Raw genomic sequence first — 504,876 nt, 5'->3', positions numbered from 1 at the left:
TATGTATATTTATGACCCAATCGATTGTCATATTTCCAGAATTTATGAAAGAATCAAAATACACGATTGTTTTTTGCAACAAAGACTTGTTTTAAAATCGAGTTATAGGAGTCACTGGAACCTCGTGACTTTTGTGGTGTACACGCAATGGCGATTTTAGGGGGTGGCCTGGGCCACCCCTGAAATCTCATTGGCCACCCCTGCGGCCACCCCAGATCTGATAGGTAGTTGGTCACATGGGCGTAACGGACGCGGGGTACGCGTGGGACATGTCCTCCGCACTTTCCACATCTGTCCCCTCTGTCCCCCGCACTTTTTTAGCCGTTACAACAGCTAAACCCGTTATTAGCATCCAGTAACGTGTTTTCCCGAGCCGTCTTTGAATGCACCATGAGCGCATGCTAACGCAGGTGTTCCAGAGGAGACGTGCTGCTGTGCTGAGCAGTGCTGAACGTGCGTCTGGAGTTATGTTTAGCAAACCAGCCAGAGCTAGCAAGAAGCAAAAAACTTTACACAGTTTTTTCCAAACAAACCGTGTAAGTTGTGTGACCTTGTTGGATGCAAACAATGTCAGACTTGTTAGCTAAATGATGACAAGGTAAAACGTGGCAATATATCAATATGTTAAGCTAGTTAATAATTTAAATGTGGTTGCCTCTGTTACATTACTGCTAATTAGTTTATTCTTGGAATAAACCCAGTCCTCTTTCATTTCTGGGCAGAAGATGTGCTCACAATTGCTCTCCATGTATTTAAGTCTTTTGGTCCCAAAAGAGGAGAGTCAGGGAGGAGAAAAAAGAATAGGCTATCTATGGTATAAAAGTGGTTAAATTTACAACTTTTTACTGCTTCTCTTTCAAACTCTATCTCAGAATTTTGATTTTCATTTTTTTTAATGATTATTTCCATAACAAAGAGCAGAGTCAGGCAGGAGATGGACCAGAGGCAGCAGTAATGTTGACCATGCAGGGTCTGCAGAGGTGAAAAAATATGTATCTATGGGTTAAAGTGATTTTGAGGTTAAATTCTACTGCAATTTTTACTCTTCCTAATGCTATTTCAGAATTTTTCTTACCACATTTTTTATGTTTATTGCCATAACAGAAAGAGCAGAGTCAGGGAGGAGATGGATCAGAGGCCAGCAGCAGGGACAAGGATGTAGGGTCTTTACAGGTAAGGAGAGATTATAACTTCCTGAAAATAAGATATCTATTGCAGGGAGAAACCAGGCAGTACTGATCATTTCATGTTCAGTGTTTGGCACCTTTGGCTACTCGTCCAGTAGATGTTCAAGGGACATTGTTGTCAACTCAACTAGAGTTTGGCCACTAAAACTTTAGATTTTATAGTTTAAAGTTTTATACTTTATAGTTTAAAGAACTAGCCTAGTTGGTCCCCTGGTATTGTACTGTGGCTGTTAGGGATTATGTGGTTCTTTAGCCACTAAGGACGGTGCAATTAAATGTAAGAGAATGATAAATCGCTCTGAAAATTTGTCCCCCTCACTTCTGAGATGGTGGTTACGCCCATGGTTGGTCAAGTTCGTCAACACGAGAAACAAGAGAAATTCTGTCAATCAATGATGACAGTCGATCAACTGATTTAGAGCCAGTTTTACATTTTGAACTATCACAGTAATGGTTTTACCGAGGCTGTGACAGCTGATCTCTGTTCAGCGTACGTCTGGCCAATGACCATACAGGTGGAGAGTCGGGTGACCCACGCACATTGCGTCTACGCACCTGCTGCAGCTGCTGGACTGTGAGGATGGTGAAAGGAGCTTCACATGCTGGATAAGGAAACCGGTGAAATCTGTCGGAGGTATGGTAATGCAATGTTTGTTTATATCGTAGTTCCCTCTGAATGTGTAGAAAAACTTCATCTAGCACTAAGTATCAGCTAAAAGAGTAAGACGAACTACACTGCAGTGGCTGCACTAGCTAGATTAAGTTTAGCAGCCTCAAACCAAGTTAAAAATTGAACGTTAGTTTTCTTTTTTTCCTGATATCGCCAGTGTCTCCCCGCAGAGGAAATTATAAACAGAAACGGACATGTGGTGTTAAACGTACGTGCTATAATATCCTGCTTCCTTATTGATGCTTTTATTTTGCCATGTCGGTGCCGCGATCAAGTAGACTGCACGTAGCAGAAACCATAGACATATATACGTAGACGCCTCATTGACTGCGGCTGCCCACTCGAGCGATGTGCCTGCAGCGCCGCCATCTTGGACCGGGGCCAGCCGAGGCAGTGGTGCATAGAAATCTATGGAGGAGCGAGGTACTGCTGAATCTCAAAGTGGAATTATTCGCCGAATTTTGAACCGATTGCCAAACTGTTTGATTTTTAGAAACGTCACACGTGTAGCTACTATACAAGGTGCTCGGATATTTTTTACAATGCAGGTTTTGCCACTCAACACTTAGATGCTGGACTTCTGTTCAGCCTATGGATGCTCTAATGAGCGCTGTAAGGGAACAAGAGCTCGTGGGATTACTTTTCACATGTAAGATGTATGTAAGGATAATATATTGTTAGCAGGTTGTCATAGCTAGAGTGAAATAAACGCCGAGAAGACGGATAGAACCCATCAGCTCCGTGTCTGGCTTCTACTACCCATGATCTAACAGCTCTCTACATCATCCTGTGTATTACACAGCTGCTTACCGGTGAAATAACTAATCTGAGACAATTTTTGTTTAAAATTCGATGTTATGAATCTAGCGTTCCTAGCAACTTACTGCAGTAACTGGTACAAGATGGCGCTTCAGTTAGTAAAGCAACAATACAGGTGACACAGTTGATGAGCTGATGACTGATAATGTTATTCTACAGGATGAGTTGAGAGCAGTTGAATTTTGCTAATCTAATCTAATTTGTGAAGAGATGAGGACTTTAATCCAAGGAAATGGCTCTTAGAAAATTTGTACCCTATCCTGAACATATTTTACTGATTTAGAGTAGTTAAAATAACCAGATATAATTGAGGACTGTAATAATGGGAAATGGAATTTAAAAATAAACCAGAATAGACACCTTTATTCAACACTTATGAGACAGGAAATCATGGGAGAAAGAGGGGATGTCACATGCAGCAAAGTACTGGGATTTGAACTGTGGTCGGCTGCGTACATGGCATTAAACTCCGCGATGCCATAGCCACCCCACACTAGCTTTGTGTCCCATCAAGGCCACCCCGGTAAAAAAGTCCTGGATACGCCACTGTGTACACTGTCTTTACAAGTGTCTGAAAACTCATTTTACTGCACCATAACTGGCTGTAAATAGAAACATTTTCATCACACATGGGCAGAATTTTCAATATTGAAATGATCAATAAACTAAAGATGTTTAAGGTGAACTTTCCCCCTCAAGTACAGCATCTTTTCTTCTAGATTATATTGAACAGGAGTCACTGTAAAAACCACAACTGCACCTGTATCAGATAAACTAAATTACATCAGTATGTGATTTATCAAGTCTTGTGTCCACCTCATTTTCAGCTCATTTCTGGAGGCACCCCGGCTTCTTCTCACATGTTCATGCAGGTAAATGTTAATTTACTCGTTGCTTTTATCACAGAGAGTCGATTGAAGTGTTGAGTTCAAAGTAATTTAGAAACAAACTACAAAGAGTGAAAGTAAACAGAAGTGAGCTGAAGCTAAAGAGCTACTCGGTCTAATGAAATTAAGTGTAATTTGTCAAATGTTGACAGGTTGTTTTTTAAGTGAAATAAAATCATGCAAATGTGGCTCCCTGGACATCTTTATTGTTCATATGATGTCCAGAATTAGTCATTTTTCTCATTAGTTTGGTCCCACCACTATTATTTTTCATTTTAATAGAATTTTCAAGGCCTTGTGTCTCTCCTAAAAACAGGGAAAACTTACCTGCTTCTTCCTCAGTAACTGAAGGGCGATACCCATTTTGGTCAGTAGGAGGCAGTATTGGCTTTGTCATGTCAAAGACTGGTGCTGTTATCTTGGTGTACAAGGAAGTAAACCCAGTCATAACATGAGGAGTGAAGACAGCAGCAAAGAGAGCCAATACTAATCAGAAACTGGATCTGTATCTCTTCTGTATTTGCAGAATCTTCATGTGTAATTAAAGTCACTGTCTCCTGGATGGACACTGTCATCATTGTACAAGTGTAACACAAATACTTCACATCTCTTCATCTTGTGGTCCAACATCTTCAGATTAACGGGGAACCTCCTGAACACTGTGACATTTCAGAATGTTTCCACGTGCAATCCACAGCTCCCAACATTGTTTAACTGCTGACCTCCATGTAGTTCAGCATGGTCTGGATGGAAATGATTGAGGAATTTCATGTTCACATTTGGCCCATCCACACAGATGGAAAGGAGATTCTTTATGTCCAGCAGACACACAATCCCTAAAATAGAAATATTTTATTTCACTTATTTGACATGAAAAAGAAAAACTGAAAAGGTGACAACCTATTTGATAAAATAATTTAAAAGCTACAAGAAAAACAGTTTTTGAAGCTTCCAAAAGCAAAAAGATTCACTGACAAATGGTGAACTCATCTTGAATCTTTAACTCATCCAAATAACATTCCATGAACAAAAAGTACAGCTATACTTACTTTGAAAAGGTGCAGAAGATCTTCAGTCTTTGAACGTCTCATGAACTGTGATCCTAAATAACGTGACTGGACTCCACCGGACATCTAGTTGTTTATTTTTTGTTGACTGGTTGAAACGTTCATCAAACATCAGAACAAATGGTCCTGCATTGTTCACTAAAGAAAGCAGTTCATTTTTAAAGTGTGGGGTAAGTCCAAACTTTAACATGGAGCTAGTTTTGTCCTTTCCACAGGTGAAACATTTGACTATTTCTGAATCCAGAAACATTGCCTGGAACGATCCAGAAATGCATTCATTGGATGTGTATGAGTGGTGCTTCACAGCAGTGTTCAGACACCAGAGCACCTCCACCTGCAGCGTTGCATTCCACCCAAAAGATGCACGAAGACTGCTCGATTTTCTGACGGTAGCGGCGGCTCTGGTGGGAGCGGTGGTCACTACAGCTGCAGTTGTGCTGTTTGTGGTGGTCGAAGTAGATGCTGAAGACGTTACGCTGCTGGTCACGGGAAAGTAACTAGCCACAGTTAACCGTTGTCTGCCTCTTACAGCCGATTTGTGGCCGTCAGAATGCATGTGAGATTTCACAGCATTGACACCCATTGTACCAAGCTTCATTTTTTTACAAGCACTGCAAAATCTTTCTCCATCTGGACCACCAAGGGGCTGCAGCCATTCTCTGAAGTCCACGTTTTCCAGCTATTTTTGCTGGAATTTGTATTTTCCCACTTCCCAGCTCTCCTCTATCTGGTCCAGCCCGTCACCTGACCTGACCTGTATTTACAAAACAGCTCTATAGTCCAGCTTCTGATGGAATATTATCCAATGAGATTCATTCAAAGTGTTGTACAACATTAAAATGTATCTTTTCTATTAGGAAAACACATATTATAGTTTACAGGTCGATAACCAGGGTTATTTTCACAATAAATGTCTCAGAGTGTCAGAATATAACATTTAAACCAATTGTAATTACAATGAAGAGAAACTGTATGATCACTATCACTTTCTGCTGAGTATATCTTTAACCTTCAGTCACATAGGAAGGTGACTCGGCACTTCACCGTGTAAAAGTCTCACAATGTGCTTATTTTAGCGATGTAGGATGGATCAGTATTAACTCAAACCATCAAATAAATGCTTTTTAGTATATTACATTCTTCAAAAACAGCATAAAATGTGCAATACACCATTAATTGCAGCTAGCATGGTCACCTGGTGGTATTTCCACAGACACACTCATTAGGAACATGTGGGAACTAGCTTACCAAGAAGGCGGTTTTGGACAATTAAGTGTTTCTTCGACGGTTCTCCAACTTCTAGAGCGGAATTTCAATCAGTTTATATAATTTACTGAATAATTTCTTAGTTTTCGTGCAAGACAAGCAGGTTTTCATACCTTTTCCTCTCGTTTTCAACCCTCACGGGAGACACAGAGACAGTGCTCAGTCCATGAATTAACGATGTTAAGCTACGTCGATTATTTTAGCACACTACTTCCGGTCTCATCCAAAACAAAATCCGGTTTTCAAAATAAAACTGACAGTACGTATAAACGTAAGGTGGAAAGAAATAATTAACAGAAATGAATAAAATGTATTATTTAACCCTTATTTAGGCGGGTTACATATATATATTTTTAAACAATATCTTTATTGGGCTTTATATTATGAAAAACTTAAAATACTCAGCATGAAACAAACAAAAAGCAACATGATCCCCCCAAATAAATAAAAAGTGAAAGAATAAATAAAATAAAATAAAATAAATATAAATAAATATAAATACGCAGCATACAGCTCAACAATTCAGCACCACTGTCAAAATTAATTGGCCTCATAACATCTGAGAAACTCAGTTAAAGGTGACCATATTTTGCCAAAGACCTCCCCTCTTCCTCTGACAATATAAGTAAGTCGTTCTAGTACAACACAAGATGTCATTTCTCTGACCCACATATGCATTGAGGGTACGTCCATTTTTTTCCAGTATAAAGATATCAGCCTCCTGGTCTGCAGGAGTCCAAAATCGATTAGTGTTGATTGACTTGAAGTGAAAACACAGTTCTCTGGAAATATACCCAACACACATGTCCTTGCATGAAGAGGCACCCTCACACCAACAATCTTAGACAAAGTTTGTATGACTGATTTCCAGAACTTCTGTAGTTTTGAGCAGCCCCAAACACAATGAAACAGAGTGCCCTTTCCTACTAAACATTTGCTGCAAGTATCTGGGATATTGGGCGACCAGTGATTCCGTTTGGTCGGAGTTATGTAAGTTCTCATCAACCACTTATATTGGAGAAGTTTCATCCTTGTATTAATTGATTGAGTTTGGGCTTTTAAACATGCATTTTCCCAATCTACTTCATGTATATCCTCTTGAAGATCAGATCTCCATGCATCCAGCCTGTCAGTGGTAGTTTCCTTATCATGTGCCAATAGAGTTGCATAAAATAAAGAAATTTGACCTTTCTCTAAGTTTTGCAGTGTAAGGTTCTCCAGATGTGATAGCGGAGGTTCAGATATAATGTGTTTGTATTTTGACATAATGAAATGTTTTACTTGTAAATATTTAAAAAAATGTTTCTTTGGAATGTCATATGTTTGACATAGTTGATCAAATGTGAGGAGACTACCATCCTTCTAAAGGTCTGCCACCTTCTGTACACCTTTATATGCCCAAGTTCTGAAACCTCCATCCGCTCTTCCTGCCTTGAAGCACATGTTGCCCCATATAGGGGAGAGACGTGAAATAGGAGGAAGATCGCCAACATGTTGATGTGCCTTATACCAAATGTCTATGGTATTTTTAAGGAAAGGGTTGTTTGTTATTTTCTTTAAGCATTTGGGATTTGCAGAGTACAAATACAGTTTCAATGCAAAGCTCGGTACTGATGTTTGTTCAATGTTTACCCAGGCTGGGGGTATCTCAGTTGAAAAGTAAAACATGGCTGAGCGTAATTGCACAGACCAGTAATACCATTTCAGATTTGGCAATTTTAGCCCTCCTCTTTCATATGGCAGGTACAGCAAGCGAAGTCTCAGCCTGGACTTTTTATTATTCCAGATGAAAGCATTAAGAATACTCTTTATTTCATCAAAGAATAATTTTGGTGGTGGTAGAGGGAGTGACTGAAAGAGGTATAAGAACTTTGGTAGCACGCTCATCTTAATCATGTTTATTCGGCCAATTATTGATATGGGCATTGTCATCCATCTATCCAGAGTTGCCTTCACTTCTCTGATCAAAGGGTCGTAATTTCTTGCAACGATTGTTTTAACGTCAGGGGTAATTTTAATTCCAAGATACACAAATCCCTCGTATGCATTAATAAACGGGGTTTGTATGATTGGTTTTAGCCTTTCGTCCTCATTTAAAAATAGTATGGAAGATTTTGAGTCTGTCACGTAACTGAGTTGGTGGACCCGAGCAGAGAGCCACACATCCAAGACCTGAGGAGACGTAGAATGATTTATTGGAGGGGATGAATAATGGCGGATGGAGAAAGCCAGGGTGTAGGAGCGGGGGGTTCCGGGCAGGAGTGGGGGGGTCCAGGCAGGAGTGGGGGGGGGGGGGGGGTCCAGCATTGTAGAGGTGAGTCGTTAGTGAGATGATAGTCAGCTGTCCGGGAGCCGTGGAGGTAGTTGATTGCCTGAGTGGAGTCAGCTGAGAAGCTAGACTCCACTCAGGCACCGAGCTGCGGGAGGAGAGTCAGGGCAGAGAAGCGGATGGGAGACAACTAGACAGACAGGGCAGAGGAACGGAACTGTGACAGTACCCCCCCCCTCAACGGGCGCCTCCCGGCGCCCCATGGACCAAACCAAAGAGGGGCCCACTGGGGCAACCAGGGAGTAGACAGACACAGGGACCAGACAGAACGGGAGAGGGAATGAACTAAGACAGGAGTGGACTAGAGTGAAGGACAGGACTAGAGTGAGGGACTGGACGGGACTAGAGTGAGGGACAGGACGGGACTAGAGTGAGGGACAGGACGGGACTAGAGTGAGGGACAGGACGGGACTAGAGTGAGGGACAGGACGGGACTAGAGTGAGGGACAGGACGGGACTGAACTGAGAGCGGGACTGGACGGGACAGGACTGAACTGAGAGCGGGACTGGACGGGACAGGACTGAACTGAGAGCGGGACTGGACGGGACAGGACTGAACTGAGAGCGGGACTGGACGGGACAGGACTGAACTGAGAGCGGGACTGGACGGGACAGGACTGAACTGAGAGCGGGACTGGACTGAGAGCGGGACTGGACGGGACTGGACTGAACTGAGAGCGGGACTGGACTGAACTGAGAGCGGGACTGGACTGAACTGAGAGCGGGACTGGACTGAACTGAGAGCGGGACTGGACTGAACTGAACTGAGAGCGGGACTGGACTGAACTGAGAGCGGGACTGGACGGGACTGGAGTGGCCAGGCAGCAGCTCTGGGGGTCGGCCCGAAGGCAGAACTGGTCGGGGATGAGTGGGCCGGAGGGTCCGTTCCGGTAGGCGGAAGTTCCGTTCCGGCGGGCGGACCGTAGGTCGGACTGGCTGGGGATGAGTGGGCCGGAGGATCCGCTCCGGAGGACGGACCGTGGGCCGGACAGGACGGAGAGTCCGTTCCGGTGGGTGGCCTGGGGGTCGGACTGGACGTGGATGGGCAGGGCGGAGAGTCCGTTCCGGTAGGCGGAAGTTCCGTTCCGGAGGACGGACTGGACGTGGATGGGCAGGGCGGAGAGTCCGTTCCGGTGGGCGGCCTGGTCGAGGCTGGGCAAGCCGGAGGGTCCGTTTCGGGGGACGGCCCGAAGGCGGGACAGGTCGAAGCCGGACCGGCCTAAGGATCCACTTCGTGGACCGGACTGGTTGAGGCAGGGCAAGCCGGAGGACCCGTTCTGGGGGACAGCCTGAAGGCGGGACGAGTTGAGATTGAACAGGGCGGAGGCGGGGCGTCGACGGCCTCCTCAGGGAGCGGAGGCGGGGCCCCTCCGGGGGCGGCGCAGGATCCAGGGGCCCCTCCGGGGGCGGCGCAGAAGGGAAGGCGCAGAGCCTCCTAAGGGGCTCAGGGAAGGCCTTATGCCCTTCTAAGGCCGCTGAGGTCGCGGGGACTGGAGGCGGAGCGTCGTCGACCTCCGCGGGGACTGGAGGCGGAGCGTCGTCGACCTCCGCGGGGACTGGAGGCGGAGCCGGGAACTCCTCCGGGGCCGGAGCGGGAGCCGGGGGGGGTGTCATGGTGCCTCCTGGCTTTGCGTCTTTGACGGCCAGGCTGCTTGACAGGTGGTTCCATGGGCGGCAGAGAGCCAGGGCCCGGTTGGCTGCTAGGGGAGTCAGCAGGCGGGTCACTCAGAGGAGCACTCAAGAATTCATGCATGTAAGCAGGTAAGTGGTCGGCTAATCCGGGTCGCTGGCCTGCTAGTTTCCGGCCCAGGATTATGCTTGAGTCTTGGGGGTCTTCCCTCCACTTTTCCCACAACTCGTATAGCACGTTGAAAAAAAATGCTGTGCTCCTCGCAGGAGGAGAAGAAGTCTATGGGCGTGTCTTGGGTTAGGGACTGGGTGTCGGCAGGGTCCGGGGCTGGTGGCACAGGTGGAAGGGAAAATGGCTCGGGCTGGGGACGAGAAAACTTGGTTGAGCAGGGTGACGAAGTGGTTTAATTGTGCCTTTGTGGCGGCAACATCCTGTAAGGCTTGGCTGTATTGAAGTATCCGGGTCGGGTCGGGGGCTTCCTGGGAGATCTGGCTGGCTAAGACGGCGAGTTGGGAGTACATCTTCTGATAATCGGTTGTAAGCAGACGGAAGGTTTGGTGAAGTTGCCTGATGTCGAATGGCGTGGGCGGGTCCGGCCTTGGCGGTGAGTTCTCCGGGTCCATGTTTGGCCAGAGTATTCTGTCACGTATCTGAGTTGGTGGACCCGAGCAGAGAGCCACACATCCAAGACCTGAGGAGATGTAGAATGATTTATTGGAGGGGATGAATAATGGCGGATGGAGAAAGCCAGGGTGTAGGAGCGGGGGGTTCTGGGCAGGAGTGGGGGTCCAGGCAGGAGTGGGGGGGTCCAGGCAGGAGTGGGGGGTCCAGGCAGGAGTGGGGGGGTCCAGGCAGGAGTGGGGGGGTCCAGGCAGGAGTGGGGGGGTCCAGGCAGGAGTGGGGGTCCAGGCAGGAGTGGGGGTCCAGGCAGGAGTGGGGAATCCAGGCAGGAGTGGGGAATCCAGGCAGGAGTGGGGAATCCAGGCAGGAGTGGGGAATCCAGGCAGGAGTGGGGGTTCCAGGCAGGAGTGGGGGTTCCAGGCAAGAGTGGGGGACCAGGCAGGAGTGGGGTTCCCGGACAGCTGGCTGCGTGAAGGCAGGAGAAAAACAAGGTCAGAATTAAGCAGAAACTCAAACAGAAAACGTCAAAGGCAAGAGAGCAAACCGAACTGCATGGTTTCAGGTTCAATACTCTGGCAGGGAGTGGAAGGCTGAGCCGGTACTTATTGTAGAGGTGAGTCGTTAGTGAGATGATAGTCAGCTGTCCGGGAGCCGTGGAGGTAGTTGATTGCCTGAGTGGAGTCAGCTGAGAAGCTAGACTCCACTCAGGCACCGAGCTGCGGGAGGAGAGTCAGGGCAGAGAAGCGGATGGGAGACAACTAGACAGACAGACAGGGCAGAGGAACGGAACTGTGACAGAGTCATTTATAGTATATCCAGAAAACTGTCCAAATAGTTTAATTTGTTGCATTAGGCTTGGTATGCTGATAGACAGCTTTGTTAAGAAAACTATCAGATCATCAGCATATAGAGCCAATCTATGTTCTTGTTCTACTATACGGATACCAGACAAGTCTGTATGTGTTCGTATTGCCATAGCCAAGGGTTCTATAGCCAGTATGAATAGCATTGGTGATAGTGGGCATCCCTGGCGTGTGGAGCATTCTAATGTGATTGGTTTTGAAACTGTATTATTTGTTAAAATACTGGCCCTGGGTTCTATGTACAAAATCCGAATCCATTTAAGAAAGCTGTTTCCAAATCCAAATCTTGGCAGAACGTTAAATAAATATGGCCATTCTATCCTGTCAAAGGCTTGACGGGCATCCAGTGATAATAAGGCTGTATCCTTTGCATTAAATTTCTCATAAATTATATTGAGAACTCTCCTAATATTGTGGAATCCTTGATGTTTTGGTACAAAACCATTTTGATCATTATGAACCAATTGTGAGATGTAGGAGTCTAATCTTTTTGCTAAAACTTTACAAAGTATTTTAGTATCAACCCCCATCAGACTTATTGGTCTAAATGAAGAGCATTCTGCAGGGGGCTTACCAGGTTTTAAGATCAGTGTGATCATTGCCAGTCTCAGAGTCGGTGGCAGAATTCCATTTTGATAAGCTTCTTCATACATTTTAAAAAGTGGGATTGTTAATTTTTCTTGAAAAGCTTTATAAAATTTGATCGTAAATCCATCCGGCCCGGGGGCCTTACCACTGTTAATGTTTTTGATAGCCTGTAATATTTCTTCATGAGTTAAATTTCTATCTAATTCCTTTTTGGAATCTTCTGCTAGGGTCGGGAATTGAAGTTGGTCTAAAAATGTTTCCCGTTCCTCTGAAACTTGAGGGCATTCTGACTTGTATAGATTTTTATAAAACTCTCTAAAGCTGTCATTGATTTCACATGGGTCTACTGTTAAGTTCCCTGAAGAGGTGATTATGCTATTAATCGCTCTGTCACTCTGCATTTTCTTAATTCTCCATGCCAGGAGCTTGCCAGCTTTTTCTCCCTGATCATAATAAGATTGCTTTAACCACAATAGATTTCTCGCGGCCGCATCGGAGGATAATTTATTATACTCAGTTCTTAAACGTAACAGTTCGCTTTGTTTTAACTGGTCATCGCCAGCAGTTAGGTCTAGTTCCAAAAGTTTGATCTGTTTTTCCAGAATTTCCATCTGTTTCTTTTGTTTTTCGGCCTTCGTACTTGTGAAACTGAGAATTTCACCTCTAATGTATGGTTTAAACCCTTCCCATCTCATTGAGGCACTAGTTTGGTCTGTATTTAATTCAAAATAGCTATCTATTTTTTCCCCTACGAATTTAACAAAGTCAGGATTCTGTAGCCATCTAGCTTGAAATCGCCAGTTAATGGGGTTATTGGTAAATTTCTCTATGTGGACATTCAGTGAGATCGCTGCATGGTCACTGATCACTATGCTATCATACTGGCATCTTTTGATCCTTGATAAAAGTCATCTTGAGACCAAAAAATAATCTATACGAGATCGTGATTTATGTATACCGGATTGACAGGAGAATTCTATTTTGTCTGGATTCTGCTCCCTCCACACTTCCACCAGATTAATATCTGATATATATTGATTTATTACTTGTCTAGTTTGCGTTTTATAAATGTCTGAGCCTGTTGAACGATCTATAGTTGGGTTTAAAGTGCAATTAAAATCTCCTCCAATTATGTAAGATCCTTGTAAAGTAGATATTGTAAGAAAGAGATCTTCAAAAAATTTAGGGTTATTTTCATTTGGTCCATATATGCTCACTAGATTTACTGCAAATGAAAAAATATTGCCCTGAGCGATTACGTACCTACCAGCAGGGTCTTGGATTGTTTTAGTCATTTGAAACGGTATGGTTCTATGGATCAGGATAAGTACCCCTCTGGCATAGTTATTGTATGATGCATGTACAACTTGACCAGACCATCTGTTCTTTACAAGTTTTACATCAGACATTGTCAAGTGTGTTTCCTGAAGAAAAATTATTTTGGATTTAAGCTGTTTGATCCTGCTTATAACTTGCTTCAATTTAATCAATTTTCTGAGTCCCCTGACGTTCCAACTTGTAATTTTTATATCAGACATGTTCTGGATATTTGCTTGTTCCATAAGTGGTAGTTTTGTTCTGTAATGTGAATGTGCTGAGACCCATTGCTGATGCTGCATTAACATAAAATACATAGAAATACTTCAAAACCAACAAACAAAAATATACCTGTGATTGGCCCATAATACTCCAAGTCCCCACCCTTACTCAGAACAGTGAACAGGGGCTTATACTAATCCACTCTACAGGGGAGTAGTTGAACTATAAGAACCTGACTTCAGAAGCCACAGTGGTGTCCGTAAACCGCGCATTTCCATATCTTAAAACTCTATGAACCCAAACAAACAGTAAACAGGTTAGATAAGCCAGTAAGTTGTTTGGCAACAGTGTCTCTCAATGGTGTCCATTCTGACAAACAAAAGTTCTTAGAAAAAATAACACTTTCACAAAAATGTATAATATTGGTGCAAAAAGCAGAGAAGAAGAAAAAAAAAACCTTAAATGTTTATAGTGGCATCTTGGAAGTATTATAGAGGAATGCCTTTGACAAATTAAATTACATAGCTGCCTGGATTTAGTAAGATAAATGTATAACTGAAAAAGTCTCTGGTTATTTGGCTCATCTTATAGCCACACATTTATGGAGTGTTTAATGACTGAAACCAGCTTGTTGTGTGGTCCAGAAAGTGAACAGCTCACCGCATTCCGTTAGTTATCCCCGGTGTGCTTGCGATGAAACTCCTCTGCCTCCTTTGGTGATGATAATAGTTGAATTTTCCCATTGTGGAGGATCCTCAACTTGCATGGGTTGTACTGGAACCCGCGGAAGATTCCTATATCGGCGAACATTTTTTTGACGGTGTTGAATTCGGATCTCTGCCGAACGGTCTCAGCTGATAAGTCCTGGGCAAAGAAGAGCTTGTTTCCATCGTGTGCAATGTTGCGCTGCTTTGTGGAGCGGAACACAAATTCCCGATCTTGGAAGTTCAGAAAACGGATAATGACTGCTCTGTCTTGGTTCGGATTCGGCGAGGCGAGGGTACGATGGGCTCGCTCTATAGTGAAGGATCTGTCGGTCTCCAGCCATCGTGGTAGCATCTCCCGTATAAACTCCGCCAGCGGCCGCTTGCCCTCAGTGCCCTCTCAGAGGCCAAACAGACGTAGATTTTTCCTTCGGCTCCGGTTCTCCAGGTCATCGGTCTTGGTCTCCAGGTAGGCGATTCGCTTCATGGCCCTGTTGAGATCCGCTGTGCTCTTTTCTAGGTGTTCCTCTGTTGTCATGATTCTGTGCTCAGCTTCCTCCAGTCGTGTAGCATTGGCGGCAACATTTTGCTTCACTTCTGCCATGCTGTTCTCCAAAGCGGCCACCGACTTAGTCATTTCACCCATGAGACTACTTATACTGTCCAGTTTAGTTCCAAATCCACCGAACTCGGAGCGAAGTGACTGTAGTTCAACTAGTACCGCCGTGAGGTCGGTTGTGTTGCTAAGGCTAGCGGCCCTCTCGCCGTGCGGATCCGGTGGTGGACTATCAGCTTTACCTGGTTTTTGGGAACCGCGCTTTCGGGTGAAAATATCACAGTCCTTAATTGTAGTCGTCTTGGACATTTTCTCAGTTCAGTTGGCTTGTCTAATGTAGGGTTATTACAAGTTTTTAATGCAGGTTACACGGAGCATCCACGTTATGCTGCCTTCCGGGTCCCTGGCTCCATAGCGCCCCGGGTTACATATATTTAATTGGAAATTCTTAATCAATAATTTATGGAAAAGGAGTGGGATTAAATAAATGTTTACTTCTTCTCACTCATTTTCCAATCTGTAGATCTGGTTCAGAATTGTGGAATATTTCTTTTGCTTTATGATTTTGTTTTGTATGAATGCATATATCTATATGTAGAATATTAATTTCTTGTTTTCTTGATGCTTTTCTTTACATGTTCAAAATAAATATCTAATTCCAAAAACACTTCCTGTGGTGTGTTGTCGGCAGTGACGTGGTGCAGTTCATGTTTCCAGCAGCAGAGGGCGACACATCAGCAACAATGAGGGTCCAGCTCCCTCACAGTTCATGTCCATGGAGGTTCCATCAGAGCTCCACTCAGAAGATCAATAAGAATTCCTCACAGCTGATCATCAGCTGATCAGATCAATGACAAACTGGTCTCATGTGACGGAGTTCAAGATGTCTGACGACCTTCAATGATCCTGGAAACTGATCTCAGTCTCCTCTTCAGCTGATGAGTCAACAGCTGCTGAAACAAACATCCCATAATAACACCTTCCATCCTCACATTCATGTGAGTGGAAGGGATGTGTGGATTTCTCTGGTGCTTCTTACAAAGTTGGATGTTGCTCCTGAGTTCTCCGTCACCAACATGGTTCTGGTTGGTGGACCTTCAAGCATCTCTTCAGGAAGTTGATGGATTCAGTCGGTAGAACAGGGAACACTTCACTGTGTTTGTGCAGCCTACAGAGGGGCTCAGAAAAACACAAACATGTCCACATTTCTAAAGGATGTTTTCTTAGTTCTATGTGGAGAAACTGGTTGAAACTCTAGAACCGTGTTCAGCTTGGATCCGACGATCCAACAATAGTTTAGTTTTTATGGAACAACTTGTCAAAGCTGCTCAACCAGTTAGAAAAGTTCAACACAAATGATTTCACAGTAAAAGTATTCTCCATGTTTAGTTTTGTATCATTGTGACCTGCAGCTACATGTGCTTCAGAAAATATCACCAGTTTACTTCTGCTTTAATAGTTTCACTTCATGTGGCTCAAAGGTGGAACTTTGACTTCATTTCTTTTTAGATTTAAACTCACCCACAATCAGAAAAACATTAAAAATCTACAAAAATGACCCGTCAACCCACTTTCTGTTGTTTTTTACACATTAACATTGGATTCAGTGTTCTCCTTCTTATTATTATTATTACAGATAAAAATGTGAAATGTTGTTTTTGTACAGCCAGACTTCATCCTGATTTCAGTGGTTACTGTTCCTGTGATGAAATGAGAACTTCCTTCATCTTGTGTGTGACGGAGAAGAATAAAGGGCTGTGGGTAAAAATCCTGACTCTGAGTTCTTCACTTCCTCATCCTCTGTCTCAGATTCTTCCACTACTTCATCAGTGTCTTTATTCAGACAAACCGTCCACAGTCTTCACCCTATTGAGAATCTCCAATGTTGGACAGTAGATGAAATAATGTGAGAGTCTGAAGCCAGACATGATGAATAAAGTCAGAGACAAACAGACTCCTGATCAGCTCCTTCATCAACATGTGAATGTGTGCAGGATGAGTGTAGAAATAAAGGACAGAGTGAGGCTGTGGTCAGAGAGGAGGAGCTTTCTTAGTCCTCAGCTGTTTCCAGGAAGCTGCTGCAGCTTCATCATGTCTCATATTAACGTCATCTAAAGGTGCAGCAGCTGATCTTTGCTCTTTGTGTCTCAGAGTGACGGCAGCCTGCAGACACAGAGGAGGATTTTCTCTCAGACCTGGTCCAGACAGCAGAGAGCTGCAGAGGAAGAAGCTGAGTGAGTGGAACTTTGGTTCTCTTTGATTCAGACACAAAATGATTCAACAGTAAAGCTGAAGTTCCTCCATGAGCTCAGATCCTGCTTGGTGGTCCAGACCTCAGAGCTGTTTTCATGCTTCAGCCTCCATTTGACATCAAGTCTCATGGAAATCAGCATCAGTTTGCTGCTGCTGTGTAGACAAATCTGTCTCTGGTCCTGGACTCTGGTCTGACTCTGGTCCTGGACTCCGGTCTGACTCTGATCCTGGTCCTGGTCTGACTCTGGTCCTGGACTTGTTCTGTGAAGGATCAGAGTTCATGTTTCTTTGGAGCCTCTGTTGGTCAAAGTGTAATAATGTGGGATCATCTTTGTGTTGTGGTCCAGTGACTGCAGAGTGACTTCCATGAGTAATATTTAACAGACAGCAGTGAGCGCCCCCTGCTGGTTCCCCTCAGTGTTGCTGTCAGTGATCCTGTAGGATTAACTGCAGTCCTGCTGCTACACCTGCAGTGCAGCTTTTATTCCCACTTCAGCGTCAGCAGTATTGATCACATTTTAATGAGCTTCCTCCTCATTAAAGACATTAAACTCTATTTAATATTCCACCTCTACAGAGGGACTGTGCTGGACTTTGTTCATAGACTTGTCAATAAGCCTCTCACTAAGTGCTTACAGGGTGAAGTAACAGCAGGAGTTCAAACCCTGGAAGTCATTTCTATGTTGTTGGAATCAAACAATCCACTTCCAGGGTTCAGCTTTGGCCTCTTCTCTGCTGAAAACATGGAGCTCTTCTATTTCCAGTGTCAGTGTCTCAGTGCTTTGTTCTTCATGTGCTGGTAGTGTTTTATTTCCAGCACCATGGTGCAGCGTCTGCATCAGTGAGGGTCTCAGAATGTGTGCTATCAGGATGAACAGATCAGAGGATGCAGAGTCAAAGGTGGAGTCAGTGATTGTGATCAACACAGTTTGTGTCAGATTCAGTGAATATCTCCTCACAGTCTGCTGGCTGTCTGTTCTATGTTCAAACACAGTCCTGTTCTGGAAATGGAGCGAACAATGAGGCTCAGAGCGACAACACAGCACCATTCCAGAGAGGCCTGTGCACAGGAGAGCTGGTGCATGTGAAAGCTAGTGCATGTGAAAGCTAGTGCACGTGAAAGCTAGTGCATGTGAAAGCTAGTGCACACTCATTCTGGTACACAGAGAGATGGGGTCAGTAGGAGCCAGAAGGAAAATACATTTGGAACATGCTAACTAGCTAAAAGTGCTGCCTCCCTAAATATGCCACATAGCTACAAATGTGAACTATCTACACTACCAGTCAAAAGTTTGGGGTCACTCAGAAAATTTCATGCTTTACATGAAAACTGACACTTTTATTCATGTGCTATGCAGAGCATGTTTATTTTTGATATAGAAGACATGCAACTTCTCTCAGTTAAAGTAGTTTATTCTGCAATGCCAAGTAGCTTGATATCAAGGACCATTACTGTTCAGAGGACTATAGTGAACAAAAGTATTAATCTGAAGGCATCTTCCCAGTAATGGATGGAATTCACAGTGTATACAGTGTATGTATGAAAATGTGCAACAATCTCATTGGTCAAAAACTGATGAAGAGGAACCATTTTTAACTCAGTCTTCTCATTTGTGCACAGGCGTGTCCTTAGCCTCTTGGCACATGATCCCTCCAATCAGAAGATCCCGGATACTGTAAATGAGACCCTCCCAATTATGATTCATAATGTATCTTTCTGTACTGTTTCCTTCTCCATTAACTGCCAACTTCTGTCTCAGTCATAAATTATCACATCTTCTAGTTGACACACCAACTCCAGTCATCAGTATTTTATCAGTTTTTAGACACAGCAGCTTTTGTTCTAACAAGAAGTCTTCAGGACATGGAGCGGCCTTCAGTACTGAGTGAGTGTGTGAGAACATGCAGTGTATGTGCATGTATGTGTGTGTCACCAATGAGTTGGTGTGTTTTAGTGTAGGCTGCTTGCATTTTACCATCATCTGACCTGGTTCATTTCATCTTTGTTTTATCCCAATTCACACAATGTGGGATAATGTTCGAGACCCTCACATCCTTCAAAGGATAACACAACTCTTTATTAGCACGTAAGCAGTGATTAAATCAATATTAAGCCAGCAGTATAGTAGAATAGAAATAATAAAAATAATAAATCCTAACAGCAAACAACTGCACAACGGTTTTCTAATCATCAATTTGCCTTCCAACACCATTAGCTAATGTCATAGTTTCTCTGATGTCCGCGATGTTCAGGTGAAGGAGAAATGTACGTGACACTGACTTTCTTTATAAGTTTTTTATTAAAAGAAAGAACAGCATCAGTACAGACAGAAGTTGTCTGGAAGGAGCCCGCCAATTGATTCCTTCTCGAACCATGGGCTAGTGAACAGCTTTATACCCTATCTATCTGGTAAGGATCGAATTACAACATCTGGTTCATGTCTGAAGACCCCTTACTCAAAAACAAGACCACCCTTGAATAGAACCCCTCTGCTCTGAAATCCCAAAGGAACACATCCATCTTCTAGCTGGACATGGGTGCCTCAAAGACAACAAGTGATCTGTTCCTGAGACTGAAAAACACATTCCAACGGCATGGGTAGAATTAGTCATGCATGTAATGCAGGTTCCATCTGTGGTCAGAGACAAAGAACCACACCAGAGCAGACACTACAGATAACAAGCAACTCCTATCAGATACCAGAACAAACAAAACAGATTCCATTCTACTAACTTATTAATTAATACATGTCTCAGATCAGATACTACACTAACACAATGTAGCATTAGAACATAGAATAAATTTGCTAACGACTAAAATCAACAAACTGCTTAACTATGCTAAGTAGCTACGTATGCTCACTTATGGAATAAATTTCCTATCATAATTCAAGAGCATTTTAAATTGATTTGAGGGCAGCATTTATCGATTTCATTCTCAGATTTTGTGATATTGTCTCTCAGAACTCTGCTCTTGCACTCAAATTTACTCTGTACGTGCTCAAACTGTGTCCTCCACTCGGTTACGATGCTGCTCGCACAGATTTCCTGCGCTCAAACTCAAACTCTTCTTCTTGCTCTCACGGAACTTCTGCTCACGGATCTCTGCTCTGCTCTCGGATTTTTTGTGTATCAACGCTGTCAACCAATAGAAGGCCGGCGAGCTTTGACCAGTCACATTATCCCTGTTTGTATACGGGTGCGTTCGCTGTTTTTCTGAGGAACGTCGCATAAGGGCAGGCATTCTTTCAACAGGTTTTATCCACTCCCTACCTCCGGGGCTGTAATAAATGGGATTTCTTTTATTTTTTTGACCACTGTTGGAATAAAATATCATTCAATACATACAACAGCATCCGAGCTTCTCATTAAAATGGCTCTATTGTATAATAATAGCGGCATCGAACACTGCTCTTTGAGGTGTGCTGGTGGAGAAAACAAGAAAACAACTTTCTGTACATTTCTGCTACTTTCTTAGGATACAGAAGTACTAGGCTGTGGGGCATGCCTTGATAATAACCCTAGGAAAAGAGTTTATTTTGTGAGCCGGCACAAGGGGATGTGGCATTTAATTTGTGTTTTTCTTTATATTTTTGTTTGTTTTGCATGTATTTATGATTTATTTGGGGTTTTTGTGTATGTATTGGATTTATTTGGGTTGCTGTGTTTTTTGGGTTAATTTGCATGTGTAATTAGTTGTTGCCACCTACCTGCCATTGCCGTGACTACCCTGAATCACGTTTTTCCCCTAATCACTGAGTCCTGGGCAATCATGTTCAGCTGTGCATGATTGAAGCCCAGGAGAACAAAGCAGCTGAGCAGGAGCAGCAGAGGGACGCTGAGGGATGCTGAGAGGCCGACACCGAGGGAAGAGCAGTAGAGGGGCGCCAAGAGCGCCGAGGGCGAGACGCCGGGACCACGAGAGACACCGAGACCACGAGAGACACCGAGACCAGAGCAGCACACCAGGAGCAGTGGAGAGACACCAGGCCACATTGCAATCGGGCTAAAGGGGCAGAAAGGCACACGCACTGGAGACCGCAAGTGTTACGACGTGATTCACACGCAGTGGCAGGGAGAATTCCCTGCCTGTCGTGTAAGTATCGAGCGAGAGAGTAGTAGCACTTGGCGGACACGAGCTAAGCTAACGCTGTTGTCGTATGAGAACGCAGACTGCCGCTTGTTGTTGTGTGTTTACCTAAGGGTTCCCAGCGTGCCAGAGGAGCGGCTAGCTGGGTAGATATGGAATAAGATTACTGTCAAAAGTATTCATCCACAATTCTAACCATTCGTATTCGTAATGTTAAACATTTGTATGTTAATAAAAAACTTGTACACAAAATTCTGCTGTCATATGCATGAGTTTGATAAATTAAGGGTTAGGATTGTTTTTACGAGTATGAACCTAAAAGTTGTGAGTGCAACTCTAATTTCTACGACTACGAAGTCTTCCCTGTGAGGACGAATTCAAGTTTATGGGTACGAGTAGAAAAATACTGGAATGACGTCACATAGGTCACAGGGGAAGGTAATCGAACACCGATTGCTCCAAACGCGCATGCGCCATTTATAAAGAGTAGACGCCGGGTGGACCCGGTGGACCTACCGGGGCAGGTGACGCCTCACAGGTCAAGTAAATAACACATCCAACTTCTTGTAATTTATTTATTTCATGAAACTGTACTGTTTTAATTGATATACAGTTTATGGACAAAAGACGGTACTGCTTAGCTTGCACGCTAACGAGCCGGGCCGGTGACACATTAGCCTTCTAATGCAAGGAGGCTAATGAGGAGGCTTAATAACAAAACAAACATAATTTCAGATTATGAATCGTGGCAATTGGCATATGAATCAGCCCATTGTACAGCCTAAATTGCTGTAAATTAAGTCCAGTTTCAGTTCTTTGCAAACTCAGACACGTGCATTAGTTTAGTTTACAATGAATCTGGCGGAGTTCGGTAAAGTTGGAAAGATATTCACAGATTCGGACTTCCGGCATCAATAACTCATGAGATATATGTTGTCAAAACATGAACGATGCCTCTTTCAAATCGTTGTAAGGTAGACAATGTGCTACAAGGCCAATTTTATCAAAAGTCGCTGTATTTCAAGCTACAGAAATAACATTGGCGTCTATGAGCAGCCAGCGGTGCGACGAGTGAACAGGGACCGTCTGCAAATAGCAAAACCGCTGCAACAGCGAAAAGAGACACTACACATATATTCAATAACTTCACTGTAGAGCCACCAAAATCACTGGAGCCATGAATGGGCTCTTGCTGGTCATACTACAACTCTTGCTTTGGCGCTAAATCAAAAATCTGAATTTTAAGGAATTTTTATGTTTTGTATGATTATTTTATGAGTATTAAAATGGCACTTTTCTTCATGTATGTGGTATATTTTATATAAAACACAGGGAAAATGGCATAAGGGCATAGTGTACTTGCTGTGACCTGTGCTGGTCAGACCGTCAGGTTTATTACCTCCAAGTATTGTCTGTACAGTCCTTAACTAGAAAAATATTACTCTCAATTTAACATTATGGTATAAATGAATCAATTGACACTGAAACTTTGCAATAAAGTGTCTTATCGTCTTTCTTCTCAATCATCAGTACTTGAGGTGACAGTCTAAACAGTTTGTTTGGTATATTGGTGTTATCTGATACTCTCTTTGGTAAGGATTGTAAATTCCATTACTATACAGAATTATGTGTTTGGACAAACAAGTATATTATGCCCTTATGCCATTTTTCCTGTGTGTTATATAAAATATACCACATACATCAAGAAAAGTGCCATTTTAATACTCATAAAATAATCATACAAAACATAAAAATTCCTTAAAATTCAGATTTTTAATTTAGCACCAAACAAAGAGTTGTAGTATGACCAGCAGGAGACAATTGATGGCTCCAGTGATTTTGGTGACTGTACAGTGTGTAAGAGTGAAGTTACTGAATTTTAATACTCATAAAATAATCATAAAAAATCCTTAAAATTCAATTTTTCATTTAGCACCAAACAAAGAGTTGTAGTATGACCAGCTGCAGCCGATTCATGGCTCCAGTGATTTTAGTGGCTCTACAGGGTACAAGAGTAAAGTTATTGAATAAATGTGTAGTGTCTCTTTTCGCTGTTGCAGCGGTTTTGCTATTTGCAGACGGTCCCTGTTCACTCGTCGCACCGCTGGCTGCTCATAGACGCCAATGTTATTTCTGTAGCTTGAAATACAGCGACTTTTGATAAAATTGGCCTTGTAGCACATTGTCTACCTTACAACGATTTGAAAGAGGCATCGTTCATGTTTTGACAACATATATCTCATGAGTTATTGATGCCGGAAGTCCGAATCTGTGAATATCTTTGCAACTTTACCGAACTCCACCAGATTCATTGCAAACTAAACTAATGCACGTGTCTGAGTTTGCAAAGAACTAAAACTGGACTTAATTTACAGCAATTTAGGCTGTACAATGGGCTGATTCATACGCCAATTACCACGATTCATAATCTCAAATTGTTTGTTTTGTTATTAAGCCTCCTCATTAGCCTCCTTGCATTAGAAGGCTAATGTGTCACCGGCCCGGCTCGTTAGCGTGCAAGCTAAGCAGTACCGTCTTTTGTCCATAAACTGTATATCAGTTAAAACAGTACAGTTTCATGAAATAAATAAATTACAAGAAGTTGGATGTGTTATTTACTTGACCTGTGAGGCGTCACCTGCCCCGGTAGGTCCACCGGGTCCACCCGGCGTCTACTCTTTATAAATGGCGCATGCGCGTTTGGAGCAATCGGTGTTCGATTACGTTCCCCTGTGACCTATGTGACGTCATTCCAGTATTTTTCTACTCGTACCCATAAACTTGAATTCGTCCTCACAGGGAAGACTTCGTAGTCGTAGAAATTAGAGTTGCACTCACAACTTTTAGGTTCATACTCGTAAAAACAATCCTAACCCTTAATTATCAAACTCATGCATATGACAGCAGAATTTTGTGTACAAATTTTTTATTAACATACAAATGTTTAACATTACGAATACGAATGGTTAGAATTGTGGATGAATACTTTTGACAGTAATCTTATTCCATAGGTAGAAGTCTGAGATGAGTGAAGTGGCGTCGTGAGCGGACACACGTAAGGGCAGCGGTTTCCTTCACCTCCGGTGCGACCTGGTGCGTGTGACCGAGGGGACCTCACCGACCTGGATCGGAAGGCTGCCTGTATCCCCAACTGCACTTTAGCCCCCTGCTCAAGGACGGTGCCATTTTTAGTTTGTTTTAAGTGATTCTTCTTCGTATCGTGCATTTTTGGCCCACTGTTTTTATTGTATTTTAATGGACTTTTAGGATAAAACCATATTTTTATTCATGGGCATTTTTAACTGGTTTAATCATATTTTATATTAAATCTTAATGATTGCACCCGCCTTTCTTGTCCACCTTGGCAAATTCAAAGTGTGCTCCACCCGGTCATAACTCAAGCTCTGCAATATTTGCTCCTCTGGTCATTTACTCACACGTTCCACAATTCAACCTTTTCCCATAACCCATCATCACAATTTGATCATCAAGGGAACTAAGAAAACAGACTTTCTGTAGGGTCAGTTGGGGGCGCTCTTTCCAAAAATGCAACGTTTGCCAGTGTAAAGTTGCACATTAACCCTCTACAGGTCAAAAACAACAAAAAACATTTTTATGATTTCATATCATTGAAAAATGGCAGGTTTGCTCAAAACACAGTCGCTATTGTGTATTTTGGGGTGAGAGTAAGTCAGTAAATTTTATTTATATAGCACCTTTCACAGACCGAGAGCCACAAGGTGCTTCACAGCATGAATAAAAACAATTAAATACACATAGTCAACACTAAAAATAGGATCATAACAGCCACAAAAACTAAGCAAAAGCTTGAGCAAACAAGGTTTTAAAAACGTCAACAAACGCAACCGAGCGGAGAGAGAGCGGGAGATCATTCCAAAGCCTGGGAGCAACAGCCTGGTATGATCGGGCTCCTCTGGTCTTAAACAGAGTACGTGGCACCTTTAACAAATTCTGATCCGCAGACCTTAAAGCCCTCGCAGGGGAGTCAGGCTGGAGCAGGTCACAAATATAAGGAGCTTGACCATGCAAGGCCCGAAAGGTTAGAACCAAAATCTTAAAGTTGACTCTATAAGAGACTGGCAGCCAGTGAAGCTCCTTTAAAATGGGAGATATGTGAGTCCGCCTGTTTGTGCGGGTCAAAATTCTCGCTGCAGAGCTTCCAGACAAAGTTCTTTTTGCCTCCTAAAAGTAGACATTAACTCATTTCAGACTAAAACATGAGCACCAATGCAGTTTAACACAACTTTAATCAACAGATTTAAGCCTGAAATGGAGAGATGATGCCCACATTACAAACATCACACCATAAACTTACTGCAAATCCCTAAGAGGAAATAGATTATTCATTATTGATGCTGGTTTGTTTAGTCCAAGACACCAAAACATGCAGTCAGTTCATCTTAGTTTTCATGTTCATGCAGCATGTGCTCATGCTGAGTCTGAGTCTGACAGATGAACTCACTCAAGCTTCATCATCCTCATCTTCAGTGTCAGTATCCATTTCGTAGGCATTTGTGGATTCCATCTCATCGTTATCTTCTACATTTTCACAGTTCTGAGCATCTGAGGTTGTTGGCATGACACGCACACTGACATGAGTGCAGCCAGACTTTTTACAAGAGCATGAGACAGTCTAAAGAATAGAGTCAGGAGTTATGGAAGAGTATTCCATATGAATGGAGTCCAGTTTTTTCCAGCTCTCCCCAGTTGTTTGAACACGTTCAGTGGTGGACCGTCATCTGTTTCACCTGTACACCAGGCTAAAGAACTGAACAGAACCCAGGAACAGCCTTTGAAACTGCCTTATCATCAAGATCCTTTTCAGATGGAGGCCAGTTCTGAACAGAAGGACTATCTGACAGTGCCCTCTTCAACAAATGGCTGCCAGTGTCCGTTTCAGTAGTTTCTGGCTCTGTTTCAGAACTTTTGGAAGCATCAGGACATGCACAGTGACATAAGACCTGAGGAGTCCATTCTGTTTCACTCAACACGAGCTCACAAGTTCTTTTTTCGTGGCTTCACAAAGACTAGTTGTGGAAACCTGCACACGAGATGCCTTTTCAGCTGACCATTAGCATAGCTAAAGTCTCTAGAGTCCTTCTTAATCAGTGATACAAACATTTTGGTCAGTGAATCCATTCTGAAGACCTCATTTGCATGTAGAAGTTTTGGAATGATTTCTGTGTCACAAAACTCATTAAAACTGTCAGTTTCTCTTGTCTCACACTCTTCCAAGTTACCTTTGTCCAACTGTCCCCTAATGCCTTTGGTATATGTCCTATAGCAACTACTGTGGTAATTTACTTCTTTTGCTATCAGATCTACAAAATCAATTCTCAACAATTGAAGATGGTCCTTTTTTGTTTCTGCTGTTTTTAGCAGATCTGCAGTATTAAAGGTTTCACACTGAAACAACCGTTCCTTTTTCTGTTTTTTCAAATGGGATTCTCAGATGTATTGTTCTTTGTTACACATCAGACAGTTCAGGGAAAAAGTCCTTGTGGTAACCCTCCTTGGCAGCATCCTTTGAGCACGTGTATTTTGGTCTTGGTTCACAGGTTGATCAATCAAAACTATCTTCAAGTTGAGACTTCTGGCTTTCTACTTTCTTCTGAACCCTTTTCAGACTTGGGACTATGGTTTTCTTCTTTGTATATTTCATTTAGCGAGCACAGTGATCCCCATACCCATTGTCTGCCAGCAACCAAAGCATGCTCATGAGGGGCCAACATCAGATGTACTACTGACAGTAGGCCTACATTCCTTTGTTCTGCTGCATGTCTGTGCCTGCTCAATGCTACTGCCATCACAATCAGTGCCCTGTGCTACATATTTTTGGCATTTACCTACTAAATCCACGTCTATGCTGTGCTGTGCTTTGTTTTACACACATTAGATGAGTCATGTGGGTAATCCCCAGGTATCTGAGCCATCCTATTGGCTAAGAGGCTGTGCAGAGAAATATTCAAATCACAGTTGACTTGATCTGGATGTGATACTTAGGCGTCCATTACTAATTAGTGCATTAGTGCATATTGTTGTTTAAACAGATAAACTCTAACACCTGAATGAAAATTGTGTCGTTCCCTGATGGGTCAGCAAAACCTGAATATTTTTTCAGCATGCCCCATGGCCTATACTATCTCTGGTTAAACAAATACTGTTTACACGTTTAGCAGCAACAATAGTGATGATAAACCTCTACTTTAGTAAAGAAAACAGTCATAAAAACGAGTGGTGTCCACTGATTAAATCCAGTCTTTCTGCCCTCTGAAGAGGGAAAAACCTGACATTCACAAAGTGTGTGACGGATGATAAGTTGTTTCTTCATGTAAAACTGATTTCTGGTTGAAATTTCAATGAAGCTGCTCTATTTTAGAGGCTCAGTGTCGCCAAGTTGTTCTTGACCCTGAGGACGAGGAGAGAGCACAGAATCTGAAGAAACACGAGGGTTAAATAATGCAGCAGAAACGAGCACAGGTCACACTGTTACTTTCACATTAATGTTGTCTAGTTTAGCATTTTTTTGTGTAATAAATGCATTATTATTATTATTATTATTATTGTTTAGCCACAAGGCAGCTACATGAGGACAAAACTAAAGAAAGGGGATCAAGTTCAGTTCCTGCACTTCTGAATATTGTTTTTATTAAATATATAGTTTATTTTATGTAATTAAAGTGAGAAAAAAGGAAGAATCAAGCAACAAGGAAGCAGTATTACATACGTTACTACTCAGTAGACTGAATTTTTAATTAATACGAGTAATTCTCCTCGTTGGTGCATTTTGTAAGTTTTATCAAAAAAATCTAATTTCTTTTTTGCTATATTTAAAAAAATAGAAATAAAGAGCTAACATCATCAACATGTAGTCCTTATGCATCAGGTAATGATGGAAATTCCACTTTTTTAGAGATCAGATCTTTTTGTTGCTGAAATGAATTTATGACCAAATTATGTGTTTTGTGTAAAATGAATTAGTTATGTAAAAACATACATCATATGAAATGTTTATTATTTTAATGACTTGATTTAAATCCTCATCAAACTGCTACAACAAATATTTTAAATATAATATTATAAGATACAAAAACAAAGACTAATCTCAACAGACAACAAGGTCAAAAATTTCTATTTACAGTCAAACATCAATAAAACATAAATTAAGAAGTACAAAAGAAAAAGCTGCATCCAGCTCACAGTTGTGTCTTTAGTGAAGATTGACATTAAAAAAAAATCCAAATGGCTCAACTTTGAAGGGTTGATCCTGTTTCTCCTTTCTGTTCTGATCTGCTTTGTTTTGGAGAAGATTCTCTCTGAGGGGACGGATGTTGCTGCAACACACAGTCTACATGTCAGCACATGTGAAGACGTGGAAAGACAACATTTTTAACGCGCTCATATGGTGAGTTTGAACACGTTTTTAGAAAGAAGTGCAACACCGCTGCAGCTGCAAAAGAGAGAGAGACGGCGTGGAGAACAGCCCGGATCAATGCGTAAGTTTAAATGTAGTCCTTTGTAATCGTAATAATATTACAGGGAATAACTGTCTGAATGGTAGAATATGAAGTTATTTCATTTAGGGGAAATCTCACGGGGCAGCAGCTTAAGATGAAATATAAAAACACTGTTCAAACAGGTCAGACCTCAGCATTATCTCATGGAGGTACTTCATGTTGATCATGTTTTACATTGTAAAGTAGCCTAAATATTAAGTGGCTGTTTGACTGTGCAGTTGTTTTATCCACACATAGCCTAAATGTCTGCATCCATATCATGTCCTGTTAAATTATTAAGCCTATTTAAACTAACATAGACTTCTGCTCAGCAACAGAAAGAAAGCAGATGCCTGTAAAACGGTGGAATAAAAGGTCATGGATGCATATATATATATATATATATATATATAGTTTTTCCCCGTATTGAAATATGTATGGAGAGAATTTTGTTTCTTCAATCAAAAATGGTTTTGCAACCAAAAAAGAGAGTTGAGACCAAAAAACATAAAGTTGAGATCAAAACAGAACAGGTTGCAAATGAAAATATAATAATTTGAGAACATATTGACTTAACTTTAATCAAAACTAATATTTTTTGCTTGCAAGTTCAAAAGTTTTGGTTGTGAATCTGACTGAACCAAATGGGCGGGGTTAGGGTTAGGGTTAACGCTGGTGGACGAGACAAGAGTTCCTATTGGTCGGTTTGACCTTGCTCCACCGCGAGTCATCGCCGCTCCTCTCTGTGCTGTTGCTGGTTGCTTCCACGCTAGGTAAGTTGGTAGCCGGTTGCGCACAAATTAATTATGCTAAATATTTTAGGCTACAACCGGTGTTCAAGACTAACTGGTGTTCCGATCAACTGGTGACAGCAGGGTTTCTGAGACCAGGGGAGCCACCAGGGAGTTTGGGCCCCATGAAAAGAAATTTTACTGGGCCCCTGTAGCGCCGGACATAAGGCTGGTGAAAATATTTTGTGCTGTTTACATAAAACTAGGGCTGCATGATTATGGACAAAATGATAATCACGATTATTTTGATCAATATTGTAATCACGATTATTAATCATGATTGTTTATCATGTTAGGGAAAATATCTGTCTTTTTATTGCAGTACTTTTAAGCAAACAATATATGAAGCATTTTCAGTGCAAAATGAAACTTTAAATAAGAATAAATGATAAATAATAGTAAAATAAAATTTGCCCAAGAATTTAAAATTTACCAAGTGCTAACTGAAAAAAAAGTGCTATTCAGAGTGCAATCACAAAGTGCAACTCAATGGAAACAATTACACTTTGGAGAAATAACTGCGTGAGGGGACCACATATTTATTGTCCTGTGTTTTGACTATTTTTCTGAAGCCCTCGTTGCTCACTGTATTTACTGGACACATGTCTTTGGCCAAATTAAATGATATTGCGTCCGTTATCTCTGTGTGTCTTTGGGAGGTAGCTGGATACGGTGTTGCCCGATGCAGGGTCGCTGTAATGGTTGTCTGGGTTGCCGCTGGACACGGACGGGGATTTTGTGAATTAACGTTAGCTTTAGCCTTCATGCATTCCTCGTATTTGTGTTTGTGATGTTTTTTCAGATGGTTAAACAGATTAGTTGTGTTACTGTGCGGGGCAGACACAACTCTGCTGCACTCTTTACATATGACTTGTTCTTGTTTCATGTCACTTGCCCTGAATCGGAAACAAGGCCAGACGATGGATGTTGATAGTGATGGTTCTCTGACACCCGAGGCTTCGACACATGCGCGGTAGCTCATGAAGCAAACGTTTCGAGCCACTGTGCCGAGGCGTGGTTTGGTCACGTGACTCGTGACGTTTGAATCACTTCAGTGACGTTCGAAGCACTGAACTGCTTCGAATCACCTGATTGGTTCGGTTTGTCATGTGAATCACTTGGCGGGATCGAGAGTGTTCCGGGATAGGAGATCCTATTTAGTGTGGTTCATTTGAATTGTTCTTTGCAGAGTAGGTTGGTTGGTTTTGTTGCTGTTGTTGCCGTTAGTTGCTTTGAGAGTTAGTAGTGTGTCAGATAGTGTATTTCGTAGTAGATAGATAGATTAGACAGATTAGATAGATCGATAGATAGATTAGATAGATAGATTAGACTGATTAGATCGATAGATAGATAGATTAGACAGATTAGATCGATAGATAGATAGATTAGACAGATTAGATCGATAGATAGATAGATTAGACAGATTAGATCGATAGATAGATTAGATAGATAGATTAGACAGATTAGATTGATAGATAGCCATTGACGTTAGATATAGATAAATTGGTAGATATATTATATATAGATCAGACATATAGACAGATATATTATATATATAGCTATATAGATAAGACATATAGATAGATATATTATATACATATATATATATATACAGAGAGAGAGAGCGAGGGAGAGATAGATAAGCTATCTAGCTAGATATATAGCGCTATATATCTAGATAGATGGAGCCGCAGCAGGAGCCAACCAGAAAAAGGTCCCGTGCATGGGACGATTTTCAGTTGCTCCTGGATAATAAGGTAACTTCGAGTGTTATTTTGATTTCACCTGTATTGACATTGGAAAACTCATGGCAAACCCCCATGTACAATGCTGTCGCTGTAGAAAATATAATTACTTGAATGTATTCAATTGTTTCACAGGTCCAGTGTATGCTGTGTGATGCCAGGCTGGCTTACAGTAACAACACCTCGTCCATGCTGAGGCATTTAAGGGCCAAGCATGGCAGAGAGAGGGAACCGGCACCAGAGAACAGGCCTGTAACCCAGGTAGGCCTATTCATGACATTCGCAAAGAATTACTTTTGCCTTGCAAGTTTGGTTCACATTGCCCTGTGATACATTTCAATAACACTTAGTACTTTTTATGTAACTTACTGTATAGTATTATCTTCATGAATTTTTTCAGGCAATAGAAAGAGAGAACTTGATGACGCTCTCATCAACTTCGTCGTCAAGGACTCTCAGCCCTTCTCTGTAGTGGAGGATGCTGGTTTTAGAGCACTTGTGGCGACACTGGACCCCACATACAGTTTACCAACCAGAAAGGCACTCAAGGAGATGGTGGCTGCCAAGTTCCAGGAGGAGCAACAGAAAGCCAAGGCAGAGATCCTGGGTGTTGAGACTGTCAGCCTCACTTCGGACATGTGGACATCTATTAATATGGACTCTTATCTGGCAGTCACCTGCCACTATATCAGTCCAAATGACCAGCTGTCCACTGTTCTTCTGGGGGCCAAGCCTTTTCCGAGGACCCACACAGCAGCCCACATTGCTGCAGAGATCGCATCAATGATATCAGAGTGGGGTCTCGGAAACAAGATTAGATGCATCGTGACAGATTCAGCCAGCAACATGAATGCCACTGCCAATAATTTGAATTTGAGGCAGTCTAAGTGCATTGCACATTGCTTAAATCTGGTGGTGAAGAACTCTCTTGAAGCCACTCCTGGCATTGATGAAATTAGAGCATCAAGCCGGAGGATAGTTACTTACTTCAAAACAAGCACAACTGCTAAAGAGAGACTGAGCCACATGCAGCAGCAACTGGGCCGCACTGTCAAAAAGCTGAAACTGGAAGTGGACACAAGATGGAACAGCACCCTTGAAATGTTTCAGCGCCTCTATGAGGAAAGGGATGCGGTGGCATTAGCCCTGGCTTCGCTGAGCACAGACCTGACTCCACTAACGAACCAGCAGCATGAAGCCACAGGGGAATGCATCAAGGTATGGAATTTAAAACCACAGAAGAAATGATAGTAGAATCCAAATTGTTTAGTTGTTTTATTGCATTGTCATTGCAGAAGGGTTTACTCACTCAGAGCATCATACTAGACTGAACAATGAAATGAAGTTCACCACACAGTATATGCATTCAGATAATATGGACTTTGCTGTCATTTCAGCTGCTGGCTGCCTTCCAGGTGGCAACTGTGGAGTTGTCAGAGGAGAAACGGGTGTCAGGTTCTAAGGTTATCCCCCTCTACCGTGTATTGCGACATACAACAGAGCAAGTATATTCACAGCTCATCACCCCCATGGCAAAACACCTTGCACAGAACCTTGTCAGGTGCTTAGCTGACAGACTGCAAGACAAGGAAAAAACAGTTCACTGGCTGTTGCCACTCTGGTTGATCCACGCTTCAAAACCTTTGGGTTTTCAAATCAGAGAGTGGCAGCCGGTGTCAAAGAAAGACTAATTACTGAATGCACAACAGTAATTAACATTAAAAATGCCAAGCAGCAGCAGCAGCAGCAACCGCAACCGCAACCACGGCCATCTACATCTCAAGCACCACAGCAGCCTTATCCTCCACCACCACCAGCACCTTCCACAGGTACTTTTTTTGTCTGTTATGAATAAGGAATGACTAATGACGTTTGTGTTGATGATGATCTTAAATATTTTTCAGTTCAACTCTGGAGCTTATTGGACGAAGACACGAATAGAGGCTGGCAAACCCAAAGCGCCACAGCCAGTGCCATTGTTGAGGTGAATCGCTACGTGGCTGATCCTCCAATTGACAGAACAGCAGATCCACTTGCTTACTGGGCCACCCACAAAAGTGTCTACCCGAACCTATATGATGTTGCAAAACATTTCTTGTGTACACCTGCCTCATCTGTTCCCTGTGAACGTGTTTTTTCGAAGGCTGGGGAGATTGTGAGCAAAAGGAGGAACCGTTTGAGTCCGAAAACTGTTGACATGTTATTATTTCTCAATAAAAAATCATAAATTGTTACAGAAGCACACCCACTACCCTGTTCCCAAGCACACCCACTACCCTGTTTCCAAGCACACCCACTACCCTGTTTCCAAGCACACCCTCTTTACTGACCTCTTTTATCAATGAACCCCAAGACATTGCCATAATATAATCTGTATTTGCACCAGCCCCATCTGAAAATAACAACAGTCTGCATTTATAGAGCACATTTCATGAATGTATCAGCACCATTTAAATGTTTAATCACACAGAATATAAGTGAAAAGTACATAGGGTTACAGACATGGCAAATAAGAAACATGCTCTTCAATAATAATAATAATTATTATTATTATTATTATTATTATTATTGTTGTTGTTGTTGTTCTCGGCGAGAACCCATACAATCATCTAGTGTAGTTAAATACCAATGTGTACATCGCCTATCAAATCCAAAACAATCCATGAACCAATTACCACGTCTCAATTGCATTTCATTTTATTGACCACTAGATGTCCTACTGGAGCACTGTGTGTCACTGAAGCCTCGAGTAATGAACCATGTTTTGAATGAAGTGTCGAAGCTTCAACAAAGCCTCGATCAGCCATCACTAGATGTTGATCCGTTTGGAGGCACTAGCTCCTCACCATGATGCTGCTCGTCTCCAAATGCTGCTGTACTTTCTTCTCTCGACATGACTCGCTCTCATCAGCCCAGTCCACTGAGTGATTTGAGGCTGCCGCTGCAGGGTGCGCTCCGCTCGCTTGTTCTTTAGGCAGCTTAATGAAGCCTTAACCATGTGTGCGCCTCCTGGTGGTTGGCTGACTACTGGTTGACAAGGCGCTTGATAAGATATGCACCAGAGCCCACATTTTAAATGTAAATATCACCAACGATCAGGTTAATTTAATTGTGGCAGCCAAAATCGTGATCGCGATCAAAATTCGATTAATTGTGCAGCCCTACATAAAACTGTGCATTTTAATGATATTTTTGACTATTATTTCCCATATTTGTGAAAAGGACAATGTGACAGTTACTTGGTAGGGGAAGCATTGAACACTCTGAATACTCTGAATACAATGTTTCATTTATTTACTGCAAGATTGATTCTCATTCTTTAGCATAAAATTTCCCCAAATTAAATTACATACCTGAATAATACAAAACTTGAACATAAAATAACCTCTTCCATTAAACAAATTGCAATTATCATCTGTGAAGAAACAGATAAAATAAAAAATAAAATAAATAAATAAAATACAAAAAGCCAACTGCCTTTTATGATTTCTCATCACCATCTATAGAATCATACAACAAGCACAATAATAAAATCAGCTGGAGATGTTAAACTAAGTAAACAAAGTAGGTCCATTCATAAAGAAACAACATAACAGGCCAGATACAACCTTGCTCAGCCGAGCTTCCTCTTGCACACATATTTACAATACATATTTACAACTGGGCCTTGCTCAACCTTTCTAACCAAGAGCCCAACGCCGAGCCTTCTCAGTAGCAAAATCATTGATCAGGTCTTTGAAGTTGATTTCTAACCAACTGACATTCGATGGACAGCATGGCAAGACTGCAGAGCCTTTCCTGTGACATTTTGGACCTAAAGTAGTTTTTTTTAATCATTTTTAGCTTGCTGAAAGCTCTCTCACCACCTGCAACACTAACTGGCAGTGTGCAAAATATACGCAAAGCAATACACACTTCTCCAAAGATGCTTTGAGCTGCAGCTTACAAATAGCATTCAGGAGTCCAAGAGGGGACAAGTTAGGGAGGAAACTGGAAGCGCATACACTGTTAAGGTGTCTTACTTCATTTTCAAAATCAGGTGTAAGATCACCAGAATACTTTGTGATCAATGGTTGGCACAGAGAAGACATTTTGTCCTCACTAATCTGCCCAACTTTCAGAACAGCAGAAAATTCATTCACAATATTCCCTGTGGTCTGGAACCTAGTTCCCAAGTCACTTATGATACTGTCCATAGCAGTAAAAAAACACAGTGTTCAGAAACACAGTTTCTGCACTCTCCTGAGACCTCTCCTCTTCAGAGGTCTCATCATGGAATCTTTGCCTTTTCTTCTGGCGGCTGCAGTTGCTCACCTCCTTCCTCAGTTGTGGGTACTGGGGCTTGTTCAGGGGTGGGGGGCTCACAGGCCTCATAGACAGCACTTGATGTGTCTGTTCAAACATGCATCATTTTGACACGGGGGGAGGGGGGGCCGATTAAATATGGTCAGCTTGCTAAATGTGAACAGTGAAATATAAAATTCCAGAGTTTTCTTCAAAAATATGAGCTAATATGGGGAGAAAAGTGAGCTAGCTTAAAAATCACAAAGTTAAGATAGAGTAGAAATGACAACAGGCTAATGTTCCAGAACTTTCCACCACATGAACCAAACCCACCTTGTTTTTTGGAAAAACTGGGTAACATATTGCCGGCCCTTGGCCTCTCTCTCCTGCCTTATCTTTATTTCTTTTCGTTTCTGACTACCTGACTTCTGAGGCATACTGTCGTCATCCTACTCAGTCTGACTGAAGCACCGCGGCGCGCAGCAGTTCACTGGATTCAGTAGGACTGAACCATTTTACGTAAAAAGGGAGGGGGGCCCTTGAGAAATGTTTCCAAAACAAATGAACTCAGTGTTACCAGCGCATTGTAAATAATATTTATTTGTGATTATAAATTAACAAGATAGTGCCATATTCATTTTGTCAGGATTATAATTTTATCAGGGGCCTTTCTGGGCGCCTGTTAATGATGGGCCCCTAGAATCCTCCCCCCCCCCCCCCTTTTCGGCGCCCCTGGCTGGACACTCACCATGAATCTGTGCCACGGTCTTGAGGGACGGCTCCATGCTATAGTATTATGGGTGGTATGAGGAAGGCAAACAGAGGACACGTTAGGTGTATGTTAACCAGTGTTTACTAATGTCTCAGTGGGGACTACATAGATTGACACACAGTCATGTGTTACATTAATACAGGTCCGGGTCGCACTGTGTTCACATAGTTCCTATATATTTTTATGCATATCACTACATCCCACCTGTTTAGCTGGAGTGCCCCTCACTTCGAATGATGACAATTATAAAAAGTTCTGCAAACCTAGTGTGCAAAGCTTTAACATGCACTACATTACTTGGTTTCTTTAATAACATAACATCACCATGTGGTAGAAATGTAATAGTTACGAAGATAACACTTTTTTTCCCTAGTAGTGCTCGCTTTGTGCATATGAAAAATAACATATATAACTTAATGAACAGAGTCCTCCATGGATGCCACAACTTTGAACTGGATGTTGTTCTGATTCTAAACATAGTCTTTGTAGTGAGCTGGTTTGGTTATAGCCCTTCCATATCTTGTGCGCACTGGTTCCGGACCCTTAGCATCCTCTGTGTTGGTGTGTGTTTCACAGGGTTTTATAGAGGATGTTCCTGTTGGTTCACTGTCACTCCTGTGAGTTTCCTCTTGAACTTGTGGCTCGGCAAAGCGAATCTTCTTTGTGCTTTTCTCCATATGTGGGTTGTACAGTTCACGCAGATGGCTCCTGCAACGTCTGATTTTGTTGCCATTTGTGTTTGTACAATGTAGCTCCTTGGCTCATTGCACTTTTTCATGACGATTGCTGGATGCCATGTCCCTCTGTCTTTGTTTAACACTGTCACGTGCTGTCCGGGACAGAGTGGGGATAGTTCTCTGCGACTACTGCGATCATGGTGTTCTTTCATGTCTGCAGTTCTCTGTTGTAGGTGGAGTCGGTGTTCCTCTTTACCTGGGTCTCCTCGACTCGGCAACAAGGTTGTTACTGGTCTACCAAACATCAGTTCGGCAGGTGAAGGTAGTTTACTGTCAATGGGAGTTCCTCTGACCTGCAGTAAAGCTACCTGTAGATCACCACCTGTTTTCAGGGTTTTCTTGACAATTGATTTTATGTGTCTCACATGCCTCTCGATGAATCCGTTGCTTTTTGGGTAATGGGGTGAGCTTGTGATATGTCTGATTCCCCATTTTGTTATGAAGTTTTGGAATGTTTGCCCTGTGTATTGTGGTCCGTTGTCTGTCAGTATCTCCTCAGGGCATCCGAATAGAGACATGTACATTTGCATTTTCTGTGTGATTGCATGGCTAGAGACAGGCATGGGCAGTTCATCCAAAACTGGGAATTTGGAATATCTGTCCACAGTCAATAGGAACTGTCGTCCATTAATCTCAAACAGATCAGAAGCTAGTGACTGCCAGGGTTTAGATGGTACGTTGTGTGGGTTTAGAGGTTCTTTTGGGTTTGCATCCTGATACTCCACACACACACTGCAAGATCTGCACACTCGTTCAATGTCATCGTTCATGTGTGTCCAATAAACACTCTCTCTTGCAAGGCGGCGAGTTTTCTCTATGCCCTGATGGCCAACATGAAGCTGTTTTAGTATATCTTCAGTCATGGAGTCTGGAATGAGCACCTGTCTGCCTTTGAATATGACTCCTGCTTCCATTGCCAGTTCATCTCTAAAAGACCAATAAGCATGCAGGCCTTTTGGCAGATCTTTGATGCTGTCTGGCCATCCTTGGTGGATCAGCTCTTTCAGTGCATTGAGTTTGAGGTCTCTGGCAGTTTCTGTTCGGAGAGCATCCTGTTTTTCAGAGGAGAAGTTTATTATTGCTACAGTATGCAACTCTGGATCCTCGATCTCTATGGCTACTCCGTCGATGCGCTCATCTAGCTCGATGTCGCCGTGGTTTTCGGGGTTTGGTAACCGACTGAGAGTATCCGCAAGGATCATTTGGGTTCCCGGCCTGTACATGACTTCATAGTTGTATCCTTGTGTCTTTATCAGCATTCGCTGGAGCCGTGGTGGTGCAGCATGCAGTGGTTTTGCGCATATGGTGACAAGTGGTTTGTGATCTGTTATCACAAGGAATGACTTCCCATACAGGAAGGTGTGGTATCGCTGCATTCCATACACAATGGCAAGCATTTCTCGCTCTATGTTGCTATATCTGGATTGACATTCAGTTAGTGTTTTAGAGCCAAAAGCAATGGGTCTGTTGTTCTGCACCAAGGCTGTGCCCAGTCCTTTCTGTGATGCATCTACCTCAAGGGTTAAGGGTGTGTTTGGGTCATAGTATTTCAGACAGTCATCTTCTGTAATTGTTGACTTCAGATCCTCAAAGCACTTTTGATGGTCAGTGTCCCATGTCCATGGTACATCACTTTTTAGCAACCCCCTCAATGTGTGTGCTTTGTCTGCAAACTTTGGTATGTAGGGTGATAGGTAGGTTAACATTCCCATGAATCTGTGCAGATCGTCTTTGTTTTGGGGTGTTGGCATTCTTTGTATGTCCCTGATCTTGGCTGGGTCTGGTCTAATGCCTTTGTCTGTGTACAGATTGCCAAAGAATGAGATGCTTCTCTGTTTTATTGTGCATTTGTCACTGTTGAACACTACACCTGCTTCAGCTGCTCATTCCATCAGACTGATCAGGTTTCTGTCGTGCTCTTCCTCGTTTTCTCCAAAAACTGCTATGTCATTGGCTATGCTGACAACACCTCTGAGCCCCTTAAGGATCTGGTCCATCTTAGCCCGGAAGAGGTCTTGAGAGACACTTAGTCCAAATGGCAGACGTTTCCAGCAGTATCTGCCGAATGGAGTTCGAAATGTTGTTAGCAGTTGTGAGTCTTCATCAAGGTGTATTGACCAATAACCTGCTTTTGCGTCAAGTTTGCTGAACATTTTTGCATTTGCAAACATCGGATTCAGTTCTTCCACTGTTGGAATCTTGTGTGGGCATCTCTTAAGGCTGGCATTTAGCTTTTGAGGGTCTAAGCATACGCGCAGGGATCCATCTTTTTTCGTGCTGTATGCAAGACTGGAGCACCAGTCCGTGTGCTCTTCTACCTTTCGTATCACACCTTGTTCGACTAGTGTATTCAGTTCCCTCTGTAATTTGTCTTTGATGTGGATGCTGCATTTCCGTGGTGGATCAATGAATGGTTCAGCATCTTCTTTCAGTATGAGTTTAGCCATTCCGCTGAAATTCCCAATTTTATCAAACTGGTCTGGATATGCTTTCTTAAGGTCTGCACTTGTTGATATGCTTTTGGGGGTCTTTGCTTTCTTTTCTTGTTCTTTTTCCTCACTGGCTTTCCCTTTCTCAGTTATTGTATCCACATTGACAGTTACAAGGTTTAATAGTTCACTTGTGGGAAGCCCAACTATGGCTGGACCTGGCACATCCACAACGTAGAATTTGGCTTTTATCCACTTAGAGTCCTTAAACTGACATGGGATGTCAATTGTGCCCAGGCAGGTGATTTGGTGTAAACTGTATGCAGATATTCTTTTGTAGTTTCTTTTTAGTCTTTTCTGGGTACATGCATTTTCACCATACATCTGTTTGAAAGTGCGTAGTGGGAGTGCGTTGCCTGATGCGCCTGTATCAACCTTGATACGTAGTGTGTGTCCATGGTCTGGTAGGCCAGGTGGTTTCACATTCAAGATTGTGTACACCTCCTCTCTGGGTGGCGTGCTGTCTATGCTGTGCATGCACTTTTCGCTGATAGTGATGGAATGGAACTGTTTTTGGTATGTGTATTCCTCCACAGTTTCACTGCTGTCGATGGCATCAACATGGGACTCCCTCTGTCGTTTGTAGTCATTTTTGGAGGTCTGTCTGTGCTGTTTGTTTTGTGGTAGGCGAGACTTACTTCTCCGGCCTCGACTGAAGTGCTGTCTCTGTCGTCTGGTCTTTTTACAGCATTTCGCCCAGTGACCTTTAGTACCACAAGCAGAGCATTCATCATTATTTGCAGGGCATTGTCGTGGTTTGTGATTGGTGCCACAGTTTTGGCACGCGCGCCCTCTATCCACAACATGAATTTTCTCACTGTGTGTCTTGCCACGTTTGTGTAGCTGTTCATTGCCTGCTGACAGGGCTTCATATCTTCGTCCTTCAGCAAGTACCTCAGCCAAGGAATAGCCTTGAGGTTTGCTGTACAGATCATTTCTCAAAGCATCATGGGGTGTGCTTGCAATAATGAGCTCGATTAGACGTTCATTAAGCTCTGCATCGGTAAACTGTCATTATTGTGCTAATGTTCTGGCTCTGGTCACAAAGTCATCAATGCTCTCATCTGGTTTTTGTCGATATTGCATTAAGTGTAGTCTATGGATTCTAAAGTTCACGTTTAATTTTAACTGACCCTCGAAGTAATCCCATAGTTTGCCAGGTACCTTCTTCTCATCCTCGCTGAGACCGCTCGCATTTAGCCTTTTGAGTCCTTCATCTCCAATGCCACGGCATATTTTCCTTGCTTGTTTACCTGCATCAACTATTTCTTCATCTTCCAAGTAAAGAGACATTTTTTGTTTAAACAGTGAAATAGCCTCACTCAGATCCGGGTCGGACCAGTTCATCGTTGGAAGATGTGATGCCATTACGTCTTCGGTTTCTCTTCACTCTGTGCCGGTTGCCGTCAGTTAGCTTTAGCGCTGTTAGCACTGCTCCGGTTTGCACCTACTTGAGTGGCGACAGTAATTATCCTCGGACAATCTTGTTCATCTATCGTCACGTTTCATAGGTTTTCCCTTATCGCTGCCACCATGTAGTATTATGGGTGGTATGAGGAAGGCAAACAGAGGACACGTTAGGTGTATGTTAACCAGTGTTTACTAACGTCTCAGTGGGGACTACATAGATTGACACACAGTCATGTGTTACATTAATACAGGTCCGGGTCGCACTGTGTTCACATAGTTCCTATATATTTTTATGCATATCACTACACATGCAGCCATCTCTGCTTTTTTTCCCTTTTTGTCTGGTCCCTATTTATCATACTTTGGCTTACAAATACAAGTAATTTGCATTTGCTGTAGCTGTATTCATGTGTTTTCTGTTTTTAACATAAAAGACACTCAAAAGACTCACCTAGTACATGACCACATCCACTCACATTCACCTACTGATGCAAAATTAACCTGCTTGGGCTGCATAAAAAAAACTTGGAACTTGGAAAGGCAATGCACATCAGTTTGCTTTGATGTGTGTGCTAGAGTTTCATTGACCTGTTCTGTGTATAAGCAGTTTTTGAATTTACTGAATTATTATGAGGGATGGTTCTTCTTTACACAGTGCTCACATTAAACATGTTCATAAACTCAAACAGATCCAAGTAAACTGAGACCTTTCCAGTCAGTTTTTTTTATTGTTTATTGTTTTAGAAATTCTTCTTCCTGCACATAAGAAACCCAAACAAAATATGTGACAGGAACAAACGGGAAACAACACTTGACTTCATCACTCGGACACTTAGTGGCCGAGGCCACGCACAACGGCCAAGGCCTCTGACAGGCCAGCCACAGCGACGGTCTGGCCTTGGCTGAGAGGGGACCTGCACTTTGGGCAACCATCACCCCTTTCTAGGAGGACTGCAATACAGTTCTGACAACCTATCAGGCTGCGGCAGCAAAGGGAGAGAGTAGGGCCCTCCATCTCCGCTGAAACGACATTAACACAACAAAGAAGGCCAATGTAGTTCAAATGAATAAAGACATCATATACTATGATTTGGTGCTCCTACATTACATTAAAAAATCCAACCTTGAAGAAGAAATGTTGAGGTTCAGCTGTCTTTGCAGAAATTATTAAAATATCCCCAATGCTTCCAGTAAAACATTTGTATTGCTGTGTCCTGTATCATACTTACTTTATGTTGAAACACGGATAAGATGCTGCAGAGCATCCTCTAATGGCCCAGGATTATTGTTGACTGTGTGGTCAAACAATGCTGAGAGATCTCCAAAAGCTTCTGAGAAACGTCCCTGTGCATGATCTCTCTCTTCCTCAGATGCAAAAGGATCTCTGCCGAATGAGGACTGTCTGGTCAATGATGGGCCTCTCTCCACATCATAAAGATCAGCTGCATTTAAAGCACAGAGTAGGTGATCCCCAGCTATCCTGACTGGACAGCCACCTGATGCCAAAGCATTAGGAATCCCTCTGCCTACAGAAATTTGAACACATAACAACATTACTGGCACAAGGCAAAAACTGAAGATCCAAAGCTTAAAAAAAAGAAAAGAAATAGAAGGCAGGTAAATTTCAAAATGGGACAGCCTTCCTCAGACTAAGTTATAGACCAAAACGAGTGTTTCCTTTGTACGGTGTGAGCAACAACAACGAATTATACTTCGTGCACGGACCGGAAACTCCAGCTGCTCTCCCATCTGTGGGACAGATTGTTAGCTCATTTTGGGATACATGTAGTCTGGTTTCTGTTGTGAAATCTGTGCTTATATGCAAGATATAGGTGTGAAACTTTGCACATATGCATTTCACACATTCCAGAGGAAGCGTTTTAACATTTGTGAGGATACTCGGACTGTTTGAAGCAGTTTGGCCTCTGGGAAAATGTGTGTAAATATTGTGTAAGGACAAAGAGCTGCACAGTGCACGGATAAGATGCTGCAGAGTGTAATCAAGTCTCCGTATAAATGCACCTGCTCTGTGATAGTCTCAGGGTTCTGTTTAAAGTGCAGAGAGCATCATGAAGACCAAGGAACACACCAGACAGGTCCGAGATACTGTTGTGGAGAAGTTTAAAGCCGGATTTGGATACAAAAAGATTTCCCAAGCTTTAAACATCTCAAGGAGCACTGTGCAAGCAATCATATTGAAATGGAAGGAGTATCAGACCACTGCAAATCTACCAAGACCCGGCCGTCCCTCTAAACTTTCACCTGGAACAAGGAGAAGACTGATCAGAGATGCAGCCAAGAGGCCCATGATCACTCTGGATGAACTGCAGAGATCTACAGCTGAGGTGGGAGAGTCTGTCCATAGGACAACAATCAGTCGTACACTGCACAAATCTGGCCTTTATGGAAGACTGGCAAGAAGAAAGCCATTTCTCAAAGATATCCATAAAAAGTCTCGTTTAAAGTTTGCCACAAGCCACCTGGGAGACACAGCAAACATGTGGAAGAAGGTGATCTGGTCAGATGAAACCAAAATCCAACTTTTTGGCCACAATGCAAAACAATATGTTTGGCATAAAACAACACAGCTCATCACCCTGAACACACCATCCCCACTGTCAAACATGGTGGTGGCAGCCTCATGGTTTGGGCCTGCTTTTCTTCAGCAGGGACAGGGAAGATGGTTCAAATTGATGGGAAGATGAATGGAGCCAAATACAGGAGCATTCTGGAAGAAAACCTGTTGGAGTCTGCAAAAGACCTGAGACTGGGACGGAGATTTATCTTCCAACAGGACAATGATCCAAAACATGAAGCCAAATCTACAATGGAATGGTTCACAAATAAACGTATCCAGGTGTTAGAATGGCCAAGTCAAAGTCCAGACCTGAATCCAATCGAGAATCTGTGGGCAGAGCTGAAGACTGCTGTTCACAAACGCTCTCCATCCAACCTCACTGAGCTCCAGCTGTTTTGCAGGAAGAATGGACAAGAATTTCAGTCTCTGGATGTGCAAAAGTGATAGAGACATACCCCAAGCGACTTGCAGCTGTAATTGCAGCAAAAGGTGGCGCTACAAAGTATTAATGCAAGGGGGCCGAATAATATTGCACGCCCCACTTTTCAGGTTTTTATTTGTTAAAAAAGTTTAAAATATCCAATAAATTTCGTTCCACTTCACGATTGTGTCCCACTTGTTGTTGATTCTTGACAAAAAATTAAAATTTTATATCTTTATGTTTGAAGCCTGAAATGTGGCGAAAGGTTGAAAAGTTCAAGGGGGCCGAATACTTTCACAAGGCACTGTATATGTATATATATATATATATATATATGTTTGTTTGTTAATGATTTTTATTGTTTTTCATGTTGTTTCCAGTGCAGACCTAAGCTGACTGTGGACCAACACTAGGTTTTCCTTTTTTCTGTCCCTACGTGGGATGCGCTCGAGTCCAGAGAGTGTGCACACAGCTCTCGTGGGGAGCAGAACGGAGACGTGAGATTTCTTTGTACTGAATAAAGGGTTGAGGCCGGCTGCTCTGCTGCTGCTGCTTCTCTTTTTATATAAGCACACTTTGCATGCTGTAAATAGCCCAATAAGCCGGTTACTATGGAATAAATTTTCTATCATAATTCAAGAGCGTTTTACATTGATTTGAGGGCAGCATTTATCGATTTCATTCTCAGATTTTGTGATATTGTCTCTCAGAACTCTGCTCTCGCGCTCAAATTTGCTCTGAGTGTGCTCAAACTGTGTCCTCGCACTCGGTTACGATGCTGCTCGCGCAGATTTCCTGCGCTCAAACTCTTCCTCTTGCTCTCACGGAACTTCTGCTCACAGATCTGTGCTCTGCTCTCAGATTTTTTGTGTATCAACGCTGTCAACCAATAGAAGGCCGGCGAGCTTTGACCAATCAGATTATCCCTGTTTGTATACGGGTGTGTTCGCTGTTTTTCGAGGAGCGTCGCATACGGGCGGGCACTCTTTCAACGGGTTTTATCCACTCCCTACCTCCGGGACTGTAATAAATGTGATTTCTTTTATTTTTTTTGACTGCTGTTGGAATAAAATATCATTCAATGCATACAACAGCGTCTGAGCTTCTCATTAAAATGGCTATATTGTATAATAATAGCGGCATCGAACACTGCTCTTTGTGTCCTGGTGGAGAAAACAATGTCACCATGACGCCGCTCGGGGACGGCTGCCATCTTGGTCCGGTCATCGTACTTACAGTTCAGCAGCAGAAAGAACCAGATGCCAGAGCATTGTGCCGCATATTCGTGTTCAAATCGCCGGATCGTCGAAAACAGGGCACGAGGGATTACTTTTCACAAGTAAGACTGAACATTACTATTGGTTGTATTTTGTGAATCGAATATTACTGTGCTGTATTTATGCCCACCAGCGAAATCATGGCCAGCTAGCTAGGCTATGTTTACTGCCGGTGTTGACCCGTCTGTGAACTGAGACTTTATAAGTCATATTCCACTGACTTAGATTACAACTGACACAGGAAAGCTAAAATATATATTACTGGTATAACACTGACCAGCGAATTTTACACAGGTGGCACAGACTGTATTGTTCACATGTAATTCACCTTAACAACAGTAAGCTAGCTCTAATGTGTCATACCCACCCACTTACTTAAAAATACAGACAACTGAACATCTGACTGTAGAATAGTTTGCAAACAAGGTTATTCACAGTTTAAGCAGTTTTGGTTCATTATCAACAGATATGCATCAAAATAGGAGTTTTGTTGAAGAACGGTTTTAAGAAACTTGAAGAAAACCTCTTGACCTCTTTTGTAAGATGTTTTTGTATAGACTCTCCCAAATCTTCCATTTTCATGTTGAAGGTGATGTGTGCCGTGCAAGCTTGGTCAGAGATGCTGTACCATAATCATTTGACGAGAGCTCCCACCTTCTAGCTCTGAAAAACAATGGAGGCCTACTGATTCCATCACAAGGCACAGTGAAGGTTTGATTTTATAATCTTGTTTATTTTTTTTTATATTTGCATGTTAAAGTTGCTTTGTTCTTTATTTTCTCTGTACTGTAAAGTGTCTTTAGCACTGTGTAAAGCGCTATATAAATATAATTTTTTTAAATTATTATTATAAGGTGCTGAGAGTTGCAGAGAGCGTGATTCACCAGGTTTCAGCAAAACAAGCTCCAAAGGTGTCAACAGTCACACACAACGTTCGGGAGGAGATTGGAATGGAGGTGGTTTTTCTGCTTGGGGAACACATTGAAGAAAGACAGTTTGGTATTGACAACCAACATTCCAGCTTGTTGTCATTGGTTATGTCTGTGTTTCTCAAGATAAAGGAGCACCATATTGCCAAACTTACCTGTCTTGACCTGCAGAAAGGGAGCACGAGAAAGAAGCTCTGCAAAACAGTCCTCTTTCATTGGTTTTAGCTGTAAAACGTTTGTACATGTGTAAATGTGGTTTAGGGCAGGGATGTCATGTTCTTGTGTTAACTTGAGAATTTACATTTACATTACATTTTATTCTCTCTACATACATGATTTATATATGTAGTATGATTTTCTCTGATATATAACTTTTACATATATATGTGAATGTTGATACTCCATCTATGATTTTTATATATATTCCTTTTCTCTGATATATAACTTATATCTACTGTTTTATATAGAAATGTGTGTTCATTAATCAGTATATGTAATAGGCATGTAACGATATGAAAATTTGATATCACGATAATTGTGATCAAAATTATCACGGTTATCGATATTATCACGGTATTATGAAATATGTTCAAAATGTTTAAAAAGTACTCATAGGCACACTTAAATCAATGAACAACGTTTTTATTTTTGAAAAACCAATCAAAATATGAGCTTAAACCTTAAATAACATATTAAAAAGCTTAAAAAATTACAGAGGGGACCTTAAAAGAGCCAGGAGGTAGTCCGTTTGCTTGAAAGCAACATTAGGAATAACAAAGTACAACAAAAAAAGTAAGGTGCCACTGCCTTATAAAGATTAACAAATAAATACAATTTAAATAAAATTACATTCTTTACATTGTGCAAATTGTAACTATCTTCACATTCAGTGCTCAGAAAGATCTAGTCTTACAAATATAATACAATAACACTACTATATAAAACAAAGTAAAAATGATTTTGTGAAGGAACTTTATAGTGAGGCACAGCAACCTTCATCAGCTTCAAAAATCCAGGCCTCTCAACAGTTTGAAATGGCATCATGTCTTTTGCAATAAAATATGAGATAGCTGCTGTGAGGTCTTTGGCATGTTTCGATGTCGGTGCATAAGCAGCCTTCCTTTCAAACGCCTGGGTTATTGTTTATGCCACCGTGACCGAAGAAGTAGAAGCTGTTGGAGGATTTATCCTGGTTCTGTCCACTACACACCCTCTCTGTAAATAAGAGGAAAGCAAATTTATAATGGTTATTATTAAATAATTATTATTCATCATCACACACGCGCACGCACACACACCCCCCTCCCCAACCACCCACACACACACACACCATGTAACGCTGTCTTCTGAACATTAACCGGACTTTCTGTCGGCAACAACGGTGCATTTAGCTTTAGCCGCGGAGCTAGTATTGTGCCGGAGCAGAAACGAGACGAACATGCACAGTTTTCACGGTTCTCTAAGCCCCACATGCATTCATTCCAAGTTAACTTACCTTTAACTCGCTGCACAGTTGCGGGTCCCGTAGATGAGCCAGCATGTTGGACGTGTTTCCACTCTTTGCCGATATTTTCTTGTGGCATTTTCGGCAGACTGCAAGTACCCCTGACTGCAGCCCGCAGATCGGGGCGTGCCTCAACGTGGGCGGAGTTAAACGTTGAGCTCCGCCCACCTTGAACTAAACGTGGGCGGAGTTAAACGTTTAACTCCGCCCGCATAGCGCAGTTGAACCGTTGAAGAAGAAGAAGTTTCCAAAATGGAGGTAAGCACGTTTATCTTTTGTTTAAACGTTGCTGTTTTGCTATTTTGTGACAGACAAGGAAGGAAGTGATATTATTTTATCTCCAGTTGCATTATCTCCTTGCATTAGTTTCAGACTTACGTCAGACTTATTTATTTTGTCACGTGCTAAGTAGCAAGCCCATTAGAAAAGTGACGTTTAACAAAACATTTAAACGATGCCATTCCTTTTAGAATTAGACTGATTCAAAATATTCAGAATAATCTACTGGAATTGGAGGAGAAGCTAGAGGCGTGGAGGTTTGCCCTGGAAAGGAGAGGAATGAAGGTTAGCCGCAGCAAGACGGAGTATCTGTGTGTGAATGAGAGGGACCCAAGTGGAAGAGTGAGGTTACAGGGAGAAGAGATCAAGAAGGTGGAGGATTTTAAGTAATGAGGGTCAACAGTCCAGAGCAATGGAGAGTGTGGAAAAGAGGTGAAGAAGCGTGTACAGGCAGGCTGGAACGGCTGGAGAAAAGTGTCAGGTGTGATGTGTGATAGAAGAGTTTCAGCTAAAAGGAAAGGTTTACAAAACTATTAATTCAAATGGATTGGATAGTATAGTTCAATTATCTATCTCTGTTACAGAGAATAGAGCACGTGTTTGCTGCAAACAGCCACGTCATTGCCACATGGTTTCCACCATCATCCACAAACCCCATGGATCACCTGCTGGTAATTTGTTAAAAAGTTTTGCTTTTGTAGTGGAGTTTGAGCATTTCATATTCAGTTATTGATATCTTTTTACAGGACAATGCAGCCAGTCTCCAGTGGGTTCTGCTTCCAGTATTTGTACCTGGACACTGGATACTCTGTAAATACATTTATATCTTCCTCTATTATGACCTTACACAACAAAGTTGCTCATTGCTGATTTAAATTTTTTGGTATATTAAATGCATGGCAGCTTTGTTAGTATTTCTGTAACATTCCATAACTTTATGTGTGTGGTTATATTTGAACACATTTAACAGATACTGAGGCCACAGGCTAGAGAGATTTTCTTTCTAGATCCCCTCTGTGGCAGCGGCTGGAGAGATGAGAGTAGAGTCCATCGAGTCAGGTTTTTAGGACACCTTCCAAGATCCTTCCTGGACAGTGGTAGTTCTGTTTTAAACCACTTGTCCTTTGTTTGTTTAATAAATGCTTCTGTTTTTATTTGAATGCATTAAGATGTTCCAAACAAACAAAAACAAACAACAAAAGTGAGTGTTTGTGAGGGATAGAAGTAATTGTTACGTTATTCTTATTTATTTTACATTATTCTATGCAGATGGAAACAGAACCATATGTTTTGTTTGTTTAAGTCCATTACAAAAAACGTTTGATTTGAAGTTCCAGCCTCTTCCAACTTTGTTCCAAGTGTTGCTTTAAAATGGTTTATTGTACTTTTATTTCCTCTTTGAGCACATTGCTCACATCTCCTGGGCCTTGGAGGCAGCTTGGTGTGAATGATGTTCAGGTGAGACATTACTACATTGCATTTGCTAACATTTGCTATTTCCTTGCCATTCTTTTATTAAAACACTGCAAAGATGCTCCACCAACTGTGGCGTGTTTGTTTTGATGGTAAGAACTACTCAGTATGTTATATGGATGACATCTATAAAATGTTTTATCTGCATTTAAAACACACTCTTTGTATTGAAAACTATCCTGACAGAATGTGCATGATATTATATTAACCAGTGTCTCTGTACATTGTAATGGGGGCCAGTTGTGATTTCAGTGAGGTTTTGTGCAAATTGTGACACGTTATGCTTGACTGTAGCGATGAAGGTATTATTTTTGGAAACACATTTTAATCTTCTGCATTTCCTTCTTCACAGGAAAACATGCTGCAGATTAGAAGATGGTGGTGTCTTGTTCTCCTGCTGTAAGCGCCCTCAGTATCACACTTTTAAACCAGATTCTTTTAAATCACGTTTTACTGTATTCACTGTCATCTGACCTGCATGAATGTTTTCATTGTGAATGTTTGTTGTCATTAAATCACCAAGATCCGAAGAAGAGAGACTGCAGCAAAGAAAAAGGCAACGAGAGCAGAAAAAACTACAGGTGAGAGGTCATGTGATAAATTGGTATATAGTGAAACTATTGCTCAAAGACTGATCCCCGCCACTTATTTCAGGATGTGGCTGAAGTCCCCCTGAAAATGTTTAGGCTTTCAGAATCTGCCACTGAAGCATCAGGTATTGTTCCAGCCAGCATTGTCTCACACATATCCATCAAGGTTGTTGAGGTTCCATGTCACAGAGCAGTCATTATTTCTCTGTGTACTTAAAATCAACCACTTAAATCTTGCATTGTCATTGTGCCTGTATACACCACAATCTGTTTCCTTTCTAGATGAGGCTGAGAACAGGACTGGGAACAGGAAACGGGGTATATTGCCTGAGATGGGTAGTCTCATTTCAGTGTTTTCTGCAATCTCCGAGCCTTTACTTAAATAACTGTTTTCTTTATTTTTGTTTAGGAGAATCCTTTGGTCAGGGATGCCATGGCGGCAGCCCGGTGGTGTGGGACCAGAGCTTTCAAGGGAAAAATTTCCCTTCCCCAAGTTGTCCCCATGGCCAAGGAGCAACGCGTGAGGGCAGTGGAACTCCTGTGTGTCTGTGATGGCCAGGAAGAAGAGGAGACCGCTGATCTCAGAGAACCGTTCCTTTTTCTTTTTAGTCTGCAGGAAGACTATGAGACATTCTGTCAAGAAATCATTGACAGGAGAAACATGAAGGTGTTTTGTGCTTTTGACAGAAAAGAATAAAGTTGTGTTCAACGGTGCTGAAGCTTCATTCATTACATCTGACCCCTACAAATGTACATGGTTCGTGAGTTGTACAGACTCTGATATATTATGTCTGGCATAATCGTATACAGAAAGTCTCTATACAGAGATCAGAGATTATGTTTTTGTTTCAGTTATGTAGAATGAAGGCCAAGCTAAGAGCCCTCTTTGATTTGAGGAAAGACATGTAGCATTGACTGTCAGTTCAGTCTTATATCCTTGAGTGGATTAGTGACACTTTAAGAAAGTCGTTAGTGCAAAGTTTAGGAAATCTGTGTTATCAGCCAGGAATAACCATGTTCAGGTATCAATGGTAGAGACATTGCTGCTGTCTCTGATCTCCTTTAATGTAGCTGATATAATTCAGTGTACAAAAAATCCAAATGTGTCTATGTATGCTGTATATCACAGATTTCACTTCACTGTTTCAGTCCAGCTAGCCCTAGTTAGACAGGGTTTGAGTTAAAGAGAGTTGAACCCAAGTAAAAAGTTGTGTCGGCTATAGTATTACAACTCCTGGCAAAAATGATGGAATCACCAGTCTGGGAGGACGCTCGTTCAGTTGTTTTAATTTGTAGTAAAAAAGCAGATCAAAAACATGACAAAAAACTAAAGTCATTTTATTTTGCAACTTTCTGGCTGTAAGAAACACAAAGATATCAAGAGGAAAAGTTGTAGTAGTCAGTAACAATTACTTTTTTAGACCAAGCACAGGGATAAAATTATGGAATCAATTCTGAGGAAAAAATGATGGAATCACCCCATAAATTCTCATTCCCAAAACTAGCTCCCATATCAGATTAAATCTGCTCGTTAGTCTGCAGTTTAAAAGGAGTGATCACACCTTGGAGAGATGTTGCACCAAGTGGATTGACATGAATCATGACTCCAACATGAGAGATGTCAGCTGAAACAAAGGGGAGGATTATCAGACTTTTCAAAGAGGGTCAATCATCACGAATTGTTGGAGATATCCCAGATTGGTTCTGCAAATGATCATCAAACTGACGTGGGACAAAAAAATTGCAGCAGCAGCATCAAAACCAAGTTTATTTGGCCCAGCAGCAACAACCAAATCCACAGTCTGTGCATGAGCAACAAGCTGGTTTGGTTGGAAATCAGCAAACTGGTGTGCTGCAGCAACAACTTCCAGTCACTCTTGGTCTAAAAAAGTGATTGTTACTGACTACCACAATTTTTCCTCTTGATATCTTTTAGTGTTTCTTACAGCCAGAAAGTTGCAAATTAAAATGACTTTAGTTTTTTGTCATGTTTGTTATCTGCTTTTTTTCTAAAAAAAAATTAAACAACTGAACGAAAGTCCTCCCAGACTGGTGATTCCATAATTTTTGCCAGGGGTTGTATATGTTGTATTTGTGGGATTTGATACTACAAGAAAAATGTTTTCCCAAAGAACTACTTTTGGCTCTAGACCTGATCCTGATATAAATAGTAATGCTGATATAAAATTAATCATGACAGTAAATCACATAAGATGCTCGGTTTCTAGGCCAGCATTTAGAAGCTGTGTTGACGTTTGTGAATGTGCTATTTAGTCTCCACCACCAGATGGTGACAATAAATGAGTCAAGCTCAATGTGGGCGGAGCTCAACGTTTAACTCCGCCCACGTTTAGCTCAAGGTGGGCGGAGCTCAACGGTTAACTCCGCCCACATTGAGCCACGCCCCGATCTGTGGGCTGCAGTCAGGGGCTTCTCGACTGGGTTGCTTTCTTCCACCAGTCTCCCTTGCGCGTCTTTATAAAATCCGAAGTACGCCCAGACTTCGGACTTGGTACGTTTGAATGGTGGAAAAATCTCTCCACTGCCGGTGTCCTCTGCCATATTTACGAGTTGTTTACTATGCAGTGCGCATGCGCGCGGGGTGCATGTATCCGATCGGCTGCCTGCCGCTGCACTTCTCACAACAGTAGTAGGCCTATTCCTGAGATTTTCCGGATTGTGGCAATCAAACACGGTTTAACGGTAATTAAAATTTGAAACGGTAGTACTAACCGTCAGACATTTTACCGCGGTTTATCATTTTAACCGGTAATCGTTACATCCCTAATATGTAATTATGGCATAATCATATATTGTCTCTTCAAATTATTAAAATAATTTACTGCTATTATCTGCTTACAGTGTTTGCCAAATTCTTGTCTACAGTCGAGCTTAATATCAGAATATTCTATTACTGTTAATCCCGCTATGAATATTAAAATACGCTGAACCATTTGTCCTGTATCATAGATACATGTATGACGTTTGCAACGAATAAAAAAAGTGTGAAAATCAGTTTAGTATTCAGAGTTAAGATGGATTAAATGCGCTGTCAAACAGTGCTGAGTGGAGCAGGTGACCGGACCAAGATGGTGGCCCCCCCACTCATCTGTGGCATCTACTCTTTATATATGTCTATGCAGCAGATGGCTTGCTAAATGGACCGGCAAAGTCGAAGCGCTCAGGCAAGTTATTTTTAAATTCATTTTAATGAAAACTATATAATATTTATTTGATCATATACCTGGTTTTAAACATACATGAACACCATACAAAATGTATTTGTATATCCCTGTATTTTCTTTGTTTTGTTTTGAAAATGATTTATATCATTAATAATCGGATGCTATCATCAGGAAGTGGTACTGAAAATGTTAAATATAAGCATTCTTGTTTCAGGTTATGTTTAATTAGTTTTATCAGTCATCCTGACTTGGACCTTGACTATCTAAACTTCATGTGCACCCATGAATTGATGATTGAACTGATGGAATTACTTGCTCATTTTCTATGTTCTGTCTAACCAGACAGCACAGTTCTATTAAGCCGTGTACTATATCCAATGGCAACTCTATCTGGTCTGCTAATACGTCAGCAAGTATCAATTCATGGGTGCACATGAAGTTTAGATAGTCAAGGTCCAAGTCAGGATGACTGATGACATACTGAAACTTGGTTTGCAGTCTTTCAAAGATATGACGTCTGAGCAGATTCTGTTGGAAAAGAAAGCAGTGCATATTGGCGCATTGTCTTATCTGAGTGTACTGACCTCATTTGCACATTAAACATAACCTGAAACAAGAATGCTTATATTTAACATTTTCAGTACCACTTCCTGATGAGGATAGCATCCGATTATTAATGGTATAAATCATTTTCAAAACAAAACAAAGAAAATATAGGGATATACAAATACATTTTGTATGGTGTTCATGTATGTTTAAAACCAGGTATATGATCAAATAAATATTATATAGTTTTCATTAAAATGAATTTAAAAATAACTTGCCTGGGCGCTTCGACTTTGCCGGTCCATTTTAGCAAGCCATCTGCTGTCCCGCTGCTAGCTTCAGGATGGTGACATTGTTTTCTCCACCAGCACACCTCAAAGAGCAGCGTTCGATGCCGCTATTATTATACAATATAGCCGTTTTAATGAGAAGCTCGGACGCTGTTGTATGTATTGAATGATATTTTATTCCAACAGTGGTCAAAAAAATAAAAGAAATCACATTTATTACAGTCCCGGAGGTAGGGAGTGGATAAAACCCGTTGAAAGAGTGCCCGCCCGTATGCGACGCTCCTCGAAAAACAGCGAATGCACCCATATACAAACAGGGATAATCTGATTGGTCAAAGCTCGCCGGCCTTCTATTGGTTGACAGCGTTGATACACAAAAAATCTGAGAGCAGAGCAGAGATCCGTGAGCAGAAGCTCCGTGAGACAAGAGGAAGAGTTTGAGTTTGAGTGCAAGAAATCTGTGCGAGCAGCATCGTAACCGAGTGGAGGACACAGTTTGAGCACGTGCAGAGCAAATTTGAGCGCGAGAGCAGAGTTCTGAGAGACAATATCACGAAATCTGAGAATGAAATCGATAAATGCTGCCCTCAAATCAATGTAAAATGCTCTTGAATTATGATAGGAAATTCATTCCATAGTTACTCTCTCCGTTCTGCCGCATCCGTTGCTCCCCTTCGTGCCGTGGAGGTGACCAGCCGCTGCTCACAGTCCCTTCGAGCTGGTCCGGCCAGCCCCTCCCTGATGTGTGGGTCTGTCTCTGTGTGAGAGAGAGATCTCTGAGGTGCTGGTTTGGGAGAAATTTGGCCAAAATGAGAGGGTTAATAATGAGTAAGTAAATAAAATAGGGGATATTACTAATTGAGTCGACTTGTGTAACTGATATATAGATAATAGATTTCTTGTTAAAATATATATGTAGAGGTTGTGATTGGTTATAGAGGAGTTAATGACATATAAGGAGAGTTTGCCTCCTCAGTGTTAAATACTGATGATCCCTTCTGCAGGGGGACGTTTATGATTTTGTAAGACCTTATGAGCATTATAGGAGGACTGTTGTGACCTGATAATATATATAGGTTGTTGCTAGAGGTACGGACCCGTACCCGTACGGGTCCGTACAGGGCCGGACTGGGAAAGAAATTCAGGCCGGGAGATTTCCAATCAGTCAGGCCACTTCCGCCACCGCAAGGGTTGTGTCACGTGGGATAATGCACCAAAATTTAGGTTTTTTTTCCTTCCAAAAATATGCCTTTTACAGTTATGTTATAGCAATTACAACACTACTAAACAGACAGTAAGTCTGTTAAACACAACCATAACGACAGCTCCATACAGTCCAGTACTTTTCTCTTCTGTAATCTCTTCACTACCCTCACCAATTTTTCCAATGTTTTCCTTTTCCTATTATTTATATAACGTGGAATTAAAAAATATATATTATTTTGTCAGCAAATAATTTAGATGTCAGCTGGTCATAGCTAATAGAATATGCAAACACCAATGTTCATTTTATAACTGAAAATTGTAAGTCAACTGCCTATCCTACCTGAAGAGGGGGTCTCAAACGTTTTCAGGCTTCCTGCAACCCACCTGACACCTGTGGAGCTTATTTGGGCCAGACATTTTTTATTATATTTTGGCCTTTGAAGTCTGATGATGCATTTGTGAGAAGAACCGACCGTTTGTAAACTTACTTGAAGTAGCAGCATCATTTATTTTCAACTACACTGCTGGACCTGGGTGGGGGTTGATGAAACGTGTTATTTTATAACACTTTGCCCCTTCCTCCTCGAGCAACCTATTTTTCTTCCCCATCTCCCTCTCATGTCCACCTTTTCTCTTCGTCTTTTCCCGTTTTTGGCCGCCAGCTTTCTCAGGGTGCTCCATAATCTTCGCTCCTTCCACTCTCTCTGGCCTCACTCTCATATCACCGCTCTGCAGTGCATGCTTCCCCGTTCTCGCTATGAAGGGGCGGGCCATAAAGCAACTAACCAATCATGGCACGTTTCTTCTAAAAAAAAATGTCACTTTGACCAATCCCTATCCTTCTGATTTAGAGCTCAGAGCACTTGCTTTGTGTGAGTGACAGGAGGGTGGGCGTGTACTCTGTAAGGCTTCGAGCGCTGCTGTCTCTGGCCTGTCCATAGATATATACAAACACTAGATGGCTCATGAGCGCTGTCAGCCTATGGGGAGCAACGGCGCCACATGGCGGCCATCTTGAGACAGGGCTGCTCGATCACTCATAACATTAAAGTCAATGGAGCATGGATTTTAAAATCACTGTAGATTGCTCAATTTTCAACCGATTTTACAACAGCTTGGTTTGTTATAAACGTCAGAGATGTACTTGTTTTACTGCTTACATAAGAATAATTAAAACCATTGAATTCATATAATAATGAACACAGATATCAGCTTTTTTCAGCATAAATGGATGTAAATGTAATTTTAATATTTAGCATTGCACTTTTTTTTATTACTATCAGCTTTCTAATGCACAGATAAAAACAAAGCTCAACCAAAATCAATGCACAACAAAAAGAGATGATGTCTTTTCTTTTCATGAACCTGGTGCCTACATTACCCACAATGCATTTCGGCTGCAGGCTAACTAATCCAGTCACAGATGTATACAAACAATAAGTCTAAGGTCTCAATCAAAGTCTCTTAACAAGCAAATAAATACAACCACAACCACAAAGAATGTAATTTCGCCTAAAGATTCGGTTCTCAAAAAACGTTGGTCTCAGGAAAACCTAATAATTGAAAATCAGATTGTGAGTAACACCATCTTCAATGTGAGTAGCCAGGCAGAAAAGACACACAACTATGCCGCATTTTTCAAAACAAAAAGCTGCGATTTCGGAATTGAGCCCGAATCGTAGCCACGTTAATAAGGTTTGTAATAAACTAAACCGTTTGTAAATCAATCAAGAATTGAGCGAGTTATGAGTGTTAAAGTGAGGAAATCATCCACCTTACCATTGACTACAGTACAGTGCGCCAGAGCAGTCCCCTGTCCTAAGATGGCCGCCAAGTGACGACGCCGCCGACTCCGTCTTGAGACATCTAGCATTTGTATATATCTATGGGCCTGTCTGCCAAAAAGCCGATCAACTTTTTTCATTGGCCTGCCAGTCCGTGGCTGGCCTGTCCAGGCAGGCCAATAAGGAGGCAGGCCACCGGGAAAAGTCCCGCCTCTCCCAATTGCCAGTCCGGGCCTGGGTCCGTATCTGTCTGGCAAATGGCAAGTGCCGTATCCGTAGCCTGTGGGCACTACCATATATATATATGAGTCTTATAGAGGATGTATATACACACGTGGACAAAATTGTTGGTACCCCTCAGTTAAAGAAGGAAAAACCCACAATTCTCACTGAAATCACTTGAAACTCACAAAAGTAACAATAATTAAAAATGTATTGAAAATTAAATAATCAAAAACAGCCATTACTTTTCAATTGTTGATTAACATAATTATTTAAAAAAAAACAAACTAATGAAACAGGCCTGGACAAAAATGATGGTACCTCTATAAAAGATTGAAAACTATTTGACCAGAGTGACATGATTAACTCAGGTGTGTCATTTAATTGACATCACAGGTGTTTCCAAACTCATAATCAGCCAGTCTGCCTATTTAAAGGGAGACAAGTAGTCACCCTGCTGTTTGGTGAAAAGGTGTGTACCACACTGAACATGGACAACAGAAAGCGAAGGAGAGAATTGTCCCAGGACATCCGAAAAAAAATTATAGACAAACATCTTAAAGGTAAAGGCTATAAGACCATCTCTAAACAGCTTGAAGTTCCTGTGACAACAGTGGCTCATATTATTCAGAAGTTCAAGACCCACGGGACAGTAGCCAACCTCCCTGGACGTGGCCGCAAGAGGAAAATTGATGACAAATTGAAGAGACGGATCGTTGGAATTGTATCCAAAGAGCCCAGAGCAACCTCCAAAGAAATTAAAGGTGAACTCCAAGGCCAAGGTACATCAGTGTCAGATCGCACCATTCGTCGTTGTTTGAGCCAAAGTGGACTTCGTGGGAGACGACCAAGGAGGACACCACTGCTGAAAAAAACTCATAAAAAAGCCAGACTGGAATTTGCAAAAATGCATGTTGACAAGCCACAAAGCTTCTGGGAGAATGTCCTTTGGACAGATGAGACCAAACTGGAGCTTTTTGGTAAGGCACATCAACTCTATGTTCATAGACTCAAAAACCAAGCATACGAAGAAAAGAACACTGTCCCTACGGTGAAACATGGAGGAGGCTCAGTAATGTTTTGGGGCTGCTTTGCTGCATCTGGCACAGGGTGTCTTGAAAGTGTGCAAGGTACGATGAAATCTGAAGACTATCAAGGCATTCTGGAGAGAAATGTGCTGCCTAGTGTCAGAAAGCTTGGTCTCAGTCGCAGGTCATGGGTCTTCCAACAGGACAACGATCCAAAGCACACAGCCAAAAACACCCAAGAATGGCTGAGAGAAAAGCATTGGACTATTCTAAAGTGGCCTTCTATGAGCCCAGATCTGAATCCCATTGAACATATGTGGAAGGAGCTGAAACATGCCATTTGGAGAAGACACCCATCAAACCTGAGACAACTGGAGCTGTTTGCTCATGAGGAGTGGGCCAAAATACCTGTTGACAGCTGCAGAACGCTCATTGACAAATACAGAAATCGTTTAATTGCAGTGATTGCCTCAAAAGGTTGTGCAACAAAATATTAAGTTATGGGTACCATCATTTTTGTCCAGCCCTATTTCATTAGTTTGTTTTTTTAAATAATTATGTTAATCAACAATTCAAAAGTGATGGCTGATTTTGATTATTTAATTTTCAATAAATTTTTATTTATTGTTACTTTTGTGAGTTTCAAGTGATTTCAGTGAGAATTGTGGGTTTTTCCTTCTTTAACTGAGGGATACCAACAATTTTGTCCACGTGTGTACATCTAAGAACTATATCTGAGCCTTTGCTGAGTCTGAGGACGTGGAGAGACCAGTGAGGATATTCTGTGTGCACAAGCATGAATAAATACTTCAGATAGTAAACAGTAACAGAGGAAGAACATCTCTTTATGGAGTTTTTAAGACCAGAGAAAATAGGTTGTGAGTAGCAGGTTGATTGGATCATTATTGGTGTGTAGGTTTTCTGTCAGTCTGTTTATTTCTGCATGTGTATGACTGCATTACATGAGACTTTGGATAAACAACATGAACTCCTATGTAAAATGATGAAGGAGAAGTGGGGTTTAACAGTCAGAGGACAAATTCTAGATTTTGTAGTAGAACTGTTGATAGGAAGGATGTTACTCTGGCATCTCTGTGCTTTTTGCATGGGGCTAGTTTGACTCCTGAAGGGGAGCTGAGACCAGCTGTTCACTCTCTGGTGGACAGGACAGACTGGAAGTGTTTGGTGATTTTAACCCTTGTGCGCAGTCCCCGCCTCTGTGGTAAATAAAATGTATTATTTATAAAAATACAGATTTGGACATTATTTACAGCTCTGGTGTTTGTTTTGTTTTCACTTGATGTCATATTTTTTCTGTGATTTTACAGAATATTACCTGTAATTTACCAAAAACTCAAATTAAAACATATCCAATATTTATTTATTTTCTTTCAAATAACAGCAAATGTAAAATAATATCTTGAAATATTTTTTTAAAATAACAGTTCTATAAAAACATTTGACAACAAAATTCAGAGTTTCACTGCATTTAAATGAGTACAATATATATACATTTTTACTGTTATTTGAACATTATTTGAAAGAAGAATTATTTATATTTAAGATAGAAAAAATGATAAATAGTTTTTACAGGTCTCAGTTTGATTATTTTTCCTGTTTTGTTAAATTAGAAATAATATCTGTTAAGAAAAAAGAATCAATTTACATGTTGACAGTTAAAAATCAAATAAAGCAAAACAAAGTTGTAAATAATGTCCACATCAAAATAAATAAAAATCTGCATTTTTACGTTAAATAATTTGTTCTTTTACAACATGTGACCATAAAATGACACTTTTACTGTTTTTCAATCAGCTGAAATAAAATAAAAATATTTTACAGATATTTGCAGGTAAATTTTGTTTTAAAATGTTACAGTATTTGATTGAGTTTTACAGTTTATTTACAGATTTTATTTATTATTTACAGTGCAGGGAGGAAAAGGAAACAGTAGAATTAGTTTAAAATCCAAAAAGCAGCAGTGAGGAAGTGGAGGATTAAAACCTAAAAATGTTCCTGATGAAGAAAAACGAGAAGCAGGAAGAGAAATTCAGATTGAATCCATCAGTGTTTGGTCAAAGAAAGTCTGTAGCTGCTGGTAGATTTAGAATGAATAAAATAAAGCTTTAAAAGACAGAAACAGAACAAACCTGCTGTGTGTTCGGTCCTTGTTGCCAGGTTTCATCCACAGTGTTTGTTGTTGCTGTTGCCGTGGCAACATTTCACCTGCTGTTCAGTCGGACACACACACTTCTGTTACACAACTTAAAGCTGCACCTCACAATAACACAAAACATAGTTTAGATTTTTGTGCTTCAACTCGTCAAAGCTGCTCAACCAGTTCTAAAAGTTCAACAAAAAAACACCCTTTTGTTTCACTTGTGACCAAATATTTCACAATAAAAGCATTTTATTTGTTTTATTTTGTATTATTGTGACATTCAGCTACAAATAATTCAGAAAATATCACTAGTTGACTTCTGCTTCATTAACTTTTTCGTTATTGTGCTCAAAAATGAAACTTTCGACGACAGCTTCAGGTTCTACATCTACAAGTAAAGAGTCATGAAAAGAGATTTAAGAACAACTTTAAAAGCAGATGTTAGAACATGTTTATGATCAGAGGTTCCAGTCTGATGTTAACTTACAGTAACTTCAGCTACAGTAACGTAGGTCACTGCTTTAGATGTGATGATGTCCAGATGTGGAGAAGAGGACAACCAGTTACTGAGATGACTTTAACACTGACCTGGAGAGTTTATCTCCTCTATGGAGGCTAATGTTGTTAGCAGCAGCAGCTAAACGATGGTAGCTACATCACCTTTATTCTAGTCTGTAAAATATGCTCTTATTGTGAAACTCTGCCTGCTGCTTCCTCACAGGTGGAGTCCTGACTGGTTCCAGGAAACAGATCACCTGTCTGAGTGTTCAGGAGTGGACTGGAAACTTTGTTCTTCTTCTTCTTCTTCAGCGCTTTGAATAAAGTGTAAGTTTGCTTTGTTTGCTGCTTTAACTTCAGTAATGTTGCTGTTTGTTTCTGCTCTGTCATGTTTCTACATGTTCACTTCTTATTTCACCACAAACTCTGGATCACTGCTGTTTAAACATCCATCAATATGATTATTAGATTATTGATTCATTGTAATCAGTCAGTATTTCTATTAGATCATTGATTGACTTCAGTCAGTTTGATCAGCTGCTGATGTTTATTTGTTTCTTCACAATACAAACTGCGTCGTGTCTTTTTTACTTTCGGTTTCTCTGTGAGTCTCTGCAGCTCCATGACTCCATCTGCTGGACAGATAGTAGAAGTGCAGCAGCTGATCTTTTCCAGGAGGATCTGAGTGGATGAATGATGTTTGTTTCCTGTGCAGGTGAAGGTAGAAAGTGTGTGTGAGCTGCTGTGAGTTGAGCATCATGGATGAGTGTGAGGACAGAGAGGAGGGAGTCCCTCCCTCTAAAAGCTCTCTGTGTGGGGAACAGGAGAACCAGAGCAAAGCTCAGAGGTGAGACCACCATCTCTAACTGTCCAGGACTCTGCTGCATGTCAGAGCTCAGCATCACATCACTGCTGCATCATTATTGACAGGAATCCACCTGGACCTGGACCTGGACCTGGACCTGGACCTGGACCTGCATCCAGCTGTGTGTCCTTAAAGAGTGACCATTCGATGGGTCGCTTAATTGACTTGAAAGATGATCAACCTCCTGCTGCAGAGAAGTAAGCTGTGAAATCAAACTACTGAATGTTGTGTCAAATGTTCTGTCATTGTTCCAAATACGTTCCATCATTAAATCACTCTGAAACTCTGCTACAAGGTTCATGTCTGAAAGAAATTAAAATGAAATTCTCTTACTGGTGGGTTTCCTCTTTATCTACCAGAATCCATCAGAGACCAGAGTCCTCTGGACCTGGACCTGCATCCAGCTATGTGTCCTTCAGGAGTGACTGGTCTAAGGATAATCCTCCTTATTTTAAAGGAGAACCAGGTCCTGCTGCAGAGGGGTAAGATGTTCAGAACAAGGTTTCAGAGCTGCTAGTTTGATCGCAGATTGGCTCCTCATCAAGCAGAACAAATGTTTTCAAGAAGTGATGCTGATAATGTGAACATCATCCACAGAGACATTAAAAACAGAACCAGGTGGATCACAGCAAGAACTCTGAGTTCACTGAAATATCAAGAAATAGTTTCACTGGACAAAACTCCGGTTCTGTGATCATAAAAGCCTTGTTAGCCTTTATGTTAGCCTAAATGATAGCTTGTATATTAGCCTATATGCCAGAAGGAACGTTGAACCCCTATAAACAGTCCTGAAAGAGGTTCTAAAGGGACGGTTCCTGTAGTGAGAACAAAGATTGATGATGAATCAAAATGAACAGAAAGTTCCTGCAGTGGAAAACAGACTAATGTTGGAATCTCTAATGAACATCATGGACCTTCAGCTGGTGTTTGTCTCTGTGTGGACAGACGTACTGAGATCTGACTGTTGATGTTGATCCACAGAGTGGAGCAGCAGAACTCAGAGGTTCCCAGAGCTCAGTCTGTCCAGCAGCATCACCTGGACTCCATATTCATGGTGAGTTCATGGACAACAAGTTGTTCTCCATCTGTTGTGTTCAGGCGTCTCCATGCTGCTCTTTGTAGACCAGTGGACTGTCAGTGTGTCCAACATGGATCTGATGTTTGGCTCCATGATTTGACTCTGATGGACTCATTGACACATTTCTCTGTTCCAGCTGCTGGAGGACAACATGGTGACTTTTGTGAAGAAGGAGCTGAAGAAGATGCAGAAGGTCGTGAGTCCAGATTACCCAGAATGCTCAGAGAGTCAGAGGGAGGATGAGGAGGAGTTGGAGGGTGATGATGAAGATGAGAGGAGCAGCAGAGAGATGTTTGAGCAGATCACAGTGTTGTTCCTGAGGAGGATGAAGCAGGAGAAGCTGGCTGACTGTCTGCAGAGCAGTAAGAGGATTTGTGTAAAGACTGAAGCTGCTGATCAACAGAACATTTACTAAAGTCTCTGAATATCTTCACACAATCAGTCTTTAGGAGGATGAACTGCTGCAATGTTTACTGTCATTTATTCTTTGATCTCATGTTGTTTCTTCATTCAGAACTTGCTGCTGCAGTTTGTGGACGTAAACTTAAATGTTCTCTGAAGAAGAAGTTCCAGAGAGTGTTTGAGGGCATCGCTAAAGCAGGACAGAAGACCCTCCTGAATGAGATCTACACAGAGCTGTACATCACAGAGGGAGGGACTGCAGAGGTCAATGATGAACATGAGGTCAGACAGATTGAAGCAGCATCCAGGAAAGCAGACAGAGCAGAAAGAAGCATCAGAGCAGAAGACATCTTTAGAGGCTCACCTGGAAGAGATGGACCAATCAGAACAGTGATGACACAGGGAGTGGCTGGCATCGGGAAAACAGTGTTAACACAGAAGTTGACTCTTGACTGGGCTGAAGACAAAAGCAACCAGGACATCCACTTCATGTTTCCATTGACTTTCAGAGAGCTGAATGTGGTGAAAGAGAGAAAGTTCAGTTTGGTGGAACTTGTTCAGCACTTCTTCAGTGAAACCAAAGCAGCAGGAATGTGCAGCTTTGAAGACTTCCAGGTTGTGTTGATCTTTGACGGTCTGGATGAGTGTCGCCTTCCTCTGGACTTCCACAACAATGAGGTCCTGACTGATGTTACAGAGTCCACCTCAGTGGATGTGCTGCTGACAAACCTGATCAGGGGGAATCTGCTTCCCTCTGCTCGCCTCTGGATAACCACACGACCTGCAGCAGCCAATCAGATCCCTCCTGACTGTGTGGACATGGTGACGGAGGTCAGAGGGTTCACCGACCCACAGAAGGAGGAGTACTTCAGGAAGAGATCCAGAGATGAGGAGCAGGCCAGCAGCATCATCTCCCACATGAAGACATCACGAAGCCTCCACATCATGTGCCACATCCCAGTGTTCTGCTGGATCACTGCTACAGTTCTGGAGGAGCTGCTGAGAAGCAGAGAGGGAGGAGATCTGCCCAGAACCCTGACTGAGATGTTCATCCACCACCTGGTGGTTCAGACCAAAGTCATGAAGGTCAAGTATGATGGAGGATCTGAGACAGATCCACACTGGAGTCCAGACAGCAGGAGGATGATTGAGTCTCTGGGAAAACTGGCTTTTGAGCAGCTGCAGAAAGGAAACCTGATCTTCTATGAGTCCGACCTGACAGAGTGTGGCATCGATATGAGAGCAGCCTCAAAGTACTCAGGAGTGTTCACACAGATCTTTAAAGAGGAGAGAGGGCTGTACCAGGACAAGGTGTTCTGCTTCATCCATCTGAGTGTTCATGAGTTTCTGGCTGCTCTTCATGTCCATCAGACCTTCATCAACTCTGGAGTCAACCTGCTGGAAGAACAACAACAAACAACATCTCGTTGGTCTAAACTGTTCCAGAGTAAATCGGCACATTTCTACCAGAGAGCTGTGGACGAGGCCTTGCAGAGTCCAAACGGACACCTGGACTTGTTCCTGCGCTTCCTCCTGGGTCTGTCACTGCCGACCAATCAGAATCTCCTACGAGGCCTGCTGACACAGACAGGAAGTCTCTCACAGACCAATCAGGAAACAGTGAAGTACATCAAGAAGAAGATCAGTGAGAACGTGTCTGCAGAGAGAAGCATCAATCTGTTCCACTGTCTGAATGAACTGAAGGATGTTTCTCTAGTGGAGGAGGTCCAACAGTCCCTGAGATCAGGACGTCTGTCCACAGATAAACTGTCTCCTGCTCAGTGGTCAGCTCTGGGCTTCATCTTACTGTCATCAGAAGAACATCTGGACGTGTTTGACCTGAAGAAATACTCTGCTTCAGAGGAGGTTCTTCTGAGGCTGCTGCCAGTGGTCAAAGCCTCCAAGAAAGTTCTGTAAGTAGTTGGAGACTGAAGATACTTTTTCATTTTCCTGCTGTTTTATCAGTATAATCTGCTTTTTCTCTTTTCAGATTGAGTGGTTGTAATCTGTCAGAGAGAAGCTGTGGAGCTCTGTCCTCAGTCCTCAGCTCCCAGTCCTCCAGTGTGACAGAGCTGGACCTGACTAACAACAACCTGCAGGATTCAGGAGTGAAGAGTCTTTCTGCTGGACTGGAGAGTCCACACTGTAAACTGGAAGCTCTCAGGTCAGGACTCATCAACCTGTTCAACTGATGACCATTTAAAATGTGTTTTTATTCATGATGAACAGAACAGCTGAGGTGGGAGGTTTTCTGTATTTCTATGACTCACATCAGTTCTGTTACTGACCTTTAGCACTAGTTTCTCTTAGTGAGGCCTCTTCCACTACAGGAACTTAACAACCTGGAACCTGCATCACAGAACCAGAACCTGTAAGAACCTGTACAGTCTTGGTTCCAGGTTCTGTTTTAGTTTCCACTGTTTTACAAATGGAATCTTTCAGACAGACGCCAATGACACACTTCAGGTCTGTCAGAAATGATGGAGTGAAGCAGCAGCCCTGCAGGTGAGGACAGTCATCATGACTGTTGATAAGCAGTGTCCTCATGTCCTCTGGTCTGTGGGTAAGGTCAGTCCAGTCTTCCTGCTGCTGATGGCTGAGTCCCTTCAACTGAAGTGTTGGTGAAGGATAGAACATCCATCCAACCTGTGGTGAGGTTCATGGTCTCTCTGCTCTCCCTGAAGAGGAGCTACACCCTCATAGGGACCCTATGACCTTTTTCAGATGTGAGGCTGTTAAAGGTTGTTGGTTCCTTTCAGACTGTAGGGACTGAGAGCCAATCACTGGGCAGCAGAGTGTCTCCTGAGACTGAGAGAGAATGAAGAGTCCAGCTCACTGACGCTATGAGGAGTCCAGACTTCATCAAGAGTGGAGATAAACATTTGAAACACATGAGTTTGGAGATCCTTAGTCTGGTTCCAGTGGGATTCATGTGTGAGTGAAAACCAAAGCCTGAGTCTCAACAGCACAAGAAGAAACAAGAAAAGCACTCATGGAGCGCAGTACTCCACCAACACTGTTCATTCCCCCATATGGCATTGTCAGAAATGCAGCATATTTTTTTGTAGAAATGCAGCATTTTATTACTATTGTTATTACTGATGATCAGAAATGATGGCACTATAGAATCCATCCATCCTCTATACACCGCTTTATCCTCACTTGGGTCATGGGGGGTGCTGAAGTCTATCCCAGCTGACTTTGGTGAAGGCAGGGGACACCCTGGACAGGTCACCAGTCTGTCACAGGGCTACATATACAGACACACAATCACACTCACATTCACACTTACGGACAGTTTAGAGCAGTGGTCGGCAACGGGCGGCCCGCGGGCCAAAACTTGCCCGTCAGGAATAATATCTGGCCTGCCAGATGATTTTGAAAGTTTGATTTGGCACAGAGCCAAGTCAGTCCGTCACCGCAACACGAAACTCGCGTGGTCGGCTGCTGCCGGGCATTTCCACGATTGTGCTACTGGTTGTACACGGTTGTACCAGCCAGATTTGACTGAGCAACAGTGTGTGCAAAACGTGTGTGTCTCGGCAGTCATTTTTAATACATCTGTGATCAGAACTGAGACGTGTGTCCCAAGCAGTGGCAATCAGCTGTAAAGGCTCCGCTGGTCGTGGTATCGCCCCGCACACCCCCCCCCCCTCCCCGCCCGCAGAATCGGAGCGCACCCCCCCGCAGGTTGGCCCGCTGTTCGATTGTTTACAAACATTTTGGCCCGTAGCCACATCTACTTGCCGACCCCTGGTTTAGAGTAACCAATTAACCTCAGCATATTTATGGACTGTGGGAGGAAGCCGAAGTACCCGGAGAAAACCCACGCATGCACAGGGAGAACATGCAAACTCCATGCAGAAAGATCCCAGGCCCAGGCCGGGATTCGAACCAGGATCGTCTTGCTACAAGGCGAAAGTGCTAACCAGTACACCACTGTGCAGCCCCGCACTATTCACCTTATTCAGCTCCGCCCATTTTCCAACGGGCGGGACTTCCTGTTTTGAGTAGCACTTCCGGTAACTCGATCATTCCGGTGTTTACAACTGTGAGAGTGGTGTGGGAAGAAACGGAAACCTCTTTAAAAAACAGAAATGGATCAAGTCTGCCGCATCCGCGACTTATTACAGAGTGGGAGGATGACATGAAAAAGTGACCACAAGTCACGTATGGCGATATTTTTAACTATTTCGTGTTGTCTCTTGGCGTTGATCGCTCGGCTATGAGGAATTATAAGAGCACTGAAGCCTATCAATATTTGCACAGTGTGGCGCTGTTCTGTTACATCAAGAACGGAAATATACGTTTCTTAAAGCTAATGTCAGTCCGAGTCAGGCTAGTACCTCCTCACACATGGTGGGTGTTGGTGACAGCTGATGAAACGGTGGAGACCACGGGATGCTCCTGTATCGCTGGGTTGGGACGGTCCTGCAGTCACACTGCTGCGATATTATGGAAGGTATGTTGATTTGAATAAAACTTTATTTGATTCATGTATATACGATGTGGCTGTGCAAACGGAGGTTGTTATTGTCATTTCTGAAACAGCTCCTGCGGTTTACTGTGTTATTAGCCCTGTCACAAGCTAATGCTAATTCCCTGGAGCAACAAAAAACTGATTCTGACCAAACCGCAGTCATAACAACGTTTCAAAATGGCAGAGAGTATCTTTTTACCTCACTGATGGCATAGCGAGGTCTTTAGTGGAAACTGAACTTTGGTAGAATCGCTGTAGCTGCGCTGACAGTGACCGATGCAAGCTGTGTGTTTACATAGCCATGAGCTGGTCCGCAGCATTCAGATCTAACCTTTCCGTGCTCTAAACAATTCTGAGAGAGAGAAAGCTTCATCTTTCCCCAGTTGTTGTGGCACCCACGGACAGCGCAATTGATGCCAAACATGTTAAAATCGCTTAAAAGAACAGTTAAAAGTAGCTACAGTAGCGAGAGGACTCGATGTTGTTGTAGTGCGAAGACGGTCAACCGGAAGTCGATCTCAAAAATGGCGCCGCCCTGCCTCACTTCCTGAATAAGGTGAATAGAATGTGTCCATTAAATATAGATGTACTCACAAAGAAAATGAACTAAGCACAGACATGTGTTATGTATGTGTACGTTACGTACGGATATTGAATTGTGTGACCTACATATGTGTAAATTATTCTTACAAAGGTCTGTTGATCACTTCGTCACTTTCTGCAAGGCTTTGTTTTGCTCGTGTTAAAACAGCCGTTCCCTCCATGCTTTTATTTTGAAGGTGTATTTTTTTTAACGTTATGGACTTTTATTTTTCCACCATTCCAGCAGTACAGGAAGTGTTTATCTAAGAAGCGGTGTCTTGACATGAGGAAGAAGCTGCCGAAAAGTCTGAAAATTCACATAAAGATGGAAGGAAAACTCAGAAACACCCTCACAATTTAATCAATTGTTTCTTGAATCATTTCCAATGGATAAGTCAGTAGTAGGATCACAATCATGTGACCGTCATCAGGCAGCTGATGCAGCGTTCACTTCTTGTCATGGTTACAGTGACGCCGTGCCGGCCGCTATCTTTCAGTGGGAAATCCTGAACAAATCCATGGATCCAGTCTATAAGCTGCATCACTGCCAAAATCTAATGAGGTGGTCCTTGTGTCATTTCTGACCTTCCCTACAAGTTTCATCTGAATCCGTTGGACAAACATACGCCTATCGTCACATAATCATTCCTTGGTGGAGTAATGAAGGAACATGAACAACAAGGACTGGAGATCAGAAGATGTTTGTTCTGTAACATCAGAGAATCAAATCAGAATCAAAAATAAAGGTGGACAAAGAAATTAGTGAAAAAATCCAACATTATAATCACAGTAATGAACGATACTGACCTTTATTGGATTCATTTCTTCTTGTTTGGTCTGAATTCTTCATTTAGTAAATCTAAACTGTCAGTTTGTTTTATGAATCTGATCAAATACTTTACTTCTCAGCTTCAAAGTAATCTGATTACTGTAATGTGCTACACTTTGAATAATTTTCACATTTATATAATATTTCAGAGGACTGTCCTCATTGCTGCTGTATTCTGGACATAGTGGGATGTATTTGTTGTTAAATTCACTGCTGTCTTTTCAACAGGACAGAAAATACTGAACTTAATGTTTTACTTCTATTCTTGTCTTTGTCTCTTCAGACTGAGTGGCTGTAATCTGTCAGAGAGAAGCTGTGGAGCTCTGTCCTCAGTCCTCAGCTCCCAGTCCTCCAGTGTGACAGAGCTGGACCTGACTAACAACAACCTGCAGGATTCAGGAGTGGAGAGTCTTTCTGCTGGACTGGAGAGTCCACACTGTAAACTGGAAGCTCTCAGGTCAGGACTCATCAACCTGTTCAACTGATGACCATTTAAAATGTGTTTTTATTCATGATGAACAGAACAGCTGAGGTGGGAGGTTTTCTGTATTTCTATGACTCACATCAGTTCTGTTACTGACCTTTAGCACTAGTTTCTCTTAATGAGGCCTCTTCCACTACAGGAACTTAACAACCTGGAACCTGCATCACAGAACCAGAACCTGTAAGAACCTGTACAGTCTTGGTTCCAGGTTCTGTTTTAGTTTCCACTGTTTTACAAATAGAATCTTTCAGACAGACGTCAATGACAGACTTCAGGTCTGTCAGAAATGATGGAGTGAAGCAGCAGCCCTGCAGGTGAGGACAGTCATCATGACTGTTGATAAGCAGTGTCCTCATGTCCTCTGGTCTGTGGGTAAGGTCAGTCCAGTCTTCCTGCTGCTGATGGCTGAGTCCCTTCAACTGAAGTGTTGGTGAAGGATAGAACATCCATCCAACCTGTGGTGAGGTTCATGGTCTCTCTGCTCTCCCTGAAGAGGAGCTACACCCTCATAGGGACCCTATGACCTTTTTCAGATGTGAGGCTGTTAAAGGTTGTTGGTTCCTTTCAGACTGTAGGGACTGAGAGCCAATCACTGGGCAGCAGAGTGTCTCCTGAGACTGAGAGAGAATGAAGAGTCCAGCTCACTGACGCTATGAGGAGTCCAGACTTCATCAAGAGTGGAGATAAACATTTTAAACACATGAGTTTGGAGATCCTTAGTCTGGTTCCAGTGGGATTCATGTGTGAGTGAAAACCAAAGCCTGAGTCTCAACAGCACAAGAAGAAACAAGAAAAGCACTCATGGAGCGCAGTACTCCACCAACACTGTTCATTCCCCCATATGGCATTGTCAGAAATGCAGCATATTTTTTGTAGAAATGCAGCATTTTATTACTATTGTTATTACTGATGATCAGAAATGACGGCACTATAGAATGTGTCCATCCATTCTCTATACACCGCTTTATCCTCACTAGGGTCATGGGGGGTGCTGGAGTCTATCCCAGCTGACTCGGGTGAAGGCAGGGGACACCCTGGACAGGTCACCAGTCTGTCACAGGGCTACATATACAGACACACAATCACACTCACAATCACACCTACGGACAATTTAGAATAACCAATTAACCTCATCATATTTTTGGACTGTGGGAGGAAGCCGAAGTACCCGGAGAAAACCCACGCAGAACATGCAAAATCCATGCAGAAAGATCCCAGGCCCAGGCCGGGATTCGAACCAGGATCTTCTTGCTTCAAGGCGAAAGTGCTAACCAGTACACCACTGTGCAGCCCCGCACTATAGAATGTGTCCTTTAAATATAGATGTACCCACAAAGAAAATGAACTAAGCACAGACGTGTTATGTATGTGTACGTTAGGGTGACCATACGTCCTATTTTGCCCGGACATGTCCTCTTTTCAGAGGCTGTCCGGCCTGTCCGGCCGGCGTTTATAAAGTCCTTCAAATGTCCGGGTTTTTGATCCCCTAAATTCCACATAACGCGAAACCGCCGCGTCGCACAGTGCCGCGCTCTTGAATCGTACTGCGCAGCACTTAGAACCCATTCTCTTCTATCAGAAAATTTCCACTGCACACGCTGCGGAGCGCCAGCGCCGCGTCTCTGAAGCGCCGGTGCGCGCCACGGCGCTGGAGATTCGCTTCCTCGCAGGCTGACAGGCAGGTAGGCACACTGCGAAGAGCACTCGAACAGAAAGAAAATGCCAAAACGCAAATGTCATTTCACTGATGAAATGCGATAAAAGTACCCCTGTTTTCGTCCGGGTCGTGTCAAATGGGAGGCAGAATTTACAGTCTGCAAAGCTGGGACTTATGTCTCCGTAGCTAATAAGAAAAGGAAAAAGAAGGAAATAAAGGACTGTTGACTTGAGGCGTTATTTCTGTATTTTTTTCATTTGCCATTAGACACATTATTTTGAAGAATGGGCTAACTGAACATTGAAGAATAGGCTACCTCTCTTTTTTCTTTTTGTTTAATATTTTGAGGCATTATTTCTATTTTTACATAATTGATAATTGGGAGGTTATTTTGAAGAATGGTACTCTACCTCACTTTTCCTAACTAAGGTGTGAGTGTCAGACTTAAAGCTGCTGTCCGGAGTTTGAATCGCAGCGTCTCCCAAAACACTGTTGGTCCCTCCCTCTGATTTCGCTCCTTTATTTGTGCACGCGCGCAGTACATGAGAGAAGTGCTCGGAGTGCTGCAGCATCTCGCCTGTTTTGCTGTTTTCCCCTCTTCTACATTTAGTACATTTAGTAAATAATAAAGGAATTACGTTAGAATGCTGTATTGAGTCTAACTTGTCCTAATACCAAAATAACATGAATCTGCTAGGACGAACGAGTAAAGTTTCAATATGTGATTACACTCGTGTATCCCTCTCGATGACGTTGTTTATCAAACTTAGTGCATTTACGCGTGTATATGTGTTACATTGTTTATTTATTTCTATCTAGAGTTCAGAATTGCATGACTCCTCTGACGAAGAGTATGTCCCAGACGCCCCAACATCTTCCTCCAGAAGTCGGGCATCTAAACGAAGCCGTCAGCCGGGCTATGGAGGCCGTGGTCGGGGAGCGACGCGAGCACCCCGAGCCAAAAAACGTCCTGCAGTCTCTTGGCCTGACAAGCCGTGGGATTGGTAACTTTTCTGGAAGTTGCTGATCCCTGATGCTCTCTCCTCCACAAGCAAAACAAATGTGCTCGCGGTTGCGTAGTGCGTAGCTCGCCCACCTCTGCATGGGCTTGCTTGCTGTGCGCGTAACCGTTGATTGACAGCATGACAAAGCTGAAGCTCGAACTTGATTGGTCGGCAGCGACCGGCGCTTTTTGGAATAACATGGGGGTCTATGAGAGGAAGGCGGAGCTCAGGAATAAATTTTCATATCGCGTCATACTAACATTATATTATAGTATCGAACTAGACTAACACATTTAAGCTTTGTTAAAAAGTGATACATAAATTGAAAACAAACGGAAACTCCGGACAGCAGCTTTAAGAGAGATGATTATTTCTTATTTTGTTAAACATCTGAATACATGTGTTCCTACACAACTTGAGTCAATAACTATTAAAGACTAGAGCATGCCATACTTGTATGTGACTGATTATACTGTTTAGGAGAATTGCTTTAATAAATATATTATTTATAAAGCAACTGTTTGTGAGTGTTTTGGGCTATTTTTCTGTATATCCAGGTAAAGTGTTCTTTTCTGGGAAATTCAGAATATCTGTTTAACTGAGTTCGAAGCACAGAAAGCCCTCTGACCCACGGAAAACCCCTATAAAGGGGGGGGGGACTGAAAATTTTTCGCGCGCGACCTGGAAGTGTGTCCTCTTTTCAGAGAAACAGAATATGGTCACCCTCGTGTACGTTACGTACGGATATTGAATTGTGTGACCTACATATGTGTAAATTAGTTTTACAAAGGTCTGTTGATCAGTTCATCACTTTCTGCAAGGCTTTGTTTTGCTCGTGTTAAAACAACCGTTCCCTCCATGCTTTTATTTTGAAGGTGTATATTTTTTTTAATGTTATGGACTTTTATTTTTCCACCATTCCAGCAGCACAGGAAGTGTTTATCTAAGAAGCGGTGTCTTGACATGAGGAAGAAGCTGCAGAAGAGTCTGAAAATTCACATAAGGATGGAAGGACAACTCAGAAACACCCTCACAATTTAATCAATTGTTTCTTGTATCATTTCCAATGGATAAGTCAGTAGTAGGATCACAATCATGTGACCGTCATCAGGCAGCTGATGCAGCGTTCACTTCTTGTCATGGTTACAGTGACGCCGTGCCGGCCGCTATCTTTCAGTGGGAAATCCTGAACAAATCCATGGATCCAGTCTATAAGCTGCATCACTGCCAAAATCTAATGAGGTGGTCCTTGTGTCATTTCTGACCTTCCCTACAAGTTTCATCCCAATCCGTTGGACAAACATACGCCTATCGTCACAAAACCGTTCCTTGGTGGAGTAATGAAGGAACATGAACAACAAGGACTGGAGATCAGAAGATGTTTGTTCTGTAACATCAGAGAATCAAATCAGAATCAAAAATAAAGGTGGACAAAGAAATTAGTGAAAAAAACCAACATTATAATCACAGTAATGAACGATACTGACCTTTATTGGATTCATTTCTTCTTGTTTGGTCTGAATTCTTCATTTAGTAAATCTAAACTGTTAGTTTGTTTTTTTGAATCTGATCAAATACTTTACTTCTCAGCTTCAAAGTAATCTGATTACTGTAATGTGCTACACTTTGGATTATTTTCACATTTATATAATATTTCAGAGGACTGTCCTCATTGCTGCTGTATTCTGGACATAGTGGGATGTATTTGTTGTTAAATTCACTGCTGTCTTTTCAACAGGACAGAAAATACTGAACTTAATGTTTTACTTCTTTTCTTGTCTTTGTCTCTTCAGACTGAGTGGCTGTAATCTGTCAGAGAGAAGCTGTGGAGCTCTGTCCTCAGTCCTCAGCTCCCAGTCCTCCAGTGTGACAGAGCTGGACCTGACTAACAACAACCTGCAGGATTCAGGAGTGGAGAGTCTTTCTGCTGGACTGGAGAGTCCACACTGTAAACTGGAAGCTCTCAGGTCAGGACTCATCAACCTGTTCAACTGATGACCATTTAAAATGTGTTTTTATTCATGATGAACAGAACAGCTGAGGTGGGAGGTTTTCTGTGTTTGTATGACTCACATCAGTTCTGTTACTGACAGTGGCGTGCACAGATAGACACCAGGTGGTGCTAGAGCACCTGCCCCTTACCCTCAGTATCAAGCAGGTGTTCTCCACGTCTCAACGTTATAAAAAAATGTAAACATTAAACACACACACACACATGACCCGTGCTGTGACTCGCCCCATCTCGTAACGTGAACACCACCATCCAGGTAACACCTAAATGAATCCAGTGTTTTGTTCATAAGCCTCAGTTGCCACACGGTGCATTTATTACTCCACCAAGGAACGGCAGAGACAGACAATGGTGAAGCTCCTGATGGTTCACAAAGCCTTTATTTATGTTCAGCCGTCAGCCCTATTTTGAACATAAATTCACCTTTCTGTCCTTCACTCCTTTCTTGTCTCCATTCCAGCTGCTTCTAAGTTTAAACACATCCTTTACTAGACAGCAACAGTGGAACCGTTTTCTTTCATCTTTATGTGAATTTTCTGACTTTTCAGCAGCGTCTTCGTCATGTCAAGAAACATCTTCTTAGATAAACACTTCCTGTGCCGCTGGAATGGTTATAAAATAAAAGCCCTTACCTTTAAAAATACACCTTCAAAATAAAAGCATGGAGGGAACGGTTATTTTAACAGTAGCAAAACAAAGGCTTGCCAAAAGTAATGAACTGATCAACAGACCTCTATAAAAGTCATTTACATGTGATTTGGTATGAATACATAACATGTACATGAATAACACATGCCTGTACTCAGCACAAGGTCATTTTTTATGAAATATTTCATCCATCAGAAATGATCCATCAACTGAGCAGCCTTGGCAGAGTACTGCGCTCTCTGAGTGCTTTTCTAGTTTGTCTCTGTTGTGACGTAGTCTGTCTCATGTAGCGCTAAACAACCGTGCCTAAATTAGCCAGCTGCCCGCCTGCTTAACTCATTGGCTGCCAGCTGTTTTCAGAGCAAAGAGCCCCATATTGCCAGAGTTTTTAAGAATTTTGACAGATTTTTCAAGATCTACAGAATATCAAGTTGTAAGACTACATAAACATTGAAACTATCGAAAGAAAGGGTAGATTCTCTTCTTTCATCAGGAAAAAACAGTTTGTTTCTAGCATTTTCGGTTCTAAAGTTATCGGCAGCAGAACATAGGGTCGTTTCAGCAAAAACACCCGTTTTTGACCAAAAAACAGAGATAACGAGCTTTTTCTGCAGAGAGGCACATCAATCACTTTGATGCCAATATTTTTTGGTTCAGTGACATCCCACACAACTGAACAGTTGTTTACTTATATGACACAACAAAAACAACTCGGAAAAAACATTTTGAGGTCAACTTTTTAACCTTTTGTTAGCTAAATCATTTATTTACAAACAAACAACACAAGTCAACATTTTGGTTCAGAACAATATAGCTTACAAAATATAAACAAAATGTTTTTGTGTGTGTGTGTGTGTGTGTCTCTGTGTGTGTATGTGTGCTCGCTCTAAACTCATCTGACTCGGCTTCGTTAGATGAACTCAAGAGAGCGGTGGTGGCGAAACAGAAAACTAGCGCGGCTTTGATCGCCAGCGGCTGTTGGTAACGGCACTTTTTGCTGTCGGCCCACCACGGTCACTGTCTTTGTCATTCTTTTGGCCCACCGCAACACTCTCACGTTCCAAAACTCCAGGATTTTCACCGACAAGCTCCGCCAGACTATCCTGCAGCCCCCCCAGTCAAAAAACACGATTGACGTCTATAAACGTCATTGGCAGCGAATGAGTTAACAAGCTCAACACCACCCATAATAATAATCAGTTAACTGACAAAACGTGACGACGATGACCTCACAACCAGTGTTATTTGGTGAATTGGTACAGCATATGATCTGTATACTATAACTGAATATTTAGTTTGTGTAGGTTTATTATTAGCCTGCAGTAGGTTGAGGCAACACTTGCTGTGACTAATTTGCTAAATGACAAAAAGAAAAAGTAGCTTTCTGCCTTGTTGTAGCCTAATGTCAGGAATCAGTCTGGATGTTGTCGATCTCTTTTAATTTACCAATTTTTAAGGTACAATGTTTTATTGACTCTTTGTGTGTCATTATTAAGATGTTAAAATGAATGCCATTACAGAAAATGTGTCCCTGATTTTGTTATTTTTTCAAATCTCACACTGTTATATTCAGGCAGCCGGTGGTTCTACACGCTGCACAAGGTGCCCTTTTTTTTCACTGAGCACCTGCCCCCCAAAATGTCTGTGCACGCCACTGGTTACTGACCTTTAGCTCTAGTTTCTCTTAATGAGGCCTCTTCCACTACAGGAACTTAACAACCTGGAACCTGCATCACAGAACCAGAACCTGTAAGAACCTGTACAGTCTTGGTTCCAGGTTCTGTTTTAGTTTCCACCATTTTACAAAATAGAATGTTCCAGATAGACGTCAATGAAAAGGAAACACCAGAACAAACCTTTAGTGTTTGATGTTTGTTCGATGACTAAACTCTGCAGTTCAGCTGTTGGACAAGAAGCAGGAAGGAGAAGATGTGGAGAACAATGTTCAAATGTTTGACCACCTGAACAGTCCACCTTCTCACCAGCAGAGATTCTGATTTATCCTGATGACTCTGTGATTCCTGATCACCTGATAGGTGGACTTACTGCTGCTGTATTCTGGACATAGTGGGATGTATTTGTTGTTAAATTCACTGCTGTCTTTTCAACAGGACAGAAAATACTGTACTTAATGTTTTACTTCTTTTCTTGTCTTTGTCTCTTCAGACTGAGTGGCTGTAATCTGTCAGAGAGAAGCTGTGGAGCTCTGTCCTCAGTCCTCAGCTCCCAGTCCTCCAGTGTGACAGAGCTGGACCTGACTAACAACAACCTGCAGGATTCAGGAGTGGAGAGTCTTTCTGCTGGACTGGAGAGTCCACACTGTAAACTGGAAGCTCTCAGGTCAGGACTCACACTTTGAAAGTGAAAGAAAATGAAAGATTGATTCTTTATTTGCTTCAGATGCATCAAATCTGCACCAAAATGTAGCTGAAAGACAAAAAGAAAACAAAGAGTGAGAAACATCCAGCCAAGTGTTGTCCATCAGGTTTGTGTTGTTTTGTGTGTGCAGGCTGTCAGGCTGTCTGCTCACAGAGGAAGGCTGTGCTTCTCTGGCCTCAGCTCTGAGCTTCAAGACCTCAAATCTGAGAGAGCTGGACCTGAGCTACAACCATCCAGGAGACTCAGGAGAGAAGATGCTGAGAGCTAAAGTGGAGGATCCACACTGTAGACTGGAAACTCTCAGGTACAGACAGACAGACACTCTCAGGAAGCTTTTAGCCTACCTTAACACAAAGAGTGGAAGCAGAAGAACACTGTTAGCTCAGCTACACACCATGACTGAAGGGAAGAGGAAACTGTTAGCGTAGCTTAGCACATGGACATGACAGACAGGGAACCTTTTAGCCTAGCTCCAGGAAACATCAATGAGTAAAGTTGAATAATGAGTGTAAACTGAGCTGGAACGTGACGAGCACAGGACAGGACTTTAGAGATGCTGCATTCAGGTGTCTGTGTCTCCATGTTGGACTGGTCCTTTATCAGTGGAACAGTGTGAGAGCCATGTAACGTCCATGTGTGCTGCTGAAAGAGTCTCTGCTGCTCTGACCGTCCTCCTCCTTTCAGGGTGACGCCTGCTGGAGTCCGATGGTTGACACCAGGTCCATGGAGGTGTAAGTGTGTTTTAATGGATTGATGGAAACAAAGCAGCACATTCAAGCATCTTCAAAGTGTCACATCTCTGAGGTCATCATCAAAGCTTTAATACTGATCACATGATCCATCAATAACTGCAGCTGTGTTGTGTTTGTTCTCTCCATCAGATTCCTGTCAACTCACAGTCGACACAAACACAGTACACAAATACCTCAGACTGTCTGACAACAACAGGAAGGTGAAATTAGTGGAGGAGGTTCAGTGGTATCCTCATCATCCAGACAGGTTTGAATACTGGAGGCAGCTGCTGTGTAGAACTGGTCTGACTGGTCGCTGTTACTGGGAGGTGGAGTGGAGAGGAGGGGTTGAAATATCAGTGAGTTACAGAGGAATCAGAAGGAAAGGAGACAGTAAAGACTGTGGATTTGGACAAAATGATCAGTCCTGGAGTCTGTTCTGCTCTGATGATGGTTACTCTGTCAAACACAATAACAGAAAAACATCCATCAGTTCCTCCTCAGTCTCTCACAGAGTTTCAGTTTATGTGGACGTTCCTGCTGGAACTCTGTCCTTCTACAGAGTCTCCTCTGACTCTCTGATCCTCCTCCACACCTTCAACACCACATTCACTCAACCTCTCTATCCTGGATTTGGGTTATTCAGGTTCTATTCTGGTTCCTCAGTGTTTCTGTACTGAGTTCAGTCTCCAGAGTCTCCTCCTGTCAGAGAAACAGTGTTGAACAGATAGTTGAGTCTCTCCATGACTCTGTCCCTCACAAACATGTTTTCACATTCATGGATTAAATCTAATCTTCTTCCTCTTCAAAGATGAAGTTGTGATTCTTCCAGGAGCCAAATGTGGTGTTTGCGTCTTTTTCCAGTCAAATGTTGAGAGTGAAAATCAGGATGTGGTGTTCCTCTGACGCTCACTTGAACTAAAAGCATTTGAGCTGCACAAAGTGTGAAATGAGAGAGGAAGCAGTGAATCTACAAACTGCTGACAGACTTTCACACATTATTGTCCAGAGAAAATCAGGTTTTTGTGTGCAAACAACTGTGCAAACTCTGTTTTATAATCTAATATTGTTATTGTATTCATTTGTTCCTTTTTTCTTTTTAGAACAAACAGACATTTAAAATCTTTTCCTGTAAAAACATCTGATGATTATTTAGCTCACAGAGTTTTAAAACCTTCACAAAGCAAACAGAAATCACACAAACATCCAGTTAACACGACGTGTTTTCATCTGAATATTCTTTCTATTCAGACATTCTAGTTTCTTTTCTGCACTTTAGTCTTGAAGCAATGAGGACAAACCTACATTATTATTAAATCTCTCTTTTTATCCAACAGGAAATCTAAATTCTTCCACATATTTTAGACTTTCTCTCTAAAAACAGGACAAAAGAAGCTGCAGAACTACAGAAATATGAATGTAAAAGCTGAATCAGTCTGAAAACTAAACACAAAACTAATCTGCAGCGTTTAGTTCTGATAAATAATCAGTTTTTTACAGATTTCTGCTGCTTGGTGGACTGAAGGAACGGCGCCTCCTGCTGGAGTCTCAGCAACAAGAATTAAATCACATGTTCTGAAAATGAGGGAAATGATTCTTAGTTTGAACAGGAATAGAATAAAAGAGCAGGATTTCATGTTTTTCTCAGTGTGTCGACCTCTTCTACCAACAAAAATCACATTAAAACATGAGAGAAGCAGTTTTTGTGTTTTAAATTCATAAACATTTTGAAGAGAAGGTTCTGAATAAACTGTGGTTAGAAGAAACATTTTAGCCGCTAACGTCCACGATATTAAAGATTACAAACATCTGCATCACCTGTAATGTTAACAAACACACAGATCAATATTTACATATATATTAGAGATGTTAAATATTTATCTCTATATACCGACCAGCCCCCCCTGCCTACCATCCTGCCCTTGGAATGAATAGTTTTGTTGAGCAGCCTTTGAACTGATCTCTGGTCTGTTCTGATGTTGGACTTGTTTGTTCCTCAGAGCTGCATCAGACTGTTCTGGACACTTTGTCTTGTCCTGTTAGTTCACTTCCTCCTGTTTCATCAGTTTCTTTGTTCAGTTTATCCAGTTTCAGGTTGTTTTTTTGTATGTTTCCTCTTTTGAACTTCGTTGTTTGTTTTTGCAGTCGCAGCAGTTTTGTTTGTTTCTGGAATGAGTTTGGTTTATTTTCTCCTCAGTCCAGTTTGAACATTTCTGTATTGATTTAGTTCCTGCTTTGTTTAATAAAGTCCTTTTGAATCCTCGCTAGTGTCCACCAGTTCTGCCCCCATGACGTCTAAATCAAAGGGTCAGAGGACGTGGTGGTGATCTGGTGATTATTAAGGATTGTTTCCACTTCACAGAGCAATGTGTTCAGACTACAGACAGACCCATATGGTTTTTTCAGGGCCGATACCGATTATTAGTCATCAAGGAGGCCGATAACTGATATTTGGAGCCCATATTCATTTGCAGTAAAAGTGAAAGTATTGGCGTCAAAACTTTGATTAATACAAACTCCAACACTTAACTTGGTTTAAATGCCTTTAAGCACATGTTTATTAAACAGCTTTTTACATTTGCAACATGTTAAAGGTTGTTTTTTTTATCTTAGACAACAGACATCTTGGTTTCAAAATCCTAACAAAGTGCAGGGAGCTCCCAGGTTCAGCAGCATGTCTCAGAAAGTTCAATGAAAAATTCAACAAATAAACAGCTCCCCAAAGTTTTCTACAGTAAATAAAGTTTTTCAAAATTTCAATAGAACTGAAATATTATTTTATCTTTCACTGTCTTTGTTTTAAGTTCAAAGTGCAGGGAGTTTCCAGGCTCAGCAGCATCTCTTAGAAAGTTCACTGAAAATTTAAATCAATAAAGAGCTTCCTGAAGTTTTATAAAGTAAATTAAACAAAAGTAAATAAAATGTGCACAGAAATGTGAGTCTCAAATCAATGAGTCGTCCCAACTGAGCAGCAGCAGACTGTGGAGCTAAAAGCAGATGTTCAGCGTTCTCTCCAGTCAGACGGCTTCTCCTGCTCTCACAAACTGACAGACTTCCCAAAAGAGATCCTGGATCGGCGCAGAGCCCTGTTTCCCATCAGGAAGAAAGCTATAGCTGAAGGCTCTCGTGCTGTCATCGCGGTGGACAAACTATTTATCAACGGTCAACTGTACCGCGACCGGAACACCACTCCGTGGTTCTTCTGATGTCAGGTGATGTGCTTGATCTCACTCACAATGTCATTATACACAACACTGCCATAAAATAATTAATACTAAACTTAATTCCCGTCTTCACTGCACTGCTCACAGCACCAATGTCCTTTTTAAATCATATTTTATTTTTTTCACTGTTACTCGTTTCACTTTTCACTCTTTCTTTCTCACCTTTTCACAGTTCACCATTATTTCACCTGTTATAATCACTTAAACCTCACACACAGACATGAGAATAGGAATCTGTTGACACACATCAGCACTATACACAGCTCACATAAACACATTTACTTAAAGCTTGTTGGAACAGCACAACCACGTTTGAAAATATTAAACAGGGTGATTCAGAATGCACACTTAGCTGGCATGTATGAACGTATGTGGCCCCTTTCAGATATAAGCTCTGGTAAAATGCATGTAGCACTTACTTTAGTTGTTCAGTCATGAACGCACTGAGGTTTGTCACTTGGAATGTGCGTGGAGCTGGTACAGGGGAAAAGAGACTGAAAATCAATCAGCAACTGCAGAATTTACAAGCAGACATTGTTTTATTGCAGGAAACTCATTTATCAAATTCATCATTGGATCTTCTTCCATCAGCACAGTTTCCACATGTGTACTCAGCCTGTTATAATTCCAGGCAAAGAGGAGTAGCAGTCCTTATAAATAAAAGACTAACCTTTGGTATTGATAGCACAATTGCAGACCTACAAGGCAGATTTATTATAGTGGTATTATCCATCCAAAATGTTAAACTGTGCATTGTGAATATATATGGACCAAATGTTGATGACCCCTCCTTTTTTCACTCTCTCTTCACTTCACTTGATGGTTACTCAAATAACGCACTGATTATAGGAGGGGACTTCAACATGGTGTGTGACCCGGGAATGGACAGGCTCAGTACCACAGGAAACCAGCGAGTGTGGCGATCCTCAGAAACAGTTCAACAATATATGAAGGATTCTGGTCTTTGTGATGCGTGGCGTTCTCATCATCCTACCGTAAGAGAATACACATTCTTCTCTTCAGCTCATCGTTCTTACTCTAGATTATTTTTTAATTATTAACACGCTGATGAATGACATTTCAGAAATCAAAATCCATCCCATTACCATTAGCGATCATGCACCTGTATTATTAAAAATAAGAATAATAAACCCCCATCTACAAACTGGAGATTTAACACATCATTACTTAAAGATCCCCATTTATCAGCTATGTTAAAAGAGAATGGTCTATATATCTAGAAGATAACGACTTGCCAGAAACATCGGCGTGTCTTCTGTGGGAAGCAGGAAAAGCAGTTTTGAGAGGAAAAATAATATCTTTCTCTTCACATAAGAAAAAGAAAGAGGTCTCAAGAATCTCAGAGTTAGAACTTCTAATTCAATCCCTGGAGGAAGCTTATCGTGTTTCTCCAGAAGAGCACACGCTGAAGGATATAAGACAAGCTAAACTTGAACTTAATGAAATTATAGATAAAAAAACTAAATTCATGGTGCAAAGACTTCGCTTAGAGAACTTTGAACATAGCAATAAATCTGGTAAATTTCTGGCCAATCAATTAAAAGTAAACAAAGAGAAAACGACAATCTCTGCTGTCAAAGACCCAGATGGAAACATCAGCCATGACCCATAAGATAAATGATACCTTTAGAGATTTCTATAAAGGATTATACAAATCACATATGAAGACAACAGAAGAGGACATTAATCAGTTCTTTAGTTCAATTACTCTACCAAAACTACAACATGAAAATAGATTGGTGTTGGATTCTCCTCTGTCAGTCGAAGAACTCCACAAATCTCTGCAGCATATGCCGAACAATAAAGCACCCGGTCCAGATGGTTATCCAGTTGAATTCTATACAGAATTTTGGACAACGTTGGCTCCCACCTTTCATAAAATGGTAACAGAAATTAAAAACAAACAAAAAATACCTTCAAATATGAACTTAGCCAGAATGATTTTGTTATTAAAACCAGAAAAAGACCCCACACTTCCATCTAGCTACCGTCCAATTTCATTAATAAATGTAGATCTCAAAATTATCAGCAAAGCTCTCGCCAGTAGAATAGAAAAAGTAACCCCCTTATAATACATCCTGATCAAACAGGTTTTATTAAAGGGAGACATTCCTCTACTAATATGCGCAGATTAATTAACATAATAGATTATTCCACAATACGTCATTTAGAATCCACAATCATCTCGTTAGACGCAGAAAAAGCATTTGATCGAGTAAATTGGAAATTTCTGTTTGCAACATTAAACAGATTTGGTTTTGGGCCATCTTTTATAGACTGGATAAAAATCTTTTATAATAACCCGGCTGCTTGTGTTAAGACCAATGACCAGACTTCTCCAAGTTTCTGTTTGCAGAGAGGCACTAGGCAGGGCTGCCCACTTTCTCCATCGCTTTTCGCCATCTTTATTGAACCTCTTGCAGCTGCCATAAGACAAAATACAGACATCAGAGGAATCCAAGCCAACAATATAGAACATAAAATAAGTCTTTATGCAGATGATGTATTACTTTTCCTAAATAACTCCAAATCATCTATCTCCCAGACAATTACGCTTATTAATACATTTTCATTGATATCTGATTATTCTATCAACTGGTCTAAGACTACAGCCATGCCTATTAATTGTGACATACCAAGAATATCTGACATCACAATACAGTCTGGAAACCTCAGATATTTAGGCATAAATCTCTCTCCCAGGATATCAGAACTTACAAAACTAAATTATGTTCAGTTATTGAAAACAATAGAGGACGATCTTATACGGTGGAAGCACTTACCCATATCACTCATGGGGAGAGTAGCCACTATTAAAATGATGGTTTTACCTAAAGTTAACTATGTATTCTCAATGATACCATCCAAACCATCCTCCTGTTGGTTTAAATCACTGGACTCATATATATCCAAATTTCTTTGGAAAAACAAACCATCACGTATCAGTTTAAAGACTCTACAACAGACTAAAGATAGAGGTGGACTGGATTTACCCAACTTCACTCACTACTTCCTAGCTAGTAAGTTGCAGTATATTTCCAAATGGCTAAAACCTAGTAATGTAGATGAGTTATGGTTAGATGTAGAGCAAGCAATATGTGAGGACATAGCCGTTTCTGACTTGCCATTTATCAGCACAACTATTAAATCTCATCAGTGTTTCAAAAGCATTAATATCAGCTCCTCTTTAATGGCTTGGTGGGAATTTCTAAAATTAAGTAAGTCTTCAGTCATTCCATGTAAATTTACTCCAATCTGGAATAACCCTGACATTCTACAAAATAAAAAGATGATACATTTTACTCACTGGAGAAACCAAGGGATAAAACAGAACATATCATAGAAGATGGTAACTTTCTGTCATTTCACACACTCACTTCACAATATGGAATTAGCAACACAAAATTTTTAGAATACCACCAACTTAAATCGATTATAGGAAAAAAAAATACACTCTCAACCAATTACACTGGCAGCTTCCTCTTAGAGTAGAAGAATTCTTAAATTTTCGTCCCCCAAAGCTATTATCAAAACTATATAGAATATTATCAAAGTCAGAAGATACAATCTTTCTTTGTGGCCCGGTGTCCCCCGGCCTTCCGGGCGTGCCCTCATGGGGCACTATGGGAGGGTGAGTGGGTGAATGATGATGGATGTTATGGGGGGTTGGTGGTTGGTGGGGTTGGTAGGTGGTGGGGAGGGGGGTGGGGTGCCCTGGATCTTGGGCTGCAGTGGGGGCGCCGGCCCATGCCGGGTGGCCGTCTGGGGTGGCTGGTTCCCCTGGTGATGTTGACCCTCTGCCTGGGGGGGCGGGGGTTGCCTCTTTGGTGCCTGGGGCCCGGGGTCCTGTGCTGGGTCCGCCCTGGGCCTCCGGCCCCTGGCGTGGTCGGCGGCCGCCGATCTTGGTCGCCTGGGGCCCGGCCCCGCTGGGCGCTGGGGGTCCTGGCCGGGTTCTCCCTCTGCCCCCTTCTGGGCCGGTCCGTGGTCGTCCTCGTGGTTTGGTGGCTCGGATCTCTGTTCTGGGATTGCTGCCGGCTCGCCTGGGTCTTGTGGGCTCTCGGGCCCGCTTCTGGCCTTCACGGAGGTCAGAGGTCATCGTTGCATGATCACAGTCACAATTGCACCGTACTCTGCATGTGGACATAGCAACCATGTTGTCTTGGGGGGTGTTAAGTTTGTCCTGGTGCCAAACTATCAAAAGACATGTTTCCTCAGTTTGTGTGTTTCACAGAGATGATTTGAATAATTACTAGCTGTGTTTCGTAACAAAACCCGTAGGATGCGTTCCGGTGTGTCTTTGTTAAGGTGTACTAGCTTGTTATCTGTTGTGTCGGTTTCAATTGAAAGATAATTGTATTCTTGCACTTTTCCTTTTCTCTTCACTATCCCCTCTTGTTGTTGTTTTTTTTCTCCTTTTCTCGTTTCTTTCTTCCTGCCTTTCCCCTGTCAGGTCCGGCAAATTTATGTATATTTAACTAATCAACAAGTATTCAATCTAAATAAATTACTGTACAGTATCAAGGGGAGTCTTATACTTACAAACTCCCCTTGGAAAAGCAAACTTGTATGGCACAATGCAGCAGCCAGATCCTCATTCTGCCTGCTCTGTTGCCGGACAGGACACAAAAAAAAAAACAAAAAAACAAAACTGACAGACTTCACTGAAGACGTTCACTAGGGACTGATGAGGCGCTGCACTAACAAACTTTCTGCTCCTTTCTCTGCTAGCTTGAAGCGTCCCTCATTCTGTCTCCACCACTGGAGTGGCTCTCCTTTCCTCCTGTCCATCACTGGCTCCTGGAGGTACAGATGGAGCTCATCCTCAACCAGCTACTGGCCAGCAGGTCACCAGTGTGGGCTTCCAGCAGAGAACTGAACATCTCATCAACACGGCTGCAGAACCATGTGTGTTCTCTCTGCTGCCTGTTGTGGCTGTTTCCGTCATTCTAGTGTCTCATATCCAGGCTTAAAGTGAAAAATAATCCTCAATCTGAATATTTTTGCTTTTGGCTCGGGGTACAATCCAGCTAACTAATAAGAAATGAAGACATCTGCCTTTGCAAACTCAGACTGCAGATTATAGTAATACCAAAAAAGGCCAGTAGGTGGTGGTAGGTCCCTCTGACTACAACATGGTGCAAACATTGTTTAGCAACCAGTCAGTAAAAGACATGGAAAAAGGACATTGATTCACCTTTTAACAATATGTGCACTATTTATTCTGAAATACAACTATGTAAACAGTTACAGTGCAAAAAATAAGCTAAATAAATAAAAATATAGTTTATAACAGCAAACTATAGTTCAGTTCAAATAAAAACAACAAAACATTAAAGTGCTCTAAGAACTGGTAACTTAAATAATCTGAAATAAATAAGAAAATAGAAAATAAATCAACAAATATAAATTACTACAGAAAACTACAGTTCAATTAAAAAACATTCATGGTGCTACAAGAACTGGTCAGCGATCTATTTCTTCTTTCTTTCTGACATCTTTTACTTCTTCCGTTAGTGTTGAGGCAATGTTCACTTTTGTGTTTGCAGATGTTGAGTTACTCTGGAAGCATCATCATCAAAAAACCAACAAGCACATTCAGACTGTTGTCCAGCTCTGGCTAGTGGCTTCATCAATATCCAATGAAAACACATTTATTGAGCTTTTCACAAAGACTTTTCTTAAATGCTGCTGCTATGCCATGTGTACTTATGGAACCAATCTGCTGATTTGACACGGACACTTCTGACAAAGCATTTTGATCTTCACACTGTTTTTTACACAGATTAACGAGTGGCTGAGATCTGGTGAACTACAAGTCATGTTCTGCAGTGAACGAGCACACGCGTGTTTTTAAATCACAAACCCTGTCAGTCTGATGTCGGTACCTCAGCGATGGATGTTGGTCCCTGTAAACGAGAAAATAAAACCCAAAGTACTGATAAAGTTAAGGTGGAAAGAAATTATGAGCAGAAGTTTGTGAAAACTATGATTTAAAGTCCTGCTTTGAATTGAGGATAGATGTGAGTTGAACGTTCTACTGCATCGTCACATTTAGCTGACTCATCATTTCCTGTCTCTGTACATCTCCGTACTACATCTGCAGTCAGTGAGGAAGTGCTGAAGGTCTTCAGTCTCTCCTAACAGCTGCTGTTAGATTGAATTCATGCTTTCTAATCAGCACCTCCATTCCCACACAAGCATTGGTGTCAAATGTAGCTTCCTGTGGCCATGAAGTGGCTGCAGTTTTTTGGTCCCATTGGACCATTTATCTGAACAGGCTTTCACCTGTCAACAGGTGTTTCATAGCCCAGATAACTTCAGCTGCTTTCATTCTGACCATTTCCCCAAAGATAATACAAGTTTGTTCTTTGAAATGATTGAATAAAAGTGATAATCTTTCTCTGTTATTCTCCATATTGGTGATAATTGTGGGGCTCTTTGTCAGAATGTTTGGCCACAATCTCAAATTTTGATGAACACAACTTCTACGTGACCAAAGCTGATAATTCAAGTTACGGTGTGTTTATTTATGACCCAGTAGATTTTCTCATATTTCCAGACAACTTCCAACAAATCTATGAAACAACCAAAACACATGATTTGCTTGAATATCTGCAGCTTCAAATAGCAGCAGGATCCATATGAGCAGTGATGCATCCAGAAATGTTTTATCGTGGTAGAAAGATGGGACCACTGAAACTCTGGTTTTGGCAACAAAAACCAAGAATCATGACTGAATTTTAGGAATTCTGTTATGCTGTTGAAAATTCACATCAATGATTTTCTTTTTCAGATCTTTGCTGAGCTCCTCAGACTTTCCCACTGTAGTGTTTGAGTCTAATGAGTGGATCTAATGGGTTCTATTTAAACTGGATCAGAGGAGTCAGCAGCTGTAGTCGATCGGAATCACTCAGGAGGAGTTAAGATACCATGTCACAAAGAAATTCTGATTAACACAACTTTCTATGTCAACAAAACTGATAATTCAAGTTGCTTTATGTATATTTATGACCCAATAGATTGTCATATTTCCAGAATTTATGAAAGAACCAAAATACACGATTGTTTTTTACAGCAAAGACATGTTTTAAAATGGAGTTATAGGAGTCACTGGAACCTCATGACTTTTGTGGTGTACACGGTCTTTACAAGTGTCTGAAAACTCATTTTACTGCACCATAACTGGATGTAAACAGAAACATTTTCATCACACATGGGCAGAATTTTCAATATTGAAATGATCAATAAACTAAAGATGTTTAAGGTGAACTTTCCCCCTCAAGTACAGCATCTTTTCTTCTAGATTATATTGAACAGGAGTCACTGTAAAAACCACAACTGCACCTGTATCAGATAAACTAAATTACATCAGAATGTGATTTATCAAGTCTTGTGTCCACCTCATTTTCAGCTCATTTCTGGAGGAACCCCGGCTTCTTCTCACATGTTCATGCAGGTAAATGTTAATTTACTCGTTGCTTTTATCACAGAGAGTCGATTGAAGTGTTGAGTTCAAAGTAATTTAGAAACAAACTACAAAGAGTGAAAGTAAACAGAAGTGAGCTGAAGCTAAAGAGCTACTCGGTCTAATGAAATTAAGTGTAATTTGTCAAATGTTGACAGGTTGTTTTTTAAGTGAAATAGAATCATGCAAATGTGGCTCCCTGGACATCTTTATTGTTCATATGATGTCCAGAATTAGTCATTTTTCTCATTAGTTTGGTCCCACCACTATTATTTTTCGTTTTAATAGAATTTCCAAGGCCTTGTGTCTCTCCGAAAAACAGGGAAAACTTACCTGCTTCTTCCTCAGTAACTGTAGGGCGATACCCATTTTGGTCAGTAGGAGGCAGTATTGGCTTTGTCATGTCAAAGACTGGTGCTGTTATCTTGGTGTACAAGGAAGTAAACCCAGTCATAACATGAGGAGTGAAGACAGCAGCAAAGAGAGCCAATACTAATCAGAAACTGGATCTGTATCTCTTCTGTATTTGCAGAATCTTCATGTGTAATTAAAGCCACTGTCTCCTGGATGGACACTGTCATCATTGTACAAGTGTAACACAAATACTTCACATCTCTTCATCTTGTGGTCCAACATCTTCAGATTAACGGGGAACCTCCTGAACACTGTGACATTTCAGAATGTTTCCACGTACAATCCACAGCTCCCAACATTGTTTAACTGCTGACCTCCATGTAGTTCAGCATGGTCTGGATGGAAATGATTGAGGAATTTCATGTTCACATTTGGCCCATCCACACAGATGGAAAGGAGATTCTTTATGTCCAGCAGACACACAATCCCTAAAATAGAAATATTTGATTTCAATTATTTGACATGAAAAAGAAAAATTGAAAAGGTGACAACCTATTTGATTGTAAATTTGATAAAATAATTGAAAAGCTACAAGAAAAACAGTTTTTGAAGCTTCTAAAAGCAAAAAGATTCACTGACAAATGGTGAACTCATCTTGAATCTTTAATTCATCCAAATAACATTCCATGAACAAAAAGTACAGCTATACTTACTTTGAAAAGGTGCAGAAGATCTTCAGTCTTTGAACGTCTCATGAACTGTGATCCTAAATAACGTGACTGGACTCCACCAGCCCCCCAAAATCCAACATGGACATCTAGTTGTTTATTTTTTGTTGACTGGTTGAAACGTTCATCAAACATCAGAACAAATGGTCCTGCATTGTTCACTAAAGGAAGCAGTTCATTTTTAAAGTGTGGGGTAAGTCCAAACTTTAACATGGAGCTAGTTTTGTCCTTTCCACAGGTGAAACATTTGACTATTTCTGAATCCAGAAACATTGCCTGGAACAATCCAGAAATGCATTCATTGGATGTGTATGAGTGGTGCTTCACAGCAGTGTTCAGACACCAGAGCACCTCCACCTGCAGCGTTGCATTCCACCCAAAAGATGCACGAAGACTGCTCGATTTTCTGACGTTAGCGGCGGCTCTGGTGGGAGCGGTGGTCACTACAGCTGCAGTTGTGCTGTTTGTGGTGGTCGAAGTAGATGCTGAAGACGTTACGCTGCTGGTCACGGGAAAGTAAGTAGCCACAGTTAACCGTTGTCTGCCTCTTACAGCCGATTTGTGGCCGTCAGAATGCATGTGAGATTTCACAGCATTGACACCCATTGTACCAAGCTTCATTTTTTTTTTACAAGCACTGCAAAATCTTTCTCCATCTGGACCACCAAGGGGCTGTAGCCATTCTCTGAAGTCCACGTTTTCCAGCTATTTTTGCTGGAATTTGTATTTCCCCATTTCCCAGATCTCCTCTATCTGGTCCAGCCCGTCACTTTACAAACATCCAGTTTTACAGTAATTGTACCTGATCAGCTGGAATAATTATCACAATGGTTCTACATGTTTACATGGATGTACATGGAGAATCACAATTTGTAATTATATATTATTATGATTTTTTCTTGAAAATTACAGAAATAATTTGTAATGCCACTGATAATCAAATTTAAGGATTTCCAATTCCATTTAAGGCCTTAATTTTCACAAAATCAATTTAATGACTCTTAAACCATGTGAAAGCATCGTTTACTAACAGAGTGAGAAGTGTTGAGTTCAAAATAATTTAGAAACAAACTACAAAGAGTGAAAGTAAACAGAAGTGAGCTGAAGCTAAAGAGCTACTCGGTCTAATGAAGTTCAGTGTAATTTGTCATCCTGCGTTTGCCGGCCTGTAAGTCACTGACAAGATGTTAGAATGTGATCTCAGCCTCTGTTTTAAAGATATAGAGCAGTGATATCATAGAAGAGGATGTGTTTGCAAATGGATGTGTGTCATTTTCCAATAGAACACAACAGAATGATTGATCACAGAAGACCAGAGTCAGAAAACACCTGAATTAGTTTAATGGGACTGAAGACCAACATGTGTGGTGAGGATGTAATGACAGACTGATCAATATGCATTTAGGTGAGTTGTGCTGTTAACGTTATTTGCTGTTTGTTGGGCAAATGTGTTTGTATTACCCGCTGTGGTAATCACATCTGAAAGTGGTTTATACCGGCGGATTCATGAGAATCTAAGCTTTCCATGGGTGTATCATGTTTCTATCATTGAGTTTGCAGCTTCGGTCAATTTAGCAAAATACATTTGCACATCTCAAGACGGCCCGAACACGGGCCGCAGTCACCAGTAACACATCTCCATGCATGAAAATGGTCAAAGTCAAAATAACCACAACTGCCTAAAATCACATCAAACTTTTCTGTCATTCACCCATACATCATAACATGAAAGTACATACATGGGACTAACCTGGCACAAAAACCATGATGAAGTCGGTTTCCATCCCACTCTCTGGACTTTATTTTCCCACAGTTTCATTCTTTCAGGATCACTGGGAAACTTAAACATGTGTAATCCCTTCTCCGATCGATTTGTGCACCCAAAGGCACAACAGCCCATCATTTTTCAGGGAATTTAGGAAGCGTTGGAAGACCTGGAATTACTCTCTGCGGTGTAAACAACGTTAACAGGAAAACCCGGCGTCCATGAATAAGAAACAAAATGGCGCCCATAGATCACGTGACCAAAACTTTTTGGACCCGTCATGTTGCAACTCTCTTAATATAGGAACTCTAAGTGTGGCTACCCCCCCTCTTCAAGGTAGCGTCTTCCTTCTACCCTCGGTGCCTCGCCATGTCATGTTGTGTGGGTGTGTGAGTTTTTTTTAAATTTATTTATTGTCTTCTTTGTTTTTAATTCTTGTGAAGCACTTTGTGTTGTTCTGCATGAAAAGTGTTATACAAATAAATAAAGTTTGAAGTTAAATCTGTGACTCATCAAAATAGCCTCCTTTAGCTTTGATAACTTCTTGAAAAATTCGAGGCATTCTTGCAATCAGTGACATGAGAAAATCACTTGAAATTTCCTCCCATGCTTCTGCCAACATCTCATAAAGGTTTGCAGCACTTGTGGGTTGCTTGTTCTTGACGTTTCTGTCCAGTTCATCCCATACAAGTTCAATGGAGTTAAGGCCAGGGGATTGAGCTGGCCAAGCCATAATCCTTACCTTCCCCTCCTCTTATACCTCTGACACAGTTTGGAGGTGTGCTTTGGATCGTTGTCTTGTTGTAGTGTGAATGTCTGTCCCACTAAACGCAGCCCAGAGGGAATGGCATCCCTCTGTAAGATACTGTGGTATCCATGCTGATTTAGAATTCCTGAGACTTTGTGCAGATCACCAGTCTGACCCCCTGTAAAACAGCCCCAGACCATCACACTACCTCCACCATGCTTTACTGTGGGAACACACGCAGGAGTCAAGCGTTCTCCAACCCTACGTCAAACGTATCTGCACCGTTTTGATCCAAACATTTCAAACTTTGACTCGTCTGTAAACAGAACTGTTTTCCATTCTTCTACAGTCCAGTTTCTGTGTTCTTTAGCCCACTGAAGTCTCTTCTTTATTTTTTGCTTTCTGCCTTTCAGACCAGATTCCTGCAGTCTACACAGTATCCACTGACACATTACTGCTCCTGGTTGAGTTTAGCTGAGCTCTTATTTCTGGGGCTGTCTTTTGTCTATTTCAAAGACTGGTGACCCTGATGAACTTATCTTCAGCTTCAGACGTGACTCTGCTTCTACCAGAACCAAATCTGTCTTCATGTCAACCTGTTTCTCTTCGTATCTTTTGCAACTCCACTTTGTGAGACTTTAACTTTCTGAGCAATTTGTCTTGTAGAATAGCCTTCTTTTTTCAGAACCTGAATTTCAATCCTTTTTTCTTTGCTTAACTGAGGTTTTCTGGACATTTTTGTTCTACTTCAGATTTAGATCATTTTAAATTAGCTAAAGACATTCCTCTTTCCAGAAATTGTCAGTCTTTAATATAAAGTCAAAAATGTAACACAAAATATTTGTGAACAGAGTAAAGAACTGTGAATGAAGGTGTGAAAAACATTCTATTGGGACGGCATAGTTATTACAGGGGATATGCAACCCTTTGTAAAGATATTTTAAGTGTTTTAACCAAACAAAAGATAGAGTAATGTTGCTACCTCAACCTTCTAGTAATGCTTTCATCAACAAATGCTCAGAAATATCCCTACTTGAGTGACATACTTGTTTAAATTTTGTTCATAGCAGACTCATGAATGTTGTTGCAATAATCAAAAATAATAAATTGCTAAAGTTAGCTTTTAATGGGGCTGGTGTGTGTGTGTGTGTGTGTGTGTGTGTGTGTGTGTGTGTGTGTGTGTGTGTGTGTGTGTGTGTGTGTGTGTGTGTGTGTGTGTGTGTGTGTGTGTGTGTGTGTGCGTAACTTGCATTAAAAAAATCACATTTCAACATGATCTGAAAGTAAAAAGTTGAAAAATTGGGGTAGTAAAAGAAGTAAGAACCAGGTATAAAAGAAAATTGAACCAAAACTTACATTTATACATGTTTCGGGGATAAGATACTTGATAAATTCCTCAGTATTAAAGATGACAAACTGCTATGTTGATTATGGAAACAATAAAATTCTGGCTTCATTTTCTCAGCGCAGAAACCAACGGGTGGCGTCACGGTAGATACGTCATCTTTATTCTAGTCTGTAAAATGTGCTCTTATTGTGAAACTCTTCCTGCTGCTTCCTCACAGGTGGAGTCCTGACTGGTTCCAGGAAACAGATCATGTCTGAGAGTCCAGGAGTGGACTGGAAATTTTCTTCTTCTTCTTCTTCTTCAGCGCTTTGAATAAAGTGTAAGTTTGCTTTGTTTGCTGCTTTAACTTCAGTAATGTTGCTGTTTGTTTCTGCTCTGTCATGTTTCTACATGTTCACTTCTTATTTCACCACAAACTCTGGATCACTGCTGTTTAAACATCCATCAATATGATTATCAGGTTATTGATTCTTTGTAATCAGTCAGTATTTCTATTAGATCATTGATTGACTTCAGTCAGTCTGATCAGCTGCTGATGTTTCTTTGTTTCTTCACAATACAAACTGCGTCGTGTCTTTTTTACTTTCGGTTTCTCTGTGAGTCTCTGCAGCTCCATGACTCCATCTGCTGGACTGATAGTAGAAGTGCAGCAGCTGATCTTTTCCAGGAGGATCTGAGTGGATGAATGATGTTTGTTTCCTGTGCAGGTGAAGGTAGAAAGTGTGTGTGAGCTGCTGTGAGTTGAGCATCATGGATGAGTGTGAGGACAGAGAGGAGGGAGTCCCTCCCTCTAAAAGCTCTCTGTGTGGGGAACAGGAGAACCAGAGCAAAGCTCAGAGGTGAGACCACCATCTCTAACTGTCCAGGACTCTGCTGCATGTCAGAGCTCAGCATCACATCACTGCTGCATCATTATTGACAGGAATCCACCTGGACCTGGACCTGGACCTGGACCTGGACCTGGATCTGGACCTGCATCCAGCTGTGTGTCCTTAAAGAGCGACCGGTCTAAGGGTCGCTTAATTGACTTTAAAGATGATCAGCCTCCTGCTGCAGAGAAGTAAGCTGTGAAATCAAACTACTGAATGTTGTGTCAAATGTTCTGTCATTGTTCCAAAAACGTTCCATCATTAAATCACTCTGAAACTCTGCTACAAGGTTCATGTCTGAAGGAATTTAAAATGAAATTCTCTGACTGGTGGGTTTCTTCTTCATCTACCAGAATCCATCAGAGACCAGAGTCCTCTGGACCTGGACCTGCATCCAGCTGTGTGTCCTTCAGGAGTGACCGGTCTAAAGATTATCCTCTTTATTTTAAAGGAGAACCAGGTCCTGCTGCAGAGGGGTAAGATGTTCAGAACAAGGTTTCAGAGCTGCTAGTTTGATCACAGATTGGCTCCTCATCAAACAGAACAAATGTTTTGAAGAAGTGATGCTGATAACGTGAACATCATCCACAGAGACATTAAAAACAGAACCAGGTGGATCACAGCAAGAACTCTGAGTTCACTAAAGTATGAAGAAACAGTCTTTAGTGGAAAAAAAACTCCAGTTCTGTGATCATATAAGCCTTGTTAGCCTACATGTTAGCCTATAGGGTGAATTTTACATTGTTGATGGAGACGACTGATGCTGGATGAGGATGGAGAGGACAGAAAAATGGTTCTTGTTGTCCTCTCTGAGTTTAATCAGTCAGCATCAAGACCTACACAGCAGTTTTCCAGGTTCTCTCAGAAGTACCAACCCTGGAGTAGGAACTTTTAACTCCTATAAACAGTCCTGAAAGACGTTCTACAGGGACTGTGGTCAGAGCAAAGATTCATGATCAGCCAAACTACTGACTGTTGTGTCAAATGTTCTGTCATTGTTCCAAAGATGTTCCATCATTAAATCACTCTGAAATTCTGCTACAAGTAGGGTTGCCACTCGTCCCTTAAAATACGAAATCGTCCTTTATTTAACAATTAATTGTTGCGTTCTATATTGAATCAATAAGGAAGCAAATTGTTCCGTATTTTCATAAATGTCCCATACACGTCTGTCACACACTCATCAAAATTTTATAATGAACAAAATAAAACACAGGAAATATTAGTGAAGCCCGTTTTCCCTTCCTTAGACTTATGTAGTGAGGACCTGTTGTGAGGTCCAGCTGATAGACCTCAGAGTTCTCTGGTGTGCCCGGTCCTGCCCAGTTCTGTCTCTGGTTTCCTGGTTACAGACGCTGCTGCAGTCATGCATTTAAAATTTCTACACCTGAAAATCCACCACGTTCACAGAAGCAAAAACGTTAGCAAATAAACAGATGTGAGTGGAAAGACTGGAAGCCCTGATAATAGGTAGAAGACAAACTGTGTTTTCTGTTGCTCATGGACTGGCTGAAGTAAGGCAGCATCAGGAGACCAACATGTAAGAAACATGAGAACAGAGAGAACCCACCAGCAGCTCACAGTTTATCATCCCCAATCATCTCCTGAAGTCGGTTTGTTCAGGGACATCAGTACATGGTTGTGAATTTACCAGAGGATGCTTAGAATCCTGCTGATGTGGTCGTAGACTCTACAGGATTTTAGTGACTCAGTAAATGTCTCAGTTGTTCATTATTATTTTTAATGCTTTTTAGTTTTTAATAAACATTTATTTAATAGGCTGTATGTGATCAATAAATGGCCTTTGCCTGTCTTAAGAAAAACAGAACTCTATGTTAACAGTACTAAACAAATAAATCAATAAATACATGGAAACACAGATCAATAAGTTAATACAATAATTATATTAAGATAAGATTTAAATGGGAAAAAATATATCTGTAGAGAATTTCTTTGTCCAGTATTCTGCATTCAGTTGTTTATGTTTTTACACAATCCAGTATTCACACTGGTTGGTCATTACATTTTGTTTTATTAGTCTGGTTTCACTGTTTAAAGTGATGCCACTGATTTTTAGACAGAACATGTGATCATAAATCAATACAAAACTCTTAGTTTCATGTTAATAAAGCACTTATAGCTTTAAGTATGGCTAAATGCTTTTTTCAGATTTAAACATATCAGTCCTTGGGTGGTTGTGGCCCCAAGTTCAGTAAAGTTGGAAAGATATTCACAGATTCAGAGTTCAGGCATCAATAACTCTTTGGATATACGTTGTCAAAACATAAATGATGTCTCTTTCCCATTGCTGTAAGGCAGATGTTGTGCTACAAGCCCACTTTTATCTAAAGTAGCTGTCTTTATAGCTGCAGGAATAACATTGGTGTCTATGGAGTGAACAGGGACCGTCTGCAAATTGCAAAACCGCTGCAACAGAAAAGAGAGACACAAATATTCAATAACCTCACTCTGATACACTGTACTGTCACCAGAATCACTGCAGCCTTCAACTGACTCCTGTTGTCAGTGATGTAATGGTCTCTATAGTGAATGCTTTTGACCAGAGTAATAAAATATATTGAAGGACGATTGATAAAGGCCTGTCAGTGACTGTGTGGTTATCTCTGTACTGACAGCTGTAATATTTCACAGCCTGCAAGATAATTAGATGGACGAGTATATCTGAAGTTGTTTTTACTTCCAATTTGTGGTGAGGCTGGAAGCTGAGAGACAAAGACAGAGTTAAAGTTTGAGCTCCAGATTTATACATCTGAAAGTGAAATTTGTGTAGCTGAGAGTGAATTGTGTGGTTTGACTGTATTTGATTTAATGACATGCTGCTAATCCACCATGGAGGACATACAAATATATAAATTTGGCAACACCATCTCTTCAGTGTCCAACAGGAATATCTGTTGCTGTAACGTTCAAATTTGACTGTACTTTAGTACATCCAGTAAGTGCTCATGGCTCACTGTGTAGAGCCAATAAAATATATTGTTTGTTTTTACCAGAGTTCGAATCCCTTTACTTCTATTTAAAAAAAAACATTGTTAGCAGTTAACGTTGTCTGAAATGACGGGTTTGGAAGGAGGACTGAATGTGTGTTTTCCATGTTTTCTGAGAGAGTAGTTCTGACTGCGTGGTCTCAGTTTGTTCCAGTTCATTTTATCAAACCAAGCTAATGTTCTGCTGCGTGTTGTTGTGATGGAAGGCTACTGAGGGTCTGAGTGTTTCTGTGAACAAACCAAAGTTTCACTTGTAGTTCTGCTGTAGATCTGTTCCACTGAACTCAGACAAACACACAACATAAAAGAGGACGTGCTTCGATGTTGTAGGTTTTCTTGGTGAGACATTGATTAGTTTTCTGTCTTGTTATAAACCAGGCAGCCTGTGTTAAGTTGTGATTATCCCCAGTTAACCTGGGCGTGTTTCCTGAACATTCACCAGATGTTAAACACCTGAAAGAATGACAAACATCTGTACGAATGAAGCTGGATTTTTGTGGAGCCAAAATGAACAGAAAGTTCCTGCAGTGGAAAACAGACTAATGTTGGAATCTCTAATGAACATCATGGACCTTCAGCTGGTGTTTGTCTCTGTGTGGACAGACGTACTGAGATCTGACTGTTGATGTTGATCCACAGAGTGGAGCAGCAGAACTCAGAGGTTCCCAGAGCTCAGTCTGTCCAGCAGCATCACCTGGACTCCATATTCATGGTGAGTTCATGGACAACAAGTTGTTCTCCATCTGTTGAGTTCAGGCGTCTCCATGCTGCTCTTTGTAGACCAGTGGACTGTCAGTGTGTCCAACATGGATCTGATGTTTGGCTCCATGATTTGACTCTGATGGACTCATTGACACATTTCTCTGTTCCAGCTGCTGGAGGACAACATGGTGACTTTTGTGAAGAAGGAGCTGAAGAAGATGCAGAAGGTTGTGAGTCCAGATTACCCAGAATGCTCAGAGAGTCAGAGGGAGGATGAGGAGGAGTTGGAGGGTGATGATGAAGATGAGAGGAGCAGCAGAGAGATGTTTGAGCAGATCACAGTGTTGTTCCTGAGGAGGATGAAGCAGGAGAAGCTGGCTGACTGTCTGCAGAGCAGTAAGAGGATTTGTGTAAAGACTGAAGCTGCTGATCAACAGAACATTTACTAAAGTCTCTGAATATCTTCACACAATCAGTCTTTAGGGGACAAACTGTCACCTTCACTTTATTGCTACTTTGGTGCTTTAATATCCAGGTTACTTCTACTTCACTCTTTCTTTCTTGTGTTTTCATTCAGAACTTGCTGCTGCAGTTTGTGGACGTAAACTTAAATGTTCTCTGAAGAAGAAGTTCCAGAGAGTGTTTGAGGGCATCGCTAAAGCAGGACAGAAGACCCTCCTGAATGAGATCTACACAGAGCTGTACATCACAGAGGGAGGGACTGCAGAGGTCAATGATGAACATGAGGTCAGACAGATTGAAGCAGCATCCAGGAAAGCAGACAGAGCAGAAAGAAGCATCAGACCAGAAGACATCTTTAGAGGCTCACCTGGAAGAGATGGACCAATCAGAACAGTGATGACACAGGGAGTGGCTGGCATCGGGAAAACAGTGTTAACACAGAAGTTGACTCTGGACTGGGCTGAAGACAAAAGCAACCAGGACATCCACTTCATGTTTCCATTGACTTTCAGAGAGCTGAATGTGCTGAAAGAGAGAAAGTTCAGTTTGGTGGAACTTGTTCATCACTTCTTCAGTGAAACCAAAGCAGCAGGAATGTGCAGCTTTGAAGACTTCCAGGTTGTGTTGATCTTTGACGGTCTGGATGAGTGTCGCCTTCCTCTGGACTTCCACAACAATGAGGTCCTGACTGATGTTACAGAGTCCACCTCAGTGGATGTGCTGCTGACAAACCTGATCAGGGGGAATCTGCTTCCCTCTGCTCGCCTCTGGATAACCACACGACCTGCAGCAGCCAATCAGATCCCTCCTGACTGTGTGGACATGGTGACGGAGGTCAGAGGGTTCACCGACCCACAGAAGGAGGAGTACTTCAGGAAGAGATCCAGAGATGAGGAGCAGGCCAGCAGCATCATCTCCCACATGAAGACATCACGAAGCCTCCACATCATGTGCCACATCCCAGTGTTCTGCTGGATCACTGCTACAGTTCTGGAGGAGCTGCTGAGAAGCAGAGAGGGAGGAGATCTGCCCAGAACCCTGACTGAGATGTTCATCCACCACCTGGTGGTTCAGACCAAAGTCATGAAGGTCAAGTATGATGGAGGAGCTGAGACAGATCCACACTGGAGTCCAGACAGCAGGAGGATGATTGAGTCTCTGGGAAAACTGGCTTTTGAGCAGCTGCAGAAAGGAAACCTGATCTTCTATGAGTCCGACCTGACAGAGTGTGGCATCGATATGAGAGCAGCCTCAAAGTACTCAGGAGTGTTCACACAGATCTTTAAAGAGGAGAGAGGGCTGTACCAGGACAAGGTGTTCTGCTTCGTCCATCTGAGTGTTCAGGAGTTTCTGGCTGCAGTCTACATGTTCCACTGTTACACCAACAGGAAGGAGGAGGTTCTGGAGGACTTCCTGGGAAAAGACTGGAAAGACTGGAACAGAGACACTCTGGATGTGTTCCTGAAGAGAGTGATGGAGAAATCCCTGAGAATTAAAAATGGTCACCTGGACCTGTTTGTTCGCTTCCTTCATGGCCTCTGTCTGGAGTCCAACCAGAGACTGTTAGGAGGTCTGCTGGGTCAGACAGAGAACCGTCCAGAAATGATCCAGAGAGTCATCAACAACCTGAAGGAGATGAAGAGTGATGAAATGTCTCCAGACAGAAGCATCAACATCTTCCACTGTCTGATGGAGATGAAGGATCTCTCAGTACATCAGGAGATCCAAGAGTTCCTGCAGTCAGAGAACAGATCAGAGAAGGAACTCTCTGAGATCCAGTGCTCCGCTCTGGCCTACATGCTGCAGATGTCAGAGGAGGTTCTGGATGAGTTGGACCTGAACAAATACAGAACATCATGGGAGGGAAAACGGAGACTGATTCCAGCTGTGAGGAACTGCAGAAAGTTTCGGTGAGTCCAGATGTGATGAACATAATCAGTCAGAGTAGATCAGTAGTTCAGTTCTTCAGATGTTCTCACTAGAACATCTCATTGTTCTCAGTGTTCCACTTGTTTATTTCAAACATCACACGTCAGCTGTGTTTTGTCACAAGGTGTTGGTCTGGACTCGAGCAGAGAACCACGCTACCGAGGCTGGATAGAGGCAAAACGGATTTTATTGTAGGAGGGGGGAGTGAGCCTGGTCAGGGGTGTGGGTCCAGAACCGCAGCGGCGGCAGATGGGGGGGGTTCCAGCTGCGGAGTTGGAGGGAAGCCGAGGATTGGCAGCCGTGGAGGGCTCCGGAGGGGAGCAGAGTGCGGCGGCAGGTGTGTGGGGATCCCTGGCAGCTGGTGGTTCCAGGAGGTTTGCGACTGGCGGGGTTTGGGGGGGTCCGGCGGGTCCGAGGGGTACCAGGAGACGAGGAGGGGGGAAACCAGAGGAGGGGATCCAAAGCAGCAGGGTCGGAGCTGTAGGGGTACTACGTTATGATTTATAGCTCGCGTTATCAATAAGTGGGGCACCGCCTAGCGTTCTAATAGCAAGGACATTTATTAATTAACATTAATAAAATTATTAATATTAATAAAAATTTTGATCAATCTCATATCAAAAAGGTTTGAATCCTCGGTTAAATTGACCACATTCTACACAAAGAAACACTCAAAGCTGTAATTTGGTCCTAAAATAAATGTATTTATTGACTATTTTATGGAAATAATGACAAGTGAACTGTATACAATGTAGATATGATGTGTGTGTGGTGTGTGTGTGTGTGTGTGGAACTACATGTGTGTGCACGAATGCATGTGTGGAATGTGGGAGTGTGTGTGAGAGAGATGGAAATATGGTGAGGATTAGCCAGAGCTAACCTGACGAGGTAACCGGTAACTTGGATTAAGAATTAATAATTTGTAAAAGAATAAACTGATTAAATGAATTAATTGACCAAGCGGTTAGTACATCACCCATAGAATGGAATCAGAGCAAACTCAGCTGGAGTTATTGAAGTGAACCGTCATGGGGCTGGGACTTGCGGGCCTTCAGAGGAGCAGCACACGGTCTGGACCTGCAGGTTCGGAGCGGTGTGTCGTCGTTATGGCCACGCCTGGATGTCCTGCCGCGGGTTGATCGGTTCTGTGCAAATGGACCTGGTCCAACAGGTCTATGGAGGTCACAGCTGGATGGCGCTGGGTTTAATGCCGCTTGATTTAAAGAAATGATGGCTCTCAGTCTTAGCCAAGAAAAACGGATGTTTGGTGAAAAACTGTCAAAATTAAGAAAAATAAATGCTGGTTCTGAATCGGTTCTCCAGATTAAACGAATAAAATTCGGCTTAATGTGAGCAAAATGTCTAGACTAATGTTCCAAAAATTGAAGAAATAAATAGTTGACACTTTGAAAGGAAGATAACTTAAAAAGAAAAAGAAAAACGCGCTTTAGTTAGAGAAAATGAGAGAGACTTTGGTTGGCCCCTCAGGGCCAGATGAGGAAGAGAAGAAGAAGAGGGTAAGAGCACGAGGACAGGGTGTTGTCCACCTTATATGGCCAAGAGGGTCATGGGAGGACCTCAAGGCGGAGAGAAGCTTCGGCGTGAACCTCTAGCAATTTGACTCTCTTTGTTCTCACAAAGAGGACGGGCAGAAAAGGAGGGAGCTCAACAACTCCAGTTTTCTGTAGAGATACAGTCTCTTTAGGAGTGCGCATGCCACTGTGAACGCAACTCTCACGAGACGGTGCGAGATTCAAGATGGCGGCGCCCTGCTGCTAGATCGACAACAAGTCACTTTTTCTCTGTTTCCAAACTTTTTGTCATCCCCTATACACCACTGTCTTCCTTTTGTTTTTGAAAAACATTTTCACACTCCGACCTGGATCAACTTGAGGACTACATCGATTTTTTCCATTCTCGTTACTGCACCATGGCCACTTCTTCCACTTCAAAACTCGGAAAATCCAACCTCTCTCCGGACTACAAACGGCCTCGTTCAGAATCTCTTCCCAGCCCAGGTATATCTCCTTCACTTTCCCCGAATATCCTCCGTCAGTCAGAGGTAAGCGACATTCTGCTTTCCATTGATCAGAAACTCACCGGACTTGATGCCAGAATCGCTCTTGTAGAAGTTTTACACAAAGAATTCCAGTCACTCCGCCATAGCCTTGAATTTAGCCAGCAACAGATAGAATCACTCGCTAATGAAAATAAAACTCTTCAACACACCGTCAACACCATCTCCAACCAACTCACCTCTGTCACATCTCAGCTCACCTCTGTCACTACCGAAAACAAAATAATGAAAGAGACTATTCTGGATCTTCAAACACGAAGTATGAGAGACAATTTAGTTTTTTCCGGTATTCCTGAACACATCACCGACGACCCAGAGAAAGCAGTGAAGGACTTTTTAAAACATCAACTCAAACTTCCACCAGAAACCGTCAACAGCATCACATTTCACCGCGTTCATCGCCTGGGACAAAAATACACCACAAACAACCGACCCCGTCCGATCGTCGCTAAATTTGAACATTACAAACAGAAAGAACTGGTCAAACGTCAAGGCAAACAGCTGAAAGGATCCAACTACGGACTAAATGATCAATATCCAAAAGAAATAATGGACAGACGAAAAAACCTCTTCCCCATCCGCAAGCAAATGATCACAGAAGGAAAAAAGGCAGTCATCTCAGTGGACAAACTTTACATTAACGGTCAGTTATACCGCAGCAAAGACATCACCCCCTGGTTATTCTAGCCTCTCCCCCTTTTTTTTCTGTCAGAGACACACACTCTTCCCCTTTTCTCAGCTATGTAAATACACCCCCCCCTCCACACACACACACACACACACACCCGTATCGCCTCCCTCTGACACCCCTTTACCCCGCCGTTGCTCTGATAAGGACAATGTATTGTTGCACTTTGTCTCGCCCCTTACGTCATGCTCTTGGATATACGCACATTTCAATGTGCTTCGTTACTGTTCAGTGTTTTTTGTTCTGTTGAACGTCTTTTGTGTCTACAGTTGTGTTCATTTCTTGTTTTGTTTTGTTCTAACAGGTCTACTTTTGCAAGTCTTTCTCTCTTAGATTCATACACACTCATGCATACCCACACATCCACATGCACTGCCACACACTCACACACCATAATCATTCTCCATTTTCCCATTGATTACAGTTCCCTACCATGTCAGCTTTAAAGTTTGTTTCTTGGAATGTCCGCGGTATTGGTGTTCAGGCAAAGAAACAAAAAGTATTCAATCACCTCACTGCTCTTCAAGCTGATATTTGCTTATTACAAGAAACACATCTTTCAGAATTAGACAACATGAAGTTAAAATCCTCCCATTTCACTCACTCCTTTTCATCTCCTTGCAATAAAAAACAAAGAGGAGTCTGTATTTTAATAAGTAAATCAATACCATTTATCCTTAACTCTACTACCACAGACCCAGAAGGACGTTTTATCATCATCAATATATCAATTCACAATAACTCCTTAACAATTGGTAACTTATATGGCCCAAACTCTGATGACCCTTCTTTTTTTCGTGACTTTTTCTCATCCATCTCAAACATTTCTGACTCCCCAATAATAATCGGCGGTGACTTTAATACAGTACTAGACCCATTAATAGACAGATCCAATACTCCAAGCAATAAACGCACCTGGCAGTCCTCAGAAACTATAATCCAGTTCATGAGAGATTTTGGTCTTGGCGATAGTTGGCGCCTACAACATCCAACTACAAAAGATTATTCTTTTTTTTCACATGTTCATCACTCATACTCTCGCATCGATTTCTTTCTCACCAGCAATTCAATTATCCCAAATATTTCTGATCACCAAATCCACCCCATCATTATAAGTGACCATGCACCAGTATCATTTAAATGGAATCTTCCAAGACCTCATCCAGTAATTACTAGGTGGCGCTTTAATACATCCCTCCTAAAAGACCCCGATTTTGACAACCTTATTAAAAGAGAGTGGGCATCCTTCCTGGAAATAAATGACTCCCCAAAGTCACCTCCATCTCTTCTATGGGAAACAGGCAAAGCCGTTATGAGAGGAATTATAATCTCATTCTCTTCTTATAAGAAAAAGAAAGAAAAGAAACTGGAATCTGAATTAGAACAAAAAATTAAACATCTCGAATTCATCAATGCCGGCAACCCATCAGAAGAAACCGAAAAGAAATTAAGACAATATAAACTTCAAATTAATGAAATCCTGAATAAAAAAACTCTTTTTTTAATCAATAGACTCCGTCAAGAACAGTTCCATCATAATGACAAACCTGGTAAGTATCTTGCAAATCAAATCAAACGGAATAAGGAAAAGTCTACCATCTCCACTATAAAAGACTCAGCAGGGAAGCCAACAAACTCTCCTGATGAAATTAACAAAATATTCAAAGAATTCTATGCCAAACTGTACTCATCAGACAATAACCCAGAACAAGATGACATCAAATCCTTTCTCAACAACATAAATATACCACAGATCTCCATTGATCAGAAAAATACTTTAGATTCTCCATTAACAGGTGAAGAAATCCACTCTGCTCTTATTCGAATGCCCAATAATAAAGCACCTGGTCCCGATGGCTTCCCTGCTGAGTTCTATAAACACTTCTGGTCCATTTTAGCTCCACTGTTTCATCGAATGGTTTCTGAAATACAACAGCACTCCAGATTCCCAGCCAACATGAACTCAGCAGCAATCTCACTACTTCTCAAACCAAACAAAGACCCAACCCTGCCTTCAAGCTACCGCCCCATTTCACTCTTAAATGTAGATATAAAAATAATTACCAAAGCACTCTCCCACAGACTAGAAAAAATAATTCCCTCCATAATCCACCCAGACCAAACTGGATTCATCAAAGGTAGAAACTCATCCAACAACACACGCAGACTTATCAATTTAATACACTATTCATCCCCCCATCATAACAAATCAATTATAGTGACATTAGATGCAGAAAAAGCTTTCGACAAAGTCAACTCGCTATTTCTCGTTAATATGCTTCACAGATTTGGCTTTGGGGTGTCATTTATTAACTGGGTTAAAGCACTTTACACCTCACCTACAGCCACAGTGACTACTAACGGACAAACCTCACAAAGCTTCACTCTTCATAGGGGGACCAGGCAGGGATGCCCACTCTCTCCCTCTCTCTTCACTATTTTTATCGAACCTTTAGCAGCAGCGATCCGTCAGAACCCCCTCATTACCGGATTTCAAACCCCCAACATGCACCATAAAATCAGTCTTTATGCAGATGACATACTCTTATTCATTCAGAATCCACAACCAGCACTGCAAGAAGTAATTAAAGTTATAGATTCATTCTCCCATATCTCTGATTACTCAATAAATTGGAATAAATCATCCATACTCCCATTAGATAACAATAGCTCGGATGTGGCAGCCCTTTCAACACCTATCCCCATTTGCAAAAATCACATCACATATTTAGGTATCCACATTTCCCCCAGGCTGTCGGAGTTGCCTAATCTTAATTTTACCCCACTGCTCAAAATGATTACCGATGATCTCCAGCGCTGGACAAACCTCCCACTATCCATTTTAGGCAAAATCGCAGCAGTTAAAATGACAATCCTTCCCAAAATCAACTACCTCCTCACTATGATCCCAACCCACCCATCTCCCACCTGGTTTAAATCCCTTGATTCAACTATTACAAGATTCTACTGGAAAAATAAACCCCCAAGAATTAAACTGACCACTCTCCAAAAACCAAAAATTCTAGGCGGTCTTAACGCCCCAAACTTTCACCACTACTCCTTGGCAAATCAGCTTCAATATATTCACAAATGGATCCACCCCACTCATTCAGACAACACATGGTTGGACTCAGAACAGGCAGTTATTAAACAAATCCACATTTCAGATTTACCTTTTTTAAGCCAATCCATAAAACATCATCCCTGTTTCCAAAGCCCAACAATATCGTCCACTCTGACAGCCTGGTGGAAATTCCACAAAGTTACTAACTCCACTGTCACACCTTCACTCTTCACTCCCATCTGGCACAATCCTGACTTCATTAGTAAAAAAAAAACACTAAACCTAATCACTTGGAGAGATAAAGGAGTCACTCACCTCCGTCATATCTATCACAATAATACCCTGGTTTCACTCCCCTTCCTGGTCCAGAAGTTCGGCATCCGTGACAATCAATTCTTGGAATATTTACAAGTTTCATCAGCCATTCAATCAAATCTGAAAAATAAAAAAAATAATAACCTGGACCTCCCACCCTCTACCTCTGCATTCATTAATATTTCCTCAAAAAAACTTCTCTCAAAAATATACAAACTAATATCTCAGTCCGACTCTGCACTTTGCATCCCCATAGATAAATGGAAAACAGACCTCTCCATTGCCCCTGATGCCGACTTCTGGACCCAAATCTGCAAAAACATTTTCACAATGACAAAAAATACCAACTTACAGCTTATACAGTACAAAATCCTCCACAGAACTCACCTCACTGGTCAAAAAATGCACAAAATGGGATATTCACCTGAAATCTGTACACATTGCACACAAAATTGCACTGACACCTACATTCATGCAACTTGGTACTGCTCACCTGTCCAAAGATTCTGGGAAAATATCACAAACTTTCTTTCACAAATCATGGGCTGTCGCATCCCTTTCTCCCCATCCCAGTCTGTTTATTGGGAGACGTATCCGTATCTACACTGGACAGGGCACACAACCATACACTTCTTGCGGCGCTAGCTGTCGCCAAGAAAACTATCCTCTTGAACTGGAAATCAAGGAATTCACTATCGAGGAGTTTATCGGGAACTCCCCAGACCTGCAGGATCTGGTGAACAGATGCCACGGCCAGTACCACGTCTTTAATAATAACCTGAAGACTGGCCCTCAGGTCAGCGAGCTGCTTCAGAAGATCAGAAATATAGTGAGGAACAACAGAGGAAGCCACTACACCAGCAAGATGTTCCAGGAAGCAGAAAGAGCAATTGAAGAGGAGAAACAGCGCATCCTGAAAGAGAAGGAGGCAGAAATGCACAAGGAAAAGGAGCAACTGAGGAGTGAAATGCAAGCAGTATACGAAGAACAGCTGAGAGAGCTGAAGGAATATCACGAGTCTGAAAGGATGGAGGACAGAAGAGTCCGATACCAAGAAAACCAGGCAATGCAGGCCAGGTTGAATAACCTGACAAGGGAGCGTGACAGATTTATCAATGCAAAGGTGGAGATGGAAACGGAGATGCACAGGGAGAGGCAAAATATGGAGCTGGTGGTGGCGAGGGAGCGTCAGGACAGGGAGAAGATGCAGGAGGAGATGCAGAATATGTTTTATTCCTTAAGCATGCAGAACAATCAGAACATGATGGCGATGCAGCAGCAGCAGCAACAGGAGATACAAAGGCAGCTGTGGCTTAGAGATGATGCAGTGAGGAGGGAAAGAGCTCAATGGGAAGCAGATAAAGCTCAGTTAAAGGCACAGTATGAAAGAGAGCTGGAAGCCAAGGAGAAAGCTTTGGAGAAAAAGTATGAAAGAAATGCCAGATTAGAAGTTGAAAATGGAAGTCGAGCAATGGGTACCGTCCTCAATGTAGTCACAGAATTTTGTAGAAATCCACTGGTGACCATTTTTAAGTCCATATTCAGCTAGCTTATAGCACAGGCGTAGATTTCAGGAGCAATGCCGGGACAGTAGTTAGAAGACATGCATTAGTCTCATTGCCAATATTCTGAAAAATGTTCACTTATTGTGTCTGAATTTTATTTCTGTCACCCACTCATGTTACTTTTGTTTTGTTTTCAATGCACTTTGTCAATGCACTAAAAAATGTGTTTTAAGCAACATTAATCTGTAACGCTTAATAAATTCCAAACACAGAAATGTGATGTCTATAAACTGTATTCATCTGTCACCCAATCATGTAAAGTTATTTTTTCTTGATGCAATTTATTTAATGTAGTTTAAAAAAAATCATGAGCAGCATTAGTCTGTAACAATAAATGACAAAAACAGATTTGTGTGTTTGTAATTATTAAGCTTCTGAAAAGACTGCAGTGACCACGAAGAGACAGAAAACATGCACGAGAATCACCACCAAGATGACAAAAGAACTTCTACCAATAGACTGGTTCCATTTCCCAGAAAAGGGCTGACTTTAAAAGCGTAAGGCACGTCTCTTCAGCAATGTTCCAATGACTGATCCTGAAGGACTTGTGTATGCAGAATCCACTTTTTGGACATGAATTTTTGTGTTGTTTGTGAGTGAAATATTCAAACTGGCTGCTGTGCAAACAATAAGGCTTTATTACAAAGACAATGATCCAAGACCCACCCGCTAATTCAGCAATTTTGAGTAAAATTATTCACATCCAAACAAAAACACATATTTCAAGAAAATAATTTGACTTGTTCATTCCTTGCATTTTCAGGCTTTTTTGAAAAAATATTACTCCTTTATTTTTAACAAAGTCCACAGATGATTAGGCATTGATGATTCAATAATAATAAAATATCTTGAAATAAATTTTATTGATATGAAATACAAAGTTTTTACTACCCATCTTGCTTGGACATGAGTCACTGTTATTATTGTGATATTGTCCATGAACAGGGGTGGAAAGTAACGAATTACATTTACTCACGTTACTGTAATAGACCCTTTATTTGTTTACAAACATTGTGACGTTTTTTGTGGGCGGGGCTTATGCTGGAGGCAAAAGCGGAGCGAGAAGTCAAGCGGGACTGGGAGTATATAGTTTGCGCTGCAAACTCGAGCATTTTTAACCCGTTAAACTTCAGTGTACCGCCGGCGGTACACTTACTAATTTGCATAGGAATTTAAAGAATGTCTGAAGGCTGCAAACGTGATTATACAAACACTATACGCCGATGGAAAGCTTAGATTCTCATGAATCCGCCGGTATAAACCACTTTCAGATGTGATTACCACAGCGGTAATATAAACACATTTGTCCGACAAACAACGAATATCCATCCATCCTTTCTCTGTACACGGCTTCAACGTACACAGCGCGACTCACATTTCCGGGTTCATTATTACACACAGATGAAAATATTCCACAAAAACGGCCATAATCTAACCTTGGTCATCCAGACTACACAAGCCAGTAAACTCTTTTGTCCAAAACATGTCTTGAAGTCGGTATACACTCCACGAATCGGTCGTTTTCAAGGAAATGCACCTCGCGATGCGCGTCCAATATGCCCTGTATTTCTCGTCATATTTAACGGGTTATTGTTTTTGATTGTATTTTTTTCTGCGTCTTGTTGTGTCCTTGTTCTTATGGTGTGTGTATTTGGACCCAGTGTCTGGAATAAAGCTGAATTGAATTGAATATTTTTTATTTACAAATACAATATTAGCGATTTTTTGTACTGAAAATGGCTGGAATTGACTGCAGCTGATCGTCTCTGTCCAGCCTTTTCGCCTCAGTGCATTTAACCACAACTGTTTTCGTTCCCTCTGAGCACGAGTGTTCGGTGGAATCCTATAAAACTTTAATTTGCGTTCGCCAATGTCATTCCTCTTATTCTGGCATCCAAAAACACAGCAGGATGACATTTTAGAAAAGTTGATAGAGCCTAGTTCCTCAGTCTTTCCCCTTTCGGTCACGGCCGCACGGACTTCCTCTTTTGCCTCCAGCTAAAGCTGTGACGTCATTCGTGACGTGGGTCATTAAAGGGTCTATAGAGTACTTTTTATGAGTAATTTGTAATTTTCAGAGTAGTTTTGGAAATGTGTAATTTTTACTTTTTCTCAATTACATTTTGACCCAAGTATTTTACTTCGCTACATTTGAAACCCCTCACGTTACTGAGTACAATATTGACAGTGAAAAAAATTAAATGCGGGTGGAAAACCACTGTGTCCCCGGAACTGAACGTCAATTGCGTGACCTTGCCTTGCACTATACAGTACAGGTGGTGACTGTCCTTGTTTTCCTTGTGTTGAGGATCATGTTACTGAGCTCAGCTGAGCTTTTTTAAGTGCGGATGTGCACTTTAATACGCCTCAAAGTTGATTAAAACAACTTGTGCTGAACTTTATTCATGACTCATCAGGGGCGGATTGAGCGTTATTTCATTCGGTCGTTTGACCGAAGGGCCGGTCCACATCTGGGCCGGTCCGCTGGTATTTATTAAATAATTTTGTTTATTTATCCATATGCGGCCGAATGGGATGGATCAGCGTCGTGTCCTCACAGCTGCGGGTAAACGCGGCGGCCGGTCCTCACAAAGCTACCACTGTCACCCCGCTAACACACACACACACACACACACACACACACACACACACACACACACACACACACACACACACACACACACACAGAGAGAGAGAGATCCTGCCTTTGCGGAAGCCGGAGGAGCCGAGGCGGTGCTAAATATTAAATTAGCATACTAACTAGTTATCGCTAATTAGCGATAAAACTGTAATATATTATAATTTTCAAAATTGTTTTGAAGTTGTAGTGTATGTGTGTATTTGCATTGCAGTGATTCCACTTCAGCAGTATACTGTATGTGAGTAATTATTAAATACTCAAAGGTTCAAAGGTTTGTTGTCTTATGTCATAATTTTTAGTGCCAACCAGGCGTAAACTAACCGTGACGTCACCCGTTGGTTTCAACGGCGAGAAAATGAAGCCCGGATTTTGCTACTTCCTGGTCGCCGTTTTGGATTTTTTGGAGCCAGTGACGTAAAAAGCGTTATCAAACAGACTGGACCGGAGAGCAACTAGGGGCAGGATTGACTGAGAACTCTCTTATCCCGCCCACGTTTTACCGCAGAGGCTTCTGTTGCTGTCTATCAAGTATACAGTATACATGTATGTCGTAATACCGTTGGGCACTAAAGTTGCATTTGATCTTTCTGCCATGTTTTACGTCCGTTGCCAAGGGCAACAAAATTTAGCTGGGCATATTCATGAAATCAGTTAAGCACACTACAAGTGTCCAAAAAATGCAATATGCCATGAGCTGAAGAGAAATGCTGTGGGATGTGTACTTCAAGCAAATGGAATCAGTTTATAAGAGACACAAGAAGGAGATGCAGAGTGACCAAAAATGACACAGAATAAGAAAAAAATATGTTTTCTGAAAAAAATGACCAGGCGTTAGGAAAGAAAAATGTGGCAAAAGTGAACTCTGCTGAAATACATTAAAAATAAATATTACATCATGCAAGTAAATTAATGTGACTTTAGGGAAAAACCCTCCAGTGTACGACGTAAGACGTTTAGCTGAGGGTGAAATTACACCTTCCAGGTCTGAAAATGTAAAATTCTCAAAAACAAGGCAAAATGTTTAACAGAACTTAGTTAAGAACAAATAAGTAAACTCTGAACAAACATAGTTTCTGAATGCGGTCTGACTGAGCCACCTTTCCCCTCAGCTCCACCTGAGAGGAGGTGAAAGGTGGGACAGGAAGCTCCACCTGCACCGAGGAGCACCAGAATACTTTCACTTTGTCCACACCGAGGATTGAAACCCGTCACTTCAACCTGACGATGGCCAGCAAACATCCTGTCCACGGTGAGTTCTGTCACTTTAACTCTGAACACTTTTCTTGAAGTGTTTGTTTCTGCTTTCAGCCTCTCCGTCAGTCAGACGTTGTGTTTTATGCAGCGCTTCACTCTCTGACCTCCATTTAAAGCAGCTGATAGCAGCCAACAGCTGTTTATGGTGTCTTCTAATGTCTTTACAAGTCTTTGTTTATTGCTTTTTATTTAGTGTATTAAACTGATAAATCTGTCATGTTTCCTTGTGGAGGACAGAAGGTGTTTATTTACAACATGTGAAATCGGTAGATTAAATACTCTGAACACAGAGCCAAACAGTAAACTAAGCAAACCAGGGGAGTGAGCTAGAGGTGAGAAAACAATCAAACTACACTAAAAGTTAACTTGGACTAACTGAACACAACAAGAACAGAAAACTTCCAGTAGAGCTACTAGGAATAACACAAACACTTCTGCTGTGTGGCAGTGAACGGTCCAAGGTGCAGAGATGAGGGTTAGACAGGAAACCAGTGAGGGAGTGGAAAAGCTGATGATCTGGCAGAGAGTGAAGTCTGAGGCAGAGTTTTATTATCCGAGTGATAACTGGTGAGGAAACCTGTGCTCAGGAGCTGCTGACTGCTGCTGATTAGGAAACAGCTCACAGAGATTAGGACAGAGGGAAAGGAGAGAATGCTGGGACAAGGATCCTGACAAATCCCATCCATTAACGATACACCGCTTTATCCTCATTAGGATAGCGGGGGGCTGGAGTCTATCCCAGCTGACTTAGGGTGAAGACAGGGGACACCTGGACAGGTAACAGTCTATCACAGGGTTACACTTTGAGACAATCACTTTCACACTTAGGGCTGGGGCTCCAAACAACAAGATGACGAACAACCAGCTCAAATTGACGAGCTTGTACCTAAAAGAGGGGGAACTTCTGTCATATGGCGGTGGTTTGGATTTAAAAAGACCGACAAGGATCAGACTACCATACTTTGAAGGTATGCCGCTGCCCAGTCCCATTCATTCATTGAATTTACCAAAATATGCTATATCGTGATGTATATCGTATCGGGATATAAAATAAGCTATATCGGGATATAAAATTTTGGTCATATCGCCCAGCCCTATTCACACCTACAGACAATTTAGAATCACCAACTAACCTCAGCATGTTTCTGGACTGTGGGAGGAAGCCGGAGTACCCGGAGAAAACCCACATATGGACAGGGAGAACATGCACACTCCATGCAGAAAGATCCCAGAATCTAGCTGCAAGGCTAATGTGCTAAACACCAATCCACCGTGCAGCTCATCCTGACAAAATCAATTATCTAAATAACTGGAAACTTATTTATTAGCCGACTAAAAAAACCCTCATTGCTGCAGCCCAAGTCAGTTTGGACCATTTCAGATGACAAATGACACAAAGTCAAACAAACACAAATACATCTGCTCAGAATATTTGGAATGACAACATTCAGAACTCACCCAAGAGTCCTTTTTTCTTCAGATTTTCTTCTGTCATAGAAACATTACTCACACCCTTAGGATTGCACCATGGCCAGGTGTAAGATCGCTGGTTCAGATGAGATCTTTCTGTGTTAATGGTTCACTGGTTTTTCTGAATTGTTTGCAGATGTGAATGTCAGGGTGAGGTACATCAAAACACTAACATCAGTCTAGGTCGTATAGGATCTTAAATCACTCACGAATGGGAGTTGGTGTTGGTAATGAACTACTGATAATGTTTATTGCCTTTCAGCAAATAACATGTATCTCACAGTTTTTTTAAATTAAAAATAAACAAAATAGAGCTCAGAAAAAACAATTAAATAATAGCAAAAGTAAATGTCCAATTGAGTTCGTGAAGTTCAGTTTCTAATACTCAGGTAATTCAAGATGTGTGTCTTGCAGATTAGCCGTTAGCTACCCTTTAGCATCACAATGACAGCATTTTACTAACAAGACGGATTAGCCGTTAGCTAACCTTTAGCATAACAATGACAGCATTTTACTAACAAGACGGATTAGCCGTTAGTTAGCCTTTAACATCACAATGACAGCATTTTACTAACAAGACGGATTAGCCGTTAGCTATCTTTTAGCATCACAGTGACATAGCATATTACTAGAAAGACTGATTAGCCGTTAGCTAGCCTTTAGCATCACAATGACAACATTTTACTAACAAGACCGATTAGCCATTAGCTAGCCTTTAGCATCACAGTGACATACCATATTACTAGAAATACTGATTAGCCGTTAGCTAGCCTTTAGCATCACAGTGACACAGCATATTACTAACAAGACCGATTGGCCGTTAGCATCTTCTAAAACATTAAAATAACTACACAGTGTGCACCAAAGTAAGTTGGAAACGCTGGAAAACTTTCTTATAACTCCATTTGTTTTTTTAAAGATAAATATCTGAACTAAAACTGCATTTATCATCTGTTTATCTCCTCACAGGAACTAGCTATATTACAGGCTAATTTACAACATAAGCCTGAACCATAGACTGTATATATAATGGACGTAGCATCTGGCTCCAGAATTGAAGCCAACCCGGAAGTGTCAAAAACTTGCAATATCCCGCCGTCCGCTAGGGTTGGCTCCAAAAAGCTTTTTCTCCATAGACCCCAATTCATTTTTGGAAAAAATAAAATTTGATCGACTGATTTTCTACAGCACAGGATTTTTTCCCCGTTAGTTTTCATGGTCAAAATGAGAGATCAGGTGGCCGATCTTAAAATAAATCAATACTGAATTTTAAATAAATCGTTAAAGTTGGCAGAGCCAGGGGGCGTGGCTATACTTGATAGACAGCAACAGAAGCCTCTGCGGTAAAACGTGGGCGGGATAAGAGAGTTCTCAGTCAATCCTGCCCCGAGTTGCTCTCCGGTCCAGTCTGTTTGATGACGCTTTTTATGTTACTGGCTCCAAAAAATCCAAAACGGCGACCAGGAAGTAGCAAAATCCGGGCTTCATTTTCTCGCCGTTGAAACCAACGGGTGACGTCACGGTTAGTTTACGCCTGGCCTGAACTCACCAGAGTTTCAAAAAACTTTCAACTTGACAGATGTTTTCCTCTTTCGGTCTACAGTTTGTGCCCTCATAGAAGAGCAATTTATAAACATTATTGATAAACTATATATCAAAGATAACCTTATTTTAATTCTTTTTTTGTGGCTTTATGTGCCGTTAGCTGCTCTGCTGTCTGGTAAATGCTGTGGACTGAGCAGGAAGTGACATCACACAGTGGGTCAGAGAGGAGGCAGGGTGGGAGCGAGGTCCTTGCTGAATACTTGGGCCACATCATGGTATTCTTGGGGACAGGTTGATCTTTTGAGGCGGAGATGAAACTGATGTGAAAGAAGGGGTCAGGACTGAGCGGAGACAATTCACATGGCAACCTGAACTCCAGGAAGCAATCTTCTAAAAGACCAGTCAGTATAGCCAGGGATATTAGAGAACCAGACTGGAGTTGGAAATGTCAGTGACATGGAAGGAGGTTGTTTTCTGATAACTGCTATTTAAGACCAAAGAGACAGGACTAGTCTTACTGGTAACATAGACCAGGTGCAATCCATTGAGCGCTCTGGCCTCGAATGGGGAAGACGGGCTCTGTAGCAACGTTTATCTGTTTAGCCAAGTTATGGTCCATGAAGGAGGCGGAGATCGGGACACTCTGAGGGGAAGCTGTAGCAGTTCAGCTCACCATTACTTCTCCAGGGTAAAGGTGAGCTGGCACTTTTGTCGGGCGGGTTGGACAGGTAGTGATGCAGTGGCTAAGGTTCCCACAATATAGGCAGGTGTTCATGGATCATGGTCTTGTTCCTGGGAGGTCAGTTGAGTTGCATAGGTTCAGTTCGACAGGTGACTGGGCTGTCAGCAGGGTTGAATTGGGCCTGCAGTGGAATCCAGAGTGATTTTGCTACACATAGGTTAATTTCATTCAAATCCATCTCATTACATGCTGACTCTGCTAATATACTCCCTTTAGGAGTGCAGGTTTGGGGTTTGTGAGCTCAGGGGCTGTCTGTGTTCCTGCTTGTTTAGATCATTCCGTAGCATCACTTGAGCAGAGTCATGGCCAAACACGAATGTATGTCATTCCAAAAATAAATGGTTTAATCTGGCAAAGTGTTGTCTGAAATTCCAAAAATTTAAATCCTGGAAATCAGTGTACAACATTTTCTTCAAGTGTCCTCAGGTGTTATCAGTGGAAACAGAAATGGTGACTAGTGTTAGTTTTTAACATTTTGAAAGTAAATGGTACTTTTTCTTTTTCCTGCTTCCAAACAGGATCAATGCCACGAGCCACTGAGGAGCTGAGGATTGTGCTGGTGGGGAAGACTGGATCTGGGAAGAGCGCCTCAGGAAACACCATTCTTGGCTGCGAGTCCTTTGAATCAGTGATGAGTCCCACGTCCATTACTGATGAGTGCTCCAAGGCCAGAGCGACGGTGGACGGACAAGACGTGGTGGTTATCGACACCCCGGGTCTGTTTGACACCAGGCATGGGGTGAACACCACATGTAGACACATCAGCCAGTGCATCTCTTATGCTTCTCCAGGACCCCACGTCTTCTTGATCGTCATTGGACTGGCCAGATTCACAGAGGAAGAGTTGAAGACAGTGCAGCAGATTCAGGAGCTGTTTGGCCAGGCTGCAGACAGATACAGCATGGTCCTGTTCACTCGAGGCGACGACCTCAAAGGCACCACTATCGAGGAGTTCATTGGAAAGTCCATGGAACTGCAGGATCTGGTGAATAGATGCCACGGCCAGTACCATGTCTTTAATAATGAGCTGAAGACTGGCCCTCAGGTCAGCGAGCTGCTTCAGAAGATCAGAAATATAATGGAGAATAACGGAGGAAGCCACTACACCAGCGAGATGTTCCAGGAAGCAGAAAGATTAATCAATGAGGAGAAACAGCGCATCCTAATGGCAAAGGAGGCAGAAATGCGCATTGAAAAGGAGCAACTGAGGAGTGAAATGCAAGCAGTATACGAAGAACAGCTGAGGGAGCTGAAGGAACATTTTGAGGCTGAAAGGATGGAGGACAGGAAGGTCAGAGAACAGGAAAATCAGGCAATGCAGGCCAGGCTGACTGAACTGACAAAGGAGGGTGAGAGATTAATCAATGCAAAGGTGAAGATGGAGATGGAGAAGTTTAGGGAGAAGCAAAATATGGAGCTGGTGGTGGCGAGGGAGCGTCAGGACAGGGAGAAGATGCAGGTGCAGAATATGTTTATGGTGTTAAGCATGCAGAACAAGCAGAACATGATGGCGATGCAGAATCAACAGCAGCAGCAGCAATGGGAGATAGAAAGGCAGAGAATGGAGCTGCAGCATAGAGATGATGTAGTGAGAGTGGAGAGGGAGCTCGACAGAGCTCGGTGGGAAGCAGAAAATGCAAAAATAGTAAAGGCACAGTATGAAGGAGAGCTTGAAGCCAAAAAGGAAACTTTGGAGGAGATGTATGAAAGAGAGGCCAGAGAAAAAGCTGAATTAGAGACAAAGTTTCAACAGAAGCTGGAAACTCAGGAGAAAGCTTTGGCAGTGATGCATGAAAGACAGGCCAGAAGAAACGCTGAAGATAGAAATCCAGTGATGGCCATCTTGCAGACTGCAGGTGAACTCTACAAGAATGTGAGAGAAGTTTTTCATCAATTTCAGAATCCACACATGTAGACTTCAGGGTTGATGCAGGAAACAATAGTTAGAGCAAATGCATGGTCATGATGTTCATTTTTTGGTCTTTAATTTTGTTTCCATCTGTCATCGAATCGTATGAAGTTTGTTAAACGTCGTAAAAGATAAACCATGATCAACGCTACCTCCACAGAATTTTTAAAATATCACTCTGCAGAAACTAATGTTGATCCTGTTGAACAAACACAGAAGTGTGATGTCTACCTCTATTCATCTGTCATCCAGTCATGTTTAGGCAATTTATTTAAATATACAAAAACATGAGCTACATTAGACTGTAACACTTAATAAATGACAAAAACAGATTTGTGTGTTTGTGTTAATTCAATTCAATTCAGTTAGATTTTATTTATATAGCGCCAGTTGCTCTTCAGATTTTCTCAAGACGCTTCACAGAACCCATATACCTGATCCTCCAAAGCAGCCCCAAGGCAGCAGTGGCAAGAAACAAGTCCCTTTTAATGGGAGGAAACCTTTGAGCAGAACCCTACTCTTTATATGGGGGTCCCATCCGCTGCTGGCTGGCAGGTTGAGAGGGACACAAGAGGTAGAAGGGGATGGGGAACAAGGAAACACGTAACACAAATTGGATGCATGTATGATATGAGTAACACAGATGATACATACAAAATACAAGCCAATATTGAAAGTGGTTTATAAGTTTACTGTTCTGGTGTACAGCTCTGGCATTAATATACTACATGTATGGCTGGTAGTAAAATTCAAGCAGTATGTAAATGAGAATATCAAATAATGTTCGGGCAGTGCAGAGTAGACTGGTGGAAATGGGCAGCTGGAAGCAGTGGGCTGGAGGAAGGTCAGCAGCAGCATCCCACAGTGGACATGATAAGTAAGGGACGTCGAAAAAGAAGTGAGTTCTGCCAATGAAGACACGAGCTGACCTCCTCAGGGTCACCCAGTCAGCCCTAACTATATAAGCTTTGTCAAAACGGAAGGTTTTAAGCCTGGTCTTAAAAATAGAGAGGGTGTCTGCCTCCAGAACCCAAACTAGGAGCAGGTTCCACAGGAGAGTAGCTGATAACTGAAGGCTCTGCCTCCCATTCTACTTTTAGAAATTCTAGGAACAACAAGTAAGCCTGCAGTTTGAGAGTGAAGAGTTCTGCTCGGATAATATGGTACTATCAGGTCTTTAAGATATGACGGAGATCGGTCATTAAGAGCTTTATATGTTAGGAGAAGGATTTTAAATTGTATTCTAGATTTAACAGGAAGCCAGTGAAGCGAAATCATCCCATCCATCCATTCTCTATACACCGTTTTATCCTCATTAGGGTTGCGAGGGGTGCTGGAGTCTATCCCAGCTGACTCGGGCGAAGGCAGGGGACACCCTGGACAGGTCACCAGTCTGTCACAGGGCTACATATACAGACACACAATCACACTCACATTCACACCTACAGGCAATTTAGAGTAACCAATTAACCTCAGCATATTTTTGGACTGTGGGAGGAAGCCGGAGTACCCAGAGAAAACCCACGCATGCACAGGGAGAACATGCAAACTCCATGCAGAAAGATCCCAGACCCAGGCCGGGATTTGAACCAGGAATATTCTTGCTGCAAGGTGAAAGTGCTAACCACTACACCACTGAGCAGCCCTGAAGAAAAATCAGTATAGGAGAAATACAGTGCCTATCATAAGTATTCACCCCCTTTGATGTTTTACCCTTTTATTGCTTTCATAAATCAATCATGGTCAATAAAATTTTGCTTTTTTAACAAAAACAAATATTGAAAAAACTCTGAAATGTCAAATTGAAAACAGATTTCTATAAAGTAATGTTAATGAAAGAAAATTATATAAATGAAAATAATTGTTTGCATAATTATTCACCCCCTTCAAGTCAGTATTTAGTAGATGCACCTTTGGCTGCAATCACAGCAGTGAGTCTGTGTGGATAGGTCTCAGTCAGTCTTTCACATCTGCCCACTGCAATTTTGCTCCATTCTTCTTTGCAAAACTGCTCAAGTTCTGTAATGAAAATTTGTGGTCGATGATGTCAAATGCTGCACTAAGGTCCAACAAAACAAGAATAGAGACCAGTCCATTATCTGACGTTATGAGAAGGTCATTAGTAACTTTGACCAGAGCTGTTTCTGTGCTATGATGCATCCTGAAGCCTGACTGAAACTCTTCAAACTATTCCTTTGTAAATGTTCACATAACTGATTTGCAACTGTTCTCTCAAGAATTTCAGAGGGAAATGGGAGGTTGGATGTAGGTCTATAGTTAGCTAAAATATCTGGGCCAAGAGTAGGCTTTTTATGTAAAGGTTTGATTACAGCAACCTTAAAAAGGATGTCATGTCATTCTACATACATTCAGGGGCTACAATCAAAACTGGTCAAAACAACAGAGACAGCGAACAAAAAGATCATCGATAAATACACTGAAAACCTGCTAACCATCGGGCCTGAATGAAAAGCTGGGATAACAGTGGACATTTTGTCTCCATCTTTTGATCAAAAAAATGAACTGCAGCGGAGAGCATCTGAAGTATGGAAACAAGAAAAGATTAACTCAAGATGGTACCTTTAAAGCTGCTGTCCGGAGTTTCCGTTTGTTTTCAATTTATGTATCATTTTTTAACAAAGCTTAAATGTGTTAGTCTAGTTCGATACTATAATATAAAGTTAGAATAACGCGATATGAAAATTTATTCCTGAGCTCCGCCTTCCTCTCATAGACCCCCATGTTATTCCAAAAAGCGCCGGTCGCTGCCGACCAATCAAGTTCGAGCTTCAGCTTTGTCATGCTGTCAATCAACGGTTACGCGCACAGCAAGCAAGCCCATGCAGAGGTGGGCGAGCTACGCACTACGCAACCGCGCGCACATTTGTTTTGCTTGTGGAGGAGAGAGCATCAGGGCTCAGCAACTTCCAGAAAAGTTACCAATCCCACGGCTTGTCAGGCCAAGAGACTGCAGGACGTTTTTTGGCTCGGGGTGCTCGCCTCGCTCCCCGACCACGGCCTCCATAGCCCGGCTGACGGCTTCGTTTAGATGCCCGACCTCTGGAGGAAGATGTTGGGGCGTCTGGGACATACTCTTCGTCAGAGGAGTCATGCAATTCTGAACTCTAGATAGAAATAAACAATGTAACACATATACACGCGTAAATGCACTAAGTTTGATAAACAACGTCATCCAGAGGGATACACGAGTGTAATCACATATTGAAACTTTACTCGTTAGTCCTAGCAGATTCATGTTATTTTGGTATTAGGACAAGTTAGACTCAATACAGCATTCTAACGTAATTCCTTTATTATTTACTAAATGTACTAAATGTAGAAGAGTGGAAAACAGCAAAACAGGCGAGATGCTGCAGCACTCCGGGCACTTCTCTCATGTACTGCGCGCGTGCACAAATAAAGGGGCGAAATCAGAGGGAGGGACCAACAGTGTTCTGGGAGACGCTGCGATTCAAACTCCGGACAGCAGCTTTAAATCATAAATTGTGTATAGTATGTTTTTTGAATACATATAAATTGTTTATATAGTTTTTAGATTTCATGATTTGCCTTTTAGGTGTGTTGAGTTTTTTTTAAATTTTTATAGGAGACGAGCTCCAATTTTAACATGTTTTATTCATTTTATTCTCCCAGTGGGTAGGGATGCACGATCTACATTTTTTCACTTCTGATCCGATCCCAATACCTGAATCTGGATATCTGCCAATACCAATACTATTCTGATACCAGAGCTCTGTTTGCTTTAATATTATTATCATTATTGTTGCTTTATATAAGACTGTAATAGACTCCTCTCTACAGGCAAATATGATATGTACAAATGTATGCATGCATGTCCCAAAAGGCAACTCAAGGTAAGTATAAGGCCAGAAAAGGAAGTCAGAAAAACAGGAAGTCCTGTAAACAAGAAAAATCCCATCCTGAAAACAAATATGCAACTGTAAGGGTTTCAAACTGACTGTCAATATTTAATAATGATAATTTAGGGGCGGCATAGCTCAGTGGGTAGAGTGGCCGTCTCTCAACTGGAGGGTTGCGGTTCAATCCCCTGGCCCGTTGTGCTCATGCTGAGGTGTCCCTGAGCAAGACACCTAACCCCTAATTGCTCCTGGTGGGTTGTGGTTAGTGCCTTGCATGGCAGCTCCCACCATCAGTGTGTGTGAATGGGTGATTGTGATGTATCATGTAAAGCGTTTTGGATAAAAGTGCTATATAAATACAACCATTTACCATTTAATAAATCCAAGACAGATACACGCAAAGGGTGAACTTCTCTAACACTACCCCTCTCCAAATAAAATACAAAGGGCAGGTTCATTTTGAGGTTTATCAGCATTTTTGCTCTCTCTGCTGTCAGACGATTCCTCCTTTCCCCCATGATATTGGATGCCATGCTGAACAGTCTTTCGCTTTCCACACTGGTTGAAGGATCACTCAGGAACTTTACCGCAACCACAGCAAGGACAGGAAAGCTAGCATGGTTGTTTGACCAGTACTGGATAGGGCTGTCTTTCTCACCTATCATTGGTTATTTCAAATACACTTGTATTTGGATAACCACTGCCTGGGAACCTCCTGCAGGTTCATCATCCTCCTCCAGAATTCTGTTGTACAGACTGCTGAAGCTGCTCTTCCTTGTGCTTGGAGGACAACCAGTGCTTGGACCAGCATACATGCAAGCGATCTTTTCTGCTGGCTCTGACTCAGACACACACACACAGAGCTAAACTCAGGTAAACTAGATAAACGGTGTAGGCCTCATGTGTGGCTCGTGTACGTTGAGACCCAAATCAAACAATGAAGCAGAACAAAGGTACCGTGTAGCTGAAACTGTTCTGAATATGGTCCAACATCCTTACCTGTCAGCTGGCGTCCACGCAGCTAAAAGGTGATGTCTGCGGGTGTCGATGGAGATCTGTGGAGAGTCAAATGTCCATGTCCTTCACCTCCAATGCGACTGTGAGCAGCCTGGAAGCTTGGAGCTAGCTGGCTGTCACTGCTTTCGGTTAGCTTTGTCAGCTAGCTGGTGGTTAAACATCACTGTGCTAATGAATGTACAACCACAGTCAACTATGGCCACTACAGCCACAATTAAAGGGATTTTGGTGTCCATAGTTGTAGTCATAGTAGTTGTAGTAGCCACAGTTGTAGTCATATTAGTTGTGGTTGTCACAGTTGTAGTCATAGTAGTTGTGGTTGTCACAGTTGTAGTCATAGTAGTTGCGGTTGTCACAGTTGTAGTCATAGTAGTTGTGGTGTCCACGGGGGGTGGCACGGCTCAGTGCGTAGAGCGGCTGTCTTGTTGCTGGTTCGATCCCGTCATGTTTTTTTTTTTTTTTGTCTGCAAGTCCGCTCAAAAAATGACACCAACCACTCATGGTGCCACTGCTTAAGCTTCATGTGCAATTTTTTTTCTTCTTTGTGACTGTGACCATCACCGGCCCTCATGGCAAATTAACCTATCATGTTTATTTCAAGCTGTTTTCTACATTATGCCATTGAGGGCTGTGCACACCCAAGTGAAACATAAAACAAACACAGGACAGACAGAAAGGTGAGGCATAGACAGTGTTCTAAGAGAAAAGGTGCATTTTATTTGTTTGTACTCTTTAATTCATACCTTAAAACCATTTACAAATCTAAAACCCTTCACAAACACCTAATACGACAAAGTCCCAACGGATCAATCATGAAGATGTCAGGAGGCCACAAGAAGGATAGATAGAGCAGAGTGAGATCCACAGACACTAACCCAGCAACCTCCACTGACTCAGCAACCGGAGGAACACACACTATTGAGTTTTGGTAGGTGCCGGTGTGGTGGGTCTGACATGCATGAAAACCTCCACCAAAAGGAGGGAGCTGTCCCCTCCAGCCCAAGGAGGTCCACCCAGCCCCCCCGCAGGAGCCACCAAGCGGAGACCCAGCCCAGGAGCCCGGAGCGACCCCCCCCCGACACAGCCAGAGCCCCAAGGCCCGGGCAGCAGAACGGGCCATAGCGGACCCCCACGGCGCCCCACCGGCCCACAGCCCCACTTCCCCCACGACCACCCGCCCTCCCCCCCGTCCCCCCCACAACCCGACCCCCCCGCCCCCCAGACCCCAAACCCCCGCCCCCTCCACCGTCCCACCCCCCGCCACCCACCCACGCCACCCCCCCTCCCCCACCATGCCGCCCACCCACAACCCACCCCCAACACCCCCCCCGCCCCCCACCAAGCCACCCCCCCACCCCTCGCCCAGCCACCCCACCCCACCCCATCCAACCACACCACCCACACCACCCACGCCACCCCTCCCACACCCAAATCCGGGAGGCCACCCGCTCACCGGAAAACAGCACCAAGGGACCGGGCAACGGCACCGAAAGGGCAGACGAGCCCAGCCCACCTCCGGCCGCCCAGAGAGACGTGACCCTGAGGGAGGGAGGGAGGGAGGGAGGGGAGGAGGGAGGGAGAGGAAGGAGCACCAGGGGAGGCGCAACAACCCAGGCCCTCGGGCCCGGCAGGGAGAAGCCCCGGAGATCACGCCAGTAAAACTATTGTGAGTTGCCCTGTTACTGAGTTCACCAGTTCCCCAACTGGTGAATACTCGCCCTGCACCGTGAATGTGACCCACCCAAGTGTATATACAAGTATGTGTGGTGTCTTAGGATTGGGGGGTCGGTGAGGCAGAGCACAGGGTAACGAAACCCCCACTCAGCCTCACCGCAAGCCCAAAATGTGAATGTGTATGTGGTGCGTTAAAATTGGGGGAAGAAGTGTCAGGGTGGGGGCATAGATGGGGGGCCACAGCACAACACTGCACTGGGGCCCATCCCGTCTAATGACGTCCCACCCCATAACCACCCACCCCCCAGGTAGTGTGGTGCATTAAAATTGGAGGGGAATTGTGGAGTAGGAATATGACCTCTCCACCCCCCCCCCGAGGGATATGTTGTGTGCCCTATGTGTATATTTACAAGTTGTATTGTGCGAAGTTTGTGAAGTGATTTAAGAGGAGCGATCAACGGGGCCCCACCCAGCCAGGCGGAGGGAGGTGCGCGCGCGCCCAGTGCCCCCCCATACACCCCCCCACCCCAACCCCCACCCCACCCCCCAGCCCCGGCGCCCCAGCGGGCAGATGGCGCAGGCCAGGCCAGAACGCCCCCGCACACCGCACCCGGTCCCCCTCCCCCTACCCTCCTCCCCCCCGCCCCCCAAGCCCCCCCACCCCATCCCGCACCCGCCCTCCCATCCCACACCCATCCCCCGCCCCACCCCCCAGGGGGAGGGCGGAAGGCAGGAGAAGGAGGGGGAGGAGGAGACGACAAGAAAGGAGAGGACAGGCAGCAGAGCGGGAAGACGAGGGGGAGGGAGGAGGGAGGGGGCGAGGGAGAGGGGACAAGGAGGCGGAGGAAGACGGGAGGAGGGAGGCGAGGGGGGAAAAAGGCAAGGAGGAGGAGGGGGAGAGGAGAGGGTACCACGGGGCACCCAGAGACCCACCAGGCCGGAACCGCAACCCCTAGCCGAAGAGCAACAGGCCATGCCGGAACAGCGCCGCCCCGAGCCCCCGGGCAACACCCCCGCACAGCACCCGCCGCGGGCACCGGGAGACAGCCGAGACGCATTGCGACCCAGCAGAGACCCGGGGGGCAGCGCCCGATCCAGACGGCCGCCAGGCCACCACAAGCGCCAAGGGAACCACGGGAGGCCAACGACACCACACAAAGCGGCCACCCCCATGAAGAGAACACGACAGGCGACCCAGCCCGACCGGGCGCCAGACCCAGACGACCGCCGGGCCGCCATCCACGACACTTTTAGTCGCAGATGGCGACCCGGCGGGCGCCCAAACCAGGCACCCGACCGAGCCGAACCGCCCACCATGCCCCCCCACAGAAGCAGCCACCCCGCAGGACGCCACCAGCCCCCCACGACCCCCAGCCCCCGAGGCGACCCGGCGCCCGCCCAAACCGAGCGCCGCCCGGGGAACAAGGCCAACCACATCGAGCCACAGGGGACAGCACCTGGAAGATTAGCCAAGCATGCAGTAACACCAAGTTAGCCATTCATGCATATAGACAGAGGATCCTGGGGAGTTGTTGACTGTAAGTTGTCGTCGATACGGCCCGCTCGATCCTGCTGACAGCGACTGGGTTCCTAACTGAAGACAATCATTAGTTACACAATGCCAACATACATAAGCAGCAACATATATTGGGGTGATGTGGTGGTTTTCGCTAACAGGCAGAGTCAGGTTACCAGGTTTAAGTTAAGGTAGTTAACATACGGTGACCATGTTTGTATAAAATTTAACAACTGATTTTTATTTGAAGCAGAGATTTTCTCCATTGAAATGTGATTTATTAGGAGGTTCAACCAGAGATTAATGTTCAGAGATTGCTTATTTTTCCAGTTAACAAGGATTGTTTTTTGGCAATGGCGAGGGCTACAAGTAAAGATTGAGATTGTTTGCGTGGTAGGTCCGTTGTTGTTAAGTCGCCAAGTAAACACAGACTTGGAGATAGAGGAATCCTGCAGTTTAAGATAGCGGAAAGTTTTTCTGAGACGTTGGTCCAGAAATTTTTTACGGGGGTGCACAGCCATAGAGCATGAAAATAAGTATCAGCAGTGTTCTGGGAGCACTGGAGACAGATGTCGGAGTCGGAGAATCCCATTTTGTTCATCATATATTGAGTAATATGTGTTCTATGGAGGATTTTGTATTGGATGAGTTGTAAGTTTGTGTGTTTTGTCATTTTAAATGCTAGCTGGTGGTTAAACATCACTGTGCTAATGAATGTAAAACCACAGTCAACTATGGCCACTACAACCACAATTAAAGGGATTTTGGTGTCCATAGTTGTAGTCATAGTAGTTGTAGTAGCCACAGTTGTAGTCATATTAGTTGTGGTTGTCACAGTTGTAGTCATAGTAGTTGTGGTTGTCACAGTTGTAGTCATAGTAGTTGCGGTTGTCACAGTTGTAGTCATAGTAGTTGTGGTGTCCACGGGGGGTGGCACGGCTCAGTGCGTAGAGCGGCTGTCTTGTTGCTGGTTCGATCCCGTCATGTTGATGGTGTCTCTGAGTAAGACACCTGACTCCTAACTGCTCCTGGTGGGTCGTGGTTAGCCTTGCATGGCAGCTTCCGCCATCTGTGTGTGAATGGGTGAATGTGACGTATCTTGTAAAGCGCTTTGGGTACCTTGCAGCAATAGTAAAGCTCTAAATAAATACAGACCATCAGTTGACCTGGTTTGCTTCATCTTTGTTTTATCCCAATTCACATAGTGTGGGACAATGTTCAAAGGATAACACATAGCACGTAAGCAGTGATTAAATCAATATTAAGCCAGCAGTATAGTAGAATAGAAATAATCAAAATAATAAATCCTAACAGCAAACATAACTGCACAACGGTTTTCTAATCATCAATTTGCCTTCCAACACCATTAGCTAATGTCGTAGTTTCTCTGATGTCCGTGATGTGCAGGTGAAGGAAAAATGTCCGTGACACTGACTTTCTTTATAAGTTTTTTATTAAAAGAAAGAACAGCATCAGTACAGACAGAAGCAGTCTGGAAGGAGCCCGACAATTGATTCATTCTCGAACCATGGGCTAGTGAACAGCTTTGTACCCTATCTATCTGGTAAGGATCGAATTACAACATCTGGTTCATGTCTGAAGACCCCTTACTCGAAAACAAGACCACCCTTGAATAGAACCCCTCTGCTCTGAAATCCCAAAGGAACACATCCATCTTCTGGCTGGACATGGGTGCCTCAAAGACAACAAGAATATAAGAAAGAAAGAAAATATTCCAGTCAGTTCCTGCATTGTTTTTTTAAATTTTTTTAAAAAACGCTACTGGTTGGACACGGTTGTACCAGCCAGATTTCACTGAGCAACAGTGTGTGCAAAACATGTGTGTGTCTCGGGAGCCATTTTTAATACATCTGTGATCAGAATGAGGCGTGTGTCCCAAGCAGCAGCGATCAGCTGTAGAAGCTCCCCTGCTCGTGGTATCGCCCCCTCCCCTCCTGCTCGTGGCATCGGAGCGCACCCCCCCGCAGGTTGGCCCGCTGTTCGATTGTTTACACAAATTTTGGCCCTAAGGCACATGTAATTGCCGACCCCTGCATTACATTATAAATATAGGACGATGTAATGCAAAATATAGCGTTGGATTCGCAACGCTTTTACATTAAAAATATAATATACCCATTCAAAATGCCCTAACTCGCTTAAATCTGACCCAGGAGAAAAATGACACACGAGGAATATCTGATTAATTAAACGTTCTATTCAGGTGTGATTAAGATTCAGATGTGAAAACAAAATCAAATCTGTAGTTGCAGTAGTTTTAAATACGTTCTGAGTGACACGAAATATCCTCTGCTTGAAATACATTGGTCTGAATTTCGTTGTGTGCACCACGAAAAACATGAGAAAATCGTGTTGGTGCGCACGAAACCATAGATTAATTTACGTCACAGTTTCACGAATCCTTGTGAGACCGGGTTGAGACTGTATAAAGGCCAGGTGAGTGATCAGTGCAGGGTGTGAGAAGGCGGGGTTCAGGCTGAAGCTCTCCCTCTGCTCTGCTGAACAAATCTGACACCAGCCACTGCAGCTGGGTGACTTTTTTGTCCTGCTGGTTTGTTTGGTGAGCTGTGTATTTTGTATGTGAAAACTAGTAAAAACTGGAGCTCTGGAACAAAAGTCCTTGCTGGTAGGCTGCTCTTATTGTTTCATCGTGCTTTTCCCTTTGATGCCGTTTGGTTCATCCAGTTTGTCGAGGTTTACCACCATCAGAACTCTACATTCACTAACAAACATGTTATCACTTTGTGTGTCTAATAATGCGTGCACAAACTGCTCTTTAGACGGACTCTGGGCAGTAGAATCCCACATGTGAACAATCATGGCGGTACTACCTGACCAGTGTTTCCTCTGCATTCATTCAGCAGCAGCGGCTGCCATTCCTAAATCCTAGCTGCCGCTCCTTCAAATTTCATTCTTTTTTTTGTTATTGTCGCAAATATACCCCCGCCACATGTCTCCACCTTCACAGCAGAGTTCTGCAATGTGTCGGGTACTCGTGAGTACTCGGGTAAAATACAGAGAACTATCTTGGTCAGTATCTACTCTTTGATACGTCGGGTTAATATGACGTTAATTACTCGCAACAGCGCGGCCTTGAAAGTGACGTCATGTCGAGCACCCACACACCAGGTTAGAGTCAGAGAGTGTCGTCTTGCAAAAAAGGGCAGCCACTTACGAGAGAAAAGTTATTAGCTTAAGATAACTTATAATAGATTTTTAAATAGACATTCACAAAAATATTGATGTCCAGCTAATGTTGTGTAGCATATCGGTAGCTTCAGTAAATTGGGCCTGGTGCCAACTCAGTGTCACTAACGTGAGTAAACTACTGATAGCATGAAGCTAATATCTACACACCGTGATGTAACTGCTGACTGTGCTTTCAGATGAGCTTGGCAAATATATATAATAATGGATTAGATTTATACAGCACTTCAAAATGGATCCATTATTCATTCACACATTCTCACTCTGGTGGTGGTAAGCTACATTTGTAGCCACAGCTGCCCTGGGGCAGACTGACAGAAGCGTGGCTGCCAGTCTGCACCTACGGCCCCTCTGACCACCACCAGCATTCACACACCAGTGTGAGAACAGCACTGGAGGTAAGGTGGGTAAAGTGTCTTTCCCAAGGACACAACAGAACATGACTAGGTCAGAGCGAGAATCGAACCACTGACCCTTTGATCATTGGACGACCCGCTCTACCACCTGAAGCACAGCCACCCCACAGCTCCCTCTTCGTCTTTTTTTCCCCACAATATATTTATTAGGTTTTTGAATACATTACAAAATAAACAACTGCAACACATCACCAATAGAACTAGTGATATTAACATACACACACACACGCACACACGCACAAACCTGCACCATCCATATTTCAAAGCGTAGGTTTACAATATCAAAATTAAAATCATTACAAGATTTTAAATAAATAATTACATACATAAATAGGCCTACGTAAACTTCAGTGTAACAAGGGTTACCTTTAGAAACAAATAAAAAATATACACAATCAAATCAAACTTTACATTCCAGATTCTATAATACTCATATATGGTTCCCAGAGATGAGCAAAATCTGTCTGTTTTCAGTTAGCAATATATGTGAGTCTTTCCAGACCAAGGCACTCTGAAAGTTCCTTTATCCACTGTTTCATAGAAGGTGCCTCCACACTCTTCCAATTAAGTGCAATCACCCTCCTTGCTTGTAGAAGTCCAAAGTCCAGTAGTTTAGTCTGTTTCTGCATTTGTGTAAAGTTCAATGGATAAATTCCAAGGACACATAGCTTAGAGTTTAATGGTATGTTAATACAGAATACATCCGACAGACAATTTATGACATCCTTCCAAAACTTTTGAATTTTTTGACATTCCCATAGACAGTGAAGAAGGGTTCCCTTCGTATCAAGACATTTTGTACAAGTATCTGGAATGTTGCCAGATATGTGGTGGAGTCTGACAGGAGTCATATACATCCTCATTAACCATTTATATTGGAGAAGCTTATACCTTGTATTTATTGTTTGTGTTTGCGCCTTTAAACAGGCCTCATTCCAATCCATTTCAGTTATTTCTTTTTGTATATCATCTCTTCAGGCATTTAACCTATCCAGTGCTGAATCTTTAGAAGTAGATATTAGTAAATTATAATAAATAGAGAGTAGATGTGTCCTTCCCATACGCCCAAGGGAGACTTCTTCTATTTTTGATAATGGTGGGACTCGCATGATCTGTTTGGACCTGGATAAGATGAAATTTTTCAATTGTAAATATTTGAAAAAATGTTTTGAAGGAATTTTATATTTCTCACATAACTGATTGAAGGTAAGCAACACTCCATCTGTATACAAATCCACCACTCTCTGAATGCCTTTTGCATGCCACAGTCTAACCCCCCCATCTCTTTTACCAGGTGTGAACTGCTCATTACCCCAAATAGGGGTGAACTGAGAGATTATTGGAGAGTCCCCCACATGTTTGTGTGCTGCATGCCACACCAAAATTGTATTTTTCAGGAAGGGATTTTTGTATGTTTTTAAAGTTTTTTTTCATCTGAAGAGTACAAATAACTATGTAAAGACAACTCTGGAACTGATTGTTGTTCAATGCTTACCCAAGATGGGGGTGAAGTACAAAAGTAATGTGTAGCTGATGTCAGCTGGGCCGCTATATAGTACCACTTGAGATTTGGAAATTGAAGCCCCCCTCTCTCATATGGCTGATAGAGTAATTTCAGGCGAAGTCTTGCTTTCCTATTATTCCAGATGAACTGACTGAACAACTTGTTTAACCGATCATAAAATGTCACTGGTAATGGCAGAGGAAGTGTCTGGAAAAAATATAGGAATTTAGGTAAAATTGTCATTTTTATAACATTTATTCGTCCTATCATGGATATGGGTAAAGTAGACCAACGGTTTAGTAATTTGGCAACCTCGTCTACCAGGGGATCATAGTTCGCTGGAATTATTTTACTAAGTTCTGGACTGATTTTAACACCTAAATATTTAAAACCCTCAGTGGTTGTTGTAAATGGTGTTGTTATAGTGGGATTTGCCTGCTCGTCCTCATTTAGAAACATTAATACAGATTTAGAATTATTAATTTTGTATCCAGAGAATTTTCCAAAGTCTTCTAATAAGCGTATCAGGTTCAGAATGCTATTCTTTAAATCTGTCAGAAAAAATATTATGTCATCTGCAAATAAAGAGATTAGGTGGTCCCTTTTACCAATTCTTATGCCTGATATTCCAACACGGTCTCACGGGGATTCGTGAAACTGTCACGTAAGTTTTAGTTTCGGTTTCGTGCACACCAACATGATTTCGTCATGTTTTTCGTGCCGCTCACCACGAAATGTTTTTCGCTGTGGTAATCACATCTGAAAGTGGTTTATACCGGCGGATTCATGACGATCTAAGCTGTCCATCGGCGTATACTGCTTGTGTGATTGCGTTTGCGGCCGCCGGCCGCCGGACATTCTTGAAATTCCTATGCAAATTGGTAAGTGTACCACCGGCTTATGGTTAGGTTATGGTTATGGTTATGGTTAGGGTTATGTTTAGGAATGATGTCATGCAAAATATAGCGTTGGATTCGCCACGGTTTTACATTAAAAATATAATATACACATTCTTCTGAAATACGTTCTGAGTGGCACGAAAAGTCCGCCGTTTAAAATACATTGGTGCGCATTTCGTGGTGAGCGGCACGAAAAACATGACGAAATCGTGTTGGTGCGCACGAAACCGAAACTAAAACTTACGTGACAGTTTCACGAATCCTCGTGAGATCGGGCTGGATATTCCCACATGTGATCTCACAGCAACAGCCAAAGGTTCTATTGCCAATGTAAAAAGTAATGGTGACAGTGGACATCCCTGTCTTGTTGATCGCTGTAAGTTAAAGGGCTTTGAAATATTGTTATTGGTTAAAATTTGTGCTGTGGGATTTGTATATAGTAATTGAATCCACTGGAGAAATGATTTACCCAATCCATATTTCGGAAGCAATTCCAGGAGGTAATCCCATTCTATTCTGTCAAATGCTTGACATGCATCTACAGCTAACATTGCTGTGTCTTTAGCGTTGTGTTTCTCATATATTAAGAACCCGTCTGATGTTGTGATAACCTTGTCCATTTCTTACAAAACCTTGTTGGTCTTCGGTTATCAATTTAGGTAGATATTTGTCTAGTCTCATGGCAAGAGCCTTACATAATATCTTAGTGTCACATCCCATGAGGCTGATTCCCCTGTAGGAAGAGCATTCAGTTGGGGATTTGTTTGGTTTTAGTAACAGAGTTATAGTAGCTACTCTCAATGAATTTGGAAGCGTACCCAGTTCATATGATTCATTATACATGTCTAGAAGTGGCTGTACTAGTTTATTTTTGAATTCTTTATAAAATTCTATTGGCAGCCCATCTGGTCCGGGTGCTTTACCACTATTCATATTTCCTATAGCATCTAAAAGGTCCTTTATTGTTAGTGGTTTATCGAGTATTGCTTTATCTTCCTCTGATAATGTCTGGAATTGTAGCTGGTCAAGAAAATTATTTTGAGCCTCTTCATTTCCATTGTATTCAGACTTATATAATGATTCATAAAACTCTCTAAAGTTATCATTTATTTCTGTGGGATCAGTAGTTAAAGTACCCGTTTTTGACTTTATGCCACAAATTGTCCTCTCAGCCTGTGTTTTCTTAATTCGCAAGGCCAGTAGTTTACCCGCTTTTTCACCTTGATCATAATATACTTGTTTAGTCCACATTAAGCTCTTTGCCACTCTTTCAGCTGTCAGTTTATTATATTTAGACCTCATAATTGTCAGGTTTTGTAGTTTATTGGGATCTTTGTCAAGATAGAACTCATTCTCTATATTTTTTATTTGCTTTTCTAATGTCTGTATTTCTTGTTTGTATTGTTTACTTTTGTTACTGGCATAGCTTATAATTTCTCCCCTTATGTAAGCTTTAAAGGCTTCCCATCTAGTACTTGCTGTAGTTTCATCCTTATTTAATTCGAAATACATGTCTGTAGAATTTTCTACAAATTTGATAAAATTTGGATCCCTCAACAGAAATGACTGCAATCTCCATCTCTTTGGACAATACCCTATCTTATCAAACTCTATTTCCATAGACACCGCTGCATGATCACTAATTACAATGCTATTATACCAGCAGGTTTTAACCCAAGGTTGTAACTCTACAGATATTAAAAATAATCAATTCTAGAATGACTTTTATATGAACTCGAATAACATGAATATTCCTTTTTATCAGGGTTTTTTACTCTCCATATGTCATAAAGTCTAAGGTCACGTATATAATTATGGAGTATTTTTCTGGTTTTGGTATGGGTGTTGTCAGTTTCAGTAGATCTGTCAAAAATTGGATCTAGGGTACAGTTAAAGTCTCCCCCTATAATGTATAAGCCCTCCAGAACAGACATGTTTAGGAATATTTTTTCAAAAAAGGACGGGTTATCATCATTGGGTCCATATATATGTTAATGAGATTAATTTTTTGTGACATAATATTGCCTTGTACTATAATGTATCTTCCATGTGGATCTTTAATAACTTTTATTGTTTGGAATGGTATCAATTTGCGTATAAGAACAACAACGCCTCTAGCTTGACTATTGAGGGAGGCATGAAACACCTGGCCAGGCCATCTTTTAGTTAATCTTTGTATATCCGTTGTGGTCATATGTGATTCTTGTATGAAGACAATTTTGGATTTTAGATCTTTTATCCTATTTAATACCTGTTTTAACTTAGACATTTTTCTCAGTCCCCTAACATTCCAACTTGTAATATTAGCAATTAGACTATTTCCCTGCTTAGTTCTCTCCATATACAATTCTTACATTATTCAAGTCTGTCTGGAATAATTATATTTTAAAAAAAAAAGAAGAAATAAAAAGAAAGAAAAATAAGGGATAACCATTCTTATAGAGATGCAAGTTTACACATACATTCAAGCACTCACACACACTCAACACTGAACCTGTAAACAACCCTTTATTGAACACTGGCACTTCCTTTTTGAAATGCCTACCCCTCCCCTTAAATCACGGTGAATTTGGAGGATGTTGATCCACAATCTTGGGGAGCAACTAATCCACGCAAACAAATAACATTCCAAAAATCTCCATCTACCGTGTTATGAAAATGATAATAGTTATTGCAACCCTTATCAAACGTACTATCGCTTATTTTGAAGTATTTGCTTTCAACATGTAAGACAGTTCAAATGAAGCAAAGTGTAATAAATCTTTGAACAACACAAACTTGCAATATTCTGAATATCACCTGCTTTGATTCATTGTATAGGTCTGGTGCAGTCCCCTAAAGTGCCTTCATGCAGCTTAGCCACTGAAGCCACATCTCTGTAGGCTACATCAGGAACATGTCCATCATACCTCACTCAGGTGTCTCCTCTGCTGCCGCTGCTGCTGCTTGTAGTGGGAGGTTTTTATAAAATTCTTCGGCGTCTTGTGGTGTCGAGAAGGTATAAATCTTCTTGTCATATAAGATCTTGAGCCGGCAGGGGTTGTGTAGGAATCCACGGAAAGCATTGATGTTGGCAAACAGCTTTATGACCGGGTGCACATCGTCTCCGCGGAGAGGTCTTGAGCGAATGTGATCTTGGCCCCATCGTGTTGGATTTCCAATTTCCTTGCCTCCCGATAAACAAGTTCCTTCTCCTGGAAATTTAGAAAGCGAACCAGCACTGCTCTGTGTTGATTTGGTTTCCTCGGGGCCAGTGTGCGATGAACCCGCTCCAATATGAATGACTTTTCTGGAGGTGGTTCCAGCCAGCGTGGCAACATCTTGGTGATAAAGCTGAGGAGAGTTTGTCCCCCCACTGCTCCTTCTTTTAGGCCGAATATGCGCAGGTTCTTTCTCCTTCCCCTGTTTTCCAGGTCGTCTGTTTTGGCCTCAAGAAAAGTGGTTCGTTTGGTAGCCGCTTCCAAAGCTGTCCCAACTTTCTCCAGTTCCCTCTCTGTCTGGTCAATGCGAGTTTCAGCTTCTTCGACACGAGCCATATTACTCAAAACCTCTTGTTTTATCTCCGTCACTTTACTTTCAAGTGTAGCCGAAGCGTTCGCCATTCCAGTCAGTTTTGTATCGATATTATCCAGCTTTGTTCCAAACTCCGACCGCAATGATTTTAGCTTGCTGAGCAACTCTGCTACATTAGCCATATTAGCATCTATGTCGCTCGGTGGACTCGGAGGAGTTGTTTTAGCGTTTGGCTTACGTCCACGAGTAAAAATGTCACACTGTCGCACCGTCAAGGACTTTGACATACCGCACCGTGCCTTTGTTCAGATTTGTTGAAAGGTATTAAGGGTATTTTTTAATAAAAAAAAGCTCACGGTTTAGGAGCCTCTCTACTAAGCTGCCATCTTGGTCACGTGGCCTCCCGAATCCCCTCTTTGTCTTTTTTTGTGTGTTTTTGTCACGCCCCTCTGGCTGCAGCGAGCCGACTCGTCAGCCGAATGACTTACGGCTGTGTGAAGCAACACAGCCGGAGCTAGTCATTAATCAGTGCAGCATAAAGCCTGGTACTCTCCACCACTCTGATGCTGCATTATTCCCCCATATTCTCCACCACACCATGCATCTTGCTACCTGCTCCACGCCGTTTGCCGTCTCTTAGACGTCACCCCCCCCCCCGCTGGACTCTGCTTCTCCCCGGAATAATCCACGCTACGCCCTGCTCCTCGGACCCCGTCGACCCTCCCGGATGAAAGTACCTGTTCCCCCGCCATCGTCTCATTCCCCTCCGGCTCAGTCTGCCCTGTCCATTCCTGTCCTCCATAACCCGGACTGTATATAAGCCACCATCCCTCTCTTCGGTTGATTTAGCTTTAGTTTCTCCTCGGCCTTCTGGTCCGTCCTTTGTTTAGTTATTTTTGTCTTATTTTATAGTTTTTACCCTGGCCCTCGGGTCCTCCTTTAGTTGGTTTAATTCTGTTTAGTTTTCCTTCCAGCCTTCTTCCCTCCTGTTTTATTTAAGACGTATTTCTGTTAGAACTACCTTCCTAATTTAATTAAAATCTTTATCAATTCACCCCGCTGTCTCCGCCTGCTGCATGGGTTCACTCTCTGGTTCGTGACAGTTTTTATAAATTGTAAAATTTTCTGTTCAGTGTAAATTTAAACAGTTAAACAAAACCGCTCCTAGCTTCGCAAGCTTTTCGTCTGAGATATATATGTATAGCATTCAGCCTTTAAAAAGCCATTTTCAACTGGCCATTCAATAAACAGGTTGTACACGTAAAATCTGCAGTCATGTCATTTGTTTACGTCACCACGGCTCCCCAGAGAGCCTGCTGCCGCCGCTGAAAAAAATCCTAGGGGAAACACTGCCTGACTGACCCACCTTTGTGACGTTTAGAGCCATTGCTGCCATAGTATTGTTTTCTAAGGTTGGATTGACATTTGTGAGGCTCTGAGATCTTTCATTTGCCTTGTATTTCTCATTGTGCAAACAAGTGGGGTGCCACCCTTTGCAAGTGTCACATTTGTGGTGATGACAGTCTTTGGCATTGTGGGCCACCTTTAAGCACCCGTAGCACAGTTTATTGTCCTTTAAAAATGTCTGTTTGTCATCCATTGACTTTTCTGAGACGCCTGGGCACTTTGATGCCTTTCATCTTTGCAGAACATGCATGGTACCTTAAGCTTTGTTGTTTGACTTTGCTTTGTCTGCATGTATAGTAGCTTGTGTTGTAAAGACTTGAGTTTCAGACCTGTTTGGTTTAATCTCTTTTGCATGTCTTTTTTTTTTTTCCAGAGATGAGCTGCCTGAATGGAGCGCATATGAAGAAGTCACTGGATTACATGCAATTTCCACCTCAAGTGCTAAAAACTTTGCAAAGTTCTTAAAAGAAGGGAAATCGTTACCTTTCATGAGAGCAACTGTGACCTGACAATTCGAACATGTTGCGAGCTATTCTGGAACTTTTTGCAATAACCTCTGGTTCTCCTCACAGTCACTTAGTATCTCCAAGCCTTTACATGTGGTGTTGCTTGGAGACAGGCTGTGAGAAAATCAGAGAATGACCTTAAACCTTCTGCATCTTTTGAGTAAATTTCAGACCACTTTGACAGTTTTTCTCTGAATGCCTTTTGAACAATGATGGAAAAAAAAATAGCACACACCTTTTGCTACAGATACTTTTTTTGTATCACACACCACTCCATTCCATTTCCTACAATAATCCACAGTTCTTTTATCTTTTCTCATTATTACTCTCTCAGACTTTCCTCTTACCTTTTGTTGTTGCAGTTTTGCTATTTGCATCTGTCTGCCAGACGCTTCATCTCCTACCTTTTGTTGTCTGCCAGGCCCTTTGATTCAACCACCTTTGGTTCTTTGTTGTATTGCCCTCTGTTACTGATTGGAATCATAATTAACCACTATTCACCCTTGTGTTTACATACGGTCCCACTCCCTACTCTCTGACCATCCCTATAAAATGTGTACTTTCCAAATTGTCTGAGTCGGCTTACCTTCACAGACTCATGCTCTGTGTTAGTAAGCTCACTGTATGCCAGAATAAACACCCCACTATAGCAAACTTAGCAGGACTAAGAGTGAAATGTCTTCATCAGCAACAACAAAAGGCTGACTGTAGTGTTGGTCAAGTCTTTTCCATGGATCTTTGTATGCCTCTTCATCACTGTGATAAAATGTGCCCTGAAGACATTTAAGTGCTAGACCAGTGATTTACCTTTTTAACAGGTGAAGTTTATCAGCAGGAGATTTACCTTTGCAGTCCACCAGTGAGATGAAGGAAGTCTTCCATTCAGTGTCTGTGATTGGATCTCTGCTGAACATGATGGGCACTGGCACTGGGATTCTGTTTACAGCTATGTTGTCTTGGATAGCTTTAGCCAGCTGGGAAATATCTGTAGGAGGTGATGGAGTGTTAACTTGGGGGTGTGGTTGTTGTACAGGATTGTTAACTGGAGTGGATGCATATTGTTGCATGAGCGGGTGATATGAACCCGTAGAGAGTACTGGGGCTGGTTGTGCAAAGCTTTGGTTGACAGAAGTCATTGTTCTGTAACATTAACTGCCTGTCCATATCAACTTTTAATTCCCTGTCATAAATCTGGAATTTTGCATGTGCAGCTTGTCTTTCCTTTTCTTTTCTATTTCAGACTTTTGTGCATCCAATTCCCTCCTGTATTTCTCTTCCATTTCTGTTATCTTTTCCCTTTGTTTGATTTCCTCTTGTGATTTTATACTGACCTTCCTTTGCAGCTAATTCTGTGGCTGCATCTTTTCTTCAGGCAGCAATGCTTGCTTCAGAGTGGTGGCTTGACTGTGATGCAGGACCAAATATAGATAGCATGTTTATAAGTTAAGAGCTGATGGAGGCGTTGCTTTTCTCTTTCTGCATCATCCTCATCTATGGCTGCTAAACGCTCAGAAATTATTTTCATAATGTCCTTCATCACTGATTCACTGAGTCCATTTTGTGCCTCATGACATGGAACGGTGTAGCATGCTCTCTTTGTTCACTGGATGCTTTCATCATGTCCTTTACCATCTTTTGAATATCATCTGCCATTTCTGCTAAATGTGAATCTGATAGATGGCTTTCCAGGTTTTCTCTGTATATTCTGACCTGGCCTTTCCAGTGTTTATAGATGGAGAACAGTTTTCTCTCTCTTTTAGTCTGTTCATCCTTTTGATATGAGAGCATTTTCTCTGTGGGCACACTAAGCCGTTCTGGTCTCCTTGGTAACGTTTCATGAACTGTTTCATCCATTTCAGACTGAAACTCCTCTATTTGTTCTTTCTCATTTATCTGTTCTTCTTCTATATTTTCCAGTTTCAGGTTTAATGGCAGTAAACCCTAAATTTCACCATAAGAGCAGAGGAATACACAAAACAATGTGTCAGCGAAATGCCATACTCTTACAATCATTGACAAAAACTTAAATTAACCTTGACTTTGGCAATAAAATTCATCAAATGTACAGATTTGGTTTCATGAAACGTTTAAAATGTCTCTTCTTGACACAAACAGACCTTGTGCCTCTATCAAAAGAGCTGCTAAGCTCCATGTCAACTTTTTCCTTCAGTCTTTTCATTGCGGTTAAGCAAGCTCACGTTCAGATACAACAGGAAATAATCTCTTCAAAATAAAAGCCTCAACCGGAAGTTACTTTTAAATGATTGTGAATAAAGGCAATAAGCACCAAAATAGCGTACAGTAGTTATCTTTAGCAAGCATAGAAATGTACTTGGGGTTATTTACACATGGCATTATTGAAATTTTGTAACAATTGTACATTGTATTGATAAATTTATCAGTTATTTTATGCTTATTTGGATTCAGCATATCAATGTTAGAATCACCACAGATGAAAATAAGTTTGATTGGTTTCAGAAAATATTCCTTCCTCCCAGTCCTTAAATGCTTCGATAGTTGAGCCTGGTGCTATAGAGCTTATTATCACATTTTTCTTTATTTCTTTACAGATTTCAATTGTTCTACATTCTAATAAGTTGTCAGTAACAGTTGTCATATTTTCAAGTCATTGTCCACATATAAAGCCACTTCTCCTCCACTCTTGTTCTTTCTGTTTATACAGTTTAATTCACATCCTTCCATCTGAAGTTCATTCTTTTATCAGCAATAATCCATGTTTCTGATATTGCAATTGTATTGAATGGTTTTGTAAATTTACTTAAATATTCTCTGATGTTATTGCAGTTTGTATAAAAGCTTCCACTACTGAAATGAACTACTGAGTATTTATGATCTGTTTTTAGTTCTGGTTGTGTTGTTCATCTGTATGGTAGCAGCAGGTGACACTGATGTTATAGATGTCCGAAAAAGTAAAAGTTTGGACTCTCCCCTAATTCTTCTGTGATTGGTTCATATTACCTAAATTATGAGCACATTTTAGCCATGTTTCATTTCTAATCACAGTAGAACTATAGATAACACTGAAAACAAAACTGAAGCATCGAGCATATAATACTGTTAATAAATTGTCTAAATCTGTGACTCATCAAAATAGCCTCCTTTAGCTTTGATAACTGCTCGACAAACTCGAGGCATTCTTGCAATCAGTGACATGAGAAAATCACTTGAAATTTCCTCCCATGCTTCTGCCAACATCTCATAAAGGTTTGCAGCACTTGTGGGTTGTTTGTTCTTGACGTTTCTGTCCAGTTCATCCCATACAAGTTCAATGGAGTTAAGGTCAGGGGATTGAGCTGGCCAAGTCATAATCCTTAGCTTCCCCTCCTCTTATACCTCTGACACAGTTTGGAGGTGTGCTTTGGATCGTTGTCTTGTTGTAGTGTGAATGGCTGTCCCACTAAACGCAGCCCAGAGGGAATGGCATGCCCCTGTAAGATACTGTGGTATCCATGCTGATTTAGAATTCCTGAGACTCTGTGCAGATCACCAGTCTCCACGAGGGGAAACAGTGTTTTCTTGGCCATATTGTTGTTACTGAAAAAAGTAAAAGTGCAAAAACCTTTCTTTTCGGTTAGGCATTGTTTTGGTCTTGGTTAGGGTTAGGGTTAGGGGTTAGATATGAATGGGAGTCAATGGTATGTCCCCACGGGGATATCAGAACCAGACGTGTGTGTGTGCGTGTGTGTGTATACATACACACACACGCACACACACATATATATATATATATATATATATATATATATATATATATATACACCTTGCATTAAAAAAAATCACATTTCAACATGATCTGAAAGTAAAAAGTTGAAAAATTGGGGTAGTAAAAGAAGTAAGAACCAGGTATAAAAGAAAATCAAACCAAAACTTACATTTATACATGTTTCGGGGATAAGATACTTGATAAATTCCTCAGTATTAAAGATGACAAACTGCTATGTTGATTATGGAAATAGTAAAATTCTGGCTTCATTTTCTCAGTGCAGAAACCAACGGGTGGCGTCACGGTAGATACGTCATCTTTAGTCTACAGTCTGTAAAATGTGCTCTTATTGTGAAACTCTGCCTGCTGCTTCCTCACAGGTGGAGTCCTGACTGGTTCCAGGAAACAGATCACCTGTCTGAGCGTCCAGGAGTCGACTGGAAACTTTCTTCTTCTTCTTCAGCGCTTTGAATAAAGTGTAAGTTTGCTTTGTTTGCTGCTTTAACTTCAGTAATGTTGCTGTTTGTTTCTGCTCTGTCATGTTTCTACATGTTCACTTCTTATTTCACCACAAACTCTGGATCACTGCTGTTTAAACATCCATCAATATGATTATCAGGTTATTGATTCACTGCAATCAGTCAGTATTTCTATTAGATCATTGATTGACTTCAGTCAGTTTGATCAGCTGCTGATGTTTATTTGTTTCTTCACAACACAAACTGCGTCGTGTCTTTTTTACTTTGGGTTTCTCTGTGAGTCTCTGCAGCTCCATGACTCCATCTGCTGGACTGATAGTAGAAGTGCAGCCGCTGATCTTCTCCAGGAGGATCTGAGTGGATGAATGATGTTTGTTTCCTGTGCAGGTGAAGGTAGAAAGTGTGTGTGAGCTGCTGTGAGTTGAGCATCATGGATGAGTGTGAGGACAGAGAGGAGGGAGTCCCTCCCTCTAAAAGCTCTCTGTGTGGGGAACAGGAGAACCAGAGCAAAGCTCAGAGGTGAGACCACCATCTCTAACTGTCCAGGACTCTGCTGCATGTCAGAGCTCAGCATCACATCACTGCTGCATCATTATTGACAGGAATCCACCTGGACCTGGACCTGGACCTGGACCTGGACCTGGACCTGGACCCAGCTGTGTGTCCTTAAAAAGCGACCATTCGATGGGTCGCTACGATGAATTTAAAAATGATCAACCTCCTGCTGCAGAGAAGTAAGCTGTGAAATCAAACTACTGAATGTTGTGTCAAATGTTCTGTCATTGTTCCAAAAACGTTCCATCATTAAATCACTCTGAAATTCTGCTACAAGGTTCATGTCTGAAAGAATTTAAAATGAAATTCTCTTACTGGTGGGTTTCTTCTTTATCTACCAGAATCCATCAGAGACCAGAGTCCTCTGGACCTGGACCTGCATCCAGCTGTGTGTCCTTCAGGAGTGACTGGTCTAAGGATAATCCTCCTGATTTGAAAGGAGAACCAGGTCCTGCTGCAGAGGGGTAAGATGTTCAGAACAAGGTTTCAGAGCTGCTAGTTTGATCACAGATTGGCTCCTCATCAAACAGAACAAATGTTTTAAAGAAGTGATGCTGATAACGTGAACATCATCCACAGAGACATTAAAAACAGAACCAGGTGGATCACAGCAAGAACTCTGAGTTCACTAAAATATCAAGAAATGGTTTCACTGGACAGAACTCTAGTTCTGTTATCATGAGAGCCTTTGTGGTGAGATTAGAAAGGATCTTTGTATTTACTCAGACCAACTATGATCTAACATCCAGGAAATCCAGCTCTGGTGAGTTTACAGTCACAAGGCCAACTCAGATCACACAAGTTCCATTACACAGGAGGGGCGAGACATGTCCAATTTAACAATGTTTATTAACAAATTGTCTAAAAAATAAGAAAATAATACACACCAGTTAACAGCCACCAACTAAAAGGAAGAATGGGCAACAAGGAATTAAAACCTGGGCTGGGGCTTACCCTGTGGCAGGACAACCAAAAGGGGAGAAGAATCCTCAAAGTAAGCACCCGTGACACTGCAAATCATACACATGAAAAATCAAACAAAGAAGGGTACCGTGAAGAAAATACTACCACCAGGGAATAACTGCAGCAGTAAGCCACAGCACCTGTAACAGAAGACAAAGAAAGAAGAATAAAACATGCCCAAACTAACCAGAACTGGTGTGGAGAAAAGAAAACAGAACAATAAATGATGAATTAAATCAAAACATGGGACAAAACACACTCACAAAAAGAAACAATTTAACCAACTAATACAAGAAAACAAACCAAACTGCCAAAAGAAATGATTAAAGCAAGATCTAAATCATCAGTAAAAACCCAAATCAGCTGAACAATTGCAGGAGCCTGAGTCACCAGGCCTCAGCCATCCAAGGACCAAACAGTGGTGACACGGCCTCTGCACAAAACAGGCAAAGGCTGTACTCAGCAGTGCTGGGCCAACATCGTACTCCACCCCAAGTTTGCAACCAAAAATAAAACACTAAAACAAACCAAAGCAAGACCAAAAACAAGAAAGCAGAAGCAACCAAAACAGCAGCATGGATCCACGTGGTGATGACTGGACGCTGGACGGCGAAAAAGAAAAGATAAAAATCTATAATTAAATAGATAGACCTAAAGATCAACCAATTTAAACGGCCAAAAATCACATACCCGGTGAGCTGAGGATATAAACCCTAGAAATACAGCCCATCCACGTCTTGGCCACACGCCTGGAGCCGACCAACAATCACACACACACTGCAGGGCTCCAGCTGATCGTCTCCCCCAGGCCAGCAATCAGCCACACTAAAAGGAGATTTTAATCACTGCATGTAAATACATGCAACAAAAAAAGACCAGAGCACTCACATATTGTAGACAGCATGCCTTGACAGCAATTACAGCAGCTGGACACAAAGAACATGGCTACATCCAGAACGCCGCCATGCCAAACCACAGCAACTGCTGCACACCTGAATATAAACTGTGCACGGTACCGCCCAGCAATTAAGGCACCCACACTGCTGGCACGGTGCCTCACAGTGGCCAGGAGGAAAACATCCTCCTGTCACACCTTGTTAGCCTTTATGTTAGCCTAAATGATAGCTTGTATATTAGCCTAAATGCTAGAAGGAACGTTGAACCCCTATAAACAGTCCTGAAAGAGGTTCTACAGGGACGGTTCCTGTAGTGAGAACAAAGATTGATGATGAGTCAAAATGAAGAGAAAGTTCCTGCAGTGGAAAACAGACTAAAGTTGGAATCTCTAATGAACATCATGGACCTTCAGCTGGTGTTTGTCTCTGTGTGATAAAGTGAGAGTTAACTGTTGATGTTGATCCACAGAGTGGAGCAGCAGAACTCAGAGGTTCCCAGAGCTCAGTCTGTCCAGCAGCATCACCTGGACTCCATATTCATGGTGAGTTCATGGACAACAAGTTGTTCTCCATCTGCTGTGTTCAGGCGTCTCCATGCTGCTCTTTGTAGACCAGTGGACTGTCAGTGTGTCCAACATGGATCTGATGTTTGGCTCCATGATTTGACTCTGATGGACTCATTGACACATTTCTCTGTTCCAGCTGCTGGAGGACAACATGGTGACTTTTGTGAAGAAGGAGCTGAAGAAGATGCAGAAGGTTGTGAGTCCAGATTACCCAGAATGCTCAGAGAGTCAGAGGGAGGATGAGGAGGAGTTGGAGGGTGATGATGAAGATGAGAGGAGCAGCAGAGAGATGTTTGAGCAGATCACAGTGTTGTTCCTGAGGAGGATGAAGCAGGAGAAGCTGGCTGACTGTCTGCAGAGCAGTAAGAGGATTTGTGTAAAGACTGAAGCTGCTGATCAACAGAACATTTACTAAAGTCTCTGAATATCTTCACACAATCAGTCTTTAGGAGGATGAACTGCTGCTATGTTTACTGTCATTTATTCATTGATCTCATGTTGTTTCTTCATTCAGAACTTGCTGCTGGAGTTTGTGGACGTAAACTTAAATGTTCTCTGAAGAAGAAGTTCCAGAGAGTGTTTGAGGGCATCGCTAAAGCAGGACAGAAGACCCTCCTGAATGAGATCTACACAGGGCTGTACATCACAGAGGGAGGGACTGCAGAGGTCAATGATGAACATGAGGTCAGACAGATTGAAGCAGCATCCAGGAAAGCAGACAGAGCAGAAAGAAGCATCAGACCAGAAGACATCTTTAGAGGCTCACCTGGAAGAGATGGACCAATCAGAACAGTGATGACACAGGGAGTGGCTGGCATCGGGAAAACAGTGTTAACACAGAAGTTGACTCTGGACTGGGCTGAAGACAAAAGCAACCAGGACATCCACTTCATGTTTCCATTGACTTTCAGAGAGTTGAATGTGCTGAAAGAGAGAAAGTTCAGTTTGGTGGAACTTGTTCATCACTTCTTCAGTGAAACCAAAGCAGCAGGAATGTGCAGCTTTGAAGACTTCCAGGTTGTGTTGATCTTTGATGGTCTGGATGAGTGTCGCCTTCCTCTGGACTTCCACAACAATGAGGTCCTGACTGATGTTAGAGAGTCCACCTCAGTGGATGTGCTGCTGACAAACCTGATCAGGGGGAATCTGCTTCCCTCTGCTCGCCTCTGGATAACCACACGACCTGCAGCAGCCAATCAGATCCCTCCTGACTGTGTGGACATGGTGACGGAGGTCAGAGGGTTCACCGACCCACAGAAGGAGGAGTACTTCAGGAAGAGATTCAGAGATGAGGAGCAGGCCAGCAGCATCATCTCCCACATGAAGACATCACGAAGCCTCCACATCATGTGCCACATCCCAGTGTTCTGCTGGATCACTGCTACAGTTCTGGAGGAGCTGCTGAGAAGCAGAGAGGGAGGAGATCTGCCCAGAACCCTGACTGAGATGTTCATCCACCACCTGGTGGTTCAGACCAAAGTCAAGAAGGTCAAGTATGATGGAGGAGCTGAGACAGATCCACACTGGAGTCCAGACAGCAGGAGGATGATTGAGTCTCTGGGAAAACTGGCTTTTGAGCAGCTGCAGAAAGGAAACCTGATCTTCTATGAGTCTGACCTGACAGAGTGTGGCATCGATATGAGAGCAGCCTCAAAGTACTCAGGAGTGTTCACACAGATCTTTAAAGAGGAGAGAGGACTGTACCAGGACAAGGTGTTCTGCTTTGTTCATCTGAGTGTTCAGGAGTTTCTGGCTGCTCTTCATGTCCATCAGACCTTCATCAAGTCTGGAGTCAACCTGCTGGAAGAACAACAACTAACAACATCTCGTTGGTTTGAAATGTTCCAGAGTAAATCAGCACGTTTCTACCAGAGAGCTGTGGACGAGGCCTTGCAGAGTCCAAACGGACACCTGGACTTGTTCCTGCGCTTCCTCCTGGGTCTGTCACTGCCGACCAATCAGAATCTCCTACGAGGCCTGCTGACACAGACAGGAAGTCTCTCACAGACCAATCAGAAAACAGTGGAGTACATCAAGAAGAAGATCAGTGAGAACGTGTCTGCAGAGAGAAGCATCAATCTGTTCCACTGTCTGAATGAACTGAAGGATGTTTCTCTGGTGGAGGAGGTCCAACAGTCCCTGAGATCAGGACGTCTGTCCACAGATAAACTGTCTCCTGCTCAGTGGTCAGCTCTGGTCTTCATCTTACTGTCATCAGGAGAACATCTGGATGTGTTTGACCTGAAGAAATACTCTGCTTCAGAGGAGGTTCTTCTGAGGCTGCTGCCGGTGGTCAAAGCCTCCAAGAAAGTTCTGTAAGTCGTTGGAAACTGATGACACTTTAAATTTTCCTGCTGTTTCATCAGTATAATCTGCTTTTTGTCTCTTCAGACTGAGTGGCTGTAATCTGTCAGAGAGAAGCTGTGGAGCTCTGTCCTCAGTCCTCAGCTCCCAGTCCTCCAGTGTGACAGAGCTGGACCTGACTAACAACAACCTGCAGGATTCAGGAGTGGAGAGTCTTTCTGCTGGACTGGAGAGTCCACACTGTAAACTGGAAGCTCTCAGGTCAGGACTCATCAACCTGTTCAACTAATGACCATTAAAATGTGTTTTTATTCATGATGAACAGAACAGCTGAGGTGGGAGGTTTTCTGTATTTCTATGACTCACATCAGTTCTGTTACTGACAGTGGCGTGCACAGATAGACACCAGGTGGTGCTAGAGCACCTGCCCCTTACCCTCAGTATCAAGCAGGTGTCCTCCACGTCTCAACGTTATAAAAAAAAATTTAAACATTAAACACACACACCGAAGAACACACAGAGACACACACACACACACACATGACCCGTGCCGTGACTCGCCCCATCTCGTAACGTGAACACCACCATCCAGGTAACACCTAAATGAATCAAGTGTATTGTTCATAAGCCTCAGTTGCCACACCAGGGTTCGATCTTAACTTTTTTCTGCACTAGCCACCCGGGCTAGTTGCTTGCAAAATGCACTAGCCCGCAGAATATTGCACTAGCCCGTTACTTGAAGCACCCCTGTCGGACGTTATGGGGCGGGACAAATATTCGGATATGAGTCTTTAATAGGGCCTGAATAATCGGAGACCAGAAACCACTATTCGGGCCAGCCCTACTATGCTCATAACTAACTGACACAGCACTAAGGACCACCTGTTTCTCAATATGAAAGTCACATGTATTTCAATTCTAAAAAACTAACAGATTTTGAGACTTCTTGAATCTCCATACTCACCAGGTTATGCTCCCTGCGCTCAGAACCACTGGCCATCTCGATAAGTCCATTAAAAGCTATGCTATCTTGCAAATTCACTGCAAATCTCCTCACTCACATTACAAACAAACTTTTCAAACATGGCTGACATCACCCCACCTTACTGCCCTGCCATCTACCCTAAGTTACAGATTCTGTATAGTGGTGTCATCTTGTGGCAAATTAAGCACTTATCATGGTGCAACACAGTTACCTGTGTCAATGAACAATGACATCAACAATACATTACAATAGAAATAGAGTGAACTTAAAAAGTTTTGCACTCGCCAACACGGGCTCGTCGCAGAGATTTTGCACTAGCCCGTGGATATCTGCACTAGCCACGGGCTAGCGGGCTCGTGTTAAGATCTAACCCTGCACACGGTGCATTTATTATTCCGCCAAGGAACGGCAGAGTTATGTAACAATCGGTGTACATTTGTCTATGAATCTGTTAATCTGTTTGTCTGTCTGTGTGAAACTTTACTCAAAAACAGACTAATGGATTTGGCACAAATGATTAAACTGTGGGCTGTTTCTGAGTCCCGCTACATATTTAGGTCACGTATGAAGCAAACCCCAGACAGACAATGGTGAAGCTCCTGATGGTTCACAAAGCCTTTATTTATGTTCAGCCGTCAGCCCTATTTTGAACATAAATTCACCTTTCTGTCCTTCACTCCTTTCTTGTCTCCATTCCAGCTGCTTCTAAGTTTAAACACATCCTTTACTAGACAGCAACAGTGGAACCGTTTTCTTTCATCTTTATGTGAATTTTCTGACTTTTCAGCAGCGTCTTCGTCATGTCAAGAAACATCTTCTTAGAGAAACACTTCCTGTGCCGCTGGAATGATTACAAAATAAAAGCATGTACCATTAAAAATGCACCTTCAAAATAAAAGCATGGAGGGAACGGTTATTTTAACAGTAGCAAAACAAAGGCTTGCCAAAAGTAATGAACTGATCAACAGACCTCTATAAAAGTAATTTACATGTGATTTGGTATGAATACATAACATGTACATGCATAACACATGCCTGTACTCAGCACAAGGTCATTTTTTATTAAATATTTCATCCATCAGAAATGATCCATCAACTGAGCAGCCTTGGCAGAGTACTGCGCTCTCTGAGTGCTTTTCTAGTTTGTCTCTGTTGTGAAGTAGCCTGTCTCATGTAGCGCTAAACAACCGTCAGAGGTGGGTAGTAACGAGTTACATTTACTCAGTTACATTTACTTGAGTACTTTTTTGATAAATTGTACTTTTATGAGTAAATTTAAAGCACAATACTTTTAACTTTTACTTGAGTATGTTTGTGGATATGAAACGCAACTCTTACTCCGCTACATTGCACTTCACGGCTCGTTACTTCTCTTGTTATCCAAGTGATAACGCATATACTTCTTTATTTTGCTAGATACACACTTCCACAAAAAGTTCTACCACATGACTGTATTTCATCAATCAGAGGTCGTCATTCAGTCACATGACTGCACAACTGCGTAGCTGCCGGGCTCGTATCTGTGGCGTGCACAGACCAAGATGATGGACAGAGGAGGAGGAGGAGGAGGAACACCTGTGGCCTCACATACGGAGCATGTTTAGCCTACACGCATCACAAAAGAGCAGCTACACTATGCGGTGTCTTCTGTGTCTGCCGAAGCAAACCAACATTGCTGCGTCTTTCTCTCTGTCTGTCTGCTGTCTCTCTGTCTCTCTCTCTGTCTGTCTCTCTCTCTCTGTGTGTCTGTCAGCTCTGTCTCTGTCAGTCTGTCTACTCTCTCTCTTATTTGGACACAGACACCTGTTATATGTAAAGACTGCCTTGTTCTAAACAGAATCTACCTGGTTAGCCCTGATGTGTCATTTAGAGGGCAGGTTAAAGGTTAATGGGTCATTCCATGCCAAATCACCCAGGTGGCCCCAGGTCACCATCTCAGAAAATTACGAAAAAAAATCACACATGTACACCTATCAGAGAAACTGACAAATTCCAAATTATAGCTTCAGACTTCCAATACTTTAGAAGTTACAGCATATAGAAAATTAAGGGTTTTTATTGATATATTCCGTCACAGCATGATCAGCCATGTTGGGGGATCAATAACTTTTGTTTTTCTATCTCAGAATTCTGATATTATACATCTAGGCCTAACTTTTCCTGTAGAATCCATTTTTGTCATCATCAAGGTCACATGTATTTTAGTTACTGTGCCATAAAGCTCTCTAAATGGCTGTAAGCCTAATTTTTTCAAAATTGATGGTATAGATTTATGCATTTTGCAGAAATAGGGATTGGACTATAGAAAAGAAGCTTCTCATATCGAATGTTATGACTATTCAGCAATCAGAAATGCTTTCAGACTGAGAATAGTGTGAATGGTAACTGAGGAATAAATTTTTCGAAAATTACATTTTTTGATTTTATACAAAAATGACCTCTATTCAATGCACTAAAATCTAATGAGGTCAGTTGTTCAGGATCGTAAAATCTCTACCGTAGTTTTATACCATGATAAGCTTTAAGTGTGAGAAGTTCTAACTTTGGGGTCAAAGTGCTTCATATTCTTGTAATGTTTTTTGAAGATTCACACAAGTGTAGCGCTTTTGGTCACATGTAAAAAATATGAAAAATCAGTAAAACTTGCAGTAGCTTAGTTTTATAGTTAAATATCAATATATTTGATCTACTCAAAGAGTTAGTGGTGAAAAAACAACCAACAACCATCAATACCGTCAAAAAAAACCATGACTTTGCCACAAAAGTTTATTATCCACAACATGAAATAATATATATTATGCATACTCGCAAGGAAATAATGTTTCAACACATCATCCACATGTGTAATATATTGTTCAAAGGATACTTAAAAACTACATCCTAAATGCTGCTAGTAAGCATGGCATTGTAGGCATAGCTTAAATCAATTGACATACTTTTAGTTAGTACATATATATAGTCAGATTTCTGAGAATTCAATAATTATAATATTTGTAAATATTCTGCACCAAAGTTAGACAGTTCTGTATTTATGTATTGCGTAACACTTTGTAGTGTGGAACATTTTTTGCACTAGTTAGAGTATGGAGGTCTAAAATGCCACAAGCTGAGCTCGAACTCACAACCACTGAACCAAATGTGGAGGCTCAACCTGTTGAGCTATCAGTACATGCAGGTAGAAGGGTCTGTGGGCCGCTATAATACTAATTGTCCCGGGCCGAAATTTTGCCCCTGCACGCCTCTGGTCGGAGCTTCCACTTGGCACAGGCGCAAATTTAGCATCTGCACATTTTTTTTTTAACCTCACGAAGGTGTGCTGCGTGTCTGTGAAACTCTCGGCGGAGTGCGGATGGTGCGTTCAGGAGCGTCGGAATTTTCTATACTGCTGAAAATAACTGGGTTTACAATGGCTTACATGTGAAGAATTTGAATGTGTTGGAGACAAAATAACCACTGACAAAAAGTGGGGGGGACACATCCCCACCGTCCCCCCCTAAACTGACGCCTATGATTCTGAGATAGAAAAAACAAAAGTTATTGATCCCCCAACATGGCTGATCATGCTGTGGCAGAAAACGTCAATAAAAACCCTTAATTTTCTATGTGCTGTAACTTCCAAAGTATTAGAGGTTTGTAGCTAAAATTTGGGATTTCTCAGTTTCTCTGATATGCCCACAAGTGTAATTTTTTTCAGAATTTTCTGATGGTGACCTGGGTATTTTTTCTAATTCTGGGTGATTTGGCATGGAATTACCCTAATGTATCTTTTCACTACAAGTTTGCAGAGTTGTTACCTTTGTTTTGGTTTTATGTTGTGGAAAAACTGCTATTGAAGAAGGTTTAGAAATTGGTAAACCTTAACTTACATGTTTGGTTACAGTCATTCAGTATGTCTAATATTTTGATGTTAAACCTCAGGGACAGTCTTAAAGAATATTTTAAAAAGAAAATGCTGGAAACCTGCAACGCTGGCAAGAGCGTGTTTCTTGGAATATAATTTTTTTTTCATATTTTTTTCATATAAAGATTTAATTTATTATCATTTTAGTTAGAGGTTTACCTGAATATACACTTTATTGAATTTACATTTATATTGTATGTCTGACTGAATTCATGCACAGAAGACAAATAAATCGGATGTTTCTGTTACTCACTGCTTGAGCAGTTTTTTCACCAAGTACTTTTTTACTCTTACTCAAGTAATTTTTTAGAGGACTACTTTTTACTTCTACTTGAGTCATGTTTTTCTAAAGTAACATTACTCTTACTTGAGTACAAATTTTGGCTACTCTACCCACCTCTGACAACCGTGCCTAAATTATCCAGCTGCCCGCCTGCTTAACAAGCTCGACACCACCCATAATAATAATCAATGAACTGACATAACGTGACGACGATGACCTCACAACTAGGCTTGTCACGAGAACCGATACTTCGGGACCAAATCGGTACTAAGATTCAGAAAATGTGACGGTACTGACTTTTCTAGACTACCCAAAGTACCGAAGGTACTGAGGAGCCAGATCTGGCCGCTTCTTTAGCGTTGGTTTTTTGGCTGTAAATGAGCGATTTATCTGGCAACCCTCACACAGTGCTGATCACATGACTGACTACACTGCAAAGAGATCAACTACATGCAGTATGGCGGAGGCACACGCACCTGGCTCGACAACAGCAGCTGCCCCTCAATTAGTTGAAGAAAAAAACGCCAGAAGTCGCGTCTGGAAGTATTTTGGATTCGAGGCTGACGAGGACGGATTGGTTATTGATCCTGAAAAACCCGTCTGCAAAAAATGCCGTCACCGCAGCACAGCGAAGGGGAGCAACACGTCCAACTAGGCGAAACATATAGCCCTATAAGGTGCAGTCAATTCCAGCCATTTTCAGTACAAAAAAATCGCTAATATTTTATTTGGAAATAAAAATATGACGAGAAATACAGGGAATATTGGACGCACATCGCGAGGTGCATTTCCTCGAAAACGACCTATTCGTGGATTATATACCGACTTCAAGACATGTTTTGGACAAAATAGTTTACTGGCTTGTTTTGTCTGGATGACCAAGGTTAGATTATGGCCGTTTTTTGTGGAATATTTTCATCTGTGTGTAATAATGAACCCTCAAATGTGAGTCGCGCTGTGTACGTTGAAGCCGTGTACAGAGAAAGGATGGATGGATGGATATTCGTTGTTTGTCGAACAAATGTGTTTATATTACCCGCTGTGGTAATCGCATCTGAAGGTGGTTTATACCGGCGGATTCATGAGAATCTAAGCTTTCCATCGGCGTATACTGTTTCTATCATCGAGTTGGCAGTGTCGTTCTATTTCGAAAAATGCTTATGCAGATATCAAAACGGCCCGCCCGCGGGCCGCTGAACCGTAACGGGTTCAGCGGCCTGCGTTGTACCAGAGTTGTACACAGTTGTACACAGAATTCAAGGTGAGTGCATTTGAATTCACGTGTTATCATTGTTGCTCATATCTAATTACGTTACAATGATTAGATGAGCCCAGCCCATCGTAAATGAGCTGCATGGCAAAATAACAAGCGTGTCCAGCCTTGTTTGTCCCTCATAATAGCTTTGTGACGTTTAGGGCTGAAAAGATTCCTCGGATAACCCGAATAATTCGATTACATAATATCCTCGGGGCAAATTGTGTGCCTCGAAGCCTTGTTTAATATATAAATATATATAAAATATATATCTGGACTACTATACAGCTCACGGTGTTTGACACGGACGGTCATTTCTGTGGCACAACCTGCTACCTCCGCTACCGTGGTATCGAGTGGTATCGAGTATCGTAGAATTTAAGTGGTATTGGTATCGACTGCTAAATTTCTGGTATCGTGACAAGCCTACTCACAACCAGTGTTATTTGGTGAATTGGTACAGCATATGATCTGTATACTATAACTGAATATTTAGTTTGTGTAGATTTATTATTAGCCTGCAGTAGGTTGAGGCAACACTTGCTGTGACTAATTTGCTAAATGACAAAAAGGAAAAGTAGTTTTCTGCCTTGTTGTAGCCTAATGTCAGGAATCAGTCTTGATTGGCACGGGCGCAAATTTTTCAAGTAAAAGTCTTTTAATTTACCAATTTTTAAGGTACAATGTTTTGTTGACTCTTTGTGTGTCATTATTAAGATGTTAAAATGAATGCCGTTACAGAAAATGTGTTCCTGATTTTGTTATTTTTTCAAATCTCACACTGTTATTTTCAGGCAGCCGGTGGTTCTACACGCTGCACAAGGTGCCCTTTTTTTCCCACTGAACAACTGCCCCCCAAAATGTCTGTGCACGCCACTGGTTACTGACCTTTAGCTCTAGTTTCTCTTAATGAGGCCTCTTCCACTACAGGAACTTAACAACCTGGAACCTGCATCACAGAACCAGAACCTGTAAGAACCTGTACAGTCTTGGTTCCAGGTTCTGTTTTAGTTTCCACCGTTTTACAAAATAGAATGTTCCAGATAGACGTCAATGAAAAGGAAACACCAGAACAAACCTTTAGTGTTTGATGTTTGTTCGATGACTAAACTCTGCAGTTCAGCTGTTGGACAAGAAGCAGGAAGGAGAAGATGTGGAGAACAATGTTCAAATGTTTGACCACCTGAACAGTCCACCTTCTCACCAGCAGAGATTCTGATTGATCCTGATGACTCTGTGATTCCTGATCACCTGATAGGTGGACTTACTGCTGCTGTATTCTGGACATAGTGGGATGTATTTGTTCTTAAATTCACTGCTGTCTTTTCAACAGGACAGAAAATACTGTACTTAATGTTTTACTTCTTTTCTTGTCTTTGTCTCTTCAGACTGAGTGGCTGTAATCTGTCAGAGAGAAGCTGTGGAGCTCTGTCCTCAGTCCTCAGCTCCCAGTCCTCCAGTGTGACAGAGCTGGACCTGACTAACAACAACCTGCAGGATTCAGGAGTGGAGAGTCTTTCTGCTGGACTGGAGAGTCCACACTGTAAACTGGAAGCTCTCAGGTCAGGACTCACACTTTCAAAGTGAAAGAAAATGAAAGATTGATTCTTTATTTGCTTCAGATGCATCAAATCTGCACAAAAATGTATCTGAAAGACAAAGAAGAAAACAAAGAGTGAGAAACATCCAGCCAAGTGTTGTCCATCAGGTTTGTGTTGTTTTGTGTGTGCAGGCTGTCAGGCTGTCTGGTCACAGAGGAAGGCTGTGCTTCTCTGGCCTCAGCTCTGAGCTTCAAGACCTCAAATCTGAGAGAGCTGGACCTGAGCTACAACCATCCAGGAGACTCAGGAGAGAAGATGCTGAGAGCTAAAGTGGAGGATCCACACTGTAGACTGGAAACTCTCAGGTACAGACAGACAGACACTCTCAGGAAGCTTTTAGCCTACCTTAACACAAAGAGTGGAAGCAGAAGAACACTGTTAGCTCAGCTACACACCATGGCTGAAGGGAAGAGGAAACTGTTAGCGTAGCTTAGCACATGGACATGACAGACAGGGAACCTTTTAGCCTAGCTCCAGGAAACATCAATGAGTAAAGCTGAATAATGAGTGTAAACTGAGCTGGAACGTGACGAGCACAGGACAGGACTTTAGAGATGCTGCATTCAGGTGTCTGTGTCTCCATGTTGGACTGGTCCTTTATCAGTGGAACAGTGTGAGAGCCATGTAACGTCCATGTGTGCTGCTGAAAGAGTCTCTGCTGCTCTGACCGTCCTCCTCCTTTCAGGGTGACGCCTGCTGGAGTCCGATGGTTGACACCAGGTCTGAGGAAGTGTAAGTGTGTTTGAATGGATTGATGGAAACAAAGCAGCACATTCAAGCATCTTCAAAGTGTCACATCTCTGAGGTCATCATCAAAGCTTTAATACTGATCACATGATCCATCAATAACTGCAGCTGTGTTGTGTTTGTTCTCTCCATCAGATTCCTGTCAACTCACAGTCGACACAAACACAGTAAACAGAAAACTCAAACTGTCTGACAACAACAGGAAGGTGACATTAGTGGAGGAGGATCAGTGGTATCCTGATCATCCAGACAGGTTTCACTACTGGTATCCTCAGCTGCTGTGTAGAACTGGTCTGACTGGTCGCTGTTACTGGGAGGTGGAGTGGAGAGGAAAGGTTAATATATCAGTGAGTTACAGAGGAATCAGAAGGAAAGGAGTCAGTAATGACTGTGTGTTTGGATTTAATGATCAGTCCTGGAGTCTGATCTGCTCTGATCGTCATGGTTACTCTGTCATTCATAATAACAGTAAAACATCCATCAGTTCCTCCTCAGTCTCTCACAGAGTTTCAGTTTATGTGGACGTTCCTGCTGGAACTCTGTCCTTCTACAGAGTCTCCTCTGACTCTCTGATCCTCCTCCACACCTTCAACACCACATTCACTCAACCTCTCTATCCTGGATTTGGGTTCTCCAGGTTCTATCCTGGTTCCTCAGTGTTTCTGTGCTGAGTTCAGTCTCCAGAGTCTCCTCCTGTCAGAGAAACAGTGTTGAACAGATAGTTGAGTCTCTCCATGACTCTGTCCCTCACAAACATGTTTTCACATTCATGGATTAAATCTAATCTTCTTCCTCTTCAAAGATGAAGTTGTGATTATTCCAGGAGCCAAATGTGGTGTTTGCGTCTTTTTCCAGTCAAATGTTGAGAGTGAAAATCAGGATGTGGTGTTCCTCTGACGCTCACTTGAACTAAAAGCATTTGAGCTGCACAAAGTGTGAAATGAGAGAGGAAGCAGTGAATCTACAAACTGCTGACAGACTTTCACACATTATTGTCCAGAGAAAATCAGGTTTTTGTGTGCAAACAACTGTGCAAACTCTGTTTCATAATCTAATATTGTTATTGTATTCATTTGTTCCCTTTTTTTCTTTTTAGAACAAACAGACATTTAAAATCTTTTCCTGTAAAAACATCTGATGATTATTTAGCTCACAGAGTTTTAAAACCTTCACAAAGCAAACAGAAATCACACAAACATCCAGTTAACACGACGTGTTTTAATCTGAATATTCTTTCTATTCAGACATTCTAGTTTCTTTTATGCACTTTAGTCTTGAAGCAATGAGGACAAACCTACATTATTATTAAATCTCTCTTTTTATCCAACAGGAAATCTAAATTCTTCCACATATTTTAGACTTTCTCTGTAAAAACAGGACAAAAGAAGCTGCAGAACTACAGAAATATGAATGTAAAAGCTGAATCAGTCTGAAAACTAAACACAAAACTAATCTGCAGCGTTTAGTTCTGATAAATAATCAGTTTTTTACAGATTTCTGATGCTTGGTGGACTGAAGGAACGGCGCCTCCTGCTGGAGTCTCAGCTGAACATTGAAATCAATAAAGAGCTTCCTGAAGTTTATAAAGTAAATTAAACAAAGGTAAATAAAATGTGCACAGAAATGTGAGTCTCAAATCAATGAGTCGTCCCTACTGAGCAGCAGCAGACTGTGGAGCTAAAAGCAGATGTTCAGCGTTCTCTCCAGTCAGACGGCTTCTTGTTTATTGGATTGTATCTGTTTATTGGATACAAAGGATGGCTATGTTGGTGATGACTGAGATGAGCTGATGCAGTGTGGGGGGGAAGCTTCGTCAGAGATAAGTAGCTGTTCCTGGGCCAGTGGACCCCCAAAAGCCTCCCATAAGAAAGAAATGAATAGTGAGTGTTACATACAGAGTAGGTCTCAGGGGTCTGAGCAGATGAGAAGTGAGGCCCATGGTCTTCATTATGTGGCCCAGAACCCCTTGTCTGGAAGCTGCGTCAATATGGAAGGAGTGGCCAGAGATCATGCAAGGATTCTGGATGCAGTCAGGACTTGCTCAAAGTGGAAGAGGAATCAGGATCAGATTATGACTTCACTGGTCTCTTTGGCAAACTGAGGGTCAGAAGACAAAGCATCCTGACATTTTGCTGACTTGTATATGGTGTGCTAGAGTTTTGCGAGGGCTTAGGTGTGAATCTAGTTTGAAGTTCATGATGAGCATGGACTGCTCACTTCATTGGTTTGGTTTCACTTGAGTGAATACACCAGGTGGTCCTCAGAGATGGAAAAAGGTCAAGACAAGACACGCACTTAAATTGATGGTGTGGCTTGAAGTTGAAACCCCCAAAACCGGCAGAAGGAGCATGATTGAAGAGTTGAGTGTTGCTTGGAATTTTGTTCATGAGTGATGAAAGAATGGAGCATGAGATGGGCAGGCAGCTGGTGTAGCATCAGTAGATGTATTGAAACGTCGTCATGAGGTGGCATCTGAGCCGAAAAACAAAGTTTACGAATTACACTTCAATCTACATTCCAACCCAAACCTATGGTCATGAGCTCTAGATGGTGATGGAACAGTGAAATGGTGTGAACAAAAGACTGAAATGAATTTCCTCCATAGTTCGACTAGGCATGACCGTTGAGACAGAGTGAGGAACTCGACACGTGGTGGGAGCTTGCTGTGGAATTGTTGCTCCTTTGCCTTAAAAGGAGCCAGTTGAGGTGGTTCAGATGCCTGATTTGGATAGCTCTTCTGCAACATATTGGAGTGGACAATGGAGATATGCGTTACTGGCGTCTCTGCTGGGAATTTAAACAGAAGGTTGACGGGGGTGAAGGTTTGTTTTGTTTTTGCCAGTTTGTTTTTGCATTGTACCATTAGGTCCCACTTTTGAACAAGGACAACAACAAGGATATTAAATTCTATATCAAAGCTAATGAAGAGAAGCTAATATGTGGGAAATATGAGTACTAGCATAGTGTACTGAGGAGCAGGAAAAAAGTTTATTGCCAGACACATTCCAAAGCAACACACACTGAAAATCTAGAGACCTTTCTCACAGCTTTAAATTTGGCAGGAGACTCCACTCCACAGGAGAGACACTTTTTGATTGACTGTACAATCAAAAAATTTGATCACAAAGTGTCAATCCGGAAGCTAAGCACACCTCTGGAGAAGAGGAGATTGTACTTTACTGTGACTACCTGACCTTTCTATACAAGAATGAACTAAACAGTTTTGAATCCTAAAATAAAGGAAATCCAGTGTCACTGAAGTTATGATCCAACATCTACACTAAATCTACAATACCAGGTCAGCATGGTCACTACTGAAGAAGAGCATCTCACATTTGAAGAGGATGGAAACATGAGACACAAACAGCCCTCATCTCTCTGTCACAGCTACAAAGGGCCAAGACAGAGATACCTTTATCCTAAGCATAGATTGTGTTATTGTTGAATGGATGTGCTTTTATTCTTAGTTATATTAACAAGTTTTTTTTCATGTATCCTGAAATTCCACCTTTTTTTGCATGTTTATTTTTTTTACGATCTCAGGAACCATATGAGGTAAAGATATTATGTTTGAAATCATTTTAATCACCTGTTCAGTCGAACATGAGATCTGTTATAGTAGATATTTAACAAATGGGTTTAATGCACACTACCAGTCAAAGTGGTGACACACCTTCTCATTTAATGTTTTTTCTTTATTTTCATGACTATTTTCATTGTAGATTCTCACTGAAGGCATCGAAATTATGAATGAAAATTTATGGAATTATGCAGTGAACAAAAAAATGTGAAATAAGTCAAAACATGTTTTTCTAATTTACATTCTTCAAAGTAGTTACCATTTGCAGGGCTTAAAGTGAGAAAAAATCCTGAGCCTGAACTTCTAAGATCCAATTTATAGTGTCAATAAACGTATTTAAATGTGTTTTAAAACGCACTAAAACACAATATATATGAGATTCTATTAATTCAGAGCAAATATGAGGTCATCTGGTGGAAATAATGCCCATTATGATCCCACTATTTTATTGTTGCTCAAATGTAAAACCTTACTCGGCCAAAACTTAAGACATTTTAGAAAGTGCCCCAAGTCAGATTTTTTTTGTGTTGATGTTTCAATACCACATCACTATAATTGCAAAGATTTATTTTAGTGTAAAGGGGAAAAATCATGAAAATCAAGTACATGTATTATTAATAACTTTTAATAATTTTTATCTCTTCAGTAGATTTAACAAGAACTCAAAACACCAACCACAACAAAACTGCTACAAAACTCTGCTGCTTTCCTTCATAAGGCACAATTTTTACTTACAACATTATCTCAAGTGTCAGTCTCAAGAGAATATTAAGTGCTTGGAGAGTACTGTTTGAAAAAGTCATTTCTTTTTTCTTTTTTGCTTTGTTTGTGAATTTTCTGAACATTTTCTTTTTAACATGTTCAAAATGTTGTTTGTTGAAATAAACTGCAAAACACAGACAACAGAATTAACTTGTTTAATATTCTCTGGAACACTACAAGAGAATAAACTGTCATATGTCACTTGCTTTACCAACTTTGTATTTAATCAGGTAATAAAAGTACTAGTATTAACTCTTTAATGCAATTTTAGTTATTGCCTCACAATATAAGATTCCTCTGAATAAGTTGATCATGATGCCGACTCTCTCAAACTCTAACTAGCAAAGAAATTCGGGCCTTCCTGATCTGGTTTATCTGGGTCCTGGTGGCAATGGACTGCTCATGCTGAAGAACTTCTACTCTGGCCTTTTCCTCTGGAGTCAGCCCATTTCTCACACAGATGTGATTAAGAAGCCCTCTGTAGCACATAACCACACATCCATGTTAGTAACTGCTCATTTGATACACCTCAATAATCTGTGACTTTAGTTTCAATCATTTGATTTTCAGTTTGAACTGACACACATTTTGTTTGTTTTTGATAAGGGAAAAAATGTATTCACTGTATAATTTGTTCAGTTGGCTTTCAATTTAAATGTTTCTATTTTTTTATCTATATTTTGGGAAGAAAAAACGGTGAAAGCAGCCTAAGAACATTCTTATTTAACTATCCATTATTCATTTCACACAACCCATACTAAAAGAAAGTATAGCGCAACGGCTCCTTTCCAATTCTTATGGTTCGGAATTCACCAACCACCACTGGTGTGATCGATCAAATCACAGACTGTCCACGTGTTCCGCTTCAGAGACTTTATTGACAAAGTCCAACTAGGTGGACAGAATGCCGTATGTGTGTGTGGTCTGAAATTGAAATTATAACACAATATAAGAATATATATCTATGTACTAACTACCATTTAACAGCGATTTGTGGATTCAAAATGTCACATTGGCTTTGTAGGGTGATTTACCGCTATATTACAAAATAACCACTAGATGGTGCCATGAGACCATATAATACGTCCCTTCACAGAATTCCCTTAGGGGGAAGTAACATAAAAGCAGTACTTTTCATGCAGAAAATACCAATAACTATATGTAACTAGCAGAGGTTAGCACTCTACAGCAGGGGTTCCCAATCTTTTCAGGCCGCGACCCCCAAAATAGGATCATAGGAGACCCGCGACCCCCCCTTTCCCCCACATGTCCAAAAGTAAAAAAGAAACTGTTAAATGTGGATTAGCAGTGTTACGGGTAAACATTTGTCAGTCTAAAACAGCACAGCAGTGCGACGGATTATTCAAAGTTATGAGCAGTGCTGCACAACAATTACTGCGTGTTTGAAGAACTCACCTAATGCGATGGGTGGGCAATATGCACTGAGCAAAGAAGATCCAGTCTCGGTTTGATTTTGGAGACGGCAATTCGGAGATCGTCCTCCACATTAAGTCGAGATCTGTGCTTGTTCTTGATGTAAGTCAGTGCAGAGAAAGTTTTTTCGCATAAGTACGTAGAGCCAAATGGCATCAGTGTGTTCAATGCTGCTGCAGACAGCTGCGGGTACTCCTTCCTCACCGAAATCCAAAACTCATCCAGGCTCTTGGCATCAAAAAGCGCTCTCAGGGTTCGGTCAGATGAAAGTTCAATCAGCGCATCCTCAAAGTCAGATGTCAAATGATTTGTTTTTGCAGTGAACGGGGATCGGATCCAATCATGCCTTTCAGGAGCAGTTTCTTCTGGGAAATACTTTTTAAAATGATCCACAAGAGACTGAAGGTGATCCGCTACAGACGCCCTTACAATGTTCACACTCAAAGCATTTTCTTCAATAAAATCATCCAGCTCAGTAAACATGTCCATATGTCCAGCTTCAGCGCGCTCTCTCCAGCGCTCCAGTTTACGCACAAATGCTTGCACTTTGTCATTGAGGGTCAAAATGCTTGTGTTTTCACCTTGCAGTGACATATTCAACCCATTCAGTTTGCCAAAAACAGATGATAAATACACCAGCCTTGCTACCCAGTCAGGATCAGAGAGGTGTTCTGCGAGAGGTGATCTTTGGTCGGCGAGGAAGATGCGCACCTCTTCCCTCAGCTCACACAAGCGGCTCAGTACATTTCCCCGGGAAAGCCATCTCACCTCTGTGTGCAACAGGAGGCCTTGGTGCTCCGCTCCCATTTCGTTACAGAGGGTTGCAAACAGTCTGGTGTTAAGCGGACGTGATTTTATATAATTCACGATTTTCACTGCTGTGTCAAGGACGTGCTTTAACTCTGCACTCAGTGATTTACATGCAAGGGCTTCTCTGTGTATAATGCAGTGGGTAAAGCAGACGTGAGGGGCAACTTGCTGGACTCGTGCTCTCAACCCCTTCTTTTTCCCCAGCATTGCCCCTGCTCCATCTGTGCACACTGATAAGCACTCACTCCAGGACATACCTTCTTCTTTTAGCTTGCTGTCCAGTTTGTTAAAAAATGTCCTCGCCTGTACACGCTCCTTCCAGCGGCGTGCAAAAGAGCATTTCTTCATTAAGCTTCTCTTTAAAAACGTATCTCACAAAAACAAGAAGCTGGGCACAATGCGAAACGTCAGTTGACTCGTCCAGTTGTAAAGTATACTTTCCTTCTTTCACTGCATCAATGAGCTGAGTCTTGATGTCCTGTGCCATCTCACTGATGCGGCGGGATACTGTCCCATCTGACAGCGGGACTTGTGTCAGCTCAGCGGCGGCTTTATCCCCGTGCATGACTCGACTCATCGCCACCGCGGCGGGTTTGATCAAACTTTCTCCAATTGTGTGAGGCTTTTTTGCTTGAGCAATTAAATATGCCACTTCATATGAAGCCCTCTGAGCTTTGGCAGGGATTGTAGTTTGTTTAGTTAGGACCCTCTTTTGCCCTCTTAGTTCTCCCTCCTTTCGGCGAAAAAACTCTGCTGGTTTTGACACAAGTGAAGGATGTTTAGTCGTCAGGTGTCTCAACATTTTCACCGGTTTAAGGCTCTCGTGAGCAAGGACCTCCGAGCACACTACACACTGTGGGTGTTGTATACCATTTACAACGTGACACACGAATCCATACTTAATAAATTCATCCCTGTATTTTCTTGATTTGGATGAAGAAGTGTCCGATTTGTGGGCTTGGCGGGCTCCCACCTTAGCCGCTGCCGGGCGATGCTCTGGCGGTTCTGTGTCGCAGTCCTCCGCAGACTTCTCTGGTGTTCCCACGGTGCTTCCTGCTCTGTCATCAGGCCTTGCCGCTTGCAAATCTGGCTTTTCAACTTCACTCTGTTTTTGAGTTGTGGATATTAGCCACCGTTTCATTTTGATAAAGGTCTTAATCGCAACTTCAGAAAGCTAGCTCTAGCATTAAGATTAAAACGAAGGGCACGTATGCTGCGTCATAGACGTAAACTTCATTTGTAATTGACGTAATGTTAAAATAATAATAACAAAAAAAAAACTTTTTTTTCATATAGTTATTTAACTATTTTAAACAGATATTTCAGCAACAAAAAATATATAAAATAAAAATGTAAAGGCCCTCTCGAAAAATTTTTTTCTTTTTTTTTCTTTTGCTGTTCTGGAAATCATCTCGCGACCCCCACGGAGGGGTACCGCGACCCCCCGGGGGGTCGGGACCCCCACTTTGGGAACCACTGCTCTACAGCACATATGCAACACACATATATATCTCTGCAGCAACAACAGCCATACATGGTGATAAGCATTAACTCCTACTATAAGAACAACAGGTGCTAAACGCACATGCGACCGTAACACTGCATTCCGTAGCGGCACTTAACGATGCCCAATTAACATGATGCCGCAGATTAAACATGAAATGCACAAACATAATTAAGTGGAAATCCTTCACACTATGTATATCTTACTTAAACACACTTACATTCTTTCAATTGACGCACACAACAGCATGTACACAGAGCTACGAGAAGCTAACGAGATGAACACCGTCTTCTCAACTGCACCAGGGCTGGAGCATACCAACTTAGACGGGGTGGAATGTACCACTCCAAATGGAGGGGTGCAACAGTCAAGAATTGTTCGTCTTTGTTACAGCCGCCCCCAGATTTCCTTAGGAAATCTGCACAACAGCAATGGCCATAGTCAGCCTTCAGTCCTTAGCAGTCCGCCAGCTTAGGAAGGCTGATGATGCGGGACACTGGCCGAGTGTAGGAGCGATCTCCCACTTCAACTGTCACAGTTCGGACACGTCCATCAGGAGCTGGAAGGGTCTGCGTGATCTGTCCCACGGGCCATGACGCTCGAGGAAGCTGGGGGTCAACTATCATTACCGTGTCTCCAGCTTGAAGGTTTGCAGGGTCTGAATACCACTTCTGCCTCGTCTGAAGATCAGGCAAATAGAATCGGATGAAACGACTCCAAAAGTGGTCTGCTAGAAGTTGGCTCTGGCGCCATCTTCGTCTACTAAGAAGCTCGGACTCTGGGTACACAACCTGTGGTAGTGACGAGTCGGGCCGCCCCATCAACAGGATGTTGGGGGTCACAGGGTCAGGGTCAGCCACATCAGATGAGGTGTAGCCTAAAGGTTTGGAATTAAGGATGCCCTCAATTTCCACAAGCACAGTCTGCAGGACCTCCTCAGTGACGGACTGATTGCCAAGAATAACCTGAAGGGCTTGTTTGAGAGATCGTATCTCTCTCTCCCAACAGCCCCCAAAGTGAGGGGCACTCGGTGGGTTAAAGGTGAACTTGATCTGTTGGGAAGCCAGGTGGGTCTGCAGCTCTGGCTGAAGTGACGAGAAGGCCTCTCTCAGTTCCCGCTCTCCACCCTTGAAGTTAGTGCCCTGATCAGAGTGTATCTCCAAGGGCTTGCCTCGGCGGGCCACAAACCTCCTCAGAGCCATCAGGAAGGAGTCTGTGTCAATACTGGTGAGGAGATCTAAATGCACTGCCCTTGTGGTCAAGCATTTAAATATTATGCCCCATCTCTTTTCTGTTCTTCTGCCGATCTTTATGGTGTAGGGACCGAAACAATCGACCCCTGTTGAATAAAAGGCCGGCTTATGGAGACGTAGCCTCGCGGGGGGAAGATCTGCCATGCGGGGGATGTGTGGCTTCCCACGCCACTTCCTGCATTCAGCACAGTGATGCTGATGACACCGTATGGCCTCTCTTCCTCTTAAGATCCAGTATTTCCTCCTCACTTCAGCAAACACTCGTTCACTACCTGGATGGTGTAGCTGGTCATCATAATGCTGGATGAGAAGCTGCGTGATTTTGTGCTTGGGGTCGAGGACAATCGGGTGGAGGGTCTCTACATCGATGTCTGGTGTGTGCCGTAGCCGACCACCAACTCTGATGAGCTGTGCAGTCTTGTCGAATTGTGGAGCCAGAGTTATAAGGCGACTACTGCTGGAGAGGGATTTCTCTGCCCGCATCTGGTCATAATCATGGGGGAAACAGTCCTGCTGCACTCGCTGAAGTAGGATGTTCTCTGCCTGTCTGTAGTCATCAGCAGTGAGTTGGGCGTGGGCCGCCCCCTGCAGGGACTGGGCAGTGGCTGCAACCAGTTCATTCCAGGTCTTAGACTGGGTGATGTCGGGAATAGCGGTGAGGGGAGGTGTGACAGATAGGCCGCAGAAAGTCGCTTTCTTCAGTTCCCCACACTCTGCAGTGACGGCTGGCACCTGTTGCAATTGTGGCCACTGATCGGAGGTCTTTCGTAGAAAGGCTGGACCTTGGAACCAGCGACTCGTGGCTGTGAGCTCTTGAAGGTGCTTGCCTCGAGTGATGTCGTCTGCAGCATTATTTGCAGAGTCTACATACCTCCATGAGTCTCCAGCAGTCAGTTCCTGAATTTCTGCAACACGTGTTCCTACGAACACTTTAAATCTACAAGAATCAGACTGCAACCAGGTAAGTACAGTGGTTGAATCAGTCCATAAGGTGATCTGCCGAATGGGCAGAGTGAGCTCTTCTTTTAACACTTTCGTCAGCTGTGCTCCGGTTAGGGCTGCACATAGCTCCAGGCGTGGAATTGATTGTTGTTTCTTCGGAGCTACGCGAGATCTGGCGGTGAGAAAGGCAGTCTCCACTTCACCTTCAGCACTCTCAGTTCGCAGGTATGCGACAGAGCCATAGGCCCGATCTGAAGCATCACAGAAGACGTGTATTTCTCTCTGACTGGTCTCTGAATCCAGATGTTCGCTGGTGTAGCACCTTGGTAGGATGATGTTCTTCAGATCAGGGAGCTCACCCTCCCACTCCTGCCAAGCGTGAAGGAGGTCTTCAGGTAGGGATGGATCATCCCAGTCTCTCTTTTGGTCCCACAGTCTCTGAACAACAACCTTGGCTCTGGTGGTATACGGCACAATAAATCCAAGGGGATCATATTGGCTAGCAAGCACCTGGTAAATGGTGCGGAGGGTGACCACTGTGTGCTCAACGGACTGGTGCTTGTAAGACAGTGGGTCTGAAGGACAATGCCAGAGAAGTCCAAGGGCTCATTCAGAAGCATCTGGTTGACCTTGGATTATCCACAACTCTGCGCTGGTGGATCTAATATCAGGGGGCAGGTGGGAGATAACAGATGGTTTATTACTCGTCCACTGTCTCAGTTCAAAGCCCCCGCTGGCCAGTGTGTGCTGCAGATGATCCACTAGGGCTTTAGCCTCCTCTTCAGATGAGAGACTGTGTAGACAGTTGTCCACGTAGAATGACTTCAGCACTGCTTCTCTGACGTCTTCTCCCTCACTAGTATGTTCAATTGCATGTTTTTGAAGAGCGAATGTGGCACAGCAGGGAGAACTGGTGGTGCCAAACGGTAGCACTCTCCATTCATAAATGTCGGGCGGTTCCTCGCGTTTCAGATCTCTCCACAAGAATCTGAGGAGGGGCTGGTCATCAGGAAGCAGTCTGACCTGATGGAACATGCTGCGAATGTCGCTGCTGATAGCCACTGCATGCTCCCTGAATCTCAAAAGCACAGCCAGTAGAGAGGGACCCAGTGTTGGACCAGGGAGCAGGCGTCGGTTCAGGCTCTCACCTTTATATTCAAATGAACAGTTGAAGACCACTCTGTTCTTCTCATTGTGCGTCACCATATGGTGGGGGATGTACCAGCTTGTAGGAGTGTCTTCTTCACCTGGTTTCAACTTCACAATGTAGCCTGCTGTTGCCAGCTTCTGAATTTCGGCCATGTAAGCAGCTGCTTTCTCTGGGTCTCGAGACAGCCTTTTCTCTGTCGCACGGAGCTGAGGGAGAGCTGCTTCCTTGGGAGCTTTGAGTGGGGGCATGTTCTGCACACGTAGGAGGGGGGTAGCGTATCTGTGGATGCCCTCTACATCCACTCTGATTGTTCTACTCTCCAGCAGGGCAAGAGCCTCTTGATCTTGACGTGAGCTGGTGCTAATCTTCTCATTGCGCCAGGGCAGAGTGTCCATTTGCCACAGCTTTTCCACATGGCTGTAGAGTTCTGAGGGCTGTGACTGGATGGATGTGAATAAGATCTGCTGTTCTGCCTGACAACGCCGCAGACCCTGTGCTGGGCCTTGGAGAGTCCATCCAAGACGAGTCTTTACTGCAGCAGGGCCTCCAGGGGGTCCCAGGCGTACCGGCTCTACCGGTGTGATCAGGTGGGGGTGATCTGAGCCGATGAGTAGGACGGGGCGGACAAGATGCAGCGGTTGCAGGGGTAGATCTTTCAGATGTTTATATTTCTTCTGCAGCGCCTCAACTGGATGGGTGTGTTCAGCTAAACCCAAGCGTTTTGAGGTGAAGGCGTGTTTGATGGCGTAAACCCGATGTGGTTCAGCAGCAGACGAGATGGTGAAGGAAACCATAGCACCATGTAGGATTTGCATTTCTTGTCTAACAGTTCTCAAGGGGAGATCTTCGGGTTCCCCTTTCAGGCCAAGCTGCTGAGCTGCTGCTTGGAGGAGAATTGTGCGCTCCGAACCATCGTCTAGTATGGCGTAGGCATCCATGGTTCTGCTTCCATTGCTCAGCACAACTCTACTGACTTTGAGCAGCACCTTTCGCCCTTCTAAAGGTCGGTCGATGTATAGGACCTCCTCTGTAGTGCTGGTAATGGGGGTTTCTGTGGTGTCTGATTTCGCTCCAACCTGCTCTCTACCGCCACCAGCCCATGCATTGATATCATGCAGAGCAAGAAGGTGACGGCTACTACAGCTCTTGCAGCGCATCTTCAGGTTACATTCAGCAGCTCGATGGCCTCGGCCACAACGCCAGCAGCGGTGGTTATCTTTAATCCAACTCTGCTTCTGAATCGAGCTGAGCATCTTGAAATTAGCACAGTTATTCAGTGAGTGCTTACTGTTGTCACAGTATGGGCAGTACTTCTTGTTGAGGTCAGCTGGAGGTGGCGGAGTTGTCTCCTTCTGGGGAGCGGGTGCTGTGCTCATAAAAACAGTTGACGGTCCTGTGGAAGCTTTAAAGGCTTTCTTCTGACCTTTGCTCTTGACTTCCTTCTCTCTCCTTGTGCTGATGCTGAACTGGGTGTTGTCTTCCTGTATCTGGAGCTCGTACTCTAGCCAACCAGCAAAGTCAAGGAGAGTTGGTATGGGCACGGTGAGGGGGTGAATGAAGCGGCGGAAACTAGAGCGAAGCTCATGGGGGAGTTTACTTAACAGCCGAGACACATGTGAGCCACACTCTAACTCGACATTGCCTTTTCTTCCCAGTTGCTCCAACATGCTCACCAAGGAACGCACACGTAGGGCAAACATCCTGAATGCTTTGGTGTCACCATGAGTGATATTCGGTCCATCCATGAGTTCAGCTATCCGTTGGAGGGCTAACTGGTGGGGCTGTCCATATTGCAGGTTCAGAGCTGCCATGGTGTCAGTAAAAGGATGTGTAGAGTTACTATATGAGTCCGCAATGAGAAGCGCCTCTTCGGTCTTAAGGTGATCAACGAGTATTTGATACCTAAATCTTTCTGAAGCATCACTGGGGAGAAGGTTATCAAGGGCAATCCTCAGACGATTAAAGTCCCGTGGATTTGGGCTGCTCATGTCAGGAATTGTGGGCGTTGGGCCCCTATAGAACCGCTCCTGTCCTCCCACTGGACTTGGGGTATGGCGACGGGAGTGACGGTAATGGCGAGTGTCTTGTCTCCTGGATGCAGGGCCTCGATGTGACCTGTAGTGATGCTCCTCACTCTCAGAGGAACTGGGATCGGACGACTCTCGGAATGGTCTAGTGATTGGAGCCATCCTCTGGTTAACATAGGAGGTGGGTTGCACCTTGAGTGGTGGGGAGAGATGTGCTTTCACCGGGATGGGTTCACATCTCAAAGGAGCAGATGAACGCTCTGTCTCCAGCGGGCTGGTGGTCCTGGGCTTGACTGGTTCACCTGATGCCTGCAGTTGCTGGACCAGACCACTTAATTGCTCTACTTGTTCACGTAGCTTGCGGGTGTCAGAGGAGTTTTGACGGCTGATTTGCTCCAACTTGAGCTTATTATGCTCATTCTGATAACGAAGTGTCGCATTCTGCATCTTTACCTCCTCCAACTCTGTGAGCAGGGCTTCTCCATCTGGGCCTGGTCTCTGCTGGTCAGTCCTCCGGCGGGACTCTCTCTTAGAGGACCACTGATCCTTCAATACCCACTGGGTCAAGGGGTTATCATCCTGGCTGACGGGTGATGACGAGCGCTCGCCTCCGGTTGCTCCTTCCTCTATTCCTCTATCCTCCTCATGGTACTGAACAGGGTGAGCTGAGACAGGTAGAGGATTACTCCTGTGAAAGCCGGTGAGGTCGTAGTCTTGCAAGTGTGCGGGAAGGGATGGCTGCCTCCTGACGCGCACACTGGGCTGGTCCTCTGGTACTTCAGGCATCCTTATCAGTGGCGAGATGGCGATCCGGCTCGAAGGACCATAAAAGAAAGTATAGCGCAACGGCTCCTTTCCAATTCTTATGGTTCGGAATTCACCAACCACCACTGGTGTGATCGATCAAATCACAGACTGTCCACGTGTTCCGCTTCAGAGACTTTATTGACAAAGTCCAACTAGGTGTACAGAATGCCGTATGTGTGTGTGGTCTGAAATTGAAATTATAACACAATATAAGAATATATATCTATGTACTAACTACCATTTAACAGCGATTTGTGGATTCAAAATGTCACATTGGCTTTGTAGGGTGATTTACCGCTATATTACAAAATAACCACTAGATGGTGCCATGAGACCATATAATACGTCCCTTCACAGAATTCCCTTAGGGGGAAGTAACATAAAAGCAGTACTTTTCATGCAGAAAATACCAATAACTATATGTAACTAGCAGAGGTTAGCACTCTACAGCACATATGCAACACACATATATATCTCTGCAGCAACAACAGCCATACATGGTGATAAGCATTAACTCCTACTATAAGAACAACAGGTGCTAAACGCACATGCGACCGTAACACTGCATTCCGTAGCGGCACTTAACGATGCCCAATTAACATGATGCCGCAGATTAAACATGAAATGCACAAACATAATTCAGTGGAAATCCTTCACACTATGTATATCTTACTTAAACACACTTACATTCTTTCAATTGACGCACACAACAGCATGTACACAGAGCTACGAGAAGCTAACGAGATGAACACCGTCTTCTCAACTGCACCAGGGCTGGAGCATACCAACTTAGACGGGGTGGAATGTACCACTCCAAATGGAGGGGTGCAACAGTCAAGAATTGTTCGTCTTTGTTACACATACGTTTGTTCTGTTCTTACTAACAATATTTGCTTGAGATTGGAGAGTTTTTGTTTGTGGCTAGACATCATTGGATGCATAAGGTCACAAAATCTGCTGAGAGCTATTTAACTCATTATTACAAACATCCTATATGTCCTCAAATAAAAAAGGTTAATATCACCTAAGCTACATTCAGTTTGTGCATATTTAACTAAACAGATGTTCTGAGTAGAATAATGGGACAAATCCGTATGGCTTGATGTTTGATTTTTTTTCCTTTCAAAATAAAAGCCAGCAAACTAAATAGCTGTTTCCTTTTTTCCTTTTGCCGTTGTAAAACACATAGAAAATGTTTAAAGATTAAGAAATCAAACAAAATCAACAACTTCTGTTTTGTTACTTTTTTAAATTCAATACCTAAGCCCGTTTGTTTTTATTTTGTGGCGAAACCATGGGGACTGTGGGGCGTGCACGCGCATCGCCACTGACGCACTTACGCCAATGGGGCGAGTCAACACACCGCGGCTCAGAGCTCAGTGAAGCTGACCCCCCCACAGAAAAAATCCAAGCAAACAGGCTGAGTGGTTAGTGCTTCGTTTGTGCTGATTTGTGCCGGTAAAATTTTCGTTTGTGCTGCTATCGTTTTTCAGATATTACAAGTTTTATTTTTGGGCGATGACGTCATCATCCCCCCAGCTTGCTCCAAAATATACCAGACTTGTCTACTTTTTTAGTGCTTCGTTTGTGCTGATTTGTGCCGTTAAAATTTTCGTTTGTGCTGCTATAGTTTTTCAGATATTACAAGTTTTATTTACAGACGATCACATGACCCGAATTGATGACGTCTGTGGTCTGCGCCATAGACATCAACACCACCGTCCGTGGCTGTCAACAGCGGCAGCGTTCTGCGCTTCCTACAGAATGTTGTACTACTTATCTGTTATTAAATCAGCGACAAAGTGAAGTTGTCGGATGTTACCAATACAAGAAGGAATGAAACGTAAGTCTCTAATTTTTTTTTCTGCATAAAAACTGACATTACCGGTTAAGTGATTTATAAATGCCTATATTGTTTCTTAGGGAGCCTGGTTTTTCTATATGGAGTTTTATTAAATTATATGTATTCTGTTGGAGCCATTTTAATCAGCAACCAATGAGTGGTGCTGTGACCTAGATACCCGTTTATTTGAAGGCCACACTAATTGACACAGGTGTGACGCATAGGGGAGGTGTATTGTGGCGTGGACTGTTGGGAAGACCTTGCTCTTTGTTGATATCGGTGAACTCCAGACGGTAAATAAATTGGTTTCATATATCCATTCCTAGTTATGAGTGTGGACATTTGCTTTTTGTAAATATAGAAACACAAACTCTATTGGCGTTGTTTTTGCCACGACGAAGTACAAGAGCACGTCAAAGCAGCCAGAAGCCACGTGTTGTTAATTGATGTTCCACGGCCTGCCATGAGGTCAGCGCATGATCAATATAGTTAATTGACTGAGAAAAAAAGAACCATGACTTCGAAGAGGATACAGAAGAAGATGACTGTGTTTGAAAATCCAATATATAATAGACTGAAAAAGAAAAGACTGAAAAAAGACTTTTGATTTGGAAAATCAACTTTATGTGAAAATTTGAATGTACCGATAAAAAAAAAGTTTCCATCAAAAAAGTAAATATCAGAACCTTGATGGCTTGGAGAGTCCATCATTCTTCCCACTGGCACATTCATGGAACCAAAAAACACAAAAACCGAACCATATACAAATACTGTAATAAAAATAAATCCCTCCAATCACAGTAGAGAATCCTTTATCTCACTAACAAGTGTAACAAATATTCACAAATCCCTTTCAGTCTCACTAACTACATACAACCTAAAACAAACGCAATTCTCACATTTTAAATCATTCAGTCTCAAAACCCTCCGAGATACCAAATCACAAAGACAACAAGAAGCTAACCGGATATTTGTGGAAATTACAACCTCTGAAATGATAAATACTGCTGTAGATATCAAATTAAACTAACGATTGTTGAGTAAAACTTATCAGGTTCTCCGGAATATAGTCTCTCGTTGAGGTAAACTGAATGAGAGACTTATTTTAAAGTACATCAGTGCACAAGGTAGCTTGTGTTGAAGTGAAGGTGAGAAATAAGAACTTCCATATGTGGAATATTTTAAATAGCCAAAAAAATAGCCATATTGAACACATGTAACTATAATAAACCACATAATGAATAACAGTATAGCCACAAGTGGCAATTAACAGGGTCAAAGCAACCTGGCAGCAATAGCACCTTGATTAATGGCTTAAACAGGGCCAATTTTGAACAATGCTCAATTTACAGTGTATAGCACAGCATGTGCTTGTAGCTTTTCCTTCTCAGATGCTGCTGTGACTCCACTGGTCAAGTCATCATACTTCTCCCACACACAGGAAGCTCTCCTGCAGTATGCAGTGTAGTGCCCCAGACCATCCTTGGTCAAGCTTCCCTGAAATGCAATGATAGCTCTCAGAGTGAATGTCTTTCCTTGGAGAACCATACTGGAGGGAAATTCACTCAAGCAAAATTCGGTTTGGTTTGCAGGGTCTGTGTCAATCCATGTTACTTCTCCAATGCTGTAGCTGTGAGTAACTGTCCCTGCACAGAGCACTTTTCCTGAGGTTCTGTTTGCTGTTTTCAGTTCTGCTGGACACTGAGAATGCTCCAGGATTGGCCTGAGGCAGGGAGACTGGGGCAGCCGGAGTCCTTCTTCCACAGCAGTGTCAAGCTGAGCCACACCAGAATTCCTCAGAACAGAAAGGTCAGGAGAAACAAGTGGCACTTCCCTTGTCATTCCTTTGCTGAGGTAACAGTACTGTGAAGAGCAGTGTTTTGTGAGATACACACTGGATACATTTCTCATTGTTTTTGCAATGACAGTAGAGATGTTGCACTGTGCATCAACTTGGAGGGCACCGGACCTCAACTGGACTGCTTCAAACATTGTACTAAGCAGCTCTGCCCTCTGTGAGTATGTCTGTTTGGTGACCCATCTGTGACGACAGCTTTCACCAGCTGCAAGACTGGGTTGTCACTGTCTCTCCTAACAGCATTTTGAAATGCAGAGCTGTCACAGAAAGCACAACATAAAGCCTGACAAAACGCATCAAATGTGCAGGTGTTCAACACAGAGATCATTGATTTGCCAAGTCTAATAGGCTGATGAAGGTTTCCATTTTTTAATAATCCCACCTTCACTCTTTTGGCCCCAAAAGATGGATCTACGTGGAGCCACTCAGCGCAAGGAGAGAGGTAGGAAGTCCTCTTCCTTTTTTTGGGTGGAACCACTTGGCCTCTCCAGTTTTCGACCGCTTCATCATCTGCTGAAGGAATGTTTGTGGCAGCATCACATTCCACAAAAGGGTGAACATCCATTTTTATCTTGCCTTCTGCACTGTGGGTAGTCATGGATGCTGGATTGGCTTCTGTGACTATCACAGATGCCGCTGTTGCCTCATCTTTCATTTCTTTTGCAGAGCAAATCCGCATATTTCCTTCAATGAAAGACAAATGACGAGCAATGAAGCGATCAACTCGAACTGGCAAGTTTTCATGTTTGAAAAGGCCATGTTTTATATTTCTGAACTCTGCTTCAGCAGTGGCTGAGCTTGCTGTGATGCTGGTGCTTTGGAAGAGAGGGACCATTATTCCTGTCCAGAGCGGTAAGTAACTTGCAAGCCGTATTATGTGGGGAATAATCTCAGGGAGGAAGTGAATATTGTCTCGATCCCCGTTAGCTGCAGCAAGTGACCTGCTCTCCTCGCATATTTCTGTTACCCACTGTCGTAGGTCAGTCTGGATCTCATCACATGGATCCACTGTTTTCATTTCCTCTCTCTCTTCTCCTGGAGTGATGATGGAGTCCTCTGCAATTTGGGCTTTTAGGTATTTCTTGCACCTTTCTGATGCGAGAGGGACTCCAGAACTGTCGTCACCCTCTGCCTCACTGAGGGCAACAACAGTGATAGCATGTAAGATGTGTTTTGCATGGTCCAAGGATTGCGACTGAAGAAGCTGTGCTAAAGACCTGACAAAGAAATCTTTGACACGATGTGCTTTGTTTTTCAGGCAATCCCACTGGCAGATCATCTTGATGCAGTGTGCAACATCAACCCTGACAAAACAAGGGGGAAGTTTTGCAGACTGGTTCCCACGTAAGACATTGAAACATTCATTAATGTAGGTCTTAAGATCAGGATGAGGAGTGAAAGCCTTGACCAGAGCTCCAAGAATGGCCAGAGAAAAATCACTCACAGCTTCCTTTGGAACAGCTGCACCTGCACGAATCCATTCTGCTAACCAATTTGCAATGGCATTAACATCATGTCTCTCTGACAGCATTTGCACCACTGGGACACTGGAGCAGTTGTGTGCTGTCAGAATGCCTTGATAAAGGAAGATATGGCCAGATGTACCATTTGGTCTCACCAGTTTTCTCACTACTGAGCCAGTTGCATCAAAACACACTGCTGGGTGAGTTGTTTTAGACAACGTCTTATATACATGCAGCTGAGTTTGACTCCAGTAGTGACAGAAAAACTTATCCAGTCCAATGTCTCGAATGCTACCACTGTGAGGTGCACTATATTTTAGGAACTGCAAAGATCTAATAGGATCTTTTTCCCCTAATTCCAGATCTTTTCTCTCTTGTTTGGCTTTCCGCAGGGTGGCCAAATTTGGTAGGTGGCTTGGCTCAGGATCTCCAACATCCATTAGATCTGCTGCCTTTGCTGACCTCCATACAGCTGGTTCCATCCTGCCCTCACACAGCTCTTTCGCAATCTGCTCACGCAGGTTTCCAGACATGAACCGCTTGGAACGGCCAGTGTGCAGCGAGATGTCTGTATTTTTTATGTCACACTGAAACATCATTGGGCTATTAATTGCTGGCTCTCTGTCACATTTCATTTCCAAATGGCCATTGCACTCCTTACAGTAGCCTCTAATCTGTATGTAAGTATTAGTGACAGTTGGATAAACCTTGGCTCTTTGGAACACAAATGTGCATGAGTTTTTTATCTTCTTCCACAATAAATTATTTATGACATGAGTCCAAGTGCCAGTTTTCAAAACTGTGTATTCCCTTTTCTGAGATGGAGAAAACTTGTCTTTGTATTGCACTTTTTCTGGAATAAATTTAATCCATTCCTCAAAAGGCACTTCCAGCTGAAAAGCTTGACAATCTTTTTGTTCAGGAGAAATGCAACCTGAGTCTGACTCCATGTCAACAGTACTGTCTGGATCACTTTCCTGGTCACTAAATTCCAAAACTGACCAGATGTTATGTCTGTTCAGCTTCACAAAAGTGTACAGGGCCTTTGCAGACATCTTGCCTTCTAACTGCTGACTCAGCTCTGTCCAGACAGTGGCAGCTGGAGTGGCTATTTTGCCATTGTTGACTATGGCCTCTTTTGAAGTGCAGAGAACAGCAAAAATTGAATCCCTGTCTACTGATGGCTTTCGGGGCATCTAGTTAAAAAAAAAAACGATGATTAGCACTGATCAAAACATTAATTCTGGCCTATATAATCTTCCTGGAGACACAAAGCATATCAGTCTCCAGCAATCTACATGCTTACTTGGGTCTTTTGTGCATTTACAAATGAAGTGTTTCCTGTTTAATTTTGAAAATGTTAGCGATACCATGTTAGCTAAATCATGTTAACTTGGAATTTTACTGCATTATTTTTGCTAAAACCTCGGTATTTTACAAGTGCACTTACCGTGTCTAGAAATCAGATTTATCTGAAGGTTGTAAAAATACCACTGAAACGGTAAAATTGTGAAAAGGTCATCCAATGTGTGTGTCTTGTGAAATGGCTGTGAAAGACTGCTATTTTGTGTCGTTCTTAGTGGGGAGTGCTGAATGTTGTTTTTTTTTTTAATGCTTCATGCTCCTAAATAAACTTTGAAGCGGTTTCATTTATTGTCTTATGACAGAAATGTGATTGGCAAAGTAAATATAAAGCACAGTTCATTAAAAATGTAAATTAGTAACATAAATACACATTCTACGTTTATTTAACCAAATTTTATTGAACAAATGTACACACAAAGGCACAAAGTCAGTTCAAAGAGACATTTTCCAGCAATAACAGGTTGAACATCCTCAGATGTTATTACAGTAGTTCTATACACATTATATACATTAAGACGTTATAAACGTGGCAGACCACAGACTTCAATTCGGGTCATGTGATCGTCTGTAAATAAAACTTGTAATATCTGAAAAACTATAGCAGCACAAACGAAAATTTTACCGGCACAAATCAGCACAAACGAAGCACTAAAAAAGTAGACAAGTCTGGTATATTTTGGAGCAAACTGGGGGGATGATGACATCATCGCCCAAAAATAAAATTTGTAATATCTCAAAAACTATAGCAGCACAAACGAAAATTTTACCGGCACAAATCAGCACAAACGAAGCACTAAAAAAGTAGACAAGTCTGGTTCATTTTGGAGCAAGCTGGGGGGATGATGACATCATCGCCCAAAAATAAAACTTGTAATATCTCAAAAACTATAGCAGCACAAACGAAAATTTTACCGGCACAAATCAGCACAAACGAAGCACTAAAAAAGTAGACAAGTCTGGTATATTTTGGAGCAAGCTGGGGGGATGATGACATCATCGCCCAAAAATAAAACTTGTAATATCTCAAAAACTATAGCAGCACAAACGAAAATTTTACCGGCACAAATCAGCACAAACGAAGCACTAAAAAAGTAGACAAGTCTGGTATATTTTGGAGCAAGCTGGGGGGATGATGACATCATCGCCCAAAAATAAAATTTGTAATATCTCAAAAACTATAGCAGCACAAACGAAAATTTTACCGGCACAAATCAGCACAAACGAAGCACTAACCACTCAGCCTGTTTGCTTGGATTTTTTCTGTGGGTGGGGGGTCAGCTTCACTGAGCTCTGGAATCGCGGCAGCGGCTGCTCTCTTTGTTAATCAGCAGAAACACATCCTCTCTCCTCTGTCACACAAAGTCGGAGCAAACTTTAGTATCTGCGTCTTTGGGCGAAACACAAGCTCCAACGCTATTGATCAGTGATCAGCTGCTCGATTCTTCACCGCACCACTCACAGATTGGAGCTCCGTGCGCTCTGGAGAGACCAGGCAGCCACAGGGCTGGGACACATGTGGAATGGGTATACAGTCCAAGCAGAAATAAAATAAATAATATGCAATATATATCAATGTGTTTCCAGTAATTCCCTTTAAATATAATTACAAAAAACACCAACAAATTTTGCAAATTTGGATTTTGTTTGTGGGATACTGTTATTTCTTATCAGCAGCACTGACGATGCCGAACCAAGAGGGGGCAGCATATCGTGGCCCAGCAGTCGATGCGCACTCGCAGTTACAAAACTGTAATTGGATAAAAGTTCTATCAGAAAGCCGCATGCCTGGACAGAAGGTGTATATTTTTTTAATGTAGGATTTGGAGTTTGATTGATTAAAGCGGAGCAACTGAATGCACAATGACGCACATGCTTGGAGCCTTCTGGACGGAGATGGATGAAATCTTTTCAATGGTACATTTCCATGCGCCGGAAATCCGGCGCGGCGCCGGAAAACTTTAAGCCCTGCATTTGCTTTGATTACTGCTTTGCATGGTCTTACAGCAACATGCCATCCCATCCAGTTTGTGTTTAGTTGGACTATGATTTATTTTTCAACAGGACAATGACCCCAAACACACTTCCAGGCTGTGTGAGGGCTATTTGACCAAGAAGACTGATGGAGTGCTGCATCAGCTGACCTGGCCTCCACAGTCACCTGATCTTATCCCAATCCAGATGGTTTGGGATAAGATGGACCGCAGTGAAGGCAAAAGGGCCAACTAGTTCTCAGCATCTCTGGGAACTCTTTCAAGACTGCTAGAAAACCATTTCAGGTGACTACCTCATGAAGCTCATGGAGAGAATGCCAAGGATGTGCAAAGCGGGGATCAAAGCAAAAGGTGGCTATTTTGAAGAATCTAAAATATAATATATGTTTTGATTTTTTTCAGACTTTTTTGTTTACTGCATAATTCCATTTGTGTTCATTCATAGTTTTGATGCCTTCAGTGAGAATGGACAATGTAAATAGTCATGAAAATAAAGAAAAACTAATAAATGAAAAGGTGTGTCCAAACTTTTGACTGGTAGTGTATAAGAATGAACTTCAAATAAGAATTAAAGGTATCTGAAGAGGTATCAAGATCACCACTTCCAAAGATCACATCCATGATTGGTTAGATGCTGATTTGAATTGGGCTCCAAAGAACTTTGTTGATAAAAGAAAAGTCACTGGAATGGGGGATCTTGGCCAGACTTCACCTTGGCTTTTTATGGGTTTTAAACTACTTTCTTTCATAGGCTTCTTTTTCGATGGTTTACTTAAATTTGGGGCTTCTTCAGTTAAAGTTTACAATGCAACTTATAACGATGAGCACTGACTATGTATTTACATTATTTCTAGACTGGACTACTGCAATTTCTTAATGTAGCCACTTTGACAAAACAGCCAAGATTTGTCAGTGTTAATGGGTACATATTTTTGATGTTACAGCTTCACTGTGTGGTCATGTTTTTCTCCCTACATGAAGGCTTTGTAGTCAGTTAGCTTGACTGCAATGAGAAAAAAGTCTGCATACAAGGACAAGTCATCTCCATGAGTTTTCAGCTTCTTACCTATAGTAGGCCAATTGTATTGCCATCTGTATGAAAGCATCAGGACTTATCTTGTGAGCCTTTAGAACTTTCTTCGCATAGTGGCTGAACACCACGACCCTCAGATCCAGGTTTTGAGCAATTCTGTGAGGGTGGGGAGAGGAGAAAGTTTCTGGAGTAGCTTTACAGATGTTTGCATATCTTTGGTTTATTACAAGTATACATTTATGATGAATAATATTCATTTTCTATTCCTACCCTCTAAATTTCTGCATTCCTTGCTTAAACTGTGTTATCGATGTTTACAGATGTATTAGTAGCATATCACTCTGTTTTAATACAAATGTAGTGATGACAATTGGATGGTGGGATGGTATGGTTTACAGTCTAGTTTACCACATATACATACCCAAATAAACAGTGCAATAGGCTAGTAGCTCAAATATTAGACAACTTAGTCACAATGTTTGCATAAAACTACGACAAAAAGAGGGCAATTGACCAATCCTACCATTAAACTGTAGTGATTTAAAGTGTGCAAAAACGTGGGCACCAGTGCAGTTACTGGATAGAAATATCAAAGATCAGAGGGAATTAAACGATGCTGTTATATTTTAGACTCATGTGATGGGAAAACAAGACCAGAGGGGCTGTGTACAACCTGCAAATGATCATTTTTACTTAAATATGAACTTTACATTTTAATTCATGTTTTTCTATTTTAAAGAGAGTTAAATGTTGCCAACAGTGCATATAAAGCTTGGAATGTTGAAAATGTATTGACCACTGAGGTAATCCCTGCTTTTGAGGGAAATGGCCAGGTTTGCTTGTTTTTCATTGAATCAGTCACTTTTGTCTTGGGCAGAGGTAAGCGAAGAATGGAGCTTCTGTGTTCACTCAAAAAAGGGGCAAATATTCTCCAAATATTTGGGGGAATAGTTGTATGCAGAGAGGACAGAATATGAATATTCTAATCTAGTGATAGTATTACCATATGTTCATCGCTGCAGTCGACACATATCTACGTTATTTGCTGCAGCCGTATGAGGCTGTGATGCGGTGGTGTCATGGCGGCGGTGGCAGGCAGCAGTTTGGCAGGTGCTGCTGCATCCGTGTCTGTATCTCTCTTAAAACAACATGAGAGATCGCCTGACTTTTTTATAAACGGAACTTCTGCATCTTGGAATATACGTCTTAAATACAGTAAAGCAAGGGCACCTTCGTTACATCTTTGGGCTACCTTGTATGTGCTGCTTCTACTACTGACTCAACTGTGGGGAAATTGGTCTGCCATGTGCAGATGCGAGCGCTCCTCGGCCTTCCAGAAACAGGCTTCGGTGTGCTTGGATGTAGTTGAACCAGAACCACTTGTATCATGGTGCCAGTACACGTTATACGCAAATGTTTTAAATGGCGGACGAGCGTGCATTGGCAGTGCGCTACTTCAGCGGCGTGGCCTAAGGCAAACATTGGTGCCAACAAGTTGGACTCGGAAATACTCTATCCTGCTTTGTTCGTTTTTACTTCTATGCGGAGATATCCACTTAAACCCTGGACCTGCGGACCACATGAATCGAGGGGACGCTTCAAAATCAGCTGTTCCCTCTCCTTTGGTGGAAATGTCGCGGCCCCATTTTTACGAGGCCTGTGTGGGAAGACGAGGTAATGCTACAAATTCTACTCCTAATAACATCTCCGGGACAATGTTAACGCCTTTAGCTCACGCAAAATTAGCAAACACTGCAACTATCATCGCTGCAAAAAAACAACAGCATATGAAACTGTTTGAGACTGTAAATCACGCGAGCGTGCTCTGGAACCCGAAAACTAAGCCAAAGGGTATTTTCGGAGGACATTTGAATATCCGTAGCGTTGTCTCAAAGACTGAGCAGATAGAGCATTTGTTGACTGATTCAAATCTCGATTATCTCTGCTTGACAGAAACTTGGTTAACCCCGTCTATTCCTTCATCAGTTGTGAATGTGCCGGGATATACTTTATACAGGCGTGATAGATTGAAGGGTAAAGGCGGTGGTGTGTTGATCTATGTAAAAAATCATATTCAAAGTCAGATACTGGATTTTAACGATTGTAATCTGGAATGTGTTGGTATCATTATTACTTTGTCCCCCCAAATGATTTTTTGTGTTATTGTAATATATCGACCCCCAAAAGCTACTAATGATTTCTTTGTTTCTCTTGGTAGACTGCTTAAACAGTGTGAGGGAAAGGAAGTTATTCTTTTGGGTGATTTTAACTTAAATTGGTCTGAGAGATCGTGCAGGTATAAACTTGAGGAAATAACAAAATCCTTTCAAATGATACAGATGTTAGATAAACCAACGCGAATAACAAAATCTTCACAAACTTTAATAGACCTAATATTTACAAATAAGCCTGAGAGAGTTACTAAAATTTATAATTTAATTACAGGTATGTCTGATCATAATTTAACCTTATTAGCTCGAAAATTGACAAAGGCAAGGTATAAAGAAGAAATTCAAATTAAAGGTAAAACATGTATCACTTTTATTTCAAAGAAAGATCTGAATCAAATTGAAAACGATCTAAAACAAATAAACTGGACAGACATCCTCAAGAATAAATCTTGTGAAGAGGGTTGTCATGATTTAATGTTAACTGTAAATAGTATTTTAACAAAATATACAAAAAATAGGCAAAGAAGGCAAAGTACAAAACAAAATTTGCCGTGGTTCACTAAAGCTATCTGGGAAATGATGAAAAAGCGAGATATGGCATTGAAAGCTTTCCTGAGGTCCGGATTAATAACTGATCGTCTTAATTTTACAAGTCAGAGAAATAAGGTTACAGTAGCACTTCGAAAAGCCAAGGCTGGGTTTTTCCTTGACATTATTAAAAATGCACAAGGAAATAGTAGAATAATATGGAAAACTATTAATAAATTGCTTGGAAAAGAAAAATCTGAAAGTGAGGGTATTCGTCTTAAAATAAATGGAAATATAGTTAATGATTCTTTGGCAATAGCAACAAATTTTAATGATTATTTTATAAATGGTGTCAAAACATTGGCCAAAGACTTTAAATTCGTTGATCCTATTTCTGTCATTAATGACAATTCCAATATGATCCTTTGCCCAATAAATACAGTTAAAGTTAAAAAAATAATTACAACATTGAATAGTAGTAAGGCAAAAGATATTTATGGTATAGATACAACTTTTTTAAAACATTATAGGGATATTTTTTCTGATCCATTAACAAAGATGATTAATCATTCGATCAGGGAGGGTATTTTTCCTGCAGTTTTAAAACCAGCCATTATTACCCCTATTTTTAAATCTGGAGACAAACAAGACATGAGTTGTTATCGTCCGATAAGTATTCTTCCTGCCGTATCAAAGGTGCTTGAGAAAATTGTTGCAGAGCAACTGACCAACCACCTGGACTCACAATTACTCTTAAATCCAATGCAATTTGGTTTTAGGCAAAGATATTCAACAGATTCAGCCTGTTGTTATTTTTTGGAAACAGTCAGGGCATTCATAGATCGGGGAGGGGTGGTGGCAGCAGTCTTCCTTGATCTGCGTAAAGCCTTTGATACAGTTAATCATCAGATATTGCATAATAAGTTAAATAAATATCATTTTTCTAATCATACCCAAAAGTGGCTGCAATCTTACCTAAGTGACCGACATCAATGTGTGCGGGTGAATAACGCTAAATCTGAATTTAAATCTGCCTCTATGGGAGTGCCGCAGGGGTCTATTTTAGGACCCTTGCTTTTCAGCATTTATATAAATGACCTCCCTGCAGTGTGTCCTGATGTTGAGATAATAATGTATGCCGACGATACGGTGATTTTTACTTTCGAGAAAGATGAGTTTGAGGTTGTGGAAAAGTTAAATAAGGAGATGCAGAAAGTAGCCAAATGGCTACAGACATCCTGCCTCACTCTAAACTTAGATAAAACAGTCTCAATGTTTTTTTCAAATAAAAGAAAACTATTAAAAATATGTGAAATCGAAGTAAATGGGCAAAAACTTAAAAATGTAGATGAAACAAAATACTTGGGTTTAACAATAGATTCAAATCTTTGTTTTAAAACCCATATTAAAAAAATTGGTAATAAACTAAAATTTAATTTAATGAATTATAAACATATTAGAAATTCTTTAACAACAGAGGCCTCTTATACTTATCTCAATACGATGATTGTCCCGCATCTTTTATATTGTATGTCCAGCTGGTCTCAGGCTTGTGAAACATCAGTGAAACCACTTGAGTCTTTGTATAAGAGAGCCCTAAAAATTCATGATAGAAAGCCTTTTCGATATCATCACTGTAACATCCTTAATAAATACAATTTTTTTAGTTTTGATAATTTAATTAAATTCAATCAAATTTCCTTATTATTTAAAATAATTCATAATCTGACTGCCCCCCCACTGAGAAAGTTTATTACTCTGAGTGCAGAACAAATTTCTCGGTCTACACGGTCGACAGTCAGAGGAGAGTGTATTGTTCCAAGGTGCAGAACTACTTTTGGCCAACAGTCATTTTCTTACAGAGCTGTGAGCCTTTGGAACACTCTTCCCAGTGAAATCATGGCATGCACAGACTTTAGCGTGTTCAAGCGTTTAACTAGAACATGGTTATTGTCGCAGCAAGTTTGTACACATTGAGTGACTGGGGTAAACTGTAACTGTATGTGTTACTGTGTGACTGTTACAATGTACTGTTTTTTTTCTTTTTTTTTTTTTTTTTCTTTTAATGGTAACAGCAACCTGCCCAGGGACTACAGGTGGAAATTAGCTCTTTGTGCTATAACCTGGCACATGCATATTTTCCTTATATGGATTAATGTTTATTGTGCATTGTCCCTGATTAAATAAATGAAATAAATAGAAATAAATAAATAAATTAAAGTGCCATTTGAAGCCGATAGTCTAACAGTAGAAGTGTGAAAACAGTGTTGCTGGTAAACGTCCTGCAGCTGTTTCAATAGCAGCAAATGGAAATGGCAATGATTTTATTTTCATCTGCTTTTATCTTTGAGTTACATTTTTCTGGACACAGGGTTTGGGTGGAATTCATAGATGATCAAACGCTTTATCACAACTTCTACAGAGTCTCACATGTCCATGTTCTGCTTTGCCTCTTCAATGATATTCTTGATATCAGGTGTAATGTTGAAGTGTAGTTTCTGGGGCATCCACAAAGGCACCACAGGAGACAGTATCTTCTCTGGCTTCTTCCTGTTTCCACACGTATGAACAAGGAAAAATCTAAACTAGTGAAAAACAAACAACAGTGTCACCATTACGTACTTCATAACACATATATAAATATATATATATATATATACAGAGATAATGCCAACATGTGTACCAGCTGAGATACCCAGAGCCATCAGAAGATTAAATGGGTCTGGGCTTAAATTACAGATTTGGTGGTTTAGGTGTACATTTTGTTTACAACAAAACTTCACAAAACTGCTTTCAGTAACTCTGTTTTCTAGCTATATATGTAACTGAAGGAAGACAAACATGTTGTCTTTGCCCGAGCAGGACATTGTGATTTTTACTTCTGTGTCCATTTTGCCTCATCACTGAATTTCCTGCAATGTGAGAACAACAAGAAATTCAAAATGGCTACAGCAAGAGAACCTTCTTTGCTTTTGATCTACTTCCATGGATTCTATAACGTAGTCAGATCAGGCCATAAAAGGTGTACCATCAGCGGCAGCATGTGACATGTTAAAACCTTGTGCCCCTTCTTTTCCAATAATTAACTTAAAGAAACAGAAACACAGCAAAGGCATTAGCATCACCTCCCAAACTTTTATCAGTCTGTTTCTTACTCATTGTGTGATTATATTGCTTATCTTATATCGAGCTTTTGTTTGCAAATCTTAGATGTCACTAATAGTGGTGAATGCTTGCAATACCTCTGAAGAACAAATGAACTAAATAACTAACTCACACAATGAATAAACCACCTGCAAGATATTTGTCTGTGGAATGAAACTCCATAAAATCTGTCAAAAGCAAATTATTAATAATTTAAGTGTCGTGCATGTAAGTAGTGAAGTGACTGACCAGTTGATATAAAACAGTTAAAATGGAAACAACAGAACATATGAGACACACATGAGAAAAGAAACTGATTAAAAGTGGGAATAATTACTGCATAAATTACACCAGGATCAGTGCTTAAAGATCCCAAGAGCTAAACTGCATTCCCAAGAAATGAACAGAACCCTAAATGTTGCAGGTTGCACTTGTAAACCCTTCCATGTCAGTTCAGACAGATAGCTGTAGTGTCGCAGATTTTATTCAGAATTTACTCATTTGCATATAAGTTCTGTGAAACAATAGTGGCCTTAATTCCCCAATGTTTTCATACTCTGGAAATGTTTTACTTTTACCCTCAAAAATATCTCACCTCGGAAGTCATTTTCAAGGATCAATATGTCCTGAAACAAAACTATTTCAGCCATGAAACTTGGTAAGGACAGAGGCAAATGTGTTTCCAGCAGTTCCAAATGATTGAATGGCTCTAGAATGTATAGCTTTTGAAAATAGAAAACAGTCCAAAACATTCAAAGAAGGAGCATACTGGGGCCCCAAAATGTTCCAGTAAGTGTCTATATATGTGGATGTATCCATATTTCCTACTAAACTGCAGCCTTTTGTTGACATTTCACTAACCTTTTTGGCCTCCAGCTTCAATAGAATTGGATTGATGGCAAGTATGGCAGCTGAAGTAGCAGATTTTGGAAGATGTGCTTCCCAGAAGTAGCCCAGACTGTGCTATGCATGGTGTCGTGTAGATATTGCCACTTCTCTAGGCTGTGAGTCAGCTCTGCAAAATGCTCCACAAATTGGGACATCTTGGTGATGCTGATATTGACGCTGATGATGGTGCAGGGGTTGCCTTTTTTCTTAGTCTTTTTAGATGTGGCCTGATCTTACAACACAGCAGGGAGTGTCTGTGATGCAGTTTGGACTGTGGAAGAGTTTTGTTAGGAGAACAAGCTTGATGGCAGCATGCCTGACCAGGAAGAGATCTACTGGTGCAGTGCTATTAGCTCAGCTGTCTCCAGGAAACTGTGTGTTTGAGTTTGGTCTTAAAGTGTGATTTATGCAATGCATAGCTTTTGGTAATTGCATTGCTCAAACATTCACTGACCCTTGTCATACAATTTGCTGAGCAAGGCAGAATAGCCATGAGTTATGATCTGTGCCCGCTCTTTCAAAATAAAATGTCAACAAATAGGTTCTTACAGGGAATGTTGTTTGGGTTATACATGATTGTATTGTCTCCCCTCCTCATTGTACTTGGGGCTGGAATGGTGACAGAACACAGACTATTGATGCCAAGAAGATATTCTCAGACGGACATCCCTTGAACGATGCAACTGTACCTCTTTCGGTTTGTAAACTTCACCCTGACTTTGTGCTCCTCTTCATTCTTGTCAGTGGTAAATCCAGCATCTTTCAAATGGCTTTCATCTGATGATGTCTGTTAATACCAATAGTACATGTTCTGTCATCATCCCAGAACCAAGTAGGAGGAGAGGAAGCGAATACAAACTTGAAATTTGGACGAAAGGATGCAAATAAATGTTGCTGTCGTTTGTTGTTTCATCAGACTATTGATACTCCATGTCACTTGTTGAGTTGCTCTACTCATTCATTCATTGTGTCACCTGCAGTGTTTTGTCAAACCAGCGGTTGGCGCTGTTCCACTGGCTTCCACCTCCATGCATTATCTGGAGTCCAGCACATATGCTGTACATTTCATCAGATGCTTGAGGCATGGGTCCGTCCAAACACACTGTGCAGATGCTCCTTTCGGTGCTTGACAGTGATTCTTTGTTGATCTTATCTGTACACATTAAGTACAAATACACAAAGTACACATATGCATGATGTTATGTAACTGGACGAAGACAGTTTAGCAGGCCAGTCTGACATTTTTTCATGTATGGCTATGAATGGAAAAGTACTATGAGAAGAAGTAACTGATTTTAAACTGCATTTATGAGAAAGAACTAACAGATTACTTAAGACTGAGGAAACCTTGGCCAGTGAAGAAGTGGATTTAAAGAGAAGATTTCTGGATTTCTTAAGGTCCACCTACTCTGTATATGTCACGCCCTCTTGCTACGGCAAACCGATTAATTACTTTCATGACGAGCGGCTGCGCTGAGGACGCAGCCGGCAGTAATTACTGATCAGCGCTGTATAAAACAGAACTCGAGACGTTGCTCAGTGCTGCAGCATTGGACTACTCTCCCCGCTCATGAACGCGCTCCTCTGTCAGTCATCCTGCTTGGACTCTGTCTGTTCCGTTCGGACTACTCTCCGCTATGCATCTCTCACTTATTGGATGTTAGTGTCTGACTTGCCTGTAATTACCGCTGCTCCGTTTGCACCCAGTTCCCTGTCTGCTTCTCAGTCTCTGCCCCCCTCCGACTCCGTTTCCCCATGGCTGGACTTTTGTGAGTTACCTTTTAGGTTAGTTTTTGATTTATGTTTAGTTTTTCCTCGGCCTTCGGGTCCGCCCTTGGTTCTGTTATTTTATTTAATTCTCACCACGGCTGATTTGGTTCGTCGCTTTTAGTTTAGTTTTGATTACCTTTCTGTTTGTTCCAGTGCATCTGCATTTTGAGTGTTTATTTCAGTTTCATTAATTAAACCTGGTTTTCTTCAAATCACCTGCCTGTCTGTCTGCCTGCTGCATGGGTTCACACCTGTCTTGTTCGTGACAGAATGCTGCAGCCAACCCAAGAACCCAGCAGGCACTTCTGATTTTCTTTTTCCCACACCATGTCTAGAAAAGATCAGAACTCTCCCTTCTGGGGAACCCAGCTAACCGTTAAGTTGCCATCCACAGGACGGCGTGGTTCTCGAAGAGAGGGTTCCTTGCCAAAATCTCCAGGGGGGTCCCCAAGTGCCTCCCTGGAGATATTTTTTACCTGCGAGGAAAACAAACAGTATTTTTATTCATTAAGTGACTTGTACTGGGACTGGTGGGGGGAACCCAGAAATATTTTGGTCACTCAGGGTCAAAGATTGGCAGCACAGAAACCCTGGCTCTGGTGCCACCTGCCAGACTATATTAGGGAATTCCTTGACACGCCCTTACCATCCATCACCTCACCCGTCCCTGCCTCTCACCACACCTGTCCCCAGTCTCCTCGTCTGTCTGCTCCTAACCTGATAGACCCAGTTGCCCCTAGCAATGCACCCTGCAGTCAGACCAACCCTGTTTCCTCGCTCTTTCTAGCTTCCCCAGCGCAGAAGCCTGACCGACGTAGGCGCCGAGCCAGGCAGCGCTGTGACTCTCCGGCTCCTGCTCCAGAGGGATTTTGCACCCTCTCAACTCCTGAGCAGGCCAGAGTTGCCGCCTCACTCCCTCCGGCTGAGGAGAGGCCCCGTGCTGCCTCACTCCCTCCGGCTGAGGAGAGGCCCCGTGCCGCCTCACTCCCTCCGGCTGAGGAGAGGCCCCGTGCCGCCCCGACTCCTGTCCATATAGGAATCTTCGCTTTGTCTTCGGTTCCTGTGGGGTCCATTGCCCCGTCTTCGGTTCCTGTGGGGCCCATTGCCCCGTCTTCGGTTCCTGTGGGGCCCATTGCCCCGCCTTCGGTTCCTGTGGGGCCCATTGCCCCGTCTTCTGTCTCTGAGGGGCCCATCGGCCTGCCTTCTGTCTCTGAGGGGCCCATCGGCCCGCCTTCTGTCTCTGTGGGGGCCATCGGCCCGCCTTCTGTCTCTGTGGGGGCCATTGGCCCATCTTCGGCCCTCGCGGGCCATATAGCCTTTCCCGCGGCTTTAGAAGAGATCAACACTTCCTTCACTGTAGCGCTAGAGGGGCTAAAGGCTCTCGCTGCAGCGCTAAGGGAGCAACAGGCTCTCGCTGCAGCTTTAAAAGAGCAACAGGCCTCCGCTGCAACTTTGAAGGAGCAACTTGCTCTTGCTGCAGTTCTGAAAAAACAACAGGTTCTAGCTGCAGTCCTGAAAGAGCAGCAGGCTTCTGCTGCAGCTCTGAAGGAGCGACTGGCTCCCGCTGCAGCTCTGAAGGAGCGACTGGCTCCCGCTGCAGCTCTGAAGGAGCAACCGGCTCCCGCTGCCGCGTCTCAGGAGCAACCGGCTCCCGTTGAGTCCTTGCCGAGGCGTCCCGCCTCCTCCAAGTTCTTCCCGAGGCGTCCCGCCTCCTCCGAGTCCTTGCCGAGGCGAAACGCCTCCTCCGTGTCCTTGCCGAGGCGAAACGCCTCCTCCGTGTCCTTGCCGAGGCGAAACACCTCCTCCGTGTCCTTGCCGAGGCGTCCCGCCTCCTCCGTGTCCTTGCCGAGGCGTCCCGCCTCTCCTGAGCCCTTGCCGAGGTGTCCCGCCTCTCCTGAGCCCTTGCCGAGGCGTCCCGCCTCTCCGGCAGCCTTGAGGAGATGGCATAGCCCCTCCTCAGCAGCCTTGAGGAGATGGCATAGCCCCTCCTCGGCAGCCTTGAGGAGACGTAGCGCCTCCCCCCTAACCCTGAATGGGCATACTGCCTTCCCCGAATCCTCGAAGGAGCGTAGCCCCTTCTCAGCTCTGAAGGAGCGACTGGCTCCCGCTGCAGCTCTGAAGGAGCAACCGGCTCACGCTGCCGCGTCTCAGGAGCAACCGGCTCCCGCTGCAGCGTCTCAGGAGCAACCGGCTCCCGCTGCAGCGTCTCAGGAGCAACCGGCTCCCGCTGAATCCTTGCCGAGGCGTCCCGCCTCCTCCGAGTTCTTGCCGAGGCGTCCCGCCTCCTCCGAGTCCTTGCCGAGGCGAAACGCCTCTCCTGAGACCTTGCCGAGGCGTCCCGCCTCTCCGGCAGCCTTGAGGAGATGGCATAGCCCCTCCTCGGCAGCCTTGAGGAGATGGCATAGCCCCTCCTCGGCAGCCTTGAGGAGACATAGCGCCTCCCCCCTAACCCTGAATGGGCATACTGCCTTCCCCGAATCCTCGAAGGAGCGTTGCCCCTTCTCGGCTCTGAAGGAGCGACTGGCTCCCGCTGCAGTTCTGAAGGAGCGACTGGCTCCTGCTGCAGCTCTGAAGGAGCAACCGGCTCCCGCTGCAGCGTCTCAGGAGCAACCGGCTCCCGCTGAATCCTTGCCGAGGCGTCCCGCCTCTCCTGAGCCCTTGCCGAGGCGTCCCGTCTCTCCTGAGCCCTTGCCGAGGCGTCCCGCCTCTCCGGCAGCCTTGAGGAGATGGCATAGCCCCTCCTCGGCAGCCTTGAAGAGATGGCATAGCCCCTCCTCGGCAGCCTTGAGGAGACGTAGCGCCTCCCCCCTAACCCTGAATGGGCATACTGCCTTCCCCGAATCCTCGAAGGAGCGTAGCCCCTTCTCGGCAACCGTACGGGAGCACAGCTCCTTCTCGGCAGCCTTGAGGAGGTGTAGCACCTCCCCCCTAACCCAGAAGAGACTTTGCGTCGCTTCAACATCAAGTGGTCCCCCTGCTGTGGCCACTTCAACACCATGTGGTTCCCCTGCAGGAGTAGTCTCCCCAGTCCTGTCCCTCCAGTCCTTTTTGTTCCTCCTATCCCTCTTGTCCCTCCAGTCCCACCTGTCCAGTCAGTCCCACCTGTCCAGTTAGCCCCACCTGTCCAGTCAGCCCCACCTGTCCAGTTAGCCCCACCTGTCCAGTTAGCCCCACCTGTCCAGTCAGCCCCACCTGTCCAGTCAGTCCCTCTGGTTCAGTCAGTCCCTCTGGTTCAGTCAGTCTCTCCGGTTCAGTCAGTCTCTCCGGTTCAGTCAGTCTCTCTGGTTCAGTCCGTCCCTCCTGTCCCTCCAGTTCAGTCCTTCCCTCCTGTCCCTCCAGTTCAGTCCGTCCCTCCTGTCCCTCCAGTTCAGTCCGTCCCTCCAGTCCTTCCTGTTCTGTCAGTCCTTCCTTCCCCTCCAGTTCTGTCAGTCCCTCCTGTTCTTTCTTTCCCTCCTGTCCCTTCGGATCCTCCAGTCTACTCAGTCCAACGTAAGTCCAGTTCAGTTTTAGTCCAGTCCAGTCCTGCCCTCCGGCCAGTCCAGTCCACTCCGGTTAGGTCCAGTCCTGCCCTCAGGCCAGTTCAGGCCAGTCAAGTCCGGTCCAGTCCAGTCCTGCCCTCAGGCCAGTCCAGTCCAGTCCAGTCCAGTCCTGCCCTCAGGCCAGTCCAGTTCAAGTCCAATCCAGTCCTGCCTCCGGAGGGGCCTCCGACTCCAATCCTGGCCCCGGAGGGGCCTCCGGCCCCGGTTTCTGCTCAACCCCTGGAGGGGTCTTCGATTCCAGCCCATCCCCCGGAGGGGTTCCCGGCTCCACCTCCGGAGGGGTCTCCTGTCCGGCCTCCAGAAGGTTCCCGTCGTGCCACCTGCCGGTTCCCTGCCCGGCCTCCAGAAGGTTCCCGTTGTGCCACCTGCTGGTTCCCTGCCCGGCCTCCAGAAGGCCCCGACTGACGCAGCTGCCGGTTCCCAGTTTGGCCGCCGGAGGACTTCCATCGGCCTGGCATTCTTGCCATCCTGAGAAGCAGTCCCTTCAGCCTGTCCGGCTCCAGCTTGTCCAGCCCCTGGACCTTCCTCCATTGTTGCCCCGCCCGCCCTCCCGATCCCAGTCCGCCCATCCCCCGGGCCGCCCTCCGGAGCGGTCCCTCCTGCAGTGGTCACCTTCCAGCACCCCGGCCGATCCTGTGTGCGCCAGGAGGCGCACTTTAAGGGGGGGGTACTGTCACGCCCTCTTGTTATGGCAAACTGATTAATTACTTTCATGACGAGCGGCTGCGCTGAGGACGCAGCCGGCAGTAATTACTGATCAGTTCTGTATAAAACAGAACTCGAGACGTTGCTCAGCGCTGCAGCATTGGACTACTCTCCCCGCTCATGAATGCGCTCCTCTGTCAGTCATCCTGCTTGGACTCTGTCTGTTCCGTTCGGACTACTCTCCGCTATGCATCTCTCACTTATTGGATGTTAGTGTCTGACTTGCCTGTAATTACCGCTGCTCCGTTTGCACCCAGTTCCCCGTCTGCTTCTCAGTCTCTGCCCCCCTCCGACTCCGTTTCCCCATGGCTGGACTTTTGTGAGTTACCTTTTTTTTTTTTTTTATACTTAATTTTTATTGGTCTTTTTCACTTTCCAAAAAAGTAAACAAGTAAACAAGAACATAACAATTACAGTCGACATAAAAAGCTTGCATTATTATAGTTGACATACGTCTACATATAATGGCATGTCCACATATTTAATACTCGTAGTGTCCGCAACAGTAAATTCAACTGTGTTAAACCTTTTGATAATGTCTTATCCATTTGCCCCATCTGGCGGAGTAAAGGTCCGGTTGTAGTCTCAACATAAATGTTAACCTTTCCAAATTGTGTGTTTCCTTTGTAATTTCAATCCAGTCCTCAACACATGGTGGATTGTATTGAAGCCATTTGCGAGTGATTGCCTTCTTTGCTGTAGTAATAAGAATTTTTAATAAATATTTGTCATTATTTGCAAGGCCTGTTGGCAGATCTCCCAAGTACAATATGAACATTGTTTGTGGTAATTTTAAACCTAAAATTTGTTCAATCAATGATCCAATTTCAGTCCAATAGGGTCTTATTCTATTGCATGACCAAAAAATATGGGTATGGTTTGCATTATCTTCACCACATCTCCTCCAACACGCAGAACTGGCTAAATTTATTCTCAGTTGCTGCTTTGGGGTTACAAAAAACCTTACCATGTTTTTCCAGCTGAACTCTCGCCAAATAGCAGAACAAGAAGTGGTATGTGCAGTCTCACATATATTGTCCCATTGTTCGAGTGATATAGCCGTATTTAATTCTTTCTCCCATCTAATTCTAATATAATCTGTGGAATTCCCTTCATTTGATAATAGGATCTGATAGAGTTTGGAAACAACAGAGTTTTGTTTTTTCAAGTAGGCTTGAGATATTAGAAATTATTAATTCATTGTGTTTAGTACATTCTAAATTTTGTAGTTTTGAGTTGACATACTGTCTTAATTGTAGATATCTAAAAAAGTCTGTTGATTTCAAATTGTATTTTTTCTGGCATGTTTCAAAACTTGGTAGGATATTCTTGTCTATTATGCTACAGTAGGTAGTTATTCCTTCATTTATCCAATATTTAAATCTTGAATCCATCTGATTCGGTTTGAAGTCTGAATCGAAGGCCGCCCATCTAAATATCCAAGACTCCTTCATGATTTTTAGTTCTTTTAATATTTGAAACCAAATTGATAACGTAAAAAATGTTATGGGAGAAAGTTCTTTTTGGTAGGTTAGCGTTAATTTTTGATCCCCAATTAAAGTTTGTACAGGTATATTTCCGCAAGTACTCTCCATTTCCTTCCATCTTGCCTCACAAGTCTTGTCGCACCACAGCACTATTGCTTTAAGTTGGGCGGCTAAATAGTAACTTCTGAGGTTTGGCAGAGAGAGACCTCCTTTTTCTCTACTAACTGTTAATGTTGTATATTTAACTCGCGGTTTTTGTCCTCTCCAGATAAATCGGGAGATTTGTTTATTCCAGTCATGAAACTGAGAAGCTGGTATATTGATTGGGAGTGACATAAATAAGTATAACAATCTCGGCAAGATGGACATTTTAATTATTTCAATTCTCGAATTAAAATTAAGAATATGATTTGTCCACCTTGTGAGATCTTCTTTAATCTTTTTATTAACGTCCTTATAGTTTTTTTTGTATGGATCTTCGGGAGAATCTGTCAGCCAAACGCCCAAGTATTTAAGAGTTTTCCGAGACCAATCAGATCGCAGCCTCTCTCTTAGTTCCATTGAAGGACAGTAATTAAATGTCATAATTTGTGTTTTGTTTATATTTAATTTGTATCCGGAGAAAGTACTGAATGTATTTAAAAGATTTAGCACCGTTAAGATGGACTGATCTGGGTTAGAGAGATATAACAGGATGTCGTCCGCATATAATGCAACTTTATGTTCTCTTGAATTGACCGTTATTCCTTGTATATTTTGAGTTTCCCTTATTGCTTGTGCTAATGGTTCGATGTAAAGTGCAAATAACGTTGGCGAGAGTGGACAGCCTTGACGTGTTGATCTTTCTAGTTTGATGTTGTTTGTCAAGCGTCCATTTATTTTAATTCTGGCTGTAGGGTCATTGTAGAGGGTTCGAATAGTATCAATTGAGGCATTTGAAAACCCAAATCTTTCTAAGACTAAGAACAAGTATTTCCAGCTTACACAGTCAAAAGCCTTTTCGGCATCTAAACTCAGCAGCACTGCTTTATGTTTTGTTGTTTGGATACTATTAATTATATGAAGAGACCGTCTGATGTTGTCTTGGGTTTGTCGGCCAGCAACAAATCCAGTTTGGTCCTCGTCAATTAGGTCTGCAACAAAACAATCTAGCCTATTTGACAAAATGGATGCATATAATTTATAATCCTGGTTTAAAATTGAGATTGGTCTATATGAGTTGCATAATGTTTTATCCTTCCCTTCTTTAGGTATTATAGTTATAATGGCCTCTGCCCAAGATGGTGGCATTATACTATTTTGCAGTGTCCAATTCATGCATCTAAGCAAAACAGGCACTAGTAACTCTTCAAATGTTTTGTACCATTCTGCTGGCAGTCCGTCTGTACCTGGAGTTTTGTTATTTTTTAATTTTTTTAAGGTATTTTCCAATTCTTGCCGAGTAATCTGTTTAATTAGAGAATCATTCTGTTGTTTCCCAATTGATGGTAAGTCTAGAGAATTTAGAAACTTCTTAGTGTCTTCTATATTAGTCTGTTCTGGCTGTGTATATAATGTTTCATAATAGGTTTTAAATGCTTTATCTATTCCTTCTAAATCTTTTTCCAGGTCTCCGTTCTCTGGATTCTTTATTGCATAGACCGAATGCTGAATTTGTTTTTGCTTTAATTTACGAGCAAGTAATTTTGTAGACTTCGCTCCTATTTCATAGTGTGACTGTTTTAAAAATTTATATTTTCTATCCTCCTCTTCTTTATAGGCATCTGAGATTTCATTTCTAATTTGCCGAATTGCTTTCCAAATTTGATTAGTTGGAGTTCTGATATGTTTGTTTTCCATTTCTTTTAGTCTTGTATTCAATTCTTTTAGGTGTTTTTCTTTTTGTTTCTTAATTGCTGAGCTTAATGCGATAATTTTGCCTCTAATGACTGCCTTCAATGTATCCCAGAGAATATTGGGTTTAACTTCTTCATTGTCATTCAGCTCTAAATAATCTTTAATCTCTGTTTTGATCTGATTGATGAATGTTTTATTATTTAGCAGACTGGTATTTAATCGCCATATTGTCTTCTTCGGTCTATTGTCCAAATGAACTACCAAATGTATTGGTGAGTGGTCAGACAGCCCTCTAGTGCCAATTTCACAACTACTTATTCTATGTCTGTCATTATTGAACATAAAAATGTAATCGATTCTTGAATATACTCCGTGGGGAGGAGAAAAAAAAAGTATAATCTTTATCATGAGGATGCATCTCTCGCCAAACGTCTAACAAGCCCAAGTCATTCATACTTTGTTTCAGCAATTTACTTTGTGGGGTTACCAATCTTTTTGTGTTTGTTGTGTTATTTTTGTTCAATATAGTATTAAAGTCACCTGTACATATTAATACACCCTGCGTTTCAGATGAGATAATTTCAAGGATTTTCTTTAACACAGTAGTATTGTAGTCTGGTGGTAGATAAACTGAAAGAAGAGTGACTAATTTACCTTCTATTTTACACTGTACCAGTATATATCTGCCTTCATCATCCTTGATTTGTTTGATATATTCAAAATGTATACTATTATGTATTAACACAGCTACTCCTCTTTTATGCCCGTTTTTGTAAGAGCTATAAAAAGTATTACTAAATCTGAATTTCTTTAGCTTTTCATGTTCATCTAGTGTTAAATGTGTTTCTTGAAGTAACATAATTTGTATTTTTTCCTTTTTTATCCAAGACATCACTCTACTCCTTTTTACCGGACTATTGAGACCATTAACATTCCATGAGGCTACTCTGTAGGTGTTACTCATCATAAATCATGCAATAACAAATGTCGACTGTATGAACAAACCTAAGCCTTGGAAAACAGAACAATAACAAAAAAATGACAATTTCCACCCCCTGGGCCAGTCTTAGCCCTTCCAACCATAACTTTAAGTGTCCACAGTATAGGAGAAAAAATCCCACATGAAGTGGGGGCTCCTTCTCTGCTCTACGCAAAGTTCCTCTCATTGAGCTAAACTAAAGATGTCAAAATACCAGTCTTTCCTTTGATCCCAGTCAGAATTACTGTATATCCAGAAATTAAGATAGTGTGAATTAACATTTATGTCTGGTGAAGTCCAACCTCGAAATCAAGATCTTTATAGTGGCCATGGTTATATTAAGCCTAAATGTTAATTATAAATATAAAAGGGATAGTATGAGGTCTTACGTCTTGCTTCTTTTTGGCCCAGATAAAGTTTAGTCCGTCTTTTCTTGCCCTCGGTGGAATGATCGAAGCCTCTCGCGGATCCGGATTGAGCGTGCCTCTTCTACTCTCTCCCAATGTGCGCCGCCTGTGAGAGTCTGTTCCCAGTCAGTGTTCGGAGGTGCACGCGGTAGGTCCACGGAGTAGCCTCTCCTCCTCAGTTCGGCGGCCGCTTCTCCTGCGGTGTTGTACATGCACGGGCCATCATTCCAGTGGATTCTCATTCGTGCAGGGTAGGGAGTTTGGAAGCGGACTTTGGCCTCTTTAAGAGTCTTCTTTATCTCCTTGTATTCTTTCAGTTTATTATACACATCCGTAGGCATGTCGTGAGCAAATGTAATCACCTTCCCATCGTAAATAACTTTCTTCGACCAAGCTAAAGTAAGGACTTTGTCTTTGATATCAAATCTCTGAAAGTTTACCACAATCGATCTTGTTGTTTGGTTGTCTTGGGGTCGCGGTCTTGAAGCACGATGTGCTGTTTGAATCTGGAGGTCCACCTCTTCTTCAATGGGAAGCTCCTTCTTTAAAAAGCTATTCATGAAGGCGATCATGTCGTCTTTCTCAGCGCCTTCCTTAATCCCATATATTCGGACATTATTACGGCGAGACCTGCCATCTAATCCGGTCACTTGGGTTAGTAAAGCTTTTTGCTGTGCAAGGCAATGTCGGAGTGCGCCCCTGAGATCTGTGTTTGCAGATTCCAGTTCATTAATTCGCTGCTCAGCCTCAGTCAACCTTGTAGCTTGATTTCGTACATCTACAGTCAAATTTTGAAGCTTCTGATTCATATCAACTTTTAGGCTAGTGAGCTCTTGTTTAAGTTCGTCCTTCATTTCTGTTATGTTGTTCGACAGTGCCAAAATAGCTTTGGCCGTAGTTAACTCTCCCTCCTCCTCAGTAGTTAGCATGGTCCCACTAGCTCCATTAGCCTCATCTTCGACGTCTTTTTCTGTATTTTCGGTTAATCCACTTCCCCCTTGAATGTTTTTTGGGGTGGTTTAATTCTTCCCCCAGGCATTGTATTCCAGTTTTAGGGTCACAGCTTCTGTTTTCTCGAGTTACCTGGGGTTTTTGCGTTGTCTGACTGGGATCGGTAAAAAGTTATTCCGCCATCTTGAAGCTCCCCGGAAGTGTCACCTGTGAGTTACCTTTTAGGTTAGTTTTTGATTTATGTTTAGTTTTTCCTCGGCCTTCGGGTCCGCCCTTGGTTCTGTTATTTTATTTAATTCTCACCACGGCTGATTTGGTTCGTCGCTTTTAGTTTAGTTTTGATTACCTTTCTGTTTGTTCCAGTGCATCTGCATTTTGAGTGTTTATTTCAGTTTCATTAATTAAACCTGGTTTTCTTCAAATCACCTGCCTGTCTGTCTGCCTGCTGCATGGGTTCACACCTGTCTTGTTCGTGACAGTATACTGGTAAAAGGTTAAGTTAATTGTGTGCACCGGATCTATAAGTTCATAAAGATTATTTTAGTCCAGCAGCATATTTAAACATTACCTGTGAGGTTAGTAGTCCAAACCTCTAAAACCAACCCAGGAATATCACAAAGTGCAACCAGTTATGAGAGGAAAGCTGTCGTTAACAAACGTGACTGCTACTGAGGCTACTTAGTGGGGTTACTTATTAGAGTAAGAGGGGTAGGACGTTTGGAAATAGACAGTAAGAACCAAGGCGAGTATTCCTCGACACCAACTTAATCATTCTACTGAATGCTGTTAGGTGGAATACAGGTGTGTCTGATAGGCAGAATCTGAGCCCTTAGACAGAGAGCTGGACCTGAATTATCCTGTAAAGGGTAAAAAAGGCAGTACTGGCTTACACTACAGATCAAAATAATGTCACCTTCAGAAGGCAACACTTCATCAGTATGTAGAGCAGTTTACCCTTCTGTTACTACTGTCTTCAATAGCTAACCATACAGGTTACTTCATTTGACTTTTTCATTAGTTATGTTCTTCAGTTTCTCCTGCTTAACAGCAGTGTTGTGCTCACCCTTGATCAAGTTGATGTAAGCTTTGCTCCAGGAGTCACGGTCCAGGGTGGTGAGGATACCGACAGGCTCCGCGTTGGTTTCTGGTGAGGAGCTGCAGATTCTCTCAAGCTGAACGTAAAGCTGATCAACTGTCAGTGGAGTCCCATCACTGTTGTAGACATCCAGCGCAAAGAACTGATCCAAAGAGGGGGAAAACTTTAATAGTTTGGTTCAACATGAATGTTTTGAGAAATCAGCTGAGTTCCCTAGTCCAGTAGCTTAGTGAACTGCTTCAAACATTTGGACCGGGCCACTCTGACACAGACCTGTTTATCACACTCTCCATAAACATTTAATATTCTGCAAAGATATCAAACGATGTAATGAAACCATTTAGTGTTTTCATATCTATATCACAATTTCTTAAATGTATTTGTACAAAAATAACATAACACAGAGAAGAGATAAGGATTATTTCAAAGAATGTAGGCAAATGTATTCTCTGATCATAAGTGGAATTAATCATGTAATCACCAGAGAGCTCATCTTTTCTGTAGCCTTTTCCTTGTAAGTCGGAGCAGGTCACTGGACAAATATGTCTTCTACTTCAGTTTTAGCCAGGCCTCTTACCTGAGAGTTATGTGCCACTGTGATGTGTTTGGGGGGATTGGAGCTCTTGCTGTGGAATACCAGAGAGTCTTTCTCCAGACCAGGGACACGACAGGATGACAGCATCTGGGAGTACTGCTTCATACACATGGGCTTCCCTCTCATATGTTCAACTGGTAGTGTCTCACTGTAAAACATACAGGATCTGTCATTAAACACAAACCTAGCCATAAAAATAGTATTTTATCATTTATATCTGAGGCTATTACTGAATATGAACTTGAAGGGACTTTGACTGTGTCAACAGCGCACAAACAAAATAGATTTTACAAAGTTATTTTAGTATAGTCTTAATAGCAGCTAAAGACCTAAGAATAGTTTCTGATGGAGGTGTTTTGTTTGTTGAAAACTAATGAAAGGTTGACGAGAACCATCAGTGTCAGCTGATGTTTCTATGAGAGACATCTAGACAAAAATTCACATCAAGTATTAAGCAGCATGACTGTATGACACCGAACCCAAGTTTGTCAAATAACCTTTGCTTTTCTAAAATTGCTGTTCAAATAAAATTATGATTGCTGTCAGATGTAAACAGGCTGAAGTAAATATATGTCAGAGATAATATGCTAAATTATTCTGTTCTACAATTATACAAATTCATTTAGCAGATGCTTTTATCCAAAGAGATGTACATCAGAGTAGATACAACATAAGCAAGGATCTAGTCAGGAGAAAACAACTTGGATAAGTGCCATAAAACAACTTCAAGTCTGATAAAAGGACTGTGTTGTCTACAGGCAGTGCAGGACGCAACAGGATGTTTCTTGTTTTGTTTTTTCTATTATTGCAGTCTGTCAAGTGCAAAGGTGTTTAGTGAAGAGTTTTTAGTCTTTTCTTAAAGACTGAGAGAGACTCTGCAGATTGAACAGAGTTTGGTAACTCGTTCCACCACTGGGGAACCAGAGTCTGGTTATCGACCGACCGAGTTGTGATGCTTGTATCAGGAATCTTTTGTTGGTCGACTGTAGTGAGCAGGAGGGAGTGTAGACCTGAATGAGAAAGTTCAGGTAGGAGGGAGCTGTTTTCATTGTAGTCACAAGTCTGCTATCAGTGAAGCTGTCTGAACAGTGGGGTGACATGCTGTTTGGGCTGCTTGAAAACCAGACATGCTGCTGCATTCTGGATCATCTCCAGAGGTTTTACCGTGCATGCGGGTAGGCCTGCCAGTAAGGATGCTGATACAGACTTCACCAATTGACAGGATTTCCCCAAGCCATAAGGATATTTTATCCCAACATTTACCTGGCAGATACAAGAATGTAATAGTTACGACATCCATTCTGTGAGAAAAGGAATAAGAAAGAGAACCAAAAGAAACAAATAAAAGAGGACAAAAACAAGAAAGTAATAAAGTTTAAGAAGTGAGAACAGTTTGGGTGATCAACACCAAATAGTACAATATGTCAACAAAAGCCAAATCCAACCTAATTGTAAGCACTATCTTTAATCCTTCTAAATCCAAACATGGACAGATGTTGACCTCAAACGAGCTCAGACTTCCGGCCGCCGCCATTACTGACTGTCAGTCGTTGATCGATTCGCCTGCTGGATTTCAATCAGGACGGTTTGTGTTTTTTTCTGTACTTGATCTGCTGTCAGAAGGTTCGGTAATCACTTTAAAAAGCGGTGTTGTTCAACATGGCACCCCTTACCTCGCCATCCAGCTGCGAAAGCTGTGCCGGCCTCAGCAGGAAAATACTGGAATTGGAGCAAAGAATATCCACTCTTTACAAAATCCAGGATGCTGAAAGGTACCTGGATACAATCGTACTTGGCCCCGGTCCAGCCACCACCAGCGCCGATGGCCTGGATGACACGGCCCCCTACTTTGCTGCCTTACCGGCCACCACGTCTCCACCCCGCCTGGCTCCTACTACTGTTCCGGCCAGGCCTCCGGCCCCCGCTGCCGTTCCCGCCAGGCCTCCGTCTCCACTCTCATCTCTGGGTGATCACTGGCTCCGGCTCGGGGCTAAACCCAAGGCCCCCGTGAGCTCCACTCCATCACACGGGGGAACATGGATTGCAGTGGATTACCGCAGCAAAAGGAGGGCATCTGCTCATCATCCGCCGGCATGGGTCTCCCAACCTGCCTCCTTCCATTTCACCCCCCGCCCTGGACCCAGTACGGTGCGGGGTGTCGGGCCAGAGAGGGCGTGTCAGCGGAGGCACGAACACTTCTCAGGGGGGACTGTGCAGCGGGACACGGCTTTTTCCTCACCCTCAGAGCTTCCACTGACCAACAGGTTCGACATCCTCAGCATGCAGGAGTTCCCCCCTCTGGAGGCGCACGCTTCTCGTCACCCACCTGAGGCCGCCAAGTCGGCTTCCTCGGCCCGCCGCAAGCTGCTGAGAGAGGCCGTGAAGAGGAGAGGCTCAGCCCGCGCGAGCCATCCGGTGGTGTCACCCCTCCGCCCCCCTCTACAGTCTCCGCCTGGCCGCCCATCCGAGGAGACGGCCAGGCGCCCTCACCAGCGAACGGCTCCGAGGACCCTCATCGTTGGAGACTCCATCCTGAGGAACATTCGGGTGAGAGGTGCTCTCACCTTGTCCTTCTCCGGTGCCACTGTCCTCGACATCGCGGACAAAATCCCAGGTATTGTGCAGGCACATCCCGAGGCTGACACGGTCCTGATCCACGCGGGCACCAACGACATCTCCAAACAGCAGTCGGAAATTTTAAAACAGGACTTTCTCCATCTGTTCAGCATCATCAGACAGCTCCATCTCCAAGCCTTCATCTCCGGCCCCACCCCCACCGGTGGCAGAGGACTGGGGAGATTCAGCAGGCTGCTGAGCCTCAACACCTGGCTGTCCTCGGTCTGCAGAGCGCACGGTTTGGGCTTCATAGACAATTTTAACAGCTTTTGGGACAGGGCTCATCTGTTCGGGGCAGACGGGCTGCACCTCAATAGGGCTGGGAGCCGTCTGCTCTCCATCAATTTATCCTACGGGAAACAGCACTTCCAGGCTCCATCCACCTTGCATAAGCCCACTCGACGTGTTATACCTGCTGATATGTCCGGCAGTGATTGATGTTCATATGGTCCCTGTCCCTATTTTTTAAGATCCACTTTTAGTAGCATCACATGTTCTACTGGACTTGGACCCCCTGATTCATCGACATTCTCAAAAATCCCCACCATCATCACTACCAGAAGACATAACAGAAGACTCACCTCCAATAAACCTTTAGCTGCAGCTCCAGGTAACCTCATGCCCATTACACAGAGACCACCACCAGATCCACCACAAACAGAAGTCTTACACATGGCACTTTTAAATGTAAGATCCCTTTTAAATAAATCGTTTTTAATTAATGACTTGATTTTAGATCACAATATTGACTGTATGTTTTTAACTGAAACCTGGCTTGGCACTGATGGACCCTCCACTCTGCTTGAAGCAGCACCACAGAACTATGGTTTTTTACATTCTTTTAGACAGGAAAAAAGGGGTGGGGGCACAGCGAGTATTATTTTAACATCACTTGGTTTTAAGGAGATTTTATTTTTTGTTTTTAAATCTTTTGAGTATCACTCTTTTGTTTTTAACAGTCCAGCCACTTTATGTTTAACACTGTATAGACCCCCCAAGTATTGCACCTCTTTTATTGCAGAATTTTCAGAACTGTTGTCAATAATCCACACAAAATATAACAGGATAATTTTAGTTTTTTTTAATATCCATATGGACAATCAATCAAACTCTTTTACTTCAGATTTTTTAAACATTATTAACTGTATGAATTTTAAACAACATGTCACCACTCCCACACATAAAAAAGGAAATACTTTAGATATTATTTTAACTTATGGACTATCAGCAAACATCACTGCAGTGACTGATGTTGGTTTTAGTGATCATTTTTGTTTATTCTTTGATGTGCGCTATTTTAACAAGCAAGCAATTCCAGAGCGAATTGTTAGGAAACGCTATCTTACTGCAGAAGTGGCTGCAAATTTTATTGAAATTTTAAGAGATACCCCCCCGGATATTTTACCCTCTTCTTGTGATTTTATTGTAGATGGTTTTAACAGTAAACTCAAATCAGCCCTTGACAGGGTGGCTCCAGTTAAATTCAAAACAGTAAAAACAAAACTAACACGTCCATGGAGAGGAGAAGAAATTTTACAATTAAAAAGAAAGTGTCGCATCGCTGAAAGGAGATGGAGAAAAAAGAAATTAACAGTCTATTACCAAATTTTTCAAGAGCAAATGTCAACGTACAATAATGCAATTAAAAAAGCAAGAAGAAATCATTTTTCAAAACTAATAGCAGAAAACCACAATAATCCTAAAATCCTCTTCTCAACCACTGATCATTTAATTCACCCTGTTTTTAACCTTCCTCTGGACTTTTCCTCAAAGTCAGTGTGTGAAGATTTTGCTGTCCACTTCTGCAGTAAAATCGAGTCAATAAGAACAAATCTCTCCTGCACCCAACCTAAAACTTTTTACACCCCCAAGCTTTTATTCTCTAATGAGGAGACACTGGAGCGTTTTGTCCTGGTTGATGCTGAAATGCTTGATAAGGTTGTCGCACATCTAAAACCAGCAACTTGCCTTTTAGATCCTATCCCCACATCCTTTTTTAAACAAATTTATGAGTCTTTTAAACCAGATCTTCTTAATATTATTAATTATTCTCTTCAGACGGGTGTTTTTCCTTCTGCTTTTAAAACAGCTGTGGTCAAACCCCTTCTGAAGGGAAACAATTTAGATCCATCTATTTTAGATAACTACAGGCCAGTTTCCAATCTGCCATTTTTAAGTAAAATTCTAGAAAAACTTGTTTTTAACCAATTAAATGATTTTATGGACATTTTAAACATCTGTGAAATCTATCAGTCTGGCTTTAGGGCCAGTCACAGCAGAGAGACGGCCTTAGTAAAAATAGTGAATGATCTCAGGACCAACATGGATCAAAAACTGCCCTCTGTGCTTGTGCTGCTCGACCTGAGCGCAGCTTTTGACACAGTAGATCACCAAATTCTTTTAAATAGACTCAATGGCTTTATTGGAATCTCTGGCACTGTTTTTAATTGGTTTAAATCATATCTCACCGACAGAAAGTTTTATGTGAACATGGGGGAATGCCAGTCAGGACTCTATAATGTTAACTGTGGCGTCCCCCAGGGTTCAATTTTAGGTCCCACACTTTTTAATATTTATATGTTGCCTTTAGGTGATATCATCAGGAGACACGGCATCAATTTTCATAGCTATGCTGATGACACGCAACTTTACATCGCCGTGTCTCCTGATGACTCAGGGCCCATCGATGCCCTTTTTAATTGTATTTTAGATGTCAGGTCTTGGATGGCAGACAACTTTCTTCAGCTCATCCAGGACAAAACCCAGGTTTTAGTCATTGGTACAGGTCCACAGAGAGAGAAACTGGAGAGCAAACTCCAAGCACTGTCTTTTAATCCATGTCAGCAGGTCAAAAATCTTGGAGTTTTATTTGATTCAGACCTTAGCTTTGACCTGCACATCAGAGATATCACGAAAAAATCATTTTATCATTTAAAGAACATCTCCAGAGTGCGCCAGTTTCTCTCTCAGGCCAATGCAGAGACTCTTATTCACGCTTTTATTACGTGCAGAATTGACTATTGCAATGCTCTTCTTTCTGGTCTTCCAAAAAAGAACATTTCACAGCTACAGCTCCTGCAAAATTCAGCTGCACGCATGCTGACGAAGACCAGAAGGAGAGCTCACATTAGTCCGATTTTGAAGTCTCTGCATTGGCTGCCTGTATCTTTTAGAATTGATTTTAAGATTCTTTTACTAGTTTTTAAGTCTTTAAATGGTCTTGCTCCTTTTTATTTATCCAGTTTGCTTTTACCCGATGAACCCAGTAGAGCCCTCAGGTCTTCAGGTAGTGGTCTTTTAATAGTCCCTAAAGTCAGAACTAAAACATACGGTGAAGCCTCTTTTTATTATTACGGCCCCCGTCTGTGGAACAGCCTGATGACCTGAGGGCAGCACCTACTCTTCATATTTTTAAAAGAAAACTCAAGACCCACCTTTTTAGTCTGGCTTTTAGCTAATCATATTTATCAATACCATTTGAGCTTATTTATTTATTTATTCATTCATTTTTATTTATTTATTTTATTTATTTATTTTTATTTATTTATTTTTATTGTTATTTAGTCTTAGCTCCAGTGTTCCCTCATTTTTAATGAAAGATGGCGTTCCACATATCTTTGTATGTGTGTGTGTGTGTGTGTGTGTGTGTGTGTGTGTGTGTGTGTGTGTGTGTGTGTGTGTGTGTGAGTGTGTTTGCTGTATGTGGATTGGTGGGTTGGAGGGGTGGTTGTATTTCTCATTTTTAATTTATTTTGTCCTTTTATTTCTATGTAAAGCACTTTGTGCTACAAATTTTGTATGAAAAGTGCTATACAAATAAAGTTTGATTGATTGATTGATTGATAGTGAAGATTGACATTAAAAAAATCCACATGGCTCAACTTTGAAGGGTTGATCCTGTTTCTCCTTTCTGTTCTGATCTGCTTTGTTTTGGAGAAGATTCTCTCTGAGGGGACGGATGTTGCTGCAACACACAGTCTACATGTCAGCACATGTGAAGACGTGGAAAGACTGAACACTTGGACTCCCAGCAGCACTTCTTTAGAAAAGAGGCTCCTCTCTGCCAGCATTACATCTGCTGATGGATTCCTTCTTGTAGTGTCACAAGTTGCTCGTTCTTCAAAGAACCTCCAAGCAGCAGTTGCTTGTGGTTCCTCTTGTCCATGTTCTGCTGTAGTGGAGTTGACTGGTTGGATCTTTCTGCTGCAGCAGTTATTCTCTGAAGAGCTTCATCAACCGCTCTGCTGTCACTGAAGGACAGCTTTTTGAATCTTGGGTCAGGAAGGGAGGTTTCTGACAGAACAGTGTTATATTCCATTCTGTGGAATGTTCTTTCCATGGATGCACAGAGAGCATCCACTAACTCCTTCACTTTCCCCGTGGTTCCTCTGGTCTGCTGGTCAGCTGGAAGTCTCTGCAGAACACAGGATAAACATTATAGAGGCTGCAACAGCTGAAAAAGAGGAAAAAATAAGAGTTAAAATGCTTTTCTTTGTCTATGATTATATTTCTGGTCATGTCTTCAGACTAATAATGCAACAACAAGAACTATTAAACATGATAATAACCGAAAAACAACAACAATAACAATAAAAACATGGTAATATTTGTACACTGTACCTGTCTGCACTGATCTCCACAGTGACCTGCTCTCATGGCCTCCTGCAGAACCTCCCATTCCTCTGGACTCAGAGGATCAACAGGTGCTTTGATAACAGTCAGGATGGAGATGACTGCATCCTTGGAGTCCACAATCTGTTGGAGCATTTGGAAGGTGGAGTTCCAGCTGGAAACACACTCGTGTTTCAGCTTCATCTCATCCATGTCATCTGTCGTTGGGTAGATTTGAGCTTCTCTGTGGCTGTTGTTCTCCTGTGGAATAATTCCACTATCACCTTTACTTTGTCCACAGTGGGCTTCATCAGCTTCAGAGCATCTCTTACAAACTGGCTAATTGTGTACAAGACATGGGTGCTGGGTCTATTTCAGGGTTTTAAATGCTTTATTTGTGTTAGTTGCATTGTCACTAACACAGCAAACCAGTTTGTTTTCCACATCCCAGTCTTTTACCACTTTGAGCAGCTCCTCTGCTAAATTCTCAGAAGTGTGTCTGTCACTGAGCTCAAAGCTATCCAGCAGACAGGAAACCATTTGGTAATTTTCAACAAAGTGGAAACATGTAACTGACATGTAGGATGTGGTGGTTTGAGAAGTCCAGCAGTCTGTGGTTAGACATACAGCTGGTTCTCAGTCACTCTGACCAATCACTGCTCTCCAGCTCCACCCTCTGAGAATCTTATTATTCATCCAAAAATCCAACATGTGAAACAGGAAGCAACAAAATCAGTCTGTAAAATGTGCTCTCACTGCAGAACTCTGCCTGCTGCTTCCTCATTGGTGAAGTCCTGACTGGTTTCTGGGAACAGATCATGTCTGAGTGTTCAGGAGTGGACAGGAAACTTTCTTCTTCTTCTTCAGCGCTTTGAATAAAGTGTAAGTTTGCTTTGTTTGCTGCTTTAACTTCAGTAATGTTGCTGTTTGTTTCTGCTCTGTCATGTTTCTACATGTTCACTTCTTATTTTAGCACAAACTCTGGATCACTGCTGTTTAAACATCCATCAATATGATTATCAGGTTATTGATTCACTGCAATCAGTCAGTATTTCTATTAGATCATTGATTGACTTCAGCCAGTTTGATCAGCTGCTGATGTTTCTTTGTTTCTTCACAATACAAACTGCATCGTGTCTTTTTTACTTTGGGTTTCTCTGTGAGTCTCTGCAGCTCCATGACTCCATCTGCTGGACTGATAGTAGAAGTGCAGCAGCTGATCTTCTCCAGGAGGATCTGAGTGGATGAATGATGTTTGTTTCCTGTGCAGGTGAAGGTAGAAAGTGTGTGTGAGCTGCTGTGAGTTGAGCATCATGGATGAGTGTGAGGACAGAGAGGAGGGAGTCCCTCCCTCTAAAAGCTCTCTGTGTGGGGAACAGGAGAACCAGAGCAAAGCTCAGAGGTGAGACCACCATCTCTAACTGTCCAGGACTCTGCTGCATGTCAGAGCTCAGCATCACATCACTGCTGCATCATTATTGACAGGAATCCACCTGGACCTGGACCTGGACCTGGACCTGGACCTGGACCTGGACCTGCATCCAGCTGTGTGTCCTTAAAGAGCGACCGGTCGATGGGTCGCTTAATTGAATTTAAAGATGATCAACCTCCTGCTGCAGAGAAGTAAGCTGTGAAATCAAACTACTGAATGTTGTGTCAAATGTTCTGTCATTGTTCCAAATACGTTCCGTCATTAAATCACTCTGAAACTCTGCTACAAGGTTCATGTCTGAAAGAATTTAAAATGAAATTCTCTTACTGGTGAGTTTCTTCTTTATCGACCAGAATCCATCAGAGACCAGAGTCCTCTGGACCTGGACCTTCATCCAGCTGTGTGTCCTTAAAGAGTGACTGGTCTAAGGATAAACCTCCTGATTTGAAAGGAGAACAAGGTCCTGCTGCAGAGGGGTAAGATGTTCAGAACATGAACTTTTAAATGATCTCTTTACTGATCTTCCAGAAGTCCGCTGTCAGATGTTTTCTTGAATCCAGATTAGTTTTCATCTCATGTAATCAGAGCTTAATGTCCTCTCATATATGTTGCTAATATTAATTAATATGAATGTTATTGCTGTTGTTCTGCTGCTTTAAATCTCCTTCAGTGGTGGAACTCTTTATTTTTTATGGTTCTTTGGTGTCTGTGTGGCAGCGTGGCTCCATAGCGCCTCCTATAGTTAAAGTTCAGATTTTTTTACCTCAATATAAAGAACTCATCAGAACAACTTCACATGTGGTCGGTGTCGTCTCAAGAGCTCTTTGATGCAAAAGTAACAGAATTGTGACTTTAGTGAAGGACATCTAAATCTCTGCATTGAGTTATAGGCAAGGCAAGGCATTTATGACATTTATGAAATCATTAAAAAAAAGTCAGAACAGTAAAGAGATCAAAAACAGAAGTCAGAAAACAAGGACTGTTTAAAATAACTGTCATAAAATAAGAGTTAAAATAACTGTTAAAATAACTGTCATAAAATAAGGTTTAAAATGATTTAAAATACTTTAATCAAAAGCAGCTGAGAACAGGTACATCTTCAGAATAGATTTAAATGTGCTGAGAGTTTCAGCTGATCTACAGTTTTCTGGGAGTTTGTTCCATATATGTGGGACATAGAAGCTGAATGCAGCTTCTCCATGTTTGGTTTTTACTCTAGGAACAACTAGAAGACCTGATCCAGATGACCTGAGTGGTCTGGGTGGTTCATACTGAGTCAGAAGTTCTCTGATGTATTTTGGTCCTAGACCATTTAAAGCTTTGTAGACCAGCAGCAGGACTTTAAAATCTACCCTCTGAGTGACAGGAAGCCAGTGTAAAGACTTTAAAACTGGAGTGATATGATCTATTTTCTTGGTTTTAGTGAGGACTCAGGCAGCAGAGTTTTGAATCTGCTGCAGTTGTTTGAGTGTTTTTTTAGGTAGACCTGTAAAGATACTGTTACAGTAATCAAGCCGACTGAAAATAAATGCATGGACGAGCTTTTCTAGGTCCTGCTCAGACATCAGCCCTTTAATTCTTGAGATATTTTTTAAGTGATAGTAAGCCGACTTTGTAACTGCTTTAATGTGTTTTCCAAAACTGAGTTCTGAGTCCATCACTACACCCAGATTTCTGGCCTGGTCTGCAGTTTTTAACTGTAAAGACTGAAGCTCTAGGCTCACCTTTAATCGCTCTTCCTTGGCTCCAAAAACCATTACCTCAGTTCTGTCTTTATTTAACTGAAGAAAGTTTTGACACGGCCACTCATTTATCTGTTCAATACACTTTCCCATTGCCTGTATAGGGCCATGGTCTCCTGGGGACATTTATAGTCACAGCGCCACCTACTGGACACAGTAAGTCAGCCTTAACTGGCTGTCTCAGAGAGAATCATGCAGGGCTGTACACATGACCAACTCAGATTTTTTTTATAATTTGGCACATGCAGAGGTCCAACCCCTAATCCATCATAGCTGCAATCAGAGATGTCATATCTCTTTTATATTTTCTTTTACAGACTTTAGAAGATAGGGTGATTTTGAGCTGAGATCAGCAAAAAAAAAAAAAAAAAACATGCTTTCTGGGGCAAAAACTGTACTTTTTCCAACTCCTAGAAAAGCTGTATGTTGTATTTGCAAGCATGATATCTGGCAATATTGTGGAAATTTAGTCCCTCCCCGACTGAAAAAAGGTAAAGTTTGCTTGGATATATTACTACTTCCTGGAATATTTGGCACCATGCCAAAAATATGAAATCTCCCAACATTGCAAATCATGGAAAATAGCAACAAATATGAGACAATATATTTCCGATGTGGTCACCTTTATTTCAAATATCTCAGTTCAAACCACTAACAGTACTGATATTGTTCACAGAAAAAGGATATTTACCCAAGGATGTTGGGACAGAGAAATTTTTTTGATTTTCTAAATTTAATATTTTCATGGCACATATGTTTGAAAACTTGAGTTTTGAAGTCAATGATATTCCAATGAAACAGCCTAGTTTGAATAAATTCCAATGAAAAGCTTATATTTATCAAATTTTGTCAATATCTATCTTTGGGTTGAGTTCATTTCCAATAACTCAAGGTACATTTTGTGATAAATGTGACGAGTGCCTTTGCCTGAACCAGAGTGGGTAGGATACTGACAAGTCCTTGTGAAACGTCTCCACCTGCAATAAAAAGAAAAAATATGTAAAACTCTGAATTATGAAGAGAAGAAGTGTATGGTCTAGGCTATCATTTTCAAAATCCTCATAAATTCTTAAAATTTTCAATCCACTTGATACCTTCTGGTAATTCATGGAACACAGGAAAAGTTTCTATACACTGTACATATTGAAATATTATCAATATCATGCAATGTGTTTTACAATATGATTTACAAAAAAAAAAAAAGAAAGAAAGAAAAGGAAAAGAAATTGGTGTGGTGTACAGAAATAATTACTCCACTGACCAGTTTCTGACCAAGTCTGGTCTTTTGCTTTATTTCAAATATTTGTCACATTTTGTGCATCAAAACGTTACTTTCACAATAGTTCTGACACTGCTTTCATTCAGAAGTCCTTACCTGCTGCCCAGCTCTTCTCGATGCACAGCACAAATAGAGTTGTTCTTGTCAATCTCCTGACCCAGCAAAGCCCGACCTCTGCTGATTATCAGATCGCACTCAGTCAGTTCTGCATCGGAGATCTTCAAAGTGAACAGGTGTCCTGAGGTGTCAGCATCACAAGAAGAAAGAGAAACTGTATGCCCACCACAGTCTTTCCCATAAACCCCTTCAAAAATACAGGCCATCTTATGATCTTCACCAAAAAAAAAACGATTAGGAGTTGTCTGCAAATTCGTTGACAGTTGACAGCTGATCTTGAGGTCTGTCTGCAGCTGAAGGAACAGGGCCGCACCAAAATAGCAAACAATAATTTTTTCCCCCATGCTTATTTACTGCTATCAAGAGAGTATATATTTTTACGATTAAAGACTTTATCACAATTTTCTGCCCAAGCATAGCAGATATTTCGCACCACATGTTATGAATTATGACTTGCAGCCAAGAGTACCTGGCTGCAGACCTCCAACCTCCACGGGTGACAGGAAACACGTCACCTCCATGGGAGACAGGAAGTTGTTCGTATTTTATGTTTGGTTCTAAAAACGTGCAATTTTAAAAATAAATAAATGTATTTATATAGCATTCAGTTTTCTATCTTGTGCTCGTTCTCTCCTTGCAGCTGTCGCCCTCTGGTGAGAAATGGCGACGCTACGCACATCCAAATCTGTCTGAAAAAAATATCAATTTTTGGTATATTTTACGCCATATCCTTGGGTAAAATTAGCAGAAGGCAACTTCAAACTGTCTTAGCGGTAATTTCAGCTTAGTTCTAAGAAATAGGAAGCGTCCCCATGAGAGATTTTGATTTTCCCTATTATTTCAATGTTGAACAGCCTGAACTGACTTCAGAAGGCTCAATTTTCAAAGTGACAAAAGTCAAAGAATAACCAAAACACAACACTCTTTTTTGCATAGAATCTATTTTTTTGGTCAACTGAACATTTGGGGAAGTTTAGAACAAAATCGATGATGGTCATGTGAACAATTTTCTGGGTGATTCTCTCTGAGACAGCTAGTTAAGAGACAAATAGAACTATTTAAATGAAGTTTACATGCTGTGTTCTACACATGAGGCTCAGCAACACAATATTTTCTATCACCACATGAAGTGATATAAAACAGACAATACATCATGTTCTGAACCACAAAGTTCAGACAAACTTACTTGTTCCATCAGTGAGTGATGGAGGCGAAAAAGCAAAGTTCTGGAACTATCATCCCTCCTTGAGGAGCATGAAGGCCTCATCACTGATTACAGCTTTAGTGTAACATTAATGTTTAACTTCCATCTTCTTCAAAGACACTAAAAGAGAAACTTGTGTAAAATGTTCTGTCATTGTTCCAAATATATTCCAACATTAAATCCCTCTGAAACTCTGCTATGACCTCCATGTGTCTCTTGGTGAGGGAGAATCGACCAGTGAGGACGAGAAAACCAGAGACTAAGTGAAGCAGAAGTTTATTTACAGGATGTGAAAATAACCAGGTGGACAGCTCTATGCAATCAGGAAAACCAAATAAGCCAGGGCAGTGAGTTACAGAGAACAAGAAGCTAAGCAAAACCAAACTAAACACTAAGTTAACAGGAACTGATCACCAAAACATGAAACTGAAAAGGAGGCAAAGGAAAAACAAAATACAGAAAACTACGACTGGAGACATAACAGCTGAACTGCAAACAAAGACTAAAACTGAACAAAACCAAGCAGAACAAGACTACAGGACAACACTAACCAGAAACACAGGAACACACTGAATTAGGAATGAATGAGGTCAATGCAGGGAAACCAGTGGAGGGATGTGTCAAGACTGACGGTCTGACAGAGAGTGAAGTCTGAGCCGGAGTTTGACTGAGAGGAGAGTTGATTGGAGGCAGGAGAACCAGACTCTGTTCAGGTGCTGCTGAAGGTTAGAGAGGGAAAGGAGGAGCAGAGATCCTGACACCATGGTTTCGAAAAGAATTTCAAGGGAATTGTCCTTCCTGGTGATCTTTCTCTTTATCTATCAGAATCTATCAGAGACCTCTGATGGATTGTTTCTGTCCTTCTTGTTTACATTTTTTTCTTATAAAATACTCCAAAGTCTTGTCTTTTGATGCAGGCTGCTTGGTCTCCAAGTGGTGAAGCAGTTTTGAAGGCTTCATTGCCTCATTGGAGAGCCGGTCGCTTTGATTAAAATTTATTATTTCCCTAGGAATCTAGGGTGGTGCCCCAATTATTGATAACGAGAGCTATAAATCGTAACGTAGTACCCCTACACAACAATGGTGTCCTCCTTGGTCGACTCCCATGAAGTCCACTTTGGCTCAAACGACGGATGGTAGATCTAACACTGATGTACCTTGACCTTGGAGTTCACCTTTAATGTCTTCAGAGGTTGTTCTGGGCTCTTTTCTTACCATTCCTATTCTCCATCTTTTCCATTTGTCATCAATCTTCATCCTGCAGCCACGTCCAGAGAGGTGTCTACAGTCTCATGGATCTTAAATTTCTGAATAATATGTGCAGCTGTAGTCACAGGATCATCAAGCTGCTTGGAGATGCTCTTACAGCCTTTACCTTTAACAGGCTTGTCTAAAATTTTCTTTCTAATCTCCTGAGACAACACTCTCCTTGGCTTCCTCTGGTCCATGTTTAGTGTGGTACACACCATGTCACCAAACAGCACAGTGACTACTGTAACCTATAAATAGGCCGACTGACTGATTACAAGTTTGTAGACACCTGTGATGCTAATTAGAGGACACACCTTGATTGAACATATCCCTATGGTCATATTATTTTCAGTCTTTTCTAGGGGTACCATCATTTTTGTTCAGGCCCGTTTCATTAGTATATATTTTTTAAAATAATTCTATTAAACCACGGTTCAAAAGCAATGACTGATTTTTACTGGTTAATTTTCATTGAATTTTATTTGTTATTACTTTTGTCAAATTCAAGATATTTCTGTGACCATTGTGGGTTTTTCTTTCATTAACTGAGGAGTACCAACATATTTGTCCACGTGTGTACATGTCGGTGTATATAGTAGCCTTTATGTTAGCCTATAGACTGAATTTTACATTGTTGATGGAGACGACTGATGCTGGACAACAATGGAGAGGTGCTAAGTGGAATACAGTTTGAGTTCCCAGAAGCAACCACTCCTTGAAGGCCAATGAAGGTTTTTGAAGCAGACCAACAAAGATCTAAGAAGGAAACTACATAAGTTAACCACATGACTGTGCTTATGCTTGAGTAAAAGAATTATTTTCATAGGTTAATATGTATTTTGAAGTAATGATTTTCATAGAGTAGATTGAAATGTTTGAAATAGGAATTGTATGATTATAGGAGATGATGATTAAAAGAACGATTATAAGTTGTAAGTACTGTGTATGAAAAGGAGAAGTTGATTTTAAACTGCGCACTTACAAAAAAGAGGAACTAAGGATGAGTCAACACTGGAAAGTTCTGGACCAAGGAAGAATGTGTGCACAGTACCAACTATGGTTAGAGGAAACACATGAAGGAAGTGTTGTTCAATATGAGGTTCTACAGGGACGGTTCCTGTGGTCAAAACAAAGATTCATGATGAGTCAAAATGAACAGAAAGTTCCTGCAGTGGTAAACAGACTAATGTTGGAATCTCTAATGAACATCATGGACCTTCAGCTGGTGTTTGTCTCTGTGTGATAAAGTGAGAGTTAACTGTTGATGTTGATCCACAGAGTGGAGCAGCAGAACTCAGAGGTTCCCAGAGCTCAGTCTGTCCAGCACCATCACCTGGACTCCATATTCATGGTGAGTTCATGGACAACAAGTTGTTCTCCATCTGTTGTGTTCAGGCGTCTCCATGCTGCTCTTTGTAGACCAGTGGACTGTCAGTGTGTCCAACATGGATCTGATGTTTGGCTCCATGATTTGACTCTGATGGACTCATTGACACATTTCTCTGTTCCAGCTGCTGGAGGACAACATGGTGACTTTTGTGAAGAAGGAGCTGAAGAAGATGCAGAAGGTTGTGAGTCCAGATTACCCAGAATGCTCAGAGAGTCAGAGGGAGGATGAGGAGGAGTTGGAGGGTGATGATGAAGATGAGAGGAGCAGCAGAGAGATGTTTGAGCAGATCACAGTGTTGTTCCTGAGGAGGATGAAGCAGGAGAAGCTGGCTGACTGTCTGCAGAGCAGTAAGAGGATTTGTGTAAAGACTGAAGCTGCTGATCAACAGAACATTTGCTAAAGTCTCTGAATATCTTCACACAATCAGTCTTTAGGGGACAAACTGTCACCTTCACTTTATTGCTACTTTGGTGCTTTAATATCCAGGTTACTTCTACTTCACTCTTTCTTTCTTGTGTTTTCATTCAGAACTTGTTGCTCCAGTTTGTGGACGTAAACTTAAATGTTCTCTGAAGAAGAAGTTCCAGAGAGTGTTTGAGGGCATCGCTAAAGCAGGACAGAAGACCCTCCTGAATGAGATCTACACAGAGCTGTACATCACAGAGGGAGGGACTGCAGAGGTCAATGATGAACATGAGGTCAGACAGATTGAAGCAGCATCCAGGAAAGCAGACAGAGCAGAAACAAGCATCAGACCAGAAGACATCCTTAAAGGCTCACCTGGAAGAGATGGACCAATCAGAACAGTGATGACACAGGGAGTGGCTGGCATCGGGAAAACAGTGTTAACACAGAAGTTGACTCTGGACTGGGCTGAAGACAAAAGCAACCAGGACATCCACTTCATGTTTCCATTGACTTTCAGAGAGTTGAATGTGCTGAAAGAGAGAAAGTTCAGCTTGGTGGAACTTGTTCATCACTTCTTCAGTGAAACCAAAGCAGCAGGAATGTGCAGCTTTGAAGACTTCCAGGTTGTGTTGATCTTTGACGGTCTGGATGAGTGTCGCCTTCCTCTGGACTTCCACAACAATGAGGTCCTGACTGATGTTACAGAGTCCACCTCAGTGGATGTGCTGCTGACAAACCTGATCAGGGGGAATCTGCTTCCCTCTGCTCGCCTCTGGATAACCACACGACCTGCAGCAGCCAATCAGATCCCTCCTGACTGTGTGGACATGGTGACGGAGGTCAGAGGGTTCACCGACCCACAGAAGGAGGAGTACTTCAGGAAGAGATCCAGAGATGAGGAGCAGGCCAGAAGCATCATCTCCCACATGAAGACATCACGAAGCCTCCACATCATGTGTCACATCCCAGTGTTCTGCTGGATCACTGCTACAGTTCTGGAGGAGCTGCTGAGAAGCAGAGAGGGAGGAGATCTGCCCAGAACCCTGACTGAGATGTTCATCCACCACCTGGTGGTTCAGACCAAAGTCAAGAAGGTCAAGTATGATGGAGGAGCTGAGACAGATCCACACTGGAGTCCAGACAGCAGGAGGATGATTGAGTCTCTGGGAAAACTGGCTTTTGAGCAGCTGCAGAAAGGAAACCTGATCTTCTATGAGTCTGACCTGACAGAGTGTGGCATCGATATGAGAGCAGCCTCAAAGTACTCAGGAGTGTTCACACAGATCTTTAAAGAGGAGAGAGGACTGTACCAGGACAAGGTGTTCTGCTTCGTCCATCTGAGTGTTCAGGAGTTTCTGGCTGCTCTTCATGTCCATCAGACCTTCATCAAGTCTGGAATCAACCTGCTGGAAAAACAACAACAAACAACGTCTCGTTGGTCTAAACTGTTCAGACAGAAGATAGATCCAACACTTTTCTACCAGAGAGCTGTGGACGAGGCCTTGCAGAGTCCAAACGGACACCTGGACTTGTTCCTGCGCTTCCTCCTGGGTCTGTCACTGCCGACCAATCAGAATCTCCTACGAGGCCTGCTGACACAGACAGGAAGTCTCTCACAGACCAATCAGAAAACAGTGAAGTACATCAAGAAGAAGATCAGTGAGAACGTGTCTGCAGAGAGAAGCATCAATCTGTTCCACTGTCTGAATGAACTGAAGGATGTTTCTCTGGTGGAGGAGATCCAACAGTCCCTGAGATCAGGACGTCTGTCCACAGATAAACTGTCTCCTGCTCAGTGGTCAGCTCTGGGCTTCATCTTACTGTCATCAGGAGAACATCTGGACGTGTTTGACCTGAAGAAATACTCTGCTTCAGAGGAGGTTCTTCTGAGGCTGCTGCCAGTGGTCAAAGCCTCCAAGAAAGTTCTGTAAGTAGTTGGAGACTGAAGATACTTTTTCATTTTGCTGCTGTTTCATTGGTAAAATCTGCTTTTTGTCTCTTCAGACTGAGTGGCTGTAATCTGTCAGAGAGAAGCTGTGGAGCTCTGTCCTCAGTCCTCAGCTCCCAGTCCTCCAGTGTGACAGAGCTGGACCTGACTAACAACAACCTGCAGGATTCAGGAGTGGAGAGTCTTTCTGCTGGACTGGAGAGTCCACACTGTAAACTGGAAGCTCTCAGGTCAGGACTCACACTTTGAAAGTGAAAGAAAATGAAAGATTGATTCTTTATTTGCTTCAGATGCATCAAATCTGCACCAAAATGTATCTGAAAGACAAAGAAGAAAACAAAGAGTGAGAAACATCCAGCCAAGTGTTGTCCATCAGGTTTGTGTTGTTTTGTGTGTGCAGGCTGTCAGGCTGTCTGGTCACAGAGGAAGGCTGTGCTTCTCTGGCCTCAGCTCTGAGCTTCAAGACCTCAAATCTGAGAGAGCTGGACCTGAGCTACAACCATCCAGGAGACTCAGGAGAGAAGATGCTGAGAGCTAAAGTGGAGGATCCACACTGTAGACTGGAAACTCTCAGGTACAGACAGACAGACACTCTCAGGAACCTTTTAGCCTACCTTAACACAAAGAGTGGAAGCAGAAGAACACTGTTAGCTCAGCTACACACCATGACTGAAGGGAAGAGGAAACTGTTAGCGTAGCTTAGCACATGGACATGACAGACAGGGAACCTTTTAGCCTAGCTCCAGGAAACATCAATGAGTAAAGCTGAATAATGAGTGTAAACTGAGCTGGAACGTGACGAGCACAGGACAGGACTTTAGAGATGCTGCATTCAGGTGTCTGTGTCTCCATGTTGGACTGGTCCTTTATCAGTGGAACAGTGTGAGAGCCATGTAACGTCCATGTGTGCTGCTGAAAGAGTCTCTGCTGCTCTGACCGTCCTCCTCCTTTCAGGGTGACGCCTGCTGGAGTCCGATGGTTGACACCAGGTCTGAGGAAGTGTAAGTGTGTTTGAATGGATTGATGGAAACAAAGCAGCACATTCAAGCATCTTCAAAGTGTCACATCTCTGAGGTCATCATCAAAGCTTTAATACTGATCACATGATCCATCAATAACTGCAGCTGTGTTGTGTTTGTTCTCTCCATCAGATTCCTGTCAACTCACAGTCGACACAAACACAGTAAACAGAGAACTCAAACTGTCTGAAAATAACAGGAAGGTGACATTTGTGGAGGAGGTTCAGTCGTATCCTGATCATCCAGACAGGTTTCACTACTGTCCTCAGCTGCTGTGTAGAACTGGTCTGACTGGTCGCTGTTACTGGGAGGTGGAGTGGAGAGGAAAGGTTTATATATCAGTGAGTTACAGAGAAATCAGAAGGAAAGGAGTCAGTGATGAATGTTGGTTTGGATCTAATGATCAGTCCTGGAGTCTGTTCTGCTCTGGTGGTGGTTACTCTGTCAGACACAACAACAGTAAAACACCCATCAGTTCCTCCTCAGTCTCTCACAGAGTTTCAGTTTATGTGGACGTTCCTGCTGGAACTCTGTCCTTCTACAGAGTCTCCTCTGACTCTCTGATCCTCCTCCACACCTTCAACACCACATTCACTCAACCTCTCTATCCTGGATTTGGGTTCTACAGGTTCTATCCTGGTTCCTCAGTGTTTCTGTGCTGAGTTCAGTCTCCAGAGTCTCCTCCTGTCAGAGAAACAGTGTTGAACAGATAGTTGAGTCTCTCCATGACTCTGTCCCTCACAAACATGTTTTCACATTCATGGATTAAATCTAATCTTCTTCCTCTTCAAAGATGAAGTTGTGATTCTTCCAGGAGCCAAATGTGGTGTTTGCGTCTTTTTCCAGTCAAATGTTGAGAGTGAAAATCAGGATGTGGTGTTCCTCTGACGCTCACTTGAACTAAAAGCATTTGAGCTGCACAAAGTGTGAAATGAGAGAGGAAGCAGTGAATCTACAAACTGCTGACAGACTTTCACACATTATTGTCCAGAGAAAATCAGGTTTTTGTGTATAAACAACTGTGCAAACTCTGTTTTATAATCTAATATTGTTATTGTATTCATTTGTTCCTTTTTTCTTTTTAGAACAAACAGACATTTAAAATCTTTTCCTGTAAAAACATCTGATGATTATTTAGCTCACAGAGTTTTAAAACCTTCACAAAGCAAACAGAAATCACACAAACATCCAGTTAACACGACGTGTTTTCATCTGAATATTCTTTCTATTCAGACATTCTAGTTTCTTTTCTGCACTTTAGTCTTGAAGCAATGAGGACAAACCTACATTATTATTAAATCTCTCTTTTTATCCAACAGGAAATCTAAATTCTTCCACATATTTTAGACTTTCTCTCTAAAAACAGGACAAAAGAAGCTGCAGAACTACAGAAATATGAATGTAAAAGCTGAATCAGTCTGAAAACTAAACACAAAACTAATCTGCAGCGTTTAGTTCTGATCAATAATCAGTTTTTTACAGATTTCTGGTGCTTGGTGGACTGAAGGAACGGCGCCTCCTGCTGGAGTCTCAGCAACAAGAATTAAATCACATGTTCTGAAAATGAGTGAAATGATTCTTAGTTTGAACAGGAATAGAATAAAAGAGCAGGATTTCATGTTTTTTCTCAGTGTGTCGACCTCTTCTACCAACAAAAATCACATTAAAACATGAGAGAAGCAGTTTTTGTGTTTTAAATTCATAAATATTTTGAAGAGAAGGTTCTGAATAAACTGTGGTTAGAAGAAACATTTTAGCCGCTAACGGCCACGATATTAAAGATTACAAACATCTGCATCACCTGTAATGTTAACAAACACACAGATCAATATTTACATATATATTAGAGATGTTAAATATTTATCTCTATATACCGACCAGCCCCCCCCTGCCTACCATCCTGCCCTTGGAATGAATAGTTTTGTTGAGCAGCCTTTGAACTGATCTCTGGTCTGTTCTGATGTTGGACTTGTTTGTTCCTCAGAGCTGCATCAGACTGTTCTGGACACTTTGTCTTGTCCTGTTAGTTCACTTCCTCCTGTTTCATCAGTTTCTTTGTTCAGTTTATCCAGTTTCAGGTTGTTTTTTTCTATGTTTCCTCTTTTGAACTTAGTTGTTTGTTTTTGCAGTCGCAGCAGTTTTGTTTGTTTCTGGAATGAGTTTGGTTTATTTTCTCCTCAGTCCAGTTTGAACATTTCTGTATTGATTTAGTTCCTGCTTTGTTTAATAAAGTCCTTTTGAATCCTCGCTAGTGTCCACCAGTTCTGCCCCCATGACGTCTAAATCAAAGGGTCAGAGGACGTGGTGGTGATCTGGTGATTATTAAGGATTGTTTCCACTTCACAGAGCAATGTGTTCAGACTACAGACAGACCCATATGGTTTTTTCAGGGCCGATACCGATTATTAGTCATCAAGGAGGCCGATAACTGATATTTGGAGCCCATATTCATTTGCAGTAAAAGTGAAAATATTGGCGTCAAAACTTTGATTAATACAAACTCCAACACTTAACTTGGTTTAAATGCCTTTAAGCGCATGTTTATTAAACAGCTTTTTACATTTGCAACACGTTAAAGGTTGTTTTTTATCTTAGACAACAGACATCTTGGTTTCAAAATCCTAACAAAGTGCAGGGAGCTCCCAGGCTCAGCAGCATGTCTCAGAAAGTTCAATGAAAAATTCAACAAATAAACAGCTCCCCAAAGTTTTCTACAGTAAATAAAGTTTTTCAAAATGTCAATAGAACTGAAATGTTATTTTATCTTTCACTGTCTTTGTGTTAAGTTCAAAGTGCAGGGAGTTTCCAGGCTCAGCAGCATCTCTTAGAAAGTTCACTGAAAATTTAAATCAATAAAGAGCTTCCTGAAGTTTTATAAAGTAAATAAAACAAAGGTAAATAAAATCTGCACAGAAATGTGAGTCTCAAATCAATGAGTCGTCCCAACTGAGCAGCAGCAGACTGTGGAGCTAAAAGCAGATGTTCAGCGTTCTCTCCAGTCAGACGGCTTCTCCTGCTCTCACAAACTGACAGACTTCACTGAAGACGTTCACTAGGGACTGATGAGGCGCTGCACTAACAAACTTTCTGCTCCTTTCTCTGCTAGCTTGAAGCGTCCCTCATTCTGTCTCCACCACTGGAGTGGCTCTCCTTTCCTCCTGTCCATCACTGGCTCCTGGAGGTACAGATGGAGCTCATCCTCAACCAGCTACTGGCCAGCAGGTCACCAGTGTGGGCTTCCAGCAGAGAACTGAACATCTCATCAACACGGCTGCAGAACCATGTGTGTTCTCTCTGCTGCCTGTTGTGGCTGTTTCCGTCATTCTAGTGTCTCATATCCAGGCTTAAAGTGAAAAATAATCCTCAATCTGAATATTTTTGCTTTTGGCTCGGGGTACAATCCAGCTAACTAATAAGAAATGAAGACATCTGCCTTTGCAAACTCAGACTGCAGATTATAGTAATACCAAAAAAGGCCAGTAGGTGGTGGTAGGTCCCTCTGACTCCAACATGGTGCAAACATTGTTTAGCAACCAGTCAGCATGGCCGTAGCCAGGTATGAGGTCAGCGAGGTCCGGACATCACCTATTTTTTCCGAGTTTTTTTTTTTTTTCGCCAAATATGCCCAACTGAATAAAACATAAACTCATAAAAACTTGAAACCTCTCTGTGAAACGTGCTTGTAAATTTTAAATTGTGGTAAACATCCATGGGCTTTGTGTTCTGTTTGTGCCTGTGTGCGTGTTGCGGTGAAAAGCTGTTTGATCAGCTGATGCACGTACCCGCAAATGCGCCCTGTGACGCTCTTGGCAGCAGGCCAAACCCCGTTCAAAAACTAGTGTTTTTATTATTAGCACTTTGTAGACCACATCCCCGCCCATCTACACTAAGGTGACCACAATATATATATATTTTTAGATAATTCGGCACTAGTTCGGCCTGTCAGATCATCTGATCAAAGAGTTGAATTACTTTTATCCACAGCGGAGAGCGCGTCCGGCGCTTGTTTTTTTTTTTGATGAGCGCCTGGCTCATCAGACAACATACAATGTATGTTGAAGATATTTCTAACCTTTCCAGTGACGACTTGTGTCTGTGAGAGGTCATTCTCAGCCATGCGAAGACTTAAGACATGGCTTAGATCTACCATGTCCAACGACAGACTGACAGGCCTGGCGATGATGCATGTGCATCAGAAAGTGGAGGTGAACCGGGATGCCTCTGGTCACAGGAGGATTCAGCTAGCCTTTGATGTAAAAAGTTGATTTGTTTTTTTGAAAAAATATACATTTTTGTTTGGAAAATGCTGATTTCACATTATTAAAAGATATTTAAACAACAAACATCTTGTGTGACTTGTAGCCTAAAAAATATATATAAAAATAAATATTTTTTAAAAAACATTGAAAAATTTTCGGCGCGCGCTTTGCGCGCGCATCATGTACCTCACCTATTCCAAAATCCTGGCTACGGCCCTGCCAGTCAGTAAAAGACATGGAAAAAGGACATTGATTCACCTTTTAACAATATGTGCACTATTTATTCTGAAATACAACTATGTAAACAGTTACAGAGCAAAAAATAAGCTCAATAAATAAAAATATAGTTTATAACAGCAAACTAGAGTTCAGTTCAAATAATAACAACAAAACATTAAAGTGCTCTAAGAACTGGAAACTTAAATAATCTGAAATAAATAAGAAAATAGAAAATGAATAAACAAATATAAATTACTACAGAAAACTACAGTTCAATTAAAAACATAGATGGTGCTACAAGAACTGGTCAGCGATCTATTTCTTCTTTCTTTCTGACATCTTTTACTTCTTCCGTTAGTGTTGAGGCAACGTTCACTTTTGTGTTTGCAGATGTTGAGTTACTCTGGAAGCATCATCATCAAAAAACCAACAAGCACATTCAGACTGTTGTCCAGCTCTGGCTAGTGGCTTCATCAATATCCAATGAAAACACATTTATTGAGCTTTTCACAAAGACTTTTCTTAAATGCTGCTGCTATGCCATGTGTACTTATGGAACCAATCTGCTGATTTGACACGGACACTTCTGACAAAGCATTTTGATCTTCACACTGTTTTTTACACAGATTAACGAGTGGCTGAGATCTGGTGAACTACAAGTCATGTTCTGCAGTGAACGAGCACACGCGTGTTTTTAAATCACAAACCCTGTCAGTCTGATGTCGGTACCTCAGCGATGGATGTTGGTCCCTGTAAACGAGAAAATAAAACACAAAGTACTGATAAAGTTAAGGTGGAAAGAAATTATGAGCAGAAGTTTGTGAAAAATATGATTTAAAGTCCTGCTTTTAATTGAGGATAGATGTGAGTTGAACGTTCTACTGCATCGTCACATTTAGCTGACTCATCATTTCCTGTCTCTGTACATCTCCGTACTACATCTGCAGTCAGTGAGGAAGTGGTGAAGGTCTTCAGTCTCTCCTAACAGCTGCTGTTAGATTGAATTCATGCTTTCTAATCAGCACCTCCATTCCCACACAAGCATTGGTGTCAAATGTAGCTTCCTGTGGCCATGAAGTGGCTGCAGTTTTTGCAGTTTTTTGGTCCCATTGGACCATTTATCTGAACAGGCTTTCACCTGTCAACAGGTGTTTCATAACCCAGATAACTTCAGCTGCTTTCATTCTGACCATTTCCCCAAAGATAATACAAGTTTGTTCTTTGAAATGATCTAATAAAAGTGATAATCTTTCTCTGTTATTCTCCATATTGGTGATAATTGTGGGGCTCTTTGTCAGAATGTTTGGCCACAATCTCAAATTTTGATGAACACAACTTCTACGTGACCAAAGCTGATAATTCAAGTTACGGTATGTTTATTTATGACCCAGTAGATTTTCTCATATTTCCAGACAACTTCCAACAAATCTATGAAACAACCAAAACACATGATTTGCTTGAATATCTGCAGCTTCAAATAGCAGCAGGATCCATATGAGCAGTGATGCATCCAGAAATGTTTTATAGTGGTAGAAAGATGGGACCACTGAAACTCTGGTTTTGGCAACAAAAACCAAGAATCATGACTGAATTTTAGGAATTCTGTTATGCTGTTCAAAATTCACATCAATGATTTTCTTTTTCAGATCTTTGCTGAGCTCCTCAGACTTTCCCACTGTAGTGTTTGAGTCTAATGAGTGGATCTAATGGGTTCTATTTAAACTGGATCAGAGGAGTCAGCAGCTGTAGTCGATCGAAATCACTCAGGAGAAGTTAAGATACCATGTCACAAAGAAATTCTGATTAACACAACTTTCTATGTCAACAAAACTGATAATTCAAGTTGCTTTATGTATATTTATGACCCAATAGATTGTCATATTTCCAGAATTTATGAAAGAACCAAAATACACGATTGTTTTTTGCAACAAAGACGTTTTAAAATGGAGTTATAGGAGTCACTGGAACCTCATGACTTTTGTGGTGTTCACGGTCTTTACAAGTGTCTGAAAACTCATTTTACTGCACCATAACTGGATGTAAATAGAAACATTTTCATCACACATGGGCAGAATTTTCAATATTGAAATGATCAATAAACTAAAGATGTTTAAGGTGAACTTTCCCCCTCAAGTACAGCATCTTTTCTTCTAGATTATATTGAACAGGAGTCACTGTAAAAACCACAACTGCACCTGTATCAGATAAACTAAATTACATCAGAATGTGATTTATCAAGTCTTGTGTCCACCTCATTTTCAGCTCATTTCTGGAGGAACCCCGGCTTCTTCTCACATGTTCATGCAGGTAAATGTTAATTTACTCGTTGCTTTTATCACAGAGAGTCGATTGAAGTGTTGAGTTCAAAGTAATTTAGAAACAAACTACAAAGAGTGAAAGTAAACAGAAGTGAGCTGAAGCTAAAGAGCTACTCGGTCTAATGAAATTAAGTGTAATTTGTCAAATGTTGACAGGTTGTTTTTTAAGTGAAATAGAATCATGTAAATGTGGCTCCCTGGACATCTTTATTGTTCATATGATGTCCAGAATTAGTCATTTTTCTCATTAGTTTGGTCCCACCACTATTATTTTTCATTTTAATAGAATTTCCAAGGCCTTGTGTCTCTCCTAAAAACAGGGAAAACTTACCTGCTTCTTCCTCAGTAACTGTAGGGCGATACCCATTTTGGTCAGTAGGAGGCAGTATTGGCTTTGTCATGTGAAAGACTGGTGCTGTTATCTTGGTGTACAAGGAAGTAAACCCAGTCATAACATGAGGAGTGAAGACAGCAGCAAAGAGAGCCAATACTAATCAGAAACTGGATCTGTATCTCTTCTGTATTTGCAGAATCTTCATGTGTAATTAAAGTCACTGTCTCCTGGATGGACACTGTCATCATTGTACAAGTGTAACACAAATACTTCACATCTCTTCATCTTGTGGTCCAACATCTTCAGATTAACGGGGAACCTCCTGAACACTGTGACATTTCAGAATGTTTCTGCTCTGACTGTACATTCATGTGTGTTGAAAAAGTGCCTTTTTCATTTTTCCAGCATTTTCTACTGAAGCCTGTAAATCTGAACAATGAAATAAACAGTTTTTAAATTCTGACTTATTCCTTAATCAAACTGAAAAAAACATGATATCTTTGTGGGTTTTTTTTTTGCACAAATGTGTTAAAATTTTAATTACTACTCGTGTTGTCTTCAAGTCAAAAACGACCCGGCCACTATGTTTAATAGCACAGAAAACCCCCAAAATAACATTTTTTCAACTTGAAATTTGATGAGTTTTCCTGAAGTGACCCCAACATTAGAAAGAGTGAAACATTGTTTTTGTTTATATTTCCATCAAAGCTGCATGTCAACAGTAAACAAAGATTGTATTCAGCTCATTTTGACCCGGTAGTTAAAAATCACAGGTACATAGGACTAAAACACACATCACCCATCCACAACACATCTCAAGTTTAACAGTTTCAAACAAATGAAACATTTCTTGAAACAGGGTTTCTGCAGAAACCAGCCAGTCAAATTTAGACTTTTTATGCCATTTCAATGCTATACTGTCAAATTTTTAATGTCATGACCATCAACTCAAGAAAAATTACAGTTTTTTTTGAAAAGATGACTTTAATGATGAAAGCTGTAACTCCAAATCTATCATTTTAAACATCAGAACTTCTAGAGCTGTGAGAACACTTCTAGAACACTGACCACTAGTTCCCTTTAAGGCATGTGTCTCAGTTCAGTAGTTTTTGCTTCCATTTCTGACTCCATGTTTTTCACTTCATTGCATTTGTCCCTGTATCTTTTCCTTACAGTATTCCACTTTGTCATCATTTGAGCCATGAGTGAGCTGGATTTGTTTCCATCCTGCTCAGCCAGTTGATCAGCATCCTTCTGAAGGCTGACACACACCGCTGTCAACACCTCCTGGTTCTTCTTCAGGCCTTCCAGCTCGTCTCTAAAAGCTTTTCTCTTCAGTCCACACATGGCTCCCTCTCTCTTCCATCTCTTCTTCAAGGTAGATCCTGTATCTTGTCCTGGATGAGGCTACAGAAGTCAGTAGTTCCTTTGTAAGGGGCACTTTAAGAACACCCCCACAAGCTCTTACATGGTCACAGACTAGTCTCTGGGCATCAACAGTTTCCTCTTTTATGCTGCAAGTCTCTACTTTCTCTCTTTTATGCTGCAAGTCTCTACTTTGTGATCCGGCCGCACATCTGAAAGTGGTTTATACCGGCGGATTCATGACGATTTAAGCTGTCCATTGGCGTTTGCAGCCGCCGCCGCGGCCGCTACTGCGGCCGGACGTCTGGCGGCCGCAAACGCCGATGGACAGCTTAAATCGTCATGAATCCGCCGAATTTGCATAGGAATTTAAAGAATGTCCGGCGGCCGCAGCGGCGGCCGCAGTGGCGGCCGCAAACGCCGATGGACAGCTTAGATCGTCATGAATCCGCCGAATTTGCATAGGAATTTAAAGAATGTCCGGCAGCCGCAGTGGCGGCCACAAACACCGATGGACAGCTTAGATCGTCATGAATCCGCCGGTATAAACCACTTTCAGATGTGATTACCACAGCGGGTTTCGCTCGTGGTGAGGGGCACGAAAAACATGACGACATCGTGTTGGTGCGCACGAAACCGAAACAAAAACTGACGTGACAGTTTCACGAATCCCCGTGAGACCGGGCTGGATGGAGGGTCCCAGCATGTAATCTGCCTGACAGTGGGGTATTTCAAAGGGCTCTTTTCTTGCACTTTCTTAACTGTGGAGAGGCACCTCATGCAGTCCTTTATAAATTCGAGGGCAGTGAGGTCACCTACTGTGTTTCTTGATTTGCTTTGAAGAGCCGACCAAGGAGGGACAGCACACATCCAGGAAGTAAAACATTGAGAATGAATGCAGCGTACTTTACATTTTTAAAGTAAACATTAAAAACAACAATTCAATTCAATTCAATTCAATTCAATTTTATTTATATAGCGTCAATTACAGTCAAATCGTCTCAAGACGCTTTACAGAACCCATATGCCTGACCCCCAGAGCAAGCCCAAAGGCGACAGTGGCAGGAAAAACACCCTTTTAACAGGGAAGAAACCTCGAGCAGAACTCGGCTCTAAATAGGGGGGACCCATCTGCCTGCTGGCCGGGCGGGTTGAGAAGGACAGAAGAGGGCAAGGGGGAGGGATGGGAGAAGAGGGAGGGGTGAGAAAGCAAGGAAAACACAACACACATTTGAATACATGCATGACAGGATATGTGACACAGACAAAGTATAAGCTAACATTGAAAACTGACTCATAGTTTACTCTTATGATGTACGGCTCTGACATTAAACATACTCCTTATATAGCTAGCAGTAAAATTCAAACAGTATGTAAGTTAGCATAACAGTATATTGAAGGCGATGCAGAGTTGACTCGTGGAAAAAGGGAATTGGAAGCAGAGGGCTGGAGGAAGGTCAGTAGCAGCATCCCACAGTGGACATGGTGGAGACTGGACCAGCTGGTGGAACATCGACCGCAGATCTGAAGCATCCAGCTCTGGGACCAGGGACACTCGGAGAAGTAGCACAGGGGGAAACAGAGTGAATGTACTGCAATAACGGTATACATATTAAATGTAAAGGTAGATAGAGAAGGGCTCAGTGCGTCAAGAAAAGTCCCCCAGCAGCCTATAGGCCTATAGCAGCATGACTAGGGGCAGAACGAAGGGACGTCCAAGAGGGGGTCAGCTGTACAATGAAGACACAAGCCGAACCTCTGTGGGTCACCCAGTCAGCCCCAACTATAAGATTTGTCAAAAAGGAACGCTTTAAGCCTGGTCTTAAAAATAGAGAGGGTGTCTGCCTCCCGAACCCAAACTGGGAGCAGGTTCCACAGGAGAGGCGCCTGATAACTGAAGGCTCTGCCTCCCATTCTACTTTTAGAAATTCTAGGAACAACAAGTAAGCCTGCAGCTTGAGAGCGAAGAGTTCTACTAGGATAATAAGGTACTATCAGATCTTTAAGATATGATGGAGATTGGTTATTAAGAGCTTTATATGTCAGAAGAAGGATTTTAAATTCTATTCTGGATTTAACAGGAAGCCAGTGAAGAGAAGCAAGTATAGGGGAAATATGATCTCTTTTGCTAACTCCTGTCAGTACTCTCGCAGCAGCGTTTTGGATCAACTGTAGATGTTTGAGAGAGCTATTTGGACAACCCGATAATAAGGAATTGCAATAGTCAAGCCTGGAAGTAACAAAAGCATGAACTAATTTTTCTGCATCACTCTGAGACAGAATGTTCCTGATTTTTACAATATTACGCAGGTGAAAAAAGGAAGTCCTACAGACTTGCTTTATGTGTGAGTTAAAGGACATGTCCTGGTCAAAAATAACTCCAAGATTCCTCACAGTAGTACTGGAGGCCAATGTGATGCCATCCAGAGTAACTATTTGCTTTGAAAGCGAGTTTCTAAGATGTTTGGGGCCAAATACAATGACTTCAGTTTTGTCTGAATTTAGCAGTAGGAAGTTAAAAGTCATCCAGGTTTTAATGTCCTTAAGACAATCTTGCAGTCTCGCTAACTGATCAGTTTCATCTGGCTTCATAGATAAATACAATTGTGTGTCATCTGCATAACAATGGAAGTTAATACAATGCTTCCTAATAATATTGCCTAAAGGAAGCATGTATAATGTGAAAAGTATCGGTCCTAAGACAGAACCCTGAGGAACTCCATGATTAACTTTAGTATGCTCAGAAGAGTTATTGTTGACATGCACAAACTGGAACCTATCTGATAAGTAGGATTTAAACCAATCCAGTGCTGTCCCTTTAATGCCAATTGAATATTCTAGACGCTGTAATAAAATTTTGTGGTCGATTGTGTCAAACGCTGCACTAAGATCTAACAAAACAAGTATAGAGACTAGTCCATTATCTGATGCTATGAGAAGGTCATTAGTAACTTTCACCAGAGCTGTTTCTGTGCTATGATGCACTCTGAAGCCTGACTGAAACATTTCAAACAAATTATTCCTTTGTAGGTGTTCACACAATTGATTTGCAACTGTTCTTTCCAGAATTTTAGAGAGAAATGGTAGGTTGGATATCGGTCTATAGTTAGCTAACACATCTGGATCTAAAGTGGGCTTTTTAAGCAAAGGTTTGATGACAGCAACCTTAAAAGCCTGTGGTACATAGCCTGTTACTAGAGAGAGATTAATCAGATCTAACATTGAAGAATTAATTAAAGGTAAAATCTCCTTGAAGAGTCTAGTTGGGATAGGATCTAAAAGACATGTTGATGGTTTGGATGTAGAAACTGTTGAAATTAGTTCAGAGAGACATATAGGAGTGAAGAATTCTAAAGATTCATCAGGTCTAACAGCCAATTCAAAAGCATCTGTGACATTTGTAGGAAGGGCCAGATTAATTTTATCTCTAATCAGAACTATTTTATGCGTAAAGAAGCTCATGAAGTCGTTACTGGTTAAAACTAAAGGAATACAAGGTTCAACAGAGCTCTGACTCTTTGTCAGCCTGGCTACAGTGCTAAAGAGAAACCTAGGGTTGTTCTTGTTCTCATCTATTAAAGATGAATAATAAGTTGTCCTGGCATTATGAAGAGCTTTTTTATAGATTACTAGACTATTTTTCCAAGCCACATACACTACCTCTGAATTAGTGGAATACCACTTTCTTTCCAGCTTTCGGGATGCCTGCTTTAAAGTCCGCAGCTGGGAATTATACCAAGGAGCAAGTCTTCTCTGAGATATAACTTTCTTTTTTACAGGTGCAACACTATCAAGAGTTGTACGCAGTGAGGCTGAAGCAATATTAACATAATAATCCACTTCTGTGGGGGTAAAATAATAATATTTGTCTTCTGATTTATCAGTAAATGTTGCTGAAGTAAACAGTGAGGGTATTATTTCCTTAAATTTAGATACTGAATTGTCAGACAAACACCTACTGTAATGATATTTGTTCTCAGCTGCTAAACAATCCTTTACTTTAAATTGAAATGTTATCATAAAATGGTCAGAAAGAAGAGGGTTCTGGGGAAATACTGTTAACTCTTCAATTTCTAAGCCATAAGTCAGGACAAGGTCAAGAGTGTGATTAAAACTATGAGTTGGTTTATTTACATGTTGAGAAAACCCAATTGAGTCTAATAATGAATTAAAAGCTGTTGTAAGGCTGTCGCTGTCTATGTCAACATGAATGTTAAAGTCACCCACAATAATAACTTTGTCTGAACTGAGCACTAATTCAGATAAAAAGTCTGAGAATTGAGATAAAAACTCAGAATAAGGAGCAGGAGGACGATATATAACAACAAATAAAACTGGTTTCTGAGCTTTCAAATTTGGATGAGAGAGACTAAGAGTGAGATTTTCAAATGAGCTGTAATCAGGTTTAGGCCTCTGGTTCAGTTTTAAACTAGAATGGTAGATTGCTGCTACTCCTCCTCCTCGGCCTGTGATTCGAGGAATATGACAGTTAATATGACTAGGGGGAGTTGATTCGTTTAGGCTAACAAATTCTTCCTGCTGCAACCAGGTTTCAGTCAAACAGAACAAATCAATCTGGTGATCAGTTATCAACTCATTTACTAGCAGAGATTTAGACGAGAGAGATCTAATATTTAACAGACCACATTTAATTTTCCTGTCTCTTTGCTCTGTTGAAATAGAGGTATTAATTTTTATTAAATTTTTGTGGTTACTATTTCTTTTGTATATTTTTGATTTGATTAATTTATTGAATTTTGGTGGTCGGGGGACAGACACAGTCTCAATAAAATTAACTGAATTAACTGAATTACTGGAGGGTGACAGCTGTGAGGAAACTGCAGAGAGGTGTGTAAGACTACAGCTCTGCATCCTGGTCTTAACTCTGGGTTGTCATGCTTTAGGAGTACTAATAAAATCAGCCATATTCCTAGAAATGAGAGCTGCACCATCCAAAGTGGGATGGATGCCGTCTCTCCTAATCAGACCAGGTTTTCCCCAAAAAGAGCTCCAATTATCAATAAAGCCCACGTCGTTTGATGGACACCACATAGACAACCAGCGGCGAAACGACGACATGCGGCTAAACATGTCATCGCTGGTCAGATCAGGCAAGGGTCCAGAGAAAACTACGGAGTCCGACATGGTTTTGGCGAAAGTACACACCGATGCCACGCTAATTTTGGTGACCTCCGATTGGCGTAACCGGGTGTCGTTACCGCCGACGTGAATAACAATCTTACTATATTTACGATTATCTTTAGCCAGCAGTTTCAAATTTGCTTCTATGTCGCCCGCTCTGGCCCCTGGGAGGCATTTAACTATGGTCGCTGGTGTCGCTAGCTTCACGTTTCTGACTATGGAGCTGCCAATGATCAGAGTTGGTTTCTCAGCGGGTGTGTCGCTGAGCGGGGAAAAACGATTAGAAACATGAAGCGGTTTGTGGTGAGCCGGGACAGCAGGCTTGAGTTTAGGACTGTTTTTCCTACGAACTGTCACCCATCCACCCGGCTGTTCGGGCGCTGCTAAGGGACGGCTAACAGATGCTACACAAGCTAAGCTATTGCGGTCCGCACCGGCTAAGGGGGCCTGGCTAGCTGCTAGCGGGTTATTTTCCATGGTGCGGAGCCGCGATTCCAATTCGGAGAGCCTCGCCTCCAGAACTACAAAAAGGCTGCACTTATTACATATATCGTTATCACTAAAGGAGGCAGAGGAATAACTAAACATGTGGCACACTGAGCAGGAGAAAGAGAGAGAGGGAGAGGAAGAAGCAGAAGCCATGCTAACACCACAACACAGTGCTGAAACAGGAACAGGAAATGACGCAATACGCTCACCGTAACGTCAGACGTCCAGGGAAGAGAGGGGCTTCACATGCAGAAACACTGTCATGGGTGTGCTGAGGAGAAACCTGCTCACACACACCTTCGTCACTCAATTCAATTCACCACCTTAAGGACAGACTCAGCACCCAAACCAGTGTCAGCACTGCTTGCACTGACCCAGTTCCTCTGGTCATCAGGGTCAGGTTTGGTCAGCTGAAAGGGACTGATGTCTTGGAGCAGCTCCTTTTAGATCAGACGTCTCACCAGACTCTATAAAATGAAAAACAACAAAAACATTCTTGGATAGCCACTTCAAAAGATAAAATGAACAATATATCCAAATCATCTATCTCCCAGACAATTACGCTTATTAATAAATTTTCATTGATATCTGATTATTCTATCAACTGGTCCAAGACTACAGCCATGCCTGTTAATTGTGACATACCAAGAATATCTAACATCACAATACAGTCTGGAAACCTCAGATATTTAGGCATAAATCTCTCTCCCAGGATATCAGAACTTACAAAACTAAATTATATTCCGTTATTGAAAACAATAGAGGATGATCTTATACGGTGGAAGCACTTACCCATATCACTCATGGGGAGAGTAGCCACTATTAAAATGATGGTTTTACCTAAAGTTAACTATGTATTCTCAATGATACCATCCAAACCATCTTCCTGTTGGTTTAAATCACTGGACTCATATATATCCAAATTTCTTTGGAAAAACAAACCATCACGTATCAGTTTAAAGACTCTACAACAGACTAAAGATAGAGGTGGACTGGATTTACCTAACTTCAGTCACTACTTCCTAGCTAGTAAGTTGCAGTATATTTCCAAATGGCTAAAACCTGGTAATGTAGATGAGTTATGGTTAGATGTAGAGCAAGCAATATGTGAGGACATAGCCGTTTCTGACTTGCCATTTATCAGCACAACTATTAAATCTCATCAGTGTTTCAAAAGCATTAATATCAGCTCCTCTTTAATGGCTTGGTGAGAATTTCTAAAATTAAGCAAGTCTTCAGTCATTCCATGTAAATTTACTCCAATCTGGAATAACCCTGACATTCTACAAAATAAAAAGATGATACATTTTACTCACTGGAGAAACCAAGGGATAAAACAGTTAGAACATATCATAGAAGATGGTAACTTTCTGTCATTTCACACACTCACTTCACAATATGGAATTAGCAACACAAAATTTTTAGAATACCACCAACTTAAATCGATTATAGGAAAAAAATACATTCTCAACCAATTACACTGGCAGCTTCCTCTTAGAGTAGAAGAATTCTTAAATTTTCGTCCCCCAAAGCTATTATCAAAACTATATAGAATATTATCAAAGTCAGAAGATACAACAAAATGGGAAGCTGACCTATCCAGTAATCTTAATCAAAATGCATGGTCACAAATATGTTTAAATACCTTTAAAATGTCAAAGAACTCAAATATGCAACTTATACAATTTAAAATTCTGCACAGAGTTCATTATACAGGACAAAGGATGTTCAGGATGGGTTTGTCCCATTCGGATATTTGCTCACACTGCAGTGATAACATGACTGACAGTTACCTCCATGCCATGTGGTCCTGCGCACCTGTGCAAAGGTTCTGGCTTGAGGTATGTGAAGACCTGTCATTATGGTTTAAATGCAACATTACTGCAAGTCCCACATTGTGCCTATTAGGTGACCTAGGTGAAATCAACATAGGATCTAACTCTGTATATATGGTTCTCACCAGCTTATGCATCGCAAAGAAAACTATCCTTATAAATTGGAAAGCCAAAAACAATCTGAACAATAAGCAGTTTAGGAATCACTTATTAGACTACATCAGCTTCGAGACAATGTCTGCAGGTTCAAGGGATCAGTTAGCTGATTGTGTGTGTATGTGTGTGTGTGTGTGTGTGTGTGTGTGTGCGTGTAAGGGGTCTTGTGCCCTTGGGGGGCGGCCGCGGTGGGCCTGGGGATGGTGGGCCCTGGGTTGGGCTCTTCTGCTGCCCTCTGTCCTCCCTCACCTTTCCGCCTTTTGATGTGTGGCGGCTGCGTGCCTCTTTGGTCGTCGGGTCTCTGGCTGCGGTTGCTGTGGGCCCCGGTCTTGGTGGCGGCTGCTCCTGGCTCGTCCTGCGCTGGAGGGCGCCTGGGAAACGGGGGTGCCTATTGCCCTTAGTGGCTCTCCCTCTGGGGGGAAGTTTTCTTCCCTACAGACCTCATCCCCGGACCCCTCACTTCCTCTGCTCACATTCACACACATGTAGGGCTATGGGAGGTGTGCTCGTTGTGCTGGGTGTGGTGGTGGGGGCCATCTAAGTGGCCCCATCCACTGCACCCTCTGATGGCTCACCTCTCAAGTTTTAATTGCACTTGGTCACTAAGGACAGCAAAATACTGATAACACACACTGCATCTGGGGGACACAGCATGCCGTGTAAGGTGGGCGGGGTTGCTCGGGTAGGCGGGACCTCCCGTTGACCCCGATCCGGGCACGGCTTAGCTACTACCCCCCAATTTTAATTGCAAACAACACAGATCTCACCAACACTCATGTGCAGGGGAGGTGAGGGTAATGGGGTTCTTCACATCCCTGGGGCGGGGCGGGGGGGGGGGTGTCCCGTGGGCGAGGGGTCTGTGGCTGGCTGCGGGCTGGGGGCCTGCTGGTCTTTGGGGGTGCGCGGCTGCCCACATCTGGATGGGGGGTGGGGGGTGGTGGGGGCCCGGTTTTGTGGCCCGGTGTCCCCGGCCTTCCGGGCGTGCCCTCATGGGGCACTATGGGAGGGTGAGTGGGTGAATGATGATGGATGTTATGGGGGGGTTGGTGGTTGGTGGGGTTGGTAGGTGGTGGGGAAGGGGGTGGGGAGGGGGGTGGGGTGCCCTGGATCTTGGGCTGCGGCGGGGGCGCCGGCCCATGCCGGGTGGCCGTCTGGGGTGGCTGGTTCCCCTGGCGATGTTGACCCTCTGCCTGGGGGGCGGGGGTTGCCTCTTTGGCGCCTGGGGCTCGGGGTCCTGTGCTGGGTCTGCCCTGGGCCTCCGGCCCCTGGCGGGGTCGGCGGCCGCCGATCTTGGTCGCCTGGGGCCCGGCCCCGCTGGGCGCTGGGGGTCCTGGCCGGGTTCTCCCTCTGCCCCCTTCCGGGCCGGTCCGTGGTCGTCCTCGTGGTTTGGTGGCTCGGATCTCTGTTCTGGGATTGCTGCCGGCTCGCCTGGGTCTTGTGGGCTCTCGGGCCCGCTTCTGGCCTTCACAGAGGTCAGAGGTCATAGTTGCATGATCACAGTCACAATTGCACCGTACTCTGCATGTGAACATAGCAACCATGTTGTCTTGGGGGGTGTTAAGTTTGTCCTGGTGCCAAAATATCAAAAGACATGTTTCCTCAGTTTGTGTGTTTCACATAGATGATCTGAATAATTACTAGCTGTGTTTCGTAACAAAACCCGTAGGATGCGTTCCGGTGTGTCTTTGTTAAGGTGTACTAGCTTGTTGTCTGTTGTGTCGGTTTCAATTGAAAGATAATTGTATTCTTGCACTTTTCCTTTTCTCTTCACTATCCCTTCTTGTTGTTGTTTTGTTTCTCCTTTTCTCATTTCTTTCTTCCTGCCTTTCCCCTGTCAGGTCCGGCAAATTTATGTATATTTAACTAATCAACAAGTATTCAATCTAAATAAATTACTGTACAGTATCAAGGGGAGTCTTATACTTACGAACTCCCCTTGGAAAAGCAAACTTGTATGGCACAATGCAGCAGCCAGATCCTCATTCTGCCTGCTCTGTTGCCGGACAGGACACACACACAAAAAAAAAAAACTAACAGACTTCACTGAAGACGTTCACTAGGGACTGATGAGGCGCTGCACTAACAAACTTTCTGCTCCTTTCTCTGCTAGCTTGAAGCGTCCCTCATTCTGTCTCCACCACTGGAGTGGCTCTCCTTTCCTCCTGTCCATCACTGGCTCCTGGAGGTACAGATGGAGCTCATCCTCAACCAGCTACTGGCCAGCAGGTCACCAGTGTGGGCTTCCAGCAGAGAACTGAACATCTCATCAACACGGCTGCAGAACCATGTGTGTTCTCTCTGCTGCCTGTTGTGGCTGTTTCCGTCATTCTAGTGTCTCATATCCAGGCTTAAAGTGAAAAATAATCCTCAATCTGAATATTTTTGCTTTTGGCTCGGGGTACAATCCAGCTAACTAATAAGAAATGAAGACATCTGCCTTTGCAAACTCAGACTGCAGATTATAGTAATACCAAAAAAGGCCAGTAGGTGGTGGTAGGTCCCTCTGACTACAACATGGTGCAAACATTGTTTAGCAACCAGTCAGTAAAAGACATGGAAAAAGGACATTGATGGTCCGTGTACGTCGCCGTCATTCTATTTTCGATTTGGGGTCAAAACACCAAAAACGGATAACGGCCGTTTCCCGTTTTTCGTTTTCAAAACAAAAATCGGAAAACGGAAAACCCATCCGTTTTCCGATTTTCTTTTTTCAATAAAAACGGATATCAAAAAACAAATTAGAAGTTAAATTTCATTTTTTGATATCCGTTTTTTAACTACACTTTTGCAAGACAAACATCAGAAAACAGAATAGGTCCGTTATTCCATTTTTATTTTCCTAATAAAAACGGATAACAAAAAACGAGTTAAATTTCATTTTTCGATATCCGTTTTTTTTCACCAACACTTTGCCAAACAAACGTTAGAATCGAAATACGACACTGAGTTGTCCTTGTCCGTCTTATTTTGAAATGGAACCGGAAGTTTTAATGCTTGCCTGCCTGCTTCCCGCCCGTGGAATTTTATTTCCTAGGATACTTGGTACATTGCGCCCATTACACTTAATTGGATTTTGGTTAAGGGTAGGGAGGGAGTTTTGGTTAGTGGCGCCGTTACCTGTCTTCGCAGCTAAATGGTGCAGTTGTGTCGCAATGGCCTTAAACAGCTTTGCAAGCTTCATAACAGAGAGAAGATCTGCTGGGATGACATGCAGCGACATCGCCAATGCGCTTACCGTACAGTTTGGAGCTTCACAGGGCTTTTCTGCACGTAATGTGCAAAGGTGGTGTGCGGAGCGAGGCCTAAATTCATCCAACTCATGTTCTGACGAGCGGCTGGAGCTTGAGGTGGCAAAGGCGATTGAAGAGGTAAATGGTCCATTAAGAGTGTATTTTGATGATATTGATTGTTATGGTCCTGGATTCATGACACACCACATAAGAAACGATCAGCGTCCGATTTGTTGATAATTATTATTTCAATGGATGACAAACGTCAAGCAATCAAATCAGTCATCAAATTTATTTTTATAGCCCAATATCACAAGAGTTACCACAAAGGGCAAGCAAATCGGGTACAATGGATTTTTCACTGCTGTCTTATGTATTCACAGGACTAGCAGGGTGACTTAAGAAATAACTTAAATAGTCAGAATATCATAATTGCATGCCTAGTTTTTATATACTTTGTGAACAATCTCATCCACTATATCTGAATGTCATAGTAATAATGTGAACATCGCCACCTTCTGGGTGCTCTAGCTCAGAATGCACAATTTTCAACATTAAATGTTCTTCCAGACTGGATCATCATTTGGCCGCAAAAGCACTATTTGCACCCATGTGTTTGTGCAGTTTTACAACATTTGTTTTTTGATGTGGTTCTAGGAGAGTGCTGCTAAAGCCGCCCAAGATGAGCTACCTGATGCAAATGCTGCAGCTGACCTGTTTTGTCAGGAAACAGGATCTGAGCTAAGGAGAGAATCAATTTTTGGAACTGATTCATTTCTCTCTGAAGACACCAGAATGCAGTGTGAAACTGATTTTTCAAATGGAAATTCATTATATGTATTTGAAAAAGTAGTTTATCATTACTCTGATCCATTTAAAAATGCTGTAAATTATTTATAGACACAAGGACATTTTGTTTTGTTTGTTAAAGCCCTTGCCATTGAGTTGTTCATTCAGTTTCATCATTGACACAAACTTGAATACACTAGCAACCTACAATTACACCTTTAGAAACCCCTTTAGATAACTTCAGTCTGGACAAGCTACCACAATCCAGGTCACCATTTTAGCTTTATGAATTCTCTGTAAGTTTGAAAGACATATTAGGACTAGGAAAGGGGAAATAGGAGCTCTTGTAGATGAAAATGTTAATGATTTGCAATGTTGATGCTTTTGCACAAACGCCAGCAGACCAGACTGTTACTAACAATAAAGCTTTTTCTATAACCTTGTGTTCAGTATTATAAATGTTCAAAAATTCATGTTTTAATGGCCAGAAAGATGACAAAATGACATTTTCACTCACAGCTTATATTTTTACTGCAATCAGGATACACATTAGTTTGTGTCATGTATTTAAAATTCTGGAAACTATACATTTTTTTCAAAAAAACAAACATCTTTGAACAGGTCACTCATAAATCAAAGAGCCCTCTTGAAAATTACTGAACCACTTTTGCAGTTTTTTTATATAAAAACATTTGAATGCTATCAGTTATAGCTAGTGTAAACTGTTTTAACATAACCTGATACAACAATACAGCCACTGAACGTCTTTCAGTAAACCTAGTTACATTTTAATTGTTGAAAAGGCGCAAAACATCACTGAGACCTTTAAGCTCATGCACATTTTCTTGGAAGCCCTCCCTCCTACACTTCAGACAATAACTTGATGTCAGTAGCCACTGGGTCACACATTTCTTGCAGCCGACAATGGAACAGCAGCAGGTGGACACCATGGGATCTGCTACTAATCCTACATTGTGAAAAAACAATTAAATCATTATGATTGACCCAAATTATAATGAGACAAGGTTTTTATCATCAGACATACCTTTGCACACAAGGCAGTTCAGCGAATCTCTGGCAAGGGAGAGGGTAACTTCATGTGATGTCTTAGCCAAGTTAGAGAGAGTACGTATGGCCTCAGTTATGTCTGGCAGACTCTCGGCTGCATGTTTGAGCTCATCTATTTTTTCCATCACTCCATTGAGGCTTAGTGATTCTTCAGAGCGTCTGCAATGACAATTGTTTCTTTGTTATAACTGCTATTGAAAGGAAATGGTCGAACAAATAAAAGACAGATAGATTAGATCCCCAAAAGGGGAAATTCAGAAACCAAATGTCAAGATTCAAAAGGTAAAGCTGAACACATCATTTGCAAGAATATATGTTTAAGAAACTGAAAACATACCTTGCTTTGGTTTTCCTTCCACTTTTCCACTCGAGGAAATCTACATTGTTAACTGCATAAACTTTCCTTGAGTTCTGCTTCCAGTATTGTGAACCTTAAAATATAATATTATATTAAAAAACTTGAACATTCCTCAAATGAAATACATTTATTATAAGTGGTGAGTAAAAGTAAAAGTACATGGCTAAAAATTTACTCAATTAAAAGTACAAGTACTGTCTTAAAAATGTACTGAAGTAAAAGTAAAAATTTCCCCTAAAAAAGTAATTTAAGTACTAGTTACTTTGTGATGTGTTTTATACATATGATATTACATATTATAAGACTCAGTGCCAGGAAAAGTTAGCATCACATTATAAAACTGATTTTCTTTAGTCCAACATATTAACACCACCTGGAGCAGTGTCATGGATTGTCCTTTTCCTGAACCTTATCATCCTCACTCTCTTTTGCTCAGTGTCAGTGACATCATTAGCTACAGCATATATTGGGGGGAAAAATAATTGCAATTCAATTTGCGATTTTTACATGTTACACATTGAAATGCATGAAACTGCTAAAATTATGAGTCAGCAATGTTTTTTCTGTACAATGTTTTTTCTGGTGGTGCAGGACACCACACTGTAAAATGCCATGAGAGCCTCGACAATTTTTGGTTAACTAACATCTATCAGTCAAAATCAAAAGAGGAGAGAGAAGAAAAAATGTGATTATTGCAGTAGTTCAAACCTCAAGTGTGATTAGATTTCGATTCTGCCCCAGTGTCTATCAGTATTAGACCATGCAGAGTTTCAGTATTGTCATGTCACAATTAATCCTATGTTTTAGAATTTGAATTTCCCTTGAAAAACTGATGGAAACTATACCAAACACATAAAGGATTTGACACTACAGCGCGTGATGGATTCACTGATATTGACTCTCACTTACAGAGCTGTTCACTGCTCTTTTCTCCTCTTTACAAACTGTTTTAGTTGATGCTTGACTGACATAAGTGTTCATTAGTGTCAGAAACATGGTGGTAACAGTTGATTTCACCCTAGACTTTAATGCAGCACAAATTATAATGTGTGTCAGATGATGTCATCCTTTGTACTCGGTACTTTGAAGGATTTCAAAAGTAACTAATTACAATTACAGGGCTAAAATTGTACTCAAGTAAAATTACACAGAACAAAATGTACAAAAAACACCCACAAAATCTACTCAATGACAGTACTTTAAGTACAAAGTAATTAGTTACTTTCCACCACTGTTTATTATTCATCAACTCACTTCTTGTGGCCTCGGAGTCAATGATTTCATTGCCTTGGCTGTCAGTGAGTGTGACAGAATCCTCGCTGCCCAATGCATCTTGCACTTTAGCAGTAATGTTGTCCACTGTGGCCTCAGCTTCAGAGAACCGAATCACCACTGTCCTTGATGAGGTGATCTTACCATTCACAATGTCAGCGACATGAACGGCTCTGGAACAGAAAAAGTAGTGGTAATTTTGGGAATGAGGAGGGCTGAAGTGTAAATAAAAATTTAAACTAACCTTTGGAAATCTTTAGTGGGAGCTATGATGCGCGTTGATCGCGGAGTTCCTTGTTGGGTCACACCAGTGGAAGTACAAGTAGAGGCAGAAGAAGGTCTACGTATGAAGGAAAATGGAACTACCCCTTGTTGACCACCGGTTTGTCCACCCCCCGACTGGAGCGGGTCCCCATGAACTTCGTAGTGTCCTCGGTGGGAAAGGTTGATTGAGGAAAAATGCCCTTCAGCCTTGGGAAATATAGCCATGTTCCCGTCATCAGTTATGTACAAAGTCGTGGCGTTAACCTATATAATTATAATAACAACAACAATAAATACAATACTGATAAGTAATAACATTTCAGCGTTTTTTTAAGTCAGCTAAAACATCCGTCAGTATGAATAATATCAACCATGAATTCACCTGAAAAATAGTGGCAATCTTGTCCACCGTCATGTCTCCATCTTTTAAAGTTACTCTTTTGCTGCCAGCTCGATACAGAACATAACTTCTCTCCAACTCCATGTTCTCCGTTGCCAAAGAGATAGCTGTGTTTTGCAGCTCTCTGATGCTCAGTGCGCGGGCAAATTCTGCAACTTCCGGGTCAGCATCAAAATAAGACCGACCAGTAGAATTACCGAGTTTTGCCGAAAGTTGCGAAACTTGCCTGTGCATTTAGCCAGAAGATGCCAGAAGAAGTTGTTCCCGGAGTCGGACAGAAGTTGTTTATATGTAGATGTGTGGGGGTCCGTGGTCCGTGTACGTCTCGGACATTATATTTTTGATGTAAAAATATAAAATATAAAATTAAAAATTGGCCTAAATTTTGCTTTTAGTTTCACAAACTACAAGGAAAAAAGCCGATTTTCCTTTTTGTATAATAAGTTGAGACGACCAAAAACAGGTAATAGAAAAATCGCTGCTTTCTACTTCTCTCATCCCCAAGCTCTGCAAATGACCCGGAAACAGTCAGTCACGCACTGGCCTCATCGATGTAAACAAAGCTATGACATAAACATGCTGTTGTGACCATGACTTTTAGGGTTGCCAACTGTCCCGTATTAGCCGGGACGTCCCGTAAATTGGGATAAATTAATTTGTCTCATACGGGATCTCAACTTTCCCGTATTTGTGGGCGCCACCATTACTGTGGCGTAACAGCCCGTCTACTCCTAAATGCTGCCTGCTGAGACAGCGGCAGATATGCTTGTAATCATAACGTTACAGAACCACAAGAGTACTGTCAAATATATAGGTCTAGAGCTCACGCTACACTCTGGCAGCTGACCACACTCCAGAATTCAGTCAATAACAACTACCGGGCATAATCAACAGCAACAAAACAGAAACACGAACACTTATCCAAAAGTCATAATTCCATCTATTTGCTTGCAAGTTGGATAGAATAGATCATTCAGCATGACAATCTGCTTCATATCTGTCTTTTGTTTCATTTCCATTAAGCTTCAGTGTCCCGCCGGCGGTACACCTACTAATTTGCATAGGAATTTAAAGAATGTCCGAAGGCTGCAAACGCGATTATATAAACACTATACGCCGATGGAAAGCTTAGATTCTCATGAATCCGCCGGTATAAACCACTTTCAGATGCGATTACCACAGCGGGTGAGAAAAACACATTTGTCCGACAAACAACGAATATCCATCCATCCGTTCTCTATACACGGCTTTAACGCACACAGCGCGACTCACATTTCCGGGTTCATTATTACACACAGATGAAAATATTCCACAAAAAACGGCCATAATCCAACCTTAGACATCCAGACTACACGAGCCAGTAAACTATTTTGTCCAAAACATGTCCTGAAGTCGGTATAAAATCCACGAATCGGTCGTTTTCAAGGAAATGCACCTCGCCATGCGCCTCCAATATTCCCTGTACTTCTCGTCATATTTTTTATTTACAAATAGAATATTAGCGATTTTTTGTACTGAAAATGGCTGGAATTGACTGCAGCTTAAAGGGTTAAGTCACCAGTAGCCTGAGTAAACTCCCAGTTAGCCCATAGCCTTTAAACTCTGATTAGCAGCTCACAGCCACATATCCTCCAAAAAAAACACCAACACAAACTCTGCATTTTAAATGAACTGTGTCGCTCATCCATTGACGATCTTATGATCTTCATAAGCCAATGAATTTAGCTGCAGCCGCTGTTCATCTTAAACATCCAGCCGTGAAAAATGGCTCCTCCGGTCCAGTAATAGTTAGGTGTTGTCCTCTGGTCCAGTAATAGTTACGGTGTTGTCCTCTGGTCCAGTAATAGTTAGGTGTTGTCCTCTGGTCCAGTAATAGTTACGGTGTTGTCCTCTGGTCCAGTAATAGTTAGGTGTCGTCCTCCGTTTGTTGGTAGTTTTGTGCTGTCCCTTTGTTTTTATCCCTCCATCAGCTTTACGTCTTCACCGCTGCCAGCCTGGATAGCCTTTAGAATGCTAACCGGCTCCACCGTGCTTATCTCATGAATATTCAATTAGCCATGTGCTGCTTATGCAGATCAATAACTTTGGCACTGAACAGGAAGGAGTATCGCTACCTGATAGTTACGATAGAGAGTTGAGAGGATGTTTTTTTTACAGTGATGAACAAACAAACTTCTCCAGATCGCTGTCATTCAGACGTATGCTAGTTACTCATACCCTCCCAGGAAGCAATAGAAGCAGCCATTTTGTTCCCAGAGAGAGAACTGACCTGTGCAATTAAATAAAAGCTGAAAGAAAAGCTTAATTTCATATTTTTTTCTCACTAAAACATTAAAATCAAATTCTGTTTTAGTGTTTTTCTTAAACCATCAGTACACTCTTGTAGCAGGAGGTAAATTATAAATAATATAACCTCATTATGGGAGTCATTAGGTCATTCCCTCACACAGTAGGGTTTGCTAAGTGCACTAGTCAGGTGTGAATGGGTTGTTATTTTCCACTAAAAAATAAATTGTTGAATAATAATTTGTTTTCCATGAATTTGTATCACTCAAAAACATGCATCTAATTAAACTCAGGTTTGACTCAAAAAAGGTTAAAAATCGTTTCATGCACAAAAAAAAAAATAAAAAATTCACCATGCTGGGAGGGTTGAAGGCAATCGGGTCGGCCAGCCCTGCCAGCGAAGTGTCCCTTATTTATTTTTCAGGGAGTTGGCAACCCTAATGACTTTATTAATGTTAACAAGTGTTTTTTCTGTTGTGCTGGAAATGTGGTCGCCACCGAATTATTGTGTTATTATTTTTGAATAAACGATAGTCAGATTCAGACCACTTTCTGGTTGGATGTGCGGTTTTATTACAAACTCAGTGTTAGCATTAGCACAACAGCATAAACAGCAGCATTTGTGGGACTGCTGGGACAGTTCTGTTCTGTATCAGGAACTTTTTTGTTTTGCTTTGCGGGTGCACATAAAATAACCAAGCTATTAATTGTTCTGAAACTGAATAAAATCAAAATGTAAACGCCTCATCCAGGTTAACAAAATCTCCTTGTTGTCTCAATAAGTGATTTTACAGCATTTTTAAATGGATCAGAGTTATGATTAACTGCATTTTCAAATACATCCAATAAATTTACATTTGAAAAGTCAGTTTCACACTGCACTCTGGCCTCTTCAGAGGGAAATGGATCAGTTCCAAAAATGGACTCTCTCCTCAGCTCCGATCCAGTTTCCTCGCGATACCGGTCAGCTGCAGCATTTGCATCTGGTAGCTCCTCTTGGGGGACTTTGGCAGCACACCCTCCCGAAGCTAATTCATTTGGGATTCCTTTTCCTAGAATACAGAACAAAGGCAACTCAGTAATCATAATCTCATGTAAAATCATTATTACTTACTTAGTGTTAGTCTTGAGCAATTCGGCCTGATGTTTTGGAATCAACATATTTATAATTGTTACAAACATGTTGATTCAAAACCATCAGGCCCAATTGCACAAGACTAAGCTAAAACTAAACTATGAGTCAAAAGCATTCTATTTTGACAAATAAAATTCTAAATAAATATAATAAAAATTAAATTTCATATTATCATTTTAATCCTTTTTAACTAGCCTACATTGCAAAGATCCTAAGCAATTAAAGTGTCAATTCTTGGATATCATTTAAATTTCTTTAACAGGAAAGTATATAATTAAATTAATAAGACAGACAGTAAAGCATGTAAGACACCTGGGATCCGATGTGCGTTCCAGGCCTGTACGACATTTGTGATGCCAATCCCAGCCAGCTGACAGGTCAGGTTTGACACACAAAACCGGGATAAGCCGTCCTCCATGTCAAGCTCCTCACTGTCAACCAGCTGAACAAGGGCCGTCTTCAATGGGTAGTTCACCCGTGCATTTACTTCTGGCCACATACGTTCAATTACGTGGTTCCAGAAAACATCAAAAAATTTTAATAAACCTAAAGTGATTCTCAAACTAACACATGGCATTTTGCAAGTGCAGTGTTTTCAGATTGTACTCAGAGTCATTCATTTTAGGCTTTGACTTAAATTAGAGATGATTGATGCATTCTTGAGCAATGGTTTAGACATGTGTTTAAATTTCATTCAGTAGGTCAATTTTAAACCAGGTTAACATTTTGTCGGTGCTGACAACATTTAAACATGTTTACTTTGATCTCCGGGAGGCACTAACGACAGACGAAAAGATTGAAGAGGCCTGGCCCCAAAATGATGCCAAGCAAAAGACAACATGCAGAGCTGACAAGTGGACAATTGATCAAGAAGGAGAAGGAGAGAGATCACTTCAGCCTGGAGTCTTAACGCAGCTTATGTCACTGTCTGCTTAAACAGCCTCGTGGAAATTATATTTTAATATTCTTTGCATTATTTACTAACAAAATTTGCTTTAAGTACGTAAGTTGTGAAAAGATTCACGCAGCACTAACATATGGAGAGGTGGGACTATTTTTTTTTACAGCGGAGTTATCTTAAGTTAGTTTGATTGAAAAACCTCATAAAAATTATTTTGCATTCCTTGTTCATATTACCATTGTTGGTAGCCGTCTTATAATAGCAATGTATGACAACAGGCCGTGGTAAAGGCTCTACATACCACAGCTAAGGGGGGTTTCGAAGCACCCCTCCTTAGCTGTGGTATATTGAGCATGTAGCCTTCACTAAGCAGGTCTAATATTTTCAAAAGTATGTCTACTTGGTGTGTTTGAGAACCCAACCCAGAAAGAATTGGAGAAGATACTACAGAAATAAACACACTATTGGTGTGTTACCTTAGTAGAAGTTGTTTGAATGTAGGGTTGTCTTTCCTGGTTGAGTCTGAAATGGGCCAGCTTTTCTTGCATGAACAGTGAAAGATAAAATTCTGTGCCACAATCAACTCTCACTTGGTCCCAGATGCCATTAGTTTGTACAGCATGTCTGGATAAAAACAACATGTTTTATATAGTTATCTCCACATAACATTGTTCAGTAATTTTTTTTTTTTACCTGTAAACTTCCTCATAAATTGTCAGATTGTTTTTGATTGGCATTGTTGTCCAGCCAACGACCTTCTTGCTGTAGCCGTCTATTGCCATGACATGAGTTACTCCAAACATGGCAAGTTTCTCATTCTGATCCATGTGGAGTTTATGTCCCATGTACTCCGCATTATATGGGACAGGGTTTAAATTACGAGCCCCCAAGAACCACATCAAAACACAAATGTTGTAAAACTGCACAAACACATGGGTGCAAATAGTGCTTCTCTTACCTGTTGACGTGCTTGGTGGTAGGGTCCATGCATGGATCTTAACGTCTTCCCCACCCTGCCCTCACAAGCCTTGATGTTTCTTGATGACAGGTGGCCAGTCATCATTTTGCGGCCAAATGATGATCCAGTCTGGAAGAACATTTAATGTTGAAAATTGTGCATTCTGAGCTAGAGCACCCAGAAGGTGGCGATGTTCACATTATTACTATGACATTCAGATATAGTGGATGAGATTGTTCACAAAGTATATAAAAACTAGGCATGCAATTATGATATTCTGACTATTTAAGTTATTTCTTAAGTCACCCTGCTAGTCCTGTGAATACATAAGACAGCAGTGAAAAATCCATTGTACCCGATTTGCTTGCCCTTTGTGGTAACTCTTGTGATATTGGGCTATAAAAATAAATTTGATGACTGATTTGATTGCTTGACGTTTGTCATCCATTGAAATAATAATTATCAACAAATCGGACGCTGATCGTTTCTTATGTGGTGTGTCATGAATCCAGGACCATAACAATCAATATCATCAAAATACACTCTTAATGGACCATTTACCTCTTCAATCGCCTTTGCCACCTCAAGCTCCAGCCGCTCGTCAGAACATGAGTTGGATGAATTTAGGCCTCGCTCCGCACACCACCTTTGCACATTACGTGCAGAAAAGCCCTGTGAAGCTCCAAACTGTACGGTAAGCGCATTGGCGATGTCGCTGCATGTCATCCCAGCAGATCTTCTCTCTGTTATGAAGCTTGCAAAGCTGTTTAAGGCCATTGCGACACAACTGCACCATTTAGCTGCGAAGACAGGTAACGGCGCCACTAACCAAAACTCCCTCCCTACCCTTAACCAAAATCCAATTAAGTGTAATGGGCGCAATGTACCAAGTATCCTAGGAAATAAAATTCCACGGGCGGGAAGCAGGCAGGCAAGCATTAAAACTTCCGGTTCCATTTCAAAATAAGACGGACAAGGACAACTCAGTGTCGTATTTCGATTCTAACGTTTGTTTGGCAAAGTGTTGGTGAAAAAAAACGGATATCGAAAAATGAAATTTAACTCGTTTTTTGTTATCCGTTTTTATTAGGAAAATAAAAATGGAATAACGGACCTATTCTGTTTTCTGATGTTTGTCTTGCAAAAGTGTAGTTAAAAAACGGATATCAAAAAATGAAATTTAACTTCTAATTTGTTTTTTGATATCCGTTTTTATTGAAAAAAGAAAATCGGAAAACGGATTGGTTTTCCGTTTTCCGATTTTTGTTTTGAAAACGAAAAACGGGAAACGGCCGTTATCCGTTTTTGGTGTTTTGACCCCAAATCGAAAATAGAATGACGGCGACGTACACGGACCGTACACGGACCATTGATTCACCTTTTAACAATATGTGCACTATTTATTCTGAAATACAACGATGTAAACAGTTATAGTGCAAAAAATAAGCTCAATAAATAAAAATATAGTTTATAACAGCAAACTATAGTTCAGTTCAAATAATAACAACAAAACATTAAAGTGCTCTAAGAACTGGTAACTTAAATAATCTGAAATAAATAAGAAAATATAAAATAAATAAACAAATATAAATTACTACAGAAAACTACAGTTCAATTAAAAACATTGATGGTGCTACAAGAACTGGTCAGCGATCTATTTCTTCTTTCTTTCTGACATCTTTTACTTCTTCCGTTAGTGTTGAGGCAATGTTCACTTTTGTGTTTGCAGATGTTGAGTTACTCTGGAAGCATCATCATCAAAAAACCAACAAGCACATTCAGACTGTTGTCCAGCTCTGGCTCGTGGCTTCATCAATATCCAATGAAAACACATTTATTGAGCTTTTCACAAAGACTTTTCTTAAATGCTGCTGCTATGCCATGTGTACTTATGGAACCAATCTGCTGATTTGACACGGACACTTCTGACAAAGCATTTTGATCTTCACACTGTTTTTTACACAGATTAACGAGTGGCTGAGATCTGGTGAACTACAAGTCATGTTCTGCAGTGAACGAGCACACGCGTGTTTTTAAATCACAAACCCTGTCAGTCTGATGTCGGTACCTCAGCGATGGATGTTGGTCCCTGTAAACGAGAAAATAAAACACAAAGTACTGATAAAGTTAAGGTGGAAAGAAATTATGAGCAGAAGTTTGTGAAAAATATGATTTAAAGTCCTGCTTTTAATTGAGGATAGATGTGAGTTGAACGTTCTACTGCATCGTCACATTTAGCTGACTCATCATTTCCTGTCTCTGTACATCTCCGTACTACATCTGCAGTCAGTGAGGAAGTGGTGAAGGTCTTCAGTCTCTCCTAACAGCTGCTGTTAGATTGAATTCATGCTTTCTAATCAGCACCTCCATTCCCACACAAGCATTGGTGTCAAATGTAGCTTCCTGTGGCCATGAAGTGGCTGCAGTTTTTGCAGTTTTTTGGTCCCATTGGACCATTTATCTGAACAGGCTTTCACCTGTCAACAGGTGTTTCATAACCCAGATAACTTCAGCTGCTTTCATTCTGACCATTTCCCCAAAGATAATACAAGTTTGTTCTTTGAAATGATCTAATAAAAGTGATAATCTTTCTCTGTTATTCTCCATATTGGTGATAATTGTGGGGCTCTTTGTCAGAATGTTTGGCCACAATCTCAAATTTTGATGAACACAACTTCTACGTGACCAAAGCTGATAATTCAAGTTACGGTATGTTTATTTATGACCCAGTAGATTTTCTCATATTTCCAGACAACTTCCAACAAATCTATGAAACAACCAAAACACATGATTTGCTTGAATATCTGCAGCTTCAAATAGCAGCAGGATCCATATGAGCAGTGATGCATCCAGAAATGTTTTATAGTGGTAGAAAGATGGGACCACTGAAACTCTGGTTTTGGCAACAAAAACCAAGAATCATGACTGAATTTTAGGAATTCTGTTATGCTGTTCAAAATTCACATCAATGATTTTCTTTTTCAGATCTTTGCTGAGCTCCTCAGACTTTCCCACTGTAGTGTTTGAGTCTAATGAGTGGATCTAATGGGTTCTATTTAAACTGGATCAGAGGAGTCAGCAGCTGTAGTCGATCGTAATCACTCAGGAGGAGTTAAGATACCATGTCACAAAGAAATTCTGATTAACACAACTTTCTATGTCAACAAAACTGGTAATTCAAGTTGCTTTATGTATATTTATGACCCAATAGATTGTCATATTTCCAGAATTTATGAAAGAACCAAAATACACGATTGTTTTTTACAGCAAAGACATGTTTTAAAATGGAGTTATAGGAGTCACTGGAACCTCATGACTTTTGTGGTGTTCACGGTCTTTACAAGTGTCTGAAAACTCATTTTACTGCACCATAACTGGATGTAAATAGAAACATTTTCATCACACATGGGCAGAATTTTCAATATTGAAATGATCAATAAAGATGTTTAAGGTGAACTTTCCCCCTCAAGTACAGCATCTTTTCTTCTAGATTATATTGAACAGGAGTCACTGTAAAAACCACAACTGCACCTGTATCAGATAAACTAAATTACATCAGTATGTGATTTATCAAGTCTTGTGTCCACCTCATTTTCAGCTCATTTCTGGAGGCACCCCGGCTTCTTCTCACATGTTCATGCAGGTAAATGTTAATTTACTCGTTGCTTTTATCACAGAGAGTCGATTGAAGTGTTGAGTTCAAAGTAATTTAGAAACAAACTACAAAGAGTGAAAGTAAACAGAAGTGAGCTGAAGCTAAAGAGCTACTCGGTCTAATGAAATTAAGTTAATTTGTCAAATGTTGACAGGTTGTTTTTTAAGTGAAATAGAATCATGCAAATGTGGCTCCCTGAACATCTTTATTGTTCATATGATGTCCAGAATTAGTCATTTTTCTCATTAGTTTGGTCCCACCACTATTATTTTTCATTTTAATAGAATTTTCAAGGCCTTGTGTCTCTCCTAAAAACAGGGAAAACTTACCTGCTTCTTCCTCAGTAACTGTAGGGCGATACCCATTTTGGTCAGTAGGAGGCAGTATTGGCTTTGTCATGTCAAAGACTGGTGCTGTTATCTTGGTGTACAAGGAAGTAAACCCAGTCATAACACGAGGAGTGAAGACAGCAGCAAAGAGAGCCAATACTAATCAGAAACTGGATCTGTATCTCTTCTGTATTTGCAGAATCTTCATGTGTAATTAAAGTCACTGTCTCCTGGATGGACACTGTCATCATTGTACAAGTGTAACACAAATACTTCACATCTCTTCATCTTGTGGTCCAACATCTTCAGATTAACGGGGAACCTCCTGAACACTGTGACATTTCAGAATGTTTCCACGTGCAATCCACAGCTCCCAACATTGTTTAACTGCTGACCTCCATGTAGTTCAGCATGGTCTGGATGGAAATGATGGAGGAATTTCATGTTCACATTTGGCCCATCCACACAGATGGAAAGGAGATTCTTTATGTCCAGCAGACACACAATCCCTAAAATAGAAATATTTTACTTCAATTATTTGAAATGAAAAAGAAAAATTGAAAAGGTGACAACCTATTTGATTGTAAATTTGATAAAATAATTGAAAAGCTACAATAAAAACAGTTCTTGAAGCTTCTAAAAGCAAAAAGATTCACTGACAAATGGTGAACTCATCTTGAATCTTTAATTCATCCAAATAACATTCCATGAACAAAAAGTACAGCTATACTTACTTTGAAAAGGTGCAGAAGATCTTCAGTCTTTGAACGTCTCATGAACTGTGATCCTAAATAACGTGACTGGACTCCACCAGCCCCCCAAAATCCAACATGGACATCTAGTTGTTTATTTTTTGTTGACTGGTTGAAACGTTCATCAAACATCAGAACAAATGGTCCTGCATTGTTCACTAAAGAAAGCAGTTCATTTTTAAAGTGTGGGGTAAGTCCAAACTTTAACATGGAGCTAGTTTTGTCCTTTCCACAGGTGAAACATTTGACTATTTCTGAATCCAGAAACATTGCCTGGAACAATCCAGAAATGCATTCATTGGATGTGTATGAGTGGTGCTTCACAGCAGTGTTCAGACACCAGAGCACCTCCACCTGCAGCGTTGCATTCCACCCAAAAGAAGCCCGAAGACTGCTCGATTTTCTGACGGTAGCGGCGGCTCTGGTGGGAGCGGTGGTCACTACAGCTGCAGTTGTGCTGTTTGTGGTGGTCGAAGTAGATGCTGAAGACGTTACGCTGCTGGTCACGGGAAAGTAACTAGCCACAGTTAACCGTTGTCTGCCTCTTACAGCCGATTTGTGGCCGTCAGAATGCATGTGAGATTTCACAGCATTGACACCCATTGTACCAAGATTCATTTTATTTACAAGCACTGCAAAATCTTTCTCCATCGGGACCACCAAGGGGCTGTAGCCATTCTCTGAAGTCCACGTTTTCCAGCTATTTTTGCTGGAATTTGTATTTCCCCATTTCCCAGATCTCCTCTATCTGGTCCAGCCCGTCACTTTACAAACATCCAGTTTTACAGCAATTGTACCTGATCAGCTGGAATAATTATTGCAATGGTTCTACATGTTTACATGGATGTACATGGAGAATCACAATTTGTAATTATATATTATTATGATTTTTTTCTTGAAAATTACAGAAATAATTTTTAACACCACTGATAATAAAATTTAAGGATTTTTAATGTCATTTAAGGCCTTAATGTTCACAAAATCAATTTAATGACTCTTAAACCATGTGAAAGCATCGTTTACTAACAGAATGAGTTCAGAGGCTATAAAGGTGCTGCAGATGACAGCACCACCAGTTCTCTCTTTGCTGAAGCCATGAGTGCAGTTTTCAGGTTTCAGTACAGAATATACTATTTAAACCAATTGTAATTACAATGAGGAGCAACTGTATGATCACTATCACTTTCTGCTGAGTATATCTTTAACCTTCAGTCACATAGGAAGGTGACTCGGCACTTCACTGTGTAAAAGTCTCACAATGTGCTTATTTTAGCGATGCAGGACAGATAAATATTAACTCAAACCATCAAATAAATGCTTTTCAGTATATTACATTCTTCAAAAACAGCATAAAATGTGCGATACACCCTTAATTACAGCTAGCATGGTCACCTCGTGGTATTTCTACAGACACACTCATTAGGAACATGCAGGAACTAGCTTAGCAAGAAGGCGGTTTTGGACAATTGTCTTAAGTGTTTCTTTGATGGTTCTCCAACCTCTAGAGCGGAATTTTAATCAGTTTATATAATTTACTGAATAATTTCTTAGTTTTCGTGCAAGACAAGCAGGTTTTCATTCCTTTTCCTCTCGTTTTCAACCCTCACGGGAGAAACACAAGCAGCGCTTTCCATGAATTAACGATGTTAAGCTCCGTCGAATATTTTAGCACACTACTTCATCTTCTCACCCAAAAACAAAATCCGGTTTTCAAAATAAAACTGACAGTACGTATGAACGTAAGGTGGAAAGAAATAATTATCAGAAATGAATAAAATTTATTATTTAACCCTTATTTAGGCGGGTTACATATATTTAATTGGAAATTCTTAATCAATACTTTATGGAAAAGGAGTGGGATTAAATAAATGTTTACTTCTTCTCACTCATTTTCCAATCTGTAGATCTGGTTCAGAATTTTAAAATATTTATTTTTCTTTATGATTTTGTTTTGTATGAATTCATATATCTATATGGAGAATGTTAATTCCTTGTTTTCTTGATGCTTTTCTTTACATGTTCAAAATAAATATCTAATTCCAAAACACTTCCTGTGGTGTGTTGTCGGCAGTGACGTGGTGCAGTTCATGTTTCCAGCAGCAGAGGGCGACACATCAGCAACAATGAGGGTCCAGCTCCCTCACAGTTCATGTCCATGGAGGTTCCATGAGAGCTCCACTCAGAAGATCAATAAGAATTCCTCACAGCTGATCATCAGCTGATCAGATCAATGACAAACTGGTCTCATGTGACGGAGTTCAAGATGTCTGACGACCTTCAATGATCCTGGAAGCTGATGTCAGTCTCCTCTTCAGCTGATGAGTCAACAGCTGCTGAAACAAACATCCCATAATAACAGCTTCCATCCTCACATTCATGTGAGTGGAAGGGATGTGTGGATTTCTCTGGTGCTTCTTACAAAGTTGGATGTTGCTCCTGAGTTCTCCGTCACCAACATGGTTCTGGTTGGTGGACCTTCAAGCATCTCTTCAGGAAGTTGATGGATTCAGTCGGTAGAACAGGGAACACTTCACTGTGTTTGTGCAGCCTACAGAGGGGCTCAGAAAACCACAAACATGTCCACATTTCTAAAGGATGTTTTCTTAGTTCTATGTGGAGAAACTGGTTGAAACTCCAGAACCGTGTTCAGCTTGGATCCGACGATCCAACAATAGTTTAGTTTTTATAGAACAACTTGTTAAAGCTGCTCAACCAGTTAGAAAAGTTCAACACAAATGATTTCACAGTAAAAGTATTCTCCATGTTTAGTTTTGTATCATTGTGACCTGCAGCTACATGTGCTTCAGAAAATATCACCAGTTTACTTCTGCTTTAATAGTTTCACTTCATGTGGCTCAAAGGTGGAACTTTGACTTCATTTCTTTTTAGATTTAAACTCACCCACAATCAGAAAAAACATTAAAAATCTACAAAAATGACCCGTCAACACAGTTTCTGACTGTTTTTTACACATTAACATTTGATTCAGTGTTCTCCTTATTATTATTATTATTATTACAGATAAAAATCTGAAATGTTGTTTTTGTACAGCCAGACTTCATCCTGATTTCAGTGGTTAAGTACTGTTCCCGTGATGAAATGAGAACTTCCTTCATCTTGTGTGTGACGGAGAAGAATAAAGGGCTGTGGGTAAAAATCCTGACTCTGAGTTCTTCACTTCCTCATCCTCTGTCTCAGATTCCTCCACTACTTCATCAGTGTCTTTATTCAGACAAACCGTCCACTTGTGTCATCACCCTATTGAGAATCTCCAATGCTGGACAGTAGATGAAATAATGTGAGAGTCTGAAGCCAGACATGATGGATAAAGTCAGAGACAAACAGACTCCTGATCAGCTCCTTCATCAACATGTGAATGTGTGCAGGATGAGTGTAGAAATAAAGGACAGAGTGAGGCTGTGGTCAGAGAGGAGGAGCTTTCTTAGTCCTCAGCTGTTTCCAGGAAGCTGCTGCAGCTTCATCAGGTCTCATATTAACGTCATCTAAAGGTGCAGCAGCTGATCTTTGCTCTTTGTGTCTCAGAGTGACGGCAGCCTGCAGACACAGAGGAGGATTTTCTCTCAGACCTGGTCCAGACAGCAGAGAGCTGCAGAGGAAGAAGCTGAGTGAGTGGAACTTTGGTTCTCTTTGATTCAGACGCAAAATGATTCAACCTGAAGGAAATTCTTGTTGAGAAAACAAAAACAGTAAAGCTGAAGTTCCTCCATGAGCTCAGATCCTGCTTGGTGGTCCAGACCTCAGAGCTGTTTTCATGCTTCAGCCTCCATTTGACATCAAGTCTCATGGAAATCAGCATCAGTTTGCTGCTGCTGTGTAGAAATCAGCTGATCACAAGAGTCCGTCTAAAAGGACAGAAACAGACTGAAAACACGGATAAATAGTCAAATAGAACAGAAAGAAATCCAAGAGAACAGCTTTTATTACTGTCAGTAGAAATATTGTCAGAAGAATCCTCACACAAGTTTGAGTTTGGTTAAAAACTTGAAGAATGAAATGTATGTGGAGTCCATCAGAGACATTTATTGCAGTCATGAGCTGTTTAGTATCAGTCAGTGTTTGGTCTGGACTCTGAACAGGCTCAGTATAAAACCATAAAACCTGATATGAGGCTCTGATTCTTTAGCAGACAGAAAATCATTAACCTGAAGGACATTCTTGTGCCAGAGATTGTTCACAAAACAAAATGACTGAACAACACCGATAAGAAATCAGGATGAAATATTACTGAGAATCCAAATAATTGAGCTGAAATGAGACGAGAATAAAAAAAGTCAGAAGTAAAACTGGTGAAGATACTGAAGAAGTAAATGAATATTAGACATGATACTGAAGCTGCACACATTTCCAATAATACTGAACATTGATCCTGGACTCTGGTCTGACTCTGGTCCTGGTCCTGGTCTGACTCTGATCCTGGACTTGTTCTGTGAAGGATCAGAGTTCATGTTTCTTTGGAGCCTCTGTTGGTCAAAGTGTAATAATGTGGGATCATCTTTGTGTTGTGGTCCAGTGACTGCAGAGTGACTTCCATGAGTAATATTTAACAGACAGCAGTGAGCGCCCCCTGCTGGTTCCCCTCAGTGTTGCTGTCAGTGATCCTGTAGGATTAACTGCAGTCCTGCTGCTACACCTGCAGTGCAGCTTTTATTCCCACTTCAGCGTCAGCAGTATTGATCACATTTTAATGAGCTTCCTCCTCATTAAAGACATTAAACTCTATTTAATATTCCACCTCTACAGAGGGACTGTGCTGGACTTTGTTCATAGACTTGTCAATAAGCCTCTCACTAAGTGCTTACAGTGTGAAGTAACAGCAGGAGTTCAAACCCTGGAAGTCATTTCTATGTTGTTGGAATCAAACAATCCACTTCCAGGGTTCAGCTTTGGCCTCTTCTCTGCTGAAAACATGGAGCTCTTCTATTTCCAGTGTCAGTGTCTCAGTGCTTTGTTCTTCATGTGCTGGTAGTGTTTTATTTCCAGCACCATGGTGCAGCGTCTGCATCAGTGAGGGTCTCAGAATGTGTGCTATCAGGATGAACAGATCAGAGGATGCAGAGTCAAAGGTGGAGTCAGTGATTGTGATCAACACAGTTTGTGTCAGATTCAGTGAATATCTCCTCACAGTCTGCTGGCTGTCTGTTCTATGTTCAAACACAGTCCTGTTCTGGAAATGGAGCGAACAACGAGGCTCAGAGCGACAACACAGCACCATTCCAGAGAGGCCTGTGCACAGGAGAGCTGGTGCACGTGAAAGCTAGTGCACGTGAAAGCTAGTGCACACTCATTCTGGTACACAGGGAGATGGGGTCAGTAGGAGCCAGAAGGAAAATAAATTTGGAACATGCTAACTCGCTAAAAGTGCTGCCTCCCTAAATATGCCACATAGCTACAAATGTGAACTATCTACACTACCATTCAAAAGTTTGGGGTCACTCAGACAATTTGTGTCATGGCCCCTCCCTCCCCTGTGCAGTGCTCTGGCCAAGCTGTGGCTGATTGAGAGCGGCTGCAGAGGAGCGCAGCTGCTCCTAATCACCAATCAGCAGCATATAAAGCCTGGCTCTGCCAAACACTGGGTGCTGGGTCATTGGCTGAGAAACAATGACCTGTCTGCTCCGTTCAGCTGCTGATACTGCTTGGGATTAAGTTGCCTTGTTACTTTGTCTCCTCTCTCACTCTTCACTTCCCTGTCGACCCTGTCCCAGTGTTGGCAACTCCTCAGTAAGGAAAGTACTGAGACGTGTCTGTCTGGGAATAACCGAAGATTGTTTCTAATACAGTAGAAAGCTTGTTTTTACCTGAGGAAACACTGGACAGTTTTGCACTGGTTGATGCTGAGATGCTTGGTAGAGTTTTCTCCCAAGTAAAACCAACAACCTGCCTTTTAGACCCAATTCCCACATCACTTTTTAAAACACTTTATGGATTCCTTGAAGTCGAGCTTTTAAATATAGTGAATTGTTCCCTTCAGACGGGCTCTTTCCCTGCTGCTCTTAAAACAGCGGTAGTGGGACCCCTTCTGAAGAAGAACAATTTGGATCCTAATGTTCTTAAAGCTGCTGTCCGGAGTTTGAATCGCAGCGTCTCCCAAAACACTGTTGGTCCCTCCCTCTGATTTCGCCCCTTTATTTGTGCACGCGCGCAGTACATGAGAGGAGTGCCCGGAGTGCTGCAGCATCTTGCTTGTTTTGCTGTTTTCCACTCTTCTACATTTAGTACATTTAGTAAATAATAAAGGAATTACGTTAGAATTCTGTATTGAGTCTAACTTGTCCTAATACCAAAATAACATGAATCTGCTAGGACGAACGAGTAAAGTTTCAATATGTGATTACACTCGTGTATCCCTCTGGATGACGTTGTTTATCAAACTTAGTGCATTTACGCATGTATATGTGTTACATTGTTTATTTATTTCTATCTAGAGTTCAGAATTGCATGACTCCTCTGACGAAGAGTATGTCCCAGACGCCCCAACATCTTCCTCCAGAGGTCGGGCATCTAAACGAAGCCGTCAGCCGGGCTATGGAGGCCGTGGTCGGGGAGCGAGGCGAGCACCCCGAGCCAAAAAATGTCCTGCAGTCTCTTGGCCTGACAAGCCGTGGGATTGGTAACTTTTCTGGAAGTTGCTGATCCCTGATGCTCTCTCCTCCACAAGCAAAACAAATGTGCTCGCGGTTGCGTAGTGCGTAGCTCGCCCACCTCTGCGTGGGCTTGCTTGCTGTGCGCGTAACCGTTGATTGACAGCATGACAAAGCTGAAGCTGGAACTTGATTGGTCGACAGCGACCGGCGCTTTTTGGAATAACATGGGGGTCTATGAGAGGAAGGCGGAGCTCAGGAATAAATTTTCATATCGCGTCATACTAACATTATATTATAGTATCGAACTAGACTAACACATTTAAGCTTTGTTAAAAAATGATACATAAATTGAAAACAAACGGAAACTCCGGACAGCAGCTTTAATAACTACAGGCCAGTGTCCAACTTACCATTTTTAAGCAAAATTTTAGAAAAACTTGTTTTTATTCAGTTGAACGATTTTTTAAATCACCATTCTATTCTTGAGAAATTTCAATCTGGATTTAGGACGAACCACAGTACAGAGATTACACTACTGAAAATTGTTAATGATTTTAGGTGCAACTTAGACTCACACAAGCTTACAGTCCTTGTGCTGCTGGATCTAAGTGCTGCTTTTGATACAGTAGATCACATGATTCTTTTAAATAGACTAAGACACCTAGTAGGCCTCTCTGGTACTGCCTTTCAATGGTTCAGTTCTTATCTCACAGATCGAAAATTCCTTGCAAGTCTGGACACATGCTCTTCAGGGATCCGTGAAATAAAATGTGGTGTTCCCCAAGGCTCAATTTTAGGCCCCATACTTTTTAACCTATATATGCTTCCATTGGGAGACGTCATCAGGAGGCAAGGTGTTACGTTCCACAGCTACGCTGATGATACACAGCTGTACATCTCCATGTCTCCTGATGACACAGGGCCGATTGATGCCCTTTTTAACTGTATTTTAGACATCAAATCCTGGATGGCAGAAAACTTCCTACAGCTCAACCAGGGCAAGACTGAGGTTTTAATTATTGATCCTAAGGCTCAGGGAGAGAAACTTTTATCAAAACTCCAAACCCTGTCTTTAATTCCATCCAATCAGGTGAAGAATCTGGGCGTCATTTTTGACTCTGAGCTCAACTTTATTCCACATATTAAAAACGTAACGAAAACAGGGTTTTATCATTTAAAGAACATCGCCAGAGTCCGCCCCTTTCTCTCCCGGGCAAACACAGAGACGCTGATGCATGCTTTTATCTCCAGTCGTATTGACTATTGTAACGCCCTGCTTTCTGGTCTTCCAAAAAGAAACATTTCAAGTTTACAACTGCTACAGAACTCCGCGGCACGTGTGCTGACGAAGACCAGAAGGCGGGCACATATTACACTGGTTTTAGAATCACTGCATTGGCTCCCTGTGTGTTTTAGGATTGATTTCAAGGTCCTTTTAATGGTTTTTAAATGTCTTAGGGGTCTTGGACCTTCTTATCTCTCAGAATTGCTTTTACCATATGAACCCTCGCGGACCCTGAGGTCCTCTAGCACCGGCCTCTTAATGGTTCCCAAAGCTAGAACACGGACTTACGGTGAGGCATCTTTCCAGCACTATGGCCCTCGTCTGTGGAACAGCCTGCCAGAGAACCTGAGGGCCGCAGAGAATGTTCATATTTTTAGAAGCAGGCTCAAGACCCGCCTATTTAATTTGGCTTTTAACTAATGTCTTATTTTCATTAATATTTTTATTTAATTTTATTTATTTATGAATCTTAGCCCTCTCTTTACTTATTTTTATTGTATTACTTTTAAAGATATTTTAGCCATTTATTAGTACTTTACTTTATATTTTATTTCATATTTTATTTAATTTTACTTATTCATTTTGTTTTATGTTCTTAGACTTTGTAGTTTTACGTTTTTATTCCATATCTCCAGTGTTTCCTCAGTGGGGGCCGGCTGCACGGGGGCTGCAATTGGCCCTGGTTGGGATGTCTCCGTTTTGTGGCTGGCATCTTCTTGGCCAAGTCGGGGGTCTACAAGAATGTTTTGCTGTGTGGGCCCCTCACTGTCCTTGTGGCGGGGCATGCCCGGGCGGAGGCATCTGGCCCTGTGCTATAGGCGGCGCCCCGTGCAGTCGGCCCCCTACGGTTACTGACCTGGCTCCTCTGTACTCAGCCACGCGCTTTTAAGATTACTTCATCTGTGTGTGTGTGTGTGTGTGTGTGTGTGTGTGTGTGTGTGTGTGTGTGTGTGTGTGGTGTGTATTCGGTGTGTGTGTGTGTGTATGGCGTCAGAATTGTGTCAAAAAGTGTGCGCAGCTATCAACTGAACGTGTCACACGCGCGCGTACTTTGACGCCTGTGCGCCTGACGCGTAATGCAGTTTCCCCATTGACTTATAATGGCATCCCGTTCACGCGTGCGTTCACGTGTGACCATTGCTGCGCACCGGCAATCACACTACGCGGAGCGGTCACGCGTGAAATTCATGCGTTTTTTTACAAACGCACGCATTAACGCTCACATGAAGATAATAGAACATTTCGGTCACGCGCTCACACGTACGCGGAAATGACGTGCGCGAACTCTGTCACGCGTAACAAGAAGCTGCGTGCGTATGAAGCAGCGTGTACACGCCTGTCTGTCACTATTTGACAAATACTTTTACGCGCTCACACACGCGTGCGGTCGCAATTTCTGATTGTACACAATAGTTGTTGATCTGCACCGTGCGCAGCATTACGCGTAACATGAGCGCGTCGTGTAGTCGTTCGGTTCCAGCTGATGGCGCTATTGTTCCAAAACACGGGGACAAACTTACCCAGTTTTCTGTAGCATCAACCTTTTTATTATTATTTAAATTAGGTTCTCAGGCTTCACAGCCCCGAGCCACTAGGCTGCAGTTCTTCTGACATTTATTATTATTCCATAATTCATTTAGTTTAGCTACTTAGCCTCAAATACGTTTGCATCCATTACATAGCGGTTAAACTTCTTTTCCTTTCGGCTTTTCCCTTCAGGGGTCTCCACAGCGAATCAATTGCCTCCATCTAACCCTGTCTGCTGCATCCTCTTCTCTCACACCAACTACCTTCATGTCCTCTTTAACCACATCCATAAACCTCCTCTTTGGTCTTCCTCTAGGCCTCCTGCCTGGCAGTGGGAAACTCAGCATCCTTCTACCAATATATTCACTCTCTCTCCTCTGGACATGTCCGAACCATCTCAGTCTGGCCTCTCTGACTTTATCTCCAAAGCCTCTAACATGTGCTGTCCCTCTGATGTACTCATTCCTGATCCTATCCATCCTGGTGTCTCCCAGAGAGAACCTCAGCATCTTCAGTTCTGCTACCTCCAGCTCTGCCTCCTGTCTTTTCCTCAGGGACACTGTCTCCAGACCAAACAACATGGCTGGTCTCACCACAGTTTTGTAAACCTTTCCTTTCATTTTAGCTGAAACTCTTCTATCACACCTGACACTTTTCTCCAGCCGTTCCAGCCTGCCTGTACACGCTTCTTCACCTCTTTTCCACACTCTCCATTGCTCTGGACTGTTGACCCTAAGTACTTAAAATCCTCCACCTTCTTGATCTCTTCTCCCTGTAACCTCACTCTTCCACTTGGGTCCCTCTCATTCACACACAGATACTCCGTCTTCCTGCGGCTAACCTTCATTCCTCTCCTTTCCAGGGCAAAGATCTGTTTAAGTTTGCCTTTTCTTATTTCGCTTTCTCCTGCTCCTCACCCAGGTCAGCTGTCCGGGATCCCCGCCATCCTCCTTCCCCACTGGCTCTCCCCAACCCAGTCATCACCGGTTTTTTCCTCCTGGACCCTCCTGCTCATGCCTGGACTCCCTATTCCTGCCTGGACCCCTTCTGTCCCTGCCTGGATTCCCCCCGTTCCTGGCCAAAACCCCCTCACTACACCAGCCGCTCCTGCACTCTGGTTTTCCCCTCACCGAGCCATTATTCACCCCTCCAACAATAAAACTCCTCCTCAGTTCCACCAGCCTTGGTAGTGTGGCTTTCTGTTCGGGTCCGCCTTCTGAGATCGTGACACTTCTCCTTGTTGCAGGTGAAAGTTTAGAGGGACGGCCGGGTCTTGGTAGATTTGCAGTGGTCTGATACTCCTTCCATTTCAATATGATTGCTTGCACAGTGCTCCTTGAGATGTTTAAAGCTTGGGAAATCTTTTTGTATTCAAATCCGGCTTTAAACTTCTCCACAACAGTATCTGGGACCTGCCTGGTGTGTTCCTTGGTCTTCATGATGCTCTCTGCACTTTAAACAGAACCCTGAGACTATCACAGAGCAGGTGCATTTATACGGAGACTTGATTACACACAGGTGGATTCTATTTATCATCAGCAGTCATTTAGGACAACATTGGATCATTCAGAGATCCTCACTGAACTTCTGGAGTGAGTTTGCTGCACTGAAAGTAAAGGGGCCCAATAATATTGCACGCCCCACTTTTCAGATTTTTATTTGTTAAAAAAGTTTAAAATATCCAATAAATTTCATTCCACTTCATGATTGTGTCCCAATTGTTGTTGATTCTTGACAAAAAATTAAAATCTTATATCTTTATGTTTGAAGCCTGAAATGTGGCGAAAGGTTGAAAAGTTCAAGGGGGCCGAATACTTTCACAAGGAACTGTATATGTGTATATATATATATATATATATATATATATATATATATATATATATATCTATATACACACACACGTGTACATATACAGTGCCTATCATAAGTATTCACCCCCTTTGATGTTTTACCCTTTTATTGCTTTCATAAATCAATCATGGTCAATAGAATTTATCTGTTTTAACAAAAAAATTACTGGAATAAACTCTTTAATGTCAAAGTGAAAACAGATTTCTATAAAGTAATGTTAATGAAAGAAAATTACATCAATGAAAATAATTGCATAATTATTCACCCCCTTCAAGTCAGTATTTAGTAGATGCACCTTTGGCTGCAATCACAGCAGTGAGTCTGTGTGGATAGGTCTCAGTCAGTCTTGCACATCTGCCCACTGCAATTTTGCTCCATTTTTCTTTGCAAAACTGCTCAAGCTCTGTCAGGTTGCGCGGGTATCGGGCATGAACAGCCCTTTTCAAGTCCAGCCACAAATTCTCTATAGGATTGAGGTCTGGGCTTTGACTCGGCCACTCCAGAACATTTACCTGGTTCTTTTTTAACCATTCCTGTGTAGCTTTTGCAGTATGTTTTGGATCATTGTCTTGCTGGAAAATACATCTTCTCCCAAGACGTAGTTCTCTTGCAGACTGAAAAAGATTGTCCCCCAGGATTTCAGTGTATTTTGCAGCATTCATTCTGCCCTCTATCTTTACAGGCCTTTCAGGTCCAGTTGCTGAGAAACATCCCCACAGCATGATGCTGCCACCACCATGCTTCACAGTGGGGATGGTGTGTTTTTGGTGATGTGCAGTGTTTGGTTTCCGCCAAACATGACGTCTTGTCTGATGGCCAAAAAGCTCAGTTTTGGTCTCATCAGACCAAAGAATCTTCTTCCACTTGACCATGGAGTCTTCCACGTGCTTTTTGGCAAACTCAAGTCCAGATCTAATATGACTTTTCTTCAACAGTGGCTTTCTCATTGCCACTCTCCCATAAAGCTTTGACCGGTGAAGAACCCGGGCAGCAGTTGCTACATGCACAGTCTCTCCCATCTCAGCAGCTGAAGCTTGTAACTCCTTCAGAGTAGTTGTAGGGGTCTTGGTGGCTTCTCTCACTGGTCTCCTACTTGTAGGTCACTCAGTTTACGAGGGCGGCCTGATCTAGGCAGATTCACACAAGTGCCATATTCCTTCCATTTCTTGATAATTGATTTCACTGAACTCCGGGGGATGTTCAGTGCCTTGAAAATTTTTTTGTAACCATCCCCTGAATTGTACTTCTCAATAACCCTTTCCCTGAGTTGCTTAGAGTGTTCTTCTGTCTTCATGGTGTAATGGTAGCCAGGAATACTGATCAACCACTCTCTGGACCCTTCAGACAGCTGTTTTACAACTCAATCACTTGAAACACACCCACACCACTCAGGTGATCTTCATTTCACTAATTGTGAGACTATTGGCAACAATTTGATGGACCTCTATTGAATTAGACCATTAAATTAAAAAGGGGGTGAATAATTATGCAAACAATTATTTTCATTTATATAATTTTCTTTCATTAACATTACTTTATAGAAATCTGTTTCCACTTTGACATTAAAGAGTTATTTCCAAAAAAAATTTGTGTTAAGAGAACCAAATTTTATTGACCATGATTGATTTATGAAAGCAATAAAAGTGTAAACCATCAAAGGGGGTGACTACTTATGATAGGCACTGTATACATATACACGACCAGCCAAAAGTTTGGACTCGCCCCTAATTCTTCTGTGATTGGTTCATATTACCTAAATTATGAGCACATTTTAGCCATGTTTCATTTCTAATCACAGTAGAACTATAGATAAGAACACTGAAAAAAATTGAAGCATCTAGCATATAATACTGTTAATAAATTGTCTAAATCTGTGACTCATCAAAATAGCCTCCTTTAGCTTTGATAACTGCTTGACAAATTCGAGGCATTCTTGCAATCAGTGACATGAGAAAATCACTTGAAATTTCCTCCCATGCTTCTGCCAACATCTCATAAAGGTTTGCAGCACTTGTGGGTTGCTTGTTCTTGACGTTTCTGTCCAGTTCATCCCATACAAGTTCAATGGAGTTAAGGCCAGGGGATTGAGCTGGCCAAGCCATAATCCTTACCTTCCCCTCCTCTTATACCTCTGACACAGTTTGGAGGTGTGCTTTGGATCGTTGTCTTGTTGTAGTGTGAATGTCTGTCCCACTAAACGCAGCCCAGAGGGAATGGCATCCCTCTGTAAGATACTGTGGTATCCATGCTGATTTAGAATTCCTGAGACTTTGTGCAGATCACCAGTCTGACCCCCTGCAAAACAGCCCCAGACCATCACACTACCTCCACCATGCTTTACTGTGGGAACACACGCAGGAGTCAAGCATTCTCCAACCCTACCTTGAACGTACTTGCGCCGTTTTGATCCAAACATTTCAAACTTTGACTCGTCTGTAAACAGAACTGTTTTCCATTCTTCTACAGTCCAATTTCTATGTTCTTTAGCCCACTGAAGTCTCTTCTTTATGTTCTGCTTTCTTAGCAGTGGTTTTCTGGCCTTTCAGACCAGATTCCTGCAGTCTACACCGCACAGTATCCACTGACACACATAGGTGAAAGTAAGCCGGAACGCACCGGAACGCCGTGCCGGTAAGAAATATACTGGCCTCTTCTACCGGAACGCTCCGGAACGTCTCTGAAAAGCAACTTTCACTCATGCATACAATGTGAGCCCATGGGCGTAACGGACGCGGGGTACGCGTGGGACATGTCCCCCGCACTTTCCACATCTGTCCCCTCTGTCTCCCGCACTTTTTTCAGCCGTTACAACAGCTAAACCCGTTATTAGCATCCAGTATCGTGTTTTCCCGAGCCGTCTTTGAATGCACCATGAGCGCATGCTAACGCAGGTGTTCCACAGGAGACGTGCTGCTGTGCTGAGCAGTGCTGAACGTGCGTCTGGAGTAATGTTTAGCAAACCAGCCAGAGCTAGCAAGAAGCAAAACACTTTACACAGTTTTTTTCCAAACAAACCGTGTAAGTTGTGTGACCTTGTTGGATGCAAACAATGTTAGACTTGTTAGCTAAATGATGACAAGGTAAAACGTGGCAATATATCAATATGTTAAGCTAGTTAACAATAATTTAAATGTGGTTGCCTCTGTTACATTACTGCTAATTAGTCTATTCTTGGAATAAACCCAGTCCTCTTTCATTTCTGGGCAGAAGATGTGCTCACAATTGCTCTCCATGTATTTAAGTCTTTTGGTCCCAAAAGAGGAGAGTCAGGGAGGAGAAAAAAGAATAGGCTATCTATGGTATAAATTTACAACTATTTTTTACTGCTTCTCTTTCAAATTCTATCTCAGAATTTTGATTTTCAGATTTTTTAATGATTATTTCCATAACAAAGAGCAGAGTCAGGCAGGAGATGGACCAGAGGCCAGCAGTAATGTGACCATGCAGGGTCTGCAGAGGTGAAAAAAAGATATAAGTGGCTGAGAAAAAAAATGTGTATCTATGGGTTAAAGTGATTTTGAGGTTAAATTCTACTGCAATTTTTACTCTTCCTAATGCTATTTCAGAATTTTTCTTACCACATTTTTTATGTTTATTGCCATAACAGAAAGAGCAGAGTCAGGGAGGAGATGGATCAGAGGCCAGCAGCAGGGACAAGGATGTAGGGTCTTTACAGGTAAGGAGAGATTATAACTTCCTGAAAATAAGATATCTATTGCAGGGAGAAACCAGGCAGTACTGATCATTTCATGTTCAGTGTTTGGCACCTTTGGCTACTCGTCCAGTAGATGTTCAAGGGACATTGTTGTCAACTCAACTAGAGTTTGGCCACTAAAACTTTAGATTTTATAGTTTAAAGTTTTATACTTTATAGTTTAAAGAACTAGCCTAGTTGGTCCCCTGGTATTGTACTGTGGCTGTTAGGGATTATGTGGTTCTTTAGCCACTAAGGACGGTGCAATTAAATGTAAGAGAATGATAAATCGCTCTGAAAAATTTGTCCCCCTCACTTCTGAGATGGTGGTTACGCCCGTGTGTGAGCCCTTTCTTTTTTCAAGCAACATTTTACCGAAATAAGTGTAAAATTGATGAATACATAAAACTCATCTCCAGATTACATCTTCTGTGACGTGTTGAACAAGGTTAATGCGCCTGACGAGCACTAGGCTATCATATGTACGATACAGTACTCGCTTACCGTGATAGGTTGCAGCTTGTAGTAGGCAGTCACTCGCTGTAGTGTAACGTTAATCCAATGTCCACTGTTGTGTGTTTTTTGCAGACAACAGGGTAGTCATTTTTGCAAAATAAACAAAACATAAATCCACAAGTAATAAATTGTGAAGTTTCATGCGTCGTGAAATACTCTCCGTCTCTCTGTCATGCGAGCAGCATCACTCCTTCCGCAAACAAGCACACGTGGAAGTGAGGTAAACTCAGTGCGTTCTTTTCATTGGATGGCTGGTTGCCTAGGTGATGTAAGTACCCCTTCCCCCCCATCTCTGCCTCTGGAGACAACCAGGACAGGTCAAAAATGCAAAAAAAAATTGACAATATTTTCAAGAGGAAGAGGGATGACAGGCAGGTTGAGGAAAAGAGAGCGGAAAGTGCAGAGGAAGCACATGGAGCAGGTAGGCTATGCAGTAGACCAGAGAGGGACCATGAAATCTGTCATTCTGTCAAAAAGGGCTGACAATGTTACTAGACGAGAACACAAAAGTAGGCTGTAAGATTTTTATTTGTGTAGCCTACATTTACTGTGGGCCTAGGCTGTAAGCCAGCTGTGCAGCTTTCAGTTAACCTGCTGCAGCATGAGATAGCCTACATTTTTTTTTAACACTGAATTAACCCTTGAGTACTGTTCCAATTCCCATCCTTTCTTTAGGGCCAGAAACAGCCACCAACAAAAACTGCCGTAAAAATATATAAGATAAATATTTTTTCTCTATTTTGCGTAAATGTGTTAATTTACTGCAGTTTGATCAAACTAAACATTAATTGTATTTTTTTTATTTAAATATTTTAAATGCCAATTTTATAAGTGGTGTCACTGATTTTGGGAAAAACACACAAAATGACTGATTTTCAATATAAAAAATTATTGGAGCCTGGAGGTTTTTTTTACCTGTAATCACAGTGTTGGATATAACAAAGATTTGTAACAAAACTGACTTTGATGCATTGTGAGTTTTTGTGTACCATCAGATTTTATCTTTTTCTCCCTTTCATACAATTAAGGCCAAAAAAGCCACTAACAAACACTGCTGTTAAAATTTTACATAAAACTATTTTTTCTGCTTTTTTTGTATAAATGTGTTAAATAGGCCAGAAGTCTAATTTTAGCAGGCTAATAACTCTGACATTGGGGTCCGATGCCTTATGTGAAGACGTGGCTGTCCAAGGGAAGGAAAGCAGTCATCTCAACTACAGACATGGCTTGGCACTATAAAGAAAAGGAAGACGACTACTACAGCCCTCTGTGGAAAATGTGGAAATCTCTGTAATTCCATTTCCCATGTTATCATTTATGAGGCACAGTGCCGTAAATGCAACAATCTGTTATTTTGTGTGCAAATAACAGATGAAGGCCAGGGAGAACATTGGTTAGCACTATCACCTGCTGGTGTCACAGAGTAGTGCTACTGCACTACTAATAATGTTATTATTGTTCTAATGTTATCTCCCCGACTTCCCCTAAAGAAAATAAATGTTTTGCCATATATTAAATTATGTGTCTAACATCTTACATTTTGCACTCAGGGATGTGGACAGGAGTCAGAAAAGAGCAGAATTTATCAACATCTGTCTTGTATGATGCTCACATGCTTTGCGCACAAACTAAAAAAATTTTTTTAAGTTGCACAGTTCCTGCAAGAATCTTATCTTACTTTCATCCCTGCTGATACATTACTGCTCCTGGTTGAGTTTAGCTGAGCTCTTATTTCTGGGGCTGTCTTTTGTCTATTTTGAATACTGGTGACCCTGATGAACTTATCTTCAGCTTCAGACGTGACTCTGCTTCTACCAGAACCAAATCTGTCTTCATGTCAACCTGTTTCTCTTCGTATCTCTTTAATGTTTTTGCAACTCCACTTTGTGAGACTTTAACTTTCTGATCAATTTGTCTTGTAGAATAGCCTTCTTTTTTCAAAACCTGAATTTCAGTCCTTTTTTCTTTGCTTAACTGAGGTTTTCTGGACATTTTTGTTCTACTTCAGATTTAGATCATTTTTAAATTAGCTAAATCAATCAATCTTTATTTATAAAGCACTTTTCATACATTAGAAATGCAGCACAAAGTGCTTTTCAGAGAATAAAACGCACAGAGAATAAAACACACACACTCACACACCCACACACGCTTACCCAAAGAACCCACCCCCTTTCCCACCCCCCCATCCACCCGCCCCGATAAAATACAAACATAACAACATGGGTTGGCTGACATTCTTCTTTCCAGAAATTGTCAGTCTTTAATATCAACTCAAAAACGTAACACAAAAAATTTGTGAACAGAGTAAAGAACTGTGAATGAAGGTGTGAAAAACATTCTATTGGGACGGCATAGTTATTACAGGGGATATGCAACCCTTTGTAAAGATATTTTAAGTGTTTTAACCAAACAAAAGATAGAGTAATGTTGCTACCAAAACCTTCTAGTAATGCTTTCATCAATAAATGCTCAGAAATATCCCTACTTGAGTGACATACTTGTTTAAATTTTGTTCATAGCAGACTCATGAATGTTCTTGCAATAATTAGAATTAACAAATTGCTAAAGTTAGCTCTTAATGGGGGTGTTTTGTGTGTGTGGGTGTAATATAAAACTTACATAAAAAAATCACATTTCAACATGATCTGAAAGTAAAAAGTTGAAAAATTGGGGTAGTAAAAGAAGTAAGAACCAGGTATAAAAGAAAATTAAACCAAAACTTACATTTATACATGTTTCAGGGATAAGATACTTGATAAATTCCTCAGTATTAAAGATGACAAACTGCTATGTTGATTATGGAAATAGTAAAATTCTGGCTTCATTTTCTCAGTGCAGAAAATTGGTGGAGTCACGGTAGATACGTCATCTTTATTCTACAGTCTGTAAAATGTGCTCTTATTGTGAAACTCTGCCTGCTGCGTCCTGACTGGTTCCAGGAAACAGATCATGTCTGAGCGTCCTAGCCTAGCCACGCTACACCCATGTTTCTGACGGCACAAGGGTCTCGGGAAGATGAGTTCCGGGTAAGATGGCAGAGTGAGCGGATGCATTTTCTGCAGGCTCTGTAAACAAAGATTTTTTAAACCGTCCTTAACGAATCTTCACTAGAAAAACAACCAGCTACACTGAAAGCAACGTAGGTAACTCCTGAGCCATACAAAGTTTAGTTCGTTTTTTACGAGACAACCACTTTTTGCTCTCGTTTTTTTTCAACATCATTGAGATGGCTAACGCTAGCAAAGCTGCTAAAACTCAAATGCTATCGGACCATGACTACAACAGGAAGGTCCTCCAAGAGGCATGCGATGATGAGGATGTGGAAGAAATGTTCGACATGGAGGAGATGAATGGTACAAACTCGAAAATGCCTCACGATCATACACCACTGCCCAGCCCAAATCCCAAGAAACAGAAATCAAAGGCTAAGAACAACCAGCCGGGTGAGGTTACTAATGAAACCATCTTAAATGCAATTCAAGCTCTGATAAAAAGATTTGATGAGCAAGACAACAGAATGAAAACCTTTGAAAGTCGAATGGAAGCAAACGCACAAGCTGTGAGAGAAAATAAAGAAGAAATAACCAAAATAAAAGACGAAATGGTGTCACTGAAAAAAGAAAATACCTCACTTAAGCAGATGTGTTTGGAGCAAGAAAGATATAAAAGAAGGTGGGATCTAAGACTGATGGGCCTTCCCGAAAAAGAAAAGGAGAACACAAGAGAGTCTGTGATTGGCATCCTGACACGAGTGATCCCGCTGTCAGTGGAGAAGCGCCGCGATTCAGTAGACACAGTTCACCGCTTGGGAAAGAGGAACGACGCAGCCACCAACAAGATGCCTCGACCAATAATCATACATTTTTTTGCGAACTATCCGTGACGAAATCTGGAAGAAATCAAGAGAGGCCAGGGTCTGCAGAGAGATGAACATTCGGTTCAAGGAAGACTTCTCAAAGGAGGATCGTGAGGCTCATGCAAAGCTGTGGCCCAAGGTGCAAGAAGCTAGACGAAACGGGAAGAAGGCCTCATTAAGGGAAGGGTTTGCACTCATTGATGGACGCAGAGTTGACCCATAAAAAATGCTTTAAGAAACAAATACTAGGGCACTTTGGTTTAACAAACAAATGCTAGAAGCATTTTTTTGTTAAACCAAAGTTTTAAGTTCCTGTCTTGTAGAACAAGACAGGAACTTAAAAGTATGGTAAGATATATTTTATGTTCACAGATAAAATTCTCTGTTAATACAAATCTTACCAGTTGGAAGTTAAAATGGTTCAAAGAGGTATTAAGAGTTGAATGTTAAATTGGTATGTTTTTTCTTCTTTTATGATATATTATGATGCTGTTAAGGACAACATGTTCATTCCTGCACGGAAAAAGCGAAGTTTAAGCACATCTTGAACAATCATAATTTCCTTTATGTCATTAAATGTTAGGGGTTTAAAAAATAGCACTAAGCGTAAAGCCATTTTTCTGTTTTGTAAGGATCAAAAATCACAATGTGTTTTTCTACAGGAGACTCACTCAATTAAGACTGATGAAAAATTTTGGAAACTTCAATGGGGGGATTATGCATTTTTTGCACATGGAACGTCACACTCAGCGGGAGTCATGATATTATTTAATAGATTTCCAGGCACTATCATTGACCATAAATGGGATACTGAAGGTCACTGGTTAATGGTGGCAGTAGAGACAAATGGTAAATGTGATATCTTAATATGCATTTATGGCTATAACAACAAAACAGTTAATGCAAATTTTTATACAAAGCTAAATGAACTTATAAATGAATGGAAAACGACATTTTCTTCAGATAATGTGATATTGGGAGGAGATCACAACATAGCCCCAGATTCCTGGTTAGATAGGTTACCCCACAGATATTCTCAACCTGTTTACAGTAACACATTACTGAATTTATGCACAACAACAAACATAATTGATTACTGGAGATCATTAAATCCAACATCTGTCCAGTATACTTGGTACAACTCTGCAGGTAATGGCCAATGCTCAAGATTAGATTATTGGCTGATTTCAAGCAAGCTATGCAATGATATTTCAAAATGTGACATTTCAGCTTCTCCACTCACGGACCATTGCATGATAAGTCTAAATTTAGAAATATCCAAGCATCATCAAAATTCTCCACATATTTGGAAGTTTAACAATGACTTACTGAAAGATGTTGGATTTTGTGATCAGGTGAAGTCTCTTATCTCGGAAGTTGAGAAAATAGATATGAGCGATACTAGTAAATGGGAATGGTTTAAGTTTGAGGCCAAGCGTATAGCAATTAACAGAGGTAAAGAACTGTCACACAAAGAAACAAAAACAAAAGGATCTAATTGAAAAAATCAACTCTTTAACAAATAATTCTCAACTATCCCCAGAAGACGAAACCGAACTGAAGTTACTGCAGTCCCAGTTAGATGACATGTCCACAGCAAAGGCAGGTGGAGCTTATATTCGTTCAAGAGCTAGATGGATTGAAAAGGGTGAAAAGAGCTCAGCATACTTTTTTGGACTTGAAAAACAAAGACAGACACAGAGAAACATAAGTAAGCTTATGACAAAGGATGATGTTGTATTAGAAGATAAGAAATTGATCCAGGATGAAATTAGTCTCTTCTATAATAATTTATATCTGTCAAAATTTAATCAATCAGAATGTGACATTCTATTCAAAAGCATCAGTGGAAACATTAAAAAACTGGATGCAGATGACAAACATTTACTAGAAGAAGAATTAACCCTACTAGAAATTGAAAATGCATTAAAGCAAATGAAAAACAATAAATCACCAGGGATTGATGGTTTAACATCTGAATTTCTCAAACATTTTTGGGCAGACCTGAGTAAATTACTGTATAAAGCTTGACTGGATTGTATTCAGAAAGGTTGCTTGTCCCCCACTATGAAAACAGGTTTGATATCCTTGCTACCTAAACCACAAAACGATCTGATGAGGTTAGAAAACTGGAGACCAATAACCCTATTATGTAATGATTATAAACTGCTTGCTTTAATTTATGCTAATCGCTTAAAACAAATAATGGGAAAACTTGTAGAAGAATATCAATCAGCCTTTATAAAGGGAAGACATATTCACAACCATATTAGACTAATTCTGGATATGATGGACTACCAATCGTATATTGAACCAGATAGTTTTGTGTCATTCATTGATTTTTTCAAGGCTTTTCATACTGTTGAACATGAGTTTATGTTCACGGTGCTCAAAAAATTTGGATTTGGAGAAAGGTTCTGCAAGGTGATTAAAATGTTATACAGCGATATTTATAGTTACATCTCCCTCAACCCTGGAATGACACCCCGAATTAAGATCTTACGTGGAATCAGGCAGGGTTGCCCTTTTTCTCCCAAACTGTTTATTTTATGTACACAGATGCTTGCTTATCTAATTGTAAGTCACTCTCAAACTAAAGGAATTACCATTTTTGATTATGAATATCGGATAAGTCAATTTGCAGATGACACGGTAATCTTTCTAAATGATAAATCTTTAATTAAGAAAGCCCTGGATATAATATCGATTTTCTCTAGAGCATCAGGTTTGTGCTTAAACTTGGAAAAATGTGAAATATTATCTCTTCACCCTTGTGCTGAGACAAATATAAGCTCTATTTCTGTTAAAACTGAATTTAAATACCTAGGTTTAATAATATCTCAAGATAAAAATAAGAGACTGCAACTAAACTTAGAAGGGAGAGGAGATAAAGTGGGAAAAAATCTTAACCTTTGGCTTATGAGAGATCTGTCTATTTTTGGTAGAATCTTGCTGACAAAAGCAGAAGGCTTATCAAAACTAGTGTATCCTTGTCAAGCCCTTTATGTTCCTCCTCAAATGATTAAAAAGGTAAACTCCGTCATTTTTAGGTTCATTTGGAAAAATAAGACCCATTATCTTAAAAAGTCTGTAATGATTAAAGAATATGGTAATGGTGGATTGAAAGCCCCTGATTTTGAATCCATGATTGGTGTATTTCGGATGAATTGGATTAAAGCGTATTTGGCAAATGCCGATTCTATATGGTTCCATATACCAAAATGTCTTTTCCAAAATGTGGGTGGATTAGAATTTTTGTTAAGATGTGATTTTGATGTATTTAAACTGCCAATCACATTATCTGACTTCCACAAACAAATATTGTTCTACTGGAAAATGATGTTCACACACAACTTCACACCACACAGCTCCACCTTGTGGAACAACAGAACCATCACTAGTAACAGGAAAACCTTATTTAAACAAGAATGGTATGATAAAAAAATTATATTTGTTACTGACTTAATGGATATAAATGGCAATCTATTGCAAATGAATTCCTTTGTAGAAAAATATGATTTAAAATGTTCGTATAGAGAATTTAATCGAATCTATAGAGCAATTCCATTCCCCCTATTACACATGATTAAAAATATCCTTACACAATCAAATGTATCTGTCAAAATGCCTGACCTTAAAATAGGTGAAGTGAAGTTTGATGAGAAAAAATGTAACAACAAAGTACTTAGAAGTGTGTTAAAAGAGAAGTTATTCAATGATATAAATAAATCAACCAAAATAAAGATAGCAGATAACGAAACTGCGTTGATGAAGACATATTGTAGCTATCTTAAGTGGCCAATTTTACCTAAAGTTAAAGAAGTTCAGTTTAAAATAATAAATAATATCTATCCTGCTGCTGAAACTCTAAGGAAAAGATTTAATTTTGAAGTTAATCCTTGTGTGTTCTGTATGACAGAACATGAAACAACTGAACACTTGTTCTTTTCTTGTTCTATCACACAACTTTTCTGGAAAGATGTTTACAGCTGGTTGAATATTGATATAAACAATTCTTTGTTTAATATGCTGCAGGTGATGTTTATATGGATGGTCTGCCAAAAAACATTTCTAAAATGGTGAACATTATTTGCATTATGGGGAAGTATCATATACATCAAAGTGGAAAAACTGTAAACCCTCTATAATCTGTTTTAAAAATGAAATTAAAAATGATTTATTATCCTTAAAGATACTGTCAGAAGTAAATCAGTCTTTATGCGATTTATATGAAACCTTATTAAAGTCTCTTGATTTCTAAGTTATAATCCTGTGTAATGTAACCACGCTTAATCCCTTTAAGTCATTAACCCTATTATTGGATTTATTTTGTTTTAATATTTTTTTTAAGTTAAAATGCATTTTGTTCATGTAAAGGAATGTCTTATCTACCTGTCATATTCAGAAAGCTTGCTATGTTCAGATGTAAGCAAGATTTGTAAATGGAAATGTGAGTTTATTTTCTTCTTGTTATTGTTTTTTTTGTTATATTAATTAAATTGTGGAATAAAGACCTTAAAATTTATTTTTTTTTAAAGGGTCTAGGGAAGCTCGACAGGGAGGGAGGCGGGCTATAAGGTGGTCTTTCAAATCACTCTGCAGCAATTGGGTAGGTATACAACCAATCAGCGCAACGAATAGACTGACGGAGTTCCGAGAGCGCCGGTGGATTGTGGCTAAGTCCCGTTAGCTTCCCAACCAGCGGAGCCAACTGGTATATTAAGGATTTGCCATATCCCGTCGGCATAAGTCCAAATACGTCTTTCTTCTCAATGAAACACTTCAGTGCCGTCCTTTGTTTATCTTTCAAGTTGAATTTTAGCTTCAAATCTTTAAGGGCTGTGGCCAAAGCCGAGTCCAAAGATAACTGTTTATTGTGCGCCGGTTGTTTCTGTCAGAATCGTCGCGCCTCTGTCGTCACTTAGTTACGCCGCCTTCTGACTCTACACTTCATGGTGATTGGTCCGGCCAGTTTTAGGAGAATCCAGCCTCGAGCCTTATGGAGGGTAACTGGACCCACCCTGGCAGAGAATTAAATTCGTTGCCGTGGGTTGTCTAGCGCGGCTAGGCTATGAGCGTCCAGGAGTGGACTGGAAACTTTGTTCTTCTTCAGCGCTTTGAATAAAGTGTAAGTTTGCTTTGTTTGCTGCTTTAACTTCAGTAATGTTGCTGTTTGTTTCTGCTCTGTCATGTTTCTACATGTTCACTTCTTATTTCACCACAAACTCTGGATCACTGCTGTTTAAACATCCATCAATATGATTATCAGGTTATTGATTCACTGTAATCAGTCAGTATTTCTATTAGATTATTGATTGACTTCAGTCAGTTTGATCAGCTGCTGATGTTTCTTCACAAAACAAACTGTGTCGTGTCTTTTTTACTTTCGGTTTCTCTGTGAGTCTCTGCAGCTCCATGACTCCATCTGCTGGACTGATAGTAGAAGTGCAGCAGCTGATCTTTTCCAGGAGGATCTGAGTGGATGAATGATGTTTGTTTCCTGTGCAGGTGAAGGTAGAAAGTGTGTGTGAGCTGCTGTGAGTTGAGCATCATGGATGAGTGTGAGGACAGAGAGGAGGGAGTCCCTCCCTCTAAAAGCTCTCTGTGTGGGGAACAGGAGAACCAGAGCAAAGCTCAGAGGTGAGACCACCATCTCTAACTGTCCAGGACTCTGCTGCATGTCAGAGCTCAGCATCACATCACTGCTGCATCATTATTGACAGGAATCCACCTGGATCTGGACCTGGACCTGGACCTGGACCTGGACCTGGACCTGGACCTGGATCCAGCTGTGTGTCCTTAAAGAGCGACCGGTCGATGGGTCGCTACAATGAATTTAAAGATGATCAACCTCCTGCTGCAGAGAAGTAAGCTGTGAAATCAAACTACTGAATGTTGTGTCAAATGTTCTGTCATTGTTCCAAATACATTCCATCATTAAATCACTCTGAAACTCTGCTACAAGGTTCATGTCTGAAAGAAATTAAAATGAAATTCTCTTACTGGTGGGTTTCTTCTTTATCTACCAGAATCCATCAGAGACCAGAGTCCTCTGGACCTGGACCTGCATCCAGCTGTGTGTCCTTCAGGAGTGACCGGTCTAAGGAGAATCCTCCTTATTTTAAAGGAGAACCAGGTCCTGCTGCAGAGGGGTAAGATGTTCAGAATGAGGTTTCAGAGCTGCTAGTTTGATCACAGATTGGCTCCTCATCAAACAGAACAAATGTTTTGAAGAAGTGATGCTGATAACGTGAACATCATCCACAGAGACATTAAAAACAGAACCAGGTGGATCACAGCAAGAACTCTGAGTTCACTAAAGTATCAAGAAATAGTTTCACTGGACAAAACTCCAGTTCTGTGATCATAAAAGCCTTGTTAGCCTTTATGTTAGCCTAAATGATAGCTTGTATATTAGCCTATATGCTAGAAGGAACGTTGAACCCCTATAAACAGTCCTGAAAGAGGTTCTACAGGGACGGTTCCTGTAGTGAGAACAAAGATTGATGATGAGTCAAAATGAACAGAAAGTTCCTGCAGTGGAAAACAGACTAATGTTGGAATCTCTAATGAACATCATGGACCTTCAGCTGGTGTTTGTCTCTGTGTGATAAAGTGAGAGTTAACTGTTGATGTTGATCCACAGAGTGGAGCAGCAGAACTCAGAGGTTCCCAGAGCTCAGTCTGTCCAGCAGCATCACCTGGACTCCATATTCATGGTGAGTTCATTGACAACAAGTTGTTCTCCATCTGTTGTGTTCAGGCGTCTCCATGCTGCTCTTTGTAGACCAGTGGACTGTCAGTGTGTCCAACATGGATCTGATGTTTGGCTCCATGATTTGACTCTGATGGACTCATTGACACATTTCTCTGTTCCAGCTGCTGGAGGACAACATGGTGACTTTTGTGAAGAAGGAGCTGAAGAAGATGCAGAAGGTTGTGAGTCCAGATTACCCAGAATGCTCAGAGAGTCAGAGGGAGGATGAGGAGGAGTTGGAGGGTGATGATGAAGATGAGAGGAGCAGCAGAGAGATGTTTGAGCAGATCACAGTGTTGTTCCTGAGGAGGATGAAGCAGGAGAAGCTGGCTGACTGTCTGCAGAGCAGTAAGAGGATTTGTGTAAAGACTGAAGCTGCTGATCAACAGAACATTTACTAAAGTCTCAGAATATCTTCACACAATCAGTCTTTACGGTGACAAACTGTCACCTTCACTTTATTGCTACTTTGGTGCTTTAATATCCAGGTTACTTCTACTTCACTCTTTCTTTCTTGTGTTTTCATTCAGAACTTGCTGCTGCAGTTTGTGGACGTAAACTTAAATGTTCTCTGAAGAAGAAGTTCCAGAGAGTGTTTGAGGGCATCGCTAAAGCAGGACAGAAGACCCTCCTGAATGAGATCTACACAGAGCTGTACATCACAGAGGGAGGGACTGCTGAGGTCAATGATGAACATGAGGTCAGACAGATTGAAGCAGCATCCAGGAAAGCAGACAGAGCAGAAAGAAGCATCAGACCAGAAGACATCTTTAGAGGCTCACCTGGAAGAGATGGACCAATCAGAACAGTGATGACACAGGGAGTGGCTGGCATCGGGAAAACAGTGTTAACACAGAAGTTGACTCTGGACTGGGCTGAAGACAAAAGCAACCAGGACATCCACTTCATGTTTCCATTGACTTTCAGAGAGCTGAATGTGCTGAAAGAGAGAAAGTTCAGTTTGGTGGAACTTGTTCAGCACTTCTTCAGTGAAACCAAAGCAGCAGGAATGTGCAGCTTTGAAGACTTCCAGGTTGTGTTGATCTTTGACGGTCTGGATGAGTGTCGCCTTCCTCTGGACTTCCACAACAATGAGGTCCTGACTGATGTCACAGAGTCCACCTCAGTGGATGTGCTGCTGACAAACCTGATCAGGGGGAATCTGCTTCCCTCTGCTCGCCTCTGGATAACCACACGACCTGCAGCAGCCAATCAGATCCCTCCTGACTGTGTGGACATGGTGACGGAGGTCAGAGGGTTCACCGACCCACAGAAGGAGGAGTACTTCAGGAAGAGATTCAGAGATGAGGAGCAGGCCAGCAGCATCATCTCCCACATGAAGACATCACGAAGCCTCCACATCATGTGCCACATCCCAGTATTCTGCTGGATCACTGCTACAGTTCTGGAGGAGCTGCTGAGAAGCAGAGAGGGAGGAGATCTGCCCAGAACCATGACTGAGATGTTCATCCACCACCTGGTGGTTCAGACCAAAGTCATGAAGGTCAAGTATGATGGAGGAGCTGAGACAGATCCACACTGGAGTCCAGACAGCAGGAGGATGATTGAGTCTCTGGGAAAACTGGCTTTTGAGCAGCTGCAGAAAGGAAACCTGATCTTCTATGAATCTGACCTGACAGAGTGTGGCATCGATATGAGAGCAGCCTCAAAGTACTCAGGAGTGTTCACACAGATCTTTAAAGAGGAGAGAGGACTGTACCAGGACAAGGTGTTCTGCTTCGTCCATCTGAGTGTTCAGGAGTTTCTGGCTGCTCTTCATGTCCATCAGACCTTCATCAACTCTGGAATCAACCTGCTGGAAGAACAACAACAAACAATATCTCGTTGGTCTAAACTGTTCAGACAGAAGATAGATCCAACACGTTTCTACCAGAGAGCTGTGGACGAGGCCTTACAGAGTCCAAACGGACACCTGGACTTGTTCCTGCGCTTCCTCCTGGGTCTGTCACTGCCGACCAATCAGAATCTCCTACGAGGCCTTCTGACACAGACAGGAAGTCTCTCACAGACCAATCAGAAAACAGTGGAGTACATCAAGAAGAAGATCAGTGAGAACGTGTCTGCAGAGAGAAGCATCAATCTGTTCCACTGTCTGAATGAACTGAAGGATGTTTCTCTAGTGGAGGAGGTCCAACAGTCCCTGAGATCAGGACGTCTGTCCACAGATAAACTGTCTCCTGCTCAGTGGTCAGCTCTGGTCTTCATCTTACTGTCATCAGGAGAACATCTGGACATGTTTGACCTGAAGAAATACTCTGCTTCAGAGGAGGTTCTTCTGAGGCTGCTGCCAGTGGTCAAAGCCTCCAAGAAAGTTCTGTAAGTAGTTATAGACCAGGGGCGTCACTAGGTTTGAAGGACAGGGGGGGCTTAGCCCCCAGGAGATGCACAGGATGTGAGCGAACGTTTAATTTCACAAACAGCTAACAAAAACTGAGGAATTGCTTTTCCACTTTTTGGACAGATTTAGATTTATTCAGAGATACTTTACTGTGTAAATGTTTTAGGCCATGGTGGCCATGACTTTTGCTCACAACACAATAATTCAGGGCTGCCAACTTGTGACCAGACTTTAGAGTGAAATTTGGTTTGTATGTGATGCTGGTGGGGGGTGTGGGGGCCCTCCCCCAGAAGATCTTGAAAATTATTGATCCTATTTCCTGCATTCTGGTGTATTTTAAGAGCATTTTGTTAAAATGTTATTACAGAGATACCATTAAGGGATAAAAAAAAACACTGAACTTCAAAAAAGCAGAAAAAAAACCCGCAACGGCAGGCAGTATTGAAAATAGTTCTTCATGTAAAATATGGATGAAAGTTCTGTGGCTGGATGAGCACATTTAATCATCATTTAATTGGATGAGAATATTTAATCATCTGTATCTGAGTGATACAGATGATTAAATATGCTCCAATCACATGTGCATTTAGACATTTAGTCTGTGTTAAGGATGGAATAGGGTCAGAGATGTGAGGTGGAGGCCGATCAGACAAAGTTTAATTATGCAGACAAATATCTGCATCATTGAAATAACTCCAGCAACTACTTTGTAACATTTGTCTTGGAGGATTCTAACGCACTCAGCAGCTTCTAGTTGACCACATCAGCCAGATAAACAATAAAAAGTGCTGAACCAAAAGCAAAACATATCTTCATAAGTTAAATTATCCATTCACCAAACAGAATTACAATCAGACACTAAACTCTGTCCCTTAGGAGCAGGATGACAAGAACTAAAGCAGGTCTGACTGGACCTCACAGGAGCAGGGTGAAGAACTTATTAACTAGGCACAAAATAAATAATAAAGACTGTAAACTCAGAATAAATGGCACAACTGTAAACAGGAACAGGAAAAGAAGAGGGAAAAATGAATTCTTGTGAGTCATGTTGTCCTCCCTGGTGGCCTTTTCTGAAGCCTTGATTATCTCTGGTTCCCATTCATGGAATGGCTCCAAACCAGCCATTTTAATAGTCATAATAAAGGAGACTGTTCCCTCTAGAGCCACACTGTTCCTGGTCTTAGTTCTGTTCAGTCCAACCAGTGAAAACAGAGCATTATAGAATGTAGTCATATTAGGTCCAAAACTAGCAAAAGATGCCAGTTAGCGTTCCATCATGGGAACAGCAGCAAAACCAGAAAACCAATGGATTTTTATCTATTAATGTGCAATCTGAAGGTTTCATTTTCTGTTTACATTTAAACTGTGCACAATTTAAATTGAACCTTCAACAAAAACTTCAGGAATCCCACTGGTTTAGCTGCTGATGGAATGGTGCCATGCTAACAGACATGTTTTTACATCATATTCATTCCCTCTATAGTTTATTCTGATGGTGATGGGCAGCAAAGATTTTTATGTTCCAATGGTAGCTGTGGTAACAGTCTAAATCCTGATATTTTGACCTGGTTTATGTTTTTCTTCTCTTCTTGTAACTATTGTAAGGTCTATCACATGAACCAGATAACTGTCATAAAGTCCAATGTATTCTCTATCAGCATAAATTAACTAAGGTTATAGTATTATCCCATAATGGTGTATAATAATGTGACCTTATTTATTTATGACGTATATTTGGGCCGGGCTAATTAGGCTTATATAGCTTTCTCTTGCCTATCTCCACGTTCCAATCATTACTCTCCTCAACAAAAGCTCAACTTAAATAAGTTTTATATGGTGCACCTGGACTGAAATGTTTCATATTCAGAACAAGTTCCATAAAAATCCAAGACTGTCTGCATCACAAATTACTGTCTCCTGTGAAATCCTTTAGACTCACCTTTCCATCTCTTTCTGCTCCACTGCTCTGACTCCGACAGGTCAATAGGGGTGGTAGAGTGATTTTTATTATTATTATCATTATTATTATTATTCCCATAATCATACATGAATGAGTTCAGCTCCTTTCTCACTGTGTGCATCTGATGCTCGAGCTGATGCTCCAGAAGGAAGTCACCCCAAAGATAGTATATGGTTAGAAAAAATAAACAAGAGCGCACACCTAACTCTATGAACAACCAGAACCTTCACAGTGCATTTCACACTAACTAGCTAGCTAAGTAGCAGCGTCTCACGCTGCCTCCTGTACAGAGACTCTCTCCTACAGAATGAACAAACCAGGTTTTTATTTGTCAAACAGGGAGCATTTGGTTCATTAATTACATGGGACTTTCTGCTGTTAGCTGGGGGACTGGAGCTAACTTATTGTTACTATCAGCAGTGATGAATACTTACTCTCCTGAAAACATTTCGTATATCCATTCTTGTTCACGTTCTTCTCCTAAAGCTGCTCTAGTCGGTTCTGTGTGCTCCTCCCGGTAAACACATCCTGCAGGTACCGAGAGCAACCAAGGTTGGAGGGAAAACGTGGACTGGATTTCAGTGATGCGGGTGTGCTCCATATGAACAAGTGGAATGGACTGGATAACGATCAGAAATGACGGCACTATAGAATGTGTCCATTAAATATAGATGTACCCACAAAGAAAATGAACTAAGCACAGACATGTGTTATGTATGTGTACGTTACGTACGGATATTGAATTTTGTGACCTACATATGTGTAAATTATTCTTACAAAGGTCTGTTGATCAGTTCATCACTTTCTGCAAGGCTTTGTTTCGCTAGTGTTAAAACAACCGTTCCCTCCATTCTTTTATTTTGAAGGTGTATATTTTTATGTTATGGGCTTTTATTTTTCCACCATTCCCGTGGCACAGGAAGTGTTTATCGAAGAAGCGGTGTCTTGACATGAGGAAGAAGCTGCTGAAAAGTCTGAAAATTCACATAAGGATGGAAGGACAACTCAGAAACACCCTCACAATTTAATCAATTGTTTCTTGTATCATTTCCAATGGATAAGTCAGTAGTAGGATCACAATCATGTGACCGTCATCAGGCAGCTGATGCAGCGTTCACTTCTTGTCATGGTTACAGTGACGCCGTGCCGGCCGCTATCTTTCAGTGGGAAATCCTGAACAAATCCATGGATCCAGTCTATAAGCTGCATCACTGCCAAAATCTAATGAGGTGGTCCTTGTGTCATTTCTGACCTTCCCTGAAAGTTTCATCCTAATCTGTTGGACAAACATACGCCTATCGTCACATAACCGTTCCTTGGTGGAGTAATGAAGGAACATGAACAACAAGGACTGGAGATCAGAAGATGTTTGTTCTGTAACATCAGAGAATCAAATCAGAATCAAAAATAAAGGTGGACAAAGAAATTAGTGAAAAAATCCAACATTATAATCACAGTAATGAACGATACTGACCTTTATTGGATTCATTTCTTCTTCTTTGGTCTGAATTCTTCATTTAGTAAATCTAAACTGTCAGTTTGTTTTATTGAATCTTATCAAATACTTTACTTCTCAGCTTCAAAGTAATCTGATTACTGTAGTGTGGTACAGTTTGAATTATTTCACATTTATATAATATTTCAGAGGACTGTCCTCATTGCTGCTGTTTTCTGGACATAGTGGGATGTATTTGTTGTTAAATTCACTGCTGTCTTTTCAACAGGACAGAAAATACTGTACTTAATGTTTTACTTCTTTTCTTGTCTTTGTCTCTTCAGACTGAGTGGCTGTAATCTGTCAGAGAGAAGCTGTGGAGCTCTGTCCTCAGTCCTCAGCTCCCAGTCCTCCAGTGTGACAGAGCTGGACCTGACTAACAACAACCTGCAGGATTCAGGAGTGGAGAGTCTTTCTGCTGGACTGGAGAGTCCACACTGTAAACTGGAAGCTCTCAGGTCAGGACTCACACTTTGAAAGAGAAAGAAAATGAAAGATTGATTCTTTATTTGCTTCAGACGCATCAAATCTGCACCAAAATGTAGCTGAAAGACAAAAAGAAAACAAAGAGTGAGAAACATCCAGCCAAGTGTTGTCCATCAGGTTTGTGTTGTTTTGTGTGTGCAGGCTGTCAGGCTGTCTGCTCACAGAGGAAGGCTGTGCTTCTCTGGCCTCAGCTCTGAGCTTCAAGACCTCAAATCTGAGAGAGCTGGACCTGAGCTACAACCATCCAGGAGACTCAGGAGAGAAGATGCTGAGAGCTAAAGTGGAGGATCCACACTGTAGACTGGAAACTCTCAGGTACAGACAGACAGACACTCTCAGGAAGCTTTTAGCCTACCTTAACACAAAGAGTGGAAGCAGAAGAACACTGTTAGCTCAGCTACACACCATGACTGAAGGGAAGAGGAAACTGTTAGCGTAGCTTAGCACATGGACATGACAGACAGGGAACCTTTTAGCCTAGCTCCAGGAAACATCAATGAGTAAAGCTGAATAATGAGTGTAAACTGAGCTGGAACGTGACGAGCACAGGACAGGACTTTAGAGATGCTGCATTCAGGTGTCTGTGTCTCCATGTTGGACTGGTCCTTTATCAGTGGAACAGTGTGAGAGCCATGTAACGTCCATGTGTGCCAACCCGGTCTCACAAGGATTCGTGAAACTGTCACGTAAATTAATCTATGGTTATGTGCGCACCAACACGATTTCTCATATTTTACGTGTTGCTCACAACGAAATTCAAACCAATGTATTTCAAGCGGAGGACTTTTCATGCCACTCAGAACGTATTTCAAACGAATATTTTCAATGTAAAAGCGTTGTGAATCCAACGCTATATTTTGCATTACATCGTCCCATACATATAATGTGATGCCTTTATTTTGCTGCAGGATTTGGGTATTTGAGATTTAAAAACTTTAGTGCTTGTTTGTTTGCAAACGGGTTTGATTTTGTTTTCATATCTGAGTCTTAATCACACCTGAATAGAACGTTTAATTAATCAAATATTCCTCGTGTGTCATGTTTCTCCTCGGTTTGATTTAAGCGAGTTACGTAGGGCATTTTGAATCGGTATATTATATTTTTAATGTAAAAGCATTGCGAATCCAACGCTATATTTTGCATTCGCAGGAGCCGGCAATTAGATGTGGCTTCGGGCCAAAATTTGTGTAAACATTATTCGGCCGTTTGACCGACGGACCGGTGCGCTGGTATTATTAAATAATTTTGATGAGTGGGTATCCGATGCCTGTATAGCTCAGCACGTTAAGCAGGTGACTCGTACAAGAGCTGGTTTCGGACGTGGGTTTGATTCTGGTCTGCTTTATTATAATATTTTGGAAGTTTTTCATACACATATGCAGATTTCTAAACGGACTGCTGTAAAACTTTTTAACATGATTGAAGATATCAAACTCATGGACAACTCCTAACCCATTGGACATTCATGCGGACAGACTCCTGTTTCAATTTTTTAAAAAAACAAAAAAACAAAACAAAACGTGCAGCACTTCGGCACCTTTCTTCTTCGGTGGTGTCTGTGTAAAACAATGTCCAACATGCAAACAGCACACCTAGCGCCATGAAGCACAGAATGCAGGTGTAAATCAATGGGGTGCTGAACATAGTAATATTCATAGCGGAAATAATAGATAATAATAATAATGATAGGTAATAGAATATTCTGAAATTAAGCTCGACTGTAGACAGGTATTTTGCAAACACTGTAAACACACACACACACACACTAATATATGTTAGAGAAGCAGATAATGGCAGTAAAGTCAATTATTTTAATAATTTGAAGAGACAATATATGATTACGCTATATATACATATATAAACAAAATACGGACTAATGAACACATATTTCTATATAAAACTATATATATATATATATATATATCTTTTTTAATATATATGTATGAATTATATTGATAGTCTATATGTGATTTATATAATAATTTTCTCTGATATATAACTTATCTATTACATATATATATATATATATATACACACGTGGACAAAATTGTTGGTACCCCTCAGTTAAAGAAGGAAAAACCCACAATTCTCACTGAAATCACTTGAAACTCACAAAAGTAACAATAAATAAAAATTTATTGAAAATTAAATAATCAAAAACAGCCATTACTTTTGAATTGTTGATTAACATAATTATTTAAAAAAACAAACTAATGAAATAGGGCTGGACAAAAATGATGGTACCTCTACAAAAGATTGAAAACTATTTGACCAGAGTGACATGATTAACTCAGGTGTGTCATTTAATTGACATCACAGGTGTTTCCAAACTCATAATCAGTCAGTCTGCCTATTTAAAGGGAGACAAGTAGTCACCCTGCTGTTTGGTGAAAAGGTGTGTACCACACTGAACATGGACAACAGAAAGCGAAGGAGAGAATTGTCCCAGGACATCCGAAAAAAAATGATAGACAAACATCTTAAAGGTAAAGGCTATAAGACCATCTCTAAACAGCTTGAAGTTCCTGTGACAACAGTGGCTCATATTATTCAGAAGTTCAAGACCCACGGGACAGTAGCCAACCTCCCTGGACGTGGCCGCAAGAGGAAAATTGATGACAAATTGAAGAGACGGATCGTTGGAATTGTATCCAAAGAGCCCAGAGCAACCTCCAAAGAAATTAAAGGTGAACTCCAAGGCCAAGGTACATCAGTGTCAGATCGCACCATTCGTCGTTGTTTGAGCCAAAGTGGACTTCATGGGAGACGACCAAGGAGGACACCACTGCTGAAAAAAACTCATAAAAAAGCCAGACTGGAATTTGCAAAAATGCATGTTGACAAGCCACAAAGCTTCTGGGAGAATGTCCTTTGGACAGATGAGACCAAACTGGAGCTTTTTGGTAAGGCACATCAACTCTATGTTCATAGACTCAAAAACCAAGCATACGAAGAAAAGAACACTGTCCCTACGGTGAAACATGGAGGAGGCTCAGTAATGTTTTGGGGCTGCTTTGCTGCATCTGGCACAGGGTGTCTTGAAAGTGTGCAAGGTACGATGAAATCTGAAGACTATCAAGGCATTCTGGAGAGAAATGTGCTGCTTAGTGTCAGAAAGCTTGGTCTCAGTCGCAGGTCATGGGTCTTCCAACAGGACAACGATCCAAAACACACAGCCAAAAACACCCAAGAATGGCTGAGAGAAAAGCGTTGGACTATTCTAAAGTGGCCTTCTATGAGCCCAGATCTGAATCCCATTGAACATATGTGGAAGGAGCTGAAACATGCCATTTGGAGAAGACACCCATCAAACCTGAGACAACTGGAGCTGTTTGCTCATGAGGAGTGGGCCAAAATACCTGTTGACAGCTGCAGAACGCTCATTGACAAATACAGAAATCGTTTAATTGCAGTGATTGCCTCAAAAGGTTGTGCAACAAAATATTAAGTTATGGGTACCATCATTTTTGTCCAGCCCTATTTCATTAGTTTGTTTTTTTAAATAATTATGTTAATCAACAATTCAAAAGTGATGGCTGATTTTGATTATTTAATTTTCAATAAATTTTTATTTATTGTTACTTTTGTGAGTTTCAAGTGATTTCAGTGAGAATTGTGGGTTTTTCCTTCTTTAACTGAGGGGTACCAACAATTTTGTCCACGTGTGTGTATATATATATATATATATATATATATATGTGAATGATGTTGATACTCCATCTATGATTTATATGTATTCATTTCTCTGATATATAACTTCTATCTATTGTTTTATATAAAAATATGTGTTCATTAGTCAGTATTTTGTTTATATATTTTTATATAGCGTAATCATATATTGTCTCTTCAAATTATTAAAATAATTGACTTTGCTGCCATTATCTGCTTCTCTAACATATATTAGTGTGTGTGTGTTTACAGTGTTTGCAAAATACCTGTCTACAGTCGAGCTTAATATCAGAATATTCTATTACTGTTAATCCCACTATGAATATTAAAATACGCCGAACCATTTGTCCTGTATCATAGCTACATGTATGACGTTTGCAGCAAAAAAATTAAAAAACGCGTGAAAATCAGTTTAATATTCAGAGTTAAGATGGATTAAATGCGCTGTCAAACAGCGCTGAGTGGAGCGGATGACCGGACCAAGATGGCGGCCCCACCGCTCGTCTGCCCCAATAGGCAGTAGCGCTCGATGCGGCGTCTACTCTTTATTATGTCTATGGTGCTGAATGCTCTGGGAGCAAGTCTGCAGTGAAAACACTTTTGAAGGGGTCAAGGGTCACTAAATCAAGGTTCAAAGGTTCAAGGGTTCACTTTGTCGTATCATTCCACATTTGCACATGAAACAATATGAAATTTGACCCTGGTCCCAGTTTCAGCCATCAAAAAAATATAAAAACACTCTCATAAAGACAATATAAGTATAAAGAGACACACTAATATATACAAATCTGCAACATAGATATATGTGCAGTGAACCAACAGTTTGTGCAATATTTAGTAGGTAAATGAATAAAGAGCCTCGTCCAGTAGTGCAGTGTGTGTATGAATGTGTGTATGCTTGTGTGTGTATGTGGGGATGTGTGCATGCATGTGTATTTGCGGGGGAGAGGTGGTGATGATATGAAAACAGAGTCTACAGAGACCTGTTCAGTAGCCCGACAGCTTCGCGGAAGAAGACTTCAAATGAAGGAGACATTTTGTGCAACAAGTATCATAAAAGTCATTCCCAGTGGAATTCAAGTCTGATATTGTGTGGGACTATTCAGAGCAGTCACATGAAGCACTGTATCTGTTTTCAAGGGTCTAGCCCCATGGGAACCCGCGTTTTTCAGCAGTGAGGCCTAGTACTAGTGGAGAAGCCTGAGGCCTTCAGACATGTAAAAAAATTCCTGCTCGGTCATTTTTGGGTCTAGTGACACCAAATCGTACACGCTCCTAGTAGACCACCTCCTGACCTTGCATATTTTTTTTTCAGAGAGTTTACTCAAAAGGGGCTCGATCATGTCCGGGTTTCTTACTCTACGGTTAACCCTTTAATGTCCAAATGCTTCAAAACGGGCTAAAAAGGTCAAAATCTCACACAATCCTAAACCAATTTGGACCAAACTGCACAGGTTCTATATACAGAGGCTAATGTGAACGCTCATGCACGTTTCAGACCTCCAGGGGCCCTGAAGAAGGAATGAGGGCAAAAAAAAAAACACGTTTTTTCATAAATGTCCCTCTTTTGCTCTCATTTCTCTTCTGTAACACTCAGAGAGCTGAAACCTGGGATCTGGTACCTCTGAAACATCTAAAATCTAAATCCACTAGAACTGTTTTGCTAGCCCCTCCCAAACCGGAAGTAGCTCCAGGAACGACCTAGAGACTTGTGCTTCAAATCAATTGTTTACCAAGGTCACCTGAATCACCCCTAAAAGTTTCAGCTCATTTGATGCAAAAATTACCGATTTGTGGGGCTTCATAGTCCAAAAATGTCAAACTTTGACCCTGCGCCAGGGGTCACAGGAAGGTCACAGAGACACCAAACCAGCACAGTTCAGCTCCAAATATAGCCTAGTATAACATACTAAAAGATCAGCCCCAGGGTCCCAGTAGAAAAATCTGACCAAGTGTTCATGTTTGGAAAATCAGGTCTTGTCAGACTTTTAAACCCTGAGAGCCTTCTGCCAGTGGAATTAGACCCTCACCCTCATTTTTTACCCAAACGGGACGAAATCTTCACCACAAGTACTAGGACCCCCGGTGAGTCGGTATGTACAATTTCAGCCTCCTAGGTCAACAGGGGGCCAGATGGTACCATGTTGAAGTTTGGAGAATGGAGAACACACCTACTCAGTCAAATATTAGGTACAATCTGGCCCCCTGTTGACCTAGTAGGCTGATATTGTACATACCCACTCACCGGGGGCCCGAGTACTTGTGGTTAAGATTTCGTCCCGTTTGGGTAAAAAATGAGGGTGAGGATCTAATTCCACTGGCAGAAGGCTCTCAGGGTTTAAAAGTCTGACAAGACCTGATTTTCAAACATGAACACTTGGTCAGATTTTTCTACTGGGACCCTGGGGCTGATCTTTTAGTATGTTATACTAGGCTATATTTGGAGCTGAACTGTGCTGGTTTGGTGTCTCTGTGACCTTCCTGTGACCCCTGGCGCAGGGTCAAAGTTTGACATTTTTGGACTATGAAGCCCCACAAATCGGTCATTTTTTCATCAAATGAGCTGAAACTTTTAGGGGTGATTCAGGTGACCTTGGTGAACAATTGATTTGAAGCACAAGTCTCTAGGTCGTTCCTGGAGCTACTTCCGGTTTGGGAGGGGCTAGCAAAACAGTTCCAGTGGATTTAGATTTTAGATGTTTCAGAGGTACCAGATCCCAGGTTTCAGCTCTCTGAGTGTTACAGAAGAGAAATGAGAGCAAAAGAGGGACATTTATGAAAAAACGTGTTTTTTTTTTGCCCTCATTCCTTCTTCAGGGCCCCTGGAGGTCTGAAACGTGCATGAGCGTTCACATTAGCCTCTGTATATAGAACCTGTGCAGTTTGGTCCAAATTGGTTTAGGATTGTGTGAGATTTTGACCTTTTTAGCCCGTTTTGAAGCATTTGGACATTAAAGGGTTAACCGTAGAGTAAGAAACAGGGCCATGATCGAGCCCCTTTTGAGTAAACTCTCTGAAAAAAAAATATGCAAGGTCAGGAGGTGGTCTACTAGGAGCGTGTACGATTTGGTGTCACTAGACCCAAAAATGACCGAGCAGGAATTTTTTTACATGTCTGAAGGCCTCAGGCTTCTCCACTAGTACTAGGCCTCACTGCTGAAAAACGCGGGTTCCCATGGGGCTAGACCCTTGAAAACAGATACAGTGCTTCATGTGACTGCTCTGAATAGTCCCACACAATATCAGACTTGAATTCCACTGGGAATGACTTTTATGATACTTGTTGCACAAAATGTCTCCTTCATTTGAAGTCTTCTTCCGCGAAGCTGTCGGGCTACTGAACAGGTCTCTGTAGACTCTGTTTTCATATCATCACCACCTCTCCCCCGCAAATACACATGCATGCACACATCCCCACATACACACACAAGCATACACACATTCATACACACACTGCACTACTGGACTCGGCTCTTTATTCATTTACCTACTAAATATTGCACAAACTGTTGGTTCACTGCACATATATCTATGTTGCAGATTTGTATATATTAGTGTGTCTCTTTATACTTATATTGTCTTTATGAGAGTGTTTTTATATTTTTTTGATGGCTGAAACTGGGACCAGGGTCAAATTTCATATTGTTTCATGTGCAAATGTGGAATGATACGACAAAGTGAACCCTTGAACCTTTGAACCTTGATTTAGTGACCCTTGACCCCTTCAAAAGTGTTTTCACTGCAGACTTGCTCCCAGAGCATTCAGCACCATAGACATAATAAAGAGTAGACGCCGCATCGAGCGCTACTGCCTATTGGGGCAGACGAGCGGTGGGGCCGCCATCTTGGTCCGGTCATCCGCTCCACTCAGCGCTGTTTGACAGCGCATTTAATCCATCTTAACTCTGAATATTAAACTGATTTTCACGCGTTTTTTTATTTTTTTGCTGCAAACGTCATACATGTAGCTATGATACAGGACAAATGGTTCGGCGTATTTTAATATTCATAGTGGGATTAACAGTAATAGAATATTCTGATATTAAGCTCGACTGTAGACAGGTATTTTGCAAACACTGTAAACACACACACACTAATATATGTTAGAGAAGCAGATAATGGCAGCAAAGTCAATTATTTTAATAATTTGAAGAGACAATATATGATTACGCTATATAAAAATATATAAACAAAATACTGACTAATGAACACATATTTTTATATAAAACAATAGATAGAAGTTATATATCAGAGAAAATTATTATATAAATCACATATAGACTATCAATATAATTCATACATATATATTAAAAAAGATATATATATATATATATATAGTTTTATATAGAAATATGTGTTCATTAGTCAGTATTTTGTTTATATATGTATATATAGCGTAATCATATATTGTCTCTTCAAATTATTAAAATAATTGACTTTACTGCCATTATCCGCTTCTCTAACATATATTAGTGTGTGTGTTCACAGTGTTTGCAAAATACCTGTCTACAGTCGAGCTTAATTTCAGAATATTCTATTACCTATCATTATTATTATTATCTATTATTTCCGCTATGAATATTACTATGTTCAGCACCCCATTGATTTACACCTGCATTTTGTGCTTCATGGCGCTAGGTGTGCTGTTTGCATGTTGGACATTGTTTTACACAGACACCACCGAAGAAGAAAGGTGCCGAAGTGCTGCACGTTTTGTTTTGTTTTTTTTTTTTTTAAATTGAAACACTAGTCTGTCCGCATGAATGTCCAATGGGTTAGGAGTTGTCCATGAGTTTGATATCTTCAATCATGTTAAAAAGTTTTACAGCAGTCCGTTTAGAAATCTGCATTTGTGTATGAAAAACTTCCAAAATATTATAATAAAGCAGACCAGAATCAAACCCACGTCCGAAACCAGCTCTTGTACATGAGTCACCTGCTTAACGTGCTGAGCTATACAGGCATCGGATACCCACTCATCAAAATTATTTAATAAATACCAGCGCACCGGCCCGTCGGTCAAACCGCCGAATAATGTTTACACAAATTTTGGCCCGAAGCCACATCTAATTGCCGGCCCCTGCGAATGCAAAATATAGCGTTGGATTCGCAATGCTTTTACATTAAAAATATAATATACCGATTCAAAATGCCCTACGTAACTCGCTTAAATCTGACCGAGGAGAAACATGACACACGAGGAATATTTGATTAATTAAACGTTCTATTCAGGTGTGATTAAGACTCAGATATGAAAACTAAATCAAACCCGTTTGCAAACAAACAAGCACTAAAGTTTTTAAATCTCAAATACCCAAATCCTGCAGCAAAAATAAAGGCATCACATTATATGTATGGGACGATGTAATGCCAAATATAGCGTTGGATTCACAACGCTTTTACATTGAAAATATTCGTTTGAAATACGTTCTGAATGGCATGAAAAGTCCTCCGCTTGAAATACATTGGTTTGAATTTCGTTGTGAGCAACACGTAAAATATGAGAAATCGTGTTGGTGCGCACATAACCATAGATTAATTTACGTGATAGTTTCACGAATCCTTGTGAGACCGGGTTGTGTGTGCTGCTGAAAGAGTCTCTGCTGCTCTGACCGTCCTCCTCCTTTCAGGGTGACGCCTGCTGGAGTCCGATGGTTGACACCAGGTCTGAGGAAGTGTAAGTGTGTTTTAATGGATTGATGGAAACAAAGCAGCACATTCAAGCATCTTCAAAGTGTCACATCTCTGAGGTCATCATCAAAGCTTTAATACTGATCACATGATCCATCAATAACTGCAGCTGTGTTGTGTTTGTTCTCTCCATCAGATTCCTGTCAACTCACAGTCGACACAAACACAGTAAACAGAAAACTCAAACTGTCTGACAACAACAGGAAGGTGACATCTGTGGAGGAGGATCAGTGGTATCCTGATCATCCAGACAGGTTTGACTACTGGCTTCAGCTGCTGTGTAGAACTGGTCTGACTGGTCGCTGTTACTGGGAGGTGGAGTGGAGAGGAGGGGTTAATATATCAGTGAGTTACAGAGGAATCAGAAGGAAAGGAGTCAGTGACTGTTTGTTTGGACAAAATGATCAGTCCTGGAGTCTGATCTGCTCTGATCATGGTTACTCTGTCCTTCACAATAACATTCAAACATCCATCAGTTCCTCCTCAGTCTCTCACAGAGTTTCAGTTTATGTGGACGTTCCTGCTGGAACTCTGTCCTTCTACAGAGTCTCCTCTGACTCTCTGATCCTCCTCCACACCTTCAACACCACATTTACTCAACCTCTCTATCCTGGATTTGGGTTCTACAGGTTCTATTCTGGTTCCTCAGTGTTTCTGTGCTGAGTTCAGTCTCCAGAGTCTCCTCCTGTCAGAGAAACAGTGTTGAACAGATAGTTGAGTCTCTCCATGACTCTGTCCCTCACAAACATGTTTTCACATTCATGGATTAAATCTAATCTTCTTCCTCTTCAAAGATGAAGTTGTGATTATTCCAGGAGCCAAATGTGGTGTTTGCGTCTTTTTCCAGTCAAATGTTGAGAGTGAAAATCAGGATGTGGTGTTCCTCTGACGCTCACTTGAACTAAAAGCATTTGAGCTGCACAAAGTGTGAAATGAGAGAGGAAGCAGTGAATCTACAAACTGCTGACAGACTTTCACACATTATTGTCCAGAGAAAATCAGGTTTTTGTGCAAACAACTGTGCAAACTCTGTTTTATAATCTAATATTGTTATTGTATTCATTTGTTCCTTTTTTCTTTTTAGAACAAACAGACATTTAAAATCTTTTCCTGTAAAAACATCTGATGATTATTTAGCTCACAGAGTTTTAAAACCTTCACAAAGCAAACAGAAATCACACAAACATCCAGTTAACACGACGTGTTTTAATCTGAATATTCTTTCTATTCAGACATTCTAGTTTCTTTTATGCACTTTAGTCTTGAAGCAATGAGGACAAACCTACATTATTATTAAATCTCTCTTTTTATCCAACAGGAAATCTAAATTCTTCCACATATTTTAGACTTTCTCTCTAAAAACAGGACAAAAGAAGCTGCAGAACTACAGAAATATGAATGTAAAAGCTGAATCAGTCTGAAAACTAAACACAAAACTAATCTGCAGCGTTTAGTTCTGTTCAATAATCAGTTTTTTACAGATTTCTGCTGCTTGGTGGACTGAAGGAACGGCGCCTCCTGCTGGAGTCTCAGCAACAAGAATTAAATCACATGTTCTGAAAATGAGTGAAATGATTCTTAGTTTGAACAGGAATAGAATAAAAGAGCAGGATTTCATGTTTTTTCTCAGTGTGTCGACCTCTTCTACCAACAAAAATCACATTAAAACATGAGAGAAGCAGTTTTTGTGTTTTAAATTCATAAATATTTTGAAGAGAAGGTTCTGAATAAACTGTGGTTAGAAGAAACATTTTAGCCGCTAACGTCCACGATATTAAAGATTACAAACATCTGCATCACCTGTAATGTTAACAAACACACAGATCAATATTTACATATATATTAGAGATGTTAAATATTTATCTCTATATACCGACCAGCCCCCCCCTGCCTACCATCCTGCCCTTGGAATGAATAGTTTTGTTGAGCAGCCTTTGAACTGATCTCTGGTCTGTTCTGATGTTGGACTTGTTTGTTCCTCAGAGCTGCATCAGACTGTTCTGGACACTTTGTCTTGTCCTGTTAGTTCACTTCCTCCTGTTTCATCAGTTTCTTTGTTCAGTTTATCCAGTTTCAGGTTGTTTTTTTCTATGTTTCCTCTTTTGAACTTCGTTGTTTGTTTTTGCAGTCGCAGCAGTTTTGTTTGTTTCTGGAATGAGTTTGGTTTATTTTCTCCTCAGTCCAGTTTGAACATTTCTGTATTGATTTAGTTCCTGCTTTGTTTAATAAAGTCCTTTTGAATCCTCGCTAGTGTCCACCAGTTCTGCCCCCATGACGTCTAAATCAAAGGGTCAGAGGACGTGGTGGTGATCTGGTGATTATTAAGGATTGTTTCCACTTCACAGAGCAATGTGTTCAGACTACAGACAGACCCATATGGTTTTTTCAGGGCCGATACCGATTATTAGTCATCAAGGAGGCCGATAACTGATATTTGGAGCCGATATTCATTTGCAGTAAAAGTGAAAATATTGGCGTCAAAACTTTGATTAATAGAAACTCCAACACTTAACTTGGTTTAAATGCCTTTAAGCACATGTTTATTAAACAGCTTTTTACATTTGCAGCATGTTAAAGGTTGTTTTTTTATCTTAGACAACAGACATCTTGGTTTCAAAATCCTAACAAAGTGCAGGGAGCTCCCAGGCTCAGCAGCATGTCTCAGAAAGTTCAATGAAGAATTCAACAAATAAACAGCTCCCCAAAGTTTTCTACAGTAAATAAAGTTTTTCAAAATTTAAATAGAACTGAAATGTTATTTTATCTTTCACTGTCTTTGTTTTAAGTTCAAAGTGCAGGGAGTTTCCAGGCTCAGCAGCATCTCTTAGAAAGTTCACTGAAAATTTAAATCAATAAAGAGCTTCCTGAAGTTTATAAAGTAAATAAAACAAAGGTAAACTATAGTTCAGTTCAAATAATAACAACAAAACATTAAAGTGCTCTAAGAACTGGTAACTTAAATAATCTGAAATAAATAAGAAAATAGAAAATAAATCAACAAATATAAATTACTACAGAAAACTACAGTTCAATTAAAAACATTGATGGTGCTACAAGAACTGGTCAGCGATCTATTTCTTCTTTCTTTCTGACATCTTTTACTTCTTCCGTTAGTGTTGAGGCAATGTTCACTTTTGTGTTTGCAGATGTTGAGTTACTCTGGAAGCATCATCATCAAAAAACCAACAAGCACATTCAGACTGTTGTCCAGCTCTGGCTAGTGGCTTCATCAATATCCAATGAAAACACATTTATTGAGCTTTTCACAAAGACTTTTCTTCAATGCTGCTGCTATGCCATGTGTACTTATGGAACCAATCTGCTGATTTGACACGGACACTTCTGACAAAGCATTTTGATCTTCACACTGTTTTTTACACAGATTAACGAGTGGCTGAGATCTGGTGAACTACAAGTCATGTTCTGCAGTGAACGAGCACACGCGTGTTTTTAAATCACAAACCCTGTCAGTCTGATGTCGGTACCTCAGCGATGGATGTTGGTCCCTGCAAACGAGAAAATAAAACACAAAGTACTGATAAAGTTAAGGTGGAAAGAAATTATGAGCAGAAGTTTGTGAAAAATATGATTTAACCTTCTATTGGCGGGTTCCACACACACTTGCATACTGTCCTAAGATAAGATAAGATAAGATAAGATAAGATAAGATAAGATAAGATAAGATAAGATAAGATAAGATAGACTTTTTTGATCTCACAAAGGAGAAATTTAACATGACAGGGCTCTTAGAAACAAAAAACAGAGGAGTGCAAAAGTCACGAAAGTGCAAGAACAAGACAATAAATATTGCACATAATAACAACTACACAGTAGTGTTATATAGTCTGATGGCAGTGGGGATGAAGGACCTGCGGTAGCGCTCCTTCTTGCACTGAGGGTGTCTGAGTCTCGTGCTAAAGGAGCTGCTCAGCTCCACTACAGTCCGGTGCAGTGGGTGGGAGCTGTTGTCCATGATGGATGAGAGCTTGGTCAACATCCTCCTCTCACCCACATCCATCACAGAGTCCAGTGGGCAGCCCAGGACAGAGCTGGCCCTCTTGGTCAGCTTGTTCAGTCTCTTCATGTCCCGCTCTGTGCTGCCCGGGGCCCAGCAGACGACAGCGTAGAGGAAAGCAGAGGCTACCACAGTGTCATAGAAAGTCCTTAGTAGAGGTCTGCACACTCCGAAGGACCTCAGCCTCCTCAGAAGGTGGAGGCGACTCTGGCCCTTCTTGTACAGAGCATCAGTGTTGTGGGACCAGTCCAGTTTATTGTTGAGGTGAACACCCAGGTACTTGAAACTGTCCACTGTTTCAATGTCCTGCCCCTGGATGTTCACTGGTGGATGTGGGAGTGTCCTTCTCCTGAAGTCGACCACCATCTCCTTCGTCTTACTGGTGTTGAGGTGGTTGCGCTCACACCAGTCCACAAAGTCCATGATGACCGACCGATACTCCAGCTCGTTCCCCTCAGACACGCGGCCCACAATGGCGGAGTCATCAGAGAACTTCTGGAGATGGCAGCTGTCCGTGTTGTAGGTGAAGTCCGAGGTGTAGATGGTGAAGAGGAAGGGTGAGAGGACGGTGCCCTGGGGCGCCCCCGTGCTGCAGACTACCACCTCTGACTCATAGCCGCGCAGCCGCACGTACTGTGGACGGTCAGTGAGGTAGTCAGTGGTCCAGGCAGCGAGATGTTCATCAACTCCCGCATCCACCAGCTTCCCCCGCAGCAGCGCCGGCCTGATGGTGTTGAAGGCGCTGGAGAAGTCAAAGAACATGACTCTCACAGCGCTCTCCAGGTGAGTGAGCGCTCGCTGCAGCAGGTAGATGACGGCGTCTTCTACCCCCATGTTGGGCCTGTAGGCAAACTGCAGCAGGTCCAGGTCGGAGCTCACCACTGAGCGGAGGTAGTGGAGGAGGAGCCTCTCCATGGTCTTCATGAGGTGGGAGGTGAGGGCGACAGGTCTGTAGTGGGCCAGTTCCTTGGCGTGAGCTGTTTTAGGGACTGGGACCACACAGGAGGTCTTCCACAGGACGGGGACCCGCTCCAGGCTGAGGCTCAGGTTGTAGAGGTGGCAGAGGACCTCACAGAGCTGGTCCGTGCAGGTCCTCAGCAGCCTGGGACTGATGCCGTCTGGTCCAGCAGATTTCCTCTGCTTCAGTCGTCTCAGGTCTCTCCTCACCTGGTCCGGTGTGAAGGAGAGGGGGGAGTGAGGGGGGGAGTGAGGTGGGCTGCAGGGGGTGGGAGTAGTCCGTGAGGGTGAATTGGGGGCCGGTGAAGATGTCGCAGGAAGGGGAGGGTCTGCTGGGCTGGGGATGTGTGAAGAGGGGGGAGCAGGAAGGGGGGCAGAGGGGGTGGGGGGAGAGTCAAATCTGTTAAAGTAACAGTTCAGCTCGTCCGCCCTGCGCTGGTCTCCATCAGCTGTCCCTCTGGTACTCTGTCCATGTCCAGAAATGTTCTTAAGTCCTCTCCACACGTCCCGCGCGTTGTTCTGAACCAGCTTCTCCTCCAGCCTCTTCCCATAGTCCTTCTTGGCCCTTCTGATCCGCCACTGGAGCTCACGCTGCACTCTCTTCTGCTCCTCTCTGTCCCCTGAGATGAAAGCCCGTTTCTTCTGGTTCAGGAGGGCTTTGAGCTCAGGGGTGACCCAGGGGTGGTTGTTGGAGAAGCGCCGTACCGTCCGAGTTGGCACAGTGCTGTCCACGCAGAAGTTGATGTAATCTGTGACGCAATGCGTGAGGCCATCGATGTCGTCTCCATGAGGACTGTAGAGCACGCTCCAGTCTGTGGTCTGGAAACAGTCTCTGAGTCTCTCACTGGCCTCATCTGTCCATGCCTTCACAGTCCTCTTCTGCACAGGTCCTCTTCTCACCTTGGGTGTGTAGTGGGGGAGCAGATGAACCAGGTTGTGGTCCGAGCGGCCCAGTGGGGGGAGGGGGGCAGCGGTGTAGGCGCCTTTCACATTCACATCCAGTGTCTTGTCGCCCTGTGTGTGACACGTGACATACTGTGTGAAAGTAGGGAGAAAGGCAGAGAGGGAGGCGTGGTTGAAGTCTCCACTGATCAGGACGAGCGCCCGGGGATGGCGACTCTGGGCTTCGCTCACGGCGCTGTGGAGTCTTTCACACGCTGTCCCTGCATGAGCTGATGGTGGGATGTACACGCAAAACACAATCACGTGCGAGAACTCCCTCGGTAGATAATACGGCCGCAGCGCCACCGTAAGCATCTCCAAGTCCCGCGTGCACAGCTGTTCCTTCACGTGCACGTTTGCTGGGTTACACCACCGCTCATTCACGTACACAGCCAGTCCTCCCCCAGACTTTTTGCCGCTTCCCACCGCGTTCCGGTCCGCGCGCGCGAGTGTAAAACCGTTCAGGGAAACCACAGAGTCCGGTGTATGTCCATTCAGCCACGTCTCCGTGAAACACATGAGGCTACACTCGCGATGCTCCTTCAGCCGCGTCAGCGTGGCCAGCTCCTCTACCTTGTTGGTGATGGAGAGGACGTTCCCCATGATAATAGAGGGAAAGTAAGTCCTACACATGCTAATTAGAGTTTAATATGTTCTTCACATCTTTGTTTTATGTCAATTACTTTATTTTATTCTCATTATTTTTGCAGGTTTTGCACCTTGTGGGTGGAGCAATGATTCTAAAGATGTGAGGGGACTAGTATTTTGTAGTTGTTGTAGTTTTTTAGTTTTCCATTCCATTGTAGTACAGTACACTGTTGTTTCCCTTCAAAAATATACTTCAAGCTACTTTCTGTACATTTCTGCTACTTTCTTAGGATACAGAAGTACCAGGCTGTGGGGCATGCCTTGATAATAACCCTCGGAAAAGAGTTTATTTGACCATCAAGGGAACTAAGAAAACAGACTTTCTGTAGGGTCAGTAGGGGGCGCTCTTTCCAAAAATGCAACGTTTGCCAGTGTAAAGTTGCACATTAACCCTCTACAGGCCAACAACAACCAAAAACACATTTTTATGATTTTATATCATGTAAAAATGGCAGGTTTGCTCAAAACACAGTCACTATTGTGTATTTTGGGGTGAGAGCTTCCAGACAAAGTTCTTTTTGCCTCCTAAAAGTAGACATTAACTCATTTCAGACTAAAACATGAGCACCAATGCAGTTTAACACAACTTTAATCAACAGATTTAAGCCTGAAATGGAGAGATGATGCCCACATTAGTTTGGAGACAAAGTCAACACTGAAGAGGTCATCCGAGCTGTGAGGAGAATATCACAGGAGCTGCAGCCTTTAGAGAAGAAGTAAAGCTTTCTGTTCCCCCACTGGATCAGAATAAGTGCTACAGAAAGTCTAGAATCATGTAAATGTTTGAATTGCTGGATAGAGAAAGGTTTAATGCCACTGAGGGGATGTCTGTAAATCTGGTCCTGGGATCTTTCTGCATGGAGTTTGCATGTTCTCCCTGTGCATGCGTGGGTTTTCTCCGGGTACTCCGGCTTCCTCCCACAGTCCAAAAACATGCTGAGGTTAATTGGTTACTCTAAATTGTCCGTAGGTGTGATTGTGTGTCTGTATATGTAGCCCTGTGACAGACTGGTGACCTGTCCAGGGTGTCCCCTGCCTTCACCAGAGTCAGCTGCAGGGGTGAAAGTAGTTTTAAATTCTTGCCGGAACTATTACCATTATGTCGGTCGATGCTAGCCGCTGTAAATCCTGTTGAAAGTTTTTCAGCCAATCACAAGAACGTGTGGAATTTCAGGTGTAATTTATTGCTCGCCCCGTCCCGGTGCAAGCGGCGCTTTGTTTGCTTCTATTGACTAGTTGTGGAAAATGTCCCAGTGCAATAAATCATGATCATCACCTATAAATCACCTATTTGCTATTGGCTGCTACATGCCATAGCAATCGCTGTATTACGGAAAGTAGACACGCATGCGCACTCACGTACTGCTGAGTGAACTCCAGTCGATAGCAGGCAGCCGGGCGGTGTACCCATAGATACCGGTGGAAGAGCGGCATACCGGCATGGGATCTTTTGCCAGTATGCAGTTCCGGACTGTTCCGGCTTACTTTCACGCCTGGTCAGCTGGGATAGGCTCCAGCCCCCCCCCCCATGACCCTAGTGAGGATAAAGCGGTGTATAGAGGATGGATGGATGTTGTAAATCAGAGGCTGCTGGATTATTATGAAAAACACAAGACGTTATTTCAATACAAAAGAGAAATATGAGCTTCTTATGCCAAAGGTCTACTTACTTTATTCACAGAATATTACCTCTGCAATATTTTGCTGTATAATTGATTGTGGTGTCCCTGTAGGCAGTGAATCAAAGTAGATCAAATGTTTGCTTTTAGCTAAATGTCCAGAAACACAACAGCATCCCAACACTTTTCACTACAGAATATTTTCACCTGTTTCTTATTTTAATTGTTAGAAATGTACTAGAAATAAGGATCTGCAAATTAGAACTGTGAAAGGAACTGAAATTTGTTGAAATATTCCCAGTAGATGTTTGTCACTTGATAAAAGACAAAGAAACTTCAAATCCAGATTGAAATGATTTGATGAGAGGGAGATGTTTTCCCTCAATGATGTGTCTCATTTTACAAGTAGCTTCTGTTTTATTCTACAAAGTAACCTACTTCTACAACTCTCAGAGAAATGCAGTGCAGCAAAAAAGTGCAGAACGACTTGTAGTGTAATGGAGTAGAAGTACAACACGGCACAAAGTAGAGGGAAACGTCAACAGGCATCTAAGTATTTCTAAATGTAGTCATCTTCCACCAGTGTTCACTGCAGGCTGATCCTCCAGATGGTGTTTCCTACGCGTCCATCCGCTACAAGAAGAAGAGCAACAGTGAAGCCCAGGTAAGCTCTCTTATTTGTTACCACTGCTGTGTTGAAATCATCAGTCCTGTGGCGTCAGCCTGTCCACAACGCTCTTGTTCTCCAGTGGATGAACCCAAATGTTTTGTCAGTAGTTGTGTTTCTCTGTTTGTCTCCAGGTTCAGGGTGAAGATCATAGAGATGATACAGTGACCTACAGCACTCTCAGCACTTCCTCCACCTCTGCTGGAGCCTCCACTGATCCCAGGAACCTCTACGCCTCCATCAACAAGACCAACACATAAGAGGCCACAGTGTAGCTACATCTCTAATCATTACATTTGTTTCACACTGATAAATTATCGCTTCAAGCTTCTGATTACTTCATACTAGTATGGGACATTTTTCTTTGCATCTCAAACCTTATAAATAAAATGATCATTTATCTGATAATCGGTTATTTAGTCTGTTTACTTTGTTTGAAACATGATATAGAACATATTTAAGTTACTTTCTATGTTGTAGGGACATCACATGCAATACTAACATGTTTTTCCGTCTTTTTCCAAGAACTTAACGTTTTATTGTTGCTGTAACACTTTGTTGTCCACTAGGTGGTGTAGTATGTAGCGGTACAACTAAAATGCACTATTGCACCCTACACAGGTCTGATGTTGGAACATAAACCTTGGTACTAAATTAAATATTTCGACCTTACACAACAGCTAAGGCAGAAAATATAATAGATCAAAAATCAACACAAATCATATATTCTTAAATAGTCCAGTCCGGGTTTTCTTTAACCTCTTTTACTGCAGTCCAACCCATTCAACATAAATAATCCACTCCGGGTTTTCCAACCAATCCAACAGAAAATCCAAACAAGGAAGCGGGTTTCGGCTGTTCTTTCAGTTCCAACAAAACGAAAAAGTAACAAGTACTCCAAAGGAAAGCGCTGCCGTTCGGTTCAGGAACGGAGGATGAGCCACAAACAAGGGTAAAGGGAAATAAACCAGACTCACAGGACCGTGCCGTCTTACATGAGCGGCGGAGGTGTTCGTGCTGCAGCTGACGTCCTTCAGGGCAAAGTCCGGCTTGCACCGACGGTCGGTAGTCACCAAACGGGGCCAATTCGTTCCGATTTGCGTGGGGAAGTCCAACACCTTTCACCAGCCGTCACTGACTTGCCGCCATATTGTCTTAGAGGCTGGCTGATATGGGGACGTCCAAGGGCCGGCTCTCCCAACGCGCGAAAAAAAACAACCATTTTACTGGCTGGAATGCAGATGGACTGATCGGGCATGGAGGTCAGGTCAATCACACATCCTCACTACATTCAATACAATATACTATTCTTGTTTCTTTGGCTATCGCCACACTCCCCCCCCCCCCCCCCCCCTTTGAGAAAAAAGTACATACACAGCAAACCCAGCAACAGCCATAATATACATATAATATAACCAATGATCCTCAAGTTGTAATCCACTTAGTTTGATATTATAAGTCATAATACCAAGAAAGAAAAAATATTATAAGCAAAATGTATAACTAATAATTCCACTTATCCTGGTTTACAGGAAGATAAGATCAAATTATAAGCAATTCAGGATCTTTTAAGTGAAACATAAGAACTACAAGTGTATCAAATCCTATAATATTAATCTTCATTTAACTGGTGCCAGTTTAAGACAGAGCCAAAGTAAGGCAGTGTTAGAGTTGAATTTGAGAATATATTTATCATAATCAAGCCCTAGGGCATTAACTGATTGTATATAGTGTCTTTATAGAATAATCTTCATTACATACCCACACACACACATCTTGCTCCTCTAGTCAGTATATTTCCACTCTTACAGCTTAGCACACCCCCTTGTGTAACTCGAGCTATTTCTTATCTTATGCTATGTTTTCGTTTCTGCTTGTGTATAAAATAAACTTCGTATGGGAGCAGTCTTTGTAGCTCGCACTAATGTGTCTTGTTACACTGTGCTGTTACCCTTGCAAGTAAAAAGTTACAGTCTCCGTGTCTTTCTGGTTCGGTGAATATCTTCATTTGATATGTGGGAGCTCTCAGCGGAGCTACACTCTGACATATAACTTGGTCCTTCGAGCCGGATCCGAGGATTCCTTCCCGACGTCGAGGAGAGCCGACACCGAAGTCTGTCGACAGCGATCGTCGCCAAGCAGCGAGATCTGAAAATCCTGGGACGTGAATTCGTGGCCAGGTCGGTGAAAGGAAAAGCGGTCCCTCGGCGCTGGGTGTGAATCCAAGGATCCGATCCAGGAAGTGACACCGATCAGAACCACGGGTGAGAAAGAGATTCCGCTAGCATGATAAAAGAGATTCCGCCGACATAAGGAAAGAGATTCCATCGGCAAGGTGTACACAGGTGTGAGTGTAAAGATTCCGCTGACATAAGGAAAGAGATTCCGTCGGCAAGGTGTACACGGTGTGAGTGTAAAGATTCCGCCGACATAAGGAAAGAGATTCCGTCGGCAAGGTGTACACGGTGTGAATGTGAAGAGTGATTGAGAACTTCAAGCATATTATAAGGTCTAGAATACCTTGCTGAATTTCTGATTTATTATTTTCCTTGTTGTTGACGACGTACTGGTGACAAGGGGATTAAGGGCGAGCTAGACTCATAAAAACTAACACCGCTGCAGCTTATCTGCAGTAGAAGGATGTGTTAGTGTCCTCCCGTTGTCTCGTGCCAGAGAACTCAACAACAAGCAGCTATGGGACAAAAACAAAGCGTATTAGAAGGCGATGAGAAATTTATGGAAGGACATGTGGAAGAATCAGGAAAAATAAGTCAAAAAGACGGAGAAAGAAACATACTTTCTCAGGCAAATTAGATGAGAGAGACATCTTAGAACTCCATATTAAAATAAAAACTGAAATCCTTCAGATAAAGAGTGGAAAAAAAAAAAAAAAGCGCAGAAAGGATGCCAATACACCTGGGAACCTAAGGAGCTGTTCGAGGGAGACCGAAGTCTGTGCACAGCCCCCTGAAACTAGGTTTGGGGATGAAAGCCCTCCGTGGTTGAATTCCACGTCGGCCGGTTAAAACCCTGTCCGGGTTCTGCGGGGTTCCAGGTTGACGGCATCCGAACAAAGCGCTTTAGGAAAGTGAAGTCCTGAGCTAAGAGAAGCCAAAACTTACAAAATGTGTGCATGTGTAAAACTGTGAGTGTGAAAGGACTGGTCAGTGATTGAAGCAGAGGACAGCCTGAAACCTATCGGTGTGAACATACGGCTGTTGTCAGTTGAAGTAAATCACTGAGTGTAAACAGTCATTAAGATTTAGGAGGACTTTGTGAAAACTCTAAAACGACCTTTAGTCCTGATATTGGACCCCCAGTGGAAAACCAGACTAGCTAATAGAGCTGGCCGAGGAGCTTGTTTTCCAAGGGCTGAATTTTGGCATATGACACATTGTTTCCCACAAATTCTAAATAAAAATAATTTTGAACAAAACAAAACAAAAATGGGAAATAATCAGGAAAAAAAATTCACTATAAGGCGATGCAAAATAAGCAGAACAGAACAGAAGCATCCAGATTCGATACAATTCTTGTCAGATTGGGAAAAGAAATATGAATTTAATAGCAAATTAATAGTAGGAGGCTGCACAGAGCTATTTACAGAATTAACTGCAAAACAACAAACTGATAAAAGAAATCAAAAGAAACTGAAAAACAGCTTCATTATGCAGAAATATGGCTGAAAGAAGCACAAAGAGGAAAAAAAAGAAATACAGCAACAAATAAAAAAACTGAGGCCTGTGCAGCCAGAGCAGAAGGTGATAAGATAATGTACAAAAACACAAAGACAACAACGATGGCCTGGTGCATCAGAGGCCGAAGGCGCCGCGGCAGCTGAAGCACCAGATAAATGACCTCTTTCTTTATGGTCAGATTTGCTTTGTAACATTGATTATAGACACCTGCGATAGGGTCAGTGAAATAGGAATCTAATTTTCAGTTGTTCATATGTTTCGAGATTTGGGATTTTTCACTAACGAGCTGTTATGAGGTGTGTGAGATAATTGTTCCTGTAAGACCAAGACTGTATTCTTGCTGTTAATTCGTACCACAATGAGAACTCAGTGCTTAAAATGGTTTCTTTTCAGCTGCTTTTGCTTCAAGGTTCTTTTTATCTCTGGAATGCAGCTCAGCCTGGTACATTTCAAACACTTCACTCTGTATGCAGTATTAAGACCACAGGAACAATTATCACACGGTTCAACAGATCAAGCTAAAATAAAATTTCATGTTGATAAAGCATAGATGTAATAAAGTATAAATGTATTACTATGTAAAGATATTAATATATGGATGTGGTTGCATATTTCTTAACGGACGGAAAAAAAAACAAACTCTATCCCATGAGAGTGCAGACCTGAAAACCAGAGTAATAGAGCTAAACACCCAAATTACTACAACTTTTGCGGTTCATGAAACAGCCTCTTGGGTGGTGTGTAAACACCACACCCTCCACACATTTGAATGGAAAAGAAACCTGATCATTAATTTGTTTGTCCATAGAGGATTACCCAGAATTTGAAAAAAAAAAAAAAAAAAACCTGCCCAGTGATCTCTGGTCCACCAGCCCTACAGATGTAGGACTGATAAAACATTTTCCACCTGTTAAAGTACAAGCAGCCACTCCGTGTCGACCACAAATTTCTCAATATCCTCTGAAGCAATCAACGATAGAAGGTATAGGACCTGTTATTGCAGATATGGAAAAAATCAGGGATTATTGTGAATACGGAAAAGTGCGTTTGTAATACACCCATTTTCCCTGTTCAAAAAGCACATACAGGAAAATGGGGGATGGTTCAAAACTTGAGAGCGGTGAATGATGCTGTACGGCAAACTACACCTGATGTTCCAAACCCAAATACATTATTAAATGAAGTAACTTCAGATAAAAAGTGGTTTTCAGTTATAGATTTAAGTAATGCTTTTTTCTCTGTACCACTACATTCAAACTCGCACCACTAGTTCGGGTTTACATTTGAAGGTACACAGTACACCTATACACGATTACCACAAGGTTTTACGGAAAGCCCCCACATATACACTCAGGCTCTCAGGTGCTCCATGTCAACGTTTCAAATTCCAGAACACAGCCAAATTCTGTTGTATGTTGATATTCTTGTGGCTGCAGACACGCAGGAACACTGTAAACAGACAACGATGGCAGTGTTACGACACTTACATGAAACAGGTCATAAGGTTTCATTAAACAAACTTCAGTTGTGGGCTCCGCAGGTGGTGTATTTGGGCCATAATCTTTCAAAACATGGGAAGTCTTTCCTCACTGACAGAAAAACTGCAATCCAAAATGCTCCAAAGCCGCGAACAAAACAACAAATGATGTCATTTTTAGGACTTTGTAATTTTTGCAGATCCTGGGTTCCAGATTACGCAGTGTTCTCACAGCCACTGCAAGATTTAATATATGGCATGAACATGTCGTTAACAGATGAGATTATTTGGACTGTACAGGCTGAGGAAGCTTTTAAAAATCTGAAATTAGTAATAATAATAATAATAATAATAATGATTGTGTAGGTTATGCAATAACAACAGTACCTACGGTCCTAAAAGCAGAACGCCTGCCACACACGTATTCTGCACAGACGGCTGAACTTCTAGCAGTCATTAACGCTTGTAAGATGTTTGAAGGGAAATCACTTAACATTTACACAGACAGTCAATATGTGTATTCTTCTATCCACCGTTTCGCTCGAATTTGGAATAACAGGGGCATGAAAACCTCTGGTGGGAAACCTCTTGCACATGCCTCTCTGTCGGAAAATCTTCTCTTAGCGATTCAGTTTCCTGCTAAATTGGCGCTGTGTAAATGTAAGTCTCACCTAAAGGACGACTCCGCCATAACACGGGGTAATAACCTTGCAGATGTTGCTGCGAAACAAGCTTCATTTGGCACACAATGTTCTGAGAATGACCTTTTCCTCTCAGTAGACCTAAACATCTTGGCGGACGCACAAAACACTGCTCCCACGGCTGGACAAGCTTCTTGGCTCAGACGTGGAGCTGTTTTGCAAAATGGCCTTTATCATACTCATAATAAGCCCGTTCTTCCGCGTTCTCTGTTCCCCACAGCCGCCCTCGTGAGCCATGGTCTCACCCATGTCTCAACAGGAGGGATGGTATGCATGGTACAGAGACAGTTTTTCTCTGTAAACTTTTCTGTCTTTGCCAAGGAATACTGTAGGAATTGTTTAATTTGTTGTACGAACAATCCGCAAGGAAATATGAGACCAAAGAGAGGGCAATTTCCTCCAGCACAACACCCCTTCCACACAATTCATATGGGCTTTATTGAGCTAACAGCATCAAAAGGACTAAAGTATTGTTTAGTGGTTGTAGATGTGTTTTCAAAATGGGTTGAAATATACCCAACCAAAGATAACAGCCATAACTGTAGCAAAAGCTCTCTGCAACCATTACTTTCCAACTTATGGTATTCCCGCCATAATTAGATCAGATAATGGTACACATTTGTAAATGCAATTATGACACATTGCTCACAGGCATTGGGTTTTTCACTAAAAAATCACTGCGCATATCATCCACATTCCGCCGGCCTTGTAGAACGTACGAATCAGACAATAAAGAACAGGCTAGCCAAAACTATGGAAGAAACCAAGAGGCCTTGGCCAGATTGTTAATCCTTGGTTAAATTGTGGATGAGAATTACGCCTACAGGAGACACAACAATAACACCTTTTGAGATAGTGGATGGGAGACCTTTTCCACTTCCACAAAACAATAATCCACTGAATCATAGTGAGAGAGAAGTAACTTCAGCAGATTGGATGATGCATATGTTAAAAACGAGAGAAGTTCAGAGTTCCAATAATCTGCCAGAGTGTTCTTCTCCTTTGTCTACACAGAAGCTCCAGCCTGGAGATTGGGTCCTGATCAGAGTCCTGAGGAGAAAGAATTGGAAGTCGCCTCGGTGGGAAGGGCCGTATCAAATACTGCTGACGACACCCACGGCAATAAAAATTGCTGAACGGCCTTCGTGGATCCACCAATCGCACTGTAAGCTGATACAACTGGAAGCCGAGCCAGATCAACCGACGGGGTAGCGGTGGAAGTCCGATACAAAGGGGTCAGTAGCACAATAGGGTGCTGACGTCTCAATCCGGTGAAGAACCCAACTAATCCGCGCCCGACTTTAGAATGGCTCTCTGGCGACTTCTGCTAGTCGCAGGGGTGACTTTGTCACTCCTGTGGTTCCTCTTCCTCTCTCTCTCCTCTACAGGAACTCACAGGACTAAAAGGACCCATGAACACTCCATGGCAGCGACTTGGGAACAGAACTTCTGGTATAAAGCTATGAATTTTACAGCACAACAGAATAATGTCACCAATTGCTACGTGTGCTTACAATTACCTCATCATGCTACTTAATAAATCAGAAACAATGTGTATATTTGGTGAAAGCACACTCAGAATGCTAAAGCATTTCACTGGTAACATGTCATACTGGTTTCCAAATTGTACTATTCATGAGGAAAAATGGCTGGATCCCACTAATTTTTCACAGGCTAATTGCATCCATATAATATCACTTTCCAGTAACTCGTCTGCTATCTTATCATCAGTTCCCTTTATTGCAGGATTTAACACATCTTGGTGGTTTTCTGAAGATAAATATAGGACTGGAAGAAACATAACAACCTTTAATCTCGGACCAAAAATCTCCACTCCACCCGAAATGATGTGGCAATGTGGAGGACTTCTTTATTGGCATTTGCCATTTGATTGGTGCAGTACTTGTACCTTAGTTCATTTGCAACCTGCTGTAATTGTCATTACTGACCAACAATTGGAGAACAGGACATATATACACACACACCGAATCCAAAGCCGTGAAACTAAAGAAGAACAACAACCTGCTTTCAGTAAACCAAAACGTTTCCTTATGTCTTTAGTTCCTTCATATGGTACATCAAGATTATCCGCAAGTGTAAATAAACTTTGGTTTTCTCTCAATAGTCTCACTAACGCACTAATCGACATAACTGATCAGCTAGAAAACGATTCTGAACTTAAGGCTATCAAGCAAATGACACTCCAAAACAGAATAGCTTTAGACCTTCTTTTAGCAGCACAAGGAGGAGTTTGTGAAGTTGTTAATGACCATTGTTGTACATACATCCCTGATCACAAAGGCAATTACACTTTAATCAGACAGAAATTGGATGAGATTAAAATAGACATTTAAGAAACCAAGACAAAGGTATTTTTCCAGGCTGGGATTTTACCTCTTGGTTTACATCTGGTGGTATTTTTCAGACTATTAAAAGATTTGTAATTATAAGTATATGTATTTTGTTACTATTTTGCATTTTTGCTACCTGCATTTTACCATGTTTGAGATCCATAATTTCTAAAATGATAACTACTTCTATTATTGCTTATGCTGCACTTGAAATGGAAGAACCACAATGTGACTCTAATGATGAGAATGATGATGTTGAAGTGTAGTTTAATGACGTGACAGCAGAATATGTTTTTACAAGATGTTGTTAACTGAGCTTTACACTTCTTGATCATGATAAACAGGAGGGAATGTTAGAGTTGAATTTGAGAATATATTTATCATAATCAAGCCCTAGGGCATTAACTGATTGTATATAGTGTCTTTATAGAATAATCTTCATTACATACCCACACACACACATCTTGCTCCTCTAGTCAGTATATTTCCACTCTTACAGCTTAGCACACCCCCTTGTGTAACTCGAGCTATTTCTTATCTTATGCTATGTTTTCGTTTCTGCTTGTGTATAAAATAAACTTCGTATGGGAGCAGTCTTTGTAGCTCGCACTAATGTGTCTTGTTACACTGTGCTGTTACCCTTGCAAGTAAAAAGTTACAGTCTCCGTGTCTTTCTGGTTCGGTGAATATCTTCATTTGATATGTGGGAGCTCTCAGCGGAGCTACACTCTGACAGGCAGTTAAGACCATGTCAACTTATCGAGTCGTCCCTATATGCATGTCCTTAATCTAGACTGATTATCTGCCCTTTTTTTTTTCCTTTAATGTAATTAAATCCTAACTTTCTTTCTTTACATATATCTTTATACCCTAGGAGAGCTGGAAGGGGTATCTGGGAATCCAAAGAATTCTTCATCTTCTGTCTCTTCCTCAAATAACTCCTTTAGTTGATGGCGTTGCAGCTCATCCATCTCTTCCGCAGACGGATAGCAAGGCTTGAGGCGGGAGACATGCACATTACGATGGTCGTCACCGCTGTCTTCAAGAACCACCTCATAGTTAAGAGGTCCCATCTGCCGGAGGACGCGATAGGGACCCTGCCATTTCGGAGCCAGCTTTGCAGTGAATGACTTTTCAGCCTTAGACATGGGATGAGTGCGCAGCCAGACTCTGTCCTTCTCTTCAAAATTCATATCCCTGCGGTTTTTGTCATAATTCCTCTTCTGCCGCTTACGGGCCAGAAAAAGGTTTTTAGAGACAAAGGCCTTCAGATCATTGAGATGAGAGATCTTTGAGTAGACTCCAGAGCCAGGCACGGCATCTCGTGGCTGCAGCACTACGTCCAGTGGTCCCCTTAATGGACGACACAGATTGAGTTCAGCTGGTGTGACGCCTGTGGATTCATGGACGGCAGAGTTTAGAGCAAACCTGAATTCTGGAAGATGCTTATCCCACTGTTTGTGCAGGGGACCAACAAAGGAAGCTATCATCGTTTTCAGAGTCCGGTTCACTCGTTCTGTGAGATTTGTTTGAGGGTGGTAGGCAGATGTTAATTTCTGTGACACATTCCATGTCTTGCAGGTGGCTTGGAAGATGGAGGACACGAACTGGGAGCCTCGGTCCGAGAGGATGTAATCCGGTATACCCCATCTGGTGAAAATTTCTTCGGTGAGAACCCGAGAAATTGACTCAGCAGTCGCTGTCCTCAGTGGGAAAAGCTCCACCCATTTGGAGTAGTAATCCACAAATACCAGCAGGTACAGATTTCTACTTGAGCTCCTGGGGAAAGGACCCATTAAATCCAAACCCAGCATTTCCCAGGGCCGTCCTACTTCAGTCTGCTGCAATTTTCCCACCGGTTTGCGGCTCTCTGGTTTGTATACCTGACAGACTTGGCAATTTGTCACATATTGCTTAACATCCCTGCTCATGTTTGGCCAGTAAACCAGATTCTGCATCCTTCTGTAGGTCTTATATCTCCCGAGATGGCCAGCCAGAGGGTCTTGGTGGAATAATGCCAGCAGGTGCGAACGCAGGCTCTCTGGTATGTACAGCATGTAAGTAGTTCTGTGAGGTAGCTTCAGAACTCGGTAGACCATGTCCTCCAATACCGTGAAGGAGGCATTAGCTCCTATCTGTATGTCTCCCTTATCCATCACATTCTGATAAATTGTTTTACACTCAGGGTCTGACTGCTTGGCGCTCCACACTGCCTCGATGGTAATCGGCAGGTCCTTGGAAGAGTCTGGCAGGGCAGATGAAACTGTAGCACAAATGGAGCTGTGAGTCGATTCTCCATCACCACTGGGAGCCCTAGACAAGGCATCCGGGACCGTGTTATATTTTCCCTTCCTGTACTCCACAGTGAAGGTAAATTCCTGGAGTCTTAGTGCCCACCGGATCAGTCGTGTATTTGGTTTGGTGGTTCTGAATACCCACAGGAGCGAGGAGTGGTCGGTCACCACAGTAAATAGGCGTCCCTCCAGGTACACGCGCCATCTCTCCACAGCCCATACCACCGCCAGACACTCCAGCTCAGTGGCAGAATAGTTCCTTTCAGCTGGATTCAGACTACGACTGCCATAGGCCAGAATTTCTTCATGACCATGCTCTGAACGCTGAACCAGTATGGCACCCAAGCCGACCTCACTGGCATCCGTGTACACCATAAATGGTAGGTTGAAATTTGGATGTCCCAGAATAGGAGGTTGTACTAGGCATTTTTTCAGAGTTTCGAATGCAGATTGGCATGCCGATGACCAAAAAAATTTCACCCCTTTCCTTTTCAGGGCATTAAGAGGTTCTGCAATTCGGGAGAAGTTCGGCACAAAACGGTGGTACCACCCAGCCATGCCCAGGAACCGTTCAAGGGACTTTCTGTTGGTGGGCACTGGGAAGTCTTGAACGGCCTGAGTTTTCTCCGGGTCCACATGAACTCCTTTGGATGACACCACATGTCCGAGGAAGGTAAGAGAAGAACGGAAGAATTTGCTTTTTTTCATGTTCACAGTGAGACCCGCCTCCCTGAGCTTATCCATAACATCCTGAACATCTCTGAAATGCTGGTCCCATGAGGTAGAATATATGATGATATCATCCAGGTAAACAAAGCATGTGCATCCTTTCAGCTTTCCCAGTATCATGTCCATGAGCCTTTGGAAAGTGGCCGGAGCATTTTTGAAACCAAAAGGCATAACCCTGAACTGGAAGAGACCATATGGGCAAATGAAGGCCGTCTGTGCACGGGAATCCGGATCCATCTCCACCTGCCAGTATCCACTGTTCAGGTCCAGGGCAGAGAACACTGTGGCTCCTGCCAAGGATTCCAAGATTTCCTGGATGGTCGGAATTGGATAGGCATCCGTATGAGTTTTGGTGTTTGGTTTCCTATAATCCACACAGAATCGTGGTTTCCCTGACTTCCTGGGGACGATCACCACCGGAGAAGCCCACGCTGAGGAGGATGGCTCTATCACACCATTCGCCAACATTTCATCTAGAAGGTCTTTTAACACCGCTTGTTTCTGCGGAGAGAGGCGGTAAGGTTTCTGCTTAATTGGGACATCATCCATCAAAAATATCTTATGTTGTAGCATATCAGTACGTCCAACCTGGGTTGTACAGACATCGCTGTTTACATGCAACATGTCTAAAAGTCTCCCTCTCATCTTCGCATCCAGGTGCGAGTCTCGAGTTGCCACTTCTAAGAGGTCAGACCCGTCCGTGATTGAAGGCTGTATGACTGAAGGTGCATCTGCTAAGAAGAGGGCAACCTGGTAATTAGCCTTTACATCCTTCAGTGCAACTGGCTGGCTGGTTTGGAAAATATATCGTTCCGTTTCCCCATGGAACCAGTAGCAGTTTCTAGATACATCAATTTTCATTCCACTGAAAAATACAAAATCCAGTCCCAGCAATACAGGGAAAGCCATTGCCTGAGGAGACAGTACAACCATAGGTATTAGCCATGTCTTCCCGTGTAGCTCCAAGTCCACCTCAGTCCACCCCAGTGGGTGCTCCGGTTTCCCATTAGCCAGGTACAAGGGGATGTCCGTCCATGTTTTAAGTGTAGCTCCTGGCGGCTTAATTTCATCCCACAACTGCGCATTGATCAGTGTGTATGAGGATCCAGTGTCCAAAACGGCTGGACCTGTCCACGACCCGATGGTGAGTGTCGTTTTTAACTGCCGTGGTAATGGACTGTCAAAAGCAGAGGCAGCATTATGTCCAAACGCTGGTGGAAAAGAGTGCACAGGAAGGGGTGATTCCATCCCCGCTGGACCTAGAGCACTTGCCGATGGACGGTTTCCTTCCACATTCCACGGTTGGCGTGTCGAGTTTTGTGTAGCAACGGCTGGCATGGGTTTCTTCTGGCTGGAAGCAGGACAAGCATATGGTGGATGATTACCCTTACACTTCCAGCAATATATGGGAGAAACCTTGGGCTGCTCTGCAGGCGAGGGATGAGACTGATGTGAGCATGCAGATTCACCTTTGTCTTTGTGTTTACCGACATGTTTTTTACGTTGGTCATACTGTGTTTGACTTTGCTTGTCCTTTTCCAGCTGCTGTCCCAATTTGACCAGTTCCTCCACCGTATTAACCCTGTTGCGCAGCTGACTGGCCATACGGGGATTCATGTTCCGGAGGATGAGTTTCATCACAGCCTCCTCTGTGATGTCTGGTTTCCAGTGACAGCACAATGAACGATACATGTATGTAAAGTCCCGGATGCTTTCGTCCTCACCTTGAATGCGTGTGCGCACCCGTTCCGCCAGCTCATCCTCATAATCCTCAGAAAGGAAAGCAGCAAGGAACCTGTCCTGAAATTCCATCCAGGAGTGTGTGTTGCTGCGGGCAACATCCCACCAGTCCCTAGCTGTCCCAAACAGCACATTCCTAAAGGTGATCATCAGCTCCTCATCAGTAAGTGGATTAATTGACAGAAAATCTTTACATTTCTCCAAATACAATAACGGGTCTGAACTGTCCTCCATCCTACCAAAGGCAGGGAACTCCAGTTTAATAGGAAAATTTCCCATGACTCTGCATCTGGAGTCACCAGAGATGGGAGAGTCAGCAGGTGAGGACAACGGGGACTCAGCTATCCCAGCCTGCATCGTTGACTGCAAGCGTGGTCGCTGCGTAAGTGTCATCTCACCACACTCCGTCTGGACAGAGGCATCAGATAGGGCAAACACACGCAGATTCTGGTTTTTGATTGTTGCTACCTCAGCATGCATGGTCTCCAAACGCTGTGAACATATCCCGACATCAGTCTGCAATCGAGAGATGTGGTCAGCCACAGGGTCAAAGAGTTGTTTCATCTCCTCCAGTATTCCTGTGTGGTGGTGCTTCAAACACCAGTTTAAGGCAGCCGTGAACTGCTCACGTATGTAGTTGAGCTGTTCATCCATCGTGCTTTGAAATTGACGCATTTGTTCTTTGTGACTGTCTTGTCCAGCTGCAAGTATTTGGACCTGATCCAAAATTTGTTTTGTCAGGGAGTCCTGTCCTGCATGTGAGGACCCAGGAGGAATCCCGGCCGCTGTGGGAGCAGCACCACCTTGTGGCAAAGCAAGGAGAGGAATCGTCAGGTCTAAATCCCCAGACAAATCCATGTCCAACAACGAGTAGGTAGTAGTAGGTGAAGTAGAATGCCTGTTGGATTCCAGCAGGTGCCCTGTACCCGATCCAGCACCTCCCATAGCAGGTCCCGCTTCCTGAGTCATAGAAGACCCCTTTAAACCGTCCTTCACATGAGAAGCCATAGTTGGCCCAAAGTCAAGGTGTCTGTTTCTAACAAAATGAAAAATAAAGCGCAATGTCTATCAAGCAGTGTTCTGTCGTCCTCTATGTGAATGTGAGGTAATAGCACTAGGTGGGTTTTATACGTTGGGCGCCATTTATTTCTGTAGCGGTACAACTAAAATGCACTATTGCACCCTACACAGGTCTGATGTTGGAACATAAACCTTGGTACTAAATTAAATATTTCGACCTTACACAACAGCTAAGGCAGAAAATATAATAGATCAAAAATCAACACAAATCATATATTCTTAAATAGTCCAGTCCGGGTTTTCTTTAACCTCTTTTACTGCAGTCCAACCCATTCAACATAAATAATCCACTCCGGGTTTTCCAACCAATCCAACAGAAAATCCAAACAAGGAAGCGGGTTTCGGCTGTTCTTTCAGTTCCAACAAAACGAAAAAGTAAACAAGTACTCCAAAGGAAAGCGCTGCCGTTCGGTTCAGGAACGGAGGATGAGCCACAAACAAGGGTAAAGGGAAATAAACCAGACTCACAGGACCGTGCCGTCTTACATGAGCGGCGGAGGTGTTCGTGCTGCAGCTGACGTCCTTCAGGGCAAAGTCCGGCTTGCACCAACGGTCGGTAGTCACCAAACGGGGCCAATTCGTTCCGATTTGCGTGGGGAAGTCCAACACCTTTCACCAGCCGTCACTGACTTGCCGCCATATTGTCTTAGAGGCTGGCTGATATGGGGACGTCCAAGGGCCGGCTCTCCCAACGCGCGAAAAAAAACAACCATTTTACTGGCTGGAATGCAGATGGGCTGATCGGGCATGGAGGTCAGGTCAATCACACATCCTCACTACATTCAATACAATATACTATTCTTGTTTCTTTGGCTATCGCCACAAGTAGATTCACAGTATCAAACTCTAAAAGTGGATTCATGTGGCTGCTTGCTGTGCACAAGACACAAAAAGGAATATGATGTATTTTTAGAAACTAACTTCATTTCACTGATGTAAATTTAGTATTTAATTTGTTCAACAGACTGGATTTAGTGAATCTCATTCCTCTATTTGAAGACACCTGCACAGGCACATCCTCACCATTCTCAAAGCGCCACCAATCCAACCTTGAAATATCTCTCAAATAGCGAGCTAGATACAGGAAAGTCCACCAATATTTGGACAGGGACACAGTTTTTGTCACTTTGCCTCGGTAGCCCACCACAGTGGAGTTGAAATGAAGCATCAAGATGTGATTAAAGTGTAGACATTAGTTTGGATTCAAAGGCTTCAACCAAAAATCTTGCATTCACCGTTGGGGAGCTAAATACATGTTTGACACAGTCGGTCTAATTTCACAGCCAAAACCAGGCTATGGTGAGTGTTTAAGCTTACAGCTGTTATTGCTCACTATGTAAGAAGTTGTTGATTAAAAAATGTCTGAACACTGCAGAGGTGTGGAATCACTTCTTTGTAGTTGGCTGCACCTTTGAAAGTCATTTTTTCAGCAGTAGAAACGGGGTTGGTCATTTTTTATACAGTTTGAGCAGTGTCAAGTGAGATGCAGATGTTGAGGTCTCAGAGAGGACTCAGGCTCATTGCAGCCCTAAGGTAACAGAGGTTTTGAAGCAGATAAATAAAGATCTTAAGAAGAAACATTATGAGTTAATCATATGATTATGCTTGCTAAAATACATATATATTTTTTGAAGTGTTGATTTGATTAAAGTAATGATTCAGATGATTTATTATGTTCAGATTGAGAGGAATGATTTAAAAAGTGATTCTGTGTGAAGTAATCCTTGTTTAGGCTCTGTGTGTGCGTACAGGCCTCATAAGCTTGTGTGTCCAGGCCTTAAGAAAGCAGAAGTACAGTAAACAACAGTCACCATGACTCGGCAGCCACAATGACATTGCAGCCTCCTCAGAAAAAAGGGAAGTTTGGGAAAAACCCAAAAGGGTGGGCTGAAATGAGTGTGTGTTAAACAGAATGTGGACACTGTGTATTTGCTGTAACAACATGACTTCTGTATTACAACTGTATGTGATGACAAAGTTGATTGCATAAGTTAGACGGTGTCAGAGGGCGTACCCAGCCAGTTTTGTGTGTCTGGAGAGAGTATAAGAATGGGAGAGCAGAGACATTATAGGGGAGTCGTTCGCCGGAGCTGCTAAGAAGAAGCTGCAAAGGGAACTAAGCCGGAGTTCTGAAGAATCTTCACCTTCCTCTTTTGCCCAAGAGGCGGGAAGACGACGCGGGACTTAGGCTCCAGAGATCGCTGAGGACATCGTTGGAAGCAAAGTCTTTTTCTGACTTTGTTCAACAAGCGAAGACCACACTCTGCCAAACGGAGAGTCCTAAGAGGTTCTGCAGTTATCCAGAAGAAACCAATAGAGGGAAGAACCGACTACACCCGAAGAGGCAAAGGAGGCAACAGCACCGGGCTGTTCCCCTCCCCGGGGCTGGGAGACCCAGTGACCCACTACAGCCTGAACAGACGAGGGTTTTCCATCACCACCATACCACAGAGAAGACAGCTGGGGCGTAAGCACTAACGTTCCAGCCAATTCCAGAGGTAACTGCCAGACCACGATTGGCTTACAGGACTCCTCCGCTCCCCCCTGCCGAGGGATAAGATCCTTTTGTCCACAAAGAAGACATCGTACCGAGTCCTCCGGACAACTGAGTGCTTTTCCCAGACGCAAGACAAGACCGAGTGATACGGTAGTGGCCATGCTGTTCGCTCTCTCTCCTAAATTTAATAATTAGAGAAGATTGTCAGGTACGCTCAATTTATTTACTTTAGTCTCATTTTTAATCAGAAATAATTAATTGTTTTAATCATGAATTGATGCTGTGCTCTTGCTAAAATTTGCTTAATAAAACGCTCTGTTGCATTTAAAGAGAAGCCTAATGAAATTATTATAAACCACTGAAAATCTGCATAGTGGTAAAAAGTTAAGTTGATTGTGTGCATTCAATCCAATGGTTCTTAAAGGTTACTTAGTCCGAAGTGAGATTGTTTAAACATTACCCCTGAGGTTAGTTCTTTCCAAACCTCTAAAACGAACCCAGGAATAGCACCAAGTGCAGGCAAGTCCTTAAGAGAGAAGCTGACCGATAACGAATGTGAATGATAGATCAATTCTACTACTAGAAAGGCTGCTTGGTGGAATAGCATTTATCAGATAAGAGGGGTGAGACATTCGGATGCAAGGCAGTTAGAACCTGGGCGAGTATCTCTCGATTCCAGCTTAATTTATTCTGCTGAAACCTGTTAGAGGAAATACTAATAGGCAGATAGAATCTAACCCTTTAAACGGAGAGCTGGACCAACTTTAACCTGAGGCAAGGGTTAAAAAAGGCTAGACTGGCGAACAGCAGAAATCTGGTGAGTTTTCATGCTTGTTTTACATGTATTTAGAAATGATTGATGTTGGAGTCATGTTTCTCTAAAGGAAAGAGTGTTGTAAAGGTGAAAAGAATCAAATAACATCAGTTTCCACTCATCTTACACAAAGGTTTCTCTTACTCCAAATAAAGGACTTTAAATGGGAACAATTCATACACATTTCCACTTTTACTACATTTTGCTGCTGTACACATTTTAATGCAGTCAAAGCTGATTTATTTTTTTACTAAAACTGAATATCCCCCGTGGGCCGGGGGTGGTCCTCCGGGGGGTCCGGTCCGGCCCTCGGGGTGTGGAGATTGTAGAGGGGACGTTGTGTGTGGATTGTGGATTGGTGGAGCTGTGGGTTTGGAATCGTTTCTAGACCGTGGCGGGTTGCTTTGGTCGTGAGGTGCTGGATTCTTCATTGTTCTTTTGTCGCTTTGTGTCTCATTTTTCTATTACTTTGTCTCGTTTCGTGTTTCATTTTTTGCTCGCTTGTGTTTTTTCGTTTTATTTTTGTCATTTTGTATTTTGCTTTTGTCAGTTGTGTAATTTTTTTTCTCATTTTTTTTGTTTCTTGATATTTTGTCTGTAATTTTTTGTCTAATTTTTAGGCTCTTTTTTGCTTTGCTTTGTGTCATTTGTCTTATTTTTTGTCATTTTGTTTCAATAAAAAACAACAGAATATGTGAATGATTCTTCCACCTCTGTTCATCATCAAATATCTGTCCTTTAGTCAACATTACTCTTTAAATGTCAGGACTGATCCCAAAGGTAAAATATGGTGACCTGTCCAGGGTGTCCCCTGCCTTCACCTGAGTCAGCTGGGATAGACTCCAGCCCCCCCATGACCCTAGTGAGGATAAAGTGGACAACAAAGAGCCCGGCTGACCCCCTCCTTCTTGTCTGTATATGTAGGCCTTCATGTGTGAGAAATGACGCTTCCCTCTAATCTACTGGGTTTGTACAGACACAGTTTTTATTTTTATATAACAGACTGTGAAGGAAAAATTGTAGGTAATAGGTCATTTTGAACCAACATACAGAAGGTCACTCTTTGACCCCAATTGAAGACACACAGAAGCACACCAACTGCTCAGACAGACAACTATTTGCTGATAGAGCAACAATAACAAGGTTAGATCTGCCTCTTTTCTCTCTCAGACAGTATAAACCCTTCAAGGACAGAGAGACTCCTCAGAGTTGATACTGGCTTTGTTGGCATATGCGGTCCTTGCTGTATCATTTCTCCTGAACTCAGTAAAGCATTTTTCTCTACATCAGTCATCTGTGTCTCCTGAGTGTTCCTGAGTTCACTTCCTGAGGTTCCTCACCAGACATCCAGAAATTCTCTAACAAACTGGCGTCATGAACAGGATCTCCACACAACAAAGACTGGTAAGTGTGCAAATTTTAATACATTTGGCAACCTACCATGTCTGAGTTTGGTGAGATTATGTACCTGTTAAAAACTTTCTCACCAAATTTAGAAGTAATATTACACCTGCGATCGTCAGATAGCCAATTTGGACGTTGAATGCTAGTCGGTTGCCCCATGAGGCGAGTCCGGCGCCTTACGCATGTGGATTTCAGTTAGATGTTCAGTGTCCACTGCTGAAAAAGGCAGTGTTGTAGTGTTGTGTAGTAGGATCTAGAAGAATACCTGGGTCGTCCTTCAGGGAAGGGTAGACTGGACCTTAGGGGACACCCTATAAGTGTCCACTGCTGAAAAAGGCAGTGTTGTAGTTGAGGGGGTGTTCGGCCTTTGGTTCGGCGGGTTTAAGCCTCCGGGGAATACTTTCCCTGAGCTCGGTCGTGCGCAGACCTACAAATTCAATACGTTGAATTTTGTACTCAGATCCAAAACTTGAAAATCCACATTAAATTTGAGGAAACTCCATTTGATCTGACAAAAGTTTATAGAATGATTTTCACTTTCATAGAAGAATTGTGAGTTTTTCCAAAAGAGAAAGGTTGAGACACTCACAGAGGCTCAAATGCAGTTGAGAAGAATGTGTGTCCTCCCCCAGGATCCGAATGGACATTTTATAAACATTTATTTGAGCGAATTGCTACCATCCCCACAATTATTACTCAAGAACAGACTATTTTTTGATGTTTCAAAATGATTCTCACAAAGTGATAAGTTGTAAAATAGGAGTCATGGATCTATGGGATCATGCCCCAATATACTTGGAAGTAATATTTAGTAAAGAGAAACGAGAAACCTCATGGAGATTAAATACAAGTATTTTAAAGTCAGTTAGCGAGCAAATTAGGGAAGATATAAAAAATGATATGTTGGATAATGACAATGAAGAAGTATCTCCTGTTATGTTTTGGGACGCATTAAAGGAGTCATTGGAGGAAAGATAACTGGCTATAGCTGAAACCTGAAAAAGAAACGGAACAAGGAATTCAATATTGTCCAAATACAGCTGAAGAATTTAGAAAAGGCCCACAAAATGAATGCAGCTAAGAGCTTGAAAACAGAACTGGATAAAGTAAGAAACAAAATGAACAATATTCTTTCAGAGGAAATCAAGAAGAAAATGACATTCCTACAGCAAAGTTACTATGAAACAGGAGGACGTGCAGCTAGACTATTGGCTTATAAATTAAAAAACAGCAAATAGAGAATACTATTCACAAAATAAGGGATCCTCACACAAACCAATTAGTAAATAAACTGGAGAATATACAAGAAACATTCCTGTCGTTTTACAAACATTTATATTCCAGCCCATGGTGGATAGCAGCTTAATGAATGCATTTTTAGATACAATTCAACTACCTAAAGTAACTGAGGAACAAAACAAGATTCTCATATCAGAAATAACTGAAGTGGAACTTAGAAAGGCCATCTCTGAGTGTAAAACCAGCAAAGCACCAGGACCTGATGGGTTTCCCTCAGAGTGGTAGAAAGAGATGAAAGACCTCGTGGTTCCAATCCTGAAAAAAACATTGAATTCTATTATTCAGAATGGAATAATGCCTCCATCCTGGAGTGAGGCGTCTATATCCCTAATAGTTAAGGAAGGGAAGGACAGAATGGAAAATTACCGCCCTGTAAGTGTCCTCAATCAAGATTACAAGATATTTACACATATTCTTTCTAAAAGGCTAGAGAATATACTGCCTGAAATAATGAGTTTAGATCAGACAGGTTTTGTTAAAAAGAGACAATCGCAGGATAATATTCATCGAACTTTACAAACTATAGATCATATAAATAGAAACCAAACTGAGATGGAGCTTATCAGCCTTGATGCAGAAAAGGCCTTTGATCGGGTTCATTGGCAATTTCTATAGAAAGTTCTGAGAAACTTTGGATTTGACCAATCATTGATAAAAGTAATTCAAACACTATATAAATGCCCAAAAGCAAGAATAAAGGTAAATGGAGCACTTTGAAAAGCATTTGAAGTCAAAAGAGGAAGCAGACAAGGATGTCCAAGCAGTCCTTTACTATTTGCTGTTTTTATGGAGGCACTGAGTCAGGGCATGACTCAAAGTACAAGGATCAGAGGAGCTGAACTGTTTGGACGAGAACAAAAGATTTCACTTTTCACGGATGATGTCTTCATTTATTTGTCAGAACCAGATTCTTCCTTTCAGTATCTCCTCTCATTCTTGGAGACATTTGGGTCAGAATCCGGTTAGAAGCTCAATATTGCTAAAACACAAATACTTAGTTTGAATTATAAGCCCAGTCAACTATTGACTGCCAAGTTTGATTGAAACTGGAAATTGGACTTTATAAAGTATCTTGGTGTTAATATTCCAAAAGATCTGTCTAAATGATGTGATATTAATTTTAAGCTGCTGCTTCAACAGATTCAGAAAGATATTAAAAGATGGGACCTCATACCACTGTTAAATTCTGATTCACGAGTAGATATTGTAAAAATGAATATCCTCCCAATACTGCTGGATTTATTCCAAACTCTTCCAGTTGATTTCACAGATAAGCAATTCAACCAATGGGATAAAATCATCTCCAGATTTGTGTGGCAGGAAAGAAAACCAAGAGTGCGCCTTAAAACTCTTCAATTAGCAAAAGAAAAATGTGGCCTAGCCTTACCCTGCTTTAAAGATGACGACATTTCATCTCAGCTTAGAATCTTAGTATGCTGGTGGAACCCAGAATATCAAGCAAGGTGGAAAGAAATAGAAATGAGTATTTCCAAAGGCTGTCCAATACAAGCCAGACTGGGGGACACACAGCTTATAAAGGAACAGATACAGCAGAATAATCAGTGGATAAATGTTGCATTAAAAATCTGGTTAAATCACATAAAAAAATCACTTTCAGGAAGAGATCAAACTATTGCGCTGGGCGCCCTATGATAATGATTTTACACCCAGTAAAATGGATGTCAGATTTAAAAAGTGGATCGGCCATGGCTGATCATCAAACTGTTCTTATTTTCTAAAGGGAACACTAAGAGACTTTCAGTCCATAAAGAGAAGGCACAGTTTACAAAACAATGACTTTTACAGATATCTCCAGGTACGTCACTATTTCTACACTTTTAAGCCCAGGGACTCTGTTTTTGAAACACCCATTTTAAAAACCTTTGTGAAAGCTTCCTCAGAGGATTCAGACCAAACATTCATTTCAACAACATATAAAGACCTTCAAGTGATCAAGAAAATGGATGCAGATTATATTAAACCAAAGTGTGAAAACGATGCTAAAAAAGTAATGCTGGAAGACGTCTGGCTAAAACACTGTGCTTTCCAGTGGAAAATCACAAGCTCAAACTCTTGGAGAATCTTTGGCTGAAAACCATTTGTAGATTCTTTATTACCCCAGCACAAAGTTCTCATTACCAAGGCACACACAGTTGTTGGAGGAAATGTGGCACACGAAAAGTAAAACACTATCATCTGTTCTGGTCTTGCCCGTTAATACAACCATATTGGAAACAGATTGAAAAGGAGATAAAAGACATTTTGAACATACAAACAACATTGAATTGGGATGAATTAATATTGGGCCGACTGTACTCCATAGACAGAGATTTAGAGATCAGGCTATTATTTGGTATATTGAGTCTAGCCGCCGTAAAGCAATCACCAAAAAATGGTTGAACCCATTACCTCCAAGTGTTGATGATTGGTTTGATGTAACATACAGAATCTTTGTGATGGAACCAATAACCTTACAGAAGAGATTACAAGCTGATCAATTTGACCAAATCTGGAAGAAATGGAAAGAATATATTACTCTTAAAAAACCAGGATTTGTCTGACGCTCTGTTAGAATACAAATACATTGTGATTGTGAATTAATGTGATTGTGATGTAATATGTATCGTACAGCCCTTGTTTTTTGTTTATCTTCCCTTTTGTCCCCCCCCCCCCGTCTTTCTGCTGTTCTATCCATAAATGTGAAAATAAAAAATAAAAAAAAGAATGTGTATCCGTCTATTGTTTGTTTCCATTCTTGCTGGTGTGTGTGCATGAGTGCCGATAACCATGGGTGCTTCACAGTCCAAGATAGATGACACGCCTCAAAGCTCCAAAAACACACAGAAAAAGAATATTTCTACATCCAAAAGTAAAACAGATGCATCCACACATAGTGGTCCTGTTAATGATCCTCACTCTGAAACATACCGTAAATGGACTAAAGAGGAATGGCCATATGTTGGTTCTTTTGATTCAGAGAAGCTTGATTTTGCTGCATCAAAGCTAAATCCGTGTTTTGGTGATCCACAGTGGGATCTTGCATACATGTGTGAATGTGTGAAGATCTGGTTTGACTACGCAGAGGAAAGAGGTGCTAAGAATGGCAGTGACAAGCGGTGTGAATACGACTGAATGATTTAAATGCCATCAAATTACTGCAGATTAATGACTCATCACTTCAGATATGAGTGGCCAGGTTCTGTTTAGCCAAGACAGGTTTGTCAGTGTCAAGACTGGTGCTCTTCCTCAAAATAGAAAAGTCAGATTTCAATCAAATTTTGAGGCTACATTCGTTCCTAGTTTTCATGTCTAAATTTCATGTTAAATTTGTTGAGGTATCATCTTCCTTATTACTGTCACAGTATCGCTCACAGACAGTAATCTGCTGAGAATCCAAATTAAGGGTCAAATATTGGTGTCACAGATAAAACTTGTTTTTATTTCTGACTAAAGTTACATGAATCTAAAAAAATAAATTCGGTTTTCAAACCATGCTAACGACAGGGTTAAAATGGCCTGATGCTCTTCCTATTGTGCTCTATTCAATTCGTAGCACAGCGAATTCAACCACAGGACTGAACCCCCATGAGGTTCTCATGGGACGGTCCACAGGAGCTGTGACCCCACACAAGATCACTCTATTGTGGACTGAAGAATATATGACTGTGTGTGTGAAATATACTAATATAATAATAACTAATATATTAATTGACTAATACCATAAGACGTTTTCAGTTACAGGTTTCTGACAGGCTCCCTAAACCACCGAGAGGAGCCTATTCATCCTTTTCAGTGTGGTGACTATGTACTAATTAAGTCTTTGGAAAAAGAATCTTTGTCTCCCAGGTGGAAAGGTCCCTACCAAGTGCTGTTGGTGACACGGACGGCTGTAAAGGTCAAAGGCCGATCGGAGTGGGTCCACGCGACACGATGCCGACCAGCCAACAAGTCCTCCAATTCATACGACCACACAGGTCGTATGTAACGTGCACCAGAATACGACCCATGAGAGCGTATTTACGTTAGCGCCCCAACGGGGAAAAGGAACGCATTACGGGATTTAATTCGCGAAACGGCTTTTCCCTCACTTTCCCAACACGGGTTCAGGGTTATGGTTATGGTTAGGGTTAGGGATAGGGATAGTGTTAGATAAAAGTTTGTTCATGGTGACGTTTCACCTGCGACAGCGGAGTGTCGATATTTACTCAACCGCTAGAGGTCGCTTAACGTCAAAACGTAACACTCGGTCGTAATACGGGCGTGTACAGACGACCTATGTGGTCGTTTTTTGTTTCAGGACAGGCTCGACCAGCCACGGTCAAAAAGGAGGGGTCCGGGCAGGAGTGATGTGGAGGCTGATTCTACTCCTAGTGGTCCACCACCATTCCCCACACGGCGGAGAATCGAGAGGTGCACCTGGAGCATCTCCTTGCTGGACGACGTCCCTATAAACCCCCTGTACCTGATGCACTCACCGGTGCAGCCCCAGCACCGTACACGTACACTGATACACGAAGACTGGAGCAGAACACAGAGACAGTGGACTGCTCCTCTCACATAAACACTGATAACTTGCAGAGACACGAGAAAGGAGAAATGGACTCTATGGACTCGGATTCTGGTTATCAGCCTACAAAGAATGGGACGAGAGAGATATCCTTTTTCTGCTCCAATACAAGGTGTAAGGAAAATGATTGTTTTGTCTATCCAGGTTATGATTCGGAAGGGAACTGGACCTGGAACATCCTAGACCTGGATCTGGTAACGGTATCTAAAATGCCCTCTCTGTTACCTCACAAGGTGAATATGATGAAGGTTGAAGTTGTCAGAGTTGAGCCTTTGGCAGGAATACCTGACTTATAGTGTTTTACTGCAAAAATCCTCAATAACAACCCTATGTGAACTGAATTTGCACCAAACTACAGGTTGTTTCCTTTTAAAGATCACAGGTGCCTGCCAGCGAAGGAAAAAACCTCCCCTAAACAACAACATGCTCGTATCGGTAAAGTAATGCGTTCTGTGTCATTACCTGACCAGTTACCAAGCAAACCTAAGGAGAATTCTGCAGTAAAGCTTATGCTAGGTTGTGCTCATGAATGTAATATAAGTAAATGCTGGGTGTGTCAACACATGCATAATTCTGTGCATTCTCCTATGTTTACACCGGTTCCTTTTTCTTTAGCTGATTACAGAGAAATAAACTGGAATGATATAGGTTCAAGGATGGAGAACGGTTCAGAGGACTGCTACACCCCGACCTCCTGTTAAAAACACTGAGTTTTCTAGGTACCAAGAAATGTCAGAATGGGTGGTAACTGAGGTCAACACACAACACTGGCCTGCTGAACTCAATATATGCAAATTGCTGATAATCCACTCTGTGAAAATATACACTGACCTAGTCATAAAATATAGAACTTCATTAGCACTAGTCCAAACTAACTGCTGTCGCTCTCAGATTGAAATTTCTCCATGTGTTCTGCAGCCCTACACCGTTTCCATATTAGTGGATGCATTGGTAATAGTTCAACCCTGGTTCTGAACACATGATGTCAGAGTATTAAATGTTAATATTCACAACTGTTCTGTTACCATCTCAAATGCTGATACACCGTTGAAGAATTGTGATCAATATTTGCCCCCTATTCAGGTTCACGAGTTACAGAATGTGTCCCTGTGTTTTAAGGGTGTGGGTCCCCAACCAAAGGAGCTACGAGGTAAAAGCAGCTGCATCGCTGAGGTACCTGTTGTGTTAAAACAAGCTCCACTGCTGCAGAGAGTGTATTTAGTTTGTGGTGAGAAAGCGTATAGCTGTATGCCTTACTCACAGCTAAACGGAGTTTGTAACTTAGCTTATCTCGTCCCGTTAATTAGAGCAGTACAAACTCCTGAAATGGCCTTGCTTCATAATACCCAAAGTAGGACCAAGAGAGAAATCACCACGAGCCAGCAGGCGTGGGGTGTAATTCTCCCCTCATATGGTGTTTTCATATCACACAGAGAAGTAAACTAAAGAACTGGAGAGTCACCTGAATGCGTCCAGCCGTGCTATGGTGGCAGTGTTAGGATTCTGGGGGTGGAGAACCCAAGCGCAGGCAAACAGACAGACTAAAGGTGGGAATGAAAAAGGGTTTTATTTAATGAAAATTCCAAAAACACAACTACAGTGACTAGAACTCGGACAGCAGGGCAAAAACCAAATGAACTAAGGTTATGGTGTTACAAGGCTCAATACAATCTAAGCAGAGGGGAAGAACTCACACAACAACTCAGCTTAAATGGCTGAGGGAACAGGTGAGTGAGGTGAACTGATCAGCTGATGCCAACTGAGGGCAATCAGCAGACAGAGCCAGAGGACGAGTGACCGGGAGAGAGAGAGAGACAAGAGGGAAGGCTGGCAGACAGAGGGAGACAGAGACACACAAGACAAAAACACACACAGAAGGACAATAATAGGGAAGGGCAGGAAAAGTGGAAAAGGAACAAAAAGGCAGCAGCAGAGGCAGAATCCTGACAGGCAGAACACAAAGAATTACAGGAGGTTAAAACTGTGGCTCTGCAAAATAGAATGGCCCTCCATCATTGTACTGGTAATTTCACTACTACTTGTTCTCACTTGTTTTGTTCCTCTGCCAAATCCAGCCAAGACCTTCTAAAGGCAACAAAAGGGAATGCTTCTGCACAACTAGTCACCTAACCTCAACCCAGTTGAGCTGCTTTTCATTTGCTGAGCACTAAATTGAGTGCAGAAGGCCTCACCTTCTCTCCTGCACACATATTTCTGCTCATTTCTGCTCCTTAATTGAGATGAATCAGTGGATTCCACCATATAATACAGACTGTGATAATGGTGTGGAAGACAGCCGCAGCTGGGACCGGGAGTTTAACAATGAGTTCCTACTGATTTAACATTACAAGAGAATGGTTTTAGAATCACAGAATATAATCAAATACTCATTGATTTCAGAGAATTTTCTCATGAAGTTTTGTTTCCTAGATGTGCTGTTTTTACACTGATCCACACATTGCATTATTGTGCTCTTTTGAGTTGCGTTGATCTGAGAAATGGGAGGGTCTGCATCGTTCACACTGGTTGAACTGAACGAATAAAAGATGATTTAGACCAGGTCAGTAAGAGGGATGCAACAGCTACACACACAAACACCACAACATGCACACACCTCACACACACACTTAGTTACATCTACACTGCACTACCTTTACACGTGTGTTTAAATAATCAATATAGTGTTGTTTTAATTGTTTTCATTTTAATTTTGCTAAATCATGAATAATACAACTTGCCTGAATCCCTGAATTTTCATGGAATGATGTCTCTGTAAAACTTGACGTGAAATGATTATTTTTTGTAAAACATACATCCGTTTAATTACATGTTTGCAGTAGGTTTGCTAGTTTAATAGAAAGAGAGTTTTTAAGCATTGAATTCCATGTATCCTTCATTTTTATCCCTTCATGGAGCTAACCTCTCATTACGTCAACAGATTTTTACTTTTCTCTCTTTTTTTTTAGCATTTTCTTCCTCAAAAGTATGAATTAGTGTTAAACAAATGAAGGGTATGTGACTATTAACATACTATTAATAAATAGGTGTTTGTGGTTTGGTGACATTTTGAGTTAGTTTAGATGATTGAAATTTCAGTTTTTTGAACCGTGTGTAATTACAGGTATAGCAGATGTGACGAATTACTCCAATTTTTTAAACATATTTAATTTTCAAGATGATTTAAATTTATGTGTATTTTATGTGTAATTTTATTGTGTATTACCATGACTTTTTAAAATGAATTTTTTGACCTTTTGAATATTACAGAATCAATTCTGAGGAGTTCTCTGGTCCTGGGTTTCCCCACACTTAAAATGTTTCCTTTTACTTGTAGTCTAGGTTTGATGTTACGATCAAAAAGGAGGGATTTGTGAAGGAAAAATTGTAGGTAAAAGGTCATTTTGAACCAACATACAGAAGGTCACCCTTTGACCCCAATTGAAGACACACAGAAGCACACCAACTGCTCAGACAGACAACTATTTGCTGATAGAGCAACAATAACAAGGTTAGATCTGCCTCTTTTCTCTCTCAGACAGTAGAAACCCTCCAAGGACAGAGAGACTCCTCAGAGTTGATACTGGCTTTGTCGACATATGCGGTCCTTGCTGTATCATTTCTCCTGAATTCAGTAAAGCATTTTTCTCTACATCAGTCATCTGAGTCTCCTGAGTGTTCCTGAGTTCACTTCCTGAGGTTCCTCACCAGACATCCAGAAATTCTCTAACATTTTCTATCAGGAAAACATAATACTACAGTTTACAGGTAGATAACCAGCGTTATTTTCACAATAAATGTCTCATAGTGTCAGAATATACCATGGTTGGGGGTCCAGATCAACCCCCACAAAACAAAATGACCCCCTAGGGTACATAAGGGTTAAAAAACTATTCAGTATTTATTTGCTTTTATCTTTAAATAACAGCAAATATATAAGTATATTTTAAAATATTAAAAGTAACATTTTTTTAAACAATATTTGACAATAAATCCTCTGTTGGACAGAATTTTTTAATGTACAGATATTTAGCATTATTTGAACATTATCTGGAAAATATTGATATTTTTAGTTGATTTAAATGCAGTAAAATTGGACATTTTTAGAGTCACACATTGTAAAATGTATTATTGATAAAAATACAGATTTAGACATTATTTACAGTTCTGGTGTTTGTTTTGTTTTATCTTGATTTCATATTTTTTTCTGTGATTTTACAGAATATTACCTGTAATTTACCAAAAACTCATATCAAAAAATATCCAATATTTATTTATTTTCTTTCAAATAACAGCAAAGGTAAAATAATATCTTGAAATATTTTTTTTAAAATAAGTTCTATAAAAACATTTGACAACAAAATTCAGAGTTTCACTGCATTTAAATGAGTACTATATATATATATATATATATATATATATATATATATATATATACATTTTTACTGTTATTTGAGAGAAGAATTATTTATATTTAAGATAGAAAAAATGATAAATAGTTTTTTCAGCTGTCAGTTTGATTATTTTTCCTGTTTTGTTAAATTAGAAATAATATCTGTTAAGAAAAAAGAATCAATTTACATGTTGACACTTAAAAATAAAATAAAGCAAAACAAAGTTGTAAATAATGTCCACATCAAAAAATAAACAAAAATCTGCATTTTTATTTTAATTAATTTGTTCTTTTACAACATGTGACCATAAAATGAGACTTTTACTGTTTTTCAATCAGCTGAAATAAAATAAAAATATTTTACAGATATTTGCAGGTAAATTTTGTTTTAAAATGTTACAGGATTTGATTGAGTTTTACAGTTTATTTACAGATTTTATTTATTATTTACAGTGCAGGGAGGAAAAGGAAACAGTAGAATTAGTTTAAAATCCAAAAAGCAGCAGTGAGGAAGTGGAGGATTAAAACCTAAAAATGTTCCTGATGAAGAAAAATGAGAAGCAGGAAGAGAAATTCAGATTGAATCCATCAGTGTTTGGTCAAAGAAAGTCTGTAGCTGCTGGTAGATTTAGAATCAATAAAATAAAGCTTTAAAAGACAGAAACAGAACAAACCTGCTGTGTGTTCGGTCCTTGTTTCCAGGTTTCATCCACAGTGTTTGTTGTTGCTGTTGCCGTGGCAACATTTCACCTGCTGTTCAGTCGGACACACACACTTCTGTTACACAACTTAAAGCTGCACCTCACAAGAACACAAAACATAGTTTAGATTTTTATGCTTCAACTCGTCAAAGCTGCTCAACCAGTTCTAAAAGTTCAACAAAAAAACACCCTTTTGTTTCATTTGTGACCAAATATTTCACAATAAAAGCATTTTATTTGTTTTATTTTGTATTATTGTGACATTCAGCTACAAATAATTCAGAAAATATCACTAGTTGACTTCTGCTTCATTAACTTTTTTGTTATTGTGCTCAAAAATTTAACTTTCGACGATGGCTTCAGGTTCTACATCTACAAGTAAAGAGTCATGAAAAGAGATTTAAGAACAACTTTAAAAGCAGATGTTAGAACATGTTTATGATCAGAGGTTCCAGTCTGATGTTAACTTACAGTAACTTCAGCTACAGTAACGTAGGTCACTGCTTTAGATGTGATGATGTCCAGATGTGGAGAAGAGGACAACCAGTTACTGAGATGACTTTAACACTGACCTGGAGAGTTTATCTCCTCTATGGAGGCTAATGTTGTTAGCAGCAGCAGCTAAATGATGGTAGCTACATCCAGGGGCGGATCGAGGATTCTAGGAGATCAGGGGCTTAGCCCTGAGGGTGCAGATGCCGATTTATTTTTTCCGGCTTTTTTTGTGCCACGCACACAAAACTATCCTTATTTTATTTTATTTTTTTTACATCAACTTACCACTAATTCAAAGCTGTGAATGGCACAGAGAACACTTAAAAATCAGACCCATGCATGATTTCTATAACGTTAACATCAGTGGTGGACAGTACATTTACAATTTTTAGCCACTTTTACTTTACTTGAGTATTTCCATTTTAAGGTACATATCAGAGGGAAATATTCTCCTTCCACTCAGCTACATTTGTTTGACAGCTTTAGTTACTTTTCAGATAACGATTCATAAAATTCATGTGAAAATACCCACATGCTGAGTTTAAATGTTTGAAATGTTTCTTGATGAAATTAGAAAATTCTCCCTCTTCTTCAAATAAATGAACTGTTTTAAACTCCCTTGGATTAGCTAAAAGAAACAGTTAACTGTTGATTGAACCACCCAAAAGTGTACATATTAGCTAAAATTAGCACAAGCTTAAACATCTGCAGTAGTAAAATACAGTATAATAATCCAAAAACATCTTATATAATGGCAAAGCACTGACAGGGAGCATTTTTCTGCACAATGAATACTTCAATCATTTTGCCAGTAATACTTTTCATTCATATTTCATAAAGGGTTTTTAGTCTTATCCTGGAATGCAACATTGATCTTGCTGTCTTTCATTTTCAGTGCGGTTGTGTTGTTGTTGGTATTAACGGATAATACTGATAGCCAGCTAGCAAAATCAGTCAAAGTTTCACAAACCGTGAACATCAATCTGTCTAGCAGCTTCAGCTTCAGCTGCTGCTGTCCGCTTTTTGAAAAAGCTTCTGATATCCATTACTTGAGTCGACGCTGGTTGGCAGTAGAATCCATAGATATATACAAACACTAGATGTCTCAAGACGGAGTCGGCGGCGTCGTCACTTGGCGGCCATCTTAGGACAGGGGACTGCTCTGGCGCACTGTACTGTAGTCAATGGTAAGGTGGATGATTTCCTCACTTTAACACTCACAACTCGCTCAATTCTTGATTGATTTACAAACGGTTTAGTTTATTACAAACCTTATTAACGTGGCTACGATTCGGGCTCAATTCCGAAATCGCAGCTTTTCGTTTTGAAAAATGCGGCATAGTTGTGTGTCTTTTCTGCCTGGCTACTCACATTGAAGATGGTGTTACTCACAATCTGATTTTCAATTATTAGGTTTTTCTGAGACCAACGTTTTTTGAGAACCGAATCTTTAGGCGAAATTACATTCTTTGTGGTTGTGGTTGTATTTATTTGCTGGTTAAGAGACTTTGATTGAGACCTTAGACTTATTGTTTGTATACATCGATGCCTGGATTAGTTAGCCTGCAGCCGAAATGCATTGTGGGTAATGTAGTCACCAGGTTCATGAAAAGAAAAGACAACATCTCTGTTTGTTGTGCATTGATTTTGGTTGAGCTTTGTTTTTATCTGTGCATTAGAAAGCTGATAGTAATAAAGAAGTGCAATGCTAAATAATAAAATTACATTTACATCCATTTATGCTGAAAAAAGATGATATCTGTGTTCATTATTATATGAATTCAATGGTTTTAATTATTCTTATGTAAGCAGTAAAACAAGTACATCTCTGATGTTTATAACAAACCAAGCTGTTGTAAAATCGGTTGAAAATTGAGCAATCTACAGTGATTTTAAAATCCATGCTCCATTGACTTTAATGTTATGAGTGATCGAGCAGCCCTGTCCCAAGATGGCCGCCATGTGGCGACGTTGCTCCCCATAGGCTGACAGCGCTCATGAGCCATCTAGTGTTTGTATATATCTATGGTTGAAACCATAGATATATACAAACACTAGATGTCTCCAGACGGAGTCGGCGGCGTCGTCACTTGGCGGCCATCTTAGGACAGGGGACTGCTCTGGCGCACTGTACTGTAGTCAATGGTAAGGTGGATGATTTCCTGACTTTAACACTCATAACTCGCTCAATTCTTGATTGATTTACAAACGGTTTAGTTTATTACAAGCCTTATTAACGTGGCTATGATTCAGGCTCAATTCCGAAATCGCAGCTTTTCGTTTTGAAAAATGCGGCATAGTTGTGTGTCTTTTCTGCCTGGCTACTCACATTGAAGATGGTGTTACTCACAATCTGATTTTCAATTATTAGGTTTTCCTGAGACCAACGTTTTTTGAGAACCTAATCTTTAGGCGAAATTACATTCTTTGTGGTTGTGGTTGTATTTATTTGCTTGTTCAGGGACTTTGATTGAGACCTTAGACTTATTGTTTGTATACATCTATGCCTGGATTAGTTAGCCTGCAGCCGAAATGCATTGTGGGTAATGTAGGCACCGGGTTCATGAAAAGAAAAGACATCATCTCTTTTTGTTGTGCATTGATTCTGGTTGAGCTTTGTTTTTATCTGTGCATTAGAAAGCTGATAGTAATAAAAAAAGTGCAATGTTAAATATTAAAATTACATTTACATCATTTATGCTGAAAAAAGCTGATATCTGTGTTCATTATTATATGAATTCAATGGTTTTAATTATTCTTATGTAAGCAGTAAAACAAGTACATCTCTGACGTTTATAACAAACCAAGCTGTTGTAAAATCGGTTGAAAATTGAGCAATCTACAGTGATTTTAAAATCCATGCTCCATTGACTTTAATGTTATGAGTGATCGAGCAGCCCTGTCCCAAGATGGCCGCCATGTGGCGACGTTGCTCCCCATAGGCTGACAGCGCTCATGAGCCATCTAGTGTTTGTATATATCTATGGTAGAATCAAGGAGCAGCGACGAGCGCACACAGACGTAAACGCTTCTTCTTCTGGACAGGCGGCAGGCTGCCAGCTGCTCTCCAGCGCATGCTGCCACTCTCTGGTGAATTCCAGTACTGCACATTATACTCAGACCAGCTCGGATCCGCGATCCGGGGCTCTTGAGAAAACATCCGGGGCTTGAGCCCAAGTAGCCACCCCCAAGATCCGCCGATGGCTACATCACCTTTATTCTAGTCTGTAAAATATGCTCTTATTGTGAAACTCTGCCTGCTGCTTCCTCATTGGTGAAGTCCTGACTGGTTCCAGGAAACAGATCACCTGTCTGAGTGTTCAGGAGTGGACTGGAAACTTTCTTCTTCAGCGCTTTGAATAAAGTGTAAGTTTGCTTTGTTTGCTGCTTTAACTTCAGTAATGTTGCTGTTTGTTTCTGCTCTGTCATGTTTCTACATGTTCACTTCTTATTTGACCACAAACTCTGGATCACTGCTGTTTAAACATGAATCAATATGATTATCAGGTTATTGATTCACTGCAATCAGTCAGTATTTCTATTAGATCATTGATTGACTTCAGTCAGTTTGATCAGCTGCTGATGTTTCTTTGTTTCTTCACAAAACAAACTGCATCGTGTCTTTTTTACTTTTGGTTTCTCTGTGAGTCTCTGCAGCTCCATGACTCCATCTGCTGGACTGATAGAAGTGCAGCAGCTGATCTTCTCCAGGAGGATCTGAGTGGATGAATGATGTTTGTTTCCTGTGCAGGTGAAGGTAGAAAGTGTGTGTGAGCTGCTGTGAGTTGAGCATCATGGATGAGTGTGAGGACAGAGAGGAGGGAGTCCCTCCCTCTAAAAGCTCTCTGTGTGGGGAACAGGAGAACCAGAGCAAAGCTCAGAGGTGAGACCACCATCTCTAACTGTCCAGGACTCTGCTGCATGTCAGAGCTCAGCATCACATCACTGCTGCATCATTATTGACAGGAATCCACCTGGACCTGGACCTGGACCTGGACCTGGACCTGGACCCAGCTGTGTGTCCTTAAAGAGCTACCAGTCGATGGGTCGCTACGATGAATTTAAAAATGATCAACCTCCAGCTGCAGAGAAGTAAGCTGTGAAATCAAACTACTGAATGTTGTGTCAAATGTTCTGTCATTGTTCCAAAAACGTTCCATCATTAAATCACTCTGAAACTCTGCTACAAGGTTCATGGCTGAAAGAAATTAAAATGAAATTCTCTTACTGGTGGATTTCTTCTTTATCGACCAGAATCCATCAGACACCAGAGTCCTCTGGACCTGGACCTGCATCCAGCTGTGTGTCCTTCAGGAGTGACTGGTCTAATGAGTTTTATATTGATTTTAAAGGAGAACCAGGTCCTGCTGCAGAGGGGTAAGATGTTCAGAACAAGGTTTCAGAGCTGCTAGTTTGATCACAGATTGGCTCCTCATCAAACAGAACAAATGTTTTGAAGAAGTGATGCTGATAACGTGAACATGATCCACAGAGACATTAAAAACAGAACCAGGTGGATCACAGCAAGAACTCTGAGTTCACTAAAGTATCAAGAAATAGTTTCACTGGACAAAACTCCTGTTCTGTGACAATAAAAGCCTTTGTGGTGAGATTAGAAAGGATCTTTGTACGTAATCAGACCAACTATGATCTAACATCCAGGAAATCCAGCTCTGGTGAGTTTACAGTCACAAGGCCAACTCAGATCACACAAGTTCCATTACACAGGAGGGGCGAGACATGTCCAATTTAACAATGTTTATTCACAAATTGTCTAAAAAATAAGAAAATAATACACACCAGTTAACATCCACCAACTAAAAGGAAGAATGGGCAACAAGGAATTAAAACCTGGGCTGGGGCTTACCCTGTGGCAGGACAACCAAAAGGGGAGAAGAATCCTCAAAGTAATCACCCGTGACACTGCAAATCATACACATGAAAAATCAAACAAAGAAGGGTACCATGAAGAAAATACCACCACCAGGGAATAACTGCAGCAGTAAGCCACAGCACCTGGAACAGAAGACAAAGAAAGGTTAATAAAACATGCCCAAACTAACCAGAACTGGTGTGGGGAAAAGAAAACAGAACAATAAATGATGAATTAAATCAAAACATGGGACAAAATACACTCACAAAAAGAAACAATTTAACCAACTAATACAAGAAAACAAAGCAAACTACCAAAAGAAATGATTAAAGCAATCTCTAAATCATCAGTAAAAACCCAAATCAGTTGAACAATTGCAGGAGCCTGTGTCACCAGGCCTCAGCCATCCAAGGACCAAACAGTGGTGACACGGCCTCTGCACAAAACAGGCAAAGACTGCAGTCAGCAGTGCTGGGCCAACATCGTACTCCGCCCCAAGTTGGCAACCAAAAATAAAACACTAAAACAAACCAAAGCAAGACCAAAAACAAGAAAGCAGAAGCAACCAAAACATCAGCATGGATCCACGTGGTGATGACTGGACACTGGACAGCTAAAAAGAAAAGATAAAAATCTATAATTAAATAGATAGACCTAAAGATCAACCAATTTAAACGGCCAAAAATCACATACCCGGTGAGCTGAGGATATAAACCCTAGAAATACAGCCCATCCACGTCTTGGCCACACGCCTGGAGCCGACCAACAATCACACACACACTGCAGGGCTCCAGCTGATCGTCTCCCCCAGGCCAGCAATCAGCCACACTAAAAGGAGATTTTAATCACTGCATGTAAATACATGCAACAAAAAAGGACCAGAGCACTCACATATTGTAGACAGCATGCCTTGACAGCAATTACAGCAGCTGGACACAAAGAATGTGGCTATATCCAGAACGCCGCCATGACAGCAACCAGAGTGGAAGACAGTGAACTGCACTGCTGCACACCTGAATATAAACTGCACGGTACCGCCCAGCAATTAAGGTACCCACACTGCTGGCACGGTGCCTCACAGTGGCCAGGAGGAAAACATCCTCCTGTCACATCTTGTTAGTCTAAATCAGTGGTTCTCAACCCTGTTCTTCAGGACCCCATGTCCTGCATGTTTTAGATGCTTCCCTGCTCCAACACACCTGATTCAAATGGTCAGCTCGTCATCAAGCCTCTGCAGAAGCCTGATGGCGAGCTGATCATTTGAGTCAGGTGTGTTGGAGCAGGGAAGCATCTAAAACATGCAGGACATGGGGTCCTGAGGAACAGGGTTGAGAACCCCTGGTCTAAATGATAGCTTGTATTTTAGCCTATATGCTAGAAGGAACGTTGAACCCCTATAAACAGTCCTGAAAGAGGTTCTACAGGGACGGTTCCTGTAGTGAGAACAAAGATTGATGATGAGTCAAAATGAACAGAAAGTTCCTGCAGTGGAAAACAGACTAATGTTGGAATCTCTAATGAACATCGTGGACCTTCAGCTGGTGTTTGTCTCTGTGTGATAAAGTGAGAGTTAACTGTTGATGTTGATCCACAGAGTGGAGCAGCAGAACTCAGAGGTTCCCAGAGCTCAGTCTGTCCAGCAGCATCACCTGGACTCCATATTCATGGTGAGTTCATGGACAACAAGTTGTTCTCCATCTGTTGTGTTCAGGCGTCTCCATGCTGCTCTTTGTAGACCAGTGGACTGTCAGTGTGTCCAACATGGATCTGATGTTTGGCTCCATGATTTGACTCTGATGGACTCATTGACACATTTCTCTGTTCCAGCTGCTGGAGGACAACATGGTGACTTTTGTGAAGAAGGAGCTGAAGAAGATGCAGAAGGTTGTGAGTCCAGATTACCCAGAATGCTCAGAGAGTCAGAGGGAGGATGAGGAGGAGTTGGAGGGTGATGATGAAGATGAGAGGAGCAGCAGAGAGATGTTTGAGCAGATCACAGTGTTGTTCCTGAGGAGGATGAAGCAGGAGAAGCTGGCTGACTGTCTGCAGAGCAGTAAGAGGATTTGTGTAAAGACTGAAGCTGCTGATCAACAGAACATTTACTAAAGTCTCAGAATATCTTCACACAATCAGTCTTGAGGAGGATGAACTGCTGCAATGTTTACTGTCATTTATTCATTGATCTCATGTTGTTCCTTCATTCAGAACTTGCTGCTGCAGTTTGTGGACGTAAACTTAAATGTTCTCTGAAGAAGAAGTTCCAGAGAGTGTTTGAGGGCATCGCTAAAGCAGGACAGAAGACCCTCCTGAATGAGATCTACACAGAGCTGTACATCACAGAGGGAGGGACTGCAGAGGTCAATGATGAACATGAGGTCAGACAGATTGAAGCAGCATCCAGGAAAGCAGACAGAGCAGAAAGAAGCATCAGAGCAGAAGACATCTTTAGAGGCTCACCTGGAAGAGATGGACCAATCAGAACAGTGATGACACAGGGAGTGGCTGGCATCGGGAAAACAGTGTTAACACAGAAGTTGACTCTGGACTGGGCTGAAGACAAAAGCAACCAGGACATCCACTTCATGTTTCCATTGACTTTCAGAGAGCTGAATGTGCTGAAAGAGAGAAAATTCAGCTTGATGGAACTTGTTCATCACTTCTTCAGTGAAACCAAAGCAGCAGGAATGTGCAGCTTTGAAGACTTCCAGGTTGTGTTGATCTTTGACGGTCTGGATGAGTGTCGCCTTCCTCTGGACTTCCACAACAATGAAGTCCTGACTGATGTTAGAGAGTCCACCTCAGTGGATGTGCTGCTGACAAACCTGATCAGGGGGAATCTGCTTCCCTCTGCTCGCCTCTGGATAACCACACGACCTGCAGCAGCCAATCAGATCCCTCCTGACTGTGTGGACATGGTGACGGAGGTCAGAGGGTTCACCGACCCACAGAAGGAGGAGTACTTCAGGAAGAGATCCAGAGATGAGGAGCAGGCCAGCAGCATCATCTCCCACATGAAGACATCACGAAGCCTCCACATCATGTGCCACATCCCAGTGTTCTGCTGGATCACTGCTACAGTTCTGGAGGAGCTGCTGAGAAGCAGAGAGGGAGGAGATCTGCCCAGAACCCTGACTGAGATGTTCATCCACCACCTGGTGGTTCAGACCAAAGTCAAGAAGGTCAAGTATGATGGAGGAGCTGAGACAGATCCACACTGGAGTCCAGACAGCAGGAGGATGATTGAGTCTCTGGGAAAACTGGCTTTTGAGCAGCTGCAGAAAGGAAACCTGATCTTCTATGAGTCCGACCTGACAGAGTGTGGCATCGATATGAGAGCAGCCTCAAAGTACTCAGGAGTGTTCACACAGATCTTTAAAGAGGAGAGAGGACTGTACCAAGACAAGGTGTTCTGCTTTGTCCATCTGAGCGTTCAGGAGTTTCTGGCTGCTCTTCATGTCCATCAGACCTTCATCAACTCTGGAATCAACCTGCTGGAAGAACAACAACAAACAACATCTCGTTGGTCTGAATTGTTCCAAAGTTATTCAACATGTTTCTACCAGAGAGCTGTGGACGAGGCCTTGCAGAGTCCAAATGGACACCTGGACTTGTTCCTGCGCTTCCTCCTGGGTCTGTCACTGCCGACCAATCAGAATCTCCTACGAGGCCTGCTGACACAGACAGGAAGTCTCTCACAGACCAGTCAGAAAACAGTGGAGTACATCAAGAAGAAGATCAGTAAGAACGTGTCTGCAGAGAGAAGCATCAATCTGTTCCACTGTCTGAATGAACTGAAGGATGTTTCTCTAGTGGAGGAGGTCCAACAGTCCCTGAGATCAGGACGTCTGTCCACAGATAAACTGTCTCCTGCTCAGTGGTCAGCTCTGGTCTTCATCTTACTGTCATCAGGAGAACATCTGGACGTGTTTGACCTGAAGAAATACTCTGCTTCAGAGGAGGTTCTTCTGAGGCTGCTGCCAGTGGTCAAAGCCTCCAGGAAAGTTCTGTAAGTCGTTGGAAACTGATGACACTTTAAATTTTCCTGCTGTTTCATCAGTATAATCTGCTTTTTGTCTCTTCAGACTGAGTGGCTGTAATCTGTCAGAGAGAAGCTGTGGAGCTCTGTCCTCAGTCCTCAGCTCCCAGTCCTCCAGTGTGACAGAGCTGGACCTGACTAACAACAACCTGAAGGATTCAGGAGTGAAGCATCTTTGTGATGGACTGGAGAGTCCACACTGTAAACTGGAAGCTCTCAGGTCAGGACTCATCAACCTGTTCAACTGATGACCATTTAAAATGTGTTTTTATTCATGATGAACAGAACAGCTGAGGTGGGAGGTTTTCTGTATTTCTATGACTCACATCAGTTCTGTTACTGACCTTTAGCTCTAGTTTCTCTTAATGAGGCCTCTTCCACGACAGGAACTTAACAACCTGGAACCTGCATCACAGAACCAGAACCTGTAAGAACCTGTACAGTCTTGGTTCCAGGTTCTGTTTTAGTTTCCACTGTTTTACAAATGGAATCTTTCAGACAGACGTCAATGACAGACTTCAGGTCTGTCAGAAATGATGGAGTGAAGCAGCAGCCCTGCAGGTGAGGACAGTCATCATGACTGTTGATAAGCAGTGTCCTCATGTCCTCTGGTCTGTGGGTAAGGTCAGTCCAGTCTTCCTGCTGCTGATGGCTGAGTCCCTTCAACTGAAGTGTTGGTGAAGGATAGAACATCCATCCAACCTGTGGTGAGGTTCATGGTCTCTCTGCTCTCCCTGAAGAGGAGCTACACCCTCATAGGGACCCTATGACCTTTTTCAGATGAGAGGCTGTTAAAGGTTGTTGGTTCCTTTCAGACTGTAGGGACTGAGAGCCAATCACTGGGCAGCAGAGTGTCTCCTGAGACTGAGAGAGAATGAGGAGTCCAGCTCACTGACGCTATGAGGAGTCCAGACTTCATCAAGAGTGGAGATAAACATTTTAAACACATGAGTTTGGAGATCCTTAGTCTGGTTCCAGTGGGATTCATGTGAGTGAAAATCAAAGCCTGAGTCTCAACAGCACAAGAAGAAACAAGAAAAGCACTCATGGAGCGCAGTACTCCACCAACACTGTTCATTCCCCCATATGGCATTGTCAGAAATGCAGCATATTTTTTGTAGAAATGCAGCATTTTATGACTATTGTTATTACTGATGATCAGAAATGACGGCACTATAGAATGTGTCCATTAAATATAGATGTACCCACAAAGAAAATGAACTAAGCACAGACATGTGTTATGTATGTGTACGTTACGTACGGATATTGAATTGTGTGACCTACATATGTGTAAATTATTCTTACAAAGGTCTGTTGATCAGTTCATCACTTTCTGTAAGGCTTTGTTTTGCTCGTGTTAAAACATCCATTCCCTCCATATTTTTTAATGTTAAAGACTTTTATTTTTCCACCATTCCCGTGGCACAGGAAGTGTTTATCTAAGAAGCGGTGTCTTGACTTGAGGAAGAAGCTGCAGAAAAGTCTGAAAATTGACATAAGGATGGAAGGACAACTCAGAAACACCCTCACAATTTAATCAATCGTTTCTTGAATCATTTCCAATGGATAAGTCAGTAGTAGGATCACAATCATGTGACCGTCATCAGGCAGCTGATGCAGCGTTCACTTCTTGTCATGGTTACAGTGACGCCGTGCCGGCCGCTATCTTTCAGTGGGAAATCCTGAACAAATCCATGGATCCAGTCTATAAGCTGCATCACTGCCAAAATCTAATGAGGTGGTCCTTGTGTCATTTCTGACCTTCCATGAAAGTTTCATCCGAATCCGTTCGTCCATTTTTGAGTAATTTCACACAGACAGACAGATTCACAGACAAATGTATTCCGATTATCACATAACTCCACCGTTCCTTGGCAGATTAATGAAGGAACCTGAACAAGAAGGACTGGAGATCAGAAGATGTTTGTTCTGTAACATTAGAGATGTAACCGAGTCTGACAGTGATTTAATCGCTGCCATCAGCATGAAGTTGACTATTTTTCAGATTCTAAAGAAGGAAAAAGTCCAAACTGTGTCTTGTCCAAGTGTGTGTCCTGATTTGAATTTCTGGGGTCTTTAAAAGACAAAGGTAGAGCAACACAAACCCTTCAACAAAGAACAGATGAAGACATAGTCTCTGAAGATGGTGGAACATCTCTGCAGAAATGTGGTTTCTTCCTGCTGAGGAGGATTAAATGTGTCATCAGAAATAAAGGTGGACAAAGAAATTAGTGAAAATATAAAACATTACAATCACAGTGACCTTTATTGGATTCATTTCTTCTTGTTTGGTCTGAATTCTTCATTTAGTAAATCTAAACTGTTAGTTTGTTTTCATGAATCTGATCAAATACTTTACTTCTCAGCTTCAAAGTAATCTGATTACTGTAATGTGCTACACTTTGGATTATTTTCACATTTATGTAATATTGCAGAGGACTGTCCTCATTGCTGCTGTATTCTGGACATAGTGGGATGTATTTGTTGTTAAATTCACTGCTGTCTTTTCAACAGGACAGAAAATACTGAACTTAATGTTTTACTTCTTTTCTTGTCTTTGTCTCTTCAGACTGAGTGACTGTAATCTGTCAGAGAGAAGCTGTGGAGCTCTGTCCTCAGTCCTCAGCTCCCAGTCCTCCAGTGTGACAGAGCTGGACCTGACTAACAACAACCTGCAGGATTCAGGAGTGGAGAGTCTTTCTGCTGGACTGGAGAGTCCACACTGTAAACTGGAAGCTCTCAGGTCAGGACTCATCAACCTGTTCAACTGATGACCATTTAAAATGTGTTTTTATTCATGATGAACAGAACAGCTGAGGTGGGAGGTTTTCTGTATTTCTATGACTCACATCAGTTCTGTTACTGACCTTTAGCTCTAGTTTCTCTTAATGAGGCCTCTTCCACTACAGGAACTTAACGACCTGGAACCTGCATCACAGAACCAGAACCTGTAAGAACCTGTACAGTCTTGGTTCCAGGTTCTGTTTTAGTTTCCACTGTTTTACAAAATAGAATGTTTCAGACAGACGTCGATGAAAAGGAAACATCAGAACAAACCTTTTAGTGTTTGATGTTTGTTCGATGACTAAATTCTGCAGTTCAGCTGTTGGACAAGAAGCAGGAAGGAGAAGATGTGGAGAACAATGTTCAAATGTTTGACCACCTGAACAGTCCACCTTCTCACCAGCAGACATTCTGATTTATCCTGATGACTCTGTGATTCCTGATCACCTGATAGGTGGACTTACTGCTAGTGTTGTAGTTGAGACCACCTAAACTGATACCAAGACATGGCTGAGACCACAGTGTGTCGAGGCCAAGACGAAGCAAGACAGAGTCAAGACTGAGACCACACCAAATTTCACTTAACCATTTTATTCAACAGTTATTCAGTGTAGTTTTTAGGCAAGTATAAGGTTTCATGTAATACTCTTGTCTGCAACTATAAACAATCAATCAACATGAAACCTTTAAACAAATATTTCATAGTTTCTATTGTCTGTCAGCACCTTCAGTGCCAATTTGTGCAGCTGAGGAAACCTGTTTGGTTTTTTTTACCCAAAAGACAAGTTCATTGTCAATGTTGGAGTCTGGCTTCAAAGTTCTTTCCAATCTGTGTTCCAATACTTGAATCCTGGGTGAAGTTGTGTTTCTTGTGAGCCTTGTAGTGGGACAGAAGGCGTGGGCATTTGGCTGGTGGTGAATCACTGGATAGATAAACATTCATGGCTCCTGATTCTGTTGCATCTTCTTCACTGTTCATGATGTTCTCCACTTCTGTGGTCAAAGTGTCTGAAAAACATAAACAAAGACACACAAAAATATTAAGGTCCTGGTAGGTTATATATAAAGACTGTCAGATTCAAGTGATCATCAATTTTATAGTATTTTTATGACAAAAATGAATATAGTTTAAACACTTTATGACTATTTTAGGGTTTTTAATGGTATAATATTTTCAGCAGTATAGAATGTTTACTAACCTGTCAGTGACTTCTTCAATTCATCTCTTGCCTTCTTCACTGATGTTGCATTTCCTCCAATGGTAATGTCCAGATCCATCCAACTTAGTCCAAACTGTGGATCCAGCAGGGGAACCAAAAAGTACACTTTATAGTCAAAGGTTCCTCTCTTTCACTTTCTTTTGCCATGTTTGTTTTTGTAAAGATTCCAGAGAATCTTTTCGTCAGAGACTGCTGGAGGGCCTTGACTAAAGGTCAGCACTGCAAAGTGTTTAAAATGTCCATTTTCCACAAATGGAAGCAGCACACTACATCCAACTATTAAATGTTTGCCAATGGCTTCAGTGATGCTCGCTGCCTTGGTGAATGTAGACTGTAGACCTGAACTCTTCTGTGTAAAGGATCACAAAGTTTGCTGCTATCTTTCTCGTGCCCCGCCTTGTACTCCAACAATCTGTAAATCATAAAGACATCTGGTCATATAACAATGAATCATATCAAAAAAGAATCTTATTTACAGTGTAAGATGAACAGAAAAGAAAGATTTATGAATTCATGAAACATCTACATGTACCATATTAAAAACACAAATGAATGAATCAGCACAATACATAACAGGAGCATTATGGCAGCCATGTTTTTCAAATAGTTACACAAAGATATGATATTAAATGACCACACCAGCTCATTTTCTTACTTTAACAGTGGCATTACAATCATTTTCAGAAAGGGGATAGGTGTGTATTTTTTTCTTTTAAGTACACCCAGTGAAGGAAAGATTGTGTGACTGAACAAGCCATAGAAGAGGGAACTCACAACGCTAAAACTGTGATATAGAAATATTAAGTCTAATTTATATTCAAGTTAAACATTTATTCTGCAATCATGTGTTTTAATTCTAAAAACTGGCACTAAAATGAAGTGTGTATGTTGCCAGGCCAAGTTGCATACGTGAGACGTACCTTTTTCATAGACAGGGAGCATCATTTGAGCTGGACACTCCTCTGTCACATCAGTAGTTCTCTCATCCAAGTGAGCAGCAGCAGCACGGCAGAGCTGACATTAGCTAACGTTGATGTAAAATAATCAAAGCTTCATGTGGTCTTTCTCATTATTGTTCATGAGAAGCACAAGCCCAACTTCAAACAGTACCACATGCCTTTTCTTTATATATGTATGTGACACACATGAAGACAAAGGCATGGACGTATGTGTAACGGGACGACTTTATTCTGTAAATACAGAAAGGACAGGTTTTCAAGTAAAGGCATCTCTGTGATGACTCACTGTACACAACATCCGCTTGAACTGAGCTGTTTTTTTGGCTTTATGCGATCCCGACTAATATTTTAGTAATAACACAGCTGTTTGTACAGTCACTGTTACATATTATATACAAGAAAAAAGGTGTCGTAGTTTCTCTCTGATGTCCGTGATGTGCAGGTGAAGGAGAAATGTCCGTGACACTGACTTTCTTAATAAGTTTTTTGTTGAAAGAAAGAACAGCATCAGTACAGGCAGAAGTAGTCTGGAAGGAGCCGGCCAATTGATTCCCCGTTGAACAATGGCCAGCGATCAGCTTTATACCCTTCTGGTAAAGATCGAATTACAACATCTGGTTCATGTCTGAAGACCCCTTATTCAAAAACAAGACCACCCTTGAATAGAACCCCTCTGCTCTGAAATCCTAAAGGAACACATCCATCTTCTAGCTGGACATGGGTGCCTCAAAGACAACAAGTGATCTGTTCCTGAGACTGAAAAACACATTCCAAGGGCATGGGTAGAATTAGTCACGCATGTAATGCAGGTTCCATCTGTGGTCAGAGACAAAGAACCACACCAGAGCAGACACTACAGATAACAAGCAACTCATATCAGATACCAGAACAAACAAAACAGATTCCATTCTACTAACTTATTAAGTAATACATGTCTCAGATCAGAATCAGAATCACTTTATTCATCCCCGAAGGGAAATTCAGTTGTCAGGGTTCTTATCTGTTTAATTTTGAATTGAATAGCCTGACTGCTGATGGCAAGAAAGATTTCCTAAATCTTTCAGTCTTGCAGCGCAGGGATAGGAGCCGTCCACTGATGTTTCATTGTTCATTGAGGCAGATGTGAAGTGGATGATCCATGTTTGTCAGAATGGCCTCCATCTTGCTCAGTGCACGTCTCTCCACCTCATCCTCCAATGAGTTCAATCCGATTCCAACCACAGAGCAGCTTTTTTAATCAGTTTGTTCAGACGCCTTGCATCCTTCTGTTTTATGCAGCCTCCCAGCAGACTGCAGCATAAAACAGGACACTTGCTACCACAGACTGATAAAACATCTGCAGCATCTTACTGCAGATGTCTAGTGATCAAAGTCTTCTGAGGCAATAAAGTCGGCTCTGGCCCTTTTTGTAGATGAAGTCTACGTTTGTAGACCAGTCCAACTTATTATCAAGGTGGACACCTAAATATTTATATGATGTCACCACCTCCATGTCCACAAGTGTTCACTGGATGAAGAGGGGGTTTGGATCTGCAGAAATCATGATCATTTCCTTTGTCTTTGAGGAGTTGAGTAGCAGGCAGTTTTTGTGACTCCAGTCACTGAAGGCACTTATCAGATCTCTGTATTCAGCTTCATGTCCATTTCTGATACATGCCATGATAGCAGTGTCATCAGAGTATTTCTGAATGTGTGTCAGGAAGCCGTCCAGCTCCTGACTGGGTTTTGTTTCCTGCCTCTGTCAGGATGCTGTTGCAGCTCCTGCCTGGTTTTTGTTTCCCTGTCTCCCTCTCTCGCTCCCAGCTGATTGCTTGCTGCAGGACTGCTAATTATTGTCATTAGACTCAGCTGAGGAGCAATCAGCTCAACTTGATTCACCTGCCTTCCCCTTTCTGTTTAAAAGTCCTCTGCTCCCCTCAGTGTGTGTGGGAGCATCACAGTTCAGACCTTCCAATATATGGCTTTTCCCTCACTCCTTCCGTTTTCCCCAACTCTGGACTTTTGAAGATTCTCCGCTGTTGGATCCTATTGCTTTTGACTTTATTGGTTTTTTGTTGTGTGGACTCAACTCCTTTTAAGACTCTGCGTTTTTGGACTTGCTGCCGCTGTTTCCTTCCTATTGTGAGTACGTGTCTTGGAGAGGATTATCACAGTAGTGAGTACGTGTCCCTTGTGTTGTTCCTGTTACAGAGTTCTGGATTTTTGTAAATAAACTCCTTTTTCACTACTTGCACCTGTTACCTGCCTGTTGGTTTCTGCGCCTGGGTTCTACCACTGCAAAGCCTGACAATGTGGCAGGACTCAGTGCTGTATTTGAAGTCAGATGTTTACAGGAATGGAGCCAGGACTGTTCCTTGTGGAGCCCCAGTACTACTCATTAATGTCCCAGAAACACAGTTCCCCAGCCTGACAAACTGTGGCCTTCCTGTCAGGTAATCTGTAATCCATGAAACACAGGAAGGATCCACTCCCATCTCTGTGAGCTTGTCTTTGAGGATGGTGGGTTGGATGGAGTCGAATGCATTTGAAAAATCAAAGAACATGATTCTCACATAAACTCCAGGTTCCTCCAGATGAGACAGGGCACGGTGAAGCATGAAGAGGATGGCATCATCCACTCCAATGTGTTCTTTGTATGCAAACTGCAAGGAATCGAGTTTGTCTTTGACCTCAAGCCTCAGGAGACGTAAAATCAGCCGCTCCAGAGTTTTCATGATGTGTGAGGTCAGAGCAATAGGTCTGCAGTCATTTAGTTCAGCTGGACATTTGATTTTTTTGGTACCGGTACAATACAGGATGTTTTCCATAGAGCAGGCACCCGCCCCAGCTGTAGACTCAGGTTGAAGATCCTGTGGAGAGGTTGACACAGTTGTGCAGCACTGTCTTTAAGCAGTCTTGGACATACACCATCTGGGCCAGCTGCCTTCCCAGAGCAAAGTCTCTGAAGCTCCAACATCACCCCTGTCTCTGTGACAGAGACGGATACAGGTGCTGGAATGGAAGTGGCTGCAGCTGTGGAGACATGTGTAGGAGACGGAGGAGAAGGAGGAGGAGCTGTAGTAGGGATTTCCATATGTTGAGGAGAAGAAGGAGTAGCAGCGGAAGTACAGTGCCTTGTGAAAGTATTCGGCCCCCTTGAACTTTTCAACCTTTCACCACATTTCAGGCTTCAAACATAAAGATATAAAATTTTAATTTTTTGTGAAGAATCAACAACAAGTGGGACACAATCGTGAAGTGGAACGAAATTTATTGAATATTTTTTACTTTTTTAACAAATAAAAACCTGAAAAGTGGGGCGTGTAATATTATTCAGACCCCTTGCATTAATACTTTGTAGCGCCACCTTTTGCTGTAATTACAGCTACAAGTCGCTTGGGGTATGTCTCTATCAGTTTTTGCAAAACAGCTGGAGCTCAGTGAGGTTGGATGGAGAGCGTTTGTGAACAGCAGTCTTCAGCTCTGCCCACAGATTCTCGATTGGATTCAGGTCTGGACTTTGACTTGGCCATTCTAACACCTGGATACGTTTATTTGTGAACCATTCCATTGTAGATTTGGCTTTATGTTTTGGATCATTGTCCTATTGGAAGATAAATCTCCGTCCCAGTCTCAGGTCTTTTGCAGACTCCAACAGGTTTTCTTCCAGAATGCTCCTGTATTTGGCTCCATTCATCTTCCCATCAATTTTAACCATCTTCCCTGTCCCTGCTGAAGAAAAGCAGGCCCAAACCATGAGGCTGCCACCACCATGTTTGACAGTGGGGATGGTGTGTTCAGGGTGATGAGCTGTGTTGCTTTTATGCCAAACATATCGTTTTGCATTGTGGCCAAAAAGTTGGATTTTGGTTTCATCTGACCAGAGCACCTTCTTCCACATGTTTGGTGTGTCTCCCAGGTGGCTTGTGGCAAACTTCAAACCAGACTTTTTATGGATATCTTTGAGAAATGGCTTTCTTCTTGCCACTCTTCCATAAAGGCCAGATTTGTGCAGTGTACGACTGCACCAAAGCAGCTGAAACTGACTAAAAACCTCCTCAGTTACTTACTTGACCAGATCAGTATCCCACATGTTTGACTGATTTGATGCAATACTTAGATTAAAAAGTGTTCCTTTAATTTTTTTGAGCAGTGTATTTACAGTGCCTTGTGAAAGTATTCGGCCCCCTTGAACTTTTCAACCTTTCGCCACATTTCAGGCTTCAAACATAAAGATATAAAATTTTAATTTTTTGTCAAGAATCAACAAGTGGGACACAATCGTGAAGTGGAACGAAATTTATTGGATATTTTAAACTTTTTTAACAAATAAAAACCTGAAAAGTGGGGCGTGCAATATTATTCGGCCCCCTTGCATTAATACTTTGTAGCGCCACCTTTTGCTGCAATTACAGCTGCAAGTCGCTTGGGGTATGTCTCTATCAGTTTTGCACATCAAGAGACTGAAATTCTTGCCCATTCTTCTTTGCAAAACAGCTGGAGCTCAGTGAGGTTGGATGGAGAGCGTTTGTGAACAGCAGTCTTCAGCTCTGCCCACAGATTCTCCATTGGATTCAGGTCTGGACTTTGACTTGGCCATTCTAACACCTGGATACGTTTATTTGTGAACCATTCCATTGTAGATTTGGCTTTATGTTTTGGATCATTGTCCTGTTGGAAGATAAATCTCCGTCCCAGTCTTGTAGTCTACTAGCCACCCCAATGCCTCCTGTAGTGAACCCGGAAATGTCGAGTACAGTAAGGTTTTATGACAGAAATGTTTAATATAGACCATAAGGGTCCAGAAACTGCTAATTTGCAAATGTTGAGCATTTTGCATAATTAAGCTAATTAGCATATTTATGAGGTCAAATCATGAAATCGAGTATAACTTCAAAACTAGTCAACCTAGAGACTTAATTAAGGTGTCTATAACTATGTTTTCGACTCCAAGGAATCCATCTAACAATGTTTCAAGGGTCTGCAATCATTCTAACTGTCAGAAATCCAATATGGCTGATATAAGTGATGAAAAAGTGATAAAAGTCGTCATATTGCGACAATAATTACATTATTAGTAGTTACTAAATAAATTGCAATATATGTTAATTAATGTGGTCTTCAGAGTGAAGAGGAAAAATATATTTCAAAGCAAAAAATTTTTGTTTCTTGTTACTGAATGTCCCCAGAGTACCGTACGTGGCACCGTACTTACCCAGATACAGATGCGGAGATTGGATGCCTGCAGTCTGAGTAGCCAGCTCGCGCTGCACACACGCTAACATTGAATCAGAGATTCTTCTACAGCTGTTGATCTGTTCTTTGTTGATATACCTTTATATATGCGGATGAATTAATTGTTTAATTGGATATTGCGCCAGTAAGCAATTGCTGAATTGAAAGTCATTGGCTTGTTCGGTTTTGAAGTGGGTTTGGTAGTGATTCCATCGAGTTTGGTTGTTTTTCCTGGTTCTGTCGTACAACAGGCATTGGTGATGATGGTTGATGATTTTTCTTGTGATTGATTTGCTTTGTATTTAATTTGCTTGTTCTTATATTGTGGTCAGTTGGTCTCATTTCCATTTGTTGTAAACTATTTCATCATTAAACAATTTCCTTTGAAACTGTAATAATGTCAAAGCGCTGTTTATTCGAGCCTTGCTTTGGGAAAAAGACAGAATGGAAAACATGGAGTTGTTGGCATAAAAACAATCATTAAACGGAGTCGGGAGAGAGAAGATGCCATCCATGTTAAGCTTGAAGAGATTCTTGCGTCAGATAGTGATACGGCTCATGTGTCCTGTCACAAGTCATGCTACAGCTCATACACCTCTGTGACAAGGAACACGTTGGACACTAAAAAAAGAAAAGCCAGTGGTTTGGAACCAGGTGTTGAATCTCCACAACGCCTTTGTCGTCCTCACACATCAGACTTTGTATTCAAATGTGACTGCTTGTTTTGTGGTGATATTTGTCTTCCAAAAGATCCAAAGAATCCTAAATGATGGGTTCATGTAACTCAGTGTGAGACTGAAAAAGGCCTACATTCAAGGAAGTCATACTTGATATTTGTGATCAACGACAAGATGATTGGTCTAGGATGGTCGAGGTTAGGGTCAATGGAGCTCAAAGTAACCTTCCCGCCGCTGACGCGCAGTATCACACTCAATGTTACAATAAATTCAGAAAGGTTCCCACTGACTCAACCAAGTCTGAATTCTGTAAACCTTGTGTTGACGATTGTATGCGGTCAGTCATCAATCCTTTGATGCAAGAAGAGAATGATACAGAGTATAATGAACAGGAGCAGACTGGAGACGACAAACTCGATTTCAGAGAATATAGTGAAGTGGAAGACATATAGACTTTTTGAAGTATTACCTGTGAAATAAATAAATAAAAAATAAGAAAAAAAACATTGTTATTACATCATGGTTCATTTTACAAGCAAATGTATGCTTTTGTGTTCATTGATGTTGTGTTCTTGTTCTTTACAATTATCACTTTTATGTATGAGGAGACCATAAAGTTGATTTCAGATTATAAATATCATGATAGGAGTTTGAAATACTGTTGAATGTGTTCTTCTGGATTGAATACATTACTTTACACTTAAAAAGTGTTCCTTACATTGAAGGTAGTGTCTACAGATACGGACCCGTACGCGAGTCTCGCGAGTCAAGAAGCTGCTAACCACTGCAAACTGTTGAAAGGTAAGCAAAGGTTAGGGTTAGTGTTAGGGTCAGGTTTAGGGTCCGTACCTGTAGTACCGATGCTACGGGTCCGTACCTCCAGCGTCTACCGGCAGTCACGTGACCAGATCTCGCGTATCTGATTGGCAAATGGAAAGTATGGGTCCGTACCTCTAGCAACTACCTTCATTGAAATGGTCGCTAATTTGTGCCGATTTTTAGCTTTTTGTCATCATTAATGACAGTCATATTGGATTTTTGATAGTCAGGAAGGTGAGAGACCATTGAAACCATGTTAGATGGATTCCTTAGGGTCGAAAACATAGATATAGACACCTCAATGAAGTCTCTAGGTTGATTACTTTGGAAGCTATACTCGATTTTGTGATTTGACCTAATCCGTATGCAAATTAGGCGAATTATGCAAAATGCTAAACATATGCAAATTAGCATCCGGCAGTTTCTGGACCCCTGTGACCTATATAACACATTTCTACCATAAAACCTTACTGTACTCGACATTTCCAGGTTCACCCTGTTGGCTAGTAAACTATTGGGTCTTTTGCAGACTCCAACAGGTTTTCTTCCAGAATGCTCCTGTATTTGGCTCCATTCATCTTCCCATCAATTGTAACCATCTTCCCTGTCCCTGCTGAAGAAAAGCAGGCCCAAACCATGAGGCTGCCACCACCATGTTTGACAGTGGGGATGGTGTGTTCAGGGTGATGAGCTGTGTTGCTTTTACGCCAAACATATCGTTTTGCATTGTGGCCAAAAAGTTGGATTTTGGTTTCATTTGACCAGAGCACCTTCTTCCACATGTTTGGTGTGTCTCCCAGGTGGCTTGTGGCAAACTTCAAACCAGACTTTTTATGGATATCTTTGAGAAATGGCTTTCTTCTTGCCACTCTTCCATAAAGGCCAGATTTGTGCAGTGTACAACTGATTGTTGTCCTATGGACAGACTCTCCCACCTCAGCTGTAGCTCTCTGCAGTTCATCCAGAGTGATCATGGGCCTCTTGGCTGCATCTCTGATCAGTCTTCTCCTTGTTCCAGGTGAAAGTTTAGAGGGACGGCCGGGTCTTGGTAGATTTGCAGTGGTCTGATACTCCTTCCATTTCAGTATGATTGCTTGCACAGTGCTCCTTGAGATGTTTAAAGCTTGGGAAATCTTTTTGTATCCAAATCCGGCTTTAAACTTCTCCACAACAGTATCTGGGACCTGCCTGGTGTGTTCCTTGGTCTTCATGATGCTCTCTGCACTTTAAACAGAACCCTGAGACTATCACAGAGCAGGTGCATTTATACGGAGACTTGATTACACACAGGTGGGTTCTATTTATCATCATCAGTCATTTAGGACAACATTGGATCATTCAGAGACTCTCACTGAACTTCTGGAGTGAGTTTGCTGCACTGAAAGTAAAGGGGCCGAATAATATTGCACACCCCACTTTTCAGTTTTTTATTTGTTAAAAAAGTATAAAATATCCAATAAATTTCATTCCACTTCACGACTGTGTCCCACTTGTTGTTGATTCTTGACAAAAAATTAATATTTTATATCTTTATGTTTGAAGGCTGAAATGTGGCGAAAGGTTGAAAAGTTCAAGGGGGCCGAATACTTTCGCAAGGCACTGTATCTGCTCCTTTGTGCAAGGAGGACCAGGATGAGCACTGCAATAGCTCTACAAAATGACCTCCAGCAGACCACTGGTGTGAATGTCTCTGATCAAACAATCAGAAAGAGATGTAATGAGAGTGGTCTGAGGGCCCAGCGTCCTCTAGTGCCCGCTGTGCTCGCTGACTGGCACCGTGGAGCTTGGCTGGCATTTACCATAAAACACAGGAATTTGCAAGTCCACCACTGGTGCCCTGTGCTTTTCACAGATGAGAGCAGGTTCACCCTGAGCGCATGTGACAGACATGAAAGGGTCTGGAGAAGCCGTGGAGAATGTTATGCTGCCTGTAACATTGTTCAGCTTGACCGGTTTGGTGGTGGGTCAGTGATGGTGTGGGGAGGCATATCCATGGAGGGACGCACAGACCTCTACAGGCTGGACAATGGCATTCTGACTGCCTTTAGGTATCAGGATGAAATCCTTTGACCCATTGTCAGACCCTACATTGGTGCAGTGGTCCTGGATTCCTTCTGGTGCACGACAATGGCCAGTCTTATGTGGTAAGAGAACTCATGCAGTTCCTGGAGGATGAAGGAACTGATACCATTAGCTGGCCCCCATGCTCACCTGACCTGAATCCAATAGAACACCTTTGGAACATTATGTTTTGTTCCATCCGACACCATCAGGTTGCTCCTCAGACTGTCCAGGAGCTCAGTGATGCCCTGGTCCAGTTCTGGTAGGAGATACCCCAGGACACCATCTGTCGTCTCATTCGGAGCTTGTCCCGGCATCGTCAGTCATACATACAAGCACATGGAGGCCATACAAACTACTGAATACTGTAGTGTTCTCAGCAAAGCGTAAAAACTTTGATTAAACACCAAGTTAAACTTCGGTCAATGAAGACAGAGTCGTGGTGGCGCTGACCGTTTACTCCCAAATCTTCAATAACACGAGGTGAAAACTGTGGCAAAAAACATACAAAATACATAATTAATATGTACGCGTATTGTACATGTTACACGTATGACAACTTCAACTGTGACCTGGTGTCACTATACAGGCACTAGCAACAGAAATGATCATTGTCACACTCTTTCTAAACATGCAGATTACATGCCACTAATGTGGTTTTCTAACACAAATAATGTAATTTTTAAACTAAATCTTACTATTTATGCTTTTTAACAACTTAATCATTCCATATGAACTTACGGCGTTGCCTGGACAATGTGTTATAGGAGATGGCTAACTCATTAGCGTATGCATAGCGTCTCTGCCGTATTCTCTGAGCAAACAGCGATCACATAAAACAGGAAAAGACCCGACGATCTAACAGGAAGTGATGTCGTTAACAGCGCGACTTTCAAAATAAAATCCTCTAAGTCAACATTTTTATGTTTTTACTGCCATTGTGAACTAAATCACATATTTATCCATTCATTTTAAAGCAATATAACACAGAAACATAAAATATGCCTGAGAGGCAACACACTCCCCGCCTGGCCTATGTGAGGCCACTATGAACTTGAGGGAATTCAAACATTAGTCCTTAGGCAAAAGCAAGACTAACTCTGCAACTGGCCTATGAAAGGTTCTTGTATCACTTTGATCAGTTGTTTTTATCTCAACTTTTCTCACATGTCCATCCTTCCCAGGAAAAGTTGCAGTGACCATGGCCATGGGCCAAGAGTTACGAACGGCCTGTTTGTCCCTGAGGAGAACCAGATCTCCTGCTTGAAGGTTTCTGCGTGGCACTGTCCATTTTGTCTTCGTTGTAAAGATGGTAGGTATTTGTGGCTCCAACGAGTCCAGAACTGGTTCGCGAGTGCTTGAACTTGTCTCCATTGTTTTGTATAGAAGTTCTTGTCCAAGAAGTCTCCAGGAGGAGGTGGAACTCCTGACTTCTGTGTAAGGAGCATTGCTGGTGAGAGGATAAAAGGCTGTTGTGGATCTGTAGACACGGGTAAGAGTGGGCGTGCATTGATGATGGCTGTGACTTCTGCCATTAGCGTTGAGAGCACCTCATGGGTTAGGCGACTCTTTTGCTGCAAAAGCATTGAATTAAGGATTCTCCTAGCCACACCAATCATGCGTTCCCATGAGCCCCCCATGTGGGAAACCTCAGGAGTTCTGAACTTCCAGCTGCATCCTTGATCACTGAGGTATTTCTGCACAGTTGTGTTCATCTCCAACTCCTTGCTAGCTCCAATAAAATTGGTGCCACAGTCAGACTGAAGTTCCCTTGCAGGACCTCTGAGTGCAAAGAAACGTCTGAGAGCGTTTATGCAACTGGAGGTGTCCATAGATTCGATTAGTTCGATGTGAACAGCTCTTGAGCTTAGACAACTGAACATGATTGCCCACCTTTTACTCTCTGCCTGTCCTCCTCTGGTGCGCCTGGTTACAATGGACCAAGGCCCGAAGACATCGAGGCCCACGTATGTGAAGGGAGGGCAAACCTTGAGACGTTCGGATGGCAAGTCAGCCATACGTTGTTCCTTCATTCTTCCACGCAGCTTTCGGCAGGTTATGCATTTGTGAAGAACTGAATTGATTAGGCGCTTAACACCCAAAATCCACAGTCCACCTCCCCTTACAGCACCTTCGGTGAGATGTCGACCCTGGTGTTTCACCTGCTCGTAGTGATGTCGCACAAGCAGTCGGAAAATGTGGCTATCTTTGGCTAGGAGTACTGGGTTCTTCACTTCATATGGAAGCTGAGAATGTTTCAGTCTGCCTCCAACACAGATAAGATTACCTTCTAAGGTTGGACTGAGCTTGTGCAGAGGGCTGCTCGTTGGTACCACTTTATCAGCTTGAAGAGCTGACAGCTCTTTTGCAAAGGACGATTTTTGTGCTGCTCTTAGGATGATCTCTTTTGCTTGAGCCATCTCATCAGCAGTACGAGACAAGTTACATCTGTGCCATCCTGTGCATTCACTGCTTTGGTTGGAACGTATGTGAGATCTTGCCATGTGGATAAGGAGGGCAACTGCTCGTTGTAGAGAAGTGAAGGTGGAAAAGCGCTGGAAATGATCAGAGGTAAGTACAGGTTCCTTCAGGTGAGTAGTGTAGGTATGTACTTGTTGACGGATCTCTGAGTCATTTTCTGGTTCAATGAGCTCAAATGTCTCACTTTGCGATACCTCTTCTGATGGTTGATGCAGGAATGAAGGTCCGGTGAACCAGGAACTCTGTGCAAGAAGAGATGCAGGTAAGGATCTCGATGCATGGTCCGCTGGGTTTTTCTCCGTGCACACATAGTGCCATTGTTCTGGTTTGGAAGATTGTCGGATACGTTGTACTCTGTTGTGTACATATGTGTAGAAGCGTTTTGTCACGTTATAAATGTACCCGAGCACCACCTTGCTGTCAGTGAAGAACCTGATAGCATCCAATTTCAGGTCTAGCTCTTCTTGTATGAGATCCGCCATCTCTACTGCGAGGACAGCGGCACAGAGCTCAAGCCTTGGGATTGTGGGTTCAGACCGAGGTGCTAATTTGGCTTTGCCCATAACAAGTCCTACTTCAGTTCTCCCATCCTCCTGAACTACTCTCAGATAAGCAACAGCTCCAATGGCTTTGGTTGAGGCATCTGAGAACACACACAATTCTGTGTGCACAACTTTGACGAGTGAGGTTGGTGTGTACGTGCGTGGCACATGAAGCTCTTTTAAGATTTGAAGGGAATCCCTCCAGGTTTCCCATTTCTTCCGTTTTTCTTCTGGGAGGGGCGAATCCCAGCTGGATACTTCTGAGGTGAGTTCCCTAAGAAGAGCCCTTCCCTGGATTGTAACAGGTGCCAACAACCCCAGGGGATCGAAAACACTGTTGACAGTGGAGAGCACTCCACGTCGGGTGAAGGGTTTGACAACAGTTGATGCGGAGAACGTGAATGTGTCTGTTCTGATCTCCCACAGCAGACCCAAGCTACGCTGCATAGGTATGGTGTCTCCGCTCAAATCCAGATCCTTGATGACTGGAACACAGTCTTCAGGTGGGAAGGCTCTGATAACTGCTGGACTGTTTGAGACAAACTTGTGTAAACGAAGGTTTGACTCAGCTAGTGAAGCCTGAGTTCGCTGGAGCAGGTCAGTTGCTTCTGCATCAGATGACAGAGACACCAAGTCATCATCTACGTAGAAGTGTCTTTCCACGAACTTCACCGTGTCAGCGCCATACTTCTGGGCACCTTCAGCAATGGCTCTTGGCAGGCCATAAGTGGCTACAGCAGGGGATGGTGAATTGCCAAATGCATGAACCCTCATGCGGTAGTCGACTACCGCCTTACTGAGGTCGTTATCCTCGTGCCACAAGAAACGAAGAAAGTTGCGGTGGTTTTCCTGCACTAGAAAACAATGAAACATCTGTTGAATGTCAGCAAGGATCGCTACTCTTTCCTTTCTGAAGCGTAAAAGGACGCCTAGAAGGGAGTTGTTCAGGTCGGGGCCTGTCAGAAGCACATCATTGAGGGAGACACCACAATATTGCGCGCTGGAATCAAAAACGACCCTGATCTGTTCGGGCTTCTGTGGGTGATAAACCCCAAATGATGGGAGATACCAGCACTCCTCATCCTCTTTCAATGGCGGTGCCACTTCTGCGTGACTGTTGGTGAAAATCTTGTCCATGAAAGCCACATATTGTTTCTCCATCTCAGGTTTCCTCTTGAATTGTCGTCGCAAACATTCAGATCGTTTGACTGCAAGTTCTTTGTTGTTTGGCAAACGCTGCCGTGTCTCTTTAAATGGCAATGGGGCAACCCAGTGGTTGGTGTTATCTCTGCAGACATTGGCGTCCATGATCTTCAGAAAAGCAACATCTTCTATTGATGGAGCAGGTTTGTTATCATGTTCTGTTTGGTCAAACACTGTGAGTCCTAGCATCTTCTCTGACACTTTTCTTGAGTTGTTAAAACTCGGTTGTGTTTCTTTAACTTGTATGAAGCTCGTACAAGGCTGAAAAATGGAATGGCGACCACCATCTAGAACATGTGCCTTGAATGTGTCAACTGTCGGCTTATGCACATTACCTAAGCACACCTCTCCTATCACCACCCAGCCTAGATCGAGACATTGTGCAAAGGGGGCGTTATGCAGCCCGTTTACCTGTTGTCTGACCTTGTGTGCTCTAAGCACATCTCTTCCGAGGAGTAGGAGTATTTCTGCTTCTGGGTCCTGTTCAGGGATGTGTTTGGCGATGTGATGAAGATGAGGCTGATTCAACACAGCACTTGGTGTCGGGATCTCAACTCGATTGTTTGGGATTTCAAGACACTCGAGGAGTGGTGGAAGGGAGATGACAACTTTGCCATCCAGTGACTCTACCTGAAACCCTTCTGCCTTTCTGCCATGAGTTTCCATAATGCCGGAGCATGTTCTGAGATGATACAGGAGTGGTTTGTCTTTAACACCAAACAGCTCAAAGAACTCTGGTCTGGCTAAGGAGCGATTGCTCTGATCGTCCAAGATTACATAAGCCTTAATGGCTTTGTGTTTTGAATGTTCAGGGAAAACCTTTGCAAGGCAGATCTTTGAGCAGGAGCGACCTCACTGACCCAGGCCACAAACCTCTGTACAGCTTGTTCTGACATTGGTTACATGAGAATCATCTTCTCCCTCCCCGCCGTTCTCTGGTGGCAGCAAAGGAGCCTTAGTGGGTTGCAGTGGTGGGCCAGGGTGCATAGCTGGGTCATGATAGCTGCTTTCACACTCTGAACACTTCACAGAAAATTTGCAGTCTCTGGCAACATGGGAAGTTGAAGAGCAACACTTGAAGCATACTCCTTTCTGTTTTAGAAGGGCCTTCCTGTCATCAATAGATTTGTTTCTGAATGTCCTGCATTTTTTGAGTGGATGGGGTTTATTGTGCAGCGGACAGTTCTTGTTAGGATCGCTGTCAGTTGTAGAGACATCTGTTTTGGGAACCGTGATAGATCTGTTGGTGTTGAAACTTTTCACAGGTGATTTTTCTTGTTTGGTGGAGTTTGCACCACTGCTTTGATGCATGAAGCTAGGGTCATTATGTTTCTTTGCCTCATGACACACAAAGTCACAAAAGAACTTAAAGGGAGGGAAGCAACCCTTGTTCTCCTCTTTGTACCACGACCCAGATGACATCCACTTCTGCTGAAGCCCATGTGGCAGCTTGTCTATGATTGGTCCAATACCTCTGGAGGTATCAAGATACGACAGCCCAGTGAGATATCCATCTTCTTTGGCTCCTTCTATCTCCAAAAGCAAATCTCCAAGTTCACGTAATTTGGCGTGTTCTTTGGCCAAAATCTTTGGAAAGCTGTCTAGCCTCTGGAACAGTGATTGCTCAATTGTCTCAGGAGCAGCGTAGCACTCGTGTAGTCTGTCCCATGCTTTGCGCAGAGCTCGATCGGCACTGTTCACATGCACCGAGCATATACGCTTCACATGTTGGCTGGACTCTTTTCCTAACCATTTGGTCATGAGGTCTAGTTCTTGTGATGCTGTGAGTTGAACTTCAGCCACTGCATTTATGAATGAAGACTGCCATGCACGGAAATTCTCTGGCTTATCATCAAACTGGTACAGTCCTGATGTTATGAGATCTCGTCTTGCTAAATATTGTGCCAGAGAATTGGAAGGCGGTGGTGTACAAGATGGATGCGTGTGTTGTGGTGTATGTGACTGAGCATGTATGTGTAGTTGAGAGTCTGCCCTTTTAATATTGTTCTTTGACTCAACTCTGTTCAGCTGATATGGGTTTGGTGCAGGTAAGTATGCTTCATTGTCTACTTCAGGTTTGGGCTTGAGATTAGCAGTTTGGAATTCTGCTGCACTTGCAGGTGGATGCCATGTTCTGAAGCTGTCCTGTGATTCCGCATGGTCTGGAGGTTTAACAGGTGGGACTGGTGTTGGTGGAAAAGTAGGATGATTCTGTTCAATTTGAGAGTGAACATATTCATCAGTACGTTGCAGTTTAAACCTCTCATCTGACTCAGCCGTTTCATTTTCCAGTATGCCGTGCATTTCTACTACCTCTTCCAACACTTGTGCTTCTGCGACAGCTGCTTCAGCTTCACGCTTTAGTGTTAATACTTCCAGCTCTGTATCGAGTCTAGCCGATTCCAATTCGTTTTGAGCATCTCTTGTCTTCCTTTCTGCTTCTCTAGCAGCCTTTTCCATTTTTAACTTAGCCTCCTGGCTAGCATATGCAGCTCTCACCCTAGCGGCTTCTGCTTTAGCTCTGGCACGAGCTGCGCTTGCAGATGATGCCGAGGTTGCATTGCTTTTAGCGCTTGCCACAGACGACCTGTTGCTGGCTGCCATGTTGAAACATTGAGTGCCGCCTTTTCACTGTAGTGTTCTCAGCAAAGTGTAAAAACTCTGATTAAACACCAAGCTAAACTTCGGTCAATGAAGACAGAGTCGTGGTGGCGCTGACCGTTTACTCCCAAATCTTCAATAACACGAGGTGAAAACTGTGGCAAAAAACATACAAAATACATAATTAATATGTACACGTATTGTACATGTTACACGTATGACAACTTCAACTGTGACCTGGTGTCACTATACAGGCACTAGCAACAGAAATGATCATTGTCACACTGTTTCTAAACATGCAGATTACATGCCACTAATGTGGTTTTCTAACACAAATAATGTAATTTTTTAAACTAAATCTTACTATTTATGCTTTTTAACAACTTAATCATTCCATATGAACTTACGGCGTTGCCTGGACAATGTGTTATAGGAGATGGCTAACTCATTGGCATATGCATAGCGTCTCTGCCGTATTCTCTGAGCAAACAGCGATCACATAAAACAGGAAAAGACCCAACGATCTAACAGGAAGTGATGTCGTTAACAGCGCGACTTTCAAAATAAAATCCTCTAAGTCAACATTTTTATGTTTTTACTGCCATTGTGAACTAAATCACATATTTATCCATTCATTTTAAAGCAATATAACACAGAAACATAAAATATGCCTGAGAGGCAACACAAATACCATTTTGAGTTGCTGCCAAGGAATTTCAGAAAGATGGACTAGCCTGCCACATCAGTTTTTCACTTTGATTTTGGGATGTCTTGAATTTAGCCCTCCTGGGTGGTTGATAATTTTCATTCCCATCAAACGATGTGGCATCTTTTCATTCCTAACACATTATCCAGTCCATATCAATGCGAATATCCAGTTTGTTTTTTCCCCGTATTGAAATATGATGTATTTTCAAAGTGTTCCTTAACTTTTTTTGAGCAATATATAATGCATGACTAGTGTTTTACACATTTTTTTAACGTTACTCTGATGATACGTCAGAACAACGTTGTGAAGAGAAAGAAACAGGAAATTCAGCATCACAAAAACATCAGAAGAAGAAACACGCTCTCCACAAAATAAAAGCAGAACAGACCACAAGGGTGGCGCTGCAGGACGACAATGTCTTGTTAACACATAAAAACAATACTGGATAGGAGAATATTAATGCAGTTTATCAGACATTTACACTGCTTACTGCTGCTGTATTCTGGACATAGTGGGATGTATTTGTTGTTAAATTCACTGCTGTCTTTTCAACAGGACAGAAAATACTGTACTTAATGTTTTACTTCTTTTCTTGTCTTTGTCTCTTCAGACTGAGTGGCTGTAATCTGTCAGAGAGAAGCTGTGGAGCTCTGTCCTCAGTCCTCAGCTCCCAGTCCTCCAGTGTGACAGAGCTGGACCTGACTAACAACAACCTGCAGGATTCAGGAGTGGAGAGTCTTTCTGCTGGACTGAAGAGTCCACACTGTAAACTGGAAGCTCTCAGGTCAGGACTCATCAACCTGTTCAACTGATGACCATTAAAATGTGTTTTTATTCATGATGAACAGAACAGCTGAGGTGGGAGGTTTTCTGTGTTTCTATGACTCACATCAGTTCTGTTTCTGACCTTTAGCTCTAGTTTCTCTTAATGAGGCCTCTTCCACTACAGGAACTTAACAACCTGGAACCTGCATCACAGAACCAGAACCTTCAAGAACCTGTACAGTCTTGGTTCCAGGTTCTGTTTTAGTTTCCACTGTTTTACAAATAGAATCTTCCAGACAGACGCCAATGACAGACTTCAGGTCTGTCAGAAATGATGGAGTGAAGCAGCAGCCCTGCAGGTGAGGACAGTCATCATGACTGTTGATAAGCAGTGTCCTCATGTCCTCTGGTCTGTGGGTAAGGTCAGTCCAGTCTTCCTGCTGCTGATGGCTGAGTCCCTTCAACTGAAGTGTTGGTGAAGGATAGAACATCCATCCAACCTGTGGTGAGGTTCATGGTCTCTCTGCTCTCCCTGAAGAGGAGCTACACCCTCATAGGGACCCTATGACCTTTTTCAGATGTGAGGCTGTTCAAGGTTGTTGGTTCCTTTCAGACTGTAGGGACTGAGAGCCAATCACTGGGCAGCAGAGTGTCTCCTGAGACTGAGAGAGAATGAAGAGTCCAGCTCACTGACGCTATGAGGAGTCCAGACTTCATCAAGAGTGGAGATAAACATTTTAAACACATGAGTTTGGAGATCCTTAGTCTGGTTCCAGTGGGATTCATGTGTGAGTGAAAACCAAAGCCTGAGTCTCAACAGCACAAGAAGAAACAAGAAAAGCACTCATGGAGCGCAGTACTCCACCAACACTGTTCATTCCCCCATATGGCATTGTCAGAAATGCAGCATATTTTTTGTAGAAATGCAGCATTTTATTACTATTGTTATTACTGATGATCAGAAATGACGGCACTATAGAATGTGTCCATTAAATATAGATGTACCCACAAAGAAAATGAACTAAGCACAGACATGTGTTATGTATGTGTACGTTACGTACGGATATTGAATTGTGTGACCTACATATGTGTAAATTATTCTTACAAAGGTCTGTTGATCAGTTCATCACTTTCTGCAAGGCTTTGTTTTGATAGTGTTAAAACAACCGTTCCCTCCATATTTTTTAATGTTATGGGCTTTTATTTCTCCACCATTCCCGTGGCACAGGAAGTGTTTATCTAAGAAGCGGTGTCTTGACTTGAGGAAGAAGCTGCAGAAAAGTCTGAAAATTCACATAAGGATGGAAGGACAACTCAGAAACACCCTCACAATTTAATCAATTGTTTCTTGAATCATTTCCAATGGATAAGTCAGTAGTAGGATCACAATCATGTGACCGTCATCAGGCAGCTGATGCAGCGTTCACTTCTTGTCATGGTTACAGTGACGCCGTGCCGGCCGCTATCTTTCAGTGGGAAATCCTGAACAAATCCATGGATCCAGTCTATAAGCTGCATCACTGCCAAAATCTAATGAGGTGGTCCTTGTGTCATTTCTGACCTTCCCTGAAAGTTTCATCCCAATCCGTTGGACAACATACGCCTATCGTCACATAAACGTTCCTTGGTGGAGTAATGAAGGAACATGAACAACAAGGACTGGAGATCAGAAGATGTTTGTTCTGTAACATCAGAGAATCAAATCAGAATCAAAATAAAGGTGGACAAAGAAATGAGTGAAAAAATCCAACATTATAATCACAGTAATGAACGATACTGACCTTTATTGGATTCATTTCTTCTTGTTTGGCCTGTATTCTTCATTTAGGAAATCTAAACTGTCAGTTTGTTTTTATGAATCTGATCAAATACTTTACTTCTAATGTAGCCGCAAGGGGACACAAGCCAGTGTCTTACTGTGCCGGTCCCAAGCCCAGATAAATACAGAGGGTTGTGTCAGGAAGGGCATCCGATGTAAAACTTTGGCCAAATCAAACATGCGAATCAAATGTATGACTTCCATACATGTTGTTAAATTCACTGCTGTCTTTTCAACAGGACAGAAAATACTGTACTTAATGTTTTACTTCTTTTCTTGTCTTTGTCTCTTCAGACTGAGTGGCTGTAATCTGTCAGAGAGAAGCTGTGGAGCTCTGTCCTCAGTCCTCAGCTCCCAGTCCTCCAGTGTGACAGAGCTGGACCTGACTAACAACAACCTGCAGGATTCAGGAGTGGAGAGTCTTTCTGCTGGACTGGAGAGTCCACACTGTAAACTGGAAGCTCTCAGGTCAGGACTCACACTTTGAAAGTGAAAGAAAATGAAAGATTGACTCTTTATTTGCTTCAGATGCATCAAATCTGCAGCAAAATGTATCTGAAAGACAAAGAAGAAAACAAAGAGTGAGAAACATCCCGCCAAGTGTTGTCCATCAGGTTTGTGTTGTTTTATGTGTGCAGGCTGTCAGGCTGTCTGGTCACAGAGGAAGGCTGTGCTTCTCTGGCCTCAGCTCTGAGCTTCAAGACCTCAAATGTGAGAGAGCTGGACCTGAGCTACAACCATCCAGGAGACTCAGGAGAGAAGATGCTGAGAGCTAAAGTGGAGGATCCACACTGTAGACTGGAAACTCTCAGGTACAGACAGACAGACACTCTCAGGAAGCTTTTAGCCTACCTTAACACAAAGAGTGGAAGCAGAAGAACACTGTTAGCTCAGCTACACACCATGACTGAAGGGAAGAGGAAACTGTTAGCGTAGCTTAGCACATGGACATGACAGACAGGGAACCTTTTAGCCTAGCTCCAGGAAACATCAATGAGTAAAGCTGAATAATGAGTGTAAACTGAGCTGGAACGTGACGAGCACAGGACAGGACTTTAGAGATGCTGCATTCAGGTGTCTGTGTCTCCATGTTGGACTGGTCCTTTATCAGTGGAACAGTGTGAGAGCCATGTAACGTCCATGTGTGCTGCTGAAAGAGTCTCTGCTGCTCTGACCGTCCTCCTCCTTTCAGGGTGACGCCTGCTGGAGTCCGATGGTTGACACCAGGTCTGAGGAAGTGTAAGTGTGTTTGAATGGATTGATGGAAACAAAGCAGCACATTCAAGCATCTTCAAAGTGTCACATCTCTGAGGTCATCATCAAAGCTTTAATACTGATCACATGATCCATCAATAACTGCAGCTGTGTTGTGTTTGTTCTCTCCATCAGATTCCTGTCAACTCACAGTCGACACAAACACAGTAAACAGAAAACTCAAACTGTCTGACAACAACAGGAAGGTGACATTAGTGGAGGAGGAGGATCAGTCGTATCCTGATCATCCAGACAGGTTTGACTTCTGGCCTCAGCTGCTGTGTAGAACTGGTCTGACTGGTCGCTGTTACTGGGAGATGGAGTGGAGAGGAGGGGTTGAAATATCAGTGAGTTACAGAGGAATCAGAAGGAAAGGAGGCAGTGACTGTGTGTTTGGACGTAATGATCAGTCCTGGAGTCTGCTCTGCTCTGATGATGGTTACTCTGTCATTCACAATAACAGAAAAACATCCATCAGGTCCTCCTCAGTCTCTCACAGAGTTTCAGTTTATGTGGACGTTCCTGCTGGAACTCTGTCCTTCTACAGAGTCTCCTCTGACTCTCTGATCCTCCTCCACACCTTCAACACCACATTCACTGAAACTCTCTATCCTGGATTTGGGTTCTACTGGTTCTATTCTGGTTCCTCAGTGTTTCTGTGCTGAATTCAGTCTCCAGAGTCTCCTCCTGTCAGAGAAACAGTGTTGAACAGATCGTTGAGTCTCTCCATGACTCTGTCCCTCACAAACATGTTTTCACATTCATGGATTAAATCTAATCTTCTTCCTCTTCAAAGATGAAGTTGTGATTCTTCCAGGAGCCAAATGTGGTGTTTGCGTCTTTTTCCAGTCAAATGTTGAGAGTGAAAATCAGGATGTGGTGTTCCTCTGACGCTCACTTGAACTAAAAGCATTTGAGCTGCACAAAGTGTGAAATGAGAGAGGAAGCAGTGAATCTACAAACTGCTGACAGACTTTCACACATTATTGTCCAGAGAAAATCAGGTTTTTGTGTGCAAACAACTGTGCAAACTCTGTTTTATAATCTAATATTGTTATTGTATTCATTTGTTCCTTTTTCTTTTTAGAACAAACAGACATTTAAAATCTTTTCCTGTAAAAACATCTGATGATTATTTAGCTCACAGAGTTTTAAAACCTTCACAAAGCAAACAGAAATCACACAAACATCCAGTTAACACGACGTGTTTTCATCTGAATATTCTTTCTATTCAGACATTCTAGTTTCTTTTATGCGCTTTAGTCTTGAAGCAATGAGGACAAACCTACATTATTATTAAATCTCTCTTTTTATCCAACAGGAAATCTAAATTCTTCCACATATTTTAGACTTTCTCTGTGAAAACAAGACAAAAGAAGCTGCAGAACTACAGAAATATGAATGTAAAAGCTGAATCAGTCTGAAAACTAAACACAAAACTAATCTGCAGCGTTTAGTTCTGATAAATAATCAGTTTTTTACAGATTTCTGGTGCTTGGTGGACTGAAGGAACGGCGCCTCCTGCTGGAGTCTCAGCAACAAGAATTAAATCACATGTTCTGAAAATGAGTGAAATGATTCTTAGTTTGAACAGGAATAGAATAAAAGAGCAGGATTTCATGTTTTTTCTCAGTGTGTCGACCTCTTCTACCAACAAAAATCACATTAAAACATGAGAGAAGCAGTTTTTGTGTTTAAAATTCATAAATATTTTGAAGAGAAGGTTCTGAATAAACTGTGGTTAGAAGAAACATTTTAGCCGCTAACGTCCACGATATTAAAGATTACAAACATCTGCATCACCTGTAATGTTAACAAACACACAGATCAATATTTACATATATATTAGAGATGTTAAATATTTATCTCTATATACCGACCAGCCCCCCCCCCCCCTGCCTACCATCCTGCCCTTGGAATGAATAGTTTTGTTGAGCAGCCTTTGAACTGATCTCTGGTCTGTTCTGATGTTGGACTTGTTTGTTCCTCAGAGCTGCATCAGACTGTTCTGGACACTTTGTCTTGTCCTGTTAGTTCACTTCCTCCTGTTTCATCAGTTTCTTTGTTCAGTTTATCCAGTTTCAGGTTGTTTTTTTCTATGTTTCCTCTTTTGAACTTAGTTGTTTGTTTTTGCAGTCGCAGCAGTTTTGTTTGTTTCTGGAATGAGTTTGGTTTATTTTCTCCTCAGTCCAGTTTGAACATTTCTGTATTGATTTAGTTCCTGCTTTGTTTAATAAAGTCCTTTTGAATCCTCGCTAGTGTCCACCAGTTCTGCCCCCATGACGTCTAAATCAAAGGGTCAGAGGACGTGGTGGTGATCTGGTGATTATTAAGGATTGTTTCCACTTCACAGAGCAATGTGTTCAGACTACAGACAGACCCATATGGTTTTTTCAGGGCCGATACCGATTATTAGTCATCAAGGAGGCCGATAACTGATATTTGGAGCCGATATTCATTTGCAGTAAAAGTGAAAATATTGGCGTCAAAACTTTGATTAATACAAACTCCAACACTTAACTTGGTTTAAATGCCTTTAAGCACATGTTTATCAAACAGCTTTTTACATTTGCAGCATGTTAAAGGTTGTTTTTTATCTTAGACAACAGACATCTTGGTTTCAAAATCCTAACAAAGTGCAGGGAGCTCCCAGGCTCAGCAGCATGTCTCAGAAAGTTCAATGAAAAATTCAACAAATAAACAGCTCCCCAAAGTTTTCTACAGTAAATAAAGTTTTTCAAAATTTCAATAGAACTGAAATTTTATCTTTCACTTATCTTTGTCTTCAGTTCAAAGTGCAGGGAGTTTCCAGGCTCAGCAGCATCTCTTAGAAAGTTCACTGAAAATTTAAATCAATAAAGAGCTTCCTGAAGTTTTATAAAGTAAATTAAACAAAAGTAAATAAAATGTGCACAGAAATGTGAGTCTCAAATCAATGAGTCGTCCCAACTGAGCAGCAGCAGACTGTGGAGCTAAAAGCAGATGTTCAGCGTTCTCTCCAGTCAGACGGCTTCTCCTGCTCTCACAAACTGACAGACTTCCCTAAAGAGATCCTGGATCGGCGCAGAGCCCTGTTTCCCATCAGGAAGAAAGCTGTAGCTGAAGGCTCTCGTGCTGTCATCGCGGTGGACAAACTATTTATCAACGGTCAACTGTACCGCGACCGGAACACCACTCCGTGGTTCTTCTGATGTCAGGTGATGTGCTTGATCTCACTCACAATGTCATTATACACAACACTGCCATAAAATAATTAATACTAAACTTAATTCCCGTCTTCACTGCACTGCTCACAGCACCAATGTCCTTTTTAAATCATATTTTATTTTTTTCACTGTTACTCGTTTCACTTTTCACAGTTCACCATTATTTCACCTGTTATAATCACTCAAACCTCACACACAGACATGAGAATAGGAATCTGTTAACACACATCAGCACTATGCACAGCTCACATAAACACATTTACTTAAAGCTTGTTGGAACAGCACAACCACGTTTGAAAATATTAAACAGGGTGATTCAGAATGCACACTTAGCTGGCATGTATGAACGTATGTGGCCCCTTTCAGATATAAGCTCTGGTAAAATGCATGTAGCACTTACTTTAGTTGTTCAGTCATGAACGCACTGAGGTTTGTCACTTGGAATGTGCGTGGAGCTGGTACAGGGGAAAAGAGACTGAAAATCAATCAGCAGCTGCAGAATTTGCAAGCAGACATTGTTTTATTGCAGGAAACTCATTTATCAAATTCATCATTGGATCTTCTTCCATCAGCACAGTTTCCACATGTGTACTCAGCCTGTTATAATTCCAGGCAAAGAGGAGTAGCAGTCCTTATAAATAAAAGACTAACCTTTGGTATTGATAGCACAATTGCAGACCCACAGGGTAGATTTATTATAGTGGTATTATCCATCCAAAATGTTAAACTGTGCATTGTGAATATATATGGTCCAAATGTTGATGACCCCTCCTTTATTCACTCTCTCTTCACTTCACTTGATGGTTACTCAAATAACGCACTGATTATAGGAGGGGACTTCAACATGGTGTGTGACCCGGGAATGGACAGGCTCAGTACCACAGGAAACCAGCGAGTGTGGCGATCCTCAGAAACAGTTCAACAATATATGAAGGATTCTGGTCTTTGTGATGCGTGGCGTTCTCATCACCCTACCGTAAGAGAATACACATTCTTCTCTTCAGCTCATCGTTCTTACTCTAGATTATTTTTTAATTATTAACACGCTGATGAATGACATTTCAGAAATCAAAATCCATCCCATTACCATTAGCGATCATGCACCTGTATTATTAAAAATAAGAATAATAAACCCCCATCTACAAACTGGAGATTTAACACATCATTACTTAAAGATCCCCATTTATCAGCTATGTTAAAAGAGAATGGTCTATATATCTAGAAGATAACGACTTGCCAGAAACATCGGCGTGTCTTTTGTGGGAAGCAGGAAAAGCAGTTTTGAGAGGAAAAATAATATCTTTCTCTTCACATAAGAAAAAGAAAGAGGTCTCAAGAATCTCAGAGTTAGAACTTCTAATTCAATCCCTGGAGGAAGCTTATCGTGTTTCTCCAGAGGAGCACACGCTGAAGGATATAAGACAAGCTAAACTTGAACTTAATGAAATTATAGATAAAAAAACTAAATTCATGGTGCAAAGACTTCGCTTAGAGAACTTTGAACATAGCAATAAATCTGGTAAATTTCTGGCCAATCAATTAAAAGTAAACAAAGAGAAAACAACAATCTCTGCTGTCAAAGACCCAGATGGAAACATCAGCCATGACCCAGATAAGATAAATGATACCTTTAGAGATTTCTATAAAGGATTATACAAATCACATATGAAGACAACAGAAGAGGAAATTAATCAGTTCTTTAGTTCAATTACTCTACCAAAACTACAACATGAAAATAGTTTGGTGTTGGATTCTCCTCTGTCAGTCGAAGAACTCCACAAATCTCTGCAGCATATGCCAAACAATAAAGCACCCGGTCCAGATGGTTATCCAGTTGAATTCTATAAAGAATTTTGGACAACGTTGGCTCCCACCTTTCATAAAATGGTAACAGAAATTAAAAACAAACAAAAAATACCTTCAAATATGAACTTAGCCAGAATTATTTTGTTATTAAAACCAGAAAATGACCCCACACTTCCATCTAGCTACCGTCCAATTTCATTAATAAATGTAGATCTCAAAATTATCAGCAAAGCTCTCGCCAGTAGAATAGAAAAAGTAACCCCCCTTATAATCCATCCTGATCAAACAGGTTTTATTAAAGGGAGACATTCCTCTACTAATATGCGCAGATTAATTAACATAATAGATTATTCCACAATATATCATTTAGAATCCACAATCATCTCGTTAGACGCAGAAAAAGCATTTGATCGAGTAAATTGGAAATTTCTGTTTGCAACATTAAACAGATTTGGTTTTGGGGCATCTTTTATAGACTGGATAAAAATCTTTTATAATAACCCGGCTGCTTGTGTTAAGACCAATGACCAGACTTCTCCAAGTTTCTGTTTGCAGAGAGGCACTAGGCAGGGCTGCCCACTTTCTCCATCGCTTTTCGCCATCTTTATTGAACCTCTTGCAGCTGCCATAAGACAAAATACAGACATCAGAGGAATCCAAGCCAACAATATAGAACATAAAATAAGTCTTTATGCAGATGATGTATTACTTTTCCTAAATAACTCCAAATCATCTATCTCCCAGACAATTACGCTTATTAATACATTTTCATTGATATCTGATTATTCTATCAACTGGTCCAAGACTACAGCCATGCCTATTAATTGTGACATACCAAGAATATCTGACATCACAATACAGTCTGGAAACCTCAGATATTTAGGCATAAATCTCTCTCCCAGGATATCAGAACTTACAAAACTAAATTATGTTCAGTTATTGAAAACAATAGAGGATGATCTTATACGGTGGAAGCACTTACCTTTATCACTCATGGGGAGAGTAGCCACTATTAAAATGATGGTTTTACCTAAAGTTAACTATGTATTCTCAATGATACCATCCAAACCATCCTCCTGTTGGTTTAAATCACTGGACTCATATTTATCCAAATTTCTTTGGAGTGCCCTGGATCTTGGGCTGCAGTGGGGGCGCCGGCCCATGCCGGGTGGCCGTCTGGGGTGGCTGGTTCCCCTGGCGATGTTGACCCTCTGCCTGGGGGGGCGGGGGTTGCCTCTTTGGCGCCTGGGGCCCGGGGTCCTGTGCTGGGTCCGCCCTGGGCCTCCGGCCCCTGGCGGGGTCGGCGGCCGCCGATCTTGGTCGCCTGGGGCCCGGCCCTGCTGGGCGCTGGAGGTCCTGGCCGGGTTCTCCCTCTGCCCCCTTCTGGGCCGGTCTGTGGTCGTCCCCGTGGTTTGGTGGCTCGGATCTCTGTTCTGGGATTGCTGCCGGCTCGCCTGGGTCTTGTGGGCTCTCGGGCCCGCTTCTGGCCTTCACAGAGGTCAGAGGTCATAGTTGCATGATCACAGTCACAATTGCACCATACTCTGCATGTGAACATAGCAACCATGTTGTCTTGGGGGGTGTTAAGTTTGTCCTGGTGCAAAACTATCAAAAGACATGTTTCCTCAGTTTGTGTGTTTCACATAGATGATTTGAATAATTACTAGCTGTGTTTCGTAACAAAACCCGTAGGATGCGTTCCGGTGTGTCTTTGTTAAGGTGTACTAGCTTGTTGTCTGTTGTGTCGGTTTCAATTGAAAGATAATTGTATTCTTGCACTTTTCCTTTTCTCTTCACTATCCCCACTTGTTGTTGTTTTTTTTTCTCCTTTTCTCGTTTCTTTCTTCCTGCCTTTCCCCTGTCAGGTCTGGCAAATGTATGTATATTTAACTAATCAACAAGTATTCAATCTAAATAAATTACTGTACAGTATCAAGGGGAGTCTTATACTTACGAACTCCCCTTGGAAAAGCAAACTTGTATGGCACAATGCAGCAGCCAGATCCTCATTCTGCCTGCTCTGTTGCCGGACAGGACACACAAAAAAAAAAAAAACTGACAGACTTCACTGAAGACGTTCACTAGGGACTGATGAGGCGCTGCACTAACAAACTTTCTGCTCCTTTCTCTGCTAGCTTGAAGCGTCCCTCATTCTGTCTCCACCACTGGAGTGGCTCTCCTTTCCTCCTGTCCATCACTGGCTCCTGGAGGTACAGATGGAGCTCATCCTCAACCAGCTACTGGCCAGCAGGTCACCAGTGTGGGCTTCCAGCAGAGAACTGAACATCTCATCAACACGGCTGCAGAACCATGTGTGTTCTCTCTGCTGCCTGTTGTGGCTGTTTCCGTCATTCTAGTGTCTCATATCCAGGCTTAAAGTGAAAAATATTCCTCAATCTGAATAGTTTTGCTTTTGGCTCGGGGTACAATCCAGCTAACTAATAAGAAATGAAGACATCTGCCTTTGCAAACTCAGACTGCAGATTATAGTAATACCAAAAAAGGCCAGTAGGTGGTGGTAGGTCCCTCTGACTACAACATGGTGCAAACATTGTTTAGCAACCAGTCAGTAAAAGACATGGAAAAAGGACATTGATTCACCTTTTAACAATATGTGCACTATTTATTCTGAAATACAACTATGTAAACAGTTACAGTGCAAAAAATAAGCTAAATAAATAAAAATATAGTTTATAACAGCAAACTATAGTTCAGTTCAAATAATAACAACAAAACATTAAAGTGCTCTAAGAACTGGTAACTTAAATAATCTGAAATAAATAAGAAAATAGAAAATAAATCAACAAATATAAATTACTACAGAAAACTACAGTTGAATTAAAAAACATAGATGGTGCTACAAGAACTGGTCAGCGATCTATTTCTTCTTTCTTTCTGACATCTTTTACTTCTTCCGTTAGTGTTGAGGCAACGTTCACTTTTGTGTTTGCAGATGTTGAGTTACTCTGGAAGCATCATCATCAAAAAACCAACAAGCACATTCAGACTGTTGTCCAGCTCTGGCTAGTGGCTTCATCAATATCCAATGAAAACACATTTATTGAGCTTTTCACAAAGACTTTTCTTCAATGCTGCTGCTATGCCATGTGTACTTATGGAACCAATCTGCTGATTTGACACGGACACTTCTGACAAAGCATTTTGATCTTCACACTGTTTTTTACACAGATTAACGAGTGGCTGAGATCTGGTGAACTACAAGTCATGTTCTGCAGTGAACGAGCACACGCGTGTTTTTAAATCACAAACCCTGTCAGTCTGATGTCGGTACCTCAGCGATGGATGTTGGTCCCTGTAAACGAGAAAATAAAACCCAAAGTACTGATAAAGTTAAGGAGGAAAGAAATTATGAGCAGAAGTTTGTGAAAAATATGATTTAAAGTCCTGCTTTTAATTGAGGATAGATGTGAGTTGAACGTTCTACTGCATCGTCACATTTAGCTGACTCATCATTTCCTGTCTCTGTACATCTCCGTACTACATCTGCAGTCAGTGAGGAAGTGGTGAAGGTCTTCAGTCTCTCCTAACAGCTGCTGTTAGATTGAATTCATGCTTTCTAATCAGCACCTCCATTCCCACACAAGCATTGGTGTCAAATGTAGCTTCCTGTGGCCATGAAGTGGCTGCAGTTTTTGCAGTTTTTTGGTCCCATTGGACCATTTATCTGAACAGGCTTTCACCTGTCAACAGGTGTTTCATAGCCCAGATAACTTCAGCTGCTTTCATTCTGACCATTTCCCCAAAGATAATACAAGTTTGTTCTTTTAAATGATTGAATAAAAGTGATAATCTTTCTCTGTTATTCTCCATATTGGTGATAATTGTGGGGCTCTTTGTCAGAATGTTTGGCCACAATCTCAAATTTTGATGAACACAACTTCTACGTGACCAAAGCTGATAATTCAAGTTACGGTGTGTTTATTTATGACCCAGTAGATTTTCTCATATTTCCAGACAACTTCCAGCAAATCTATGAAACAACCAAAACACATGATTTGCTTGAATATCTGCAGCTTCAAATAGCAGCAGGATCCATATGAGCAGTGATGCATCCAGAAATGTTTTATAGTGGTAGAAAGATGGGACCACTGAAACTCTGGTTTTGGCAACAAAAACCAAGAATCATGACTGAATTTTAGGAATTCTGTTATGCTGTTGAAAATTCACATCAATGATTTTCTTTTTCAGATCTTTGCTGAGCTCCTCAGACTTTCCCACTGTAGTGTTTGAGTCTAATGAGTGGATCTAATGGGTTCTATTTAAACTGGATCAGAGGAGTCAGCAGCTGTAGTCGATCGTAATCACTCAGGAGGAGTTAAGATACCATGTCACAAAGAAATTCTGATGAACACAACTTTCTATGTCAACAAAACTGATAATTCAAGTTGCTTTATGTATATTTGTGACCCAATAGATTGTCATATTTCCAGAATTTATGAAAGAACCAAAATACACGATTGTTTTTTGCGACAAAGACGTTTTAAAATCGAGTTATAGGAGTCACTGGAACCTCATGACTTTTGTGGTGTACACGGTCTTTACAAGTGTCTGAAAACTCATTTTACTGCACCATAACTGGCTGTAAACAGAAACATTTTCATCACACATGGGCAGAATTTTCAATATTGAAATGATCAATAAACTAAAGATGTTTAAGGTGAACTTTCCTCCTCAAGTACAGCATCTTTTCTTCTAGATTATATTGAACAGGAGTCACTGTAAAAACCACAACTGCACCTGTATCAGAAAAACTAAATTACATCAGTATGTGATTTATCAAGTCTTGTGTCCACCTCATTTTCAGCTCATTTCTGGAGGAACCCCGGCTTCTTCTCACATGTTCATGCAGGTAAATGTTCATTTACTCGTTGCTTTTATCACAGAGAGTCGATTGAAGTGTTGAGTTCAAAGTAATTTAGAAACAAACTACAAAGAGTGAAAGTAAACAGAAGTGAGCTGAAGCTAAAGAGCTACTCGGTCTAATGAAATTAAGTGTAATTTGTCAAATGTTGACAGGTTGTTTTTTAAGTGAAATAGAATCATGCAAATGTGGCTCCCTGGACATCTTTATTGTTCATATGATGTCCAGAATTAGTCATTTTTCTCATTAGTTTGGTCCCACCACTATTATTTTTCATTTTAATAGAATTTCCAAGGCCTTGTGTCTCTCCTAAAAACAGGGAAAACTTACCTGCTTCTTCCTCAGTAACTGTAGGGCGATACCCATTTTGGTCAGTAGGAGGCAGTATTGGCTTTGTCATGTGAAAGACTGGTGCTGTTATCTTGGTGTACAAGGAAGTAAACCCTGTCATAACATGAGGAGTGAAGACAGCAGCAAAGAGAGCCAATACTAATCAGAAACTGGATCTGTATCTCTTCTGTATTTGCAGAATCTTCATGTGTAATTAAAGTCACTGTCTCCTGGATGGACACGGTCATCATTGTACAAGTGTAACACAAATACTTCACATCTCTTCATCTTGTGGTCCAACATCTTCAGATTAACGGGGAACCTCCTGAACACTGTGACATTTCAGAATGTTTCTGCTCTGACTGTACATTCATGTGTGTTGAAAAAGTGCCTTTTTCATTTTTACAGCATTTTCTACTGAAGCCTGTAAATCTGAACAATGAAATAAACAGTTTTTAAATTCTGACTTATTCCTTAATCAAACTGAAAAAAACATGATATCTTTGTGGGTTTTTTTTGCACAAATGTGTTAAAATTTTAATTACTACTCGTGTTGACTTCAAGTCAAAACCGACCCGGCCGCTATGTTAAACAGCACAGAAAACCCCCAAAATAACATTTTTTCAACTTGAAATTTGATGAGTTTTCCTGAAGTGACCCCAACATTAGAAAGAGTGAAACATTGTTTTTGTTTATATTTCCATCAAAGCTGCATGTCAACAGTAAACAAAGATTGTATTCAGCTCATTTTGACCCGGTAGTTAAAAATCACAGGTACATAGGACTAAAACACACATCACCCATCCACAACACATCTCAAGTTTAACAGTTTCAAACAAATGAAACATTTCTTGAAACAGGGTTTCTGCAGAAACCAGCCAGTCAAATTTAGACTTTTTATGCCATTTCAATGCTATACTGTCAAATTTTTAATGTCATGACCATAAACTCAAGAAAAATTAAACATTTTTTTTTTTTTGAAAAGATGACTTTAATGATGAAAGCTGTAACTACAAATCTATCATTTTAAACTCAGAACTTCTAGAGCTGTGAGAACACTTCTAGAACACTGACCACTAGTTCCCCTTTAAGGCATGTGTCTCAGTTCAGTAGTTTTTGCTTCCATTTCTGACTCCATGTTTTTCACTTCATTGCATTTGTCCCTGTATCTTTTCCTTACAGTATTCCACTTTGTCATCATTTGAGCCATGAGTGAGCTGGATTTGTTTCCATCCTGCTCAGCCAGTTGATCAGCATCCTTCTGAAGGCTGACACACACCGCTGTCAACACCTCCTGGTTCTTCTTCAGGCCTTCCAGCTCGTCTCTAAAAGCTTTTCTCTTCAGTCCACACATGGCTCCCTCTCTCTTCCATCTCTTCTTCAAGGTAGATCCTGTATCTTGTCCTGGATGAGGCTACAGAAGTCAGTAGTTCCTTTGTCAGGGGCACTTTAAGAACACCCCCACAAGCTCTTACGGGGTCACAGACTAGTCTCTGGGCCTCAACAGTTTCCTCTTTTATGCTGCAAGTCTCTACTTTCCTGTTCACAGAGATGCCTCTCTCTACTGTAGCTGTCCATGAGATAGGAGCAGGAGGAGCTGAAGGAAACTCTGGAGCTCAAGATAAGACTGGTTGAGAGTCATGAAGAAAAGCATCAAGTCATTGCTCCACGGGTTTGAAAGAGAGGAACTCCTCACTTTCTGCATGCAGAGAGAGAAAGCTGTCAAACTGTTGCACAACAGCGTCACCTGCAACAGGAAACACAAAAACAGTCATTAAATCTCATCAGCTTAAATGAATGGTTTATTCAGACATCACATTGGGACGGGATACTGATCAAATTTTTGTATAATTTAAGTTTCAGCATCAGGAAGACTAATATATATTAATCTCAAAACATTTAAATTATTTTCAGTTCATGCATAAAAAGCTGTGCATAACCTTTATTTTGAAGCTCTCCCTGTAACATTCCTACCAGCTGAAACCCTTCTGATCAACTGCTTGTCCTGCAGAAATCTTTGCACTACAGACTTCATCTTTCCCTTACACCATTCTGGGTCTCTGCTCATGATGGAGGGTTCGAGCATACAATCTGCCTGACAGTGGGGTATTTCAAAGGGCTCTTTTCCTGCACTTTCTTAACTGTGGAGAGGCACCTCATGCAGTCCTTTATAAATTCGAGGGCAGTGAGGTCACCTACTCTGTTACTTGATTTGCTTTGAAGAGCCGACCAAGGAGGGACAGCACACATCCAGGAAGTAATACATAGAGAATGAATGCAGCGTACTTTACATTTTTAAAGTAAACATTAAAAACAACAATTCACCACCTTAAGGACAGACTCAGCACCCAAACCAGTGTCAGCACTGCTTGCACTGACCCAGTTCCTCTGGTCATCAGGGTCAGGTTTGGTCAGCTGAAAGGGACTGATGTCTTGGAGCAGCTCCTTTTAGATCAAACGTCTCACCAGACTCTATGAAATGAAAAACAACAAAAACATTCTTGGATAGCCACTTCAAAAGATAAAATGAACAATATATTTTTAAAAGAAGCAGAGATTATTACCATCATCAACTCTGTCAAATATCTGCACAGAAATGCAGGACTGGCTCATCAGTCTGGCATTTTGTCAAGAATGGACAAAAGGTTGTGGAGATTGCCATGAAAAACTGAAGTTTGTCTGAAATCAGGGGATCTGCAGTTGCTGGTTGAATGGTATCAAAAGAGGAGGTTCCAGGGTTTGGTAGCTCTTTTCTATGGACCGTCTCCACATATACTTCTAGCTTTGGCCGTACCTCAATGGAACTCTGCAACAGGCAGATTTTTCACTCATCTGTGTCCACAGAAAGGGAGTGGAACAAGAGATGAGCCAGTAAGTTTGGAATAATCTTCTCTTCTTGCAGGGACATTGTGAAAAAAAAGAGCATTGTTCTCAACAGTTTCTCAACGTTCCACATGGAGAAGCCAGTCTGAGTTAATTGTGTAGCGTTTGCAATCCACAGCTCCCAACATTGTTTAACTGCTGACCTCCATGTAGTTCAGCATGGTCTGGATGGAAATGATTGAGGAATTTCATGTTCACATTTGGCCCATCCACACAGATGGAAAGGAGATTCTTTATGTCCAGCAGACACACAATCCCTCAAATAGAAATATTTTATTTCAATTATTTGACATGAAAAAGAAAAATTGAAAAGGGGACAACCTATTTGATTGTAAATTTGATAAAATAATTGAAAAGCTACAAGAAAAACAGTTTTTGAAGCTTCTAAAAGCAAAAAGATTCACTGACAAATGGTGAACTCATCTTGAATCTTTAATTCATCCAAATAACATTCCATGAACAAAAAGTACAGCTATACTTACTTTGAAAAGGTGCAGAAGATCTTCAGTCTTTGAACGTCTCATGAACTGTGATCCTAAATAACGTGACTGGACTCCACCAGCCCCCCAAAATCCAACATGGACATCTAGTTGTTTATTTTTTGTTGACTGGTTGAAACGTTCATCAAACATCAGAACAAATGGTCCTGCATTGTTCACTAAAGAAAGCAGTTCATTTTTAAAGTGTGGGGTAAGTCCAAACTTTAACATGGAGCTAGTTTTGTCCTTTCCACAGGTGAAACATTTGACTATTTCTGAATCCAGAAACATTGCCTGGAACAATCCAGAAATGCATTCATTGGATGTGTATGAGTGGTGCTTCACAGCAGTGTTCAGACACCAGAGCACCTCCACCTGCAGCGTTGCATTCCACCCAAAAGATGCCCGAAGACTGCTCGATTTTCTGACGGTAGCGGCGGCTCTGGTGGGAGCGGTGGTCACTACAGCTGCAGTTGTGCTGTTTGTGGTGGTCGAAGTAGATGCTGAAGACGTTACGCTGCTGGTCACGGGAAAGTAAGTAGCCACAGTTAACCGTTGTCTGCCTCTTACAGCCGATTTGTGGCCGTCAGAATGCATGTGAGATTTCACAGCATTGACACCCATTGCACCAAGCTTCATTTTTTTACAAGCACTGCAAAATCTTTCTCCATCTGGACCACCAAGGGGCTGCAGCCATTCTCTGAAGTCCACGTTTTCCAGCTATTTTTGCTGGAATTTGTATTTCCCCATTTCCCAGCTCTCCTCTATCTGGTCCAGCCCGTCACTTTACAAACATCCAGTTTTACAGCAATTGTACCTGATCAGCTGGAATAATTATTGCAATGGTTCTACATTTTTACATGGATGTACATGGAGAATCACAATTTGTAATTATATATTATTATGATTTTTTTCTTGAAAATTACAGAAATAATTTTTAACACCACTGATAATAAAATTTTATGATTTTAATGTCATTTAAGGTCTTAATGTTCAAAAAATCACTTTAATGACTCTTAAACCATGTGAAAGCATCGTTTACTAACAGAATGAGTTCAGAGGCTATAAAGGTGCTGCAGATGACAGCACCACCAGTTATCTCTTTGCTGAAGCCATGAGTGCAGTTTTCAGGTTTCAGTACAGAATATACCATTTAAACCAATTTTAATGACAATGAGGAGCAACTGTATGATCACTATCACTTTCTGCTGAGTATATCTTTAACCTTCAGTCACATAGGAAGGTGACTCGGCACTTCACCGTGTAAAAGTCTCACAATGTGCTTATTTTAGCGATGCAGGCTGGGTCAGTATTAACTCAAACCATCAAATAAATGCTTTTTAGTATATTACATTCTTCAAAAACAGCATAAAATGTGCGATACACCCTTAATTGCAGCTAGCATGGTCACCTCGTGGTATTTCCACAGACACACTCATTAGGAACATGTGGGAACTAGCTTACCAAGAAGGCGGTTTTGGACAATTGTCTTAAGTGTTTCTTCGACGGTTCTCCAACCTCTAGAGCGGAATTTTAATCAGTTTATATAATTTACTGAATAATTTCTTAGTTTTCGTGCAAGACAAGCAGGTTTTCATTCCTTTTCCTCTCGTTTTCAACCCTCACGGGAGACACAGAGACAGTGCTCAGTCCATGAATTAACGATGTTAAGCGACGTCGAATATTTTAGCACAGTACTTCATCTTCTCACCCAAAAACAAAATCCGGTTTTCAAAATAAAACTGACAGTACGTATGAACATAAGGTGGAAAGAAATAATTATCAGAAATGAATAAAATTTATTATTTAACCGTTATTTAGGCGGGTTACATATATTTAATTGGAAATTCTTAATCAATAATTTATGGAAAAGGAGTGGGATTAAATAAATGTTTACTTCGTCTCACTCATTTTCCAATCTGTAGATCTGGTTCAGAATTTTAAAATATTTCTTTTTCTTTATGATTTTGTTTTGTATGAATTCATATATCTATATGTAGAATGTTAATTCCTTGTTTACTTGATGCTTTTCTTTACATGTTCAAAATAAATATCTAATTCCAAAAACACTTCCTGTGGTGTGTTGTCGGCAGTGACGTGGTGCAGTTCATGTTTCCAGCAGCAGAGGGCGACACATCAGCAACAATGAGGGTCCAGCTCCCTCACAGTTCACGTCCATGGAGGTTCCATCAGAGCTCCACTCAGAAGATCAATAAGAATTCCTCACAGCTGATCATCAGCTGATCAGATCAATGACTAACTGGTCTCATGTGACGGAGTTCAAGATGTCTGACGACCTTCAATGATCCTGGAAACTGATCTCAGTCTCCTCTTCAGCTGATGAGTCAACAGCTGCTGAAACAAACATCCCATAATAACAGCTTCCATCCTCACATTCATGTGAGTGGAAGGGATGTGTGGATTTCTCTGGTGCTTCTTACAAAGTTGGATGTTCCTCCTGAGTTCTCCGTCACCAACATGGTTCTGGTTGGTGGACCTTCAAGCATCTCTTCAGGAAGTTGATGGATTCAGTCGGTAGAACAGGGAACACTTCACTGTGTTTGTGCAGCCTACAGAGGGGCTCAGAAAACCACAAACATGTCCACATTTCTAAAGGATGTTTTCTTAGTTCTATGTGGAGAAACTGGTTGAAACTCCAGAACCGTGTTCAGCTTGGATCCGACGATCCAACAATAGTTTAGTTTTTATGGAACAACTTGTCAAAGCTGCTCAACCAGTTAGAAAAGTTCAACACAAATGATTTCACATTAAAAGTATTCTCCATGTTTAGTTTTGTATCATTGTGACCTGCAGCTACATGTGCTTCAGAAAATATCACCAGTTTACTTCTGCTTTAATAATTTCACTTCATGTGGCTCAAAGGTGGAACTTTGACTTCATTTCTTTTTAGATTTAAACTCACCCACAATCAGAAAAACCTTAAAAATCTACAAAAATGACCCGTCAACACAGTTTCTGACTGTTTTTTACACATTAACATTGGATTCAGTGTTCTCCTTATTATTATTATTATTATTACAGATAAAAATCTGAAATGTTGTTTTTGTACAGCCAGACTTCATCCTGATTTCAGTGGTTAAGTGCTGTTCCTGTGATGAAATGAGAACTTCCTTCATCTTGTGTGTGACGGAGAAGAATAAAGGGCTGTGGGTAAAAATCCTGACTCTGAGTTCTTCACTTCCTCATCCTCTGTCTCAGATTCCTCCACTACTTCATCAGTGTCTTTATTCAGACAAACCGTCCACTTGTGTCTTCACTCTATTGAGAATCTCCAATGTTGGACAGTAGATGAAATAATGTGAGTCTGAAGCCAGACATGATGGATAAAGTCAGAGACAAACAGACTCCTGATCAGCTCCTTCATCAACATGTGAATGTGTGCAGGATGAGTGTAGAAATAAAGGACAGAGTGAGGCTGTGGTCAGAGAGGAGGAGCTTTCTTAGTCCTCAGCTGTTTCCAGGAAGCTGCTGCAGCTTCATCATGTCTCATATTAACGTCATCTAAAGGTGCAGCAGCTGATCTTTGCTCTTTGTGTCTCAGAGTGACGGCAGCCTGCAGACACAGAGGAGGATTTTCTCTCAGACCTGGTCCAGACAGCAGAGAGCTGCAGAGGAAGAAGCTGAGTGAGTGGAACTTTGGTTCTCTTTGATTCAGACGCAAAATGATTCAACCTGAAGGAAATTCTTGTTGAGAAAACAAAAACAGTGAAGCTGAAGTTCCTCCATGAGCTCAGATCCTGCTTGGTGGTCCAGACCTCAGAGCTGTTTTCATGCTTCAGCCTCCATTTGACATCAAGTCTCATGGAAATCAGCAACAGTTTGCTGCTGCTGTGTAGAAATCAGCTGATCACAAGAGTCCGTCTAAAAGGACAGAAACAGACTGAAAACACGGATAAATAGTCAAATAGAGCAGAAAGAAATCCAAGAGAACAGCTTTTATTACTGTCAGTAGAAATATTGTCAGAAGAATCCTCACACAAGTTTGAGTTTTGTTAAAAACTTGAAGAATGAAATGTATGTGGAGTCCATCAGAGACATTTATTGCAGTCATGAGCTGTTTAGTATCAGTCAGTGTTTGGTCTGGACTCTGAACAGGCTCAGTATAAAACCATTAAACCTGATATGAGGCTCTGGTCCTGGTCCTGGTCTGACTCTGATCCTGGACTTGTTCTGTGAAGGATCAGAGTTCGTGTTTATTTGGAGCCTCTGTTGGTCAAAGTGTAATAATGTGGGATCATCTTTGTGTTGTGGTCCAGTGACTGCAGAGTGACTTCCATGAGTAATATTTAACAGACAGCAGTGAGCGCCCCCTGCTGGTTCCCCTCAGTGTTGCTGTCAGTGATCCTGTAGGATTAACTGCAGTCCTGCTGCTATACCTGCAGTGCAGCTTTTATTCCCACTTCAGCGTCAGCAGCATTGATCACATTTTAATGAGCTTCCTCCTCATTAAAGACATTAAACTCTATTTAATATTCCACCTCTACAGAGGGACTGTGCTGGACTTTGTTCATAGACTTGTCAATGAGCCTCTCACTAAGTGCTTACAGTGTGAAGTAACAGCAGGAGTTCAAACCCTGGAAGTCATTTCTATGTTGTTGGAATCAAACAATCCACTTCCAGGGTTCAGCTTTGGCCTCTTCTCTGCTGAAAACATGGAGCTCTTCTATTTCCAGTGTCAGTGTCTCAGTGCTTTGTTCTTCATGTGCTGGTAGTGTTTTATTTCCAGCACCATGGTGCAGCGTCTGCATCAGTGAGGGTCTCAGAATGTGTGCTATCAGGATGAACAGATCAGAGGATGCAGAGTCAAAGGTGGAGTCAGTGATTGTGATCAACACAGTTTGTGTCAGATTCAGTGAATATCTCCTCACAGTCTGCTGGCTGTCTGTTCTATGTTCAAACACAGTCCTGTTCTGGAAATGGAGCGAACAACGAGGCTCAGAGCGACAACACAGCACCATTCCAGAGAGGCCTGTGCACAGGAGAGCTGGTGCACGTGAAAGCTAGTGCACGTGAAAGCTAGTGCACACTCATTCTGGTACACAGGGAGATGGGGTCAGTAGGAGTCAGAAGGAAAATAAATTTGGAACATGCTAACTCGCTAAAAGTGCTGCCTCCCTAAATATGCCACATAGCTACAAATGTGAACTATCTACACTACCAGTCAAAAGTTTGGGGTCACTCAGACAATTTGTGTCATGGCCCCTCCCTCCCCTGTGCAGTGCTCTGGCCAAGCTGTGGCTGATTGAGAGCGGCTGCAGAGGAGCACAGCTGCTCCTAATCACCAATCAGCAGCATATAAAGCCTGGCTCTGCCAAACACTGGGTGCTGGGTCATTGGCTGAGAAACAATGACCTGTCTGCTCCGTTCAGCTGCTGATACTGCTTGGGATTCACCTGCCTGGTTACTTTGTCTCCCCTCTCACTCTTGACTTCCCTGTCGACCCTGTCCCAGTGTTGCCAACTCCTCAGTAAGGAAAGTACTGAGACGTGTCTGTCTGGGAATAACCGAAGATTGCCTGTAATTTGAATTGGTAAATTTTAAAGTGTTTACACCAATGCATCATTTGTGACGTTTTACAGCAAATTTTGAAGAAAAACAACAGAATTGTTATTAAAAAGCCAGAAAGCCCACTTTGTCAGTAAACTATAGTTTCTTCTATAGAGGCCAAATGCTGTGGTTTATTTTAGTATGACAGTGAAGAAACATTTTCATTTATATCCTGCTCCGTAAGTCTGGATGGGATCTGTAGTGACTTTGTGCATGCGCGATTCATCTGCTGTCTTGCTGCGGAGTGATGTGTCCTCTAATCAGACACTGGGACTGCTGTGGGGTTACTGGACTGACAGCCTGTGCTTTGGGAGGAGCTCACAGCAGCACCTGCTGCTTGTTGAGGACAGTAACTGCAGAATAATCTGAGTTTTCCTGTCAGAGTCTCCAAAACGGCACAAAAAGTCGCTAGATTTGTTGCTAGTCGCTTTTGGCAAAAAAAGTCTCTAGGACGCTTTGGAAAGTAGCTAGATTTAGCGAGAAAGTCGCTAAGTTGGCAACACTGCCCCGTCCTGCATGGCCCAGTTCCAGAACCCTGTCCCTGCCTCGGCTTCCGACCCCCCTGGACTCTTATATTGTGAGTTTACTCAGTTCTGTTTAGTTACCCCTCATCGTGGCCTGTTCTAGTTGAGCCCCTTTTCTGTTTGGTTTTTGTGCCTCTCGTGTGGAGCGTTTTGAGTTCTGTATTAAATCCTAGTTAATCATCCGCCTGTAATGACCAACCAGTGTGAATACTGGATTCTCCAAAAACATAAACAACTGAATGCAGAGAACTGTACAAAAAAATTCTACAGACAATTTTCTTTCATCTACGTAAATATAATTCTTAACACAATGAATGTATGAACTTATTGATGTGTGTGTACATGTATACTGATTTATTTGTTTAGTACTGTTAACATAGAGTTCTGTTTTTCCTAAGACAGGCAAAGGCCATTTATTGATCACATACAGGCTATTAAATAAACGTTTATTAAAAACTAAAAAGCACTAAAAATAATAATGAACAACTTAGACATTTACTGAGTCACTAAAATCCTGTAGAGTCTACGACCACATCAGCAGGATTCTAAGCATCCTCTGGTAGATTCACAACCATGTACTGATGTCCCTGAACAAACCGACTTCAGGAGATGATTGGGGATGATAAACTGTGAGCTGCTGGTGGGTTCTCTCTGTTCTCATGTTTCTTACATGTTAGTCTCCTGATGCTGCCTTACTTCAGCCAGTCCATGAGCAACAGAAACCACGAGACTGTCCTCATTGAAAAAACAACCACATAGGTCGTCTGTACACGCCCTTATTACGACCGAGTGTTACATTTTGACGTTAAGCGACCTCTAGCGGTTGAGTAAATATCGACACTCCGGTGTCTCAGCTGAAACGTCACCATGAACAAACTTTGACCTAACCCCAACCATAACCATAAACCCGTCTTGCGAAAGTAAGGGAAAAGGCGTTTCGCAAATTAAATCCCGTAATGCCTTCCTGTCTCCCGTAGGGGCGCTAACCTAAATACGCTCTCATGGGTCATATTCAGGGGCACGTTACATACGACCTGTGTGGTTGTATGAGTCTGAGGACATGTTGGAAAACACAGTTTGTACCCGCTGATAAAAACACAAGATAAGAGTGGATCAGTGGAGAAGCAGATGATCTTCTCCAGGAGGATCTGAGTGGATGAATGATGTTTGTTTCCTCTGCAGGTGAAGGTAGAAAGTGTGTGTGAGCTGCTGTGAGTTGAGCATCATGGATGAGTGTGAGGACAGAGAGGAGGGAGTCCCTCCCTCTAAAAGCTCTCTGTGTGGGGAACAGGAGAACCAGAGCAAAGCTCAGAGGTGAGACCACCATCTCTAACTGTCCAGGACTCTGCTGCATGTCAGAGCTCAGCATCACATCACTGCTGCATCATTATTCACAGGAATCCACCTGGACCTGGATCTGGACCTGCATCCAGCTGTGTGTCCATGAACAGTGACTGGTCCATGGATCATCCTGATAATTTCAGACGATCTGCAGATGGAAGGTGAGACAGTAAAACTGACAAAAAGACATTTCAGACTCAAGTTGTTGATGTGTTTATTAACAGCTTGAAGATGTTTTGCTTTAGTTTTTATCTGTTCTGGTTTTGTTTCAGGATCCAGCAGCAGAGACCAAACTGTCCTGAACCCAGCTGTCTGTCCTTCAAGAGTGACTGGTCAAAGGATGAATTCATTGACTTCAAAGATGTCCATCCGTCTGCTGATCAGATGTAAGCTGGAACTGACAGAAAGAGTCACTTATTGTAGAACAGAACCAGTTTGTACGACGTGTTGTCCGACCTGCTCTGAAATCCAAAGTGTTTGTGTCTGTTGTGAACGTCCACGTCACAGCGAGGGGAGACATGATGAGGTTTAAATGTGGAGATAACTGGTTCCATTTTCAGAGTCTCCTGAAGACGTTGATGGTGTCATAGCTGGTGTTTGTCTCTGTGTGGACAGACGTACTGAGATCTGACTGTTGATGTTGATCCACAGAGTGGAGCAGCAGAACTCAGAGGTTCCCAGAGCTCAGTCTGTCCAGCAGCATCACCTGGACTCCATATTCATGGTGAGTTCATGGACAACAAGTTGTTCTCCATCTGTTGTGTTCAGGCGTCTCCATGCTGCTCTTTGTAGACCAGTGGACTGTCAGTGTGTCCAACATGGATCTGATGTTTGGCTCCATGATTTGACTCTGATGGACTCATTGACACATTTCTCTGTTCCAGCTGCTGGAGGACAACATGGTGACTTTTGTGAAGAAGGAGCTGAAGAAGATGCAGAAGGTTGTGAGTCCAGATTACCCAGAATGCTCAGAGAGTCAGAGGGAGGATGAGGAGGAGTTGGAGGGTGATGATGAAGATGAGAGGAGCAGCAGAGAGATGTTTGAGCAGATCACAGTGTTGTTCCTGAGGAGGATGAAGCAGGAGAAGCTGGCTGACTGTCTGCAGAGCAGTAAGAGGATTTGTGTAAAGACTGAAGCTGCTGATCAACACAACATTTACTAAAGTCTCTGAATATCTTCACACAATCATTCTTTAGGGGACAAACTGTCACCTTCACTTTATTGCTACTTTGGTGCTTTTATATCCAGGTTACTTCTACTTCACTCTTTCTTTCTTGTGTTTTCATTCAGAACTTGTTGCTCCAGTTTGTGGACGGAAACTTAAATGTTCTCTGAAGAAGAAGTTCCAGAGAGTGTTTGAGGGCATCGCTAAAGCAGGACAGAAGACCCTCCTGAATGAGATCTACACAGAGCTGTACATCACAGAGGGAGGGACTGCAGAGGTCAATGATGAACATGAGGTCAGACAGATTGAAGCAGCATCCAGGAAAGCAGACAGAGCAGAAAGAAGCATCAGAGCAGAAGACATCTTTAGAGGCTCACCTGGAAGAGATGGACCAATCAGAACAGTGATGACACAGGGAGTGGCTGGCATCGGGAAAACAGTGTTAACACAGAAGTTGACTCTGGACTGGGCTGAAGACAAAAGCAACCAGGACATCCACTTCATGTTTCCATTGACTTTCAGAGAGCTGAATGTGCTGAAAGAGAGAAAGTTCAGCTTGGTGGAACTTGTTCATCACTTCTTCAGTGAAACCAAAGCAGCAAGAATCTGCAGCTTTGAAGACTTCCAGGTTGTGTTGATCTTTGACGGCCTGGATGAGTGTCGCCTTCCTCTGGACTTCCACAACAATGAGGTCCTGACTGATGTTACAGAGTCCACCTCAGTGGATGTGCTGCTGACAAACCTGATCAGGGGGAATCTGCTTCCCTCTGCTCGCCTCTGGATAACCACACGACCTGCAGCAGCCAATCAGATCCCTCCTGACTGTGTGGACATGGTGACGGAGGTCAGAGGGTTCACCGACCCACAGAAGGAGGAGTACTTCAGGAAGAGATCCAGAGATGAGGAGCAGGCCAGCAGCATCATCTCCCACATGAAGAAGTCACGAAGCCTCCACATCATGTGCCACATCCCAGTGTTCTGCTGGATCACTGCTACAGTTCTGGAGGAGCTGCTGAGAAGCAGAGAGGGAGGAGATCTGCCCAGAACCCTGACTGAGATGTTCATCCACCACCTGGTGGTTCAGACCAAAGTCATGAAGGTCAAGTATGATGGAGGAGCTGAGACAGATCCACACTGGAGTCCAGACAGCAGGAGGATGATTGAGTCTCTGGGAAAACTGGCTTTTGAGCAGCTGCAGAAAGGAAACCTGATCTTCTATGAGTCCGACCTGACAGAGTGTGGCATCGATATGAGAGCAGCCTCAAAGTACTCAGGAGTGTTCACACAGATCTTTAAAGAGGAGAGAGGACTGTACCAGGACAAGGTGTTCTGCTTCATCCATCTGAGTGTTCAGGAGTTTCTGGCTGCTCTTCATGTCCATCAGACCTTCATCAACTCTGGAGTCAACCTGCTGGAAGAACAACAACAAACAACATCTCGTTGGTCTAAACTGTTCCAGAGTAAATCAGCACGTTTCTACCAGAGAGCTGTGGACGAGGCCTTGCAGAGTCCAAACGGACACCTGGACTTGTTCCTGCGCTTCCTCCTGGGTCTGTCACTGCCGACCAATCAGAATCTCCTACGAGGCCTGCTGACACAGACAGGAAGTCTCTCACAGACCAATCAGAAAACAGTGGAGTACATCAAGAAGAAGATCAGTGAGAATGTGTCTGCAGAGAGAAGCATCAATCTGTTCCACTGTCTGAATGAACTGAAGGATGTTTCTCTAGTGGAGGAGATCCAACAGTCCCTGAGATCAGGACGTCTGTCCACAGATAAACTGTCTCCTGCTCAGTGGTCAGCTCTGGTCTTCATCTTACTGTCATCAGAAGAACATCTGGACGTGTTTGACCTGAAGAAATACTCTGCTTCAGAGGAGGTTCTTCTGAGGCTGCTGCCAGTGGTCAAAGCCTCCAAGAAAGTTCTGTAAGTAGTTGAAGATTGACGACACTTTTAATTTTCCTGCTGTTTCATCAGTCTAATCTGCTTTTTGTCTCTTCAGACTGAGTGGCTGTAATCTGTCAGAGAGAAGCTGTGGAGCTCTGTCCTCAGTCCTCAGCTCCCAGTCCTCCAGTGTGACAGAGCTGGACCTGACGAACAACAACCTGCAGGATTCAGGAGTGGAGAGTCTTTCTGCTGGACTGGAGAGTCCACACTGTAAACTGGAAGCTCTCAGGTATTTTGACATTACCCATGCCATTTTGAGTAAGAATATCTCAGTAACTACAAATATAACCTTGCTGCTTTTTTGTACAGTGATAGAAGACAGATGGAACTGTCTTGTAGAAAAATTTGGGGTCTCTGGTACCTGTCCCACACTGAGATTTTTGCCACCAAAAACAGCCAATTAAAAATCTCGTCCAACTTTGGGAGCTCATATTTTCCAAACTGAGGTACCTAGAAAGCTCCAGTTTGCTAAGTTATCACACAGGTTTGTGTAGAATGGAACCCAGGGGTGTTAGAACACTTCTGTGCAGTATTTCTAGTACTTTTAAGGTCCCAAACCCCACTCGTGAGTAGATGTCTCTTAATTTTTAGCATTTTTAGCAAGCCCCCACGGCCTGCAGAGTGTAGGGAAACACCTGGGGATGTTTGTGGGGCACTAGCTACATGCAGAGGCCTTGTTTACCAACTCACAGCTCTCTGGTATGTCTAGAGGCTGAGAAATAACCACTTAAAGATGCACAAAACGCTGGCTGGGCTTTTAATAGCCCAAATTCTGAAAATTTCAGATCCCCACAACTCAGAAACTATTTGAGCTACAGGCCTACAATTTTGCATAGAAAGTCCTTTCGTGACTATCTAATGGAATACAAATTTAGGAATAATTTGAAGATGGTGCAGCAACACCCCCAAGGAATATCTGGTCATTTCACCTGGAATGACCCTGTCCATCCATCCATTCTCTATACATCACTTTATCCTCACTGGGGTCATGGGGGGCGCTGGAGTCTATCCCAGCTGACTCTGGTGAAGGCAGGGGACACCCTGGACAGGTCACCAGTCTGTCACAGGGCTACATATACAGACACACAATCACACTCACATTTACACCTACGGGCAATTTAGAGTAACCAATTAACCTCAGCATATTTTTGGACTGTGGGAGGAAGCCGGAGTACCCGGAGAAAACCCACGCATGCACAGAGAGAACATGCAAACTCCATGCAGAAAGATCCCAGGAAAGTTGGGATTTGAACTGGGGATCTTCAAGCTGCAAGGCGAAAGTGCTAACCACTCGAACACTGTGCAGCCCAGGATTAAATGTGTCATCAGAAATAAAGGTGCACAAAGAAATTAGTGAAAATATAAAACTTTACAATCACAGTGACCTTTATTGGATTCATTTCTTCTTGTTTGGTCTGAATTCTTCATTTAGTAAATCTAAACTGTCAGTTTGTTTTATTGAATCTGATCAAATACTTTACTTCTCAGCTTCAAAGTAATCTGATTACTGTAATGTGCAACAATTTGGATTATTTTCACATTTATAGAATATTTCAGAGGACTGTCCTCATTGCTGCTGTATTCTGGACATAGTGGGATGTATTTGTTGTTAAACTCACTGCTGTCTTTTCAACAGGACAGAAAATACTGAACTTAATGTTTTACTTCTTTTCTTGTCTTTGTCTCTTCAGACTGAGTGGCTGTAATCTGTCAGAGAGAAGCTGTGGAGCTCTGTCCTCAGTCCTCAGCTCCCAGTCCTCCAGTGTGACAGAGCTGGACCTGACTAACAACAACCTGCAGGATTCAGGAGTGGAGAGTCTTTCTGCTGGACTGGAGAGTCCACACTGTAAACTGGAAGCTCTCAGGTCAGGACTCATCAACCTGTTCAACTGATGACCATTTAAAATGTGTTTTTATTCATGATGAACAGAACAGCTGAGGTGGGAGGTTTTCTGTATTTCTATGACTCACATCAGTTCTGTTACTGACAGTGGTGTGCACAGATAGACACCAGGTGGTGCTAGAGCACCTGCCCCTTACCCTCAGTATCAAGCAGGTGTCCTCCACGTCTCAACGTTATAAAAAAATGTAAACATTAAACACACACACACACACATGACCCGTGCCGTGACTCGCCCCATCTCGTAACATGAACACCACCATCCAGGTAACACCTAAATGAATCCAGTGTTTTGTTCATAAGCCTCAGTTGCCACACGGTGCATTTATTACTCCACCAAGGAACGGCAGAGTTATGTAACGATCGGCGTACGTTTGTCTGTGAATCTGTTAATCTGTTTGTCTGTCTGTGTGAAACGTTCCTCAAAAACGGACTAATGGATTTGGCACAAATGATTAAACTGTGGGCTGTTTCTGAGTCCCGCTACATATTTAGGTCACGTATGAAGCAAACCCCAGACAGACAATGGTGAAGCTCCTGATGGTTCACAAAGCCTTTATTTATGTTCAGCTGTCAGCCCTATTTTGAACATAAATTCACCTTTCTGTCCTTCACTCCTTTCTTGTCTCCATTCCAGCTGCTTCTAAGTTTAAACACATCCTTTACTAGACAGCAACAGTGGAACCATTTTCTTTCATCTTTATGTGAATTTTCTGACTTTTCAGCAGCGTCTTCGTCATGTCAAGAAACCTCTTCTTAGATAAACACTTCCTGTGTCGCTGGAATGGTTACAAAATAAAAGCCTGTACCATTAAAAATACACCTTCAAAATAAAAGCACGGAGGGAACGGTTATTTTAACAGTAGCAAAACAAAGGCTTGGCAAAAGTGATGAACTGATCAACAGACCTCTATAAAAGTCATTTACATGTGATTTGGTATGAACACATAACATGTACATGCATAACACATGCCTGTACTCAGCACAAGGTCATTTTTTATGAAATATTTCATCCATCAGAAATGATCCATCAACTGAGCAGCCTTGGCAGAGTACTGCGCCCTCTGAGTGCTTTTCTAGTTTGTCTCTGTTGTGAAGTAGTCTGTCTCATGTAGCGCTAAACAACCGTGCCTAAATTAGCCAGCTGCCCGCCTGCTTAACAAGCTCGACGCTACCCATAATAATAATCAATTAACTGACAAAACGTGACGACGATGACCTCACAACCAGTGTTATTTGGTGAACTGGTACAGCATATGATCTGTATACTATAACTGAATATTTAGTTTGTGTAGGTTTATTATTAGCCTGCAGTAGGTTGAGGCAACACTTGCTGTGACTAATTTGCTAAATGACAAAAAGAAAAAGTAGCTTTCTGCCTTGTTGTAGCCTAATGTCAGGAATCAGTCTTGATATTGTCGATCTCTTTTAATTTACCAATTTTTAAGGTACAATGTTTTATTTACTCTTTGTGTGTCATTATTAAGATGCTAAAATGAATGCTGTTACAGAAAATGTGTCCCTGATTTTGTTATTTTTTCAGATCTCACACTGTTATATTCAGACAGCCGGTGGTTCTACACGCTGCACAAGGTGCCCTTTTTTTCCACTGAGCACCTGCCCCCCAAAATGTCTGTGCACGCCACTGGTTACTGACCTTTCGCTCTAGTTTCTCTTAATGAGGCCTCTTCCACTACAGGAACTTAACAACCTGGAACCTGCATCACAGAACCAGAACCTGTAAGAACCTGTACAGTCTTGGTTCCAGGTTCTGTTTTAGTTTCCACCATTTTACAAAACAGAATGTTCCAGATAGACGTCAATGAAAAGGAAACACCAGAACAAACCTTTAGTGTTTGGTGTTTGTTCGATGACTAAACTCTGCAGTTCAGCTGTTGGACAAGAAGCAGGAAGGAGAAGATGTGGAGAACAATGTTCAAATGTTTGACCACCTGAACAGTCCACCTTCTCACCAGCAGAGATTCTGATTTATCCTGATGACTCTGTGATTCCTGATCACCTGATAGGTGGACTTACTGCTGCTGTATTCTGGACATAGTGGGATGTATTTGTTGTTAAATTCACTGCTGTCTTTTCAACAGGACAGAAAATACTGTACTTAATGTTTTACTTCTTTTCTTGTCTTTGTCTCTTCAGACTGAGTGGCTGTAATCTGTCAGAGAGAAGCTGTGGAGCTCTGTCCTCAGTCCTCAGCTCCCAGTCCTCCAGTGTGACAGAGCTGGACCTGACTAACAACAACCTGCAGGATTCAGGAGTGGAGAGTCTTTCTGCTGGACTGGAGAGTCCACACTGTAAACTGGAAGCTCTCAGGTCAGGACTCACACTTTGAAAGTGAAAGAAAATGAAAGATTGATTATTTGCTTCAGATGCATCAAATCTGCACAAAAATGTATCTGAAAGACAAAGAAGAAAACAAAGAGTGAGAAACATCCAGCCAAGTGTTGTCCATCAGGTTTGTGTTGTTTTGTGTGTGCAGGCTGTCAGGCTGTCTGGTCACAGAGGAAGGCTGTGCTTCTCTGGCCTCAGCTCTGAGCTTCAAGACCTCAAATCTGAGAGAGCTGGACCTGAGCTACAACCATCCAGGAGACTCAGGAGAGAAGATGCTGAGAGCTAAAGTGGAGGATCCACACTGTAGACTGGAAACTCTCAGGTACAGACAGACAGACACTCTCAGGAAGCTTTTAGCCTACCTTAACACAAAGAGTGGAAGCAGAAGAACACTGTTAGCTCAGCTACACACCATGACTGAAGGGAAGAGGAAACTGTTAGCGTAGCTTAGCACATGGACATGACAGACAGGGAACCTTTTAGCCTAGCTCCAGGAAACATCAATGAGTAAAGCTGAATAATGAGTGTAAACTGAGCTGGAACGTGACGAGCACAGGACAGGACTTTAGAGATGCTGCATTCAGGTGTCTGTGTCTCCATGTTGGACTGGTCCTTTATCAGTGGAACAGTGTGAGAGCCATGTAACGTCCATGTGTGCTGCTGAAAGAGTCTCTGCTGCTCTGACCGTCCTCCTCCTTTCAGGGTGACGCCTGCTGGAGTCCGATGGTTGACACCAGGTCTGAGGAAGTGTAAGTGTGTTTTAATGGATTGATGGAAACAAAGCAGCACATTCAAGCATCTTCAAAGTGTCACATCTCTGAGGTCATCATCAAAGCTTTAATACTGATCACATGATCCATCAATAACTGCAGCTGTGTTGTGTTTGTTCTCTCCATCAGATTCCTGTCAACTCACAGTCGACACAAACACAGTAAACAGAAAACTCAAACTGTCTGACAACAACAGGAAGGTGACATTAGTGAAGGAGGTTCAGTGGTATCCTGATCATCCAGACAGGTTTGACTGGTATCTTCAGCTGCTGTGTAGAACTGGTCTGACTGGTCGCTGTTACTGGGAGATGGAGTGGAGAGGAGGGGTTAATATATCAGTGAGTTACAGAGGAATCAGAAGGAAAGGAGTCAGTGATGACTGTGTGTTTGGACGTAATGATCAGTCCTGGAGTCTGTTCTGCTCTGATTATAATGGTTACTCTGTCATTCACAATAACATTCTAACATCCATCAGTTCCTCCTCAGTCTCTCACAGAGTTTCAGTTTATGTGGACGTTCCTGCTGGAACTCTGTCCTTCTACAGAGTCTCCTCTGACTCTCTGATCCTCCTCCACACCTTCAACACCACATTCACTGAAACTCTCTATCCTGGATTTGGGTTCTACTGGTTCTATTCTGGTTCCTCCTCAGTGTTTCTGTGCTGAGTTCAGTCTCCAGAGTCTCCTCCTGTCAGAGAAACAGTGTTGAACAGATAGTTGAGTCTCTCCATGACTCTGTCCCTCACAAACATGTTTTCACATTCATGGATTAAATCTAATCTTCTTCCTCTTCAAAGATGAAGTTGTGATTCTTCCAGGAGCCAAATGTGGTGTTTGCGTCTTTTTCCAGTCAAATGTTGAGAGTGAAAATCAGGATGTGGTGTTCCTCTGACGCTCACTTGAACTAAAAGCATTTGAGCTGCACAAAGTGTGAAATGAGAGAGGAAGCAGTGAATCTACAAACTGCTGACAGACTTTCACACATTATTGTCCAGAGAAAATCAGGTTTTTGTGCAAACAACTGTGCAAACTCTGTTTTATAATCTAATATTGTTATTGTATTCATTTGTTCCTTTTTTCTTTTTAGAACAAACAGACATTTAAAATCTTTTCCTGTAAAAACATCTGATGATTATTTAGCTCACAGAGTTTTAAAACCTTCACAAAGCAAACAGAAATCACACAAACATCCAGTTAACACGACGTGTTTTCATCTGAATATTCTTTCTATTCAGACATTCTAGTTTCTTTTCTGCAATTTAGTCTTGAAGCAATGAGGACAAACCTACATTATTATTAAATCTCTCTTTTTATCCAACAGGAAATCTAAATTCTTCCACATATTTTAGACTTTCTCTCTAAAAACAGGACAAAAGAAGCTGCAGAACTACAGAAATATGAATGTAAAAGCTGAATCAGTCTGAAAACTAAACACAAAACTAATCTGCAGCGTTTAGTTCTGATAAATAATCAGTTTTTTACAGATTTCTGGTGCTTGGTGGACTGAAGGAACGGCGCCTCCTGCTGGAGTCTCAGCAACAAGAATTAAATCACATGTTCTGAAAATGAGTGAAATGATTCTTAGTTTGAACAGGAATAGAATAAAAGAGCAGGATTTCATGTTTTTTCTCAGTGTGTCGACCTCTTCTACCAACAAAAATCACATTAAAACATGAGAGAAGCAGTTTTTGTGTTTTAAATTCATAAACATTTTGAAGAGAAGGTTCTGAATAAACTGTGGTTAGAAGAAACATTTTAGCCGCTAACGTCCACGATATTAAAGATTACAAACATCTGCATCACCTGTAATGTTAACAAACACACAGATCAATATTTACATATATATCAGAGATGTTAAATATTTATCTCTATATACCGACCAGCCCCCCCCTGCCTACCATCCTGCCCTTGGAATGAATAGTTTTGTTGAGCAGCCTTTGAACTGATCTCTGGTCTGTTCTGATGTTGGACTTGTTTGTTCCTCAGAGCTGCATCAGACTGTTCTGGACACTTTGTCTTGTCCTGTTAGTTCACTTCCTCCTGTTTCATCAGTTTCTTTGTTCAGTTTATCCAGTTTCAGGTTGTTTTTTTGTATGTTTCCTCTTTTGAACTTGTTTGTTTTTGCAGTCGCAGCAGTTTTGTTTGTTTCTGGAATGAGTTTGGTTTATTTTCTCCTCAGTCCAGTTTGAACATTTCTGTATTGATTTAGTTCCTGCTTTGTTTAATAAAGTCCTTTTGAATCCTCGCTAGTGTCCACCAGTTCTGCCCCCATGACGTCTAAATCAAAGGCTCAGAGGACGTGGTGGTGATCTGGTGATTATTAAGGATTGTTTCCACTTCACAGAGCAATGTGTTCAGACTACAGACAGACCCATATGGTTTTTTCAGGGCCGATACCGATTATTAGTCATCAAGGAGTGCTCCAAGAACTGGTAACTTAAATAATCTGAAATAAATAAGAAAATAGAAAATAAATCAACAAATATAAATTACGACAGAAAACTACAGTTGAATTAAAAAACATTGATGGTGCTACAAGAACTGGTCAGCGATCTATTTCTTCTTTCTTTCTGACATCTTTTACTTCTTCCGTTAGTGTTGAGGCAATGTTCACTTTTGTGTTTGCAGATGTTGAGTTACTCTGGAAGCATCATCATCAAAAAACCAACAAGCCCATTCAGACTGTTGTCCAGCTCTGGCTCGTGGCTTCATCAATATCCAATGAAAACACATTTGAGCTTTTCACAAAGACTTTTCTTCAATGCTGCTGCTATGCCATGTGTACTTATGGAACCAATCTGCTGGTTTGACACGGACACTTCTGACAAAGCATTTTGATCTTCACACTGTTTTTTACACAGATTAACGAGTGGCTGAGATCTGGTGAACTACAAGTCATGTTCTGCAGTGAACGAGCACACGCGTGTTTTTAAATCACAAACCCTGTCAGTCTGATGTCGGTACCTCAGCGATGGATGTTGGTCCCTGTAAACGAGAAAATAAAACCCAAAGTACTGATAAAGTTAAGGTGGAAAGAAATTATGAGCAGAAGTTTGTGAAAAATATGATTTAAAGTCCTGCTTTTAATTGAGGATAGATGTGAGTTGAACGTTCTACTGCATCATCACATTTAGCTGACTCATCATTTCCTGTCTCTGTACATCTCCGTACTACATCTGCAGTCAGTGAGGAAGTGCTGAAGGTCTTCAGTCTCTCCTAACAGCTGCTGTTAGATTGAATTCATGCTTTCTAATCAGCACCTCCATTCCCACACAAGCATTGGTGTCAAATGTAGCTTCCTGTGGCCATGAAGTGGCTGCAGTTTTTGCAGTTTTTTGGTCCCATTGGACCATTTATCTGAACAGGCTTTCACCTGTCAACAGGTGTTCCATAGCCCAGATAACTTCAGCTGCTTTCATTCTGACCATTTCCCCAAAGATAATACAAGTTTGTTCTTTGAAATGATCTAATAAAAGTGATAATCTTTCTCTGTTATTCTCCATATTGGTGATAATTGTGGGGCTCTTTGTCAGAATGTTTGGCCACAATCTCAAATTTTGATGAACACAACTTCTACGTGACCAAAGCTGATAATTCAAGTTACGGTGTGTTTATTTATGACCCAGTAGATTTTCTCATATTTCCAGACAACTTCCAACAAATCTATGAAACAACCAAAACACATGATTTGCTTGAATATCTGCAGCTTCAAATAGCAGCAGGATCCATATGAGCAGTGATGCATCCAGAAATGTTTTATAGTGGTAGAAAGATGGGACCACTGAAACTCTGGTTTTGGCAACAAAAACCAAGAATCATGACTGAATTTTAGGAATTCTGTTATGCTGTTGAAAATTCACGTCCTTGATTTTCTTTTTCAGATCTTTGCTGAGCTCCTCAGACTTTCCCACTGTAGTGTTTGAGTCTAATGAGTGGATCTAATGGGTTCTATTTAAACTGGATCAGAGGAGTCAGCAGCTGTAGTCGATCGTAATCACTCAGGAGAAGTTAAGATACCATGTCACAAAGAAACTCTGATTAACACAACTTTCTATGTCAACAAAACTGATAATTCAAGTTGCTTTATGTATATTTATGACCCAATAGATTGTCATATTTCCAGAATTCATGAAAGAACCAAAATACACGATTGTTTTTTGCGACAAAGACGTGTTTTAAAATGGAGTTATAGGAGTCACTGGAACCTCATGACTTTTGTGGTGTACACTGTCTTTACAAGTGTCTGAAAACTCATTTTACTGCACCATAACTGGCTGTAAATAGAAACATTTTCATCACACATGGGCAGAATTTTCAATATTGAAATGATCAATAAACTAAAGATGTTTAAGGTGAACTTTCCCCCTCAAGTACAGCATCTTTTCTTCTAGATTATATTGAACAGGAGTCACTGTAAAAACCACAACTGCACCTGTATCAGATAAACTAAATTACATCAGAATGTGATTTATCAAGTCTTGTGTCCACCTCATTTTCAGCTCATTTCTGGAGGAACCCCGGCTTCTTCTCACATGTTCATGCAGGTAAATGTTAATTTACTCGTTGCTTTTATCACAGAGAGTCGATTGAAGTGTTGAGTTCAAAGTAATTTAGAAACAAACTACAAAGAGTGAAAGTAAACAGAAGTGAGCTGAAGCTAAAGAGCTACTCGGTCTAATGAAATTAAGTGTAATTTGTCAAATGTTGACAGGTTGTTTTTTAAGTGAAATAGAATCATGCAAATGTGGCTCCCTGGACATCTTTATTGTTCATATGATGTCCAGAATTAGTCATTTTTCTCATTAGTTTGGTCCCACCACTATTATTTTTCATTTTAATAGAATTTCCAAGGCCTTGTGTCTCTCCTAAAAACAGGGAAAACTTACCTGCTTCTTCCTCAGTAACTGTAGGGCGATACCCATTTTGGTCAGTAGGAGGCAGTATTGGCTCTGTCATGTCAAAGACTGGTGCTGTTATCTTGGTGTACAAGGAAGTAAACCCAGTCATAACACGAGTGAAGACAGCAGCAAAGAGAGCCAATACTGATCAGAAACTGGATCTGTATCTCTTCTGTATTTGCAGAATCTTCATGTGTAATTAAAGTCACTGTCTCCTGGATGGACACGGTCATCGTTGTACAAGTGTAACACAAATACTTCACATCTCTTCATCTTGTGGTCCAACATCTTCAGATTAACGGGGAACCTCCTGAACACTGTGACATTTCAGAATGTTTCCACGTACAATCCACAGCTCCCAACATTGTTTAACTGCTGACCTCCATGTAGTTCAGCATGGTCTGGATGGAAATGATGGAGGAATTTCATGTTCACATTTGGCCCATCCACACAGATGGAAAGGAGATTCTTTATGTCCAGCAGACACACAATCCCTAAAATAGAAATATTTTATTTCAATTATTTGACATGAAAAAGAAAATCTGAAAAGGTGACAACCTATTTGATTGAAAATTTGATACAATAATTAAAAAGGTAGAATAAAACAGTTTTTGAAGCTTCTAAAAGAAATAAGATTCATTGACAAATGGTGAACTCATCTTGAATCTTTAATTCATCCAAATAACATTCCATGAACAAAAAGTACAGCTATACATGCCATAACATGGAGCTAGTTTTGTCCTTTCCACAGGTGAAACATTTGACTATTTCTGAATCCAGAAACATTGCCTGGAACAATCCAGAAATGCATTCATTGGATGTGTATGAGTGGTGCTTCACAGCAGTGTTAGCGGCGGCTCTGGTGGGAGCGGTGGTCACTACAGCTGCAGTTGTGCTGTTTGTGGTGGTCGAAGTAGATGCTGAAGACGTTACGCTGCTGGTCACGGGAAAGTAAGTAGCCACAGTTAACCGTTGTCTGCCTCTTACAGCCGATTTGTGGCCGTCAGAATGCATGTGAGATTTCACAGCATTGACACCCATTGCACCAAGCTTCATTTTTTTACAAGCACTGCAAAATCTTTCTCCATCTGGACCACCAAGGGGCTGCAGCCATTCTCTGAAGTCCACGTTTTCCAGCTATTTTTGCTGGAATTTGTATTTCCCCATTTCCCAGCTCTCCTCTATCTGGTCCAGCCCGTCACTTTACAAACATCCAGTTTTACAGCAATTGTACCTGATCAGCTGGAATAATTATTGCAATGGTTCTACATTTTTACATGGATGTACATGGAGAATCACAATTTGTAATTATATATTATTATGATTTTTTTCTTGAAAATTACAGAAATAATTTTTAACACCACTGATAATAAAATTTTATGATTTTAATGTCATTTAAGGTCTTAATGTTCAAAAAATCACTTTAATGACTCTTAAACCATGTGAAAGCATCGTTTACTAACAGAATGAGTTCAGAGGCTATAAAGGTGCTGCAGATGACAGCACCACCAGTTATCTCTTTGCTGAAGCCATGAGTGCAGTTTTCAGGTTTCAGTACAGAATATACCATTTAAACCAATTTTAATGACAATGAGGAGCAACTGTATGATCACTATCACTTTCTGCTGAGTATATCTTTAACCTTCAGTCACATAGGAAGGTGACTCGGCACTTCACCGTGTAAAAGTCTCACAATGTGCTTATTTTAGCGATGCAGGCTGGGTCAGTATTAACTCAAACCATCAAATAAATGCTTTTTAGTATATTACATTCTTCAAAAACAGCATAAAATGTGCGATACACCCTTAATTGCAGCTAGCATGGTCACCTCGTGGTATTTCCACAGACACACTCATTAGGAACATGTGGGAACTAGCTTACCAAGAAGGCGGTTTTGGACAATTGTCTTAAGTGTTTCTTCGACGGTTCTCCAACCTCTAGAGCGGAATTTTAATCAGTTTATATAATTTACTGAATAATTTCTTAGTTTTCGTGCAAGACAAGCAGGTTTTCATTCCTTTTCCTCTCGTTTTCAACCCTCACGGGAGACACAGAGACAGTGCTCAGTCCATGAATTAACGATGTTAAGCGACGTCGAATATTTTAGCACAGTACTTCATCTTCTCACCCAAAAACAAAATCCGGTTTTCAAAATAAAACTGACAGTACGTATGAACATAAGGTGGAAAGAAATAATTATCAGAAATGAATAAAATTTATTATTTAACCGTTATTTAGGCGGGTTACATATATTTAATTGGAAATTCTTAATCAATAATTTATGGAAAAGGAGTGGGATTAAATAAATGTTTACTTCGTCTCACTCATTTTCCAATCTGTAGATCTGGTTCAGAATTTTAAAATATTTCTTTTTCTTTATGATTTTGTTTTGTATGAATTCATATATCTATATGTAGAATGTTAATTCCTTGTTTACTTGATGCTTTTCTTTACATGTTCAAAATAAATATCTTATTCCAAAATCACTTCCTGTGGTGTGTTGTCAGCAGTGACGTGGTGCAGTTCATGTTTCCAGCAGCAGAGGGCGACACATCAGCAACAATGAGGGTCCAGCTCCCTCACAGTTCACGTCCATGGAGGTTCCATCAGAGCTCCACTCAGAAGATCAATAAGAATTCCTCACAGCTGATCATCAGCTGATCAGATCAATGACTAACTGGTCTCATGTGACGGAGTTCAAGATGTCTGACGGCCTTCAATGATCCTGGAAACTGATCTCAGTCTCCTCTTCAGCTGATGAGTCAACAGCTGCTGAAACAAACATCCCATAATAACAGCTTCCATCCTCACATTCATGTGAGTGGAAGGGATGTGTGGATTTCTCTGGTGCTTCTTACAAAGTTGGATGTTCCTCCTGAGTTCTCCGTCACCAACATGGTTCTGGTTGGTGGACCTTCAAGCATCTCTTCAGTCAGTTGATGGATTCAGTCGGTAGAACAGGGAACACTTCACTGTGTTTGTGCAGCCTACAGAGGGGCTCAGAAAACCACAAACATGTCCACATTTCTAAAGGATGTTTTCTTAGTTCTATGTGGAGAAACTGGTTGAAACTCCAGAACCGTGTTCAGCTTGGATCCGACGATCCAACAATAGTTTAGTTTTTATGGAACAACTTGTCAAAGCTGCTCAACCAGTTAGAAAAGTTCAACACAAATGATTTCACAGTAAAAGTATTCTCCATGTTTAGTTTTGTATCATTGTGACCTGTAGCTACATGTGCTACAGAAAATATCACCAGTTTACTTCTGCTTTAATAGTTTCACTTCATGTGGCTCAAAGGTGGAACTTTGACTTCATTTCTTTTTAGATTTAAACTCACCCACAATCAGAAAAAACATTAAAAATCTACAAAAATGACCCGTCAACCCACTTTCTGTTGTTTTTTACACATTAACATTGGATTCAGTGTTCTCCTTATTATTATTATTACAGATAAAAATCTGAAATGTTGTTTTTGTACAGCCAGACTTCATCCTGATTTCAGTGGTTAAGTGCTGTTCCTGTGATGAAATGAGAACTTCCTTCATCTTGTGTGTGACGGAGAAGAATAAAGGGCTGTGGGTAAAAATCCTGACTCTGAGTTCTTCACTTCCTCATCCTCTGTCTCAGATTCCTCCACTACTTCATCAGTGTCTTTATTCAGACAAACCGTCCACTTGTGTCTTCACTCTATTGAGAATCTCCAATGTTGGACAGTAGATGAAATAATGTGAGTCTGAAGCCAGACATGATGGATAAAGTCAGAGACAAACAGACTCCTGATCAGCTCCTTCATCAACATGTGAATGTGTGCAGGATGAGTGTAGAAATAAAGGACAGAGTGAGGCTGTGGTCAGAGAGGAGGAGCTTTCTTAGTCCTCAGCTGTTTCCAGGAAGCTGCTGCAGCTTCATCATGTCTCATATTAACGTCATCTAAAGGTGCAGCAGCTGATCTTTGCTCTTTGTGTCTCAGAGTGACGGCAGCCTGCAGACACAGAGGAGGATTTTCTCTCAGACCTGGTCCAGACAGCAGAGAGCTGCAGAGGAAGAAGCTGAGTGAGTGGAACTTTGGTTCTCTTTGATTCAGACGCAAAATGATTCAACCTGAAGGAAATTCTTGTTGAGAAAACAAAAACAGTGAAGCTGAAGTTCCTCCATGAGCTCAGATCCTGCTTGGTGGTCCAGACCTCAGAGCTGTTTTCATGCTTCAGCCTCCATTTGACATCAAGTCTCATGGAAATCAGCATCAGTTTGCTGCTGCTGTGTAGAAATCAGCTGATCACAAGAGTCCGTCTAAAAGGACAGAAACAGACTGAAAACACGGATAAATAGTCAAATAGAACAGAAAGAAATCCAAGAGAACAGCTTTTATTACTGTCAGTAGAAATATTGTCAGAAGAATCCTCACACAAGTTTGAGTTTTGTTAAAAACTTGAAGAATGAAATGTCTGTGGAGTCCATCAGAGACATTTATTGCAGTCATGAGCTGTTTAGTATCAGTCAGTGTTTGGTCTGGACTCTGAACAGGCTCAGTATAAAACCATTAAACCTGATATGAGGCTCTGATTCTTTAGCAGACAGAAAATCATTAACCTGAAGGACATTCTTGTGCCAGAGATTGTTCACAAAACAAAATGACTGAACAACACCGATAAGAAATCAGGATGAAATATTACTGAGAATCCAAATAATTGAGCTGAAATGAGACGAGAATAAAAAAAGTCAGAAGTAAAACTGGTGAAGATACTGAAGAAGTAAATGAATATTAGACATGATACTGAAGCTGCACACATTTCCAATAATATTGAACATTGATCCTGGACTCTGGTCTGACTCTGATCCTGGACTCTGGTCTGACTCTGATCCTGGACTTGTTCTGTGAAGGATCAGAGTTCGTGTTTCTTTGGAGCCTCTGTTGGTCAAAGTGTAATAATGTGGGATCATCTTTGTGTTGTGGTCCAGTGACTGCAGAGTGACTTCCATGAGTAATATTTAACAGACAGCAGTGAGCGCCCCCTGCTGGTTCCCCTCAGTGTTGCTGTCAGTGATCCTGTAGGATTAACTGCAGTCCTGCTGCTACACCTGCAGTTCAGCTTTTATTCCCACTTCAGTGTCAGCAGCATTGATCACATTTTAATGAGCTTCCTCCTCATTAAAGACATTAAACTCTATTTAATATTCCACCTCTACAGAGGGACTGTGCTGGACTTTGTTCATAGACTTGTCAATGAGCCTCTCACTAAGTGCTTACAGTGTGAAGTAACAGCAGGAGTTCAAACCCTGGAAGTCATTTCTATGTTGTTGGAATCAAACAATTCACTTCCAGGGTTCAGCTTTGGCCTCTTCTCTGCTGAAAACATGGAGCTCTTCTATTTCCAGTGTCAGTGTCTCAGTGCTTTGTTCTTCATTTGCTGGTAGTGTTTTATTTCCAGCACCATGGTGCAGCGTCTGCATCAGTGAGGGTCTCAGAATGTGTGCTATCAGGATGAACAGATCAGAGGATGCAGAGTCAAAGGTGCAGTCAGTGATTGTGATCAACACAGTTTGTGTCAGATTCAGTGAATATCTCCTCACAGTCTGCTGGCTGTCTGTTCTATGTTCAAACACAGTCCTGTTCTGGAAATGGAGCTAACAACGAGGCTCAGAGCGACAACACAGCACCATTCCAGAGAGGCCTGTGCACAGGAGAGCTGGTGCACGTGAAAGCTAGTGCACGTGAAAGCTAGTGCACACTCATTCTGGTACACAGGGAGATGGGGTCAGTAGGAGCCAGAAGGAAAATAAATTTGGAACATGCTAACTCGCTAAAAGTGCTGCCTCCCTAAATATGCCACATAGCTACAAATGTGAACTATCTACACTACCAGTCAAAAGTTTGGGGTCACTCAGACAATTTGTGTCATGGCCCCTCCCTCCCCTGTGCAGTGCTCTGGCTAAGCTGTGGCTGATTGAGAGCGGCTGCAGAGGAGCACAGCTGCTCCTAATCACCAATCAGCAGCATATAAAGCCTGGCTCTGCCAAACACTGGGTGCTGGGTCATTGGCTGAGAAACAATGACCTGTCTGCTCCGTTCAGCTGCTGATACTGCTTGGGATTAAGTTGCCTTGTTACTTTGTCTCCTCTCTCACTCTTCACTTCCCTGTCGACCCTGTCCCAGTGTTGCCAACTCCTCAGTAAGGAAAGTACTGAGGGCGTGTCTGTCTGGGAATAACCGAAGATTGTTTCTAATACAGTAGAAAGCTTGTTTTTACCTGAGGAAACACTGGACAGTTTTGCACTGGTTGATGCTGAGATGCTTGGTAGAGTTTTCTCCCAAGTAAAACCAACAACCTGCCTTTTAGACCCAATTCCCACATCACTTTTTAAAACACTTTATGGATTCCTTGAAGTCGAGCTTTTAAATATAGTGAATTGTTCCCTTCAGACGGGCTCTTTCCCTGCTGCTCTTAAAACAGCGGTAGTGGGACCCCTTCTGAAGAAGAACAATTTGGATCCTAATGTTCTTAAAGCTGCTGTCCGGAGTTTGAATCGCAGCGTCTCCCAAAACACTGGTGGTCCCTCCCTCTGATTTCGCCCCTTTATTTGTGCACGCGCGCAGTACATGAGAGGAGTGCCCGGAGTGCTGCAGCATCTTGCTTGTTTTGCTGTTTTCCACTCTTCTACATTTAGTACATTTAGTAAATAATAAAGGAATTACGTTAGAATTCTGTATTGAGTCTAACTTGTCCTAATACCAAAATAACATGAATCTGCTAGGACGAACGAGTAAAGTTTCAATATGTGATTACACTCGTGTATCCCTCTCGATGACGTTGTTTATCAAACTTAGTGCATTTACGCATGTATATGTGTTACATTGTTTATTTATTTCTATCTAGAGTTCAGAATTGCATGACTCCTCTGACGAAGAGTATGTCCCAGACGCCCCAACATCTTCCTCCAGAGGTCGGGCATCTAAACGAAGCCGTCAGGCGGGCTATGGAGGCCGTGGTCGGGGAGCGACGCGAGCACCCCGAGCCAAAAAACGTCCTGCAGTCTCTTGGCCTGACAAGCCGTGGGATTGGTAACTTTTCTGGAAGTTGCTGAGCCCTGATGCTCTCTCCTCCACAAGCAAAACAAATGTGCGCGCGGTTGCGTAGTGCGTAGCTCGCCCACCTCTGCGTGGGCTTGCTTGCTGTGCGCGTAACCGTTGATTGACAGCATGACAAAGCTGAAGCTCGAACTTGATTGGTCGACAGCGACCGGCGCTTTTTGGAATAACATGGGGGTCTATGAGAGGAAGGCGGAGCTCAGGAATAAATTTTCATATCGCGTCATACTAACATTATATTATAGTATCGAACTAGACTAACACATTTAAGCTTTGTTAAAAAATGATACATAAATTGAAAACAAACGGAAACTCCGGACAGCAGCTTTAATAACGACAGGCCAGTGTCCAACTTACCATTTTTAAGCAAAATTTTAGAAAAACTTGTTTTTATTCAGTTGAACGATTTTTTAAATCACCATTCTATTCTTGAGAAATTTCAATCTGGATTTAGGACGAACCACAGTACAGAGATTACACTACTGAAAATTGTTAATGATTTTAGGTGCAACTTGGACTCACACAAGCTTACAGTCCTTGTGCTGCTGGATCTAAGTGCTGCTTTTGATACAGTAGATCACATGATTCTTTTAAATAGACTAAGACACCTAGTAGGCCTCTCTGGTACTGCCTTTCAATGGTTCAGTTCTTATCTCACAGATCGAAAATTCCTTGCAAGTCTGGACACATGCTCTTCAGGGATCCGTGAAATAAAATGTGGTGTTCCCCAAGGCTCAATTTTAGGCCCCATACTTTTTAACCTATATATGCTTCTGTCAGCGGGTGCTGAGGGGTATTAAAGCCTATTATTTAGAGTTTGTGTAATGAACCAGTGACCGAATAAAATTATTAGAAACTATGGCACAATAAATGAATGAGAGCAAAGAAGTGTACCGAAGGAGACAAACAATTTATAGAAATATGACGTTTTACTTAGTTTTAAATAGATTAAAAACATCCACAAATAAAAAGATTAAAATAGCTAGCTGAAACAAGCAACAAATACAATGTGGACAAAAGCTCCCTTAAAATGCCAGTGTGAATGAGTCCAAGAATCCTTGATCCAACCCTGGAGCGCAGCACACAGGGCAAAGCTTCCCCAACTGCCGCTGCGTTGATCGAGCCTCGGTCTGTACGTGGCCCTCCGCTCCCCAGAGACGTTACGCCCACAGCGCTACTTCGCCGGGCCGACTGTAGCCGAGTGCAGTCCCCTCAATCAGCGCGCGTCATGTGACCACGTCCTGGTCCTCATTCGATGTATGTCCCTCTCATTCCTGGCTCCGGATCTACCTCACCTCCAGCAGCCACCACCACAGCACTCCACACCTGCCAAACACACGGACACAGGCCAACCCAAAGTCCTAATACACGACCCCAACCCCAAAGCCCAAGGCTCTCCAGAGAGCACCACTTCAATGTCACAGGTGAAGTACTCACGGGCAAGGCAGGGTTTCCCCTGCCCCTACGTGTGATCGGTGCGAGATGCTCAATCCGGGCGGGTCGCTCCTCTCAGTCCTGGTCCTGTGACGGCCCCGGTGTTCACTCCACTCCCGCTGCTCAACTGTCTGCCCCTCTCCTTCTCGTCTCCCTACACACTCCCTTTGTTCCCCTCATTAGCCCGCCACAGCACAGGTGCGCTGATTGTTAGTTCAACAGGATTGGGCAAAAGTCAGGCATGGGTGGGCTCTCAATCAGGCACTGGTATTAGGCAAACTCAAAAAGCATGCAACGGAAAACCCAAAAAATACACACAAAAAATAAACACAGCAAACATTACTAAATACAGCCATTTCCCAGGCACTAGATTACACTTCCATTGGGAGACGTCATCAGGAGGCAAGGTGTTACGTTCCACAGCTACGCTGATGATACACAGCTGTACATCTCCATGTCTCCTGATGACACAGGGCCGATTGATGCCCTTTTTAACTGTATTTTAGACATCAAATCCTGGATGGCAGAAAACTTCCTACAGCTCAACCAGGGCAAGACTGAGGTTTTAATTATTGATCCTAAGGCTCAGGGAGAGAAACTTTTATCAAAACTCCAAACCCTGTCTTTAATTCCATCCAATCAGGTGAAGAATCTGGGCGTCATTTTTGACTCTGAGCTCAACTTTATTCCACATATTAAAAACGTAACGAAAACAGGGTTTTATCATTTAAAGAACATCGCCAGAGTCCGCCCCTCTAACATGTGCTGTCCCTCTGATGTACTCATTCCTGATCCTATCCATCCTGGTGTCTCCCAGAGAGAACCTCAGCATCTTCAGTTCTGCTACCTCCAGCTCTGCCTCCTGTCTTTTCCTCAGGGACACTGTCTCCAGACCAAACAACATGGCTGGTCTCACCACAGTTTTGTAAACCTTTCCTTTCATTTTAGCTGAAACTCTTCTATCACACATCACACTTTCCTCCAGCCGTTCCAGCCTGCCTGTACACGCTTCTTCACCTCTTTTCCACACTCTCCATTGCTCTGGACTGTTGACCCTATGTACTTAAAATCCTCCACCTTCTTGATCTCTTCTCCCTGTAACCTCACTCTTCCACTTGGTCCCTCTCATTCACACACAGATACTCCGTCTTGCTGCGGCTAACCTACATAGCGGTTAAACAAACGCAATAAATTGATGATGGTATCTATATTTACCTTTATAGATGATCTTAATTACGAGACAGAGGTCAGCTGTTGTCTGAGAACATCCGTGATCACGCTACTGGTGGGACACAACTGTACCGGATTTCAGCTGAAAGCTGCTGTTCTGTGCAAACTGTCATGAGACATTTTTATTGTGATATCCCCTTCACTGCTGTTAGCTTTTGTTTTAATAAATTGTTTGAGATGAGGAAATCACTATTGCATGTTTCTACTTAAATGCCCTACTTTCATGATTTAATATCACCATAGCATTAATTTTTACAATTTCCATAAATGTCACCTGAATGTTGAGTAACTTTTTGTGAGCAGTGTATGTAGACATGTAATGTAAGTACACTTCAATAATATATCTGCCGCAGTAGTGCAGTTTATCTAGCTTGGTGTGACATATGTTGTAAGAAACAACATACTGGTATGTTGCTGATATGTTTCAGAATGAAATCTGCTTGAAAAGCACAACTGATTATCTGTCAAAATGTGTGTACGTAGAAGTGTGCACTTAACACTGAATAAAATCTCTTTAGATTATAGACAAAACACGCATCTTTCATCACAAATATATTTGTATTCACCCAAAGTGCAAGAGTAAAATACCAGTGTACTTAAATAGCTAAGGAGGAAAAGAATTTATAAAAAATATGATTACTTTTTCTAAAAAAGGTAGGAATAGTGGACAATGCAGTTTATTTCTGTGACAGTCGCTCCAGCACCGACACCATGCGTCCCATCAGTCCAGCCAAGGGGTTTGAATTTTCATCCGTCCTCTGGATGTTCTGGAGCAGGGCAGTGGTCAGGTCTCAGTGTCTTCAGATCTGTTCCAAGAACCGTTCCTCTGACGTCTCCAGATACTGCAGCAGATCCACAGTAGCATCCTGGTTCCTTTATCCTGCATAAAAGCACCCAAGCAGCATTAGTTGTCAGTAATTATTTTCTATATTCATGAACACAGTTAACTTATTACCTCCGTCAGGAGGTTATGTAATCATCGGAGTTTGTTTGTCTGTTTGTCTGTTAACAGCATAACTCAAAAAGTTATGGACGGATTTTGGCGGCCATCTCTCAATTGTACAGAGTACTTCAAAAAAATCCTGGATCCAGACGGTGATCCAGGTCACCTCCAAAATTTAATTGATTGTTACTTTTGCTCTTCCGGACATTCTGTAAAAATTTGGTGAAAATCTGTCCATAACTTTTTGAGTTATGCTGTTAACAGACAGACAGACAGATGGCCTGGCGGAAGTCTGCGCTCTCTGCATGCTTTTCTAGTTATTTCTGTTGTAGAAGTGTGTATGTGTGTGTGCGTGGCTGTATGACTGTCTGCGTGTGTATGTGTGTGTGTTGATAGGGAGTATTATCGGAGTTGAGTTGGGAGGGATGTGGGGCATTGTCTTTTTATTGTTTGTTTTTAACTTGTTAAGCACTTAGTGCTACTTTATGTAAGAAAAGTGATATAGAAATAAACTTTGATTGATTGATTGATTAAAATAAATGTTGTATGTTGTGATTTTAGGATGGGCCAAAAGATAACATATTGATCATGTTGATGTCTGCATAGTCTAAACAAATCTTACTTAATTTTTTTATTGTAAATGTATGGTGTTTATTAATTAAATCAAAATCTTACTTGATTTGGTCTGTAGCGAGGAGGACAGCATGAAGGAGCTGCAGGACGGAACCAGTAAGCTGCAGAGTAGTGATCCTGATAACTGGACCTCATCATCCTAGGCCGACAACTAAATAAAATGAACAAGAAATGTTGTTGATAGCATCTGTAATTTAAAACCATTTTCTCCATTAATTATTAATTTGTCCGTAGGATGTTAGAAAATGTTACAAAAAATGCCTGTAATAATTTCCAGCAGTGCTAAATGCCTTGATATATTTGAGTAACAACTAAAAACCATCAAAGAAATCTGTGTATAAGTAATGAATGCATTGAATTTCCACATCTGCAAAGCTGGAAAATCACAGAACAATCAGCATTTTACCTTGAAATTATAAAAATAGCTGCACATTACCAGTATTCCTCACTTCATTGTGTTAATTTGATCTTTTGAATAAGTTTTAGACTCGTATTAATAATGTTAAACAGTTTATTGGTTCTTCAAGGGAAATTTCAATGATTATCATATTCATGTTCAGCAATATGATTAATGGGCCATTGTGTAACAACATGGGAGGTTCTGAATACAGGTCTGGTAATGAAATATTGCTGCTGCTTTTCTCAGGTTTTATAAGACGGTTTTCATAGCTTGCTAGCTTAGCAGTGGCTAACTGGTTAGCAAATAGTCGACCTCTGATCCTGTGTCCGGACCACGTTAGCTGGCGTAGCGTTCATAATATTGATGCGGATCTGTTGTAGCTGGCGTATTCATAGTCGGCTAACAGCTAGTGATGGTCCTCTGATACCCAAGGCTTCAACACATGCGCGATAGCTCATGAAGCAATCGTATCGAGCCACTGTGCCGATGCTTGATTTGGTCATGTGACTCGTGACGTTTGAATCACTTCAGTGACGTTTGAAGCACTCAACTGCTTCGAATCACCTGATTGGTTCGGTTTGTTTTGTGAATCACTCGGCGGGATTGAGTGTGTTCCGGGATAGGAGATCCCAGAGTGTCGTTTATTTGACTGATTTTCCGCAGAGTAGGTTGGTTTTGTTGCTGCCGTTCGTTGCTTTGACAGTTAGTAGTGTATAGCTAGATAGCTAGCTAGCTGGCTAGTTAGATAGATAGATAGATAGATAGATAGATAGATAGATCTGCAGCAGGAGCCAATCAGGAAAAGGTCCTGTGTATGGCATAATTTCCATTTGCTGCCTGATATCAAGGTAACTATGACTGTTAAAAAAACGAAAAGAGTGGAAAGAAGATCTAAAGATGGACATAGCATCAGAGGACTGGGAACTGATTTGCACCAAAGCCCACACTCAATCAATCAATACCTGATTTAAATTGCTATAATACAAATGGTTGTTGAGAACATATACTACACCATTTAAATTAAATTAATTTAACAGCAACATCCCAGATTTATGTGTTAAATGTAATGAGGCAAACGGAACTTTATACCATTGTATGTGGGATTGCCCAAAGGTTAAAAAAATTCCGGGGGAAGATTTAACAAACAATAGAAAATATTATTTCTAAAAATATTACAATGAACCCTGCTCACTTTATTTTGGGACTTTATCCAAGGTGACATAAGTACACCAAGAGTGAGCGTATAATAATAGATTCAAGCCTCCTGCATTAAAAACATTACATTACAACATTTTTTTGGAAAAAACTTGCATACCAAGATTAGTAGACTGGGTGAGGCAGATGTTAATAACCTTTCCTCTAGAAAGAGTGACACATGTACGAAAACGGAGACAGGATTTGTTTGAGAAAGCGTGGGGACCCTTTATTGCTTTTTTGAAATCCATGAATTTAACAGATGAAAGTGATGAGGTGGAATGAACAGTTGTGATGTAAACCTCGTGGAACTGCCAGAATGAGAGGAATGACAGGATTACCTGCTGTTCTGTATAAACTACTGTATTTATGTATTTGCATGTATGAGAACATGTTTATTTCATTTTTTCCCCCCATCTTTTTCTCTTCATTTCCTTATTTTATGAGGATCTGTTTAATGTGCAAGTACCACATTATGGTTAAAAATATTTGCATAACTGAGTAAGTCTTGTAAGGTATACTGCAATGCATATATGTACCTGCATACAAAAACTGTTAATACATTGTTTAAAAAAATCATATCCTGTTACACAAGCACACCCTCTTTACCAGTTAACCCAAGACATACTTTGCCAAAATCCATAATATAATCTGTATTTGCACCAGCCTCATGTGAAAATTGCATCAGTCTGTACTTATAGAGCACATCTCATGAATGTAGCAGCACCGTTTAAATGTTTCATAACACAGAATATCAGTGAAGAGTATATAGGGTTACAGACAGACATGGCAGGTAAGAAACAGGCTCTTCAGTAGTTATTGTCATTATTATTGCTGGTAATATTATTATTATTGTAGCCACTAGAACAGATACAATCATCTAATGTAGTGAAACAGGAACGTGCATGGCGAATCAAATCCAAAACAATCCATGAACCAATCAGAAACATGAATCAATTGCACTTCATTTTATTGACCACTAGATGTCCTACTCGAGCACTGAGTGTCAGTGAAGCCTCGAGTAATGAAGCAGGTATTGGATAAAGTGTTGAAGCTTCATCAAAGCCTCGATCTCCCATCACTACTAACAGCAGGGTGTTTAAGAAATAAAACTTACCTATCAGGATCGGTACTGCGGCCTGCATCAACTCCTGCTCAGCTGTTGCGTTCAGGGACCCGGTTGGAATCATGGAATGCTCAGCTGTTGCGTTCAGGGACCCGGTTGGAATCACGGAATGCTCAGCTGTTGCATTCAGGGACCCGGTTGGAATCATGGAATGCTCAGCTGTTGCGTTCAGAGACCCGGTTGGAATCATGGAATGCTCAGCTGTTGCGTTCAGGGACCCGGTTGGAATCATGGAATGCTCAGCTGTTGCGTTCAGGGACCCGGTTGGAATCACGGAATGCAGCCGGAAAAAACTGGGGCTCTTTTTGGCCAAAAACTGCTGCATCCCGGCTGCCTTTTCTGGTTCTTGTCGTCATTTCTGAACTTTTTAGTTGTTGAGGAGTTAGTCAGGCTCCGTTCGTACAGCTGTAGCCGTCTCCCACTGGATTGTTTCGAACACTGGTGTGGTCCAAGAGGCTCCCTCTAACTTCCACTGAATTTCATATGAAGACCACAGTTCCAGGAAGCTTTGGGTCTCCTCCTCAGACCGTTGCTGCTTGGATTTTGCTTCTATATTTACCGGTTTTTAAAACACAAACATTGAACATTACTGCTGCTCGCTCGGCTGTTTAAAAACGGCGCTTCTGTGTTTCCGCTGTTGACGGTCGGACTGTAACCCCAGCCCCTGACGTACTGGGCTCTCACCTCGGGCCACCTCTGGCCCAGCAACGAGTTGGGGCCGGTGCGAGTCCCAGTTTTTGGAGCCCGGAGGCGGCCCACCGCCTGTCGAAAAACAAAAAACCGGAGCCGAATCGGCCACCGACTCCAACCTCGAACCGGAACTGTCTCGGTCGAAAAGGGGAGACTCTTCTTCGTCTTCTTCTTTTCCGCCAGTATGGCTCACTGCTGCCTCCCCTGGCTGACTAAAATGAAAAGGCCAACTACACGACACGCTCATGTGAGGCGGACTGGTACGCACGGTGCAGAAACGTTCTATTGTGTATGGCGACCGCACGCGTGTGTGAACGCGTAATAGTATTTGTCAAACAGTGACAGACAGGCGTGTACGCGCTGCTTCATACGCACGCAGCTTCTTGTTACGCGTGAAATACAATCTGCACACGACAACGCACGCACGCACGCACGCGTAAGAAAATAATCATGCGTGTACAGACACGTTGCTGCGAGTTGCTTTGATTTTTTTGACACGATTCTGACGCCATAGTGTGTGTGTTGGGGTTGGAGATGGGGCGGGGGGAGGGGACTGTTTTTAACATGTATAGCACTTTGTGCTGCATTTTAAATTGTATGAAAAAGTGCTCTATAAATAAAGTTTGATTTGATTTGATTTGATTGCCTGTAATTTGAATTGGTAAATTTTAAAGTGTTTACTCCAATGCATCATTTGTGACGTTTTACAGCAAATTTTGAAGAAAAAAAAATTTTGTTATTAAAAAGCCAGAAAGCCCACTTTGTCAGTAAACTATAGTTTCTTCTATAGAGGCCAAATGCTGTGGTTTATTTTAGTATGACAGTGAAGAAACATTTTTCATTTACAGGTCCTTCTCAAAAAATTAGCATATTGTGATAAAGTTCAGTATTTTCTGTAATGTACTGATAAACATTAGACTTTCATATATGTTAGATTCATTACACACAACTGAAGTAGTTCAAGCCTTTTATTGTTTTAATATTGATGATATTGGCCAAAAAGTAAAGAAAAACCAAAAATCCCTATCTCAAAACATTAGCATATTATGAAAAGGTTCTCTAAACGAGCTATTAACCTAATCATCTGAATCAACGAGTTAACTCTAAACACCTGCAAAAGATTCCTGAGGCCTTTAAAAACTCCCAGCCTGGTTCATTACTCAAAACCGCAATCATGGGTAAGACTGCCGACCTGACTGCTGTCCAGAAGGCCATCATTGACACCCTCAAGCAAGAGAGTAAGACACAGAAAGAAATTTCTGAGCGAATAGGCTGTTCCCAGAGTGCTGTATCAAGGCACCTCAGTGGGAAGTCTGTGGGAAGGAAAAAGTGTGGCAGAAAACGCTGCACAACTACAAGAGGTGACCGGACCCTGAGGAAGATTGTGGAGAAGGGCCAATTCCAGACCTTGGGGGACCTGCGGAAGCAGTGGACTGAGTCTGGAGTAGAAACATTAAAAGCCACCGTGCACAGGCGTGTGCAGGAAATGGGCTACAGGTGCCGCATTCCCCAGGTCAAGCCACTTTTGAACCAGAAACAGCGGCAGAAGCGCCTGACCTGGGCTACAGAGAAGCAGCACTGGACTGTTGCTCAGTGGTCCAAAGTACTTTTTCCGGATGAAAGCAAATTTTGCATGTCATTCGGAAATCAAGGTGCCAGAGTCTGGAGGAAGACTGGGGAGAAGGAAATGCCAAAAAGCCTGAAGTCCAGTGTCAAGTACCCACAATCAGTGATGGTCTGGGGTGCCATGTCAGCTGCTGGTGGTGGTCCACTGTGTTTTATCAAGGGCAGGGTCAATGCAGCTGGCTATCAGGAGATTTTGGAGCACTTCATGCTTGCATCTGCTGAAAAGCTTTATGGAGATGAAGATTTCATTTTTCAGCACGACCTGGCACCTGCTCACAGTGGTGCCAAAACCACTGGTAAATGGTTTACTGACCATGGTACTGCTGTGCTCAATTGGCCTGCCGACTCTCCTGACCTGAACCCCATAGAGAATCTGTGGGATATTGTGAAGAAGAAGTTGAGTCACCAGACCCACCACTGTGGATGAGCTTAAGGCTGCTATCGAAGCATCCTGGGCCTCCATAACACCTCAGCAGTGCCACAGGCTGATTGCCTCCATGCCACGCCGCATTGAAGCAGTCATTTCTGCAAAAGGATTCCCGACCAAGTATTGAGTGCATAAGTGAACATAACTATTTGAAGGTTGACTTTTTTTGTATTAAAAACACTTTTCTTTTATTGGTCGGATGGAATATGCTAATTTTTTGAGATAGGGATTTTTGTTTTTTCTTTACTTTTGTGTGATGAATCTAACATATATGAAAGTCTAATGTTTATCAGTACATTACAGAAAATACTGCACTTTATCACAATATGCTAATTTTTTGAGAAGGACCTGTATTATTATTTCACTATTTTAGTATTTATTTTACTATCTATTTTACCATTTATTTTAGTATTTTACTATTCTTTATCTTTTAGTAGCTATTTTATTCTTCAATTTTTAGTTTTACCTGTTATTTTTAACATGTCTATATTAGATTCCAGTGTTTCCTCAGTAGGGAGCCGTCTGCATCTGGGGCTTTGGCAGGGCCTGGGCCAAATGGCCCTGGAGCTAGCTGGCCTGTTGGGCCTGACGGGGCCTGCTGCTGCCCCGGGTGCGGGCGGCTCTCAATGATGGTGTTTCCTCTTTCTGGTGCTTCTGTTCTCAGCCAATAGACAATATTATTTCTGTTACAAAAGTGTGTGTGTGTGTGTGTGTGTGTGTGTGTGTGTGTGTGTGTGTGTGTGTGTTCATAGGAAGTATGATGTGGGGCAGGATTTGGGAGGGATGTGGGGCATTGTCTTTTTATTGTTTTTTATTGTTTGTTTTTAACTTGTTAAAGCTGCTGTCCGGAGTTTGAATCGCAGCGTCTCCCAAAACACTGTTAGTCCCTCCCTCTGATTTCGCCCCTTTATTTGTGCACGCGCGCAGTACATGAGAGGAGTGCCCGGAGTGCTGCAGCATCTCGCCTGTTTTGCTGTTTTCCACTCTTCTACATTTAGTACATTTAGTAAATAATAAAGGAATTACGTTAGAATGCTGTATTGAGTCTAACTTGTCCTAATACCAAAATAACATGAATCTGCTAGGACGAAGGAGTAAAGTTTCAATATGTGATTACACTCGTGTATCCCTCTGGATGACGTTGTTTATCAAACTTAGTGCATTTACGCATGTATATGTGTTACATTGTTTATTTATTTCTATCTAGAGTTCAGAATTGCATGACTCCTCTGACGAAGAGTATGTCCCAGACGCCCCAACATCTTCCTCCAGAGGTCGGGCATCTAAACGAAGCCGTCAGGCGGGCTATGGAGGCCGTGGTCGGGGAGCGACGCGAGCACCCCGAGCCAAAAAATGTCCTGCAGTCTCTTGGCCTGACAAGCCGTGGGATTGGTAACTTTTCTGGAAGTTGCTGATCCCTGATGCTCTCTCCTCCACAAGCAAAACAAATGTGTGCGCGGTTGCGTAGCGCGTAGCTCGCCCACCTCTGCATGGGCTTGCTTGCTGTGTGCGTAACCGTTGATTGACAGCATGACAAAGCTGAAGCTCGAACTTGATTGGTCGGCAGCGACCGGCGCTTTTTGGAATAACATGGGGGTCTATGAGAGGAAGGCGGAGCTCAGGAATAAATTTTCATATCGCGTTATACTAACTTTATATTATAGTATCGAACTAGACTAACACATTTAAGCTTAGTTAAAAAATGATACATAAATTGAAAACAAACGGAAACTCCGGACAGCAGCTTTAAGCACTTTGTGTTACTTTTTGTATGAAAAGTGCTGTAGAAATAAACTTTGATTGATTGATTGGTATGTTATTTAACTGGTTTGTGTTGTTTGTTTAATGTATTGTTTTTATTGTCTGTGTACTTTGTGTATGGACCTGAGTCTGGAATAAAGATTATTATTATTATTAATATTGCTGTTAAGCTAGCTCACGTTGAGATACAACAGGAAATAATCTCTTCAAAATAAAAGCCTCAACCGGAAGTTAGCATTAATGATTGTGAATAAAGGCAATGAGCACCAAAATAGCGTACAGTAGTTATCTTTAGCAAACATAGAAATGTACTTGGGGTTATTTACACATGGCATTATTAAAATTTTGTAAGAATTGTATATTGTATTGATAAATTCATCAGTTATTTTATGCTTATTTATATTCAGCATATCAATGTTAGAATCACCACAGATGAAAATAACTTTTTTGATTGGTTTCAGAAAACATTCCTTCCTCCCAGTCCTTAAATGCTTCGATAGTTGAGCCTGGTGCTATATACAGTGCCTTGTGAAAGTATTCGGCCCCCTTGAACTTTTCAACCTTTCGCCACATTTCAGGCTTCAAACATAAAGATATAAAATTGTAATTTTTTGTCAAGAATCAACAACAAGTGGGACACAATCGTGAAGTGGAATGAAATTTATTGGATATTTTAAACTTTTTTAACAAATAAAAACCTGAAAAGTGGGGCGTGCAATATTATTCGGCCCCCTTGTATTAATACTTTGTAGCGCCACCTTTTGCTGCAATTACAGCTGCAAGTCGCTTGGGGTATGTCTCTATCAGTTTTGCACATCAAGAGACTGAAATTCTTCCCCATTCTTCCTTGCAAAACAGCTGGAGCTCAGTGAGGTTGGATGGAGAACGTTTGTGAACAGCAGTCTTCAGCTCTGCCCACAGATTCTGGATTGGATTCAGGTCTGGACTTTGACTTGGCCATTCTAACACCTGGATACGTTTATTTGTGAACCATCCCATTGTAGATTTGGCTTTATGTTTTGGATCATTGTCCTGTTGGAAGATAAATCTCCGTCCCAGTCTCAGGTCTTTTGCAGACTCCAACAGGTTTTCTTCCAGAATGCTCCTGTATTTGGCTCCATTCATCTTCCCATCAATTTTAACCATCTTCCCTGTCCCTGCTGAAGAAAAGCAGGACCAAACCATGAGGCTGCCACCACCATGTTTGACAGTGGGGATGGTGTGTTCAGGGTGATGAGCTGTGTTGCTTTTACGCCAAACATATCATTTTGCATTGTGGCCAAAAAGTTGGATTTTGGTTTCATCTGACCAGAGCACCTTCTTCCACATGTTTGGTGTGTCTCCCAGGTGGCTTGTGGCAAACTTCAAACCAGACTTTTTATGGATATCTTTGAGAAATGGCTTTCTACTTGCCACTCTTCCATAAAGGCCAGATTTGTGCAGTGTACGACTGATTGTTGTCCTATGGACAGACTCTCCCACCTCAGCTGTAGATCTCTGCAGTTCATCCAGAGTGATCATGGGCCTCTTGGCTGCATCTCTGATCAGTCTTCTCCTTGTTCGAGGGGAAAGTTTAGAGGGACGGCCGGGTCTTGGTAGATTTGCAGTGGTCTGATACTCCTTCCATTTCAATATGATTGCTTGCACAGTGCTCCTTGAGATGTTTAAAGCTTGGGAAATCTTTTTGTATTCAAATCCGGCTTTAAACTTCTCCACAACAGTATCTGGGACCTGTCTGGTATGTTCCTTGGTCTTCATGATGCTCTCTGCACTTTAAACAGAACCCTGAGACTATCACAGAGCAGGTGCATTTATACGGAGACTTGATTACACACAGGTGGATTCTATTTATCATCATCAGTCATTTAGGACAACATTGGATCATTCAGAGATCCTCACTGAACTTCTGGAGTGAGTTTGCTGCACTGAAAGTAAAGGGGCCGAATAATATTGCACACCCCACTTTTCAGGTTTTTATTTGTTAAAAAAGTTTAAAATATCCAATAAATTTCATTCCACTTCACGATTGTGTCCCAATTGTTGTTGATTCTTGACAAAAAATTAAAATCTTATATCTTTATGTTTGAAGCCTGAAATGTGGCGAAAGGTTGAAAAGTTCAAGGGGGCCGAATACTTTCACAAGGAACTGTATATGTGTATATATATATATATATATATATATATATATATATATATATATATATACACACACACGTGTACATATACAGTGCCTATCATAAGTATTCACCCCCTTTGATGTTTTACCCTTTTATTGCTTTCATGAATCAATCATGGTCAATAGAATTTATCTGTTTTAACAAAAAAATTACTGGAATAAACTCTTTAATGTCAAAGTGAAAACAGATTTCTATAAAGTAATGTTAATGAAAGAAAATTACATCAATGAAAATAATTGCATAATTATTCACCCCCTTCAAGTCAGTATTTAGTAGATGCACCTTTGGCTGCAATCACAGCAGTGAGTCTGTGTGGATAGGTCTCAGTCAGTCTTGCACATCTGCCCACTGCAATTTTACTCCATTCTTCTTTGCAAAACTGCTCAAGCTCTGTCAGGTTGCGCAGGTATCGGGCATGAACAGCCCTTTTCAAGTCCAGCCACAAATTCTCTATAGGATTGAGGTCTGGGCTTTGACTCGGCCACTCCAGAACATTTACCTGGTTCTTTTTTAACCATTCCTGTGTAGCTTTTGCAGTATGTTTTGGATCATTGTCTTGCTGGAAAATAAATCTTCTCCCAAGACGTAGTTCTCTTGCAGACTGAAAAAGATTGTCCCCCAGGATTTCAGTGTATTTTGCAGCATTCATTCTGCCCTCTATCTTTACAAGCCTTCCAGGTCCAGTTGCTGAGAAACATCCCCACAGCATGATGCTGCCACCACCATGCTTCACAGTGGGGATGGTGTGTTTTTGGTGATGTGCAGTGTTTGGTTTCCGCCAAACATGACATCTTGTCTGATGGCCAAAAAGCTCAATTTTGGTCTCATCAGACCAAAGAATCTTCTTCCACTTGACCATGGAGTCTTCCACGTGCTTTTTGGCAAACTCTAGTCCAGATCTAATATGACTTTTCTTCATCAGTGGCTTTCTCATTGCCACTCTCCCATAAAGCTTTGACCGGTGAAGAACCCGGGCAGCAGTTGCTACATGCACAGTCTCTCCCATCTCAGCAGCTGAAGCTTATAACTCCTTCAGAGTAGTTGTAGGGGTCTTGGTGGCTTCTCTCACTGGTCTCCTACTTGTAGGTCACTCAGTTTACGAGGGCGGCCTGATCTAGGCAGATTCACACAAGTGCCATATTCCTTCCATTTCTTGATAATTGATTTCACTGAACTCCGGGGGATGTTCAGTGCCTTGGAAATGTTTTTGTAACCATCCCCTGAATTGTACTTCTCAATAACCCTCTCCCTGAGTTGCTTAGAGTGTTCTTCTGTCTTCATGGTGTAATGGTAGCCAGGAATACTGATCAACCACTCTCTGGACCCTTCAGACAGGTGTTTTACAACTCAATCACTTGAAACACACCCACACCACTCAGGTGATCTTCATTTCACTAATTGTGAGACTATTGGCAACAATTTGATGGACCTCTATTGAATTAGACCATTAAATTAAAAAGGGGGTGAATAATTATGCAAACAATTATTTTCATGTTTCCACTTTGACATTAAAGAGTTATTTCCAAAAAAAAAATTGTGTTAAGAGAGCCAAATTTTATTGACCATGATTGATTTATGAAAGCAATAAAAGTGTAAACCATCAAAGGGGGTGACTACTTATGATAGGCACTGTATACATATACACGACCAGCCAAAAGTTTGGACTCGCCCCTAATTCTTCTGTGATTGGTTCATATTACCTAAATTATGAGCACATTTTAGCCATGTTTCATTTCTAATCACAGTAGAACTATAGATAAGAACACTGAAAAAAATTGAAGCATCTAGCATATAATACTGTTAATAAATTGTCTAAATCTGTGACTCATCAAAATAGCCTCCTTTAGCTTTGATAACTGCTTGACAAATTCGAGGCATTCTTGCAATCAGTGACATGAGAAAATCACTTGAAATTTCCTCCCATGCTTCTGCCAACATCTCATAAAGGTTTGCAGCACTTGTGGGTTGCTTGTTCTTGACGTTTCTGTCCAGTTCATCCCATACAAGTTCAATGGAGTTAAGGCCAGGGGATTGAGCTGGCCAAGCCATAATCCTTACCTTCCCCTCCTCTTATACCTCTGACACAGTTTGGAGGTGTGCTTTGGATCGTTGTCTTGTTGTAGTGTGAATGTCTGTCCCACTAAACGCAGCCCAGAGGGAATGGCATCCCTCTGTAAGATACTGTGGTATCCATGCTGATTTAGAATTCCTGAGACTTTGTGCAGATCACCAGTCTGACCCCCTGCAAAACAGCCCCAGACCATCACACTACCTCCACCATGCTTTACTGTGGGAACACACGCAGGAGTCAAGCATTCTCCAACCCTACGTTGAACGTACTTGCGCCGTTTTGATCCAAACATTTCAAACTTTGACTCGTCTGTAAACAGAACTGTTTTCCATTCTTCTACAGTCCAATTTCTATGTTCTTTAGCCCACTGAAGTCTCTTCTTTATGTTCTGCTTTCTTAGCAGTGGTTTTCTGGCCTTTCAGACCAGATTCCTGCAGTCTACACCGCACAGTATCCACTGACACACATAGGTGAAAGTAAGCCGGAACGCACCGGAACGCCGTGCCGGTAAGAAATATACTGGCCTCTTCTACCGGAACGCTCCGGAACGTCTCTGAAAAGCAACTTTCACTCATGCATACAATGTGAGCCCATGGGCGTAACGGACGCGGGGTACGCGTGGGACATGTCCCCCGCACTTTCCACATCTGTCCCCTCTGTCTCCCGCACTTTTTTCAGCCGATACAACAGCTAAACCCGTTATTAGCGTCTCGTAACGTGTTTTCCCGAGCCGTCTTTGAATGCACCATGAGCGCATGCTAACGCAGGTGTTCCACAGGAGACGTGCTGCTGTGCTGAGCAGTGCTGAACGTGCGTCTGGAGTAATGTTTAGCAAACCAGCCAGAGCTAGCAAGAAGCAAAAAACTTTACACAGTTTTTTCCAAACAAACCGTGTAAGTTGTGTGACCTTGTTGGATGCAAACAATGTTAGACTTGTTAGCTAAATGATGACAAGGTAAAACGTGGCAATATATCAATATGTTAAGCTAGTTAACAATAATTCAAATGTGGTTGCCTCTGTTACATTACTGCTAATTAGTCTATTCTTGGAATAAACCCAGTCCTCTTTCATTTCTGGGCAGAAGATGTGCTCACAATTGCTCTCCATGTATTTAAGTCTTTTGGTCCCAAAAGAGGAGAGTCAGGGAGGAGAAAAAAGAATAGGCTATCTATGGCATAAATTTACAACTATTTTTACTCCTTCTCTTTCAAATTCTATCTCAGAATTTTGATTTTCAGATTTTTTAATGATTATTTCCATAACAAAGAGCAGAGTCAGGAAGGAGATGGACCAGAGGCCAGCAGTAATGTTGACCATGCAGGGTCTGCAGAGGTGAAAAAAATATATAAGTGGCTGAGAAAAAAATGTGTATCTATGGGTTAAAGTGATTTTGAGGTTAAATTCTACTGCAATTTTTACTCTTCCTAATGCTATTTCAGAATTTTTCTTACCACATTTTTTATGTTTATTGCCATAACAGAAAGAGCAGAGTCAGGGAGGAGATGGATCAGAGGCCAGCAGCAGGGACAAGGATGTAGGGTCTTTACAGGTAAGGAGAGATTATAACTTCCTGAAAATAAGATATCTATTGCAGGGAGAAACCAGGCAGTACTGATCATTTCATGTTCAGTGTTTGGCACCTTTGGCTACTCGTCCAGTAGATGTTCAAGAGACATTGTTGTCAACTCAACTAGAGTTTGGCCACTAAAACTTTAGATTTTATAGTTTAAAGTTTTATACTTTATAGTTTAAAGAACTAGCCTAGTTGGTCCCCTGGTATTGTACTGTGGCTGTTAGGGATTATGTGGTTCTTTAGCCACTAAGGACAGTGCAATTAAATGTAAGAGAATGATAAATCGCTCTGAAAAATTTGTCCCCCTCACTTCTGAGATGGTGGTTACGCCCGTGTGTGAGCCCTTTCTTTTTTCAAGCAACATTTTACCGAAATAAGTGTAAAATTGATGAATACATAAAACTCATCTCCAGACTACATCTTCTGTGACGTGTTGAACAAGGTTAATGCGCCTGACGAGCACTAGGCTATCATATGTACGATACAGTACTCGCTTACCGTGATAGGTTGCAGCTTGTAGTAGGCAGTCACTCGCTGTAGTGTAACGTTAATCCAATGTCCACTGTTGGGTGTTTTTTGCAGACAACAGGGTAGTCATTTTTGCAAAATAAACAAAACATAAATCCACAAGTAATAAATTGTGAAGTTTCATGCGTCGTGAAATACTCTCCGTCTCTCTGTCATGCGAGCAGCATCACTCCTTCCGCAAACAAGCACACGTGGAAGTGAGGTAAACTCAGTGCGTTCTTTTCATTGGATGGCTGGTTGCCTAGGTGATGTAAGTACCCCTTCCCCCCCATCTCTGCCTCTGGAGACAACCAGGACAGGTCAAAAATGCAAAAAAAAATTGACAATATTTTCAAGAGGAAGAGGGATGACAGGCAGGTTGAGGAAAAGAGAGCGAAAAGTGCAGAGGAAGCACATGGAGCAGGTAGACTATGCAGTAGACCAGAGAGGGACCATGAAATCTGTCATTCTGTCAAAAAGGGCTGACAAGGTTACTAGACTAGAACACAAAAGTAGGCTGTAAGATTTTTATTTGTGTAGCCTACATTTACTGTGGGCCTAGGCTGTAAGCCAGCTGTGCAGCTGTCAGCTAACCTGCTGCAGCATGAGATAGCCTACATTTTTTTGTAACACTGAATTAACCCTTGAGTACTGTTCCAGTTCCCATCCTTTCTTTAGGGCCAGAAACAGCCACCAACAAAAACTGCTGTAAAAATATATAAGATAAATATTTTTTTTCTCTGTTTTGTGTAAATGTGTTAATTTACTGCAGTTTGATCAAACTAAACATTAATTGTATTTTTTTATTTAAATATTTTAAATGCCAATTTTATAAGTGGTGTCACTGATTTTGGGAAAAACACACAAAATGACTGATTTTCAATATAAAAAATTATTGGAGCCTGGAGGTTTTTTTACCTGTAATCACAGTGTTGGATATAACAAAGATTTGTAACAAAACTGACTTTGATGCATTGTTAGTTTTTGTGTACCATCAGATTTTATCTTTTTTTCCCTTTCATACAATTAAGGCCAAAAAAGCCACTAACAAACACTGCTGTTAAAATTTTACATAAACAATTTTTTCTGCTTTTTTTGTATAAATGTGTTAAATAGGCCAGAAGTCTAATTTTAGCAGGCTAATAATTCTGACATTGGGGTCCGATGCCTTATGTGAAGACGTGGCTGTCCAAGGGAAGGAAAGCAGTCATCTCAACTACAGACATGGCTTGGCACTATAAAGAAAAGGAAGACGACTACTACAGCCCTCTGTGGAAAATGTGGAAGTCTCTGTAATTCCATTTCCCATGTTATCATTTATGAGGCACAGTGCCGTAAATGCAACAATCTGTTATTTTGTGTGCAAATAACAGATAAAGGCCAGGGAAAACATTGGTTAGCACTATCACCTGCTGGTGTCACAGAGTAGTGCTCCTGCACTACTAATAATGTTATTATTGTTCTAATGTTATCTCCCCGACTTCCCCTAAAGAAAATAAATGTTTTGCCATATATTAAATTATGTGTCTAACATCTTACATTATGCACTCAAGGATGTGGACAGGAGTCAGAAAAGAGCAGAATTTATCAACATCTGTCTTGTATGATGCTCACATGCTTTGCGCACAAACTAAAAAAAATTTTTTTAAGTTGCACAGTTCCTGCAAGAATCTTATCTTACTTTCATCCCTGCTGAAACATTACTGCTCCTGGTTGAGTTTAGCTGAGCTCTTATTTCTGGGGCTGTCTTTTGTCTATTTTGAATACTGGTGACCCTGATGAACTTATCTTCAGCTTCAGACGTGACTCTGCTTCTACCAGAACCAAATCTGTCTTCATGTCAACCTGTTTCTCTTCGTATCTCTTTAATGTTTTTGCAGCTCCACTTTGTGAGACTTTAACTTTCTGATCAATTTGTCTTGTAGAATAGCCTTCTTTTTTCAAAACCTGAATTTCAGTCCTTTTTTCTTTGCTTAACTGAGGTTTTCTGGACATTTTTGTTCTACTTCAGATTTAGATCATTTTTAAATTAGCTAAATCAATCAATCTTTATTTATAAAGCACTTTTCATACATTAGAAATGCAGCACAAAGTGCTTTTCAGAGAATAAAACGCACAGAGAATAAAACACACACACTCACACACCCACACACGCTTACCCAACGAACCCACCCCCTTTCCCACCCCCCCATCCACCCGCCCCGATAAAATACAAACATAACAACATGGGTTGGCTGACATTCTTCTTTCCAGAAATTGTCAGTCTTTAATATCAACTCAAAAACGTAACACAAAAAATTTGTGAACAGAGTAAAGAACTGTGAATGAAGGTGTGAAAAACATTCTATTGGGACGGCATAGTTATTACAGGGGACATGCAACCCTTTGTAAAGATATTTTAAGTGTTTTAACCAAACAAAAGATAGAGTAATGTTGCTACCAAAACCTTCTAGTAATGCTTTCATCAATAAATGTTTAGAAATATCCCTACTTGAGTGACATACTTGTTTAAATTTTGTTCATAGCAGACTCATGAATGTTCTTGCAATAATTAGAATTAACAAATTGCTAAAGTTAGCTCTTAATGGGGGTGTTTTGTGTGTGTGGGTGTAATATAAAACTTACATAAAAAAATCACATTTCAACATGATCTGAAAGTAAAAAGTTGAAAAATTGGGGTAGTAAAAGAAGTAAGAACCAGTTATAAAAGAAAATTGAACCAAAACTTACATTTATACATGTTTCAGGGATAAGATACTTGATAAATTCCTCAGTATTAAAGATGACAAACTGCTATGTTGATTATGGAAATAGTAAAATTCTGGCTTCATTTTCTCAGTGCAGAAAATTGGTGGAGTCACGGTAGATACGTCATCTTTATTCTACAGTCTGTAAAATGTGCTCTTATTGTGAAACTCTGCCTGCTGCGTCCTGACTGGTTCCAGGAAACAGATCATGTCTGAGCGTCCTAGCCTAGCCACGCTACACCCATGTTTCTGACGGCACAAGGGTCTCGGGAAGATGAGTTCCGGGTAAGATGGCAGAGTGAGCGGATGCATTTTCTGCAGGCTCTGTAAACAAAGATTTTTTAAACCGTCCTTAACGAATCTTCACTAGAAAAACAACCAGCTACACTGAAAGCAACGTAGGTAACTCCTGAGCCATACAAAGTTTAGTTCGTTTTTTACGAGACAACCACTTTTTGCTCTCGTTTTTTTTCAACATCATTGAGATGGCTAACGCTAGCAAAGCTGCTAAAACTCAAATGCTATCGGACCATGACTACAACAGGAAGGTCCTCCAAGAGGCATGCGATGATGAGGATGTGGAAGAAATGTTCGACATGGAGGAGATGAATGGTACAAACTCGAAAATGCCTCACGATCATACACCACTGCCCAGCCCAAATCCCAAGAAACAGAAATCAAAGGCTAAGAACAACCAGCCGGGTGAGGTTACTAATGAAACCATCTTAAATGCAATTCAAGCTCTGATAAAAAGATTTGATGAGCAAGACAACAGAATGAAAACCTTTGAAAGTCGAATGGAAGCAAACGCACAAGCTGTGAGAGAAAATAAAGAAGAAATAACCAAAATAAAAGACGAAATGGTGTCACTGAAAAAAGAAAATACCTCACTTAAGCAGATGTGTTTGGAGCAAGAAAGATATAAAAGAAGGTGGGATCTAAGACTGATGGGCCTTCCCGAAAAAGAAAAGGAGAACACAAGAGAGTCTGTGATTGGCATCCTGACACGAGTGATCCCGCTGTCAGTGGAGAAGCTCCGCGATTCAGTAGACACAGTTCACCGCTTGGGAAAGAGGAACGACGCAGCCACCAACAAGATGCCTCGACCAATAATCATACATTTTTTGCGAACTATCCGTGACGAAATCTGGAAGAAATCAAGAGAGGCCAGGGTCTGCAGAGAGATGAACATTCAGTTCAAGGAAGACTTCTCAAAGGAGGATCGTGAGGCTCATGCAAAGCTGTGGCCCAAGGTGCAAGAAGCTAGACGAAACGGGAAGAAGGCCTCATTAAGGGAAGGGTTTGCACTCATTGATGGACGCAGAGTTGACCCATAAAAAATGCTTTAAGAAACAAATACTAGAAGCATTTTTTTGTTAAACCAAAGTTTTAAGTTCCTGTCTTGTAGAACAAGACAGGAACTTAAAAGTATGGTAAGATATATTTTATGTTCACAGATAAAATTCTCTGTTAATACAAATCTTACCAGTTGGAAGTTAAAATGGTTCAAAGAGGTATTAAGAGTTGAATGTTAAATTGGTATGTTTTTTCTTCTTTTATGATATATTATGATGCTGTTAAGGACAACATGTTCATTCCTGCACGGAAAAAGCGAAGTTTAAGCACATCTTGAACAATCATAATTTCCTTTATGTCATTAAATGTTAGGGGTTTAAAAAATAGCACTAAGCGTAAAGCCATTTTTCTGTTTTGTAAGGCTCAAAAATCACAATGTGTTTTTCTACAGGAGACTCACTCAATTAAGACTGATGAAAAATTTTGGAAACTTCAATGGGGGGATTATGCATTTTTTGCACATGGAACGTCACACTCAGCGGGAGTCATGATATTATTTAATAGATTTCCAGGCACTATCATTGACCATAAATGGGATACTGAAGGTCACTGGTTAATGGTGGCAGTAGAGACAAATGGTAAATGTGATATCTTAATATGCATTTATGGCTATAACAACAAAACAGTTAATGCAAATTTTTATACAAAGCTAAATGAACTTATAAATGAATGGAAAATGACATTTTCTTCAGATAATGTGATATTGGGAGGAGATCACAACATAGCCCCAGATTCCTGGTTAGATAGGTTACCCCACAGATATTCTCAACCTGTTTACAGTGACACATTACTGAATTTATGCACAACAACAAACATAATTGATTACTGGAGATCATTAAATCCAACATCTGTCCAGTATACTTGGTACAACTCTGCAGGTAATGGCCAATGCTCAAGATTAGATTATTGGCTGATTTCAAGCAAGCTATGCAATGATATTTCAAAATGTGACATTTCAGCTTCTCCACTCACGGACCATTGCATGATAAGTCTAAATTTAGAAATATCCAAGCATCATCAAAATTCTCCGCATATTTGGAAGTTTAACAATGACTTACTGAAAGATGTTGGATTTTGTGATCAGGTGAAGTCTCTTATCTCGGAAGTTGAGAAAATAGATATGAGCGATACTAGTAAATGGGAATGGTTTAAGTTTGAGGCCAAGCGTATAGCAATTAACAGAGGTAAAGAACTGTCACACAAAGAAACACAAACAAAAGGATCTAATTGAAAAAATCAACTCTTTAACAAATAATTCTCAACAATCCCCAGAAGACGAAACCGAACTGAAGTTACTGCAGTCCCAGTTAGATGACATGTACACAGCAAAGGCAGGTGGAGCTTATATTCGTTCAAGAGCTAGATGGATTGAAAAGGGTGAAAAGAGCTCAGCATACTTTTTTGGACTTGAAAAACAAAGACAGACACAGAGAAACATAAGTAAGCTTATGACAAAGGATGATGTTGTATTAGAAGATAAGAAATTGATCCAGGATGAAATTAGTCTCTTCTATAATAATTTATATCTGTCAAAATTTAATCAATCAGAATGTGACATTCTATTCAAAAGCATCAGTGGAAACATTAAAAAACTGGATGCAGATGACAAACATTTAGTAGAAGAAGAATTAACCCTACTAGAAATTGAAAATGCATTAAAGCAAATGAAAAACAATAAATCACCAGGGATTGATGGTTTAACATCTGAATTTCTCAAACATTTTTGGGCAGACCTGAGTAAATTACTGTATAAAGCTTGACTGGATTGTATTCAGAAAGGTTGCTTGTCCCCCACTATGAAAACAGGTTTGATATCCTTGCTACCTAAACCACAAAACGATCTGATGAGGTTAGAAAACTGGAGACCAATAACCCTATTATGTAATGATTATAAACTGCTTGCTTTAATTTATGCTAATCGCTTAAAACAAATAATGGGAAAACTTGTAGAAGAATATCAATCAGCCTTTATAAAGGGAAGACATATTCACAACCATATTAGACTAATTCTGGATATGATGGACTACCAATCGTATATTGAACCAGATAGTTTTGTGTTACTCATTGATTTTTTCAAGGCTTTTGATACTGTTGAACATGAGTTTATGTTCACGGTGCTCAAAAAATTTGGATTTGGAGAAAGGTTCTGCAAGGTGATTAAAATGTTATACAGCGATATTTATAGTTACATCTCCCTCAACCCTGGAATGACACCCCGAATTAAGATCTTACGTGGAATCAGGCAGGGTTGCCCTTTTTCTCCCAAACTGTTTATTTTATGTACACAGATGCTTGCTTATCTAATTGTAAGTCACTCTCAAATTAAAGGAATTACCATTTTTGATTATGAATATCGGATAAGTCAATTTGCAGATGACACGGTAATCTTTCTAAATGATAAATCTTTCATTAAGAAAGCCCTGGATATAATATCGATTTTCTCTAGAGCATCAGGTTTGTGCTTAAACTTGGAAAAATGTGAAATATTATCTCTTCACCCTTGTGCTGAGACAAATATAAGCTCTATTTCTGTTAAAACTGAATTTAAATACCTAGGTTTAATAATATCTCAAGATAAAAATAAGAGACAGCAACTAAACTTAGAAGGGAGAGGAGATAAAGTGGGAAAAAATCTTAACCTTTGGCTTATGAGAGATCTGTCTATTTTTGGTAGAATCTTGCTGACAAAAGCAGAAGGCTTATCAAAACTAGTGTATCCTTGTCAAGCCCTTTATGTTCCTCCTCAAATGATTAAAAAGGTAAACTCCGTCATTTTTAGGTTCATTTGGAAAAATAAGACCCATTATCTTAAAAAGTCTGTAATGATTAAAGAATATGGTAATGGTGGATTGAAAGCCCCTGATTTTGAATCCATGATTGGTGTATTTCGGATGAATTGGATTAAAGCGTATTTGGCAAATGCCGATTCTATATGGTTCCATATACCAAAATGTCTTTTCCAAAATGTGGGTGGATTAGAATTTTTGTTAAGATGTGATTTTGATGTATTTAAACTGCCAATCACATTATCTGACTTCCACAAACAAATATTGTTCTACTGGAAAATGATGTTCACACACAACTTCACACCACACAGCTCCACCTTGTGGAACAACAGAACCATCACTAGTAACAGGAAAACCTTATTTAAACAAGAATGGTATGATAAAAAAATTATATTTGTTACTGACTTAATGGATATAAATGGCAATCTATTGCAAATGAATTCCTTTGTAGAAAAATATGATTTAAAATGTTCGTATAGAGAATTTAATCGAATCTATAGAGCAATTCCATTCCCCCTATTACACATGATTAAAAATATCCTTACACAATCAAATGTATCTGTCAAAATGCCTGACCTTAAAATAGGTGAAGTGAAGTTTGATGAGAAAAAATGTAACAACAAAGTACTTAGAAGTGTGTTAAAAGAGAAGTTATTCAATGATATAAATAAATCAACCAAAATAAAGATAGCAGATAACGAAACTGCGTTGATGAAGACATATTGTAGCTATCTTAAGTGGCCAATTTTACCTAAAGTTAAAGAAGTTCAGTTTAAAATAATAAATAATATCTATCCTGCTGCTGAAACTCTAAGGAAAAGATTAAATTTTGAAGTTAATCCTTGTGTGTTCTGTATGACAGAACATGAAACAATTGAACACTTGTTCTTTTCTTGTTCTATCACACAACTTTTCTGGAAAGCTGTTTACAGCTGGTTGAATATTGATATAAACAATTCTTTGTTTAATATGCTGCAGGTGATGTTTATATGGATGGTCTGCCAAAAAACATTTCTAAAATGGTGAACATTATTTGCATTATGGGGAAGTATCATATACATCAAAGTAAATGGAAAAACTGTAAACCCTCTATAATCTGTTTTAAAAATGAAATTAAAAATGATCTATTATCCTTAAAGATACTGTCAGAAGTAAATCAGTCTTTATGCGATTTATATGAAACCTTATTAAAGTCTCTTGATTTCTAAGTTATAATCCTGTGTAATGTAACCACGCTTAATCCCTTTAAGTCATTAACCCTATTATTGGATTTATTTTGTTTTAATATTTTTTTTAAGTTAAAATGCATTTTGTTCATGTAAAGGAATGTCTTATCTACCTGCTATGTTCAGATGTAAGCAAGATTTGTAAATGGAAATGTGAGTTTATTTTCTTCTTGTTATTGTTTTTTTTGTTATATTAATTAAATTGTGGAATAAAGACCTTAAAATTTATTTTTTTTAAAGGGTCTAGGGAAGCTCGACAGGGAGGGAGGCGGGCTAAAAGGTTGTCTATCAAATCACTCTGCAGCAATTGGGTAGGTATACAACCAATCAGCGCAACGAATAGGCTGACGGAGTTCCGAGAGCGCCGGCGGATTGTGGCTAAGTCCCATTAGCTTCCCAACCAGCGGAGCCAACTGGTATATTAAGGATTTGCCATATCCCGTCGGCATAAGTCCAAATACGTCTTTCTTCTCAATGAAACACTTCAGTGCCGTTCTTTGGTTATCTTTCAAGTTGAATTTTAGCTTCAAATCTTTAAGGGCTGTGGCCAAAGCCGAGTCGAAAGATAACTTTATTGTGCGCCGGTTGTTTCTGTCAGAATCGTCACGCCTCTGTCGTCACTTAGTTACGCCGCCTTCTGACTCTACACTTCATGGTGATTGGTCCGGCCAGTTTTAGGAGAATCCAGCCTCGAGCCTTATGGAGGGTAACTAGACCCACCCTGGCAGAGAATTAAATTCGTTGCCGTGGGTTGTCTAGCGCGGCTAGGCTATGAGCGTCCAGGAGTGGACTGGAAACTTTGTTCTTCTTCAGCGCTTTGAATAAAGTGTAAGTTTGCTTTGTTTGCTGCTTTAACTTCAGTAATGTTGCTGTTTGTTTCTGCTCTGTCATGTTTCTACATGTTCACTTCTTATTTCACCACAAACTCTGGATCACTGCTGTTTAAACATCCATCAATATGATTATCAGGTTAATTATTCACTGCAATCAGTCAGTATTTCTATTAGATTATTGATTGACTTCAGTCAGTTTGATCAGCTGCTGATGTTTCTTCACAATACAAACTGTGTCGTGTCTTTTTTATTTTCGGTTTCTCTGTGAGTCTCTGCAGCTCCATGACTCCATCTGCTGGACTGATAGTAGAAGTGCAGCAGCTGATCTTTTCAGGAGAATCTGAGTGGATGAATGAGGTTTGTTTCCTGTGCAGGTGAAGGTAGAAAGTGTGTGTGAGCTGCTGTGAGTTGAGCATCATGGATGAGTGTGAGGACAGAGAGGAGGGAGTCCCTCCCTCTAAAAGCTCTCTGTGTGGGGAACAGGAGAACCAGAGCAAAGCTCAGAGGTGAGACCACCATCTCTAACTGTCCAGGACTCTGCTGCATGTCAGAGCTCAGCATCACATCACTGCTGCATCATTATTGACAGGAATCGACCTGGACCTGGACCTGGACCTGGACCTGCATCCAGCTGTGTGTCCTTCAGGAGTGACTGGTCTAAGGATAATCCTCCTTATTTTAAAGGAGAACCAGGTCCTGCTGCAGAGGGGTAAGATGTTCAGAACAAGGTTTCAGAGCTGCTAGTTTGATCACAGATTGGCTCCTCATCAAACAGAACAAATGTTTTGAAGAAGTGATGCTGATAACGTGAACATCATACACAGAGACATTAAAAACAGAACCAGGTGGATCACAGCAAGAACTCTGAGTTCACTAAAGTATCAAGAAACAGTTTCACTGGACAAAACTCCAGTTCTGTGATGATAAAAGCCTTGTTAGCCTTTATGTTAGCCTAAATGATAGCTTGTATATTAGCCTGTATGCTAGAAGGAATGTTGAACCCCTATAAACAGTCCTGAAAGAGGTTCTACAGGGACGGTTCCTGTAGTGAGAACAAAGACTGATGATGAGTCAAAATGAACAGAAAGTTCCTGCAGTGGAAAACAGACTAATGTTGGAATCTCTAATGAACATCATGGACCTTCAGCTGGTGTTTGTCTCTGTGTGATAAACTGAGAGTTAACTGTTGATGTTGATCCACAGAGTGGAGCAGCAGAACTCAGAGGTTCCCAGAGCTCAGTCTGTCCAGCAGCATCACCTGGACTCCATATTCATGGTGAGTTCATGGACAACAAGTTGTTCTCCATCTGCTGTGTTCAGGCGTCTCCATGCTGCTCTTTGTAGACCAGTGGACTGTCAGTGTGTCCAACATGGATCTGATGTTTGGCTCCATGATTTGACTCTGATGGACTCATTGACACATTTCTCTGTTCCAGCTGCTGGAGGACAACATGGTGACTTTTGTGAAGAAGGAGCTGAAGAAGATGCAGAAGGTTGTGAGTCCAGATTACCCAGAATGCTCAGAGAGTCAGAGGGAGGATGAGGAGGAGTTGGAGGGTGATGATGAAGATGAGAGGAGCAGCAGAGAGATGTTTGAGCAGATCACAGTGTTGTTCCTGAGGAGGATGAAGCAGGAGAAGCTGGCTGACTGTCTGCAGAGCAGTAAGAGGATTTGTGTAAAGACTGAAGCTGCTGATCAACAGAACATTTACTAAAGTCTCAGAATATCTTCACACAATCAGTCTTTAGGAGGATGAACTGCTGCAATATTTACTGTCATTTATTCATTGATCTCATGTTGTTTCTTCATTCAGAACTTGTTGCTCCAGTTTGTGGACGTAAACTTAAATGTTCTCTGAAGAAGAAGTTCCAGAGAGTGTTTGAGGGCATCGCTAAAGCAGGACAGCCGACCCTCCTGAATGAGATCTACACAGAGCTGTACATCACAGAGGGAGGGACTGCAGAGGTCAATGATGAACATGAGGTCAGACAGATTGAAGCAGCATCCAGGAAAGCAGACAGAGCAGAAAGAAACATCAGAGCAGAAGACATCTTTAGAGGCTCACCTGGAAGAGATGGACCAATCAGAACAGTGATGACACAGGGAGTGGCTGGCATCGGGAAAACAGTGTTAACACAGAAGTTGACTCTGGACTGGGCTGAAGACAAAAGCAACCAGGACATCCACTTCATGTTTCCATTGACTTTCAGAGAGCTGAATGTGCTGAAAGAGAGAAAGTTCAGTTTGGTGGAACTTGTTCATCACTTCTTCAGTGAAACCAAAGCAGCAGGAATGTGCAGCTTTGAAGACTTCCAGGTTGTGTTGATCTTTGATGGTCTGGATGAGTGTCGCCTTCCTCTGGACTTCCACAACAATGAGGTCCTGACTGATGTTAGAGAGTCCACCTCAGTGGATGTGCTGCTGACAAACCTGATCAGGGGGAATCTGCTTCCCTCTGCTCGCCTCTGGATAACCACACGACCTGCAGCAGCCAATCAGATCCCTCCTGACTGTGTGGACATGGTGACGGAGGTCAGAGGGTTCACCAACCCACAGAAGGAGGAGTACTTCAGGAAGAGATCCAGAGATGAGGAGCAGGCCAGCAGCATCATCTCCCACATGAAGAAGTCACGAAGCCTCCACATCATGTGCCACATCCCAGTGTTCTGCTGGATCACTGCTACAGTTCTGGAGGAGCTGCTGAGAAGCAGAGAGGGAGGAGATCTGCCCAGAACCCTGACTGAGATGTTCATCCACCACCTGGTGGTTCAGACCAAAGTCAAGAAGGTCAAGTATGATGGAGGAGCTGAGACAGATCCACACTGGAGTCCAGACAGCAGGAGGATGATTGAGTCTCTGGGAAAACTGGCTTTTGAGCAGCTGCAGAAAGGAAACCTGATCTTCTATGAGTCCGACCTGACAGAGTGTGGCATCGATATGAGAGCAGCCTCAAAGTACTCAGGAGTGTTCACACAGATCTTTAAAGAGGAGAGAGGACTGAACCAGGACAAGGTGTTCTGCTATGTCCATCTGAGTGTTCAGGAGTTTCTGGCTGCTCTTCATGTCCATCAGACCTTCATCAACTCTGGAGTCAACCTGCTGGAAGAACAACAACAAACAACATCCTGGTGGTCTGAACTGTTCAGACAGAAGATAGATCCAACACGTTTCTACCAGAGAGCTGTGGACGAGGCCTTGCAGAGTCCAAACGGACACCTGGACTTGTTCCTGCGCTTCCTCCTGGGTCTGTCACTGCCGACCAATCAGAATCTCCTACGAGGCCTGCTGACACAGACAGGAAGTCTCTCACAGACCAATCAGGAAACAGCAAAGTACATCAAGAAGAAGATCAGTGAGAACGTGTCTGCAGAGAGAAGCATCAATCTGTTCCACTGTCTGAATGAACTGAAGGATGTTTCTCTAGTGGAGGAGGTCCAACAGTCCCTGAGATCAGGACATCTGTCCACAGATAAACTGTCTCCTGCTCAGTGGTCAGCTCTGGTCTTCATCTTACTGTCATCAGGAGAACATCTGGACGTGTTTGACCTGAAGAAATACTCTGCTTCAGAGGAGGCTCTTCTGAGGCTGCTGCCAGTGGTCAAAGCCTCCAAGAAAGTTCTGTAAGTAGTTGGAAACTGATGACACTTTAAATTTTCCTGCTGTTTCATCGGTATAATCTGCTTTTTGTCTCTTCAGACTGAGTGGCTGTAATCTGTCAGAGAGAAGCTGTGGAGCTCTGTCCTCAGTCCTCAGCTCCCAGTCCTCCAGTGTGACAGAGCTGGACCTGACTAACAACAACCTGCAGGATTCAGGAGTGGAGAGTCTTTCTGCTGGACTGGAGAGTCCACACTGTAAACTGGAAGCTCTCAGGTCAGGACTCATCAACCTGTTCAACTGATGACCATTTAAAATGTGTTTTTATTCATGATGAACAGAACAGCTGAGGTGGGAGGTTTTCTGTATTTCTATGACTCACATCAGTTCTGTTACTGACCTTTAGCTCTAGTTTCTCTTAATGAGGCCTCTTCCACTACAGGAACTTAACAAGCTGGAACCTGCATCACAGAACCAGAACCTGTAAGAACCTGTACAGTCTTGGTTCCAGGTTCTGTTTTAGTTTCCACCATTTTCCAAAATGGAATGTTTCAGATAGACGTCAATGAAAAGGAAACACCAGAACAACCCTTTAGTGTTTGATGTTTGTTCGATGACTAAACTCTGCAGTTCAGCTGTTGGACAAGAAGCAGGAAGGAGAAGATGTGGAGAACAATGTTCAAATGTTTGACCACCTGAACAGTCCACCTTCTCACCAGCAGAGATTCTGATTTATCCTGATGACTCTGTGATTCCTGATCACCTGATAGGTGGACTTACTGCTAGTGTTGTAGTTGAGACCACCTAAACTGATACCAAGACATGGCTGAGACCACAGTGTGTCGAGGCCAAGACGAAGCAAGACAGAGTCAAGACTAAGACCACACCAAATTTCACTTAACCATTTTATTCAACAGTTATTCAGTGTAGTTTTTAGGCAAGTATAAGGTTTCCTGTAATACTCTTGTCTGCAACTATAAACAAACAATCAATATGAAATGTATCAAACAAATATTTCATAGTTTCTATTGTCTGTCAGCACCTTCAGTGTCAATTTGTGCAGCTGAGGAAAACTTTCATTTTTTTTGCCCAAAAGACAAGTTCATTGTCAGTGTTGGAGTCTGGCTTCAAAGTTCTTTCCAATCTGTGTTCCAATACTTGAATCCTGGGTGAAGTTGTGTTTCTTGTGAGCCTTGTAGTGGGACAGAAGGCGTGGGCATTTGGCTGGTGGTGAATCACTGGATAGATAAACATTCATGGCTCCTGATTCTGTTGCATCTTCTTCACTGTTCATTATGTTCTCCACTTCTGTGGTCAAAGTGTCTGAAAAACATAAACAAAGACACACAAAAATATTAAGGTCCTGGTAGGTTATATATAAAGACCATGTCAGATTCAAGAGATCATCAATTTTATAGTATTTTTATGACAACAATGAATGTAGTTTAAACACTTTATGACTATTTTAGGGTTTTTAATGGTATAATATTTTCAGCAGTATAGAATGTTTACTAACCTGTCAGTGACTTCTTCACTTCATCTCTTGCCTTCTTCACTGATGTTGCATTTCCTCCAATGGTAACGTCCAGATCCATCCAACTTAGTCCAAACTGTGGATCCAGCAGGGGAACCAAAAAGTACACTTTATAGTCAAAGGTTCCTCTCTTTCACTTTCTTTTGCCATGTTTGTTTTTGTAAAGATTCCAGAGAATCTTCTCATCAGAGACTGCTGGAGGGCCTTGACTAAAGGTCAGCACTGCAAAGTGTTTAAAATGTCCATTTTCCACAAATGGAAGCAGCACACTACATCCAACTATTAAATGTTTGCCAGTGGCTTCAGTGATGCTCGCTGCCTTGGTGAATGTAGACTGTAGACCTGAACTCTTCTGTGTAAAGGATCACAAAGTTTGCTGCTATCTTTCTCGTGCCCCGCCTTGTACTCCAACAATCTGTAAATCATAAAGACATCTGGTCATATAACAATGAATCATATCTAAAAAGAATCTTATTTACAGTGTAAGATGAACAGAAAAGAAAGCTTTATGAATTCATGAAACATCTACATGTACCATATTAAAAACACAAATGAATGAATCAGCACAATACATAACAGGAGCATTATGGCAGCCATGTTTTTCAAATAGTTACACAAAGATATGATATTAAATGACCACACCAGTTCATTTTCTTACTTTAACAGTGGCATTACAGTCATTTTCAGAACAGGGATAGGTGTGTATTTTTTTCTTTTAAGTACACTCAGTGTGGGAAAGATTGTGTGATTGAACAAGCCATAGAAGAGGGAACTCACAACGCTAAAACTGTGATATAGAAATATTAAGTTTAATTTATATTCAAGTTACACATTTATTCTGCAATCATGTGTTTTAATTCTAAAAATTGGCACTAAAATGAAGTGTGTATGTTGCCAGGCCAAGTTGCATACGTGAGACGTACCTTTTTCATAGACAGGGAGCATCATTTGAGCTGGACACTCCTCTGTCACATCAGTAGTTCTCTCATCCAAGTGAGCAGCAGCAGCACGGCAGAGCTGACATTAGCTAACGCTGATGTAAAATAATCAAAGCTTCATGTGGTTTTTCTCATTATTGTTCATGAGAAGCGTAAGCCCAACTTCAAACAGTACCACATGCCTTTTCCTTATATATGTTTGTTACACACATGAAGACAAAGGCATGGACGTATGTGTAACGGGACGACTTTATTCTGTAAATACAGAAAGGACAGGTTTTCAAGGAATGGCTTCTCTCTGTGATGACTCACTGTAGCTTCCACTTGAACTGAGCTGTTTTAGGAAGTCAGTTGAGAGACAGTTCAGTGCTGTCACTGCAGCCGCGGTCTCAGCTGGTTTCACAGTAAAATTCTAAGTCCTCCGTGACCGAGACCAGACTGAGTAAAAATGACGTCGGGTCTGTGACAAGACTGAGACCTTCAAAAAGTGGTCTGGAGACCGATGTCTAGTACCAAAACACTACTTATAGCGGCCCCTTGGGTTCATCAATCAAGATGCAGAGAGTTTCAAACTTGTGTCGATTTATTTCTTACTCTCAACGAGCACCATGTACGATAAGCACCGTGAAAACTACAGAAAAAAACAGAAGAAATACAAAATGCTTTGCTGTAGTTTCACAAATAATTCACACATAAATCATGTTCACATACTGATCATGTTTACAATCAATACAAATAATTATAACCAAATAATAACAACGAAATATTAAATGAAATGTTTTTAAAACTATTCTGACATACAGTATATCAAATACAATATATTGTTATTGTTCACAGAAAGAATGTGTTGCTTTAATCCTAATGACATGCAGCTTTACTCATAAATAAATGAAGTAATGACATTCTCCCTTTTCTTAAATAAAATATGTTACTCATCTGATAATTATTCTTCTTCTTTTCCTTTCGGCTTTTCTCTTCAGGGGTCGCCACAGTGAATCAATTGCCTCCATCTAACCCTGTCTTCTGCATCCTCTTCTCTCACACCAACTACCTTCATGTCCTCTTTAACCACATCCATAAACCTCCTCTTTGGTCTTCCTCTAGGCCTCCTGCCTGGCAGTGGGAAACTCAGCATCCTTCTACCAATATATTCACTCTCTCTCCTCTGGACATGTCTGAACCATCTCAGTCTGGCCTCTCTGACTTTATCTCCAAAGCCTCTAACATGTGCTGTCCCTCTGATGGACTCATTCCTGATCCTATCCATCCTGGTGTCTCCCAAAGAGAACCTCAGCATCTTCAGTTCTGCTACCTCCAGCTCTGCCTCCTGTCTTTTCCTCAGGGACACTGTCTCCAGACCAAACAACATGGTTGGTCTCACCACAGTTTTGTAAACCTTTCCTTTCATTTTAGCTGAAAAAATCATCATCATGCCACCTGACACTTTTCTCCAGCCGTTCCAGCCTGCCTGTACACGCTTCTTCACCTCTTTTCCACACTCTCCATTGCTCTGGACTGTTGACCCCAAGTACTTAAAATCCTCCACCTTCTTGATCTCTTCTCCCTGTAACCTCACTCTTCCACTTGGGTCCCTCTCATTCACACACAGATACTCCGTCTTGCTGCGGCTAACCTTCATTCCTCTCCTTTCCAGGGCAAACCTCCACGCCTCTAGCTTCTCCTCCACCTGTTCCCTGCTCTCACTACAGATCACAATGTCATCTGCAAACATCATAGTCCATGGAGACTCCTGTCTAACCTCGTCTGTCATCCTGTCCATCACCATAGCAAACAAGAAGGGGCTCAGAGCTGATCCCTGATGTAGTCCCACCTCCACCTTGAACTCCTCTGTTACACCTACAGCACACCTCACCACTGTCTTACAGTCCTCATACATGTCCTGCACCACTCTTCACTTCTCTGCCACTCCAGACTTCCTCATACAAAACCACAGTTCCTCTCTGGGCACCCTGTCAGAAGCTTTCTCCAGATCTACAAAGACACAATGCAGCTCCTTCTGACCTTCTCTGTACTTCTCTATCAACATCCTCAAAGCAAATATTGCATCTGTTGTACTCTTTCTTGGCATGAAACCATACTGCTGCTCACAGATGTTCACCTCTGCCCTTAGCCTAGCTTCAACTACTCTTTCCCATAGCTTCATCGTGTGGCTCATCAGCTTTATTCCTCTGTAGTTGCCACAACTCTGAACATCTCCCTTGTTCTTAGAGATGGGCACCAGCACACTTCTCCTCCATTCCTCGGGCATCTTCTCACTATCTAAGATCCTGTTGAACAACCCAGTCAGAAACTCTACTGCTACCTCTCCAAGACACTTCCATACCTCCACAGGTATATCATCAGGACCAAGCAAAAGCATTTGGCTGCAGACCTCCACTGTGAGGTCGCTTCCGGTGCAGGCTCCACTGTCAGGACGCCTCCACTGTCAGGACGGGAAATGCACGGGATGCATTACAAAATAAAATCGAAATAAAATCGTGTAGGGACTTCCGGTGGAATTGATTTTCGTGCTAATGCATTAATTAGTTAATAATAGAACATAAAATCTATTAATCCCTTGTCTATGTTATATATCGTTTTTATTTATATATTAAACTTCTGTTTTGTCGTTTTTGTTCTGTGTTTTCCTTTTATGTTATGCATGAGCCCCACCGTACAGCGAATACAAGCGGCCAAAATGAGTTTCCTCCGCAGGCAGGCTGGGCTCAGCCTTGGAGACAGGGTGAGGAGCTACCCTGGATGCAGACCTCCACTGTGAGGTCGCTCTCACAGTGGAGGTCTGCAGTCGACCCGACTCCGGATAAGCGGAAGAAAATTAATGGATGGATGAGCCCCACCGTGACTTTTTATGCCTGTGAAGCACACATTTATATTTTGCCAGTAACCGTATCAAGAGTATATTGAGAATTTATAATTACTCCGCCAAGGAACGCGGTGGAGTTATGTGACGATCGGCGTACGTTTGTCCTTCTGTGAATCCGGCTGTTGGGAACACTACTCAGAAAGGCAATAACGGATATGGATGAAATGTTCAGGGAAGGTCAGAAATGACACAAGGACCACCTCATTAGATTTTGCCAGTAATGCGGCTTATAGTCTGGATCCACGGATTTGTTAAACATTTCCCACAGAGACAGCGGCCGGCACGGCGTCGCTGTAACTATGACAACAAGCAAACGCTTTGTCAGTTGCCTGCATCAATTCATGCCGCCCGCTGCATATTTAATAAAATAAATTATTAGTTAATAGACAAATGCTGCATTTATATAAAATAATTCACATTTCAGACACAGATAGTCAGACACATTCAGAAATTCAACATTTCTGACAATGCCATGTGGGGAATGAACAGCCTTGAAGGAGTACTGCGCTCTCTGAGTGCTTTTCTGGTTCTTTTTATTTGGACAAGTGAAGCATTAGCATTTGTCTTTTTCAAAACACTTCTCATTAATGATTGCCATGTACGTAGAGCAATATACACTGTTTTGTGTAATATTACAGCTTAGGTCATTACGGAAAACATAAACGTGGGTGACTTGGGGCTCAAGTGTCTGTTTGTAGCCTATAAAGCTGAGGATCTTTTGTCTATGCTAATTATGTTCTTGTGCTGCTGGAGCACCTAAATACCACCAACTACTACCCAAACTCTTGAGATCTACAGTGTAGTTCAAGTGAATTATTAAGTGCTCAATGAGAAAACAAAACATGAACACACAAAGTCACAACATGATCAAATGTTCTGTTATCCTTCAATTATTCATCTTTGTGACATTCACAATGTGCCAAGTAATTGTTTTCGTCCACTACTATGTCACAAAATGTCCACATGTCCTCAGTGTTGTAGAATGTGAATTTGAAGACCTCCAGGATTTCTTCCCTTTCCTGCTCATCCATGTCTTTTATCCTGCAGAGCAGCCTCAGCCTGTTCCTCCTCCCCCATGTATAGAACTTCAGGCAGGTCCACTCTGGCAGAGAAGAGTGTCTTATTGGCCTCAACCCACTCTGCTGCATGTCTGCAATCATGCAGAATACGCACTTCAACCGAGTCCTATAGAAAAGACAGAAATAAAAAAATGTCTTTCTGTTCCGTAACTGCTGCACCAACAGTATCTGACCAATAGATACAGTGAGAATAGCCTACCACTTCCACTGGTGTGCTCACATCAGCAGGTCTGACTGAAACCTCAGCTTGCTGCTTTTCTTCCTGAAAATATGTAGATAAGTAAAAAGATCAGTTGTAATATTCAAGCCTGACCTCCAAAAAGAAGAAAAAGAAAAGATCCCATTAGGACCCGTTCAAGTAGTCCACCCTGACGTATTAGTCAGCTCAACAAATGTTAATTTTCAATCCAATCATGCATTATCTAGACACTGTTTATTTTTAGAGACAGCAGGTGTGACCTTAACTCATAAATGGCATATTCTTTAAAGCAAGTCCACAATTGGAGTACAATTTGGAAAAAAGACTGTTGAAAAAATAGGGAAATAGAAATGCTGGTTTCCAACCTGAAACAAAAGAAAAACTGAAATGGGACTAAAACAAAATTAAAGTTTCACCATAGTAATGTCATCCACCCTTCTTTTCTTCAGCCTAAACACTGGTGACACCTCACCTCACAGGAGGGCTTTTGATGCATCTGTCCAGATCTTCTCTAAAAGCAAGTCAAGAAAATGTTTAGATTAGACAATGACAAACAAGTCACATGACACAATTGTGTGCATGTGGGTATAACTTTAATCTAAAATGCAATGACATTACCTTCAAATGTAATGGTATTTTTAGGTGGACCTCCAAATGTCGCTGAAGCTTCGACAGGATGCTTGGTTTAAACATGCCTTTGGGGCAAAGGGGGCAGTGAAACAAACTGCAGCATGTTGTGCAGCGTTCTACTGCAGGCTTTCTGACTGACTTCAACATTGAATGGTGCATCTGAAAAGGATATAAAATTGTGTTATGTGTTTGAATTATAGTACATGGACTTTATTTCAAATTAATTTATCTTTGCTTACAGTTAAAATGTGAAAAAACTTAATTTCTACATACATTTCTAGGCCTCATTTACACTGCAGGTCTTTTTGCCTAATACTGACTTGATGTATATATCTGATTTTTTTGTACCGCCTGTTTACATCTACTTATAAAAGTGACCTATATCCAATAACTGCATCATTAATGACTCCTACATGAGTTTGCAACAGCTATACTGACGAAGAACACAAAAAACATGCACTTACTACGGTGGCTGACAGGGGCAAATGTACAATATACACAAACGAGCTGCAAATACATGAATGCGTTGCATAAACAGAAACGCGCTGCAACAAGAAAACGTTGCATCTACAGACGTGCTGCATAAATGAAAACAAATGCAAAAAGAAAACGTTGCATATCCAGTCACACATGAGCGAGCAGCAATAAAAAGTCGGCATGGTTATCAATCCATCAATCAAACTTTACTTATAGAGCACTTTTCATACAAAAGAAATGCAGCACAAAGCGCTTTACAAAAAAAAACAAAACAAAAAACACACAGGTCCCCCCATCCCCCCCGATAGGCCTACATAAACCCACACATACCCCCCCCCCCCCCCCCCCCCCCCGCACACATATGTTATGTCAGAGACAGTGGACATCTAGTTTCCCTAAATGTTTAGGAGTTTTTAAGTCCTTAGCTTTTCAGTCACTGTGATTATATGGGTGCTGAAGGTGTTTTACTACGATCTCCATGTGTTCTCTCTGTTATTTATGTTTATCCATGGAGATGAGAGAAGACAAACCTTTTCATCCAGCCTTTCCCTCAACTAACGTTACTTGTCTCGCTCACCATTGTCTGCCTCTCAGGTGAAAAGCTCACTACTGTCACTACTACTTCCACTGTGTGACTGGATATGCAGCGTTTTCTTTTTGCATTTCTTCTCATTTATGCAGCGCATTAATGTACTTGCAGCTCGTTTGTGTACATGCACGTCATTTTCCCCTGTCAGCCACCGTAATTTACATTTTCTGTGGATAATAAAAATCAACAACTCACCGTAAATGCCAGACGATCACTCGCGTGAAATGGCTTCTTCTTTTGATTTATTTAGCGGTTAGTAAACCAACTTCAGGTGCGTTACGGCCACCTATCGGACGCTTATGGTTACTTCCCGTCCTCACAGTGGAGGTCTGCAGCCAGATGCCTCTCGGACCAAGTGCCTTTCCACTCTTCATCCTCTTCAATGCCCTCCTCACTTCATCCTTACTAATCTTTGCTACTTCCTGGTCCACAACAGTCACCTCTTCTACTCTTCGTTCTCTCTCATTTTCCTCGTTCATCAACTCTTCAAAGTACTCTTTCCATCTTTCCATCACACTATTGGCACCTGTCAACACACTTCCATCCTTATCCTTTATCACCCTAACCTGCTGCACGTCCTTCCCATCTCTGTCTCTCTACCTTGCCAACCTGTACAGGTCAGTCTCTCCCTCCTTACTGTCCAACCTAGCATACAAGTCATCGTAAGCCCCTTGTTTGGCCTTTGCCACCTCTACTTTCACCTTACGCTGCATCTCCCTGTACTCAGGGATTAAAGTTCTCCGTCTGTAGACGGATTTCCGTCAGTTGGAAAAAGAGGGAGGGAAAAAAAAGTTGCACGCGCATTTGTTGTGATTGAGTTTTGACTATGGAATTAATGACGCTGGTGTAAACCAGTAAAGCCAGTCAGAGCCTTGCTATTAGTCAATCAGAAACACAGGACGGCAACTTCACCACTGCCCCCCAGAGAAGGATCTGGAGCTTCTCTCAGCCATTCCGCTCCAGTGATGAAAAAACAAAGTACGAACGGGTCCGCTGGTATGAGGGGACAATGTAACCAGAAAATATAAAAAATAAAAAAAGCACCCCCTCCTCAGCCGGCCGGACAAGCGGGGCTGTGGTGCCGCGCTAATGCACAAATGAAACGTCCATGACGCGGTAGCGGAGGTCCAGTAGGCGTTCGGGGCTCAGGGGTCCGGTCTAGCCCAGCGCGTGCCACCAGTGACTTCCACCACCACCACCCGCGCCTGTTGTCTGTCCCGCGTCGGCTGCTTCGCTCCAACAGTGGTGAGACACTCAAGTCGTGACCCGCGTGCGCGCTCACCCCCGCCCGTGCCTGTTTACGTCAGGTCCCGCACCGAGTTTGCCGTATTTTCCACATGCTAATGTGGACGCACTGATTCTGAAAGAAGGTTCGAACGTTTCAGAATTGATAAATATGTTAAAAAACAAATGGAGATGGGCATGGCTTAATGAGACAGGCGACGGCGGAAAGCCAGTTAGCTCTTGGTGCAAAAAGCTAAAACTGCCAGGAACTTGTGTTTGTGTTGTGTGCCACAAAAATATTCAGTATGGCAGTAATGGCAAAAAAAAGTGCTTATGCGCCATCAGGCAGAAGTGCTGTTCGTTCCCTGCAGCACACTACCTCCTTGCCAGGTGCTACAACAACAAGTGAGATCTGTGCAACTATGACTGACTGTGTGTGTAATTTGAAAGTTCGCATATGCGCATTCATCGCTGAGCATGACCTGTCTTTCACCATGTCTCAGCCACTCGTTGACCTAGTCAAGTCCATTGCACAAGATCTGAGAGCACTCTTCAGATTGTCCATTTCAAATGCACATGCCTCCTATCTCTGCACACATGGCATTGCTGTTCAGCACCAAATTGAACTGTCAGCCAGCTGGAGTCGCAGCAACACCAAAGAAAACCCAGAAACGAACATCGAGTGTGCTTAAATTATTTGGTTTTACCTCCAAAAAATAAAATAAATAATTCAAACTTGTGTTTAGTTCTGGCACTATTGCACTTTTGTTAATTGTTCTATTTATAATTGTTCTGTCCTGTTCCTGAGGAATAAAACCTGAACAGAAAAGATTTGTAGATGGTTACTTGTTTGACTCCAATACAAACTGAGTCAAGCCCTGCAAAAAGCATCAGTTTTAATTGAATAGAACAAAACATTTAAGTTAAAAGCAAATGACAACAATAAATAAACCGCTCAAAACAACTTAAATGCTGTATTAGAGAAACTGAGGGACTAATACAGCATTTAACCTTTTTTCTTGAAATCTTTGGGAAACTATTGCACGAAAAAGGTGTCATTCTTAATGTGTAGTGCAGCATATTGCAGGGGAATATGAACTGGTCTGAAAAAAAAATTCAGTCAAAAAATTTTTTTTGCTTTAATCCGTGCCCTGTACTCCTGTCTACTCTCTTCAGTCCTCTCAGTGTACCACTTCTTCTTAGCTAACCTCTTTCTCTGGATCCACTCCTGCATCTCCTCATTCCACCACCAAGCCTCCTTATCTCCTTTCCTTCCAGATGACACACCAAGTACTCTCCGACCTGTCTCCCTGATCACATTTGCTGTAGTTGTCCAGTCATCTGGAAGCACCTCCTGACCATCCAAAGCCTGTCTCAACTCTTTCCTGAAAGTCATAAAACACTCTTCCTTTTTCAGCTTCCACCATTTGGTCCTCTGCTCTGCCTTTGCCCTCTTCATCTTCTTCACCACCAGGGTCATCCTACACACCACCATCCTATGCTGTCTGGCTACACTCTCACCTGCCACTACTTTGCAGTCACTGATCTCCTTCAGATTACACCGTCTACACAAGATGTAGTCTACCTGTGTGCTCCTACCTCCACTCTTATACAGTGCATCCGGAAAGTATTCACAGCGCGTTACCTTTTCCACATTTTGTTATGTTACAGTCTTATACCAAATCGGATTCAATTCATTTTTTCCCTTAAAATTCTACACACAACACCCCATAATGACAACATGAAAAAAGTTTTTTTGAGATTCTTGAAAATTTATTAAAAATAAAAAACTAAGAGACCACATGTACATAAGTATTCACAGCCTTTGCTTAATACTTTATTGATGCACCTTTGGCAGCAATTACAGCCTCAAGTCTTTTTGAATATGATGCCACAAGCTTGGCACACCTATCTTTGGGCAGTTTTGCCCATTCCTCTTTGCAACACCTCTCAAGCTCCATCAAGTTGGATGGGGAGCGCCGGTGCACAGCCATTTTCAGATCTCTCCAGAGATGCTCAATTGGATTCAAGTCCGGGCTCTGGCTGGGCCACTCAAGGACATTCGCAGAGTTGTCCTGAAGCCACTTCTTTGCTATCTTGGCTGTGTGCTTAGGGTCGTTGTCCTGCTGAAAGATGAACCGCCGCCCCAGTTTGAGGTCAAGAGCGCTCTGGAGCAGGTTTTCATCCAGGATGTCTCTGTACATTGCTGCATTCATCTTCCCCTCTATCTTGACTAGTTTCCCAGTTCCTGCTGCTGAAAAACATCCCCACAGCATGATGCTACCGCCACCATGCTTCACTGTAGGGATGGTATTGGCCTGGTGATGAGCAGTGTCTGGTTTCCTCCAAACAAAACGCCTAGCATTCACACCAAAGAGTTCAATCTTTGTCTCATCAGACCAGAGAATTTTTTTGCTGATGGTCTGAGAGTCCTTCAGGTGCCTTTTGGCAAACTCCAGGCGGGCTGCCATGTGCCTTTTACTAAGAAGTGGCTTCCGTCTGGCCACTCTACCAAACAGGCCTGATTTGTGGATTGCTGCAGAGATGGTTGTCCTTCTGGAAGGTTCTCCTCTCTCCACAGAGGAACGCTGGAGCTCTGACAAAGTGACCATGGGGTTCTTAGTCACCTCTCTGACTAAGGCCCTTCTCCCCCGATTGCTCAGTTTAGATGGCCGGCCGGCTCTAGGAAGAGTCCTGGTGGTTCCAAATGTCTTCCATTTACGGATGATGGAGGCCACCGTGCTCATTGGGACCTTCAAAGCAGCAGAAATTTTTCTGTACCCTTCCCCAGACTTGTGCCTCGTCACAATCCTGTTTCGGAGGTCTACAGACAATTCCTTTGACTTCATGCTTGGTTTATGCTCTGACATGCACTGCCAACTGTGGAACCTTATATAGACAGGTGTGTGCCTTTCCAAATCATGTCCAATCAACTGAATTTGCCACAGGTGGACTCCAATTAAGCAGTAGAAGCGTCTCAAGGATGATCAGTGGAAACAGGATGCACATGAGCTCAATTTAGAGCTTCATGGCAAAGGCTGTGAATACTTATGTACATGTAATTTCTTTGTTTTTTATTTTTAATAAATTTGCAAGACTCTCAAAAAAACTTTTTTCATTTTGTCATTATGGGGTGTTATGTGTAGAATTTTAAGGGAAAAAAATAATTGAATCCGATTTGGAATAAGGCTGTAACATAACAAAATGTGGAAAAAGTGAAACGCTGTGAATACTTTCTGGATGCACTGTAGGTCACCCTATGCTCCTGCCTCTTCTGGAAGAAAGTATTCACTACAGCCATTTCCATCCTTTTTGCAAAGTCAACCACCATCTGTCCTTCTGCGTTCCTCTCCTGGATACCAAACCTGCCCATGACCTCCTCATCATCTCTGTTTCCTGCACCAACATGTCCATTGAAATCTGCACCAATGACAACTCTCTCACTTCTAGGGATGCTCTGCATCACTTCATCAAGGTCCAACCAGAATTTATCCTTCTCCTCCCGCGTACATCCTACCTGTGGAACATACCCACTAACACCATTGAACATCACACCTTCGATTTCTAGCTTCAGGCTCATCACTCGATCTGACACTCTTTTTACCTCCTAACAAACTCCTTCTTCAAGATAACTCCTACTCCGTTTCTCTTCCTATCTACACCATGATAGAACAACTTGAACCCTGCTCCTAAACTTCTAGCTTTACTACCTTTCCACCTGGTCTCCTGGACACACAGTATGTCCACCTTCCTCCTCTGCATCATGTCAACCAGCTCTCTACCTTTTCCTGTCATAGTTCCAACATTCAAAGACCCTACTCTCAGTCCTAGACTCTTGGTGTTCCTCTTCTCTCTCTTCCTACAAACACACCTTCCTCCCCTCCTTCTTCGACCAACAGTCGTCCATTTTCCACCGGCACCCTGTAGGTCGACAGCACCGATGGCGGTCGTTGTTAACCCGGGCCTCAACCGATCTGGTATGGAAGTCATACATTTGATTCGCATGTTTGATTTGGCCAAAGTTTTACGTCGGATGCCCTTCCTGCCACAACCCTCTGTATTTATCCGGGCTTGGGACCGGCACAATAAGACACTGGCTTGTGTGCCCTTGCGGCTACATTATGTTACTCATCTGATAATAATGTACACTTTACATTTCCATACCTCAACCTCATTCCGTCTCCAAGGGCTCTAAAGAGTTTCAGCCATCAGCTAGCATGTTCTCTAGCTCGATACACATGTTAGGGAATTTCTGCGATGTCAGGTGAGGAAACACCGGAGGCGAACTCAGGAACACTCAGATGACTGATGTAGAGAAAAATGCTTTCCTGAATTCAGGAGAATTGACATAACAAGTGCATTGTCAGTATCAACTCTGAGGAGTCTCTCTGTCCTTGGAGGGTTTCTACTGTCTGAGAGAGAAAAGAGGCAGATCTAACCTTGTTATTGTTGCTATATCAGCAAATAGTTGTCTGTCTGAGCAGTTGGTGTGCTTCTGTGTGTCTCCAATTGGAATCAAGGGATGACCTTCTGTATGTTGGTTCAAAATGACCTATTACCTACAATTTTTCCTTAACAAATCCCTCCTTTTTGATCGTAAGATCAAACCTAAATGAAAGGAAAAATTTAAGTGTGTGGAAACTATATCCAGAGAGCTCCACAAAATTGATTCTGTAATATTCAACACATAAGAAATTCATCTTAAACATCATAGTAATTTATAATTAGATACACACATAATACACAATAAAAATGAACTCAATTTCTATGGTAAATTTAAATCCTGTAGAAAATGAAATACATTGAAATTGGAGTAATTAATCGCATAAGCTATACCTGTAATTACACATGGTTCAATTAGCTGAAATTTCAATATTCTAAACTAACCCAAAATTTAACTTTACTGATTTATTAATATTAAGTTAATAGTTATACCCTCTTGATTTGTTCAACATTAATTCATACATTCGACTAAGAAAAATGCCCTGAAAAAAGACAAAACAAACTCTGATACAATCAATTCTTACAAATTCTTTTACCTTCAACTACTCAAGTCTTCTACACTACCGCAATAATGTAATTCACTGAATGTGTGTTATACACAAAATCATTCCACGATAAGTTTTCTATAGAGACATTATTCCATAAAAATTCAGATACCCAGCAAGACAGTGATTGTTGTGTTATTCATGATCATCAAAATTAAAAACAACACACACTATATTGATTAATTAAACACACGCGTAAAGGTAGTGCAGTGAAGATGCAATTAAGCTTATGTATGAGGTGTGTGTATGTTGTGGTGTTTGTGTGTGTAGCTGTTGCATCCCTCTTACTGACCTGGTCTAAATCATCTTTTATTCGTTCAATTCAACCAGTGTGAACGATGCAGACCCTCCCATTTCTCAGATCAGCGCAACTCAAATGAGCACAATAATGTAATGTGTGAATCAGTGTGAAATCAGCACTTTTAGGAAACAAATCAATTACAGTAATTCAAGTCAGTACAACACTTAACATTAAAAACTTAAAACAGTTAACCCTTAATGAGAAAATTATCTGAAATCAATGAGTATATGATTATATTCTGTGATTATAAAACGATTCCCTTGTAGTGTTAAATCAGCTCCGGCTGTCTAATACAACACTATCACATTCCACATTATATGCGTTTCAATCAGTCTATGATGTATGTTTACTAATTAAATGTTTTATTTTCGGTTGATTCTAGCTTTTACCTGATTCCAAAACCATCCCGGCCTTTTAACATCATGCTGCTCTTTTATTCCCTGCGCTGTGTCGTGCACCATGTCTTGTACGTCAGATGTCGCATCTGATATTTAGGAACAGCAGTTAGGATCTATGACCTTACAAGTACCTCCTTGTGCTGCTAGGAGCAGATCCAGGGCCATTCTATTTTGCAGAGGCACAGTCTTTAATCTCCTGTAACTATTTGTGTTCTGCCCTCATAGCACCGCTACACTCATTCAGATGACTTTTCAGTACTCCAGATAGAGTGTTTGTTTCTTTGTGTGATATGAAAACACCATATGAGGGGAGAATTACACCCCACACCCGCTGGCTCGTGGTGATTTCTCTCTTGGTCCTACTTTGGGTATTATGAAATAAGGCCATTTTAGGAGTTTGTACTGCTCTAATTAACGGGACGAGATAAGCTAAATACACTCTCTGTGGCAGTGGAGCTTGTTTTAACACAACAGGTACCTCAGTGATGCAGCTGCTTTTACCTTGTAGCTCCTTTGGTTGGGGACCCACACCCTTAAAACACAGGGACACATTCTGTAATCCTTGAACCTGAATAGGGGGCAAATATTGATCACAATTCTTCAACGGTGTATCAGCATTTGAGATGGTAACAGAACAGTTGTGAATATTAACATTTAATACTCTGACATCATGTGTTCAGAACCAGGGTTGAACTATTACCAATGCATCCACTAATATGGAAACGGTGTAGGGCTGCAGAACACATGGAGAAATTTCAATCTGAGAGCGACAGCAGTTAGTTTGGACTAGTGCTAATGAAGTTCTATATTTTCTGACTAGGTCAGTGTATTTTTTCACAGATTGGGTTATGATCACATTGGCCCTATTGAATTCAGCAGGCCAGTGTTGTGTGTTGACCTCAGTTACCACCCATTCTGCCATTTCTTGGAACCTAGAAAACTCATTATTTTTAATAGGCAAAGTCGGGGTGTAGCAGTCCTCTGAACCGTTCTCCATCCTTGAACCTATATCATTCCAGTTTATTTTTCTGTAATCAGCTAAAAAAGGAACTGGTGTAAACATAGGAGAGTGCATTGAATTAGCCATGTGTTGACACACCCAGATTATACCTATATTATGTTCATGAGCATAACCTAGCATAAGCTTTACTGCAGAATTCTTCTTGGGTTTGTATTGTAATTGGTCAGGTAATGACACAGAACGCATTACTTTACCGATACGAGCATTTAGAGGAGGTTTTTTTCTGCCTGTGTTGTTAAATCATTTATAATCTATGTAGTTTACTGACTTACTGCAGGATCAAAGTGATGTTTTTCTACTTTACTCAAGCTTTGTCAGTCAAAGTGATCTCTCTCAAATTGAAAGCTCAGCTTTTTTAAAACGTAACATGCCTCTGTTCATATTTTCTTTCAAACAGAACTTATCTGATGGTTTCTTATTTCTGTGGCTCAGTGAGAAATTTACGTCAGCATCAGATCGCGCGTTTCCCAGAGAAACAGGATCAGAACCAGAAATCAGTGTCTTGCATTTAACAATTGCCACCTGTTCTGGCAGAAAAAAAGGCATTGATTAAGTCATTAATCAGCTCATGATGTCTTAATGGCTTTCCACATGAAGTTAAAAATCCTCTCTATTTCTAAAAATGAGCAAAATCATATGCAATCTAGAGTCTGTGTAGATGGTAGAGACCTTGTCCTTGGAGATAACACAGGCCCTGACTAAAGCTAACAACTCTATTGCTTGTGCTGAGGTGTCTGGGGGGAGAGCTCCACCATCTCCCACAGTTATTGACTACAGCATAACCTGTATGACGTGTGACATCAGTGGGTCTGCTGTTTGGCCCCTCTGTGTACAGAATGAGGTCAGAATTAGCTATTGGTGTCTGCATCAAATCTGCACGAGGCGGCGAACCACAGCTGATAACCACTTCACATTCATGATTGTCATCTGAGTCTGTGATTGGAAGGAACAACATTTAGAACAGTGGCTCGCTTTAGAATGATGTGAGGACTGGACCAAATGATGGACTTGTAGCCTGATTTACGTGCAGCGGTTTATGTGTTGTGTGGAAGCTACATTTAGGATATGTATCACTGAGTGTGGTGCATATAGGAAAAAAGTTATGTGTCAAGACCATAGGTGCAGATTTCTCTATCCTTTCTGCAATAGCAGCCACAGATCTTATTCCACCAGGCATACCACATACCACTGTACAGAGCCTAGAAGAGTAATATGCGACTGGGCGATAACGCGACACGTTTTTGCACCATCCCTCCTGAAGCAAATCCCTCAGTGACGTACAGATGAAATGGTTGCGTCTAGTCTTTGCAAACCCACGGTTAGAGCTGCTATCAGAGCAGTTATTTATTCTTCAAAGGCCTTGTGCATGCTTTCAGTCCACTGTACCACAGCAGGAGCATCCTGCAGTGTGGCAGCTCGTCCACCGCAGCGTAATCAGAGATCCAGTGACGACAGCAATTCATCATTCATCTCTTTCTTAGTCTTTGGGGGAGCCATATTGGTCAACAGAGTCAGTCTTTCTGGAGACAGCATGCGTTGGTCTTCATACAACACATGACCCAGCTACTTGACCTTTTGACTGCAAAACTGCAACAGACTGACGACAGTCTGCGTCTGAACATTGTATCTACTTATCAGTGCTGTTAGTTGTTTTTCATCCGCCCCTGTCCACACAGCGACCTTGATGTGGGGCAGAGTGTCTTCACCTTTGTACAGAATTTTCTGAGCTTCTGTCAATTTTAGCTATTTTACAGGCAATGCGCCTAAGCACCGATAATCATACAATTTTCACAAATTACTTGATCAGTCTGTTTTAGAAGACCTGACACTGCATTTACTGCATTTTGATAGTCATCAGGTGGGTTAACAGCAGCAACGCAACAACACTGCAAAACAGGTCTCATAGCAGACACCAATGAAGCACAGCTTGTGGAAAATTTTACAATGGAACTATGGAAAAGTTCACCCTGTTGACATTTTCCTAAGTCCAACAACGCAATGAAACTATTAAGTTATTGTCTCCTACATAAAATCATGATTTATTAAAATAATAATAAGAGAACACCTGACACAATATGAAAAGAGAATTTTAAGTTCAGCTGTTTTTTTTTATTGTTACTGTGACTTTTATTTACTCACAGTTTCTTTGTTGGTGAATCTGAGGCTGTTTCTAAATAGCATGACTGTTTATAACAAATCTGCTTCCATTTACAGCAAGCAGACAAACAAAAGAACACAGATTGCTGGAATGTTTTGTTGATAGCTGGTTTTCATTCATGTTTTTGAAATCATATTGTTGCTTGTTAGATGTTATTTCCCAAAGTCCAGCAATAACGAAAATCACTATATTTGAAGTACAGAGAATACTAGCATGTAATTTACAGAGAAGGTCTCTGCCCATCAACCCAGAGGTGTTCCTGCAGAAATTAGAAAGGAATGTTGAACATCTGTTCTTGCTACTGAAACTGAAATTTGTTCAGAAAATGGTTTCTGTGTGAGTTGTGGGAATACAAGCATTATCTGCTGAACCATCTACTTCAACTGGCATAGTAGGATTTTCAGATGGAGAATTAGAGAGCCTGATGTTTACAGATTGGAGAGTAGGTTCTGAAACTGTTTCTGCCTCCTGTGGCCTTCCTAGCGCCGCGCTGGGGAGGAAACAGACAGAAACGGCCAAGGTCTCTGCTGCAAACTTTTTACAGGTTGAAAACGACAAAAACAAAAATAACAACACTAATTTATTTCTTGGACAACAAGATTATTCAATTCAATTCAATTCAATTTTATTTATATAGCGTCAATTACAGTCAACTCGTCTCAAGACGCTTTACAGAACCCAAATGCCTGACCCCCAGAGCAAGCCCAAAGGCGACAGTGGCAAGGAAAAACACCCTTTTAACAGGGAAGAAACCTCGAGCAGAACCTGGCTCTATATAGGGGGGACCCATCTGCCTGCTGGCCGGGGGGGTTAAGAGGGACAGAGGAGGGCAAGGGGGAGGGATGGGAGAAGAGGGAGGGGTGGGAAAGCAAGGAAAACACAACACACATTTGGATACATGCATGACAGGATATGTGACACAGACAAAGTATAAGCTAACATTGAAAACTGACTCATAGTTTACTCTGATGATGTACGGCTCTGACATTAAACATACTCCATATATAGCTAGCAGTAAAATTCAAACAGTATGTAAGTTAGCATAACAGTATAGTGAAGGCGATGCAGAGTTGACTGGTGGAAAAAGGGAGGTGGAAGCAGAGGGCTGGAGGAAGGTCAGCAGCAGCATCCCACAGTGGACATGGTGGAGACTGGACCAGTTGGTGGAACATCAACCACAGATCTGAAGCATCCAGCTCTGGGACCAGGGACACTCGGAGAAATAGCACAGGGGGAAACAGAGTGAATGTACTGCAATAACGGTATACATATTAAATGTAAAGGTAGATAGAGAAGGGCTCAGTGCGTCAAGAGAAGTCCCCCAGTAGCCTATAGGCCTATAGCAGCATGACGAGGGGCAGAACGAAGGGACGTCCAAGAGGGAGTCAGCTGTGCAAATGAAGACACAAGCCGAACCCCTGTGGGTCACCCAGTCAGCCCCAACTATAAGATTTGTCAAAAAGGAACGCTTTAAGCCTGGTCTTAAAAATAGAGAGGGTGTCTGCCTCCCGAACCCAAACTGGGAGCAGGTTCCACAGGAGAGGAGCTGATAACTGAAGGCTATTATGAAAGCATTATTATATTTCTCCCAACAGACGTGTATAAAACTCACGTATGATACAACGCGCATTTTAAAGAGAGAAAACTACAATTTTTATATATTTTTTACATCAAGACACGCAAACCACATTCTCTTTTTTTTTTTAATCACAACTGACTTCCAAAGCTTAGAAAAAGGAAAATTTAATGTGACTTAAACCATTATATGAGCCAATACTTAAAAGGTAACCTATATTTTTAAAAGAAATAGAGTCAAACAGAAATCATAGGTTAAAATGTCATCCACTAATATATGTAGTTATATAAATATATGAATGTATGTTTTACCCCAAAATTAGAATATTATCAAAACTTAAACTACAAATTCGTAAACACAGCTATTTTCTTGGCCAGGGTTTTTTTATTCGTGTAACTAAGTCAGAAATAAAAACAAGATTTATCTGTGACACTTAATTTGGATTCTCAGCAGATTACTCTCTGTGAGCGATACTGTGACAGTAATAAGGAAGATGATAGCAGGAAGAATTTGTTAGCCTAAACGAATCAACTCCCCCTAGTCATATTAACTGTCATATTCCTCGAGTCACAGGCCGAGGAGGAGGAGTAGCAGCAATCTACCATTCTAGTTTAAAACTGAACCAGAGGCCTAAACCTGATTACAGCTCATTTGAAAATCTCACTCTTAGTCTCTCTCATCCAAATTTGAAAGCTCAGAAACCAGTTTTATTTGTTGTTATATATCGTCCTCCTGCTCCTTATTCTGAGTTTTTATCTCAATTCTCAGACTTTTTATCTGAATTAGTGCTCAGTTCAGACAAAGTTATTATTGTGGGTGACTTTAACATTCATGTTGACGTAGACAGCGACAGCCTTACAACAGCTTTTAATTCATTATTAGACTCAATTGGGTTTTCTCAACATGTAAATAAACCAACTCATAGTTTTAATCACACTCTTGACCTTGTCCTGACTTATGGCATAGAAATTGAAGAGTTAACAGTATTTCCCCAGAACCCTCTTCTTTCTGACCATTTTATGATAACATTTCAATTTAAAGTAAAGGATTGTTTAGCAGCTGAGAACAAATATCATTACAGTAGGTGTTTGTCTGACAATTCAGTATCTAAATTTAAGGAAATATACCCTCACTGTTTACTTCAGCAACATTTACTGATAAATCAGAAGGCAAATATTATTATTTTACCCCCACAGAAGTGGATTATTATGTTAATATTGCTTCAGCCTCACTGCGTACAACTCTTGATAGTGTTGCACCTGTAAAAAAGAAAGTTATATCTCAGAGAAGACTTGCTCCTTGGTATAATTCCAGCTGCGGACTTTAAAGCAGGCATCCCGAAAGCTGGAAAGAAAGTGGTATTCCACTAATTCAGAGGAAGTGTATGTGGCTTGGAAAAATAGTCTAGTAATCTATAAAAAAGCTCTTCGTAATGCCAGGACAACTTATTATTCATCTTTAATAGATGAGAACAAGAACAACCTTAGGTTTCTCTTTAGCACTGTAGCCAGGCTGACAAAGAGTCAGAGCTCTGTTGAACCTTGTATTCCTTTAGCTTTAACCAGTAACGACTTCATGAGCTTCTTTACACAGAAAATAGTTATGATTAGAGATAAAATTAATCTGGCCCTTCCTACAAATGTCACAGATGCTTTTGAATTGGCTGTTAGACCTGATGAATCTTTAGAATTCTTCACTCCTATATGTCTCTCTGAACTAATTTCAACAGTTTCTACATCCAAACCATCAACATGTCTTTTAGATCCTATCCCAACTAGACTCTTCAAGGAGATTTTACCTTTAATTAATTCTTCAATGTTAGATCTGATTAATCTCTCTCTAGTAACAGGCTATGTACCACAGGCTTTTAAGGTTGCTGTCATCAAACCTTTGCTTAAAAAGCCCACTTTAGATCCAGATGTGTTAGCTAACTATAGACCGATATCCAACCTACCATTTCTCTCTAAAATTCTGGAAAGAATAGTTGCAAATCAATTATGTGAACACTTACAAAGGAATAATTAGTTTGAAATGTTTCAGTCAGGCTTCAGAGTGCATCATAGCACAGAAACAGCTCTGGTGAAAGTTACTAATGACCTTCTCATAGCATCAGATAATGGACTAGTCTCTATACTTGTTTTGTTAGATCTTAGTGCAGCGTTTGACACAATCGACCACAAAATTTTATTACAGCGTCTAGAATATTCAATTGGCATTAAAGGGACAGCACTGGACTGTTTTAAATCCTACTTATCAGATAGGTTCCAGTTTGTGCATGTCAGCAATAACTCTTCTGAGCATACTAAAGTTAATCATGGAGTTCCTCAGGGTTCTGTCTTAGGACCGATACTTTTCACATTATACATGCTTCCTTTAGGCAATATTATTAGGAAGCATTGTATTAACTTCCATTGTTATGCAGATGACACACAATTGTATTTATCTATGAAGCCAGATGAAACTGATCAGTTAGCTAGACTGCAAGATTGTCTTAAGGACATTAAAACCTGGATGACTTTTAACTTCCTACTGCTAAATTCAGACAAAACTGAAGTCATTGTATTTGGCCCCAAACATCTTAGAAACTCGCTTTCAAAGCAAATAGTTACTCTGGATGGCATCACATTGGCCTCCAGTACTACTGTGAGGAATCTTGGAGTTATTTTTGACCAGGACATGTCCTTTAACTCACACATAAAGCAAGTCTGTAGGACTTCCTTTTTTCACCTGCGTAATATTGTAAAAATCAGGAACATTCTGTCTCAGAGTGATGCAGAAAAATTAGTTCATGCTTTTGTTACTTCCAGGCTTGACTATTGCAATTCCTTATTATCGGGTTGTCCAAATAGTTCTCTCAAACATCTACAGTTGATCCAAAACGCTGCTGCGAGAGTACTGACAGGAGTTAGCAAAAGAGATCATATTTCCCCTATACTTGCTTCTCTTCACTGGCTTCCTGTTAAATCCAGAATAGAATTTAAAATCCTTCTTCTGACATATAAAGCTCTTAATAACCAATCTCCATCATATCTTAAAGATCTGATAGTACCTTATTATCCTAGTAGAACTCTTCGCTCTCAAACTGCAGGCTTACTTGTTGTTCCTAGAATTTCTAAAAGTAGAATGGGAGGCAGAGCCTTCAGTTATCAGGCTCCTCTCCTGTGGAACCTGCTCCCAGTTTGGGTTCTGGAGGCAGACACCCTCTCTATTTTTAAGACCAGGCTTAAAACGTTCCTTTTTGACAGATCTTATAGTTGGGGCTGACTGGGTGACCCACAGGGGTTCGGCTTGTGTCTTCATTGCACAGCTGACTCCCTCTTGGACGTCCCTTCGTTCTGCCTCTAGTCATGCTGCTATAGGCCTATAGGCTGCTGGGGGACTTCTCTTGACGCACTGAGCCCTTCTCTATCTACCTTTACATTTAATATGTATACCGTTATTGCAGTACATTCACTCTGTTTCCCCCTGTGCTATTTCTCCGAGTGTCCCTGGTCCCAGAGCTGGATGCTTCAGATCTGTGGTTGATGTTCCACCAACTGGTCCAGTCTCCACCATGTCCACTGTGGGATGCTGCTGCTGGCCTTCCTCCAGCCCTCTGCTTCCAATTCCCCTTTTCCACCAGTCAACTCTGCATTGCCTTCACTATACTGTTATGCTAACTTACATACTGTTTGAATTTTACTGCTAGCTATATATGGAGTATGTTTAATGTCAGAGCCGTACATCATCAGAGTAAACTATGAGTCAGTTTTCAATGTTAGCTTATACTTTGTCTGTGTCACATATCCTGTCATGCATGTATCCAAATGTGTGTTGTGTTTTCCTTGCTTTCCCACCCCTCCCTCTTCTCCCATCCCTCCCCCTTGCCCTCCTCTGTCCCTCTCAACCCGCCCGGCCAGCAGGCAGATGGGTCCCCCCTATATAGAGCCGGGTTCTGCTCGAGGTTTCTTCCCTGTTAAAAGGGTGTTTTCCTGCCACTGTCGCCTTTGGGCTGCTCTGGGAGTTCATATGGGTTCTGTAAAGCGTCTTGAGACGAGTTGACTGTAATTGACGCTATATAAATAAAATTGAATTGAATTGAATTGAATTGATACCTCAACAAATTTAACATGAAATTTAGACATGAAAACCAGCAACGAAAGTACCCTCAAAGTTTGATTGAATTCTGACTTTTCTATTTTGAGGAAGAGCACCAGTCTTGACACTGACAAACCTGTCTTGGCTAAACAGAACCTGGCCACTCATATCTGAAGTGATGAGCCATTAATCTGCAGTAATTTGATGGCATTTAAATCATTCAGTCGTATTCACACCGCTTGTCACTGCCATTCTTAGCACCTCTTTCCTCTGCGTAGTCAAACCAGATCTTCACACATTCACACATGTATGCAAGATCCCACTGTGGATCACCAAAACACGGATTTAGCTTTGATGCAGCAAAATCAAGCTTCTCTGAATCAAAAGAACCAACATATGGCCATTCCTCTTTAGTCCATTTACGGTATGTTTCAGAGTGAGGATCATTAACAGGACCACTATGTGTGGATGCATCTGTTTTACTTTTGGATGTAGAAATATTCTTTTTCTGTGTGTTTTTGGAGCTTTGAGGCGTGTCATCTATCTTGGACTGTGAAGCACCCATGGTTATCGGCACTCATGCACACACACCAGCAAGAATGGAAACAAACAATAGACGGATACACATTCCTCTCAACTGCAGCTGAGCTCCTGTGAGTGTGATCATGAATGGAGTTTCCTCAAACTTAACGTGGATTTTCAAGTTTTGGATCTGAGTATCACCCTTCAATGTATTGAATTTGTAGGTCTGCGCATGACCTAGCTCAGGCACAATATTCCTCTGAGTCTTAAAACCCCGCCGAACCAAAGGCTGGACACCCCCTCAACCTAATGCACTACACTGCGTCTTTACGCAACGGACATGCTTTGTGCCCTACACTGCTCAATATAGCAGCGGACAAGCACCTGCACTACACTGCTTTACGCAGCGGACATGCTTATAGGGTGTCCCCTAAGGTCGAGTCTACCCTTCCCTGAAAGGCGACCCAGGTATCCCACTCGATCCTAACGCACTACACTGACTCTTTCAGCAGCGGACATGCTTTGTAGAATTTAGCACTGGTCAAATGACCCCAAAAAGTCCGGATCAGAAATTTAGCACTGATCTGAGACCCCTAAAATCCGAAAAGACATCTAACTGAAAACCACATGCGTACTGCGCCGGACTTGCCTCATGAGCCGACTAGCATTTAATGTCCAAATTGGCTATCTGACGATCACAGGTGTAATATTACTAAATTTGGTTAGAAATTTTTAACAGGTACATAATCTCACCAAACTCAGACATGGCAGGTTGCCAAATGTATTAAAATTTGCACACTTACCAGTCTTTGTTGTGTGGAGATCCTGTTCGTGACGCCAATTTGTTAGAGAATTTCTGCGATGTCAGGTGAGGAAACACCGGAGGCGAACTCAGGAACACTCAGATGACTGATGTAGAGAAAAATGCTTTACTGAATTCAGGAGAATTGACATAACAAGTGCATTGTCAGTATCAACTCTGAGGAGTCTCTCTGTCCTTGCAGGCTTTAAACTGTCTGAAAGAGAAAAGAGGCAGATCTAACCTTGTTATTGTTGCTATATCAGCAAATAGTTGTCTGTCTGAGCAGTTGGTGTGCTTCTGTGTGTCTTCAATTGGAATCAAGGGATGACCTTCTGTATGTTGGTTCAAAATGACCTATTACCTACAATTTTTCCTTAACAACACACACCTCACTGTTCAGAACTACAAACAATATAAAATACTGAGGTCAATCACAATGTCAGCTCTTTCCTCATAGAATTCAAACAGACAAATATAATGCATGACTAGTGTTTTTACACATTTTTTTTACCGTTACTCTGATGATACGTCAGAACAATGTTGTGAAGAGAAAGAAACAGGAAATTCAGCATCACAAAAACATCAGAAGAAGAAACACGCTCTCCACAAAATAAAAGCGGAACAGACCACAAGGGTGGCGCTGCAGAACTACAATGTCTTGTTAACACATAAAAACAATACTGGATTGGAGAATATTAATGCAGTTTATCAGACATTTACACTGCTTACTGCTGCTGTATTCTGGACATAGTGGGATGTATTTGTTGTTAAATTCACTGCTGTCTTTTCAACAGGACAGAAAATACTGTACTTAATGTTTTACTTCTTTTCTTGTCTTTGTCTCTTCAGACTGAGTGGCTGTAATCTGTCAGAGAGAAGCTGTGGAGCTCTGTCCTCAGTCCTCAGCTCCCAGTCCTCCAGTGTGACAGAGCTGGACCTGACTAACAACAACCTGCAGGATTCAGGAGTGGAGAGTCTTTCTGCTGGACTGGAGAGTCCACACTGTAAACTGGAAGCTCTCAGGTCAGGACTCACACTTTGAAAGTGAAAGAAAATGAAAGATTGATTCTTTATTTGCTTCAGATGCATCAAATCTGCAGCAAAATGTATCTGAAAGACAAAAAGAAAACAAAGAGTGAGAAACATCCAGCCAAGTGTTGTCCATCAGGTTTGTGTTGTTTTGTGTGTGCAGGCTGTCAGGCTGTCTGCTCACAGAGGAAGGCTGTGCTTCTCTGGCCTCAGCTCTGAGCTTCAAGACCTCAAATCTGAGAGAGCTGGACCTGAGCTACAACCATCCAGGAGAGTCAGGAGAGAAGATGCTGAGAGCTAAAGTGGAGGATCCACACTGTAGACTGGAAACTCTCAGGTACAGACAGACACTCTCAGGAAGCTTTTAGCCTACCTTAACACAAAGAGTGGAAGCAGAAGAACACTGTTAGCTCAGCTACACACCATGACTGAAGGGAAGAGGAAACTGTTAGCGTAGCTTAGCACATGGACATGACAGACAGGGAACCTTTTAGCCTAGCTCCAGGAAACATCAATGAGTAAAGCTGAATAATGAGTGTAAACTGAGCTGGAACGTGACGAGCACAGGACAGGACTTTAGAGATGCTGCATTCAGGTGTCTGTGTCTCCATGTTGGACTGGTCCTTTATCAGTGGAACAGTGTGAGAGCCATGTAACGTCCATGTGTGCTGCTGAAAGAGTCTCTGCTGCTCTGACCGTCCTCCTCCTTTCAGGGTGACGCCTGCTGGAGTCCGATGGTTGACACCAGGTCCATGGAGGTGTAAGTGTGTTTGAATGGATTGATGGAAACAAAGCAGCACATTCAAGCATCTTCAAAGTGTCACATCTCTGAGGTCATCATCAAAGCTTTAATACTGATCACATGATCCATCAATAACTGCAGCTGTGTTGTGTTTGTTCTCTCCATCAGATTCCTGTCGACTCACAGTCGACACAAACACAGTAAACAGAAAACTCAAACTGTCTGACAACAACAGGAAGGTGACATTAGTGGAGGAGGATCAGTGGTATCCTGATCATCCAGACAGGTTTGAATACTGGGAACAGCTGCTGTGTGGAACTGGTCTGACTGGTCGCTGTTACTGGGAGGTGGAGTGGAGAGGAGGGGTTGAAATATCAGTGAGTTACAGAGGAATCAGAAGGAAAGGAGTCAGTGATGACTGTTGGTTTGGACATAATGATCAGTCCTGGAGTCTGATCTGCTCTGATCGTCATGGTTACTCTGTCAGACACAATAACATTCTAACACCCATCAGGTCCTCCTCAGTCTCTCACAGAGTTTCAGTTTATGTGGACGTTCCTGCTGGAACTCTGTCCTTCTACAGAGTCTCCTCTGACTCTCTGATCCTCCTCCACACCTTCAACACCACATTCACTGAAACTCTCTGTCCTGGATTTAGGTTCTGGTTCTCTGGTTCCTCAGTGTTTCTGTGCTGAGTTCAGTCTCCAGAGTCTCCTCCTGTCAGAGAAACAGTGTTGAACAGATAGTTGAGTCTCTCCATGACTCTGTCCCTCACAAACATGTTTTCACATTAATGGATTAAATCTAATCTTCTTCCTCTTCAAAGATGAAGTTGTGATTCTTCCAGGAGCCAAATGTGGTGTTTGCGTCTTTTTCCAGTCAAATGTTGAGAGTGAAAATCAGGATGTGGTGTTCCTCTGACGCTCACTTGAACTAAAAGCATTTGAGCTGCACAAAGTGTGAAATGAGAGAGGAAGCAGTGAATCTACAAACTGCTGACAGACTTTCACACATTATTGTCCAGAGAAAATCAGGTTTTTGTGTGCAAACAACTGTGCAAACTCTGTTTTATAATCTAATATTGTTATTGTATTCATTTGTTCCTTTTTTCTTTTTAGAACAAACAGACATTTAAAATCTTTTCCTGTAAAAACATCTGATGATTATTTAGCTCACAGAGTTTTAAAACCTTCACAAAGCAAACAGAAATCACACAAACATCCAGTTAACACGACGTGTTTTAATCTGAATATTCTTTCTATTCAGACATTCTAGTTTCTTTTCTGCACTTTAGTCTTGAAGCAATGAGGACAAACCTACATTATTATTAAATCTCTCTTTTTATCCAACAGGAAATCTAAATTCTTCCACATATTTTAGACTTTCTCTCTAAAAACAGGACAAAAGAAGCTGCAGAACTACAGAAATATGAATGTAAAAGCTGAATCAGTCTGAAAACTAAACACAAAACTAATCTGCAGCGTTTAGTTCTGATAAATAATCAGTTTTTTACAGATTTCTGGTGCTTGGTGGACTGAAGGAACGGCGCCTCCTGCTGGAGTCTCAGCAACAAGAATTAAATCACATGTTCTGAAAATGAGTGAAATGATTCTTAGTTTGAACAGGAATAGAATAAAAGAGCAGGATTTCATGTTTTTTCTCAGTGTGTCGACCTCTTCTACCAACAAAAATCACATTAAAACATGAGAGAAGCAGTTTTTGTGTTTTAAATTCATAAATATTTTGAAGAGAAGGTTCTGAATAAACTGTGGTTAGAAGAAACATTTTAGCCGCTAACGTCCACGATATTAAAGATTACAAACATCTGCATCACCTGTAATGTTAACAAACACACAGATCAATATTTACATATATATCAGAGATGTTAAATATTTATCTCTATATACCGACCAGCCCCCCCCCTGCCTACCATCCTGCCCTTGGAATGAATAGTTTTGTTGAGCAGCCTTTGAACTGATCTCTGGTCTGTTCTGATGTTGGACTTGTTTGTTCCTCAGAGCTGCATCAGACTGTTCTGGACACTTTGTCTTGTCCTGTTAGTTCACTTCCTCCTGTTTCATCAGTTTCTTTGTTCAGTTTATCCAGTTTCAGGTTGTTTTTTTGTATGTTTCCTCTTTTGAACTTCGTTGTTTGTTTTTGCAGTCGCAGCAGTTTTGTTTGTTTCTGGAATGAGTTTGGTTTATTTTCTCCTCAGTCCAGTTTGAACATTTCTGTATTGATTTAGTTCCTGCTTTGTTTAATAAAGTCCTTTTGAATCCTCGCTAGTGTCCACCAGTTCTGCCCCCATGACGTCTAAATCAAAGGGTCAGAGGACGTGGTGGTGATCTGGTGATTATTAGGGTCCGAGCACCGAGGGTGCGAAGGACAGGCGGTGCCAGGGCACCGACTGTCCAAGGCACCAGCGGTGCCAAGGACCCTATTGAAACCCTAGGGTTTATTAGGGTCCGAGCACCAACGGTGCCGAAGGACCCTATTGGAACCTTAGGGTTTTTTATTATTATTATTATTATTATTATTATTCTGCCAAAACAACTGCATTTTTCAGGGCCTGAACATGCTCGAAAAGTCATGAAAATTTGCACACACATCAGAACTGGCGAAAAATTTCATATTTTTTAGGGCATGTGGAGGTGTGTGGCAAAATGGCTCCATAGCGCCCCCTACAAAATTTTAAAAAGTGGTATTAGGCCAAATATTTTTTAGGGCATGTGGAGGTGTGTGGCAAAATGGCTCCATAGCGCCCCCTACAAAATTTTAAAAAGTGGTATTAGGCCAACTCGGAGGGAATTTGGCCGAGAGCTAAAAAATTTGGGAGGCATATGCAGCACATCAGGAAACACAAAAAAGTCAATCACAGCCATGCTCTACACCCAACAGGAAGTGCGCCATCATGCGTTAACTGTACAAAATCTATGATGAACTCCTCCTAGGGGAAAAGTCTGAGCGATCTGAAATTTTGCCAGTACATACAGCAGACCTTCCTGAGAAAAAGTTATCAAAATCTTCCTCCATAGTTAAAGGGTGTGGTCATGGCGGCCTGTCGAAATTTGATCCTTCGCCATGAAACAGGAAATGCTGTCTAACTCTCCTGAACATGCTCCGATCTGAATGAAACTTTACATGTATGATCACAGACCTGCCTCGATGACATCCATACAGCAAGATTCATTCACAGTCACAGCGCCACCTTGTGGTATCAAGAATTTGACATTTTTTAGACTTTCATGTACTATTCTTAGCCTGGTGCTCAGATTCACCTCAGATGTTGTGACATAAGCCTGAACACATTGATGATGAAGCACAGAAAAAATGGTGACGTGTGATGAAAAGGCGTGTCTGTGGCGGGACGGCAAAGTTTGATGTTTCGCCATGAAAATTGAAGTGTTCATATCTCAGCTGCAAAGGATCCTATCTGCCCCAAACTTCATGTGCTGGACACCAGAACCAGTTTGAGGACATCCACACTGAAAAATTTAAAAAAAAGTCATAGCGCCACCTCTTGGTAACAAGCAGTTTAGAAATTACATTTGCACACATCATTGCTCCAAACTTTGTCATATCATTCTGAAAATTGGTCAGCTAATTCTTCACCCCCAGACAATACCACAGTGTGAAGATTTTGATATTTGATGAAATGCTGTTGCCGTGGCAACGCGTTGTTTTTGTGACAAACAAAGTACTTTTTGACAGGCTTAGAATGTTCAACAGCTCACCAAAATTTACACACACATCACAGTCGTCTCAAGGAATAACACTGTATGCATCTCTGCAGGGCATGTGCTATAGCGCCCCCTGCAGTATGTTTAATAAACAGCCCCGGCAGCACATTTCACATACATCCACAAAATTTGGGAGGCCTATAGAGCACACCAGGACACACAAAAAAGCCTCTTGGAGCCATCCCCTAAACTCAACAGGAAGTCCGCCATTTTGAATTAAGTGGATAAAATTTCTGTATTTTTTTCATTTTTGAGAGCGAACTCCTCCTCGGGGTTAAGGTCTAGAGAGCTGAAATTTTGCCAGGATATACAACACGATGTTATGATCAAAAGTTATTAAAAGATTCTTGCAGAGTCAAAGGGTGTGGACATGGCGACCTCCAGAATTTTGATGGTTCGCCATGAAACATCAAGTGCTACCTAACTATCCTCTGCATGCTCCAATCTACCTCAGACCTCACATGATTAAACACAGTCCTGTCCTGATCACATTTATTGGCCAAAATACATTCACAGCATCTACCATAGCGCCCCCTAAAAGAATTTAAAAAATAGCCTCCACACAGACTTTCACCTATGACTATGAAATTTGGCATGCATATGTAGCACATCAGTGCAAGCAAAAAAGTCTCTTGGAGTCATTCTCTAAACACAACAGAAAGTCAGCCATTTTGAATTAAATGTCAGATTTTTGGTGTTTTTGGTCATTTTCAACAATTCATTTGTCACTGGCAATAACTCCAAAACACCTGAATTTGGGAAAATATATAAGAAACGCCTTCAGGTTGCATATTTGCGAAAATTGTTCACAAAACTCAAAGGGCATGGCCATGGCGGCCAACTGAACTTTAATGTTACGCCATGAAGCAGGACGTCTTGTGTAAATCCCCTGTACATGCTGTAATCGACCTCAAACTTTACATGTTTGATCAGAGTCCAGGCCTGATGAGTTTCATAGACCACTATACAGTCACAGACATAGTGCCACCTGGTGGATGGACACAAAGTGCTGCAAAAATAGTCTGTACATGCTCCAATCTGTCTGAAATTTGACCTGAGTGCTCAGAATCCAGTCCTCGTTACATCCATGAGCCTAAATGCACTTTGTCGCAGCATTGCCTGGTGGACATGCCTGGGGTCGCGGACCAGCAAGGATGCGAGGACCCGTCCAACGCTGCTCGCAGCTTTAATTATTATTATTATTATTATTATTTTTTTTTTTTCTCCCGTAAAGTAAATTGGCTTTTTGGCGGCCTTATCATACTCCAAAACGCGTGAAATTTGGCATGCACATCAGGACTGGCGAAAAATTTGATATTTTATGGGAGTTGCGCATGTGCGTGGCAAAATGGCTCTATAGCGCCACCTGCAAAGTTGAAAAAGTAGTCATTAGGCCAACTGCCACAATGTTTCATGTACAGCTACAATATTTGGTGGGCATATGCAGAACATCTGGACACACCAAAAAGTCAATTACAGCCACGCCCTAAACCCAACAGGAAGTCGGCCACCTTCAATTTGCTGTAAATTTTTCAAACTTAATCGCTCCTCGGGAAATGACTTGCCTTTTTGGCGGCCTTATCATGAACCAAAACGCGTGAAATTTGGCGTGCACATCAGGACTGGCGAAAAATTTGATATTTTATGGGAGTTGCGCATATGTGTGAAAAAATGGCTCTATAGCGCCACCTGCAAAATTGAAACAGTGGTCATTAGGCCAACTTCCACAATGTTTTATTTACAGCTACAATATTTGGTGGGCATATGCACCACATCAGGACACACCAAAAAGTCAATCACAGCCACACCCTAAACCCAACAGGAAGTCGGCCATCTTGAATTTGCTGTACATTTGTCAAAATTTATAGCTCCTAGTGGATAAGTCTGAGAGAACTGAAATTTGGCCAGTACATGCACCAGACCTTTCTGATGAAAAGTTATCAAAAACTCAACCAGAAGCCAAAAGGTGTGGCCATGGCGGAGCCTCAAACAACTGATCCTTCGCCATGAAACAGGAAGTGGTGTCTAATTCTTCTCAACATGCTCCAATCTGCCTGAAACTTTACATGTATGATGACAGTCCTGTCCTGATGTCATCCACATAGGGATATTCATTGACAGTCATAGCGCCACCTTGTGGTTTCAGGAAATAGACATCTTTTACACTTTCATGCCCTATTGTTACCCGGTTGATCATATTCACTTCAAATGCAGTGACAACAGCCTAAACACATTGATGATGCATCCCAGTGAAAATGGTGACTTGTCATCAAAGGGCGTGTCTGTGGCGGCCAAACCAATTTCGATGTTTCGCCATGAAAATTTAACGATTCATATCTCAGCTGAACAACATCCTATCTGCCTCAGACTTCACATGCTGGATACCAGGTCCAGTCTGAACACATCCACACTCATAAATTTTGAAAAAGTCATAGCGCCACCTGTTGGTAATAGTAAGTTTAAGGCCTTATATTTTCAGGTACAATGGCCCCAAACTTGGTGATATCATGCTGGAAATTGGTCAGTCGAGTCTTCACCTCTTGACAATCACACACTGTGAAGGGTGTGACATTTCATGCAACGCTGTTGCCGTAGCAACCAAATATCGCCATGAAAAACAAAGCCCTTTCTGACAGGTTAGGAATACTCCAATGCTCACAAAAATTACCACACACATCACCATTGACCCAAGGAACAACACTGTATGCATCTCGGCACTGCACATGCTATAGCGCCCCCTACAGTATTTTTAACAAACAGCCCCCCCAGCACGTTTCACCTACATCCATGAAATTTGGGAGGCTTATAGAGCACATCAGGACGCACAAAAAAGCCTCTTGGAGCCATGTCCTAAACCCAACAGGAAGTCGGCCATCTTGGATTAATTGTGAGATTTTTGATGATTTTTCTCATTTTTGAGAGTTAATACCTCCTCGGGGATAATTCCAGGAGACCTGAAATTTTGTCAGTCCACACAGCAGGACTTGGTTTGGAAAAGTTATCAAAAGTTTAACCAGAAGCCAAATGGCGTGGCCATGGCGACCAATAGAGTTTTGATGCTTCGCCATGAAACATCAGCTGCTGTATAACTCTCCTCTGCATGCTCCAATCTGCCTCAAACTTTCCATGTGTGATCACAATCCAATCCTGATCACATCGACAGGCCAACAGACACTCTCAGTCGCAGCGCCACCTGTTGGAGGGACAGTAAATGCTGTATAACTGGCCTCTACATGATCAAATCAGCCTGAAACTTTTCATGAGTGATCAGAGTCCAACCCTCATCACATCCACTGTGTGAAATACACTCTGAGTTACAGCGCCACCTGGTGGATAGACAGGAAATGCTCTATAACTGCTCTGAACATGCTACAGTCTGGCTGAAATTTTACATGTATGATTGGACTCTGGTCCAGATGCGATTCAGAGGCCGACATACACTCTCAGTCACAGCGCCACCTGGTGGACGTGCGTGGATTCACGACCAGCGTGGATGCGAGGACCCGTCCATCGCTGCTTGCAGCTTTAATTAAGGATTGTTTCCACTTCACAGAGCAATGTGTTCAGACTACAGACAGACCCATATGGTTTTTTCAGGGCCGATACCGATTATTAGTCATCAAGGAGGCCGATAACTGATATTTGGAGCCGATATTCATTTGCAGTAAAAGTGAAAATATTGGCGTCAAAACTTTGATTAATACAAACTCCTTTCACTTATCTTTGTCTTCAGTTCAAAGTGCAGGGAGTTTCCAGGCTCAGCAGCATCTCTTAGAAAGTTCACTGAAAATTTAAATCAATCAAGAGCTTCCTGAAGTTTTATAAAGTAAATTAAACAAAGGTAAATAAAATGTGCACAGAAATGTGAGTCTCAAATCAATGAGTCGTCCCAACTGAGCAGCAGCAGACTGTGGAGCTAAAAGCAGATGTTCAGCGTTCTCTCCAATCAGACGGCTTCTCCTGCTCTCACAAACTGACAGACTTCCCAAAAGAGATCCTGGATCGGCGCAGAGCCCTGTTTCCCATCAGGAAGAAAGCTATAGCTGAAGGCTCTCGTGCTGTCATCGCGGTGGACAAACTATTTATCAACGGTCAACTGTACCGCGACCGGAACACCACTCCGTGGTTCTTCTGATGTCAGGTGATGTGCTTGATCTCACTCACAATGTCATTATACACAACACTGCCATAAAATAATTAATACTAAACTTAATTCCCGTCTTCACTGCACTGCTCACAGCACCAATGTCCTTTTTAAATCATATTTTATTTTTTTCACTGTTACTCGTTTCACTTTTCACTCTTTTTCTTTCTCACCTTTTCACAGTTCACCAATATTTCACCTGTTATAATCACTCAAACCTCACACACAGACATGAGAATAGGAATCTGTTGACACACATCAGCACTATACACAGCTCACATAAACACATTTACTTAAAGCTTGTTGGAACAGCACAACCACGTTTGAAAATATTAAACAGGGTGATTCAGAATGCACACTTAGCTGGCATGTATGTGGCCCCTTTCAGATATAAGCTCTGGTAAAATGCATGTAGCACTTACTTTAGTTGTTCAGTCATGAACGCACTGAGGTTTGTCACTTGGAATGTGCGTGGAGCTGGTACAGGGGAAAAGAGACTGAAAATCAATCAGCAACTGCAGAATTTGCAAGCAGACATTGTTTTATTGCAGGAAACTCATTTATCAAATTCATCATTGGCTCTTCTTCCATCAGCACAGTTTCCACATGTGTACTCAGCCTGTTATAATTCCAGGCAAAGAGGAGTAGCAGTCCTTATAAATAAAAGACTAACCTTTGGTATTGATAGCACAATTGCAGACCTACAAGGCAGATTTATTATAGTGGTAATATCCATCCAAAATGTTAAACTGTGCATTGTGAATATATATGGTCCAAATGTTGATGAGCCCTCCTTTTTTCACTCTCTCTTCACTTCACTTGATGGTTACTCAAATAACGCACTGATTATAGGAGGGGACTTCAACATGGTGTGTGACCCGGGAATGGACAGGCTCAGTACCACAGGAAACCAGCGAGTGTGGCGATCCTCAGAAACAGTTCAACAATATATGAAGGATTCTGGTCTTTGTGATGCGTGGCGTTCTCATCATCCTACCGTAAGAGAATACACATTCTTTTCTTCAACTCATCGTTCTTACTCTAGATTATTTTTTAATTATTAAACGCTGATGAATGACATTTCAGAAATCAAAATCCATCCCATTACCATTAGCGATCATGCACCTGTATTATTAAAAATAAGAATAATAAACCCCCATCTACAAACTGGAGATTTAACACATCATTACTTAAAGATCCCCATTTATCAGCTATGTTAAAAGAGAATGGTCTATATATCTAGAAGATAACGACTTGCCAGAAACATCGGCGTGTCTTTTGTGGGAAGCAGGAAAAGCAGTTTTGAGAGGAAAAATAATATCTTTCTCTTCACATAAGAAAAAGAAAGAGGTCTCAAGAATCTCAGAGTTAGAACTTCTAATTCAATCCCTGGAGGAAGTCTATCGTGTTTCTCCAGAAGAGCACACGCTGAAGGATATAAGACAAACTAAACTTGAACTTAATGAAATTATAGATAAAAAACTGAATTCATGGTGCAAAGACTTCGCTTAGAGAACTTTGAACATAGCAATAAATCTGGTAAATTTCTGGCCAATCAATTAAAAGTAAACAAAAAGAAAACAACAATCTCTGCTGTCAAAGACCCAGATGGAAACATCAGCCATGACCCAGATAAGATAAATGATACCTTTAGAGATTTCTATAAAGGATTATACAAATCACATATGAAGACAACAGAAGAGGACATTAATCAGTTCTTTAGTTCAATTACTCTACCAAAACTACAACATGAAAATAGTTTGGTGTTGGATTCTCCTCTGTCAGTCGAAGAACTTTACAAATCTCTGCAGCATATGCCAAACAATAAAGCACCTGGTCCAGATGGTTATCCAGTTGAATTCTATACAGAATTTTGGACAACGCTGGCTCCCACCTTTCATAAAATGGTAACAGAAATTAAAAACAAACAAAAAATACCTTCAAATATGAACTTAGCCAGAATTATTTTGTTATTAAAACCAGAAAATGACCCCACACTTCCATCTAGCTACCGTCCAATTTCATTAATTAATGTAGATCTCAAAATTATCAGCAAAGCTCTCGCCAGTAGAATAGAAAAAGTAACCCCCCTTATAATACATCCTGATCAAACAGGTTTTATTAAAGGGAGACATTCCTCTACTAATATGCGCAGATTAATTAACATAATAGATTATTCCACAATACGTCATTTAGAATCCACAATCATCTCGTTAGACGCAGAAAAAGCATTTGATCGAGTAAATTGGAAATTTCTGTTTGCAACATTAAACAGATTTGGTTTTGGGGCATCTTTTATAGACTGGATAAAAATCTTTTATAATAACCCGGCTGCTTGTGTTAAGACCAGTGACCAGACTTCTCCAAGTTTCTGTTTGCAGAGAGGCACTAGGCAGGGCTGCCCACTTTCTCCATCGCTTTTCGCCATCTTTATTGAACCTCTTGCAGCTGCCATAAGACAAAACAAAGACATCAGAGGAATCCAATCCAACAATATAGAACATAAAATAAGTCTTTATGCAGATGATGTATTACTTTTCCTAAATAACTCCAAATCATCTATCTCCCAGACAATTACGCTTATTAATACATTTTCATTGATATCTGATTATTCTATCAACTGGTCTAAGACTACAGCCATGCCTATTAATTGTGACATACCAAGAATATCTGACATCACAATACAGTCTGGAAACCTCAGATATTTAGGCATAAATCTCTCTCCCAGGATATCAGAACTTACAAAACTAAATTATGTTCAGTTATTGAAAACAATAGAGGATGATCTTATACGGTGGAAGCACTTACCCATATCACTCATGGGGAGAGTAGCCACTATTAAAATGATGGTTTTACCTAAAGTTAACTATGTATTCTCAATGATACCATCCAAACCATCCTCCTGTTGGTTTAAATCACTGGACTCATATTTATCCAAATTTCTTTGGAGTGCCCTGGATCTTGGGCTGCGGCGGGGGCGCCGGCCCATGCCGGGTGGCCGTCTGGGGTGGCTGGTTCCCCTGGCGATGTTGACCCTCTGCCTGGGGGGGCGGGGGTTGCCTCTTTGGCGCCTGGGGCCCGGGGTCCTGTGCTGGGTCCGCCCTGGGCCTCCGGCCCCTGGCGGGGTCGGCGGCCGCCGATCTTGGTCGCCTGGGGCCCGGCCCCGCTGGGCGCTGGAGGGGCCGGGTTCTCCCTCTGCCCCCTTCCAGGCCGGTCTGTGGTCGTCCTCGTGGTTTGGTGGCTCGGATCTCTGCTCTGGGATCGCTGCCGGCTCGCCTGGGTCTTGTGGGCTCTCGGGCCCGCTTCTGGCCTTCACAGAGGTCAGAGGTCATAGTTGCATGATCACAGTCACAATTGCACCGTACTCTGCATGTGGACATAGCAACCATGTTGTCTTGTGGGGTGTTAAGTTTGTCCTGGTGCCAAAATATCAAAAGACATGTTTCCTCAGTTTGTGTGTTTCACAGAGATGATTTGAATAATTACTAACTGTGTTTCGTAACAAAACCCGTAGGATGCGTTCCGGTGTGTCTTTGTTAAGGTGTACTAGCTTGTTATCTGTTGTGTCGGTTTCAATTAAAAGATAATTGTATTCTTGCACTTTTCCTTTTCTCTTCACTATCCCCTCTTGTTGTTGTTTTTTTTCCTCCTTTTCTCGTTTCTTTCTTCCTGCCTTTCCCCTGTCAGGTCTGGCAAATGTATGTATATTTAACTAATCAACAAGTATTCAATCTAAATAAATTACTGTACAGTATCAAGGGGAGTCTTATACTTACGAACTCCCCTTGGAAAAGCAAACTTGTATGGCACAATGCAGCAGCCAGATCCTCATTCTGCCTGCTCTGTTGCCGGACAGGACACAAAAAAAAAAAAAAAAACTGACAGACTTCACTGAAGACGTTCACTAGGGACTGATGAGGCGCTGCACTAACAAACTTTCTGCTCCTTTCTCTGCTAGCTTGAAGCGTCCCTCATTCTGTCTCCACCACTGGAGTGGCTCTCCTTTCCTCCTGTCCATCACTGGCTCCTGGAGGTACAGATGGAGCTCATCCTCAACCAGCTACTGGCCAGCAGGTCACCAGTGTGGGCTTCCAGCAGAGAACTCAACATCTCATCAACACGGCTGCAGAACCATGTGTGTTCTCTCTGCTGCCTGCTGTGGCTGTTTCCGTCATTCTAGTGTCTCATATCCAGGCTTAAAGTGAAAAATAATCCTCAATCTGAATATTTTTGCTTTTGGCTCGGGGTACAATCCAGCTAACTAATAAGAAATGAAGACACCTGCCTTTGCAAACTCAGACTGCAGATTATAGTAATACCAAAAAAGGCCAGTAGGTGGTGGTAGGTCCCTCTGACTACAACATGGTGCAAACATTGTTTAGCAACCAGTCAGTAAAAGACATGGAAAAAGGACATTGATTCACCTTTTAACAATATGTGCACTATTTATTCTGAAATACAACGATGTAAACAGTTACAGTGCAAAAAATAAGCTAAATAAATAAAAATATAGTTTATAACAGCAAACTATAGTTCAGTTCAAATAATAACAACAAAACATTAAAGTGCTCTAAGAACTGGAAACTTAAATAATCTGAAATAAATACGAAAATAGAAAATAAATCAACAAATATAAATTACTACAGAAAACTACAGTTCAATTAAAAACATTGATGGTGCTACAAGAACTGGTCAGCGATCTATTTCTTCTTTCTTTCTGACATCTTTTACTTCTTCCGTTAGTGTTGAGGCAACGTTCACTTTTGTGTTTGCAGATGTTGAGTTACTCTGGAAACATCATCATCAAAAAACCAACAAGCACATTCAGACTGTTGTCCAGCTCTGGCTAGTGGCTTCATCAATATCCAATGAAAACACATTTATTGAGCTTTTCACAAAGACTTTTCTTCAATGCTGCTGCTATGCCATGTGTACTTATGGAACCAATCTGCTGATTTGACACGGACACTTCTGACAAAGCATTTTGATCTTCACACTGTTTTTTACACAGATTAACGAGTGGCTGAGATCTGGTGAACTACAAGTCATGTTCTGCAGTGAACGAGCACACGCGTGTTTTTAAATCACAAACCCTGTCAGTCTGATGTCGGTACCTCAGCGATGGATGTTGGTCCCTGTAAACGAGAAAATAAAACACAAAGTACTGATAAAGTTAAGGTGGAAAGAAATTATGAGCAGAAGTTTGTGAAAAATATGATTTAAAGTCCTGCTTTTAATTGAGGATAGATGTGAGTTGAACGTTCTACTGCATCATCACATTTAGCTGACTCATCATTTCCTGTCTCTGTACATCTCCGTACTACATCTGCAGTCAGTGAGGAAGTGGTGAAGGTCTTCAGTCTCTCCTAACAGCTGCTGTTAGATTGAATTCATGCTTTCTAATCAGCACCTCCATTCCCACACAAGCATTGGTGTCAAATGTAGCTTCCTGTGGCCATGAAGTGGCTGCAGTTTTTGCAGTTTTTTGGTCCCATTGGACCATTTATCTGAACAGGCGTTCACCTGTCAACAGGTGTTTCATAGCCCAGATAACTTCAGCTGCTTTCATTCTGACCATTTCCCCAAAGATAATACAAGTTTGTTCTTTTAAATGATTTAATAAAAGTGATAATCTTTCTCTGTTATTCTCCATATTGGTGATAATTGTGGGGCTCTTTGTCAGAATGTTTGGCCACAATCTCAAATTTTGATGAACACAACTTCTACGTGACCAAAGCTGATAATTCAAGTTACGGTATGTTTATTTATGACCCAGTAGATTTTCTCATATTTCCAGACAACTTCCACCAAATCTATGAAACAACCAAAACACATGATTTGCTCGAATATCTGCAGCTTCAAATAGCAGCAGGATCCATATGAGCAGTGATGCATCCAGAAATGTTTTATCGTGGTAGAAAGATGGGACCACTGAAACTCTGGTTTTGGCAACAAAAACCAAGAATCATGACTGAATTTTAGGAATTCTGTTATGTTGTTGAAAATTCACATCAATGATTTTCTTTTTCAGATCTTTGCTGAGCTCCTCAGACTTTCCCACTGTAGTGTTTGAGTCTAATGAGTGGATCTAATGGGTTCTATTTAAACTGGATCAGAGGAGTCAGCAGCTGTAGTCGATCGTAATCACTCAGGAGGAGTTAAGATACCATGTCACAAAGAAATTCTGATGAACACAACTTTCTATGTCAACAAAACTGATAATTCAAGTTGCTTTATGTATATTTATGACCCAATAGATTGTCATATTTCCAGAATTTATGAAAGAACCAAAATACACGATTGTTTTTTACAGCAAAGACATGTTTTAAAATGGAGTTATAGGAGTCACTGGAACCTCATGACTTTTGTGGTGTTCACGGTCTTTACAAGTGTCTGAAAACTCATTTTACTGCACCATAACTGGCTGTAAATAGAAACATTTTCATCACACATGGGCAGAATTTTCAAGACTGAAATGATCAATAAACTAAAGATGTTTAAGGTGAACTTTCCCCCTCAAGTACAGCATCTTTTCTTCTAGATTATATTGAACAGGAGTCACTGTAAAAACCACAACTGCACCTGTATCGGATAAACTAAATTACATCAGTATGTGATTTATCAAGTCTTGTGTCCACCTCATTTTCAGCTCATTTCTGGAGGCACCCCGGCTTCTTCTCACATATTCATGCAGGTAAATGTTCATTTACTCGTTGCTTTTATCACAGAGAGTCGATTGAAGTGTTGAGTTCAAAGTAATTTAGAAACAAACTACAAAGAGTGAAAGTAAACAGAAGTGAGCTGAAGCTAAAGAGCTACTCGGTCTAATGAAATTAAGTGTAATTTGTCAAATGTTGACAGGTTGTTTTTTAAGTGAAATAGAATCATGCAAATGTGGCTCCCTGGACATCTTTATTGTTCATATGATGTCCAGAATTAGTCATTTTTCTCATTAGTTTGGTCCCACCACTATTATTTTTCATTTTAATAGAATTTTCAAGGCCTTGTGTCTCTCCTAAAAACAGGGAAAACTTACCTGCTTCTTCCTCAGTAACTGTAGGGCGATACCCATTTTGGTCAGTAGGAGGCAGTATTGGCTTTGTCATGTCAAAGACTGGTGCTGTTATCTTGGTGTACAAGGAAGTAAACCCAGTCATAACATGAGGAGTGAAGATAGCAGCAAAGAGAGCCAATACTAATCAGAAACTGGATCTGTATCTCTTCTGTATTTGCAGAATCTTCATGTGTAATTAAAGTCACTGTCTCCTGGATGGACACGGTCATCATTGTACAAGTGTAACACAAATACTTCACATCTCTTCATCTTGTGGTCCAACATCTTCAGATTAACGGGGAACCTCCTGAACACTGTGACATTTCAGAATGTTTCCACGTACAATCCACAGCTCCCAACATTGTTTAACTGCTGACCTCCATGTAGTTCAGCATGGTCTGGATGGAAATGATGGAGGAATTTCATGTTCACATTTGGCCCATCCACACAGATGGAAAGGAGATTCTTTATGTCCAGCAGACACACAATCCCTCAAATAGAAATATTTTATTTCACTTATTTGACATGAAAAAGAAAATCTGAAAAGGTGACAACCTATTTGATTGTAAATTTGATACAATAATTAAAAAGGTAGAATAAAACAGTTTTTGAAGCTTCTAAAAGAAATAAGATTCATTGACAAATGGTGAACTCGTCTTGAATCTTTAATTCATCCAAATAACATTCCATGAACAAAAAGTACAGCTATACATGCCATAACATGGAGCTAGTTTTGTCCTTTCCACAGGTGAAACATTTGACTATTTCTGAATCCAGAAACATTGCCTGGAACAATCCAGAAATGCATTCATTGGATGTGTATGAGTGGTGCTTCACAGCAGTGTTCAGACACCAGAGCACCTCCACCTGCAGCGTTGCATTCCACCCAAAAGATGCCCGAAGACTGCTCGATTTTCTGACGGTAGCGGCGGCTCTGGTGGGAGCGGTGGTCACTACAGCTGCAGTTGTGCTGTTTGTGGTGGTCGAAGTAGATGCTGAAGACGTTACGCTGCTGGTCACGGGAAAGTAAGTAGCCACAGTTAACCGTTGTCTGCCTCTTACAGCCGATTTGTGGCCGTCAGAATGCATGTGAGATTTCACAGCATTGACACCCATTGTACCAAGCTTCATTTTTTTTACAAGCACTGCAAAATCTTTCTCCATCTGGACCACCAAGGGGCTGTAGTCATTCTCTGAAGTCCACGTTTTCCTGCTGTTTTTGCTGGAATTTGTATTTCCCCATTTCCCAGCTCTCCTCTATCTGGTCCAGCCCGTCACTTTCCTTTTTTTTTTTTTTGTCTGCAAGTCCGCTCAAAAATGACACCAACCACTCATGGTGCCATTGCTTAAGCTTCATGTGCAATTTTTTTCTTCTTTGTGACTGTGACCATCACCTGTCCTCATGGCAAATTAACCTATCATGTTTATTTCAAGCTGTTTCCTACATTATGCCATTGAGGGCTGTGCACACCCAAGTGAAACATAAAACAAACACAGGACAGACAGAAAGGTGAGGCATAGACAGTGTTCTAAGAGAAAAGGTGCATTTTATTTGTTTGTACTCTTTAATTCACACCTTAAAACCATTTACAAATCTAAGACCCTTCACAAACACCTAATACGACAAAATCCCAACTGGATCAATCATGAAGATGTCAGGAGGCCACAAGAAGGATAGATAGAGCAGAGTGAGATCCACAGACACTAACCCAGCAACCTCCACTGACTCAGCGACCGGAGGAACAAACTCTATTGAGTTTTGGTAGGTGCCGGTGTGGTGGGTCTGGCATGCATGAAAACCTCCACCAAAAGGAGGGAGCTGTCTCCTCCAGCCCAAGGAGGTCCACACAGCCCCCCCGCAGGAGCCACCGAGCGGAGATCCAGCCCAGGAGCCCGGAGCGACCCCCCCCCGACACAGCCAGAGCCCCAAGGCCCGCGCAGCAGAACGGGCCATAGCAGACCCCCACGGCGCCCCACCGGCCCACAGTCCCACCTCCCCCACGTGGTGAGCACCAACCCTGCACCGTGAATCATTCTTTTGCTTTATGATTTTGTTTTGTATGAATTCATATATCTATATGTAGAATGGTAATTCCTTGTTTACTTGATGCTTTTCTTTACATGTTCAAAATAAATATCTTATTCCAAAATCACTTCCTGTGGTGTGTTGTCGGCAGTGACGTGGTGCAGTTCATGTTTCCAGCAGCAGAGGGCGACACATCAGCAACAATGAGGGTCCAGCTCCCTCACAGTTCACGTCCATGGAGGTTCCATCAGAGCTCCACTCAGAAGATCAATAAGAATTCCTCACAGCTGATCATCAGCTGATCAGATCAATGACAAACTGGTCTCATGTGACGGAGTTCAAGATGTCTGACGGCCTTCAATGATCCTGGAAACTGATCTCAGTCTCTTCAGCTGATGAGTCAACAGCTGCTGAAACAAACATCCCATAATAACAGCTTCCATCCTCACATTCATGTGAGTGGAAGGGATGTGTGGATTTCTCTGGTGCTTCTTACAAAGTTGGATGTTCCTCCTGAGTTCTCCGTCACCAGCATGGTTCTGGTTGGTGGACCTTCAAGCATCTCTTCAGGAAGTTGATGGATTCAGTCGGTAGAACAGGGAACACTTCACTGTGTTTCTGCAGCCTACAGAGGGGCTCAGAAAACCACAAACATGTCCACATTTCTAAAGGATGTTTTCTTAGTTCTATGTGGAGAAACTGGTTGAAACTCCAGAACCGTGTTCAGCTTGGATCTGACTATCCAACAATAGTTTAGTTTTTATGGAACAACTTGTTAAAGCTGCTCAACCAGTTAGAAAAGTTCAACACAAATGATTTCACATTAAAAGTATTCTCCATGTTTAGTTTTGTATCATTGTGACCTGCAGCTACATGTGCTTCAGAAAATATCACCAGTTTACTTCTGCTTTAATAGTTTCACTTCATGTGGCTCAAAGGTGGAACTTTGACTTCATTTCTTTTTAGATTTCAACTCACCCACAGTAAAAAAAAACATTAAAAATCTACAAAAATGACCCGTCAACACAGTTTCTTTTTTTTTTTTCAACTTAGATTTTTATTGGTTTTTCAGTTTTCACATTTACAGTTAAACATGTTTTTTCAATGATTGTTTACATGGTTATCAACAATAAACAAATAAAACAAAACATAAAGAAAAAGGACTGCAACCATTTCCCCTTGTTAGCTAACTTAAAATAAAACATCAGTTTTCCTGATCTATTGACTTATAATATATTGACCATTTCTCCCATTTGTCATTGAATTCAACAGCTTTCAGCCTTAGAGCGAGGGTAATTTTCTCCATTGTAAAAATCTCTTGCACAACATTTATCCATTGAGAATGGCTGGGTGGATCGGGTTGAAGCCATCGTCTTGTTATTGCCTTCCTTCCGGCTGTCAATAATATTTTAATTAAATATTTGGTCATCTTTCTGAACAATTTCAGTGAGGAGGCCAAGGTATAATGTTGTGAAAGACATTGACACATTGTATTTTAATATCTTACATATGGAAAGGTGAATTGAAGCCCAAAAGGTTTTTATCTGCGGGCAATCCCAGAAGATATGAGTGTGGTTTGCATTGATACAACCACATTGCCTCCAACATATTTGTTGGGAGGACAATTGTTTACTTTTTATCAACGGTGTAATAAAAAATCTTATTAAGTTTTTCCAATTAAATTCTCTCCATTTTTGTGAATTTGTAGAAGTCTGAGATAGTCGGCAGATTTGATACCACTCTTCATTAGAGATGGTTGTTAATGTTTCCTTTTCCCACTTTTCTTTGACATATATAGTTGAATGTTTCTGGCCCGACATTAGGCTAATATACAGCTTTGATATAATTTTGCGTGTTTTCTGTTGGTATGCCCCACATAGTGCATCTAAAACGGCGTTGGGTTCACTTCCTCTTTCTCTTATTTCTTTGTTATAATATTCTCTCAACTGTAAGTATCTAAAAAAGTCCTGATTTTTAAGGTCAAATTTCTCCTTTAGATATTGAAAACTCCTCATTTCACCATTGTTGATTAAAGTACAGAATGCTGTGACACCCTTTGTGATCCAATATTTAAATGTGGAGTCATGCACTCCTGGTCTAAATTCTTTGTCGTAAGCTATCCATCTCAATAATTTTCTTTCTTTATTTAGTGTCTGTTGTCTTGCAACAATAAACCAAATGTCAAGTGAAAATTTAGTTATTGAATTAATTTCATTCTTTAGATCAGTTGGTACACAGTCTTCTCCTATGATTGTCTGTATGTTAAGCCCAGGGATGCATGTCTCCATCTCTTTCCATTTAGCGTAGTATCCAGGGTCACACCAGCAACACAGAAATCGCAATTGAGCAGCATAAAAATACATTTTTAAATTGGGAAGGGCCATACCCCCCTTCTCTTTTGACAGCTGTAGTGTTGAATATCTGACCCTGGCCTTCTTGCCGTCCCAAATGAATTTTGATAGCATTTTGTCCCATTCTGTGAATTGTTTGTGTGGTACGTCGACAGGTAAAGATTGAAACAAATATAACAGCCTTGGTAAGATGTTCATTTTCACCACATTTATTCTATCACTAAGATCAAGGGGGTATGTGGACCATCTCTGGATATCCATTCTGATTGTTTGATTAATTGGGTTATAATTGAAGTCGTATAATAAAGATGGGTCTTTAGACAAGAATACTCCTAGGTATTTAATTTTGTTGACGCTCCATTTTAGGTCATATTTATGTGAAATTTCAGTAGAGGGTGTATGGTTGAAAAGCAAAATTTGAGTTTTAGAAATATTCAGTTTGTATCCTGCATGTATATTGTATTCATCTAAAAGCTCCACTAATTTGGGTAAACCTATGTTAATATCGTTGAGATACAACAATATGTCATCTGCAAATAATCCAATCTTCTGCTCCCTTCCATTAAACATAATTCCCTTCAAATCAGCTTTCTGTCGGATCGCCTGCGCCAGTGGTTCGATATATAACGCAAAGAGGATAGGGCTCAATCCACACCCCTGTCTACAACCTCTTCCAAGCTCAAACCGATCTGTCAGGGATCCATTCACTTTTAATCTTGCCGTGGGCTTATCATAAATTGTCTTTATACACTGAATAGCTTCTTTAGTAAGGCCAAATTTCTCTAAGGTTTGGTATAAAAAGTCCCAATTGACCCGATCAAAGGCCTTCTCCGCATCTAAACTAAGTAAGGCAGCTTTAATCTTATTTTTATTAATATTATGAATAATTTGGAGGCTTCTTCTAATGTTATCTTGTGTTTGTCTGCCGACTATAAAGCCTGTCTGATCTTCATCTATTATATCTGAGATAAAAGTTTCAAATCGCTTGGAGATAATTGATGTGTATAATTTATAGTCGACATTTAAAATTGAAATTGGTCTATAGTTGGAGCAATTTTCTCGATCTTTATTTTCCTTGGGAATTAATGAAATTATCGCCTCCTTCCATGATGGGGGGGCCCTACCTTCTTTATGAATATAATTTAGCGTTTTAAGTAGCAGTGGTTGCAGATCTTCCTTAAACATCTTGTACCACTCGCCAGGGAAGCCATCGCTACCAGGTGTTTTATTTGTCTTCAACCTTCCTATTGCTTTTTCGAGTTCTTTTGGTGTAATTTCAGCAAGTATCTTTTTATTTTGGATTTCTCCAATACTGGGAAGCTCTAATTGGTCTAAAAATGTTTTAATTAATCCCTTATCAGAATTGTCCTGAGGTGAATATAAGTTGCTATAATATTCATAAAAAATGTGTTCAATTTCTTTCAGTTCTGCCAACGTTTTTTGGGTGATGGGGTCTTTAATTTTTAGAATAGTTGAATCTGCCTGTTGTTTACGCAATTTCCGAGCAAGCAGCTTAGCTGACTTTGGTCCTAATTCGTAATATGACTGTTTGGTGTATCTGGCTTTTTTCTCTACTTCATCATCCAAATATTTTTCAAGTCGTGATTTTGAATTTTGAATCTCCTTTTGTGTGTCTTGGTCTTTTTTAAGCTTTAATTTATCTTCTTGTTCCTTTAGGTCCCTCGTCAATCTGCTATATTCCTCTTTTCTTGTTTTCTTTATGTGTGTTGCCTTGGCAATTAATTTCCCCCTGAGGACTGCTTTTAGTGAGTCCCACAAAATTGATGAGTCTACCTCTCCATTGTCATTTTCTTTCATAAAGGTTTTAATTTCCTGTTTAACATAACTAACTACTGATTGGTTATTTAGTAATCCTACATTAAGTTTCCATACTACGTTTTTGGGGTTATTCTGTAGGTTGATGGTCAAATAAATTGCATTGTGATCCGAAACATCTGCAACCCCAATCCTACATTCATTTATCCTGTGTAAGTCTTCCTGCCTTATTATAAAATAGTCAATTCTTGAATGAACCAAGTGAGGTGAGGAATAAAATGTGTAATCTTTCACAGTGGGGTGAAATTTCCTCCACACATCCACCATACCAGTTTCCCCCAGAATTGTGTTAAGTCGGTTTGTGATTTTCTTTTTACTTCTGTTGTTACTGGTAGTATCCCATTTAAGATTTAAAACCACATTCCAGTCCCCTCCACACACACAAATGCCTTCAGTTTGAGCTATCACGGTATCAAGTAACATTTTGTAGAATGACATTTCACTTTCGGGAGGAGCATAAATGTTCACCATTGTCATCAAGTTATTTTCAACTTTACCCTTTACTATGGAGAATCGACCCTCTGTGTCTTTGATTTCCTTTAAATCATCACATTTCAATTTTTTGGAGATCAGTGTTGCTACACCCCTTCTATGATTTTGTGAGAATGAACTATAAAAAACGTTATAGCCAAATTTTGCAAGTTTCTCATGTTCCTGTGGTCCTAAATGAGTTTCCTGAAGCATAATAATATGCATATCATCTTTTCTAATCTTCTTCATCACCCTCGCTCGTTTAACTGGGTTACCTAATCCATTGACATTCAATGACATTATTCTAAGTTTATAGCTCTGCACCATAAAAGAAAAGAAATGTTTTAAATTGGTTGCGTGTCTGAAAAATAAAAACTTTCAAAGAACTCAAATATACTGAACAAAAACAAAACTGAACTTTAAATTGAACATCACACAAATGAATAGACTCCCAAGGTAGGGTAATCAATAGTCCCAAATACTTACCTTTTGCAGGCAAGGGGGGAGGCCTCCCTTTAAGAAAGGGCCCCCTCATGGAATCAGTGAACTTTCCACTAATTCTACCTAAGGTGTTCTAGCTCCTTTAAGTTAGGCAAAAAAAAAAAATGTGAATCTTAACGACAACACAAATCAGTGTTCTTGTATAGGATATCACAATATTGTCCCTAGTCGGATTATACTTATTTCTTTTTGGCATCTATGTCCGTCACTCGCCCTCTTTGCTCAAGTCGTGTTTTTCCACTGGAATTCCTGGAGGCGTTCCCGCGCCCGCTGGCCGGCTTCTCTCTCTCCGCGTCGGTGTGCTTGTTGCCAAGGGGGAGTCGGCTCCATGCTCCGAGGATGCGCGCCGCTGGCTTCTCCTCCGCCGGTGCCGTGGTTGTCAAGTAGCCCCTTCCGACGTAAGTCCTTTTCTGCCTCATCTGCGCTGTTATACATAGTGGGGCCACTCTCCCAGTGAATGCGCATCCGGGTATATGGTGTCTGGAAGCGAATTCCCTTCTCTCTCAAAACCACTTTTATCTTTTTGTAAGCTTTACGCTGCTGGATCACCTCAGATGTGTAATCATGGTCAAATGAGAGAGTGTTTTCCCCGAGTTGAATCTTCCTTTTCCAGGCATTTCGGAGAACAGTTTCCTTAACACGATATTGCAGAAAGTTCACAACTATTGATCTCGGGGGTGTGTTTGGGCTTGGTTTCGGCCCAAGTGAGCGATGTGCGCGTTGAATTTGGGCATCTGTCCCCTCGTCAATCAACTTTTCATTCACTAGCAGCTTCTCCACAAAATGAATCGTAGAGGAGCCCTCCATTTCCTCGCGTACCCCGTATATCCTGAGGTTATTACGTCTTGCTCTTGACTCCACGTCGTTAGCTTTATCTTTCAGAAATCTTTGTTCTTTTAAAGTATCTTGCAGTACTTCGTGAGCCGTGGCTGACCATCTTTCCAATTGCTCAATACGTGCTGCGGCCTCCTCGAGTTTATCGTCATGGTCCTGCAGAGTTAGCTTAGTGGCAGCTAGCTGCTGGTTGATTTCATGTCTAAACTCAGTCAGTTCCTCCTTCATTTCTCTCTTGAAATCTTCTTTGAATGACATAAAATCTCCATTGAGCTCGGTCCGAAGGCCACTTATCTGGTCACTTATGTCTTTTAGGGTCAGATGAGACGTCTTACTGCCGTGCTCGATTTTGCTAGCGGGGTTAGCATTAGCATCACTCGAACTCGCATCGATAACTTTGGGATCTGTTCTTTCTGATTTATCCGTCATCGTTCTGCTTCTCAATCCCCCGCTCATATTCTGAGTCTTCTGTGAAGATAGTAAATCGTGTAGCTGAATTCAGGGGGTTTTATTTGCCTAACTTTGCGGAGCTCTCGTTTCAGACGTCCATCTTGTTCCACATCCGGGAGCCTCGTCCTGTCAACACAGTTTCTGACTGTTTTTTACACATTAACATTTGATTCAGTGTTCTTATTATTATTATTATTATTATTATTATTATTATTATTATTATTATTATTATTAATATTATTATTATCATTAAAGATAAAAAGCTGAAATGTTGACTGTCATTTCTCATCATGTCATTGATTGAGAATCTCCAATGTTGGACAGTAGATGAAATAATGTGAGAGTCTGAAGCCAGACATGATGGATAAAGTCAGAGACAAACAGACTCCTGATCAGCTCCTTCATCAACATGTGAATGTGTGCAGGATGAGTGTAGAAATAAAGGACAGAGTGAGGCTGTGGTCAGAGAGGAGGAGCTTTCTTAGTCCTCAGCTGTTTCCAGGAAGCTGCTGCAGCTTCATCATGTCTCATATTAACGTCATCTAAAGGTGCAGCAGCTGATCTTTGCTCTTTGTGTCTCAGAGTGACGGCAGCCTGCAGACACAGAGGAGGATTTTCTCTCAGACCTGGTCCAGACAGCAGAGAGCTGCAGAGGAAGAAGCTGAGTGAGTGGAACTTTGGTTCTCTTTGATTCAGACGCAAAATGATTCAACCTGAAGGAAATTCTTGTTGAGAAAACAAAAACAGTAAAGCTGAAGTTCCTCCATGAGCTCAGATCCTGCTTGGTGGTCCAGACCTCAGAGCTGTTTTCATGCTTCAGCCTCCATTTGACATCAAGTCTCATGGAAATCAGCATCAGTTTGCTGCTGCTGTGTAGAAATCAGCTGATCACAAGAGTCCGTCTAAAAGGACAGAAACAGACTGAAAACACGGATAAATAGTCAAACAGAGCAGAAAGAAATCCAAGAGAACAGCTTTTATTACTGTCAGTAGAAATATTGTCAGAAGAATCCTCACACAAGTTTGAGTTTTGTTAAAAACTTGAAGAATGAAATGTCTGTGGAGTCCATCAGAGACATTTATTGCAGTCATGTGCTGTTTAGTATCAGTCAGTGTTTGGTCTGGACTCTGAACAGGCTCAGTATAAAACCATAAAACCTGATATGAGGCTCTGATCCTGGACTCTGGTCTGACTCTGATCCTGGACTTGTTCTGTGAAGGATCAGAGTTCATGTTTCTTTGGAGCCTCTGTTGGTCAAAGTGTAATAATGTGGGATCATCTTTGTGTTGTGGTCCAGTGACTGCAGAGTGACTTCCATGAGTAATATTTAACAGACAGCAGTGAGCGCCCCCTGCTGGTTCCCCTCAGTGTTGCTGTCAGTGATCCTGTAGGATTAACTGCAGTCCTGCTGCTACACCTGCAGTTCAGCTTTTATTCCCACTTCAGTGTCAGCAGCATTGATCACATTTTAATGAGCTTCCTCCTCGTTAAAGACATTAAACTCTATTTAATATTCCACCTCTACAGAGGGACTGTGCTGGAGTTTGTTCATAGACTTGTCAATAAGAGTCATTCCAGGTGAAATGACCAGATATTCCTTGGGGGTGTTGCTGCACCATCTTCAAATTAGTCCTAAATTTGTATGCCATTAGATAGTCACGAAAGGACTTTCTATGCAAAATTGTAGGCCTGTAGCTGAAATAGTTTCTGAGTTGTGGGGGTCTGAAATTTTCAGAATTTGGGCTATAAAAAGCCTCTCCAGTGGTTTTTTGCATCTTTAAGTGGTTATTTCTCAGCCTCTAGACATACCAGAGAGCTGTGAGTTGGTAAACAAGGCCTCTGCATGTAGCTAGTGCCCCACAAACATCCCCAGGTGTTTCCCTACACTCTGCAGGCCATGGGGGCTTGCTAAAAATGCTAAAAAATTAAGAGATAACAACTCATGAGTGGGGTTTTCGACCTTAAAAGTACTAGAAATACTGCACAGAAGTGTTCTAACACCCCTGGGTTCCATTCTACACAAACTTGTGTGATAACTTAGCAAACTGGAGCTTTCTTGGTGCCTCAGTTTGGAAAATATGAGCTCCCAAAGGTGGACGAGATTTTTAATTGGCTATTTTGGTGGCAAAAATCTCAGTGTGGGACAGGTACCAGAGACCCCAAATTTTTCTACAAGACAGTTCCATCTGTCTTCTATCACTGTACAAAAAAGCAGCAAGGTTATATTTGTAGTTACTGAGATATTCTTATTGAAATGGCATGGGTGATGTCAGAATGGTTTTTTGCTTTTCACTACTTTAAATTGGGATACAAGTATTAGTAGTCATTCCAATGGTAGTATTATGTATGTTTTGTTCTTTTTGAAATGTTAGTTGTTAAAGGTGACTACCTTCAAAAAGTGTAATGGTATAACTAAGTTATAACTTAGGTATACCTAAGTTATAACTTAGGTATAGGTTCTTTTGCTTGTAACATGACATTGTACAATTAAATGTAACATGTTTAATCCCACTGCACTGATACTGTAAAATTCAACATTATTGTTGTATTTTTAAATTAATCAACCATAAACTACTACAGAGCTCCCTGAACTCAAGTTAGTACATGTAATTTGTATGTGTATGTTATAATTACATGTATGCATTGCAAATGGGTGTCAACATGTCATTACACTTTTTGGCCTCTTCTCTGCTGAAAACATGGAGCTCTTCTCTCTCCAGTGTCAGTGTCTCAGTGCTTTGTTCTTCATGTGCTGGTAGTGTTTTATTTCCAGCACCATGGTGCAGCGTCTGCATCAGTGAGGGTCTCAGAATGTGTGCTATCAGGATGAACAGATCAGAGGATGCAGAGTCAAAGGTGGAGTCAGTGATTGTGATCAACACAGTTTGTGTCAGATTCAGTGAATATCTCCTCACAGTCTGCTGGCTGTCTGTTCTATGTTCAAACACAGTCCTGTTCTGGAAATGGAGCTAACAACGAGGCTCAGAGCGACAACACAGCACCATTCCAGAGAGGCCTGTGCACAGGAGAGCTGGTGCATGTGAAAGCTAGTGCATGTGAAAGCTAGTGCACGTGAAAGCTAGTGCATGTGAAAGCTAGTGCACGTGAAAGCTAGTGCACACTCATTCTGGTACACAGAGAGATGGGGTCAGTAGGAGCCAGAAGGAAAATAAATTTGGAACATGCTAACTAGCTAAAAGTGCTGCCTCCCTAAATATGCCACATAGCTACAAATGTGAACTATCTACACTACCATTCAAAAGTTTGGGGTCACTCAGACAATTTCATGCTTTACATGAAAACTGACACTTTTTTCATGTGCTAAGTAGAGCATGTTTATTTTTTGATATAGAAGACATGCAACTTCTCTCAGTTAAAGTAGTTTATTCTGCAATGCCAAGTAGCTTGATATCAAGGACCATGACTGTTCAGAGGACTATAGTGAACAAAAGTATTAATCTGAAGGCATCTTCCCAGTAATGGATGGAATTCACAGTGTATACAGTGTATTTATGAAAATGTGCAACAATCTCATTGGTCAAAAACTGATGAAGAGGAACCATTTTTAACTCAGTCTTCTCATTTGTGCACAGGCGTGTCCTTAGCCTCTTGGCACATGATCCCTCCAATCAGAAGATCCCGGATACTGTAAATGAGACCCTCAAAATTATGATTCATAATGTATCTTTCTGTACTGTTTCCTTCTCCATTAACTGCCAACTTCTGTCTCAGTCATAAATGATCACAGCTTCTAGTTGACACACCAACTCCAGTCATCAGTATTTTATCAGTTTTTAGACACAGCAGCTTTTGTTCTAACAAGAAGTCTTCAGGACATGGAGCGGCCTTCAGTACTAAGTGAGTGTGTGAGAACATGCAGTGTATGTGCATGTATGTGTGTGTCACCAATGAGTTGGTGTGTTTTAGTGTAGGCTGCTTGCATTTTACCATCAGCTGACCTGGTTCGTTTCATCTTTGTTTTATCCCAATTCACATAGTGTGGGATAATGTTTGAGACCCTCACATCCTTCAAAGGATAACACAACTCTTTATTAGCACGTAAGCAGTGATTAAATCGATATTAAGCCAGCAGTATAGTAGAATAGAAATAATCAAAATAATAAATCCTAACAGCAAACATAACCACACAACGGTTTCCTAATCATCAATTTGCCTTCCAACACCATTAGCTAACGTTGTAGTTTCTCTGATGTCCGTGATGTGCAGGTGAAGGAGAAATGTCTGTGACACCGACTTTCTTTATAAGTTTTTTATTAAAAGAAAGAACAGCATCAGTACAGACAGAAGTTGTCTGGAAGGAGCCCGCCAATTGATTCCTTCTCGAACCATGGTCTAGTGAACAGCTTTATACCCTTCTGGTAAGGATCGAATTACAACATCTGGTTCATGTCTGAAGACCCCTTACTCGAAAACAAGACCACCCTTGAATAGAACCCCTCTGCTCTGAAATCCCAAAGGAACACATCCATCTTCTAGCTGGACATGGGTGCCTCAAAGACAACAAGTGATCTGTTCCTGAGACTGAAAAACACATTCCAACGGCATGGGTAGAATTAGTCACGCATTTAATGCAGGTTCCATCTGTGGTCAGAGACAAAGAGCCACACCAGAGCAGACACTACAGATAACAAGCAACTCCTATCAGATACCAGAACAAACAAAACAGATTCCATTCTACTAACTTATTAATTAATACATGTCTCAGATCAGATACTACACTAACACAATGTAGCATTAGAACATAGATTAAATTTGCTAAAGACAACAATCGACAAACTGCTTAACTATGCTAAGTAGCTACGTATGCTCACTACTTTAAGATGCCAGTAACCACATACGCTAACATTCTAATAGGGCTGGACCCGAATATCCTGATATCCAAATATTCGGTCGTGACGATGGTATCTGAATTTTGATATATGGACCGATCCTAATATTTGACTCTTGTGGCCCCCCCACCCCCACCCCCCGCCGGCAGACGTTGCGAATCACACACAATATTTCATGACAATTCTTACTATATATCTTAACTACCTAAATGTGCGATCTCAGTAAATATGCTAAATGTGTAAATATATTATCTAAGTACTCTAAGTATTCTGACGTGTTATGAATACTGGCTAAATATACCATTTATGTTGATATACATACAAATATGCTAATTAGCTTAGCACAGGTGAACAGTCCAAGAGTCTTTGACAGATGTCACTGTTGTTGATGCTGATGAAGCAAGGTTCTACCTGAGGACTCTGTAGTTCTGCTGGAGAACTTCAACATCTATGTAGAAAACCACAGATATGAGGAGGAGGTTCTACATACTCATATTGTTGTCTGACTGGATCCAACTGATAGAAACACAAGATAAGAGTGGATCAGTGGAGGAGCAGATGATCTTTTCTTTTAATGTCTGTTTCCTGTGCAGGTGAAGGTAGAAAGTGTGTGTGAGCTGCTGTGAGTTGAGCATCATGGATGAGTGTGAGGACAGAGAGGAGGGAGTCCCTCCCTCTAAAAGCTCTCTGTGTGGGGAACAGGAGAACCAGAGCAAAGCTCAGAGGTGAGACCACCATCTCTAACTGTCCAGGACTCTGCTGCATGTCAGAGCTCAGCATCACATCACTGCTGCATCATTATTGACAGGAATCCACCTGGACCTGGACCTGGACCTGGACCTGGACCTGGACCTGCATCCAGCTGGGTGTCCTTAAAGAGCGACTGGTCGATGGGTCGCTTAATTAACTTTAAAAATGATCAACCTCCTGCTGCAGAGAAGTAAGCTGTGAAATCAAACTACTGAATGTTGTGTCAAATGTTCTGTCATTGTTCCAAATACGTTCCATCATTAAATCACTCTGAAACTCTGCTGCAAGGTTCATGTCTGAAAGAAATTAAAATGAAATTCTCTTACTGGTGGGTTTCTTCTTTATCTACCAGAATCCATCAGAGACCAGAGTCCTCTGGACCTGGACCTTCATCCAGCTGTGTGTCCTTCAGGAGTGACTGGTCTAAGGATAATCCTATTGAATTCAAAGGAGAGCAACCTCCTGCTGCAGAGGGGTAAGATGTTCAGAACAAGGTTTCAGAGCTGCTAGTTTGATCGCAGATTGGCTCCTCATCAAACAGAACACATGTTTTGAAGAAGTGATGCTGATAACGTGAACATCATCCACAGAGACATTAAAAACAGAACCAGGTGGATCACAGCAAGAACTCTGAGTTCACTGAAATATCAAGAAATAGTTTCACTGGACAAAACTCCAGTTCTGTGATCATATAAGCCTTGTTAGCCTACATGTTAGCCTATAGGGTGAATTTTACATTGTTGATGGAGACGACTGATGCTGGATGAGGATGGAGAGGACAGAAAAATGGTTCTTGTTGTCCTCTCTGAGTTTAATCAGTCAGCATCAAGACCTACACAGCAGTTTTCCAGGTTCTCTCAGAAGTACCAACCCTGGAGTAGGAACTTTTAACTCCTATAAACAGTCCTGAAAGACGTTCTACAGGGACTGTGGTCAGAGCAAAGATTCATGATCAGCCAAACTACTGACTGTTGTGTCAAATGTTCTGTCATTGTTCCAAAGATGTTCCATCATTAAATCACTCTGAAACTCTGCTACAAGAAGGGTTGCCACTTGTCCCTTAAAATACGAAATCGTCCTTTATTTGACTTTTAATTGTTGCGTTCTATATTGAATCAATAATGAAGCAAATTGTTCCGTATTTTCATAAATGTCCCATACACGTCTGTCACACACTCATCAAAACTTTATAATGAACAAAATAAAACACAGGAAATATTAGTGAAGCCCGTTTTCCCTTCCTTAGACTTATGTAGTGAGGACCTGTTGTGAGGTCCAGCTGATGGACCTCAGAGTTCTCTGGTGTGCCCGGTCCTGCCCAGTTCTGTCTCTGGTTTCCTGGTTACAGACGCTGCTGCAGTCATGCATTTAAAATTTCTACACCTGAAAATCCACCACGTCCACAGAAGCAAAAACGTTAGCAAATAAACAGATGTGAGTGGAAAGACTGGAAGCCCTGATAATAGGTAGAAGACAAACTGTGTTTTCTGTTGCTCATGGACTGGCTGAAGTAAGGCAGCATCAGGAGACCAACATGTAAGAAACATGAGAACAGAGAGAACCCACCAGCAGCTCACAGTTTATCATCCCCAATCATCTCCTGAAGTCGGTTTGTTCAGGGACATCAGTACATGGTTGTGAATTTACCAGAGGATGCTTAGAATCCTGCTGATGTGGTCGTAGACTCTACAGGATTTTAGTGACTCAGTAAATGTCTAAGTTGTTCATTATTATTTTTAGTGCATTTTAGTTTTTAATAAACGTTTATTTAATAGCCTGTATGTGATCAATAAATGGCCTTTGCCTGTCTTAAGAAAAACAGAACTCTATGTTAACAGTACTAAACAAATAAATCAATAAATACATGGAAACACAGATAAATAAGTTAATACATTAATTATGTTAAGATAAGATTTAAATGGGAAAAAATATCTGTAGAGAATTTCTTTGTCCAGTATTCTGCATTCAGTTGTTTATGTTTTTACACAATCCAGTATTCACACTGGTTGGTCATTACATTTTGTTTTATTAGTCTGGTTTCACTGTTTAAAGTGATGCCACTGATTTTTAGACAGAACATGTGATCATAAATCAATACAAAACTCTTAGTTTCATGTTAATAAAGCACTTATAGCTTTAAGTATGACTAAATGCTTTTTTCAGATTTAAACATATCAGTCCTTGGGTGGTTGTGGCCCCAAGTTCAGTAAAGTTGGAAAGATATTCACAGATTCAGACTTCTGGCATCAATATCTCATTGGATATACGTTGTCAAAACATAAATGATGTCTCTTTCCCATCATTATAAGGCAGACAATGTGCTACAAGCCCACTTTTATCTAAAGTAGCTGTCTTTCAAGCTGCAGAAATAACATTGGTGTCTATGGAGTGAACAGGGACCGTCTGCAAATTGCAAAACCGCTGCAACAGCGAAGAGAGACAGAAATATTCAATAACCTCACTCTGATACACTGTACTGTCACCAGAATCACTGCAGCCTTCAACTGGCTCCTGTTGTCAGTGATGTAATGGTCTCTATAGTGAATGCTTTTGGCCAGAGTAATAAAATATATTGAAGGACGATTGATAAAGGCCTGTCAGTGACTGTGTGGTTATCTCTGTACTGACAGCTGTAATATTTCACAGCCTGCAAGATAATTAGATGGACGAGTATATCTGAAGTTGTTTTTACTTCCAATTTGTGGTGAGGCTGGAAGCTGAGAGACAAAGACAGAGTTAAAGTTTGAGCTCCAGATTTATACATCGGAAAGTGAAATTTGTGTAGCTGAGAGTGAATTGTGTGGTTTGACTGTATTTGATTTAATGACATGCTGCTAATCCACCATGGAGGACATACAAATATATAAATTTGGCAACACCATCTCTTCAGTGTCCAACAGGAATATCTGTTGCTGTAATGTTCAAATTTGACTGTATTTAGTACATCCAGTAAGTGCTCATGGCTCACTGTGTAGAGCCAATAAAATATGTTGTTTGTTTTTACCAGAGTTCAAATCCCTTTACTTCTATTTTAAAAAAAACATTGTTAGCAGTTAACGTTGTCTGAAATGACGTGTTAGGAAGGAGGACTGAATGTGTGTTTTCCATGTTTTCTGAGAGAGTAGTTCTGACTGCGTGGTCTCAGTTTGTTCCAGTTCATTTTATCAAACCAAGCTAATGTTCTGCTACGTGCTGTTATGATGGAAGTGTTGGAAATCAGCCTATTCTACAATTAAACAAACCAACAAAATATGTGTAAGGCTGTTTCCGCCCAGTTCTTTTGATGGAGTAGTCAGGAGACTTCTTCTTAAAATCAAAAGTATTTATTACAGCAAAATTGAATGTGTGATACAGAGCTCTGGGCCTGAATCCTCTGTCCCTAACCGACAATAAGTGTTCAGTCAGTTCAGATGGAATCAGACTGCTAACTGTTCCTGACCCAGTCTTCTTATACTCTAACAGTGTGTATAGCTATCTATCAAGGCCGGCCGCCCCCTCTGGTGCCACGTTGTTCCGCTGTCCTCTGTCACAGCTGATGTTTTGTCATTATCGCTCACGTAGGAATGACTTCACCGCTGCAAAGCAAGATTAGAGACTGCACACACAACAAGCTCATGTTCTTTACTGATTATGGCTATCAAAAACTGTCTGTACTTTGATTATCAATCACTTTATGTCTTGATCATCCTTGGTTTCAATCACATGAGTAATAAGTAAAATAAAGCTGGACTTACCTTCTTTGTTTCATTACAGTCACACCATGGTAATGATGCTCTTGACCTTCCTATTCCTCAGAACCAATACAACTCTTTAATATGCACACTTAGCAAATTATAAAACACACCCTTTCCCACAATTCCCCCTTTTGGCCTAAGCTAACCTTAGGCCAACACAAAAGATTTTACACCATAGAGGATACAGGCACTAGCTCCTCTCCTTCTTTAAGTGGATTATTTTTATTTTTTTGGCCATGAGTGCTCTGAATTCATCGCCCAGCATTACTTCGGACACCGTTCTGCTCATCGTCTTACTCATGAGTGTTCTGAAAATTGGAATGATGCAACAAGTGAATATGAAGAGTAACAGCATTATTATGAGAATAGGTGTGTGCACATAGCTTTCTTTTCTGGATCGTTTTTAAGTTGATTTGCTAAATCAAGAACTGTTTGTGTGAGCTTCTCAAGTTCCTAGTGCATATCGTTCATCCTGTTTCCTAAACCTGCTGTTCTGTACATGGGAAAAAGTGTCATAAAGATGACTCTTCTATCTGAGACTAGTGGCGGAGATCTAGTAGAGGAAGGGTCAGACTGTTTCCTTCATCTTATACCGTTGCAGACGAATGACAGTAACACCTGACTTGAGAATCACCAGAGCTGCAGGCTGTAGTTTAGCTAAATAGCACGCCCCACACCACTCCTGGGGGAGATACAAATAGACCCTATGGCCATGGCTCCAAACGTGGTCAGCCGGGCAGGAGAACCCTCCCGTGTGTGGAACCACAGGTTCAGACACCCATCACATCACATCGCCACAGATTCCCACGGCAGTGAGGTTGATTGGTTTTGCCCAATCTTCCTCACACCGAGAACCGCTGCACAGGGGATGGCTCCAAACACCTTCCATAGGAAAGTCAGTCATACAGTTTGCCACGCCTAGGTCTACGTCTCCCTCAGCACAGCTTCTCCTGAAACACAGTGATGGTGTGATTGACTAGCGTGCCGTCGTGATTCCCTGTAGATTAGTTTCATTAGTAGTTATACTAAAATGTTGAGGCATTCTCCAGTTTCTCAAGTCATAGTCACTGGCATTAGTGCAGTTTGGCAAATACTAAGTGAATTTTTAAAGGTAGTGACTGGGGTTGTAATTAGAGGTGTAGATTGCTAACATATAATTTCATCGAGTGTGACTGGTTTTGGTGTTAAGCATGCATTGGCCCGTGAATGATGAGGTATGAATGAGCCACATAGCAGTCAGACATATTTGAACTTTTTGAGGTCAGGTTTGCCATCTGGAACCAAACATTATCATGGTGATCACCAACTTATAGTTCATGGTTTCTTTTCTCCCCGTGAACCTCTTCTGTCCTTAACAAACATGAAATGAAAGTTTAGGTTTTTTGTTTGTTTTTTTTTCAATTTCCATGATGTCAGGTGAGGAAACCAGGAGGCGAACCGAGAAACACTCAGGAGACTCAGATGACTGATGTAGAGAAAAATGCTTTACTGAATTCAGGAGAAATGATACAGCAAGGACCGCATATGCCGACAAAGCCAGTATCAACTCTGAGGAGTCTCTCTGTCCTTGGAGGGTTTATACTGTCTGAGAGAGAAAAGAGGCAGATCTAACCTTGTTATTGTTGCTCTATCAGCAAATAGTTGTCTGTCTGAGCAGTTGGTGTGCTTCTGTGTGTCTTCAATTGGGGTCAAAGGGTGACCTTCTGTATGTTGGTACAATTTTTCCTTAACAAATCCCCCTTTTTGATCATAAGATCAAACCTAAACTACAAGTGAAAGCAAAAATTTTACGTGTGTGGAAACTGTGGCCAGAGAGCTCCACAAAATTGATTCTGTAATATTCAAGACGTAAAAAATCATTTTAAAAGTCATAGTAATTTATAATGAAATACACAAATACACAATAAAACGAGCTCGATTGCTGTGGTAAATTTAAATCATGGAGAAAATTGAATGCAATGAAATTGGAGTAAATAATCACATCTGCTATACCTGTAATTACACACAGTTCAATGAGCTGAAATTTCCGTAATCTAAACTAACTCAAAATTTAACTTTACTGATTTATTAGTAATATGTTAATAGTTATACACTCTTCATTTGTTTAACATTAATTCACACACTTGAGTAAGAAAAATGCCCTGAAAAAAAAAGAAACTCTGATACAATCAATCCTTACAAATTCTTTTACCTTCAACTACTCAGTACTACTGAATGTGTGTTATATACAAAATCATTCCACGATAAGTTTTCTACAGAGACATTATTACATGAAAATTCAGGTACCCAGGAAAGACAGTTATTGTTGTGTTATTCATGGTTATCAAAATTAAAAGTACACACACGTGTAAAGGTAGTGCAGTGTAGATGTAACTAAGTGTGTGTGTGAGGTGTGTGTATGTTGTGGTGTTTGTGTGTGTAGCTGTTGCATCCCTCTTACTGACCTGGTCTAAATCATCTTTTATTCGTTCAGTTCAACCAGTGTGAACGATGCAGACCCTCCCATTTCTCAGATCAGCGCAACTCAAAAGAGCACAATAATGCAATGTGTGGATCAGTGTAAAAACAGCACATCTAGGAAACAAAACTTAATGAGAAAATTCTCTGAAATCAGTGAGTATTTGATTATATTATGTGATTCTAAACGATTCCCTTGTAATGTTAAATCAGCATCTCAATTAGTATATGTTGTATGTTAATTAATGAAATGTTTTCTCTGTGGTTGATTCTAACTTTTACCTGTTTTCAAAGCCATCCCCCCTTTTGAAATGAAGGAATAGTGAGTCAAACAAATGTGAACAGCATGTAAAACTGTGAATAAAAAAAAAAATAAACGTATAGTGTATTATGTATAACTACCTGAGGCACATGTGTGTGACAGTTGTGTTTGTGGCACGTCTCTGAGCTTGCACTGTGATAAAAGGGATCTTTTTAGATTTAAAAAAATGTAGGGAAAAGAAAACATACACTGGAATGTCTTAATCTCAATATGCATTAGATTAAAGTAACAGAACAAGTGAGAACAAGCAATAGTGAAATTACCAGCACTTTGATCATTGTCAGGAATCTGAGTAATCCTGAACCCCATGTTCCAAACAGACTAGAAAAACTCCCAAAATCAAAAGTGTGTACATCATGAAGCTATTTTAGTCCCTGCGCTGTGTCGTGCACCATGTCTTGTACATCAGATGTGACATCTGAGATATACGAACAGCACTTTGGCCCTATGACCTTACAAGTACCTCCTTGTGCTGCTAGGAGCAGATCCAGGGCCATTCTATTTTGCAGAGCCACAGTTTTAACCTCCTCTCTTTATAAGCTTGTAGCTTCTTCAGGGTGTCCATTTTCACAATGTAAAAACTGACAAGACTCCATTGATCTCAAAGTGGAATAACCTGAACTGTGTGGATTTTACTCTGAACGTTCAGAGAACAGATAGGAAGAAAAGAACACAGAGTCCATGTTGTGCTTTTTCTATCTACTGTTTCTGTTGTTTAAGAACAAACAGATAAACTCCTTCAGTCTCTGGGAGCTGTAAGAACATGATGTGAAGCAATGAGCTGCTGTCATGTTGAACAGATAGAATGAAGGATTCAATCTCTATTCATTAATAAATAGCAGTTTTAAATGGGGTGACTGTTAAATCTGGTCATTAAATAACCTTAAATTTTCTTGCCAACACTTGAATGAAAGCAGTGAGATGACGAAGCTCTTTGTGCTGAATTTGTTTTAAATTTGGAGGAAACTGTAAAGATGTCATAATTCTGAGGTTAAAGATAAACTTTCAAAGAGCTGAGATCTGTTGAGTCGTCATTTCACTTCATAAATGTTTGTCACTGAAAAATCCCAAATCTCTAAACATATGAACAATTTAGATTCCTATTTAACTGAGTCCATTGCAGGTCTCTGATCATTCTTACAAAGCATACTGGAGCATAAAGTGATTTCTGTGATCATACACATCCTGAATTCAGATTACAGGTCAGGAACAAGTTTAAATGGAAGAAAGGCACATGTAGTGCAGATACTGTGAATTCAATTCATGTTTCTCTGCTTTTTGTAAGAAAGTTTTTTATAAACACAATAACATCATTTTTAGTGTCTAAAACCATGGTCTATATTAAGTGCAACTGTGTCGAAAGACAAACTGATATCTAGGTTTTAAATCTAAAGTTACCAACACATAATAGGAGTTACATTATCAAGTTATTGCAGCTAGTATTCAATTTAGAAGCTGGTTTAATTTGACTGAATGGTCTGAGTGTTTCTGTGAACAAACCAAAGTTTCACTTGTAGTTCTGCTGTAGATCTGTTCCACTGAACTCAGACAAACACACAACATAACAGAGGACGTGCTTCGATGTTGTAGGTTTTCTTGGTGAGACATTGATTAGTTTTCTGTCTTGTTATAAACCAGGCAGCCTGTGTTAAGTTGTGATTATCCCCAGTTAACCTGGGCGTGTTTCCTGAACAATCACCAGATGTTAAACACCTGAAAGAATGATAAAGATCTGTACGAATGAAGCTGGATTTTTGTGGAGCCAAAATGAACAGAAAGTTCCTGCAGTGGAAAACAGACTAATGTTGGAATCTCTAATGAACATCATGGACCTTCAGCTGGTGTTTGTCTCTGTGTGATAAAGTGAGAGTTAACTGTTGATGTTGATCCACAGAGTGGAGCAGCAGAACTCAGAGGTTCCCAGAGCTCAGTCTGTCCAGCAGCATCACCTGGACTCCATATTCATGGTGAGTTCATGGACAACAAGTTGTTCTCCATCTGTTGTGTTCAGGCGTCTCCATGCTGCTCTTTGTAGACCAGTGGACTGTCAGTGTGTCCAACATGGATCTGATGTTTGGCTCCATGGTTTGACTCTGATGGACTCATTGACACATTTCTCTGTTCCAGCTGCTGGAGGACAACATGGTGACTTTTGTGAAGAAGGAGCTGAAGAAGATGCAGAAGGTTGTGAGTCCAGATTATCCAGAATGCTCAGAGAGTCAGAGGGAGGATAAGGAGGAGTTGGAGGGTGATGATGAAGAGGAGAGGAGCAGCAGAGAGATGTTTGAGCAGATCACAGTGTTGTTCCTGAGGAGGATGAAGCAGGAGAAGCTGGCTGACTGTCTGCAGAGCAGTAAGAGGATTTGTGTAAAGACTGAAGCTGCTGATCAACAGAACATTTACTAAGACAAAGTCAAAGTCAGCTTTATTGTCAATTCTTCAATATGTACATGACATACCAAGAATCGAAATTACAGTACTCTGTCTTCGTTCAACAGTAGACATTAAATAAACACTGAGAAGGTTCTGAAATAAAATAAATAGTACAAATTTAGAAATGTAATGTACAAAATAAGATATAAAAGTAAAAAAAACTACATAAATTAAGTACCAGAGAGAAAAAACAGGTAAACGAAGAACAAGGAAGCAAAAAAACTACAACCAAGCAACAACTAAGAAGTGAGAAAAGCAGAACAGAGTGAAACGTAAACACAACCATGAGATAAAGTAGCAGATTTAGTGCAGGATATTCAGAACAGTGCAAATGAGTAACAGGAGTCCAGAATATCTCAGACGTCTCAGAATATCTTCACACAATCAGTCTTTAGGGGACAAACTGTCACCTTCACTTTATTGCTACTTTGGTGCTTTAATATCCAGGTTACTTCTACCTCACTCTTTCTTTCTTGTGTTTTCATTCAGAACTTGCTGCTGCAGTTTGTGGACGTAAACTTAAATGTTCTCTGAAGAAGAAGTTCCAGAGAGTGTTTGAGGGCATCGCTAAAGCAGGACAGAAGACCCTCCTGAATGAGATCTACACAGAGCTGTACATCACAGAGGGAGGGACTGCAGAGGTCAATGATGAACATGAGGTCAGACAGATTGAAGCAGCATCCAGGAAAGCAGACAGAGCAGAAAGAAGCATCAGACCAGAGGACATCTTTAGAGGCTCACCTGGAAGAGATGGACCAATCAGAACAGTGATGACACAGGGAGTGGCTGGCATCGGGAAAACAGTGTTAACACAGAAGTTGACTCTGGACTGGGCTGAAGACAAAAGCAACCAGGACATCCACTTCATGTTTCCATTGACTTTCAGAGAGCTGAATGTGCTGAAAGAGAGAAAGTTCAGCTTGGTGGAACTTGTTCATCACTTCTTCAGTGAAACCAAAGCAGCAGGAATGTGCAGCTTTGAAGACTTCCAGGTTGTGTTGATCTTTGACGGTCTGGATGAGTGTCGCCTTCCTCTGGACTTCCACAACAATGAGGTCCTGACTGATGTTACAGAGTCCACCTCAGTGGATGTGCTGCTGACAAACCTGATCAGGGGGAATCTGCTTCCCTCTGCTCGCCTCTGGATAACCACACGACCTGCAGCAGCCAATCAGATCCCTCCTGACTGTGTGGACATGGTGACGGAGGTCAGAGGGTTCACCGACCCACAGAAGGAGGAGTACTTCAGGAAGAGATCCAGAGATGA

General features: G+C 41.7%; 8 protein-coding genes and 11 long non-coding RNA genes across 42 annotated transcripts in view; 11 read left to right on the top strand and 8 right to left on the bottom strand.

Moving 5' to 3' along the window:
- Positions 1-17,499: 17,499 nt before the first annotated feature.
- On the top strand, positions 17,500-24,411 carry LOC127533552 (uncharacterized). The gene is made up of 2 exons (XR_007941291.1): positions 17,500-21,215; positions 24,081-24,411. It is a non-coding gene; the product is annotated as an uncharacterized LOC127533552 (long non-coding RNA).
- A 17,128-nt stretch (positions 24,412-41,539) lies between these two features.
- Positions 41,540-60,453, bottom strand: LOC127533543 (uncharacterized). Its single transcript, XR_007941274.1, has 3 exons — positions 60,277-60,453; positions 42,044-42,340; positions 41,540-41,834 (listed from the first exon to the last, which is right to left on the bottom strand). It is a non-coding gene; the product is annotated as an uncharacterized LOC127533543 (long non-coding RNA).
- Positions 46,646-47,629, bottom strand: LOC127533544 (uncharacterized). Its single transcript, XR_007941275.1, has 2 exons — positions 47,515-47,629; positions 46,646-47,234 (listed from the first exon to the last, which is right to left on the bottom strand). It is a non-coding gene; the product is annotated as an uncharacterized LOC127533544 (long non-coding RNA).
- Positions 47,600-50,579, top strand: LOC127533538 (uncharacterized). 5 transcript variants are annotated; one of them, XR_007941261.1, is made up of 6 exons: positions 47,600-47,781; positions 48,387-48,473; positions 48,549-49,260; positions 49,628-49,674; positions 49,807-49,856; positions 49,930-50,291. It is a non-coding gene; the product is annotated as an uncharacterized LOC127533538 (long non-coding RNA). The 5 variants fall into 5 exon arrangements; XR_007941259.1 differs by having other exon boundaries at positions 49,799-49,856; XR_007941262.1 differs by having other exon boundaries at positions 47,711-47,781; positions 49,799-50,183; positions 50,275-50,579.
- Positions 60,454-61,316: 863 nt separating the features above from the next.
- LOC127533521 (NACHT, LRR and PYD domains-containing protein 12-like) lies at positions 61,317-237,256 on the top strand. Of its 11 annotated transcripts, XM_051946722.1 has the most exons (14): positions 61,317-61,632; positions 61,716-61,847; positions 62,010-62,132; positions 62,632-62,704; positions 62,865-63,090; positions 63,243-65,043; positions 65,121-65,294; positions 69,305-69,478; positions 73,960-74,133; positions 76,992-77,165; positions 77,335-77,508; positions 77,889-77,935; positions 78,086-78,572; positions 156,286-160,250. In XM_051946722.1, exons 1-14 carry the CDS (start codon positions 61,544-61,546, stop codon positions 156,317-156,319), a joined length of 3,882 nt encoding a protein of 1,293 aa, XP_051802682.1. In that variant the 5' UTR covers positions 61,317-61,543; the 3' UTR covers positions 156,320-160,250. The 11 variants fall into 11 exon arrangements, with proteins under 11 accessions (XP_051802682.1, XP_051802675.1, XP_051802674.1 ...); XM_051946715.1 differs by lacking the exons at positions 69,305-69,478; positions 73,960-74,133 and having other exon boundaries at positions 61,337-61,632; XM_051946714.1 differs by lacking the exons at positions 69,305-69,478; positions 76,992-77,165 and having other exon boundaries at positions 61,340-61,632; positions 78,086-78,282; positions 155,984-160,250.
- LOC127533558 (uncharacterized) lies at positions 64,457-146,476 on the bottom strand. The gene is made up of 2 exons (XR_007941298.1): positions 146,370-146,476; positions 64,457-64,525 (listed from the first exon to the last, which is right to left on the bottom strand). It is a non-coding gene; the product is annotated as an uncharacterized LOC127533558 (long non-coding RNA).
- Positions 94,296-100,558, top strand: LOC127533528 (NLR family CARD domain-containing protein 3-like). Its single transcript, XM_051946734.1, has 6 exons — positions 94,296-94,427; positions 94,511-94,648; positions 94,811-94,933; positions 98,105-98,177; positions 98,338-98,563; positions 98,745-100,558. Exons 1-6 carry the CDS (start codon positions 94,339-94,341, stop codon positions 100,541-100,543), a joined length of 2,448 nt encoding a protein of 815 aa, XP_051802694.1. The 5' UTR covers positions 94,296-94,338; the 3' UTR covers positions 100,544-100,558.
- LOC127533530 (GTPase IMAP family member 9-like) lies at positions 116,357-118,072 on the top strand. The gene has a single exon (XM_051946736.1). The coding sequence runs from the start codon at positions 116,443-116,445 to the stop codon at positions 117,832-117,834; it is 1,392 nt and encodes a 463-aa protein (XP_051802696.1). The 5' UTR covers positions 116,357-116,442; the 3' UTR covers positions 117,835-118,072.
- LOC127533539 (uncharacterized) lies at positions 171,215-176,730 on the top strand. Of its 8 annotated transcripts, none has more exons than XR_007941265.1 (8): positions 171,215-171,344; positions 171,624-171,760; positions 173,450-174,171; positions 174,285-174,470; positions 174,598-174,779; positions 174,877-174,962; positions 175,147-175,281; positions 175,474-176,730. It is a non-coding gene; the product is annotated as an uncharacterized LOC127533539 (long non-coding RNA). The 8 variants fall into 8 exon arrangements; XR_007941270.1 differs by having other exon boundaries at positions 171,215-171,760; positions 173,450-173,569; positions 173,689-174,171; XR_007941264.1 differs by having other exon boundaries at positions 171,330-171,344; positions 171,578-171,760.
- Positions 207,896-220,830, top strand: LOC127533524 (NLR family CARD domain-containing protein 3-like). Its single transcript, XM_051946725.1, has 10 exons — positions 207,896-208,195; positions 208,279-208,416; positions 208,579-208,701; positions 215,097-215,169; positions 215,330-215,555; positions 215,737-217,543; positions 217,621-217,794; positions 217,965-218,138; positions 218,519-218,565; positions 218,716-220,830. The coding sequence occupies exons 1-10, from the start codon at positions 208,107-208,109 to the stop codon at positions 219,243-219,245; spliced, it is 3,381 nt and encodes a 1,126-aa protein (XP_051802685.1). The 5' UTR covers positions 207,896-208,106; the 3' UTR covers positions 219,246-220,830.
- A 2,096-nt stretch (positions 237,257-239,352) lies between the features above and the next one.
- LOC127533554 (uncharacterized) lies at positions 239,353-241,948 on the bottom strand. 2 transcript variants are annotated; one of them, XR_007941293.1, is made up of 5 exons: positions 241,662-241,948; positions 241,400-241,590; positions 240,125-240,218; positions 239,765-239,978; positions 239,353-239,686 (listed from the first exon to the last, which is right to left on the bottom strand). It is a non-coding gene; the product is annotated as an uncharacterized LOC127533554 (long non-coding RNA). The 2 variants fall into 2 exon arrangements; XR_007941294.1 differs by having other exon boundaries at positions 239,765-239,946.
- A 2,968-nt stretch (positions 241,949-244,916) lies between these two features.
- LOC127533547 (uncharacterized) lies at positions 244,917-248,379 on the bottom strand. The gene is made up of 3 exons (XR_007941279.1): positions 247,923-248,379; positions 247,362-247,490; positions 244,917-245,419 (listed from the first exon to the last, which is right to left on the bottom strand). It is a non-coding gene; the product is annotated as an uncharacterized LOC127533547 (long non-coding RNA).
- A 519-nt stretch (positions 248,380-248,898) lies between these two features.
- LOC127533557 (uncharacterized) lies at positions 248,899-252,166 on the bottom strand. Its single transcript, XR_007941297.1, has 3 exons — positions 252,080-252,166; positions 251,346-251,854; positions 248,899-249,450 (listed from the first exon to the last, which is right to left on the bottom strand). It is a non-coding gene; the product is annotated as an uncharacterized LOC127533557 (long non-coding RNA).
- Positions 252,167-276,961: 24,795 nt separating this feature from the next.
- LOC127533526 (NLR family CARD domain-containing protein 3-like) lies at positions 276,962-296,097 on the top strand. The gene is made up of 8 exons (XM_051946728.1): positions 276,962-277,074; positions 278,081-278,153; positions 278,314-278,539; positions 278,722-280,528; positions 284,290-284,463; positions 284,633-284,806; positions 293,791-293,837; positions 293,988-296,097. The coding sequence occupies exons 1-8, from the start codon at positions 276,986-276,988 to the stop codon at positions 294,512-294,514; spliced, it is 3,117 nt and encodes a 1,038-aa protein (XP_051802688.1). The 5' UTR covers positions 276,962-276,985; the 3' UTR covers positions 294,515-296,097.
- LOC127533551 (uncharacterized) lies at positions 277,057-283,997 on the bottom strand. Its single transcript, XR_007941290.1, has 3 exons — positions 282,945-283,997; positions 277,208-277,576; positions 277,057-277,165 (listed from the first exon to the last, which is right to left on the bottom strand). It is a non-coding gene; the product is annotated as an uncharacterized LOC127533551 (long non-coding RNA).
- Positions 296,098-340,765: 44,668 nt separating the features above from the next.
- On the top strand, positions 340,766-369,207 carry LOC127533536 (NACHT, LRR and PYD domains-containing protein 12-like; the record flags this gene model as incomplete). Its single annotated transcript, XM_051946750.1, is given in 9 exon segments — positions 340,766-340,789; positions 340,791-341,815; positions 341,892-342,065; positions 344,415-344,588; positions 363,726-363,899; positions 365,994-366,167; positions 366,338-366,511; positions 366,892-366,938; positions 367,089-369,207. Coding segments are annotated over 9 exon segments (2,496 nt in total), but the record flags the coding sequence as incomplete, so codon positions are not given.
- Positions 369,208-404,806: 35,599 nt separating this feature from the next.
- The window catches only part of LOC127533520 (NACHT, LRR and PYD domains-containing protein 3-like), a 137,625-nt gene continuing 37,555 nt past the window's right edge, over positions 404,807-504,876 (top strand). Inside the window, exons 1-7 of the mRNA XM_051946711.1 lie at positions 404,807-405,057; positions 494,507-494,638; positions 494,722-494,853; positions 495,016-495,138; positions 503,071-503,143; positions 503,304-503,529; positions 504,099-504,876. The exon at positions 504,099-504,876 is cut by the window's right edge and continues 1,017 nt beyond it. Coding sequence (XP_051802671.1) covers positions 494,550-494,638; positions 494,722-494,853; positions 495,016-495,138; positions 503,071-503,143; positions 503,304-503,529; positions 504,099-504,876 — 1,421 coding nt within the window. The 5' untranslated portion in view covers positions 404,807-405,057; positions 494,507-494,549. The remainder of the gene's footprint in view (positions 405,058-494,506; positions 494,639-494,721; positions 494,854-495,015; positions 495,139-503,070; positions 503,144-503,303; positions 503,530-504,098) is intronic.
- LOC127533548 (uncharacterized) lies at positions 411,291-415,841 on the bottom strand. The gene is made up of 3 exons (XR_007941280.1): positions 415,043-415,841; positions 412,374-412,482; positions 411,291-411,635 (listed from the first exon to the last, which is right to left on the bottom strand). It is a non-coding gene; the product is annotated as an uncharacterized LOC127533548 (long non-coding RNA).
- LOC127533525 (NLR family CARD domain-containing protein 3-like) lies at positions 434,516-467,936 on the top strand. Of its 2 annotated transcripts, XM_051946727.1 has the most exons (11): positions 434,516-434,827; positions 435,207-435,338; positions 435,422-435,541; positions 436,036-436,108; positions 436,269-436,494; positions 436,647-438,453; positions 438,530-438,703; positions 464,734-464,907; positions 465,077-465,250; positions 465,627-465,673; positions 465,824-467,936. In XM_051946727.1, the coding sequence occupies exons 2-11, from the start codon at positions 435,250-435,252 to the stop codon at positions 466,348-466,350; spliced, it is 3,411 nt and encodes a 1,136-aa protein (XP_051802687.1). In that variant the 5' UTR covers positions 434,516-434,827; positions 435,207-435,249; the 3' UTR covers positions 466,351-467,936. The 2 variants fall into 2 exon arrangements, with proteins under 2 accessions (XP_051802687.1, XP_051802686.1); XM_051946726.1 differs by lacking the exon at positions 464,734-464,907 and having other exon boundaries at positions 434,518-434,827.

The sequence above is a fragment of the Acanthochromis polyacanthus genome, chromosome 4 (genome assembly GCF_021347895.1).
Source record: "Acanthochromis polyacanthus isolate Apoly-LR-REF ecotype Palm Island chromosome 4, KAUST_Apoly_ChrSc, whole genome shotgun sequence".
Taxonomy (NCBI): domain Eukaryota; kingdom Metazoa; phylum Chordata; class Actinopteri; family Pomacentridae; genus Acanthochromis; species Acanthochromis polyacanthus.
Note: the sequence above shows the minus strand (reverse complement) of the source record. Positions and strands in the feature narration are given on the sequence as shown.

What these genes read in the sequence shown, in the direction of transcription:
- LOC127533524 (XM_051946725.1), top strand. Translation starts at nt 208,107, where the DNA reads ATGGATGAGTGTGAGGACAGAGAGGAGGGAGTCCCTCCCTCTAAAAGC. An exon ending in AACCAGAGCAAAGCTCAGAG is followed by an intron (nt 208,196 to 208,278) that starts GTGAGACCACCA and finishes CATTATTGACAG; the next exon opens with GAATCCACCTGGACCTGGAC. An exon ending in GACACCAGGTCTGAGGAAGT is followed by an intron (nt 218,566 to 218,715) that starts GTAAGTGTGTTT and finishes TCTCTCCATCAG; the next exon opens with ATTCCTGTCAACTCACAGTC.
- LOC127533530 (XM_051946736.1), top strand. Translation starts at nt 116,443, where the DNA reads ATGCCACGAGCCACTGAGGAGCTGAGGATTGTGCTGGTGGGGAAGACT.
- LOC127533525 (XM_051946727.1), top strand. Translation starts at nt 435,250, where the DNA reads ATGGATGAGTGTGAGGACAGAGAGGAGGGAGTCCCTCCCTCTAAAAGC. An exon ending in CCAGGTCCTGCTGCAGAGGG is followed by an intron (nt 435,542 to 436,035) that starts GTAAGATGTTCA and finishes GTTGATCCACAG; the next exon opens with AGTGGAGCAGCAGAACTCAG. An exon ending in AAAGCCTCCAAGAAAGTTCT is followed by an intron (nt 438,454 to 438,529) that starts GTAAGTAGTTGG and finishes TTGTCTCTTCAG; the next exon opens with ACTGAGTGGCTGTAATCTGT.
- LOC127533528 (XM_051946734.1), top strand. Translation starts at nt 94,339, where the DNA reads ATGGATGAGTGTGAGGACAGAGAGGAGGGAGTCCCTCCCTCTAAAAGC. An exon ending in CCAGGTCCTGCTGCAGAGGG is followed by an intron (nt 94,934 to 98,104) that starts GTAAGATGTTCA and finishes GTTGATCCACAG; the next exon opens with AGTGGAGCAGCAGAACTCAG. An exon ending in ACCTGGACTCCATATTCATG is followed by an intron (nt 98,178 to 98,337) that starts GTGAGTTCATGG and finishes TCTCTGTTCCAG; the next exon opens with CTGCTGGAGGACAACATGGT.
- LOC127533521 (XM_051946722.1), top strand. Translation starts at nt 61,544, where the DNA reads ATGGATGAGTGTGAGGACAGAGAGGAGGGAGTCCCTCCCTCTAAAAGC. An exon ending in CAACCTCCTGCTGCAGAGAA is followed by an intron (nt 61,848 to 62,009) that starts GTAAGCTGTGAA and finishes TTTATCTACCAG; the next exon opens with AATCCATCAGAGACCAGAGT. An exon ending in GACACCAGGTCCATGGAGGT is followed by an intron (nt 77,936 to 78,085) that starts GTAAGTGTGTTT and finishes TCTCTCCATCAG; the next exon opens with ATTCCTGTCAACTCACAGTC.
- LOC127533526 (XM_051946728.1), top strand. Translation starts at nt 276,986, where the DNA reads ATGGATGAGTGTGAGGACAGAGAGGAGGGAGTCCCTCCCTCTAAAAGC. An exon ending in TGTAAACTGGAAGCTCTCAG is followed by an intron (nt 284,464 to 284,632) that starts GTCAGGACTCAC and finishes TTGTGTGTGCAG; the next exon opens with GCTGTCAGGCTGTCTGCTCA. An exon ending in GACACCAGGTCTGAGGAAGT is followed by an intron (nt 293,838 to 293,987) that starts GTAAGTGTGTTT and finishes TCTCTCCATCAG; the next exon opens with ATTCCTGTCAACTCACAGTC.